Source organism: Triturus cristatus, chromosome 8, assembly GCF_964204655.1.
Source record: "Triturus cristatus chromosome 8, aTriCri1.1, whole genome shotgun sequence".
Taxonomy (NCBI): domain Eukaryota; kingdom Metazoa; phylum Chordata; class Amphibia; order Caudata; family Salamandridae; genus Triturus; species Triturus cristatus.
The window spans coordinates 723,583,906-724,160,621 of NC_140591.1; the positions used below are offsets into that span (position 1 = coordinate 723,583,906).

General features: G+C 45.5%; 1 protein-coding gene across 1 annotated transcript; it reads left to right on the forward strand.

The window, feature by feature from the left end:
- The first annotated feature begins 180,210 nt into the window (after positions 1 to 180,210).
- On the forward strand, positions 180,211 to 436,713 carry TGDS (TDP-glucose 4,6-dehydratase). The gene is given in 13 exon segments (XM_085622129.1): positions 180,211 to 180,302; positions 180,305 to 180,431; positions 224,062 to 224,128; positions 261,413 to 261,481; positions 292,176 to 292,266; positions 309,734 to 309,876; positions 328,950 to 329,048; positions 365,953 to 366,012; positions 394,424 to 394,467; positions 404,746 to 404,911; positions 412,227 to 412,285; positions 414,139 to 414,236; positions 432,316 to 436,713. Coding segments are annotated over 13 exon segments (1,125 nt in total). The 5' UTR covers positions 180,211 to 180,277; the 3' UTR covers positions 432,393 to 436,713.
- Positions 436,714 to 576,716: the final 140,003 nt, after the last annotated feature.

The following is a 576,716-nucleotide window of genomic DNA, read 5'->3' on the forward strand; positions in this document are numbered from 1 at the left end:
CAACAGACCGCTTCCTCCAATGAGGGTGCTGCTCTCATGCTGTGAGAAGTGCCAGAATTAGGCACGGGCATTTGCTGGGGTCTGCTTTGCGGTTGTGAGCAGGTCCTGAGTGAGGAGGTGCTGTTGTTACCAGGTAAGTGTTATTTTTATAATTTTATTTTCCTTTGTTTGCCCCCCCCTTCATAGATGTCATCCACCACTGGTTGGACCTTTGGTGTAATGATGGCGGAGACTACTCTGTCCCTGCTGTGTTTACACCCTTCCAAAAGCTCTTTGGATTAAGGGCCATCAGAGGCTGACGTGTATGTTTGACCACCTTATTTAGATGGGCAGACAAACAGGTCAGTTTTCACTGCCTTTCGCCTCCAGGAAAACTCTGTTGTAAGGGGCAGTGAAAATTTCAAAATGCCCTCCTCACCGAAGGAGATAACTCCCATGGTGAGGGGAGCGCTTTTTTTTTTTTTTTCGAAAATAAAATCCCACTTTGGGATTTTGTTTTTGAAACTAAACAAAAATTTTTAACTTTGCCATATTTTTTGCAAGTTACAATGCACTGGCAAGAATCAATCTTTCCTGTCAATAGTTGAGATGTCTTTCAGTCTGAAGGATATTTCTAAATTTGGTCATTGGGATCTCCGCCAGAGCAATTTAATGCCTGATGTACAAAAAAATCTGCAAAACAAGGAGTTACACAGCACAAAGGGTTCTTTGTGAGTGAGAAATATCAATTAGAAATTGGCTTCTGCTGACCTGCCAGGCCGGAATGCCACCAGTCAAACTCAAAATTATGATTAGCAGCAAAAACTATTTAAGAAAACGTCCCAAAATTTCTTCCAAGCTATTTATTTATGATCAAAAACATGAATTGTCTTAACTAAACTTTCTAGAGAGAATTCATAGAATGCTTAAGATTAGCCTATTTTTATTGTTTCTGTAAGTATCAATAAGTCTTTTTGTCAGTTACAGTGTCAAAATGGTTTGCAGTGCAGTTGATTTGACCATTTGTTGTTTTAAATTGAATTGATGGCACTATACTTAGATATTGTAATCCTACTGAAATTAAGCTTTCTTCAACTTCACTTAATCACAAGGAAAAGGGCAAATATGGGTAAGTCAGTCCAGCATGAAGTGCACTCTAAGTGGATAGTTGGCCACTATCGCAACAAGTTACAGATATCCATAGATGAAGGAGACACCTGAATTGAATCCCAGTTTTCTTAAATTAATCAGTATTGTAAAGGAATTCCCGTTTGCCAAAAAATTAATCCATATGTTCTACCTAGAGCGTCTTTACAGAACATGTCCTGTTCTTACATTCCCTTCTGATGAATGTGCATCATAGTCTTAGCTCTCTCTAGTAAAGGACACAATCACATATTTGTCCTTGCAGATTATGCCACACGATACCCATATGCTATCACCTTAAAACAATGCATTATCTGTCAAATAACAATAGCAATGTTTGAAGTATTTTCAAGAACCGAGTTTCCAAAAGAAATATTACTTGATCAAGGAACCTCTTTGGCATCAAAATTCTTGACTAGGTTTTGCGAGCAACTCAGTATCACAAAGTTACGCACTTCTGCTTACCATCTGCAGAAAGATGGGTTAGTAGAACGATACAACTTTACTTTAAACTGACCCTAAAAAATTCTTGATCTAGGAGATAGAAACTAGGCTGTTATCTATAGCTCTCTTTTCCATTACATGTCAGAAACAAGAAAGTACTAAGGGGCACATTTACGTTCCCTGGCGCATCCCTGCAAATCAGCAGGGATGTGCCAGGGAAGATGCGTCACGCAAGTTTGCCCTTGCGCCACCGCAGATGCCCCGCATTTACAAAGCGGTGCATCGTGGCGCAAGGACAAGCAGATGCGTGATGCATCTGCCGGCGTAAGGTTGGCGCAGTGCTGAAGTAGTGTCGCAAGTGCAACGCAACTCCAGCACTGGTCCAACCTGCCCTATCCCTAACATGGTGCGTCACGCCTTACGCCTGCTTGTAGCAGGCGTAAGAATTTGACGCACCAGCGTCGGAAAAGTGACTGCGTGAAATCTTGTAGATTTCAGTGCGTCACTTTTCCGAGGCTTTTTCCGACGTAACGCCCACCCTGCATACATTAAACCTGACGCGGGTTTCATGTGGCGCAGGTTTTTACAACGTGACGCATCTCCCTAGATGCGTCATGTTGTAAATCTGTCGCAGCATTGCGCTAGCTTTGCGCCACCGCTGCGTCACAAAAGTGACGCAACGGCAGCGCAAAGGTGGCGCACGGGGCTTGTAAATCTGCCCCTAGGTTTTTATCTTTTCAACGCTTATGTGGTGAAAATATTCACACTTCATTTGAATGGCCAGAGAGGTTTGGCACGAACAGCCAGACACCAGAAAGCCTCTGTATTACCCAGTTAAGGGCCCATATAGGTAAAATGAGAGAATTAGTAATGGAGAACTTTGAGCGAGCACTACATTGACAGCACCAGTATTATGTTCAAGATACTAGACGTACAGAATACGAACCTAGGCATTGGATACTATTATTACTCCCATCTAGCAAGAAAAAAATGCTTGCTAAATAGAAATGTCAAGTGCGTAAAATAGTGACTTAGCAAATACAACTCTCTGAAACACAGAATCCCACTTATCTCAAATCAATCTTTTGAAAGAAATAAATAGGTTCTATGACCTACCAATCAGTTCATTTAACACATGCAACTCTTAATTAGACAGAAGAACTCAAAATTCAGTATGATCTAAAATATTATAAAGGAAAAGGATTAAAGACCTTTTTCAGAACTCTTTTCCATCAGAGGACAAATCTCATATAACATTCCATAAAAACTGAGCTGGGAAAAATAGCCAAGTCTATTGTCTTTGTTCGATCTTCCAAAGGAAGCTCATAAACGATGCACACAATAAAATGATCACACATTATAACACAGACATATTTAAAAGAAGCATCCGTGGTTAAAAAAAAAAGGGATCATTAGTCAAATCACAGTAGATAAAGTGACAGTGCATAAAAGTTAATTCCAAAAACTCTCAGACCAGATAAAACGGCACAATGTAAAAAAACAGGGAATACAAAAAACAGAATACATTTTGCAGTATGGAGCCTGTAATGCCTAATTAAAACAAATATAAAAGCTTGTTTAGTCAAAACAGCATACTCCTTCGTTTAGCTAGAGTGCATTTCAGAAAAATAGCAACCGTGTAGCATACATTACAGTCATTAAGTTCCAATAAAAAGAATAGAGCAGCTTTGCACTTAGAAAATGTGTATCTACGCAGCAGAGGTAATAAAAACATCCTAGTGAACAGCAAGGAAAATTGGCAAAAAAAGACAAAATGTAAAATAGTTTGATTAGATTGCTCGTCACAGGGACAAATGCCAGTAGAGGCAGGTGAGTACTGGCCTTAGGGAAAACATATTAACCAGCGAAAAGAACCTAGCCTAAATCTTGCCAACAGTGTTCTATCCTACACGCTAATCACATATGATAAATATGGAGCAAATGTTGACATAGTTTGCATGATACAATAATCTCTGACTAAAAGTCTGGTCACTTTTGTTAGTTCCCTCTTCTTTTGTTCAAGCTTACTGAAGCTGTCCTGGAACAATGTTTTGTCCCTTTTTCGGATGGACTCAGGATGCTCAAGCATCTGGGCACAACCAAGGGCCAGTAAACTATCTTTGATATATTTTAGCCACGGAATAGCCAGACCATGAGCACAAGGTAAGCAATCTCTAATAACTGCCCATTAAGAGCAACTTCTTTATTATGCCAAATTAAACACCAAAGAGCGAAAGGGGCAGCATTGATAATGTCTTCAACATACTTCATGCCGAGCTCCAGATGCAGTGGGAAATGCGGGGTTGAGGGAGGAGCGCCTAATAGCTGGCGGCAGAATCTATTCTCCTCCGTCTGCATTGCATGAACATCCCTGCATCCCCTAATACTCATTCCATATGTTAAAATTGGGAGGCATTTACAATTATATATCTCTAAAATTGTGACGACTTTTTTTTGCCAATAGTCATGGCAAGCACGAAAATGGCACCCACAGATTGGGAGTAAAAAGTTATCCTATTTTTAGTACAAGTTGACCATGTGCATCCATCATCAAAATCTAGGCCCAAATAAGAAAAAGTACTGACCCATCTAATATTTTACCATCAGTATTTAATGTGCAGGTTTTCGTTTTTCTGGGACCAAATACCATGGTAAAAGTTTTCTTAAGGTTGGTCTCCAGATCCAGGTCTTTCATAAAAGTAACATAACTAAAAATAAGCTTCTTAAGGCTATTGGCCGTCCTTGCCAAGAGAACCACATCATCGGCGTTTAGAAGTGCGGGCACAGCCTTTTTTTCCACATACGGAACGTCTGCCCCAACAGATGTCAATGTTTTCTCCAGATCAATCGTATATAGGAGAAAAAGGATTGCGGCTAGCACACATCCCTGGCTCACCCCACGCTTAATGCTAAATGGCTTTGTGCATTCGCCAGCACTACCATACCTGACTGATGCTGTAATATCATGATGTAAGTGTCTTAAAAAGGAAACCAAACCTGCATCGATATCCATACTCTTTAAAATAGCCCACAGTTTTTACCTGGATACATAGTCAAAAGCAAATGACAGATCCATAAACGATAAATGGGTAGAGACTCCCTTGGCAAATTTGTATTTGGCCACAATAAGATGGAGATTGAGGTACTGTTCGATAGTCCCAAGCCCCTTTCTAAACCCATACTGCCTTTGGGCAAGTATGCTTTTTTTTTATTGATCCACTCAAGTAAACCGTCCAGGACTACTCTCCCTATGATTTTAACTGTGGAATCTAAAAGTGAAAATGGACGATAACACTTGGCATCATGCAAATTACCATTTTTTAAAATAGGGATGATTATTGAAGTGCGCCACAACCTGGGCACACCCAAGCTACAGACTGCATTAAATACCGATGTAAAAATCGTAGTCCAAAACCCTGGATCCTCCCTAAATAAATCAAGCAGGACTCCATCCGGCCCTGGAGCCTTCTTACATCTACTGTCTAAGTCAGCTTTCAGGACATCTTCCTCCCTGATCTCAAGGTTAGGATGTAATTGGACCAATGGCTGTAACTCATTGTCAGCCTTGCTATTGGTAGAATACATCCCAGAAAAGTGCGCCAACCATGCCTCAGCCAAAATATGGACTGTTATTTTGTCTTGAGATATTAAAGGTGATAAAACGGACCACACAGTTTTCCAGAATGCTTGTGGGTCTTTTAATTGACAGGTTTTAGTTATAGACTCCCATTTCTCTTCCTTCATTGCTAATTTTCTACTCTTTATAGCTAACTTGTAAGTCTTTCTACAGGCTGAAATAACACTTTGATCTCTGGGAAATTGCTTTTAGGTCCTAGGTAGCAATATATTTGCTGCACTACATTCCTTGTCAAAACTACGATTTGACCTTGTGGCAGGGCTGGACAACAGGTCTAGAAAGCGTCTCTTTTATCCACAATAAGAGATCTGTGAAATAAATCAAGGTAAGAGCTGGAGTACAAGTAACAGGGTTGCAACTATTCACCAATGCCATGCTATTGCAGATTACCTGTGACATAATGTTTGGCAAGTTCGCAGAATGCCACACCACTCTGCACCCAGCTTCCTTACTAGATAAAACCTGCGGAGGCATTGGCTTAAACTTATGTCGGACTAAAGGAATCATTAATTGTGCAAAAATGGGATTATGATCGCTATAGATCTGAGGGATAACCTCACTATTTATTATAATTGGGGACATGGTCCAAGAAATAAAGATATAGGGGCAGATTTACGAGCTGTGGCGCATCTCTGCAAATCAGCAGGGATGCGCCAGAAAAGATGCGACACGCAATTCCCTCCCTGCGCCACCACAAATGCATCGCATTTACAATGCGGCCCACCGTGGCGCAAGTATAGGGCGATGCGTGTTGCATCCTGTGGCATAAGGGCAGCGCATTGCTGGAGTCGTGTCGCAAGGGGTGCCTAACATGCTGCGTCACTCCTTACGCCTGCTGCTTTGATGCAGCAGGGACGTAAAAGTGACTCAGTGAAATCTTGTAGATTTCACTGCGTCACTTTTACGAGGCGTTCCTGCGCCGGAATTCCCACATGAAACCTAATGCAGGCTTCATGTGGCGCAGGGCTTTACAACGTGACACATCTCCCTAGATGCGTCACGTTGTAAATAAGGCGCAACGTGGCGCATGGTATACGACACCACTGCGTCACAGAAGTGACGCAACGGCGGTGTAAATGTGGCACATGGGGCTTGTAAATCTGACCCATAATCTATAGTGCTTCCAACACCCCTCCCTATAAAGGTAGGAATGTCACAGCCAGCATGGTTAAACACCTTGCTGGTTAAACACTGTTCGGCCAACAGGGAGAACAGTACCCGCCCCCTAGTATCCTTTACATTACAATCAACTCCACCATCAAATGGTTCAGGAATGTTTAATGATAGGGACAATGAGTGCCCCAGTTTGGCATTAAAGTCGCCTGCCACCAACAATTTAAGTGGGGGTTCACCTGAGCTCAATTTCCACTAGCATATCAATTACTGCTAAGAGACCCTGAAAATTACCATCACCTTTACTAGAAAAGATGTTATCATAAACATTCACAATATAGATCTTAAAACTATCATGTCAACTAAGACAAGAAACCTGTGTCTCCCCCAGATCAAAGAGGAGAAATAGAGCAACCAATATTTACTTGCAAACAAGCAGTCAAGCCCCCTTTGGCTCTACCCGCAGGCAACGGTACTTCTGGCAAACTAAAACACGTAAATCCATCAAAGGCTAGCTCCTTCTCGTCCCATGTTTCCTGCATAAAAACTATGTCATAATTTAAAATAAATGATTGCCAGCCTTCAACCAGTATTTTGGAGGCTAGACCTGCGACATTCCAACTTAGAAAGTTAATACATGCAGAGTCTGCGCCACCATCTGTCATGGATCCACTGGCTACTATCCCTTTAGGGGGATAATTCTGAGCTGAATTGGTAATTGCTTGTGCAACGGAAGTTCCACTAGAGACTTCCCCACCCTTTTCCAGAGCACTGGAGCAGTCGAACTCCTTACTACACCGTTAATCGTCAACCTCCAATCCAGATAAAACAGTAAATCTATTTTTCAGGGGTACTGTTGGTTGTAGGGAAGGTCTATAAGATGCATTCTTTAAATCACTTGGCACATCAATGTTATTTAATGGAGAGGCAAAACGTTTACAAAAATAAACCCAGTGACAATATCTTGATCGTGCTGGTCTTGACCATTCCTATACTAGCTTTACACAATATATCTAGTACAACTATAGGGTTACGTAAATGAACCACAATCTCATCGCCATTGTAACCTTTACCCTTCCCACCAATTCCCCCACACGGCTAGCCAAAAGTAAGATCTTAAGATATATTCCAGTGACCAGTAACATTAGCATTCAGCCAGTGTATAGTCTTATTCATGAGTCCCCTTGTGGTTTCCGTGCTGCCAGCTGGAAGTCTGGGAACATTCACCAGGACAATAACATAGGGAGCTGATGCGGGGGTAGATCAATCACAGGAAGGGAAACTTAGCTGAGATCACATATTTCTTGTTGTTTGACAACTAGTTTATCCGTGGGATACACCTCGCTACTCCGAGCAGATTTATTTGAAGCCGAACTAAAGTCTGGTGCAGTGGCTTGATTTACGGCTCCCCCCATGGTTAAAGTTCTGATTTGGGGGGTGGGGGATAAAGGTACACTGGCTCTCCTGGGAGCAAGTAATTGCCCTGGGGGTAATTGACTTCACTAGTTTGTCTTCGATTAGTGCTATGCGATCAATAACAGGTCGTAATTTAGAGTCCAATAGGGCTCTGAAGGACTTTGGTTGTTTGGCTGGGAATGGGACTGGGGCAAGTGTAAAGGATGGTCCACTGTTGTAAGTGAGAGGCATCGCTCCACCAATCTTATTTCATTTGAGACTATGTCCACAGCCCAGTTTAGAAAATTATCAATAGTTGAACGTGTACATGGCGGTGGTGGTATGCTTGAGTCACCAGGAACTCCCTTCCTTTTGCCCATGCTCATATATAGGAGTAGGTCTGGTCAGCAATAATAATGGTAAAAAAAACAATAGCCCATAGGCCTCAAACACCAACCAATACACCAACCAGTAAATGCTCTTGCCGATTCCCTAACAATGGAATTTAGGGGGTTGGCCCAGCCCAGCCCCTTCAAGACTATGACAGGCTAAGATGGGCCAGTCTTGGCCCGGTCTTCACCCGGACCGAGCCCGAGCATGCCCCACGTGTGTCCTCGTTTGCTTTTATGGTGCCCTGGCACCAGTAGAGTTCGTCACTGCCCCTCGCGGTCCCTCCTCCGGGCCAGAAAGGAAGAAGTCAGCAGGTACAGGCAGGCAAGACAGGTAAAAGAGGCTCCCACGCTATGGACACCTCGTTTGGTTTTATGGCACTCTGGCGCCAGTAGAGCTCATCGAAGCCCCTCGCGGAGCCTCCTCCGGGTCAGCAAGGAAGAAGTCAGCAGGTACAGGCAGGCAAGGCATGTAAAAGAGGTTAAACATAGTCAGAAAGATGCAATATAGAATCCCTGAAGCCAGATAAATCACTATAAGCGAAGAGATAAAAAGTGAGGGAGACTTTGGGCTGGTGTGCAACTGTGCAGTTGATTATTCATTCCATGTATGCAACCCTCAAAAAAGTGGCAGCATATATATTGTGACAAATGCAAGGACAGGTAAAGCAAGAGCAGAACTGATGTAACACCAAGCACAGGTCAGGTACTGCATTTAGGTCATATTGGAAAAATTAAAATAAAAAATGGGAGTTACCACAGCATTGTTCCCTTGGTCGGGATCACACAATTTTATTATAAAGGGATGTGTTTAGCAAATAGAGAGAATTGAGCCATTGAGTATAAAGTACTTTGCTTATGACCACACAACCCAACAAGATTGAGGAGGGTGGGATACTCCTGGTTCTGAGATATCTAGCCCTATATCTATATTTCATCTCCTTCCTGAGCAAATTCATTTGTGAAATGCTTGTACTAAACTTCATCGCCTTTAAATCAACTTCAAAATGCATAATTGTACGTTGCACTTTATTTAGTCTGTCTCTTTCTGATTGTTTAGGGTCATGTTTGGAAACAAGATGGTTTGCTGATAGCAGCGAAGTGTGAGTGGTGGTGGTCCTGCCCTCAGCTGCTCATTAGCCACATGTGGTTGACCTATCAATTCGCCACTCTGCATTCCACTTAAGTCCTAGAGACACAAGATAAATATGCAATGGTTGCTTGGTGTGCGAGTGACAGACCCGTGGAACAAACAACCTCAAAACATCACAGCCTCCTCCTCACTTCTTGAGTTCCGCAAGTAGCTGAAGACCTAGTGTTTCGCATAAGCACCTGCGGAGTCTCACACCTACACATATGCCAAAGCACCTGGATACCCTCTCGGGTGATTAGTGCGCTATACAAACCAATATAACATAACAATACAGAAGGAGCTCTGCCCCCAAACCTTTCCAGTATGTAGTGACGTCCAGACATCGGGGGAGGAGGGATTGGGCAAGGGCACAAGGGGCAGTGATAGAAGTTGCTATCAGTCAGGGTCAGCCTGGAATGGTCCTTTCCTAGATAAATGGGGGCACATTGGCTACTGAGAAAAAGGGGTGATGTGCTTAAAGTGGATTGGCAGGCCTGGGTAATGATAGATGGAAGATGAGACAGGTGTTATGGAAGTAGAACATTTTGTTTTCTCGAAAATGGCAGGTGATATAGTTAAGCTAGAGAGTTAGATTATTTCACCTTTAAGAGTATTACCTCTCAAGGAAAATGATGCGTTTTAGCTAAAACAGCATTTGTTGTGGCCAGAGGGCCACATATTCATGAACAAAGGTCTGTCTATGGGGTGTTCCATTTCTTTCGCATCGTTTAAAAAGATTAGTTCTTTCCTACATGAGTTGCTCACTTTTGCGACAGGCTCGGAGTCAGTGATGCATTGTTTGAGTGATCTTTTCTTTGTCAGATCACTGGATCCTTAGATGTGCCAGAAGAATCTGGAAAATTTCAAATTGCTAATGCCAGAAACCAGCAAAGAAGCAAAGAGAAGCTTAAGAGCAGACAAACGAAGATTCATCGATGGTCTTACAACAGAAACCTGGAAATCAGTAAGCCATGGAAACTTGAAAGACTTCTATGACATAACAAGGAATCTCTCCAGTAGATACAGGAAGCCAGAAGGACCTGCTAAAGACAAAGCTGGGAAGACAATCAGGGGTAACGAAAGCCTCCAATGAAGATGGGTGGAGCACTTTGATAAACTACAGAATCAGCCCCTGCGGCAGTCTCCATTAGACAGACAGCCAGCTGACAAGGACTTGCCAATCGACTGCAGCAGACCAATCAAGGAAGAAATACAGCAAGCCATCAAACATCTGAGATATGGGAAGGCAGTAGGACCTGTCAACATTCCTGTAGAGGCACTGAAGGCAGATATTAAAACATCAGTAGACATGCTCTACCCCATGTTTAAAAGAATCAGGGAAGAGGAAAAGATGCCATCAGACTGGAAGGAGGGATATCACATTAAGATCCCCAAGAAAGATGAACTAGATTAAATCACGAACTACAGAGGAATAACTCCTCTAACAAGCCCAGGAAAAGTGTTCAACAGAGTCACCCAGAACAGAATGAAGGAACAAGTCGATGTTCAGTTGCTAGACAAGCAAGTGGTCTTCTGAAAGAAAAAATCCTGCACAGATCAGATTGCAACACTGTGAATAATCATTGAGCAGTCAATGGAATGGAACTACCCCCTCTATGTCAACTTCATCGACTATGAGAAGGCATTTGACAGCGTCGATAGAGAGACCCTTTGGAAACTCCTCCGACTCTATGGTAAACCAGATACACAATGTTTGATTTCCATGTGAATATAGAAACCAGATTTTTGATGATTTGATGCTGGAAGGTGGAATAGTCTATTATTGACATACTTTTTTTCAGTAGATCTGGGTATAAGAATGACCTTCCTGTATGGCTCTAATTCTTCGGAGAAACCACTAACATGCTACAATGCAGGTCAACCCTCAGACAGGGATGGAGGGAGCTCTCTTTTTTCTTGTACATATATAAAATCAATCTCTATGACACAGTCAAGCTGTAAAGGGCTGTTGGTCAATTTAGCTATGGTTCATGTCGAGACTGTATTGACTTGTACTTTTATGATTCTAAACGCCTATATACATCATGATAATTGTGATATGAAGGTTTATTTGGAGTTGGTAAATAAGGATTTTCAGAAATTACAGCAGATTTATCCATCTGCAATCAGGATTCTAGTAGAATATTTAATTTGCGACTGAGAACATCTGAATTTTATGAAGGATTGGGAGAGCAGTTAAGAAGTTTTTCTATTCAGTCTGTTTCAACCTCTAGATTCATAAGGAATGTTTGTAATCTGTTCAGTCAATTTGATCTTGTTTTTTTTATCTTAGTGAGTGACATATTAAAAATTCCTAAGTGTTTGAAATGGGATTCCTGGTTGGCTGAGGTATGCATCCAGGTCAGACAGGATCCACCACTCTTGTAGGAGTAAGCTTGATACCCAATTAGATAACCTGTGCTCACCTCTAGTAGTTTGATACAGAGCAGTCAGGCTTATCCACAAACGCAATTTGTAAAGAATTTGTGCATCGCACACACAAACACACACACAGTAACACAAAGAATACACCCCACGGGATTAGAGAAATTGAGAATATTTATCTGAGCAAAATGAGATCAAAACAACAAAAATCCAATCAATAGAAGCAGAGATATACATTTTTAAGGATTAAATCAAAAATAATGCTTAAAAGTCATGAGCAGTCAAAAGGTTTCTTGAGATTGTCAGGGACCGGCACAGGCTTGACACCAATTTGTAGCGTGCGGTTCGAGTATGGTTTGTTTGTTGGGACGTGATCTCCTGTGCAAACTGAATTGTACTATCTATTGCACGCCCAAGGGAGTAGAACTACAAACTAATGATTATGACATTGCATTCAAATTGGCGTACCAGAACCAGTGTGTGGACATGTTTCCCGTACTAAAAATGGACGACATGCCATGGGACTTGAGAGACACTGTCTCTCCCGTGGTGTGGGACTTCACAGGGGAAGAGATAGGACAGATTCGAGGAGTTGAGCAGAACACATACAAATCAAGCCAAATGCAGAATTTCCGAGAACACCTCAGTACAGCCTGACTCCGGAAACGATGGCAGAGATTACACCTGTGAATTTTTCTATGATTTTGCAGGGTATATTAAAAGAGATAATAGTAAGTCCATGCAATTAACACATAATGGGGTTACAGAAACCAAGAGGTAAATATTGCATTGTTCAGGATTTGAGAAAGATCAATGCAATTGTGATTCCACGTAGTCCCGTGGTACCGAATCCATCTATGATCCTGTTTTTATTTGCTTTCCAGCTGGAGAACAGTTTGTTAATATGGTGTTGTATCCTACAAGGCTATACTGAAAGTCCATCCAACTTTAACCAGATTTTGAAAAGGCCAATTGAGAGCTGGAGAGCTTGGTGCTGCCATAGAACTCAGTGCTTGTGCAGTACATTGGCGATCTTTTGATTGCATCAGAGACAAAAGAGGCTTGTAGGGATGATACCATTGCTCTGTTGAACCATTTGGCAGAGAATGGAAACAAGGTGTCACAGAGCAAGCTTCAGTACTGCTTGCCTGAAGTTCAGTATTTGGGTCATCGCATTGAGAAAGGCAAGAGAAAGGTGTCACCAGACCGTATTGAGGCGATCATGAAAATGAATGCGCCTACCACACAAAATGTTGTCAGGATGTTTTTGGGAATGGTTGGCTACTGCCAACTATTAATCCCTAACTTCTCACTGAAGGTGAAGGAGATTGACAAGCAAAGATGTGAGTCATCCAGTACCCTGGGATAATGCTTGTTGGGTTGCCTTCTTGGAGCTGAGAAAGAGCCTGTGTCGTGCTCCAGCTCTAGGAATGCCTGAGTATAACAAAGCATTTTCATTATTTTTCTATGAGAAGGAAGATTGTACTCTATCTGTACTCACCCGGACACATGGGGGTGTCGGTGACCTATTTCTCAGCTACATTAGATCCAGTAGCATCAGTATTGCCTGGATGTCTCAGATCTGTTGCCGCAACAGGTGTCAGCATTGAAAGGTGTGAAAGTATTGTGATGGGTCATCCTTTTACTGTTTATGTTCCACATTCAGTTGAGCTCCTGATGATGTGAAACTAAACGCAGCACTTAATGAACAATAGGCTCACTCGCTAGGAGCTGAGTTTGTTGGCAACCGAAAATATTACCTTGAAGCAGATGTTCTGTGTTAAATCCTGATACTTTGATGCCTATTCCAAATGTTGATGGAGAAGATTGTGAGGACCATGACTGTCTGGCTGTGACTGAACTCTGTACCAATTTGAGACCCGACATTGTCGATAAACTTCTACCTGAATCTGATCAAGTCCTTTTCGTTAATGGTTCATACTTAAGAGACAATGGGGGTTATGTGAGAGCAGCTTTTACTGTTTGCACCATTTCTGAAGTTGTGGAAACTGCTTGTTTACAGGGAGTATACTCCGCACAAGTGGCTGAGATCATTGCTTTGACCTGTGCATGTCTCGCATCTTATCTATACCGATTAACAGTACGGTTTCCGTGTGGTTCATGACTTCGGACTGCTATGGCCACAGAGGAGGTTCTTAGCATCCTCAGGATCTCCTATTAGGAATGGAGCATATGCTAGACAACTGTTGGAAGCCTTGCAACAACCGAAGGAAGTGGCAGTCGTGAAGTGCGCTGTACATGGAAAGGGGGAAGATTTTGTGATTGTTGGGAAATGGTATGCAGGCAAAGTCACCCGCTTTTGAGCAACTCATACATGCATTTTTAATGGGGAAAATTCAGACGAGAGCACAGAAAGAACCAAGCTCAGCATGATGCTAGCCATAGCAGATACCGGGGATGAGGTCAGGCGTCTTCAGGGAGAGGTGCCAGATGAAGAACAGGCTGGTTAGATCAGAACAGGTTGTGAAAAGAGAGAAGATAGTATTTGGGGTTTCAACTGATGGCAGAGCAGTGTTACCAGACTGTTTTTTGAATCATATGGTGAGGCAGATTCATGGAGCAGTTCACATTGGGATAGATGCAACGGTGCGAGTGTTCAAACAAATGTTGTTTAACCCAAGATTTTGTGTGGTTGTGGATGCAGTGTGCCATCAATGTATCACATGTCAATAGATGAATGTCCATTCAACTGAATACATCAAGACTTCATTGAAATGCCTAGGTACAATGGTTTGAGATACATTCTGGTTGTAGTGTTCATCTTTTTACAGTGGGTGGAAGCATATCCAACTCGAAGGTGTGATAGCCTCAGAGTAGCCAAGTTATTGCTAAGAGAATTAATCCCAAGGTTTGGGTTTCCAACTTCATTGGAGTAGGATAGAGGAACTCACTTTCACAGTGAGATCATGAAGCTGTTTTGTACTGCCCTGAATACTCTACATTGGCAGGGTATGCCCAGACATGGGTCCCTTGCTTACTTTGCCACCGCATTCAAAGTAGTTTCCCTGATGAGGGGTGTTCCCCGAAACCGGTCCCAGGAGTCTTGTTTCCGGTCCAGGGAAGACTTGGCTTGGCAGTTCGGTCTGGACTGTTCCCATGAGGCATAGGGTCAAGACTGATTTGCATATAGGTGGGTTTGAACTGGGGTGGTGAAGTGAGCTAAAGAATGATGATGGATTTAACCCAGATCTGTGACTGGCTGTGAGTGTCTGAAACGTTTCAGCACTCCATCCATCATCTCCTTGTGTTTGCTTTGTTCTCCTAAAGTTGCCAGGGCATGGACAGACGTGGGTGCCTTGCTCACTTTTTCACTGGATTCAAGCTAGCCTGGTTGATGAGGGGTGTTACCCCGAAACCGGTCCTAGGATGCTTGTTTCTGGTCCAGGGAAGACCTGGCTTGGCAGTTCGGTCTGGACTGTTCCCATGAGGCATAGGGTCAAGACTGATTTGCATATAGGTGGGTTTGAACTGGGGTGGTGAAGTAAGATAAAGAATGATGATGGATTTAACCCAGATCTGTGACTGGCTGTGAGTGTCTGAAATGTTTCAGCACTCCATCCATCATCTCCTTGTGTTTGCTTTGTTCGCCTAAAGTTGCCAGGGCATGGACAGACGTGGGTGCCTTGCTCACTTTTTCACTGGATTCAAGCTAGCCTGGTTGATGAGGGGTGTTACCCCAAAACCGGTCCTAGGATGCTTGTTTCTGGTCCAGGGAAGACCTGGCTTGGCAGTTCGGTCTCAACTGTTCCCATGAGGCACAGGGTCAAGACTGATTTGGATATAGGTGGGTCTGAACTGGGGTGGTGAAGTGAGCTAAAGAATGATGATGGATTCAACCCAGATCTGTGACTGGGGGTGAGTGCCTGAAGAGTTTAAGTGCTCAGTCCATCATCTTGTTGTGTTTGCTGTGTAAATAATTGTGTCACAAACTTAGTGAGAACCGTTTCCACGCCTCCCAGAAAACCGTATATAAACTTTATTATGCAACAGTGAGAGGCAGAGAAAAAGACTTTGCATTAATCCTCTCACAGTCACAATCCAAACTCAGTAGACAATGGAGTCTGGAAATTCGAACCGTAGGCACAAATGTATTATAGGTACACTTATTGTAGGCGTGATCATAGTTATAGCTGTAGTCATCACTATGTCCATGATAGATTCATACGAAGTTGAAATTCAGGGAGTGGGAGTACATGGAACATCCACACCTATTACTTCTAGCAGAAAAGAGGGTACATTAGGAGCTAATAGTGCTATGATAGAGCAGACTTATTGCATATAGATTTGTCTAAAGGTGATTGTATGTTGAATGCTTATGCGAAGTTGTATGAATAGTTAAATACCATGGATGCGAGAGATTGTTCTGTGTGTATGCAATTGCCTGCATCTGTTGAGGAGGGAATCAGGTACCATCACCTGACCTTTACCTATGGTATCATTTGTAACTTGTTGCTTAGCATGTTTTATGGTACGGGTCATTATGAGTATTACTTTTCGAATTATGATTTGGTGCTTTCAGAAGTTCCGGCTTACAAGCATCTGAACAAAGATGATTACCATCAGCAAGAAGAACAACTCGGAAAATATTTCATACCCACTGTTACAATAGATGTAGCGTATGCAGATAGACATCATTTGATATGCATGCCAACTAATATAGAAAAGAAATATGTAGATCAAGTAGAAGATAGACATAGGTCGTCATGGTTAAGCTTAACAATAGAAAAGGAAATTTTGAAAGGGCCAAGGAAGAATTAGCTCACAAGGCTAAGGGAAGAATTGGTCCAATAGCTTTGGATTGGGAACAACGAGGAAATCTTTGCATAAGGCAACTACAGACATATTATGGCAAAATATTTGTTGGTCAGAGCGTGTGTGATCACATCTTCACCATTGATGACTCGGCAAAGAAGTATCTGCCAGATGCAGTGCAGGTGAGGCTGTATGTGTATTTTGTCTGTGGCAGAAATGCGTATGACCAATTGCCGAATAATTGGTATGACACATGTTATGTGGCTGTTGTGTTTCCTAAGATATATCATGTGGAGGATTTGAAGAGTTTAGAAGGGAAGTCATCGCATGGAGAGAGACGTGGAACTAGTGCAGCAGCGATTGTAGGAGATGTGTTTGGAGCAATTAACCCAGTTTAGGAGTGGTCTTAAATCATATCGAGATTGGAAGGTTGTCAACGATAGTGGATAAGTTGTCAGTCAACACAGCTCAGTCACTGTTGCTCATAGACGGAGAGATGGTTTCGATAAGAGCTATGATGTTGCAGAACCGCCTTGCTTTAGACGTGTTATTGGCAAAAGAGGGCGAAGTCTGTAAAATGCTGAGGGTTCAACAGTGCTGTGCTTATATCCCAGACTATTGCAAGGATCTGAGGAAGTATATAAGTAACATCACTGAGGTACATCATGAGATGTATGATTTGGCAACTGAGAGAGTTTGGAGCAGAGTTGGAAAAGGGTTTGGAAAGGTTGGAAGATGGATTGCAAACCTTGGAAAAGGTATTCTTGGTTATATCTTGAAATCAATAGTAATAGTTGTGGTTTGGGCCATCTTGTTGATGGGAACAGTGAAGGCTTTTAAGAGGCATCAGTCCAGATGAGCTGAGAATTCTCTTTGAGAATGAGAAAGGAGAATGGAGAGACTGCAAGACAGTCCTTATGAGAATCTTAAGAATTTAGAAAGATTTTGACAAGGAAGATTGGCTACAACGTGTGTTTATGGAGTTATAATGTGGGTGTGATGACTGTTAGAGGGCAATTTTTGTTTTCCATTTTGTAGGGGTGCATTATAATCATGGGTAGTCTGCACCTATATATAATACTTTGTGGTACTGACTTAGGTCATTAGGATGTGAACCGTAATAAAGTGAAAGGTGATGTGTTCGATATATTCCAATGTAAACATGAGAAATTAACATTGCAGCTATGTGTGTTTAGTTGAAAACATTAACGTGCAGAATTTGTACATAATATTGATCATTATTCACATATTTGATGTGTTCATGCAACATGTTAGTTTAGAAATGCAAAGTAAATGGTGCTCACTTTATATGTAATTTCAGGAGGCCTTTGTGCCATTTCTTATGTTGACTGATTTCTGTAGGCCTGAATTGTTTTTTTCCCCTGGAAGCTCTCTCATTAGACTCACTAGTAAATTCCATGTAGATGTTGGATATGTTCTTTCTCACGTTTCCGTTGCAAGTGGAGAATTCATTATTGTTAGTTAGAATAATGTCTTTCTTTTAGGAGTTAGGCTTAGGGGAGAGAGGATACATTGAATGGTGATATTGATAATAAGAGCTGTTGTACGTTCTCCTCAGAGCAAGCCTGGGAATAAAGGTCATCTAGCCAAGGCTTCGGAGCATTGGTGCCATGTGGAAAGTTACCTACAAGGAGGTGGCTTGACTGGATGTAGTGATGTGGCAATGTATCTTTGGATGCAACCTGGAGTGGAGAATCGAAGTTAGGGACAGTGTCAAGAGGACTTTTGACTTGAGAGAGAGAGCCTCTTAGAAAGAGCTCTGTAGCTTTAAGCTATGTGACCCATTCAACATGAATGGACTTCTTAGGAAGCCTTCACGTGCTGACACCTTTATAGATCTTGCCTGGGGAAATGCTATGTAGGGATGTCATGTGAGTGGTAGTGTAGGGACAGACAAATGCTTTACACCTACGAACCTCCAATGAAGGTAAATCTCATTATTGATGCCATCATCTTCTTTGGCCTGATTCTGGAACTGATTATTCTGTGCATGCTGCACCGTCTTAATTTCACCAGTAGGTTTGGCTTTGTATTAGTTCCAATGTATTTCTATACCCTCATTTTGAGGTACCTGTATATCCAAATGTTTTGGGCTTTATAATAAACTAACAAAATCTACTTGGGAGTCTGTGACTCTTCGGAGTCATAGTTCATTGAAAATGCAATGATTGATTGGCTAACGATTTTCCTCTCCTCCACGCTTCCAAGCTACTAATAACAGACATCGGCCTGGGAGTCCAGAGCAGATCTAGAACATGGAACCTGACTCCTTTAGGTGCATTTTTAAACTTTCGAGCAAGATACAGGCAAGTTAAAGGGGAAAAACATTGTATTTTATAACAAATGGCAAGAAAAGATCAGAATGATAGAAAAGTGGGAATAAAAACATTTTTGGGGGAAAGGTATATAGTTGTGTTCTGTGCACTCATCTTCATTAACGTTTGTTGTTGCTGAACCACCTTGGTGTTAATTGATGGCAAATTTGTACAGAGTCCTAGTTCTGCCTACAAAAAGGTCCGGTATATGCAATTATATAGCTGATTCAGTTTTGTTTTAAAGGATGACTCCTTTTTTGATTGAGCAGACTATGTTCATGATTAAGGGCCTGATTTAGATCTCTGGGTAAAGAGGTGCCTTCAAGGGATTTGTTTAAATACTTAATTATGTGATTTTTAATCTTTATTATGAATAGGATAGTTGAGTACCTAAGAACTTAATTGCTTTCACAATTTATATTAGAAAAACAATTGATTTATATAATTATGCATCAGTCATACATATATATATCCATCTAGATCAGCATGAATGAAGAACGAGGGATAAGAAAAGAAAGAAAAAGGAAGAGAAACGGGTGTATATAAAAAATCAAACTTTATCATCAAATTGAATTAAGGGTACTCAAAATATAGACAATTATAAGTATGTTGGAAGGAGATGATTGACTTAATGATTCCTTCACTGAAAGTATTTCACACACTTTTTCACAATAATAATCAATAAATTTGCAGAAAACAGTGTGAAGGTCGACGTTTCTGTCTTTACATTTCCATTAATAAGACCATCTTCAGGACAAGTAGATTTAAAAGTTGACCCCTAAAAATAAAAAATATATTTTTAAAAATATTCATAACACACCTTAGAGCCGCGGTTACTTCACTACATTGTCTCGACATTGTCTCTGATTTGTCACAATAAAATATAGCTATGCTCTTTGAAATGTCTAGTAAATAGATGAGATTTTTGCTTCAGCCATTAGAAATCTACTTGAGTAAAATATGTAAACTGTTAAACTAAATATTAAGTACCATCCTACAAATGATGGCTAGCTCCAACAATGAGTATAGAAGTTTGGATTAGAGTATGACTCAGACCTTTGCTTTCTCATAATCTGAATTGTTCAGAAGTTTTACCTAACTAACTGCATGTTTTTACAGAAAATGTATAGGTTGATAATTATACTAATATGACAAAAAACTTTTCTCATTTGTTAAAACTGCAGTCGATATCTGTATCTGATTGTTTTTCTAATATATATTGTGAAAGCAATTAAGTTCTTAGGTACACAACTATCCTATTCATAATAGAGATTAAAAATCATATAATTAAGTATTTAAACAAATCCCTTGAAGGCACCTCTTTACCCGTGTATCTAAATTTGCCCAAGCCCTCAAGGGTATATTGGGTTGTCCACTATTTTTTTCTGATTTAGATCTCGGCGGGCTGGTTCCTCCATCACAACGGTGATGGATATTCCATCCGCAGAAATATAAATCCCATTATATCCTATGGGATTTATATTTAGGCAGACACGAGTAACCGTCCGCCAAGATCTAAATGAGGCACTAAGATGTTGCGGGCAGAGGGGCCTGATTATAATTTTTAATAAACCAAAGTGGTGGGACCTTCAATTAGCTCCTTTGTTTAAATATGTACTATTTCAGGTGCTATTTCATGCATGTGCATGAGATGGCTATATATTCAAGTTAGGCGACCACAATGATCCCTCTAAATACTACTTAATTTTATTATTAGTTTGGATAGCCAAGGATAACGCAAAGATGTTTTTTTTGCATCTACCCTGCTGAGTAGATGAGAAGGAATTACAACAATACGAGCACAGCGGGTTTCATTATAATCTTTCAACCATTGGTCATTGCTTCATCCTATTGGCAACTATCCAGAGGTCTACTGATTTTGCTGGCTGGTCGTTCTGCCTCTTTGGGGACTTTGGGCAGCTTTCAAGCTGGGGGATCCAGCTACACCTTGGAGGAAATTGTTGGAGTGGCAGATACTACTGTGTTTGCTGTGTATTTTGCAAGTGTGACATTCCTTCACCTGGACCTAGATTGTGGATCATTTATTTTTTTATTAACATGCCATATAAAGCTGGCGCATCAGAGGGTACCAACAATGGTGGCTCAGGATATTAAGTGGGGACAGAGATAAGATCCCCATTTTATAATTGACTCACAACTGTCCCCTGGCTGTGATGCAACAATCAGGCATGTCATTGGGTGAGTTCTGTACCCACACGTTGGTTGTGTACATTAAGACTTTGACCTCTGCTTTTTAGGTCGGCTCAGGGAATTGAATGAGGCTGATGTGCTGGTTCTTGGCCTATGTGAATGCTGTCCTACATTCAGTTTGTATTTGTTATAACTCTGGCTGGTGTTCTTCACTGTTTTTTTAATGTTTTCTAAAATTGTAAAAATCAATTGTTATCAGTAATTCCTGTTTTGTGCTGTGTACAAATCATGGAGATGTTTTTTTGGAGTGCCTTTAAATAATTTGGCTTTTATATCCTTTATTCCCTCGTTCGTTCCCACAAATTCTTCCTTCGTTCTTTCTTGCTGCTAATGCCCTTCTTTGCACAAACAAGTAAATTATTTTCCTCACTGTCTCATTTCGCAGCAAGTAAATTCCTCTTTCCAGCAATCCAGTACCATCGCATGTTCAGGATGTTCATAGAGGAGGCTATGTTTGCACTCTCCTAAGATTTACTGCAGTGGGTATAAGATGAACGGTGAGCTTTTAATTCACCTTCATGTGTCTCTATTCTTTAGATAAATGAAGAAGCTGGACTGAATGAAGAATTTCCACTTATGGCATGAGATATATTTGTTGAGGTGCTTTGTTCTCCGATATTGCAAGACAGTTTCACATTGCCCTGTTCTTTGTCTCGAGATACCAAAAATAAAACTGGGCATTAAACCATTAAATGTGGTACTAGCATTTAATCAAGGTCTAATCCTACTCTACCGGTTCATAATGAAGAAGTCTGCTAAGGAATTATTACTGTTTGCTATGGGTCTTTGGTGACAGCAAACACATGCCAATGCTAGACTGTGGAATACGCTGCCCACCATATTTCAGGACTTGGAGACCATCTTCTGTATAGAAGGAATCTGAAGATGTGGCTCTTCTCTCTCTGATTCTGTACAGGGTTTCTCTTTTCATCTGCTTCTTGTGTTTTCCCTGTCTTTGCGGCTGTTGCTGGTCTTTGCAAGCACAGTGACACCTCTAGGTAATGTGCGCTTTACAAACATACTTTCTATAAAGAAGTAGTTGACGTAGTAATGAAAATTCAAGAACAGCAGGATGCCTTGGGCCATTTGCCTTTGAATCATATTCATTTTACATTGTTGAACCACGCCTGAGTTTTATTATTTGAAAGCCAACACAAAGACCACTAAGCTTTGATTTTGATCATGCATGTATACCTTTGTTTATTTTAAAGCGGATCAGGAACTGAGCTCCTGCCAGACATGAGTGGGAGTTGCCCAAGGCACTTTCTCTCTGTGTTCTGTTCAGCGTTCACTGTTTGAGTGTATTTTCCATCCTGGGGGGAAAAAAGAACACAGCTCAATATGCTTTAATTGAATAAAGTCACAGGGGCCCATTCACAGAACTAATCTGCGACAAAATCCTAAATTTACTACTTTTGGTATTCACAGAAGGCATCTAGTGGTAGTAAAGTTAGGATTTTGTCTTAAGTTAAGATTTTGTCTTAAGACCAAAACTTAAGACAACCCTTAAGTTTAATTTAAGTTTAACTTAAGACAAAATCCTAACTTAAGACAAAATCCGAACTTAAGACAATATCCTAACTTTACTACTAATAAATGTCTTCTGTGAATACCAAAAGTAGTAAGTTTAGGATTTTGTCTCAGATTTCTTCTGTGAATCAGCCCTACTGTGATTTGTACAGGTGGTTTTGCAGAGCCTTGGCTCGATTCATAGAAGTAATCTGAGACAAAATCTTAAACTTACTACTTTTGGTATTCACAGAAGGCATTTAGTAGTAGTGAAGTTAGGATTTTGTCTTAAGTCTGACTTAAGTCTGTCTTAAGTCTGTCTTAAGTCTGTCTTAAGTCTGTCTTAAGTCAAACTTAAGACAAAATCCTAACTTTACTACTATTAAATGCCTTCTGTGAATACCAAAAGAAGTACGTTTAGAATTTTGTCTCAGATTAGTTCTGTGAATCAGCCCCCTCGTTTCTACACCATACATTCTGTGCTTGATTTTGTGAAGGAGTCAGTGGGAATGAAAGTTGAAAGTAGTGATCCTGGAGTTGTCATACCTCTTGCTCTTGACACAGACCATGCTCATAGTTCAGATACAAACCTGCTGGTCATGGTACAGCAATGTGTAGTAGGCAGTGAGCTAAAGCCATATTAGGGAAACCATGCTTTCAAAAGAGAAGTGAAATTAGGTCCGGGGAATACATGTGGGCCAGGGACTTTGCAGATGATTGAAATGGCATTTTAAGTGGCCTACCATGTCCCAAGTGGAGCACAGTGGAAGCATCGTCACATAAAAGTGCTTTAAGGTGGAGGCTGCATCTATACTGCTTTGACTTAAGAAGACACCAAAGAAGTAAAAATGCTCCGAAATCCAGTATTTTTCAGTTTCTACTGAAAAGCAAATATTCTCTTCAATGGTGTTTTATCGGTTATAATGAGATTTTTGGGCATCCATCCTCACTCCTCTTTACAACTACTCTTTTATGACAGCTAAAAAACCCTGATTCCTGGAGGGGCTCCATACTAGTCCCAATTTTTAAAAAAGGGGACAGGTTGAAGCCATCAAATTCGAGGCTCATCGCTCTGCTCGACCTTGAAGCCAAGGCCTATGCTCGCCTCTTACTGAAGGACCTGGAGACTTGGGCCAAAGAAAAAAGCATCATTCCTTCTTACCAGACCAGCTTCAGATCACAGTCATCGACCATGGACAACATACTGGCTCTAGCGCACTTAGCAACACAAGCAACAAAGAAGAAAAATCCACCACTCTTTTGCTGCTTTATCGATTATAGCACAGCCTTCGACAAAGTTGTACGAAAAAGGTTATGGTGGAAATGAGAAAACTGGGGCATCCCGCCAAACCTCCTGAAGGCAATTAGATCGCTATATGAAGACACCTGGGTATGGATTAAAACTAGCTCTAGCACTGTGTCCCCCAAAATAACAACATACAACGGGCTAAAACAAGGATGTGTGCTGGAACTCCATCCTTTTTAACCTGTACACGGCGGATCTGCGAGACACCCTGAAAGGAGCCAGCCTAGCAGCACCAAGACTAGGAAGCATGCGGCTGCCGGTGCTACAAAACGCCGATGACACAGCTACAATGGACCACACGAGGGTGGGCCTACAAAGAGCCCTAAATGCACTGAATCACTTTAACAACGATAACAACGTTACAGTCAACCAGGGAAAAACAAAGGTCGTCATTTTTGGGAGCTACCATCTGAAAAAGAAAACACAGTGGCTAATTGGAGAAATGCAAATCAGTACAGTGGCATCCTATAACTGTCTAGGGGTTTGGCTCACAGAACGGGCCAAGGCAAAGGTCCATCTGAAACAGCAGTCCACCAAGGCCAATAAGGTTACATACCTGCTAAAGCAATTGAGTCTACATCTGATCAGCGCCACTGCCGGACTGGCTGCCTTAAAAGCAAAATTGCTGTCAGCCATCAGCTATGGCCACCTGGCATTCCCGGGGTCGCTGGACGCCCTTCTCATCTCAGTCCAAGCCAAAGCGTATAAATCAGTCTTCCCCATCCCAAGGTCGGCAAGGAAGTCGAGGCTAAGATTGGAGCTAGGCCTGGTAAGGCCGGACCTGATGTGCCAAGGGGAGATTATAAAATGATACTTAAGGATTCTAAGGACCCCTACAAATTCCTTAAGACAACAGCTGAGAGATATCTTTGAGGGGACAAGCTCAGCATGGCACACCAGTCTCGACAAAGCGCTCAGCACATTGAAGATTGAGAGCATACCGTTGCCGGAAATTCCATTAAAACGCCTAGAAAAAAAGCTATAAACAGACAAGTCTGCAAAATATAATTCGAACTGGATCTTAAATCTCTCCGCTCTAGCCCCCACTTAGACCCACTGAACAGCTCCTATATGGTAGGTAAGGAACAACCCTACCTAAACGAGGCCATCACACCACAAGCCCGAACCAAAATTCTCTCCATGAGACTATGCATACTAGGAATCACTAATTTTAACCCTGCATCGGCTCGCAGGGTGGAATACACAAAATGCAGACTGTGTTCCTACACGAGGGAATCTTAGTTGCATCTCCTATGCTGCTGACCCACCCTTACAAACGAAGGTCGCCGACTGCTTCGCCCCATTTGTATCACTAAGGGGAACGAAGACATGTAGTGAAGCGTCAGCCTTGTGCTTTTCTGAAGCAAACTCAATGATCCTGGCGAGACTGGGGAAAATGTACTCACCAGATTAGGATTTCTATAAAGGCTGCAAATGAATACAATCAAACAACGGTGACAAGCATGACAAAACTAGGGGGATAAAGCAGCCCGGCCCCAAACAAGAACTGAGCCCCGCACCCTCTTACCCATCCCATTGAGACTGCACCATATTATGGCTCTCAACAGAAGGGCCAAGGAGAATGGCTCATAGTTTGCTGAAGTAGAAAATTCCCAAGGTGCATTTGGGGTGCCTCAGAAATTTTGTGCAAGTACACATGACAATGACCACTGGCGCAGGTTGATTGAGTGGGCGCCGCAATGAGGTGGGGTGATATATCAACTAGATTTTATTTGAAGCTCAACTACTTTTACTGTGACCATTCTTTTACCTGTTCTTTTTTAAGTGTTTTACTGAAATGATTTTAATTAATTGTACAGTTAATAAATTAAATTCAAAATTAGTTTTAACTGAACACCAAAAAATGCTATCGATTTGTATGCCCTGTTATTGTGCAGTAAGGAACAGGTAATGGCGATCTTCCCTGCACTTTTAGGTCAACACAGCAGCATTCCCTCTCTGTTATTAAGACATCTGGAGTGCAATATCAGGATGCTTCATATGTACTATATGATACCTCAGGTCAGTGACTGTGCTTTTTTTTATCTCTGTTGGGGTACAATGTTTGAAAGTCTGAAGGGGTGAGAAGAAGATGAAGAGTGAGGCCATATGGCATAGTCACCTGCAAAAAAGACCTTAATACACGGTTTGCAGTTGCACAACATTCACATTTCTTCACATTTCACATATGCATTTAATGGCAGCACTCGTGTAGGGAAGAGTTTTATGACATGTACAAGTCACTGTGATGTGATGGTTATAGAGAACATGAAGGATCTGTGCATTTGCTATTCTAAATGTCACCATAATCCCATCAAAATGTAACTGACTGAGCCCCTGGAATCACAAACAGCCATCACGTTGATGGAGTGCCAACAGTATGATTAGCGATACTGGTGTGCCGTCTGCCAAGATGGCTGGAGTGCCACATGTGTTGAGTCATTGACTTCTAGAGCACAAGGGTAAATGGGCAATGACATAGAGGTGTTGGGCCACCCATTTCCCATTCTGCAGTGGCTGGAGCACATTGCTGTTCTGCTGCATGTGACTAGTGATGTATATCAATAATTGATGAAAGAACCAGGATTAGCTAACCTGTAAAATACTAGCTGTGGTTCCCCTGGTCTTCTGAAATGATTGAGTGACACGAAGGTTGTCAGAAACAAGTACTCTGACAAAGGTCATGATAGCATTAGCTCTGCTCCCACCGTGAAACTGTGTTCACAATCACATCTAGAAAGAAGTGGTATCTTCCAAATACTGCTTTGTCGTGTATATCAAAACAAGTGGTTCTCTGTCTGCTATACTCTTTCTACTCCTTAAGTAGTTGTTCATTGTAAGAAAGTGGGTTATTAGTTGGGAAGGATGTGGATCTTCTCAACTAATAATTCTACAATATTCCCGTCTATTGGGATCCAAGTACCCTGTTGTAGTGATGGAGCAAGGTTTCGTATAAAAAGAAACTTGCTCATATGCAATCCTCTCGAATAACCTGTAACATTATAACCAACCTGTTTTTAAGTACTAATTTTACATTACATTTTACATATTATATCTAGTGGAAGCTTTTCCATGTGCTTCACTAACAAGATTACCTGAGTGTCCTTAAAATGGCTGCCAAAAAGGCAGGAACTCTTCTGCGCATGCGTCTGCTACATCTACGTAGTATGACGTCTTCTCTAGCTTGATGGGAATCTTTGCAGCTGCGCAATAGCTTTTAACATGGCTGCTCGAAAACATCGCATTAACGCACATGTCGAGCTGAAACTAACCTATGCAAGTTTTACTAAGCCATTAATGCAAAAGAAATATTAAGTAAATGGAGCTAGAGTAAAAGTAAGTGGTATACAGTGAATTCATTTAATAGTGTATTCCAACATGTTCTTTTCTGAATTTATTAATAGCTCGCATCTGGGCCTTGAAGGGTGACCGATGTCCTTATCCTTTGCGTCAGCTGCGCATGCGCGCAACCTTCTCATTCGGAAACTCATGAAATTTTTGAATGGCTGCCAATCCATGTGCTCAGCAAGGACATGGGAAGATCAACTCCTGACCCTACAAGAGGAAGAACCCGAAACGTTGCATTACAGATTTATCGATCCACATATGAAATGCTTGTGGGAATTAAGCTTGTGGGTATTAAAATTAAGGGGCGTGGAATTAGACAATAGAACCAAAGAAGAATATTGCACTTAGTATGGTGTAATGTCCTCACCCCATTGCCTGGCACAATCAAATTGAGGGGTGTACATGGAATTGAAACATTTGGGGGTGGATCATACATTTGAATTGGTATAACAGAGGTAAGTTCTAGTTAGTTAGACACACTTGACCCACTTGATGCCGATGCTATGCTGAGATGCTGCCCGATTTTGCTGCAATCTGATTGAAGATTCCAGCACTAGGGAAAGATCGCGGAACAACCGAGGAGGCACATCTAGGAAGGGGTCTGGACGAGCCCGAGTCAGAGAGAGTAGCACCAGAGAGGGGTGTAACGCTGGTGTTACACTAGAAGAGGTCACCTTCCCGGTCCTGAACCTGTCCTGAATTCTTGACACTCTGATGTCTAGGTCCTCATACCATTCTAGGTAAATATAGTTCTGTGGGGTTGTGCTTCGCATTTTGCTCTCTGTTCTGTCTCTCCTCAGGTACTGTCATCACATGAGATTAATTAATGTGAATTTAATTATAAACTAAATGAACTACTTTTCCTGATGGAGAATCTTAATGTGACTACTTGTATTTTGATTTGTCTCACAAACTTATTAATTCAGATAAAGCTTTAAAACTCCTACTGAGGGGCCGATTCCGATCCTGGAAAAACCGGGTACGAATCATCGGATGGAGCGTTTTCTCCGTCCGACTCGTACCCGGGAAAAATACCTTACAAACATGCAAGTACGATTCATACGGAAACACCATTATATACCCGCAATTCCGATCCGGGACACCGCGTACGTGACATTCGCACGGAGTCAGGCTGCGTTTTACGGACCAGCAAGTACGATTCGTACCCACAGCACTTCGCACGGCAATATTTTTACGGGACCCAAAAAGTGCCGGAAAAGCTAAGTACGCCACGATGCACAGCGAAAAGGGGGCCCGGTACGCACCGTACCCCCATCCCTACACGTCCGCACCGTACCCCCAGCCCCCCCATGTCTACGCCGTACCCCAGCACCCCCCCATGTCCGCGCCGTACCCCCATCCCTACACATCCGCACAGTACCCCCAGCCCCCCCATGTCCACGCCGTACCCCAGCACCCCCATGTCTGCGCTGTACCCCCACCCCCCATATGTACGGTGCATACCCCCACCCCACCCCCCATATGTATGGTGCGTACCCCCACCCCACCCCCCGTATGTACGGAGCATACCCCTCGTATGTACGGAGCGTACCCCCACCCCGTGTAGGTACGGAGCATACCCCCACCCCGTGTAGGTACGGAGCATACCCCCACCCCCGTATGTACGGTGCATACCCCTCGTATGTACGGTGCGTACCCCCAGCGCTACGGCACGTATGCGGGCACATGTTTGGACGTCTCCATGGTTGCTATGGGAGTTCGCTCCGTACGGTGTTTTTTCCATACGGTTGTGCAATCGGACGGACGGGACGGATCGTACTTGCGCGCTCGGACTTCAGTTTACCGATTCGTACGTAAAAATGTCCAGGGACGTGTCGGACACTTTTTCCGACCCGAGGACGTGTCGGGGAATTTTCCCAATGCGATTCGTATGGATTTTTTAACATACGAATCGTACTTGCCAGTTTGTACGGGACTTGTACGATTCGTACATAAAAAAATCCGGATACGATTCGTACGGGGAATATTTTTAACGGATCGGTCGCAAAGGGGCAGATTCTGAGAATCGTTTGCGACCGGTTTTTCCTTTGATGCATGTGCCTGTAAGCCACTACTGGAGAGACAGACACATACATGGACCCTCCCATCCTCCACTTCTTCTACAAACCTCCGGGGCCCTTCCTCTTCCCGGCAGTATCCCTGAAATCCTGGATAGGGATGCTACTGTCATACCTTTTTTGATTTTTGAGTGTTTTGGGTTGGTGTTTATATTTGGTAATGGTGCTGATAGTGGGTGTGTAGACGTTTGCCATAGTAGAGTTATTCTCAGCCTCTACTGAGTTCTGTGGGATTCCATTCTAGTTCCTATGATTTGCTTGGTGTTTTCTGTGATTTTCTGCATGGCTGGTTTACAACAACATTTGAAATTGCTTGGCCTGTAGTACTACTTGAGCAGTTTTGGGTATAAATTTATGAATATGACCTGACACACTTTTGTGGGTGTGCCGGTGAATATGTATGGCACTTGCTGGGCTTCTACTTGATCTTCCCTTTGCAGCTCCCATTTTGGAGCGGATTTTCCTAATATTTGGATACTAGCCAATCTTCACACCCATACATCGTGCAATTTAACTTTGTATATTATAAAAAAAATTATGCAAATTATAATGATCTGGAGAGTACAAAACATAAAATAAAGGAACTTACCTAATTTATAAAAGGCATTGAAAGTGGCAAGGGAACATTTTCACAGGAAGATGTAAGAATCAGATCAACCAAATTAAGGTTCATGAAAAAGACACATGTTTTAAGCAACTTGCTCCGGAGGGTCAATCATGATACACCGTCCTCTGGGAACAGGTAAACTCCCCAAGTTTTCATCACCCAATAAAGAGATACACAGCTGCACAGCCTTAGAAAGTAGAAATTGTCCGGTCTGATCCATAAATTTGCCAACGGACTGATATTTTATCACACTGATAAATATATTGATTACAAAATGTGTGAAGCACTAAATTATGCAGATACACTCCCAACTTGGTAGAGATGTGGAGATATTATATATGGGATAATATACTCCCAATCCACTCTCTATTATAAGGACATTGCAAGTCACTGAGGAGTTCTGTAACCATGTAGAGGCATGTGACCACAGGTTGAAATACGTTAAGAGGTTAAAGAACTTCATACTGATGTCAAAACGCACATGGAATCAGATAATAATAAAAAAGAGTTCACAAAGAATTTCGGAACTTTTGTCATGATCACTATTTTGTAATCAGTGAGAGCAATACAAAGTATATGGCCTTTTACCCCTAAAATCTTCAAAGGATTTCTCTCTGTGATACAATCTTGGAGCGTGTCTCTACTTTTGATTATCTAGATGCCCGCTTTCTGCACCACAGGTGATGGGATAATCAATTAAGTAAGAGTTCTGCACAGGGCCAAGCTTGCTTGGCCTGTAGATGGTAAACAGACATAATATCGAAATAAAAATATCGACAGGACAGAATATCGAGTTTTTAATATAGAATGGACAGAATATCGAATTGCCAAAATATAGTGTTGAAGAATATCGAAAATCAGGTAAGAAATAAAATATCGATTTAAATAATATAGAAGTAAGTAATATCGACAGTCGTAATATAGTTGTTAAGAATATCGAATTTTTTTTATAGTGTTTTAAGTGTTAGTATATGTGTTAAAAGTATGTATAAATTTTGGAATGTATGTTTGAATATTTTCAAAGTAATTCATTTTATGTTATTTAATTGTTGTGTAATTTAATTCCGTAGCGGGTTGTGGGTTTATAGGGGATTAGGGTGGGAAGTAATTTAATTATAGTACATTAAATAATAATTTTTAGGAATTAATAATTATTTTTAATTTAATTTTGCGTTTTACTTCTGTAGCGGGTTGTGGGTTTATAGGGGAATAGGGTGGGAAGTAATTTAATTCTTATTAGGTAATTATTAATTGGTATTGAAAATTAATTGGTTGTTGATTAATTATTAATTAGTAAATAATTTGTATTAACTGGTAATTAATTTGTATTAATTGTTTAATTGATAATTATGTTAATTGTATTCATTTATTAGTTGTAGCGGGTTGTGGGTTTATAGGGGAATATGGTGGGAATTAATTTAATTGTAAATAATTAATTATTGAAATAATTTTTGTATATTGCTAATTAATTTATTCTTACTTAATTATTAATTGGTATTAATTTTATTTATTTATTTTTGGTATTGGAAATTAATTGGTTGTTAATTAATTATTAATAGGTTATTAATAAAAAATTGTATTTATAATAAAGTAATTATTAAATATTGTGTGATTGGTAATTAATTTAAATATTTATTTTTTAGTATTAATAATTTATTTATTTTTAATAAAATATTAAATTATTATTTTCCCTACTATTGCACTCTCTGGAGTAGGAATAGTAATTTTTAGCCCTACTCTATCCAACGCTTTCCCTACTGTTGAACTCACTGTAGTGGGAAAAGTAAATTTTACCCTCCCGCTATCCAACGCTTTCCCTACTGTTGCACTCTTTGGAGTGGGAATAGTAATTTTTACCCCTACGCTATCCAACGCTTTCCCTACTATTGCACTCACTGGAGTGGGAATAATAATTTTTACCCCTACGGTATCCAATGCTTACCCTACAGTTGCACTCACTGGAGTGGAAATAGTCAATTTTACCCTCCCGCTATCCAACGCTTTCCCTACTGTTGCACTCTCTGGAGTGGGAATAGTAATTTTTACCCCTACGCTATCCAACGCTTTCCCTACTGTTGCACTCTTTGGAGTGGGAATAGTAATTTTTACCCCTACGCTATCCAACGTTTTCCCTACTGTTGCACTCTTTGGAGTGGGAATAGTAATTTTTACCCTCCCGCTATCCAACGCTTTCCCTACTGTTGCACTCTCTGGAGTGGGAATAGTAATTTTTACCCCTACGCTATCCAACGTTACCCTACAGTTGCACTCACTGGAGTGGGAATAGTAATTTTTACCCCTACGCTATCCAACGCTTTCCCTACTGTTGCACTCTTTTGAGTGGGAATAGTAATTTTTACCCCTACGCTATCCAACGCTTTCTCTACTGTTGCACTCTCTGGAGTGGGAATAGTACATTTTTCCCTTCCGCTATCCAACGCTTTCCCTATTGTTGCACTCTCTGGAGTGGGAATAGTAATTTTTACCCCTACGCTATCCAACGCTTTCCCTACTGTTGCACTCTCTGGAGTGGGAATAGTAATTTTTAGCCCTACTCTATCCAACTCTTTCCCTACTGTTGAACTCACTGGAGTGGGAAAAGTAAATTTTACCCTCCCGCTATCCAACGCTTTCCCTACTGTTGCACTCTTTGGAGTGGGAATAGTAATTTTTACCCCTACGCTAGCCAACGCTTTCCCTACTTTTGAACTCACTGGAGTGGGAAAAGTAAATTTTACCCTCCCGCTATCCAACGCTTTCCCTACTGTTGCACTCTCTGGAGTGTGAATATTAATTTTTACCCCTACGCTCTCCAATGCTTTCCCTATTATTGCACTGTCTGGAGTGGGAATAGTAATTTTTACCCTCCCGCTATCCAACGCTTTCCCTACTATTGCACTTACTGGAGTGGTAATAGTAAATTTTACCCGCCCGCTATCCTACACAAAAAATATTGCAATTTTTAAATTAATATTACGTTAATATATATGTATTATTTTTTTTTTTACTTACATTAATTATTTATTAATTTTAAAGTTATTTAAGTATTATTAAGTATGTTTCAGTTAATTATATGTTTTATTTCATTAATTTTACATTTATTTTAAGACATTTAAAATAATTCGATATTGTGACTAACTATATTTTTTACAACGATATTTGGGATTCTATATTTTTGTACTTACCTGTTTGGAGATAGGGCTTCGATATTTTGGCATTCTATATTTTTCCTTCGATATTTTGGCAATTCGATATTCTCCTTCTCGATATTTCGTCAGTGATCCCCTGTAGATGGTATCTGGGTGTCCAAATTCATACAGACCCGGCAGTGGTGATGTTGGACAATTATGTTAGAGCACAGTAGCGCCTCGCTGAGGCAGTCAAGCACTGGATCTGGTTAGCCCACCCTCCTAGGACCGTATCACCATCATGAAAATGGTGGTGTTGCCCAGTTTTTGTTTTTATTTGTCAATATCCCTGTTCTTCTGCCTAGTTTGGTTTTTCGTACCTTGCGAGCTCTGATGGTGTGCTTGGCATGGGATGGAAAGCAGCCACGTGCAATGGGTGGTCTGAATGCCCCCAATCTGGAGGCTTACTATAGAGCTGCCCAATTTATGTTTGCACATTACCGGTTGCATGGCCCCAGGGATTTACCACACCTTTGTCTGAAACGTGATGCCTCTCTGCTGTTATCTTTACCCAAGATGCTGATTAATAAGTTGAGTTGTTTTTGTGGACCTTATAGGTACCACGCAACACTCATGGAAAAACTGTAAGACCTGCAGGCTGAGCCCCTGCTTTATTCATCTCAAATACCACAGGAGTGGTGCATGTGGTTCCCCCTTGGGCAAGAAAAGGCAGCAGTGAGTCCATTACAGGGTTTGAGGATAGAGCGCAGTGGTGATTATTTGTAGACGGGTTCCAACATAGTTGGGAACAGGGGTCTTCTCAGAGTGACGCCCCTATTGTCCTTGCTCAATTCCATTACTATAGAGACTATGGCAGAACCTCAGGAGTTTCCAGTTTTGACTTACTTACTGCAGTCGACATCGCAAAAGCACATGATCGCCAAATAATATATATGCGCACAGGCAAAGCGGCGGATGGAAGTCGTTAGGGCAAAGCTAATTAGTGACAAACAATGGACTTATTGCTGCTCTGTAGTCTGAAATGTCTCCCTGAACAGCCAACAGCGGCTAATCCACTTTAAGTATCTTAATTGGGTGTATTACACTCCAGCTCAACTGCTCTGTTACGGTTTGTGCAATAATTCATGTTGCTCACGCTGCCAGGTGGAGGGTGCGGAATTTGCGCATGTGGCCTGGTTCTGTCCAGGTGTGCAGCACTTTGGGACTTCTGTCCAGGGGGTGCTGCATGGGATCACAGGCGAATGTCTTGAGTCTACTCCCTGCTGCTTGGTTATGACCAGGATGTCCAGAAGACCTACCCGCAGCTTGTGGCCTTGGGATTGCTGCTGGCGAAGCGTAGGATCAGGGCCGGTCCTAGAACTTCTGGGGCCCCGGGCGAAAGGGAAGATGTGAGGCCCCTCTAGTTTGCATGTAACATCACAAGAAGTGGCATCACAGAAAGTGACATCGCAGGACTATTGATCTCATTTGGCATCACTGAAGAGACATAGGTGCCGATTCCGATCCGTTAAAAATATTCCCCGTACGAATCGTATCCGGATTTTTTAACGTACGAATCGTACAAGTCCCGTACAAACTGGCAAGTACGACTCGTATGTTAAAAAATCCATACGAATCGCATTGGGAAAATTCCCCGACACGTCCTCGGGTCGGAAACAGTGTCCGACACGTCCCCGGACAGTTTTACGTACGAATCGGTAAACTGAAGTCCGAGCGCGCAAGTACGATCCGTCCCGTCCGTCCAAATGCACAACCGTATGGAAAAAACACCGTCCAGAGTGAACTCCCATGGCAACCATGGAGACGTCCAAACATGTGCCCGCATACGCGCCGAACATCCCCCACGTACGCGCTGTACCCCAGCACCCACCCATGGCCGCACTGTACCCTTACCCCACCCCCGTAGGTACGGAGCGTACCCCCACCCCCGTAGGTACGGAGCGTACCACCACCCCCGTAGGTACGGAGCGTACCCCCACCCCACCCCGTAGGTACGGAGCGTACCCCCACCCCACCCCCGTAGGTATGGAGCGTGCCACCACCCCCCGTAGGTACGGAGCGTACCCCCACCCCGTAGGTACGGAGCGTACCATCACCCCATGTAGGTACCGAGCGTACCCCCACCCCACCCCCATAGGTACAGAGCATACCACCACCCCCGTAGGTACGGAGCATACCCCCACCCCATAGGTACGGAGCATACCCCCACCCCGTAGGTACAGAGCGTACCCCCACCCCGTATGTACGGTGCGGACCCCCAGCGCGTAGCGCTGGTGGTCCGCAGCGTACCTACGGGGTGGGGGTACGCTCCATACCTACGGGGTGGGGGTATGCACCGTCCATAGGGGGGTGGGGGTACGCACCGTCCATAGGGGGGGTGGGGGTACGCACCGTCCATACGGGGGGGCTGGGTGTACGGCGCGTACACATGGGGGGCTGGGTGTACGGCGCGTACATACGGGGGCTGGGGGTACTGGGCATACATACGGGGGCTGGGGGTATGTGCTGGGGGATGGGGGGCTGGGGGTACGCACCGTCCATACGGAGGTGGGGGTACGCACCATCCATACGAGGGTGGGGGTACACACCGTACCCCCAGCACCCCGTATGTACGTGCCGTACCCCCAGCCCCCCGTATGTACGCGCCGTACCCTCGGTTCACGTATGTACGGCATGTACCCCCAGGCCCCTACACCCTGCCCGTGCCTGTACGCACCCTACCCCAGGCCCCCACACCAGCACCCTCACCTAGCCTTGCGCATGTACGAGTCGTACCAAGCCACAGCAAATGTGAGCACTGTACAACAACATGGCCGATGTACGCACCTCACAGACGGGAAAAACACACGTACTGAACCAGGACACTGCAAAACACCACAAAACACGTCCAACAAGCCCAAATACATCCAATGCACTGACCTGCAGCAGCCAAACAGGTAAACAGAGGCCCAAAACACAACCACTCCTTATAACACACCCACCCAAAGTTCAAACATAGCCACACCCACAAATGGACCAATAAAAAGGGCCCACACACACAAACCATGAGCGAACTCCCATGGCAACCATGGAGACGTCCAAACATGTGCCCGCATACACGCCAAACACGCCCCCAGCCCACGCCCCCACGTACACGCCATACCCCAGCACCCCCCCATGTCCGCGCCGTACCCCCACCCCACCCCCGTAGGTACGGAGCGTACCCCCACCCCCGTAGGTACGGAGCGTACCACCACCCCCGTAGGTACGGAGCATACCCCCACCCCACCCCCGTAGGTACGGAGCATACCCCCACCCCACCCCCGTAGGTACGGAGCGTACCACCACCCAAGTAGGTACGGAGCGTACCCCCACCCCGTAGGTATGGAGCGTACCCCCACCCCACCCCCATAGGTACGGAGCGTACCACCACCCCCCGTAGGTACGGAGCGTACCCCCACCCCGTAGGTACAGAGCGTACCCCCACCTCGTGTAGGTACGGAGCGTACCCCCACCCCACCCCCGTAGGTACGGAGCATACCACCACCCCCGTAGGTTTGGAGCATACCCCCACCCCGTAGGTACGGAGCATACCCCCACCCTGTGTAGGTACGGAGCGTACCCCCAACCCGTGTAGGTACGGATCGTACCCCCACCCCACCCCGTAGGTACGGAGCATACCCCCACCCCCGTATGTAAGGTGCGGACCTCCAGCGCGTAGCGCTGGTGGTCTGCAGCATACCTACGGGGGTGGGGGTACGCTCCATACCTATAGGGTGGGGGTACGCACCATCCATAGGGGGTGGGGGTACGCACCGTCCATGGGGGGTTGGGGGTATGCACCGTCCATACGGGGGGCTGGGGGTACGGCACGTACATACGGGGGCTGGTTTGTACGGCGCGTACATACGGGGGCTGGGGGTACTGCGCGTACATACGTGAGGGGCTGGGGGTATGTGCTGGGGGACGGGGGGCTGGGGGTACGCACCGTCCATATGGAGGTGGGGGTACGCACCATCCATACGGGGGTGGGGGTACACACCGTACCCCCAGCACCCCGTATGTACGCGCTGTACCCCCAGCCCCCCCCCGTATGCACGTGCCGTACCCTCGGTTCACATATGTACGGCATGTACCCCAAGGCCCCTACACCAGCACCCTCACCCAGCCTTGCGCATGTACAAGTCGTACCAAGCCACAGCAAATGTGAGCACTGTACAACAACATGGCCGATGTACGCACCTCACAGACGCGAAAAACACACGTACTGAACCAGGACACTGCAAAACACCACAAGAAGAGTCAGTTTGAATCGCACAACACCACAAAACACGTCCAACAAGCCCAAATACATCCAATACACTGACCTGCAACAGCCAAACAGGTAAACAGAGGCCCAAAACACAACCACTCCTTATAACATACCCACCCAAAGTTCAAACACAGCCACACCCACAAATGGACCAATAAAAAGGGCCCACACACACAAACCATGAGCCTTTGCAACAGACCCACTGCTGCCAGACCCCACAGACAACCCACAGCACCATACTTGAACCTTGACTACACCTTACACTTGCACACCTTCACACAACCACCTTCACAAACACCCCCTCATCACATTCACACACACACCTTCACAACCACACCCACACACCCACAACCATCCACACCCACACCCCACACCATGCCCACAGACAGGAATCCAAAGTTCACAACAGCGGAGCTGGAGATCCTTGTCAACAAAATCATCAGAGTCGAGCCACAGCTCTTTGGAACATTGGTCAGACAGACCAGCGTAGCAGCAAAATCAGCCATGTGGCAGAGGATCGTCGAGAGGGTGAATGCTGTTGCGCCCATCAGAAGGACCAGGCATGAATGCCAAGCCAGGTGGTACGATCTGCGGAGGACGGTCCGCCGCAAAATGACTGGCGAATATAACCAGGGGAACATCACTGGAGGTGGCCCGCCCCGCAGACCGGTACACTACCATCCCTGGGAGACGAAGGTGATGCGCACGCTGCCGCCGGTGGGAGTACACGGAGTAGAAGGAGTCGCCGAGCCTGGTGAGTACACAAACAACTCACCCCACATGGGGGGAACCGCATCAACAACCCAACTCACAATAATGCACGCAACTACCCCAAAGCCATCACCGGACACAACCACACTCCAAAAACACGCACATGCCACTAGCGGCTCCATGCCCCATGCACCAAGCAAGGCCATGCCAAGTCACAGGCCACACAAAACACCAACACAAGACAGGATGTCCGTGATGCCGGGAGGGTGGGCCTCCAAAAAAACATTGTGCAACTCAGAAGCAGACACCAATGCCCTCAGCCCATATGGCCTAGGGCAGAGCTATACAAACAGTGTGTCCCGACGCTGTACTGTGTCGCCTGCAAATGGTGGCTGCGTCGCAGGATGACATGGGTATGAAGGCCCAATTTGCACATAACAGCAGCTAATGAGGCATCACTGTGAAAGAGTGTCAGCACACACCGCTGCAGCAGCGCAGACTCAGAGACACTCTGCCCAATGGGGGCCGGGAGAATCTAAACAAAGCCACATGAACAAGCCAATGGCCTTTGAAAGACCTGCAAAGTGTGTGTGCCCACGAAGCTGGGCTGAGGTGACAGAGGGTGACAGACAGACGGAGGGAGAGGGAGAGAGAGGGAGGGAGACAGAGGGCGACAGAGGAAGACAGACAGAGGGAGGGAGAGGGAGAGAGAGGGAGGGAGACAGAGGGCGACAGAGGGAGACAGACAGAGGGAGGAGGGTGACAGAGGGAGGGAGAGAGGGAGACAGAGGGAGACAAAATCACCCTTGGGTGGTGTGGGCATGTCCGCTCGTCAGCAGGTGGACTGTGTGCATGTTGACAAGGTCTGGCAGTGCGTGAAACACCCCTTTTTCATTTGGAAATCACTGGGCCATGTGTCAAACTGCGCACGAGTAGATCCTTGCTGCAGGCACAAACCTACCCTTACACCCAGTATACCCACTCACTGTGTTTGTTAGAACCCAGTCACAAATGCATAAGTTACCTACCTGCATTCTCCAATAGATATGAAAAAGCACCATTTGCCAACGTACAGTGCAACACATAAGCCGGTTCTGCATCGCTCGCTATGCACGCTTGCTACACTGCTCACTGCGTTAAAAAATTATGCAACAACAAAGAGTGTGTCACACATAGGAAAAGTGTTGAAAGCTGTGGCCAAGGGACATACCCATGCACCATGCACAATGCACAGGGACTTGCCAAGTACAGACAAGGTAGATGACACTTGGCCCTGCTGTAGACAGCACAAGGCAATCCTGTGACCACTGTACACTCAAACAACAACTCCACATGCCACCTACCTACCACAGGAACTCACATTCACTGTCATGCCAGCATGCACCATGAGTGGATAGACACATCACCTGGTAGACCCAATGACAAATCACACCACACCCAACAGCATGCCCGGTCACACCCCCCCCCCTTACACAAGCACACACCCCCGGGGCAGCCAACGCAAATTGGCACTCCCACAATGGATATGTGACACAACAAGACCAATCCATAGCCAAATAAGCATCCCAACACTCATTAGACAGGCCAAATAACCAGGAGTACATATCAATCTGTCCCCCGCAACATACCCATCCACAAGTGCACTGTGAGAGGAATGCTAGACATATCCAACTACCCAGAGGAACTGTGTCAACTTGAATATGTATGAAACATGGATGACGCATGAAACACCATTAACATTGTCTCTCTCTCACACACAGGGCAACGTTGTCGATCTCCCCCCAACACTGGGGGGGAAGAATCACAGGACCAGGTTCGGCGTGACGATGATTCCACCGGCAGCGACGACTCTCACCACACCGTGGATGACCCCGACCAACCTGGCCCCTCTGGTGCCCAAGCACCTGCAGCACCTGCGTCAGGTACAACTGTGCCAACCACCACCCCCATTCCTGCCACATCCCAGGATACACACAGGAGCCCTGCTCGCACACAACAACGCAGCCAAGTCTGACCAGGAGGGACAAGGTACTCCGGGCACCCAGGAGGAGGCAGGCGACCCCGCAAATGCCATCCCTCAGGGGTCCGGGAGACCCGATGTGCCCACAACGGCAGGCCAGGCTCAAGTGGGCTGGGGTGGTGGGAGTGGAGGACGGCGGAGGCGCGAACCTGACCAGAGAGCAGAGGAACCCGTTATGTCACACGTCCGCAACATCCTGTACACATACCGGCGTGACACCAGGGGCATCAGCCAGGTAGTGGAGACCCTCAATGAGATTAAGAACCTGCAGGCCGAGCAATATGCCAGTCAACAGCAACACCAAGGACGGATGGAGGCAAGACAGGCTGAGCTCGTGGCGGTACTAACGGACATGAGCCGTTCACTCCGTCGGATTGCCGAAAACATGGGCAACCCTCCCTGTGCCACCAGGCGAAGATCAACACTAGCCACAGGGAGGGAGGAGGAGGAGGAGGATTCGTCCGACGGAGCATCACAGACATCGTCACAGCCTGCTTCTGAGGGTCCCCGGAGGAAGGTGGGTCATCCACGCAAAAGACCGTGAGAGTCAGCGGACCATCACCATCTCCCAGGTCACCTGTCCTGGCACCTGGCCCTCTGGCGCAACAGCAGCACCTCATCCAATGACATTCTCTGCCACATGGACTTGCTGGTCACTGTCTGACCAATGTTGACAAAGACTGTGGCATGGAGTCTGATGACTTCCAATAGCAAGGATCCCAACTCCCCCTTTGAACTTTGGATTACAGACACCCGGAGAGCACCTCTTCACATCCCCCCAAACACGTACCCCACCACTAATAAAGATCATAAAAATCACGAGATGATGCCGTCATTTTGCATTATTCCATAACATGTGTGTTTTGGAAAGTCAAACCATGCCTGAGTTTTGAAGTAACTCCAACCATGCATACCCTGGGGTCTGAGTCTGGCACAGGACACACTTGGGTCACAATGTATCATCCAATACAGACATGGAGGTGGGAGAACTATGTCCTGCATGCTGGAGTCAGGTGGATGTGGAGAATGGTGGCCAGGCCAAGGTTGGATGCATGGAGATGGCACAATGGGGTCTTGGATGACAGTGCCACAAGGTTGTGTTGGGGTCGTGGGCTGCATCCTGAGTGTGGGCGTGGATTGTGAAGGTCATCCTGCAGCTGACAGTGATCCATTGCAGCTATATCTGTTGGACGGTGATGTGGCTGGGTTGAAGCAGAGCTGTGCAGATGCACCCTGAATGTAGACAAGTATCATGGGAGTTGCAACGTACTTCTCCGTAGAGTGCAGGGTAGGATTAGACACGGATGTTGTAGTTGACCTGGGGGATGGTCTGTCTTGCCTTGAGGTGGATCGAACTGTGGATCGTGTGCATAATGCAGAGTGTGCTGAAGCCTGAGGTACAGATGCTGGTGATTAGCATAGCACATGTGAGCAAGCAATCCATGATGCACACCAGCTCGTGTGCGTGGACACTTGGTGCCTGTGCAGGGCCCTTGCGGACGGGACACAAGCAATTGACCCAGCTGTAAGGGGACAATCCGCAGATGAACACCTCAGTCGTGTACAAGTCCAGCATCAGGTGGCCCATGTTCAGCCATCTGCCAATGGATACCATGCATTATTCAATATTAGAACTGGCAAGGACTGCGTCTTTGGGGAGGGTGAGGAGCACCTGGCTGGCAATGGGACACCAGATGATGATGAGATGCAGTGCGCATGTCATGGTGTAGAGGGGGATCCTGGACACATTGTAGACTGACACGCTGAGACATGATACCTGTGCCATGTGTCCCACAACGACACCATACTACATGCAGAGGCCTGGAGTACCACTCCCATGGCCTTGTTGGGGTACAGAGCCGGTGGGGAGTAGGAGGGACATGACCTGGTTGGTGTGACAGGGCCTGGAAGGCATGCCAGCACTGTGTAGGCAGTTGGAGTTGCACACTCATTATGCAAAGGTGTTGTGTGGGCGATGAGTGCATGCCTGAGTGCATGCAACAGATGTATTGGATGGACATTGCTTGGTGGGTGGCCTCAACATCATGGTGTAGCGTGATGTGGCACATGCAAGGACATGAGGCACGTGCAATGTGCGCGTAGCATGTGCAGACGGTCCAGCCTTTCCCACCGCAACTGTGTCACACACAAGCAGATTACACCAAAATTAATGGGTGGAGGGAGGAAGAGGGTGCGTCTTAGAGGCGTGTGTGTAAGGGCAAATATAGAAACTCTCTGTGCCCTTGCTGCAGGTCCTGCAGCAGCAGGCGCCATGTCCTGAAAACCATGCCACAAGTTGCACACAAACACAAGCATGTCAGAAAGGACTACTGCAAAAGGTTTATGAGAAGGAAGGAGTGTCTGGTTCAACATGGCACACACACAGACAATGGATGCACATGCAGCAAAGTGGCCGTTGTGGGGACTGAGATGCCAAAATACCTACACAGCCATGTACATCATGCACAATACATATCATAATCCCTGACAAACAGCATGCATCTTGCTACTCTACACATAGACTCATATGCACAATCTGTGATAACTATGCCAGACATGCCGCATGCACAGTGGCAAGAGACCTGCATTGACAGAGATGAGGCACCTTGGAGGCTGAGGGACACCTTTATTAGTCATGTTTGCCGGAAGGCAAATGCATCTATATTAACAGATGCACAGGTCATGTGGATGAACATGTGGGACCTACACTGGCACCCCTCTTTGCACCACAGATGCAGGTAATCCATAGAACTGGCACACAAGTGACGGGTTTGAGGCAAACACCCCGTGCTGCTCACGGAGAGGCTGCTATTCACCATTGAGCCTCTAATGGGGATGTCCCACACTATGTCAACCCGGTGCATCCCGTATGTTTCTGAGGGCAGTGTTACACACATTGATGCCTTCATCCCAATCCACAATCACATTACAGATGACTCTCACCAAGTGTGACTATCAATTCAGGTGAATCCAGCTCCATGTCATGTGCCCCATGGTGATTCTACATGTATGCAAAGTAACAAAACAAGAACAGGAGCAGTGCACACACATTCCAAACAAATAGCACACCCAAAAAGCCGTGCTGCATCCCTTACCCTAAGGAGAATTTTCGACATGTCCGTGCATGTTACGCTGATTCAGCACACATTGCTTTATTCATGAGGAATAGCAGGAACACAACAATGCCACCAGCAGACAGCATGCCCAAATACCTGGGGATGAGAGACACACAAGAAGTGAGCCTGAAGAAGCACATCCGCATGCATGGGCATGTACTCGACACGTATAAGGTTGTCAACATGCTAGGTGAAAGTAGTGTCTCAGGAAAGACATTCTTTTATTACACCATCACTCGAGTGACACATCCAAACACACCTCTGACTCACTTGCCATACATGAAGATGGACCCACACATTGCAACACATGCCACACAAGGCTCAATGCGTGCACACTCAGACACTGCAACTCACCACTAAGCAAAGAAGTTGCGTATGAGCCGACTCCGGATGTCTTCTTCCTCCTCCTCCTCAACATCACTTGCCTCGTCACCAAGCCCCTCGTCCTCCACGGGTGGATGTTCCTGCTCATCCGGATCCAGGATGAGTGGCACAGCTTTCTCCACTGCCATGTTGTGCAGCATGCAGCACACGAGGAAGATTTTGCAGACCTTCACCGGTGCATATGGGAGTGCGCCGCCGGTCTTGTGGAGGCACCGGAATCGGCTCTTCAGGAGGCCAAAGGTCCTCTCTATCACTCGCCTGGTCTGCCCATGGGCGTTGTTGTACCGGTGATCGCCAGCCGTTCTGCGGTTGCAGAGAGGCATGATCAGCCATGACATGTTGGGATAGCCAGAGTCCCCTACATGGAAACATCATGGACAGAAGTGGGTCAGGAGAAGCAGTAAGACAGAAAGATGACGCTAAATACAGGAGTAACAGAGTATACCCACCAACAAGACATGCTCGTTCGTTGCGCAGCTGCAGCATCATTTCAGGCACCCTGCTACGCCTCATGATGTAGGCATCGTGTGCTGATCCTGGAAAACGAGCACAGACATGGGAAATCACCATGTTAGCAAGACACACCACAAGGGCATTAATGGAGTGGTAGTGTTTACGGTTGCGAAAGGCTACCTCCTGTGCCTGTGGTGGTACCAAAGCCACATGTGTCCCATCAATAGACCCAATGACATGGGGCATCCCTCCCAGGGCATAGAAGTCACCCTTGACACCTGTCAACTGCTCAGGAGTTGGGAAATGAATAAACTCATCCAGGTGAACCAACATGGCCTCTAAAAAATCATGCAGGACACGGCTGAACATGGTCTGGGACATGCCACCAACATGAGCTATGGTATCTTGAAACTTACCCGTGGCAAAGAAATGTAGGGCTGCCATCACCTTCATCATGGGTGTCAGTGCAGTAGGATACCTGTGTAGCGGTTGGAGGTGTGTTGCCAGCCTTGCTGTCAAGTTCACAATCAACCGTTGGGTGAAGCGGTAGCGGCGTATATAGTCACGTTCCCTCAGGGCAACCAAGTCTGGCATTGGTCGGGGGAGAGGCGGAGCCCTGCAGTAATTTGGAAGGGATAACGAAGAGTGAGTACAGTACAACAACAATGTCAATGTACTGAGCACATGTTCAACAGCCAATACACATATGCTACATACAGAGTCAGGTCTGTGTAATATATCCTGGACACATATGCCAGGCAGGTGACACTCCTACCAAGAGCCAGCTACAAACGTGGATTCTCAAGGTCAACATGACATGGCATGAAACTAGCTGTTGGCCAGTGTAAGTGAACAGGCAGACGCATTACAGGAGTGACAGACATTCGCATATGTGCAGAATAAGGATGTTTATCATACAGACAGGTTGCGGAACACTAGAGGCACAGGTCACATGTCCTTGAAAAAAGGACAGACCACACACCTTGCCATTAAGGGGTACATGTCAAGACAGATCACACATACATTGAGACTACGCAAATATGTCCTTGTCTCGCAAGTCCATGTTCGATGCATACATACACACGTTACGTCTGATTCCACATGTGTTCTGGTGTGCATAATGGTGTGCCATGCCCATCTACACACAGACACATCTTGGATGCAGCAACTGCAGATGCATTTGACGGAACACCAACAGCAAGCTTATGGGAACACATGACACACACATGACATAGTCACATCGTGGCACGCCGGTAGTTACATGTCAGGTGTAATTATCCGTGTACCTGGCATCAGGGGACAGTTGCGGGTGTTGGTGACTGTGCCATGCCAGTAATGCATTGCTCAACAAGTCTGTACTACATGCACACATGTCAAAGGAGTGTAGGGGGTGTGTGGCACATAGTGCACCATCACACATGACATGTGTACACAGCTCATCACACATCTATTGGGTTCAAACATGGGGCTATTTGTGCCGCATCACAGCCGGACACACCTAGTCCCGAGACATGTAGGACTGCACTGACAATGACTTGATGTCCAGCCTTGGCCAAGTATGACAGCTCAATTCCTGTCTGTGTGCCGCCTGTCACCAGTGAAAGCTGTGAAACCCACCGTACACACGCTCTGAAGGCGTGCGTAGGGTCCGTATCACTATGGTAGTGTAGCCGTACGCATACGCCATGGTGATATGGTCCGTACACGGGTGTATAGGGTCCGTATCACTATGGCAGTGTAGCCGTACGCGTACGCCATGGTGATACGGTCCGTACACGCGTGTGTAGGGTCTGTATCACTATGGTAGTGTAGCCGTACGCGTACGCCATGGTGATACAGTCCGTAAACGCGTGTGTAGGGTCCGTATCACTATGGTAGTGTAGCCGTACGCGTACGCAATAGTGATACGGCCCCTACACACGCGTGTACAGACCGGATCCCTATGGCGTACGCGTACGGCAACAGTACCATAGTGATACGGGCCGTACACACGCGTGTACGGCCCGTATCCCTATGGCGTACGCCTACGGCAACACCACCATAGTGATACGGCCCCTACACACGTGTGTACGGACCGGATCCCTATGGCGTACGCGTACGGCAACACTACCATAGTGATACGGGCCGTACACACGCGTGTACGGCCCGTATCCCTATGGCGAACGCCTACGGCAACACTACCATAGTGATACGGCCCCTACACACATGTGTACGGACCGGATCCCTATGGCGTACGCGTACGGCAACACTACCATAGTGATACAGGCCATACACACGCATGTACGGCCCGTATCCCTATGGCGTACGCCTACGGCAACACTACCATAGTGATACGGACCCTACACACGCGTGTACGGACCGTATCACTGGAGTAGTGGTACCCTAGGGGCGTGGAACGCACCGTACCTGTGTGTGTATAGTGAAATTACATAGGGGACACATGAGGGACAAGTATAAGGGCCTAAATGCATGCTGGTTGTCATGGAGACCGAGTTTCCAGTTCAAATTATTCATCAGGTGGCCAGCAAAAGTCGGTTGGAGACAATATACAATGTTGCCAAGTGGTTGTTGACTTGACATCATGCTCAATTTTTGAATCATGCAGAGGCCCTCACTGGGGAAGGTTTAAAGGGATTGAAGGAAACATAGGATGCAAATGAGACTGACCAATCACTCTGTACTCCTGTAAATGAAACAGGCCACCAAGGCCAATATAAGGCAGCCAGGTCCCATGAGAGAGCACTTGCCTGCACAACCTTTCATTCCACACCACTGCTGCTGCTTGTGATTCCTCTGGCACCATGTCCAGGTCTGTGGAGAGGGCCCAGCCATTCACCCTGGAGGAGAATGTGGCATTGCTGGATGTCATCCTCCCACAGTAGCCCAGCCTGTATGGGAGACCAGGGGAGCAGGTGAGTGCTGACTCCACTAGCTTAGACTGTGCCCCTTTTTTGTGACTGTTACTTCTGGCATTGTGTCCAGGTGTGACAGACATGCAATGTTCTTTAGAGTGGGTCCCAGGGGGGGGAATGGCTCATGTCTCCCAGGCAGAGCATGCTGTAGTGCATGTCTGCACTCCTCACTTGCATAGTGCTTACTGTGACAATCACTGCATGGTGCATGCCACATTCAGCTTGGCTAATCCTCTTGGGAATGTTGTTTCTACAGTCCTGATGTGATTCTGTGTTCCCCCCAGTGTGACAGGTGACTGCACCCACAGATGTGTGTGAGTTGAGTGTACCTGTGGTGAGAGTGTCCAAATGATGTGTTCGTCCCCTGGACATTGGTGTGTGTGTAAGTCCCCTGTCATGTGGGTGAGTGTCTATGTGGAGTGTTGCAGCCCAGATGCATGAGGGATGCATATACCCTACCCATCTGATGTGAGCAGGGAGCAGTGCTGTGTGTCTGACGTGCTGGGCTAGCCCAACACCTGTGACACCCCCCAGTCAAGTGGCACATGTGTAGAGTGAGGTTTGTACCCGCAGTTGCCAATGGCAGGTGATTGTCCTGTGCCTGTGTACTCTGCTGAGGTTGCGTCAGTGGCCTGGGGCATGTGACTGCTTTGAGGTGCTGCACATAATCCTGGTGTAGCTTGTGATGCACAGTGTGAGCCAGGATCATTGATTGTGTGGCACCCCTCATTCCACCTGTGTACTTTCAATGCCACGTAGTGCATTTTGCCGTCCCCAGAGGATAATGTCCCTATGACGAAGGTGCAATGAGTTGGCTGCATACTATGCCCTGTTCACACCAGCCAAATTGTTAAAATGTGTGTCTCTGTGACATGTAGCAGGTGTATTGATGTTGTCTCACTTTGTCATCCTCACAGGTAGGCGCCTATGCCAACGGGGAGATCTGGAAGGAGGCCGTCAGGTCGGTGGAGGGTCGGAAGTGGCGCCTGGCCCAGGTGAGGAAACGCTGGCAGGATATCCGGTGCTGGACCAGGAGGATCGCCAGGGTCCTGCTGGGGGACTCACCAGAAGGGAAGAAGAACCGTGGGCGCCGGCGCCTGACCCACATCATGAAGCGTGTGCTGGCGGTGGTCTTCCCTGACTTGGATAGACGCTTACTGGAGAAGCAGCAGCAGGAAGGGGGTAGGTACATGTGTGTTTGTTGTGTGTCACCAGCTTTTGGAAGTGCGCAGTCGCATGGATACACTGCCAGGGTTTATATGTGCAGTGCATATCCTGTTCCACAAAGTCAACCCGTGCTGTTCTTCCTCCCTTCCCCTCCTTGACATGTGTTCCCGGGTCAGTGGGTAGTCACTCTTGCACAAGGTTATCTATGCTGGCAGTTAATCCAAGTGCCCAATGCTTGCAACATCATGTGTGGGGGTGGTGTGTTACATGTGTTGTGAGCTTGCCTGTGCCCTGGCCAGTTCAGTCATTGTGGGGACCATGTTAGTTGGCACTGCTGCTGAGTCCCGACATAGGAGTGTGTCTTAAAAGTGTACTGCCTTACAGCATGCATGACCAATGTTGTGCCCTCAGACATGATGTGCATGAGTGTGAGATATGCATAGTGCAGGGACGGTCGCTTCTGTTGCAGTCATATCCATACAGGACCATGGAGGAGTGTGGCCACTACAGTCCCCTGGGGCACCTTTTCCTAGGTATCATGTGTGTCATCCAACAATGTGGACATTCTCTGTGTCTTCAGTATAGGTTGGGCTCTGTGGCATTGTACCCTGGCCTAATTTGTATTTACATAAAGTGTGCTACATGTGTCCACTGTACAAGGTGACCCAATTTGACATGTGCATGCTCACAGTGGCCAGTGCCTGTGTGTCTTGGTACAACTATCTGATGATGGTTGTTTGTCAATTATATGTGTGGACAGGCGCACGAGGGGTACTTTGTGTACAGAAAAACACAATTAGTTAGAGGGTCTGAGGGAATTGAAAGACCTGCGCGGACAAATCCCCAAATAACTGAGACTTGAACAACACAGAAGTCCGCGGGTCTACAACAGTCTACCTGAAGCACAGGAACACACCAGCAAAATTCAGATATGCAAAAGTCCTTCTAAAAGGGACCAAGTCCCCTCACCCACCGAAGTGGCATGCTTCATCATCTGGGACCTCCCTTAACCGCACATGGTGCAGTTAAAGAGCTACGACTCCTTTATTTACTGTAAAAAGGAGGAGCTCAAGGATGTTTTAATTGATGTAACATGGAGGATAGAAATCTCCTGGTGAAAAAGGCTGCCAAAAGTGTGGTGAAGCTAGTGCAGTGTGTGAAATTGGAAAAGTGGTTTAAAATTGATTACCAATAGAAAAATATTTTTATCCGATATCCAGTGGTATCAAAATAAAAGAGCAGAGATATTGGAGGAAACCGTGTACACAAATATTGTAGGAACACGTCCTCTAGGGTCTACATGTTTCAGCCAACTAGTGTCTAAACAGAATGACAGTGGCTTTCTTCAGGACCGTATCATAACACTACTGCAAAGTGTAAAAATGTGAAAAAGTGAATACAAAAGGAACGATACAATCTACACATGTACCAGCTTATCTGGAGATATACGGCACCGTAGGGAAGTATACTTATCACCCGTCAAGGATCGGGGATGCGTCCTACACTCCTGGTAACAACTCAGGGCGTGAGGCAACGCTCTGTCCGTCGTTACCCCGGACCTTCTTCCTGGTTGTTCCGAGTGAATAAAGGAGTCGTAGCTCTTTAACTGCAACAGGTGCGGTTAAGGGAGGTCCCAGATGATGAAGCATGCCACTTCGGTGGGTGATGGGACTTGGTCCCTTTTAGAAGGAATTTTGCATATCTGAATTTTGCTGGTGTGTTGTTCTCGTGCTTCAGGTAGACTGTTGTAGACCCGCGGACTTCTGTGTTGTTCAAGTACTTTGTGTACACTCAGAATTTATTGAAGGGCATGTTTGTAATCCCCGAGTAGGAGGTGTAAGTACTTCCTCTGTCTCAATCACATTGTCTCAGGTAGGGGGGGTTTGTGCAGGAAAGGCCTACATGTCCAAACCTTATGTCTCCTTGCCAGGTCTGGCCTGTGTGTGATGATTGTCTGAACATACACTCAACATGCAGTGACCCAGTCATGTTGGGCATGGTTTAATGTATTTGCTAAGCAGCATGTGCCAAAAGTTAGGAGACATGGTTCCTGCTCATCCCTTTTTTGGCAACGGTGTGTGGTCCAGATGCTGTGCTCGACTGTCCCCAGAGACTGGCTCCTCTGTCTATTTTGATATCAAGTTATTTGCTGTTGTGTCATGCTCTCCATTGTTTCCCAGTGGCATGGTGGGTCAACCAACTGTGTGGTGCAGGGCCTACATATGTGCGTAGTATTGTAGATGTTACTCATGTTGTTTTTCATGCTATGCACTGTGACCTATGTAGTTTTGAATCATGTGTCATATGTATACAGGTGTCTGATTATTCCTGTCTCGTCACCTTGCCCACAGCATCGTCAGGGGAAACCGAGGGAGACACTGGCATGGAGCTTGAGGAGGGATCCAGCACCGGTGCCACCAGTGCTGGCGAGTCTGGCGCAGCGAGTGGCACGGAGGCCGAGGGGAGTGAGGCGGAGAACCTGTCCAGTCCCACCACCGACTATGACGCTGACGGGTCCGAGGCTGAGCTCCCAGAGGGGGCGGAGGCTGCTCCCAGAGCTGAAAGCAGCACTCCAACTCTCGCCACCCCCTCCATTCCCATCACCGGCCTCCCACTTGCTCGGGTCCCTCACGTTCGTGCTAGGCTCTAACATGTCTCCTTCCTGCCAGGCACCGCACCCCCTGCCCCTGTCTCCCCTGCTGCCGTCAATGCCGAGTCTGTGGACATTCTGCGGCAGTTGCAGGTTGGTCAGACATCGCAGCTTAATCTCCTGCATGGCCACACCAGACTGCTGACACAGATGGTGTCGTCCATGGAGGGCATGTCAGCAGCGATGTCTGACCAACGGAGGTTGCTGAGGTCCATAGACTCGTCACTGACTGCAGCAGTGGGTCTCCTGCAGCGCTCCGTCCCCCCCCTACCCCTGCACCATCCACACTTCCCACTCCCATGCCTGTCCCAAGCACACCCAGACATCCCCATGCACGCACCCCACCAGACACAGGCAGCACACCACCAGGGAAGGGCAAGCGCACACCTCCTGTCACGCACACACAGGGGGAAGTAGGCACACCCACTGGGTCGGGGGGCAAACGGCAAACACGCAGCCACAGTGGGAGTCTGCAGTCCTCACGACCCACTTCCTCCAAAACCACTCCCCTTAGCTCTCCTGCCCAACAGTTGGACAAAGAGTCATTCACTGCCAGTGTGTCCCTCAGCCCCAGTGTGGCACCACCCCGCAAGCGGTGGAGGCAGTGCCCGGCCAGGGTAGTTGAGTCCCCCCCCCTGTCCACACCCTCCCCCAGTAGCGCTGCAACCCATCCCTCCGACCCCCCCCCCTCCTTGGGGCCTGTGGTTCATTCGGGTGCAGGGGAGACGGTGGAAGAGCTTGCAACCGTGTGCAGCGCCATGCTAACCACCACTTTTGGCGCTGCCCCACCCCCTGTGGTGGAGTCGTCCGTCCCTGCACCCACAACACCTACCCTTGCCCCTCCTGTCCCTGCGGTGCCTGGTCCTCCCCCCCCACATGATATGGATGATATGGAAGAGTGAACTGTGCAGGCAAGCTAGGGGAGACGCGTCCCAAAGTGTCCCCCACCAGAACTTCGCACATGGCCTGGCCTATGGGCCCTGTATATAGTGGACATTTCTTTTGCTATAATTTTTTATGCTGAATAAAGCATTTTGGTTTTCATTTGCACACAAATGCTTTTCTGGTCTTTCTGTTGGTGGTGCTGCTCCATGATTTGGGGTGGTGATAATGTGTTAGGTGTCTGGGAAATGTTGTAGTGTGCTGCTCATGGGGTGGACCCTGGTATCTGTGTGCCATCACAAGGTATCTGCAAATAATCTTTGGTCATGTAAGCTCTTACTGTATGGTGACATTGTTCCAAGGTGTGTTCCTTCCTCTGTGGACCCTGACATCTTCCCTGCAGGGTGTTTCCCAATTGTTGTGCTGAGCTCTGTCTACATTTCCTGGGTGTGTGACGGATCCCTTCAACTTTGGCCATGCATGCTCAGCAATGTCTCCACCTGCATCATTTGTGGCATCCTTGGTGGTCACTGTACTTGTGTATGGAGTATATTGACATGACTTCATGTGGACATGTTCCCTTTTACGCACTATGCATGTGTGTACTCCCAGCCTCGCACACATGTGTTACGTGTTCTGCAGGGTCTTTGGGCACCTGTCTGACAATTGTGGGCATTGAATCTGTGGGTACTCCACCCTTTTCCTTCCATGGGAGGCAACAACTTGTTGGCTGCCCCAGCACCTTTACATTCCCATCAGTCCTGGAATGTGCGTGACAGTGTGTGTTCCCTTTGGGTCTCTTAGTTTAGTAGGGTGGCACATGAATATACAGCCTTGTTGCATGCTCTCAGTGTGTGTATTGTGCTGCCAGCGCCAGGGGTGGGTAAGCATGTGTCATTTGTCATCACACCCACATGTGGTGTGTCATGCAGTGGGAGATGGACATCCACCCTCGTGGGAGTAGGACACTGTTGTCAGTGATGTGTTGGCATGCCACTCTCAATATAGTCGCACTTTGTGTATGCCTTCATGCACCCATGGAGTTGTGCTAATTGTAGGATGGTGTACACACCACCATGTCTCTGTCCACTGCTGGGAGGACTCTGCACCCACCCCTCCTATGTCTGGGCACTGCTGGGAGGACTCTGCACCCACCCCTCCTGTGTCTGGGCACTGCTGGGAGTGATAGGCACCCACCCCTCCTATGTCTGGGCACTGCTGGAAGGACTCTGCACCCACCCCTCCTATGTCTGGGCACTGCTGTGAGTGATAGGCACCCACCCCTCCTATGTCTGGGCACTGCTGGGAGGACTCTGCACCCACCCCTCCTGTGTCTGGGCACTGCTGGGAGGACTCTGCACCCACCCCTCCTGTGTCTGGGCACTGCTGGGAGTGATAGGCACCCACCCCTCCTATGTCTGGGCACTGCTGGGGGGACTCTGCACCCACCCCTCCTGTGCCTGGGCACTGCTGGGAGTGATAGGCACCCACCCCTCCTATGTCTGGGCACTGCTGGGGGGACTCTGCACCCACCCCTCCTATGTCTGGGCACTGCTGGGAGGACTCTGCACCCACCCCTCCTGTGTCTGGGCACTGCTGGGAGTGATAGGCACCCACCCCTCCTATGTCTGGGCACTGCTGGGGGACTCTGCACCCACCCCTCCTGTGTCTGGGCACTGCTGGGGGGGCTCTGCACCCACCCCTCCTATGTCTGGGCACTGCTGGGAGGACTCTGCACCCAACCCTCCTATGTCTGGGCACTGCTGGGAGGACTCTGCACCCACCCCTCCTGTGTCTGGGCACTGCTGGGAGTGATAGGCACCCACCCCTACTATGTCTGGGCACTGCTGGGAGGACTCTGCACCCACCCCTCCTATGTCTGGGCACTGCTGGGAGGACTCTGCACCCACCCCTCCTGTGTCTGGGCACTGCTGGGAGTGATAGGCACCCACCCCTCCTATGTCTGGGCACTGCTGGGAGGACTCTGCACCCACCCCTCCTATGTCTGGGCACTGCTGGGAGTGATAGGCACCCACCCCTCCTATGTCTGGGCACTGCTGGGAGGACTCTGCACCCACCCCTCCTGTGTCTGGGCACTGCTGGGAGGACTCTGCACCCACCCCTCCTGTGCCTGGGCACTGCTGGGAGAGATAGGCACCCACCCCTCCTATGTCTGGGCACTGCTAGGGGGACTCTGCACCCACCCCTCCTGTGTCTGGGCACTGCTGGGAGTGAGAGGCACCCACCCCTCCTATGTCTGGGCACTGCTGGGGGGACTCTGCACCCACCCCTCCTATGTCTGGGCACTGCTGGGAGGACTCTGCACCCACCCCACCTATGTCTGGGCACTTTTGGGAGGACTCTGCACCCACCCCTCCTGTGTCTGGGCACTGCTGGGGGTGATAGGCACCCACCCCTCCTATGTCTGGGCACTGCTGGGAGGACTCTGCACCCACCCCTCCTGTGTCTGGGCACTGCTGGGAGGACTCAGCACCTACCCCTCCTGTGTCTGGGCACTGCTGGGAGTGATAGGCACCCACCCCTCCTATGTCTGGGCACTGCTGGGGGGACTCTGCACCCACCCCTCCTATGTCTGGGCACTGCTGGGGGACTCTGCACCCACCCCTCCTGTGTCTGGGCACTGCTGGGAGGACTCTGCACCCACCCCTCCTATGTCTGGGTACTGCTGGGAGGACTCTGCACCCACCCCTCCTATGTCTGGGCACTGCTGGGAGGACTCTGCACCCACCCCTCCTGTGTCTGGGCACTGCTGGGAGTGATAGGCACCCACCCCTCCTATGTCTGGGCACTGCTGGGAGGACTCTGCACCCACCCCTCCTATGTCTGGGCACTGCTGGGAGTGATAGGCACCCACCCCTCCTATGTCTGGGCACTGCTGGGAGGACTCTGCACCCACCCCTCCTATGTCTGGGCACTGCTGGGAGGACTCTGCACCCACCCCTCCTATGTCTGGGCACTGCTGGGAGGACTCTGCACCCACCCCTCCTGTGTCTGGGCACTGCTGGGAGTGATAGGCACCCACCCCTCCTATGTCTGGGCACTGCTGGGAGGACTCTGCACCCACCCCTCCTATGTCTGGGCACTGCTGGGAGTGATAGGCACCCACCCCTCCTATGTCTGGGCACTGCTGGGAGGACTCTGCACTCACCCCTCCTATGTCTGGGCACTGCTGGGAGGACTCTGCACCCACCCCTCCTATGTCTGGGCACTGCTGGGAGGACTCTGCACCTACCCCTCCTGTGTCTGGGCACTGCTGGGAGTGATAGGCACCCACCCCTCCTATGTCTGGGCACTGCTGGGAGGACTCTGCACCCACCCCTCATATGTCTGGGAATTGCTGGGGCTGATGGCCACACACCCCTATGTGTCTGTCCACTGGCGTTGTACGACCCGTACCCACGTCCTTGAGGGATGGGTATGGGCCGTACCCCTACGTCACCCCAACAATGGCGGTACGGCCCGTACCCACGTCCCAAAGGCATGGGTACAGGTCGTACCACGCCCACCCCTACATCACCCCAACAATGGCGGTATGGCCCGTACACATGCCTTTGGGACGTGGGTACGGGCCGTCCCGCCATTGTTGGGGTGACGTAGGGGTGGGCGTGGGACGACCCGTACCCACGCTCTTAAGGCGTGGGTACGGGCCGTACCCCTACGGCACCCCAACAATGGCGGTACGGCTGTACCCACGTCCCAAAGGCATGGGTACGGGCCGTACCGCCATTGTTGGGGTGCCGTAGGGGTACGGCCCGTACCCACGCCTTAAGAGCGTGGGTACAGGTCGTACCACGCCCACCCCAACAATGGCGGTACGGCCCGTACCCATGCCTTTGGGACGTGGGTACGGGCCGTACCGCCATTGTTGGGGTGACGTAGGGGTGGGTGTGGTACGACCCGTACCCACGCTCTTAAGGCGTGGGTACGGTGCGTACCACAATTGTTGTGTTGCCGGTTCGTGTCCATGTCGACTTCCGTTGTGGCAGACGCAGGCCTTGGTGGAGACGCCCCCGCCCCCCGAAGTGACCAGGCCCTGGGGGTCAGGTATGTACAGGGCATGTTTGATTTTTAACTTGGGTGGGGGTTATGTTTCCTGCCCCTGCCCCCCCTTTGCCCCTGGGTGTTGTTCTGACCTTCTGTGGCATCTGCGTCGGTTCCTGTACACCAGGTGGACTGCTATGAGGGCCGGGATGACACGTAGGTTGGGGTCCATGGCTGTCCGTCGCGTACAGGTGCTCCTTCTGCGCGTCGTCCTGATTTCCCGGCAGTTTTTGGCTGCCGTAAAATATAATCAGTGCGGAGTGACGTGGGCACAGATCGTACTTGCTGGTTCGTGAAACGCTGCCTGACTCCGTCCGGACTTCACGTCCGCGGTGTCCCGGATCCGATTTGTATGTATTTTTTTGCCGGTTGGTGTTTTTTACGATTCGTACGGAAATGGTGTTTCTGTACGAATCGTACTTGCGGGTTTGTAAGGTGTTTTTCCGGGGTACGGGTCGGACGGAGAAAACGCTCCGTCCGACGGTTCATACCCGGGTTTTACAGGATCGGAATCGGCACCCTAATGTGGATATCAGTAACATGGACAAATAGATAAATTTACAAATGAAACAAGTCCATATATTTTAAAACTGTATTGAATGGATTACAAGAGAAAACCCCTCATACCATGGATATAATCACGAATTTCTAAAGGCTCAGTAATCTTTCCATTCCATTATTGTGCCACCTTAGGATGACAGTAATACTTAGTAATTTGTTTTAACGTAAATCCTCTCACCAGTATCCCACACGTGCATGCTAAGTTTTGTAGGACAAACCTTTTTGTGTGTGGGCTTTTTACTCGCCAGAATTATGTTAAGTGCAAAAACACAACACATATAATACAAAAATACAAGACACCATTCCACACAAATAAAGATTGTACATAAATAAAAAAAAGACTTAAAACGATTAATACCACTACTAAATCATACATTGACTTGAAGGTATGCTGCAGATTCAAGGGGTTTTTAAATCAACGTTTTTGATTTGGTGTTAGAACTGTGAGAAGTGGTACCAGCTAGCTTTAGCGCTGGTGGAATCCTGTGCGATGATGTTTGTTAGTGCCCTCCAATGACTCCCTCTGCCCTGGATTCCCTCACTATCCCCTTTTAATAGTGCCCCTCGAGTCTCCATAACCACATTCTCCCTCAGATGCATTTAATTTGATTTACAGCGCCATTGATACCAGTGTAGGGTGTCAAAGCACTTTATATCACACACCTTACACCGAGACAATCAATCATACCTGTGTAAATCACTGTATAGGAAATGTTACATAAGACAAAGGACTACAAAGTGTAGGAGTCACATGACAATCATACTGGTAGGCAGTATAGTTTAATAGTGATTGGTCTGGAGAAACACAAACTTTGAATTCAGAACATAATACCATGGTTGGGGGTTCTCTTTAATAATCAGAATTGATTTCTATCTAAAAGAACCCTTTTTGCAACATTAGGATAATCAAAGACAGGGGAAAAACATAATGCTTTAATTTATACCTTGCAGTTTGCGTGCAGCTCTAAGATGACAGTTAATAGCTCCCTGTTCTATGTTAGGACTTTGACTTATAAACTGCAAGTAACAAAAGGATCTCACTGACAAAAGTAGTGACCCACTGATCTATTTACATTCTGTGCACTTTGTGATCTGCATGGTACATGTCCTTTGCAGCAGGCACATTAACCCTCTGCGCTACCTTTTCTCGAGTCAAAACTTCCACCTGACAAAACTCCATCTCTCTCTTGGAAGGACATTAATCACCGGAGTTATCATGACATTTTTATTGTTGCAGAAAATTGCTGGAGGCAGCAAGTGCTTTTAAAAACATAATATACCTGCAAACATGACGCCCCCACCCGAAGCCAGCGCTCGGTGCGATCTCACCGGTCGTACCGCCCTAGAGCTGGCCCTTCTCAAGAGTTCTGTGACCTCAGTTACAGAGTCACTGTCGCTCTATGGTGTGCTGCTTCATAGGCCTGCCTGCAAGACTGGAGGTGAACTTCAGCATGGCATATGATGGATAGGCCTTCAAGGTTAACGCACACTTGCCCACTCTAGGGTCCACCTGCTGGCGCTAAGACACCAAGGCTTCTAAAGTCTTGCGGGGCCTTCTAAGCTCTAGCACGGGAATGTGCTCCCTCAAGAGAGCGGTCTGGTGGACTGGGCATGAAGGATGAACCTGGTTCCCCAGCCCCAAATTTGTCAGCTCTGACGATAGTGCCACATCCTACTAAGAGAAACTCGCATTGCCTTCAACTACAACCCAATTGTGCCCCGCTATAAACACCTGGATGCGACTCAAATTACGCACAAGACAAGAGTAATATGCTGCCTAAAAAAAAAGGTAACAACATCCTGGAAAAAGCGAACACTCAAGGGAATGCAAGATAAAGTAACGCATGTGAAATATAGGAAGGAACTGTGGTAATTTTTCATAATATCAATAGGATCATGCATAAAGCAAGAGGCTGAGTCTGTGGTATCAGGTTCATAAAGGGATTTATTCCAATAACTCGAGTCAAAGGGAGAATATTTCCATCACCAAAAAAGGATCTGGAAGGGACTGAAAAGTATTCTCAATATTCTCAAAACATTATTCACAGAGTACAGTATATATACATTTCTCAATTGTACGTAAGCAGAAGAGCAAGAGAGAATGAGATAAGAGCATGTGGGCGTGTAAGTAGGCGTGAAGGTGGGCGTCCACTTGATGATAATAGGTAATTTGTCATAGGTGGGTGGATACCTGGAGGGGGTTGCGTGATCTGCTGGAATTGTACTGGAACTTTGCCTTACTTGTGCTCAACTCGATCATGACGTGTAACTGACGTGGGGGGTGAAGGGGACTTGACATTTAGCTCTACATGTGGAGACAAAAAGTCTGGGGGGTCAAGTCAACCTAATCCCAAATCATATCTAACATCCTATGTTTAAAGAACTATGTTATCCACAAGGGAAGGGCTCTCGGACAAAATCTATTCTATACTGACTGTGAGTGCGTGCACAAGCGTCTAAGTGTCTACACAATATGCGGGGGCAGAAATCGTCCATAGTAACAGGGCTATGAATTACTTGCATAAAGACAGAGAAGCCGGGCCTTTGCTCGGTAGCTGGCAGGATGTTTACTTAAACTACTAGACAGGAATGCATTGGGCAGGGAGCGGAGCAGATAATTTCGAAGGTGAAATACAGTTTTTGGCAGGCAACAAGCTGATGTCAGGCACCGTTAGCTGCGCAGAGAATGAGGACAAAGTTCATGGATACAGATGCAGGCTCAGACTGGAGCTCTCAGAGGCAGAAGGCAGGAAAAGCTTGATGGCAGAATCAGGGCCTACTCGCCTGGACTGAAAAATAGCATAAGTGAACCATATAAAGCCGGTGGCCTTTCGTACTTAGGAATGGAATATCCGGCCCATTCATGGCGGATCTGAAAGAGGACATGTTAACGGTGGACGCACATGTATTTGCGTCTTCATAACTGGAACTGGAGGGAACATACATGTACTTGTGATTTATACATGAAACCGTTGGGGTCCAAGATAGGGGACATAACTGATCATAAAAATCCGTATTTCCACATTCCCTCCTTGTCCCCTACTTGCCCGTCAAGAGATATCAATCTTCATCAATCCATTGATCTGTTCATATAGCATCATTTGTTCTTCTTTTTTTCTTCTGGGACGAACGAAATCTTGGTGGTGGAATACACGATGTGGCACACAGACCACAAATCGCTGGTCCACATTGTAGGCATAAGCAGCAACTGAATAGTATGAGAAAGCCAATACCTAGGAAGGATAGGACCCTCCATCCAAAGGTAGATAATACACTCCAAAACCAACCGGACCAAGTCCAGGTGCCTGGATTCTGGTGTATCTGGCTTACAATCTTATGAAGGCGAGTTGTGGCTTTATATACAGATGGCGAATTTTCTGGTATGAAAAATGCAACAGCTTGATTTGATGACCCTACAAGCTCCGCCCCTATCGGCCAGGATAACGTCAAGGGCAAGACTATTTTGAAGCACAACAATCCGCATAGCAGACTGCTCTTCTGTTAAATTGCCTAAGGCGGAAATAGTTTCGTTCACTACTGCTTCAAGGGTTCTGGTTAATCTACGTATCAGCTTACTATTGGTAACTGTACCTATATAGGGAAAGAAACCTTTATTGAAATCTGTGTATTTTTCCCATGCTGTTTCAGTGTAATCGACAATTGGGAGATCTCTCTGCTGTCTATTGTGTACTAAATGAGTATTTCTATGATAATCAGGAGGAGCTAGGAAAACAGGTGGTAGGAGGAATGCTATGTAACAGGTACCATCCCAATCTAGAGGTAGGCGTATATATGCGGTCTGGCCACATATAAAGTAGGAATGACGAGAAGCTCTAAATGTAGACTTGCCTTGATCACTGAATTTTATTACAGTGGTGCATTTACTATGGCCCATGTGTATGGAGCCATTCTTTCTTATACATAATTCCCCTTTTACTGGGAATACGGACATGGCGGGCAAGATTGGTGTAGCTTCAGATTCAACGTTCAGGATCATGAGGTTAAGTGTAAAATTACCTAATCCATATACTTCATTTCTTAGATCAGTTCCTGTTCTTTTGGGAAGTCCCTCCTTGTTAGGGTAGCAGACTTTAAGCAAAACTAAGTTCAGGTTTCCCCATACCCAGTTGTCTTGATAAACTGCGGAATTCGAATCTAGGGAATTAATCAAACTAAACCATGCTCCACAGGAGCCATTGTGTGTGAACGGATGGAGAAAAAGGGGCAAAACTCCCTTATAGTTCTGATAGGGGGGAGTCGGCCACAGACCCAGCAGTCTGTAGCATTGCTAGTCTGATGTGAATGGTGCAGCATCTGAATAAAGGTATTGTTGCGTAAGGCAAGTCGATATGATAGCTCATAGGATGGCAGATCACTAAATGTGTGCTTTATGGTATCATTAGTGGAGGAGTATAAGAGTGAGGCAATAGGAGGAAAAATAGCATGTAGTATTAAGCTGATACATATTATCGTGATGCACAGAAGAGATTGAAAAATTACAGTCACTATACATCTATTTGCTTCTTATCTTGCTCTCTTATTTTTGCTTTATGTTATTGTCCAAGATCTTATGCGAGCCAGAATACATGTTCAACCGCTTCACCACCTAGTGGACTTAATTGATCAAACGGGTTCTGACTTCTTAGATCAAAGTTTAGCTTTGTGGAAACTTCTGGGGAGTCTCCTCTAGAAAATGGTGTTCAAAATCCAAAATCCAAGTTCAAAGTCTTTTTCCTTTGTAAAAGAGTGGTGAAGGTGCACTTTGACTTTAACGGCCGTCCCCGTGGTCCAGAGCACTGACTTTGGCGCCTTTCATCCAGGAGCGATGGAGTATTCTTTGACCTGGGTGTTGTCAGGGAAGGCGGCAGCAACCTGCGAACAACAAGAGAGTAGTGCAGACATCAAGGAAGCCAGGTAATCTGTCAGCATCAGTAATCTTTTAGGCATTGGAGTGCCCACATATTTGGTGGTCTACCAAAGACCACTTCATAGGGAAATAAGCCTGTTCTAGAATGAGCTACCATTCGCATGTAAAAGAGGGCAACCGGCAGGGCTACCATCCAATCTACACCTTTGTCTGCGCAAATTTTTAATGTCCGATTATGTCTTTCTACAAGGCCTGCTGCTTCAGAATGTCGCACATAATGGAATTTCCAGGTATACCCTAACACAAGGGACACCTGCTTCATTAGTACCAGGACATATTTGTAACCTCTACATCTGTTTATTTGGATATAATCCATTTGGAGCACTTCAAAAGGGTGGTCAGGTGGATGGAATCCACCTTGTTCCATCGGAATGCCTTTACCTGGATTGAATTGGCAACAGATCATACATGTTCTGACCTTTTGTTTCGCTGCTGCACGCAGGTGCTTGTTGAACCATATATTCTGTAAGCTATCTATCATTGCTTTCTCTCCTAAGTGTGCAGGACTATGTGCGGTATTTATAATCACTTGTACCATCGAATCAGGAAGAAACTATGTGGATTTGCCCTTATTCATCCAACCCTGATCAGTCAGCACCCCTCCTTGTTCCGACCATTTCTTTAATTCGTCCATAGTAGCATGTGTCTGTATGTCTTGTACATCCCTGGAAGGATCCCTAACTGTCATGGCTTTGGACAGTGATAGTATCTGTAACTTTGTCATGTCTAGTGGGGTCTGAGCTGTCTGTTTAGCAGTTCGGTCTGCCAGATCATTGCCTTGGGAAATGGTATCTGTGGCTCTAGTATGTGCTTTACATTTTAGGATAGCTATGGCTGTTAGTAAATGTATCGCTTCCAGAAGGGCTTGAATATGGGGGCCATGCTGTATCTTGGCCCCATGAGAGGTCAAGAAACCTCTTTCTCGCCAGAGAATCGGTGTAAATGTTTACTCTCAGGTGCTTAGCACTTATGCACGCTTGTGTCAGGGCGATGAGCTCTGCTGCTTGTGCTGACAATATGTCTATTCTTTTAGTCTCTATTATTACAGTATCAGTAGTCACTGCATATGCTGCCACTAATTCTCCCGCCCCTGTCCTCATGCATGAGCCGTCAACTTATAGTGTTAGGTCGGGGTCTGGGAGTGCAACGTCTGTCAAGTCTTGTCTTGGTTTAGTCACGGTATGTATTACTTCAACACAGTCGTGTGGTGAAACGCTTTCTGTACTGGAGGGCAAAAGGGTAGCGGGATTCAGTATGTTGCATCGTCTGATCTCTATGTGTGGTTGAAATAACGTTGGCTCATAATCTGTCAGTCTAGCTACAGTCAGGTGTTGTGTTTGTGTCCGGTTCGAGAGAACCTCTACTGCGTGTGGTACTTGTACTGTCAGAGGGTGGCTCAGCACTATCGAGTCACTTTGTCTTATGGCTAAGGCCGTTGCTGCAACTGATTTTAGGCACGCAGGCAAAGCCTGTGCTACTGGGTCTAATGTACTAGAAAAATAAGCACAGGGCTCGTGTTTTCCTGCATGATCTTGTGTTAGGACAGATAGTGCTGTTCCATCCCGCTCTGTCACAAAAAGCATAAAGGATTTGTTGTAATCAGGGTTTGCTAAAACTGGTGCTTGACATAAAGCTCTCTTTAATTCTTCAAATGCCACAGTGTGTTCTTGTGTCCAAGGGAGGACTTTAGTAGAAGCTGTATTAGGGGCTTGGACTAATACCCCTGAAAGATCACAATAAAACATGAGAAAAAAGGGGAAAACACCATACCTATTTCCTCGGCTTAATTTCTAAGGGGGCTAATTTCTAAGGGGCTTAATTTCTTAAGGGGCTAGCGGGAAGCGAACCTCCTCAGGGGCCAGCAGAAAGCCAATATTCTCCTCCTTCCCCCCCTTTTTGACAGGAGGAAATCTGAAACAGATTTCACTGCTGTCAAACACTATCAAACCCTGTGTGTAGCTACTGGGCGTAAGCAAAATTATAGGAGATACACAGCGTATTTGAAACGGCGAGAAATCCTTCAAATTAATGTACAAACCTCATTGTGTTAGCTCATAAGCTGGCCAAATGACATCTCATATGCAAATGTCCCTATTACATGAACCTACACCAACCTGAAGTCAATATTAATGCTAGTAGGCCCTAATAGGAATGCTAAATTACCTAAATATTCGGAAAACCAAGTTTAAGAACAGTTGTTAATGTTGATAATTAATAATTCATCTGCTAAAAAAAAATCAGTCATTTTGCAATAATTTCCACCTATACAAAAACAGCCTAATTTAAAAAACAAGTCAACTTTTGGGGCCACCACTTACAAGAATGAGCTTACTAAAGCAAACTTTAAAAAGGAAATCCTGTCAGATATTTTCTCATTACCCTAAATACCGAGCCTCATTTGTCACACTGTGGTGGCAGTCCTTATTTAAAACAGGCCTTCAAGAGTTAAGATGCGAGTGCACAGATCATAATTGTTCCTTAATGTCCAATCTGGAAACATATGACCGAGGCTGCCTGTCTATAAGAGAAAGGCAGTCATGTGAAAAATATTTTAGTCTTGCATAATTTTTCCTTTTATTTCATTCATCTCCAACACCAATTAGACATACACTGATAACGTGTTGTCTGCTATTTTGACAGCATGATAAAGGTAATATCACGTCTGTGAAATTTAGTAATTGTGAACAAATTCCAGCCAAGCGCTGTGCAAAGATCGCCGTCGTCACGACTATCTCTGTACTCGCACAGGAGAACTTGGTATTAAACGCTAAACAGACTGGTCAATACAACACAAAAACAAAACATATATAAAATACATATGCCAAGCCATCAGTATACCAAGCACAGAAAGCATAGACAATTGCACTAACATATATAAATGAGCAGCGATGCGCAATTACAGTACCTACAGCTCAGAGGCGAACATTCTGGCCTGCTTAATTTGTCAGGCTTATAATCAATAACTGATTTACCTAGGCATATACACCCCCATCTGAAATCACAGTGTCAAGTCTGACACACAGAATCAGCAATAATAATCAAAAACGAAGAACACACGAACCTGTTTGTTTTCTTTTATAAAAACAGAATCAGCAATAATAATCAAAAACGAAGAACACACGAACCTGTTTGTTTTCTTTTATAAAAATGAGCTATGCATCTTCGTCAACACAATGTACCCTAATGTCCCAGACGAAGACGTACCTCTCATCTCTCCTCACAGACTTTTAACCACTGGATCATTTATCCAATGCAACTGGTGGCAGCTTGTGGCCACAATTCAAAAATGTCTGAATTTGAAAATCGTTTTTATATAGGCACATAGCCCTTAAAATTCCAAGCAAGAGCAACATTTCACTTTCTGGCCAGAAGCAATATAACAATTGCTAAAAAATAAAACAAATCTTCTCCATATACATTTCCTCGGGACACTTGTTTTGCACAGAATAGAACAAGGGAATCTTTCTCGACTTACAAAAAAAAGATGGCTGGCAGCCCAGGCTCAAGCCGCGCTGAGGGGCTATTTTTAGCTGCTCTTCTGCTTACGTACAATTGAGAAATGTAAATATACTGTACTCTGTGAATAATGTTTTGAGAATATTGAGAATACTTTTCAGTCCCTTCCAGATCCTTTTTTGGTGATGGAAATATTCTCCCTTTGACTCGAGTTATTGGAATAAAGCCCTTTATGAACCTGATACCACAGACTCAGCCTCTTGCTTTATGCATGATCCTATTGATATTATGAAAAATTCTGAGAGCGTAATATTTTATTTACCACATAATGGCGCCCGAACAGTTTAATCTCTTTCCCCACACACCGGAGATGAAGGTCCAGTTTTGCCCCCTTCCATAGCCGTGATGGACTTCAAGCGCGCACGTCGCGGGTCTTCCCGCCAACTCCCACAGGCCAACGAAGGGGACAGACTGCGACCAGGCATCCATACGAGGCGGTGAGGAACGCAGATTGTCCTACCCAGAGCCCACCTGCGAGAGAGCTGTGTCCGAGGTATACAGAGGCCCACCAGATTCCGAAGTCCCGATGTTCCGAAGTTTCAAGTCGAGTCCAGTCCGGTAGTCCGGTCCAGTTCAAGTTCAGTTCCGTTCCGAGGCCTTCTGTTCCGAGCTACCCGGTGAGTACCATTACCGGGGAGGCGTTCTGACGTGCACATAGGTTGTGCCGGTCAAGACGGGTTTGGGTACACAAATCCGGTCTGCACTGTTTCAGCAGTGTATCTGTACTGTTTAGCAGTATATCTAGTATGTCAAGTATGCTAAGTGACTAGTTTTCCTAATGGCCATCATTATTGTTCGTTAACTGTTAAAATGTTAAATGTTAAATGTTTTAGATACGTTCTGCATATTGTGGGGTGAATGACTGTTCATTATTGTTCAATTATTTTTGTTTAGTTGTATTACGTGTGTTTAAGATTAAGTATCAGATCAGTTCTCAATATGCCGCTCTTTTCAAAGTTAAGACAGATCAAAACTAGAAAAGGGGTACTCGAAGAAGCTGTTCCCATTCCTCCTAGGGACACTCCAGGGTACTTCATGTATCATAAACATGGCCTAGATGCCGTATTATTTCTTGATTTATGGGTAGACTATACCAAGGAATTACCAGAAAATCAGAGGTGGCCCGCAGCTGGGAACGGGGATGCAGATTGCATCATGAGAGTAGAAGAAGAGTTATGGAAAAAGACAGCCAGACAGTCACAGAAATATGACATTGAATTATGGCGTAAAGAATTGCATAGACGCACAGAGAAAGCGCTCAGAAAAGAAGAGAATAGTAGGGAGGATTCAGAGAAAGCCCGAGAAATAGTATTAGTTGAGGAAGGTATCCGAGTAAAAGCAGAACAAGTAGACAGACAACGAAACACTCTTATGAAAGAGAAAATGTAGACCAGCTTGGTAGGATGCCATTGAGTTTTGGCGCAAGGAGTCACATAGGAGGTCAGAGTAAGTGTTTCACGAAGCAGAGAGAAGTAGACTGGAGTCTGGAAAAGCCAAGGAACAGATGTTACAGGAGTAATTGGAGTAGGTAAAATGAGCGCAGGCTGACAGAGAAAGAAATACTGACGTTGCTGGTATTTATCCCGTCCTTTCAGAGGACCTAGCAAGAGTGGCCCCAGTAGAAAGACCAGTTAGAGTGCCACCGCAAGTACCACGATACATATAATAATGATATAGTAGCCCGAAGGTTCTTGAGCCACCCACCAAATGAACAGCGCATAGCTGGTGTTTACACGGTCCAACATTTGACTACGTTGTCAATAGGAAATTGAGAGGGGTGTAGCTAGAGAAGGAGCAACACCTGTGATTTGATGACACCCCTAATGTACAAAGTGTTAATGGAAAATAATTAGTGAAAAATTTAGCTTGAGAAAAATTGTGGGTATTTCGAATTTACAAAATTGTTCCAGAATCCAGGTTTGTGTTCTTGGTGGTCCAGTGAGCCAATGTGCTGGGTCAAGTCGGTAAGATTATGACCCCCTGAGTGCAAATTGTATGTAAAAATAATTTTTCAATTGAGCGAATTATTGCAGTTTTTATGGAATTGAGTAGTCTTTTTGTCTTTGACAGCTTCAGAGTGAGGAGAAGGTGGGGGCTGTGTAGAGCAGTATGTGATACAGAAATCGGAGACAGATTCTGACCTTGTAGCCAGTGTAGGTGGGGGCCGGTGAGAGGAGCAGAACAGAGGCACTGCTTAGAAAGCTTCTCTGACATCGCATCTGTGTAATGCCTGCAGCCGGAGAGCCTTGGGGGCCGGGAGTAGGAAAACAAAAAAAAGATGGCTGGCAGCCCAGGCTCAAGCCGCGCTGAGGGGCTATTTTTAGCTGCTCTTCTGCTTACGTACAATTGAGAAATGTATATATACTGTACTCTGTGAATAATGTTTTGAGAATATTGAGAATACTTTTCAGTCCCTTCCAGATCCTTTTTTGGTGATGGAAATATTCTCCCTTTGACTCGAGTTATTGGAATAAAGCCCTTTATGAACCTGATACCACAGACTCAGCCTCTTGCTTTATGCATGATCCTATTGATATTATGAAAAATTCTGAGAGCGTAATATTTTATTTACCACAGAACAACATGGTTACTTTAACGCTTTTGCACTTATTATTCAGAAATCAGTGAGTGCTTTTGCCTGAAACGTTAAGGACATGACTACAGGGTCCAGATGGGACCCATTTCCATGTCCATTACTTATATCCTTACAGTAGATTTAAAAATACCACATCCGTGAACACAGAGCAGCGGTACGTCTTTTATTTTCCAATCCACCCATCAACCAGGTATTGCAGTACATCCAGGAATGGTGCACTTCCTCACCAGGGAAAAACAATGTTGTTCAAAGAAAGACGAGAAAACAAAAGTCGCGCTTTACTGGCAAAAACAAAAGTCGCGCTTTACTGGCAAACTCTGTAAAGTGGCGCTAATGTGTTTTGAGTGTGAATAAAATCAACCTGGCCACTTTGCGACCCACTCTGTCTTGATTTATTTAGTCATTTTTCACATTTTTAACCTTTTATTTCTCTCCGTCCCGAGGCTGCACTTTGGAATAGAAAAATGTCTAAAAAAGACATTTCCAGCAAAAGTGTTTTTTTTAAATCCATTTCACAGAGGAACAAATAAACAAAAGGAGAGGAAAGAGGGAGTAATGGCTGCAAGGCCCATGGAAGGGGGGCCCCCACACCTGGACCTTGCAGCTTTCTCAAGTGCTTTGAGGCCTAGGAAAGGGGGGCGTCCTCCCCTGGGCCTCGAAGCAGTAACGAGGCCTTTAGCAAAACACTGCCCTACCACTGGCAGTTCTACATACATTTCAAATGCACATACACTTCAAAAAAATCTTTGCTATGGGTGATGCAAAGGTAAATAAAAGCCATTTGATCTGGCTGCTCCCGCCACCCCTCACCCATCTCTCCTTATCTGAGTTCAGCCGGTCCTAGAAACACAAAAGGGCATTCTGTCGCCTAGAAACAAAATGCAGAAAGGGTGCCTAGAATGGCCGGTACTTAATAGAGGCGCTGGCCCAATTCTGTTTGTTCCTTCCTCCCACCTCTGCACCCCAGGAATGCCACCACTCCCTGACCAGCAGGGTCAAGACATCTCGCATTTGTAATGCGATTGTGTGGGGCAGGGTCCCCTGCAGGAGCAGGTGGGCTAACTGTGAAAGTGTGGCCTTTCACAGTGATGCGGGCCCCCTGGTATTTAGCTGAGCGCGAGGCCCTGGGCAGCTGCCCACACTGCCCATGCCTAGCGCTGGACCTGCGTCGGAGAGTGATACGCTGGGCGAAGGGTCCTCTTCCAATGCTGCAGGAATAGCACGTGTATATGGCATAATACAATACTCAATCTGACACTTACCATGCCCTCCTGCTGACCAGTATGCGCCCACAGCATATTTAGGGACCTTACCTAAGGTATATCCTGCAACCAAGGGATGACGGTGCAGTTGCTGCGGGAGAGGGCGTGGGAGAGTTATGGACCCTGGGATGGGCATATAGTCTGCTGCTTGCTAGGTGACTGGATTTATGGTTCACTTGATGTGCGATGCTGCCCCCAGAAATGCTGGTAATTATATTTAGATGCACCCCTGTGGTGTGGCGATGGCCGGGGTGGGGAGCAGCTACTGGACCCCTAGGCGTGGGTGCTGCCTTTGATGGGAGTATTCTGCCTCTTGCTGTACACTCCTCACTGTGAGCTGGTATCCTACCCAGACTCTTGTTATGCTAGCAGGGCATCTGCTTCAACTGCACTTGGGACTCTCTTCTTTGCCAGTGAATAGCATGTCAATTACACGCAGTATAGTTGTTGAAAATAGAAATAGAGTTTTAAAAAATGAAAATGTAAGAGTTATGCAGTATTCAGTCATAGAGGTGGTGCATTGAAAGAGTCAGCAAACAGAGTGGGGGGAGGCTGCACTTCAAATGGTTAAGGTCTTTGATGTGCAGTTGGTAAGTGCAGTCACTTATGGTTCTACAATTCAAGGATATTTTCAATGGGTAAGAACATGCAATGAAGACGTTTGTTTTGAATTTAACCTGCCCACGAGTGCCATACACTTTCACTGTGTGTGGATTTAGGCATTAATTTGAATCTTTACATTAACAATCTGAAACTCCTCCTACATTGGGTGAAAATATGGAGTTCCCTAGAAAACCCTCCCCACAGACTTGTCCTAATTGATCTTTTACACAACCCATGGAGCCTGACATAACTGTCATTCTAGCTATGGGGAGAGTGCAACTCAATTATCTGCAATGTTGTACCAAATTTGAAGGGTCGGTTAGGTGGCATAAAAAACATATTGGCACTGTGGAGTATACCTGAATTTTCAAAAGTGGCAAGCATGGCTGATGTGACAATATGGACAACCACAGGAAGTAAACTGTGGCAGACCTATATAACAAGGCTAAACTTTATATTTTTGAAATGTTACAGTTTGTAAACACCTTACCCCAGGGATAATTCTTAACCTTCGCAGCACTGGTCAAGTCAATAAAAACAACCTGAAAAAATTAGGTTTAAAAGCCACACAAACATGGGCTACAAGAGATGATGCTGGAGCTAGGCCTTAGCAGGAAAGCACTAACTAGACTGTTCTCAGCATTATCAAACATGACAGGAATACCTTTACAATAGTTGGAGAATACCTTGTTGTAAGATATTGGGCTATTGGGTTGTGGAAGACGGTGAAAGCCTCACTCAGGCAACAACCACAATCCTTGTCAGGATGAACCACAAAAGTCACTAAATGAACCTGCGCTTAACCCTCTTGTAATTTAGCACAAAGCAGTCAACCTTAACTTAGAGGCAAGTATAAGGTAGGACATGCCCTGGTGTGTGTGGCATGTCCTGATAGTGAATTACAGCCATTTTCATGTTTCACTATTGCAAGGCTACCTGTTCCCCATGGGCCAGAATGGGAAGTTTGATTATAACACCTTATAATCCTAACTGACCCAGGGAACATGGCAGAAATTCGAGTTTAGTATGCCTGAACTCAGAATGATAAAATACATATTTTAGTGAAGTTGGTTTTACCTTTCTTTGTTTAAAAATACCACTTTTAGAAAGTAGGTATTTTCTTGCCTAACCATCCAAGCCTGCCTCTGCTAGGTTGCGTATACCATGTCTGGTTTGTGAGTGACAGGGGCTGGGGATCCCAGGAGACAGGGTGAGTCCGCACAAGGCTGAATAGTGCTATCTGCATGTAGAGTGGTGCGAGGAGTGGCACCTGGGTCTGAATAGGGATGTGCTTGCCTTCCACACTGCTGGCTAAACCTCCTGTGGTGCGTCTGATGTCCCTGGCCCACACTGTCAAAGGAAAGAAGGAGTCCTGTAAACAAAGTGCTCCAAGACTGCACAGAACTGGTTTGGACTAGGCACAGATACTCTCTGCCTTCAGAGACAATTGATTTTGGTGTATAAAAGAGGGGACCCAGACCCCAGAATTTTAGATCACTTCTGGGAATCAAAACGACCCTTTGCTGAGGAGAAGAAAAAGGAAGATGAAGGAGGAGACTACCCCTGTGCTGTGTTTTCGGGGGTTGGCCTGCAGTGGTTGCTTCGTTGCCAAGGAAAGGAGAAGCGGACTGAGTGTGCTTTTCATCAACTTGAAGAAGGATCTCCAAGGGCTTGAACTTGAGCTTGCCTCCTGCCTGCTGTCTCAGGGATACAAGACTTCACCAACCAGCTCCCCACTGAATTCACTTGCTGGGAATTGAAGTGCCTGCTGTTGTGCTGGGCCTTCTGAGAGACTGCGTGTCGCTGGGAGCTGGAAGCGCCACCGCAGCAGTTACCGTCGCATCGCCAAGGAAGCGTGCCACTGCTGCCGCTGTCGCCATCTCATCGCTGAAGCGTGACACATCACCGGATAAGCGTGCTGCCACCGCAGAGGGCAATGTCGCATCACCGGAGAAGCACGTCACAGGGCCTGTTGTGGCTCCAAAGATCAACAAGTCGCCGCACTGCCGTCGGGCGTGAACGCATCGCATCAATGTTATCGCATCGTGAGCAAGACGCCATTTTGTCACATCGCACCGGAGAAGAATATCGCATCGAGGCGCCATCTTGTCGCATCGTACCGGAGAGCAGTAAGAAACCGACGCATCACCTCCCCACACAGTAAGGAAGCAAGCATCAACTCCCCTGCGCAGCAGTAAGGAACTGACACATCCACACACCTGAGTGTAAGAAACCGACGCACCACCTTCCCTGCGACCCTTTTCTTTGCATTACGTTACGCAGCCAAGGTACTTTGAGAGTAAAGTGTTGCATTTACAACGTGAGAGAACTGAGCTATTTCCTACTATTTTTTAGAGTCTATTTTTGAGTACAGTACTGTGGATTTTTGTTGTTTGGTCTTGTGTTAAGTATATATAGAAATACTTATTTTTATAATACAACCTGTGTGGTGTCCATCTGTAGTGTTGTCACTGGATTACTGTATGTGTTCACAAATGCTTTACACACTGCCTCTGAGATAAGCGTGCCTGCTCATGCCAAGCTACCAAGGGGGTGAGCAGGGGTTATTTTAGGAGTGTAGCCCCTTACCCTGACTAGACACAAGGGTCCCTATTTGGTCAAAGTTACCTACCTCTGCCAACTAGAGACCCCCAAATCTAACATAATCCTTCTCCGTAAATCCCTGCCTGCCACCATAACTAAGACATGGCCCGACCCTGATGGCAGATATGCAGTCACCAAGCTACACCTGGGAGATAACTCCTCATGTGTGGAGTGTGTCTACTCCCCGACTGGGGCAAAACGGTCTTTTCTCCTTCACTTGAATCACTTATTAGTAGAGATAGGCACCTCGCAGTACATTATTGGTGGGGATTGGAACCATGCATGAGACCAGAACGAACCTTTAGATAGAGGTAACACTACAGATAGGGCCCTGATGAGTAATGTGATATTGGACAATGGATTGATAGACCACTGGCGCCTTAGTCGCCTGACAAGCACAGAGTATACTTTTACCTCCCCGTTTCATGGTACGCTCTACAGGCTGGACTATTTCCTCATCACTGAGAGAACAGTTGCGCTCGTTCCGTATTCTCAAATGCTAGAGGCAGCGCTCTCCGATTACTCTCCAGTTATACTATCCCTGGAGGTGGGGTTGGCCTCCATGGGACGTAAGCCATGTCGAATGAACATGCAGCAGCACTGCACTCCTCAGGGTAAATCCCAACTGAAAGCTCACCTTTCCACGTATCGCTTAGATAATAATAGCTCAGTGACTTCCCACAGAGTACTTTCGGCTGCCGCAAAGGACACCATCAGAGAACAGCTCATGAGCGACGCCATGGTGGCCAACAGACAGGCAGCTAGCCGCCAGAAGGAACTGGAGAGGGACATCTTATCTTACACCCACCTCTACTCCACCCACGAGAACTTGAAACACTGCAGATCCCTAGAACAGGCCGGATTGTCCTTAATAGCCTCTTTACCTCTAATGCAGAATACGCTCTGCAGCGGATGAAGGGGCAACACAACGAACAAGGGGAAAAATCTGGAAGACTACTTATGACCCAGATCTGCCAATGGGAGGCCACTATGGCCAGCCCCGCTATAACTTCGGCAGGGGGTGAGGTCCTCACCCACCCACAAGATATTATGAACAAGTTTGCTTCATACTACAAGACCCTTTACGCTCGGGGGAACTGGCCGGCGAGGACGGTGTGACCACTTTCCTGAGAGGGGTAGACCTCCCCCTTCTCTCATACAAAGGTAGAGAGCTTCTGGAAGGGGACATCAGCAAGGAGGAGCTAGCGCTTGCAGTATCCAAGCTACCCTACCATAATGTCCCCGGACAACATGGATTCCCTGCAGAATTTTACAGATGGTATGGAGAATAGACAGTCGATACCTTGCATGCTGCCTTCTAGGAGGCAGAACGGCATCTGCCCTGGGACCCCCTATCTAATAAGGCGGTGATTGCTGTATTACCCAAGCCTGGGAGAGACCCTCTTCTGTGCGGCAGCTACAGGCCCATTTCCCTGCTAAACTGAACCATTAAAATTCTGGCCAGTGTTTTAGCAGCCCGTCTGAGCAAGGTTCTTTCCTCCCTGATACACCACACACAGGTAGGCTTCGTACCAGGCCAATCCTCTATAAATGATCTTTGCTCCTTGGCTCATACCCTTTGGACAGCCAAAGATCTCCACACGGAGGCACTAGCCCTCTCCCTTGATGCGGGAAAAGCGTTCGACTGCATCAAATGGGATTACGTTTTTGCTGTGATAGAACGCTTTGACTTGGGAGGCTAATTCATAGCTAAGGTGCGGCTGCTATATGACTGCCTCACCGCCCAAGTTAACTGTGGAGGCTTCATGTCTGACCGTTTTCTGCTACAAAAGGGTTTGCATCAGGGATGCCCCCTCTCCCAATTCCTCTTCCTCTTGACCATGGAACCCCTGGCCTCTACCATCCACAGCTTTGCCAGCATAGTGGGCATCCCACTCCCAACCGGCCACTCCACAATATATCTCTAGGCAGATGACATCCTCCTCACTCTGACTGATCTGCAATGATCCCTCCCGGCCTTGCTGGGAGTCATCGATGACTTCTCGGTGCTTTCTGGCTATAAAGTAAACTGGGACAAGAGTGAAGCCCTTGGAATCTTGGCTGGTACCACTAAAGCGGCCAGACATGGCTACCCTTTTCGCTGGCAACCTTCCAGACTTAAGTACCTGGGCATACTGGTGAACAGGGGCACGGAGCGGATGGTACCGGACAACATAGACCCACTACTAGCCCAGATAAAATGAGATTCGAAGAAGTGGTCGATTCTGGGGTTATCCATGTGGGGCAGAGTGCAGGCATGGATGGTAACATTGCCACGCTTCACTTGCACGCTTGGAATGCTCCCAGTCCAGGTGTGTCTCTCTACACTACTTCTCACTGATTCACAAATTCCGTCTTTTGTGTGGGGATCTTTGAAACCCAGATGAGTCACAAGCAAGCTAATTGCGCGTCGTTCCTATTGAGCCCCGGGCCTCCCGTCGATGGGACATTACGCCCTTGCTCTCCAGCTTTCCCAACTGGCATATATGCTGCCTGGTATCCCAGATCCGCTGCACTGGGTCCACATTGAATGGGAAATACTCTCCACCGGCACCGGCCTTTCAATCTTGTATGGGGTCCGCACCTGCCACCATGACCCTACTCACCCAGTCTTGCAAGCTATGCACAAGGCCTAGCAAAGTGCACACCACCTATTCTGTACAGCCCCTTGAGTGCATGAAAAAGCTCCCTTGTGGGGCAATGTCAGCATATGCATTGACGGACAGACTCTGTCCTGGAATCAATGGAGGGAAGTGTTACCCCAAAACCAGCCTCAGAATGCTTGTTTCCGTTCCAGAGAAGACCTGGCTTTGCAGTTCGGGCTGGACTGTTCCCATGAGGTACAGGGTAGAGACTGATTTGCATATGGCTGGGTCTGAACAGGGGTGGCGAAGTGAGTTAAAGAACGATGATGGAATTAACCCAGATCTCTGACTGAGGGTGAATGTCTGAAAGGTTTCGGCACTCCGTCCACCATCTCCTTGTATTTCCATTGCCACTGCCTACATACTTAACATTGCCTCTTTCGACACTGCAGTGCAACACCACCTGATGCAACTACAATTTGTTACTATCTCTATAGCTGTTAAAAGGCTATCGATATGGTAGACTGAAGGGACTTACAGACTCAGCATGTCGCTCATGTGATTATCCTGCTGAATCACTAATCCATATTGTGTGCATCTGTGGAAAGCTTTCTCAGCACAGAAAATGTTGGTTCTGGCCGATGTTTAGAGTCCTTAAAATCCGTTCTTGTAACGAGGCTTGAAAACCTGCCTAAAGAGAGAATCCATGCAACTGATGTCAATATTCTTGAAATTTCTGATGACTGAAACGCGTGCCTTCGGGGATAAATAATTAACTTTTTGAATGATTCAGTGAGGATTTAAATATCTGTGGTATTGTTGAAACCTTGATTTTAAGCACCTGAGTGACATCCTTCGGTCAATTAAGTGGTGTATTGAGCCTTAATTTTATTATTACAAATTCTGTAGTTAATAGCATAGTAGAAGTGTAAATGTTAATCTTAACAGTGTTTTATATCTTATACCGTAATTTATTTTTAATGTTATATTCTGCTTCCAGATTTACTGCAGAAAAGGTAGACCTCCGTAAGGAAGCGGACTTTAGGCCCATTATTTTTGGCCTTTAACTGTTCTCTTGGGCTTCTTATGGTTGCTGTTTCGCACCGATTCGTGTGGAACCTTTTACATGTTATGAATTGTACATATGTACATGCACGATAACATTTATATTGGTTTATGGCAATGATTTTAATTAACTGTGCCAAATAAAGTCTATCTATCTATCTATCTATCCATCCATCCATCCATCCATCCATCCATCCATCCATCCATCCATCCATCCATCCATCCATCCATCCATCCATCCATCCATTCATCCATCCATCCATCCATCCATCCATCCATCCATCCATCCATCCATCCATCTATCTATCTATCTATCTATCTATCTATCTATCTATCTATCTATCTATCTATCTATCTATCTATCTATCTATCTATTACAAAAATAAGAAATCAGACTTCAACATGCCTGGCTCTTGTTTATTTAACACGTTTGTCTTTCCACTGAAGATGAATGTTTTGCAAAAGTGGTTGGCGGTAAGGCACAAGAGACATGCTCAATAACTTCAGGATGCACTCATGATCCCTGTGTAAATGTTGAATTGCGAATGAGCGTCCTCGTTAAAACAGCAAAGAGATCTTTGATGAGTTTTATTATTACCTCTGGTCACGTGGATTTACATAATTCACTGGCATGACAAATAGCTTTCCAGGAACTACCGAAGGAACAGCATGGGCTGATTGCAGAGTGATGTTAGTTGTGTTTGTGGTTTTTAAACTGTAGATGAGATCAGATGTCAAGTGTCAATGAGGAGACAAAAAGGAGGGAGGATGGGGCAAATTTGGTGTAGGCAAAGGAAGGACTTAGCTACAGAACAGTTTCAGTATAAATTCATGGGCAACTTTACTAACGTTTAATGCGACTCAGGGAAGGAGGCAAAGTTGCTGCACTACATTGTGTCAAATGGAGAGAGCAGATATGCACCATATCGTCTATGGTATGGTGCACTTCTGCTCCCTCCTTGCGCTGTGCACTTGAGGATGCCTAGCACCTACACAGGCCCCCCTGCAGCTTGTTGAATGCGTGCTTGCAATACAAGCAGGATTATTTTGTGGATGAAGGGGTACCTCCCTGCACAAAATTATTCCTTAAAGGTATTGTCCTTTTTCTATGTGTGATGTGGAAAGTATCACACATAGATACCTTTTTAGCTATCCTGTCCAATGTTCATAAACAGAACAGTGAACAAGTCTCACATCACCCTAAACTAATTTCATTGGTACTATAGCAAAGTACACCTGACTTATACAGTCCATCCTAACAAGTCTGAATTCTCCTTTTGTGCACCGTCTCTCAACCGAGGAAGCAAATTGTACCTGGCAGCTCCAGGCACTGTTCAATCAACAAAGAGCTGCTCCTTAATAGCTCGTATTTCTAGAGGGACCGCTGCATTCAATACTTCATTATTTTCCTCATCTGTTTTGGTCCAGGTCAACTTCGCATCACTAAAAGGAATGAACTGGGGTACCAGCTCACATTCAGAGTCCCCAACTCCTTCCTTCACCCATTCGTCATAGGGCAGAGGAAGAGGGACCTTGCGGCAATGGCTGACATGCACCCAGTTCATCCGTCCAGCGATTTTAACGGCGGTATGTGTGGAGAAGAGGACCTGTTCCGGTCCCTTGCAGCGCCGCTCTAAACTCTTCTTCCGCTAAAAGTTACGAACCAGCACAAAGTCTCCAAGCTGGATATTGTGTCCAGGCCCCTATGGTGTAGTTGGTAGGGACTCCCGGACCTGTTGGTGAATAGAACACAGACTTTCATTTAACTTACAAAGATAGCCTATCAACAATGGATACTCAATATCGGAGAACCTACGAGGGACGCCCCAGACATTTGCCGGGTGTCCAAATACATCCTCGTATGGTGACAATCCTGTCCTAGAATGTGCTGTTGTTCTTATTGACAAAAGTGCTAATGGTAAAGCATCTGGCCACTGTAACCCTGTGGTCTCCTTAATTTTTTCCAACTTTAGTTTGAGAGTACCATTGTACTTCTCAACCAAACCTGCTGACAGTGGGTGATTATCAGCATGACATTTTTGTTTTATACTCAAGCCATCACAAATAACTGTATTACCTTAGCATTAAAATGACTTCCGTTATCACTTCAGATCAAACTGGGAAAACCAAAACGAGGAAAGAACTCCTTCAGGAATACCTTTACAGTCGTAACGGCTGTATTATCCTTAGTGGGATAGCCCTCAACCCATTTACTGAAAGCACAGACAACCACCAACATGTTCTTCAAATTGTTACACCTGCCTAGTTCTATGTAGACCATCTGGAGGACCTCAAAGGGGAAAGTAGGAAGTGCAAAATTACTGGGTGGTGTAGGGGTACCTTTTCCAGGATTTTTCATTATACCTACCATACAGTACTTCACTAAATGTGCAGCTGTCTTAGGAATATTGTCATTTTGCCATACCGGGTCTAACAACTTGCAAATACCTTTTGCGCTGATATGGGCTGGGCCATCGGCCATCGTGACCACAGGAAGTACATATGCATCTGGCAATATCCATCTCTGTTTCACTGACTTATCAATCCAACATCCCTCCTCATTCAATTGTGCTGTACTTTCTTGCCATTTTGCTAATTATTCTATTGTGGCCTCACTTTGTATCTCGTTCACATTCTCAAGCGTATCCTCAAACATGGCAACTTCAGGCACACACCTATTGGGGCCTGCTACAAACATTTTCTTCATTTTAGTTGTGCCGTTTCCTTAGCTGCCTGGTCAGCAAAAGCATTCCCTCTACCTACATCGTCAGTAACCTTCCTATGGGCGCTACACTTCACTATTGTCAACTTCTTAGGGAGTGTTAAAGCAGACAAAAGCCTCAATATAAGGTGACCATGTTGGATCTTTGCGGCATGGGAAGTAAGGAACCCTCTCTCAGCCCAGAGTCGCCCAAAATTTTGCGCGACCCCGAAGGCATACTGGCTGTCAGTATAAATATTGAGAACCAGTCCTTTGCTCAATTCACAAGCTCGAATAAGGGCGGCTAACTCATCTGCTTGGGCTGACTGATAAGGGACTGGCGATGTCTCTACGACTGTATGCAATGTGGTGATAGCATAAGCAACAGTTGTAGTGTCATCTGGTAATTTGAAACAAGACCCATCGACATATAGTTCCCCTTGTGGGTCAGATAAGGGAACCTCAGTCAAGTCTACCCATCCTTTCACCTCTTCTTCCGTCCGGAAGATACAATCATGTTTATCAATGTCATTGTTTTCAGAAGGGAGGGGCAGTAACATGGCTGGATTCAGAGTAGCACATCTTTTGATCGTGATGTGTTTGGCGAACATTGTTAGTTCATAACCCGTCAGACGTGCACTTGTGAGATGCTGTGTCTTAGTCTTATTCAAAAGTGTATCCACAGCATGAGGTACCATGACTGTGAGATCAGTATCAAGAACGAGTCCAGCTCATTTTCGTATCGAGACAGCCGCGACCGCTCTTAGACAGCTCAGGAGGGCGACAGGGTCAAGAACAGCAGAGAAATAAGCACACAGTTGTTGCTTATCTCCAAATTTTTGTGTTAAAACAGAAAGTGAACAACCAGCCGTCTCGTGGACGTACAACCCAAACGGCTTGCCATAGTTGTGAGTGCCACGCACAGGCGCCAAACAAAGCACAGCTTTTAATTGCTCAATAGACTGCTGATATTCAGGTGTCCAAGGCAGGGGCTCATGCACATCTTTAGTGGTTAGTGCAAGCAAGGGTTTGGTTAGTAAGGAGTAGTTAGGTATCCACTGCCTGCAGTAGGAAGTGATACCTATGAAAGCCCGCACATCTTTCTGAGTCTGTGGGATGGGCATTTAACAATGGTACTGATGCGCTCAGGAGTCAATCTCCTACCCTCCTTCGACAGTAGGTGACCAAAATACGTGATCTCCCGTCGACAATACTGCAATTTGGAAAGGGAAACTTTATGTCCGTGCTGTGCCAAATGCACCAACAATTTAACTGTACTGTCCCTGCAACCATGTTCTGTGTCAGAAGCGATGAGGTGTTCGTCAACATACTGAAGCAATACACTACCTGTAGGCAGCATAAGGGAATCCAATTGGGCCTTTAAAGCTTGACTATAGATACTTGGACTCTCAGTATAGCCCTGAGGAGCTCAACAGAATATAAAGCTTCTGCCAGCTAGTGTAAAACCGAACAAATACCTGCTGTCAGGATGGATAGGAACACTGAAGAATGCATTCTTCAAGTCAATGACAGACAAGAATTTGGCAGTGGAAGGAATCACTGTCTTTCTTGGGAAACTGATTTTGATGCAAAATGTTCCATCTCCCTGTGGAATAAAATATGGGCTAAAATCTGAATATCGTCTAGAGCAGCATATACTACACAACCTATTTTTTTCATTTACAACAGACTCCTCTTAACACCCACGACCTTACACAAAAAGCATGCTGAAATTCCTGACACTTGCTCGTCATGCTCCCTTTCCCAAGAAAGTTCTGTTTTAGTTTTATCTATTTCAATAAAAGATTGTGTCAAACGAGAGTAAATAGTAGAGGCTTTGGGGCTTATGCAGAGATGGTACCATGTGGCGCTGATGAGGGAGGATGGAGGGATTAGAGATTGAAAGTAAGTGTGCGCTTCGAGTATTGCAGTTCCTAAAACAGGAAATTAGTGCTGAAAGGAGAAAGGTAGTTGAAAAAGAGAGTGCATCCTTGAGAATGTGAGAAATGTGTCTTGTTTAACTAGTTGATGCACCCAAAGAAGTCACTTATTTCTCCACGCTTTCGAGTAAATGGGCTTATTTTTGACGAGTATATATTTATTGTGCCAAATGATGGAGGTGAGAAAGGTGTCAAGATCCTTTGGGGTAGAAAGGAGGACAGTGCTTAATACCTTACAGGAATGTTTAATGACTGGCATTGAGATCCTTTGTGGTTTACATGTAAAGGATAGGTATTCTTGAAATGAGAAGGGTGACAGAAATGATTTCTCAATATCAACCCATAGCGGGAAGCCTAATAATGAATCAGACACCCATTTGGAGATGTCCTAATAGGAATGCCTTATGGTATTAAGGAAAGTCAGGGAAGTTTACACCACCTTTCAATTTTGGGCGTGACAATTTTTGCAGTGACATTCTAGATTTTGTGTTGTTCCATAAAGAAGATATGAGGATAAAATACATTTTATGAAAAGATTTAGCTGGTATGGATATTAGAATATTGGATATGATGTAGAGTATGATAGGGCTCAACCTCATTTTGATGATATCTAACCGGCCCCACCAAGACAGATAGAGAGGATGCTATTTCATAGTGATAGTAGTTAATTGATCTAGGCATTTATAAAAAATTAGGGACATTGATTTCTCAATAGATGGGGTAAACCATAGGCCAAGATATTTGATGTGCTGAGGGCTCCAAGTAAAGTTAGATATTGAGAATTCCTCTTTAAAAGTGTGTTTGGTTAAGGGTAGTATTTCACATTTCTCACTGTTTAGTTTATATGCAAATACCATCTTATAGGATTCAACCTCATTCAAAAATAATGGGAGTGCATGTTGTGGTTGAGAAAAGAACATTAACACATCATCTGCATATGCTGCTAGTTTAATCTGTTGAGTACCAAGAGTGAAACCAGTTATGGAATGATTTTGTCATAAACTAGATATAAATGGTTCTAGTGCTAAATTAAAAAGAAAAGGAGATAAAGGACATGATTGATGTACTCCTCTATGTAAAACAGGGGGAAGTAAGGCCAATAGTGAAAATAGCAGCTTCAGGTTCATAGTAAAGCAAAGAATGTAGAGAAATAATTTTCAGTCAAATCCAAACCATTTTAGCGAGTAAAAAATAAAGGGCTAATACACTCTATCAAAGGCCTTTTCTGCATCTAAGGCTATCGCTGCAAGGGGTTCCACAGAATGTGACGTTTTGGATAGAATGTCAAAAAACAAACATGTATTGTCAGTAATATAACCCCCCTAGATAAAGCCCGATCTTTCTTGCCAAGTAGTTGAGGAAGATGTGATTCGAGTCACAGGGCTAATGTTTTAGAGAAAATGTTGTAGTCTACATTGACTAGGGAAATGGGTCTATAATCTTTGCATTAGCGCAAATCCTTGCCCTCTTTTGGGATCAGACAAATTAGGGCCTCTAAGAAGGAGCCCGTAGACTTGCATGGTTTGATAAAGGAGGAAATAAGAGTGTGTAAGTGTGGAAGAAGTATTTAGGCAAAATGTGAGCAAAATTCAACTGAAAAACCAATTGGGCCTGGGGCGTTATTTTTTCAGAGAACCTTCAATGCGTTGAGCATTTCCATCTGTGTTATATCGGATTCCAAAAGGTCTAAGTTTGTTGGGGGATTTGCGTGCTTTTGGACAGTAGAAAGATAATGGGATATATCTGCGTCAGTAGGTGTGTTCTCAGGTGTATATAATGATTTATAAAATTGTACGAACTCATGTAAAATTTCAGAGTCCTTATGTTTTGAAGTTTGATTTGCATCAATAAAAGGATTCAATTTGGAATTTGTTTTGCTTGATCTTAAGGTAATTAGCAAACAATTTACATGATTTGTTTTGGCCTCAATAAAAGTTCGCACTGGTTTTCAGTAAATACAAGGAAGCGTTTTCAGTAGTATACTTGTTAAATTCATCTCAGCATTTATGAGTTCTGATAGACATTCCTTCGATTTTGAGGTTTAAAAGGAGAGTTCCGGTCTCTTTATCTTATCTTAGAAGTTCAGCATTAAGTATTCGGGAGTTTCTTTGCTTGCTGGATACATATCTAATGAGGAAATCACGTGCGGTAGCTTTAAAAGCATCCTAAATTGCATGGAAAGGAATATTGTCCATTTGGTTAATTTGAAAATATTCATGAAAAAAGGAGACAAAAGAAGAGATGAAATTGTGGTCTAAAAGTAGGGTGTTGGGAAGCACAGGTTGAGATAAAATATCCAACTGAGCCCAAAAAGGAGCATGATCAGATATGAGTATGGGGCCTACATCAGCTGAACGTAAAGACTGAGAAACAGTGAGCGAAATGAAAATATAGTCAATTTTGTATTGGGTTTGGTGGGGCGGGGAGAAATAGGTGTATTCTTCTGAAGAGGGATTGCAGAGTCTCCAAGCATCCATGAGGTTCCATAGTTTTATGGTTTGTAGGAAAGCTCTATGTGCTTTGCTGGGGATGAAAGAAACCTTGGATTTTCGGTCTAAAAAGGGATCAATCACCTGATTGCAGTCACCTACAAAATTAATATTCTCTACAGAGTACTCTGCAAGTAATCAAGAAATTTGGGACCAAAAAGGAGCATCACCATTAGTGGGGCATATATATTAAACAAAGAGACTGGAGTCCTCCTGATCATTAAATTAGTAAACAGCTATCTACCCTCATTATCCAATTCTTGAGAAATAAACTTAGCGTTCAGTGCCTTATGAAATATAGTTATAACACTGTTTTTTTTACGATCACCAGGTGAGAAGAAAACGTCACCTACCTAATTCCTTTAAAGTTTCAGTGATTCAGACTCTGTAAGGTGTGACTCTTGCAATAAGGCTATATTAACATCTAATGAAGATAAATATGATAATACTCATCTCTTGATGGGGGAATTTAAACCTCTGACATTCCATGTAACAAATTTTAACGACATAAAATGTTTATACAGCGTAAATAATTAAACAAACCAGCATTGATATGTATGATATCAGACTTAGACCATAATACAAGTACAAGTATAATGACATTAAGAACCAATGGGTTAAGAAAAGAAGAGAAGAGAGAATAAGGAATAAAGAGATGGCAATATAAGACATTATAGAGAAAAGTTTTAAGTATACATAAAAAGAAGGAAGAATGATATTAGAATTACTAGAATAAAAAAGAACATACCTACACAAATTCCAGAACACATAAGGGGTGGGGGGGATGATGCCACATGGGATGATGGCACGTCCAGACTCCATGAGGGAAAGCGGGAGGGACCGTAGAACAAACGACATGCAAAAGGAAAGGTCGCACAACAAGGAGATGAAAACCTGTAAGGTGAAAAAAGAAATTAATATTACTTCATAGCTCTCATAAAAAAAAACATGTGCTATGTTCTTATACAAAAAGTCATCAGAAACATCAAATATAACTCTAAGACATAGAGTGGAACTGAATAAAAGACTTGGGGCCCCATTAGTATGGCGGGCGGACATTGTCCGCCCGCCATACCCTCGGGAAACGGGACCGCCCGCTGAGAGTGTGGCGGTCCCGCCCTCATGATTAGTATGCGCCCGCCACACTGGCGGGCGCATGGCACATCTTCCACATTAGAGCACCGCCCGCCGCAATGCCACAAAGGCAGGTTGTGCATTTCAATGCACAACGTCACAGGCACCGCGCGGTGCCTGCCACAGTGTACATTGAAATGCAGGGGGTACCGTAGGTACCCCCCATGGGCACCCCCCAGAATCCCTGGGGGCCGCTATGGGCCCACAATGTTAAAAACCACCTGCCAACGCCACCACGGAAAGGCAGGTCCCCGCATGCATATGAAATGCTTTTCCGCCCAGTAGACCATGGTAATGTGGCGGGGGGAATTTGTAAGTGGGCGGTGATTTTTAGCGGGTGGATCGCCACCGCCATACGGGTGGTGGCGATCCGCCCCCTATACTAATGACCCCCTTAGTACGTGCTATAGATGTGTTCATAATTTCTGTTTTACAAGGATTACAGAATCTTTTCAATCTAGCCGGATCTTCATAATTAGTTGTCTTGTTGTTGTAAATCACTATAAATAAACAGAAGTGGAAGAGACCAAAACATGCACCAATAGAACGAAAATCTGGTCTCATAGCAAGGAATCTCTGCGTCTATCAGCGGTAGTCTTTGCATAGTCTTGTGAGAAGAATAGATTGTTACCGACAATGACACACATTTTATAGACCTGACTGCTTACAATACCCTAAGAGGATCAGTATATTCTAGAAAATATAGTATGATCCCTCTTCGTTTTCTCATATTGGAAGTCTGTGGGCGCGCTGTATATTAAGATGAATGCCATCCGGCAAATTTAAAACAGTTGGAAGGAATGATTTGAAGAAGGTGATAGGGTCAGAACATTCTGAGCCTTCTGGTAAGCAATATATTCAAAGATTATTCCATCTATTTCTTTTTTCAAAGTTTTCGACCTGCTTCTAAAGAGACACAACCTGGGATTGAAGAGCATCAACCTTATAACTGGATGACCCTAGAGATTCAATGTTATGTTCAACTGTGGTGATTCTTTCTTCCATCCGTGTCTATCTATCTGTAAGAATTTGTAATTTAGAGTTTGTCTCTTCTACAAATGGATGTAAAGCAAAAATCTATTCTAAAAGAAGGTCCATAGAGATGGTCAAGACCTGTTTTGGTGGAGAAGGAGGATCTTTTTTCAAATGTTTAGTTGGTGCTTTGCTAGCCATAGAAGTTGCACTGATAGTGGATGAAGAGGATCCTTTAGGTGATGAATGTATAGAGTCTTCCATTAAGGAAAAATGAGTGATCAAACTTGAACGATTTAGAAGCTTGTGAGTTGGGGGCGTCAGTAAAGATTTTGCTTTTTTCAGCCTGCCCATTTGAGGAGGCAATGAAGAGCAGTTGAAATACTTTTAACGTAGATATCTCTTTGTGGTAACTTTATGCAGCATAATGTTTGAAGTAACATAATATATGTTTAATTAACATGAGGAAAAACTGTGAAACCCCATAGAGAGGGGTGTATGGATAAATGCACTGAGAATAACTACTGCGTTCCTCTGAAATACTGGTGAGAGATATGTAGGTGAGAAAAAAAAGCACTGTGTGGTAAACAAAAAATCAATCACTCCATGAAAAAGTAGAAGTTCAGGCCTTAATAGTATATGCCGCTGATATGATTAACACATGTTATCTTAGTACATGCAGCGATGAGAAGGATGCATTAAAATGATTCACAAGTTTCATACCTCACAGGAAATATAAAGGATATATACGGGACGAGAGATTTCATTTGAGCAGCCTGGAACTGCACTTCATGTAACGAACATTCTGAGGAGTAAAGAAAAAATCAGTGTGCCGCAGCTTGTCCTGTTATCGCGCAGTGCTCAAAATGGCGGCTGTCATACCGCTCGTAGTCATGAAGAGAAAAAGTGAGGCTTACAGGGTATAGCGCTGCAAACACTCACTTCCTCAGCATCTCCCTTGTTTGTGGAGCTTTCCAATTCATTCTTAGCGGCTCGCAAGCATCAGGTGAGCCTTCAATTCTGCAGACCTCTGCGCCATCCTGAGTAGAGTCACAGGAACGCCGACATCTTCCTTTGGTGCTAGCCACGCCCCTATTCTAATTAAATTTAAAGATTAAACTATTTTAAAATCTTTAAACGTAGTACAAAATCAATTTCCAATTAACAAATATTAATAATTAAAAATATAATTTAAAATAAACAAAACATAATAATACAAAATTAATTATAACATTTATTACACATACTATTCCCACTACAATTTAAACAAAACTACGCAAACTATTAAAGTAAATACATATAACAATTTACCACTTCCATTTAGCACAACACATACATATTTATACTGGATACAAATAAGGGGCCGATTCCGATGGCCGGTCGGACAGCTGTCCGTAGCCTTACCCTGCGACCGACATGTACCCGGAGCCGGTCCGTCCTGTAGAGTAAGTATGATGCGCACAACTGCCAAAAACACGACCGACACGTAGGCTGTGAATCAATCCCCATTCTCCGTCCGAGCCGTAACTCCTAAAGAGGAACCGAGTCACCCGGAAGCAGTATCCATAGCAGTTTCTGGCATGACAAGTACGATGCGTACTTCCTACGCGCCGGACGGGTCATCACGTACGGCACGTCACAGCATCCGGAAAACAAGCATATCAGCTACGATTCGCACCACAAATCAATACACGGCTTGCAGCGGGTACGAGACGGAGCAACAAGCAGCGCGTACGACACGAACACATCATGAATCCCATCGCGCAGGTCATACCAGTACTCTACATCTATGACCGGATCAGGGACCGACGCCGACGGCGCAGACGGTAAGTCAGACACCTACAACACAAACAAACGACACGTACACGCAAAATGGCACACACACAGGGGATCCACATCCTGTCCACTAACAACAGCCCCAAAAAGACGGGGATTCCCTTGCTTCTACAGTTCCTATTGATGTACAACAAGATTATAGAATACTCCTAATATGTTAAAATAGATTTTATTTTCGCAATTGCTTATCTGTAATCCTATGTTCATAAAAACATCTCATATCACATTCATTATTACACAATTATTAAAAACAATATACAGGGGGAGGAGCCAAGATGGCGACCGGAGCAGACGCTTGAGCGCCCGGCTCCGTCGGTCCGTGGCCTCGGACTACTATCCTGATGCCCATCCTCGCCGATTTTCGAGGTGCAACGTGTGCGAAGACGCGCTGACCGCGCTGCCGCTTTCCCGGAGTCTCAGCCCGCCCGGATGCCCGAGTTCTGGATGCTTTTGTCCTCTGCACTGAAACCCTGCGCCATTACGGCCTTTGCTGGCCCCCTGGAAGCTCCGCAGTTGCCGGACCAGCTAGCGCTAACCTGAGCCCCGCGGTCCCGATTTCACCTCGCACCACGGATCGTTGCCGGACGAGCCCGGAGAGGGACGGCCGGACACCTTCTGCACCCTGTGCTGGACGGGCTGGAGTTGTGGGGTGGGCCCCGGTGCGGCGGGTCCCCTGCCCCGCTCTGAGGACCGCGCTGTGGGAGGCTGCTGCCCCCTTCACCTATTGCCTAGCCAGCGGCGGAGGGAACCTGCGAGAAGCGATTGTCGGCCTTTCCCGTTGCGGCGTAGACCTGAGGGGAATTGCCTCCTTGCGACGACCCCCCCCCCCGGCCATTTCACCGTATAGCGGCAAAACATGGCGTTGAGTGCCTGCTTGCGGCTGGGGGGCGATACTCCGGTCTCGCCCGCTGCCCACTTCGCCCCCCCTCTTCCGGACACCAGCTCCACGGTGCCGTCCCGGATTGCTGCCGCTGTGGGGGCCCAGCCTCCGCTTACATGCGGCTCCGTTCTGGCTGCCCTGCGGGACTTCCAACTACAGATGTGCGCTGGCCTGCAGGCGCTGAGTGAGCGGTTTGACCCCATACTGTCGGCCGCGGGTCGTGAGCGCACTGTGTGCCATCTACAGGGCGTGGGTCTCCCGGTGCTTTTGTCCGCTTGCGGGGACGCAACGGCGGTGTGTGACTGTGTTACACTGGTGCCTTCACCTGGCGCTCCCGGCGCCCAGGGTACACCGCTCTACACCTCAACTGCGGATGCTTTGTCCCCCTGGTCATGGCTGCCTGCTTCATTGTTGCCTGCCTCACCGCGTCCACTGGACTATCCTGTTGAGCGATGCCTAACGGCTTCGAGGAACCGTCCGCGGTGGCCCATTGCTTACTTTTTGTGGAACTCCTGTACCTTACTTGCCAGGTTTGGATTTTATGTGGTGCAAAGAGGGACCTTAATCGATGGGCGGCGGCCATTTCGTGATCCTACTTCACCATCCTTTCACAGGCGGCCATCTTGTTTTTGTCTGCTCGGGACACGGGGCCTTCATGCAGGGGCTGATTTAATCCCAAGCCCGCGATCGGGCCAGGGCTAGACTGACTTCTATTGCCATGGTTTATGGACGGGCTGGCCTGGGACTGGAACTGTATGTATGTTATGCGCGCACTCGTTGCGACTTGTATCCCTTCGCTTACACTGTGGTGCCATGGTATCTTCGCATGCCGTTTTTTGGCGTAGTGGGCTCTCAATGTGTGGGGGCCATGATTGGCTGATGGTTTGGGGCGCTCTGGTGTCCCGTGGGCTCCTCCCCGCCTTCTTTTCTGTTTTCTTACTTTCTTTCCTCTATTCCTACTTTCTTTCTCCTCTATATTTCGGGTTCATTGGGCGACAGGCACTATGCTGGGGGGGGGGGTAGGCCGTAGCCTCCGCATTGGTGTAGGGTGGGGGGGTAATACTCTGTTCTTAATTAGTTCTATGGGCCTTTTTTCCTTTATGTCTCTGCGTTCTACTTTCTTCGATTCGGGGTCCGGGTGTGGGGTGGATCGAGTGGGGGCGGCTCCGGAGGGGTGCGTACTTGCTCATGTGACTATCCTGTTATATTTCTGCACCGCCTCACTGTTTGAGTGTTTACTTCAATTGTTGCTCTTACTGCTGTTGCTGCTCTCCCGTGTGGTGAGGCTATCTTGCGGACTCGAATCTCCTTTGTTCCTATCCTTCATTGACTTTTTTCTTGATAAAATTATCTAAAAAACTTAAAATTAACCTTCACTTCCCCTTCCCCGGGTGTCAAAGATATCTCCAGTATGTGATCCATAACTTGTTGTTAATCCTGACTGTTGACGCACGGGGGATTTAATGTGGGTATCAGTGCTTCATTGTATCGTGGCCGGCCTGACGGTTGTAGGCCCGTATTTGTTCTTTTAAGATGCACGAATAAAGGTTTTTTAAAAAATAAAAAAAATAAAAAAAAAAAAAACAATATACAAAACAATCATTAAAAAAGAACACAATAATACAAAAATCCAATTTTACAGAAATCCAAAAATGACCAGCATAATGGAGACAGACATATACGTAAGACACTGATTTTGTTCTTTACTAATACACATCACATTGGACTCGACATTGCAGTTAATTGTGATTTAAACTTTGTACTTATTAATCTGTGCCGGTCATAGGATTGTGATTCCAGAAAAAAGGCGTCGACGCGTTTCGATGGTTTTACAATGATACTGCCATCTTTATCAAGACAAAATAATTTGCTGTCTCCTGTATTCTTAAGTTAATTTCTTTGTTTCTTATTTATTGGTGGGAACAATATAAGTTTCCAATATTCAAATTTGCGTGTACGGATAAATAATTTCCTCCACTCGGTCACACGTTCTTCTAATGTTCTCACTCTTTTGAATAAGATAGCCTTTCCGTTGTATGGTGATCTCGCAGTTATGATGAGGTCGGTTAATTATTGCCGGTTTTCCCTTCCTTTTATACGTCTGGGTCAATGATTACCAAATACAGGAACCAAATACGGGAATCGCCGCAAGACCGCAGTAATCAGAACTAGAGACCCACCCGACTGATAAGGAGGACATTTAGCCTTGAGGTGTTGGGCTCCGACGTGAATGGTCATTCGGCATACGCTCAGACGTATAAAAGGAAGGGAAAACCGGCAATAATTAACCGACACTACTGCCACCCCCACTCATAGGGGACCTGTTGCCCATCACCCCTGCCACCCCCACTCACAGGGCTTATTTTGCCCATCACTCCTGCCACCCCCAGCCATAGGGCTTATGTTGCCCATCACCCCTGCCACCCACACCCATAGGGGACCTGTTGCCCATCACTACTACCACCCCCACTCACAGGGGACCTGTTGCCCATCACCCCTGCCACCCCCAGCGATAGGGCTTATGTTGCCCATCACCCCTGCCACCCCCACTCACAGGGGACCTGTTGCCCATCACCCCTGCCACCTCCACTCACAGGGGACCTGTTGCCCATCACCCATGCCACCCACACCCATAGTGCTTATGTTGCTCATCACCCCTGCCACCCCCAGCCATAGGATGGGTGATGCGCAACACATCCAGCATACGCAAACATCAGGTATGGCCGCAAAATACATCCCCCATGACATCATGACAACAGAGTGTAGTCTGTGACAAATGCCCACAACAGTGATTATGGCTACGAGCATACAATGTAAGTAACAGCACATGTGTGACCAACACATGAGTGTTTCATACACATGGCAAGCATCACCATAGCACTGTGGCAATGTAAAAAGAACACCCCCTCACTGTGTAGAGCAGAAGTTAAGTGGGGGCTCACAAAATGCAGCAGATGTGGAGCATTGTGGTGATGGGGACCAAACTCCCCTCATCACAGTGACCAAAAGGTAAGTGTCATCATGGTCATAGCTGCAAATAACAAACAGCATGTATGATCCCTGCTCCCAACACATCAAACACTTCTGGGGCAAACTAGTGGTTGTGTCCCATACACACAGAGATGTGGTGAGGCTAACAGTGCTGTGAAAACATAACACTCTCTGCCATGTGCAGACAAGCACCACACATGGGGGCTGACAATGCACACAGCGTACAATGACACAACAGCAGAAGTGAGCATCACCAAGCATGCACACATCTCGAAAATAGACACACCAATCAAAACAACATGTGTAGACTGTAGGTGTCAGCTCACAAACTCACATTCCATGCCAGCAATGGTACCCAACAACCAGGATGAATGTGCACAATGATGTGAAATGACTCACAGGGACAGCATGCAAAATCACAGAAACAGCCTCCAGACCAAGGCCCACAACAGCAATACCAATGCACTGGTGCAGATGCACAAACAGGCAAACTCACACTGCACATTGGACACAACATGTGTGTGTGTGTGTGTGTCACAGTATCCCCAGGCAACTACACAACACATGAGGGGGGCTGAACCACAGTGACACAGATGTGTACACAGTGCCATAAAAAAGTAAACCATCATTGGGACACCCTCAGTGGGCAATCAGGAGTTGGGAGATGAGAGGAAGCACAACAGACACATGTGACACAAGCTGGAATGAACACCAACTAACACAGCAAGAGACTGACACACAACACTACTACCCCCAGGAACCAGACAGTGGGGTGACACAAGCATGCATGACACCTCCACTGTGATAACAAAGGCAGATGTTGTACAAACTGGGAAACCCAGACATGTGTCCTGTGCCACAAACGTACATCACACATACACAAACACAAATCACTCAGCATGGACCCTCATCTATGGACAAACAGGAGCTAGGGCACCATCCATGCAAACATTCACATCAGTCCACCCTCAACACCACACACCTGAACTGCAACAATGTATATCTGTGAAGTCCACATGGACAGGTGACATTGCACATGCACCCATGACAAACACAGGAATGGTGGCAGGAACTAAGGTGCACACACATATCACACAAGGACTGTTTACAACCCTGGGGAATGACAGACACACTGCACAGCATGCGGTACATGGCCATGACCTCAAAGCTCATGTAACCTTCACAATCCCTGCCACAGTCCCAGGACTATGCAGATGCCAAGGAGAAACACAAGGCACACATGCTGACACCTGCCAGCATCGCAGCCGTGAATCCGGCAAGTGGGAGCAGTCACACACACATACAAATGTCTCAATCACTAAAAAATACCACCTAGGGACAACTACATGATATTGCAAACAAACAAGTGTCTTGAGGAACCCTGACTGTGTCCCATCTGTGTCTGACAACATCATCATCACTCAGAACTGACAAATCCCAATGATGATACACCAATTAACAGTAGTGTGTCATGCACCCACACATCTGGTAGCCCATTGGAAAAGTAGTGGGATGAACCCAGTACCACTCAGCAAGCATCAACAACAGGAACATATCAAGGGAACACTGTGTATGAACAGGGATGTGGACACACACACATGCACATACAACACACACCATGGGCCCAGGCCATGTCACTGGACAACACACTAACTTGAGGGGACACAACTCCTATGGGAGCCCAGCTGTGCCAAACATATTCACCGCAAGTCCCACTCATGTCTGCAGAACACTTGGTCAGTCAGCCATCAGTTACCACACAATGAAGGCTCTGGTCACAAAAAGCCTGGGTACGGGAGTCTCACCTAAGTCATCTGCACATACCAAAAACATATGTCTAGCAAGTTGCACAGAGGCCCCAGTTGCTCCTATTACAATGATGCCCACACCTGTAGGGCCAGTATTGATGAGCACGAAGTATGTGGAAGTGACAATTTGGACAATGGGAAGCACATCATATGTGCAGGGGTGCAAGCCACAGATGTGACCATGCCAATGAAATGCTCACAGAGAGATGTACACAAATAGTTGATCCTGGCACACCCAGGTAGCTGCAAAGGATGACATGGATATCCACCAGAATAGGATACATATCTCATGGACCACAGGGAGTACCTCACATCAACACATCAGTATGCAACATTGTAAACCAAGCATTACAGGTGCAAGGGCATGTAAAACAACATCAACATGATGTACAGCTAAATCAAGTTCACAGGGACAAAGAAAAAAGCTTTATTCAGCATATGAAAAGTGAAACGTCTGTTCCAACAAAAGGCCAATGGCCAGTCCATGTCCAAATGCCAAGGAGTGAACTAGAGTGACAAATTCAGTATATGAAATTCTAAACGTCTGTGCAACCAAAAGGCCAATGGCCAGTCAATGTCAAAATGCCAAGGACTGAACTAGAGTGACAACTGTCACACCTTGCTTGCCTGCACTGCTAAGGACCGGGGTCATCCCCTCGGAGGGGCATACATGGGGGCAGGCCAGGCACCGCATGGACAGGATCAGGGCGCAGCAGAAGGAGGCAGTGAAGAGGTGGGGGATGCAGGCGAGACACTTGCAACTGCAGTGGAGATGACTGAAGTGGTGGGTGCTGTCCCAACTGTGGGGCACAAGTCAGATGGGGTGGGTGCCGGCACAACTCCAGTGGACAGGTCAGATGGAGTGGATTGGCTCACCACTGCAGTGCCCAAGTCAGACGGGGTGGTCGTGGACTCCAAAGCAGTGCCTACATCCATGGGAGCGGAATGGGGGACAGGTGAGGTCTGCAGGGCAGGGGGGGACACGGTCCCCACATCAGTGGCACCAACTGTCTGACCAGGTGTGGAGGAGCAAGTGCTAGGGGGGGATGGCCTTAGCATTTTGGGGATGGTGTATCTGTGTGTGGGGGAACCCGGGGCAGGGCGTGGCAGGGGAACCTCTGGAGTGGTGGCCTGGGGGATGGAGGACAGAGACTTTGCCTTGGAGCTGTGTGCTGGCGGTGGGATCTTGCTCTTCTTGCGCCGGGGGGACTTGCGGGTGGGCGTCTCAGTCTGACTGCGCCTGGGGGATGGTGTCCGGGTGTGAGGGGCACTCCCTTCTGTGTGTGGGGACTTCCTCTTCCCCTTGTGATCTGCTGGGTTGGTGGGGAAGAGGCCAAGGTCACAGAGGAAGAGCTTCTGGGGGGATAGGGTTGCAGGTGAGGTAAGGGAAGGGGACTGGGAGGGAGAGGTCTCGGAGGACTGTGGAGTGGTTGTGGATGACTGTGTGTGTGTCAGCAAACCAGCCCCTGTGAGTGTGGAATCAGTCCCCTGCGCTTGCTTGTGTGCACGTCTAGCCCTTGGTTTGGGGGTTTCTGTACTTGGGACAGGTTGGGTGCTAGGAATCGTGGGTGGTGCAGGGGTAGGAGGGGTACGGGACTGTTGGAGGAGGGACACTGCTGCCGTCAGGGAGGAGGCAACGGACTGGTTGGTCCTCTGTAGGGCAGACATGCCAGAGGAAATGCCCTCCATGAATGACACCAGTTGTGTCAACAGACCTGTGTGTGCATGGAGGACCTTCAGCATCGATGTCTGCCCTACATGGATCTGTCGAAGTAAGTCCACAGACTCCTCACTCAGGGCAGCAGGGGACACAGGGGCAGGGGGTGTGGTGCCTGGCACAAAGGAGACATGCTCACGAACACAGGAGCCCACAGGGACCTCTGGGATGGGAGCCGATGGGAGGGGGTGGTGGTGGTGGTGGTGGTGGTGCTGGTGTTGGTGGTGGCGGTGGCGGAGACAGCCTCTCTAGCTGGGGTTTGGTGGCTGCTGACAGCCGCCTCCACAAGGGAGTCATCCTCAGAGCTGCTGTGGCCTTCAGCTGGGGGGGGTGGTGCTGATGACTTCTCTGTGTGGCTCAACTCGCCCTCCGTGCCACTGGGTCCACCTGACTCCTCTCCTTCTGTCCCTGTAAGGCTCTGTGGTTCCTCCTGGTCCATGGAGCTGTCCCCTCCTGTGGCCGTGGATGTATCTGGATAGGAATAGGAAGTAACAGAACTGCATCAGTCACCCCCACCGACTGCACACACCACAGTGAGTACATTACATCACAGGGCATCATCAGCTGAACACAGCTCAAAGTGCCAACACTGTTTAGGATAAGACAATTGTCATTCTCAACATCAACCATGGCTCACATATCCCTCCTTGACTTTCACACATATGTCCGTTGCATGTTGGATGCTAATACACCAATGTGCTAACATGCACCACCCACACATTAGTTGTACATGCAAGTGAGCATGTAGGAGTATGTCACTATACACACAGCACATCTCTTGCGACTGACTCAGTACAGGTGTCCGGATGAAGGGATGGGCAGAGACTCATTTCACATGTTTGTGATGCATGCCAGCAACACACACTATGATGTTCTCATGTCCTGATGGGCAATGCCACAATGGGGTGCATGGTGCACACTTGAACACAATGCAGGATCACTCATAGCAAGTTAAATGCCATGGTACTGGGATGCCCTGAAAGTCAGTCAACACTGTCTCCTGTCACAGGGGCATGGCATCCAGACAACAACAATATGCACTGACTCACAATCCTAGCTCAGGGGTAAAGCTGACTCTGCAGATGACCGGCGCACTTGCCCATCCCATGCAAACAACATATCCAGGACCCAGAAGACCGCACATCATGCAAATCATTCATATGAGTCTCAGCAAACACAAATCCATGTACATTAACACATCACAGTCTGCCATGCATGTAACCCAGCTGCATGAGGGACACAGTTGCATACACCAGTGTGCGCTGTCAGATGATCACACACCTATATGTCACACAGGTCTTGTCTCCCACAGTCACAATGCAGATGTCATGCTGACCCTCTGAATCATGGACACCCCAGTTGTACGTAGCAACAAGCCACACCCTAATGACACAGAGGCAGACACCTGAGGGCACATGTCACTAAGCACAACCTGCAATTTCATACACAGGATTGGGATTACAGAGTGTTTCGGAATGCCCCTGAGGGGGCATGACTGGGCAGGACTAAGTGAAACAGTGTTTTGCCCCGGACAGTAGTCAGGTGGCTAAGCAATTGTGACATACTTGATATACATACTCCTGATGCCCAAAAATTGGAGTCCCCTGCTGCATGGTTTTGTTTGGAATACCCCAGACACATGTTGTGAGTCAGACCAGCAATTGGTACACATCTCAAGGGCACACACAGTTCACATGTCAGATCTCAGGCATTGTGTAAACAATTGACCCACCCATGAAACACACAACAGAGTCACGGGAACTGATGCTGACTGGTGCCTGAAGCATAGCTGACTGCAGGGACACAGTGCCCTAGTGACACAAGCAACAGACTGTAGGGGCCACACCTGTGGAACAGATGAGGAGGGTGCATCACACAAATGAGGGACCTGATTTAGGGACTACAAGACCTATGTAATGTGGAAGTGTGACCAGGACAAAAGACTGCTATTTGCATGTCAGACATAATACACAGATCAGGCATGGACTTACCCCCTTCCTGCTGCGGTCTGGGCTTCAGCTGCCTATCCTGGTCCGGGAAGACCACCGCCAGTATCCGGAGCATGCGGGGAGTCAGGGTCCGGTGTCCGCCCCTCCTGCGTGGAGGTGACAGCTTCAGCTGGACTCTAGTTATCCTCCGGGTCCAGTCCCGAAGGTCCTGCCACCTCTTCTGGCAGTTGCGGATGCGGCGCTTGTAGACCCCCACAGAACGAACAGCCCGGGCGATGGTCAGCCAGATCTCCTGCTTATGGTGGGTATCAACCTGTGAGGATGACAAAGTGAAAAGTACATTAACACACATGCCCCAGATTTGTGCAGCACACAATTGGATATACATGTCATCATCACAAAGGGAAATAAATTACACAGGTAGTGCAACCATGGGGAATGAAATCTCACATGCATGTCTGACATGTTAACAATGCCTGGCTAGTTTAAGCTTGCAATAATGCACTTTAGCAGCAGGAAAACTATTCATTACATGTACCTACACACTTTGGTGGATGAAAGTAGTCAGTGAGAATGCTTGCCACTGGTGTACACACTGCTAGTACTGCTAGTCAGACAACATGCATAATTAGGAAGGCAGTGGACAGCACACTCACCTGCTCCCCTGGTGTCCCATAGAGCTTTCTGTACTCTGGAAGGAGCCCGTCCAGCAGGGCCTGGTTCTCCTCCTCAGTGAAGGCTGGGGCCCTCTCCAGTGTATGTGCCATAGCAGGAGCCAGAGGATGCATAGACAGCAGCAGTGGTAGCAGGGATGTGGTCCAGTAGCATGTAGTGCAGGCAAGTGAGCTCCCTGGGGGTCAGCCAGCCTTATATTTGTGCTGCAGAGGCAGACTCTGTGCCATGTGTCCCAAGTGATAGGTCCAACATGGTTGCATCCTATGAATCTGGCCAATCCATTCAAAAGTACGACTCGTACACGCCTTCCGCATCGTTCAAATCATCACCTTCATCGAACACTTGAAATTGCAAAATTGTTGTAGGCATCCAACTGAATTTGCAGTGCACAACTCGTACAAGTTTTGAATCCGCATCCGTCTCCATGACAGTCCTGAGCCAATGGGTGCGCCCGGCTCGTTCAACTGACTGCACAACGCGTATTTCGAATATATACATGCACCCGTCTCCATACGATTCAATGGCCAAGGCGTACGCATGTCTCAGACCATGCCTGTCCGACGCGTATGCATGATAGTCACCCGCGTAGGACCTCATTGGATTCAATGACAAGGCGTACGCAGGGCTCGGTCATGAACCGTGCAACCCGCGTCGGACCTCATTGGATTCAATGACAAGGCGTACGCACGGCTCGGTCATGAACCGTGCAATGCGTACGCATTGTCACCCACGTCGGACCTCATTGGATTCAATGACAAGGCATACGCACGGCTCGGTCATAAACCGTGCAATGCGTATGCATTGTCACCCGCGTCGGACCTCATTGGAATCAATGACAAGGCGTACGCACGGCTCGGTCATGACCCGTGCAATGCGTACGCATTATCACCCACGTCGGACCTCATTGGATTCAATGACAAGGCATACGCACGGCTCAGTCATGAACCGTGCAATGCGTACGCATTGTCACCCACGTCGGACCTCATTAGTGTGACTATTAGACGGATGCAACACACATATACTGGCCATGGACACCTGCACACACCTGCCACACTATAGCATTGCGGTACAAAAGGGGGTGGTGATGGATGGAGCATCAGAACCAATCAAACACTCACACCCAGTCAACAGATCTGGGTTTGATCCATCACCGTTCTTTAGCCCACTCTGCCACCCCAGTTCAGACATGGCAATATGCAAATCAGTCTGACCCTGTGCCTCATGGGAACAGTCCAACCCGAACTGCCAAGCCATGCCTTCCCTGGACCAGAAACAAGCTTCCTAGGACCGGTTTCTGGAATTTCAGCCGTCTTCAGCCAGGCTTGCTTGAATACAGTGGCAAAGTGAGCAAGGGACTCACGTCTGAGCATACCCTGCCAACTTATGGCGAACAAAGCGGTACAAAAGGGGGTTGGTGATGGATGGAGCATCAGAACCAATCAAACACTCACACCCAGTCAACAGATCTGGGTTTGATCCATCACCGTTCTTTAGCCCACTCTGCCACCCCAGTTCAGACATGGCCATATGCAAATCAGTCTGACCCTGTGCCTCATGGGAACAGTCCAACCCGAACTGCCAAGCCATGCCTTCCCTGGACCAGAAACAAGCTTCCTAGGACCGGTTTCTGGCATTTCAGCCGTTTTCAGCCAGGCTTGCTTGAATCCAGTGGCAAAGTGAGCAAGGGACTCACGTCTGAGCATACCCTGCCAACTTATGGCGAACAAAGCGGTACAAAAGGGGGTGGTGATGGATGGAGCATCAGAACCAATCAAACACTCACACCCAGTCAACAGATCTGGGTTTGATCCATCACCGTTCTTTAGCCCACTCTGCCACCCCAGTTCAGACATGGCCATATGCAAATCAGTCTGACCCTGTGCCTCATGGGAACAGTCCAACCCGAACTGCTAAGCCATGCCTTCCCTGGACCAGAAACAAGCTTCCTAGGACCGGTTTCTGGCATTTCAGCCGTCTTCAGCCAGGCTTGCTTGAATCTAGTGGCAAAGTGAGCAAGGGACTCACGTCTGAGCATACCCTGCCAACTTATGGCGAACAAAGCGGTACAAAAGGGGGTGGTGATGGATGGAGCATCAGAACCAATCAAACACTCACACCCAGTCAACAGATCTGGGTTTGATCCATCACCGTTCTTTAGCCCACTCTGCCACCCCAGTTCAGACATGGCCATTTGCAAATCAGTCTGACCCTGTGCCTCATGGGAACAGTCCAACCCGAACTGCCAAGCCATGCCTTCCCTGGACCAGAAACAAGCTTCCTAGGACCGGTTTCTGGCATTTCAGCTGTCTTCAGCCAGGCTTGCTTGAATCCAGTGGCAAAGTGAGCAAGGGACTCACGTCTGAGCATACCCTGCCAACTTATGGCGAACAAAGCGGTACAAAAGGGGGTGGTGATGGATGGAGCATCAGAACCAATCAAACACTCACACCAAGTCAACAGATCTGGGTTTGATCCATCACCGTTCTTTAGCCCACTCTGCCACCCCAGTTCAGACATGGCCATATGCAAATCAGTCTGACCCTGTGCCTCATGGGAACAGTCCAACCCGAACTGCCAAGCCATGCCTTCCCTGGACCAGAAACAAGCTTCCTAGGACCGGTTTCTGGCATTTCAGCCATCTTCAGCCAGGCTTGCTTGAATCCAGTGGCAAAGTGAGCAAGGGACTCACGTCTGAGCATACCCTGCCAACTTATGGCGAACAAAGCGGTACAAAAGGGGGTGGTGATGGATGGAGCATCAGAACCAATCAAACACTCACACCCAGTCAACAGATCTGGGTTTGATCCATCACCGTTCTTTAGCACACTCTGCCACCCCAGTTCAGACATGGCCATATGCAAATCAGTCTGACCCTGTGCCTCATGGGAACGGTCCATCCCGAACTGCCAAGCCATGCCTTCCCTGGACCAGAAACAAGCTTCCTAGGACCGGTTTCTGGCATTTCAGCCGTCTTCAGTGAAGGCTTGCTTGAATCCAGTGGCAAAGTGAGCAAGGGACTCACGTCTGAGCACACCCTGCCAACTTATGGCGAACAAAGCGGTACAAAAGGGGGTGGTGATGGATGGAGCATCAGAACCAATCAAACACTCACACCCAGTCAACAGATCTGGGTTTGATCCATCACCGTTCTTTAGCCCACTCTGCCACCCCAGTTCAGACATGGCCATATGCAAATCAGTCTGACCCTGTGCCTCATGGGAACAGTCCAACCCGAATTGCCAAGCCATGCCTTCCCTGGACCAGAAACAAGCTTCCTAGGACCGGTTTCTGGCATTTCAGCCGTCTTCAGCCAGGCTTGCTTGAATCCAGTGGCAAAGTGAGCAAGGGACTCACGTCTGAGCATACCCTGCCAACTTATGGCGAACAAAGCGGTACAAAAGGGGGTGGTGATGGATGGAGCATCAGAACCAATCAAACACTCACACCCAGTCAACAGATCTGGGTTTGATCCATCACCGTTCTTTAGCCCACTCTGCCACCCCAGTTCAGACATGGCCATATGCAAATCAGTCTGACCCTGTGCCTCATGGGAACAGTCCAACCCGAACTGCCAAGCCATGCCTTCCCTGGACCAGAAACAAGCTTCCTAGGACCGGTTTCTGGCATTTCAGCCGTCTTCAGCCAGGCTTTCTTGAATCCAGTGGCAAAGTGAGCAAGGGACTCACGTCTGAGCATACCCTGCCAACTTATGGCGAACAAAGCGGTACAAAAGGGGGTGGTGATGGATGGAGCATCAGAACCAATCAAACACTCACACCCAGTCAACAGATCTGGGTTTGATCCATCACCGTTCTTTAGCCCACTCTGCCACCCCAGTTCAGACATGGCCATATGCAAATCAGTCTGACCCTGTGCCTCATGGGAACAGTCCAACCCGAACTGCCAAGCCATGCCTTCCCTGGACCAGAAACAAGCTTCCTAGGACCGGTTTCTGGCATTTCAGCCGTCTTCAGCCAGGCTTGCTTGAATCCAGTGGCAAAGTGAGCAAGGGACTCACGTCTGAGCATACCCTGCTAACTTATGGCAAACAAAGCGGTACAAAAGGGGGTGGTGATGGATGGAGCATCAGAACCAATCAAACACTCACACCCAGTCAACAGATCTGGGTTTGATCCATCACCGTTCTTTAGCCCACTCTGCCACCCCCGTTCAGACATGGCCATATGCAAATCAGTCTGACCCTGTGCCTCATGGGAACAGTCCAACCCGAACTGCCAAGCCATGCCTTCCCTGGACCAGAATCAAGCTTCCTAGGACCGGTTTCTGGCATTTCAGCCGTCTTCAGCCAGGCTTGCTTGAATCCAGTGGCAAAGTGAGCAAGGGACTCACGTCGGAGCATACCCTGCCAACTTATGGCGAACAAAGCGGTACAAAAGGGGGTGGTGATGGATGGAGCATCAGAACCAATCAAACACTCACACCCAGTCAACAGATCTGGGTTTGATCCATCACCGTTCTTTAGCCCACTCTGCCACCCCAGTTCAGACATGGCCATTTGCAAATCAGTCTGACCCTGTGCCTCATGGGAACAGTCCAACCCGAACTGCCAAGCCATGCCTTCCCTGGACCAGAAACAAGCTTCCTAGGACCGGTTTCTGGCATTTCAGCTGTCTTCAGCCAGGCTTGCTTGAATCTAGTGGCAAAGTGAGCAAGGGACTCACGTCTGAGCATACCCTGCCAACTTATGGCGAACAAAGCGGTACAAAAGGGGGTGGTGATGGATGGAGCATCAGAACCAATCAAACACTCACACCAAGTCAACAGATCTGGGTTTGATCCATCACCGTTCTTTAGCCCACTCTGCCACCCCAGTTCAGACATGGCCATATGCAAATCAGTCTGACCCTGTGCCTCATGGGAACAGTCCAACCCGAACTGCCAAGCCATGCCTTCCCTGGACCAGAAGCAAGCTTCCTAGGACCGTTTTCTGGCATTTCAGCCATCTTCAGCCAGGCTTGCTTGAATCCAGTGGCAAAGTGAGCAAGGGACTCACGTCTGAGCATACCCTGCCAACTTATGGCAAACAAAGCGGTACAAAAGGGGGTGGTGATGGATGGAGCATCAGAACCAATCAAACACTCACACCCAGTCAACAGATCTGGGTTTGATCCATCACCGTTCTTTAGCCCACTCTGCCACCCCAGTTCAGACATGGCCATATGCAAATCAGTCTGACCCTGTGCCTCATGGGAACAGTCCAACCCAAACTGCCAAGCCATGCCTTCCCTGGACCAGAAACAAGCTTCCTAGGACCGGTTTCTGGCATTTCAGCCATCTTCAGCGAAGGCTTGCTTGAATCCAGTGGCAAAGTGAGCAAGGGACTCACGTCTGAGCACACCCTGCCAACTTATGGCGAACAAAGCGGTACAAAAGGGGGTGGTGATGGATGGAGCATCAGAACCAATCAAACACTCACACCCAGTCAACAGATCTGGGTTTGATCCATCACCGTTCTTTAGCCCACTCTGCCACCCCAGTTCAGACATGGCCATATGCAAATCAGTCTGACCCTGTGCCTCATGGGAACAGTCCAACCCGAATTGCCAAGCCATGCCTTCCCTGGACCAGAAACAAGCTTCCTAGGACCGGTTTCTGGCATTTCAGCCGTCTTCAGCCAGGCTTGCTTGAATCCAGTGGCAAAGTGAGCAAGGGACTCACGTCTGAGCATACCCTGCCAACTTATGGCGAACAAAGCGGTACAAAAGGGGGTGGTGATGGATGGAGCATCAGAACCAATCAAACACTCACACCCAGTCAACAGATCTGGGTTTGATCCATCACCGTTCTTTAGCCCACTCTGCCACCCCAGTTCAGACATGGCCATATGCAAATCAGTCTGACCCTGTGCCTCATGGGAACAGTCCAACCCGAACTGCCAAGCCATGCCTTCCCTGGACCAGAAACAAGCTTCCTAGGACCGGTTTCTGGCATTTCAGCCGTCTTCAGCCAGGCTTTCTTGAATCCAGTGGCAAAGTGAGCAAGGGACTCACGTCTGAGCATACCCTGCCAACTTATGGCGAACAAAGCGGTACAAAAGGGGGTGGTGATGGATGGAGCATCAGAACCAATCAAACACTCACACCCAGTCAACAGATCTGGGTTTGATCCATCACCGTTCTTTAGCCCACTCTGCCACCCCAGTTCAGACATGGCCATATGCAAATCAGTCTGACCCTGTGCCTCATGGGAACAGTCCAACCCGAACTGCCAAGCCATGCCTTCCCTGGACCAGAAACAAGCTTCCTAGGACCGGTTTCTGGCATTTCAGCCGTCTTCAGCCAGGCTTGCTTGAATCCAGTGGCAAAGTGAGCAAGGGACTCACGTCTGAGCATACCCTGCTAACTTATGGCAAACAAAGCGGTACAAAAGGGGGTGGTGATGGATGGAGCATCAGAACCAATCAAACACTCACACCCAGTCAACAGATCTGGGTTTGATCCATCACCGTTCTTTAGCCCACTCTGCCACCCCAGTTCAGACATGGCCATATGCAAATCAGTCTGACCCTGTGCCTCATGGGAACAGTCCAACCCGAACTGCCAAGCCATGCCTTCCCTGGACCAGAATCAAGCTTCCTAGGACCGGTTTCTGGCATTTCAGCCGTCTTCAGCCAGGCTTGCTTGAATCCAGTGGCAAAGTGAGCAAGGGACTCACGTCGGAGCATACCCTGCCAACTTATGGCGAACAAAGCGGTACAAAAGGGGGTGGTGATGGATGGAGCATCAGAACCAATCAAACACTCACACCCAGTCAACAGATCTGGGTTTGATCCATCACCGTTCTTTAGCCCACTCTGCCACCCCAGTTCAGACATGGCCATATGCAAATCAGTCTGACCCTGTGCCTCATGGGAACAGTCCAACCCGAACTGCCAAGCCATGCCTTCCCTGGACCAGAAACAAGCTTCCTAGGACCGGTTTCTGGCATTTCAGCCGTCTTCAATCAGGCTTGCTTGAATCCAGTGGCAAAGTGAGCAAGGGACTCACTTCTGAGCATACCCTGACAACTTATAGCGAACAAAGCGGTACAAAAGGGGGTGGTGATGGATGGAGCATCAGAACCAATCAAACACTCACACCCAGTCAACAGATCTGGGTTTGATCCATCACCGTTCTTTAGCCCACTCTGCCACCCCAGTTCAGACATGGCCATATGCAAATCAGTCTGACCCTGTGCCTCATGGGAACAGTCCAACCCAAACTGCCAAGCCATGCCTTCCCTGGACCAGAAACAAGCTTCCTAGTACCGGTTTCTGGCATTTCAGCCGTCTTCAGCCAGGCTTGCTTGAATCCAGTGGCAAAGTGAGCAAGGGACTCACGTCTGAGCATACCCTGCCAACTTATGGCGAACAAAGCGGTACAAAAGGGGGTGGTGATGGATGGAGCATCAGAACCAATCAAACACTCACACCCAGTCAACAGATCTGGGTTTGATCCATCACCGTTCTTTAGCCCACTCTGCCACCCCAGTTCAGACATGGCCATATGCAAATCAGTCTGACCCTGTGCCTCATGGGAACAGTCCAACCCGAACTGCCAAGCCATGCCTTCCCTGGACCAGAAACAAGCTTCCTAGGACCGGTTTCTGGCATTTCAGCCGTTTTCAGCCAGGCTTGCTTGAATCCAGTGGCAAAGTGAGCAAGGGACTCACGTCTGAGCATACCCTGCCAACTTATGGCGAACAAAGCGGTACAAAAGGGGGTGGTGATGGATGGAGCATCAGAACCAATCAAACACTCACACCCAGTCAACAGATCTGGGTTTGATCCATCACCGTTCTTTAGCCCACTCTGCCACCCCAGTTCAGACATGGCCATATGCAAATCAGTCTGACCCTGTGCCTCATGGGAACAGTCCAACCCGAACTGCTAAGCCATGCCTTCCCTGGACCAGAAACAAGCTTCCTAGGACCGGTTTCTGGCATTTCAGCCGTCTTCAGCCAGGCTTGCTTGAATCTAGTGGCAAAGTGAGCAAGGGACTCACGTCTGAGCATACCCTGCCAACTTATGGCGAACAAAGCGGTACAAAAGGGGGTGGTGATGGATGGAGCATCAGAACCAATCAAACACTCACACCCAGTCAACAGATCTGGGTTTGATCCATCACCGTTCTTTAGCCCACTCTGCCACCCCAGTTCAGACATGGCCATTTGCAAATCAGTCTGACCCTGTGCCTCATGGGAACAGTCCAACCCGAACTGCCAAGCCATGCCTTCCCTGGACCAGAAACAAGCTTCCTAGGACCGGTTTCTGGCATTTCAGCCGTCTTCAGCCAGGCTTGCTTGAATCCAGTGGCAAAGTGAGCAAGGAACTCACGTCTGAGCATACCCTGCCAACTTATGGCGAACAAAGCGGTACAAAAGGGGGTGGTGATGGATGGAGCATCAGAACCAATCAAACACTCACACCAAGTCAACAGATCTGGGTTTGATCCATCACCGTTCTTTAGCCCACTCTGCCACCCCAGTTCAGACATGGCCATATGCAAAACAGTCTGACCCTGTGCCTCATGGGAACAGTCCAACCCGAACTGCCAAGCCATGCCTTCCCTGGACCAGAAACAAGCTTCCTAGGACCGGTTTCTGGCATTACAGCCATCTTCAGCCAGGCTTGCTTGAATCCAGTGGCAAAGTGAGCAAGGGACTCACGTCTGAGCATACCCTGCCAACTTATGGCGAACAAAGCGGTACAAAAGGGGGTGGTGATGGATGGAGCATCAGAACCAATCAAACACTCACACCCAGTCAACAGATCTGGGTTTGATCCATCACCGTTCTTTAGCCCACTCTGCCACCCCAGTTCAGACATGGCCATATGCAAATCAGTCTGACCCTGTGCCTCATGGGAACAGTCCAACCCGAACTGCCAAGCCATGCCTTCCCTGGACCAGAAACAAGCTTCCTAGGACCGGTTTCTGGCATTTCAGCCGTCTTCAGCGAAGGCTTGCTTGAATCCAGTGGCAAAGTGAGCAAGGGACTCACGTCTGAGCACACCCTGCCAACTTATGGCGAACAAAGCGGTACAAAAGGGGGTGGTGATGGATGGAGCATCAGAACCAATCAAACACTCACACCCAGTCAACAGATCTGGGTTTGATCCATCACCGTTCTTTAGCCCACTCTGCCACCCCAGTTCAGACATGGCCATATGCAAATCAGTCTGACCCTGTGCCTCATGGGAACAGTCCAACCCGAACTGCCAAGCCATGCCTTCCCTGGACCAGAAACAAGCTTCCTAGGACCGGTTTCTGGCATTTCAGCCGTCTTCAGCCAGGCTTGCTTGAATCCAGTGGCAAAGTGAGCAAGGGACTCACGTCTGAGCATACCCTGCCAACTTATGGCGAACAAAGCGGTACAAAAGGGGGTGGTGATGGATGGAGCATCAGAACCAATCAAACACTCACACCCAGTCAACAGATCTGGGTTTGATCCATCACCGTTCTTTAGCCCACTCTGCCACCCCAGTTCAGACATGGCCATATGCAAATCAGTCTGACCCTGTGCCTCATGGGAACAGTCCAACCCGAACTGCCAAGCCATGCCTTCCCTGGACCAGAAACAAGCTTCCTAGGACCGGTTTCTGGCATTACAGCCATCTTCAGCCAGGCTTGCTTGAATCCAGTGGCAAAGTGAGCAAGGGACTCACGTCTGAGCATACCCTGCCAACTTATGCCGAACAAAGCGGTACAAAAGGGGGTGGTGATGGATGGAGCATCAGAACCAATCAAACACTCACACCCAGTCAACAGATCTGGGTTTGATCCATCACCGTTCTTAAGCCCACTCTGCCACCCCAGTTCAGACATGGCCATATGCAAATCAGTCTGACCCTGTGCCTCATGGGAACAGTCCAACCCGAACTGCCAAGCCATGCCTTCCCTGGACCAGAAACAAGCTTCCTAGGACCGGTTTCTGGCATTTCAGCCGTCTTCAGCGAAGGCTTGCTTGAATCCAGTGGCAAAGTGAGCAAGGGACTCACGTCTGAGCACACCCTGCCAACTTATGGCGAACAAAGCGGTACAAAAGGGGGTGGTGATGGATGGAGCATCAGAACCAATCAAACACTCACACCCAGTCAACAGATCTGGGTTTGATCCATCACCGTTCTTTAGCCCACTCTGCCACCCCAGTTCAGACATGGCCATATGCAAATCAGTCTGACCCTGTGCCTCATGGGAACAGTCCAACCCGAACTGCCAAGCCATGCCTTCCCTGGACCAGAAACAAGCTTCCTAGGACCGGTTTCTGGCATTTCAGCCGTCTTCAGCCAGGCTTGCTTGAATCCAGTGGCAAAGTGAGCAAGGGACTCACGTCTGAGCATACCCTGCCAACTTATGGCGAACAAAGCGGTACAAAAGGGGGTGGTGATGGATGGAGCATCAGAACCAATCAAACACTCACACCCAGTCAACAGATCTGGGTTTGATCCATCACCGTTCTTTAGCCCACTCTGCCACCCCAGTTCAGACATGGCCATATGCAAATCAGTCTGACCCTGTGCCTCATGGGAACAGTCCAACCCGAACTGCCAAGCCATGCCTTCCCTGGACCAGAAACAAGCTTCCTAGGACCGGTTTCTGGCATTTCAGCCGTCTTCAGCCAGGCTTTCTTGAATCCAGTGGCAAAGTGAGCAAGGGACTCACGTCTGAGCATACCCTGCCAACTTATGGCGAACAAAGCGGTACAAAAGGGGGTGGTGATGGATAGAGCATCAGAACCAATCAAACACTCACACCCAGTCAACAGATCTGGGTTTGATCCATCACCGTTCTTTAGCCCACTCTGCCACCCCAGTTCAGACATGGCCATATGCAAATCAGTCTGACCCTGTGCCTCATGGGAACAGTCCAACCCGAACTGCCAAGCCATGCCTTCCCTGGACCAGAAACAAGCTTCCTAGGACCGGTTTCTGGCATTTCAGCCGTCTTCAGCCAGGCTTGCTTGAATCCAGTGGCAAAGTGAGCAAGGGACTCACGTCTGAGCATACCCTGCTAACTTATGGCAAACAAAGCGGTACAAAAGGGGGTGGTGATGGATGGAGCATCAGAACCAATCAAACACTCACACCCAGTCAACAGATCTGGGTTTGATCCATCACCGTTCTTTAGCCCACTCTGCCACCCCCGTTCAGACATGGCCATATGCAAATCAGTCTGACCCTGTGCCTCATGGGAACAGTCCAACCCGAACTGCCAAGCCATGCCTTCCCTGGACCAGAATTAAGCTTCCTAGGACCGATTTCTGGCATTTCAGCCGCCTTCAGCCAGGCTTGCTTGAATCCAGTGGCAAAGTGAGCAAGGGACTCACGTCGGAGCATACCCTGCCAACTTATGGCGAACAAAGCGGTACAAAAGGGGGTGGTGATGGATGGAGCATCAGAACCAATCAAACACTCACACCCAGTCAACAGATCTGGGTTTGATCCATCACCGTTCTTTAGCCCACTCTGCCACCCCAGTTCAGACATGGCCATATGCAAATCAGTCTGACCCTGTGCCTCATGGGAACAGTCCAACCCGAACTGCCAAGCCATGCCTTCCCTGGACCAGAAACAAGCTTCCTAGGACCGGTTTCTGGCATTTCAGCCGTCTTCAATCAGGCTTGCTTGAATCCAGTGGCAAAGTGAGCAAGGGACTCACTTCTGAGCATACCCTAACAACTTATGGCGAACAAAGCGGTACAAAAGGGGGTGGTGATGGATGGAGCATCAGAACCAATCAAACACTCACACCCAGTCAACAGATCTGGGTTTGATCCATCACCGTTCTTTAGCCCACTCTGCCACCCCAGTTCAGATATGGCCATATGCAAATCAGTCTGACCCTGTGCCTCATGGGAACAGTCCAACCCGAACTGCCAAGCCATGCCTTCCCTGGACCAGAAACAAGCTTCCTAGGACCGGTTTCTGGCATTTCAGCCGTCTTCAGCCAGGCTTGCTTGAATCCAGTGGCAAAGTGACCAAGGGACTCACGTCTGAGCATACCCTGCCAACTTATGGCGAACAAAGCGGTACAAAAGGGGGTGGTGATGGATGGAGCATCAGAACCAATCAAACACTCACACCCAGTCAACAGATCTAGGTTTGATCCATCACCGTTCTTTAGCCCACTTTGCCACCCCAGTTCAGACATGGCCATATGCAAATCAGTCTGACCCTGTGCCTCATGGGAACAGTCCAACCCGAACTGCCAAGCCATGCCTTCCCTGGACCAGAAACAAGCTTCCTAGGACCAGTTTCTGGCATTTCAGCCGTCTTCAGCCAGGCTTGCTTGAATCCAGTGGCAAAGTGAGCAAGGGACTCACGTCTGAGCATACCCTGCCAACTTATGGCGAACAAAGCGGTACAAAAGGGGGTGGTGATGCATGGAGCATCAGAACCAATCAAACACTCACACCCAGTCAACAGATCTGGGTTTGATCCATCACCGTTCTTTAGCCCACTCTGCCACCCCAGTTCAGACATGGCCATATGCAAATCAGTCTGACCCTGTGCTTCATGGGAACAGTCCAACCCGAACTGCCAAGCCATGCCTTCCCTGGACCAGAAACAAGCTTCCCAGGACCGGTTTCTGGCATTTCAGCCATCTTCAGCCAGGCTTGCTTGAATCCAGTGGCAAAGTGAGCAAGGGACTCACGTCTGAGCATACCCTGCCAACTTATGGCGAACAAAGCGGTACAAAAGGGGGTGGTGATGGATGGAGCATCAGAACCAATCAAACACTCACACCCAGTCAACAGATCTGGGTTTGATCCATCACCGTTCTTTAGCCCACTCTGCCACCCCAGTTCAGACATGGCCATATGCAAATCAGTCTGACCCTGTGCCTCATGAGAACAGTCCAACCCGAACTGCCAAGCCATGCCTTCCCTGGACCAGAAACAAGCTTCCTAGGACCGGTTTCTGGCATTTCAGCCGTCTTCAGCCAGGCTTGCTTGAATCCAGTGGCAAAGTGAGCAAGGGACTCACGTCTGAGCATACCCTGCCAACTTATGGCGAACAAAGCGGTACAAAAGGGGGTGGTGATGGATGGAGCATCAGAACCAATCAAACACTCACACCCAGTCAACAGATCTGGGTTTGATCCATCACCGTTCTTTAGCCCACTCTGCCACCCCAGTTCAGACATGGCCATATGCAAATCAGTCTGACCCTGTGCCTCATGGGAACAGTCCAACCCAAACTGCCAAGCCATGCCTTCCCTGGACCAGAAACAAGCTTCCTAGGACCGGTTTCTGGCATTTCAGCCGTCTTCAGCCAGGCTTGCTTGAATCCAGTGGCAAAGTGAGCAAGGGACTCACGTCTGAGCATACCCTGCCAACTTATGGCGAACAAAGCGGTACAAAAGGGGGTGGTGATGGATGGAGCATCAGAACCAATCAAACACTCACACCCAGTCAACAGATCTGGGTTTGATCCATCACCGTTCTTTAGCCCACTCTGCCACCCCAGTTCAGACATGGCCATATGCAAATCAGTCTGACCCTGTGCCTCATGGGAACAGTCCAACCCGAACTGCCAAGCCATGCCTTCCCTGGACCAGAAACAAGCTTCCTAGGACCGGTTTCTGGCATTTCAGCCGTCTTCAGCCAGGCTTGCTTGAATCCAGTGGCAAAGTGAGCAAGGGACTCACGTCTGAGCATACCCTGCCAACTTATGGCAAACAAAGCGGTATAAAAGGGGGTGGTGATGGATGGAGCATCAGAACCAATCAAACACTCACACCCAGTCAACAGATCTGGGTTTGATCCATCACCGTTCTTTAGCCCACTCTGCCACCCCAGTTCAGACAAGGCCATATGCAAATCAGTCTGACCCTGTGCCTCATGGGAACAGTCCAACCCGAACTGCTAAGCCATGCCTTCCCTGGACCAGAAACAAGCTTCCTAGGACCGGTTTCTGGCATTTCAGCCGTCTTCAGCCAGGCTTGCTTGAATCTAGTGGCAAAGTGAGCAAGGGACTCACGTCTGAGCATACCCTGCCAACTTATGGCAAACAAAGCGGTACAAAAGGGGGTGGTGATGGATGGAGCATCAGAACCAATCAAACACTCACACCCAGTCAACAGATCTGGGTTTTGATCCATCACCGTTCTTTAGCCCACTCTGCCACCCCAGTTCAGACATGGCCATTTGCAAATCAGTCTGACCCTGTGCCTCATGGGAACAGTCCAACCCGAACTGCCAAGCCATGCCTTCCCTGGACCAGAAACAAGCTTCCTAGGACCGGTTTCTGGCATTTCAGCTGTCTTCAGCCAGGCTTGCTTGAATCCAGTGGCAAAGTGAGCAAGGGACTCACGTCTGAGCATACCCTGCCAACTTATGGCGAACAAAGCGGTACAAAAGGGGGTGGTGATGGATGGAGCATCAGAACCAATCAAACACTCACACCCAGTCAACAGATCTGGGTTTGATCCATCACCGTTCTTTAGCCCACTCTGCCACCCCAGTTCAGACATGGCCATATGCAAATCAGTCTGACCCTGTGCCTCATGGGAACAGTCCAACCCGAACTGCCAAGCCATGCCTTCCCTGGACCAGAAACAAGCTTCCTAGGACCGCTTTCTGGCATTTCAGCCGTCTTCAGCCAGGCTTGCTTGAATCCAGTGGCAAAGTGAGCAAGGGACTCACGTCTGAGCATACCCTGCCAACTTATGGCAAACAAAGCGGTACAAAAGGGGGTGGTGATGGATGGAGCATCAGAACCAATCAAACACTCACACCCAGTCAACAGATCTGGGTTTGATCCATCACCGTTCCTTAGCCCACTCTGCCACCCCAGTTCAGACATGGCCATATGCAAATCAGTCTGACCCTGTGCCTCATGGGAACAGTCCAACCCGAACTGCCAAACCATGCCTTCCCTGGACCAGAAACAAGCTTCCTAGGACTGGTTTCTGGCATTTCAGCCGTCTTCAGCCAGGCTTGCTTGAATCCAGTGGCAAAGTGAGCAAGGGACTCATGTCTGAACATACCCTGCCAACTTATGGCAAACAAAGCGGTACAAAAGGGGGTGGTGATGGATGGAGCATCAGAACCAATCAAACACTCACACCCAGTCAACAGATCTGGGTTTGATCCATCACCGTTCTTTAGCCCACTCTGCCACCCCAGTTCAGACATGGCCATATGCAAATCAGTCTGACCCTGTGCCTCATGGGAACAGTCCAACCCGAACTGCCAAGCCATGCCTTCCCTGGACCAGAAACAAGCTTCCTAGGACCGCTTTCTGGCATTTCAGCCGTCTTCAGCCAGGCTTGCTTGAATCCAGTGGCAAAGTGAGCAAGGGACTCACGTCTGAGCATACCCTGCCAACTTATGGCAAACAAAGCGGTACAAAAGGGGGTGGTGATGGATGGAGCATCAGAACCAATCAAACACTCACACCCAGTCAACAGATCTGGGTTTGATCCATCACCGTTCTTTAGCCCACTCTGCCACCCCAGTTCAGACATGGCCATATGCAAATCAGTCTGACCCTGTGCCTCATGGGAACAGTCCAACCCGAACTGCCAAGCCATGCCTTCCCTGGACCAGAAACAAGCTTCCTAGGACCGGTTTCTGGCATTTCAGCCGTCTTCAGCCAGGCTTGCTTGAATCCAGTGGCAAAGTGAACAAGGGACTCACGTCTGAGCATACCCTGCCAACTTATGGCGAACAAAGCGGTACAAAAGGGGGTGGTGATGGATGGAGCATCAGAACCAATCAAACACTCACACCCAGCCAACAGATCTGGGTTTGATCCATCACCGTTCTTTAGCCCACTCTGCCACCCCAGTTCAGACATGGCCATATGCAAATCAGTCTGACCCTGTGCCTCATGGGAACAGTCCAACCCGAACTGCCAAGCCATGCCTTCCCTGGACCAGAAACAAGCTTCCTAGGACCGCTTTCTGGCATTTCAGCCGTCTTCAGCCAGGCTTGCTTGAATACAGTGGCAAAGTGAGCAAGGGACTCACGTCTGAGCATACCCTGCCAACTTATGGCAAACAAAGCGGTACAAAAGTGGGTGGTGATGGATGGAGCATCAGAACCAATCAAACACTCACACCCAGTCAACAGATCTGGGTTTGATCCATCACCGTTCTTTAGCCCACTCTGCCACCCCAGTTCAGACATGGCCATATGCAAATCAGTCTGACCCTGTGCCTCATGGGAACAGTCCAACCCGAACTGCCAAGCCATGCCTTCCCTGGACCAGAAACAAGCTTCCTAGGACCGGTTTCTGGCATTTCAGCCGTCTTCAGCCAGGCTTGCTTGAATCCAGTGGCAAAGTGAACAAGGGACTCACGTCTGAGCATACCCTGCCAACTTATGGCGAACAAAGCGGTACAAAAGGGGGTGGTGATGGATGGAGCATCAGAACCAATCAAACACTCACACCCAGTCAACAGATCTGGGTTTGATCCATCACCGTTCTTTAGCCCACTCTGCCACCCCAGTTCAGACATGGCCATATGCAAATCAGTCTGACCCTGTGCCTCATGGGAACAGTCCAACCCGAACTGCCAAGCCATGCCTTCCCTGGACCAGAAACAAGCTTCCTAGGACCGGCTTCTGGCATTTCAGCCGTCTTCAGCCAGGCTTGCTTGAATCCAGTGGCAAAGTGAGCAAGGGACTCACGTCTGAGCATACCCTGCCAACTTATGGCGAACAAAGCGGTACAAAAGGGGGTGGTGATGGATGGAGCATCAGAACCAATCAAACACTCACACCCAGTCAACAGATCTGGGTTTGGTCCATCACCGTTCTTTAGCCCACTCTGCCACCCCAGTTCAGACATGGCCATATGCAAATCAGTCTGACCCTGTGCCTCATGGGAACAGTCCAACCCGAACTGCCAAGCCATGCCTTCCCTGGACCAGAAACAAGCTTCCTAGGACCGGTTTCTGGCATTTCAGCCGTCTTCAGCCAGGCTTGCTTGAATCCAGTGGCAAAGTGAGCAAGGGACTCACGTCTGAGCATACCCTGCCAACTTATGGCGAACAAAGCGGTACAAAAGGGGGTGGTGATGGATGGAGCATCAGAACCAATCAAACACTCACACCCAGTCAACAGATCTGGGTTTGATCCATCACCGTTCTTTAGCCCACTCTGCCACCCCAGTTCAGACATGGCCATTTGCAAATCAGTCTGACCCTGTGCCTCATGGGAACAGTCCAACCCGAACTGCCAAGCCATGCCTTCCCTGGACCAGAAACAAGCTTCCTAGGACCGGTTTCTGGCATTTCAGCCGTCTTCAGCCAGGCTTGCTTGAATCCAGTGGCAAAGTGAGCAAGGGACTCACGTCTGTCTGAACTGGGGTGGCAGAGTGGGCTAAACAACGGTGATGGATTAAACCCAGATCTGTTGACTGGGTGTGAGTGTTTGATTGGTTCTGATGCTCCGTCCATCACCACCCCATTTTGTACCGCTTTGTTCGCCATACGTTGGCGGGGTATGCTCAGACGTGAGTCCCTTGCTCACTTTGCCACTGGATTCAAGCAAGCCTGGCTGAAGACGGCTGAAATGCCAGAAACCGGTCCTAGGAAGCTTGTGTCCTGTCCAGGGAAGGCATGGCTTGGCAGTTCGTGCTGGACTGTTTCCATGAGGCACAGGGTCAGACTGATTTGCATATGGCCATGTCTGAACTGGGGTGGCAGAGTGGGCTAAAGAACCGTGATGGATTAAACCCAGATCTGTTGACTGGGTGTGAGTGTTTGATTGGTTCTGATGCTCCGTCCATCACCACCCCATTTTGTAACACTATAACATTGGCCACACAGTGTCCCATGGCATGTGAGGCTGCATTCCCTAGGTATTTGAGGGGGCCACAGCTGTTTTTTTGTCTGGCACTTTGTGCAGCCACTCCCAGGCTGTTATCTTGTACATGGGGGCAGAGTCCTTTGTGTGTTGTGCACATTAGCACTGTGATGTGCAACTGGACAGTAATGGGAATGAGTGAAGGCCACAGTGTCAGGTTGGATATGTTTAAGACATGTCACATACACCCTGAGTCCTGGGGGTGATGGCATGTACGTCACAGTGAGACCTATAGCCCCAATACTGATGTGCACCCACAGTCTGTGTGCATGTTGTGTCTTAGATGTCTCTGATCACATGTTACCAATGGGTGACAGTCTCCACATCCATGTGGTATATGCATCAACCTTGATGGGGTGTGTGTCTAAGAGACGTACATGTAGGGCCGGCAGGAACAACATTGGCCACTACCTGTGGGACTTACGCTTGCCTTGTGGTGTGTACGTGCTACGCCATGTCCATTGCTGTGTTGATGTGGCAATACAGGGACCCTGGGTTTCTGCATGGCAAAGATCTGTGATGCCTGGGAGACATGAGTCCTCATTTGTCACTGGGGTGGGTTTTTTTAACGTTGCAGCAGCACATAGGTTGGGTGACACAGCGGGATGATTAGCCCATTGCACTACATGGCACTCATGTGGACATGTGGAATTGAGATGTGAGGTGGTGGTCTTGTAGGTGACATATGTGTCCATGCCCAACAGCACACACCACAGTACATTGGGTAATGTCATGGTAATGTCATGAACTAGCATGTGATAGTGATCGTGGTCATGGCCACATGGGTGGATGTACTGACAATCTTCCTTTGTGCATCTCTGTACTGCAGGGCACCAGCTGTCCATCGGCCGTTCCCAGACCTTGCAACCATGCAGGAACGCGACAGCATCAGACGGTACCTCTTCACCAGGCCCCTAATTGAGGAGTTGGCGGAGCAGTTGGCGCCACATCTGCTACCTGGCCGGACATACCCTTCAGCACTGACCCCAGAGGTGAAGGTGATGGCAGCCCTGCACTTCTTTGCTGATGTGTAATGAACCTGTGCTACGCTTTGTTATGTGCGTTGTCTGTCTTCCCACATCTGAGTGACATCTGCTTACCTCACCTGTGGACTTGTTACCACTGACTGTGCTTGGTGTTGTGTCTGTGCATGCCAATGTGTTTCAGGTCAACATCATTGTGTGTGATGAGTAACATGGCCATGGTGAGTATGCTTTGTGTTGCCATAGTGGTGTGTCTCCCTCACATGTGTCACATCCCCATGACTGACCTTACGTTGGTCACATTGTTGCAGTATTTGGCATGCACTGTGTTGTGCAGCAGATCGACTTTGCCCTGAACATGACAAGTTGGAATCACAACATAGGCAAGTATGGTGTACTGGTGAGTTTATTTACAAACATGTGTGAGTGAAGTGCACAGGATGGTGGGTGCTGTACAGTGGTTTGGGAATCCAAAGTTCACATTGGAGTTGGAAGTGCTGGTAGATGAAATGTCCGGAGTAAAGTCCACAGTCGTCTGCTACATTGGCCCAACATGAACCCTCCATGTAATGTGGGCGAGTTGTGTGCGATTGGACAAGGTGAATGGGTTGCGCACAAAGAACATTGTCCAGAACAGGTTTGGAGGCCCTGGGGGATGTGCTGGGACATCTGCCTCTCACATGTCCTTCTTTGCACGACCCCTCTTCTTCCGGGGGGGGATCCTCATGTGCAGGCCACTGCGGTGCAGGGGACTCTCCGCCAGAGTCCTCCTCCCTCCCTGTGGCGCTGGCAGATGGTGTTGCGATAGATGTTGTGGGCACACAGGGGGGTGTGGACAGGTTAGGGTTGATCTGGCGAAGGCATTGTAGTATGTCCCGATGCACCACAGTATGGGCATCTCACTTTGCCTCCATGCGGGTATGATGGGCGACCTGCTTGTGTTGCATGTCCTTGACGATCCCCACTACCTGGCCAAGTCCTCCGGTGCTATCCAGGTACGCATCTAAGATGCGTGCCAGTTGGGGGTCATCATGCAGTCCAGACCCCTCTGCAAGACGTGCCCTGTGCCTCCCACCCCTCCCAGCACCCCTCTCCACACGGGCAGGACCAGCGGCGGTACGCACAGGTGACACTGGTCCCAGTGGTGTTGCTGGTGGTGTTGGTGGTGGTGCTGGTGGTGTTGGCTGTAGCTTCAGGTGGGTCCTGTGTCCCTGTGCTCTGGGTGTTGATTGTCCTTGGTCTGTCCGTGTTGGCGGGGTGCCCTGTCGGTGTCCAGATGCTGGAGGCGTGGGTACAGGGGGGGCAGATGTTGCTGCTGCTGGTGCTGCATGATGGCTCACACCAGCAGGGCCAGGTTGGTCGTCGTCATCCGAAGAGGACAGTGAGAGAGTCAGACCAGAGAGCTCAGTGTCCACCAGAGTCTGGGACTGGGTATCCTCGTCATTTGGCGCTGGGTGCCCAGCACGACCTGCGTTTGGAAGAGACACACAATGTGATTTATGTTTCTACATGCATCATTGGTTCACAAACATGACATTTTCTACTTTTCAAACAGATGCCTGCCTGTACACTGCTTTTTCCCAGCTTGTCACAGACAGAGTTTGATCTTGTTGTTGGCCATATACCAGCATGGCCTTGTGCTCCCCACAACAGAGCCCAGTGTCAGACATCTTGTCAGTCCCTTCCCACTCCCTGTGAGGCGAGTATGGTTCAGGTTGATCTTGCAGGGCCATGTGGGTGTAGGTTGTCTATGACTGCGAGTCCCATCATACTCTTGGCTACATCCCCCTTCCCAGCATGCCCATGCTTCCTCCCTCTTGACTCTGCTTCCCTGTGAGTGGGTGTGACATCAATGTCAAGATGGCTGACTGTGAAATCCTGGTGTTTGTTTGGCTACCAGTCCCAGCATGGCCTTGTGCTCCCCATAACAGAGCCCAGTGTCAGACATCTTGTCAGTCCCTTCCCACTCCCTGTGGGGTGAGTATGGTTCAGGTTGATCTTGCAGGGCCATGTGGGTGGGTGTAGGTTGTCTGTGACTGCGAGTCCCATCATACTCTTGGCTAAAACCCCCTTCCCAGCATGCCCATGCTTCCTCCCTCTTGACTCTGCTTCCCTGTGAGGGGGTGTGACATCAATGGCAAGATGGCTGACTGTGAAATCCTGGTGTTTGTTTGGCTACCAGTCCCAGAATGGCCTTGTGTTCCCCACAACAGAGCCCAGTGTCAGACATCTTGTCAGTCCCTTCCCACTCCCTGTGGGGTGAGTATGGTTCAGGTTGATCTTGCAGGGCCATGTGGTTAGGTGTAGGTTGTCTGTGACTGCGAGTCCCATCATACTCTTGGCTACAACCCCCTTCCCAGCATGCCCATGCTTCCTCCCTCTTGACTCTGCTTCCCTGTGAGGGTGTGTGACATCAATGGCAAGATGGCTGACTGTGAAATCCTGTTGTTTGTTTGGCTACCAGTCCCAGCATGGCCTTGTGCTCCCCACAACAGAGCCCAGTGTCAGACATCTTGTCAGTCCCTTCCCACTCCCTGTGGGGCGAGTATGGTTTAGGTTGATCTTGCAGGGCCATGTGGGTGGGTGTAGGTTGCTTGTGACTGTGAGTACCATCATACTCTTGGATACACCCCCCTTCCCAGCATGCCCATGCTTCCTCCCTCTTGACTCTGCTTCCCTGTGAGGGAGTGTGACATCAATGGCAAGATGGCTGACTGTGAAATCCTGGTGTTTGTTTGGCTACAAGTCCCAAGTGAGCCCCGGTGCTTCACACAGCAGCACCCAGTACGGGGTATCTTTTGCTGATATTTCAATGAGGTGTGTGTCAATGCATTGTACCCGGTGAGTTGTGTGGAGTTTGTGTTGGGGGGGTGTCTCCCCATGCTGAGTAGTATGGTCAGGGCTGTCAGTCCTCCTTCCCATCATGAAACGTGCTTCCATTGTAGGGCGTGCAAGTTGTCTTTCAGGATGTCAGTCAGTGGTGTCCTGCTTCTGATTTGCACACAAGCCCTAGCAGGGCCTTGTGCTCCTCACAGCAGGACCCAGTGTCAGCCATCTTGTCAGTCATTTTCCACTCCCTGTGATGTGGGCATGTTTCAGAGGGGTCTTGATGGGCCAAACAGGAGGGGGGTCATTATCTGTGACTACAGGCCCCATCATGCTTTTGTCTACACTCACTTCACCTGCATCCCCACTATTCCTTCCTGACAGTCAGCTGCACTGTGAGGTGGTGAGTTTGTGGTGACAAACTGTCTGGCTGGGTGTATTTGGCTTAGTGCCACTGGCTTGCTCTATTTGTTTGAATGTTGGTGCATGTCATGACACAGTCCCCAGTCACTATGAGATGGCAGGTATTGTGTTTGTGTGACTGGCATACACATCTTGGGTTGATTATCTATTGGTTAGTGTAGCTTTGCTTGCGGTGCATGGTTTCACTGTCCCCTTGCCACACAATCTTGGGTATGTTGTTTGTGTACTCACCAGGCTCTGGGATGTCTGTTAGGCCATGGACACTCTCTGGTGGTAGTATGTCCCGCAACTTCTCCTCCCAGGTGCTGAAGTAGACTGGTTTGGCAGGAGGGCCACCGCCAGTGCGCTGACTCAAGGCGTGATCTTTCTCGATGAGTTTCTTGACCCTCCTGCGCACGTCATACCACCTGTTCTGGATATCGTCTTTTGTGCGCAACGTTGGTGCTTGTGCATTCACCTTGTCCACAATCCTCGCCCACATCTTGGTTTTCTGTGAGATGGGGGTGCTTTGAACCAATGTACCAAACAAATGTGGCTCTACTCTGATGATCTCGTCTACCAGTACTTCTAACTCACTATCTGTGAACTTTGGATTCTTCTTTGGAGGCATGGTGATGAGTGGTGGTGTTGGGGGATGTGTGTGTGAGGGTGCAAGTGATTTTGGGTTGGTGTTGGTTTTGCTGTGTGTATGCTTTTGTATGTGGTGCTGATGGTGTGTGAGTTGTGTGATGGGTTAGTTGTGAGTGTGTCTGTGGTTGCTGTGTACTGGTGTTTGCTGCTGGCTGTGTCTCCTGTTTGCAAGGGATGATGGTAGTGATTGTAGTCCTTTATATAGTTGGAGTTGTGGGTGTGTCTTTGTCCAATTAATTTTTTATGGGTATTTATTGGCTTAGTCATTGCTTGTTTGGTAATTTTTTTGTGTTTTTTCCTTTGTGTTTTGTCGGCATGAAGGAGACGTTCATGTGACGGAAACGGACGCTGCTGTTGTCTCGTGCGGGCTTCTCTGCCTTGTTCACGCTGCCTGTCTTCTGTGTTTGGTACGCGTTGTTCGCGGTGGTCTCTATTGCTTGTGTGCCGGGTTGTCTGTGCGTGTCGGTCAAGCGGCTTGGGTGCCAATCACGATCCTGTAAAAAATTCCCCCGTGCGACTCGTATCTGGTCTTTTTACCGTACGAATCGTACAAGTGCCGTACGAACTGGCAATCACGATTCGCATGGTAAAAAGTCCATACGAACCGCACTGGGAATCATTCCCCACACGTCCTCGGGTCGGAAAATGTGTCCGACACGTCCTCGGACGATTTACCTTACAAACGTGAAAAGCCAAGTCCGACCGAGGAATCACGATCCATCCCGTGCGTCCGAGCGTACAACCGTATGGAAAAAACACCGTCCGCACCGAACACCGATAGCAACCATGGAGACATGTGCCCGCATACGCGCCCAACACCCCCCCCAGCCCCCGTACGTCCGACACGTACCCCCCATATATGTATACCCCCACCCGTTTAGGTACACCCCAGTACGTTCCAGTCGTACCCCCACCCCAGTACGTGTCATAGCCCCCGTGTACCTACACACCAGTACGTTCCAGTCGTACCCCCACCCCAGTACGTGTCATAGCCCCGTCTACCTACACCCCAGTACGTTCCAGTCGTACCCCCACCCCAGTACGTGTCATAGCCCCCGTGTACCTACACACCAGTACGTTCCAGTCGTACCCCCACCCCAGTACGTGTCATAGCCCCCGTGTACCTACACACCAGTACGTTCGAGCCCCACCCCCACCCCTGTACGTGTCATAGCCCCCGTGTACCTACACACCAGTACGTTCCAGTCGTACCCCCACCCCAGTACGTGTCGTACCCCCCGTCTACCTACACCCCAGTACGTTCCAGTCGTACCCCCACCCCAGTACGTGTCGTACCCCCCCGTGTACCTACACCCCAGTACGTTCCAGTCGTACCCCCACCCCAGTACGTGTCATAGCCCCCGTGTACCTACACACCAGTACGTACCAGTCGTACCCCCACCCCAGTACGTGTCATAGCCCCCGTGTACCTACACACCAGTACGTTCCAGTCGTACCCCCACCCCAGTACGTGTCATAGCCCCGTCTACCTACACCCCAGTACGTTCCAGTCGTACCCCCACCCCAGTACGTGTCATAGCCCCCGTGTACCTACACACCAGTACGTTCCAGTCGTACCCCCACCCCAGTACGTGTCGTACCCCCCCGTGTACCTACACCCCAGTACGTTCCAGTCGTACCCCCACCCCAGTACGTGTCGTACCCCCCCGTGTACCTACACACCAGTACGTTCCAGTCGTACCCCCACCCCAGTACGTGTCATAGCCCCGTCTACCTACACCCCAGTACGTTCCAGTCGTACCCCCACCCCAGTACGTGTCATAGCCCCCGTGTACCTACACACCAGTACGTTCCAGTCGTACCCCCACCCCAGTACGTGTCGTACCCCCCCGTGTACCTACACCCCAGTACGTTCCAGTCGTACCCCCACCCCAGTACGTGTCGTACCCCCCCGTGTACCTACACCCCAGTACGTTCCAGTCGTACCCCCACCCCAGTACGTGTCATAGCCCCGTCTACCTACACCCCAGTACGTTCCAGTCGTACCCCCACCCCAGTACGTGTCATAGCCCCCGTGTACCTACACACCAGTACGTTCCAGTCGTACCCCCACCCCAGTACGTGTCATAGCCCCCGTGTACCTACACACCAGTACGTTCGAGCCCCACCCCCACCCCTGTACGTGTCATAGCCCCCGTGTACCTACACACCAGTACGTTCCAGTCGTACCCCCACCCCAGTACGTGTCGTACCCCCCCGTGTACCTACACCCCAGTACGTTCCAGTCGTACCCCCACCCCAGTACGTGTCGTACCCCCCGTGTACCTACACCCCAGTACGTTCCAGTCGTACCCCCACCCCAGTACGTGTCATAGCCCCCGTGTACCTACACACCAGTACGTACCAGTCGTACCCCCACCCCAGTACGTGTCATAGCCCCCGTGTACCTACACACCAGTACGTTCCAGTCGTACCCCCACCCCAGTACGTGTCATAGCCCCGTCTACCTACACCCCAGTACGTTCCAGTCGTACCCCCACCCCAGTACGTGTCATAGCCCCCGTGTACCTACACCCCAGTACGTTCCAGTCGTACCCCCACCCCAGTACGTGTCATAGCCCCGTCTACCTACACCCCAGTACGTTCCAGTCGTACCCCCACCCCAGTACGTGTCATAGCCCCCGTGTACCTACACACCAGTACGTTCGAGCCCCACCCCCACCCCTGTACGTGTCGTACCACCGTCTATGTACACCCCAGTAGTTCCTGGCGCACCCCCAACACAACCTCCTAAGTACGGAGCGCACCCCATGCCCCAACATCACAACCGCATGTACGAGTCGTACAAAGCCACACACAAGGACATCATCGTACAACCAAATGGCCCCTGTACACACCGTACACACGCTCAAAACGCACGTACACAACCAGGACAAAACAAAACAACACAAGAATACACCATTCGAAAGGCACAAAGCCACTAAACATGGCCAACAACCACTAAAATAACACAATCACTGACCTGCAACTGCCAAAAACAAACAGAGGCCCAATACAACACCACTCCTTATAACACACCCACCCAAACTTCAAACAATGCCACACCCACCCATGGACAAATAAAAAGGGCCCACACACACAAACCATGAGCCTTTGCAACAGACTCACTGCTGCCAGACACCACAGAACCAGACTACAAGCTACACCACACCTTACACTTGCACACCTTCACACGACCACCCTCACAAACACCCTCTCATCACATTCACACACACACACAACCATCCACACCCCCCCAACATCCACACACCCCCCACACCCACACCATCCCCACCCACACCCCTCACCATGCCCACTACCAAGAATCCAAAGTTCAGTCACCGAGAGTTGGAGGTCCTTGTTGATCAAATCCTCAGAGTCGAGCCACAGATCTTTGGAACATTGGTCAGAAGCACCAGCCTGGCAGCCAAAACAGCCATGTGGCAGACCATCGTCGATGCTGTGAATGCTGTTGCGGACACCAGGAGGACCAAGCAGGATTGCCAGAACAGGTGGTACGATCTGCGGAGGAGGGTCAGAGCCAAGAGGCAGGAGGAACACGACCAGGCCAACGCCACCGGAGGAGGGCCCTCCCGCAGACCCGTACAGTACCATCCCTGGGAGGAGAGGGTGATGGCCATACTGCCGGTGGAGGCAGTCGAAGGATTAGAAGGACTCCGAGACCCGGGTGAGTACACAAACAACGCACCTCACATGGGGGGAACTGCAACCACAACCAAAATTACCAACAGGCACGCAACCACCACAAGCCATCGCATGACTCAACCACACTCCATGAGCAGGCACATGCCACTGCTGCCACCATGCCCCATGCACCCAGCTGGACAATGTCAAGTCACAGGCCACAGAAGACAACAACACATGACACGGTAACCCGGATGGCGGGAGGCTGGGCACCAAAAATCACATAGTGCGACTCCAAAGCAGACAACAATGCCCTCTGCCCATATGGCCTAGGTCACAGCCAGACAAACAGTGTGTCCCAACACAGGAATGACTTGCCAGCAAATGGCGGACGCCTTGCATCAAAACATGGGGGTGAAGGCACTGGTTTGCACATGACGGCAGCTAATGATCAGCCAACATTGTGAAAGAGTGGCAGCACACACCACCACAGCAGCAGCGCAGACACAGACACTACACCCAATGGGTGCCTGGATATCAGAAACAAACTCACATCAACAAGCCAAGGGCCATTCAAAGATCTGCTAACAGTCTGTGCCCAGGAAGCTGGGCCGAGGTGACAGAGGGGGACACACAGAGGGAGGGAGAGGGGGACAGAGAGGGAGGGAGAGGGGGACAGAGAGGGAGGGAGACGGACAGAGGGAGGAGGCTGACACACAGAGGGAGGGAGAGGGGGACAGAGAGGGAGGGAGAGGGGGACAGAGAGGGAGGGAGAGGGGGACAGAGAAGGAGGGAGACACAGGGAGAGCAAATCAGTCCTTTGGTGTGTGGGAATGTCTGCTCGTCAGCAGGTGGACTGCGTGCATGTAGACAAGGGTGGCCAGTGCCAGCACCCCCCCTCTTCAACATGGCAAAACGCAGGGCCATGTCACAACCTGTACACGAGCACAAGGACAGCTACCTGCATCATATAAGTGTGTGGATCCACTCCATGTGCACATGTACAGTGCTACAAGGAAGGCGCAAATGCATGGATCGCCACACCTGCACACTCCACTGCTGACTGCAGTCACACGTGACGCAGCAAGTAAGACTGTGCCACACATAGTTAAAGGTGCCAAATTGGTGCCCAAGGGACACACCCATGCACAAGTGCACTGTGAGTGGAATGCAAGACAGATCCTAATTCCAAGAGGAAATGTGCCAAGTTTGAAACGGATGAAACATGGATGTTGCATGGACCAAAATTAACATTGTCTCTCTCACACACAGGTCAACGTCGTGCTGCACCCCCCAACACTGGGGGGGAACACTCACAGGACCCGGATCTGCAGGAGACCGATCCCACCGGCAGCGACCACTCTCACCACTCTGCGGACGACCCCGACCGACCTGGCCCCTCTGGTGTCCAACCACCTGCAGCACCTGCGTCAGGTACAACCGTGCCAACCACCACCCCCACTCCTGCCACATCCCAGGAGACACCCAGGATCCCTGCCCCAACACCACAATGCAGCCAGGCTCGCCAGGAGGGACACGGTGTCCTGGGCACCCAGGAGGAGGCAGGCGACAACGCCAATGCCACCCCTCAGGGGTCCCGGAGACCCCATGTGCCCACAAGTGCAGGCCAGGCGCAAGTGGGCAGGGGTGGTGGGAGTGGAGGACGGCGGAGGCGCGAGCCTGACCAGTTGGCTGGGGATCCGGTATTTTCCCATGTCCGTAACATCCTGGACTCATACCGGCAGGACACCACGGGCATGGCCCAGGTTGTGTCCGTCCTCGAGGGGATCAAGACCCAGCAGGCCCAGCAACATGCGGACCTAATAGCCTGTCTACTGGTACACCAACGGAGGATGGAGGACAGACAGGCTGAGCAAGTGACGGCGTTCCAGGGGATTCACGCTACACTCCGTCGGATGGCCGACACCATGGCCGACCCTCCCTGTGCCAGAAGGCGGAGAACATCACCACCCACAGGGAGGGATCAGGAGGAGGAGGAGGAAACATCCGACGGAGCATCCCAGACGTCGTCACGGCCTGCTGGTGATGTTCCCCGCAGGAGGCCGGGTCGTCCACGGAAAGGACCGTGAGGGTGGCTGCTACATCACCATCTCCCAGGACACCTGGCCTGGCACCTGGCCCACTGGAGCAACAGCATCACAGCATCAAGAGACATTCTCTGCCACATGGCCCTGCTGGTCACTGGCTGACCAATGTTGACAAAGACTGTGGCATGGACTCTGAGGATTTCCAATGGCAAGGACACCAACTCCCCTACTGAACTTTGGATTCCCTAATCCCGGAAAGCACCTCACTTTGTCCCCCCCCCCCCCAATAATAAATCACACTATTAAGAGTAGATGCCTGCTGGTAGCATTATTACCTAACATGTGTCTTTTAAAGTCTAAACATGCCTGAGTCATCTGTTCTCTTCAACCATCCACACCCTGGGGCCTGAGTCTGGCACAGGACACATGGGTCACAGTTTATTAGGCAAGACAGACATGGAGCACCATACACACCCGTGATGGGCACAACCAGCTGAGGGGGTGGCCGAACAACCGTGCTGACAGACACATTGAGTACAGCAACAGTCATGCGCAGAGGTCAGGGATCCTGGCCAGTGTCCTGGGGGGCACCCAGGTATGTGTAGACAGGTGGCAGAACCATGTCCTGCAAGCTTGAGTCCGGTGGATGCAGAGAATGGGGTCATGGACAACGTTGGATGCATGGGGATGGCACATGTCACAATACCCACACAGTCATGGACATCATGCCCAATACACAGTCTCAGCACACACACACAGCTTGCATCTTGCCACTCGACACATTGACACATAGCCACAATCAGGGAATACCATGCCAGACATGCAGGATGCACCGTGCCAACACACCAGCATTGACTGAGAAGAGGCACCTTGGAGGCATAGGGACACCTTTATTAGTCATGTTTTTGGGATTGCAGAGGCAACTTGAAGTACACATGAACACATCATGTGGAGTAACATGTGGGTCCAACACTGGCACCCCCCTTCTGCAGCACAAATGCGTGATAGCCATGGAACTGGCACACAAGTGTCGGCTAACAGCTAAATACCCACAGCTGCACACGGAGAGCCTGACATACACCATAGATCCGCTGATGTGGAAGTCCCACGCCATGTCAAGCCAATGTTAACCGTATGTGTCCGAGGGCAGTGTCACACACATTGATGCCATCATCACAATCCACTATCCCATCACTGATGACTGACAACCAGGCAGCCCATCTATTCAGGTGTACCCAGCTGCATGTCGTGTCCCATGGGGATGCCACATGTCTGCAGAGTAACCAAACCCCGACCGGGGCAGTGTGCACACATCGTGAACAACTGCCACACCCAATACACCCCAGATGCATCCCTTACCCCATGGAGACTTCCAAACGTGTCCGTGCCTGTAACGCTGAGTCAGCCCACGATGCCGTGTCCATGAGGAATAGCAGTGCCACAACAATGCAACCAGAAGATGGCATGCACAGGTACCTGGGGAAGATGGACACAAAAGAAGTCAGCCACAAAAAGCACAGCCACTTGCATGTGCATTGACTCGACACATGTATGGATGACAACATGCTAGGTCACAATTATGACTGGGGAAATACTACCATCACTGCCACCATCACTCCAGTGACACACCCACACACACCTCTGACTCACGTGCCATACATGCAGGTGGAGACACACATCACAACACATGCCACACGGGGACCAAGGCGTGCACACTCAGACCCTGGTACTCACCACTAAGCAAAGAAGTCGCGTATGAGGCGAGTCCGGATGTCCTCTTGCGGCTCCACATCCTCCACATCACTAGCCCCATTGCCAAGCCCTTCGTCCTCCACGGGTGGATGGTCCTCGTCATGTTGATTCAGGATGAGTGGCACAGCTCTTTCAACTGCCATGTTGTGCAGCATGCAGCAGACCATGAAGATCTTGCAAACCTTCGCCGGGGCATATGGGAGTGCGCCGCCGGTCTTGTGGAGGCACCGGAATCGGCTCTTCAGCATGCCAAACGTCCTCTCTATCACTCGCCTTGTCCGGCCATGGGCGGTGTTGTAGCGGAGCTGGGCCGGCGTGATGGGGTTGCGGAGAGGTGTCAGCAGCCAAGGCATGTTGGGATAGCCAGCGTCCCCTACATGGAAAGCACATGGATATCGTTAGAACTGGCGAAGCGGTCGTGCTGCTCGGCTATACAGAATACAGGACAGACAGACTGTACCCACCAACAACACATGCCCGTTCGTTGCGCAGCTGCATCATCATATCAGGCATCCCGCTACGCCTCATGATGTAGGCATCGTGTGCTGAACCTGGGAAACGAGCACAGACATGTGAAATCACCATGTTGGACAGACACACCACAAGGGCATTGATGGAGTGGTAGTGCTTCCGATTTCGGTACGCCACCTCCCGTGCGTGTGGTGGTACCAAAGCTACATGTGTCCCATCAATGGACCCAATGACATGGGGCATCCCTCCCAGGGCATAGAATCCACGCTTGACCTCTGTCATCTGTTCAGGGTTTGGGAACTTGATGAAGTCATCCAGGTGAATCAACATGGCCTCTAAGAAATCATGCAGCACACCGCTGAACATGCTCTGGGACATGCCACCAACATGAGCTATGGTATATTGAAAGGTACCCGTGGCAAGGAAATGTAGGGCAGCCATTACCTTCAGCTGGGGTGTCAGTGCCGTGGGATACCTGTGCAGCGGTTGCAGGTGTGGTGTCAGTCTCGCCGTCAACTCCTGAATCAACAGTTGGGTGAAGCGGTAGAGCCGGATGCTGTCATTCTCCTTCATGGCAGCCAAGTCTGGAATTATCCGGGCAAGAGGCGGTGCTCTGCAGTAATGAGGAAGTGACAAGGAAGAGTGAGTGCACTACCACAACAACTCATGTCTACTGAGCACATGTAAATCTGGCAATACACACATGCTACATAGGGAGTGAGGTATGTGCTACATGCCCAGGACACGTATGGATGCAAGGTGACACTCCTTCCAAGACCCAGCTACACACGGTGATTGAGAACCTCCCCATGCCACGCCATGGGAATGGCTGTGTCCCAGTGCAAGTGAACAGCCCGACGCAAGACAGGAGTGACATACACCCACACATCAGCAGAAGTGGGATGCCGATTGCAGAGACTGGTAGCGGAACACTGGAGCCACAGGTCACATGACATGACACTAGTCCAGCCCACACACCTTGCCATGAAGGTGCACATGTCATGACTCACCACACATTCCTTGTGAGGATGCTGACATGGCCTTGTCACGCTACTCCGTGTCCCATGCATACATGTGCACCTCACATCCGATAACACATGTGGCATGGTGTGCGGAACAGTGTGCAATGACAATCTACACACAGACACATGTTGGTTGCTGCAACTGCTGCAGCTTTTGAGGGTGCTACAACATCAACCTGATGTAAATCCCGGACACATATATGACATAGTCACATTGTGCACTGTGGGTAGTGACAAGTCATGTGTCATGACCCCTGTCCCGGGCATCATGGGACACTTCCGTGTGTTGTTGTCCGTGCCATTCCAGTGACGCTCACCCCAAGTGCGCAGTCCGACATGCACACATGTCAAAGGAGTCAAGGGCATGCCTGGCACACATAGCACCCTCACACAGTACACCTGTACACATCTCATCATACATCTGGTGCCTTCTCCACTCAGGAGGCATGTTCCACATCACAGCCTGTGACACCTGTGCCCCACACATGTAGTAATGCACAGACGATGCCTTGATGTCCATTCCTGGACAAGTATGTCCATCCATGGACAAGTATGTCCGCCCTATTCCTACCTGTGTGTCGCCTATCACCACAGTGATGTGTCAAAACCGCCGTACTGCTGCTAAGAGGGCCTGTGTATGTTCCCAAATCACTGTGGGAGTGCTGCCGTATGTGTACCCATCGTGATGGCGAGCGTACAGGCATTTGTACGGTCCGTAGCACTACGAGTACGCATACGCGTGCAGACCCATAGTGAACGGGCCGTACACACGCATGTACGCTCACTATCACTATGGGTCTGCACGTGTATGCGTACCCGTAGTGGTACGGGCCGTACACACGCATGTACGCTCACTATCACTATGGGTCTGCACGCGTATGCGTACCCGTAGTGGTACGGACCGTACACTCGCATGTACGCTCACTATCACTACGAGTACGCATACGCGTGCAGACCCATAGTGATAGTGAGCGTACATGCGTGTGTACGGTCCGTACCACTACGGGTACGCATACGCGTGCAGACCCATAGTGATAGTGAGCGTACATGCGTGTGTACGGTCCGTACCACTACGGGTACGCATACGCGTGCAGACCCATAGTGATAGTGAACGTAGGCATGCATGTACGGGCCGTTGCCATGCATTTGGGGTGCCCTAGGGCCCGGAAACGCACCGTACCTGTGTGTGATTCTCCAAATTACATAGGGGACAAATATTAAGGCCTACATGCATGCTGGTTGTCATGGAGACCAGGTTCAAATTTCGAAATTGTTCTGGAAGGTGCACAGCAGAAGTCAGTTGGAATTCTTCTACTTTGTTGCAATGTGTTTGTGGGGCTGACATCATGCAGGAGAATGAAACCGATAGAGAACCCACAGACTGCTAGGTTTGAAGGGATTGGTGGAAACATAGGATGCAAATGTGAGTGACCAATCACTCTGTACTCCTGTGCATGAGACTGGGCAGAAGGGCACATATAAGGCAGCCAGGTCCCATGAGGGAGTACTTGCCTGCACATCTTTGCATTTGTCGACCAAGCTGCTGCTACTGATTCCCTGGAACCATGTCAAGGGCTGTGGAGAGGACACAGCCATTCACCCTGGAGGAGAACATGGCTCTGCTGGATGTGATCCTCCCACAGTACCCCATGCTGTATGGGCGACCAGGGTATCAGGTGAGTGCATAGGCCACTGCCACAGACTGTCCCTATGTTGTGACTGTGACTTCAGGCATTGTGTCCTGGTGTGACACACATGCCATGTACTGTCGGGGGGTACCAGGGGGGGGTGCCTGATGTCTCCCAGCAGTGCCCTGAGACAGGCGGGGTGGGGGCCTATCACTAACCGCAGTGCCCTGAGACAGGAGGGGTGGGGGCCTATCACTGACAGCAGTGCCCTGAGACAGGAGGGGTGGGTGTGGAGTCCTCACAGCAGTGCCCTGAGACAGGAGGGGTGGGTGTGGAGTCCTCACAGCAGTGCCCTGAGACAGGAGGGGTGGTTGTGATGCACAGTGTGAGCCTTGATCATTGATTGTGACATTGCCATCATTCCACCTGTGTACCCACTATGGCACGTACTGCCTTTTCCCTCACCAGAGGATGATGTCCCCATGACAAAGGTGCAATGCGTTGGCTGCATGACATGCCTTGTTGTAACCAGCTAATTTGTTCTCATATGTCTCTCTGTGACATGTGGCTGGTGTATTGATGTGGTGTCACTTGTTCTTCCTCACAGGTAGGCGCCACTGCCAAGGAGCAGATCTGGCTGACCGCCGTCAGTGCCGTGAGGCGTGTGGATGGTCGGAGGCGGAGCCTGTCCCAGGTGAGGAAACGCTGGCAGGATATCCGGTGCTGGACGCGGAGGATTGCACGGCTCCTGCTGGGGGACTCACCTGACAGCCACAAGAACCGCGGCCGCCGCCGTCTGAGCCACCTCCACAGGCGTGTGCTGCCGGTGGTCTTTCCAGACCTGGAGAGGCGCTTACAGGCGATGCAGCAGCCGGAAGGGGGGAGGTACATGTGCGTTTGTTGTGTGTCGCCGGCATTTGTAAGGGCACAGTGGCATGAATTCACTGGCAGGGTTTAAGGGTGCTGTGCAGATCCAGTTTGCCCCAGTATAGCGCTGCGCCCCTGCCACCCTTCCCCTCCTTGCAATGTGTTCCCTGGTCTGTGTGTAGTCACTCCTTCACAAGGTAATGTAGGCTGGCGCTTTGTCCACGAGAACAATGACAGTAGCATCATGTGTGGGGGTGGTGTGTAACAGGTTGTGGGACCTTGCCTGTGCACTGTCAAGTTCACTGCATGTGGGTTCCATGTCAGTTGGCACTGATGCTGACTCCAGACATGGGAGTTGGTCTCTCATGTGTCATGCCTCACAGCGCGCATGTCCTATGTAGTGGCCTGTGACATGATGTGCATGAGTGTGCGATACGCATAGTGCAGGGATGGTGACGTGTGTAGCAGTCATTACCATTCAGTAGCATGTAGTTGCGTGCCCACTACTGTCCCCTGGGGCACCTTATCCTCAGTGTTGTTTGTGTCATCATCAACGTGGACACTCTCACTGTCTACAGCGTAGGTTGTGCTCTGTGCCATTGTCCCCTGTCACCATGTATATAGACGTGCTATTATGTACAGGTGTCCACTGTGCAGCCTGACCTGATTGTCCTTCTTCATACTCACAGTTGCCAGTGCCTGTGTGTCTTGTTATACTCATCTGAGGATGTGCACTGGTACCTCATTATTTGTACAGGCGCACCTTGGCTGTTTGGCGTCCAATCTTGCTTTTTGCCTGCCCCTGTGTTTATCACCCAGACTCTGAGATGTTGGTGCCACCTGTGTCTCAACAATTTGCCTCGTGTGGGGGTTTGTTGGGGCGGGCAATGCCTATGTGTCAAATCCGGATTTCTACTTGCTGGGTCTGGCCAGTGTGTGATGTTACTGGACACACACGCAAGGTGCAGTGACCGAGTCATGTTGGGCATGTTTTCAGCATTACCTATGCAGCATGTGTCTCAAGTTCATGGATATGGTCCCTGGTCATCGGTATTTTCGCCAATGCTGTGTGGTGCAGATGCAGTGCTGGATTGTCCCCAGGGCCTGGGTGCTATGTCAGACTCCGTTTCCTGTCTTTAGCTATTGTCTCGTGCTCTCCATGGTATTTCAGTGGCATGGTGGCTCAACCAACTGTGTGTTTCATGCCCTACATGGGTACCTTGTTTTGAAGATGTTAGGGATCTTCCTTTTCAGGCTATGCAATGTTACCTATGTCGATTGGACTCATGTGACTGATGTGTACAGCTGTCTGATTAATTTCTGTCTCTCCACCCTGCCCACAGCATCGTCGGGGGACACAGAGGGAGACATGGACACAGGCAAGGCGGAGGGACCGAGCACCAGTGCCAGCCGTGACATCGGGGCTGGTACATCGAGTGGGACAGAGGTGGAGGATAGTGCTGCCGAGGACCTGTCGACTGGCACGTCAGAATACGAAGCTGACAGGTCCGAGGAGGAGTTCTCCGAGTGGGCGGTGGCTGCACCAGCAGCTGACAGCGGAACAACACCTTGCACCGCCCCCTCAGATCCCATCAGCCGCCTCCCACTTGCTCGTGTCCCTTCCCAGCGTGCCCGGTCACCGCATGTCTCCTTCCTGCCAGGCACCGCACCCCCTGCCCCTGTCTCCACTGCTGCCGCCAATGCTGAGTCTGTGGACATCCAGCGGCAACTGCAGATTGGTCAGACTGCGATCCTTAATGTCCTCCATGCCCACGAGAAAACCCTCACCAACATCGAGGCTTTCTTGGAGGGCATTCATTCATCGCAGGCTGACCAACGCAACTTGCTGAGGTCCATAGACTCCACACTGACTGCAGCAGTGGGTCTCCTGCAGCGCGACCTCCCCCCACCTACCCCTGCCCCATCCACACTTCCCACTTCCATGCCTGTCCCACGTACACCCAGACGTCGGCATGCACCCACCACAACAGACACAGGCACCACACCAGCAGGGAAGGTCCACCGCACTCCTCCTGACACGCACACACAGGGTGAGATAGGCACACCCACTGGGTCTGGGGGTAAACGTGTGACACGCAGCCATAGTGGGAGTCCGCATTCCACACAATCCACTCCCTCCAAATCCCCTCCCCTCAGCTCTCCTGGCCACATCTCCCCCAAGGACTCCTTCATGGCCGCTCTGTCCCTGAGCCCCACAGTTCCACCACCACGCAAGCGGTCAAGGAAGTCCTCGGTCAGGGTGGTTGAGTCTCCCCCCCTGTCTCCACCCTCCCCAGGTGGCGCTGCAACCCATCCCTCTGACCCCCCCCCCTCCTTGGGGCCTGAGGTCACTTCGGGTGCAGGGGACTCCCTGGAGGACCTTGCTAAGGTGTGTAGTGCCATCCTGGCCTCCGCCTTTGGCCATGACACACCCCCTGTGGTTGAGTCCTCCATCCCTGCACCCACAACGCCGCCCCTTTGCCCTGATGTCCCTGCGGTGCCTGTTGCTTCCCCCCCCCCCTGATGCCCTCACCAGTATGGAAGACGATGCCATTTGACTGTGCAGGCAAGGTAGGGGACACACATCCCACTGTGTCCCCCATCCAGCTGGGAATCATTGACTGCCCTATGGCCTTTGTAAAAATTGAACTGCCTGCGATCCACGGACATTGTGCTCATGCTGAATAAAGCTTAATTTTGTTTTCATTATCACACTCCTGCTATGGTGGTATTGGTGTTGGTGGGGCTGCTACATTGTTTTGGGTGGTGTTTAAGGCTTTGGGTGTGTGGGATTTGTAGTAGTGTTCTGCTCATTGGGGCGACCCTGGGATCTGTGTGCCATCACAAGGTGTTGGCTAACTTCCTTAGGTCATGTCAGCAGTTACTGCATGGTTCAATTGTCCCAGGGTGTATTCCTTCCTCTGTGTACCCAGATTTCTTCCCTGCAGGGTGTTCCCAATGTTTAGCGCAGAGCTGTGTGTACATGAGCTGTGTGTGTGACGGAGCCCTTCTACTTTGGCCATGCATGCATGGCCATGTCTCCACCTGCAACAATCGTGGCATCCTTGGTGTTCACTGTACTTGTGTGTGGAGTCTGTTGACATGAGTTCATGGGGACATGTTCCCTTGTAGGCAGTATGGATGTGGGTAATTCCGGCCTCACACACATGTGTTACACCCCTCCTGTCTCAGGGCACTGCTGGGAGGACTCCACACCCACCCCTCCTGTCTCAGGGCACTGCTGGGAGGATTCTGCACACACCCCTCCTGTCTCAGGGCACTGCTGAAAGTGATAGGCCCCCACCCCTCCTGTCTCAGGGCACTGCTGTTAGTGATAGGGCCCCACCCCTCCTGTCTCAGGGCACTGCTGGGAGGACTCTGCACACACCCCTCCTGTCTCAGGGCACTGCTGGGAGGACTCCACACCCACCCCTCCTGTCTCAGGGCACTGCTGGGAGGACTCCACACCCACCCCTCCTGTCTCTGGGCACTGCTGTTAGTGATAGGGCCCCACCCCTCCTGTCTCAGGGCACTGCTGGGAGGACTCTGCACACACCCCTCCTGTCTCAGGGCACTGCTGGGAGGACTCCACACCCACCCCTCCTGTCTCAGGGCACTGCTGGGAGGACTCCACACCCACCCCTCCTGTCTCTGGGCACTGCTGTTAGTGATAGGGCCCCACCCCTCCTGTCTCAGGGCACTGCTGGGAGGACTCTGCACACACCCCTCCTGTCTCAGGGCACTGCTGGGAGGACTCCACACCCACCCCTCCTGTCTCAGGGCACTGCTGGGAGGACTCCACACCCACCCCTCCTGTCTCTGGGCACTGCTGTTAGTGATAGGGCCCCACCCCTCCTGTCTCAGGGCACTGCTGGGAGGACTCTGCACATACCACTCCTGTCTCAGGGCACTGCTGGGAGGACTCTGCACACACCCCTCCTGTCTCAGGGCACTGCTGGGAGGACTCCACACCCACCCCTCCTGTCTCAGGACACTGCTGGGAGGACTCCACACCCACCCCTCCTGTCTCAGGGCACTGCTGTTAGTGATAGGGCCCCACCCCTCCTGTCTCAGGGCACTGCTGGGAGGACTCCACACCCACCCCTCCTGTCTCAGGGCACTGCTGGGAGGATTCTGCACACACCCCTCCTGTCTCAGGGCACTGCTGGAAGTAATAGGCCCCCACCCCTCCTGTCTCAGGGCACTGCTGTGAGTGATAGGGCCCCACCCCTCCTGTCTCAGGGCACTGCTGGGAGGATTCTGCACACACCCCTCCTGTCTCTGGGCACAGCTGGGTGGACTCTGCACACACACCTCCTATTTCTGGATATGTACGCTTGGAACATACACGGTGTGGGTGCGCTCCATGCATTCGAGGTGAGGGTACGGGTCGTACTTACACTGTTGGGGTGGGGGTACGGTGCGTGAGTCCGCGGTTGGGGGTACGGGTCGTACTTACACTGGTGGGGGTGGGGGTACGGTCCGTACGTCCGCGGGTGAGGGTTCGAGTAGTACTTACACTGTTGGGGTGGGGGGTACGCTCCATGCATACGCGGGTGGGGGTACGGGTCGTACTTACACTGTTGGGGTGGGGGTATGCTCCGTACGTCCGCGGGTGAGGGTTCGAGTCGTACTTACACTGTTGGGGTGGGGGGTACGCTCCATGCATACGCGGGTGAGGGTACGGGTCGTACTTACACTGTTGGGGTGGGGGTACGGTCCGTGAGTCCGCGGGTGGGGGTAGGAGTCGTACTTACACTGGTGGGGGTGGGGGTACGGTCCGTACGTCCGCGGGTGGGGGTACGGGTCGTACTTACACTGTTGGGGTGGGGGTACGCTCCATGCATACGCGGGTGAGGGTACGGGTCGTACTTACACTGTTGGGGTGGGGGGTACGCTCCTTGCATACGCGGGTGAGGGTTCGAGTCGTACTTACACTGGTGTGGTGGGGGTACGGTCCGTGAGTCCGCGGGTGGGGGTAGGAGTCGTACTTACACTGGTGGGGGTACGGTCCGTAGGTCCGCGGGTGAGGGTTCGAGTCGTACTTACACTGTTGGCATGGGGGGTACGCTCCATGCATACGGGGTGGGGGTAGGGTCCGTACATATCCGTCCCCACGCTATGTGATGCTTGTGCGGGCCGTACCCAGGCCTTTGCCCCGTGGGTAAGATCCGTCCCGCCATTGTTGGGGTGACGTGTGTGTGGGCATGGTACGACTCGTACCCACGCTCTTCAGGCGTGGGTACGGGACGTACCTGTCTGGTTGTGTTGCCGGTTCGCGTGGTGACGGACTTCCGTTGTGGCGGTCGCTGGCTTATCAGGACACGCCCCCACCCCCTCGTGGTGACCAGGGCATGGGAGTCAGGTATGTCCAGGCCATGTGTGGTGTGTGACTTATGTGGTTGTTTTGTGGCCTGCCCTGGTCGTGCCACCCCCACCCCACCCCACTTTCCCCCCTCCCTTAGTTATTCTGACCTTCTGCGGCGTCTGCGTCGTAACCTGTAGAGGAGGTGTACTGCTATGAGGGCAGGGATGACTCGTAGGTTCGGGTCCATGTCTGTCCGTCGCGTACTGGTACTCCAATCGCGTCGTCCTGTCGCGTACGGGTCCTCCTTGCTCGCGTCGTCCTGTCGCGTACGGGTCCTCCTTGGTGGCGTCGTCCTGTGTGTCCGTCACGTACTGGTCCTCCTTGTTCGCGTCGTCGTCTGTCCGTCGCGTACTGGTGGTCCTTGTTCGCGTCGTCCTGATTTCCCGGCAGTTTTTGGCTGCCGCAAAATATTCACCGTGCGGGGTGACGTCGGTGCGAATCGTGATTCCTGGGTCGTGAATGGCTGGCTGCGAGCGTCCCGACGTCAGGTCGGCGCTTTCCCGGATCGCATTGGTAGGTGTTTTTTTGTTCGGTCGGGCTTTTTTACGAATCGTACGGTAATGGTGTACCCGTGCGATTCGTAATTCCTTGTTTGTAAAAATTGACGACCGGGTACGCGTCGGGCGGAGATTGTGCTCCGTCCGACGGTTCGTACCCGGTTTTTGCCGGATCGTGATCGGCACCTCGGTCTCTGTGCGAGTCGGTCTGGTTTTACATGCATTGCATCGTACTGCGCTAATCGTACATCGTGGGTACAGGTGAGTCGAGTTAATTCCGTGTTCGTGTCGGTCGGTGAAAATCGCGTCGGTTTTCCGGCCGGATCACTATTTTCCCTCCTGCTCGGTCGTTCGTCTTGTATTCCGTACGTGTCGGTTGTAATTCACTCATGTTGCATCGTACTGCACGGGTCGTACGGCGCTGGTCCGTGTCGGTCGGTATTCGGTCCGGGTCCGTGTCGGTCGGTTCGTTTTCCGTCTGGAATCGGAATCGGCCCCTAAAATGTACAAATCTCCCTCCAATAAATGAAACAGTAGTCAAAGAGAAAAATTACACATAGAAAATATTTACTGCACCCATTCCAGCAAATACAACACAAGAGAAACTGTTAAAGAGCAGAGGGGTAAAATGGAATATTCCCACTACAGTCAGTGCAACAGTAGGGAAAGTGTGGGATTGCGGAGGGGTAAAAATTACAATTCCCACTCCAATGAGTGCAACAGTAGGGAAAATGTTGGATAGCGGAGGGGTAAAAATTACTATTCCCACTCCAATGAGTACAAAAGTAGGGAAAGTGTTTTATAGCGAAGGGGTAAACATTACTATTTCAACTTCAATTAGTACAACAGTAGGTAAAGTGTTGGATTGCGGAGGGGTAAAAATTACTATTCCCACTCCAGTGTGCACAAAATAGGGAAAGTGTTGGATAGCGGAGGGGTAAAAATTACTATTCCCACTTCAGTGAGTGCAACAGTAGGGAAAGTGTTGGCTAGCGGAGGGATAACATTTACTATTCCCACTCGAGTCAGTGCAACAGTAGTGAAAATGTTGGATAGCGGACGGGTAAAAATTACTATTCATACTCCAGTGAGTGCAACAGTAGGGAAAGTGTTGGATAGCAGAGGGATACAATATTCTATTCCCACTCCAGTCAGTACATCAATAGGGAAAGTGTTGGATTGCAGAGGGGTAAAATTTACTATTCCCACTGTAGCCAGTTCAAAATTAAAAACAAAACAAAATATCATCAACAAAATAAAATGAATATTGTTTTAAAAAGTAAAAATAAATATATAAATATGTTAAAAATTTAAATTACAATATATGTAATATTAAAAATAAAAAATAAAACATATAATGTTAAATACATATCACAAATATTTTCAAATATTACATTAAATAAAATAAAAAAATTATTTTCAAATAGATAAATATTTTTATTTGAAAATATTTATTCATAAAAACATTAATTATTACATAAATTTAGTTAACTTATTTCCCAGCATATAGCACCACACAACTCACAACCCGCAACTAAAATTAAAGAAAGTATTTGCATAATTAACATAATTAATTATCAATTAAACAAAAACTATTAATAAAGAAAAATTAAAACACAAACAAAATCATTTTCTTCCCACCATTTACCCCTATAATCCCCACAACCCACACACAATTTTTTTTTAATCAATTATCACAATTAATTACTAGTCAATAACTTTATTTCGGTCATTGCGGCCATAAAAGTGTCACATGCATACAAATTAATTACAAATTCATTCATTAATATTAGTTATCAATAAATTCATTTAAAAAAAATTACTCCGCACCCTTTACCCCTAAAAACTCCACAACTTCACAACTTCACAACTAAAATGAATTACACAATTTCCATATTTAATTGTCAATTAACTAATTAATATTAATTAACAACTATTATTAATACAGCGAAAATAAATAACTTCCCATTTTTTACCCCTATAAACCCAAAACCCACACTCCCAAAAATATTATCAAACAATTTCCAAAATATATTTGCAATTATTTTTTATTATTAATTATCAACTAATTATTACTTAATTAAACATAAATTACTTCCCACACTTTACCCCTATAAGCCCCACAACCTGCACCTAAAATTAATTACACATTACCATAATTAATTATCACCCACACATAAACATTACCTCTAAAAATTAAAAACACAATTAACATTATAAAATCTCAATTAAATAAATAATAATAAATAGGAAATATTCATTAAATGTATAATTAAATTACTTCCCACCCTATTCCCCTATAAACCCACAACCCAGTATGGAACAAAAAAAACGCTAAATGCAATTAAAATAAAATGAATAATTACTAAAAATGTAACACATATATTAGAAGGTCAAGAACAAGGAACCCCTGCTACTAATGTAGGTTCCTAGGGCAGGGAAAACACAATTATTGAGGAAAAAACCCCTAGGCAACAATCTGTCTGCACAATATGTGAGACCTAGTTAAACACAAGCAATCAGTGAAAAATATTTTATTATTACAAATTCATTTAAAATGAGCATTGTAGGTTTTTCAATAATTCCATGGAACACATGTTCACAGTAAAAAAAATATTATATGATGAAGTGGCTAAATGTTTAATGATGGATCTTCTTAATATAAAAAGATATTTGGAAGATACATCATTAAACATTTAGCCACTTCATCATATAATAACTTTTTGATTTATTGTGTCTTTTGATTCTCCTTTGTCATTTGTAATTTTTGTACAGTTATAAACAGTTTATTTGAAGATGGATTATCTTATAGAATATTTTATACAGGAGATATGCACATGTTTGTTGATTGTACTCATTTTTGTTTATTTTGTTGGTTATACTGTGATGTTATTGTTATATACATGTGTTCTATGGAATTAGTGAAAAACCTACCGTGGTCATTTTAAATGAATTTGTATTCATACATTTTTTTTTTACTGATTTGGATTGTACACTAAGGGGTTGATTCCGATCCGGGTCGGAAAGCAATCCGACCGAGCCGGAGTCCGGCAGTCCGACCGAGCGAGTACGATGCGGCCGTATGCTGCCGAACTCGGTTCGGTCGGACTCCCATAGAAGTCAATGGGAGCCGGTCATACGACGCGTACATGGGCTCCCATTGACTGAATGGGTACATCTCGCACAAGAGTGCCACCAACAGTGTGTACGCGTCGGTGCCATCCGCACCGTACATGCCTGTGTTGGGGAGACCACTGGGTCTCCCCCTGTGTCCGAGTCATAGGGCTGCGGGTGACAGGGGTCCGACACGGACCCCCAAAGGCAACCACCTGAACCATTTGCGAGCCGAACACTCCCGCTCGCACAGGCTGTCCGACGCGTGCATCGTACTAGCTCGGTCCTGAATTGCATCCGTTGCACGCCACGGTTAGCTTACGACCGAGACGTACGGAGCGCTTCGGACCCGGAAACGACTCGGTCGGTGAAGTTCATTTAGCTCGCATCGTACTTGCTCGCTCGTACAGCTGTACGAGTCGGCCAGGAAACACGCGTATGGCTCGTAGTTTTTCTGGCCGGCTCACGTTCGTTACCCTTCCGACCCGGATCAGAATCGGCCCCGGAGTCTATAAATATCGATATTTGTGTAAATCAACATTTCCAACTCAACATTTTGACTGAATACCATTACCTCCATTGAGTAGTCTGATTTGCAGATTATAAAATATAAACTTTATATCCCATTTTAGTCTACCTTTCTCCCGACAACGAAGAAAAAATATTTAGATTTATCCCAAGACCAGGGCAAGAAGAGGCAAATAACTATTAAATGTCTCTCAAGTGCGTTAATCAAACATTTACTAGGAGACTCTAAATATCCAACCAACTATTGAAATTCATCGAAGAGAACTCCATCCTTGACCCCTCCCAATCTGGATTCCGCAGCAAACACAGCACCTAGACCGCCTTACTTACCGCTACGGATGACATCCGTACGCTCCTCAACCCAGTACACACCACCGCCCTGATCCTGCTCGACCTCTCTGCAGCCTTCTACACCGTCTCCCACTGCACTCTCACCGCCAGACTCCACGACGCCCACTTTTAGGGAACTGCCCTAGACTGACTCTGCTCCTTCCTCACCGGAAGAACCCAAAGAATCAGACTTCATCCCTTTCTCTCCTAACCCACAGAGATAATTTGCGGAGAACCCCAAGGATCATCGCTCAGCACCACGCTCTTCAACATCTACATGGCCCCCCTCGCCATCGTCAGACAGCATGGACTCAGCATAGTATCCTACACCAATGACACCCAGTTCATCCTCTCCCTCACTAAGGACCCCCTCACCACCAGACTCCTCTTCCAGGAAAGAGTGAAGGACGTCGCATCCTGGATGAGCAGCAGCTGCCTGAATCTCAGCTCGTAGAAGACAGAAGTCCTCGCCCTCTGACTCTCCCCCTCTGCATGGGACAGCACTTGGTGGCCCACTGCCCTCGGCAGCACCCCCACCCCCACGGACCACGCCCGGAACCTCAGCATCATACTCGACTCCTCCCTCTCCATGACCCGACAGATCAACACCATCACCTCCACCTGCTTCAACACCCTCCGCATCCTTTGCAAGACCTTCATGGGTCCCCCCTAATCAAGAAAAACCGTCAACCACACACTCATAACCAGCAGATTGGACTACAGAAAGGCCCTCTATGCCGGGATAAACAAATCTCTGCTCCGCAAGCTCCAGACCATACAGGTCAGTGCAACCAGATTCATCCTTGGCATCCCTCGACACGAACACATCACCCCACACCTGCGAGACCTCCACTGGCTCCCCATTTAGAAGGGAGTAACATTCAAAATACTCACCCATGCATACAAATGCCTCTACAACACCGGACCCCAATATCACAATGAAAGAATCCCCTTCCACTTACCCAAGAGAAACCTCCGATCCGCTGACCTCGCCCTTGCCGAAACACTGCGCATTCGTAGAGCCAGAACAGGTAGAAGAGCCTTCTCATACATCGTCACAAAGACCTAGAATGAGCTCCTGATCACCATCAGACGCGCCCCCACTCTCCACATCTTTAGGAAGACCCTCAAGACCTGGCTCTTCGACTGACCGGAGCTGCTCCCACCCCCCAACGCCTTGAGACCCTTACGGGTGAGTAGTGTGCTTCACAATTCCTTGATTGATTGATTGATTGTTTATGTGGCTGGGGAGTATCATCAATATGCCCACAGTGGCAAGTCTTTTACTCTTTTATTTTTTAGCTATGTTTTATTTGAGCTATTTTGCTTTTTCTGCAGTGCGCCTCTGGTATTAAATTGCCACTCAAGGCTAAATAGGCAACAGAGTGGCAAGACGAAGACGAGCCATCAAGAAAAGCTCACTATATCACTATACAATAATGCAGGGGTGTGATGATGGCTCCTCTCTAATGTGGTAGGTAGCTAGACAAGGCAGCGAAGATCACCAGCATAAATGGAGATCCAAACAAAGGACATGCTGTTTCCGAGATGAGGGCCCAGAATTTATGCGGTCCAGTACTGAACGTCTACTCAGAAGTATTCTCAAAAGCGCCATTTTGAAATAGAATGGTGATGTTATACATAAAAGGAAGATGTCATACTGATGACAGACAGTCATAAATAAAGTACAGAGATATTCAGTTTCTGAAGATTCAACTGGAGATATTAAAGTGTTCATTACTGGTTGACCGTAATGGGGTCACCGTCTTAGCCACCTGCATTCACTCACATTTTCTGGTCGCGCAAAGGCAGCGCTTGCGCTGTCTCTTCGACACGTGTTATGTTCGTGATATGTGCTTTAAGCTATGCCTATTGCCCTCAAAGTTTTCAATTTGCTCCTTTAACTGTCTTTTGTAAATGCTTTTCTTTCATTGGTTAATTTGTTCACAAGTTCCTTCTTAGTCCCTCTCTTTCAACTGATGTAATCTCCCTTAAGGACTGGTCCTATTATATGTAATCTTACTTGAAATGTTTTATTTACAGTTTATTGGCACTATTTTGTTAATTACTTTTTTTGGGTTGCATGGCGCATGTGCAAGCTGCTCGTGTTACACCGTCTGTGTTGGTACACCTCCCACTCTGTTTGTTCCACCCTCTCCCCATCTCTCTCCCGCCCTGGTTTCACGACCTCCCAGTCCCCGCACAGCGTTGCTTCCAGTCTTGTCGCGTTTCATGCACAAAATTCAGATATCATGAAGTTGACTCTGGAAAATGGAAGAGCATCCACAGTTAGACATATTTTGGTTCTTGGGGGTAACTGCCCCTCCCCTCTCCACATCCCATTCTTCTTATTCGTGCTCCCCCACCCTCCTCCTTAAACTACCACTTATTTGGAGAAATTTCATACTATAGCCATGGCATTTTCCTCCTCTTTAGACTGTTCCAAGATTAAGGACTCTCTTTAGCCATTCACCTTGGGAGATACTATGTTCACTTCTGGACTCTTTAAATAATATTCCCCCTTGGGAAATAGTTAGCACACTAAGACAATACTTTTTGACCTTTTTTATCAAATATAATGCCGCCAATATGTGATATTCAATAATACATTAATATTTTTGACACTATAATACTTTCGCCAGAATATGGAATTACTTTTTTCCTTTATGATTATGCTACATACTTATCACCTATTCTAATATGGTGGCCCATGTTGAACACACCGCCAATGGGCCACACAACTGCCTCCAACGGCAATCAAATGAGGCCATGACTGATATGACTGCCCGGACCGGCCGAGTGAGGGGTAGGACAGACGCCGACTTGCTTCCAGTGGTACTGACACTACACCTTAGTGTCTACACCGGCCGGTACTGTTGCCGTCCATCGCTGACCCTAATGGGGTTGATTTTAGATCAACAGGTACCACTTTTTTGGGTGCTGTAAGGGTGGTCATTTCCTCACTACACCCTGTTACTGACCACCACCAAAAAGTGTAGGTAGATCCTAGTTGGTCCTGAAGAATTGCCATCAAAATGATATAATGGCAAGAAACATGTTGCCTGATATCACTAGCGTACAACCTCACATCCTAGAGTGAAGATACGCGCTTTGTTTATTTTAATTAGGGGAGTGGCCATATTTCATTAAAATTGTCTTGAATTGACCACCTCTTCCTATTTTAATTCACATCCCTCTACACATCACAATCCCCTACACTGATCTAGAGCCCTCACACACACTACACCCAGCGGCATACGGAATAAAGATCTCTGCCAAGAAGGCCCCATCATGGGCGCCGATCGGGTATTGCAGCGCCGACCCGAAAAGGAGCAGACCCGATGATGAAGCATGACACCTAGCTGGCTGGGTGTGTGAAGGTCTTTTTCCGAAAAGGAGAACTTTCTCCTGATTTCCAACTCCATGTGAAGCGCTTGATCTTACACAACAACCTGCTTTGAGCCCTAGGAACTGCATACCAGTATTGTAGTGATATAAACGTTACGCTTACATTGTTGGTGCATACTCACCTTTGGGATTTAACACAGGACTGGACAAGACCCGCTCATAATATGCAGAACCTGTGAGTACTTGATCATCTACATTTGCCACTTTGACCCATAACTTTCTCTAGGAGGCAATTTTAGAAGGCTTTAACTATATATTATATCATAGGCTGCGCCATAACACCATGTGCCAGGTTTTAATTGTCCGATGTTCACATGGCTTTCTAAAGTAATAGACAACCTTTAATTATAAGTGTGCAGCTGTTTCTGTTACTTTAATTTTGTTGGAAGATGAGGAAAACTCATTGTGCTGCCAGCACGCACGTGGTGCAGCCTACGCACCGTCAGAAGTTCCTCATAGATGATGATGAAGACCCTTCACCTATGCATTAACGGTGGACAGAGCACAGTCCTCACTGCCCCTATGATGTATATATGTCATGATAAATATAGATAGATAGATAGATAGATAGATAGATAGATAGATAGATAGATAGATAGATAGATAGATAGATAGATAGATAGATAGATAGATAGATAGATAGATAGATAGATAGATAGATAGATAGATAGATAGATAGATAGATAGATAGATAGATAGATAGATAGATAGATAGATAGATAGATAGATAGATAGATAGATAGATAGATAGATAGATAGATAGATAGATAGATAGATAGATAGATAGATAGATAGATAGATAGCCTAGAAACCCTGGCAGTGAAGGCGTTAATAGCAATTTATATCACAAAGACTGAATCAAGCCAGGGTGTGGCAACCAGAAAGTGACAGAGGAAAATGGGTTCTTATTGAACATTGATGCGGCAGTGACTTCTCTGATGAGTACAGTAAATGTCACTGCTTTACAAGAAACTGCGAGGTCAGTGCGTACACCAACTGGGTACAAGGGAACTCAGTGCCGATGGGGTTTGTAGCGTTTACTGGGCCCATTATGATAATGATAAGCTTTAAGTTGGTTTGAAAAATTCCCTCCTCATTTCAGCACTCCACGTATGAGGCACAGGATTTAAGGGTTTTCTAATAGGGACAGCAGAAAAGACTAGATCAGATTTGGAATAAAAATATTGAAATTGTCCTTTGCAGTAAAACAAACTATTTAGTACAGTGTAAGAAATTCCAGAAGTAGTTTTAGCCTTTTCTAAATACACATGATGAGGCAAGTTTAGAATTATAAGAAATGTGACAAGAATAATAGAAAATGTAGCAAGTACACATGTAGATACACATTTGCGTTTCAACAATACCGGATTTGGATGCATGGCTTCTTTACAATCAGACTTCACAACTTTGTTAAACTTTTAAACTAGACGTCAGCAGCGTGGTAGAACAAAAGTAGATCAGAACTTGTTTAGATCGCCTTTAACTTTTCTTCATCACATTCGTATTCTCGTTTAGCCTTTTTTGTTCAGTTCACAAATTAGTATTGATTCTTTCTGTTTGCAAAGTCAATTTTGAGCACCACGGTCTCTCAAGACGCATTATAGGAGCTTGAGTTGTTAAACAAAAAGGTGTGATATGCTTTTTCCCAATCAGTTGATGCCAAGTAAGTCCACTCTGGTGCAGCTCATTTGTGACTTGGCATCCATGCTCTTTTGGACCTTCTCAGTGACAGTCCTGCTCCATCAGTGTGGCTTTGTTCCGAATGACTAGAAGCTTCTACAATAGTTTGTGGTACTCGGTGTTCAGTTAGAATTTGTCTCAATCTGTCTGTTCTTCTGGGCCAACAGTCTTCATTTACTAATCGCGATTCAGATGCATTGTTCCCTTTGTTCAGGTCAAAATCTCGCCTAGTCAACTCTTCCTTCTCGTGACGCTTCTGTACATACAAGAGCTGACTCTCTCGGACCCTCCTCTGGACCAGTGCTAAGAGTCCCAGTAGCTGGAGCTCCTGCTACAGTTTGGCTAACCTGAGACGGCTGTCTCACTGTAACCACCAACACATCCGAAATAGGCACTGTATCTTCAAAGGGACATAGGACTTAGCGAGTGTGGACAGAGTGCACCCAATTTAGAAGCGTGACACATTTGACAGCAGTTGTGGTTACCAGGATCAGTTGGAATGGCCCACGCCAATGAGGTCCCAAGCTTGATTTGCGTACATGCTTCTTCACCACGACCCAGTCACTGTCGCTGGAGTCAAGGCACTGCTCTTGTTGAGGCAAAGTTGCAGCTTCGGATTTACAAATGAGGTCTACGATACAATACAGCACTTATCTATGTCTCGGGAGCATTGTCAGCTTATGGTGCGAAGATCAAGGAAACAAGACCCCTTGGTTTCCTAAAGGAGTGAAAGAAACTTTCACAGCAAACAGTTACACAAAAGATTTGATCCGCACACAATGAAAAGTAAAAAAGCAATTCCACCAGGTTGTCGTAATTTATATATTCCTTTATTCTTTGAGTTATAATTTCTTTCTTCACAGTAGCCAACGCGTTTCGTCCTATTTAAGGGCTTCTTCAGGGCTCATCAGTTCTCTTTTGGGTAGTTTGCAGTTTCGTCTTGCTTTCGTCCCCTCTACCTCGTATTATTCTTTCTGTATATTCGTTCAAAAATCTGTAACTACGTAAATGTTTTTATAAATACGGTCCTTCAATAGGCTCAAGTCATGGTTGACTCACGAATCGTAAAATCCGTCCTGGGTAAGCTGTCCCTCTGTCCGTATATAACGCTGTCAAGCCGACAACCTGGTGGAATTGCTTTTTTACTTTTCATTGTGTGCGGATCAAATCTTTTGTGTAAAAGTTACAGCTTCCCCAACCTTGTGAGACACAGAATGTATCCTGCAGCCAGTCCTTTAAAATAATCGAGCACCAGATCATCTGTCATATTGACCAATTGATTTGCGTGAACTGCAGGCTGTCTCTTAGCCCACCTGTGACAGGACAAACCACGAGAAAAGGCGGCAGGTTGGTAGCAAAGAGGGTTTTATTATTAGTTTGCCTAGTGCCACTGGGTTCTCTGGTGGATAAGGTCCTAAGGCTCGGCTCCGGTTTCTTCTTCTTTCCGGCTCACTCTTTGTCTCTTCGTTTGGGCGCATCGGCTCTTCGCTTGTCCTCACATGGGTCGGCTTTCCCTCGGTGAAAAAAGAAAAGGAAAGGTAATCAGTTATCAGGCTGCCCTGTAGAATATTAGTTCTGTCACTAATATTCCCGGGTAGTAGGGTTACGGGGCAGCCAGAGGTCACTGAACTGCCTTCAAAGGCAGTCAGACAATAAAGAGGTGGGAGAAAGTAAAGTAAAACACAAAATAGGGTATACGGCCCAGAATCAGGGCTTCCCTCTAAGCAAAGGGAACCTCAGTCCTCTCTCCAAGACCCCGTACGAGCGCCATCACAGCCCCGTGAGAAACACGTGTGTGAAAAACCACCTGCCCACTAATTGGCCGGTTGTTCGGGTCACTTGCCTGAGGCTGTGGCTCCATGACAGAGCCACGGCTGCCTCGCCCGGAGTGCCTTCCCCTGGGATAGCCAAGACCGCTGGTCCGCTACGCACCTCCTCGCTCTGGTCCGGTATCTGCACTCCGCACTCTTCTCTGCCGGGCTTCCCTCTCTCCCTCTGCGCTTCTTCTCCTCGACCGCCGAATGCCTCCTTCTCTTCACCAAGCGACCCTTTACGTACTTCTGGGTTTGGCTGAGGTCCTGGGCTCCACCCCACCGCAGATGCCGAACACACCTTTGCGGTACCCCCGGGGCACCTGTAGTCCTCCTCCAATGGCACCCTTTCACACCGCTCCATGATACTTTCATGAGGAGACAGTCCCATTCTTATGTCAGTGGTACTTCTCAAATTCATCACCATAAGAGGCAAAGTGTCAGGCCATTTTAGAGATGTTAAAACACACAGCTTTGCCAACCTGGAATTTAATGTTCCATTAACTTGCACCACTATACCAGTGGCTTCTGGACGGTAAGCATAATGTAACTTCTGATCAATCTGTAATGCTGCACAAAACATATTTAAGACCTCATTATTGAAGTGTGCCCCTTGGACTGATTCCAAAGAAGTCAGAATCCTAATGCAGTATGAGCTCTCTCAAAAGTAGCTCAGCCACAGTTAAGCTAGCATTCCTTCCTATGGGGTTAGCCTCTACCCAGGGAGAAAATGCATACAATCACAGGAATGTATCCCAGACCCTTGCAAGGAGGCATCTCAATGAAATTGAGTTGCATCCTGTTAAATTGTCCTCCAGATCTTCCAACATCATTGTAATAGTTGTTCTATTGTTGTTGACACACTATGCACTGGTGACACAATGCCTCTGTTAAAGCTCTGAATCGTGGGTTAAACCATGTCTGGTGAAAGAGGTGCATCACAGGGTCCCTTCCAAAGTGTGCAGGTCCATGATAGTAGCATGTCGTGGAAGGGAACAAACTATCTTTCTGAACAGGTCTTCCTTGTGTGTATATTCACACCACATCTTCCTGTCTTTTGGTACTACCTGCTCTTACAAATCCTTGCCTTTCTACATCTGGTACCACATCCTGCAATGCCTTCACTCCCTCCCAAGTCTCTACTGTTGACAACAATAGCCTACATTTCGTAGTATCAGTATTCTCTTGAAGGGGATCTCCATTGAAGGTGTAAGATGCGCGCAGTCTCATCAGCTGTTGCTGACTGTGACGTAATAATTTCCCTGCCGATGTGCAGCGCACTTCACCGCGGTAATTTGGGCAGGCAGTTGCAATAACAGCAAAAGGTTCCTCTCGCTTCCCCCATTTCGAATGGGGGATCCTGATTAGGTAATTTACCCACGCTGTGACCGCAGCTACCCGAAGTCATGTACGATACCAAATCCTTACTTACTGTCGGTGAAGATGGTAACTCTCAATCTGTCAGATACATTACAGACTTGCGTTAACGCTACCAACACGGTAACCTAGATAGAGTTTGCACCCTGTAACCAGGAAGCTTCAATCACACCGGCAACCGTACATACAGCATAAGTAGCCTTAATATTTCCCTAAGCATATTGAAAACAAGTTCCGTCCACAAAACACACATGTTCAGATTCAGGCAATAGAGTATCTAAAATATCCAGCCTTGGCTTAGTACAAAGTTTAGTCACATCCAGATAATCATGATCAGCTCCATCAACCACAATCTCATTTCCAGGCAAAGGCATTAACGTTGCAGGATTTAGACTTGTACATCTCATCAGAGTGATGTTTTCCACTACCAGAATAACCTGCTTGTATTTTGTGAGACAGCTGCAAGTGAGATGGTGCGTTCAAGTACGGGTAAGCAATATCTCAACAGAATATGGTACATGCACTCTCAATGGATGTCCGATCATAATGCTCTCACTCTGTTCCAAGCTCATACATGGTGCAGCAACAGCTTTAAGGCATCCAGGCAAGGCAGCAGCTACAGGGTCAAGAGTAGCTGAAAAATATGCCACGGGTCTACGTGCAGTACCATGCATTTGAGTTAGCACTGACAATGTGCAACATTTTCGCTCACTGCAAAATTTAGTAAAGCTTTTGTTGTTGTCAGGCATTCCCAAAGCTACAGCTCGAAAAAACTCTCTTGAAGTTCATTAAAAGAGCGCATGCATTCATCGTCCCAGGGCACTTGATCTGACACATCCTTGTGTGTAAGCCATTGCAGAGGCCTTGCTGTCAAAGAGAAATTGGGAATCTATTGTATACATAAATCGATTTGAAACTCCCACGAATTGGATTCTTTCTCCCGAGAGAGGTAGGTTTGGAACTTCTGCTGTTCTCACAGTGGAACGGGTAGCACCAGTATTCAACAAGGAATGAGATAGGAGACCCAGTTATCTTGCCATCCACATAGGGTCCACTCTGGTCTGCCACTAAGGATGCGCCAAGCACGTATTCTTCCTCCCCCTCAGGCACCGTCATTGGGACATGTCTGAATCTGTGTCATCAATCTGGATCAGATATTGTTGGGCTATATTCTGATTTGAATCAGCTTGAGCATTTGTGTGAAATCGTTTGTTTGAATTATATTTCTGAACCTGACCATTCATTTGGGGCATTGGAGCTTGAGGCATGTTTGGATTCTGATATTGTTGCCTATGAAATTGCTGACTGTACCTTGTTTCATCCTTGTGACTGTGCATTCCCAACTTGTTGAACCTGTCCATTCATCTGATCAAGAGGATTAAATCGACATTTGCATTTCCAATGTCCAAATTTCCCACAAATATGACACAAATTAGTCATTTTCATCATCTCGAATGAAACACCTCTACCCTATGGAGGCGAACCCTGCTGCTGTCCTCCACCTACTCCTCACATCCCAGGATTAAGCAGAAAATCTCCCTGTACCATATTTGTGAAAACACCACCAGCGCCACAGTAACCTTTCTTAGCAGCTTTCATTTAGGCTGTCATCAACTTCTCCTTGAGCTTCTTATGCTTAGTCTTAAATTCGTCCCCACAATATTTAGCATATTGGAGAATTTCATCTATAGGCTTGCTTTGCCAGCAAGTCAAATGCTGCTGGATCATGCTGCTGATTTCAGATCTTAATCCATACACAAACCAGTAGATGAAATGTCCCATATCTTTTCTTGACACATTCCCCATCCCGCTTTTTTGCTTGAATGCCTGCATCAGACGTTCATAATAGGCATGCACTGTCTCCTTCAATTCCTGTGTTGTCCTGTCGATCTTCACCCAATCGATCTCTTTAGGAGAGATCTTTCCCTTCAAATAGGTAATGGCTTGATTGCATTTTTTCATTAGCTGAGGTGATGTTGCATCGGTATGTGGATGTCTAGCTGGTTCAGTTTCAGGCCAATCAATAGCAAATTTGCATTCTCTTCACTATTTACCTACAATGTCAAACTGAGTATCCAAATCCTTCAACAAAACCTTTGAAACCTTCACAAAACGTGTTCCCTCTATCTTTACTAAGCGCACTGGCGTAACGGAAGCTGAGGGGGCCCCCCTGCAAATTACATGGAGGGGCCCCGCTCCAGAATGAATACGGAGCTCTCAGGTCCGACTACTGTGCTGAGGGGGCCCCCTGAAGCTCGGGGTCCCCCTCACCGCAGGGGATGCGGGGGCCTGTGTTACGTCCCTGACTAAGCGCCTCACAAGGAGTACTAAGAATAAGCCCCTGAGACATAACACTGCTACGCAACCTGCAACTGCCGTCGAGGTCACAGAGGCAGGGATGTCTCTATTTCCCACTGTGGTGGTTGATAAAAACCTAGTTGATATCACTACTACCACTAACACCAACATCACCCTGGCCAATAGGATTCTACCACTGCAAGATCTGCCCGATAACTCTCAGGGAAGAACCCCTTGAGTTAGCATCAGTAGGGCCGAACATGCTCAGAATTATTACTGACCTAAGGGCAAAAGTCACCGCACTAAAATCGCTAATTCTAGTGCTCAGCGATCAGGTCAATCTCCTCCTGGATAGGGAACAAGCAAAAGTGCATAATCCCAAACAGGTATTCGGACCATCACTGAACCCTGACCTTCCCCCAGGTAGCACTGCTCCCCCTTTGTCCACGAGTAGAATTGTCCCTTTAATGTCCATCCTCACTTGCTTTCCAATAAAATCCACTAATTTGAATGCCCTCGAACTAGTGAGTAGTGGCGATATAACCCTAGCTGACAATGTTCAACATTATAGGCAAAGGCATGAACTGACAATTCCCCACCATTCCAGCACACAATAATTGTGAAGGTAAAAACTCCATAATCAATAAATCAATACACTGGATTCAAAAAGCAAGGAGGTGTAGATCAGTCATCCGGGACGACATCTTAAGGGCCAAATGGCTAATCCACTATACCTCCCAAATGGACTGTATCGAACTACAGCTAGGAGACAAGGAACTGAACTTGCACATGATCTCATAGCTCTGGAGACAAGAACATGCTCACCCTCTCCTACTGGCATCCAGATGAAATACAATCCTTTCAGCACATCACAACTGCAAGCCTCCAAACGCCATCTCTCCCTGCTGGGTTCCGACTCACTACTGGCTATTAATGATTGACTGGAGCATCAGGATAGCTCAACCCCTACGAATATTTGTCATATGGGCAAGGTTGAGCATTTAGCTCCCATAGCTAGGAATTCCATAGACTTCTTGCCACCAACTTTAAAGCTTCCCAGCTCTGAGATGCATGATCGATTGCAGCCCAGTACCGGCACTTCATCTTTGGTGAGTCCTGAATAATAAGCAACTACTTCAGGCCCACAAATGGGCTGCGTAATTGAGGAATACCAATCTGACTGCCTAGGCTCAGGAGAAGTGACCTTTAATCTTCGTATATTGTCATGGAACGTGGCTGGGGTAAGATCAAAGGTGGCACTCCATCACTGAACCCAATATGTAGAGCAATTTGACATCTGTATCCTGCAGGAAACCTGGGCTACCGCAGTCACTAGTAGACAGGACGTCCGGCTGGGGGGTTGATGATTTGGATTAAAATTGATCTTCAATGTACCGTCAGAGAGCTCAAGATCAAAAGCTGAGACATTCTAGCGATAAGCCTCAAGGGCAGGAATGGGTTGGTGTTGGAACCTTTCAACGTCTATGCTCGAGGCTCCAAGATGGGCTGCAGCTCTCCAACTCTCCAAATGCTAGAAGATTGTCTTGAGAAGAGAGTGTCCCAAACACCACTAATAATAGCGGGAGACTCCAATGTCACCTTTGAACCCCTACACCCAGAAGATACCTGTCGTAGTATAAAGAAGTCCAGATGTAGACCAGCTGTAGGTTCCAAGATGATACTTTATTAAGTTCCAGTTACAATTCAAGTAGATGGTAAATAAGATGGTAAGTAGATGTATTGTAGCCCCACCAGGAGCAGCCTCCCTGCTGCTCAGCCTGCAATCTTCAACTGACACACACCAGATCTCCAAGCAACCCATGCATTCATGACATCATCACACATTCTACACTCAACCAGGCGGAACAGTTGGAGAAGTGTCAATGAAAGAAAGAAGAAGAGAAATACCATTACAACAATACCACTAACAGTGACCAAGTGGATGAGCTGTGGCTCGTTCCCCCTCTTGATCTACCACCGATTAAAAAAATGGACGCGAGCAGCCCTGCAGCTCCATGCAATAATTCTAGAGTATGGGCTAAGGGTTGCAAACGGAAGTACCAAGTCAGATAAGATGGGGTGCCAACACTTTCAATAGAACCACAAATATGAGCTGCATTGATTATATACTGCTAGATGTCAGATTGTGGCCAAGAATGATGGATATGGTAGTTGGGATGACCACAGACAGTGGATATAATCCTCTTGAGCTTGTCATGGCTTCATCTTGGGCCACAAAAAGTAGCATCACTGATACAGTACTCGTGACTAAGGCGATATGCCCTACAAATAACAACAGGCGACTCAAATGGGCATGAGTAGCAGTCTACACCACCAAGCTTGAAGATATGAAGTGTATACTCGTAGAGTGCACTGGCCAGTTATGCTGCCTACTTGAGCAGCCGCAGGAGCCTGTAAAGATCACGGATATCCACACACTACTCTTTGAACAGCTAGCAACCTTTTTTAGAATGCCAAAATTGTCCAAGGGAAAGCCGTCATCTGCCAGCTCACAATCCTCCTGGTTTAACCACGAATGCAACAAACTATGGTCAGAACTGGCTGTTGCGATTAGAACAAACAAAGTTGCAGATTTAAGAGTGGCAAGGAGATCCTATAAGATAGCTCTGACAAAAGCAAAAAGGGAATGAGTTTGAGAACCGCTGGCTCCAGATCCGTGATGCCTGCCAGAGAAAAGACTCTCAACAGTTCTGGCTGCTAGTCACCAGGGGAGATTCTGAAAAACCTAGGCCACCCACCAACAACATTTCATAGCCGCTTGGTCTGATCACTTCACCGCAGTATATACTGGATCAGCAGAGACGGCCATTGAAGGCTCCCCTGGTCAATATACAAGGGCCCAGGGCCGGACTGGCCGTAGCGGACACCGGGCGTTTCCCCGGTGGACCGCCATGGTGGGGGCCATTTTTGGGCCCCTGGGGGCCATTGTTGCTACCGGGGCAGGCAATATTGGTCCTCTGTCACAGAATCGGCCGAAACCGGCCCTAACAAACAGCTCGGCCGCACTCCTCTCCTCCTCCTCAGAGGGGCCGGCCGATGAATTTGCCAGGGCCGGTTTCGGTTCCCAGTCCGGCCCTGGCCCAGTCTAATGATCTATTTTCCTTAGCTGACATGACCCAAAGTATAAATTCTGTAGTCTGGAATAAAGCCTTGGGTCCCAATGGTGTGCCTGGTGATGTCTTTGTAAGTGATATTGTCGACTGGCCCAACTACATCTGGGCATTAGCTAACGGAATTGCTGCTGGATCCCCAATACCGCCGTCCTGGAAGGGAGCCGAAGTAATTCTTGTCTTCAAAAAGGGTGACCGTTTACTGCCATCTAATTACAGGCTGATTAGCCTGATCGATGGTGTCCAGGAGGTCTTCTCTTGTGCCCTTCTTACCAAGAACACAGCATGAATGGAGGAGAACAACATTCTATCCCCCTTCCAAGCCGGGTTTAGGCGGAAAGTTAGCACCATCCATCAGGTCTTTTGATTCGCTCTACTGGCCTGGAAAACAGTGACCATCGAGCAAGGCAGCCTCTATATTGCTTTTATTGACCTAAAGTCGGCTTTCAAACTCATCCCCAGGCCCAAATTATGGGACGTCTTACATGATTTGGGGCTTCCACCAGAGATCCTTGCGTTGATTGTTTGTCTGCATGAGGACAACTATGCAAAGGTTTACTGGGGGCATCAAGGGCAATTGACAGACTCAATCAGAATTGATAGGGGGGCCCGACAGGGCTGTGTTTTTGCCCCAACCCTGTTCTAGCTATTTATTAATGGTGTGGTCAAACATCTAGCGGAAGTCCACGCAGACGCCCCCACATTGGGGAGTGCCAAAGTAACAACGTTATTATTTGCGGACAATACACTACTGGTTTCTAAGACCCCCAGTGGTCTTCAACTGCTTCTTGATCGCTTCACAGTCTTCTGCGGAATGAGAGGCTTGGAGGTTAAAACCTCGAAAACTAAGCTCCTGTTGATGAACCCCCAAAAGTCATTTAAAGGCAAACTGTTGTTGGGGGGACTCCACTGGAGAGAGTGGCCACATTTGACTATCTAGGCGTGACCCTCTCAGAGAAAATGGCCTGGAAACACCATATTATGAAGCAAAACCTACAGCAGAAGAAAACCACTGGGGCTCTGATTAATGAGCATAGGTCCTCCCAAACTAGACCGATTGCAGCTCCGCTCCAGATATTCGACCATAAGGTGGTAGGCTCTGCCTTGTATGGGGCTGAACGCTGGGGGTTTGACAACTTAGAGGGTCTTCTATTAACTGAGAACACGTTTTTAAGATCTCTTTGTTCTCTCCGCTTCTTCCATTAAGGTTAGACATGGTCAGAACAACTATAGTGGACAAAGCAAGGCTTCACCTCCTTCTTTTCTGGTTGCACCTAAAACAAACTCCTGAGCTTGCCCACTATGCAGTCACTCTTGAAGAAGTCTACAAACTTGACTGCTTCAAAAAAATTGGTTGGTTTACCAAAGTCTAGACACTGTTCCCAGCTATAGGCCTGGGGAACCCTGTGGGAAGCCCCAGACTCCAGCTCACTGCCTAGTAGAGAATTGGTCAAGACACAGTATTGGAACTAGGTGGCGCAGACAACCACCACCCGTTCATCCGGAGGTCGTCTCACACTAGAATTCTTGGAATTTAAGTTGTTTTGTGTATATGAGCAATATATGGAGGCTATCACGATACCACATGATAGGAAACTTTACATTCAATTTAGATTTGACTCCCTCCCATTGAATTCCTTCACAGTGGCGTGACAGCGGCCCTCTGCCGCAACACAACATTGTCCAGGTTGCTCCGAGACTGATGAGACAATCAAACACATTCTTTTCACTTGTTCAATGCACAAATCCCCGACAGGCTAGCCCCTGTCTGTGGGCTGCTGGGAACACGGTCCGCCCAAGAAGCATTACACATTTTAAAAACCGATTCCAGGCCAACAGTCGTTTGTGCAGTGGCTGAATTTTTTGGGGAAATGTGGATTATAAGAAGTTACACAATTAAGAACAGACAAGGCGTGCCCTCAGAACCTTAAATGCTTTTTTAGCTTGACTTTAGCTACATTTTATGCTTACTATTCTAGCACCTTGCTGATTTGTTTTTACAACATTGTGATTATACAGTGGGTCCTTTGTGCAACCAAATTTGGGTTTTATCTTAATGGCATCATGTTTTTTTTTCTTTTAATTTTCTCTCCCACTTCTCAACTGCTGTTTTAAATTCCTGCATGCAGTAGGCACAATACGATTTGGCAATGCTTGCTGTGTATACAAAGAACTACCCACATACACGCAACATGGAATCTTTACACTGTAAGCACTCACACTTTCACGTGATCTGATTGGGGTCTTAACCCATTGGCAATATGTCTTTTATTATCTTATTTTTAACTGTTATTTTAACTTTTATATCAAATTGGTACATTTTGATAAGTCAGTCGTTGCTATGTCTACAATGTGTTACTACCATGTATGTAATATGAATCACTGCACTATATGCATTTGCACTTTTGTGGTCATAATGACCGAATAAAGTTTTCTGACTGACTGAATCTGCATTCATTTCACTAGGAACAGTCAAAATGAATTGTTCTTGATCTATCTGTCCTGATCTTGGGTCCGTCGAGGTAGGAACTCAGCCACTTATCTCAGTAGGGATTGCTAAAGTATGTGTGTTTTGTCCTTTACTCCTAGATTGGTATAACTGAGTCACATGACCTATTGTGACCAGGACAGGCATGGCATCCGGAGCATTTAGTACAGTCTGATTATTCATTTCAGGTCTCCCTGAAATATCGTTTACATGTAGGAAAGGATTGTGAGAATGTGGATGTGTCGACATGACAGATGCTTTCCGAATTTTTCTTCCATAAGAATTTTCCGTGCTCTGGGGTTGTTTCTCATTACAAGGTGGTGGACGATTAAACAGTAATTTGTTTAAGAATTCGTCATCAATCTCATCCCCACTGTCATCAGTTTGAGTCACTGTCTGGGAATCCTGAATGTGTTTTTTCTTTTTCTTACACTTCTTTCCCTCTTCTTTGTCAGCAACTAATATGGAAAATATACGAGTTCCCTCAGCTATATCTGTTCTCATTGTTTTCTGCTTTGAATCTCATCTAGCCGCGACATATCTATATTAAGTGTTTTTGTATTTTCCCTGAAATCTTTGTTTTTCTTTTTGGTGAGCTATATGTTCCCATTTATTAAGGGCTTGAAATCGCATGTGACTCGGAGGAGATTTGAGCTCATACATATGCCTTCATAAAATATCAAGAATTTGAATGTTAAATGTTACATATTTTGGAAAAGCTAAAGGTCCATCATTTTCAGTATATTTCATCCAGTTCTCAAACCATGTACATGTGTGATAACCTCTCACTTGTGTCATGTATAAAGATGGTGTATCCTCTGGTGGTAACAGTACCCACTTCTCTAATGGGTGCTTGTACATCTCCTTGCATCAAACTCTTTACATTTTTATAGATCTTCATTTTCCTCAAAATCTAATACTGTCCTTCACAAATTATTTAATTGATACATTTGAGATATTCTTCCTCGTTTAGTTTCGATCAACCAATAGAAGTGCAACACTCTATGGTGTTGTCAACCTAGCCCAGCACGGCTTTACACCAACCGACCAATACCAGCACGGCACCCTGTGATGTCACCTCACTCCTTGCAGCACCTACCTCTCCTGTATGTGTTTTCTAAGCAACTTTCTCAAAAATGCCATTGTTTTAAAAAAACTTCTGTCTGCTCCATTAAAAAATATAGATTCCACTCACTCGAAAGTTACAATAAAACACAAATCTTTTTTATCTAATCACACATTCCGAATGAAATCTGGACGAGTGCGACCTCACTCTAACCATCACAACTGTTTCTTGTGTACAAGAAAAACAGTAATGATCGTAAATCCTCAATCATATTAATAGAAAGCCCCCTTTACTCAGTGATACTGGCGACGACGTCTCATGCACAGTACCTTCAAAACCAAAGCAGACAATCTTACTCGGTATATGCCACACTGAGACCACCCGTAGGTGTATATACCCTGGCATCTTATTACCTTTCATACTCGATAACAACTTTAACTTTTCTGCATATAGCACATCTCTCAAAAATAACTCTAAGTACTTCGCATAACCTCACTTAGCCATTTTACCACAATTGGAGCTTTAAGCAACAGCAAAACCCAACCCTTTTAATACTTACACTGCTGTCTTGTTGTCTTTGTCGTATTCCTCCGATACTGACACTTGGTCACTTTCAACTGAACATAGACCTTTAGATTTGACCTAATTCTAATCAGGGTTTTAATAAGGGTCTCAGTAGTGATTCGCCCTTATATCTTAACTTTATCGGACAGGTAACCATCCGACACGCTACCAGAATAACTGTTCTTATTGTAAATTACTCTCAATACAATGATAGAAAAGTAAAAAATTACCACAGCAAGTCCAAATCACCAGAGGAAACGTAGGTGAGCCAAAGTCATACATACTAAATATGATCCTTCCTGATTATTAACAAAACAGGGTTAAGGTTGCATATTCATTTGGCTAGAAATAATCATGATAAATGAGACATTATGGAAATATTTAGTATGGTTTATCAAAGGTTAAGAAAAATAAGTGCATTGCACCATTGTTGCTTATTTAAAAGGTGATTTTTTAAAACGCAGGTTGACACAAATCTCAATTCTAATAAAAACATATAAAGATGTATGCTCAGCAAGCAATTTTTCTATTTATAATTGCATTAAGGGTGCACTACCTTATGGTGCTAACAGAGGTCCCTTTACAATTCCACAGGGACACCTAGAATTAGTCTGTGGTACTGCACCCTTTCCTTGCTAAGTAGAATTTTTTTTATTACTTATACTACTATTGGGATATTATTTAATAAAAAAAAAAAAGCATTAGTGTTTGCAACGCCAATAACTCAAAGTTTCACTAATGCGAGGCTTATTGCATTGCAAATGATTCTGTATTTAGGGATGTGGTTTGCCGGTATGCAAGAAAAAAAGTTTTAAAAAGTTCCATTAGAACACATAGTTTCTAGGAATGTGTGGAATTTAAATTATGCCAGCATAATTTGCGTACTTTTGAGAATTTCAAGTTACGATTGTTATCACAAAATTAAGGCCAATTAGTGTAATTATGTGCCATTCGCTGTTAAAAATGTATTGTGATCGCACAAGAACACCAGAACTCGAGCGAGCAGCTATTCCCATTGTATATTTTTTTGCACAACTTTTTGTGCAAAACGTGTTCTTACATAAAAAAATTGTCATGAGGACGAATTTAATTCTAAAATATGGAGTAAATGATGGCTTACCATTTCGCATAATTGCATGTACTTTCACGTAATTTTGACAAAATGTCATGTAATTACACAAAAGGAAATTAGGCACATTTTACATACTCCTTAACTTCAAGAAACTTTGCATATCTTTAAGTTCCATGTAACTGAATAAACTTTTGCAGAGGACAGTGGGAGCAACCTATTTTAAAATTTGTATTAGATTTCAAGGCCAGTCTTCAAAGATATTTCACTTACCTTTAACAAAGACAATAGAAAACAAACCTTTCTCTTTTGTTACCGTTAGGCAGGGTCGGAGAGGACAGAAAAGAGGCCAGGGCACCAAAATAAAAGTGGCCCACCATTAGTGAATTGGATAGCTGACAAGTGGTCCATGTTAGGAAATGGGGACAGCTTTCAGCTTGAAAAGAGGTGCGGTATTAGTGTTTTGAAAAAGTAAGGAAGACTGCATGGATTTGAGCTTGCTGGAGGCAATGTTTGTGGTTATATCAGGAAAATCAACAGTAAAAACAAAACCATGAAACAGGACCACAAAGAGCCCAAAAAGTGGCCCACACACAGACCTGTTAAACTACCCCATCAGGGAGTGCCTGATTGCTCTATAGGTCAGTCTGACCCTGCCATTAGGTAAAACATCACCTGCTGCAACATTTTAATATAGTGTGACCCAAAGGTATTGGAGCGCTTTGCGTAAGCACCAGTTACATTACATAAAAAACAGTGGTCGAAGCGGGAGGGATCCGGCAGGGCACAGCGTGCCACTACTTTTTTTTAATTTAATAGAATCCATTCCCTCACTTTTTTATTCAAAAAATGCTTCCCAGGATGGCAGAAATAGCCAAGGCCTATAGATAAGGCTTGGCCATTCGGGGATGGGCGAGGTGGGAAGAGAAGGACTCTGTCTTTTCCTTATTGCCCAGAGAAGACAAGGACAGTATCCACTTCTCCTGCTCTGTAGCTGGCAGCTGCCCCCGCCCGTTTTTCTTTCTTCTTCTTCCTCTTCTTCCCTCTTTTTCTGTCTCTGTCTCGCTCCTCCTCATTTGCTGAAACCCGTGATGTTCAAGAAACGATATTTACCCTCTCTTTCCTCTCCTTTCCTTTCATTTGTTCCTCTGTGAAATGGATCCAAGAAAGAAGAAACACTTTTGCTGGAACTCTCGTCTTTTTCTGACATTTTTCAATCCCAAATAAATAACTAAATAAAGCAAGACAGGGTGGTCGCAAAGTGCCCAGATTGGTTTCATTTACACCAAAAAAATTAGCTCCACTTTACAGAGTTTGCCAGTGAAGTGCTACTTTTGTTTTCTCGTGTCTTTAAACAGCATTGTTTTCCCCGGTGGGGAAGTGCACCATTCCTTGAGGTACTGCAGTACCTGGTTGATGTGTAGAGCGTAAACCGTGTAATGTGATCCTTATCAGCTGTTTTTCTTATTTTATTTTATAAAATGTGTACCGTAGCTCTGTCTTCAGGGATGTGGTCTTTTATAATCATGGGATGGATAGGCAGACAATATAAGGATGTACATGGAGATTGCATAATAATTCATTTTAGAAATCCGTTGATGACCCAAAAAATCTTGGCTAGAGAGGATAGGAGAAAAATGGGTGGTATTCAAGTACTCCCTTTGGGTTACTTTTACCGCCCCAACAGGCTCTATTATGGTACCAGGCATATAGAGTGGGGCCGGAGAAATGACCCCAATAACCGTGAGTTGACTCATCAGCACTGGCAACCTATTTTTATTATCCCCACTGTAAATAGATTTAGCTGTTTGGGTGGAGTAGAGTGACTAAAGGAAAACTCCTCCCTTATTAAGGTACAAACATGTCCACCCCAAACAGAAACCAAGAGCCAGGTTAGTGATATAGGACCATGTATCCCGTGCGGGCGGGCCCAACCTGTGGGAGCATGAGCGGCTTCCCCGGTTGCACCCTCGAAGGCTGCTATCCGGTTCGGGGGGATAACCCTAAATTTTGTTTACCCACAGGGTCATATTTTAAGGATGCAAGCGGAAAGATAGAGGCTGTATGCCAAGTATCCCCCCAAGTGCCTGATACACTGAATTCCCCTAATTGTTGGAAATCAAGGGTTCTATCATGGAACATTGCAGGCCTAAATAATAAGTAAGATGATCCTAATTGGGGTTCTTTTATTAGTGAATTCGAGATCTGCATGTTTCAGGAAACATGGGCTAGAGGGGAGGTCCTTAAGTTGGGTTTTTCCACCTTTAGTATCCCGGCAACATCTGGGCGTAAAGGGAGACCTTCCAAAGGCCTTAGCACATGGGTGGGAGTTCATTTAGGATGTACGGCCAAGCAAATCGACACAGGATCGAATGACATACTATGTGTTATACTTCAGTTCCCTTTAAAGATTTCCGTTGCACTTTTAAATGTATATTCTAGACCGACGGTCCTGGGAAAGGAGTCTGTTACATTGGAAGAATTAACTACGTTCTTAGGTACCATTGTTGAAAATCATATGGTGATCTTGGGAGGGGATTTCAATTGCCAGTTCGAGCTACTAGAGGGAATGCTCCTGGATAGCCTATATGACGAGGAAAGTTTTTGGGCAATCCCGGAGACTAGATGTTTACCAGTCAAAAAATGGTCACCTTTGGTGATTCAGATGAACTGCCTTGTTTTGACTCACTCCCGTAGAGCTTGTAATGGTAGAACCTTGTCTGAAACATCAAGTAGTTATACCTTCCACAGAAATGACTGTGGCTCTCTGTTAGACTACATTTTAATTGACTCCAAATCCTGGGATAGGTTGATTGATTTTAGGGTGGTTCCACGGATAGATAGCGACCATCATGCGCTAGTACTAGAACTAAAGGAGTTTAATCCTGGTAACGTCCCTAGTTCAGATTACTCTATTGATGCCTGATTGACACTTTCCAATTGTAGGCGAAGAGTGCGATGGACCGATTTTAGTCAATCACAAGATAAATTAAGCACTTTATATGAAGCCCTGGTCCCGGTACTCCTGACGGCATCCAACTTAATAACCCATAAAGGAGCAGGTATAGATCTTGACTCGGTTACAACAAACCATGCTAGATTAGGAGATGTCACACTGGACTTCTTCTACCCCAAAAAACAAAATCAGCCTAGCAAGATGCCCCCCACCCTTGGTATAATGATCAATGCCGCAAAGCCAAAAGATCGCTGGTAGCGTCTGTTAAGGCTAATGATCGCCTGCAAATTAAATCTGCCAGGACGGTATATAAAGCGGCTATTTTTGAAGCTAAAAAAGGGTGGGAAAAGGATAGGTGGGATGCTCTGAGAAGTGCCTTGGGGGCCAGGGACATGAGGACCTTTTGGATGAAGAAGATTGGCGGGAACATTTTGAATCTCTCTATTCCAAGGAAGAAACATTGATTGATGAGATATCTGAGGGATGCCCCATGGGGATTGACCATTCCTCCAAATTGAGGGAAACTAAAGAACCCTATGACGATAGCTCTAGTATGAGTATAAGTCTAAATGAAATCAAGGGAGCTTTAGTTAAAATTGCCCCAGGAAAAGCACCCGGCCTAGACAAAATCCCTGGGGATCTTTTTCGTAGTGAACCAATTGTCTGGGCTCCATATCTTTGGGTGCTATTTAATGCCATACTTCAGGGCATGAAGCTTCCCCTCAGTTGGGTTGGAGCGGAAATAATCCCCATCTATAAAAAATGCTCACCGCTTTTACCAACCAATTATAGGCCAATTAGCCTGATAGACATTACGCAAAAAATCTTTGTGCGAGTATTGCTGTTTAGATTAGAAACCTGGATGGAGGAACGGGAGATATTATCCCCTTTACAGGCAGGGTTTAGGGAAAAACTGTCCACTTTGGACCAAATACTCAGGCTTCAATTGCTACATTGGAAGACCGTGTGTCTAGAGGGTGGCAGCCTATATTTAATATTTGTAGACTTGAGGTCAGCCTTTGATTTGGTCCCAAGGGAAAAACTTTGGACAGTCCTCCATGAGATGGGGATCCCAACATATCTTACCCATCTCATTAAGCGGCTGCACGAGGATAACTTTGCCCAAATCAGGTTTGGCAAGGATGGAAAGTTAACTGCACCCATCTCGATCAAACGCGGTGTTCGCCAGGGCTGTGTCCTCGCCCCCACTCTCTTCAGTCTTTACATCAATGGCCTGATAGATTATTTATTAGTCGAGAAAGACCTAGATGCACCCAAGTTAGCCTCCCGGAAAATCCCAGCAATTATGTTTGCCGATGATACTTTACTAATATCCAAATCACCCATGGGGATCCAGAGGGTACTCAATAAATTGGAAGCATTCTGTAGTGAAAGAGGATTAGAAATCAATCTACAGAAAACCAAATTTATGGCGTTTAACAGTCCTAAAAACACAAGAGCACACCCCTCCTTAAATGGTAAACCCCTTGAAAGAGTTTCCTCTTTTGACTATCTCGGCATTACAATCACAGAAACTATGGATTGGGGGGCACAAATTAAAAAATCATTATTAAAATTATCACAATCATCGGCTGGCATTATGAAGGTCTTTTGTAAGTCTAGCCAGAAACCAGTGAGCTCAGCCATTAAATATATAAGGCCCAGGCCCGGGGAAGGGCGTTATACGGTGCAGAACTCTGGGGCTATACAAGATCAGAGAACCTAACGCAGGTAGAGAACAACTTTCTGAGACAGCTGTTAAAGCTCCCACGGAGCACACCGTTGATCCCGCTCCGATTAGACCTGGGCCTTATGGCAATTGCTGATGTAACCAATTTTAAACCCTTATTTTACTGGCGTCGCCTGTGGGTCACCCCAGAACTCTTATCATACAGGGAGGAAACAAGAGAAGTAATGAACCTAAGGGGGGGCTGCCAAACTCCCGTGGCTCGCGTACATAAAGCATATGCTGTTCAGTATGGGGCTGGGGGAACTTTGGGCCGATCCTGAGTCTGCCTGCTCCTCACTCTCCAAGAAATCACTAAAGGCCCATTAGGAAGAGTACAAAATGGCACAGCTTCATAGTTGCCCCCGATTAGGCAAGGTAACCTCAACCTTTTTAGATATCAAAGATAGGTTTAGCCTTGAGCCGGCCCTAGATGACATGAAGCCGTCAGTTGCTAGAAAGCTTTACCTCCAGTTTAGGCATGGGGTTCTACCTCTCTGTTGTTTTACATACAATTGGGGGGTTTGCAAGTTTTGAGGTGCCCGGCATGCGATTGTCCAGAAGAGTCAGTACTTCACGTGTTTTTTAGCTGTCCTGGCTACTACAAGGCAAGAAAACGATGGCTGGTCCAAATTTGTAGGAACCTTGGTACTAGACGTTGCTCTGAGGCTTTCAGGATACTGAAAAATTATTGCAGTATCCCGATTGCTTACTCAGTGGCAGGTTTCCTATTTTCCATGTGGTGTACACGTAGGATATTCATAAAAACATCCTTAAAATAGAGCCAGGATGTATTTTTCTCGTCAGTCTTAAAATTAGGCCCTGTTTTTAATATGATTAGATTATATTGAGCATGTTCATTGACCCACTAATCATGCTATAGGGAAATTGTAATTTATCAATCTACTCCTGCAATTATTGTAGAAGAGAAAAAATCTTGTGCAGAAGTAGCCTGTATTGTAGGGGGCTCTTAGTGCTAGGACCTATCATCTGTAGCAAAGAATTTTGGTTATCTTTTTTTAGAAATCTTTTTTTAAGTAAATTATTTATTTATTTGCATTATGCACTTTCCAAAGGTGAATCCTTGTTCCTTGCCTTGAATAATTCTTTGTGATCGTCGCTCCTTTTTGTCCTCCCTCCGTGAATCTATAAGAATTGTAGCCATTTTTTAACTGAGCATGGCATCCATTCACTTTACATGTGTGCCAATAGTGTTCATAATTGATTTTTGATGTATCTTTTTATGTATTAATGTGTATTGTATTTGTACTTTTGAGGTCATATTGACAGAAAGAAAGTTTTTTTGAAATGAAAACAATTGTTTCATTTACACCAAAAAACATTAGCTCCACTTTACAGAGTTTGCCAGTGAAGTGCTACTTTTGTTTTCTCGTGTCTTTAAACAGCATTGTTTTCCCCGGTGGGGAAGTGCACTATTCCTTGAGGTACTGCAGTACCTGGTTGATGTGTAGAGCGTAAAACGTGTAATGTGATCCTTATCAGCTGTTTTCCTTATTTTAGTTTATAAAATGTGTACCGTAGCTCTGTCTTCAGGGATGTGGTCTTTTATAATCATACTGCTTACATTTTGTAAAGATATAAGCAATGGATATTAAAACGGTCTCCTCTGGGCCCTGTAGTGATGTCCTTAACTTTTCCAGCAAAAACACTCATTGATTTCTGAATAACAAGTGTAAAAGCGTTAAGGTAATCATATTGTTCCTGCTTACATTTCACATGCTCTACTTAATCTTGGATTCTCTATGAGTGTTTGCTTTTTCCAGGATGTGGTTACTTTTTTTTTCCAGGTCGCATATTACTCTTGTCTAGTGCATAATTTGAATTGAGTCAAATCCAAGTGTTTATAGCAGGGCACAATTGGTTTGTAGCTGAAGGCGGTGCAGTTTCTCGAAGTGGGCAAGTACGGTGTACAATGGGGGAGATGATGTGGATATATGGCCAGAGCTGCTGAATTTAAAACTGGGAAACCGGGTTCAGCCTTCATGGTCAGTCCACCAGACCGCTCTCCTGAGGGAGCCCATTTCCCATGCTAGGCTTTAGAAGGCATCACTAGAACTTAGAAGTCCTGATGTCTTAGCACCAGCAGGTGGACCCTAGCGGTGGCAAGTGTGAGTTAACCTAGAAGGCCTGTTCACCACAATCCATGCTGAAGTTCACCTCCAGTCTTGCGGGGAGGCCGACAAAGCAGCACACCCTACAGCAACAGTGACTCTGTCACTGAGGTCACAGGACCTTTGAAGCCAGTCCGCCTCACCCATTGGTACCTCCATTGGCCTTGTTTCAGCAGTAGTAGTGCAACTTACCAGGGATCGGCAATGAAGGATTTACAAGTTCACCAAACTAAGGGGCTCATTATGATGGCGGGCGGTCTTGGCCTGCCCACCACCATAGCGGTGTTTGGGACCGCCCGCCAGACATGCGACGGTCCCACCACTACTATTAGGATGTGCCCGCCATCCTGGGACTTTATCATTGCGGGCGGTGCTGCTGGCTGCAGCACCGTCCGCAATGATAAAGGTGCATGCCCTGCATTTCCCTGCATCACGTGGCATTCACCGCGTGGTGCCTGCCACTTGGTGCATGGAACTGGTACCCCAGTGCACTCCCCCCACACAGAGGGGGCCCACAACGGACCCCCAAAGCCAGTCTCTGCCTGTCTTTTTGTGGCAGGATATCTGCCGCAAAAAGACAGGCAGAGAGGCATACCGTAATCTCTACGGCGTGCCTGCACAGCACCACCGCAATGCTGCCCTGGTTCCGGGTTCCGCAAGGCGGACGGAAAAGGACCGCCTTGCGGAACCATGGTGGACGGACTTTCCGTCCACCGCGGAGCCATTCTGATTCCCACCGCCATCCTAATTTGGCGGTGGGAATTTTCTGTATGATGGAGGAAGGACCATAATCACCGGCCCGGCGGTAGCGGTTCTTGCGCCATCATATTGAGCCCCTAAGTCTGCAAACTTCATGGTACCTCTGATTCATGTGCAAGCACTTTTAACATGTGCTGCCTGCTTTGGGGGCACTGGAGCTATGCAGCAATGGAGGACACAATTATGTTGCAGTGTTGACTACATTATGCAGCAAAAAACAAAAGGCTGCACCGTAATGTGGTACATTTTCTGTTACTTTATTATTTTGACATTACACATACTAACAGTCCATGCAAAGATTTTGCCTCATTAGTACGAGTGTAACATACAAATGCAGCAGTGCGAAAGGAGACCAGTCAACCTTTGCAAAGGGCCCTCCACTTCGCAGCAACACAAGTTGCATTTTTTTGTATCTTTTGATCCGTTTGAGCTACAATTTTTTAGTTAAAATCGCCAGATTATGCAGCAGATTATGTCTGATGTGGCAAATATGGCAGAGCCATAATTACGTATAAAACATTTGCACACTAGGATATTTTGCCATTCATGTTTGAACAGCTCTTGTGGAAAAAGGGAGGAGAAGTGCTGATGACAGAAACTGCATGGCCCAGAGGCGAATTGCTTGTGATTCCACTTTTAAGCGTATTTGGGACACTTTATGAATGTATTTTAATTTCAATAACTCACATTATATCTTAACTAAACGTGTATCCATTGGTTGAATTAAAGAATGTAATAAGATGTAACTAGTCAGTGAAATACCAAACAAATACTAAGAATTTGAATCTGTTGCTCTTTCTACCCCAGACGTCTAACTCTGATAAAGCCGGATTCTCGTTTCTACCCAATTATCTACAAGAACCCACTCTGGTTGCCAGGATCTTTTTACTTGCTTAATAGCGTAGAGGGAAGAAACACAATTATCACAACGTATTTACCGCAATTTGACATTACTCGTAAAAGATGACTCAAAGTCTGGGAAGTTGACCTTTTATTATCAGCAAAAACATCTCAATATAAAGGCACCTCAATACAAGGCACAAAAGATAAATGGGAACTAACACAAATGCTACTCTACGAAGTATCCGCATTCGACTAAAGATAAAGAGGATTACCGCTTCTAAAAGCATCAGGTACAAAATGGCTATCGTGATGTCAAATTTCAAAGTCATTAATCAAAGCATTTCTGTCCCTACTCTATTCTAAAGTGACATCCCTACACAACATTCGCTTTCAGGTAAGAAAAGCGTAAAAAGGTGTCAGCAGTGAAACTTCCTGAGAAGTCTTCACTTAATGAGAGCTCGATCTATGGTGCTCCTTCTAGTCTCCCTCCTAAGTCTCGTCTGCCCAACCCACGGGGCACTGTCCCTAATACAAAACCCCCAAAACTTGGTACACGCCCTTCAGCACACCCCTTCAAGCAGGTCTTCCTTCTGTGATTTTCCATCCAGACTTTTTCATCTTTCTTTGTTCATTTATTCGACCTTGGGTCCCAGGCTCCTTCCGTACCAGGAGTTGAGATTTCACATTCCAATTCACTCCCCTCCAGTCTACTCCTTCTGTCTTGATTCCTTCAACAAAGACCTATTCTAACTAACGAGCTAAATGTCCTTGCACCTGCAATAAAACAGGGAACGGAAAAACCCACACATCATGAAGTTCTACTTTTCACTGCAATTCAAGCTTTACTAAAAGCCCTGTCAGCCTAATAAGCAAAGCTAAAATAAAGAACGAAGAGGCCTTCTCCTTTACATAGACAATTAGGCCTTGCAAAATAAACGCATTACAATCATTATTTCAGCATACTTATACGAGAGCAACCTACATTCTAACTTTTTAACATGATCTACAATTGCTTAATACATCGCATCATTGCAGAACTTAAACGTTAAAACGTAATACAAATACATTTCATAATAACTGATGGCCACTATTTCTTTCGAGGCCTGATTACATTTCTACATCTCTATATCGACGAATATATTTCTATGATGATTCTAGACACTCTCGGATATATACGGGTGCTGACTAACAATGAATATGGTGCACCCCTACAAATCTTAACACTAGTGACGCTCTCTCAGTTCCCCCCTTTGATGACAACTGTCATCACATCATCTCAATCTTATTTCATCCAGACGAAATCCATTGAAACTGAAGTGGTAGCCATCCTGCTCTGTCGGAAGCCCTCCATTCTTTTAAGGTCCTGATATTGGCTATCCTGTATATGCGCCTTTCGTCTTTCATGCGCTCTAAGAGTCCTCTCAGCCCTATTTCCTCTGTACCACTGAAACGCTCTTACAAGTCCCCACAAACAAATCACGCAAACCACCACAATGATAATTGGCTTCAGCACGTATCCGAGAACTCCTTTCCCCAAATCTGCAAACCAGTTTCCTACATGCCCAAATCCCTTGCCAATCTTTTCCCACACATTCTCTTCCGCCAAACTTACAATCTCTTGGTGAATCGTAGTAATGTTAACTATATATTTCCTCAACTCCTTGCTATTGCCTGGAATATACGTGCAACATTCCTGAACTTTCAACAATTTACAGACTCCGCCCTCTTTTGCCAATAATACGTCTAATGCAAGACGATTTTGCAAAACCATCATTCTTATCGATAACATCTCTCCATCCACCAACAGCAATGATTTCGCCGTGTTCATTGACAACTCATCAACCAAGGTTGCTAACTTTCGTATTTTCACATCATTCAAGACCACGCCCAAACTGGGTATCATTGCTCCAAAAATATCACCAATCACTACTCCTGCACTTGCAGCTCTCCGCACTCTAGAATGCTGTCCAGTCTCCAACAAATTCAAATCTTCTGCATGATATATCTTCGGGAAAATAACAGCCAGATAACAAGTACCATACCACTGCGCAGGCAATCTCACGTACGCATTCCTTCCGCATACATAATACACTGTCGGAATCACTTGTACCGGGCCTTGCAAGAAATTCGTAGCTGAGTCTTCCATCGTAAAGGTATGATCACACGTACTATGTCCAACCCAGGTTTTGTCCTTATCAGACTGAGGACGAGCAACACACAAATTCCCCTTCTGTACATGGTCTAAAGTTATGGGTCCATAACTTCCTTTTGACTTATGTAGTTTCTCCTCATCAGTCCAGTCTACGGACTTCTTTCCTTCATCTTGGTTCTGGGTTAATTTTCTATACCTATCTTCAACTTGACCAATAATTTTCTTTTCAGAGTCCGATAATGAACACGTCAGATTATGTCTATGCGCATAATCTGTGTCTAAACTTGTAGTCGGAATGAAGTAAGTCCGAAGCCTTTCTTCTGACTTATAATAATCATACTTATTCAAATGCTTAAATGCCGGTACATCAGGAAGCACTGTGTCATAATTAGAAAAATAATACTCGAACTGTTTCCTTTCATAAAACAGACTAAGCAATAAACTGCAAGAAATCCCATATGTCAAGGGAAGGTGATGGTATCTAATACCCTCATCTACGGAAGCAGGCAGCTGCATACACACATAGCAATCCTTCGCATCCATCGCATCAACATACTCATACAACAGCTTTGCATAAGCGTTAAGTTTGAAATCGCCTCTGGACAGATCTATATGAAACATACGACTTTCTTCTAGCATCGAAGCTCTTCGGTCTCCTATGATATCCCCCTTTTTACTGGAAGTGGTAGGTGTAGGTGTCCCCTGAACCTCCTCCTCCTGCTTGTGTACCACTACATAGGATGCTATAACTACTGCAAAAATAGCAACTATCACTACCCCTAAAAGTGTACCTATCACTAATTTGGCTCTACGGTGAGAATTTCCAACTTCAGCTATCTTTCCACTGTGCTCCAAGTCCAGTTCAATGACAATGGGCGAGAGTCTCCTCCGCATCCAGACTTGCGTCTCAACCCAAGGCAATCGTCCTCTGTAACTAGTATTCCCTAACAAAATTTCAGTTCATTAGTCCAGAATAATTGCCGGTCCCGCAAGCTCTAGGACCCCCTGTAAGATTTCAAGTTTGAGATTTTTCAGTTCTTGGGGAGCGGGAATAACAGCAAAGGTCGGGAAAGCCAAAGTATCCAAGATCAGACCACGGACGTTACTCACAAGCGGTGGATCTGGAATATTGATGGTCAATATCCCCTCGATCTCCAATCCTGGAATCTTCAGCAGCACTTCCACTTTCGGAGTCGGATAACTGCTGACCAGTGTGATCGATCTCAGCCTCCCCGTATTCTGCAAACCTGGCATCTGTCACTACGTATGTCAACTCTGGCGAGGCGTACCTTTGACATGGCACTCTTGTTCTCCTCGATCTTCTCAGAGCATCCGGGGCTTGATCTTCATCACTCTGCTCTGACTCTGTCACTTCAGACACTGGGGCAAGATCTCTTCTTGGTGCCAATCTCAAGTTTACCCGTTTCTGACTCACGGGCAAAACTCTTTCTGCTTCAGTGACACCACTGCTCTCCCTTCGAATACCCTGTGCACTGTTCCTTCCTTCGGCAGAATTTGACTCAATGCCGCCCACTGCAACTTCTCCTTCCTCCGTTTCCGATTCAGGGTTGCTCTCACATCCCCTTTCGGCGCGGTCTAGTGCACAACCAGCTGCGTCAGCCACCCCTACAGCTTGACTTGCCCTCTCAGATGGTTCTGCCACCTCAGCTGGGTTTTCGTTCACGAGAGGGGCTGTATCTTCCAAGGGTGCTGGGACTCTACGGGTATGGGAGGCATGCACCCAGTTCGGTAATCCCCCACACTTCACTGCCGTGTTTGTGACCAGGATGACTTGGTAGGGCCCACGCCACCGAGCATCCAAGCAACTCTTCCTCACGTGTTTGCGCACCAATACCCAATCGCCTGGGCACAAGTCGTGGCACAGGTCACTTGCGGCTGGAACAGCTACTGCCTGCACCTGCTGGGACACAGAACGGACCACTTTAGCCGGGCCTTTACAGTAGTCGAGAATTACATCATCAGTGATATTTATCAAAGCAGAGGCAGGTATTGCTGGCACACGCATCGCTCTCCCCATGAGGATCTCATGGGGTGACAATCCAGACTCATGAGAACCAAAGGCAATGCGTCTGGCCACTTCAGAGAAGTCGAAGAACACACTTTTGCCATCCGGGCCTTCAATGTCCCATTAACTTGTTCCACAATCCCAGAAGCCTCAGGTCGATAACTGCAGTGCAACCTTTGATCTACATTTAAGGCAGCACAAAGCAATTTCATGATTTCGCTGTGGAAATGCGTTCCTCTGTCTGATTCAAGAGAGGTCGGGAAACCGAACCTCGGAATAAGCTCCCTCAGCAGTAACTTAGCTACAGATAGTGTGTCACATCTACGTGTTGGGTAAGCCTCCACCCATCTCGAAAAGACACATACTATGACTAATATGTACCTCAACCCATTACACTTCGGCATCTCAATGAAATCCAACTGCATCCTGTTGAAAGGCCCACCTGATCTCCCTATATGACTCGTTGTCATGGCTGTTCTCTTCCCTACATTCATTTGTTGACAAGTAACACACCTCTGGCACACAGCTTCGGCCACTGCCCGAAACTTCGTATTATACCATGTTTGACGAAACACTTGTACCATCGCATCTCTACCAAGATGTACAGCACCATGTATTAGTCTTGCCATTGGGTTCAACAGACACTCCGGTAACACAGCTCTCCCATCATTGGAAACCCAAACATCCACATCTCCTTTCTCGCATCCAGCTCTCACCCAGCTATCCCGTTCCTGGTCAGTCACTTCGTCCTGCAGTTGTTTTAGCTCTTCCCAAGTATCAGCCATGGCTAACATCACACTAAAGTCGGTTCTCTCTTGGCTTCCCTCTATATGACTTTCCGTGAAATTACATCCCTGTTCTGCACAAAATCTAGCAACTTCATCCGCATAATTATTGCCTAGCGACACAAAATCATTTCCCTTCGTGTGAGCAGAACATTTCACAACCGCAACTTCATCTGGACATTGCAACGCTTCCAACAATTGTCTCACATAATCTCCATTTCTGATGGGTGACCCAGATGACGTCATGAACCTTCTCTGGGACCATAGTTGTCCGAAGTCGTGAACGACACCAAACCCATACTGACTATCCGTATAAATCGTTATACGGATCTTGTCAGCGGCCAAACAGGCACGAGTCAAGGCAATCAGCTCAGCCACCTGCGCGGAGTATACCCCTTCTAGGCAAGCGGCTTCAACCACTCCAGTGATGGCACATACAGCAAACGCTGCTCTCAACTGACCAGCACTGTCTCTCAAACATAAACCGTCCACAAAGAAGATTTCGTCTGACTCTGGAAGTGGTTCATCGACAATGTCAGGTTTAGGTTTGGTGCACAATTCAGTCACATCGAGACAATCATGAGCCTCACAATCTTCATCATCTACATTTGGGGTAGGTAACAATGTGGCAGGATTCAAAACAGAACACCTCTTCAAAGTTACATTCTCTGCTGCAAGGATGACTTGTTCATAACGCATCAACCTATTGTTCGTGAGGTGCTGTGTTTTAGTCCTGGTCATCAAAAGTTCTACAGAGTGTGGTACATGCACAGTAAGCGGGTGACCCTTTACAATACTCTCACATCTTTCGATACTGACACCTGTTGCAGCAACGGATCTGAGACATCCGGGCAACGGCTACTGGATCTAAAGTAGCCGAAAAATAGGCGACTGGTCTACGGACATTCCCATGAACTTGAGTTAACACTGCCAATGCGCAACCTTCCCTTTCGCAACAGAATAGTGCGAATGCCTTGTTATAGTCCGGCATCCCCAAAGCTGGGGCGCAACACAAGGCCTCTCTCAGTCTCAAAAAGGACCTTAGACAGTCTTCATCCCATGGTACCGGATCACTCACATCCTTGCGCGTCAGCCGCTGTAAGGGCTTCGCTTCAAAGGAAAAGTTTGGGATCCATTGGCGACAATAACCAACCATTCCCAAAAACATTCGAACTGCCCGCTGGGTAGTCGGAACAGGCATTTTCAAGATAGCGTCTATACGATCTGGCGACACCTTCCTTTTACCTTTTTCAATCCTGTGACCCAAATACTGTACTTCACTCAAGCAGTACTGTAATTTATTCGGAGACACCTTATGCCCATTCTCCGCCAGGTAGTTCAACAACGCTACCGTATCAATCCTGCAGGCGTCTTCAGTTTTTGACGCCACGAGCAGGTCATCAATGTACTGCACAAGGACAGACTCCTGTGGAAGCACCAGACCTTCAAGGTTCCTTTTCAAACTCTGATTGAAAATAGACGGGCTCTCTGTATATCCCTGTGGGATACGACACCATGTTAACACACGGTTTTCCAGCCGAAACGCAAAAAGAAATTGGCTCTCCTCATGCAGAGGGATCGAGAAAAAGGCTTGACACAGATCGACCACTGTGAACCATTCCGCTTCACATGGGATTTGGAACAGGATTACAGATGGATTCGGTACCACGGGACAACATGGGACAACTATCTCGTTGATTTTTCGCAAAACTTGCACTATCCTGAATTTTCCGCTAGGTTTCTGTAATCCCATAATGGGCGAATTACATGGGCTACCCATGATCTCTCTCAAAATTCCCTGCTTAATCATAGACTTGATTACAGGTCTAATTCCCTGAATAGTTTCAGGTGATAACTTATACTGGGGTGTTCTTGGGTATTCTGCGTTTGGTTTGACCTGAATTTTCACTGGATCTACTCCTTTAACTAGTCCAATCTCTTCACTACTGAGGTCCCATACATCGACTGACACGAAATCCCTCAAGTCGAATGTGAGTTCGTCCACTGTCAGCGCTGGATACATTTCCACACACCAATGTTGATTCGCAACCTTAAAGGCCGCATCATCGTCCCTCGTCTACACTTCCACTCCCTTCGGGGTACAGTAGATAGTACAGTTAAGCTTGCACAATAGGTCTCTTCCTAACAAGCAGACTGGGCTAGAATCGCACACCACAAACTGGTGTCGATCCCTGAAATTCCCTATCCTGATGGGTATGGGTTCCGTCAGTGGGCTTGTCAGTTTCTTATTTGCCACACCAATAACTTGGATCATCTGTCCAGAAAGGGGTAGATCCGGAACCGCTGCAGACCTTACAGTCGATCGCGTAGCACCCGTATCAACCAAAAAGGTCGTAGGGTGACCATCGATCTCAGCTTCTACAAAGGGCCCCTTCTGATCTACCTCTAAGACAGCTCCGAGCGTACAATCATCCTCTCTTTCCCAGCAGGGTCTCGCCACTAGATCTGGGTCATCTTCCCCATTTACTTCGAACAGGGGCATCTGCACGTAGGTTCGAGCTCCCTGCTGCACATTCGGTATCCTGGCCGGTTGGGGAACCTGCACCTGCGGGGCACCCGTCCCCCCTTTTGTCATCCTAGGTCGCGTCACTGTAGGGACTGTCTCCGCCACAGGGACCTGAGCTATCTCCCCTTTTTGCTGCATTTGGTTCATCGGGTTTAAAGGACACTCGCGTCTCCAGTGTCCAATCTGATGACAAAGATGACAAGCTGTGGTCTTTTTCAATATCGCCACATCTATTCCAGTTCTAGGGTCTACTCCCCATGGCCTTCCCTGTCCCTGGGCATTCTGTGCTCCTCCTTGATAATTTCCCTGTCTCCTTCCCAAGGTTCCTCCGTTAGGTTGTCCCTGGGCTGTCTGCATCTGTACCAATAGAAAATTGTCTTTCAGTTTCCTGTGCTTAGATTCAATCTCATCGCTACAGTATCTAGCATACCGTAGAATCTCATCCACTGGCTTGTTCTGCCAACAAATCAAATGCTGCTGTATCATGAGGCTAACCTCTGGCCTCAACCCCAACACAAATTTAGAAACAAACTGTCCCATGTCTTTGGTATCCAACGCATCCAAGCCAGTGTACTGTTTAAAAGCTTGCAAAAGCCTCTCGTAAAACTCATGCACTGTCTCTTTAGGCTCTTGCACTGTCCTGTCTATCTTCACCCAGTCAATGTCCTGAGGTGAGATTTTCGACTTCAACCATGTGATTACCTGTTCGAACTTTTTCATCACTATCGGCGACGGACCATTTGTAATCGGGTTCCTGTCAGGTTCCGAGGCCGGCCACTCAACCGCAATTTTACATGCCGACCACAGATCACCCGGAACCACTATGTCAAACAAAGTGTTCAAATCAATCCACAGTACTTTCGAAATTTTTACAAAGCGGTCAACTTGCTTATACCACTCCACAGGCTTTTCACTCAAACAGGGAAAATCATTCGTAAAGGCAGCCAAATCACCCCTACTTCAAGGTACATGAACGTACCCTCCATTCTGTACCTCCCGTAAAGGGAAGTTCCCTATCTCCGTTATGCCTCCACCCGGAGGTGGCGTCTCTCCCACTACACCCCTGGAGCTTTTCTTCTTTGACCACCTTTCTTCCCATTTATCAAGCATAATGCATGCCCTCATTGCTATGATTAGATCTTTGACATGGGTTCTCAATCCAATTACTCTTTTCTCTTCCAATTCCTGCTCACTGTACTGTAACCTGTGATTTCCTTGCAATGCTTTAGTCTTCGACAAGTCCACCCCATATCTCTTGGCCAGCTCTGACAATTTCTCATGTGCTCTCCTCGCTTTGCGAGTCACATCTTTCACTACAAAGAGTAATTCATCCTGTTCGTACATTAACATTCTCTCAAGGGGTAAATTTCCACATATTATCTCGTCCAATTCTGCCTTTAGTCTTACGACATCCAGCATCCTCCCTCTCAGGGCTCCTCTCAGAACTTCTCGACAACCTGCACCATCTCTTTCGTCGTACCCACATTCTCGTTCCTGTGGCCTACTCTCTCCTGACATACCCATGGGAACAGAACAATTTACAACCGTCCCTCGTTCCCTCTCTGCTTGCAACACGCCCTGACTTTGGGTTCTCACTGGTGGCGTCCACATTCTCAAGTCTGATCTTGACTCAGCTAAAGACCTTGATCTACCAGGTCTCGACTCTCCCTGTCCTCCCGAGGAGTCGGCTGTAGCTGGCAGCGGCGTACTCCATTCTACAGGCTTCGGAGTCTGCTCCATTCTCCTCACCGACCCACTTTCTTCGACCACACTCCTCACCCCTACCTCTGACTTCTCTGAGCTTTCCACCTTCTCTGGCTGAAGTTCATACATCGACTCAATAGGTCTGATAATAACCGGTATTTTCAAAGCATCCGGTAACCTCACACCTCTTTCAACCCCGAAGCTAGTTACAGACTTATTCCTCGTATTCTCGGTTCCTATCGAGCTCTTTCCTTCCACCCTTACTTCTGAACGGGGTAGTGCTCCCCTACTCTCTTCTTCCTTTGTCTCGTTTCCCTCTGAGGCCTCCGAGTTATACGGAGGTGGTCTCTTGGACAACAACCTTTCCAATAAGCTGTCATCCGTATCACTGTCCTCTTCCTCCTCTTTCGACTTTTCTTTTATGTTGTCAGGTTGTACTAACAAGGGGTACAGTTTGTGTCCCTCTATTGCCTGTACTCGCCATCTTTTCTCTGCTGCATCCCATCTAGCATCCTGAAAAGCCCTGATCGACTTTTTCATCCTTTCCTGGTGTCTATCTCTTGTCTTATCATGCGCTGCTCTAATCCACGCATGTAGTGCTTCAAATTGTGTTGGCCTTGGCAAAGGTCGCAAAGCCGCCATCACAGACTTCAGCTGATACAACACTGCTAACCTGAATGAGCCATACCTCGGGAAAGCTAACTCTCCTTCACTTTGGGTCAATTTGTGCCAATTCTCAAGCCAAATTATAGTATGCAACCCCACATTTCTTGCCATGTAGTGTGCTGGCGTATCCTCGGGAGGGGCTTCTTCTCCCTCATGAGTAACCACATGTTCATCACCTCTGCACAATTCTCGAAAAACTTTAAAACATTTCATAATGGCCAAATTCTGAACGCGTACAATTTTCTGTTTACTTCCTGGTAACTGTCCACCAATGACAATGTCTCGCACGCCAACCAACCTATCGCAGCGCGACACCTCTTGACGTCACTTCTCTCCTCACTCGCAGCCGTTCTCCCTGTTCTCAACTCACTTCGTACTCTTGCATTCGTCCCATCCATACACTGAAATAACTGTTTGTCCCAAACAAGTTACTTCTCTGGCTGTCCGTCCACAGCCTCTGACTGTCCGTCCACAGTCTCTCGAAATTGTCGACCTCGGTTGGCAACTATCTGTCCCCGTCCAGGCAGACAGATCGCCTCTGATAGGTTACAGATACTCAAATCCACATACAGCAACCCACGACCAGCGTCAGGTTGTCATACACTCACACATTCGCTCCCCCTATCTCGGTCCAGGTGATCGATGGTACCTCACGATCCCCTTCGGGTGGTCAACAAAATCTACCACGGGTGTATTCTACACCCAATCGCTTAGGCTTCTCATCGCCTAAGACTTTCCCGGGCTGCGCGCGCTCACAGCCTGATCTCACAATCACTCAACATTCACACCAACTCCGCAAGACATCTCACACAAATCAACACCGCAATCTACAACATCGCATCCTATTCATACTCACTCCTCGAACTGCTGCTATCTGCCGCACTGCTACTCGCCATCAATGTCCGTCCGCCAGGTCGTCTGCTGCCCACCTTCTGATGATTCACCGTCACTTAACATTTATGGGCCTCGAAGATCACTTATCCTAGTCTAAATCTTCCCTCGCTACCAGAAATAAACCATCCGTTTCTGCTACCAACTGATAAAGCCGGATTCTCGGTTCTACCCAATTATATACAAGAACCCACTCTGGTCACCAGGATCTTTTTACTTGCTTAATAGCGTAGAGGGAAGAAACACAATTATCAGAACGAATTTACAGCAATTTGACATTACTCGTAAAGGATGACTCAAAGTCTGGGAAGTTGACCTTTTATTATCAGCAAAAACATCTGAATATAAAGGCACCTCAATACAAGGCACAAAAGATAAATGGGAACTAACACAAATGCTACTCTACGAAGTATCCGCATTCGACTAAAGATAAAGAGGATTACCGCTTCTAAAAGCATCAGGTACAAAATGGCTATCGTGATGTCAAATTTCAAAGTCATTAATCAAAGCATTTCTGTCCCTACTCTATTCTAAAGTGACATCCCTACACAACATTCCCTTTCAGGTAAGAAAAGCGTAAAAAGGTGTCAGCAGTGAAACTTCCCGAGAAGTCTTCACTTAATGAGAGCTCGATCTATGGTGCTCCTTCTAGTCTCCCTCCTAAGTCTCGTCTGCCCAACCCACGGGGCACTGTCCCTAATACAAAACCCCAAAAACTTGGTACACGCCCTTCAGCACACCCCTTCAAGCAGGTCTTCCTTCTGTGATTTTCCATCCAGACTTTTTCATCTTTCTTTGTTCATTTATTCGACCTTGGGTCCCAGGCTCCTTCCGTACCAGGAGTTGCGATTTCACATTCCAATTCACTCCCCTCCAGTCTACTCCTTCTGTCTCGATTCCTTCAACAAAGACTTATTCTAACTAACGAGCTAAATGTCCTTGCACCTGCAATAAAACAGGGAACGGAAAAACCCACACATCATGAAGTTCTACATTTCACTGCAATTCAAGCTTTACTAAAAGCCCTGTCAGCCTAATAAGCAAAGCTAAAATAAAGAACGAAGAGGCCTTCTCCTTTACATAGACAATTAGGCCTTGCAAAATAAACGCATTACAATCATTATTTCAGCATACTTATACGAGAGCAACCTACATTCTAACTTTTTAACATGATCTACAATTGCTTAATACATCGCATCATTGCAGAACTAAAACATTAAAACGTAATACAAATACATTTCATAATAACTGATGGCCACTATTTCTTTCGAGGCCTGATTACATTTCTACATCTCTATATCAACGAATATATTTCTATGATGATTCTAGACACTCTCGGATATAAACGGGTGCTGACTAACAATGAATATGGTGCACCCCTATAAATCTTAACACTAGTGACGCTCTCTCACTCCGCTCAGTGACACGGTTTTGGGGAAAGGATGTGGTCTCACGTCACGACTAGACTGCCGATTTTAGAACTGGGATACCAAAGTTCGAGCCTCAGGGTTGAGTTCACATTCTGTGATTCTCTGCAAATCTCTTAATCTTCCCATGTCTACCAAAAAGATGAATGTGTCCTTGTGTAACGAGTTCGCGCTGAGTAAATCTGAAAAAAGAACAAAAGAAATTAACAAATTATCTCCCTCTGATCCTCACCTATGTTAATTACGTTCGTGATCTTCTTTGTTTAACCTATTGGTATCGTTGCTTGGGTCGAGCTTGTTTTGGACCTTTTTCCAGAGATCATATTATTTTTGGTCGGGTTTTCAAGGGACGTTGTGCACATTTCCTCCTGTACCCGGCAGAACAGTGAGCCGGGAACAGAGCAGTTTCTGCTTCTATAATTATTGAGTGCCAACTAAAGTGTGGGATGGGCTGGGGCTGGTCGGTTCGCCCCGTGTGCCCGGCTCTAATAAGTACGGGGAGCTGAGTCCGGGATTCAGACTTGGCTTTGAAACTGAGATGACGACTCCTAGCAGAAGCTTCAGAAAGCGTGTGTTGGTGACTGGGGGAGCTGGCTTCATGTAAGTAGCGAAGGTTGATGATGTATTTATTGCTAGGGGCTGAAAACCAACTTTCTCTTTTGCAAGTTATAGTTAGCACTTGCCCTCCCTCCTCTCAGTGGATTACTTTGCTTCAAGGTAGCTGATGCACGATAGACTATGATTTCTACTTTAAAGACTCCTGTGTTCTCATGTCCCTCTTGGACGAGCCTTCTAATAGGTGTCTCCACTACCAGTGAACATGACGCTCCAATTTTTCGGGTCTGCTAACATATATTTAAAGTTCCTTACAGACATTTGTACTTACGCTCCTGTACCGGTGAGAGATTACAACGGCACCATGGCTCACCTAGTAGCTGCAGTGCCTATCGCACTGCAAGTCCATCCATTTTATTTAACCCATTTCCCACATGTCATTTGCCCCCGATTTGTATACGTGGGCAGAAAGTCAGGTACTGACTGCCACGTGCACGAGTGTCCGGAGACCTGATTACACCACTCATAGCGGATTGGCGCTTGCTTTCTGCTCTGCCCCACGTCTCTTCGTCACGTTCGTCTACTTTGTCCATCTTCACACATTCATGTCAAAATGATAATCAAGCTGCTTTCCTTATGCAACCTGTTTTCCCTTCTGTGGACACGACAGGGTAAACCCAAAAAGGTAGTGCTTTGAAAATACACAAAAACACATGTCTTTGCAACCCAGCCACTTTTGACATATGCACGGTCGAGCTGTTTTCCACAAATGATAACCGTACAGAAACAGGGCTTTTAGAGTCTCACATTACAATATATTTTTTATTTCATTCAGTATAAAGGATAGGATTTTGAAACTAAGAGCTGCGCAAAACTGTACCTGTGCGGTCTCCTTCTGAAAGACACACTTCAATGCAGAGCACACGTCGTAATGAAAACAGTGGCGGGACTTGTATATAAATCACAATGACGGCAAACGTTGTGACATCATGCCATTATAATATTTCGCACTTAAAAGACCAAGGGCCAAATTTACAAAAAATAAACATAATAAAATAATGTGAAAAGAACATTTATGGTTTTACTTTTTATACATCACTTTTTTTTCTCCATATATCATCAATTAGGCACCAAAATATCTCAACGTTACAATATTTTGAACAGACATATTAAACCTAGAAATTACATGCTTAAGCTGCTTTTAGTGAATAAATAACGTGCTGTTAATTTGTTTTTGTTTCCTGCTGGTGTTCTTCACCCAGCTTCACATTTGCTGTTTATTAAGATACAAACGGGTTAATTTTGTCAAGTTCTCAGTTCACCAGATAAGAGATTAAAAGATAATCTCCCCTGTGCTATTTTCACCAATAAAGGGGATATGCTACTAGTGTGGATGGGGTTTACAAAGATTCTGAGGCCAGTGTTTTTCAAATGCAAGCAGCTGCAGTGCTTGGACATAAGGTGAAACCTTTCAGCCCCAGGATAAGCGGAACTGAGTTCCCTTTCTAATAAAAGCGGGGTACTCCATCCACCCCGACTTGTCCCCTGTTTCAGTGGATGCATTTTAGTTCTGATCAGTGCTGGAAATTGTACCAATAATTACTTTGTAACACATAATTTGGGGTTCGTGGTGTTCCAGCATAAATGGGGCGCATTAACGAGGTGCTGAATCATGAAAAGCACTGTCCCACTTATACATTTAATTTTTAAAAAACTCTGTCACAAATAAATTGTCAACAAGGACAAGTGAGACAGTAAATATGTTCTGACTTGATTGGACACAAAGAGGCTGTGTTTAAAAATCTTACTGTTATAAGACCTGCTGTAGAGATTTTTGTGTGCCCAGCAATTTTCAGAGGATAATAATAAGATAAGGTTAATTGCACTTCCAGGAGAGATCTGTGTTTTGCCTGGTCACAGTTTTGACTCCTAATGAAGAATATAGGGTTAATGTGCCTGCTGCAAACCACATCGTGTAACAAGATCACAGATTTCTATTTTATGCAGCTAGGTAAATAGGTTTCTGCTTTTGGTACAGAGATCCTTTTGTTGTTCACAGTTCATATTTTGCAGTTCCCCTAAAGTAGCACCGAGCTGTGAACCAGCACCCTGGGGCTGTATGCAAACATCAAAGCAGGGGTTTAGAATGTTATTTTTTCTCTAAGTATGGTATTCTTATGTTGCTAAAACAGTTCCTTTGGAAAAGTAATATAGTCTTATCAGTACAGACAATCCCAACCACTAACATATGTTTTAAATCCTGATTTTGTGTTTCTCCAGTCCAAGCACTCTTTAAAATATTAGCCTACTATTATGGACAATTGTGATTCCTTCAACTTGTAGCCCTCACTGTCTGATGTAACATTTCCTGTACAGTGATGCCCACACTTTTATGATTTATTGTCTCTGTGTAATGTTTGTTAGATGTAAAGCACTCTGACACCCTACATTGCAGTGAGTAGCACTATACAGTCATTAAACAGAAAAGTCATTTAGTGCTATTGAAACCATTTTTGGGTTAAATTTTTATAGGAACGTATACATCTGGCATTCGTATAGTGAATGCATATCCTACAAGAACAAACGTTCCTCCAAATCATAGGTTGTCTTAAACATTTGTATAGTGATAAGATGTTTGACATTGTTTCCCTCTATTGCATTGACATCTAGGTGTTCGGCTTTAGATAGCTTCCAGCCATGATGGTATTGCACTTGTACAAAAGCTGGGCTGATTGCCATTTACTTTAGGCCTTTGTTTTGGTCTTTTTTTGGTGGAGGGGGGGGGGGAAATGTGAAGTTCTCCTTCATGTTTTTAATTCATATAAACTAGGATTTTTTTGTGTGGATGTTTTGTTTTTTAATTAAGCGTCAATAGGAGTAGTACATTCCACAATGATCTTTCAAACTATGTACAGAAATCTCTGGTCTATGTGAGAATATTTATATGTTCTTTCACTCTATTTTTGAATGTTTTTTGTCATTTGGTTTTTGTATTTAATGTAAATGTTTTGATGTATGTAAGTTAAACACATTATTACACTGTGTCTTACATCCTCCTCCACAACTGTTATTTGTAGTACTTGCCTTTCCATGATTAAATATTTGATTTGACCAAATAAATTACTGTATGCCACGATTAATTGGTGCTAGTATAATATCATCATGTGTTTAGACATTTTTTTAAACATTTGTGACATCCCAAGTGAGTGAAGGGAAAGATAACTTTGAAGTTACATATTACGTTCAGTATACTTGTGGCAGAACCGCTGTTCGCTTCACGTTATTTAGAGATCCTGGCAGGAATTTCGTGATCCGCCAATTTAATAGAATACATTGCAAGTGGGCCTGCTCATCTTTATCTTTTGTTTTTCAACACCAAACCCCCAAAGCAGGTGTTTATTGTTGGAAAGCAAAGGGCAAATGTCCCTGCTGTGCAGCGAGTTTTCTCCTTAGACAATGTTTCATAAATTGGCATAGTGACTGGAGGGAATTGGATTACTGGTCGAGAGGGTGAAACCCAAGCAGCAACCACAATTCCTGTCAGGGGGAAGTTGCAAGCAAACCCCAAAGTAACCTGTGCCTTAGCCTCTGGTAACTTGACACAAACCAGTCAGGCTTAACTTAGAGGCAATGTGAAAAGTATTTATGCAGCACTTCAAACAGTAATAAAGTGAAAGCACAACACAAGAAAAAATCCACACCAATATTAGAAAAATAGAGTAAACTAAAATGTAGTCAATTATTTGAGATCAAAACAGCAAAAATCCAATTAGTAGAACCAGAGATGTGAAATTGTAAAGGTTTAGGTTAAAATAGTGCCTAAAAGCGCCAACTGTGGTTGTCTGATTGCACTGGACCGAGACAATGTCACTAGCCCAGACCTACCACGAGGGAGCATGGGCCGGATGCAGGGACCTTGTTAGTCCTGCTGAACAAAGCACCCTAAAACCTGGTTGTTGACTGTGACGAGATCCCGCGCTGAGGATCTGTCACGCAGCAGTGGTTCAGATGAGCTGCAGGCACCAATGCGAGGTCCTATGTCGATGATGGGTAGTGCAGTGGCGTTTCCGATGAAGCTGTCATGAGGTTTTCGATGCAAGGTCATGCATTGTCCTCAAGGATGCCTTCAATGGAGGCTTGCGATGCGAAATCCTGCATAGGTGATGTGTTGCCCAGCAGCAGTTCAGATGAGCTGTGGGCTGAGATACCAACTCCTGCATCGAGGATGTGTCGCACAGTGTCAGTGCCGATGCAGAAAGGGGGGGCAAGACTCACAGTAGATAAAGTCCATGTGTAACTCGCTGTGTTCAAGGTGGTTGGGAGCCATTTCTGTCTCTGCTGCTCTGTTCAGGAGGCCAGCCAACTAGCTCTTTGAGTCAGTCTGGTAGTCCTGGGTTCAATATAGAGGTCCAGTCCTTTTCACGCAGGGCAGCAGAGTAGCAGTCCTTCCTGCAATATAGCAGCCCAGAGTCCCTCTGAGTCCTTTATTTGTCCAGAGGTGTACGGAAGTGTTGTGTCTGGGGGTCCAGTCCAATATTTATAGTCGGTACCAGCTTTAAAGTAGGAGAAGGTTTTTGGAGGTTTTCACCCTAGCAGTGTTTGGAATTTCCTGCCTGTCTACCCTGGCCCCAATTTGTAGCTGTAGACTGGTGTGAAACCCTTTGCGAGTGTGCTGAAGCAGAGCCTTTGTAATGAGCAAGTGTGGTAGGTGACAGCTCAGCCCCCTATCAAGTCAGAGATGGCCCATCCTGCCAACACCAATTCCCCTTTGTCTCACTGTCTGGGAGTAATTCACAGGAGACCAACCACCAACTACACCTTGTTATGTGACCCAGGCTGCTGCCACCAAAGGGGACAAGAAAATGCAAAATTTCTAAAAGTGGCATTTGCAGAATTGTGATTGAAAATCTGACTTTACCCTTAGTGTTCTAAATGACAGTTCTTTAGACACCAAACTCTACATTTCTGCCTGCTCACAACTGAAAGTTAGCACTTAGTAAATGTAATAAGGTAACCCAGTGTTATCCTATGGAAGAGTAAGACTTACAGTAGTGAAAAATGAATGTAACAGTTTTCACTACCAGGACATTAATACTTAAAATCTATATGTCCACATTTTTAAATACACTGCACCTTGCCATATGGGCCATTTATTGCCTACACTAGGAATGACATATGTATTAACAAGCATTTGCAATGCAATAGGTCTCGCATCTACGAGAGTTTAAGCTTTTGGCATTGTAAATGACAATGCTTTTTATTAACACATAAACAAAAGGCATTGTCATTTACAATGCCAATAGGTCAAACTCTTGAAAATGCGAGACCTATTTTCTTTAAAAGAAGTGGCTACCATTGTTCCAGACTGCTTGGAAAGTGAAAGCACGAATGGCTCATTGAATGTTGCGGGAAAGCATGTCGTGCCTGCAGTAGGAGAAACGTATTAAAATAGTGCTTACAGAGATGTAACCTTTAACAACCGAAGTAAAAGGGCCAGTCCTCATGGGAGGTTACAAATGACAAGGGGGTAGTAAGGAGGGACTAACAAGCCTATTAACAAATCAGAAGCCAGCATTTACGAAGGTCAATGACACAAGCCAATGACAAATATGGGCAGAGAGTCGCTGGGCTTTAAGTACATACTCTAATACATCAGATGCACAAAGGTTCAGCACTATATACAATATACGTTTGTTTATCAAAGTTCAAGCTTCACACAGAAATAAGTTATCCCAAATCTTCATTTCTTGAAAAAATTCTTCTTTATTTTTCTTTAAAATGTTTTCTTTATTTTCAAGAGGTCAAGAGATCATAGCCAACGCGTTTTGTCTCACATCGAGACTTCTTCAGGGCTTGACAGTAAGATATAGCGTGATCTCATAAATTGTTATTCTACTTCAATTTTTCTAGATGTCTCCAATATTCCAGAACCTCTATGTGGTACACAGTTTCCGCAATGGCATGGTAGCCTATGGTGTCTGTTCTTCGTGTCTTTAGATGAAGTTTTACCACATAGAGGTTCTGGAATATTGGAGACATCTAGAAAAATTGAAGTACAATAAGAATTTATGAGATCACGCTATATCTTACTGTCAAGCCCTGAAGAAGTCTCGATGTGAGACGAAACGCGTTGGCTATGATCTCTTGACCTCTTGAAAATAAAGAAAACATTTTAAAGAAAAATAAAGAAGAATTTTTTCAAGAAATGAAGATTTGGGATAACTTATTTCTGTGTGAAGCTTGAACTTTGATAAACAAACGTATATTGTATATAGTGCTGAACCTTTGTGCATCTGATGTAAAGTAGGACTTGTTCCTAAATAAGGAGTATAGAGGGGAGTACTCCTTGGTTCTTTGCGCTATCGTGTGGACATAAAGACACTTGTCATCTGTTGGGTGCGGATTCTTATAGCCTCTACCCTCTTTTCTTGTGTTGTTACATACTCTAATACAGCATGCCTCGCAGCGCATGCGCTGCCCAGGCTTGACCTAAAAAGGCATCCCTCACCAGCTCTCAATTCAAGCTCATTCTACATCTCCATTGAATTTTCAGGCAAGGTATAAATTAGCCATTATGAGGATCTAAGATAATAATTAGCGTAATGTCTGCATTCTCCCATCTCAATAATTAGTAGGGCTTTTGGCCCCTATAAAAGAGAATCGCTTATTCGACATGTGGGGAAGCAGGGGCTGACCTCCCGCATATGTCATAGGAACACCTGTGCCACTCGGCAGACAACTGTGAAAGCTTCTAATTAAGGCAGTGATAGAGAAGAATGTTCTCACTTCTCCACTGATAGCTTGGGTCCACAAATACTTGAAGTGTATGCCGATGACAGCACATTTTGTGGTGATTTACTGGAGGCGTGTTAGGCAAACCTATTTGCTGTACTACCCGTAAAAACACCTTAAGAGGCTGGGGAATGGGAGCTGCTCACGGTGCCCCCTCGCCTCGCATGCTGCCTGCGTTGAACGTCTAATAGCTGACCTCTCATGCTCTGAGGTGCTGCTCCCACTCTGTGTTCGTCTCTGCCTGTCACTTCCTTCCCTGGCTGCATGCGACTCACTCAATTACTCACTCCCGATGCACAAAATAAATGGCTGAGGGAACAGCAGAGATGCACTTGCAGCCTGGACCGCCATCCTCCGTTCTAAAAACTAAAGGGATTGCTGTGGGAGAGATGGAGTGAGTGAGACCACAGGCAAAAAGTGATGGGCGCAAAAGCAAAAAGAGTTCTGCCCAAAAAACACAGAAGAGCAATGCAAGCATAACAAAACAGTACATTGCTGGTGCTCCTGCGAGGAAAAACAGAAATGACGTATCGCTGTCTGAACCAGTTAGGTGACCGCAAATTAGAGCCACACTGGCCTGAACCAGTCAGGAGCGGGAGGCGGGAGTAAGGCAGGAGTAAAGTCCTTTATTGACCACAACAGGTCTTTCAGACAACGCATGCCCTGTAGGTTCGACCTAAAAACATGTGGACAAGTTCAGCTCATAAAACTGAGATTAATCGAACAGCAAGCTGACAGACATACTGTGTGTGTGTACTTAAAGTGATTTCCTAAAAACAAAATGACTCGCTTGAAAAAAAGATAGTAGCTGATAGTGATTGAGTCATATAATTGTACCAGTGTCACCTCTCATAGGCAGCATGAGACGCACGGCAGTAGGGCTGAGCGAAGCAAAAGATGCACATACGTAAGCACAGCATTTAGTTTACATCTGTAGTAATTGAACACAAAATGCAGAATGTGGCCAGAACATTATACTTTACCTTGAAAGCTTTCTAAAAATTTATTATTATTATTATTATATTAATAATAATAATAATACAACTTACTTTTCCACACATCGTGCATTCACCTGCCCGCTTCAGTGCACCGGGCATTCCACAGAGGATCTCAGCTGACAGATGTCGGCCGACATGTATGCTCTCTGAAGCCTTGTATACAAAGAGCTTGGTAAAACTGTCTGATTTTGCTCCCGCAGATTGTGTCTGTGTAATTCGAACAATTTTCTGATACAGGATTCCCAAAGTACCCCAGAAATAATTTTCATCTAGTTGGTGAACTTAATATATGAATCATTGTGGCACACATGCATTATGACATGTTAGTTTCTTATTCCCGCATGAAATATGATGATGCTCGTTTACCATTTTCAGCCTGGAATTGAACTTACTCCTGCTACTGACAGTAGCAAATGTACGTGTTTTCAGAATGGGAAAATAGATGGAATGGTTATGTGAATCAGTGCTTAATTTGAGGGTGGTTTCCGGTGCTCGGCATTGCACTTAATCGTCAACACTAGCTGTCTTTCATGTGCACCAGTTAAGGACACAATCAATTACGGGGAGATCAAGTGATTTGCTCAGAATCACAGGATGTTGAGCCCACACTGAGACTCGAACCTGGTTCCCCCATACGGTCTGGATATGAGAAAGTTATGTATTTACAACAAAGACAGAATAGTCATTATGATCTGATCAGTTACAGAAGGGTATCACTAGGTGAGGTGCTAGGCTAGCCCTTCATTTGTTGCTGTGTGTGAACGGCTAAGACACAGCGAGGCAAAGTCTTGGTTTTATATTACCGGTACTGACATTTGAATTGTTTTGCAATTATGTCACTTTGTTACTGTTTTTGTCTGCTGATCTTACTTTGATGTACAACTGAATTCAATTTTGTTTCCAAGAGAAACCCTCAGGCTGCTTTTATCAAACATTCCTTTTGACATCAACATCTCAGAAGAGAAGTTCATTCATTTGAAGTCCTTCTCTGCAGACATGCCCTGCTGTCTCTGGTTGGAAGGCGTGTTTTCACCACGCAACTGACAGAGCGTGAGAACAGCTTTAGGCCAAGGCGATCTGCAGACTAGAACCCTCCCAATAAAAGTAAGCTAAAAAAAATCACCTTGCCGTTTTTTTGTTTTAAAAGGAAGGCTTCTGAAATGATTTACCTAACTCCACGCTTATATCAGCAGATGTACCTCAGGGCCTGAAGATTTGTCTGTTTGACCTCAAAGCATGGTAAGCATGGAAGCCTGCACCATCGCTGTTTACTCCACGCCCTCACGTACTAAGTGTGCTTGCCTTATCAGGAACAAGCCAAAGTGAAAGTGATCGCGATCGCGATCAAATATGCTTCTACATAACTGGTCTGTATGATACCACCAGCCAATAGGGAGAGCTGTGACGGGTGGATATAGATAGGCAATCAGAGGGAGGCAAGCAGACTGCACATTAAGTAGAAAAGGCAAATGATCACCAAATCACCACACACACGCACCAACACTTCTCTACATGATCCGCGAGAAAACTAACGTAACCAGTTAATGTGAATTCTCGCCATGTACAGTATCACCGAACCAAGAAATGGCAAGACCAGTGCATCCCTCTTCAGCCATAGCAAGCTGTAAAGCATGGGATGATAGTCCCAATGTAGTACATGTACAGTTTTGCTGACAATAATAGCCCAACAACAAACTATTTTAAAAAGAATCATACTCGATTTGGGGGTTTATGAAAAAGCTCACCCTCATTTGTAAATGTGTCTCGAAACAAAGAACAACGCTGTCGAGCACAATATCATGGTACTATTAACTCGAACTGCCTACTAGAGAAGAGGGTGTTGTAAATTCTACACCCAACACAGAAAATCTCAACAAATCTAGTGGAAATGTCGTGGTTACACGAGGCAGCGCTTTAACACCTAGCTAGACAATAACAAGCAGGAAGGGGGTGGCAAATGTTGTGCACATTCGCGGCCACTTTGATGTCCTCAGTGGCCGCGCGGCTCACTGAGGACATCAAAGTGGCCGGGAAGTGATCAGGCAGTGCTTTTCAGACTGCCAAATGGTGCGCGCGCCCGGCGCACATGCACTGTATTTGGAGGCCTGAAAAGCACTAGTTTGCACTTCCAGATCCCCCTTTTACAAAAGCTCTCGCGAGAGCAGCGCTAAAGCACTGGCTCAGGCGAGACCTAAAAAGGAAGGCTTAGACCTCGCAAGAGGTTTATTTTGCCATGTCAATTGGCAGTATAAAACTGCACATACAGGCTGAAATGGTAGAACGGAGACAAGTTTAAAAGGCTACTTGTGTGGGTGGCACAATGAGTTATACAGGCTCACTACAGTAGCATTTAATTTCTAGGTCCTGAGTACATGTAGGCCCACTTTAATAGGGTGTTACAAGTAAACAAAATGTACCAATTGGGTGAAAGCCATTTTCACCTAGTTTTTGAAAGGAGAGAGTACTTTAGCACCTGTAAAGTGTTCTAAAAGGTAACAAAAACTGGTTCAGAAAACAGGAGGGTGAAGGCAAAATTTTGGAGATGACCCTGCAAGGAGGGCCTAGTCCAACAGCGACCATTGCTGTGACCCATTTGTCAAGTAGTTGATGTACAGCCAGGTTAAGGGTTTTCTGTCAGCTGAAGCTTTGCAATCAGAAAGGGTGCAGTTCCCCTGACTCCAGGAGACTGGGGGGAACCCCAGGTTTTGTGGGACAGGATAACGTCCAATTAATGGCAGTGATCCCATCCTACCAGACTGAATGTAAGGCACATAGTATGCTTTCATGCCCTGTACGAAACACAGCCATTTGCTATATTCTGTTTGCAGTAAATCCCATAACCCTCCTAGGGCATGGTTGATCATGGTTAATGGTTTTCCCCTGAGAGTAAGATGCCTTCTCACAAGCAGTGAACATTGTACCTCTGTCTGCAGACTCAGCAGCGATCACCTGAGTGCTGTAACTATGCACGATGGGTAATGTGAAAAAGGGCATGGCATTTGGGTGTGCCACTTTCCTTTTACCTTAGACCATTACACCCTGAGGTGTATGTAGAGTATGGCCTCCTGATATGCAGTGACATGCTCACAATCCCTTTCTAAACTATGCCAAGCCAGTAGAGGCTGTCACAATATGCTGCCTTTTTTTTAATGTTCATATTGCGAAATTGCTGTCAAAACAGCTGTTATTAAATCACTAAGGGGCATATGTATGAAAGCAAAAATTAGTCGCAAACGCTGCGAATCGCAAAAAACAGCGTTTGCGACTGATTTTTCGCTATTTCATATGTATGACACATTTCCAAACTGAAAAATAAGAAATCGCTAAATTAGCGATTTCTTAGGCTGCGAAACAAGAAAACTGCGAATTTCCTAGCGAATACCTATTTTGCGATTCCTTAGCGTTGCGAATATCGCTAACAAGAAATCGCTAGCTAAGAAATCGCAAACACATGTATGAAAAAATCGCAAATTGCGATTTTACGAAATTCGCTAATTAAGAAATCGCTATTAACACCAATTGCTTGCAGGTGGTAAACTGGTGCAAGGTACAAAAACCAGCCCACAATGCAACAAACACACCCACAATGGCTGCAATGTACGTGATAGCCAGGAGGCTGCGTATTCGGGCCCTTGCACACAGGAGAATGAGACAGGAACGTATCTTCAGGCTGCGCATCACCCTGTTACAGAACACTGAAGAGGAGATCTATGACAAGTACAGACTGCACCCACAGACCATAATGGACCTGATTGAGGAGCTGAAACCCCACTTGGAGCACCCTACTCGCAGGACACAAACAATTCCCACACATGTGCAGGTCCTGTGCTCCCTGCACCTCCTCGCGTCAGGGAGTTTTCAACGGGTCATAGCGGAGGTTGGTGGTGTGTCACAGAGTGCACTTTCGCGCTTCTTCCATGCCTTCCTAGATGCAATGCTACTGAGGCTCCCACATCACATTTACTTCCCCACCACCCAACAGGCATTACAACAAACGATACTGGACTTCTACCAGATTGCACGTTTCCCCCACGTCATCGGCTGCATTGACGGGACCCATGTGGCCATCACACCCCCAGCAGAAACTGAATATGTCTACAGGAATCGGAAATGCTACCATTCCCTCAACATACAGATTGTGTGCAACGCTAAGTATCACATCACCGACATCGTAGCCAAATACCCCGGCAGTACACATGACTCCTTCATCTTCCGACACAGTGGAATACACAGACGTCTGAGTGCTGGAGAGTTTGGGGAGGGGTACCTGCTCGGTAAATACATTGCACACATCAATACATCCACTACAACACTTGAGGGGGGGGACATTGACTCACCTATTGTGTTTTTTTCCATGCAGGTGACAGTGCCTATGCAGTGCGCGACTTCATCCTGACCCCATACCTGGATCCTGCAAATGCAAGTGAGAGGAGCTACAACAGGGCACACAGATCTACACGCTGTGTCATTGAGCGAACCTTCGGAATCCTGAAGAGCCGCTTCCGGTGCCTGCATAAGAGTGGAGGCGCACTGCAATACAGCCCTGAGACCTGCTGTAAAATCGTGGCAAGCTGTGCAATGCTACACAACATGGCAATGAGGAAAGGCACCACAATTGATGTGAGCGATACAGACACATCGGATGACGAGCGCCCTGCTCCCCCTGCCAGACCAGCACCAGGAGTTGGGGCAGCTGCTGGACGCCAGAGACGGACTGAGATCACACAAAACTACTTTTAGGTGAGTGTTGAGGAAATGAGACTACAAAGCCTGATGATGTGTCAAGTGTTTAATCACACTTAACATGAAAGAAATTGTAATTGTCCCCAGCACATGTTGTACACACAGTGCAGAGAAGGCACAAGAAATAGGGCAAACAGCCTTTTGCGGGTTAATGCACCCGTGTTGCAGTCAGTGTCCCCGCAGATGATCACCTCCGTCGGTGCCGTCCAGGGTGGTTGACCCCCATGGTGCGCCCTTGGCCTGCTACCTGTCTGCCACTGCGGCGTCTTTCACCTGGCAAGGTTGGAGTGATGCTGCTGCGACTCGATGTGTCCTCACTGTCAGCAGAGGCCATTAGTGCGCTGCCACCTGCATTGGCTGTCTGCAGCTGTTCCACAGCAGTGGTCACCTGCGCCAGCCCTCGCGCTATGTCCTGGCAGCAATGTGCCATGTCCACCTGCATGGTTACGCTTCTGCGTGTGAGTGCGCTGGTGGTGGTGCAGAGGCGGTTGACTGCCTTGGTGTAATTGTGTAGCCGTGCATTGGCACGTCGTCCAGCCCTGTCATTGGCAGCTTGGGTGTCCCTCAAAGTGGCACAGAGCTCTCGTATTGCCGCTACCATGCTGCGATTGTCCTGATGTAGGCGGCCTAGCTGGCGACTCATTGACCGCATTGCCTTGCTTTGCAGGCGCTGTTCCTGCAACATGCACTGTTCCAAGCCGGAGAACACGGTGCCTTCTCCTTCTGTTGCAGTGCTGCTCCTGGGCCTTGACCTGGAAATGGCCTGTTCCCTTTGCCTTGGTGTTGGTGCGTCATGACGGGGCATGTCTGTCACACCCTGACTCCCCTCTCTCCTGTCGGTGTCATCGCCTGTTGCTGGGACTTCATCCTCAAATGGAGGCAGTGGGGGCACATGTGCGCGCTTCCTGCGCTGAATTGGCTGCTGCTCTGTCTCATCGCTGGAGTCCGCAGGGTCTGCAGGCTCCTCTCCCTCAGCGCTGTCTTCTTGTGGCATGGCGTGTGCTGTGGATGTAAAGAGGACTATATGAGTTTGTGTTACTGTCTGCATGTGGCACTCAATAAAGTTACGAATCTTTGACGGCTAATCTCTGACACATTTCTATTCAATGATCCCCAAAACACATATGTTGCATTTACTTGTGATGGTGTCATGGACACACAGTCAGACACAGTACTACGAGTACCATGATGCATTGCTGGGTGTGCTGTAAGACCTGGGCTGGATTGGCATGTTGGGAGTTAACTATGCGCATTTGGGGGAGTGTGCAAGGGATGGGGAGGAGTGCAGGGTGATTTGGCATGCATCTTACCTTGTCTGCTGGATGAGGGGTCGGAGCTGTCGATTACAGCCACACCACCAACGCTCTCAGGCAGGAGGGTTGACTCCACAAGCTCCTCATGGGGGGTTGGCTGCTCTGCAGTGGATGGTCCTCCTCCAGTCTGACTGGCATCCTTGAGTCTGGCTGCCACCCTCTCCTTGGACCTCTGGCGCATATCATACCACCGCTTGCGCAGCTCCTCGATGGTGCGTGTGGTGACTCCAACAGCATTCACCTTGCTCTGTATTTCCAGCCAGATTTTCCTCTTCCTGGCCTCTGGGACTTTGAGTGCCTTCTTCCCAAACAGGAGCTCATGGCTGCAGACCATCTCCTCAATGAGGACCTCCTGCTCCTTTTCTGAAAACTTGTGTTTTCTCTTTCTTTTTTCTGCATCTTTGCCCTGCTGGTTTTGTTTGGGATCCATTGCTGGTTGCTGTCTCCAGGAAAGCCTCCTCACACTCCACAAGCAGCCTCTGGGTGTGGCTCAGGTGAGCAGGTGCAGGCAATCACTACAGTTTCCTGTTTGTGATGTCATCAGCCTGCACCAGGCTTGCAGATTCCCGTTTTTGCGATTTCTTATTTAGCGAATTTCGCTATTAAGAAATCGCAATACGGGATTCTGCGAATTATTTGCGATTTTTAAGGAATCGCAAATGATTAGCGATTTATTTTATACATCCCGTTTAGCGAATCTGATTTTGCGAATCGCAAATTCTCGCAATTTGAGATTCGCTAAAGGGGAGTTTGATACATATGCCCCTAAGACATCCTTAGAGCCCTTACAATGCATTTCTGTTCTGACCTGCCCCTGTCAAAGCTGTCCTTGCACTAAAACACCTAAAGAGCTTTTGCAATACAGATCTGAACTGATTTGTGTCACAAATTAGTATATTAGTCTACAGAGCTCTCTCAGTGCACTTCTGACCTGCATAATGAACTTACCCTAAATTATTAAAATATCTACTGAGCTCTTTTGATGCCACTGTTTTCATCTGTAGTATCCTTTGATTTCTTAGTACTGAAACATCCACTATCTTTCCCAGTGCCCTTTTATCCATTTTCATCCTGCGCTATTATACTCAAGACATGCCAGGAGGTTTGTCCACCCTATTTGACATTATTTGAAGATTGCTTTCTAACTAATGAAGGTCTCCCTTTCATAAAAAGTGGTTAGGCCAGTTTTGAAGATCAACAGTTGAAAGCTGTGAGACAACAAACGCTTATGTTTTTGTTATCATTATTGTAGGAACTGGTTTGGGAGCTAACAGGCATGGAAAGGTTACTGGGCCTTGTGGAAACTGGTCTGTGTACCTCTGATATCATGGTGTTGACCTACTGTGCGATCCAAACATCAAGTACACCACTTAAGCACTTGACTCTTAAGGTAGCCAGGCAAGCAGTCCAAGTCTTAGTCAGGGAGGTGGTGTGGGGTTACTGACTCAGAAAACATTAACTCACATAGTAACTCTTAGTAAATAGATTATCCAGCTAATGGTTTATCTTGAACATGAAACAGTACTTTGTTCTACTCTCAACAGAATCCTACATAAATTCTGCTAAGATATCAGGAACACGCTAACAGCTTTAGTTATCTTTCCTTGCTTCCTACTGGAATATTTTATTTTATATTTTTTGATCTTAGCCACCTGCATGTCTATTTTTGGGGTATTTAGTTAACAGATTGTTCTTTTTATTAACATTGGTTTGGCTTTTTAATTTGTGCATATCATAACTATGAATTGGGATTTTCTTGCACTACACATGTCTTGCACATATCTCATGTGTAGTTTTTATGCTTGAACCAGAGAGTGAGCTTTAGGATGTCTTTGGCCTGGTGGGAGGCGTGATGGTGGAATGACTTTTTTTTTCTCTTGTGGGTCACCTGTTCAGGTTCCTGAACCCCATACTCTGGCTTATTCAACGAATAGGTGGTGAGCTACTGGTAATTCTTCATGTACCTATAAACAGCTCTTCTGTGTGCAGCCCAGCTCAAAAAATTAGAAGCTTTTTCTTAAAATAATACATTTATACCAAAATTAGAAAGCATTTATTTAGGACTACAACATGTGTATTTTCAGAATTTATAATCTGATATTTGAAGAAAAATATTTGAATTTCAAAAATGTATTTAAAGCTGATATTTGAATGATAAAACACACAGCATTGAGGAGACTTATTACTAATTTTCTTCCATTGGTACCAAGTGCATTGCAGCTATGGCTGTTATGTGTTATCCTTGTAGAGAGATTCTAAATTGACAAAGCTCTCGCCTAACATGTTGATGGGAGTAGTACTGTATACAGTTAAGGGCTTGCTGCCCTCTCATTACTTATCATTTGCTGGCTGGATTGTCTATCTTTTTACTTGCTTCCTAATTGGTATGCCTCACCTCACTTCCTTTTATTTCTCTGGAGCACAGACCAAGTACCAATTGATTTCGTTTAATTTCAATCCTTCCTCTGCTTGCACTGTGATATAGGGTACTTTTCTGACCGGCATGGTTTTTTCCCTACCTTTTGACTTTGTTTTACGTTACTGTTTTTTTGTTTGGCGCTTCCTTTCACCAGCACCTTTTCTTAGGGTTGCTTACTTTCTTTTGCAATTCGGTGCTTCCTTTTAAAGCAACAAATAAATGACACAGACTATTAAAGCAGTCTGTGTGACTGCATGGGTGCCACTGACTCTTGAAGCAGCTACCCCACTCCACTCGTGTCTACCCCAATCTACCTGACTCCACTACAATCTATCCCAGTCTACCCCACTCCACTCAGCTCCACTCTACCCCACTATAGTGTACCCCACTCCACCTCAATGTAGCCCACTCCACCTCAATCTAGCTCACTCTGTCACAAACTAGCTCATTCTATCCTACTCTATCCCAAACTACCCCACTCCAATCTTCTCTACCACACTCTACCTCAATCTACCCTACTCTGATCTACCCCACAACACTACACTCCAGTCTACCACAATCAACCTCATTCTACCACACTCCAAAATACCTGACTTCCCCACTCCAATCTACCTCACTTTACCCTACCCTACTCCACTCTAACTCAACCTACCCCACTGCAATGTATCCAATTTACGCCTCTCTAATATACTCTAGTCTACTCCACTCTATCCCCATCCACTCCACTCAACCCCACTCCAATCTACTGCACTTCAGTCTACCCCAATCTACCCAACACCACCCCAATGTACCCCACTCCAGTCTACCATAATCTACTCCACTCCATCCCACTTTAGCCCACTCCAGTCTACCCTAAGCTTCTCTAGTCTAGCCCACCCCAATCTCGCTCACCCCGGTCTAGCCCACCCTAATTTACCCTGTTCTATCCCACTCCACTGTGCCCCATTCTACCCCACTCAAATCTTCCCTACTCTACCCCTTTCTAATCTGTCCTACTTTACCCCAATCCAGTCTACTCCACTCTAGCTGACTCCAATCTACTCCACTGCAGTTCTACCCTTCTCTCCCTTACTTCACTCTACTTCAGTCTACCCCTCCACTCAAGTCTTCCACTCCAATCTACCCTATTCAACTACAGTCTACTCGACTGTGCCCCACTCCACTCTGCCCTCTTCCATTCAATCTCCCACAATCAACACCCCTCCGCTCCACTCCAATCTATCCCAATCTGCCCCACTCCACCTCAATTTATCCTACTCCACTCAACCCCCAATCTACCACACTCAATCCCATCCCACTCTTCTCCACCCCAATATACTCCCCACCATGCCAATCTATCCCACTCGACTACAATCTACTCCAGCCTGCCCCACTCCACTGAACCCTATTCTACCACACCCCAATCTACCCCACTCCACTCTAGCTCAAGCTACCCCACTCCATTCTTCCTCAATCTACTTTACAACAATCGACTCCACTACAATTTGCTCTACTCCAATCTAACCCTCTATAATCTACTGCAATCCACCTCACCACAATCTACCCCACTCTGCCTCACTCTCCCCGATTCTACTCTAATCTACCCCACTCCAATCTGTCCTACTGCACTTCACTACAATGTACCCCACTATACCCCAGTCCAATCTACCCTACCCCCTCTATCCCACTGTACCACAATCTACCCCACTCCTTTACAATCTATCCCACTCCACTCTACCCGATATTCACCCCACTCCAATCTACCCTACTCTACCCCAATTTACTCCACTCTACCCACAATTTACCCCACTCCACTCTACCCCAGTCTACCTTACCACTCAAATCCACCCCACCAGACTGCACGCCTCTAGCTTTTAGCCATATTAAACAGCAGCCACACTGTTGTACAACATGGCTAAACCACATCGCCAAAGCCAATACCTCTCGCATAGCAAACACTATTGGCTATGCCAAAGCTTGCTTTGTGTTACTTTTGGCAACAATGCTTGATGAACTGAAGAGATCACTGCTTTTTATCTTGCATATGGTGGCCATTAATGTAAACTTGTCACTATTACAATACTAATAATACTAGTGATCCAGTGGAAGCGGCGTACATTTTATTTTCATTCACATTAACCCTACTATATCACAAATAGGATTTTTCATTATAACCAAAGTTTGGGCCCATGGAAACTTAATAACCACTTGCATACATCAGGTGCTCCGATAGATCTTTGCTAGAGCTAATAGGTACTTGATAATAAGAGACGGATGCTATTTACCTCATGAGGAGCTATAATGAAGAAAAACCCAGTCCAGCAACTGTAATCACAATATACATATGTCTACATATTCAGTAATAATGACATACTCTGAATACTTCTCAAGATACTTTTATCTAAATATTTCAAAATGTTAATGGTAAACACACAAGTACATAGGAAATATAAATTCTTCATTATTCTGTTATTACAGGTAAGTTTACCATAAGGAAACACAGTTCATGACAAATACATCAATCAATCCAGAGATACTTTATTTTGGCCTGATAAGGCCATAAAAGCATGGATAAACATGTAAAAGAAACAGTCCAATCAATACAGCTTTTTCAACATTAAAATTCAGCATACACATTAAAATATTTGATCGATAAAAAAATTGTAAGATGTAATAACTATCCTAAAAAATACAAGTATCTCAATCATTAAGTACAAAATCACGTATAAAAAAGGCGTAATCGCTGTCATGGTGCAGAAGTAGGGAGAGTTGGTTCGACATGCTCTTTCTTTAGAACTGCTTGGCGTACACACCACATTGAAAACAGATAGCGGGACACTGAATATGCAATAGGCATACTACTATCATATTTTAGGATCCTGAAAGCTTGTGAGCAGTGGAAAGTTCTGAGATTCCTACATAGCTGACGTAACCAACAAACTCTTACTTTATTATATGCAGGACAAAAAAACAGTACGTGCAGGTCAGTCTCCGTACAATTACTACAGGATGGGCAATCTTTTGTGGAGCTGGCCCCCCACCTATAAGTAACGGCACGTAAGGGAAATGCACCATACCTGAACTGCAAATATAGTTTCTAAGCTAAGGACGGCTGTATATCGTCTATGATATATTCGAAAGTGTATTGCATTTTGACTAATAGGAAAGATGTTGTAAGTACATCAAAATTTAATAACAATTGTGAAAGTAGAAAGAGATACGAGACAAAAGAATATGCAAATATCGGTGTATACAACAGAATTTCATACTAACCTAGGTCAAAGAATACTAATGCACACCGTTCAAAAGTCTGAAGTACCTAACCCTTAGGCCAAAAGGTATAGCTTAACCCCTTCAGCGCGGTGCGGATTTCCGCGCCACGCTGAAGATTCCGTGCGCGGGCGGGGCGATGACGGAACGGTTCCGTCATAAGCACAGCCCAACCGACGTGCATGACGGAACCGTTCCGTCAAGCGCGTCGAAGGGGTTAAGCAACATCACCAGCCGATGAAGTGCAAGATAATCAGGATAGTCTTGCTCGGGAATTGCAAGGATCATAGCCAGCCAAAGTAGCATAGAGAGTACAGCAGCAAAGGCTCTCTTCCCATAGAAACAGCTACTGCCAAGTTCTTTTCTCCCGGTAATAATTATACCCCAAATGCTAAAGAGTTAAATCCCCCTAAAGTTGCAATTTCACAGTTCCATGCGATTCCATTGGTCAGGCTTATGAGGTAATCATCATCTTAGTCAGTTCATTTGAATTTCTCTGTTGAAGTTCTTGGTTTAAAATGAATGTCATCATCACTCTTCAGAAGCAGGACAAGAATATTGATGACTTCATGCCCTCGCGCTCGCTTCCACATCGGCTTGCAACATTAGTTGACACATTTATTCATTGAAAGAAATACTCTAACCGCATAAAGGAAATCCTGGTGATATGCTAAGCACAGCTAAACAAATAAATCAGCTTTTTAGAAATAGTGAAGGACTAAATACATTCTTCTGTGGCCTATGTTGGGAAATGAAAATTACTCTAGCAGGGTTTGAGGCCTTCATAGAAAAAGCATAAATCGTCGTTTTTCTGAGGAATAAAACGCACGCATTACTATTTTAAGAAAAGAAGGAAACACATAAAGAAAACAAAAATTAAAGATTATTATTCAAATTAAATCCATAAGTAAGTTTTCAATAATCAAGCTATTAATAATATTTGCTTTTCTCTTGTTATGAAGAAAAGATAGATTTCACGAAACATTTTCTGAAAGCGCTTCTATTATTACTATTTCATAATTCTAAATGCATTTTCAAGTCTCTCTCCCATAACATGTAAAAACACTTAGTATATTTTTCATGCTTTCAGCATGTTAAACGTTGCAGCTTCTGTTTTACTAATTGTGTTGTGCCTTTTGTGCACAATATATACGTACATTTTACCTATGTTAATGATTTTTCACACCATTAGTCATTGTTTTGTTAATAACTCAGTTATCAGCAGATTTGATCAAGCAAGATTATTTTGCAAAATCATGCTTCATCACTAGTGACTCGGGATGATTTTCACTAAGCATTAGTAGCGCTTATTACAGAGAAGGTTTGAGACCTCATGGATTCCCTTCATCTTTTTATTGTAAGTCAAAGCATGTGAATCTATGACTGCCCCAATAGATTTGTTGCTTCATTGGTACCTCTGATGGATTCCCTACTTTCTGGAGGGACACAAAAATGACCTTATTGGCGCACCTGTGCTGATCATCTAATGATATCCAGGTTAGCTCTCGGGTCTGACCACCTGAATGCCCCCACTACGTTGCCGCAACAAGGTGAGGTGGATAGGTATGTAGTAAAATGAGCTGTGAAAGTTGGTGTTATGTTCTATTTTCATACGGATGATTCTGAGCCTGTTGACAGGAAATACTCCTAGAGTGACACCTGATCTGTAGTTGTAAATGAGTAACTTTTTCATGCAGTCTTTCAGTTAAAAGAAATACCATGCCTCACAAATAATACCAGAAATGCCTCCCATCCCAATGATGCTTGGTTTAAATACACGGAATTCGGCATTCATCTGTGTTGCCAATCTGTACGAGAGAAAGTTGCCCTAAAATATACAGAACTAAGCATTATTCCAGCTCCTGTAATTCACAGTAGTTTTGTCCACCATTGTTGCCAACACTCTGCAGGCTGTGCCTGACAGTACTACCTAATTGAGTTTTCCTTTAAGTTGATGCACAAATAGAGCAGTTTCGTGCATTAGTTGTCACTTGTTTTTTTGATAAAGTGTGTGTGGAAAATACCCTTCCCTTATGAACTCTTTTAATGTTTAGGCTGGCTTAGAGATTGCTCAACTGTCTCCTAGAATTTGTCATCAGCACAAGAGCATTCACACAGGGATGCTTGCCTGCTCTTTTCGGCTATTTGTTACTTTGGATCACCCCTATTCAGATACTGTAGTGTCATCCATGTTTTTGATCAGCCCTGAGGAATAATCCCCCCTTGACAGCATCTACTCATTTCATTTGTATGTTAAGCGTTTAGTTAAAATCTGCAGTGCTTCCATTGCAATACATGGATGGTGCATTGTCCAAGCACTTGAAATGGAGGCACAATGTTTTATTTTGGTTGTTGCATTTTTTTTATGCTGGTGGTGCCAACCACATCATTGACCTTTGCTCTTTTCAGAGCAGCACTCCTCCTTGTACAGTCCCGATCAGCGTGCCAGACGTGTTTTGGCGGTGTGGGGGGAGTAGGGGTGGGAGGACATACACTGGAGAACAGGACCATATGACTGGTGACTACCTCCCCCCCCTTGATTCATCTTTAGGATTGTGCCACATATATTCCTAACTGATGCTAGCTAACTTTAGAACCCTATCCACTGAGCTGCGCTCCCTTCAGAGACCACCAGCCTTCCCTCCATCGTTGTGAAGTACTGAGGCAGGAGAACAAGGATGTGTCACTTTCTACATGACCCTAGACCGCGGGAGAAAAGTGTAGGCTCTAAACTGAAGCCTCTGTACCTTGACCTTCTGTCTATCCCTGATGCCCTTACAATACTAGTGATTTTAGTGTCTCAGTGTTCTCCTTAGAGGACTGTGGGCATCTGCTGTAGGGAAATTAAGTTATGGTGTGGCTATATTCCGGGACAGCGTGCTATGTTGCAGTATTTTTATGATAGGGTATATTTCAGTATTATCTTATACGAAATATTATGATATCCTATGTTCATTTATGCTTTAGTGAGTTTTTATAAGCGACTGTCATTTTCGGTTTACAATAGATAGGTTTCTTTTACCAGTACCCAGTGGCGGCAGGTTTCTTTAACCAGTACCCAGTGGCGGCTGGTGACTTTTGAATGCTGTGAGGCGTAAAGGTTTGGGATGATTGCCCTGTGGCGAGTCAACGGAGAGAGTCAGCTTGACAGTCATAAGGGGGGTTCTCCTCCCCCCCCCCCCCCCAGGGAAAAAGAAGTGGCAAATGGTGCATTTTTAAGCAAATTTGAGAAAGCAAGAAGGTTTATAAAGCAATTGCGAAAGGGTAGACTTAAAATATAGAAACACATAAAAATGCTCCATATCTTTCTGATTAAAATTGTTCAACATCTTCTATATTACCTGTAAAACTTACAAGTTATACAGACAGTGTTTTCTATCACTGTTGCTGCAGATCAAGCTTCACAGCACATGTGTAGGTGCCTGGGTTTACCCCTGGCTGATATGTATAGAGGCCCAGATTCTGATATTTATAAAAGTTCAGTTCCCGATCTGCACAAAGGCCTTAATTCATTGCATTTATATCAGCCTTGTGATCGTATATGATTTTTCTGTATAAGTCCTCAGACAACCGTGCTCCATCAGTTTAACAGCTTCAGCTGACTGTAGAGCACATCCTGTTGCACATTCCTTGCTGATATCTGCGTTTCGATCTTACCGACAGCCATCCGGAGAGAACTGCTAGCTTGTCCTGCAGGGTCATAAAACATTTTAGAAACTTATTATATTTCACGCCATCTAATAATAATGCTTCGCCTTCTTATGTACATTTTGTAACCGTCGAAGTTGTTAACCTTTCATTGCTTGACTTGTTATGGTTCAGAATCCTAATTCTCATGGCTTTAAGTGGGCCGGGTCTCACTGGTGCTGAGCACCAACAGTTTTTTAAAGGAGGCCTCGAATCGGGTCTCTATCGGGCTCTGTTTTGTGCCTGATGTCACTGCAGTCCGTTTTTTTAGGTCTTGCCTGGCGAAAAGCAGCGCATGTGCTGCTCTCGTCAGAGAGACCTTTTGGAATCGATTCTCCCAAAGCCTTACATGCACGCGCAGGGATGGACAAAGATGGCTGCTCTTGCCATTTGTCCAAACCTAACAGCATGCGCGTGCAGGGATGGACAAAGATGGCTGCTCTTGCCATTTGTCCAAACCTAACAGCATGCGCGTGCATGTACGGACAGTGGACAGCCTGGCGCCATCTTCATAAACATGCGTGCTTTCACGGCGTGCTTTCACTTTAAAAGCAGTTTAAAGTGAAAGCACTCCGCCATGCGCGCGCACTGCGCGCCAGCCCGGCCGACCTCCCTTGGTTTTTCTCTCTCTCTCCCTCTCCCTCTCCCTCTCCCTCTCCCTCTCCCTCTCCCTCTCCCTCTCCCTCTCCCCCTCTCTCTCCCTCTCCCTCTCCCTCTCCCTCTCCCTCTCCCTCTCCCTCTCCCTCTCCCTCTCTCTCTCTCTCTCCCTCCCTCTCCCCCTCTCTCTCTCTCTCTCCCCCCCTCTCTCTCTCTCTCCCCCTCTCTCTCTCTCTCTCTCTCTCTCTCTCGGGCAATGTGACATCAGAGCAGCAAGTGGCACACAGATATCACGACAAGAGGTGTCACATCACAGCACGCGGCACTGACAGCACACCAACGAGCACTGTCATTTCACAATTATCATCACACCAAGAGGTGCGACATCCCAGTACTGCGTACTGTGACACCCAAGCAACTAGTAATGCGGGTTACTTCCCTCACGGCAACCAGCACTATGATGTCACAACGAGGGGCAATGTGACATCACAACGACCAGCACTATGGCAATACAACAAGAGTTATTGTGACATAAATCCAACGATGACTCTTGCATCAAAGGAGCGAACACCGTCACATCACATGAATGAGCACTGTCACCATAGCAACTCGCACAGTGACATCATAGCAAGGGGCACTATGCCATCAGAGAGAGGCTCATTATAACATCATATAAAGCCTTACTGTGTCATCACTGCAAGAGGTGCTGAGAACTCACAGCAACCATCACTGTGACTTCACAGAGAGAACTTTTGACATCACGGTAAAGGGGCACTGTGACATCACATCAACGGGCACTGTGACTTCACATCAAGGGAGACTGTGTCATCCGAGCAACACATACTATGACATCACATGAGGCGGTGTGAAATTGCCACATTTGGCATTGCGTCCTCACATCAAAGTGCCCTGTGGCATCACATTAAAGGACAACCGAGCATAATGCAATGAGCATAGTGACATCTTAGAACGGGTCTGCAACACCACATCACGGGGCAAGGTGCCATCTCAGAAGGGACACTGCAACATCTCAGCAAACGGCACTGTGACACCACAGAAAGTGGTGCTTTGACGTGACAGTCCTAGACCTATGACATCACAGAAAGGGGCACTGTGTCATCGCAGGAAGGGAGAACCAAGCAGTGTGACATCACAGCAACGAGCACTGTGACATTACATTAAATGGCACTGCGTCATCACATCAAGGCACACTGTGACATCACAGCAGCAGGCATTGTGGTACCACAGCAAGGAGCTTTATGATATCTCAGTAACGTTCTTTGTGACATCAAAGGCACAATAACTGTGTCATCCCAGCAAGGGACATTGTGACATCATATCAAAAGACACTGTAACATCACACCAAGGGGGACTGCATCACCACAGCAAGAGTCACGGTCACATTACAACCAATCACAGCAAGGTTCATTGTAACCTCACAATGGGCCACCTAGTGACATCACAGGAATGAGCACTGTATCATTCCAGCAAGGGGCACCGTGTCCTCACAGTCCTACTCGTAATGCATGCCTCCTTGCACTATGGTGAAAGTGTCCCTGTATTGGCGATAGACAGCATTTAGAACGCTAGCGCAAGAAGGCAGCAGAAATACACCACATACCTGTAAATAAGGCACATTTTTGATGTCTCCCTGTCATGTAATGCATCTAGTTACCTTGCTGTGCTGCGTTTTGTGAAATGTTAGTAAATCTGCCCTTATGTGTTTACGTATATATGGTCTTTCAGCAGTATTAACCTAGCGAAGAGCAAGGTAGGATACAATTCATGACTATATAAAAGAGACAGGATATAGGTATGTACCAACTGTGTGGGCAGCTGGTGCTCTTTCGAAAGCACTTGCTGAACGGCAACTTCAGGTAGAGAACGCCTTCTCTGAAAGTGGTTTGAATGTTAACTCAGACACAGGGTCTCTGAAGGCCTGGCTGCTGGTATGTTCCTCTATGCGTTTCTTTACCTCCAGTCTAGATATGTTCAGACCCCTAGTTTGGCACTCTCCACCTGCAGTGGAACTCTTCACGTACAGGTATGCAGGAGTGCCATTTGTGATGGCCTTGTAGAGGCTGCATCTTTTCTGGAAGGTGATGTATGCTTGCAAGCAGTCCCTTCACGGTGGGGAAACGTGGTTGGATTTCTTCAAGTCTGTGAGGAGGTGTGCTGTATTGAGCAGGGGCTTGCATGGTGCCTGCTGTTGGGGATGACACCAAGCAGGACGTTGCCTCCATCCAGGTGAGAGAAGGGGAATGTCATGTACATGTGAATGCTTATGCTCACCACAGAGGTAGCATGCACCCACACCCCACCGTACCCTGCTCCAGTTGTGAATTTAAAGGAAACATAGCCATCCAGTATCAGCCTTCCTGGGGAAAGGTTTGTCATAAATAACTCTTTTTTTAGGGGTTACACACAGTAGATTTCCTTAGCCCTTAGAGGCAAGTGCATTGCCTTGGCCTCTATGGAGAAAAATGAAAACCCATTCCGGTCGACTGTGCTGAAAGGAGCGCCGGTGCGTTCAGAATTCCATAGGCCTTCCACAGAAACTCTTCCTGGAGATAAATGAGGAACCGTACCCTGGAACGCACAATTTATACACCCACAAATCTTGGTATTGTATAATAGTGCTTATTATGTTTTGTTGTAATACATCTGGTGTATTAGGATTATCAAATCAAATGGAGGGTCACTGTTCCTGAGTGAGAAAGACACAAAAGAGATATCTAGGTTCTAGACAGGACATTAGGGACAGTCGCCAGGACTGAGTCTTGTTGCCCTCACACACTCCTAGGGATGTCTTGTTTCATCATCGGGCGAGCCCTCCTCATGGGGTCATGGGGTCGGCGGTACAATGCCCTATGGGTCCCCGGAAGGGTCACTTTAGTGGAGATTTTCTAGTTTTGTCGCCGTTTGATGAGTGCGAGGGTGTCCAGGTGGGGTGGTTTTTGATGTGTGCGATGAAGTGAGTTAAAACTGACTAGGGGATTGTTAGATTAACCTTTAATGCATAGACTCCCCTGCCAGGTTAAACAAGCATTAATAATGCAATAGGTATCACCTTTTATTAAGTTAAAGCCATTTGCTTTGCTATACAATACCATTAGCAAAGCAAATGGCTTTAACCTAATCAAAAGCGAGACCTATTGCATTTTCAATGCTTGTGGTGAGATTGTCCTCACAGTGGGGCCCGCGTGTCCACAAGCCCTCCGGTCAGTTTCTGTGTACCATTGAAGCCAATACTGCGTTGATGTGAAATTGTTATTAACATATATTGGTAAAGGAAATACTGTTGGTGAAATCTTACACAAATGACAGTTTCAGGTTGTTTGGCGAATGAAGTGATCTCGATTTTTATTTTTTTAAGTACATGAAAAATAAACCCACACAGAGGTCTGAGTCACGTCACTGACAGCTTTCCTAGGGTCTACGCCTACAAATTTGCTAGAAGTTGAAGGGGACAATACCACTAACAAATTAATTTACTTGCCACTTGGGTCAAGTAGAGAGATCAAACCATGCAATCTTTCAATAATTATTCTCGTTATTGCAAGCAAATGAAGAGATATTTTGAAACCTGGTCATTTGTTGATTTCTCGTGACCAATTACATTCATTTTATCATCCTTGTAATAGCACGATTTAAAATATATATAACGTCATAAATACTGTTCTTATAAATGACTATTAATTTTTATCTTACATCTACTGATTGAATTTCACTTGGTGAGCCCAGGGAAAAAGTAATCTACTCACACCTATTTCATTTGCATCTATTGGCTTTTCAGTGCAAAACTGTATGCCAGCTAATACTACCATTGCTTAGTTTTAACCCAAAATATTTTTTATTAAAAAAAAATTATATTTTTGTTATTGGGTGTTGTAGGTCATGACAAATGAGGCACTAACGAGTGCCTGATACTAACCAATAAACAGAGCAGAAGGACATCAGTACATCAAGTGTTTCCTTAGAAATGAATGAAAACAATATAGGAGAAAGCATAAGTATGTCAACAATTTGGCTGGCACGATGAGTCAGATCACATACATTAGGGGTTTTGAGATGAAAACACATCAACAGCTTCATGTTGTATATCCAGGCCATAGTAATTGATCCAGCTACCCCCACACTTTGTGGAACTTGCGTAGGCAGCTCCTGCTCTTATATGTTACTTTTTCCGCTGCTATGTATAGGGTCTATTCATTTTTTCCATTCAGTCATGGTTTGTGTCTCAGCCCCACGGTGTTTGGCCAGATCCCTCTTCCCCACCACTAAGCCCAAATTACACAGTAATAGTTTCATCTGTGGGAGGTCTAGATCTTTGGGTATGACTAAGAGTATATATTTGGGATCTTCAGGTAGGGTCATCCCTGGTACCGTGCTCAACTCTAGGAGTGCTTTTTGCCAGAATGATTGTATAGCTGGACATGTCCAAAGTGGGAAGAAAATCTCCTTGTTGTCCTCTGCATCTCAGGCACTCTGGGAAGGCCGCTCTACCCATTTTGTGAAGGCAAGCTCTATCATAGTAAGTTTGAAGTAGGATTTTAAACTGGATGAGTCTCCGTCTAGATTTAATCACTACCTCTCGTGGGAACATGAGCGCAGCTTTCGAGTCCAGGTTGTCCAAATCACCTATATTATTCTCCCAATTATATCTCAGTTTCAAGAGGGTGTTGGCCATATTAATAATGGTTTTATATATAGTGGAGTTTGCTTTCTCTTGTATTCCCCCCCCCCCCCCATCAAAAGCCTACCTTCTAAGGGTGCATACTCCGGGAGAGGTGTATGAACGTTTCAGCTCTCCAGGCATGGGCAAGCTGCAAATATCTATAGCATTGCATATCATCACCTTGGAATTCCCTATGGAGGGATGAAAAGGGCATAGGGCACACTCCTCGAGCAGATCACCCACCTTGAATATACCAGTCCGTTCCCAGACTTCAAGCCCTTTCAGCTTTCCAATTTCTTTAAGGTATCGTCGCAGTCATAGCGGGCTCTCCCGGGGGGTTTTCTTTTTTAGGGCTCGCGCCTGCATTGCAGTGCGCAACACTGGTCTTGCAGCGAGAGCCCTTTTGTGTGGGGTTTTGAAAGCTGACCACACGCTCGTGCGTGTGATCAGGCTTTCTCCGCAGGCATTGGCTTTCGCGTGTTTAAAAAAAAAAAACGCACGCGATTGGGCAGAGGCGGGCGCATGTCCCGCCTTTGCTATCCCATTCCCGACCGTGTCTAGCACGCGCAGCAGCGCGCGTTCGCCTCGCTGCCACGCCCCCTCCCCCCTGCTCCTCTGTGGTGCATGCGCACCACTGGTTTTCATATTAGCTTCATTGCTGAACTTTGGCATCCTGGCATTTTAAGAGCTCAATTAATGAGAACCCAATGCAGTTTTGGAATGCCAGACAACCGTTTGTGGTGTCGAGGGGTGTGCGAAAAGCGAGAGTATTATTAAATAAGCCACAAGAGGGAAATATACGCAGCACATAAGTGCTTTGGTAAACCTGTCATTCATTACTGAAGTGAGCTGAGTGAATTTTACCTCCTCCGCAGTGCAGTGCATGCACAGGATACTAGAGAGCAGCAGGCAGAGACCAGAGAGGTGGGAGGCTCGTGCAAGTTTGCTTCCCTTGCTGTTTCCATAGTAATCTGCCCAGTGAGTGTGGGTAAAGCTAACGTATAGCCCCGGAAGGGGAGAAAATGTGGTCCCAGGTGAAGCTTGTCTATAAATCAATACGCTCTGAAAAATGTCTTGTTGCTCTCAGCGAATATATTGGAATGGCACAGTAGCATCGTAGAAACATATTAGAATCACGTTGCCTGTTTTCAGGAGATCCCTTCTAAATATACATTATTGGAGACGAGGCATGGCTTGCTCACAAACTAAAGTGTTTATAAGGGGCTCATTCTCACCTGAAGGCCCGACAACAGCAAAATATGTAACATTTGTTATGAGATCATGTTCATTGAGCTTTTTTTTTCATTTCACTTGCAAGTATTACGATTTATATATACCGCAGATTACAATCAATCAATCAATGAAAACTTTATTCGGATCATTACAATCCATAAAAGTACAGAAAAAAAAAAAACATAACATTTATAAAATCATACAATTAGACAATAAAATGCTGTTTTGCACATAAGGGGTAAACCATATTACTTTAGGACATTGTTAGCCGGGCACGAACCACAGTTTTTAGAAAAGAGCTCACGCGAAAGACAAGTTCATCGTCATCCAGGGACAAAATCATTGAAAATGCAAGTTCCAGGCTAAGGGGTTTTAATTTTTTAAAATACGGGGATAAAAACCATTTAATATACTTCATATAAAATTTACAAAAAAATAAAAAATGTAAAATTGTTTGCCTACTCTGAGAGTCACAAGGGCATGGCTCAGCACATTGGTCATTAAAATTCCATAAAGGAAAGCTAAGTGCATATTTAATGGTGTCTGCCCTAAGGCGAAATATAAGGCCACGCTCCCAATGGCTCAACGGAAGAGTTAAATAACTAGGTGTCGGATAAATTGTAAGATTATGGGCTAGGTATCCACGGACACTGGGTTTCAGAGACTCCCTAGCTACCCTTTCGGCGTCAAATAACATATAAAGTGCTTTTTTAAGTTCGCATTTGGTGGGGAGCACAGTGGTAGTTGGTTCTAGGAAGATGTTTTCAAGATTCACGCTGCGGAATACGCTAGACACCCCTGATAACCAGGGGATAGCCAGGCCCCTGTCGCAGCGTAGACAATCCTCGATGATATCCCTAGTCAAAATGGCGGCAGGGTTTTTCCAAATCGCCAACCAAAAAAGGGCTGGGCGTGCACGAATAAAATCCCCTATAAAATGCAACCCCAATTCCCTATGACATATAAAATGTGGGGAAGTGATAGGAGCACATAGAAGTTTCCTACAAAATCTGTGTTCCTCAATAATTAAATCGGAACATCTAGCGGTTCCCCAAACTTCAGCACCGTAGGTAGCAACCGGGACGCATTGGGTTTTGTATATTTTTAGAATAGCAGGCAATGCCCCGGTTAATTTTGGACGGGGGAGACTCAAAATACAGTTAATGGACTTTGAGAACTTACTCCTGGCGTGGGCTATGTGCCCATGCCAGGAGTTGTTCGCAGCAAAGACCACACCCAAGTACGGGAAACTGCTAGTAGCGCCCAATCTTTCAGCCCCCACAACTATACTGCCAATGTGACGCCTCTTCGGGCCACAAGACATTACAAAAGACTTCTTGAAATTAGTCTTCAAATCTAGGGAATCCATATGTGCAACAAAGCCATTCACTAAGATGCGTAAAGCGTTTGGGGTGCGCCCCATAAGGACCGCATCATCTGCGTAGAGCAGAGCGGGGAGATAATTCCCTTTTATTGACGGGACATCGGTAGTTAAAGAAACCAGGTGTTTGTGAAGGCCGTTAATATATATTATAAATAAGAGGGGGGCAAGGACGCAGCCCTGTCTAACCCCTCTATTAACTGTAACTAGCTCAGAGACCTCGCCCCCAATACCAATCCTAACACAGGCCTTCAAGTCTCTGTGCAAATAGGCCAGGAAATGTACCAAGGATTCATCCAGACCGTAATCCAGTAAAGCCTTCCATAATAACGACCTATTGACAAGGTCAAAGGCAGTGGATAGGTCCATAAAGGCCAGATAGATTGGGCAATTACGTGCTACGGTGTATTTGCCCAAAATGAGGTTCAGGTTAAGACACTGCTCCGCGGTACCGACTTTGTTGCGGAAACCCAACTGGCAGCTCTCTAAAATTTGGTTATCCTCGGCCCATAATAAAATTTTATTGTACAATACTCTCCCTAAAATCTTTAAAGTGTTATCAATAAGGGAGATAGGCCTGTAACATGCCGGTTGGGAGCGGTCGCCCTTCTTAAAGATAGGCACTATTATACTGGATGACCAAGTTGATGGTGGTGGAGAAGTAAAAGTTAAATTCTTAAAAACATTCAGCAGAAGTGGGGCCCATAAGTCAGGGTGAGCCTTAATGATATCGATTGGGAGGCCATCTGGGCCAGGGGCTTTATTCCCCGCACTCTGTGCGATGGCCTCTTCCACCTCAGATAATAATATATCGACCCGTAGGGGACTGTTAAATATTGGGGTTGCCGCCCCTGAGGGTGGGGCCGCGTAGATCTTAGAAAAGTGGTCCACCCATGCGGCTCCAGGGATGGTGCAATCCATTGGAGTCGCAAGCTGGCCCGAACAACGCAGGTCTTTCACCGCACCCCAAAAGATATCCCCCCTTCCCCGGGCGGCTGTTTGCGCTAGCACCTCCCAACGTTCCTCGAGGATCTCCTCCTTCCTTTTGCTTATGGCCAGTTTGTAGCGAATCCTGGCGTTTTTTACGTCAGACAGGTTCCTCGGGCTAGCAGATAAAACTAGTCGCAATTCACGGTTTGCCAAGGAACACTCATGGTCAAACCATCCCTGGTCTTCTGTAGTGGCGCGCAGTGGGATAGTAAGCTGTGCTCGAAGAACTGAGCAGATCTTAACAAAATCGTCTATTACAGTGAATTTGCTTCAATTTAAAAGTGTATTTTGTTCACAATCACATTCACAAACAAACATTTGCAATGCAATAGATCTCGCAGTTACTACAGTTTCAGCTATTGGCATTGTAAATAACAATGCCTTTTATTTATGTTTTTAAAACAAAAACAAAAATAAAAGGCATTATTAATTGCGAGACCTATTGCATTGCAAATGCTTGTTTCCGGACTGCAATGACAGCAGGCACATCCATTATGCGCGGGCTCACACTACTCACTAGTGGAGAAGTTACGGCATGATGTCATGCCAGGTGAGCGTTGTAGGGGAAGGGAAATCCATTAAAGAGAGTCATTTTCTCTCTGGATTTCCCTTCTCTTTTTGAAACTCAGGAGCAGCAACATTGTTGAGGTGTCACCAGGGCTTCAAGTGGAAGCTTTTTCAATATTATATACAAGCCATAGTTGCAGCTTATTTATCTTATGCAACTAACAACCATTGACAAAGCCAATAGCCCTGACTTCTTTTAGGTATGATGTTACTTGTTGTATCATATATCTGGATGCAGTTACAGAAGCTGCAAAATACAAATCTGGCGGCACACTATGCTAAGCACAGATTTTGGGCTTAAGTGTTTTGAATCCACACCCTTAATTACGTTGGCCACGCCCCTTTGAGAGACACCTCCCCCCCCCCCCCCGTTTTTTTCATCCCACTTAAAGCCTTGCTTATTCTAGTGCGTGCAGTTACTAGGTTAGCCCAACTCTCTGTGAAACCCAGGAGGTAGGTTTAATTCCAGCAATTCTGGCTGTTGACTGCCTTGCAGAAAATATCAAACATACTGATTTCAATCTTTTAAACTCTACTCGGAACCCGCCCTTCTCACCTCCCTTGCACACCCCTCAGCAGCTCGATAGAGGTCAGGCATGCACTCCACTGAGTTAAAGTCTGATTCACTAATAATGCTTTCTTTTTCAAGAGATACAGCTCCTTGAAAAGGAGGTAGGGATATGCCTTCAGGGTTTGTACATGATAAGTACCCTGAAGTCTCCCACATGAGAGGAAGTGTGGCCAAGTGCTAGGACTACAAACTTAGTCCCGGAGAGTCCTGCTCGAATCCCGGCTTCAGCTCACCATTCTGTGATTCTTAGCAAATCATTTAATCTGATCGTGGCTATCAATGTGTAAGTGTTCCCGTTCTCTTGTAAAGCTGTCTAATGTCCCGCGTACAAATGTGCACTTACTGCACTATATAAAAGTGCCAAAAAGCGCCTTGTACTGTGACATAGGCATCTATTTGCTAAGTGAGACGTCGAGTAGCACAGTTGTCGGAGACTCCAGCCTTACGTCAGCTGGCTCTGGAAGCAGAGGGATTCAAACTGACGGGAATGCGTAGTGCCTGTGTAAACTATAAGAAGACCAGGCATTCACTGTGACCTGCAAAGTGAAACCATCCAACTCACAGCGTACAGGCACATTGTTTCGAGGGTGTAGCACCTTGACGACCCTAACTAGGATCTTAGAGCTATGCAAATTTCAAACAAGCACATTGTTTAGAGGGTCTTTCTGGAAATAAGACGAAGTTGGGTTCTGTGGCTTTTTCTTGAAATTCGGCAGGATTCTCCAGTCTTGTCTATTGAGAGCCCGCCCTGCAGGGTTGGGGGGCCCCCAGCAAACTGGAGGTTTTGTGGAAGCATCAAATGGAGGGGGCATGACCCGCTGTCTCACTCGCACCAGCAGTCGGACTTCCATGGCAATTTGGTAATGTGAGTTGGAGAGAGAAAGGGAGATGAGGGAGGCAACGCTCTCCCTTTGATAACTTTGCATTCCAAGTATGTACTTTTGCGTGGCAGCTACACAGATGCACTGCAAATGCAAGAATAGACACGAGACCATGGCAGTAGAAATCACGCTATTCAGCAATTATTGAACTTTAGCCATATCACGTTGCATCATTTGAGTGCATTCTGGGGCCTGAAGTTTGTATAGGGCCACGTGACCACGGGGACTTGACATCATCACTGTGACTTTAAGATAATGAAACACTCACCTGTGAAGAAGGCAAGACGCCGAAACGCGTAGGTAGAGTAAAGTGTTTAAACGCTGCCGCACATTTAGATGAATAAATGTCTTTCTGGAAATAAGAGAAAGTTGGGCTCTGTGGCTTTTTCGTGAAATTCGGCAGGATTCTCCAGACTTGTCTATTGAGAGCCCGCCCTGCAGGGTTGGGGGCCCCCAGCAAACTGGAGGTTTTGTGGAAGCATTGTTTAGAGGGTGTAGCACCTTAACGACCCGAGGATCCTTGAGCTATGCAAACTTCAAACAAAAATAATATTGACAATAAAGCAATTGTTGCTGGTTGTTTCCAGCAAGGACAGTAAAAACTCACAACCATCCAGACAGTGCTAAATGGCATGTGAGCAGATCTGAACATGCCACAAAGACTGTGGCCGCACCCACTACCACCTACGAGAGAAGCATGCCCCCTAAAATACATAGATATATTTTTCACTCATCTGGCAGTCACAGTCAAGCTTATTTATTTTCCTTTCTATAAATGGCATGGGCTGCACCTGCTGTAAATTTCATTAATGAAGCAATACAAAAATGAAACCTTGTCTCAGCCAGTACGTACAGCTTACCCCCTTCACCTAACCCGTGGCCGTGACACTGTATACAACTCTCGTGCAAGGAGTGGGGGGGGGGCGGGGGAGGTGGGGGGGTTTGGAGGGCTGCCAGGGTACACATTAAAAACGAAAACACAAATAAAATACTGCATTAGCAATCTCTCAATCACATGAAGCTCGAGACTGCCCGGATCTGTGCTTTACACATACTTCATGAGATGTCAGTTCAAGGCATCGAGCTCATATTGGCGTTTATAAAATAGCGACCCAGATGCTGTGTAAAATGTTTCTTAAGAAAGCTAGCATTTTGAGCATTATTTGATGAGTGTATAGTGACTGGCCATTCAAGGCTTCTGGCTTGATTAAGAGTTTGGTGGAAAAAGAAGATCAACTGTTTTCTAGTGGTAGCGCTAAATATTGAGGACTATCACAAGCACTTTTTTTCCCCATCCAGGGATGTATAAGAGAAAGTTTCACCAATGGAATGTCCTGCAGATTTACATGGGCAAAAAAAAGGGATTTTCGCTACTGTGCGATTCAGGTCATTTTTGGAAAGAATTGTAGGAACACCATTTTATTAATACAGTTTGTTTTATATCCAAAAGTAAATTCGTTTTTGTTAAAGTATATGTTGCATCCGTAGAAAAAAATCATCTACATATTTTTGATAATATATGCATCACTTTTATTCTGCACATTCCATATTAGTTTTAAAATCAGACTTCTTGAACTCCAGGTCATGTTTACTGAGCAAACACTTTATATTAAGTCATAATCATCTCACGAAACTTCAAATTGCAGTTTATTAATGACAGCCCACACTAATTTTATAGTGATGTCCAACAAAACAACATAAAGACAATGTGGCCATAAATCTATACAAATATTCAAATACATTGTTAGAACAAACATTAAAAATGCAATAGGTCTTGCCTCTCATTAAGTTAAAGCCATTTGCTTTGCTATATAATACCATTAGCAAAGCAAATGGCTTTAACTTAATCAAAGGCGAGACCTATTGCATTTTCAATGGTTGTTCTTTAAAATCTACCTGCCTTTGGTCAGGCTGGAACCACCACAACTCTCTCCACAAACTCCTTTCCATTGCCATTAGTGCTGCAAGTTCTGGCCAATCCGGAAGCGTTGTTCCCTTTCTGGAGCAGCGCCATGATTGGAACGAGCAGGTGGACCCAGCGCTCATTCCGAGTGCAGTGAGCTGTGGCTGCCCGCCCCACCCCCTCACATGCACATATGGTGAGAAGCTTCTAGTGAGCATGTTGGGCTGGACGCTGGAAGGCAGTCGGCCAACATGACATGTGCACTTTGAAGTGCGTGTTTACGACCAGGAAGTGAGCCTGTATTCTATTTTGAAGCCCCACCCACTCATAAATAAAGCAGCCTGGCTCCCATCGTGGCCAATAGAAAATTTGAATTCACAGCACCCGCGGCCTGAAAACTGTGTAGCTTTGTTTATATTAAAATCGGGGACTGGTGCTGCCGCTGCCATGTGTTTCAGGCAGTGTGTATTTGTGCACCTTCCCACCCGTCAAGTGCATGCCAAGCATCAGGGCTTTAAGTGGGCCGGGTCTCACTGGGTCTGAGCACCAGCAGTTTTTTAAAGGGGGCCTCGAAACGGGTCTCTATCGGGCTCTGTTTTCTGCCGTGGCACAGGCGGTCCATTTTTTCCTCAGACTGCAGTGACAGCAGGCACATCGGTGTGCGTGTGCTCATACTGCTCAATTTTCACTAGTGAAGTTACGGCATGACGTCATGCCAGGTGAGTGTTATAGGGGAAGGAAAATCCTTTAAAGAGAGTCATTTTCTCTCTGGATTCCCCTTGCTTTTTGAAACTCAGGAGCAGCAACATTGTCGTGGTGTCACCAGGGCTTTAAGTGGACGCTATTTCAATTTTATATACAAGCCATACTTGCTGCTTATTTATCTTATGCAACTAACAACCATTTACAAAGCCTATAGGCCTGACTTGTTGTAGGTATGATGTTACTTGTTGTATCCTATATCTTGATGCAATGACAGAAACAGCAAAATACAAGTCGAGCAGCACACTATGCTAAGCACAGATTTTTAGTTCAGGTGTTTTTAAGCCACGCCCTGAATTGCATTGCCACGCCCATTTGAGAGACCCTCCAGTTTTTTCATCCCACTTAAAGCCCTGCCAAGCATCATTTATACTGACAGACTCTGACCTGTGTACTGTGCCAAGCAGTTAGCAGCTGTAAGCCAGGTTGCTTGCCGATTGCACTCACCTGTGAGAAAGGAAGAGTCCCCGCACATTCAGCCGCCGCCTGTGCACAAGCGGAGCAGAGCTGCGGTCGGAGTCGGCGTCTGTCCGAGTCGGAGGAACGGATTGAGGTGCTGGGTTTGAGCTGAGGGATTGAGCAGGGTCAAGCCGCGCGGGTTGGTGTGGCGGTGGTAGTTCTCTCCTGCTCCCCAGTTCCTCAGGCTCGCTCACCATCCCCTCTTCCTCCCTCACGTAGCGTGTAGGGGTACATGGTGCAGAGCCAGGGATCAGAGCCCCGCCCCCACGGTCGATTGGAAGTAGACCTGGACTGGGCACAATCAGAGGGGGGATAACCAGCCAGTCAAGGGTTTTCATTATATTTTCATTACACTTACTGGATTTAGCCCGCATGGTCGCTGCAAGCAGGATCTTCGAGGACTCACATGGAGTGATTTACGTGTGATTCACCTGCAATGATTCCTGCCTAGACTGACACTCTGGGCGACGTCTGGCTTCGGCCATATGCGAAGCTGACCTGAACAAGTAATAAGGTGGTGAGTGGTGCGAAAGCAGAGCCTTGCGGAGTTGGGGGGACGCGCTATTTGCCACAGCCTGTTTGTTTGTTTGCACCGGGGGGACTTCAAGCACCAGAGTCCTTCACTCCCAGGAGGGAAGAGCCACCACTGCTCTCGCGCTGAAAAGCGCCAGCGACCACCGCAGCTCGGGACGCGTGCGGGCCGCGCCCGGGCCCGTCCTTGCCCGTCAGAGACTGGAGGAGACTGGACTGGGCCATTTCTCTTCCATCTGGACATTGCTGAGGTTGCTCCATAGGTGAGCAAAGGTTATTTTTACTTAATTACACCGTCTGCGTTTTTCATAGCACTGTTAAAGTAACCATGGGGAGGCGCACGGCACTGCCGGCTGTTAGACCGGCCACAACGAGCATTGAAAGCATGCTGGAAAGGGCCGTCAGTATTGTGAGCAATGAAATCGAGCTCACCGAGAGGCGTCTCTCCCTCGGCTTAGGGCAATCTACACAATCTCTGGGCCCGATTGTTGAAACTATTGATCTAATCACATGTGATCCTGATGCTCCCGGCTGTGGTTTGCGAAGAGACCTGTGATGCAATTATATCAGATCCACCTGAGTCAAACTCTGTAACAGTTAACGCCCCCCCTCAGGGGGCAAAACGCAAGAGGGAATCAGGAAAGACAGTGAGCATGAAGAGAAAACAACCAATTCGCCCATGCTCTACCCGCACAACATTAAATTCTTGGATTCGCTCATCCTCTAATTTAACATCTGTTGAGGCCCATGTGCATGCCTCACCGATTGAATCGCTTTATCATTCGATTGGAACTCAGACTGAGAACGATCTTCAGTTTTCTATTATTGGCAATGACAACTGTAATAGGGTAATCAATATGAATCATTTAATAAACATTATCACTGATTGTGTTAAGCCTGTTCTTGATAATTTTCTATCCTCGCTGAAAGACTGCATTCCAGATGCTTCTTTAGACCAGCCTGTCCAGCCCGTACAGCCTGCACCCCAAATTACGAATATTGTCTCCCAAGTTGATGCCAAGGTATCTGACTCTATTAGTGCTAGAAAGCAAGCACAAAATGTACCCCCTAATAATAACTCTACTTGCTATTAAATCACTAATGTTCCATCTAATTTAAATTTGGGAGTCAATGATTGTGCGACATGTAACAAAATTCGCACGTGTCTTAATCAGGGGTAACATGGCGGCAAAAAGGCTCACGGAACATAGTAGCAGGATTAGCGATGGTAACTTGATAAACAATACGACATCTGTCAGTAATGTTCCTACCTCTTTACATAATAGCAATGGTATGGACAACATACTACAAGAAGGCGACAATGACCCAATTCCCACGACTCATACTGAGGGTAACAATGTGGTGTTAAATTTACCTCAAAAGGATTGTCCATATGTTGTGGTTTTAGCAGGTGTTCCCCCTTTAAGAAAAAATCAGATAGAATCTTGGGAGCAACTACGCTGTAAGTGCGTTGATTGGCTCTCCAAACATAGGACATTTAGGCCATCCTTAAATGAGAATATCATCATGGTACGACGAGTGGGCTGGCTGGGTATATCCCCCACATCCATTAAGGGGGACTGCATAGTTATCAACTTTCGTAGGCAATCAGTGGCAAAAACTATACTATCACTACAGATGGATTAGACAGATTCTAGCACTAGCATATGGGCGGTACCCTTAGGCTACTTTTATAAACCCACATTTGAGGCATTTTGCTCCAACTCGCATAATTCTATTCCAACATTCAACAGATTTACACCCTTATCAGGTTTGGACTGCCAAGATTGACTGCCCTCTCCACCAACGAGTGAAGTATTAATTGAGGTATCAGTATTAGCACTGACTCAAATATGTCCTCAGCCTAGCAAACCTGATATATCGATTACAAGGAGCGTTGATCTGACACTTAAAATATTGAGTTGAAATGTTGCCGGTCTGGCATCCAAGTTAAATTTACCAGACTGGAAGGGGTTAATAAGTAGTCAAGATATTGTAATGTTTCAAGAAACCTGTTTTAATACTTTGTCCCCCATCCCCAAATTAGGTAGGCCTGTTGGTGGCCTCTCCACCTGGATAAATATTAAGGCAGGCGGTCGTGCTAGAACCCTGCATACTAATAGTGATACATTTCAAGTAACCCTTTATACTCGGGGGGGGGGGGGGGGTGTATCACTTTACTTGATTAATTTCTATAATGATGATTTTAAAACCGTTCCCAATATGAACTTTTCTGAGTTGTTTAATTTTATTTCAAAATTACAAATTGATAATTGTGGTGCCCTAATTAAGGGTATATGTCTAGGTGGCGATTTTAATGTTAAAATCCCAAGGGATATTTATTTGGCTGTTCGGCCCAATACTAGAGGTTTGTTGAGCAAAAGTGGTGAGCAGTTAGTGAACCTCTTAAGTTCGAACAATTTTCTTAATGTCATGGAGAGTGCAGCTGTGACTCCTAGTGACGGACGTATAGTACCAACCTACAGAAGTCGAGGTTCAGCCTCCACTATTGATTATATTTTTATAACTACTTCCCTTGAAAGCCACGTGCTAAGGGCTGAAGTAATCCCAACAATACAAGGAGACCACAATCCTATTAACACTATCCTAAGCTTCACACGTCGTCCAACGTATGATTATACGCATGGGGCAAGTGATTTAATGATGACAACTGATAATCTCAGACTTGTGTGGCGCGGTATTGACAATAATGTATTATTTGAAAGGATGATAAAACTTTACCCGGATTTGATCAACACTTGTCTGACATTTATAGCACGCAATGCAGAGGTAATTGGTGCCTTCTCAGAGCTCTGTTTTGGCATTAAAAACATATTGTCCAAGCCAAATAGGAACATTAACTCTGACCCAGGCTGGTTTAATGCAGATTGCTCTGCGGCTAACAGAGCACTAAGAAAGGCGCTTGTAAGCAAACCTAGAGTTAGCTCTCTTGTGTCGTCACTTAGGAGATGTTATAAAAGAGCTATTGCATGTAGGAAGGAGGAGCTCATCAATGACCATTGGGCTAACCTTGTTCGGACAAATGTATTAAAAAATGGTAAGAATTTCTGGAAGGCTGTTAAAGGCATGAAATCCGTGGGAAATACAGCTTCACCTATTAGCTGCAACATTTCTAGTGAGTCCTGGGAGGCATATTTTAGTAAGATCTATGCTGCCCCGGACCCTTGTGAATCTAAAAAGGAGTATACATATACCACCGAGATTCAGATCGAATTATCTGAAGTCGAGGAGGCCATTACCCAGAGCCTGGGGGGCAAAACTCCCGGGCCGGACGGTCTTCCTATTGACCTCATTAAAAGCTATCCCGATTTTTGGGCACCACTACTTGTAAATGTTTTTAATAATTTGACAAACTCATCCATTCCCGAAACATGGTCTTATAGTACCATAGTTCCAATTTTTAAGAAGGGGGACCGGTCAAACCCGAGCTGCTACAGGCCGATATCATTGATTGATAATACTCTGAAAATTTTGGGGAGGGTGTTATTCAACAGGATCAAGTCATGGGCTGAGGACTGCCAGGTTTTACAACCATGTCAGCTGGGGTTCAGGAGTAAGGTTGGCACTGTGGAACAATGCCTTAACCTTAACCTGATTATCAGTAAATACAACATAGCCAAGAAAACACCTGTGTACCTGGCATTTATGGATCTTACGTCGGCCTTCGACTTTGTAAATAGATCTCGCTGTGGTCAACTCTTTTAAATCTTGGGCTAGACGATTCATTAGTCTCCTTCCTGGCATATTTGCACAGAGATCTAAAAGCCAGGGTGCGCATTAGTAGGGACGGTGTGATCTCTAAAGCCATTGAAGTTGGTAGGGGGGTCAGACAGGGTTGTGTCCTGGCCCCCCTCTTATTCATTCTGGAAATTAACGATCTAAGCAAATCCCTGGTGATCTTAACTTGTGACGTCCCAATTATTAGTGGAAACAAAATCCCTGCATTGTTATATGCTGACAATGCAGTTTTAATGGGGCGTACCCCTAAAGCCCTACGCGCCTTGGTTCAGGGTTTTGTGAAGTTTATGGCAACTCTAGATTTATGCACTAATTTTAAAAAATCGTTTCTGATGTCATGTGGGTCTAAGAAATATTATAATCTCTCAATTGTTATAAATTCTAATCAACTATGAAGCACTTGCACTTTCCCGTATCTTGGGTTGGTATTCGCATCTAATGGATTATGGAATGATCACGTGGTCCATTGCAAAAGGAAGTTTATTAACTCTATCAATACCATACTTAGGTTACCTAAGCCAAGAAACATAGAGGTAGTGCCTTCTATTGTTAAAATCTACAGATTGCAATGTACACCAGCTGCTACATATGGGGCGGAGGTTTGGGGGAATACGATTAGCACCCCCATCCAGCGTGAAGAGAATAGATGTTGTCGCAAAGTCCTGGGCGCGCCATTTTTCTCCTCTACGTATGCTGGTCATAGTGAACTCAACCTACCGTACATAGAGGATTATATTAAGGCTCACCCGACTTTGTTCTGGCTGAGAATTTGGAAAAACCCGGCTGCACAATTGACAAGGGAGATAATCTTAGATTGTAGGGATGGACCTTTAGTTTCATCCTCCCGAATTGATGTTCATGGTTTGTTGCGTCACGAACAATTAATGTACCTTTTGTTCCATGAAACTCTGCTGAGCCATTCATAGCTCTGCCCTTGATAAAGGAGTTGTCAGACTCTGTGTTATTTTGTGGGCATGGGCACCTGGCTCGCCTTGGCATCTCTTTAACATTCTTCCATGTTTCCTCGCACTATGTCGTTACCTGAGTCTGTTTTGCCCTTACTTGATTTATGTCCCCTAACCAGTACATCTCTCTCCTGCCGTCCATGTTCCTCTTCAGCTTCCTACTGGCCAACAAGACACTGACTACCCGCGCTTTATTCAGGGAAGATCATTTGATTCGCAAGATCCCTTCATCATTCCCTGTCTTGTTCACTTTATTTCGTGTTACTGGGGCCTCTAGCAAATTGAGGCACCTAAGAACAGCATGAACCTCTAAACAAGCAACCAACATAAATTAAAACGTTGAGTGTGTGTCTCTTTCCGCGCACATGGATGTCTGAAAGTATGTTGCTCTGTTTTTATATATGCGCATATAAACGTCATTGCAGCAGTGTGACTCGGTAAGTTAAATGGGAGCCACTGACGTTTGCTGCCATCTTCAGGTCCAGTGTCTGTTCCCAGCAACACGAGCTCTGCCCTCCGTACTTCTGGGGTTTGTGAATTGAGCACCATTAAAACTGGATAATAGTATCGCCTTTTATGCGCAGCATTTAGAAGTGGCAGAAGTGCATTACGAAGCACTAGATAATAGGAAAGATAATATAAATGTGTGAATGGATGTTTTGAGTCTGTGTGGATAGACTTTACAAAAGCCTAACCTTTTGGCTTTGTCAGTGCTTGCTTTTTTTATCCGATACACTTATCCTTTCCAAAATTAAAATAGAAGGAAATACACAATGAACTGAAGTTGGATTATGAATGTTAACCTTCAACTGAAGTACAATCTTTATATGTTCCCCTGAACAGGAACTGCAGCTATCCTCGGTCTTCAGTTATTCCTTCCTGCAAGATTTTGGGAACTTACACTTGTCGCTCTCTTTGGTGACGTCCCTTTTATCAAATAGTGATTATTCCTTTAGTTATTAAATAGCTCCTGTTTCTCGCATGATTTGCTGTATTGCTGTGTGGCAGATATACTGCTGTATTCAACAAGGACACAATAACTACTTCCATTAAGTATTTATATAAATGTATTTTCAACGAGAATATATATGAAGGACCTTTCCATTAGTGATTAATTTTAAGACTTCAACACTTATTGTATAGAGTTGTGATTTACGTTTATTCTCCCCCTTTTTTTTTTTTTTTTTTTTTTTTTAGAGCTTCTCACATGGTCATCGCTTTTGTGAAACAATACCCCGATCATCTGGTTATAAATCTTGATAAGGTATGTTTTTTTAAACGAACAATATCAAAGTATTTTAATTCTTTCTAACACAATTGCTTGCATGTTAATTGTTTTAAATGTAATGCCTTGTGTAACTCTGCACTTCGAGCCATCGCCTTACTGACTATACGATATGTGTCGCTGCTGTGGCTACTGAAGATAGGTCCTGCTACAGCTCCCCCGAGTAAGCCCTCGGGCTTCCCCATGCTCTACAGGTAAAGGCCGTTTAGGCAAACTACATAACGAGTGACTGTCTCCTATATTGTCCCAAAATGTTATTTTAGTTTGAAGCGCCATTGCTGTATCAGTTGCTTATCTGGAATTAATACTGTGCTTATTTTGTTTGATTTGTACTATTTGGTTGTTTTTCTGTTGCCTAGCTCACCTTATTGGCTTGACAACATTCCCTGACTGGTATTGACCCCTGCAAGCCCTGCTTTTCCCTTAAGACCCAATCCCAGATTACTGGCACCCTCCTCTCTCCATCCCAATTGACCTTCAGACTGGTTTGTCTTCTGTAGTCCAGTGGGATCAGTCACCCGCGCATCCCTTTCACCACAATGTAATCCCTCCTCCTTTTGCTTCCAGTGTTTCTATCCATTCTGGGTGTCCAGTTGAGGGCAAAAAGGTTAAGGGCATTTTAGGGCAGGAGTTGGTCTAGAGCCAAATCCCGCTTCAATCCTTGTCCTGCACTCCCCTCTCCTGCAACCCCCTCAATCCTAATAACTATTCCTTTCCACAGCATTATTCTTCCAATGGCGCTACACTTCTGGTTACCCAGGCACTCTTAATATATGATAATCCTTATTAATTTCTTTCCATAACTGTCCCACTCTGTGGCATCTCTTCGTTGACTCCTGGTAGACTTCATAGACTATACTCCTACCTCTTGTTTCTTTTACTGGATGTCTCCTCTTCTGCTCTTGGATGGACTGCCTACAGCACATTTCCTTATTTCATTAGGTTGTTCCACCTAGCCCCTCCTCATTCTTGGTGTACCTCATAGCGCATGCTCCCTCTGTCAACTGCACCTTTCCCTGGATTGTTCCTCTTGCACTCCTGGTTGAACCCCAGAACATGAGTTCTTTTGCACTCTTTCTCTGCGAGTCATTACTCTTTGCTCCTCGATGGACATCAGATAACCTATTCCATTCCATTTTTACCATCCTACTTTAGGGTCTTGCTCCTCTTTAAATTATGGTAAACCCCATAGAACATGTATGGCCAGCCAATCTTATGGGGTGGGGTTTGCAATAATTTTGGGAACCAGTGGGCCACTTGAGTGAAACAAGCGAGCCAGACCAATACATCTTTCTACGTTGCTGACTCCCTCCCGTGGACTCCCTGCTCTCTTTATTTTTTCCCCTCTCCTTTCTGTGGATCTTGTTTTTCATGGTCGCTAATAAATCCTGTATTGAATTTGTAACCTCTCTGTAATTAATGTGATCATTTTTGTAATTTGTAACACAATGTTTCCTTATGTTAAGCGCTAGACTTAGTTTTTTGGCCCATGCCGGTGGAGCTACCTGATAGCTATAGAGGAGATGGCCCCCTTGGCCGTCACCTACCCAGCCGGACTTTAGGCAGACCTTTCTTCGTCTCGCCTTCGCATTCTCCCTCCTACTCCTACTACTTTACCCTACCCCCTTTCCTCATCTATGCTCCATTTATTCATCCCCTATGCTTTTTAAATGTTTTTCCGTTGAGACCTAGCCATTTGGCCGATGCCTGGTGGAGCTACCTGATAGCTATAGAGGAGATGGGCTGTGGACTTCCCCCTCGGCCGTCACCTACCCAGCCGGACTTTGGGCAGACTCTCCCTCGTCTCTCCACCCTATTTCCCTCCTATCCCTTTACCCTACCCCTTCTCCCTTCTAAGCTCCATTTATCTCGTCTTTACGGTCTTGAAATGTTTTTCTAGTAACTGATGTAACTGGTAACTGATGTAATTTGGTAACTTTGTGGAACCCTATGTAAAGCGCTCTCATACCTCCGGGTCTAGCCAGCGCTATCTGCTTTCGCTCTTAAGTAAATGCAGCACTTTTACTTACTATTTGTTATAATAGCCATGCAGGTTTATAGCAGTGAGAAAATGCCTGATGCACTGCAGTGCTTGTGACGTGTAGATCACTCATACAGATTTTAGTGAGAGAGTTCAGTTCTTCATGCAGCTATTGTAGATAACCTGCAGGTCACAAGTTCCGATCCCGAGAAATAGTTCAGTAGGTCCTATTCCTGCTGCAAATATCTGCATGGTACGGATGGTGACAAGTATGAATCCTTGCAGTGCTTTGCTTTTCAGATGTTGATGTAATGAGTGCCATTCAGCTGGGAAGTACTATTACTAAGTGGCAAAACACAGCACCCAGTTATTACCTTGCTGCAGCTCTGAGAGTAAGCACTAATTGTTTTCTCTCAAAATCTACCTTCGGTCTGACAGGAAATGATGACAAGGGCACAATCCCACGTTCAGTGTTTTTCTTTTTAGAGTACCATAGTCCCGGTCTAGAAAGAGCGCGAGGCTGTTCTCTCTCATCAATACCCTTCTGCATTTAATTGGTACTTGTAACCGCATCTCCTGCAGTCCGCAGACTTCATGACCAACATATCTATTCCACCTGATAGGATTTCTGAAGCAATGCCAGGTCAAAAGAGTCTTGTATCTCAGTCAGCTCCATCAACACCTTTTTTATCTTTAGTGTGAACAAGGCAGCTGTAATTAACTGTTTTACCTCTAGATACTTACAGAGAGCATACTCTGGCCTTGGTCTCCTCTTTCCTGATGAATCGTCCATTTCAGGGCTGCTCGTCAAATGTTGTTTCTATCACGCACTTGCTTACTTCTGGTGTTCCGCAGGGATCCGCCCTTTGCTTTTCAATATCTATGTCTGCCCCTTGGCGGACTTAGTGGAAAGCTGCAGCCTTTCTCTATTCTCATATGCGGATGATACCCAGATTATTTTCTCTCTGACATCGGAGCAAGATTCGAACCTGGAAGATCTTAACATCTGCTTCAGGTCTGTCTCCACTTAGATGAATTACAACTCTCTAAAATTGAATAGTGACAAGACTAAGGTCATGGTCCAGGGTGGGGCCCGCCGCTCTGGGGACCCCAGCACTGGCCCATCTCGCTGGGTGCCCTTCCTGTCCCTGCTGACAAGGTGAAGGACCTCGTTTTTTGGCTAGACTCCACTCTGTCCATGAAACCTCAGGTTGTCATGGTGGCCTCCTCGTGTTATGCTACTATGAGGTGGCTTAGAAAGATCTTGTGGAGATTTCCCTTCGATGCTCAAAGCATCCAGGCTTTGATTCTGTCCAGGTTAGACTATTGTAACATCTTATCTCTAGGAGCAGACAAGTCCCTGATCAGGTGCCTTCAAGTGGTTCAGAACTCTGCTGCCAGGCTCCTGCTCTGGCTTCCTAAACACTCCTGCATCTGACCTTCTTCATGACCTCAACTGGCTCACCGGGGAGAAGCATATCACTTTCAATGCACTCTGTTATATGCACAAAATATATTGCCGCTCCGGACTTTAGAACTTGCCTCTCCCTACTACCCCCGTACACTATGTTCCAGCAATCAATCTCAGTTTACCGTTCCTAAAGTTAGGCGCACCCGAAAGGGTGGTCGCTCCTTTGCCCTTTTGTGACCAAAGCTATGGAATGCACTCCCGGAATCTCTGCGATCCTGCACCTCTCTGCTCAACTTTCGGAAGAAGTTGAAAACTTGGCTATTTTTAGATCTCCTCCTGAGGTGTCCCGCTTAGTGCCTGGGAAACCCTCTGGGTAGCCATGCGCTCTTCAAGAACTAAATTATAAATATACTTTCCCCACATTATCCGTTGTGGAATTTACCTTGACAGTGATTTCTGTAGCCCAGTCTCTAAAGCCCCTCATTTCTGGAAGGTGTCTGTTAATTTCCAGCTTGTACCTCTAAAGGTCTTGAAATTTCTGCACCTTCTTGGACAGTTTTTGCTCCATTCCCAGTTTATCCTCCAATGCATTCTCAACCACTTCAATATTACAATTCTCTTTGTCTGCCTGCAGGTTATTAATGGACTGGAGTAGCTCTGCCTTTCCCTTGTTAGTTCAGGTCCCTCAATGGAATCACCATGGATATCACCTTGACTTTTCTTAGACAATGTGGAGCAAACATTGAATAACTCCTTTTTTTGTTTGTTTGCTCCCTTGAACAATTACTTTCATTTGAATATGGGTGTTAGGTTAGTCAGGCAGAGGAAATTGTTACTCCTACAATGAGACTCCCTAGAGGCCTCTCACAAGGGAAAAGGCAACATCCAGACAGACACAAAATGGGGTCTGACTCATTTTCACTCCCAAACTCACTCTGAAGATCTGCCAGTCTTTTAATTTGCCATTTGGGATTATACGACCCCAAATCATTAACATTGAGTATATTTCCATAAATAAAGAAGATAGTTATCAACACCCTTTTGACAAATTATGAAACAAAGCTGATCAATATCGACAAGGTCTAATTCCATTGATAGATCTATGAACTCTAGGCGGACTTCACCATGGGTTTTAATGGGTAACTCTCAAATATAAACATAAAACTGGTTTACTGTCCATATACCTTTCCTACACTCATGTCAAGAATGCCATTCTTGTCCGCACTGCTCTGCAAAGGTGGCATAATAAGCCCTAAAGCTAGTGCTTGAGAAATCTTTTAACAAGAAAATGCAATAATTCAGTTTGCTGTATGTGTATCCTTTTCGGAAAATCAGGATAATAATAAAAAAAAATCCTAACTCTTGTGTAGGAAAATTTCAGTTCTATTAAGGACATGGAGGCGAGGATTATGCATTTGTTTTGCTGCTTTATTAACATAGCAGCCCCACTTAAAACAACTTCATTTTACTTTCCATTTGCCTGCGAAAAACGAACAGTACCATCAATCATTGAGAATATAGAACAAAACGCAACGAACCACAATGAAACGGTTAGTCCATTAGATAGCCAATCAGGTTGCAGTTGAACCTGTAATAGTTCTCTCTCAGCTCTGATCCCCCTCGTTCTTCGCGCAAGTTAATCCTCAGCTACTTTTGATTAGTCCAGTTTAGCACCATCTGATCCTAGAAATAAGAGTGTCGGATCAGGTTAGGTTGCAACATCGTGACTAACCACAGAGATTCACATCCTAAGAATATCATCAACAGATCCTCTAAGAACAACATTACAAGTGTACACTATCATAAAGAGTTGATACTTACTCCTTAGGATGGGCACCAAACAGAGAAAGGACTTTCTCGCTGGGTGGGATAATCTTCGCCTCCGTGTCCTTAATAGAATTGAATCATTCCTACACAAGAGTTCGGAACAATTTTTATTCTATGTCAGGACCGAAGGCGAGGATTATGCTGGTTCAAAGCTTACTCGCCACCAAATGAGCCATATACAGCACCAGCTTGAAGTAAAATCGCTTAAACTCCGAATCTGAGGACCAATTAGCAGCGTTCATAATGTTCTCCAATCTCACTCCCAGGGAGAACGCTTTAGACACCGTAGAGTCTATCTTTATATTCGCATGCTTATTCAATCCACAATGATATTTAGTAAAGGATAGTAGAAAATATTGAAGCACAGCCAGTATTTATAAATAACTACGCTTCAGCGTAACCAAGTTTTATTAGAAAGCCATTTATGTATTTTCAAAAATTCTTCAAAAAACAATTTGTGAGTGTTTCGCAAAGAAGAAGAAAAGAATGAATAGACCCCAGGTATAAAGAAAAAACAAAACCGAAGCAAAGAAAAACAGCCAGGGAGAATGTGAACATCCACAGTATATTGGTTGCTCTATATCAAAAGACAGCAGTTTATATTCAGTACAGTCAAGGACACAGGGAATTAATAATTGTATCACAGTTATAGAAACCAGTTTGTACGTGTGTTGATGTCATTTCGACCCTTAATGGAATACAAGGGTCTCATCAGGACTGAAATGGCCTGGAGTTGGCCGGTTATATAGAGAGCCAGATCCGCAAAATGGAGACCCACTCAAGAGTTGCAAAGAATTATTGTGCCTGGTTGGTGAAGGCGGCTTCTAATGTGGACTTGCTAGGGGCGAAAATCCCCTTATTAGTTCCTTAAAAAGTTGGAGAGCAGCTGTGGTAGCCTCTCATTAATATAGTGATGTCCTTGCAGGGCAACATTTATTTGTGCTCCTATTTGAGCCCCTGTGCGGCTCCCTTAAAGGCTGCTCTCCTGGTTAAGGGAGTCTTGGCAAGCATTGAGGAAAGGTAGCATGTCTTATGTGCAGCAACCTGGGGCGGGAGGAATACCCCGCTGCTGAAATGTCATTGTCCTTAAAGGCAAAATGAGTAATCTCTTGGGATTCTCTGCACAGGCAGCCTCAAATTGTGTGTACATAAATGGTAACAGTATGTACTAACACATGAAAGGTAGAATCACACAATTTATTTTTCTTTGGAATTACAGTTTATATTTATTTCACTTGTTGATTTAAGACTAGAATGTAGAGGCGGAAGGCCACTGATTTTGCACATCCAAATGTGTGTGCAGTGTTTCAGCTAAAGCTGTTATCCCATCAGACATACCAGCCATGTAAACTTCACCTGGTAGATGAAGTCTAAATATTCTGGTTACGCAATGCTGAGTAAGAATGCCTACTTGTTGCTCCTATCAGTACTCTGTTGCACTGATTGCCACCTCCTACAGGCACATAGCACCTTCCTCTTTCGTGTGACCTGTTTGGGCACTAGATAAAAAAAACTTTGACTTCTGTAACTGAACTTGAGCTCAGTTGTGGCAAGACACTCTTAGGTGTGGCTACTGTCTTCCTGGACGGTCTACTTTTGAGCATAGGCCAAATCTTTTAGGACAGCCTCTCAGTACTTTAAGAGGTTTTTCAAACTTCATCTACAATTCCTATCCTTTCCTTGTCCGTACCGTTGTATGAGTGATTAAATATTCAGCAGTCTTCTTGCTGTTGGTCTCCCTTGGCATCTTTATCCAGGCTCCCACAACACTAGTTGTCCAGAAATGTACCACATGTGAAACCCCCCTCCTGAGGTCGTGGTGTTTACCCTGCAGTGGATGAAACTGAGGCACTTTGCTTCAAGAACTGTAAGGAGTCTTCTAAGGGCACGGACCTGCTCGTCAAAAAAAGATGTACTAGTCAACACTCCGTAAGAATTAATTCAGCAATGTCTTTTTATAGAATTGCCTTGCTCAAGATCACCTCCAAATCCTCGAGCTCTGAAAGTGTTACAAGAGTCTGCAAATCTCCCTATAACTCTGCATTCTAACTTCAACTTGTGGGTCTTCCGCAACTCTCATGGTGCCTCTGATCATTTTTTCATATATTCATGCCATAGCAACTTATGTGTTTGCTTTCAGAAATTTGTCATTCAAAGTGTGCTTGCAAAATCTCTAAGCCTCTTGTGTTTTCTGCGTGAACATCCAAGAAAAGCACAATAAATTGAAGTAAATACATACAGTGCTAATACCCCTGTAACAGGGGTATTAGGACTGTGCTCTGGAGCTGGGCACCCTGCATCCACAGCCCGTTTTCCATTGCTGGCGTTATGGCCTGTGATTGTAAGACCTGTTGATTTGTGACAGCCCTCCTTTAAAAAATGCCCATAAGCTAGGGTTTCCAAGTAAGTGTGAATAGAACATAGCCCCAACTGAGTGAATGGGTGTGAGCAACAGTCTCCTCCTGTCCTTCCACCAGGCCTTAATATTTTCACCTCCTAAATAATGGTGAGTATTCTGGGGGAGATTGTAGGCAGTCATGGCATAGTGGTGGGCATCCCTGGTACTGGCCTAATGGTGCTAGTTATGTGCGTATTGTTGACACGAGTGACGTCATGGTGCCAAAGTTTGGCATGATGCTGGTATTGCGGTCATATTTCTGAGAGAGGTTATGGTCATTCTTGACATATTATGGGCATCCATGACATGGTGGTGGCCTCTTTTAGTAAAGCGCTGTCCCTGACATCCATGGCATGATCACTGCCACTTCTAGCATAAAGCTGTTGCTGGCGTAGTGTCAGGTATTACTATATTGCGAGCATTCACGTATGATGTTGCCCAGTGCTTGCGTGTTGCTTGCCTGATAATAGTGGTTGCCAGTCATGGCATGATATGGCTATCCATTTTCTTGCGCTTCCACTTAAGTGGAAGTCCAGATTTGATTGTCGGGTTGAAACACCATTTCTTGGGTTTAAAGAATAGAGACCACATGTTCCTTACTCAGATGTAAGCCCCATCCCGAGGCTATGTAAAGGTTCATACCAAGTCCCATTCATCCATCCCCTCTGATCAACTTTCCCATTCATTCATAAATGCTCTCAAGCATCTGTCCATGTTCTTACATATTCCCCTATGCACTTTTTCATGCATGCACCTATGTGTTCATGCAGCCGCTTGTCCATGCACGTACCACTTCATCCATGCACATATGTGCACATCCTTGCCCTCAGCATGTCCTAATCTCTCACACTGTCTGGCAGTCAGTTCAATGTTTATTCAATGTTTAAAAAACATAAAAGAAAACAAAATGTCATTTTAAGAAAATAGCAACAACAAATGAGAATCCTAATACATGATTTTAAAATCCAGCCATAAATTAATTAAACATTTGAACAGTCTGAAATCCATCTGTGGATAATGCAGCAGCAAGTGGCAACAATTTAGCAAAACATTCGGAATCAGGTAATAAAGTCACTTGTGCATAGAGTTGGAGAAGATCTTGTCAACAAACTTACAAAGTAAAAAAAAAGTATAGGTGCAAGCCCTCAAGCCTATAACATTTAGTCAGCTCAACTAACTCACACTCATGAAACTTGACAACTTGGGGCGTAAAGTGATTTTGTGCATTCTTCAAAAAAAAGACACATGGGTGTAAGTAAGCCCTATACATTTGATCAGCTCCGTTATCTCATACCCATGAATAATATATAATTGATCACTTTCCACAAATCATATCATTGCTTTGCATTACTTGCTCACAATATTTTGTAGTCTAACTGCAGCTGAGATAAATATATATACCATATAACAAATAAGTTCAGACTGCAGAAGTTGTAAATAGAATAGGGCCGGCCTACATCTTATGTTGCGTGACCTAAGTAACTGAATTAAAAATGTGTCTGTGGTAGTTCAGAAACGTTCCAGGGAAAATAAAGTGTAATGTAGATTGTGCAGACTCTGAATCACTTGGGCATGGCACAAGGTCTGATTCGCCAAACACACCTCTAGGACAGGAAGCCAGAACAAGCATTTGCAATGCAATCGGTCGCCCCTTTGGAACCTTATATGTATTTAACTATGCGCACATTAGCCTGAGTGCTGGAACATCTACTGTTCTTTATCATGGAGGGAAAGTAAGCACCAAACTGCGTGACACGCCAGGCATGGGGACACATGGAGAGAAATATTGCCTTTCAGCAGGAACTAGTATACTCCAAAGCTCTATTTTTGATATAAAATCAGGGCCTTTAGTGGTCATATCACTGAAATTACAAGATTTGAATAAAATATTGTTGTCTACGGGTGCTCATGGAAGATCATTTCTATGGACTGAAATCTAGAGAATGCTAAAGTGATTCTGGTATTTTACTGACCTCTGCTGTTCGTTTTCTATCAAGAAAGTTAAATAGAGGCAGTTGCCAAAAAAATAAATAAAAGTCCCTCAGCTTAATGCAACTCTGGTATTTTTCTGACCTCTACTGGTCTTTATCTATCAAGACAGTTAAAGAGAGGCAGTTTAACAGAAAAAAAAGTCCCTAAGTGGAAGCAGACAATTCTTAGGGCTAATCCCCAGAGCCCACAAAGTACATACACATATAAGTATATACTAAAGTATATACAAGAGGTCTCGAATGCGCGACTTAAAAATTAGCTATGTTAAAAGTAAAACCTAATGAGATAGTGCCCATGATGATGGTCTGGCACGAAGTTTAAATAGGGGTCCATACAATACATGGTGGTCAGTAGTTGATGAGCCAACACCCTCCTCTTACTGCACTCAAGGGCTTCTCTTTACACAGAGTTTAGTTATTTAGCTGCGAACTCAGGGGGTTGTTGAAGAGATACAAAAGCCCTATCAAACAAAGGTGATCCTTTACATATGTCAACGTGGACCGTGACAAGCTTTATCAAGCCTCAGTCAGTAATCACAGCTTGATTAAGCAGTGTTTCTAATTTTGGCAAGCTAGAAAGCCATACTTTAAGGGTTCGAGTTTTTTCTGGTCCCACATGTACGATAGACCCAACTCCGCCTGACAAGCTACACCAATGAGAACGGATAGCAAACATCTCAAAAAGGATTCTCACTGACCTGAATTTGTGCCGTGTCAAACTCCTCAGATACTAGCACCATACACGCTAACCCCATCTCGCCAGAACTCAATTTAAATACCTCACTGCTGATGGAGCTTCTCCTCTCCCTGGGTACCAAGACAATACTTGAGGACTGGAAAGCCACATCCCCAAGCTCCTTCGGCAAATGGGTACTTTGCTCTGCTTTATCATAGGGACAGATAACATTTCACACACAAAGGACACGGCATGGCCTGTCCCAGACGTCTTTGGGATGCATTACACAAGTATTTACAAGAAAGTAAGCCACCATGACTCCATCTTGAAGACCACCTTCCCCTTACATAGGGGCTGACCGGGTGTATTTTTACTTGTTACTCGCAGATGGATGATAGATCCGGCGAATATTGCGAGTCCGACCCAGTGTAGCCTTCCTTCTCTCTCTGTCTCTTTCTCCTGTCTTTTCTTCAACCCTCTTTAGGCCTTACTCTCTCACTGTTCTCTCTCCTCTTGCGAGCCACCAGTGTGTACCTCTATACACCTCTGTTGAACCAGATTACCTGGCACACGGACTCAGTACCTCTCAAGTCCCCCCATATGGCCTGGTACTCCCCCAAAGTCCCATCTTTAACTTTGGTACCCACAGCCCCTGTCCGGATGAGGTCTCCCTCCCTCCTTCAAGGCAAGTATTGAGACCACACCAATTTTTTGGATTAGGGGGTGTAACCCCCGGCCGTATTTATTGCAAAATTAAAAAACATTATTTATTAACATTACGTACAATTACGCAGAAAGGCCAAATACATTGTTAGACAGATGAGGTCACATGGCTATCCTTAACTCTAATACACACGACACTCCTACCGTAAATCTAACAATGCATATATTCACTTTCTGCGTGTCTCCTCTAGAGCCTACGGCAAGGTCAATGACTGGCAGCCTCCAGATACTAGCAAACTACGAGAAATTACTTCGCCGGAGTTGGCTTGAGCAGGGGGTACAGCTTATCGGACGGATACTTTCCCCCGGGCCGCCCCTGCGCCCTGTGCCTTAAACTCCATAACGGGGGCTGCAGAAATTTTGCATACTTGCGCCCTGATGCGCATGCGCGTGCGGGGGTGGCCACAGGCCCACTGGAAAGAGTGACTCCCCCCGCCCCCGCACCCCGACAGCCTACCTACCGGCTGTCAGTGCCCCTGGAGTTGCATGGTTCTGACCGCTAAGGACCGAAGACTATGCTTACCAATCATGACCTTACCGCCTGACCGGAGACACACACAACTAAATACGACATTATTACCTGAAATCAAACAACATGTACTGACATTTATTTAAAAGTTACATTTCAATCACATAACTCTATTAACCAATCCTGTACTTGACAAGCTTACAAATAATGACACTTTTATTATTATAAATTCACCAAAACATCATATTTTCATTAACTCTTATCTCCTGAGATACCTGCAATAAAAGTAATGCATTACTGCCAAAAACATTTCAAGTATACCCGATCATCAAATTTACATTAATTCTATCTCCTGAGATACCTGCAATAAAAGTAAACTAACAGAGCAAATACATTACTGACCAACACATTTAAAATGTACCAAATCATCAAAATTACATTACTTCTATCTCCTGAGATACCTGCAATAAAATCACAAGAACAAAACAAATACATTACTGATAAACACCATTAAAATGTACCCAATCATCAACTTTACATTAATGCTATCTCCTGAGATACCTGTAATGAAAATTTTCTAATAGATCGAAATACATTCCTGACCAACACAATTACATTGCCTGCCTTAGGGGATGGTGGGTGGGGAAAATACATTACGGGCCGCTGGTGGCCCGGGTGCTGTGCCCGTGGGGAGAGCCGAACAAGAGATTGTTCCGCCCCCTCACAACCCCTTTTAAAGGGGGGAGCACGGGCCAGGCCGGTCTGAACCGGCCAGACCCCCTAAAGTGCTTCCGGTTCACGCCCTGCAGAACGCCACCTACTGGACGATTATGGGGGAGGTGTGAGTGCTCCCACTTCCTCCTTTCCCCCGGGGACAGGTCCGACCGCCATAATGGCGGCGCGCGCTATTTAGCGCTCGGCCTTGCCCAAGACAAGATTTTGCTGTATTTCGTTATGTCTACCAGCACATATGTCTGTAACGGGATTTAATTCACCTGCTTCTGTTGTGACATTCACCTGATGCTACTGCCTCGCCCAGATGCACTGTAACGGGAGTGTACTACATACCCTTGTTGTTTCTCTTTGCTTTTGTATAAAAAAAATTACATGGGAAAAAAAATATTAAATAAACTTCTATCGTATTTAGTGGTTTAGAGTCTAGTTTCGCAGCAAACTGAAAAACTGCAGCAGTGAACCTGTCATATTGGATCTTCTTAATTTTTACCAAATGGCCCAAGGTACCTTTATTATCAAAGGGAACCCCCAGGTACGTGAAGGTCGGTACACAAAGCAGTCTGGTCTGGTTAACATAATGAGATCTCCAGTTACTAGGAGACCCGCCACAGACATTCTAAGATTTAGAATTGTTAATGGACAGACCCAATTGATTTATTAAGCAAAGTTATCCAGGAGCTTCTGTAGCCCTACCCCTGGTCTGGAGAGTAAAAGCAATCATCCGCTCATAACAAACCGGAGGCCTCCTTGCTCCCACCCTAGGTGTATCTCTGCCTCTACAAGTAACCGGGATGAAGCAAGGTCATTCATGTAGAGGCGAAAAAAGAAAGGGACACGGTCCTAAATCTTCACTCATTCTAGCATTCATCCGCTCACCCTACCACACAACCACAGACTCGCCGGTCGTTGAAAAAGAACTATCACTCCTTTTGACGTTGTCAGTCCTTTCTGCTTACCATGAGATATATCAGTCATACTAAAATGAAGGAGATATTTTTTTTACTTGCCAATTGCACCCTTTACTGAACTTGCTGTACTGTTGCTCTTTCACCACTTTCGCCGGGTTTGTCATATTGCTATGTTTGAGACCTGATGAGCGCTTTAAATGATGCTTCAAGTGTACAGAGGATGAGATATATTGCATCTTATTGGGGCATATCGTCAACTTTGAGATCACGATGCCCCCTTGTGGGCTGTTGTGAACAGTGGCGGCAGATTTTTAACCTGTTAGCCCATGTGCTTGCTGTATGCCCATTAGTTCCTTTTATAAGTTATTTTTTGTTTCCTATTTATTGCAAATATTTTTAAACACATATGTGTACCTTTTAGTTAAACTATTTCAGAATTTTTGAACATGTTTATTTTATCTCATAAATTATTCATGCATCTAACGCAGTTTAATTAAGCTAACATGCTTACCCATCCCAACATTCAGAAAGTATATTTTTATGTAAATTGCGCTGAATGTTCAAATTGTCCACTCATTCATCACATTGTGATTTAGGGCAGTTTTCCTTCTCATTTATAGTTCCGAATAGCAAACCACATTGTTTGGCAGACTTGATCCTTTTTTTCTAAAAATAATTTATTTTGAAAAGAAAGTATTATCTGAAAGAAACACGTTAGTTAGATTCCTCACCTTAGAATATCCCCAGGCGTCAGACTGGATCCGGAAGATTTTTCGTCAGCAATACCCCTTGCGCGTCGCTAGGCGTCGTCTGCGGCTCCGCGTCCGTCGTCGGCGTCGTGCGCCGGAATGACGTCGTCGGAGTACTTAGACGCCGCCCTCGCGCGCTGACGTCAGTTCTTCTTTTTTCCGCGCCAGTAAGCGCAGATCCGGGAGAGCTACTCCTTTTAGTCTTTTTTGACTAAATCTTTTTGATCCTTTTTGATCCTGTCAAACGACGTCTGGTGCCGGTAGGATGCCTGGGTTCAAGGATTGCGATGATTGCCATCGACTGATGTCGGTGACCGATCACCACCGCCGGTGCCTTTACTGTTTAGGCCCCGACCACGACGCGGAGTCGTGCTCCGATTGCCAGGCCCTGACTTCGAAGGCTAGGCGGGAGCGGTCCCGCAAGCTTCTCGAGCTTCGCCACTCTGCTCCGCGTCGTGCGCGATCCCGGTCCAGGAGGAGGTCCGAGGATCTCTCGAGGAGCCGCAGCCGACGCCACCATCGCTCGTCGGGCTCCAAGTCGTCGGGTAAGTCCAAACACTCTAAGAAGTCCAAGAGGCGACATCGCTCTTCGGACTCCCCTCGCCGGTCGCGCGACTTGGCCGAGGGTCCAGGTGGTTCCACCCCCGCGGCTCCGTCGGAGCCGCAGGCGCCGCGCAAGTCCCCATAACCACCGGTCCCTGGGACTGACGCGACGCCGGCGGAGGTCAGTGCCTTCCTCTCGGCCATGAGGAGGCTGGCCCCGCCGCCGACGCCCGCTGGCGCGCCTTCGGGCCCCGCGGACTCGACTGGGCGACCTTGCGGGCCGGCGGCTCCGGCCCCGGCGCCGTCGGAGACTCCGGTCCCGACGCCGCAGGTCCCCGCGGGGCCCATGCCTGGGCCCCCGTCGACGCCGGTTGACCTAGTCACGCCTCCTCCGCTGGCGCCGACGCCTGAACCGCCGACGCCACCGGTGCCGGCGCCGCCGACGCCGGCACCGGATAGCGTCGAACCCCAGTTTAGCCCTGTTCCGGACCCGACGCCGTTGCGGCGTCGACCGACGCCGCGTCTGGCGCCGCTTGAGCCTCATCGGCTCTACCGTCCGGCTCCGATCCTTCCTCCTGCGTATCAGGAATCGGATGACGGGGGCGACTGGGAGGGGTATGAAGACCCTATGGCTGTTCAGTCGCAGCTTTCCGAGGACTGGGCAGAGGAACTGGGGGAGGCCAGTGGGCTGGACACCTCGCCGGACACTGGATTCACTTCTCCTCCGACTGTGGCTTCGGAGGAGGGTGCAGCATTTTCTGTGGTGCTGCGCAAGGCGGCCGCGGCCCTTGGGCTTGAGCTGGCTGCCGTGGCTGTGAGGACTAACATCCTCACTGAGGTGCTTCAAACGGCCGCAAGCTCCACTGAGCCTCTGTTGCCGTTCAACGAGGCCCTCACTGACGTTCTCCAGGGCACCTGCTCCAAGCCCTCCACAGTCCCTCCTGTGGATAGGAACGTTGCCAGGCGCCACCGCCCTGCTCCGGGCGACCCCAGTTTCCTGTCCCAACACCCCACCCCCGAGAGTCTGGTTATCCAGGCCTCTACCTCCCAATCCTCCTTCCCGACCGCCCCGCCGGACCGGGATTCCAAGAGACTCGAGCAGTTTGGCAAGAAACTGTTCTCGTCCCTTAGTTTGGGCCTGCGGTCTTTGAACACCGCATGTCTCTTGGACCGTTATTCCCACTCCCTGTGGGATGCGGTGGAGGACGTGCTGCCCCTGTGTCCGGAGGAGGCCCAGACACGTCTTACCCAGGCTTTGGCCGATGGGAGGGATGCAGCACGGCACGCCATACGATGTGGGCTTGACACGGCGGACTCGCTAGGTAGGGCGATTTCCACCACCGTGGCGCTTCGACGTCACGCCTGGATGCGGTCCACGTCATTTTCCGGGGATGTCCAGAACACCCTCATGGACATGCCTTTTGATGGCACTCGCCTGTTTGGTGAGAAGGCGGACAGTGCGCTGAACCGCTTTAAGGACTCCCGGGCTACGGCCAAGTCCTTGGGCCTCTCGGATCCGCGGGCGCACACCTCCGCTTTTCGCCCCTTTCGTGGCCAAGGAAGGGGTGCCTCCTCGCGTCCGCCTAGCCACCAGCCGCAGAACCAACCTGCGCGCGGTCGCGGACGTGGTTTCCGCCGAGGCGGTTCCGGAGGACGACGCGGTCAGCCCACATCCACCCCGGCAGCATCCGCCTCAAAGCCTTCCTAGTCCGAGCTTTCAGGCCCATTCCACGCCAGTGGGCGGCAGAGTTCGCCATCACCTCGGACAGGTGGGTGCTGCAAATCGTCCGAAGGGGCTACTCCCTCCCCTTTGAGACGACCCCTCCAGCCATGCCGCCGCAGCGCCACCGTATCTTGGGGGATCATTTGAATCTTCTCCACGAGGAAGTTTCGGCCCTCTTGGCCAAGGGGGCCGTCGTGCGCGTTCCGAGCCCAGAAGTAGGTCGCGGTTGTTATTCCCACTACTTTCTGGTTCCCAAGAAGGGCAAAGGGGGCCTACGCCCTATCTTGGACCTCCGGAACGTCAATGCCTTCCTCCGGAAGGAAAGGTTCAAGATGTTACCTTTGGCTCAGGTTCTCGCTGCCCTAGACCCCGGAGACTGGATGGTAGCGTTGGACTTGCAGGACGCATATTTCCACATCCCCGTCCTGCCGGCCCACCGGCGTTACCGGCGGTTCACGGTGGGCCAAGAGCATTTTCAGTTTACCGTGCTCCCCTTCGGCCTCACCAGTGCCCCTCGGGTGTTCACGAAAGTGATGGCGGTGGTCGCAGCTCATCTGCGCAGATCAGGGGTTCCAGTCTTCCCCTATCTCGACGACTGGTTGTTTGGTTGTTGAAGGCGGGTTCGCCCCAGACAGTCGTCTCCCACCTCCAGACTACGGCGGATCTCCTGCATTTGCTGGGATTTTCCATCAACGTGCCGAAGTCACACCTGAGTCCCTCTCAGAAGCTCCTCTTCATCGGAGCGGTTCTCGATTCGGCGCAGTTCCGGGTCCATCCACCGGAACAGCGGGTCCGGGATATACAGGCCCTGATTCCCATCTTTCGGCCTCTATCCTGGGTTTCGGTCAGGCTAGTGTTGCGGCTTCTGGGGCTGATGGCCTCCTGCATCCTACTAGTGCATCACGCCAGGCGGCGCATGCGGGCTCTGCAGTGGGACCTGAAGTTTCAGTGGGCCCAGCATCACGGCAACCTGTCAGACCACGTCTTGATCTCAGAGGGCACTGCACAGCAGTTGCAATGGTGGCTCACGGACCGCGATTGGGTCAAGGGCAAGAGCCTCTCCCTTCCCCAACGGGAGCATGTCGTAGTGACGGATGCGTCCCTCCTGGGATGGGGTGGCCATATGGGAGAGGCGGAGATCAGAGGCCTCTGGTCTCCGGCGAAGTCTCGTCTCCACATCAACCTGTTGGAGTTGAGAGCGATCCGACTTGCACTGAAAGCCTTCCTTCCCTCTGTCAGGGGAAGTGTCGTGCAGGTGTTCACGGACAACACCACCGCCATGTGGTATTGCAACAAACAGGGCGGGCTGGGGTCGTGGACCCTTTGTCAGGAGGCTCTGCGCCTCTGGACATGGCTGGAACACCAGGGCGTCACCCTAGTGGTTCAACATCTGGCGGGCTCTCTGAACGCCAGAGCAGACAAACTCAGCCGCCGGTGCATGATGGATCACGAATGGCGTCTGAACTCCGAAGTGGCGCAAGGTCTCTTTCAGCAGTGGGGAGAGCCTTGGTTAGATCTATTCGCCACCGCAGAGAACGCGCAATGTCAGCAGTTCTGCGCGTTGGAGTTTCCAAGGCGGCACTCGCTCGGCGACGCTTTTCGTCACGAGTGGAGTTGCGGTCTGTTGTACGCCTTTCCGCCTATACCACTTCTGCCCAGAGTGCTGAAGAAGATCAGGCACGACCGGGCCCAAGTCATCTTGGTGGCTCCGGATTGGGCACGAAGGTACTGGTATCCCAAGCTACTCAGTATGCTGACCGATCCTCCGATACGTCTGCCTCTTCGGGAGGATCTTCTGTCGCAGCAGCAGGGGACGGTCATCCACCCAAACCTGTCCAGCCTCCACCTCCATGCGTGGAGATTGTGCGGCGGCAGTTGATGCCATTTGACTTGCCTCCTGAAGTCTGTGATATCATTCTGGCAGCCAGGCGTCCCTCCACAAAGACGGTATACGCCTGCCGGTGGAACAAATTTGTGGCATGGTGCACAGCGAAGGCTGTGGATCCCCTTTCCGCCCCTCTTTCTGAGGTTCTCCTCTTTCTTCTTTCTTTGGCCCGGCAGGGCTCTGCCCTGGGCACCCTAAAAGGTTATCTTGCTGCCATCTCTGCCTTCTTGCGGCTTCCTGATCAGCCTTCTCTTTTCAAGTCCCCTGTTGTTACACGCTTTCTAAAAGGCATTACTCACACGTTCCCTCCTGTCCCTTTTGTAATGCCTCAGTGGGACTTGAATCTTGTTCTCACATTTCTAATGTGTGCTCCCTTTGAGCCTCTTCATAATTGTCCTCTTCGTCTGCTGACGCTTAAGACTGCTTTTCTGGTAGCCATCACCTCGGCTAGACGGGTGAGTGAGCTCCAGGCTTTATCTTCCAAGCCTCCCTTTCTCTCTGTTCATCCAGACAAGGTTGTCCTTCGGCCTCGTCCCTCCTTTCTTCCGAAAGTGGTGACTCCATTTCATCTTGGGCAGTCTGTCACCTTGCCCACCTTCTTTCCGCCTCCGCATCCTTCCAAAGAGGAAGAGAGGCTCCACCGTCTGGACCCAAAACGTGCGCTCTCCTTTTATTTGGACCGCACAAAGCAGTTCCGGGTGGACGACCAACTTTTCGTTGGATACGTGGGTTCTAAGAAGGGGAAAGCTGTGCACAAACGGACCATCTCTCGGTGGGTCGTTTTGTGCATCAAAATTTGTTCTTCCTTGGCGAAAAAGGACCCTCCTGTTGGGCTGCGCGCCCATTCCACTCGGGCCACAGCGGCTACTACTGCTTTGGGACGGGGTGTCCCTTTGCAGGACATCTGTCAGGCGGCGACGTGGGCTTCGCTACACACGTTTGCCAGGCATTATTGCCTTGACAGCCAAGTCCGGAGGGATGGCTTCTTTGGCCGTTCTGTCCTCCAGGACTTTCTGGTGTGATCTTGGTTCGCAGACCCACCACCGGGGATGGTATTGCTTGGGTATCTATTCTAAGGTGAGGAATCTAACTAACGTGTTTCTTTCAGATGAACAAGTTACTTACCTTCGGTAACGATGTATCTGTAAGAAACATTAGTTAGTTAGATTCCTCACTGACCCACCCATCCTCCCCGTTCTGCGAACTGACATCTAGGGTTAAGGTTATCCTTTTCAGGCCCCTAGATTTTATTTTTGGCACCAGTGTCGGTCTTTGCATGGCTCTGCGTTCCTGGCGCGAAAAGCTATGTACAAGAACTGACGTCAGCGCGCGAGGGCTAAGTACTCCGACGTCATTCCGGCGCACGACGCCGACGACGGACGCGGAGCCGCAGACGACGCCTAGCGACGCGCAAGGGGTATTGCTGACGAAAAATCTTCCGGATCCAGTCTGACGCCTGGGGATATTCTAAGGTGAGGAATCCAACTAACTAATGTTTCTTACAGATACATCGTTACCGAAGGTAAGTAACTTGTTCTTTAAGCTTTTTTGATGAATCGCTTCCTTTTTGTAACACGTGATTTTGTGATGTTATAACAAAACTGTTTCTTTTGCCATTTTATTAAATCAGATTTTCAAAGCAAGAAGTGAGGGATATTCATAAAATTAGCTGTAGGGTGATCAGTGGTACCCAACCCACAATAAATTCGACCCTCTAAAGCCACCTTGATCTCATGCCCTTTTGTTCCTTGCCTGTATTTGGTTGCTGCCCAGAAGAGAGAAACTTCCAGACTCGCCAGTTACAGCGCTGTCTATCCTCTCCTTACTTTTCTCTGCCCATTGTATGAGCTGACAGGATCTTTGGTAGTGATTAATCTGGAATATCTACTGTAATGTGGTATTTGCCGGCCTTCCAAAGAACACTGGATGAAAAAAATGCCGCAAATTGTTGAACTGCGTATCTGGAATGTAGCCGGATCTCTGGAAATATGATCTCGTAAAGGTAGCATTGAAAAAAACCTCATTGGCTGACAGTGGAAGTGAGTATTGAGTTTAAGGTTGTCATTACTTCACCTAAAGTCAATTGGAAGAGACTGTTTGGTGCATGCAAAATATTGCCATCTTCTCGACTCCAAACAGGAGTCTTAATTAAGTCAGTTACATTGTACCGGATTACTCAGTAAGCCTGCCGGAGAAAAGAAAATGGCGACAGTTCCCCAAGGGTTGAAGGTAAAAAACTGTGGACTGCTTTACACCCAGGCTTGAGGGAATAACCTAACTCTCTGGCTCTCAGGAAACTCTTAAGAGTGGAACAGTTGAGATTAGCCTTTGATTTGCCCACGGATCTGATGCTGGAAAATGTTAAATATCCTACTGGAATCTTACCCGGTATTCATTTGAACGAGCCCAAAACCCTGGATTTGAGTTTTGAACTGTACAGTGCTCTGAAGAAACCGTGAGATCAATAGGAGTGATGTATATCATTCTTAAATGATTAACTAGAATGACCATGAAAAATCTAGAACCAAATGTTATGTATTTGGTGACTGTTATAATTGAGCTCACCAGTCAATCCACGTAGAATACGTATTAAAGTACTTGAGAAAAGCATCTTTCTTGTTTTCTAAGGACAATCTAGTGGCATGGTGGATGAGAAGGAGATTAGTCATGGGGAGTCTGGGCCATCCACTATTCACTAATCTTAGAGAGAGCGTAAGTAATAATATATGGGATCCAGTTCCCGAAATTGTACATAATTCGGATATTGCAGAATAACGGGTTACACTTACTGAGCCTGAATCGGAACAGCTCAATTTTCTGTTGTTGCAAATGGGTTCCACCAATTTAGTACACCAAGACCTTTTTGCTTTTTGATCACCCGGTTTTGGACATTTATGGTGGTCTCACTACTGATTCTTACTCCCGATAATTTCATGGTAAATTTGACTGGGCGTGTTTGTCAGTTTCTCCCTTTTAACATAAGGCTGCTGTGACTCACCCTTGTAAGGGGCACTGGGCAGGTTACATTTGAAGACGTGCATGGGTACAGACTGCACATGAGACTACAGACGTGCGCAGCCTGATAGCTGCACACAGGTTACCTGCCTATGGCCTGTCAAAATACCACTTGTGAAGGACCTAAACTTGCCTTTTAAATATTAATAAGTCACCCATATGTCGGCCTTATTGCCAAAAGGGCAGGGTGCCAATGTTTAAAAGTAGGGCATGTAGAAATTAATGTTGGCTATGTGAAAACTCCCCCCAAACAATTTTCCATATAGCAAGGCTGGGTGTTGCCGTAGGGAATCATTGGGTTGGCTACCTTGTTACACTTATTAAATACAAAATTCTTATTGGTAGCGGCTAGAAAAATATTTCTTACACTATTTTGAAATATGATTTAAAGTCCTCTTTGATGTTAAGGCTAGGTATTAAATTAATATTTCATGCCTGGGTTCGTAATGGCTCTCTCACTGGGAAATGTGTATTGGAGCTAGACGGTGCACTAAGGGGCATTGGTGTAGATGGAGTGGGTCTTCCTGACAGGATGGCTGGGGAGGAGTTGGACCCTGCCCTGATTACACTTCAAAAGGACAGGACTTTCCACAGCACACCGAGAGACCCGACACCATCCTCTTGTATCCCAGCCGGAGCCAAACCCAGGTATGGGGGAAGGTTAGACATGAGGGGAATCCCTCCACCAACAGGCTTGACTGGGCATAAAATTTGCATCTCCGAAACATGGAGAGCAAAACTTTGGAGTGTAAATCAGCAGCATCATGAAAAGCTCGAATGACAAGTCCCCTGAAGGACTGACGACTGTCTGCAGCTGACCTGGGGACTAGTGGGTCTCTCCGGAGCCTGTGATGCAGGTCCCCATACAGTCCCTTAGAACTTGTTGTGGTAAGGATGTGGGGAGCACCAGGAGCCAGGCAAAATAAAAAGTTGGCGCAAGGAGCCAGTGAAGCCAGATCCTCGTTGAATTCATCTTGACGGCGAGGAGGTCTGCTAAAACTGCTCCAGGTGGCTAGAGCGCACCACCAGGAGTACAATGAACCCAGGATCCTCAAAGTTGGCCAAATGAGGCCAGAGATATCCATCTTTAAAATCTGTGACTTTTTACCCTTGCTGAGGAAGCGTAGTGCCTGTGGCTCCACTTCAGTCTAAAACATTTACCCTCTTCCCCCTCCCCCCCCTCTTGGTGTGGGCGAGTGCCCTAGGGTTGGCAGATACTTCTTTAATTACTGTTGCAGGGGTGTGGAGTATGTGGGGCCTCCTCCTCCTGAATGTGGCCCAGGACACTATCCTTGATCCAGACATCGCAGGAGAATATGCTACCTCCTTCGGGACCAGGGACTGGGGGGAGTGGGTGAGGCCTAGCACCATCAATTGCCTGCCCAAAAGGATACAGGCAGGAAAATGGTCATACCGGCTCCCGCTCCAGCACAGAACCGTGTCTGCTGTTCGGGGAGCTGGCACAGCAGTCAGGAGTTGGCTCCCGAGCTGCCCTCATAGCACTACCTGCATCTGGGTGCCCAGTGGACACAGGCACCCAGGATTTGAACAACAAAAAGCAACAAGACACCGAATGCGAAGCCAATTTAGTGGAATGGTGACCCTGGAGAGCCACCCATAACACATTAATAGTTCTGGTGAGGAAGCACCCCCTAATGTTATTGTTAGGGAATTTTTAAAGCACGCGAATACCCGAAAATGTCTTGGGGCAATCTGAACAAAAGACATTCTAGAAGAAAACGCTTTAGATATTGAATAGCCAGGTCTTAATCTCCTTCCTGAATGCCAACAAGAAAGGAATTGCTCTGATGTGTGGTGGAAGGCTATTCCATAACTTAGCTGTGCCATAGATGATTCGCCTACCTCCCCAATTAGCTTTTTTTGATTTTAGGAATAATTAAGGTATTGGAGTTTGCGGAGCGAAGATCTCTGTTAGTGGGGTACCATTTAAAAGAATTCCTAAGAAACTCCGGACCTATATTATACAGTCATTATGTGCCAGGCATAAGGTTTCACATATTGCCCGGCTACAAAATTGGAAGCCAATGTAGTTTTCGAAGTCCCTGTGAGATGGAGTGACATTTAGGTAACTTCAAGATCACTCTGGCAGCAGCATTTTGCACCTATTGCAACTGACCTACATGCTTTTCTTGCACGTTTAAGTAAAGACTATTGCAGTAGTCCAATTTTGAAAGGACCAGTGCAGTAATCACGTTTTTCTTATAGTTGTCAGGAATGTAGGGCAGTATTTTTCTAATCATTTTTAGTATCTAGTAGGCTGAGGAAACCACCGCTGACAAATGTGCTCCCATAGTGAGATTGTCATCTATGGTGACTCAAGTAAAAGAATATGTGTACCTTCTGGCTAGTGGTCAAAGATCGCAATTCTTTCAATCATCACACAACTTGATATCTGCACTCTCATAACCCACTCCACACTGAATCTGTTTGAAGCACTTGTCGTGAAACAACTTGATATCAAAAATATTTTACTTTAATAATCATTGTGAATTCATCAAAAATCTTTTATAAAAACATGCACAGTTTAAAACAATAAAATCACAGAAATTATATTTCCAATTATTCAGAAAAAATATTTTTCTTTCATCACACAAGAAAAGGAGAATATTAATGGACAGACAGTGTGTCATACATAAGTTGATTTGGTTTGGGCAGACACAGTGTCAGACACAAGTCACTGATCCCTGACTCTCCCTAACTTTACCAAATTCAACATACAAAACCATAGGCGTCGACGCGTTTCGGTGGCAACTAACTCCGAATGGGGCCACCTTCTTCAGGACAAAAGATCTTTTCTCCTTGTATGTCTATATTCGGCTCTGGTGTCTTATTCACCGGTACGGCAGTACTGCGGTGACAATGTCTCCTCATGTAGGGAGTACCTTAAATTCCTTCGCGGATGGCTCAAAGCTTGCAATGAGAGCTTGAAACTTGTCCCAATGTCTATGGACCAGGTCCTCTTCAGTACATGTTCTTGTTTAAGGCCGGATTGAATCTTGGTCGCTCTTAGTTCTGAAGCGAGTATATTCCCTGTAGGTGTGGATCCGTATTTCGCGTTTTCTTGTCTCTAGGGGTGAATATATCATTGGTTCACTCCCTTGATAGTCTGTGTCGCTAATCGTCGACACATGTATATCCCTCCATTCACGGCTCTTTCTCCCGGTATAAAGGATCTATGGTGACTCCCAAATTTTTCGCTTTGGGAACGGAAAGTGGAGGTTGAGGAAGTTGCTCAGGCCACCAACTAGGAGACCATGATGGAGAGGGCTTCCCAAATATGATAATCTCAGTTCTTCAAGTTTAAGACAATGCCTGCTCATCCAATAGCTGACTGCCTCAAAACAGTCTCAACATCTTTGCGGATGCCGTTCGGGGCTTGTTTTGCATTGGTGCCCCTGCTTGTGGTGATCCCAGGATGGCAGGGACACAAGCAAGAAATTAAAGAAGTGGTGTGGGGAGCTGCATGAGTTGCGGCAGCTCTCCAGAAGTAATATTTAAAAGTGACCCCAAGTTTCTGATGTCATAAAATGCGTGACCTGAAGGCTGCTCAGCATTTATTTTTAAAATACCTTAAGGCTGGAACTTTTGCTCTACTGCCTGGGAGTGCAGCAGCCTCCATGAGTTTGTTCTATGAATGCATACTGTGTGGCCTAAAACAACATAAGAATGAATCGGAAACAGGTTATCTTGCTTTTAATGCTTTAGTGACAATTTGTTGCGGACAGTAGTTTCGATAAACACTGAAATGCCTAATTGGCAGCGATGGTTGCATTTTAACATAGTTACTGATTACAGAAAGATGATGATGATTTTTGACATGAGGTTATTGGCCTCTTAATATGGTGACCCTTTTTTATGATTTTTTTTTATGGGGGTCAAATGTGGTTTCAGAATGTCATCAAAGGTATTTCAGTCTGCCTGATGAATATATTTGTAAATTATTGCATAGTATGTAGTATGGCACGTGTAATAAAGTACCTTTCCTCTTTCAAAGAAAAAGCACTGACTGGGCGATCATTTATCAAGTGCTATCATTGCGGGCCCGCAAAGGGTGATTACTAGCCCACGCCACCTCCCCTGTGTTGTCCTTGGACTGCTCTGCTTCGCTACCCTGAGAGAGTCAGTGCTACAATGAGGTGCTTGGTTCACCTACTACCTTACCTAGGCCTCACCTCCTGCACAACTATTAACCCAATTTCTTACATCCATGATGTTCTGAGCTTGAAGATTTTGCCTAACCACCTAGTGATGGAGGTTAAGATGTTTTTGACAGTTTCAGCCTGCTGAAAATGTCAGTAAGTTTAGAGGTAAAAAGAGCACTTCCTGGATCAAACTTGTTAATGGAGGAAAGATAGTGTTTACAACAAGAGATAATGGCTGTTGTTTCAGTTAATTTCACATTGAAAGCAAAATTAAGTGTGCTTCCAGTTTTAATAAAATATCTTTCTGAAAATAGTCCCACTGCAGAGACAGGTATGCGCAGCCTTTAATATAGTGGCTGCCATGATTCCTGGTGTTTGTGGTACCTGTACTTAGTCTTAGCTTACTAGCCATCAACAATTTGCATCAGGGATCCTGTAGTTCCGCATTTAGAACTCTCCAGTACTCACTGAATGTGCTAAACAGAACACTGACTAGGGGGTAGTTGTGGTGTTTGGGTGAGGGGGAGGTGGGGATTATTTTGCTTTGAAACCCGCATTGTTGCAATGGACGAAACCATCATTTGAGGAAGAGGGAAAGAAAGTGTCTGTCAAAAGACAGAGGCGAGAGAAAGTAAATGGAGTGCTCATGAGATGAGAAAAAAAACAGGATTCAAAGATTGTAATTCCAGGTTCATGCACCAGCAAGAGCCATATTTGGTGCAAATATGAAACAAATGCACTCAATCAAAAATCTGTGAATTCTGAATATTGAAATTACACAATGCAGTCAAAGAAAGGGCAGGTCACTGCGGAAAGTAGACTAGCAAATTAGGTACTGGGCTTGGAGTGACAAGAGGCCAGTCCTTTGCTGAAACGGTGGTAACCTAAGAAACTCATTTTATTGGATACGTCTTTTTGATCAGACAGCTTACTTGAGTAGTGCCTCCTTAGGGATGTTTCTCCATTCTAAGGCTTCGGTTTGGCTAATCCTTGTAAACGAGGAATAGCTTGGCTGTCCCAGGCCTGAGCTTGTAATTTGTGTGACATTTGAAAGATAAACCTGTACTTTGGATCACAGAGAACCTTCCCCTTTGTCTAAAAGCTAATGTTTGCAAGATCTGTATAACCTGAGTGGACTCAGTGCTGCCTGAGGATTAAGCATTTGTTTTCACTTCTTAAAATCCAGGCTCTAAAACAAACTTTTGAAAATCCAGTAACTCCTCTGCTATATCGAACTTCTGCGTCCCAGAACTTGCTTCCTGAAGGGTGTGCTACTTGAATGTCTTGCCCCCCCAGTAGAATGCCAAGGCCGATGTCCCCTGCAATGTGGCTTTGTTAGGCTCCACTTCTGGTTGGCAGTTGTTGGGATGGAAAGTCCCTTACATAGTTATGGAGAGAGTTCTGCCCTTCCCTGTATCATTTTTGCCTGTAAAATCCCCGTGGTTAAACATTTTTGTCCTAATGAGCTGATTGATTGTGCAAGCAGATGGGCCTTTTTGTTAAATAGAGTGCGATCCCATATCTGTATTCTTGGATTGAACAGGCATCCATAGCACTACCCTCTGTGTGACATTACCAGAGGTGGCAGCATGATCTATTCTGAAGGGCCAGTCCTTTTAACTGCCTTCAAGGTGGAGATGCTTTACTGGTCTACCCAATGCAAAGGATGCTGGCAATCTTCCTTAGTGTCTTTTTTTTCATATGATTAGGATATGTGTGAAAGTATATATATATTTATTTGTGCTTGTGTAGCTTGATTCTTGAGGGGGTGGGGGTGTTTTTTTTCCCTCAGAGTACAAGAGGGAGAACATTTTGGCTTTTGTTTGTGTGTGTGTTAACCTGGAATGGTGGGGGTTTATGTGCGGGCACCTTTGCAATATATTCCCATTGTATTGTAATCGGGTGTTACCCCCATTTCTATGATGCTTGCTGCAGTGCCTCTGCCAGAACACTCACAGCCCCCTCCCCTTTTCTCTCTTGATCTCCATGTGCAACACATGTAGCCTCTTGCATGTAGTATGTGATAGGGGGAGCTGTCAGAATTTGAACATTTTAACAAAGATGGTTGGTGAGCTCTGTTGACTAATACTGGTTAGCTTCACCAGTACCCTCCACTAGAATCTCTCACGATCAAGGGAGAACAGTGCACCAGTTCAGTGGAGGAGGGTTGAGTTCCAGGGACAGAACCTGCATGTCTGTTGTTGCAGGACTGATGAGGATCAAGTCATGACCAAAAAGCTTACTGGAAACAGTGCTGTACTGCCTTGCAAGCTGATAACCTGTTCCTGCTATGGGAGAGATCCCTGGACTGCACTCTACAGGGGAGAACCTCCCTGTAGAGAGGAGCTCAACTGCTGTACGGTCTTTGACCTGTGGGAGCTACTGTGAGGTCTGCACTGCTCCAGACCATAGTTTGCCCAGCTGCTGCGCAGGAGGAGACGCCTCAAACATCTGTCTGAAATGCCCAAGGGAATTCTTTCCCAGCATTGTGAGTAGTGAGCCTGTTTTGGCGCGGCCTTCACTAGTTCCTCATGGAAACTCCATGGTGTCTCTGATTGCCCCCAGGAATGTCAAAGAACTCTTCTGGTCCATCTCCTACGCTAGGAAAGGGTAGTGGATGGACTAAGTTAAGCGAGGCTGCACTTGTTCTGTGACTCTTGGCTATGTGAAAATTTGCAAAGTGATTTCTAAGAAGCCGAACAAAATTTAAGGCTCTCTGTATTGCCTATAAGGCATTGCAGGACCGGAATGCCTGAAGAAAGCTTTTCTGGCTTACACGCCCATCTGATCTCTTCGCTCAGCAGATGCCAATCTTCTGATTGTCCCTAGAACCAAGAAAGCCAACTGGGGTGACAAAAGGTTCATAGTTGCCACATCCAAATTGTGGAACCCTCTTCCTTTGCAGATTAAGGCTAGTCCCACGCTGCTATCCTTCAGAAAACAAATAAAAACTTGGCTCTTTAAGCAATAGGTTCCCCTCTTGCACACTGCGTACCCTCCCAGCACTTAGCGCCGAGACACCTACAGGTATTTGTGTGCTTTACAAATTGTTAAAATAAATAAATAAAATTTCTGAGACTTCAGCCTTTAACCCCGTCTCTTGTCTTTGAATTTTCTTGGTTGCTGTAGTCCATCTTTCTTCCGCTGAGACAATCCAGCCACTGCCAGTAGTTTTAAAGTTACATGACCTTTTAAAGGCAAAGGCAGCCCTTTACACTAATGGGATTTTTCAATTCAAATCAAATTTTTTAGAGAGAAACCGTTCCGGTTTCCATGGATAGAAAATACTTGAGAGGACTGTATTACTTTTCAGCTACCCAAAGTGGCAACACATGTTTGAAGAGCATATACAATCTGTGCAGACCACTTGGGTAAATGGAAATCACAAACCGTTCTTTATGGGACAGCATAACACAGTTATATATAAAAAATGTATTGATTTACTCAGGGTGTACAGTAAATGCTTTATAGGGCTGACGGTGCAGTGTTTTGGTGAAATTGAATACGTGTCAAAATAGCGCCGTGAAGATGCCAAGGCTGCAAAGGAGCATCTGCCAATAACAGGCTATCAAGTCTTCTAGCAATAGATTTGGGGATTCAGTCAGATGGGATAACAGTTGACCTTTCGGCCTTTGAGGTGTGTGTTCATGTGTCTCAACAGGACAGGAGAGCCTCGTCAGTAAAACACCCTATGCATCAGAGATGCGTATGCTAAAGTTGAAATGTCAAACAAAGCTCAATACCTGGGTACTAGGAGTGATACTTGGAGTTACAAGGGGACAAACTATCTTGGATGTGCTGGTGCAAGTGTTACTGCATTGCTAATAGTGCAGCCATACTCTTTCCAAGTAGAAACATTTAAGACGTTTGAGTCTTCAGGGCCAAGTACCTTAAAATCTTAAGTAGAGGAACTACTTTGCCCATCATTTTGCCATGAGATTTTTGTTTGTGATATGCACTAATCAAGATGCTTCTTCTCAAAGTTTCATTTATCAAGAATTCTTTTTTCTGCTAGTATATTGGGCTGCATACTGTTCTGGCCCAGTCTGGGAATGCAGGCCTAAATATTAAGGGGCCCTATTACGATCTTGGTCGGAAAGCCTCCGACCTGAGACCGTAGGCTTTCCGACCGAGATCGTCGGTTTCCATTACGACCACCTAATTACAATCTAGGCGGTTGGAATTGAAACCGGTCGGTCATTCCGGCTGGATTCTGACTGGCTGAAGAAGCCCGTCGGCCAGTCGGAGAGTGTTAGACTTGGCATGTTTGGCGTGGTTTCCCCTGAATTTTTGCCTCTACCTCCTGTATTTTTGATGCTGTGCTGCGTTATGTTTTTGCTGGCTTAGATGCTATGGGCACTTTGCCACTGCTGATCAGTGTCAACGTGTAAGTGCTCCCAGTGTAAATTGGTATTACAATTGATTCTCCCTGATTGGCATATTTGATTTACTGGTAAGTCCCTAGTAAAGTGCACTGAGTGTGCCAGGGTCTGTAAATCAAATGTTACTAGTGGGCCTGCAGCGCTGAATGTGCTAACTACATGAGTAGCCCTGAAAAGATATCTCAGACCTGCCACTGCAGTATCTGTGCACAGTTTTAAAATGCCATGTCGACCTGGCTTTTCTTACATGTAAGGCACCCTTATGGTAGGCCCCAGGTACCCCCCTTGGCAGGCTGCTGTGTATGCGAAAGGTAGGACATGTACTGGTGTGTGTCACATGTCCTGATGGTTAAATACTGCCAATTTCATTTTTCACTATTGAAAGGCTATCTGTTCCATAGGATAGAATGGGAGGTACTTTGTAATATCTTACAAGTATAACTTCCCATTGGGACAAGATAGAGAAATAAAGTTTAGGCTTTTTGAACTCAGAATTTGATAATCCATCTTTTAGTAAATATGTTTTTTTAATTGTGTTTGAAAATGCCACTTTTAGAAAGTTGTCATTTTCTTGTTTAACGATTCTGTGTGCCTCTGCCTGTTTGCGGATTGACTCTCTGGTTTTGGAGTGTAAGGGGCTGGGGATGTGCAATCACTGTACACAGCCACTGGGGGGGTGGGGGGGGGGTCGAGATGTGTCTGGCCCTTCCTGGATGACTCGGAGCTGAGCTGAATGGGGCTTGGCTGCATTCAGAGTAGTGGGATGAGATTTTGTTGCACCTGAATAGAGCCAGTCTCCCTTTCACAATGCTGTCTCCACCCTCCTGTGGTCATACTGCACCAGTGAAGACAGAAGTGTTTTGGACCGGACTCAGGGACCCTTGCAAAAAGAGAACAAAGACAAAATGGGGTATACGAAGTAGACTTTAAACCCCAGAACTTTAGGTCACTTCTGTATTCAAGAGGAATCTTTGCCAAGGAGAAGAGCTGAAGAGCTGTGAAGAGGAGTACTGCCCCTTTGCTGTGTGGGGTTGGCCTACAGTTGCTGTTTCTGCCAAGGAAAGGACAAAGACTTGAACTTTGCTGTGAGCCTGCTTGAAGAAGAATCTTCAAGGGCCTGAGTATGCTGGCCTTCTGTTCTGAAGTCTCAGGGACACAAAGATTTCACCCCCAGCTCCCTTGAACTCTATTGCTGAGAGTTCTGACCTGCCAGGAGGTCCCTATTCCAGTTTTGGGCTTCTGCAGGGTGTTCCTGCTGATGGGAGCTGTAAGAAACCAAAGAGAAGTAAGAAAGTCTGTCTCCGACACCTCTATGATGCTGCGACCTGTACCGAGGCCTGGGGCACCGCTCGTGAAGTGAGCGATGCACCGCCCAGCTTGCACCGCAGCTCTGACGACTGCAGTTACTGGCATTTCCCGATGCCAGTGCTCACACTGACTCTGTAATCGCCCGTGCCTGCATCCTGTTATTGCGGCGCCGATAAACGTCGAGGGTGACACCAGGAACACGCCGACTTCACATCGTCACCTGAACCGACGCCTCACCACCTACACAACCATCGTCCCCCATTCCTGGTTTTGACATGTCGCCTCTGTGCGGACACAACGCAACGTCTCCCCCGTGGCAGCCAGGGAGACGGCCTCGACCTCGGCACTGACGCCTCAACTTCCAGGACGCCGTGCATCGTCATAGACTTTGTTTCCAAGGTACTGTTTGTTTGGGGGTCTGTGTGACTAAGTGCCCGATGCCGCACTCCTCCCGGTCGGCGCTGTACTTTGGATTTATTGCTGTCACAAAGTCGGCATAGCCCCAAGTGGACCTATTTGTTTTCTACAAGCTTTATGTTTGCAATAACTGTTCTAAAGTCATATTTTATTGCCTCTATGTTGGAATTTTGTCGTTTTGGTCTTGTTGAGTTTATATACAGATACTTTAGTTTTCCTAAACTGGTGTGGTGTCCATGTGTGGTGTTATCACTGTATTATTGAGTGTTTTGAGTACAAATACTTTGCACATTGCCTTGGGGATAAGCTTGTCTGCTCCTGCCAAGCTACCCAGGGGGTGAGCAGGGGTTATCTAAAGTGTGTATCCCCCTTACCCTGACTAGAAGCATGGGTCCCTATTTGGACAAAGGTACCTTCATCTGCCAACTAGAGCCCCCCATTTCTAACAGATACCTGCCTGTAATTCCAATGGACGGCGTTTTTGCCGTTGGTATTACGATGCTCTGTTTCCGACAGGCTCTCCATGCCGGGCTTTCCGTCATAGAAAGCCTGTTAGAAAGCGAATTTGGGGGCCCCTAGCAGGGCCCCCTTCTCCTTGAAGCCTTCGGTTGGGGGCAGAGGGGGCACCTATGGTGTCCCCCTATCGATCCCTGCAACGTGTGGCAGGCACCCTGAGGTGCCTGCCACGCAGTGCAAGGATGAACACAACCTCCCATTTCACTATGGGAGCTTGTACTACGGCCAGGTCACAGCCGTAGCACAAGCTCCCATTGGGAAATGCGAGTATGCAACCGCACCATGCGCAGTCGCTTTGTAATTAGGCGGTTGGGACCGCCGATCGAAGGGTCAGTCGGTCACAATTCTGCAATGATGTCGGTTGGAGGCAACTCCGACCGACATCATAATCGGCCCCTCAGTTGTCATTGTGTCAGCGCTCTTTTTCCCTTTACCTCTGTAGAGTTGAGCTGTAATTATTTTTGATTGCCTTTTTCTTCTTGTCTGTTCTGCTTTAACAACCTTTCTTTCTCTCATTTCTGTTGGCCAAATAGCATTTTTTCTTACATGCTGAGAAAGGGTATAAGCAATTATGATGGCAAATGTATAGACTTTGTAGCTAATGGATCTTTTTACAAATTCCTGCAGAATCAACAGACCCTTGCTCACAGCAGGACCTCAGTGCACTCCAAAAACAAAAAACACTGAGATTCTGTGTCAGCTCAAATTTGCAGTATTATTGTTGAATTGAAGTGAAACTGACTAGTTTTTCAGTGGGCTCTTACTTTGTTTTATTCTTGGCTTCAGAGCAGTCTCCCATGTAGCTCAACAATCTTTGCTAAATATTTTTCTAATCTAACATACCAGCTTGGTCTATTGTCTCCTGCTTAAATTGACCATGCTTCTCTCACCTTCTTTGGGAAGATATGAGCTTGCTCTTCCATGTATTGCCTTATCAAGCAACTCTCAACCTGAAACCTTAGTTCTAAATTTTGGTGTCTACTTATCAAACATCCTTATTGCCTTTAAGAGCCAAACCTGGGCTTAAAACACAACAGACACCATTAATTTTACCTTGTATGATTTCTTAAAAGCTTATTTTGACCCCTCATCCCCAATATATCTAATTTGATGACCTACCTTGGCTCATTCGTTTAAGTTAGAGCCAAGCACTCCAAAGCTGCAAATAAGCACCCAGGTTTAAGCACTCTGTCAACAGAACACTTTTATTTCCCAAATGGTTCTAATTGGTATCCCTCTCTACCCTCTTTCTACAAATGACTGACTGATTCCCATACAACATAGTTTTAGAATATCATGCGCTATCTTCTTTTCAGAGCAGTAATCTTAGAGTGAGTTAATTAACCTCAGTGAACCCACCGTTGTATTCAGATGGGGGTGTACCAGCGTCAAAGACAAAAGGGTTATGTTAATGTGCTTCCTTTCCCCTTTTCACCCCTTCTCTCTCGCCTTTATCCAAATTTGATGTTAGATTTGCCTGATACAGATTAGACAGAAGAAAGAAGAGCTTGCCCCTATTCTTCAAATGCTAGCCCAAATGTTTGGGCACAACACCTGTAGAGATTGAAGAAAGCCTTTGACTGTTAGCTTCAACCTCAGATATTCTCTGGCTTCAGATAGCTTTACGGGTCTTAAGTAACTGATGCAATCAGTTCTTCAGCCAGCATTATAAGAAATACAGAGAGGGAATGGTCTTTGGGTCTGCAACCTTCAGTCATTGGCTTCCATGGGATCTTCAAGGTGTGCCATTGCTTTGATGGGCTACCCAACAAAGCTATGACTGGATGGTTAGATTGTCCTATGTGTGTTCCCATTAGGTTTTATTGACAGTACATCAAGAAGTCCTTAAAATGCAACATGTTTAGCTTGTAATTCACAACTTGTGTGTATTCTTATTTGTATGTTCTTTGCTGACAATGCAGTATTTTAATTTCTGAGCAATTGCCTTTTTTGTTTAGGAAATCCTTGCAGTCTGGAATTCTCACCCTGTCAGAAAGGCACATTGCTATTAACCAGTCTCACTTGTACTTTCATCTGTTTCACTTTGTTGCCATGATAGCATGTTGCTGGATGAACAGCGATTTTTGTTCAAGATTTAAAGATGTTTATGCACAAATACGCAAAGGCCTTAATACAAATGCAACAGAAATACTGGCACTCTATCAATTGTGCAAAAAACAACGTAAGAGTGTATATGGAAAGAGGTACAACCAGCTGGTTGGACTCTTAAATAAAGCTCTGAGTGTTAGTGAGACAAAATCAATCTGATATTAAAATAAAACCCTCACTCACCAACATAGTTGGTGACATGCTTCATCATGGGGTTTTGCCAGTGGTGCCTTGTGCGCCTCTGGTGTGCTTCGACGCTTTTAGTATAGCGGAGCAGCTGTATTCAGATTAGAAAGTGTAGTGTGTGGTAAATCAAGAGTGAGTTAAAAGTCACATGGCATCTGCCAGAAAGTTTTAATGATGGCGTCATATGAACAAATTAAAAAGGTGGTGGATATCAATTCCTGACTTTAAATTGGTCAGGCCAATCCTGCTTATGATCAAATGGTCAACATGTTTCAGCTTATTTTTGTGTTTCACCAAGCTTTCATCAGGACCTAATCATGAGAAAAAACACCTTGGCGGTATAAGCACGCTAAGGCTTATCCAAACCTCAGGTGTAATTGAACCGATACACTCACGGTTGCATCAGGGGTCTTCCACTAATTCGAGGGCAACCTCGTCTATCTGTAAAAAATGTATGTATATTAGAATCAACATACAGATATTCAGTATACTGTGTATATCAGAAAACAAGATCAAGTATCAGACAAACACTCATTCATATTGTCCCTATGATTTTACATGGCTCATAATATAACACGGGGCAGTCCGTGCGGACAAGAACTCAGTTTCTTTTAGATCATCCAGACAAGTCTGCAACCAATTAGGAGCAAACAAACATTTGAGCGATTCGCTCAAGAGTCTGGGTATGTAAAAATGGCTTATTGACTCTGTGGTGATCTCTTTTAAAATCTTGGCACATGCAAATGTATGTCGTTTGGAAGGGGCAATGGATAATCCCCATTATTTCGGCATAATTTGGAAAGACGAAACCATAACAACAATAAAAAATTGTTTTAAATGAGGCTTACGTAAATGAAAACTATTCTTCAGGCTTTTTAAGACCCTTTTCACAATTATTTCCAAGGCTTCCACTGGAGCGCAGCCAGCCAGCAATCCTTCTGATACCTTGCCTTTTTTATGTGGTAGGGCCCAGACTTTGCACTATCTTTTCACTACTGATTTGGACAAAGACAATTTTTAGGAAGGGGATGATTTCAGTCCCAAACATATTGAGCAAAGCTGAGATTAGGAACTACAAAATGCCAGTGGTCTGGATACTTCTCCAGATATTGACCTTGTTGCTCCTCCTGGCCCTGCCACCAAAGAAAGTGCCTCCTTTGCTGTCATTATGCGGAGGGCTGCAGAAGTTCTAGACCTACAACTCCCTACTATTGAGGTGAAGACTAATGTTCTGGCTGAGATTCTCCAGCCTGGTCAAGTGCCTACGGAACCTTTATTACAATGTAATGATGCCCTCATGGATACTCTCATGGGCAAAATCATGTTCGGTACCGCTAGTTAATAGACAGGTCGTTTGGCATCATCGACCAGCACCAAGCGATCCCGATATTCTTGCACATCATCCCACGCCAGGGAGCTTGGTGGGGCAGGCATCCACCAGTAAAGTAAATCCCAACTCCTTCCCCACCACCCAACCTGATCGTGAGTTTAAGAGACTAGAGACATTTGTCAATCTCATCTTTTCATTCACAAACCTTGGATATGGTGAGGGAGAGGTGTGGATGTAGAGATTTGAAGGGACGTGACTGCATCAGGTGTAAGTAAGGAGATTTGAGGAGCTGTTAATTACTTGGAAGAGGGTAATTAAATTGGGCCGCTGAGAAGAGGTGTGAGACTATAGAGAGAAGAGGAGAGGCTAAATCGATGTAGAGAGTTGTAGTTCATGGAACCTCAGTGGTTTTCTGGAAAAACAATATCTTGCCCAAGTGCATCGGTTCCATTCGTCTGCACAAGATGAATACACTGTATTGCAAACATAAAAAATTTGCTTTGTCCCACTATAGATTGGTTTTACACAACCAGGGTGTACTGAGGGAATGTCTACATTTAAGGTAGCATGATGCATCTGAGACATTTGTTTGTGAGTATCTGGTCCTTGAGATGCAATATTGATCAAGTCAGGTGAGCGTTTCATAAATCAGACTTGACTAAAAAATTCAGTAATAGTAGCATATAGTGCGCAGACTGCTTTCCACACTTAATGAAAAGATAAAGTCTAACCCCGATAATTGCTTAATTTAGTCTTTTTGAGGTTTCATTGTCATTAGAGAAAAAAGTAGAATTGGTATGGAAGTGCCATTAGTGTTCCACACAGTGTAAAGCTTTCATGTGTATGATTGGACATTGGCCTGTACTTGGATCAGTATGTATGAATGATAGTGTATCTGGATGCAAAGGCAGTTGCTGGTGATCACACCCTCAGGGTATGTTATTGTTGAATTTAACATTTATGTGCAGTGCAAAATCAATCTAGAATTTTCAAGGAATATGATCTGTACACAATGAGTGGTCTCCAGTTCCCTTGCACACTCTTCCTTTATGAGTGCTGTAAATGTGTGTGTAATATATTTGTAATTACTAAGCCCAGTTGTTGGTATGTGGATATGTGGATCACTGTTAGTTGAGTGACCACAGGTTTAGGTCTCCTGCTCTTGAGAGCCTACATAGTAAAACCCCCTTGGGGTTCGTGCCTGGTTAAATAAGGTCACCTCCATCCTCTTTACTCCACAGTGGACTGACCTAGATAATAGATGACTGTTCTTACGGGTGAAAGCTCATGGTGATATTAGAATTCATGTTTGGATATTTGTATCTATGTTTAAGCCTGCCTACAGCTTGCCCCCAGCATTGTGCTTTTTGTTGTTGGCACCAGACTTAGATACTCTGAAAACACATATGCAATGCATGAAATATTCTCTGTCAAAACAGTCTCAAAATCGTGTGTTATTATTGTTAATTAACTGTTGACAATTAGTGAAGGTCTTTTAAATGGGTCCTTTAATGCCTTACAAGTCTTGTGTATTTTTTAGATTTCTAGTGTACGTCGTTAATTTTGTCGTTAAAAATGTCGTTTTGATTGTAATGCTATTTTATGCATTGTTTACGTTTGTAACCTGTGGTACAATTTAAACTTTAATAGAGAAATTAAAATATAGGATCAAATTATTATCCTAAGCTTTCAAACTATGGGGGCTTGATGGCTGTTTTTTAATTGGGTAACGTTTCTGAAACATTTGCTGTAAAATAGAAAATAACAAATTGTGTTTTTTTGGATGGTCTAACCTAACATTTGCCATTTCTTTGTTAGCTTGACTACTGTGCAAGTCTGAAAAACCTTGAGGCCATTGCAGAAGAACCCAATTACAAATTCATTCAGGTATGACACACTTTCTGTCTCTAACCAATTAATAATGCTTCCGGGCTAGTTTGGAAGTAATGCTGCCTCAAATTGTGACCTAGAAGTGCTGAATCAATAACCATTTTGAAAAAAAACCTGTTGCAGAACATCATTTATTTATAATTTTACCTATCTTTAATTTCTCACCTGTTTAAAGAAACTTCCTGTGAAAATTAGCTAAAGAGTGAGGGTTTTACCAGACATGGTTAGCTTTGAGATGTAGAGGCAGTGACTATCAGAATGTAGATAGAAGAATAATAATTTGGAGTACACTCAATTACAGTCAGGAATTTGAGTGTGAAGAGAAACCTAACCGATCCATCTACATCTTTAATAGAATGTAATATAGATCCATCATTTCAGTTGGACTCAAGTCTACCTAATAGGCTGGCCTTACTTAGTTGGAATATTTCGGGTATAAAAACTAAGTTCGCTAAAACAGTTTAGGAGGAGTTTATTGATGGTTTTGTTTTTTGCCTGCTGCAACAAATGTGGGCTTTAGACATGCCTTATAGAGTGGGCTACAAAAACTACCATATCCCGGTATTGAGCTGCCCTGCAGGACTGGTGGTGTGTGTACTTTTGTTAAAATGTATTTGAGTTGGTAAGTTAGGCAGATCTATACACAGTCACATGATATATTGGTATTCAAATTTTATCGAGTCAAGATCTGAAATTCCTCTGAATTCTGCAGAATCTCAAACACTTCAATAACTTTTTGATTTTCTAGACTCACAGTGTAAGGATTCATATATTATTATGTGGGGTGATTTTAAAACAACTTTTTGAATCATCACTGTTATCTATTATCGGGCTAGGGATAAGGATGCATATTGTGTTCCAGAACTAGCAACTGCTCCTAGAAAACATCTGACCTGATGTGCTTTACAGCTAGTAGATATCAAGTTTTCCAGTGGTGTACATGCATGTAATGGTCGTTCTCCATCAGATATAAATAGTATTCTCACTTTTAAAAGGGGAGTTACAGAAGTAATATTGATTATATTTTAATAGATTCACAGTTGTGGGATACATTGATTAACATGGTGGTGATCTCCAGGCATGAGAGAGACCATGATCCTTTGGCATTATGTCTGAATATTACAATTATTGACGATCCATTACATCCAACAATACAAATAAGAGAGTATATATTTATTTCCATCTGTAGAAGGAATGTTCGGTGGGAAAATGTCATGCAGTGTCCATCAACTCTGGCATCAGTATAAAACAGTATAATCCCAATGCCTCTTCTTTTTAGCCAGAATTTGGAAAATAAACGGTTTTAATTGGAAGCCCATGCCAACCTTTTTGAGGGGATAAAATAATTTTTATGGGAGATCTTAAAGAGAAAAGCAAGAGGGCTTCGGGGGCCAACACAGGGTTTAATAATGATTGTAGAGCACCTAAAATCCCACTAATTCCCAATAATTTGTGCTATTAAAAAGGAAAATACATTTTATATCTGGAACGCAGGTATGCTTACCAAATTAAACTTAACAAGGTCAAAACTGTTTGGGAGATGGGACATTGGAAGGATCTGCTGGATGCAGTCAGATCTAAAAACTCCAACTTGTTCAGGCACATAGTAACACACAGAGGGCAAAATAGCAGCATGAAGTCAGAGACCTATATACCACCACATGCTTGGGAAGTGTTTTTTTCTGAACTGTTAGAACTGGGGGTCTCTAGTTGGCAGAGGTAGGTACCTTTGAACAAATAGGGACCCTTGCTTCTAAGTCAGGAAATGGGGATTACACTACTGGATAACCCCTGCTCACCCCCTTGGTAGCTTGGCACGAGCAGACAGGCTTATCTCAGAGGCAGTGTGTTAAGCATTTGTGAACACATACTGTAATACAGTGAAAACACTACAGATGGACACCACACAGGTTTTATAAAAATAAGTATTCTTTATATAGAGTTAACACAAGACCACAAACAACAAAAATCCACAATACTGTACTCATAATTGACATAAAGATGGTAGAATTAACTTAGTTCAGGTTGATGGTAAATGCGACACAGTTCACACAAAAGTACCTGGATGCTTAATGCAAAATAAACAAAAGGCTCGCAGCATTGGAGATGCGTCGGTTCCTTGCTTCGGGGGAGACGATGCGTCGCGCCTCAATGTTTGCGCAGAGTAGGGGATGCGTCTTGATCCTTGCCGGAGAGGAAGTGATGAGTAGATTCTCGTGCTTTATCCCGTTTGCGATGCGGCAAGATGGCACCTTGATGCGATGAGACAATCCGGTGTGATGCAATAAGATGGCGCCCTTGATGCGACGATGTTGAGACGATGCGGGCATGCCCTGGCAGCCTTGCGGCGACTCTGTATTTTGGAGCCACGACAGGCCCTGCAACACGCTTCTCCGATGATGCGACGCTGACCCTCACAGTTGCAATGCTCTTCTCCGGTGATACGACAGCAGACAGCTGCGACGAAGGCACGCTTCTGGGAGATGCAGCGGCGGCACGTTTCTCCGGCGATGCGATAACTACAGCTGCGGCGGCGACATGCTTCTTCTTGTTGCGTCGCTCTTCCAGCTCCCAGCGACACGCAGGCTTCTGCAGATAGAATTCCCAGCAAGAAAATTCAGGGGGGAGCTGGTGGTGAAGTCTGTTGTCCCTGAGACTTCAGCAGGAGGCAAGCACAAGTTCAAGTCCTTGGAGATATATTCTGCAAGATGATGAAGTACACACAAATGTTCCTTTTCCTCTCCTTGGCACTGAAGATACCACTGTAGGCTAACCCAGCAACACAGCACACTGGCAGGGGGCAGTCCTCTCCTACAGCTTCCTTTTGGTTCTTCTCCTTGGCAGAGGTTTTTTCTTGTTGTTCCAGAAGTGATCTAAAGTCTTGGGGTCTGGGTCCCCATATTTATACTACTTTTCTCTTTGTTCTCTGAAGGCAGAGAGGCCTTTGCTTAGTCCAAACCAGTTCTGGTCAGTCCAGGAGCACTTTGTTTACATGACTCCTTCTTTCCTTTCACAGTGTAGGCCAGGGACATCAGACGCACCACAGGAGGTGGAGCCAGCATTGTGGAGGGAAGGCACAGCCCTATACAGGTCCCAGGTGCAGCTCCTCCCACCCATCTACATGCAGATCTCTCTATTCAGCACTGTGCTGACTCACCCTCTCTCCTGGAATCCCCCAGCCCCTGTCACTCACAGAACTAGACACACAATGCACAACCTAGCAGAGGCAGGCTTGGACAGTTAAGCAAGAAAATACCTACTTTCTAAAAGTGGTATTTTCAAACACAGAATGTTAAAACCAACTTCACTAAAATATGTATTTTATCATTCTGAGTTCAGGCATACTAAACTTGAATTTCTAGCTAGTTCCCTGAGTCCGTTAGGATTATAAGATGTAATAATCAAACTGTCCATTCTGGCCTATGGGGAACAGGTAGCCTTGCAATAGTGAAAAACGAAAATGGCTGTAATTCACTATTAGGACATGCCACACACACCAGAGCATGTCCTAACTTATACTTACAATGCACCCTGCCCTTGGCCCTACCATAGGGGTGTTTGATATGAAGAAAAGGGAAGGTTTAGGGACTGGCAAGTGGGTGCACTTGCCAGTCAACATGGCATTCACAGACTGACCACCAGGCCCTGCAGTGGCAGGCCTGAGGCACACTTTACAAGCTGCTTCTGTGGGTGGCACAACCAGTGCTGCAAGCCCACCAGCAGCATTTGATTTACAAGCCCTTGGCACACACGGTACACTATACTAGGGTCTGACAAGTAAATCAAATAACCCAATCAGGGAGTCACTAATTAATACATCAATTTAACATAGGGGTAGCATATGCACTTTAGCACTGATCAGCACTGGTAAAGTGCCCAGAGTCATAAAACCAACAAAAACAGGTCAGAAAAATACAGGAGGGAGGCAAAAAGTTCAGGGATGACCCTGCAAAAAGGGCCAAGTCCAACACAACCCCCTTCCAGTCAAAACGCTGGGGATACCAATCACTACCCTGATGGGCTTCTCTGCTTTGGGCGATATAACTTGGCCCGCAATTGCAGGGGCATATTCCCGTTCTACGCCAATCTGAACCTATTTCAATTCCTCTGTCCATACTCTCAGGGTCCACCAAGCTAACCCATGTGGAACCCTTCTCCTCACCTGTGGACACCACCTGTGCAGCACCTAACCTTAACTTGCTCACAGGTGTGTCCCAACAGACAGACAGCAAGTCACAGTGGCCACTGACCGTAGTCAGTGATGAGACCCAGGCCTTAGTCCTCAGGCCTATCAGGGCTCTCAAACCTCTGTGGCATCAGAGAGCAGGGGGCTGTAACCCCAGGTGCTTGGCACCCTTTGTCCATTCTCCCTCCTTGCAGGTCAGGTATGACATCCTGGCACTGACCCACCAGCCCCGGGCCTGTACCCAGCAGCTGGACAGGAGACTGGGGTGGGTTTTCCCACACCCGGTCCTCCTCCTTGGGGCTCTGTTCCCTCCCACCTGGAGCGGTACCCCCTTCCAGAATTGTCAGGGTGCCTGTAGCAGGTGTCCTGCACAATTTGCCAACCAGTTCAGGGGTTCTATCGTGCAACTGGGCTTCCAGGTCAAGGGGGACACCCTGAACCTGGCCCTCCAACTTAGGGTCTAAACCCTCAGGCTGCACCGGGGTCAGAGGCGAGGACTCCCTCCCTCTGCACCCCTTCCAGAGCACTGCACCGCCCCAACTGGAGTGGTACCCCTAGAAGCTACATCGGTCAGGACACTGATTATAGTTGCCCCTTCCTCCAGGTCAGATAACACCTGAACCTGTCTTCCCAACCCAGGGAACAACCCCTGCTGTTGAACACTTGCCTGGCGCACCAGGACTTCCTGGGGAGTACATATACCATCCCCCGAGGGTGACACATAGCTAATGGGTCGTGTGACAGTCTGCCTGGTGCAGAGCTCACGACCTCCTGTCCATCTGACAGTGCGTGATGATGCCCCAGGATAGAAGTGGTGTCGCCATGGTCACTCCTTGGTGACTCAGCTCTTCTGGCTGGCCCCTGACCCACTGGTTCTTCCACTGGGGACTCTTTCCCCTCTCACCCCTCAATCTGGACTTCTGCACCCTCCACTTAGGACTGGTACTGCCATACACCAGAACGGATGGAGGCCTGCCTACAGACACTCCCAGTTCACCAGACACTAGTGGATCCCCCGCAACGGGCGGCCCATAAGGACAGACTAGGCTCTCCACCTGGTGTTCCCTTAAAGAACCATCCAGGCTCTGAGACTGAGGTTGGGCACTACCGGGACATAACCCATTCTCACTCTTTCCCCTTAAAGACCGGACATGAGGCCCTCTACCCCTCTCACTACTACAGGACCTAGCTGGGCTACTCTGAGCCACTTCCACCACGCTGGGTTGGGAGATACCTGAGCCACTCCTCTTAGGATCACTCCCCAATGCCTCTTCAGACCCTCTGGACTCCACCAAATGGTCTGCCTCCAATGTGAGCTCCCTGAGGTCAGAGAACTCACTCTCCAACAGGTGTTGGCATAGCTCTGGAAAACAGGGACTTACAATATGCTCTCCCACAATTGGATCACACAGCCCCCTACAAGGGTTAACCAAACTATCCTTGACCTCACCATCCAGTGCCTTGCACACATACTCCACACCACTCTCCTGAGATTGGCAAGCCGGTATCTGACTGTCTCTGTCATTCAACCCACACTCTTCTGGGCGGTCTCCACCATCACACACCAGTACTTCAACCATGGGGGAACCCTTCTCCCTGCTCCTCTCATCTAGAGTCTGTGGAGTGTCCCTCCCAACACTAGGACCAGGACCCCCTGCGCCAGTGCCCCACTCTACTTCCTGGACACTGCGCACCACTGGAGCTATCTCAGATCCTTAAACCTCCTGGTGTATGTTAACCCCCTCCAAGTCAGGTGCCACATCTCTGGGTGTGTGTACTACTCTCTCAGCACTAGAACATTCAATTTTGCTGCCACCATCTGAGCTGGATTCCACCTCCAACTCAGCAAAGCTCACTTTCTGAGCTACGCACATTCCTTGTTGCTGGGCTGAGGCACTCTTGGCCTCAAGCCTCTCGAGCTCCAACTTAAGCTCTCTCATTCTCAACTCATGTTCCATTCTCATTCTCTCCAAGGACAACCTGTTATTCTCTGTTTCCCTCTGACGCTCCCTCTTAAGCTTAGCCATCTCCAGCTTGTGTATCCTATTTCTCTCCTTGTCTTCCAGCTCTCTGGGAGACGGGTTCTTGGAAGAGACACTACTGCCAGGTGGGGCCGGTACCCCTTTCCTAGCTGGAAACACCGGCCTATCCAGCTGCCCATCCGCATCCTCAGCTTGCTCCACCACCAGCCCAGAGGCATTTCTTGCTTCCACCCAGGCCCTCAGCGCCTTTTGGTATTCATCCTTCTTTGAAATACCTTGGGTAGCAACTTTCAATTTTCTGCAGAAGGCTTTCAGCTGTTTGGCATTATAGGTATCCAACCTCTCTTCCTCAAAATCTAGATCCATAGATGCAACGGATGCTGGTCTACTCATGGCAGAAAGAATTGGCAGTTCTCAGGAAAAAATAACAGTCCAAGGAAAAACAAATTCTACCAAAAAAGTATGTGGTCGCGTTTGATCTGCACTCACTAGCAGTGTACACCAATCAATGTATATGAGTCACAAATGCAGGTTCAAATCCTCACCGCTGACCACCAATGTTAGAACTGGGGGTCTCTAGTTGGCAGAGGTAGGTACCTTTGACAAAATAGGGACCCTTGCTTCTAAGTCAGGGAAAGGGGATTACACTACTGGATAACCCCTGGTCACCCCCTTGGTAGCTTGGCACAAGCAGACAGGCTTATCTCAGAGGCGCAATGTGTTAAGCCTTTGTGAACACATACAGTAATACAGTGAAAACACTACAGATGGACACCACACAGGTTTTATAAAAATAAGTATTCTTTATATAGACTTAACACAAGACCACAAACGACAAAAATCCACAATACTGTACTCAAAATTGACTTAAAGATGGTAGAATTAACTTAGTTCAGGTTGATGGTAAATGCGACACAGTTCTCACAAAAGTACCTGGATGCGTAACGCAAAATAAACAAAAGGCTCGCAGCGTTGGAGATGCGTCGGTATCTTGCTTCGGGGGGAGACGATGCGTCGCGCCTCAATGCTTGCGCAGAGTAGGGGATGCTTCTTGATCCTTACCGGAAAGGAGGTGATGCGTAGATTCTCGTGCTGCAGCCCGGTTGCCATGCGGCAAGATGGTGCCTCGACGCGATGTGACAATCCGGTGCGATGCGATAAAATAGCACCCTTGATGCGACGATGTTGAGATGATGCGGGCACGCCATGGCAGCCTTGTGTCGACTCTGTACTTTGGAGCCGCGACAGGCCCTGCGACACGCTTTTCTGATGATGCGACAGCGACCCTCACGGTTGCGACGCGCTTCTCCGGTGATGCGACAGCAGACTGCTGCGACGAAGGCACGCTTCTGGGAGATGCGGGGGCGGCACGCTTCTCCGGCGATGCGATGACTACAGCTGCGGCGGCGACATGCTTCTTCTTGTTGCGTCGCTCCTCCAGCTCCCAGCGACACGCAGGCTTCTGCAGATAGAATTCCCAGCAAGGAAATTCAGGGGGGAGCTGGTGGTGAAGTCTGTTGTCTCTGAGACTTCAGCAGGAGGCAAGCGCAAGTTCAAGTCCTTGGAGAAATATTCTGCAAGATGATGAAGTACACAAAAAAGTTCCTTCTCCTCTCCTTGGCACTGAAGACACCACTGTAGGCTAACCCAGCAACACAGCACACTGGCGGGGGGGGGCAGTCCTCTCCTACAGCTTCCTTTGGTTCTTCTCCTTTGCAGAGGTTTCTTGTTGTTGTTCCAGAAGTGATCTAAAGTCTTGGGGTCTGGGTCCCCATATTTAAACTACTTTTCTCTTTGTTCTCTGAAGGCAGAGAGGCCTTTGCCTAGTCCAAACCAATTCTGGTCAGTCCTGGAGCACTTTGTTTACATGACTCCTTCTTTCCGTTCACAGTGTAGGCTAGGGACCACAGGAGGTGGAGCCAGCATTGTGGAGGGAAGGCACAGCCCTATTCAGGTCCCAGGTGCAGCTCCTCCCACCCATCTACATGCAGATCTCTCTATTCAGCCCTGTGCTGACTCACCCTCCCTCCTGGAATCCCCCAGCCCCTGTCACTCACAGAACCAGACACACAATACACAACCTAGCAGAGGCAGGCTTGGACAGTTAAGCAAGAAAATACCTACTTTCCAAAAGTGGTAATTTCAAACACAGAATGTTAAAACCAACTTCACTAAAATATGTATTTTTTCATTCTGAGTTCAGGCATACTAAACTCGAATTTCTACCTAGTTTCCTGAGTCTGTTAGGATTATAAGATGTAATAATCAAACTGCCCATTCTGGCCTATGGGGAACAGGTAGCCTTGCAATAGTGAAAAACGAAAATGGCTGTAATTCACTATTAGGACATGCCACACACACCAGAGCATGTCCTACCTTATACTTACAATGCACCCTGCCCTTGGGCGTACCATAGGGGTGTTTGATATGAAGAAAAGGGAAGGTTTAGGGACTGGCAAGTGGGTGTACTTGCCAGTCAACATGGCAGTCGCAGACTGCACACAGGCCCTGCAGTGGCAGGCCTGAGGCACACTTTACAAGCTGCTTCTGTGGGTGGCACAACCAGTGCTGCAAGCCCTCCAGCAGCATTTGATTTACAAGCCCTTGGCACACACGGTGCACTGTACTAGGGTCTGACAAGTAAATCAAATAACCCAATCATGGAGTCACTAATTAATACATCAATTTAACATAGGGGGAGCATATGCACTTTAGCACTGATCAGCAGTGGTAAAGTGCCCAGAGTCATAAAACCAACAAACAGGTCAGAGAAAATACAGGAGGGAGGCAAAACGTTCAGGGATGACCCTGCAAATAGGGCCAAGTCCAACAGGAACTTTATCAAGGCCCTCTGAAAGGGAATATCACTGAAGCCAAGACCTCTACATAAGTGAAGTTTCATACTCATTCCCCTTTTTTCTTTTCCTGTTAGAGGAAACGTACTCTGCAATACGTACACACAAAAAAGGCTCCTGGTTCAGATAAAATCCCAGCTCATCTATTTTGTTCAGAGCCCGTAGTGTAGGCTCCTTATGTGAATGCCTTCTCCAGTGCCATAGCTGCTGGAGCCCCAGTTCCCTGATCATATAAAGGAGCCAAAATAATCTCTATTCATAAAATAAAGAGCTATCCTATTATTCCTGTCAATTATCTCCCAATCAGCCTTATTGATAACATCCAAAAGAGCTTGATAAACTGACAGCCTGGAGTAAAGATAATGAGGTTCTCGGCCACGTTCAGATGGGTTTCAGACCAAAGACTAGCATGGTGTGTCCAGTCTTTAAATTACTAATGATTAAGTTGAAAGAAGTTGTTATTAAGAGGCAGCCTTTATGTGGCCTTCATTGAATTAAAGGCTGCCTCTGATATGTTGGCAAGTGAGATGTTTTGGGAAACTCGGAAAGAAATGGTTTTCCATTAGTTTTGTGGATATAATTATACGATTATATTCAAACAATTTTGCCCAAGTCTGCTGTGAACGAATGGTTAAGTGACTGAGCTGATCGCTATCAACAAATGGGTGCGACTAAGCTGTGTTTTGGTCCTTACTCTTTTCCTTTGTTTATAAATAGTTGTGTTAGTTATTTAACTAACCGTGAGAATGATTCACCAACAATAGTTGGTCTAAAAACACCCACCTTACTGTATGTGGAACATACACTATTGGTTTCTAAAACACCAAAAGGGCTGCATCATTTTCTAGAGAGGCTTGCTACTTTTGGTACCGCTCTCGGGCTACAGATTAAATCACTGAAATTAATATATATGTCAATGAATCGTAATAATAACGTCACGGGTAAAATCTTACTAGGTAAATCTTGAGACAGTACCAGAAGTTGACTAGCTTGGGGTTAGACTATTAGAGTCCCTGTTCCGGGAAACTCAGATCTCTGTGTGTGTGTATTGAAGCGTAGACCTTCAGCTACAACCTGATTTACTGTGAGATCTACAGTACGTCCCATATCCCCCGCAGTAGAAATCTACAGGGCATAAGCAGTTTCGGAAGCCCTATATGCGTCAGAATTTTGGGGTCACTCCACTGCAGATTCCCTAGTGGTTGTAGAAAATAATTTAATTAGATCCCTTTTGAATCTACCTAAAAGCATACTTTTACTACTGTTGAGATTAGATTTGGCATTTAAACCAATAGTTGGTATTTTAAAATTAGAACCGATGCTCTATTAGCTTCACGTCTGGTCCATTAAAGAGCTAAAACCTATAGGGCATGCCTAAGAGATGTTTAACAAAGACCCCACACTGCTAACATTCCCTGGCTGGAACATGTTAAGTCCACCTTGACTGCAATGGGCATGAGTGATTAATTAAATAATATTATTACTATTACTACCCCTTCACACATTAGTGTCAGAAGAAGATTTTGTTACTGCGAGCGGGAGAGCTGGCAGAGTGTTCCAGTACTGGATAGGCTAGCAATTTAATTTCTAATGATGAAATATGAACCCATGTTCGAATATATTTTTGGATTACATTATCCCAGCAAAAACAAGCTCTGTTTATATCAGACAGGACCTGGGTATTTTACCATTGGCAAATGTTATTAGCCAATTAAGGCCAGAATTGCTTACCCTCAAACAATGTCCTGCTTGTAGTTACACCGTGAAATTCAAGGAGCACCTATTCTCTTCTTTTGCCAATTGAAGACAAAGAGCTAAATGGGTTTCTCCTCTTATGTTTTTTGCTGGAAATACAATCTTATAACGGAGCCTTGAGGATTTGGAAATATGACACCAGTCCCAATGTAGTATTGTCTGTGGCCAAATATTTGGAATCTATTTGGTATAGGACGAAGCTAATCAACATTTATCTGAATTGTATACCCTAACCATAGTTTTCTCTTGCATATTAGAAGTTAACCGATATTTTTTTAGAAGGGTTTTAACTTAGTTTTTATTTTGTGTATTTAACCCCTTCAGCGCTGCGCGGATTCCCCCGCGGTGCTGAAGGGTTCTAGCGCGGGCGTGGTCATGACGGAACGGTTCCGTCATGAGCACAGCTCAACCGATGCTCATGACGGAACCGTTCCGTCATGAGCATCGAAGGGGTTAAAATGGCTGATAGAATTTATACTTCATGTGTTTTTGTTAATGGATTTTATAACTCACTGTGACAATAAACCAATGAGATTCCTCTATGCCTTCCTCGTTTTATCAGTCTGCTCCTCTGTTTCTCATCAATACTTTTTTTGCAACAGACGGTCAGCTGAGTCGAGACGAGGTTGTCTCTCAGCCAAGTCAGGATAGGGTGTGGTATGCTATTCTAAATAGCACTCAGTAAATCAAGAAAGAAGAGTCTAGAAAGCACAATGATACTAGGTATTTTTCTAAGAGTAGTACTGCTATGTTCGAGGCATGTGGGCTGCTGAATTCATATCTGTGCGTAGATCGCCGCCTAGTGTTGGGTCCGGATGTTTGCACGTTGTTGTCCTGGAAGAGTCTTCGAAGTATCCTTGGATAGGTGACTCCTCCCCTGGACTACAGTGCGCATGGGCATCCTCTCCATCCTCAGATTGTTTTTTTCCGCCATTGGGTTCGGATGTGCTATCTTAACTCCAGTTAGGAAAAAGTTAGTCGAGGCCAAAAGGCCTTTAGTTCACGTCGGTACTGTTCACTCGATCGGTTTCGACCCTACCTGTTAGCTTACTAACTTCGGAAACAACTTTTCGCTTTTTACCTGACCATCGACGACACCGACGATGGAGTCGAGGACACCATTCAAGAGGTGCCCGGTATGCAATGCGAAATATCCCCATATCGACGTCCACCCGGTGTGCAACAAATGCTTGTCGCCGGACCACGACGAATCGACATGCATGGCCTGTGCCCGGTTCTGTTCCAAGAAGACTCTACGGAATCGTCGAGCGGCGAGACTCGAAGCGCAGCACTCGGCACCGGCCCCGGCAGACATCTTCAACGCCGAAGATGTCGAGGAGTTGGAAATCCTACCCTCCAATCCCGGTTCCGATCATGACTCCGGTTCGGACGACGTCGACGAATCACTCTTTCGCAGAGATGAAGACAACGCCGAGGTAGGAGACGACGATGAGGCCTTAGGGGCCGAAGAGAGTAGCTCCAATGACGAGCAAGGCCTACCCGTTCAGACTGACGAGGGCCCAGTGCCACAGTCTATGGCTCCGGTCGAGGGATCGCCTTCTGGCCTTACCCGAGACCTATCCCGCGGTTCTTCGGCCCCGCCCTCGGGCCCGGGCTCGGACGTTCAGCGGCAGCCATTATTACCTACACCGGCTGGTTTCCCTTCTACCAAACCGAAACCGAAAGCTGCACCGGTACAAATGAAACCGAAACCGAAAGTGGCGCTAGTCGGATCGAGGCCTTCCACACCTTCGACGCCAGCGACACGCATCAGCACGAGCGCACCAAACGAGACTTCGGTGCCGAACTCGAAGCGGCCGACGCCGGCATTCGGAAAAAGGCCCTCGGTGCCATCAAACCTGCTCGGCTCTCGGCGCCGACGCCATCGACTCCTAAACCAAAGGTCATACCACCTGCTGCGTCTCACGTCGCTTCCACGGCAACACCGAAGCCCCCTCGAAGACGTCGACGGCCATTTCCGCCCCTCGCCCCTCGACCCGATGACCCACCGGCGCCGAAAAAGTCCACGGCCGCCTCTACCAACCTGGTGGGCGCTAAGGCCTCGAAAGCGCTTCACGCGCGAACCGTTGCAGCACAAAGCAGCAAAACCCAAGCGGTCCTCCAGGACACATCGGGCTCCGGCCCACTAAAAGCTCAAACAGCCTCTTCGGCGCCAGCCAACATAACTTTTGGCCTGCCGCCATCCACGATCCCGAAAATGTTCCAACTCAGGACACGGGTCACCCACACCATGGTTACACCTGCTGAGACGTCTCCGTCACGTTACATCGACGCCAACACCGGCAGGAGGGTTATCCATGACCGGAGGATAACTTCAGAGCCACCCTTGGACCCTTTCAGGATCCCACTAAAGAGAAAGCTGCCTGTGGACTCAGAACCTGTGCTTTGCGAATCTTTCGACTCGCCCTACCAGGACCCACTATCATTCTCTCCCACACACTCCGACACGGATGCGTTGGCAGACTATATGGATGACCAAGTCCCTTACCACGGAGACATGGACCCTGATGACCAACAGGACCCTGATCAAACTTGGGGCGACCCTGCAGACCCCAGTGCACCTCTAGATGCACAGGACCCACAACTCTATGGAGCGAAAACATCTCCGACAGAGGACACTGCAGCGTTCAACGCTCTTATTGAACGTGCTGCAAATAATCATGACGTGCAGCTTCACTCTGACACCGTGGAAGACGACTTCCTTATGGACACTTTCGCTTCCTCGGAAAGGCATGTAAACACTCTGCCCATGCTGAAAGGAGTCCTCAAACCAGCCAAGGACATCTTCAAGGAACCCACCAGGGCACGGGTGATAAACCCCAGGATCGACAAAAAGTACAGATCAGCACCTGGGGACCCTACTTACATCAGAGGCCAATTACCTCTCGACTCCATTGTCGTTGCGAATGCTCGCAAGAGGGCACACTCGCAATCAACAGGTGACGCTCCTCCCCCGGACAAAGAGTCCAAGGTTTTAGAGACCTCTGGCAAGCGAGTTGCCGCCCAGGCTGCCAACATATGGCGCATAGCCAACACTCAAGCGCTCCTCGCTCGCTACGATAGAGCGCACTATGACACATTGGAGCAACTACTCCAACATCTCCCTGACCAGTTCAAAGAAGGTGCAGAAATTCTTATCAGAGAGGGACAGCTACTCACAAATGCTTCCATCAAGTGTGCACTAGATGCCGCAGACACGGCGGCCAGGGCCATAAACACAAGCGTCATGCTGCGACGACATGCCTGGTTGCGAATCTCCGGGTTCAAACCTGAGGTGCAAAATTATATACTGAACCAACCTGTCAACCCCGACTATTTATTCGGGCCGGAGGTTGACACGGCCCTTGAGAAAATAAAAAAGGACACGGACACCGCAAAGTCCATGGGGGCTCTCCAGACTCAGTCCTTTCGGAGCAGCTCCTTTCGTCGCCCCGGAAATAGAGGAGCAGGTAGAGGACAGGGGTCACAGCAGACATACAACAAAGGCAATACCCAAACCACCTACGATAAAAACACCCGGGGTGGATATCGTGGCTCCAGTACAAAGGGCAAAGGACGCGGCTACGGCAACACCAGGTCCTCCCCCAAGAACAAGCAGTGACGCCCTCTCCCTTCCTCCCGACCACATAACACCTGTCGGGGGAAGGCTACAAAGGTTCCTGTCCACGTGGAACTCCATCACCACGGACAGGTGGGTCAAAGATATTATCAAATACGGTTACTGTCTAGAACTAACCTCCACTCCACCCACAATACCTCCAAAAAACCGTCCTATGTCCTCAGAGCACTTAACGCTCTTACAGCAGGAGGTGCAAAGTATGCTTCTAAAAGGCGCAATAGAGGTCGTACCCGTCCACGAGCAAGGTACGGGGGTGTACTCCCTGTACTTTTTAATACCGAAAAAGGACGGGTCACTCAGACCTATATTAGACCTGAGACCCCTAAACAGATACATTCTTTCCGAGCATTTTCACATGCTCACTCTACAGCAAGTCCTCCCGCTGCTCAAGCAGGGAGACTTTCTAGCCACACTGGACCTCAAGGATGCGTATTTCCACATACCCATTCACCCATCACACAAAAAATACCTCAGGTTCACTGTTCAAGGGCAGCACTACCAGTTCAAAGTCCTTCCCTTCGGCGTGACAACGGCACCAAGGGTGTTTACAAAGTGCCTAGCTACTGTGGCGGCACATCTACGGAGGCAGCACATACACGTCTACCCTTACCTGGACGACTGGCTCGTTCAAGCAAAGTCAGCCCAGCAATGTGCCAGCCACATGTCCCGCACCATTCACCTCCTTCACAGTCTGGGGTTCTCACTAAATTACCCAAAATCCCATCTACAGCCCGCACACGTACAACAGTACCTAGGTGCGACTATAGACACTCTGGCGGCCACGGCTCAGCCCAATTTGGTGAGAATCAACAGCATGCAAATGCTGATTTCAAAGTTCAAACCTCAACACTCCCTTCCGGCGTGAGTGTTCATGCAGTTGATAGGCATGATGGCCTCCTGCATCTTCATAGTCCCACACGCGAGACTACATATGCGCCCGCTTCAGGAGTGCTTGGCACGTCAGTGGAATCAGGCTCAAGGACAATTGAAAGACCTAGTGTTGGTGAGCGGTCGGGCATACAACTCTCTGCATTGGTGGAATCCACAAAACCTTTGCAAGGGCCGACCGTTCCAAGAGCCTGTTCCACAAATAGTACTGACAGCAGACGCGTCTCTCCAGGGATGGGGAGCTCATGTACTCCACTACACAGTGCAGGGACTATGGACGACACAACAGAAGAAAATGCACATCAACCTTCTTGACTTGTGTTTTTACTTTTCTCATTATTACTGTGGCCTGCAATTCCCAGCATGTGCTTTTGGCTAAGTACCTGGATTCCTCAAACTCTGTATCTTGGCTTAGATACGTTGGACACCTCCTCTCTCGTGCTTTCTAATGTGTGTGATCGAACCACCTTGCCTCCCTTCTCACTTAAAGCTTTCTCTCCACCGTATCTTCCAATCTATCGCCTTCACATCTCCCTCCTTCCAAGCTTTCTTCTTCAGTCAGCTGTTTTCTCCCTCTTCATTATCCTGCTGCCCTTTCCACATTTTTCTCACTCCCACTTTTCCCTGTAATTTCCCTTCCCTTTCCTCTCTCCTTCTGTCTCACCTCTTGTTTCTTTCACTTTCTTAATATTCTTTTCTGCTCTCCCACCCTTCTCACTCCCACTCATCTCTCTCCCTCTGTCGCTCTCTCTTCTGGCTCGTCCACCTGCCTGCCTCTGCCATAAATCTCTCCCACTTGCCTACCCCCAGCTTTCTCTCTCACCTCTCCCCACAACCCCCCTGCTGTGGTGTCATGCAAAATGATGGGACCCCCAAAACTCTTGTATCTTGGAGATTTATTAGGCCCTAGGCTAAATTATTTTAGGGGCAAAAGGCTACGCCACCCCCATCCCCTGTAGGGGTTTTGTAGGCCCCTCTGTTATACCTCTGCGGCCCCCTTTCTCCCACCTTTTGGTCTCTCAAACTCACGCACTGTCCCGCCTTTCTCGCTCACCTATGCCTCTTAGACCTGCCACTTGCTTTCACACTTTCTCTCTTTTTTATCTTCTCTGCTTCCCTACCTCGTTTTCTCATTTAACTGGAGCAGCGATCTGTGTTCGCCTCTTACTTTCTTCCAGTCCCTCAATCTGCTCACTTGTATGTCTCCCCCTTTTTTCTCCTCTTCCTCTTTGAGTTCACTTTTAATGAAAAGCCATCACAAAGTCTTTCTAATCTACCTTTTAGCTGTTAATCGCCTATTTGAAAGGTAGCCCTGAATGTGGCTAAACAGAAATATGTTTGCCCAACTAAAACCGTGGGCGCACAAAATATCCCCTCCCGTGCCCCCCGTGCTCTGCTCTTTTTAAGAATGCTCACAAACACAGAAGGATGTTCTGACCACCAGAGGATACTCAGGACTGTGCTACTCAAAACAATACCCACGAAGTCAAGCCAGATGGTTGTATGATGGTGCAACGCATGCCTGCACCACACAGCCTCTACCATGACAGCCTCTTTACCACTCATGCCTTTACCACGCAATTTTGTGGTAAAGACATGATGGGTAAAGAGACATGCATGCTTATAATCATACCCCTGCCCTTTAAACTGTCCTTTTTCCACCTGCCCTGAGCCCATGCCCCCAAAACTACCTTGACTCCAGGTCCCAGCCCTGAGCCCTAAAAAGTGTCCCCTACAACCCTAAACTAACCCAGCCCCCCACCCGCCCGAGGTCTAAAACTGTCCCCTGCCCTGTAAACTGTCCCTTACCCCACACCCCAAAAACCACCCCAGCCCCTAAACTTGAGCCATTAAAACTGCCCTTTTCCCCCACCCTTAACTTGAAAAACTGGCCCCGCTCTTACCGCCTACACATTCCAAAAGGACGCTGGAAAGTTTACATAAAAGGCATATCATATCTACAAACTTACTAACAACACAGAATAAATAGAATATTCAGGTAGGTGCTCACCCGTGTTTAATTTTCCTATTCACTCGTTCAGTGGTGTAATTTCAGTGCTAGAAGGGCACTTTACACATGCTCAAAATCCATCTGTACTCTTTCTTTTCCAGCACTGGCCGTCCCACCGCTGCTTGCCACTATTGCCTCTTCATCCCCTTTCCTTCCTATCTCTTAACATAGGTCACATAATCACTCCACTGCAAACAAAAAAACATAACTGAAAAAACAGTGTAATTTGCGACGCCAATAGCTCTAACTTTCACTAGTGCGAGACCGATTGCATTGCAAATGCTTGTTTAAAGATGAGGACAACCTCCAGAGCCGTCCAACTTTGTGTCCGTGTGACCACAACCCCTTTGATAGCTCATGGCCACTGTGTAATACATGGTTATGCAGCTTGACTTGCTCATTAGAGTCATCTACCATCACTGTACCCATAAGTAAGCGGAAAAATACATGAATGTGTTGAGAAATAAAATATTGAACTCCATTTTAAATACATTTTTATGCGCTCTCCTTTGAACCTAATAATAATAAAAAAAGTATTGCTATTTTCATCGCTGTTGTCCAAAATGTGGTGCAGTTATTTGATAAGGTTGTGCAGAATTCACCATATACATCAAATCCAAACCAGGAATGCATCTGGGTTCGGCAGGAGTCTGTGCAAAGTGACACAGAACACGACAGAATCGCAAAATTAGAACACCTGGAAATACTTAGCTAGGAAAGCTCTTTCTCTACAGCACAAAGAGCAGCAGCCACCAAAAAATATAAAAAAGTTAAGAGTGAGAGAGTGTAGAAAGAAAAACCGTTAAAAAAATCCACGAGGAATTCTCCAGAGATGATCTCTGGCAGGTAACACAGAACACTACCTAACCACAGCGAAGCCAAGTCACCTAGATATGCCTCGGAGTAGTAAGCATTGCTGTTTTTTCCTAGTGGCAGCACCACAGCACTTTGATGTATTTACCAGTCATATCAAAAATTCCTGAATAAAAAAAACTGCTTGCATGTTTGTGTGAAAAGTGTGATTGTTGTGTTGTGGTGTAATGCATTCAGATCTACCACCGATCGCGGTGATCTTCCTTCCACGTGTGCACATTTGGACAGCAGCTGTCGGCTTGTTACGTGGAGATAAGGAAGATAAATTTAACTCAAAGTGAAAACGCTTTGTTTTTGCCTGAACTGTTGCATTCGTTTGGTTAGCTTAATTTTCATGTGAATGTCGTCATGCCACTCGTGTTGGCGAGTTATGTGAATTGTATTGTATTTTGCAGCCAAACACCAAGATTCCGTATGTTGATATCTTATACGAATGTTATGCATGCTCTTAAAACTTTTGGCTTCTGCGAGAGTAGCTAAAGAGGAATGCTTTTCGGAAGCATGCAGAACTAAAATTGAGTGATTTCATGTTGATGTCCCAGACACCAATTTTAACTCTTCCTTAATAGCTTGTTTTTTCAGCGAGATAAAATGCATGTGATTGTCAGTTTTACGTTGCAGCATTTTTTTCAAAAACCTCAAATGATGCCATGTGACTTGATCCAGTGACACCGCGAGCCTTGCTTCATGTGTGATGTAGTACATTCTTGGGGCACGCTGTCTTTACGATGTCCATGTGATGCGCTTATCCCTCAAGAATGTACACCATGCGATTGCTGTGTTAATGAAAGCACGATTGAAAGGAAGTGTGAGCCCTGCAGCTAAATAAGGCAATACATTTAGATTCTTCAAACGCTTGAAGGCAGCTACTTTCCTTGCTTTCTGTGATTACTAGCCTCACACTACAGTGAATCTGTGCTTGTAGTCTCAATTTCGGGCAGTCTAGGTACTTCATCGGGCGAAACGGCGAAGAATGAACAGTAGAGCAAATGGCTGCTTTATTAGGACAAGTATGCAGGTTAAAAACTTAGAAACATTACAATAATTAATCACAAACACGACCCACTAATGCAATTTTATAACTAACCCCTCACCCTTAATCATACCCCTCCAACATGAACAGTCCCTAATAACAAATATTCCTCACATTCCCTTTCCTTCGATTTGCCGTCCTTCACGTGTGACCCAACCATTGATCCCCTGTGTTCGCTCTGCCAAGGACTGACCTGCAAGGCCCCCAACCCTTCCAGCCTGGCGCAATATCCTCCATTTCTGCAACCTATCCTAAAGTAATAAATTCTAATTGAAGACCCCAAACCTGAAAAAGACCCAATAAAGCCAACCATGCGCACATACCTTCAAAACATTTGTCGACTTGAAGTGGGAGGTAGAAAACAAAGACCGACACCATTACTCTAACTACCAGGACCACAGTATGCTAACTCTGTCCCCACAGAGCAAATTGTCACCTTAACCCCACTTCCAAGCCTAAATTGACCAATCCTAAGAACCTAAAGGCCTGGATTAAGCCATCCGCCGAAGCACACCAGGGGGGGACATCCTAGGGATTCCACCCCCTTGAGCCCCCATCGGGGGAAACTGCGCAGAATGAATAGGCAGAGTAAGAACAAAAGGCTGCTTTATTAGGACTAGTATTCAGGGTAAAAACTTATTTCCATTACAGCAAATAATCACAAGCCCGCCTCACTAATACAATTTCACAACTAACCCCCCCACCTTTACTCCTTCCCCCCCAACATGAACAGTCCTGCAACAACCATCCAAACATTCCTCACTATCCCTTTATCTTCCATTCTCTGTCCTTCACACGTGACCCAACCATCGCTCCCCTGTATTTTCTCCGCCAAGGACTGCCCTGGAAGGCCCAAACACTTCTGTTCTGGTGTGAGATCCTCAATTTCTTCCACCAGGAAAAACCCTACCAAGGACATTTCCTGCCTCCCTGCCCCACCAATACCAGAACATTTCATTACAACTGGAGGCTGTAGCCCCAACATCTTGCACTGCTGTTTTAAAAAAAAGAAGGCTGTTGCTCCAGTAAACAGTCTGTTTTTTAACAGCATCTGTTGAGTGACCGTGTTAATGCTAAACGGTCCCTTATTACCAGCAAGTACAACTCATTCCCCATGAAGGACCAATGTATCCCATCCTGTTGATAAAACATGAAATCCTCTTTCTAAATATGGTGTTCCAACCAGCCTTTTCCTTTCGTTTTACAGAAACGCTGTATCTCCCTGTTCACTTTACGCCATTCAAAACACATACGTTTCAAACTTCATTTCTTTCAAAATGCCTAGTTCCGACAATTGCACCAGATCATTTTCACCCGTGTATGATCAGGGTGTCTGGACATGTTCTTATCTCTACCACATTTGAGAACTATGGCAGCAGGTGTCCCCACCAATTATCCCCACTTATTTACTTATTGTAATGTAACAAAGTTCTTAACCTGCATCCTTGTCCTAATAAAGCAGCCTTTTGCTCTTACTCCTGATCATTTCCCCACCCCACCATTCAATCTTTATATTTGATCAGAACAAAAACCCAAATTATTTCCAAAAGACTGTTTTCTGCATGTTTCGCCACCCTTTTAATGAAAGAATGGCCCTCAATCCATAATGAAATTCTCACCATGCAGGATCATGCCACACAACCTACAGTATATTAACATGTGGGGGGAAAAGTTAAAGGTCTTCCAGCTGCCTCGTATAACGCAAACAATAGTCAGAGGATCATCTGCCCAGTTTCATCACTTCTTTCATAGGATAACCCAACCTGAACACCTTTGACACTGCTCTAATCCTAAAGAAATGTGTCTTAGTTAGAACCTTCTTCATTATCTCCAACATCTGTGACGCTAGTAACCTTGTCCCATCTGCATGACAAAAAAAAACTGTCCACCTCAAGCACGTTTGGCTCTAAAGACAATGTTGTACATTAAACACCCTGGCATTAACCTCCGCAATGATCTCAGAATATGCTTATCTTTCACTTTCTGACCATTCAACAAATCAGATCAAGAGGATGGTAGACGAGGCGAAAGAAAGAGGTTGGATCACAGACCATGAAGCATCCTATTTGGTGACATCTTATACCATTACACTCTATTTCTATGTATTGCCTAAAATACATAAAGAAAAGCGACCACCACCAGGGAGGCCCATTATTTCGGGCATAGAATCTATACCAGAGCCTTTGTCGACTTTTGTTGACTTTTTTCTACGGCCGTTGGTACCTAAAATGCCTACTTTTCTGCAAGACGCTAAGGACAGGTTATGCCTATTGTCAGAGACTTCGTTTGATGTTGAACAAGACTACTTAGTCTTGTTTGACGTAGAGTCTTTGTATACGTGCATACCTCAGGATGAGACTCTTACCACCATAGAGTCTTTACTCGTATCTCACTTTGTTGACAGCATCACACCTATACAATTTATCATGTCATGTGCTCGAAAAGTCATGAAAGAACATTTCTTTAAATTCGAGGACGACCTGTATTTGCAAACGTCGGGCACATCTATGGGCAGTGTTTTTGCCCCAAGCCTGGCTAATCTCTATGTCCACCAATTGGAGCAGACTGTGGTTCTACAGGAACATAATCTCTTCAATAGACACATTCGTGTCTGAAAACGTTATATCGATGACGTTTTTAGGTCTCGGGACCATCCGGTCTGCCGAAGGCAGAACCGGAAGTCGAGAGATTTAATGACTTGGAGAAGAGGGGCTTGAACCCGCCCCTCTTCTCCCCTGTTCTCCATTGGCTGGCCTCTTCAATGCTGGCCAGCCATTGGAGAAGAGGTCCCGTCACTCCGATCAGGCCCCGTCCTTTTCGGATCGGGGGGTGTGTTTTTTGCAAGAAGTCTCATTCTCTCCTCCAGCCAATGACATTGATAGCAATGACAAAGCCACCACTTCCCCAGTGCTACTGTGTAAGTCACACCTCTGGCAGGCCTACAGATTCCTTAGGCAGGGTGCTGCAACATATGACGCAGGCAGGACATGTGCTTTACATATCCTGGTAATAAACATGCAAAACTACAGTTTTTACTGTGGAAAGACTTGGTCACCCAACTACATATCGCCCAGTACAGGATTACACACTGACCTCCTTGGCAGTGCTAACTCCTGAATAGTGCGACCAAAGAGGGCCCTCCACAAGTTATCAAAAACTTGTTACATTAAGCCTGACTTGTATCTCAAGTCAAAATTAATGTAATTGTTGCAGTGAGCAGCTTTAGCTAAGCTGACACTTTGCTGCCTTTAAAATTCCTGTGCCTTCCCAGGCACACATGAAATCTGTTCCACGAGAGCGCTTTCTACCATCCTGGAGAGCCATGCCAGCGTCCCACAGGAAGGAGAACAATGAGGGATTGCAGGCAAGGGAGGTGTTATTTCCTTCCTGCAGGAAACCACTTGAGTGTTCGCTCCAAAAGGCAGGCTTCAAAGAGGGAGCCGCCTTTGAAGGGCAGATGTGTCACACTTGGGAGGAAAGTTGCCCAATTGTTCAGGCATGTAGCCATGAAGTAGCCAGACCCCAGGGTTGGGCTAGGGAGGTCTGAACACTGAGAGAGGGGTCTCGCCATCTTGGGAGTGGGTAGAATGGCGCGTCAGGGAATAGCCAGATTCCACACTCCACAGGAAGGGGTCACCAGGTAGTAGGGAACGTGGTAGCCCATTGGCTACCTACTGCATCCTGCCCTGATGGCACCTTCCAAGCATAAGGGGCACCCAGACCTCAGATCTCTACTGACTTAGAAGAAGGACCACAAAGGGACTGCCCTGCTGCACTGTGGGTTCAGCAAAGAGAGGCTGCAGCGTCAAAGACTGCACCAGGTGATTAGCAAGGAAAGGGACTGTGCCTGCCCGTTCAGTGGCGTTTCTAGGCCTTAGGCCGCCCATGGCGGCTTGATCGAAGAGCGGGGGGTGCTCACGAGTCATGCGGCCGCGTCGGCTGCAGGTAGGAGCGTGGGTAGGGGGGCCAGCTGCTGCCCCCAAAACTCATGCCGCCTGGGGCTGTCCACCCCCACCTCCCAAGCTACGCCACTGTGCCCATCTCTGACTCAGTGAGAAGCTGTCTCCAGAGCCCAGTCTTTCAAGAGACGGCAAAGGCCAGCTAACTGGCCTCCTTTTAGCTGCACAGGGAGACAGCTGAGGACGTTTGTTAGGCAAGTGATAGCCCAAAGTCTTTCAACTGCCACCACTGCTGCCGTGCAGCACCATGGACCAAGACCTGACACACAGAGTCCCACCTGAGTTTGCTGAGCCTGGGAGTGCTGTTGAAGAGTTGCTGGGACCATCAGAAGGTGAGTTATTAACCCAGGAAGGATTGGTCTGTGACTGCGACTCAGGTTGATTGGTAGTCCAGTGGCGACTGAACCTCAGCCTGTTTGGAGAGGACCTCGTGGGACAGCAACCCTGCAAACAAGAACCCTCACATCATCTTCATGGACTGAGGAACCTCTGCAGGAAGACCCCCGTTGACTGCCCTGCATCCACAGCATCTTTGGGAGGGAGCGAGTGCGACCTCTACCCACCTCCAGGAGAACACCAGCATCCTCTCGGAACTCAGTCGCTACCACCTCACTTTTACTGAAGAAAAACCTGATTTAACTTTCAGCGTTGGTTTCGGTGGTGAGAACGCCAAAACCTCTGTGTTCATCCCACTTGCTGCACTCCTTTTCGGGAGTGTGAGGCCTACTCAGGCTTGAGATAACACGCCCGGTCTTATCAAGTCTTCCCTCCCTGCATCACACAACACCGTTAAGGCTTTCCTCACGGCCTCCCCCTGGTAAGCCATGAAGCACCTTGTGCACTTCCAACCTCATCTAGTAAAATGCTACATTTTATCTTCTAAACAAAGGAAGCCACCGCTACCCTACCTACCCGGACAACAATTCGCCAACTCTGTGCCCAGCTATCCCCAGGGAGCACCAACTGTCACCGTAAGTCCACCCCAAGCCAAAATCGACCAAATCTAAGCCCCTAATTGCCTGGACTGCCCCATTCTCCTGAAGCACCCCGGGATAGGTATCCTAGGGATGCCACCCCCTGGGTCCCCCATTGCCAAGTCTGCAGGGAGCAAATATTTCCAGACTGTGGAGTGTCCTTTCTCTAGCTATTTCTTTATAAATGTTAACCTCATTAGCTCAGAACTCTTGCATGAAACATACTTGTTCCTTGCGTCCGCCTTCCCCCTTCCGCTCCGAAGCCACCGAGATCATCTGCGGCATACCCCAGGGCTCATACCTCAGCCCAACGCTGTTCAACATCTACATGGCACTGCTTGCCCGACTGCACGACCGCAACATCATCTCTTACGCCGATGACACCCAGCTGATCCTCTCCCTCACCAAGGACCCCCACACCACCAAAACCAACCTTCACGAAGGAATGAAGGCCGTCGCCGACTGGATGAGAAACAGCCGACTGAAGCTGAACTCGGACAAAACAGAGGTCCTCATCCTCGGATCCACCCCCTCGGCCAGGGACGACTCCTGGTGGCCGACCGCACTAGGAACAGCTCCTCCGACCACGCACGCAACCTTGGGGTCATCCTCGACTCCCCCCTCCATGACGAAGCAGGTCAACGCCGTCTCCTCCTCCTGCTTCAACACCCACCGCATGCTCCGCAGGATCTACAAGTGGGTCCCCACTGAAACGAGAAGGACGGTCACCCAGGCCCTCATCAGCAGCAGACTGGACTACGGAAATGCCCTCTACGCAGGAGCCTCGACCAAACTCCTGAAATGGCTCCAACGCATCCAGAAAGCCTCCGCACTCCTGACCCTCGACATCCCCCGCCGCAGCCACATCACACCCCACCTGAGAGACCTGCACTGGCTCCCCGTCAACAAAAGGATAACCTTCAAGCTCCTCACCCACGCACACAAAGCACTCCACAACACCGCACCAGCGTACCTCAACAGCCGACTCAGCTTCTACACCCCCACCCGCCAGCTCCGCTCCGCCGACCACACCCTCGCCACGCTCCCCCACACCCGAAGAGTGACCGCCGGCGGCAGATCATTCTCCCACCTCGCCGCCAAGACATGGAACACCCTCCCCATCCGCCTACGGCAGACCCAAGACCTACTGACCTTCAGAAGACTCCTCAAGACCTGTCTTTTCAAACAGTAGGAGCATTCCCCACCCCTTAGCGCCTTGAGACCCGCACGGGTAAGTAGTGTGCTTTACAAATGCTTTGTTTGATTGATTGATTGCCGTGTGTCATTGTCGCTGCTTTTCCACATCCAATGCATGCCTCTCCACGCGTTTTTTGTTTTATTTTAATCTCTACTCACTTTGTGTCAATGGAACCTGCCTTTTTTGACCCTTTGATTTCCAAAAGTTGCTTATAGTGTTCTTTACTTGGATAGCAACATTTGCTGCATGGCCTTCTTTACTGATTAAGTTGCAGCTTCGGCTGTGCTGCCCATTCTAGTTCTACCCCTATCTCTGTAAAAATATTTTTCATTTCAACCATTTTACAGTGTTTTTTAGCTTGATGCCTATAAGACAGTGCAACGTTTGCTAACGACTTCCTGAGAATTCTGAAAGCTTTCCTAGGAATTACTTGCCTTTGACTTTGTAGTTTGTAACTTGCAGTTGCTTGCTATTTGTTGTTGGCTGTCCATCTTGAGTTCCTCCCTCCTGTGGAGAATAGCCTATTTACTGCATTCTTCCACGCATACTTGCTTTTTGCAAGCAGGCCTTTAAATCTTGTTCCTATTTTGCCACATTTGCTGTGCATTCAAAGACAAATGTCAGGCTCTATTTTCCAGAGGGAGCTTGGTGTTTACTTTTCTTTCTCTGACTTCAAAGTGAGAAAATGTATGCAACAGTCTTGCTGTGAATGGAATGTTTTTTTTAGCATACAATAAAATTAAAATGTCTGGAAATGAGCTTTGCTGATATTTCAAAATATTTCAGAATTAGGAAAGTACAAATGAAGCACTTTTTTGTAATTCTGAAGTGTGGGTAAAAACAAATATTTGAATGCGATCAAAACACATCAATATACTAGGTGATAACATTTCCACATATTATTATTTTTGCACAGGAAAAACTGTATGTCTGTGCAAATGTAATGATCATTTCAAATGAATATGTGTTGTCTGTAATGGTAATGCGCGACCACACCATTCAGACTCCACGCTACGTCACTCCACACCAGTCCACTCTACAACACTACTCCAGTCTGTGCCCATCCACTCTACGCCACTTCACTCCATTCTGCAACACTCAACGATGCGCCACTCCATGTCACTGTACTGCAAGACCCGCTACTCCATGACATGCCATGCCATGCCACTTCACGCCACGCCAGTCCATTTCACGCCACGCCACTTCACGCCATGCTACTTCACAACAGGCCACTCCTCTCTACGACGTATCACCCCACTCTGTGCACTTCCACTGTACGCCACTCCACTCTAAGACACTCTACGGCAAGCCACTCTGCGACACGCCACTCTACTCTATATTACAACACCCCACTCCATGACATGACACTCCATGTCACCCCACTCCAAGGCCCTTTACTCCATGAGACACCACGACATGTCACTTAACAACATGCCACTTCGCTACATGCCACTCCACTACATGCCACTCCACTTCATGCCCTTTCACTTTACACCTATCCACTTCAATCTGCCCCACTCCACTCCAGTCCATCCCTAACTACTCCAATGCACTCCAGGACTCAAAACATCTACTCGTCTGGTTGCTATGGGAAGTCAGATTTCATCAGGGCAACCCATTCTTAGGGCTTACTCACCCATTCTGGTGAGCTGACAAATAACAGCTGTTCTGATCACTCCCAAAGTGAAGGAGCAATAACAATGACTTTAAATCTTCTTTTCATTTTTTCACTTTTGCTCTGCATTCAGAGACAGAGGTCAAAATATCAGTTTGTCTTCTTTCCACATTTGCTTTTCTCTGACTGCGAAGTTAGAGGATTTTGAAAAGGAACTGGCTGACAATTGTTCTGTGCAAAGCGTGTGAATTGAAAGGCTGTAAAATGTCAGGCTTTTTTTCCTAACACAATATTGAAATAGCTAAAAAGTCAACCATCAAAGGATTTCACATATATTTCAGTACTTATGTAGGTACATTTTTAGATTTCTGTGTGGTGAAAAAAAGATTTTTATAGGATGAAAACAAATCAGAAGACTTTACTTGGTGATGTGCAAATGATAAATATTTTTGCTGAAATCCAATTTCCAAACCTGATTTTTACTCTATGTAGTTTTAATCAGTAACACTGCATATAAGTGAAACAGTCTTGGCCATTTCATTGGAAAATGTGCTGACTGTAAATTACAGTGAACTACCCCATCATGCTGTACTTTTAATAAAAGTGAATTTTTAAACATGAACAGAGAAATATTCCTGCCCCTGCCCTGATGGCAATGCTATTAGTGAACTAATAGGCAGGTCAGGGGTCATGTGTACCCTATATGTGGACTCTATTCTTATTATACATGGGGCAAACATTTAGTATATTAAATTAAAAAACAGTTTTTGTTTACAGCAGAAGTGATGACCTCACATATTTGTAGGTACTATCATATCTGATAATAAAGAAAAAGGCTGCTACATAAAATAAAATATTTGCCTAGGATCACACAATTTGAGACCAGTTTACGGGTAAAGTATATTATGGTAAGGTCGAGTAGATTATTCAAGTTCCTAGACCTGCAGGTCTGGTTACATTTGTATGATTTTTCTAGGCCAGCAATCCAATCTTCCCCACCCCAATCTAACCCTACCTCACTCCGCCCCACCCCAATCCTCCCCACTCCACCCCACCCCAATCTACCCCACTCCACCCCAATTCAACCCACTGCATTCCACCCCAGTCCAATCCAACCCACTCCAATCCACCCCACTCAAATCTTCCCCAATCCACTCCACTCTATTCTACCCCAGTCCACTCAAATCTGTCAGCTCCACCTCAAACTACCCCTCCAATCTACCCCACTCTACTGCAGTCTACCCTAATCGACCCCAGTCCAATCTACCACAATCTAACCCTGTACAATGTAGCCCACTTGCCTCAAATCTTCCCCACTCCTGGCTATCTCACTTCAGTCTACCCCAATCTACCACAATCCACCCCACTGTAGTCTACCCCACCCTACTCCAATCTACCCCCTCCAATCTTCCCCACTCCACTTCCCTCCAATCTATCCCACTCAACTCCAGTCTGCCTACTCCACTCTATTCTACCCAACTCCACTTGAATCTGCTCCACTCTACCCAATTCATCCCACCCCACTGCATTCTACCACACATCAATCTACCCCACTCCAATCTACATCATTCCACTCTAATCCACCCCACACCATCCCACTCCAATCTAGCCCACTCCAATCTACCCCACTCAACTCCAATGCACCTCACTCCACCCCACCCCACTTTACCCTATTTCACTCCACTCCAATCTACCCCACTCCACTCTACCCCAATCCACCCCACACCACTCCTCTTGGCCCCACTCCACTCCATTCCAGTGTACCTTAATCTGCCCCACTTCACTCCAATCTACCTCACTCCACTCCAACCTACCCCACTCCACTCTACCCCAATCAACCTCACTCCACCCCAATCTACATTGCCCCACCCCAATCTACACCACCCCACCCTAATACAACCATTCTCCTCTCTACTCTAACCTACCCCACTTCACTCCACTCTACCCCACCTCCCAGTTGACTCTACTTCAGTCTACCCCACTCTACTCCAGTATACCTCACTCTACTGCAATCTACCCCACTCTACTCCAGTCTACCCCACTCTACTCCAGTCTATCTCACTCCACTCCAGTCTACCTCACTCTACCACACTCCAATCTACCTGATTCCAATCTATCCCACTCCACTCTACCCAGCTCAGCTCCAATCTACCCCACACAGTTCCACTCCAGTTTACCCCACTCTATACCACTCCAATCTACCCCATTCCATTACATTTTGCTGCATCATACCCCACTACTATTTACCTCAATCTATCCCGCTCTACTGTACCCCAATCTACCCCACTCTGTTCTTCCACAATCTACACCAATTCACCCCACTCCACTAACTTGTAGCCATGCTGAACCAAAACCACACTGGTGTACAATACAACTAAAACTTGTTGCCAGAGCCAGGAGCTCTTGCATAGGCGAGACCTATTGGCTTTGCAAATGCTTATTTTCAAGTGGGGGGTCAGTGGTGCTACACCACCAAGAGAGCTTGAGTCTCACTCTGATTGGCATCCGGAACTTCTTCTCATATACTTTGTATCGGAGGGCCATACAACAACTTAAATTGGACATATGCATACTTTTCACTCAAATTTCATTCCTGCCACTAGTCAAAAACAAGCACAAACTTTAACAAATGCCGTTGACTCAAATTGCATTACTTTAGGCACTTCATTCAGCCATGGTATTGACATCTAATGCATAAGTCAGAGGACAAACAGCAAAAAAAGCCGGCATTTTCTCTTTTGTTAACAATGCAAAACAGTAAAAAGGCTGGCACCCAGAACCCAAAAGCCTAAACTTGGCAGCTTAACTCCTGGGGTTATAGAGTTTGGTTATACAAAGTTTCCTGCTAAATTTATACCTATCTTAAGAGAAGCAAGCAGGGGCACAACATGTCGCTACCATGTGGCAAAATGAAAACGGTACATGGTCTGGTGTCATGGCAATAAATGTCGATTATAATTGAAGCAACAAACCGTTTAGTACAATACCTTATGCATTTGTTTGATTCCAAGTTCAGTTATGCTTCTCTTACGGCACACTTGTCTGTTATCTCTGCATACATGAAGGTTATTTTTACCATGTCACTCATTAAAATTAAAACGAATGAAGACTTGGTATCCCCCGGCACATTCCCAACACCAATATAAATACAAAAATTGTTCTAATCGGTCTATTGTTACCACTTTTCGAACGAATGCACATATACGCTTTATTTATCACATTGTCACGAAGAGCAAGTGAAATTTGAACCCTGACCGTGCAATCTTGTATTCAAATACATAAATGAGAACAAACCCACACTTTATGTAAAATGTGCTTTCTGGTTCTCCTGTTTATCAGCTTATTAACTTGACCTGTTTTATTTTTCCAAAATGATGTAGGAGTGCACGATCATTATATTGGACAGACAAATTGACAAAGGGCTACTACCTAATTTTTGTTTCAAGTTGTACTCAACTAAGGCCATGAGAGAGATGAGCTTTAAAAAGTCTTGTAAGCTGGTTCAGACTGAGTACTCCTTTTTACCAGTGGGTGAATTAGTACTGGGCAGCGAGCTGCATAACCGGGTCACACCAGAGGGACGTAGCTGCTTCTATTATGCATAACCTCAACCACGAATGGAAATGACATTGGGTGCACAGGGACGGCGGGAAAGCTCTCCCTCCTCAGGTTGGATACACGGGTGTTTACATTTTTAATGTCCCCCAGTTTTTCTCTTTTAGGGGGATGTCTGCGACGCGCATTTCGTGAAGCTACTCTTTGAAACGGAGAATATTGATACTGTGCTTCATTATGCAGCACAAACGCACGTTGGTGAGTCTTAATATTATCCAGTTACTAGAATAATATTTTTCAAAGTAAAAAATGTATATTAAAACAACTTCCTGATTAAAGATATTTAGGTTTGGATGACCGTGTGATGAACATGCATCCCCTCAAACTCTGCCGTTCAGAATGAGTAAACTTGGTTCACTGCCAACAGATTCAACAAGAGAGTAAGTAGCCTCTGGAAGAGAGGGCGGGGCCACCCTCTTGCACAGCATCTTTGGACTTAAGCCTATAAGGTGACAGCATTTCTTGAGGGGGCAGTCAAACCATGCTCAACCCCAAAATGCCCAACATGGCCCCATTCTATGTGCTGGTTGAAACATTTTTGACAGGGCACATTTTGACTTCCAGGCTATTTCTGGTTGCTGAGGGAAGCATTTACAAAATGTTCATGCCTTTTAGTCACAATGTAAGTTTTGTGGTAGATTATAAAAAAAATATTTGTTAAAAGCACAGCCTAGTCCGGTATAATGAGCAACGAGGCAGCTCCTTTAAAATCTAGTTGAAAACTCTTTGTCTGCACACTTGAAAACAATTTCCACATAACCTACATCTTTTCAGTCTCCTTTATTTCTGTACTTTTTAGCAGCACATGCAACTATTTTCATCTTCTGCATAATCTGCTTGATTCTCAAGTAGTTTCCTTCCTCACCAGTGCCTGCATTCTTGCAGTTGATGTTGTACCGTAGGTAGTACTACAGAAATACTCCTTTATGTCCCCTTAAAGACCTTGTGAATTGGGCCGGTTCGTAAAAGGGCAAAGAGGGCACAATCCTTTTTATTTGTAAATTAATGTAGGTTAAATATTCCCATGTTAATGCCATGTTAGGGGTAATTCGCAAAGACATAGAGAAAATAAATAAGTATTGTATTGTAATTGCATTTATATAGAGCTTACTACCCCTGACAGGCGTCAAAGCGATTTTTTTGGCGAGTAGCACGCTACTCCGCAACCCATAAAGTATTAGTGATGAATTAGTATTGTAAAATATGAAAGTAATTGGAGTGGTGGATATGTTAGTCAGTTATTTGGATTGAGAAGGGTAGAGGAGGAATAGAAGAGGGATAAAAGGTTTGCATTTATATAGCGCTTGTTACTTCTGATGAGGTGTTTTAGTGCTTTTTTGGCGAGTAGCATGCTACTCTGGAATCCATAAAGGATTAGTGTTTAATTAGTATAGTGAAATATGTAAGTAACTTGAGTGGTGGATATGTTATTCAGTTATTTGGATAGAGCAGGGTAGAAGAGGGAAAAAGGTTTGCATTTATATTGTGCTTGCTTCCCCTGATGAGGTGTTGAAGCGCTTTTTCGGCAAGTAGCACGCTACTTCGGTACCCATAAAGGATTAGTGGTGAATTAGTATAATGAAATATGAAATTTGAGAAGTCGACATGTTAGTCTGTTATTTTGATTGAAAAGGATAGTGGAGGGATAGAGTGAATAATTTAGACCTTTTTTTTTTTTTGGAGGTCATAGCTGTAGAAGGAGGCTTGCGATGAGTAAAAAAGAGATGTGGAGTGGAAGCGTCAGAGGGAAGAGTTTAGAAAGGCATGTTTTGGGGGCTCGGAATAGTAAAAGATGTGTCAGATGATGCAAGGAGGGGAGAGTCTACTTTTCATACTCCAAAATGCCTATGTGAATAGACCTCATGATGTGTTAAGTTTGCAATTACTTTAATTTTCTTTACAAACGGGTCTTTTGGAAACAAAGTTTTCGTGGGTTGTGATTGTAATGAGGCATGTCTCAGTTTTTGCTTATGAACCCCCGGAAAATACCAACCGAGGCAATCAAAGTGCTGCATTTTGGTATTGCAGACCTGTCTAAATTACAGTGTCCCTAAATCTTTTATACTGTCCAACAAATTAGGAAAATTCTGTGCTAACAGTATTGTGTAACAGTGCTGTTTTGAAGCTGCGGGCATTCTGAATGGCATCTCCACTAGGGTTGCCACCTGCCCATTTTTTTACTGGCATTACCAACATTTTTATGTTCTGATACATAAAAAAATTAGAAACATCACCTATAGCCGGTATTTATTCTCCTTATCAGTACATAATTGAAACAGTAAACCTAAGAAGAAATCACGTTAAACTATGTTCTACAGTTGCCTGAAGGATCCCTGACTGAATTAAAGTAAGCAAAAACTTAAAAGCCATGTTAAAAATGAGTGCAGATAATTTTATATAAAGCTCTATTTAAGTATTCCATCCGGACCTTTGCATAATCTAAAACCATGAACAAACGGTTGATATTTTTCTGTGAGAAACCCTAACCTCTAAATGTTGCACCCCCCTTGTCTCTGTATGTCCTTTCTCCGTAGAGTTTTATATAAGTAACTTCCTTTGGGCTTCAGATTTTACATTTCTACAGTCAGAAACTTGGTTATTTATAGCTGAAGATGCCACATGTTCACAGAGAAAATATACCACAGCCGTGACTGGGCTTGGAATTCATATTCAGCCAGATCCAGCACTACCTTTCACTTCTTCTGAAGGACAGTTTTGAAAGCGCACTTGTTTTAATTAATTTTTTGTTCATAAATCCTAAAACCACTGTAAGGTTTTATATTGGTGTGTGAATTATTGTTAGACATTGGCCCGTTGTCTGTTTTTTATTAGGATTTTAAAATTTGAATAAAAAAACATCATGCCCGTTACCTTCTTTTAAATCATCCCAGAGAGTGAAAAAAATGCCTTTTCACTTTCATCTAGGCTAATGTGTGGAGAAAGCATTGCTTCTGAATGTTGCATTATGCTTAGTTGTTGATATTTCTAATGTTCTATTTCCTGTGTAGAGTGTGACAAATTATAGCATTCAGCATTGATTTTTGGCCATTTAAAATGCAGTGACTGTATATTTTTGTTTTCATGCCATAATTCCGATTTTAAGCCTTCCACGCCTTCTCTGCACAGCACAGGACACATACCCACCATGGCTGATTGTGCATGAAATTTAATATGTCACAGACAATTAGTCATTTTGCGGTCACACTGAAATAATAATAATTATTCTCAGTCACAGTTCATAGAACACTGCTGATATAGTAAATCTATTTTAACTAGGAGAATTTATCAGTTTTTTCACCATTTTACAGAATTTGTTTTAAAAAACATAGATAATCTACATCTCCATTCTCTTTGTTTCTTTCTTACATACTTTTTGATAGAGACTTCTAAATGTGAATTCTTCACCTTATAATATTTGCCTAGGTGCCAGACTGCATCCTGAGGTTTTTCATAGCCGTTCTCCGAGCTCTACAGGTGGGGATCGTGCGGCACTGTGCAGACTTCATACTGCCCCAGAAGTGACGAAACAAAGCTGCATATAAGCGCCACCCATGAACGCTGATGTTATTTCCTTTCTTTCCACACCTTCTGATGTAAATCTTGAGCTCCGCTACTAAATGTTTGGATTTTTGAAGGCGTCCAAACTTCATACAATGTGCTAGTGAATGATGTCTCCCCTGAAAGCTGGATTCAAGCCAAGCCACCACTGTAGGAGGCAATTATTTGTTATGGATCCACACAAAGTCTGTTTTAGGTGTTTGGGTTCGGAACATGGCTCTATCGTGCGATGTGTGCTATTCTGCATCTGAAGGATATTTTAGCCGGAGAGGCAAATCTGTACGCCGCCAGGCGCTAGTAGAAGTTCTAGTTCTAGTAGAAGTAGAAGTAGCTTCAAGTCCTGCCCTTGAACTTTGTACCATTCTCTGGGTCACTTATGCGACTGCTCCACCTCCTGCTTGAAGTCAGTCTAAATTCAAGCATAAAAAACCAAAGTGGGACTTGGCCCCTCCCCATTCCGCCACTCTGCATCCAAGGAGAGGGTGTGAGGGTATCCCTTACTCAGTCGATTCCTCAATAGATCCCAATGCCTTCTGAGTTTCCCGGCTGTCGTCTATTGAGATCTTGAAGGAGGCCAAGCTATCAGATATTCAGTGTGATTCTGGCTCCCTCTGGCGCGCTCTCAGGCTCCAAAAAACAGAATAAGCCTCCAGCCGGGTTACTTTCCATGCCAGTTCCCGCTGCCCCAGCGCCAGTGCCAGAAGGTGACCCAGTGCCAATGTCCATGTTAGATCCTGAACTGACGTCTGCCTGAGCTCGGCCGATGTCGCCAACAAAATTGCAAAAGTGTAACCTGTCGTCATGCAACTGTACTCCTGTCCTCTGCCTCTTCCTAATTGCAGCTAACCACAGAGGCTGCATTATCTTTATTTCTGGCATTGATCCTGTGCTAGAGATGGGGAACAATCCAGGATTATGATGATGGTGGTGAGGGAGATGACTTACTCACCCCTCATTAAACTAATGATGCCTTTTATCTTGATTTACAAAACAGTGGGCTTGATGCTTCCCCCAAGATAGAGCTTAACTCTGCCATCAGTGGAGGAGAGTGCCTCATCTGTAGAAGTGGCTTGGAGGGCAGATGAGCTGCTAGAGCCACAGCAACACTCCATTGAGACTCAAACAAATGTTTTGACGGAACAGCATAGGACCAGCAATATCGGAGCCCTTGCTTTTCTTTGATGATGCTCTTACAGATACTGTGATGACTACTTGGGTAAACCAATTACCGAGAGCCTTATTGTGCAGGCTTCAACCAGTAATGCGAATCCCAGTTTACTTACCTTCACTCCCCAGATAGGGAGTCTAAGATGATTTATGTCTTTGGCAAACATATGTTTTCTTCAGCCAGTTTCGTGCTGCTGTCTGTCAGTACAGTCTACCTATTAGGTTGTTACACCCATGCATTATGGGACATGGCCAGCAAGATCTTGCCAGTAGTCCCAGGAGACATTAGAGCCTCCTTGGCACAGACAATACATGATGCTCAAGACATTGGGAAATATGTTATCTGTGCAGGTTTGGGTACCAAAGATTGCCTTGGCAGGGTAATTGGTTTCATTGTGGACCTTTGTCGGGATCCCTTTATGAGGTCCACTGGGTTCTGCTCCGATGTGCAGGTTTTGTTGATGGACATCCATTTTGATGGGACCTGCTTGTTTGATGAAAAGGTGGACTCAGCTTTGAAACACTTTGGAGATAGTACAGCTGCAGTGAGTTCCTTGGGGCTGTTGCCTTCCGTGAAGTAATTTTGGAAATTTAGAGGCTACCTCAGGGGACTGTTGTACAGAAAGTCAGCCTTCACAACCAGTCAACTCAGTCATCTGGTGGCCAAGGATAAGGGTCTAGCAGAAATTGTTAAGGCCAGCAGGCGCATCAATCTTCAAACTCCTCCACCCCTGCTACATTGGCAAACACATTGCTATAGTTTGCCCTCAGCGGCTCATGCCCACCCTATGGGAGGCAGGATCCAACTTTTGTTACTGGGTTGGCGACCCATCTTGTCTTTGAGAAGGGTCAGTTTATTCAAAACTGCTGTACCCTACTTTTTCTTTCCTCCTCTCTCACTACTCCTTCCTTCCCAGAAAGAATTTCAGAGGAGTAAATGTCTGTTCTCCTACAGGAGGTGCATCTGTTGCTTTTCACAGTTGCAATAGAAAGGGTACCAGCTTCTGAGAAAGTTGGGAAACTGTTACTCTAGCTTTTTCTTCGTTTCGAAAAAGATGGAGGGCTCCGGCATAAAGTGGACCTTTGTCCTCACAATGCCTTCCTATGCGGGGCTCGAAAAATCCACTTGTCCGCTTGCATTTGTGAGCCATATTAAAAAAGGACTGGCTATTTTTAGGTCCTACTGGCCCTTTCTGGCGAGTTGGAAGAAAACTGACACTTGTCACATTTGCTCTGCTTGCAGAGGCAGAGGTCAAGATGACCAGATTTACAGGCATCTTTATTGCTCACAAAGTGAATGAGTAATAAAAATGCTTTTAAATCTTGTTAACTTGTCACATTTGCTCAGCTTCCAGAATCAGAGGTCAAGTGCATTTCAGTTAGGTCGAGTAGATGTTTCACATTACTAGACCTGCAGGTATAGTGCAATTTTTATGATTTTTCAAGCCCTGCTATGGAATGACAGATTCAAGATGCTCACATTGTCCCAGATCCTCTCTGCTTTGGGCCTGGGCTACTGGACCATGTCCTTGGACTTGCTTGACGTGTATTTTCATATACTCTTCCTGTAATACCCCAGGCATTATCTGCAGTTCACAGTGGGCTGGGAGCATTTTCAGTTGACTGTGCTCCCCTTAGACCTCACCAGTGCCCCTCCAAGTTCACCAAAGTGATGGTGGTTGTTGCTTCTCATCTACTGAGGTCGGGATCTGATGTATTTGTGTATCTCGATGAGTGACTGCAGGAGAGTGTTTCACCACAGTTAAGGCCGACCACCGGATGTTGGGTGAACTGACTTTGCTGAGGTTCGTCATAAACGAGTTAAAGCCCCACCTGATTCCTATTTAGAGGCTTCCATTCATTAGAGTTATCCTAGATACAATGGCGTTAAAGGCTTTTTTCTCCGCAACAATGAGTGCAAGACATTCAGGCTATAATCCTAGTGTTCAGGCTCTATCGGATGATTCTGAGGGCTTCTTGGACTTCAAACTCTACGTCTGAGGGTGCTAAAGGGAAAAGAGAAGGAACTGTTGTCCTCACGCATGGGTGGCACTTGTATCCCGATTTGCTCATTCACATGCTGGGCAATACGGAGCTAGTGCGGAGCCCTGTGATGCTACTTAACAGCTCACGAGAGCCCTGCTTTGAAAAATCTCCAGAACCAGTCTGGCGCCTTATATTGCTTTATAAGGAAGAAGTCTGGGTTGGAGGGCTCACCATGACAAGATGCTGTCACTTGCTTTCGGTGTGTGTGTCTGTCGCTGTTTTTCTTTTTCAATATGTAGGAACCTGCAATATTAGCTGTGCAATTGTGGTTTAAGCATTATAGATTATAGGAAAGTCTTTTCTCCACAATACTTTTGATGGCATTTGCCAAATCCGCAAGAAAATTTCCAACTAAAACTCTAATGCTTTTCGATGGTCTATCTAGTAACATTCTGTGAAAATTGGGAGTGGAGGTTAGAGCATTACGTTGAAAGTTACTTTTCTAATTGAAAATTACCTGTGGAGCATTTAGTAGAGGCTGCAAACAAACTGCTGAAAGGAAAGCAGAAAAAGTGGCATGAACACAGTTATCTCACTACATCTTTTTTTAAGTTTTTCTCAGAGACCTGCTGGTATTATACCGGGATACAGATTCCAAACTTGTATTTGTACATGATGACCCCCTCCTTATCACTCCCCTCGATTCTCTACCTTTTCTGAGCCCCAGCCTACACACCAAAGGTGGCGAAATGTGTTGGCGTTACCTTCTGCTGTATTACAAGCTTCGGACAGAAGAAGCACCTTAATTACCACAAGCAATCGATTGTCTTGGTTGTAAAATAATGTTACAGATTGTTACTCTGTGTAATGATTTAGCATATTATAGGACAAACCAAACTGAGAAGGTGTTTAACATGCCATAGTTCCACTTTGAACAATAAAAGCGTACTCTCCAAAAATAATATTAAAAATATACATATTCGGTAATGCTACCACTTCAAGGCACTGGTAGCACAATTTACAAATCACAGTACTGTTGTGTATATATATATATATATATATATATATATATATATATATATAATCTACTGGCGGTCGCCAGTAGATAGTTATAGTTAGGACCTATTTTCCATAGGAAATCCGCAACATTCTATTCCCAATAAGTCTGGCGCCGATTGACGAATCTTCGCAAAATTTTACAAACTTTTGGCCAGCTCCGCTCCGCTCCTACCCTGAAAGTTTCATGGTAATTCGTCAAGCGGGGCCCGAGAAAAAAGGAGGGTCCCAAAATGCGTTTTCCCGATGCAATTTCCCATAGGATCTGTTGTCGCAGCTACAGCCCGAACTGCTAAACGGAATTACACCAAATTTGGCAAAGAGGTAGTCCTCAGTTCAGACTCGTGCCTTTTGCATAAATGGTGTGAATCTGTTCAGTAGTTCCTGAGAAAATTAGGGTAAAAAAGTTAGTGATATCTATGGCCGTGGAGGATCCGCGCACCCTACCCGCACCGTAAGCGCACCCTCCCCGAACCGAGCGCGCATCCTACGATCACGCACTGAATGCTAATTGGCTGTCGAGTGTCTGTCTACATTCGAAACCAGGAACTGTTGGCAGCCATTTTCTGCCTCGGTAGAAGCAAGGCTGAAGAAGCAAGGGGAATAAGTGTGTAAAACATATAAAGGGGGCAGAGTGGAAATACTCTGACCCTCTAGATCTGCTTAGGGGGTCCCAGAAGGACCCCCTGGGGCCCCCTTTAAAAAAACGGCGAAATGCGCGCAGGGTGCGCGCATCCTTTCGCGTTTGGTGCACGGATTCTCTCGCATTGGGTGAGCGGTTCCTAACGCGTTGGGTGCGCGTATCAAAAAAACATGGAAAAAAAATATAAAATAACGTTTTGAACATATAGTTAAAAAAATATTTTTACAAATATAAAAAAATATGTTTGAAAAACCCAATAAAAACAAATATTTTTTAATTTTGAAAAGATTTGAATGAAAAAATAGGTTAAATAGTGTTTAAAAAGAATTTAAAAAAACCATAATTAATGAAATTGTCACACTGAAATTGAAAAATATAGAAATCCAATGAAAATCATTAAACATGATATCTTTAGAGATAAGTTATAGATAGGAATTAGCATTTAAAAAACCTTTGAAATTCACTGAAAAAACCATAGGTTTCATGCACGTTATAGTTGGGAATTGGCATTTAAAAAACCTTTGAAATTCACTGAAAAAACCAAAGGTTTCACGGGCGTTATAGTTAGCTGGACATTTCCCTCATACAAAACCCTAGAAATTCCCCTGTTATAGTTAGTTCAGGTAACTATAACTCACGCCCCCGCAATGCACTGCTGATGACGTCACATATTACATCACTCATGACATGGTCAGTGACATCACTGATAACATCACTGATGACATCTGAAATGACATCACTGATGACGTCATCCAGAGAGTGTGTGTTTCTGTAAATTTTAAATATGTTTAATATATATAGGGAAAAACCTATGGAATAATGAGTGGGTGTATAAGTGTGTGAATGGATGATTTAGTAGGTGCGTGACTGACTCTATAAGTGAGTCATTAAACATATCTTACTGCAGACTAGTGACTAAACTGTGTGAATGTCTGTATCTGTCTGTCTGTTGGTGTATAAGCGGCTGCATGGTTTTGTGAATAGCTATATGAGTGTCTCTATGGGTTATTGATTGGTTGTCTAAGTATCTGTATGGGTGCCTGAGTTTGTGTGGGTGGGGTGTGTGTGACTCTGTGCATACATGTGTGAGTGGGTGATTCTATGGGTGCATGGTTTTAAGAGTGCATCTGTGATGGACTGGTATGGTTGGGTGAGTGTATGTATGGGTGTGTTAGTGATTGAATGTATATCTCAGTGGTACGTGTGTGAGTAACTACATATGTGAAAGGCAGTATATATGTGTGTAAGAGTATATAAGTGGGTATATGTGAGAGTGTGTGATTGTGAGAGTGGCTGTATGGATGAGTGTGTGCTTGTATCAGTGATTGTATAAGAGCGTAAGAATGTGGTACTATTTTTATGAGTAAGTGAACTTGTGTGTGTATAACTTGTGTGTGTATAACTGCATAGGTGAGTAAATGGGAGTGTGATTAATTATTTGCATGACTGACTAGGTGTGAGAGTACCTCTATAGATGATTGGTGGGGTGTGAGTGTCTATGTAGGTGTATAAATGCATATGATAGTCCTGTACTGAGTGACTGTAAGTATGAGTGACTGTACAGGTGAGTGAGTGGATGTGTGTGTAGATCTAAGAGTCAATGAGTGGGTATGTAGTTATTGGTATTGGAGTATCTATGGTTTTGAGAATGGACGTCTGAAATTTTGATTGAGTATATCAAAGGGTATGAGAAGATGCACTAATTTATCACATGGATGACGTAATCAGTGATGTCATCAGTGATGTTATTTCAGATGTCAACAGTGATGTATGAGTGACTGTATAGGACTGTTGGTGAATGAGTGGATGTGTATGTGGATCTTAGAATTACTGCATAGGTTGTTGTAACTGGTATTGGTATGTCCATTGTTTTGAAAATTTTAGTTTCTATTTTTGAATGTGTGTATCAAAGGTTATTTCAGAGGAGAGGAGGTCTGCCACTCTATCACAAGGATAATGTCATCAGTGATGTCATGAGTGATGTCACTGACCATGTCATGAGTGATGTAATATGTGACGTCATCAGCAGTGCAATGCAGGGGCGTAAGTTATAGTTAGCTGAACTAACTAGAACGGGGGAATTTCGAAGGTTTTGTACGAGGGAAATGTCCAGCTAACTATAACGCCCCTGAAACCTATGTTTTTTTCAGTGAAATATATATATATATATATATATATATATAGATATATATAGATATATATATATAGATATTTTTACACGGATAAAACGAAAGGTTACAGGGTCGTTATAGTTCTGCTGACTTTTTAACCATAGAAAACCATTTAAGTTCATTAGTTATAGCTATTATACTTATTTTAAGAAACTATGACTCGTTGCCTTCAGTTACTTAATGGCACGAGTTATAGTCTCTTCAGATAAGTATATTTATTTATTTATTTATTTAATTTTTTTAGCATTTATTAAGCGCGAACAAATGCCCGCAGGCGTCTCGGCGCTGTATAACTATATAAATATAACTGCTGAATTTCCATCGTTTTGTTTGGGTAAAAAGTCAGCGTAACTATAACAACTCTGTAGCCTTTGTTTTTATCAGTGAATTTCAACGTTTTTTTTTTTCCTTGTGCAAAAGTTTGCGGAGGATCCGCGGATAGTAAATTGCGGCGATTACATTTTTTTTTTTTTTTTTTACAGTCATAAGAATTCCTCAGGGTCCCCACTCTGCATCCTCTGGGGTTAGGATCACTGTATCCTACCCCCTACTATTTTTTTTACAGTGTATTTTCAGCGCACTAAGCCAATGTGAGAAAAACAAATGGCAGCTGCAACTTTTCTTTCGAGCTGGGACCAGCCAATCAGGGCCTTCCTTTGACATCCAGATTTCCGATACTTCGCTGGTAGGTCAGCAAATTATCCACCTCTCCAGTTACACAAATTTGTTTTACACTTAATATCTCCCAAACTACTGAACAGGTTTACAACAAGTCACACAACGCACGATCTGCATACTAAGATCTAGCTTCCTGACAAATTTGGTGTAATTCGGTCCAGAGGTTGGGACTGTAGGCTTTTTCAAAAGTCCTATGGGAAGTAAACGCATTTTAGGAGCCCCCTTTTTTCTCGGCCCCGTTGGTGGATTACCCCAAAACTTTCCAGACTTTGGCACATTTTGGGGGAAAGTTTCATGGAGATTCATGAAGCGGCGCCAAAGATAAAGGCACCTGAAAATGACCTCTTCCAGTGGCAACTGGTTGTAACTACTGCCTACTGGCAATCATCAGTAGGGAATATATATAATTTTGAGGCTGGCGAGACAGCTAGCGCTGTCTGTGGGACAGATCTAATGAGACGGTAGTACATAGATTAACCATTTACCACGCACACATAGAAAGTCATCTTTAAATTTTTTTTTCTGTACCCAAAATGGTTAGCAAAAGCTGTAACTCACCGTTTTGCAGTCAAAGTAAAGTTACAGAATCAGGTTGCAGAGGTCTTTCTAGATGGTCTATCTGCATCCCCTATCAGTTAGCTAGGGTGATTCTCATGAGATCTGTTGCTGTTTCGTTAGCATGTGAATATAAAAATGGGCAACCCGTCAATCCTTGAGAGCTTGAGTATATATATACACAGAAGCCATTTGCCTTGTGTCCGTAGAGCGGCGTTCCCCAAACAGTCGCAGCCCACTGGTGGGCCGTCAGCCGATATTTGATGGATCGTTAAAGTCTATGCAATAAATAAAGATGCCTTTAAATTCTGTATGCATCTTGTAACATTTGCTGCACAACAAAGACAGAAGTCAAATGTCAGGCTATTTCTTCTGACAAATTGCTGCTTATTTACTTGTTCCATGGGGGTTGGTGTTTACAAACTCCTTTCACTTTGCAATCAGGGAAATAAAGCAAAACGAATGATGTGACAATCCTGCTGGGGAACAGAGAACTTGAAAGGAAAGGCTGCAGGATGTCATTTTTGTAACACACAGTTGTAATTCTGAAGTGTGATGGAAACAAAGATTTCAATAGGATCAAAGCAAATCAAGACACATTACTTGGTGATGCACAAATGATAAATATTCACTGAAACCTGATTGTGTGCAATATAGTTTTATCAGTAAAACTGTACGTCTGTGCAAATTTGGTGGCCATTCAATGGAAAATGTACTGTCTGTAAATGACACCGTAATGCCACACGATTCTTTAGCTACATCAAATAACACCCTCTTAATGTCCATTAAAGCTAGGTGGGTCTCAAAAGTTTGTCATTCTATCCAGCGGCTCGTGGTTCTGAAAACGTTTGGCAAGCACAGCTGTATAGATTTTCTTTGTCTCCAGAGGCTGCAGCTTGTTGTACATTCAATAGGCCACACTAGCTCTTTGGACGTTGACGTGGCGCTTTATTTTAGAATCATTTTGGACCATCGTTTTACTGATTAATGTCAATTGGGACAGCCCTTTTGTCAAGAATATTTAGTTCTGTGGATGGTTGCACTGATTTGTTAGCTCAGAGACTGAAATGTCTAAATAATTTCCACCTCTTGCTTTGCTATTTTATTTTATGGACTTTATACCATGCAAGAGCAGTTTAGCACATATATGCACATCTGCATTGTTTCTTTAAATATTATTTTAGTGATGACTTGTGCATATTCCCTATTTGAACCCCTTGCATTTGGAAGTATTCCTGGATTGTCTTCATCTAAAATTATGTAGGATTAAGTGTACATTAATTGCATTAACAAGGTGTGATGTTGGTTTATTCGAATACTTGATATAATCAAGTGTAAAAATAATTCCTTTAAAAGCAGCTGTTTGTTTCCATTTCTGTAACATGCACTGGTGCATAGAATAGCTGCACGCTAGTTTTTAGGTCTCTCTTACTGCCAGTTTTCAGCTGTCTGTTGTCAAAAGATCTCTTGTGGCTCATACCAAAACTTACAGTGAGCTTTGGTGGTTGGCGTTCTTGTCACTCATGAACTTGCATTTTATTCGACTACTCTCCTTCCTTTTAAGTTTGTTCCTCAACTGCTTTACCATCTTTTGATTGGGCTTGTATCCTTCAATGTCTTCCATCCATAAAATACATTGTTCTTTGTTTTAAGCCCGCAGTGAGAGTGCATGTGTTTTTTGCATTTTCCCATATACTGCTTCTCCTTTGCATTCCTTTTCCCTGCTCTCTGTTGCTTCCCGCCATTCCCACTTCAACCTTAAAAGCACAGCAACAGCTAAAAGGCAGACTTCATTATGTTGATTTTCTTTTATTTCCTGTTTTCAATCTAGTCATTAAAAACCCAAGTTGTTGTACACAAAGGCAGCATTTATTGCACTGACAAGAGTGGCAGGCTGCTGCATTCAGCTTGTGTTTGAGGCCGGAACGTGACTGGAAATATGTCTATAAATCACAGGTACTGGCAAACCTTCTCCCAGGGGCCAAAAAGTTTGGTCTTTGCTGTGACCGAAGGCCTCACTGATGCCAGCAGGGTGGTGGTTGAAGGTCCGGAATTGTGGGCGGGGGGGGGGGTTCAAAGTGGATGTAGGGGAGCTAAGTGGCTGAACTGAATTGCAGCATGTGGAATCAGAAAATCTGGGGTGAATCCCGGCTTCCTCCTTAACCAAATTGTGTGATCCCGGACAATTGTTTTATTTCAATTTCCCTCCTTTTTTAGGTCTCGCATACGCAGCATGCAAGCGCTGCTTTGGAGTGACCTTTTGGAATCCCTCTGTACTTTTTTAGAAACTCATGCATGTACTGCACTGTTTCCAATGATCTCTCATGCATGTACGGCGTTTACCTTGAGGGAGCGAGCAGCGGCGCCATCTGTTTGCAATTATCGCGCCCGCCGCTGCTCTCTCCCGTAAGGTAAACGCTGCTCGTCGCTTTAACTTTCGCGGCCGCGGATCCGCTCTTGTCTTTCAGCGCTTGTTTTCCCTGCTGCAGATAGACCAGGCTCTCTCGACAGTGGCGGACATGGGTGCCCGGCTGCTGGTGTGGTGCCAGGTTTACCATTGGTTGGTTCCGTGCCTACTGCTCCCCAAGTTTTTTTTCCAGTGTAGTCTGTTTCTAGGTTGAGCCCGATGACTGACAGACGGACCTCTTGAAATAAAGACAATGTCATGGAAAGTAGAGGAAATCCAACAGACTGCACCTGCTCTGTAAGACATTCTTAGCAGCACCTAGAGGCGCCCCGGTCCGCTGTGTGTGTATTTGTTTAATCGTATTCTTTTGTTCGTTCACTCCTTTATTTATTCCTGCGTCAAGTCTTTCAGGCTTTTTAATTTGTTTGTGCCTTGCAGGTTTCAGTGAACGACCTACTTCCAGTAACATGTTATAGATTCACGAGCCATTTGTTTTCATATATTCATACACTCCTTCACAGGTTGCTACTTTGCTCAGTCATCCATTCTTTGACTGACAAGAAGCATGCAGCGCTAGCAGGCTGCACCATGTCTGCTCATTTGTTCTGGTGTTAAGCGCAGCTTTCACTGGCCCCTGTTTCCCTGGCTATGGTGCCCGTCCCATCACATACAGTGCTGGACGGACTGCGCTGTGCACCGCTGGCTGAGCGCTTCGGTCCTGAACTATCATGGCTGGTTGGGACATTCTGACGGTTAAAGAGCCTGCCGTCATTTTCCAACTCGGCTCAACATGATGCACTGTGCCCCACTGATTGGGAGTGCTCCATCTCTTCAAAGGTACGAGGCACTATGCAAGCGATATAATAGCTGAGAGATAATACTTCTGCAGGAAAACATGTTCGGGATGGAGATGCACACTGGCTGGTTTTGTAGTGCATCGAGGTTAAGGGGCGGAACGTGTCTGCGCTAGCGGAGGAGCCGTTTTTTTACACTAGTCTGCCCGGGACTGGCTGTGCCTCCCCCGGGGCACTTAAGAGATCACCTCATAAGATGTTCAGTGCTGCCAGGCACCTGCACTTCCTTTGCCTTCTTCAGCCCCTGCTCACTAGTTTGAATACGGCACTAATGTGCAAGAGAGTTTAGTTGGTTAAGGCATATGTTTCAGATGCTTGTGCAGTCTGGTGGTCTCAGGCCCACTTCCAAGCGGGGCTGAGTTTGCTTTACCTTATTCTGCGGCACATTAATAGCGCGATCCTGAGACATTTTCTTTTCTTCTTCCTCCGAGTGAATTCTTCCTCGTACTTAAGTTGTTTTCTTTCTTCTAGGTTTTCGTTTATTTCATGCTTACCTTCCATCTTTTCGTTTCATTTCCTTTCACACAGCGCAGACCAGTTCAGCTGAAGGGTCCAGTGGGACCGGAGGTGGTACGTTATTTCTCTACTGCACATCATTCATGCTCCCCTCTCACTATATCCATTTACTTGCGGAGCACAGTGGGATTGTGATGCGCCCATGGGAAGGTTGTGTTGCGTCTGAACGGCCATGAGGCTTCTAGCCGAATTATGGGCGCTAGTTTTCATGTATTTTCTACTGATTTCCCCTTTTCTATAATTTATCTCCCTTTAGCACTTCCTCTATCGCCCTTTCTCTGCTCCTCTGTTCATCTCTTTCCACTCTTCCTCTCACCATTTCACCTTGTCTCATTGCTGCTCTTTTTATTTTTATCTCTGTATCTAGTTTTCTGCCGTCTCTCTTTCTAGTCATCACCCAGGCACTCATCCTCTATTTCTTTTCATCCCTCCTGTGGTCACTCTCTTCGTATCACGCTCTATCTGTTCCCCTCTCTGTTTCACTCCTTCTCTCTCTCGCTTCCTCTATCTCTTGCTCAAGCGGGTGCGCGGGCACACACACACCCACTCTTTCTTTGTTTGTTTCTTTGTTTGTTTCTTTGTTTGTTTCTTTCTTTGTTTCTTTCTTTGTTTCTTTCTTTCTTTCTTTCTTTCTTTCTTTCTTTCTTTCTTTCTTTCTTTCTTTCTTTCTTTCTTTCTTTCTTTCTTTCTTTCTTTCTTTCTTTCCAAATATCTCTGGCTAAAACCTTATAAGGTCCCAAAGGCGAGACCTATTGGCTATGCCAATGCTGGTCTTCATTAGCACTTGTAAGGGGACTTTGAAATACATGACTTCGGGATGCGTGCTATACAAAACCTTCTCCTGTGTTTTAGATTTAATCACTAATAGCATTGCTGTCAATGGGGGGTGGGGAGGTGAGCATGAACGTTTCTAAATTCATGTTTGAAAACTATCAGTTAACAAAAAATACATATGATACACTGCTATAATCTGATTTAGTAAGGTGAAACGGTGCTGCAGGTTAATGAAACTCACTTTTTACATTTTGAAGAGACTATCATATTTTTACACGTTTGCGGTGTTTAAAAATGAAGGCGTTCCTTTCTTTAACTGCAATTAATCTCTAAATAAATGATTACTGTTTATTTAAAATTTTTGTAACGGTAGTGCAACTAAACAGCAGCACAGTGCTGCTGTTGCCCATTTGATCACATGTAAAGGTCAGGAGGGCCGCATGTGGCCCCCGGGCCCAACTTTGAGTATCACTACCCCTGGGCTACTCCAGTCACCAAATGGGGTAACCTTGGTTTCAGTTCCTCCGTGTTTCGAAAGTAACTGACAAGCATTTTTCCTTTACATTCTGAAACTTCCTTAGACAGCTGTTATGTGTTTTAAGTACAAGTAACTAGCTGTTTTGTGCCTTTAAGTACAAGTAATTAGACCTCTGTATGCGGTAGGCGTTTTTCAAATGTTTGTCAGTTTTCTGCTTGAAATTTCAAAAGAATCCGTGATCTTTAGAAAGGTTGAAAATATTGGATTCATTTTTTAGTTGAAGATAATGTAGCATACAAGTGTGCTCTTCCTCCATTGTTTTTATTTTTATTTGTTTTAAACAATGGTTTACAAAGAAGCATTGGCAAACCAATAGGTTAGCACTCACCTTATAAAGGTGGGGCCTGCTGGCTTGGCTAAGGCTTGTAATAGACTTTGCACTGTGCAAAGAGCATGCACATAAGTTTCTGCTTCTGCTGCAGGCAGCACAGGTCAGAAATGGTGAGCAGTGGTTGCCTCTCACTGTTTCCCAGCTTTGCAGTCGCCAGGCAGCTCATGCAGGAATTGTGAGAATGTCCAAGTGTATGTGCTTTAGATAGTGAAAGGTCTTAAAAAGAGGTGCACCGCTATGTCCTGCGTGCACATTCATGATAAGCTCCATGTTTAGCTTCACTGCTTTATCCAAACTAGTGTTAGTTTGTGTAGCCAGATTAACCTTCGGGTTACTGTGACCACTCACTACGGTCTACATGTGACATTGATTTTTACTTCTGCAGTGTACGATTTTAAAAAGGGTAAGCATGTGCCTGCTTTTTCTTGTAGATATTTCATTCAGTCATTCCTCGGAGTTTACAAACACAAACGTGTTTGGTACTCAAGTTCTTATAAATGCTGCATACGAAGCCAATGTGGAGAAGTTTGTTTACATGAGTACGGACGAAGTGTATGGAGGAAGCCTTGACGAGGTAAGTTTGGCAAAATAACTCATTTTTTAGGTCAAGCCTGGGCAGCGCATGCGCTGCTCTGAGAGGCATGCTGTATTCAGGTAGGGACTTAAAGCTCCGGCCATGTTTTAATTGGCTTGTTTCATTGTCCACTGTAAAGTGTGGCTGTTCATTGGTCAATATGCTTAGTAGTCCAGCCTTGTCTTATTTTGTAACCTCCCATGGCGACACCCCCTGTCACGTGTGTTGTTACTCGGTAGGCTTTAATTACCTTCTCCGAGCGCTATTTTCTCAAATAGCTTTGGTCTGACTGCTGTTGCAGGCAGGACACGCTCTCTCCTAACGCTTTAAAAAAAGTTTTTTTAGGATGAGCGTTGAACGCATTTTCAATGTAATAGGTCTCACATTTGCAAGAAGCTGTTGGCATTGTAAATGACAATGCCTTTTATTTATCTGTTTTAAAAACAAAACATGAATAAAAGGTATTGTCATTTACAATGCCAATAGCTCAAACTCTTGTAAATGCAAGACCTATTGCATTGCAAATCCTTGTCTCAACAAGATTTGGATTTAATGACTTGATCACGATAGGGCAGGATTTTGCTGACACAAATTGCACAAATTCAAATGCACACCAGTGCAGGGTTTGAAAATTAGCGGGTGTGCAGTTTACCACCAGGTATGAGGGAATGTGGAATAACATGCATGTTATTCCCCATTCCTGCATGCTCCGATAATACATTTGCGCAAAAATTGTCCCCGCTGCAATTTGCTGGAGCAAATATGCACGTTTTGTGCACATCCTAAAATCCCAGTTTGAAAGTGAAAACAACTTTGCTCCTAAAACTGAATTTCCTTCCTGATGGGGGCCTAGAAGGAATTTTAGTAAAACCTTTGAAGAACTAAGATTATTGGGCATCTGCAATCGGTGTGACTGATTTCAATAATTGTTTTTTAGACTTTATCTTTATTCAGATTTAACAATTTCAACAACTGTCATGCAATACAAACTACCAAACTAGTGGGGTCCAGTAAATATTGTTTATCGTATAATTACATTTCGTTCTAAATATAACCAGGATTAGATCTTCACAACTATTCGACCTGTATATCCAAAAAACGTTCAACTCCAGCACACCTCCCTGTGTAGCCATTCACTACTCTGTCTGAAAAAACTACCCCTACACCAGGCCAAACAAGATTGTACGAATACTTTATATTAGTCGACAGGTATTCTCATGACGGATATTCCTCTGATTTAGCCTTTGAGGCCATTAAGATTGTGTCCCAGACATCCTTGCGCTCCTTCCTAACATGTGTTGGCTCTAAACGCAATCAGCGTGGCCAGTTCAGCCGTTGTACATTTTGTAACAATCACTCATTTCCAGATCACATGTGCCTTTCTTGCCATCCAGCCCATTCCTATACTCTGCTTTGTTGCTTGTGAGATTTTGGCCCCTGCATCTGACCTTGTTAACACCATAGAGAATTCAGTGGGATTTCCAGGTCTGCAACCTCCTTTATAAACACTGATATCTCTACCCAATATGAATGTGCGTACACTCCCGCACCATATGATAAAAATGTGTCTGTAGACAACTGGTACATGTCTGCCACCCCAGAGGTACACTTTAGCGATCCTATATGGGGATACATAGGTTCGATACTTATAAAGAATTTGGGTTATAAAATGGAAATTCCTAAATACTTTCTTGATGTATTCCAGTATATTTTCTCAGGTTGCGTTCTCTGTCTCCTCCCCAGAGAGATTTCCCATGTGTTCTTAGCCTGAGTTTTACCAACCTGAAATGAAGGAGATAATGCTGCATGTAGTGTTGAGATAGTGTGAGCACAGTCATTGAGTTTTAGGATGTTTGGGAGTGTGCTTGAATCTGTGGGTTTATTTATATGTTCTGCCAAGTGAATTTGGACGCCTTAATAAGTGCTATGTGTGCTGAGCATACAATTCAAAATCATTGTAAATCGATGAAAAAGATCTGTATACTCGCACTCTGGTAATCCCAACTTCGTTCCATACCTTCCTGTCATAAAACCTAGTAAACTCTTGAAACCTTGGTAAACACCACAGCGGGATTTCAGGGTCTTATTATATTATAGTCCTTGTCTTACATGCATATCTTTGCTAAGAAGTATCTGGTCACCTCGAGCGCTCTGGGATAAGACTTGGTAATTATCTCAATACCCAACAGTATGTTGATTTACGGTTCTCCCACTATGCATGCTCTCCTTTCCACTGTTTCATGTTCCAGCGGATTTCCAATCCAGCACATTGGACACGCAGTCTGCACTGCCAGGACAGTATATTTCTGAATTCGGCACACCCATTCCGTCTCTCTGTAAAGAAGCATAATTTTCTCTATCGCTTATTTCCTTTTCCCAGTACAGATCAAATCTGATATTAGCCTGTTTAAATCGTTGAAGAAATTTTGCTTCAGTATTACTAGGATTGCCAGAAAAAGATAAAAATAATTTTGGCAGCACTATCTTTTTCAAAATGGCCACTATTCTCAGTGGTGACAAGGGCAATTTTATTCAGAAAACAATGGATGCTCTAGCAGCAGCTATTACTTTCCCCATATTACCCCATATCCTCCTATCTCTGTGATACATACATATTCCTAAGTATTTTAATGTCTTGGGGTCAAGAATAGTGAAGTCTTTATGTCTTCTATGCTTGATACTTCTTCCACTTGTGGGGTAGAGGAAACAGGCCTGATTTAACCCAGTTGACCTGGATCCCCAAAACAGCCCCATATCCAGATAAGTGGTCTTTTCTATTCGATAGTCTTTATTTCATGTCACGCAGAAATAGTAAGGCATTATCTGCAAGCTAATGGAAAGTTTGGGTGTCAAATCAATTTTATTCCCCATTTCAGAGCCTTATCCTGGAAGGTGCAAACCAGTGGCTCACTGCCACCGTGAATAGCAGTTACGAGAGAAGGCAATCTTGACGTGTACCCCTAAAGATGTTCCACCCATTGTAGAATGTACCACTAGTTCTAACTTTCGCAACCATACTTGTATATAGCCTGTTTTAAATAAGTATCATCAATCCTACATTTGTAGAGAACCTCAAAGAAAAATGGCCACAAAGGGTGTTGAATGCCTTATCTATGTCAAATGAGCCCACCGTGGTAGTCCTAGGCAGTGGTCGTATTTTAGCTAAGACATGAAAGCGCCATCTGAAAATCATATGAGTACTCCTCCCTGGTATAAAACCATTCTGATCTGGGTGAAAGAGATCTGAAATCTTCCCTGGAATTTTATGTGCTGAGTTCAAGAGACATTGACCTATATAATTCCTGAAAAAGAAGCTATTGCAGCACACCTCTACCAACTAAATACATTTCTAACATCCAAAAACAGTACTGAACATGTGTTAGATAGATTCCATAATCTAGTTAATCTCTATAGCATGAGGATGATACAATTGGACAAACAATGTATGTGGCATTCAAAATATTCAAATAAGGTCATCCGTAGTAATTCCTTGTCTCTTTTATTAATTTCCAAAAAGATTTCCCCAGCACACGATTAGCCGACCCGTGTTTTGTCTGTACTCAGACTTTTTCAAGGCAAAATGGGGATGTTGGCGGAATTTGATCAGGAAACGAGTCAGTCCCCACAGCACGTCTGATAGTGTAATCCAAAGTCCAAAGGAAAATGTCGTCATCTATGATAGTATATACCAAAAAATATTTAAAATAAGATACGACACCTAACACCCAACGGAATCACAAAGTCCAATAGGGGAGCTGTGTACTGCTCCGGTGGTGACCTAAATCATGAAAAAGATATATATGACCATGTGTTAAAAATGTGTTGTCAGGCGCCCGGATTAAAAATACTTAATACACGTTAATCACTCACCCCTAGGTGTTGTCAGTAGCGTATTCAATTTGGTCAACGGAATAAGTGTTGTTTCTTACGGGATAGATCTTGATGCCAACTTATGGGTTGGATGTCCACATTTTTTTCAACTCTATAAATGTACAGTTACATTTTCCCCTGTATATTTGCATTATACGCTTCGGGCTTTACAACAAATTGTCTCTAATATTAAGAAGACTTTAGGTCGTGTATTTGTGTTGTCCGCCATTGATGGTGGTATTGAAGATCTATATCGTTGAGAGTATTGACCGACATCGCCTCGTCTGTGTTTTTCTTTCTTACTAGACTACCCTGACTTAAGTCCATTACATGGTGTGGATTTCGCATTTAATACGTACCGACTCTCGAGGATTTCTCATCAGATTCTGAAGTTTATATAATTAGTCGATAGGTGGGTCATTCTTTTTCCTTTTTAGCTATGGTGTTGCTCTGCCTCCAGTGTTCACTTTTTACTTTTTTGAGAGGCATGTAATTTTGATAAGGTTGATCATCACCCTTTACTCATGTATATTCCCACATGCCCATTAGTGATTTTTCTTCTACTGGGTTTCTATATATCCATTGTTCATCGTTTACACTTCTCTTTTCTCGGATGATTATGAGTATAGAATTTTGTTATTTGAACACTTTGTCTTCCTCCAATTTGTTCTTTGCTTCACTTATCTCTTTCCCTGATTTCACACTCCTTTGGGAACTTCCTCTAGACACGAGTTGGTGTATTAACACTTTGTCTTGGGTTTCTCAGAATCTGTGGTACTATAATGATTTGGTATTCCACATTATATGTCCTTTATGTATTATGTAATTAGAGGAACTGTATCTGTCCATGGATTTTATTGATGACGTATATGTTTACATTTACAGCCTTGAGAAAGTCTTAGTACTGACAAGTACTGAGGAAACACGTGTTGGCTGTGTTCTACTTTGGATATTGGTCTCTTAAAGCAATAAAAAGAACGTCTTCTACTAAAACTACGTGGACTGTTCATCATGTCTTGTTGGATTTTGGACTGCCATATATGACTTTGAGTTGTGAGATTGTTCCTTTGAATTCAAATGATTAATGGTCCTCAATACTGGTTATCGAGTAGGGCCTATGTACACAGATTAAGGGTGTGCTGTATTAGCTTTTGTTTTTTGTTCTTTATAATGAACTAAACCCCCCCCCCCCCTCCCACCTCCCTGCACCCTTCCAACAAGTCCACCAGTTACGCTAGTGCCGCCATGGCTTCCGGTTTGCTCGTGCGGATGCAGAGGCCTGAGACCATTCTGTTTTATAGTTCTTTAATTTCAGCCTTTGTCAATAATCTGATGGTGTATATTTATCTTAACTCCATACATAGTTTAAAAGGAATATACCTCCTAATAACTTTATTTACTGAGCCCTCATTCTCATTAAATAATTATTTATGGGGCCCCAACTATTATAAGATAGTCCAGTAATGCCTCCCCTTGGAGACCCCATGCAGGGACTGCTATCTATTCCTATTGTCATAAATAACAGATTATGATTTGAGATCGTTCAACCTAAATATTTAGTATGCTGCTTCTCCAATTTTCCTTACTCTCTCACTAAGAATATGCCTAAGTCGCATTTAAGAGAGAACTCTATTTTGTCCAGGTGAGTCTCCATCCATGCATCCATCGAACCCCAGTGCTTCTTGCAATCAGTGAAATATTTGATGAGCACCATACAGGTTGCCATCTTGTTGTATGTCCATTACCATGTTATATAGTAATGCCCCTCTCAAGAATGCGAAATGAGTAGTGCCCTACCAACTGACCTGATGTCTCTTACATAATTTCTCCAATTCATCTATCATTAGGTGGGTCTCTTGGAGACCTGTATTCTGTATCCCTCTACACTTTAAGTATGATAGGACTTTGGAGCACTTTACTGGCCTGTCCAGCCCTCTTATTTTATGTAACACATTTCATTGGTCATCCCATATCAGTCTGTATCTCAGAAGAACACAAGTTGTACCTATTAATTTCCTACTAAGATATGTGACCATGTGATTTCTATGTCGGCAACATTGCATGTGGCAGGTGGCTCAAACCTATGGCCATGTGTTAAAATTTCAATTCCCTCTGTGTATTGGTATTAACACCAAGTAAGTTATTCTGTGTGTGAATGGCTAGTTTCACACCCCTCTTCTTGGCTGAGGCTTGTATTACTACCACGCCAACCCTCCTCTCAAACAAAATTTGATAAGAATAGAGCGTATGTCTTACAGGAGAAACAAAATCATAACCTATAGTTCACTCAGACCTGGCTCTTTTCTGGTGATGAAAATGTTTGCAATCAGTCACCTTCTACAAGGATTGAAATGGCCAAGAGTGGGCCCTTTCAGCTCCCTTTTCATCCTCCATATATCAAACTATGTGTTCCACTGTCCTAGGGGTCATATCTGGGCCCAGGGAAAGAATGTCTTAGACTGTTGCGTCATCCGAGTCTTCCCCTTCACCTGACATGCCGTGATTAGTTTTGTAATCTGATTACTGCATGGCTCTGTGTGAAATAACAGCCTATAGCAATTAGGCCCTTTACTTGTCAGCGTTCTCCCTGTTGGGGCAACCCCCTGACGCCCATCAGAGTCTTCCTGTTTGTTGCCTGGAACTTCTCTGTCGACATGTGTCCTGTTCTGTATCTGTCTGCTCTTATCCTGCATTTTCCAAACTGTTCCATGCAGCTTCAAGGGAATCAAAGTTTTAATGTCTGTTACCACTCTGTTGTGCCAGGTATAGTAGGGCAAAATTAATGTCATGTATTTGTAGAAGTCATTTGATCTCCAGGAAAGCGCACCTCTGGTGTTGCACTGAGGCCGTTTTGTCAGAGAAAATGTGGACTTCACATTTTTCGAGATCATATAGGCCATATCTTCCGATAGATTTCAGTATGTCCTCCCAGTCCTGATACTTCTTGAGTTTTGCCTCAATTTTATTCTCCAGTGCTGTTTGTATGTACGATTGTTCCCTGGAGGGGGGCACGGCAGTCTTGAGGCCGCAATATGCTTGGCGGGACCGCCGTAGTCCTGCCAAGCATATTATGAGTTTCTTCTCTACCACGGTTTTCATCGCAGTTCCATCGCCATGAAAACCGTGGTGGGAAGGATACAAAGGGAGCCCTACAGGGCACCCTTGTGCCTCATGCCATGTGTATGCACATAGGGGGTCACAACATGTGTGCCCTGTGTACATGCACACCAGTTTCTGTACTGCATGGACGTTACGGTCCATGCCGTGCAGGAACCTTGTGTGGCGTTCCCAATGCGGTGCCTTTTTCAAAGGCACTGCTGCCTTTGAAAGAGGCCCGCAGACTTTGAAAGAGGTCCCACCGCCTTTGAAAGAGGCCTTGCTGCCTTTTAAAGAGGCCCCACTACAGGAACCACCACGGTGCCCACCCACCAGACCACTTAGAGTTGTAATATGGTGGGCGGGCAGCAGAGATTATTATTTTTTTTTTTGCCTTCAGCTTTCATTCGTGCGCATAGTTTGGCGTCACAAATTATGCCAAAGGCAGTGCAGTGATTGCACCGAAGGCATGTCAATCCCTCTTTGTTGCCACCCTGTCTCCTTTTAGCCACGCCTAGCGGAATTGGATCTTTTACCGGCGGCGTTAGACTATGGCCTTTAATTACTGGGGAAGCACTATTTGTTTCCCCTTCCCTTTGTCTCCCCGAGAAGCGTGGTATCAGGGAGCTGGGTATGCTTTCTTTGATTTACCGACGTGGGACTTTAAAATCTTTTGAGTGACTGGAGGTCGAGGAAAGTAAAGAACAATTATTCATAACCTGCTTTGCTTCCACAGAAAAAAAACTTGATGCGTCACGTGTTACACGAACATGATAGAGCCTGTTTAACTCACGTCTGCTAGCTCGTCATTTAAAAGAAAATCAATCTTTTAAGGAAATACTATTTTTTTACGTGCTTCCGAGGTGCTGCTTTACTTTTAAAATGCGTGATTTGATGGGGTAGGCATTTTTTTCCCTTCCGGATTTAAGTTGTATTTGTTTATGGCTTTTTTTTTTTTTTTGCTATACTAAGTATGCACACCTTTTTTTCGTACCCTCACGGAAGTGACTCTTAATATTGCACCTGGGCTTATTTGCTCAAACAAACAAGGTCCGGTGCACGACAATTTTTGGAAATCGGAAAGAGGAATATTCATCGTAGCCATGTCTTAGATTTCCTAATGCCACTCGGCAGACCTGAAACACTGGTCCACAACCTTGGGAATTAAGGCCTTCACCTTTAGACAGAGGATGTATATTCCAGGGCTGCTCCTTGGAACAGGTTCGGGGCGGTTCCCCTTTCATCTGTTCTGGCCACTTTCCAGGTCTGCAAAAGCAACAAGCATTGAAAATGCAATCGGTCTCGCCTTTGATTAAGTTAAAGCCATTTGCTTTGCTAATGGTATTGTATAGCAAAGCAAATGGCTTTAACTTAATCAAAGGCGAGACCTATTGCATTTTTAATGCTTATTATGTTTGGTGCTCTACCTGATGCAAATGTCACTTCTTTTAAAGATATGATGCCAGCACCGTTGTTTAAGGTCCAAGGCATTGATATTTGTATATAATATGCCTTATTTTCGGGCCATAAATACTTCCATGTGGTCAGCGCTATCTGTGCATGTGGGCCTTGATGAGTTAATCTGAAAAATCCTATATACTGTAGCTTCCACCCTTCAGTGTCTGCCCTTTCATGGCCAATTTTATATGCATTCTTTTTAGTCTCTTATATTAGTGCACAGGCATCGGTTTTGTGTTTTTCCGATCTGCCCTTTATCTGTGGCAGGGGAACCAGTTATTGCTGATGAGATCCCCGCTACCTTCCAAGGCCTTACACCAGGTCTTGTTTGCCTCTTCATCGGGACAGTATGCTGGTGCCTAGATTACCACAGTTTGAGCATGTTTTCTACGCACCAAGATGACTGCCAAAGTAGCCTCAGGCTCATCTGTGACCCCGCCTATTGCTGAAGCTAATCTGACCTTGGAGCGCCTCAAGGTAGGTTGTTACTGCTGCCTCAGTATGTGTTCATGGCTGCCATCTTGTTCCTATCGGTGGGATTGGCTGAGCTCAATCCAAAATTTGCAACCCAGCTCTTATGTGTCTTTTCTGTGCTCCAGAGACCCCCTCGCTTCCCAAAACATGAGTTTATAAAATACATTGTGCAATTTTAGAACTCCAGCACAGGATAAATGCCTTATTATAATAGAGCACAGCAGAAGCGGCATGCTGATGCGACTCACTCTAGTGCACTCCTGGCCACACCCTGAGCATTTTTACAGATTAACTTGAATTGTGTATTTTTTTGGGTGATCCACTATTTTGAGAACTGTTAGCGACAGACCTAATGGGTCTAAATTTTTATGCAAAGTAGGGGAAGAGATGTTTTGATCTTCTCCCTTTTCCCCTTCTTCGCTGTCCCATACTCTGAATTGAACTACATTTGGTTCAATGTTTTTGAGGGTTGTAGATTGGTTGACAAAGTTTGATTAATTACTGTTCAATTGCCGGTCTCTGCTATATTTTACATGACTCTTAAGTCATTTTGCTAGCATTCACCTTACATTTATATTTTCCTTTAAAAGATAGCTAGAGAGAGAAAGAGAGTGTCGAGTGGCTGTTTTCCTTTTTCTTGTTTCTTATTGCTTGTATGTGTATGATATTGTAACAAGGACATTAAAAGCAATGGTTTTATAGTCTCTTCCAAACTTTTCTTTGTACCACTTTCAGTTTGGGTTGTTTAACCTGAAGAGTGATGATGTCTTATCCATATGCCACAAAATCTGAAGACAAGTGTTCATGATGGCAAAAAGAAAATTGTTCTGGAGATCGTGGTAGACTCCCAGCATAATTGAGTATTGTAATACACATGGCTACTACACCCCAAAGATATTTCGTTAAGCACTGTTTCTCAACATGGAATTCCAGTAGGCCACAAGGCAAACATATTAACTAAAGTAGTGTGTTTCATTGCCAAAATCGGTCACTGGCCCAAAGACCCAGATTATGAATACTGTTTTCAGATATTCTCCAGAGTAATACAGAAATCAAGCAAAGTCCTGTAGTGGTATAATCTAAATGTGGACATTACTGAGACTCCGTATCTCCTTGGCAGAGAATTCTTAAATAGTTCCTGATCAATATCACAAGTCAGTCACTCAGATCATTTTCCAACCCATCTTAGTAGCTGGTTCTCAATGTGGTGTAAGAACATCTGACAAAAAGCATAGAATTTTTAATTGGGCTGCGCCTGGATACCCTCGTGGGTGACAAGCAGTGCTCTACAAATGCACCGTACATTACATTGTACAGAGTCTGGACCATATCTGGGATTAAATGTGGTAGTATCTTCGAGCTCCTAAAATTAACATAGTTCCAAACAGCAAATACGTAACAAAAATTATCACAAGGAGCGTAAAATTAATTTTGTAGCGCGGTAAAAGACTTAAGGACCCCCTGATGGTATATTTAGTGTACAAGTTGCAGTTTTGAATTCGACCATTGGAAATACTGCGGAAGCAAGACAATTTCAGGAAGTTTTCTGCATGTTCCATTGTGGAGTGTGCCCATGAAGTCTTGGAATCTTATACTGTCTGTATATATTGCAGTAGGCATGTCCTTGAATCATCAGCCCCTTAAACTTAACATGACTTGGGAAGCATTGGTTGTTCTTGTGGCCAAAGAGATAAAAAGGCGAGATAACTTCAATAATACTGTGGACAAATTAGTCCCCCAAACTGCCCAATGTTAACACTCAAAATTTGAAAAAAACGAGGCAACTGGAGAAAACGCACCACCCGTCTAGACTTTTTATAGCCACTAATACAAGATGGTATCATTGTTTTTAAGTGGCTAAAGAATAGTCAAATCTTTTGCCTATTTTTGCCTCTGAGACCCTCATAACGTATATTTGTGTATTAGGCTCATCATTACCTAAGGCGTCACATATATTTTATCATGTGTGACTGCTATATGCTATTTCATTGATGAGCATTTATAGTGTAAACCAGTTTTCACATTCTTTAAAGGTGTATTTTTAGCTCATCTTGTGTATATATTCATACGATGTGACATTTAAAGAAAAGCACTGTGGCATTGAATGGCTGTGCAAGGGAATTCCCATGCTTCTATTGTCAACCAACAGCATACATCACAGGGTTAACTTTTCCCAAAACAAGGTTGAGTAGTAACATCTAAACGAGTTCATGAGCTTCTCAAGGACCTATGTACTTCAGACATTTCCAGAAGTAGCATCTGTGACAAACAGTCTGCATCAAGGTTTCGCATTCTCGTCAACTGTCTCTTTCTTTCAAGAATACCTAGTGCTTAATTTGAGCCGGAGCTTTCTGGTGATGAGCACCGGCACTTAGTTGGGTACCGGTGCTCGGCACCGGCACCTAATTGTCAACAACACACTTAGGGCAGTTAGGTACAAGGTGGCGCTGCTCATGTAATTTAGAGATGAGCAGTATAACAGCTGTTTAGGAAAACAATATACATAAAAAAAATTACTAATACCTGCCTCCCCAGCCATTCCTTTAGCTTTGGGGACCTGGAATGATCTGCACTTTCGCATTTAATGGCAAGAGAGATGGTAGTAGTTGTTTTGGCAGCAATGGCAGGGGCGATGGGTGCTGCAAGCTCCAGTGGCCTCCTGGTCACAGCCCTGGCACTTAACTAGGAAAGTAGTAAATTCATCAAAGATTGTCATCTATTGTGCTGCCATTTTTCATATTATTCGCTTATTGTGTCTTTCTAATAAAAATCAGCATTTTTTAAAATATATATTCTGTGTGGGCTTTAATATTTTGATAAAGCCTTTAAAACGAACTCACCTGCGTCTTGTAATGCACACTTATCTGCACCATGTGCGCTGCTACCTTCTTTGTAACGGTTGTCTTTGAGGGAATATTCTCAGGGGGTTGGGCTGTTCCTCGTATGTTTGTATTAGTGTAATTTACACAGCTGATGCCCATGTGGTACTTGTTTACTGAGTGTGCTGAAAGGTTGGACTTCTGCTACCTTAAATGTACTAGTTGTGGGAGTGCCAGTGACGCTTGCACCATTTCCTGTTCCCCTTGTAACCTGTCTTCCTTTGCCTACCTTTCTTTTTCCCCTTATATCCTGTCCTCATTCTCCCCATATGTTGCTCTGTTCCTACTTTGTACCACGCCCGCTCTTCTTTTTCACCTAGCTCTTTGTCCCCTAATATCCAGTTGTGCCCTACCATTTTTACCTCCTGCTTTTCGTCATGCAAATTGTCGTGTTTCTCTTGTTAGGCCCCTACACTTGATAGTGAAAAAGTGTTTGTCAAGTTCCAATAACGTAAATCTTTGGCAATAGAATTGCAAGCTTCCTAACAAAACAAATGCACATGCCAGCTGGCATAAATATCCTCTTCCACACAGACAGAACAGTTACAGCACATGTAGTGAAAGTGCAAGGAACCCTGATTGTGTGAAAAACATTTTCACTAATGCTATGCATATTCCAAACACTCGTAAAATTATTGAAGCTTGCAAACCGTCTTTTCTTCAAAGAACACAATGGTTGATTTTGCCACTGCTCATTTACCTAGCTTTCAACCATATGAAATTAGTAACAACTTTCCTGCCTGCTTTTCCACGAAAATGTGCATTTAGTTTGTGAACAGACGACAGTTAGATTGCTTAACAAATGTCAATTTCAACAGAACAATAATTAAGGATATTTATGATTAATAGCTTAACAGATAGAAGAACGAAGAAAAGGTTCCATTTTCAACATGCAATTATGTGCCTTTTAAAGTATAAATATTTCCAACTGTCTATTGTATCCATTAGTGTCACTGTAGTTTCAACATATACAGTTTCTATAATGGAATAAATCTGTTTGCTTTTTTATGTTTTGTTCTGAAGCGTATTGCAACCTCAAACTAGCTTTGTTAATTCTACCTTTCATCATGAAGCTGAAACAGTGATTGGCATAAAGGTACTTCTTTTGAGTGCCTTGAGATCTGTAAAAAGCTGGAAGAGTTCTGCGACTAAAATTATAGCCTTCAAATGAGCTAAGATTAAAGAAGCTCAACCGATGGGTGCAAACAGCAAGAAAGTCCCTGATAGGCTATTGAAGGGTTCTTGGATATTGTCAGCCAAAAAATGCAGTAAGGTGGCTCCCACGTTCTGCAGGATATTGAAATAAATAAAACTCTAACAGTGTGAATTGTTTACAAACTTCGCAAATAAGCCAAACTCATAACAATGTAAATTTATTTCAATTACAGTACTTTAGCAGGGTAGGACATTTACTAAACACTTAAAGTCATGTAAGAGAAACAAAGTTAGAGGTGGAACATCTTCAGCCATGTTCCTATCGCAACAAGCAGTCCACGCAAAATGGAACAACCATAGCATGGTAGAACCCATTGTCTCCGACACCCTCATAACATATATTTGCCCATTAGGCTCATAGTTGCCTATGGCTGAATTTGACGGGAGACAGCCTTTACAACAAAACTGATACAACGCATGCCTTTACATCGCATGTCGTTGCAACGCAAAAGGTGTTCAGCAGTGGGTAGAAGGTGTTGGATTTAACTCCAACACCTTCCCTACTGTTGCACACACTGGAGTTGGAATAGAAAATGAATCTATTCCAACTTCCAGCGCCCCCCGAGGTTAACAATCACCATCCCACTAAACTCTCTTTGGAAAGAAAAAAAATACCAATAAAAGGAATTGCCAGGAATCTCCGAGTCTGCTGGGATGTTCGCTTAAGCGTAAACTCCCAGATAGCAACGATAGTCAACTTTTCTTGTTTCCAGCAACAACGCCTCAATCAACCCCTTCCCTAAGACAAAGCAAAAGAAATAATGCAGAAACGGTGCAGCACAGAAAATGCCCTCTCACACTTCCATGCATTGTGAGAGTATTCTCTAAAAAGCAGGTGTAGGAGAGTAGGGTCTGCTATCCTATGGTCACCCCAAATTTTTGCTTTTTGCTTCACTGGTTTTTGACATATTGAGGCTGTGGGCTTGCCAATCAGACCCCCAGCCTGCTGTTCTCTCTACTAAATTACAACTATGCACCCTAGGTGCATAACCAATTGGAAGTGGATCACCCTGTCAGCCCCTGTACCAGTGTACACTAGGTACCCAGGGCATTGGTGTACCCAAGGCCTGCCAGGGGCTGCAGCATGTATTATGCCACCCCAGGCTTGGCCTAACAATCTGACACAACTGGCTGATCACTCAGCTGGGGTAAGTTGGTGTAATCACCTCTTACTTAGGTGTAGTATACCTATACCTAACCTTAAATGGGACACCTGGTAACCTATAAGTCACTCCTATGGCAGGCCTTAACAATCCTGAAGGCAGAGTGCTTGGTTCCATGTGAGATGGTGCTCTGGCATGAGCTGAGCCTGTCTGCAGTGGTCGGAACAACTTCCTTCTACTGTTTCCAGATATCGTCATACCATATACTCTTAAGTGCATTATGAACCTCGCGGTTAAATGCTATCTTTGGTTTGGCTTTATCAAAACATGTCGAGTAAGGTGTCATACGAATTGGAATACTAACCCCTCGCCAATTCTGGCGACGGGGTTAGCATTCCACCCTTCTAGAGGGACACGACATGTACAGTACCTGAAACCCGGGTAAAATCAGACATAGCCTCAGCTCCACAAAATGGATGCTGCCACCACAGACACAAGTCTGCCCTCCTGCTGCTGGGAGTCCTTCCAGCTTGGGAGGTGTGGACAAAGGGTTTCCTGCCAGGGGAGGTGCATGCACCACCCCAGACAGGATTTTGTGTATTGGTCAGGTAGGGCTTGAAAGAAACCAGACATGCCTGTGGCTCACAAGGAGCCTCGGTGCATATGCCAGTTCAAACCGGTCCTGGGGCACACCAGTCCCGGGCCTGGGGCGAGCTGGACAAAGGATTGGGGGTGTAACCACCCCCCTTCCTGGTCCCACCCATAGGGAGGGACCTAGCAGGTAGTCCGGCCCCTAGAATCCGCTTAAAGGTAGGAGCTGTGTCCTAAGACTTCAGACATCCTGGAATCAACTTAACACTAAGAAGAAGACGGGAACTTCGACGCTCTGCTGCACAGAGGACTGAAGCCAATCTCCCCTGTGGTCAGGGAGTGACCACCTTGCTAACGCAAGCACCATCCAGCGAATCAACGTCTGCTTTGCCGCCGCCTCCCGCCGGAGCCCGAGCCCAGAGACTGACAAGACCTGGACCTCCAGACCTCTCACCGCCCGATCCACAGTCCCTGAAAAGAGGAGACCCGTGGAGGCACCGAGACACGTGGAGCCAGCCATCTTGGATCGACTACGACAAGCTGACAAGTGCAACAACCGAGGCTCCCTCCAAGTTGTGCTTTGGGATCTGAGAAGCCCAACACCCGAGCAGCATCTGCACCAAAGGTGAGCCCTCCAGCATCTCCACGATCTGCGTGGGGCCCTTCTGCATTTTGCCACTCGACGCGCCTAACCGGTTGCTGGCCCGCTGGCTAGTAGCCATCTTGGCGACGAACTTCAAGAAATACACCGCTGGTCTGGTTGCTCCAGACTGGCCCTTGCTCCCCTCCAAAGGAGCAGTCCTTCTGACCTTGCTGGTCAGAACCATCAGCTTATTTCCTTTTCCTACAACAATTGCTTTTGCCAAGGCTTGTTTGCTTCGATCAAGTCGCCGACACCGCCGACAGCGAGAGCCTGCGTGGGACAGCTCGTGACTCGACTCCTGGACGTCGTCGACCTCCAGGGACCACGTGGCTGCAGAGACAAGCTACACCTTTCTTCCTGTTTGCACCCGACATTGCCTGGTACCCACCTGGTGCCACGCTGGTCACTGGCTAGTGACTGTGAACACTGTCCCCTCTGCTTACAGGTCTTCAACCTCTCCGATCCACTCTTGGATCCACTGCATCTCTCCCGGACCGACCGCCTGCAGCATCTTTGTCTTCAAGCTCCACGGAACAGATAGAAGAAACCCGACGCACTTCGAGGCCTATGCACCCGCTTCCTGTGGGTGAGGTAAAGCTGGCACACCTGTGCCCAAGTGTAGTATTACATCTCTAGTGCCTGTGTTCCACATCTTGAGTTCCTAGTCCATCCGGAAGATCCTCTTTGCAGTAACTTTGTACTTTTTACGCACCCATTGAAACCTATGGGAGCACGCGTGTGACTATTTGCTCTGCACACGCCACCCGTGGACCTCCTGGTCACTAACTGACGTTAGCTCCTTGTAGGCCCAGCGATTCTAGAGGCCCTAGGCCTTTTCCCTTTCCTGTTCGTGGTACTTATATCACTATTTTAGTATATGGTTTGAGTGGCCACCAGGGCCTATCCATATAACGTGCAACTTCTGTGTATTCTGTGATAATCTTGTTTGACGATTTGTGCTCCTGTGCTCATAAAGAGACTAGGGGTTACTTTGAGAAATAAATACATATATATTTTGAATATATATCTGTGTGGTGTCCTTTCATTGGTATAAAAGGGGGTTGCATTTGGTAAAACAGCTGGCTTAACACGCTTCACGAGTTTAGCCTCAAAGACTGCTTAGCCTACGCTACCACTAGGGCAGCTAGTCCGAAAAGGTTGACTTACAACCACACCATAAGGGTTGCTTGGCATGGTACAAGGTGATCACTTTAACTAGTGAGCATCATATACCAGGCCAACTTCTCACAGCAGGCATGACCAGCTGTTTGGCACAGAAAGGAAAAGACCAAGTGCATGGCAACAGGACTGGTACCAAAAGCAAAAAACATGGTGCATGATCAGCAGGTTCAGATGAGCAATGAGCCACTGCATAGTCTTTCTTGTCAATCAAAAAACAGAGTTGATTCCAATAATTTCACAAAAGGTAGACCATCGTTAATAAAACATCATGAGGTCCACTGAACAGGATTATAATTCACCAGACAGTTGCTCATAAGCCTTAATTTTTTTCATTTTTTACCAAAGCAAAGAAAGGACCAGTGCCCCTTGAAATTGATGCAAGATCAACAATGTTTATACTTCTATTAATAATATTTCAGTAGTAGATATATAGTCCAACCTCCTAAGAATATAATTTTGAGAGTTGATTTTTAAATTGTAATGCCTCTTCCCTCTTATGGAAAGTACTCCACTCGATACCCTCAATTTACAAAGCTGGTGTCGGATACCTTTCAGCATGACTGGGTTATCTTGTTGACACTTATGCCCTACATCTATTTGCTCCTGCTGCCACTTCAAATCCAAGTGAGCCTCCACTGTCCGCCTCATTTTCCATGCATAAGAGTTCCCTATCCAAAGATTGTGTTTTTGCACATGTTGGATGCCCCACTAGTGATAGCGGATCACATAATCCCCAAAAAATTAGCCAGACATCTTCCAGAGTCAACCTCGTCTTTCTCATCCTCCTTTTGTTCGAAGAAAGCAAGGTCATGGTGGAATCTGACAATTTCTCTGTAAACATTACAAGGTTCATGATGTAGGAAGGAGATAGCTTAGCTTGGCCCAGAAAATCCACGTCCAGAAGAAACTCCAGATCAGGGCCACTTGAATTGGGGCAATCAAAGCTGTTTTGTTCTGTTACATGAAGATAATGTCAATGTAAATTATCACCCAAGATCTCAGAGCTGCTGCTGCAGAGTTGAGCACATCACAATGGCACCAGATATTAGAGGATAGTTCAAATGTGGAGGGTTGCAAACTTTCATACCGTTCTTCCTGTATGGACTGTAAAAACTGTGATACAAAACTGTTATATAAATAAGTCTTTGAGATCATGACAAGCCAGCCAGTGTCCTGGGAGAGTATTTCTGAAAAGGTGAATGTCTTCCATCTTGAAATGGTGAAATGATATTGGACCTGTTGACATTCCTTTAGTTATTTGATAACTGAGTTTCTTTGACCCCTTTCGTCTCACACAGAACATGTTGCTTGGACAACATCTGGAGTGAAGAGTTGTTGGACAAATAACAGCTTTTTTGCATGGAGTCAGGGTCTCTTTCCTCAAAGTGTGATCTTCTCTCAAGAAATATTTCTACTTGACGGACTGCATTGAACTTGTTCCAGGTGGAAGCATTTGATGGATCGTCCTGCTCTATGGTTCATTTATGTAAAAACATAGCTCTCTTGTCTCCCATCAAAGAAAGAGGAACCAACCGCTATCTAATCTGTATTCATGATTGATATTCTCAGAGTTCTGTGCCATCAGTTGTACCGGTCTGTTGGTGGCAAGCATTTCTGCCTCCCTTGAACTTCCCATTGGAAGATCTAAAGGTTGCCAAAGGTCCATAGGTTGTGTGACGCAATTTAAAAGTCTAGTTGAAAAGACACATTGAGAGTGCACTTAATGGGTAATGTAATGGTACAAGTGGCAATACATTGCATGTCTCCTTTCAGAAAAGCTTCCCGAATAGCAGACTGTACTCACATTGGTCGAGTTGTCTTTGGTGTCACTTAGAAACCAAGATGAAAAATATCCCACTAATTTACTTTTTACCTTTCTCTTAATTGTGTGTTATTTATGGCCTGCAGAATCAGCTCCCTCTGCTTTCCATTCCTATGCAGGTGCAGAGGAATAATGGGGGAGCCATACAGAACATGCGTTCGCTTCCCCGCCCCAAATAAAAAAAAATACATTGCTTCCTGCCACCTGCTACCACCGATCTCTGAGCCTTCCCTTTTATCAAGAAGCTGTGCTTTACTGCTTTCCAGAGCTAGTCTGACAGGCTCTTACAGAGCCCAGTCAGACCAGCCTGGGAATTCCTTCATGACGTAGCAACAGAGGTTAGCAAGTTTTGTTACCCACTGTAGCTACGTCATATCAGTGAATTACTGGATTTAGAATCCAGTCATTCTTGCAAATGGCTCTGCCATGCATAACAACCTTATTAACAGTGGCATTTGGTTGCAATCGTGTTTATATCCTGTAGCCGGCTGCTAAGCCTACCACTATTGAGGTTATGATTAAGGTCAGAATAAAATTAGGAAAATCTGACTAATTCTGAGTGCAGTAGAGTGTGAGAGAATACTAAGGCGGCCTCTTGATAACTGGTTTAATATAAAACTACAAATGTTTAATGAGGGCCTATGTTACTCCCCCTGTGTATTGTTTTCAACTAAATGTGGTTTTGATATCTGTTTTTAGTTAAGGTGTTGCTAATGATGTTCTCACTAAATATTTATTAGACATTTGATGAATTCTCACCTTCTCGACCAACAAATCCATATTCTTCATCTAAAGCAGCTGCAGAGAGATGTGTACTGTCATACTGGGAAAAATATAAGGTACGAATATGCAAGTCTGAAACAATTATTGACAAATGTATGTTTGTGTCTGCTTTCGATAAAAAACAAAAGGTAAGAAGGTGAGGACCTGGTTTCTGTCAAATATGTAACTAAAGCAGTTTTTGTTTCTTTATATCTTTGTAACCACAAAATATGTACTTAGTAGAAATTCGGATTCTGATTAGTAGAATTGTATTAATTGTTGCATTATAACATTAGGGTGCATCAGTGCCAAATAGAAGTAAAATATGATATCTGAACTAGCAATTATGATGACATGCGGAAATGGAGGTTTATTAATCTTCATTGTCAACATTTTTGGATGTGTGAGTTAGTTGAGAGAAAACGAAAGCATCTTGGGTAATTTACAAATCGGAGTGTTTGGCTTGGAGGTGTGCGCAAACATTCCCTTCAAGTGAGCCATGGCCCATTGCCCTTCTAATATCCAAGCTTGCCTACTTTCCTTTTATCTACAGTCTGTATTTACATATGTTTTTGTTCAACTGTGTCAGTTTTGGGATAACTTTAACTTCACTTTTTTATTTTACTTTTCTTCACTTCTCTGTCTCTCTTATTGTGGTATTTTTATTATGACCCCCTTCAAGGACACAATCACAGCAATGGTATCCTGCTTCACCACTGTATTTGATTTTGGACACCTGAATCTTCTTTTCTTTTTTCTTTTGATTAGATTTAAGGAAGCCCTAATCCAATGGACTCTTGAACACACTTTATTGCTCCGCAAACACACCTCTTGCACCACCTGGCACAATAGAGACCCCAAATGCTCCCTCTGTCATGATAGTCTTAATGCTCTCTCTTGGTGGCTGTATTATTATCTGTATGTGCAAAATGACTTCACCTCTTGAAATGTTTTTAATGACCCTACTGTAAATGTCTAGATCAAGAGTGATGGGTAGCACCGGAATAATTATAAAAAATCTATCTTTCTAAAGGTTATTGAGGAGCCAAAGTTGCTTTATCCAGTGGATGAATCACACTCATTTGTCCTAGAGTCCACAGACGAAACATGATCAGCCCTCCCTCTTAATCCACCAGAAAGTTGTCCGTAGGAATGCAACTTTCACCACAGCAGCTTACCATAGAGTTCTACGTTTCTTGTTCACATAGTCTGATTAACTCCCAGTGAATGCAGGGGGCAAGTGCCCAACAAATCCAACGTGTTCCTCACAGTAGGAACTGCTGCTGCTCAAATGATAAAGCGATCATTTGACCAGACTAGTAGTGCCTGTTATCCAAATGCCACTGGCTGTACCAAAAAAGCCACAGCTGCTCTTCTGCTAACCAAAAAACCTCACAGAATTTCATCATTACAATATTAGAGTGACCAAGCTAGTGCCTTACTGTATAGTTACAGCAGTGTGCGGCCTTCTCGCTCCTGTAAGGACTGAACTTGATGCTCTGCCCAATGCCATAATGGCTACTGTGCTTGCCAGCCTTCCTGGTGTCATTCGGTCATTCACGAAGGCCAGTATAATTGACCTCTGACAGGCAAAAAGCATTCTATACCCCTCACCAGGGAGTAAACAGAACAATTAGAAGCTGCTCATCAAGTGGAAGTAAGCCTGGGTGCTGAAAGGAGTGCCCCAAGTCACAAATAGGTATCCCTCAGACCCTGAGGGATCCAGCACATGGCAGAATTTTTGGGAGCCTGATCGAGAGCTCTTGAATTGGACCCTGAGACCTCACATGGTTTGTTACTCTCTGGTGGCCCAGTTAGTGTCTTATTTCCAGTGTCCGAGCCCACCCAGACCCCTCTCCACTGCAAGAGAAACGCCCCAATAGAATGGAATCCTTGTTTCCATGTTGCTATTCTTTGTACAGGACCTAATATTTGATGGTTCCGAATTCCAAGGGAGCTCTGTTGCTAAATCAAGTCCTTGTCGTATTCACACTAATCATTTAAAGTTGTAATTGCTTCACTTGGACTAGCAGTGCAAAAACATAGGGGCCAGTTGAGAAATTATATTTTGTAGAATGTTTAGTATTAGTACTAAAGTATTACAAAATTCTATACACAAACCTGCGTGTGTAAATCTCGACCTCCACCTCTCCTATCTTTTCTGTGGGGAGATCCTCAAACACACAGGTTTACCACTAAGGGGCCGATTCCGATCTGGGTCGAAAAGCTCTTCGACCGAGCCGGATCCGGAGTGTTTCCCGACCGAGCCGGAGTCCTGCAGTCCGACCGAGCGAGTACGATGCGGCCGTATGCTGCCGGACTCTGTTCGGTCGGACTCCCATACAAGTCAATGGGAGCCGGTCGTACGACGCGTACATGGGCTCCCATTGACTGAATGGGTACCTCTCGCACAAGGGCGCCCCCTACAGTGCGTATGCGTCGGTGCCATCCGCACTGTTCATGCCTGTGTTGGGGAGACCCTTGGGTCTCCCCGTCCAAGTCGTAGTGCAGCAGGTGACAGGGGGTCCGACGCGGACCCCCAAAGGGAACTTCCCGAACGTTTTGCAAGCCGGACACTCTGGCTCGCACCGGCTGTCCGACGCGTGCATCGTACTGGCTCGGTCGTAAATCGCATCCATTGCACGCCACGGTTAGCTTACGGCCGAGACATACGGAGCGGTTCGGACCCGTAAAGGACTCGGTCGGTGAATTTCACGTAGCTCGCATTGTACTTGCTCGCTCGTATACCTGTACGAGTCGGGCAGAAAACACGCGTACCTCTCGTAGTTTTTCCGGCCGGATCATGTTCAGTGCCCTTCCGACCCGGATCGGAATCGGCCCCTTAGTAGTAAATTCTGGGGGGGAACCAGGACGAGTGGCTGGAAAAAGGGACATACTTACTAACAAATGGGAGGGGTTTAGGGAGCTGTAGAAAGGGATTTAGGGAGTGGTTTAGGGAGAGGCATGTACCCACCAACAAAAGAGTGAGCCATTTGCTATTCACAAACTGCACTTCTACAGTTACTACAGCCAAAAAGGGACCCAAAACAAAAGTAAATTACTCCGGTTCAGAACTGGTGTAAGTCCAGAACCATACATGGTCAAGCACTGGTACTGCAACACCCTTCTTTTAAAAAATAAATAGGGAAGGACTTAAAATAACATCCCATAAGAAATAATGTTACATTATTTAAAATAGTTTCAAATCTTTAAAAATATAGTTGAATGTTAAATCTAAAAATCTAAAATGTATTATTGAATTAGAATATATTTTAACAAAAGTTTTTTTAATTTCGACTTGAATGTAACCTTTGTAGTTAAAATATAATGAAACTGCTTTAAATTACTTCTGTACATCACTTTTAATAAATATAAATGCAAAATAAAATATTTGTTTTACTTTATGTAGTAATTTACTTTTTAGTTTAAACTTCAGAAAAATATTTTTTATTTAATATATTTAAGTTAAGGATTTTATTAAAAAAGAAGTTACTAGCACTGTAGAATTTTTTATTTTGTTCTACATTAAAAATACATATATACCGTTGATTTACAGTAATATTTATCACACTTATTATTGTAATTCATTTTAATTTTAATGTTTAATTTTTAGATTTAGTTAAGATTAAATTGAAATTATGCATATTTTTACCTACTTTAAATAAATTAATAAAACATTATTTTCTATGAGTGTTTTTTTTAGGTCAGTATCTTCCTTATTTTCTTTGAGAGAGTGTTGGACCATTAGTGGTCAGCCATGTGTGGTGCTGGACTTAATGCTGGTTCTTTCTTTGCAATAGTTACTTATACTTGGAAATTAGGCTCCAACCCCTTTTTCAGGAGTGGAGATGTGCAAGTCTACACTTTTGAGTAACTTTAAACTCTGATTTTGTGAATAGCCAAAAGTTACTCAAAAGTGTAAGAGTAAATAACATGTTTAAACTACTCACAAGCATAAGTTACCTTTGTGGAAGACCCCAATAGACTTTCAAATAAACGTATCCCTTAAAAAGTTAAAGGTATGTGGAGTGTATTAATTAGTTGTTGGAGCACTTTGTATAGACAACTATTGCATTTTCACTCCAAGGTTTTCCTAGGGCTCCTTCCATGTCTCCTATGTTAAACTGTTTCAGAATTTTGGATAGGTTGCTTTTTATTGTACTAAATCCACTAAGGATAACATTGGTTCATTGTATCTAGTAGGGGAATAATGTGATCAGTATTTATTTTTAGGTAGTATGTTTTGAACAGCACAATGATGAGAACTGCACTAATATGGCAAACCTTTGTGGCGGCAACTTAATATTTTATGTTAGAGACATTTGGATATCATTATCTGTTAAAAGTTTACTCTGACAACTTTAGAATGTTATTAAATAGTTATTCCTATTTCAAAGCAATATCATAGCAGGACAGTCTATCGTTACTATGAATGTGATGCAGCGGCGGCTCTTCTGTTATGGAGGAGGAGCCTTGCCCCGCCTCATGCGAACGCAGGAGGTATACGCATTGATCAAACGGTAATAAATACCATTTTATTATAATTTGTCGCAGGCTCAGGCTGTTACAGCGTGAAGGCAAGGGGCGAGGCTGATTTGTGCATTTGCACTATTACCTATGCTCATGCTAGTGCGCTTGTCAGATTGACCAGTTGTCAACAGCCGGCCGGCCAATCTGATATGCGCACTTCAGAGCTAGCAATCCCAGGGCTGAGAAACAGCCAGGTGATTGCAGACATAGGCCCCCAGGCTCAAAATGAGTGCTGGGTTAGCCTGCTCCAACTAATTCTGGATTGGTTGGATTTGCCTTGCACAAGCGAGAAAGTCCATCCCTTTCCTGCTGGAGTCACCACTGAGTGGAGCGCCAGGATGAAGTGAGATGACAACACGAGCATGCGTGCCAGCAAGTGCAACATACAAGGTGAGTTTTTTGGGCATTGCGCCTCACCATATTTTAATGTTGCTGGCCGCCACTGGTGTGATGATAATTTTATACTGTATATTGTCTCCACTCAAATGGGTGGGTACTTTATGCTACCTCCCTTATAAAAGACGTTGATTGCTCAAGAGTGCGAGTGCATGAGAGATGATTAGTATTTGAAGTCCTATATTTACGTTTCAGACCCAGTGCCCAACATCCTAGTAAACAAGGAAAAAGGTACTGGGTTAGTATTTTAGAAATAGGTTATCAACCTCCATCAGTGTGTATTACCCATGCTTTTTAGGTGATATAACTTAAGCTGTAGCCCCTCATCATCCTTTTTACAAAAGTATTTGATTAAAGAGAAGAAACATTGCTTGAATCCTGCTCTTTTTTTCTAGGTGACTTCCTGATGCCAGTCAGATTTGTTAAGTGCACAGCAGTGAGGAGAGTTCCTAGCCTAACACTCATTAATCATTCAAGTTGTTTACGATATTCTGTTGAATTTCTAAAAAGGTACCTCGTCTCTTATCAAACAAGATGAATGTTGAATCTCTGTCTTGTGTGCTCCATCTCTGGCACATATTAGATCATAGTCATACTTGCTCACAGAATTACCCCAACAAGAGTACAGTGCATGCTTGAGAAAAGAAGCCTCTGATGGGATGGGTCTATATTGATACTCTCACCAAAACCATAAACTCTGGTCTGGCCGTATACTGGTAGCTTGGCATGAACAATTTTGATCTCTCTATTGAGAGATAGTTCAGTAGTAGAAGGTAGGAACAGTCCTGGTTAAATTACTGTGCGCCTTAGGCAGCTGGCTGTTTATGTAGTGGACCAATATGAGGTACATTGTTTAAAGAGTCCAAGCAACCCTGATTGGTTTACAGAGGAAAAATAATAACACTAAATGCTCTCTTTTGCAGTAGAGTGGACAAGCAGCTTAGGCTTATCAGAGGGTCGTGCTAAGCAGTTATTGCACACACAAAGGCAGTAAGTGAAACACACACTGTAAAGAAATATGGCACCAATTTATAAGAATAACACAGATTTTTATCTGAATTTAGATAGCAAGATTGTCTGAATCGAGTTAGTACTTTTCGAGATATGAATTTCTACAGGTTTCAAGAGTTCACACTTAGTTCAATTTCTGGAGCGGTAATATTATACTATGGGGAAAACATAATCTGCATCCGGGCACTTGTCAGCGACTTGCGGAACTCTTCTCCTGGACTCAAGGTTAGTATGGGGCAAGGTCTAAGGCAGCACCAACATGTCACCTCTGGCGGCCCTGGGGAGGTTGGGTGCAGAGGTGTGTTTCAGCGTTGGATAACTCTTTCAAGTCTATGGGGAACGGTCCTGTCAGAAAGAGGCTGCAAGCTTGGACTGGGAACCAATCTGGGTGAACCCAAGCGGGGGGGGGGAGGGGCTCAGGTCTTGAGAGTTTTGTCCAGGCAGGGACACTGTCGGCCAGGGGGCTTTTGTGCAATGTGGCTTTGTCCAGTCGCGTTGCTGGAGACACTTGTGGTAATCAGTCTCTGCTGAAAGGGGCTGCAGGCAGCGACTGGGAAGCAATTCTGCGAAAACCCAGGGGTGGGCTCAGTTCTAGAGGATCTCAGGCCCTGTTGACACAGTCACCTCACTGGGGCTCGGGTGTAGAGGTGTTTTGAGGTGTTGGGTGCCGGTGGTCAGAGTGTTGTGTGTCGATTTAGATACCGTATATAGGTTTCCCGATTTATGTCCTTATATAGGCACAATTCGCATTGCCCATATTTAGGCATAGAAATCCTAACCTTATTTAGGCATTATCCATGCTAACCAAATACACGCATGGCCACCTTCATCCGTTCATCTAAGTCACAACGAATTCTTGGAAAACCAGATTCTTAAGCCTTTAGGACTTCCCCTTGCTTGGATATTGATTTCTCCAAGAACTCATTTAAAATACATGAACATCTATTCCTTAGGGGTTCATTCATGATGTTCTTCTTCCCGACTTTTACGTCAATACTGGCATTCCTAAACACCTTCAAGGTATAAATATACCTTCACTTACCATGGCAAACCGCGGTTCGGCTGCCTACTTGCACGACGCGGCTCACCACGGCAAGTTCGGAAGGAAGTCAAGTCCCCGCCTGACGCACTGACCAGACGCTGTCATCCTCCTCGCAGAGAATCCAGCTCCAGTGTTTCTGACTCCCCTTGCGGGTGTTAGAGATCGAGACTTGGAAAGAGATTCCAACCTCACTCATTCTAAGGTATGGAGCGGACTAGAACCTAGAGGGACTTTTGGCAAATCTTGGCAACTATAGCTAAACTAGACTATAGACAAACAGCACCTACTTCTTACCTCGTACTACACTTAGGTTAGGTACACTGGGGTAGAACTAGCTAGAAGCATCAGATGAGTATTAACATTTTACCCTGTGTTAGTTATGTATGTATTTTTATGAATATCTGTCATAGCTACAAACCATGATATTGCAGTATTATTTTATGTTGCTACTAATGCTGTACATATTATACTTCGCATTCTGTCTTACGATTGTAGCAGTTCATATCTTTTGCACGAGAAATAAGACTGTTCAATAAACCCTTTTCATTGAAACGCCAGTCTATCTATTTCTGTGTAACTCTGTAGAAACAAAGCATGCACGATTGACTGAGTGAAACTGTTATCAATTGTTTCCACGATTCTGAGATTGTTCCGATTCTAAGGGAAACATGTTTATGCGGTTGTCAGAAGCTATTCCCTTCTTGTTTATTCAAGAAGTTTTCTAGTGACCTCTGAGTTAGCTGGCACACACAAGTAATTAAGTTTAATGTACTCGATAGAGACATACTGACCCCAGTCCTCTGTCAAAACTATAGTGTATATTATTCCAATGCTCAGAGCCTGTCAGGGATATAGGAACTACACTACAAGAGGCTCACTGGTTTGTCTTGGTCCTGCAGAAAAGGGGCAAACAGGACAGCTGGGCCACTCTCAAGGTGGTTCTCACTGACTCTAAAGTGCCTTGACATGCACTTTGGTCTTCTGCTTGGTGTCAGAGCTGGACACAACAAGCCTTGGTTGCTGAAATGTGTCTGGTACCTGGGATGGTGCTGTGCAGCTCCAGTCAGTCCTGGCAACCCCAAACTTGGAGGGAGGATGGATTTGACCTGTGTGAGCACGACAACCTCTTCCTGGGCAGCTGAGGCATCATTAGTCCCGATAAACAGCAAGACTTTGAACTGGACCTTGCTTTTTTTTTTAATAATATCTTTTTATTGATTTTGACAGGACATCATGCAGTTAACTCAAAGCCTGTTACAATGTGTTGTACATTTTACACTGTCGCGGGTGAATCCCTCTTCCCCACCTACCTCTCACTTCTTTGCTTTTGTGTCTTTAATATTACGGGGAGTCTTCCAACTGATTCATCCTCAGCTGTGTTTCATAGTCCGGGTTCGCACAAAAGTCCCCCTTGGTAACTATTCCACATCTGTTCCCACTTCCTGGGGCATCCCCTGCTTCTATACAGAGTTTTTTCTGCTACCCTGCACCAGTCGAGGTCTCTCTCCCACTTTCGCCAGTTTGGTGTTTCTGGCACTCCCCAGTGTCGAGTGATATTACGCTTTGCAATTATGAGTCCCAATGTTACCCAGATCCTCCCCTTCTCACTACGGTTTGTGGGTTTCCATACATTAAGATGCACCAGCCCGGATCAGGGGTAATTTCTATTTCAGTGACCTCAGACATTTTCTGCAATATGGTGGCCCAGTATTGTTGTATGTGAGGGCAGTCCCATAATGTATGATAATATGTGGCCTCCTTGTTACACCGCCTCCTACAGGTCGAATCTTCTTCTCTACCCATTTTGACCAGGCGGCTGCGTGAGTAGTATATCCTATGAAGTATTATTATTGTATTAGTCTAAATGTACTCGATATGGCCACTTCTTTCGGGGATGACAGAGTCTTGCCATTCGTCATCTTCAAGTTCTCTGATATCTGCCTGCCACCTAGCTCTAAGTTTAGTGAGGGAGTCCGGGGAAATGTCTACTAGATTCTGGTATGTTAGGGATATGATTTCTTATTCATTTGATCTATTAGGATTCTGTCCTCCAGTGTAGAGGACTCTGGGAGATCCGTGCCCTTAGGGATAGCTGCTTGCAGTGCATGCTTTAATTTGTAGACAGCGTAACACTTCTGTATGGGATAGGTTGTATTCTTGTTGGAGCATTTCGAACGATTTTACGACCCCCTCGTCCACCGATCTCCCACATGGGATATACCTATTTGGTACCATTTGTCAAATCCTTGATAGTTGCCCATGGGCCCTAAAGTTTCCGTGTCCCAAAGTGGGGTGTGCTGTGTTATCTTGTTTGCCCATCCCATCTGCTTCTGAACTATATGCCAGAGTTGGACCGTAATTTTGGTTGGGCCCGTCAGGGATGGGTGACGTATAGAGTGCTTTTATATAGCCCCTCTTTCCAAAAACATATTCTGTCCATATAGTATGCCGGCTCCTCGGGTGACTGATATATACACTGATTTATGGCCACCAATTGCGACACCCAGTAGTATGAACGTATGTCGGGCAATGCAATCTCTCCATCATACCATCCCGAACTAATTTTTGGGATGCGATTCTCACTGGCTTTTCTTCCCACAATAACAGTCTTTGTTCACTCTCTATTATTTTGAAGTATTTGGCTGGTACCGTTTGTGGGGTGTACTGTAGGATATAAAAGAATTGGGGGAGTGCCATTATTTTGAAGAGGGCCGCCCTTTCCAGCAGGGAGAGAGGTAACGTCCTCCAGTGACGCACATCTCCTTGTAGGTTCTGAATGAGGGGCACGAGATTAAGGTCATAGAAGAGGTCTGGGTCTGTTATTATGTATATTCCCAGGTAGTGGAAAACCTCTGCAACCTTCTCCGCCCCACAGTACCTGGGAAGTGTTGGGGACTGTCCACACCGTACATAGATGAAGGATTTGGTCCAATTTATGTTATAGCCCTAATATTTTGCGACGTTTGTGAATATATTCAACCCCCTGTGAATTGAATTTTTGGGGGATGCTAAGTATAAGAGGATATCATCCGCGTATAGGGATATTCTTTTTTCCCATTCGTCAGTCCACCGCAACCCTCTAATCAATGGATCTCGCCGGACCAAAGAAGCCAGCGGTTCCAACATTAAGGAAAAAACCAGAGGCAACAAGGGGCAACCCTGCCTTGTTCCCCCTCCTCAAGGGAAATCTGTAAGACTCTGTATTATTAACCATTACTTGTGCTAGGGGAACAGAATAAAGCAGTCTAATCCACGCCATGAAGTTGGGGCCGAACCCCGATTTTTCAAACACTGCAAACATGTATGGCCATTCCATCGTGTCGAAGGCCATACAGGCATCGAGTGACATCACTACAGTGTCCTCTCTTAGTGTATTTGCCCGACCTAGCACTCCATTTAGTCTGCGGAGGTTGAGCACTGTATTTCTTCTTGGCATAAAGCCCGATTGTTCAGGGTGGACCAATTTTGGAATAACTTGGACTAGGCGATCGGCAAGAAATTTAGCAAGGATTTTGGCCTCGGTATTAATTAACTAAATGGGGCTAGAATGCACAATTATCTTTTGGCTTCCCCTCCTTATAAATCACCACTATGGAGGCAGGGCGTTGGTCTTCAGGCAATACCCCTTGGTCCTGACTTTCCAGGTACATGTTTTTCAGGTGGGGGGCTAATGTGGTTGGTGCAAGTTTATATAGTTTAATCGTAAGGCCATTGGGCCAGATGCCTTCCCTGACCTTATGTTTCAGATCACTTTTGCTATCTCTCTGTTATTTCTCCCTCTGTTAAAGTCAAGTCCTCGGCGCTGAGAGCGGGGAGGGAAATGGCTTCCTCTGTTGATGCTCCGGAGGGTGAGTATACCTCACTATAGTATGTTGCGAATGCGTCTGAAATTTTGGGGGGTCTCTATGTCTCTCTCCTTCTCTCGACGCCACTGAGGTGACTAGCATATTAGCTTGCTCGCGCCGGTCTAACCAGGTGAGCAATTTCCCTGTCTTGTCTCCCAGTTCGTGTATCTTGTGTCTTGTTGCCGTGTCATGGTCCTGCCTGCATCTGTGGCCAGTTTGCACTATTCTTTTTGTTTGATTTTTAGAATATTTCTAGTCTTCTCTACATTACTAACAGGGCTCTCTCGATCTGTGGTATCATGCCCTCTAGTTTTTCCATCGCTACTTTTTTCTCTTTCCTGTGTCTCGCTATCAAAGAGATGGCCTGTCCTCTTATTAGGGGCTTATATGCTTCCCATAGTGTTTGTGCGGATTGGACTAAAGCAGTATTTTCTTCAAAATAGTTTTTAGTCTCCTGGTGTAACCTTTTTATTGCCTTAGAGATTTTGAGCCACCCAGCTGGGGTCCCCTTCTGAATAGACCGCCCAAAGCGGCGAGTGATCTGATATTCCCCTTGCCAAGTGACGTATGTCCCTAAACTTCCCCACCAAGTCTGCCAATGTAATTATGTAATCTATTCTAGAGAGACTGTTGTGTGCTCCCGAATGGAACGTATATTGTTGTAATTTAATGTAGGATTATGATTTCGCCACACGTCTGCCAGTCCCATAGCATTCACTATGACTGTGCTGAGAGTACAGTATTGAAGTCTTCCCCCAATCAACAACTCACCCAATCTTCATTTCCAACTGTAAGTCTCCTATATCTTGTAACACTTGTGTGTGCAGTGTTGGGGCGATGGAAACCGACATTACATTTACAGGCCTCCCGCTCCATGTCCCAGATAAAGCCGCATATCTTCCCGAGGCATCCAACCAAGTTTATTCCACTGCCAAGGTAAAGGTCTTCCTTTGCATTATCCTCACTCCTCTGGAACCTGTAGTGAATCCTGCATGCACTATGAATTTGTATCCCCATCGGTCTAGGGGTTTACAGGAGTTTCCGATCAGGTGCGTTTCTTGGAGTAGAACTATATTGGGGAAGTAGCGCTTTATTATATTGGAGCACCATTCCTCTCTTAATTCTATCCCCCAGCCCATTTACATTCCAGGGGAGAAAAGTCTCATTCCCGGGCCATTACTAATTTATATAGCTTCTCTTATGGATTTTAACCTCCCTCTCCCCATTTTGCCCTTAAACGTCATTGTGTCCGGCTCCGGAGATGTGGTGGGTCACCCCTGTCCCTTTTTCTTGTAACTGGATTAACCTGTCCAACACACCGCAATCAATTTTCCGGTCAAACAGAGAGATTTCCAATCAACTAACCGAATATCACTTAATGTTCCACCCCCTTCCTTCCTTTAACAACATCACACTTAAACAGTAAAAAAGAATACCTGCCTCCCTGCACTTCAGGCTTGGAACTGACAATTCCCCAACTATGCAGAGTGCCTGTCGCCCTTTCCCATTCTGCGTCATCGAGGGGGATTTCAGGGCTATTCCCCCGATATCCGCCATACCCCCTTCCTATCGCTGGGGAACTAAATAATTCCATTCCTGACTTATTTAATGTCCCGTCCATTAGACTCTGTTTTGTTTTTTCTCGCTTTTGTAATTTCTGGCACATCTGGAATTTGCTTACTAAGCTGTACTCAAGTCATTTCCTCGGACCCTGTAGATTATCTCTTTTATTCTTTTTCCGTAGTCGGCCGTTTCAGGTGGTTAATTTCGACTGTTCCTTGGGACCCTGTAGCACTTGTCTGTGTCTCTCTCGCTGGTCTTTCTGACTGCAGCCTCCCACCACCCTCCAGCCACTCCCTTGCCAAGTCCAGTGTCTCGAAGAACCATGCTTTGCCTTCTGCCTCAATCCTTAATTTCACAGGGAATATTATGGAATACTTCATTTCATGACTGCACAGTTCCTGCTTGATCTCATTGAAAGACCTTCGCTGTCTCTGGACCCTGACAGTGAAGTCAGGGAAGAAGGTTATCTCGCTATTCTCGATGTAAACAGGCAGGGCTCTCCTTGCTGACTGTAGAATTATGTCTCTGTCTCGAAAGGTAAATATGCGGACCAGGATGGGTCTGGGTGGGGCTCCTGGTTTGGGTCTCCCTCCTAGGACCCAGTGTGCCCTTTCTACCGAAAATAATTTTGAGACGCTCCGTGGTTGCATGTGCATGAGTTTGAGGTCTTCTACAAATCAGTCTGTTGCTTGCCCTTCTGTGCGTTCTGGTACTCCAATCATCCGGATGTTTTTCCGGCGTGATCTTCCCTCGTATTCGTCCAGCTTTGCTTCAAGATCACAACAGGTAGTTTGAAGTTTCTTCACATGTTGCTGTGTAGATTGTGAGTTGGTCTGGAGTCCTGTAACTGTGTCCTCTATCGTTGTTACTTTGTCTCTTGTTTTCCCTAGGTCCGCTCTGAGCAGGGACACTTCATTTGTGACAGGGTCCAATCTTTGCTCCAGGGATGTACGTACTGTCATTATTGCTTTCATTATGTCCTTTAGGGTGGGATCATCAGTTTCCGATTGTATTTGTTCAGGTGGGGAGAGCAAGGGTGCTGTTTCAGCTTTCATAATATGGCTCCGGTTTGTTGTAAATTTGTCGAGTTTAGTTTGGTGTCCACCTTTCGGTCCTCTCCCTCCCATCCTTACTAGTGAGTGAATGGATTTTGTCTGCCTGTTGAGTTTTTCCCCCACTTTCCAAGCTTTCCCTCTAGATTGCGTTCTTTTCCGGTGGGTCTCTTTGGGGTAGCATGATCTCTCTCGGACCTGGGCACGACGTTGGTTTACATGATCCAGCGAAGTCTAGTGCTTTGATTACTTTGTTTATTTACTATGGGCACGAGCGACCTACGTTTGTCTGTGGGTCTGCACGCCCTCGGTTTTCAGCAAGCGTCGGTGGGCACCTCGCTGCTCCCGATACTGTGAGGAGAGTTCCGCTTTGCCCCACTTCTTAGGAGCCCAAAACTGCCTTTGGCAATTTCTTACTTTTGTTTTGGACCTTTAATTGTATATCCTGCCACCAGGATGCTGCTGTTCGTAGCTATACTCCTTGCGGGGGTATATTTTGTGTCACTTCCCCATTCTTACTGCTCGGGTGTGGCTGTTTCAGGTCTTTCTCCCAGTGTGGACCAGATTATTTCTTCCTTAGGCCCCTTATGGATGTTGCTGCCTTTACTGCACCGCGTTCAGGGAGTTTCTCTCCCCCTTCTCTCATGGCCTACTTCTCCTGCCCCCTCACCCCCTCGTTCTTGTCTCCCGGTCGTCGCACCCGGCCGATACCCTGTTTCCCGGACGGTGACAAAGTACCTGTTTCTTGAATCTCTGTAGTGGTTGCGGTTTCCGCTCTGCCGGCTTTCTCGCTCCCACTGTCATTTTGGCGATCGTCCTGCTTCGTTCACCTTAGACTGTTCACCGAGTCGTCCGAGGGTGGGCTGTGTAGGAGGGCGCTTGTGGTTTCTCCTCTTCCCTGGAAGCTGATGTTCCACCATCACTCTTTGGGCTAGTCCCCTGCTTCACCGGTCGCATTGGCCGACACTCAGGATTGGGGAGACGATCTCTCAGTGCAAAGGATTTACTGATTTTGTTTCAGGCACCAACTCCGCTTACTCTGCTGGCTCTGGTTTCCCATTTTCGGAGTAGTTTATTGGATTTTAGGGGGTTTTGGCGAATTTTCTTTTCGGAGCCGCGTTAGTCTGCGGCCATTTTCTTTGGTGCTTAGCCACGCCCACATGGACCTTGCCTCTTGAGTGCCTGCAGTTGCAGGGGAGTAGTTCCTCTACTCCAAGGGAGTTCTCTGCTGATTTGCAAAGCACTGGCACCCCTCTGGGTTTCTTGGAGTCTGCACAGTGGCAGGACGAGTCAGTTTCTCCACGAGGGTCGGTGGCAGCAGGCAGGCCAGCAGGGTTGGCACCAGCAATTTTCTTTGTCCATTTCTTCTTTATGTCCGGGGTGTCACCTAAATACTGTTTTTAGAGGTAGGGTGACTAAACCCTCTGTATGACCACTTCCCGTGGGAAGTGGGCATAACCCTGACCCAGAGGGCCTAATTCCACCACAAACCAGCATGGTGAAATTTCCCTAGTCATGGGCACTTCAGGTAGCCAACCTTAGGGGTGGTACTAGCCTGAGGGTGAACACACCACCTGCTAGCTAATTTTCCCGCCTGTCCAGGTGCCAAATGAGCCCTAAGCAGGGGTTGTATTTAACCTGTCTAAAGGAAGCCAGGGTTGCATATCACAGGCGGTGGTGGCCTTGATATGCTGATTGCCAGTCATCTTGCTTGGAGGAGGTGACAACACCTCCTGCCAGTGCAGCCGAATATTTCTGACCTCCGAGAGCATGGGCTCTCACCTCCAGGGGGTTCAGAAACAAATCTGTAGTAGCAGGCTGGAGAGGACTAGTCAGCCAATATACTGGAGATCTGAAGGCTTTCGGGGAGTACCTCTAAGTTACACTCTGGGTTCATATATTAATAATTCCATCACTGGAATCAGTGTGGGTTTATTAATACGAGGTGTTGTATACCAAACACCATAGGTTTCAGTGAAGCCATTATGTATGGGTAACACGTTTTGGCCTATGCCGTACATACTGTAAGATGGCTTTCCTGTTCACTTGAACTGTCAGTAATTGAACTGGCCAGCACAGGAGCATATCTGCTCATGCAGATATGTCCTCCCATGTAATTTAATCCACCCTTGCCTTAGGGCTGTAAGGCCTGCTGTAGAGGTGCCTTACAAAGATTGCATGCAGTGTTTGGGGACATGGCATGCAAGGTGTGTGTCATGTTGTGTTTGCACTTTTTAGAGTACCTTATCACGCAGCCTGCAGTGGCAGTCTGTATGAGTTTGGTGCTGTGTACCTTAAAGTGGCACAATTAATGCTGCAGTTCTTAGGGACTCTCTTTAGTACCTATGCCATAGGTTCCAGGGGTACCACTTACTAGGGATTACTGAGGTGTTAAAGGCCTTGACGGTTGGAAATCAGTTGATCAGATACCTTCGTTTGGGTAATGAACACTGGCACTGGGGACCTGGTTAGCAGAACCCAGTGCACTCCAGTCAAAGTTGCATCAAATACCAGGCAAAAAGTGGGGAACTACTGCAAGCAAAACACAGTTTCCTCCATGCACCAATCAGGCTTTGCTTCTGAGACCTTTGCTTATCTTCCAGCTAGTGAAGTATTTCCTTTCTTTCCAAGCTAGAGAATCGTTTCACTCTAATTCTCTGGTTTAAGCCTTTTTCTCTTCATGAAATAGGTAGTACAAGGGGAAGCATTTCAGCAGGAAGACTAAACTCACAACACCACTATCTTCAGAGGATAAGAACTCAGTATAACTTCCCAGCAATCAGCCACTCTTCTTGACACCAAATCAGGAGGCGTATTCCACTCCACTGGGGTGAAAGCCTTTTTTTAACTAGACATGCTGGTGTCAAGACTTTTCTCAGTGCAAATGTGGGGCCCATAAATAGCTATCTGATGAATCAAAGTACGCAAATGAGGCTAGACAACAAATCAATAGATTTAAATAACATGAATCACATCGAGCTCGAATCATAAAAGTTAAAATTGTTTACAGGTACAATATCAAATTAGTGTCAATCAATAATCAATACATTAATTTGTTAGTAAGGGGAGAGGATGTGGCCTAACGGCTAGAGCAGTCAACCTTGAGACTGGGTAACCGGGTATGAGTCTCGGCACGGACGCTGAACATTCTGTGATTTTGGGCAAATCACTTAATCTCTCCGTGCCTAACAAAATTAGTCAGTCTGTAACGCAACTGGTGCTCATGTAAAGCACTCTGGTACCTTCGGGTCGAGTTTGCGCTATGTAAACAAACAAACAAAGAATGAAGTTTAAATCCATCAGTCAAATAAGTAAAAGGATGAACTATTAAAAGTTGCCTCAAATGAAAGGTTAAGTAATATCAGTTCTCCCATACAGAAAGTACTCTGCTCTAAGTTGTCTCGAAGGTCGACAAAGCATGTCTGCAAAAGCTCTGTGCTCTCCTTTACCCTCTACTACCTTTAAATCACACAATCCTAACATTTACTGCACATACACCTAATTCCTATAAAACAAACCAATCATATTAAAGTAAGAAGTTACAATCCTGAGCTCATTAGTTTCTCAGGATCCTTCACAATACAACTTCTGTAAGCATCCTTCCAACTTACGATATCTGCAACAAAGCAAGACACATTGGACCAGCCTGTACCTTGCAGGTGTTCTGGCCGAATCAATATGGACATTCTACAGTTACCACGTAAAAGAATACATTTCACATTGAAAAGAAAGGAAGGCATATAATTTGTTAATTGGCATTTCAGCTTCAAGAAATAAAATACACGTCATGAAACAAGATGGCAATCAATCGTTACCCATTTTAAACACAGGCCTACATTTGCTATTATCAATCTAGCAACGAAAAATAGACAATTATTAGCATTTGCACATTTACCTGTTAAGGTCCATTAAATACAAAATCATTAACTGTGGAAAAAAAACATTTGCCATTCACGCATTCTTGGGTCCCAGCATTAATATAGCCATATGCTCTACAGTTTCATGGCAACTTCCATGCACATTGACTCTGCTGCAGTTAATATCCAAAGATCCTTTGGAGTAGTAAAGCTCCTCCTCCTCCTTTTAGAGCAATCAAGCCAGTCACATCCACAGAAATGGGGCAGAGATATTGAACTTAGTTTCCATCTAAAGAGAAAAGGAGGAAAGCTTTGCCCATCTTGGGCTTCCACAGTCAAAATGATTTCCTCCTTATACACAGGTTTACACTACTATGTTAGGTATGGGATAATAGCTGTCCAAAATTATGACTGATGATGATATTGAGATATTATCAGAGCTTTGTTGGGTCTGTGTATCTATAGTGACCCTAGGGATAAAAATGGAAAGAGTGGTATTGTTTGTTGGCAATTTAACTTGCTTTGCCTATTGACGTCTGAAACCATGTTGACGTCTTGTTTTTCTTTGTGCACCTACCCAAGTATTGTCCTGTTGTACTGGACAGTGAATATGCTAAGTTTGTAGAGAGCATAGTATTAATAGTACAAATAATACTAGGGAGAACTTACTTGTATCTTTTTTTGTCAATTGATTTTTATCCTCAACCTTTTCAAAGTTACATCATTATGGCTTGGGCTGGATTGGTGGCAGAAGGGGAGCAGAATTTCTTGTGATCGAATATTTCATAGGTTCAAATGCCTATTTTGAATATCCCCCAACATCAAGGTAGATATTCCAGCCATTGACTGTATTTGCCACATACATTGAGAGCACCACTAAAATTCAACAGTTTAAAAGTGCGTTCTTTAGGAAACTAATGCTGACGTGAGGGCTTCAAACCCTTTTGGAAACTTTCTCTCCTGTTGCTTCCATCTATCATTGTGATGAACACAAGGAGCAGTTTAGACAAAGACTGCAGAGGTTATCCCTGTGCTCTCTCTAATCACTATTTACTACTTGTGTGATCTCATATACTCAGCTTTCCATTGACCAATCTCCTATATGCCTCAAACTAACAGGAGTGCAGTTCTAGATGATTTTGCGATAGATATATCTACAAATGCTGCTGTAAAGTGTACGAAAGTGGAGTATTATGCAGTGAAGCTGGTTAGGCTTCACTATTCAATTACTCACAAGTGTAAGTTACCTTTGTGAATAGCCCCAATAGTCTTTCAAATAAACTTCTACTGTAAAGAGGTAAAGGTATGTGCAGTGTGTTAGTTGTTTGAGCACTTTGTAAAGACAACTACTGTACTTTATCTTCAAGCTTCCCCTAGGGCTCCTTCCATGTCTCCTGTGATAAACTATTTAAGAATTTTGGAAAGGTTGTTTCTTTTCATTGCGCTAAATCCACGTAGGATAACATTGGTTCATTGTATCTAGTAGGTGAATAATGTGATCAGTATTTATTTTGAGGTAGTATTTTTTTAACAGCCCAATGATGAGAACTGCACTAATGTGGTCAACTCTCACAATACCCCATAGATAGGTCATTTGGATTCACACTAGTAAAGCCCTAGCTTAGTCCTGATAGTGTGGCACAGAGCAGTCAGAATTTACTTGGAGAAACACGTGTTATGCATTTCAGAGCACCAACATGGACGATAAGTAATTGACATGACTTGCAAAAAATCCAACACCGATTTATAAAAATAGCGCCAAATGTTTTACCAATTTAGATACCAAAACAAACACAATTGGATAAGTAGAACTGGAGTTATGGATTTTTAAAGGAAAAATAAATCTGTGCAATTCACTACTAAAAACGTTAACATTGCGGTCAATGAAGAAAACTGCAAGTGACAATCGGTCACTTACAGGTTGTGGCCAGTGAAAACCACTGGGGGTTAAGGTGATGCGGGTCCCAGGACTAAGCCACAACCGTGTCAGATCAATTTTAGCTGGCTCGAGAAGCCCGGGTGCAGAGTTGTCCTGGCTATCCTTGGTGCTGCAGCTGGAGCCGCGGGGAGCTGTTTTTACCGTTTGGGCAGTGCTGGTGAGGAAACAGATGCAAAAGGTCAACAACGGGGCCACTGAGGTGGTCGTTTAGAGGTGCTACAAAGTACCCTTGAGTTACAGCGTCGGACAAACCTGGTGAGAGCCGGACTGGCCGCAGTAAGGTAAGTGTGGTAAGGTAAAGTGTCTATAACGCTACCCTCTGTAGGGGCCTCATTAGTTTCCTTGTAGGCCCTTAGCGGCCGTTTCTGGGAGGTGCTTGGCTCCTGAACTTTTAACTTTGCGGCATTAAAAGGCTTGATGCCGGTTTTACTTTTTTATGATTTGACTGTTAATGCATTTTTATTTTAGTTAAATATTTTCGAGTACTCCTGCTGCTCAGGGGAGCCTGTGCTGCATGAAGGGGGCTGCTGGACCCTAGTTTCTATTCTTGTTCTTTTGCCCACTACTATTCTTTTTAATCAAAGTGCCCTAGCTCACTTCTGCTTGGTTCTGCCACTGTCCACGCCCCTTCACCAGGGCCCTCCTAAGGGACTGAGAAGTGTGTCCACGCCGATGGCACGCTAAAGGCAAGCATGTCTCCTCCTGTCCACGGCCAGACTTTGCAATGCGCTAGGATCCCTGGTCCCCTCCCTCCCCATACTTATTCCAGCTCTGACCTATTGTCATTTTAGAACAAACGTGCGTCACCTTATGCCATTTACAAACTTTAGCTAACTGCCTGCAGTTCTGCCTGCCTCAACTGTAATTTTGTACTCAATCCCAACCCACAGCCCAACAAATGAGTAATACCATTACATGTTAGAGCATGCCTAGCCTTCCATTCGGTGCACTCTAACAACTCACTCTCCAGCCTTCTGTCAAATACGAGGTCTCTTATAAAACATAGCAACGAATATGTGAATTTTCTAGGCCTAGAGAGACCAGATGCCTCCTTCCTCACTGAAACCTGGGCAGACTCTGCATCTGACCCTACTTCATTGCAGCCATTCTGGAGGGCTATGAGGTGATCAGAGTCGATAGAGCAAATAAGTAAGAAAGGGGGATAGCAATTGTCTATTGAAATCATTTTAATGTCTCCTTTAAGTCCCTCTCGCTTAGAGCTGTGGGGCACTTATGTTTAACCTAAAGATTAACAACACTCTCACCTTTAATGGCTTCCTGGTCTACTGGCCGCCTGGCTCAAAGGAACTTTTTATGCATCGTTGTTAAATCTTATTGAATCATGTATAGACCTTCCCAATCTCACGATTTTGAGAGATTTTAATTTTCTTTTAGAGCAGGATAAGGATACAAAATATCTCATGGACACCCTGTTGAACTTTGATATGATGCAACTGGTCATATTATCCACGCATCAAGCAAATCACGTGCTTGACTGTATTTTTACTAATGACCCTAACTGACTGGCCAAGAAGGTCATATCTCTGGCCTGGACTGACCATAGGGCTATAATCTTCACTTTAAGAATACTATTAATAAAACACACAACCTGCAAAGTAACCTATACTATAATGCCGCCAACGGAATAAGCTAGATAGTATGGAACTTAATGATTTACTGATGCATTCCCAACCCACATCTGAGAATGATGCCGATCTTGCAGCAGCTAAATTTGCTGGCTGGATTGATACAGCTATCACACAACTAGTTCTGCTACAAACAAGGACAAATCACATGAATCTGCCGTCTGCCGCGTGGTATTGCCAAGATCTCAGGACGTATAGACAGAAGTGCAAATGCCAGGGAGAGCTGAGATGAGCCAACTATAGTCCGGATAAAAAAATAAAATCTAAAACCCTGATCAAAGAATGTAAAAGAAAAATATTTGCAGCTAAGGCCACGTTCTTTATAGAGAAAATCAATACTGCTAAAATCTTATTGAAAGAGTTTTTTAATACAGGTAAAACTCTGTCCAAAATTAGCATTAAAAATTCTATGACCCCAGACTAATTACTATGTAACAAAGTAGCGGATTTCATCCTGTCCATAGCTAACAACATATTTAGGGAGTTCACTGATCAGACAGGAAATACCGAGTCCAAACTGATGACAGTCAAAGCATACCCCCAGATGCCTTTGTAGGATCCCAATTCTTATCTTGGTAACCCCTACTCTTGGACTAGGAAGAGTCTCGGCTGACCCTCCTGAGAGGAACTTTAGGGGCCTTTAGAGAAATCTCTTTTTATCTTTGTTGTTCATCTCTTTCTCCTGCCGAGAGGTTTGAGCACCCTTTTTGTGGTCAATTTCACCATGGGCCTTGGTTCTGACTCCTTTGACAGCTATCCTCCCCACCTCTCTGGGATAAGACAACTTTGAATCCACCAAAGGGTGATGCAATTTCTCTGGTATAATTAGCTAAAATGTGCTCTTACATAATCAAATTATATAGCCCATCATAAGTGTTCACATCATTCCCTTTTATCCAGCCTTCTCGTGTTTGACCGAAGAGTCTACAAAATCCACCCTGTAGGACCTGGGGTCACCGGGCCCTAAAGGCGTAGCGTGACTCGAGCGGTTGGGCACCCGAAGGCTTACGTGTGAAGCAACCATACAGCACACACATCCCCTGAAGCAGAAAGCGCACACAATAATTGACCCCACACAGTAGGTTCGCTTAAAAATCAATCAAGTTTATCTAGTTCAAATGCAATTCATTAGATTCTCACTGGCAGTATCATTATACATTCAAAGGCATTTCATTACCCTTTAAATTGGCAACATCTGACTACAATAAAACGGCAGGTTCAAAAGCATGGCATTATACGTTAAATTTGCAACACCTGACTACAATAAAACGGCAGGTTCAAAAGCATGGCATCATACGTTAAATTGGCAACACCTGACTACAATAAAACGGCAGGTTCAAAAGCATGGCATTATACTTTAAATTGGCAATACCTGAACGCAGTGACCAAGACAAGGTTAAACACCGCACCACAACTAAACGGCACTTCAATTAGCAATTTAATCGCCCTGAAAACCAGGCTCCAGGAACATAGCGCTGCACCTACACATGAATAGCGCTTCAGGGCAGTCCCGCCTAGCGCTTTGCTTAGTGAATCAGGGGCACTTTAGATCTGGCAGTTCCACATGGCGCTCTATCCCGGTCTAGTCAGCGCTTCGAAGGGAAGCGGGGGCCTGGTGGGGAATCTCCCAAGGGGAGGGGCGAACTCGGGGCCTCCTTACGGCCTTCCGCCCGCCTCCCCCAGGGGTTACCTTGGTCTTTGGCCTTCTGTCGGCCCTGGCGACGGGTTCTCTGCTGGGAGGGGGGGGGTCCCTCCTCCTTACGTGCCTCGCGCTACTCAGCGCTTCTGCCCGGCAGGGACCTCACGGCGGGATTCCAGGCCGCCCGGCGATGTCCGGGCCGAGTGCCTCCCTCACGGACTTCTGGAGTGGCACGGGGGACAAAGCGCGGGGCTCCCGGTCGGGTCAGACGTGACCGGGGAGCTCCGCTGGCCTCACCGGGGGTTCTGGGGATCTTCTTGCGGCTGCAGGGGTCCGCGCTCGCAGCCGCCAATGGCAGTGCGGTCTGCGGGGGCGCGGCCCTATCCACCAATGGCGCTGCGGCGGGGGCGGCGTTTGGCAGTCCGCCCCCGTCAGGTGATGCGAGTGCTTGGCCTCAGGCCTACGCGGCCGCGGCGTGATGCCTGGGCCCAACGAGGCCTTCCCGGTGCCGGGGATCGCGATTCTTTGGCTGCGACGGCAGCGGCGGGGCCCCGGGCTTCTCCGCGGGCCCCGGTGATGACAGGGGGGCAGTTTCCCGGCCCTGGGCCGCAGCGGTGAGTGCACTTCGAATCCCCACTCCCGGGGGGGGGGGCAGAAATTAAGGGGTGACTTCGGCGACCAGCGCCTGGTACAGGACGGACTAGGGGGGATCCCAGGCAAGGTCAGGGAGCGCAGGGGTCACAGCGCTAGTACCTGGTTGATCCCCCAGCAGTCCAGCAGGGAGTTTTGAGGAGAAAGTTCCAAGATTAAGTTTCAGCAGGAATTTCAGCAGGCAGTCTCAGCAGTAACTTCTAGCAGTAGTTTCAGCAGTAGTTTCAGCAGTAGTTTCAGCAGTCTTGGTGGCGCAGCTGTCTCTGGCGCCCTTAGGGGTTCTGTTCCTGGGGGTTAGGGATGGAGTTGGTGACTAGTTCCTTTCTAGTCAAGCTTGGCAGATGGCCCCTGGGTTTCCCTATCGCTGGGCTAGATCAGTGGGTAGTACAGGATCCCTCACTCACTTAAAGGGCAGTGCCTAAACCCTGTCACCTTCAGAGGCATAAGTCCCTGCCTAGGCCCTACCGCCTAAAACTCCTGCGTGGGTTCCCCAGGTCTGCTTTACCCCAACTAACTAGAAAAAGTTCCCTCCCTCTGTTAGGTAGCCCTAGGTCAGGTGACCACCTCCTAAGGCGGCAAAAGTAAAACCCCACCCTTCTTCTAGAAGGTTCCAGCACATTCCAGGAGCTTCCCCACTCTAGGTATAGGAAAAAAAAGGCGGGCTGGTGTCGCAACATTGTTGTGGGGTCCCAGCCAGCTCCTGGCAGCTAGGGTGCTACTAGAAAGGCCACTCCGCAGTAGCAGGGGCCTGTGGCAGCCATCTTAGGGGAAGGGAGCACCTGCACCTTAACACTGATTGGCAATGAAAAGGCGCCCGGAGACCTAAGTCCAACACAAAAATGAGGGTGGAAAAAATGAGGCACGATGAAAAATACAGGGGGAGACCACCCTAGGGCTGACAGGTCTAACACGCGTCCCCCCAGCCGAAAGAGGGGAGAGCTACCCAACCTCTAGGGAGTTCTCATCGCTAAGGGGGAAAAACCGGGAGAGACCGTCAGCATTGGCGTGGTCAACTCCGGGCTGATGTTCCACCCGAAAGTCCATCCCCTGTAGGGAAATGGACCACCTCAGCAACTTGGGGTTTTCGCCTCTCATCTGCATGAGCCAGCGAAGGGGGCGGTGGTCCGTCTGAATCAGGAAGTGAGATCCAAAGAGGTATGGCCTCAACTTTTTCAGAGCCCAGACCACCGCTAAGGCTTCCCGCTCGATGGTGCTCCATCGCTGTTCCCGAGGGAGGAGTCTTCTGGAGATGAAGGCCACAGGTTGATCTTGGCCTTCTGTGTTGAGCTGCGAGAGCACCGCACCTATGCCGTGCTCTGAGGCGTCCGTCTGTACAATAAACTCTTTACTGAAATCTGGGGTTGCGAGTACTGGAGCGGTACACATCGCTTGTTTCAGCGTTTCAAATGCCTCCTGGCAAGCAGTGGTCCATATGACCTTGCGAGGTTGTTTCTTGGACGTCAATTCTGTCAAGGGGGCTACGATGGTGCCATATCCCTTGACAAACCGGCGGTAATACCCAGTGAGGCCGAGGAAAGCTCGGACCGCAGTTTGGGTCTTGGGGGGGCTCCCAGGCCATGATGGTCTCTATTTTGGCCTGGAGGGGTTGCACCTTACCTCCGCCCACCAGGTGACCCAGGTACACGACAGATCCCTGTCCAATCTGGCACTTGCTGGCTTTAATGGTTAAGCCAGCGCGTTGCAGCGCCTGCAATACCTCCTGGAGGTGTTGCAGATGGTCCTCCCAGGTGCTACTGAAGACAGCTATGTCATCCAGGTATGCCGCTGAGAAGGACTCCAGGCCAGATAGTACCTGATTCACTAACCGCTGGAATGTGGCCGGAGCATTTTTGAGCCCAAAGGGCATCACTCGGAACTGGTAGTGGCCCTCGGGGGTGGAGAATGCTGTTTTCTCCCTTGCTCCATCGGCCATGGCAATCTGCCAATATCCGGACGTCAGGTCAATGGTGCTGAGGTACCGGGCTGCTCCCAGCCGGTCCACCAGCTCGTCTGCCCGTGGGATGGGGTGAGCATCTGTCTTCGTGACAGAGTTCAACCCCCGGTAGTCCACACAGAACCGAAGTTCTGGCGTCGTACCCGGTGGGGCCGCTTTCGGCACCAACACCACTGGACTAGCCCACGGGCTGCTGGAAGGTTCTATCACCCCCAGCTCCAGCATCTTTGCCACCTCACGCTGGATGCTATCCTTCACTCGGTCAGAGAGCCGGTAAGACTTGTTCTTCACCGGGGGGCTGTTCCCTGTGTCCACATCATGGGTACACAGATGAGTGATTCCAGGCGTGAGGGAGAACAACGAGGCGAACTGTCCCAGGACATGGCGACAGTCCCTCTGTTGCTCTGGGGTCAAGGATGGGGAGAGGACTACACCTTCTACCAAACCATCCTTCTCTTGGACCGCAAGAAGGTCAGGAAGAGCTTCACTCTCTTCCTCCTCGCTCCCATCCGTCACCATGAGGAGAGCAAGCTCCGATCGCTCATGGTGCGGCTTCAGGCGGTTGACGTGGAGCACCCGATGGGGCTGACGGGGGGTCTTCAGGTCAACTACGTAGGTGGTCTGGCCTCGTCGCTCCACAATTTCGTATGGACCAGTCCACCGGTCCTGAAGGGCACAAAGCTCCCCAGGTTCCATGACCCACACCTTCTGTCCAGCGTCCAACTCTACCGTCCGAGCGTTGCGGTCGTACCACTCCTTCATGATGGCCTGGCTAGCCTCTAGATTCTCTGAGGCCGCCTTCCACAGCTTGGCCATCTGGCTGCGGAATGCCAGCATGTAGCTGACAATATCACGGGGAAGCTTCTGCGAAGTCTTCTCCCACCCCTCCTTCACTAGGCTGAGGGGCCCCCTAATGGGATGGCCATAGAGCAGCTCGAAAGGGCTGAACCCGACTCCCTTCTGCGGCACCTCACGGTAGGAGAACAGCAGGCAAGGGAGGAGGACGTCCCACTTACGCCTCAAGCCCTCTGGCAGGCTCCGGATCATTCCTTTCAACGTCTTGTTGAAGCGCTCCACAAGTCCGTTAGTCTGGGGGTGGTAAGGGGTGGAGAACCGATAGGTCACTCCACACTCCTTCCACATGGCCTGCATGTAGGCCGACATGAAATTCGTGCCCCTGTCCGACACCACGACCTTGGGGAATCCCACTCGGGTAAAAATCCCCAACAGTGCCCGCGCCACCACCGGTGCAGTGATGGTCCTCAGAGGAATAGCCTCTGGGTACCTTGTGGCGTGGTCCACCAAAACCAAGATGAACCGGTGTCCAGCTGCGGTCGGAGGGTCCAATGGCCCAACAATATCGATACCGACCCTCTCAAAAGGGGTCCCGACCACGGGGAGCGGTTCCAACGGGACCTTCAACTTAGTCCCAGTCTTGCCACTGGCCTGACAAGACTTGCAGGTCTTACAAAAGGTGTCCGAGGCAATCCTCATCCTGGGCCAATAAAAATGGGGGACTAACCGTGCAAAGGTTTTGTCCTGGCCCAGATGTATCTCGTGCGCTAACTCCAGCAGGAAGGCCCGGTAACATTGGGGGACCACTATGAACCTCGAAGATCCATGTACCGGCACCCTGGGCTCACTGTATAGGAGACCATCCTCCCAATACACATGATAACCTCCCAGTTCCTGACTGGCCACTTGGGCTTCGGCCTGCCGCCGCATGCCTTCAAGAGTGGGGCACGTCCTTTGTGCCTGACAAAACTCCTCCCGGGTAGGTCCTCCTTCCACATGCCAGTCAGCAAGGGTCGGCAAGTCCTCCACAGGAACGACATCTACCTCCGCGGACTCCGGGGGCACCTCTGCGGCCTCCCCATCCATCTCACGGGGCGTGTCCTCCACCACCTTCTTCCTTCCATGTTTGGCTTTGGGTTGGGCCATGATTCCAGGCTCCAACCCAGGGTGAGTTCCATGCCGGGCAGCCATGGACCGCGTGCTTACGCAAGTCCACCCTGGTAACCCCAGCATCTCTGTATGAGCTCGAAATTCTACTTCTCTCCACTCGGTGTGCTCCAGGTCGTTCCCTAGCAAACACCCCACAGGCAAGGCAGGGCTCACCGCAACTCTCAGCAGGCCTTTGACTCCTCCCCACTCAAAGGGAACTTGAGCCACTGGATAGTGACTCACACTGCCGTCAGCCAATACGGCCGGATGGAACTCCTCTGGGATTACTTGCTCTGGGGACACCAGCCGCCTCACGACAGTGGTCATGCTGGCCCCTGTGTCCCTCAGAGCCTCCACCCCCTCCCCGTTAATTCTCACCTTCTGCTGGTATTTAGCAGTATTCGGGGGTAGGGACACTACGGGAACCATCTCTCTATCCCCGAGTGAAACCAGGGCCAGGCCTGTCCACTCCCCTTCCCTATCTAAGGGCAGCTCCACCCCAAGCGCTACACTACTTACCCCGGGGCTCTTCCCGCCCGTTGGGGCTGGGGGTCGCTTGCGACACTTGGGATCTCCCTTGTAGTGTCCAATCTCCCCACATTCGTAGCACCTCACAATCCTTGGCTGCTGACTCCTGTCAGGGTAAGTGGGTTTTGGGGAATTGGACGGGGGTGGGGTTCCTACTCCTTTCCCAAACTTATTTTGGGGGCCTTTTGAGAACTCCACCTTTTTATCTCCCCCCTCTCTCTTCTGGGGGAAACCCTGTCCGCCTTTCGAGCCATCTCCCCCGGGGCCCTTGTGAGACACCCGGGTGCTCACCCAAATATCTGCCTCCTCCGCAAGCTCACGGGGGTCCGTTATCTTGCGGTCCACCAGATGTTGGCGCAGCTCCGGAAAGCACTTATCCAAGAGGTGCTCCCGTAAAAAAAGATCGTACAAGCCCTCGTAATCCTGTGCTTCGCTGCCACGCACCCAACCATCTAGCGCCTTACGGGCGTAATCAAAAAAATCCACCCACGTTTGCGTGGACAGCTTATGGCTGCCACGGAACTTCTGCCGATACCTCTCGGGGTTGAGGCCAAATTTCTTAAGCAGGGCTTCCTTCATGGGGGCATACCTGACCTGATCTGCCTTGGCTAAATACAGAAGGGTGTCCCTGACGTCGGGAGGTATGTAGCGATACAGGCCACCCCCCCAGCTACTCTCAGGTACCCCATGGGCTGTCAAGGCCACCTCGTATGCCTCCAGCCACTTGGCGATGTCATCCCCCCTCGTGTAACTGGCAATCACGTCTTTGGGCAAATAGAATTTTGACTCCTGGGGAGTCTTTGGTACGCTGCCACCATTGTCCCTATTGGACGCATTCAACTGGAGAGCGCGCAGCTCCAACTCTTTAAGCTGAAGCTCGTGCGCCAGCTTCTTTTCTTCCATTGCCCATCTCTTGTTTTCTCTTTCCTGCTCTAACTTGGCTAGCTCCCACTTCAACTGCCTCTCCTCCCTCCTGTCCTCATATTCCTCTGGAGACGCGCTTCTCCTGGACCCTGCCCTACTGCTGGCCCCAGAACGTCTCCCTGGTGGCCCCTTTTCGGACACATCCCCATTGATCAGGTCTAGTACCTCCTGCGCGCTCTCCTCCTGAGGGGCATCCTGCGCCTCCTGTCCCTCATCCCCTCTTCCCTCTGGGTGGGCTTCTACCCATGCCCTTAAGGCGGTGCGGAGTTCCGGTCCTTTGACCTTCCGCACCCCAGGCACCCCCATCTCCTGCCCGAATTCCCTCAGTTGCCTCACAGTGTACCCCTCGAGGTCAGCTAACCGGAACTCCATCGTGACAGGCGGGGACCTAGATACTAAGGAAGAAGAGGAAAAAAAAAATCCTAGGATGTGGGGGACAGTTTCCGGCTACTGGGATTCTACACCCTCAGTCTGGAAAGTGGAATTCACTCCATGCAGTAATCAACAGTTGAAGAGCCTAACCACAAAAGGCGTCTAATTGCGGCGCCCTCCGCTTCACTGGAGGGTGCTGTATGGTCACAGGTCCTTATCCCACCGCTCGCCAACAATGTAGGACCTGGGGTCACCGGGCCCTAAAGGCGTAGCGTGACTCGAGCGGTTGGGCACCCGAAGGCTTACGTGTGAAGCAACCATACAGCACACACATCCCCTAAAGCAGAAAGCGCACACAATAATTGACCCCACACAGTAGGTTCGCTTAAAAATCAATCAAGTTTATCTAGTTCAAATGCAATTCATTAGATTCTCACTGGCAGTATCATTATACATTCAAAGGCATTTCATTACCCTTTAAATTGGCAACATCTGACTACAATAAAACGGCAGGTTCAAAAGCATGGCATTATACGTTAAATTTGCAACACCTGACTACAATAAAACGGCAGGTTCAAAAGCATGGCATCATACGTTAAATTGGCAACACCTGACTACAATAAAACGGCAGGTTCAAAAGCATGGCATTATACTTTAAATTGGCAATACCTGAACGCAGTGACCAAGACAAGGTTAAACACCGCACCGCAACTAAACGGCACTTCAATTAGCAATTTATTCGCCCTGAAAACCAGGCTCCAGGAACATAGCGCTGCACCTACACATGAATAGCGCTTCAGGGCAGTCCCGCCTAGCGCTTTGCTTAGTGAATCAGGGGCACTTTAGATCTGGCAGTTCCACATGGCGCTCTATCCCGGTCTAGTCAGCGCTTCGAAGGGAAGCGGGGGCCTGGTGGGGAATCTCCCAAGGGGAGGGGCGAACTCGGGGCCTCCTTACGGCCTTCCGCCCGCCTCCCCCAGGGGTTACCTTGGTCTTTGGCCTTCTGTCGGCCCTGGCGACGGGTTCTCTGCTGGGAGGGGGGGGGTCCCTCCTCCTTACGTGCCTCGCGCTACTCAGCGCTTCTGCCCGGCAGGGACCTCACGGCGGGATTCCAGGCCGCCCGGCGATGTCCGGGCCGAGTGCCTCCCTCACGGACTTCTGGAGTGGCACGGGGGACAAAGCGCGGGGCTCCCGGTCGGGTCAGACGTGACCGGGGAGCTCCGCTGGCCTCACCGGGGGTTCTGGGGATCTTCTTGCGGCTGCAGGGGTCCGCGCTCGCAGCCGCCAATGGCAGTGCGGTCTGCGGGGGCGCGGCCCTATCCACCAATGGCGCTGCGGCGGGGGCGGCGTTTGGCAGTCCGCCCCCGTCAGGTGATGCGAGTGCTTGGCCTCAGGCCTACGCGGCCGCGGCGTGATGCCTGGGCCCAACGAGGCCTTCCCGGTGCCGGGGATCGCGATTCTTTGGCTGCGACGGCAGCGGCGGGGCCCCGGGCTTCTCCGCGGGCCCCGGTGATGACAGGGGGGCAGTTTCCCGGCCCTGGGCCGCAGCGGTGAGTGCACTTCGAATCCCCACTCCCGGGGGGGGGGGGCAGAAATTAAGGGGTGACTTCGGCGACCAGCGCCTGGTACAGGACGGACTAGGGGGGATCCCAGGCAAGGTCAGGGAGCGCAGGGGTCACAGCGCTAGTACCTGGTTGATCCCACAGCAGTCCAGCAGGGAGTTTTGAGGAGAAAGTTCCAAGATTAAGTTTCAGCAGGAATTTCAGCAGGCAGTCTCAGCAGTAACTTCTAGCAGTAGTTTCAGCAGTAGTTTCAGCAGTAGTTTCAGCAGTCTTGGTGGCGCAGCTGTCTCTGGCGCCCTTAGGGGTTCTGTTCCTGGGGGTTAGGGATGGAGTTGGTGACTAGTTCCTTTCTAGTCAAGCTTGGCAGATGGCCCCTGGGTTTCCCTATCGCTGGGCTAGATCAGTGGGTAGTACAGGATCCCTCACTCACTTAAAGGGCAGTGCCTAAACCCTGTCACCTTCAGAGGCATAAGTCCCTGCCTAGGCCCTACCGCCTAAAACTCCTGCGTGGGTTCCCCAGGTCTGCTTTACCCCAACTAACTAGAAAAAGTTCCCTCCCTCTGTTAGGTAGCCCTAGGTCAGGTGACCACCTCCTAAGGCGGCAAAAGTAAAACCCCACCCTTCTTCTAGAAGGTTCCAGCACATTCCAGGAGCTTCCCCACTCTAGGTATAGGAAAAAAAAGGCGGGCTGGTGTCGCAACATTGTTGTGGGGTCCCAGCCAGCTCCTGGCAGCTAGGGAGCTACTAGAAAGGCCACTCCGCAGTAGCTGGGGCCTGTGGCAGCCATCTTAGGGGAAGGGAGCACCTGCACCTTAACACTGATTGGCAATGAAAAGGCGCCCGGAGACCTAAGTCCAACACAAAAATGAGGGTGGAAAAAATGAGGCACGATGAAAAATACAGGGGGAGACCACCCTAGGGCTGACAGGTCTAACACACCCATGTCTGGTTTTCAATCAATCGAGTTTCTTGTAAAGTGTGACTACTCACCTGTTAGGGTTGAAGGTGCTTTTGGGTTTGACTATTATGGGTGTCCCAAAACTTTACTTTGTAGTCTTATGCAGTGAGTCCAAATATTTCTATCATGGTCTTCTTCATATGCTGATAGGGCACATCCTCATTATGGGTCAGAAGTCTATCCTTGTTCTTGACTGAGAACAACTGCCATAATGGAGAGCCCCAGTGCTGGGACCTGTCCTTCTCATTTTGCAGACCCTCTCAAAGGCTGCAAACCATTTATCAGTGTCATCGCCACTAAACATTGGGACAGTCCCTTTGGGCATCTTCAGGTCAAAGGTTTCCTCTTTTTTCCTAGGAACATTGCTGCCACCATTATCTGTTGTCCTTAAGCCCATTGTGACCCTTCTTTCTTCCAGGGCTAGTCTCCTTTCCTCAAGCTCAATCTCTTTTTTCTCTTTGAGTAAGAGGAGATCAAGCTCGTCCTCAAGGTTTCTTACCACCATACCAGTAGGGGGTTTGTTAGACTGACTTTGGTTACTTTCTGCTTGTGATGGGGTTAAGGGAAAGGGTGGAGACTTGTACTCTTCACCTTCTTCCCCATTATTATAAATTTGGGCTAAGGCATCCTCCTCACCCACTTCAGGGACTTCTTCTGGGAAATGGCCCTCCTTCTCTAGTTTCTCTTTTTTATAGGAGCTGAGGGCCTTTTCGAGGTCCTACTTTTTGGCAGTTGATCTATAGCCAATGATCCAAGCTTTGCACAAAACTCTTAAATCACTGATCTTCAGAGCTGTAATGGCTGAAAAGTTGAGATGCTGACTGGCCTCCATTGTGCACTACCTTTAAATTGAAAGTTGGGACCTTATTAAAACGTTTTTGTTTAATTTAAAACTTTTGCCCAACTTTCGAAGTTTTTTTTTTTACTTTACTTTTGGAATGGGGGTCTACACAGGACCCTGAAATTCCAATTTAAATTCTTTCAAAAACATTTGAAAAAATAATTTGGGTCTAATGTCAATAGTGGATTTCTCATGCAAAGTCACTTATGAACAAGTGGGACTGTGAAATACAAGTTCTGGATCCCCACGCTGTAACACCAATGTATGAAAGTAGAGTATTATGCAGTGAGGCTGGTTAGGCTTCACTATGCAATCCTCCCACAATACCCAAAAGATAGGTCTTTTGGATTCACACTAGTAAATTTCTAGCTCAGCCCTGGTAGTGTGGCACAGAGCAGACAGGCTTTACTTAGAGGAACATGTTAAGCATTTCAGAGTGCCAACATGGACGGTAAGTAATTGACACGGCTTGTAGAAATCCTACACCAATTTATGAAAATAGAGCAGAATTTTATATAAATGTAGACACCAAAACAAATACAATCCGAGTATAACCGGAGTTATGGATTTTTTAAGGAAAAATAAATCGGTGCAGTTACCTACAGCAACACTTTAATGTGTGGTCAATGGAGAAAACGACAAGTGACAATCGGTCACTTGCAGGTTGAGCCTAGTGGAAACCACTGAGGGTTAAGTTGATGTGGCTCCCAGTACCAAGCCACGACAGTCAGTTCAATTTTACCTGGCTCGAAAAGCACAGGTGCAGAGTTGTCCTGGCTGTCCTTGGGCTGAAGTGATAGCTGCGGGGGAGCTGGTTTTACCCCTTGGACGGTGCTGGTGAGGAAACAGATGCAAAAGGTTGACAACTGGGCCACTGAAGTGGTTGGCTGAAGGTGTTGCGAAGTTACCTTGAGTTACAGCATCAAGCAAGGATTGAGATAGCCGGACTGGCCACCAATAGTCAGTGAGAAGATATTTTGACGTCTGGGGGAAGATGGTAGCCACCTGAAACTTGCTGAAAGTCAGGGCTACATTTCCCATGATGCACTGGACCATCTACTTTTGGGCGATCCCTCGGAGGGATTCTTTGGTTCCTGGACCTTGCTTTTACCTGTTGACTGCAGAGGACTAGTGCCATTAGTCCAAGGGAGTTCTGGAACTGCCTTTGGCACTCAAAGGGGTTCCTCTGTTTGGTAGAACCAGTCTTTGGTCCAGGGCAAGTGGTAGTCGTGCAGTTGCAGGGTGGTTGCCACAGATGCAGAGCATTGCACCTTCGCTTTGTGCAGATCCTGATGTTGCAGACTCTGGCTTCTATTTTTTCCTTTGTTGAAAGTCTAATCAGATCTGAGGTTCTGGTTTCAGGGATGCCCCTTAATTCCTAGATTTAGGGGCATTAGGGGTGTAGGTGCAAGTAGCCTATGGGCTACTAGCCCCAGCGGCTAATCCGCCCCTGAGGTGACCACACCCAGGGATGTGTCACTTTTGCTACCACAACCCTTTATTCTGCCACTTTTAAAAATGGCAGAAACCTTCATAGGCTATACAGACCAGGTAGCCCACCATAGGGGCGTGACTAGCTTTCTGGGGATGTACACCTCCTGACTATCTTATTTTCCCACCTGTCTGGGTGCAGATGTGCCTGGGGGCAGGGGAAGGACTGTATCCTCCTTTAGGAGGCAGCCTACTTGCATATCAGAGGTGATGCATGCTTTGAAGCTCACCTCCTTGATGTACCACTTCACTAGCCATCCTGTCAGGGAAGGAGGTGTCAGCTCCTTGCCAGGTAGGCCTTTGTTTTTGACCCCTTGGAGTGTTCACACCTCCTGGCAGGGGGTCAGATTCCTGTCTTGGTGGTGGCAGCTGCAGGCTGCCAGCCCAGACAAAGGAAAGGCCTGGGCAACCTCTAAGGTACTCAAAATAAATCAGAAGGGGAAGAAAGAAGGAGGTAAGAGGTTCACTCGACTTCCTATTATATACTAAAAAATCAAAGGGTAGTGAACCACACAGTTCTAGAAGCTTGAGTCTCTCTAAAAACATTTGGAAACCATCACCCACTACTTTCCATCAGTGTTGTATATGATATCACTGATGTACACGTAGCGGATCGTTTCATCATCAGGTCTTACCAACACCAGGAGGAAAAGTGTCTGGATACAGAAATACGGTGGGAACTGCAACAGTGAGTTAAAACTACCTCATATTCCAAAAGGAATAGCACTTTAATAAAACAGGAATTTGGGGGAGGGGCGGGGGGGTGTAAGGTTAAAAACAGTTTGAAGTGTTGGTGACGTATTATTAATCCTTCTCATCCTATAAATTGGTCTACATGTTTGTCACTGTGCTCCTAAGTAGATCGTAGGGCTTTCTTCAGGCCCTATAGTAATCCGATTCCGGAGTTTGCAGATAGGACAATTCCTTTCGGGAATCTGTTTTTCCTTGATAGTAAGTACACTTACGTACATATTCTGAGCAATGTGTTAGGCCATTCCCTTGATGCAGGACTGGTATTGCCCAATAGGACACGGGGAGGAGGCCTGTTACCTAAAACTGAAGCATCTTAGTGCATCTGACCCGTGCTCTGCTGGTGGCGTCCTCCCCCTCCTGAATTCGGAGCTTTTAATTGCCAAGAATAAGTAAGTGTACTTATTATCAAGGAAAACAATGTAGTCTCTATGGAGTTACATACCATTTATGCATTTTTTTTTTGCTGGTTCCTGTTGGAGAATGATTCAAATTGTTTTTGGTATGTCCCTCCCCTAATTCCTCTTCCCAACGGGCAGAGGAATTGTGCTGTGAGACTGTTTTAGATTCTTGGAGGATGCAATATGTTCTAGAAACTAGACCCTTCATGCCTGTTAGTTACAAACCAGTTTTTCAAAGTTTGAGAATGGTCTCGTAGCTGCTGTAGCGTGTCAGTTGATTGTGGGGCCTAGTGTCTAAGTTGACAATATTGTATTTGAGACGACTCCCTTACGTTGAAGTCCTGCTTGCATTGTTTTGATAGTTTCTGCATGAAAAAGGTCTCTATAAGTCCGGCATTCTCCCTCTGTCCATTCCGGTAATGACATGGGGTCCTTGGATAGCATGAATTTGGAAAAAAATGCTATGGATGTATTCAGAGAGGGGAAGATGGTAGACGTTTTCTAGTGGCCACATGATCCCAGATACTCAAGTACTGTTTTGGTTGAACTAGCTATGAGCTTTTTCGGCAGGCCAGGTCTGTCTCCACCTATAGGATTGAGGGTTTGAGATTTTGTATAGTCTTCTCATAAAAGGCCTCTTTTATAATTACCATGACCGCAGTAAAGATTTATTGAGTTACACACAGTCTAGTGAGTCATTTACAGTTTTTCAAAGGTACAAAACTGCATACAGGTTACTCTGAAAATTTGCCTGAGGTAATTTCAATAAATCAGATTGTTCCCTTGCAATTTCCTTTTGATCTCCATTGTATTTTAAAACAAGTTTGGAGTACTCTGGAGTTGAAAAGAGCATTAAAACGTTATATCGTCCTCACTAAGGGCCTAATTATGACTACGTCACAGTGGCGGTTCAACAACTTTTACAACTGCGGCGGTCAGACCGTCGCAACCATCTGGGATCCGCAATCCCCGGCCGGGGCACGGCGGTCTTGAGGCGGCCATATACTTGGTTGTGCCACTGTTTTCTCAATGCCAGCAGTTTCATGGTGGTAAGCCCGCCATAAAAATGCTTGTGGTGACAAAACTAGGGGCCCAACAGGGCCCCATGTAGCCTCCGTGCATGCTGTCTGTATGCACCCGCAGTTCCAGTACTGTATGGATGTTACAGTCCATGCTGTGCTGGAACGCGCTGTGGCTGGACAACGGTGCTGCCTTTTTAAGGCTCCCCTATGAGCCTTTGAAAGGCAGCGCCGTGGGCCAGCTGCCGCAGGACTGCCTGCCCGATTTCAGCTCCTAATCCGGCAGGCGGTGTGTGCACGGCTTTGATGGTCCTGGAGCGGAGCGGTGGCGTGGCACCCCGCTCCGGAACCGCCAAAGTTAGGCCCCTAGAAGCCTAGGCAGCCTCAATAGTGGCTCAGCTCAATTAGTTCTGACAGTCAAGTTCAGCCACTGTTTCAGCGATACCTAGTTTGATATATCTGACCATGCGTTAAATTATTTTAATAAAAATATAAAACATATCTACAAAAATGATTGGATCACCTTTCATAACAGGGCAAATGTCCACTACACTCCTATCCACTTGAAGTAGTTTTCAAAATTGACAGTCCAAAGAGAAGTTCTTACATTTTGGAGACATTTTTCTTGTTTCAGTTGTGAGAATCGGTGAGTTTGAAGGCCTATGTTGCCAATGTAGTGGTATTGATGCCATCTTTCAAGATAAATGTTGGGGAATCAGAAGTTAGACATAAACAGTGCTGTTTTGATATATTTCTTAAATTTATATTTGATCAACCCTGCCTTCAAGTTGATATTAAATGTCATTTATGGCATGCAGAAGTGAACAGTGCTATTTTGAGTCTAGATACAGTACTTTGATTTGCAGGAGATTAAATACAAGTGAATTATTGAAAGTTCAAATTATATTTTGGGTTGATGCCACATCCCTTACAAGTTAGACAGTTATGCCCATTACACTTATTTTGGCTATCCATTATTTCTTAATGGTTCCACCTGTTTATTTATGGATTTGGTATGTGTGTTAAAATTGTTTTTGATTAGGTTTCATATTTATTTTTTATATAGTTTCCAGTTCTTATCACAAGAAGTTGCAATATTTATGGACCACATCAGTTTCCAGCAAAAGTAAGTGACGTGTACCTTGTTTTTCAAAATTACGCTATTTGTCTTACTGCTTCAGAAGAGGCAAAGGATTTCGGATATTAATTACAATACAGCCACACTACACCTCTACATTACCCTCTGCCAACTGACTGACATAAAATGTTCAGTGGCTAGTAAATTAAAGTAATTCTTTTAACAGATAGCGCAATACATACTTAGTGTGTCAACACATGCACCATTTCTAAAGTAAATGTCTTTGAGTTTGCTTAAATTAATTAAAGCTCAATCTGTTGTTAGTGTACCACGTTTAGGAAGATTCAGTGACATCTCAGCTTGAAAGCCAAGTAGGACAATCTGTGCTTGGTCTTCTCCTGTTGTGGTTTTGTCTATAGCATCCCAGAGAATCTGCTTCAAAGGCCATTGATCTAGTTTCACCCTCTGTGCAGGTCCCAATTGGAAATCTCACATTGGTGACTTTTTGCCGATTTTTATTTAATATATGGGTGCTTGTCTCTGCTTTACCATCCCTTGTGTCGTTTTCCTGTCCTGATGCATGGTAGTTTCATATGTTGCCTCTAGTTAACAGGCCATACTAGTCATCTTGTCATTGGGGTGTTACCAAAGTTTATGCGTTGGTAATTTAGGATATATCCAAATTAAATGGCAGCAAAACATAGAGTATGGTACTGTGTTCAAAATGTTTGCAAGAGAAGCAATATGTCTCTTTTCTTCCTAGTCCGTCTGTTGTTGAAGGTTCCTTTCAAAAGTGGTATAAATATATATATGGATGTTTTTGAATGCTCACCTCTGCCTGAATCCTCAGGTAAAGTCCATTGTCAGGGCCACATATTTTTTACCAAGAAGAAACTGCATATACAGATTACTCTGCTAACTAAGAATTATTCAGCTCTGGTAGGAACTGGTGGAACAATTTCATCTTCATCCTGCAAGATGGCCTCATTATAGAGATCCTAATTTTTTTAATGTGCTCCTAGACCTACCTCAGAGGGTGCCATGACAAGTCCTTCGCCATTCATGTATCTATTTTGGTTTCTCTGTAGATCTTTATTGGTTTTACTTGTACGCCGTAATTGCAGTTACCTTTACAGTTTATGCATACAATAATTTTTACTCAGTATGTAATTACAGTCTTTTCCTGATTGAAAGGGGAAAAACAATTGACATCTTCTTCAGTCCCTACTACCTGAGAGTATAATTACTGTATCCATCTTTGACAGCCGAATCTAGCAGAAGTACTCAAATCAGTAAAACAAGAAACGAATACAATTGAGGTATCTTACATTGATACAAGCCAAAATACTGTTGCAACGTAACACATTTACATTTATATAAAAATATATACACATACCCTGCCCAGTACAGCAGTTTTCTGTTGATTAGGTGAGAGGGCTGTCGCCCTAGTGTCATACAGTCACATACATGGCCTGGTCAGGAGCACCCCTCAGTCCCGAACTTCAATTCCCAATTGCAGACAACCCACTAGCAACATACTCCCACTCTATTCTCACGGGGATTTCCATCTGGTTTGGCTTCCAGTTCCTCCAGGAAGACATCACAATTCCAACACCTCGGCCCCCCCTTCCTGTCCCACATGGATGTAACCTGTGTCCACTTTTTGAAGTCCCCCTGCTGCTCCAAGACTCCTGGGGTGGCCACAGATGTCCATGCCATGGCTTTTCACCGTTATGCTAACACCATAGCCAACCCCACAATCCACATGCATTTACTCAGTCTGGGACCTCAGATACAATAGAATGTGGGCCGAGTCCCACAGTAATATACCTCAGATACACACCCCAACACCCTGTCCCAAAACAGTGAGCTCTCTGGACATTGTAAAGCCATGTGATAAGTCTGTCACCTTTTTGTGCACCTATTGCAGCCAGTTGAGACTCCTGGATACATACACCTTATCCGTTTAAGAGGTTAATTCGGTGTGGTGTAAATAATTAAATTGGGTGTATTGCATCCTAGCTTTTTTAGAAATCAGCTTCATTGCTTCCTCGGATAGCTCTTGGTCCAGTTGGCCTGCCACCATTCCTTAAGGACCACCAGTTTTGTGCCAGGTTGTTGGTTTAATGTCATGTACAGGCAAGAGATGGCCTTCTTGTTTTTCCCGTGAGTCAAGAGAGTGCTCAACAACAGAGACACAATAGGAACCTCATGTGCAGAGCCTGACACTTGAAACATAATTTGCTTCAATGCTGAATGTAGAAGCAAGTTCCTAGGACCAAGCTTGTAAACCTCCATCAGATTATCAAAAAGCTTACGTTTCCCATTGTCAAACATGTCACATCAGGTCACAAGATGTGCCTCCGCCCAGGTGCATACATGTTGTAGCTCCCTTAAAGCCACACACTCGTCCAGCGACCATAGAGCTAATTCAGGCGCATAAAGGGACGATTTGGATCTCTTTAAGAGGATAGTCCTCCAGCACCAATGGACAACTCTCATATTACCAGTTGACTTCTGTTGTTCGACTTTCATTCCACTATTTTGGTCCACCCAGTGCCATTAACACGAAATTTTGCTCTGGGCTAGGGGCATCACCCTCCCTCCAGATTTTAGGAGCCACACCAGCAATACCCCTGCCTCGTTTCCCTGTGTTGTTACTGTGTCACATATTGTTAATAATGGAATCTACCAAGCTTATGAAGCACTTTTTTTGTATTCCAGTGTGTGCCCCACGTGCTTCTTCATCTGATACACAGGCTATTTCCTACAATTTGATGCGGTCCTCCTTTGCTTTCAAATTTGACAATAGGGTCCTTTTGATACAGTGAATCGTCTTAATGCCACTGTAAATGCCTCCCACTCTATAGTCATGTTGGTGGCTGTGGCACAGTTTTAAGTAAAGTAGTGTTCAATGGATTCCCGTACAGTTTTATGAAAACCAGGATCCCACAACACCTCGGACGGGAGGCTCAACATGAGAATTTCCAGACGCGGCCTACCCCATGCAATGGTCAGCTTGAGAGGGCTGTGATTCAAGAGCACGCTTCCCAAATACTTTGCATCTGCTACCCTCACAACAGTCAACGTTACAAAAACCAAGATCAATTCTGGTATGCAATTCGTGTAACTAAGAGAAAAAAGAATATTCTTTGGTTTCAGAAAGCAGCGACGTCCACACATCGAGTACCTGGTTGTTCATCGCCCATTGTCGCAGAGAGCGGGTAGCTGTAATTGACTGGGCCCCCTGACTGGGGCATGGATCTATCCCAGTTAAAGTCCCCACACCTGATCAATTGCATCAGTGTGAGTCACAGAAAGTCTAGGTATTGGGGTAGCAAGAGATGGAGATATATATATATATATATATATATATAAGTGCATGTGTGTCAATGATTAAGGTTCATGTATACTCAAGAAATAGTATCTGTCCTAGGCGTTAATCCTATCCTCCCTTATGTGTTGTGTAAGTAATGTAGTTTCGAGTGTACATATGCACACCTGCAAAATATACGTAAACTGCCTAAATGAAAAAATAAACAAATTCCCACTCTTTGGCTAAGATTCTCGAGATCTCTCATCCAAACACACAACATTAAAAACTTGTGTCACAGTCTGGAGCTGCACGGCGTTGCAACCCTTTTGGCGCAGAATTCGATCTTGCCTTAATGAGGTGCTTTTGTGGGAGCTCCCCCTTGACCCGCTCCTTTTCCTCCTACATAGCACAGACAACATTGGGGGTAACAAATACAAGCAGCATTTACTGTTTCTGACCCTTACTATCGCCAAAAGGGACATTGCACAATTATGGAAGGTGACATCTCCCCCAACCCTGGGCAAATGGAAGTCCGAACTTGACAGATGTATGGGGGCCGAGATTGCAGTATTTCTAGCACGGGATGCCCTGCAAAACATCTGAAAATATAGACTAGATGGGCGTCCTACCAAGAAATCGAGCTCCCCCCCTGCCACCCACAGACCCCTGAGAGATGCCCCACATGCCAGAGTGCTCCCTGATTGGTCTTATCCGCACTGTCTATCACCAGATCCCGCTCCAAATATGTTATGTATCTCTGTCTTGAGCTCGAGAACTGTCTGCAGTTTGTTTTATTTGTATTACCCGCATGTTTGGCTAGTATTGAACATTGGTAAAAATCTTGGTACTTTCGTGATGACGATCCTTTTTCTCCCACAGGCCATTGTAGGGCTGTTTCCAGATTTTTCAACAAAACCCTAATAAAATTTGTTGTTAAAAAAAAAAAAAAAAAAAAAAAAAACTTGTGTAACCAAACCTGTCCTATCAGAAAATGGGGTATTGTATCATAAAACAAGAGTCCTCTCCTGTATTTAGGTGCACCCAACCCTGCCCTGATTCTCTTGCGTCACGACCCGGTACCGGTACATACTGTGAGCCTATATCATTTCCATCTACAGCTGATTACACCAAGGCATACGCACAAATGTTCAGCAGTCATTGGTGTGAGGTACAAACCTGCCTGCAAGTCCTGTAGGACGTCTCCAACCATACTGTCGGCCAGTCGGTCCGATGCCTCCAAGTCCGTCTCGGAGAACACCAAACCTGCCTTGTGATGCTGAACCACCTCTTCCACTTACAAGTTCTCTCTCTGGCTGCCTGTTCCTTGGTGAGTTTGCCACAGATTTTTTGGTTGTTGCAATATCTATTCTTGACCGTTGAACATCCGTCCGTGCAGTCCAGGGCATTGGAAGAGGTGCCTCACCCTCTACTAGAGCTATAGCCTGGCCTAAGTCAGAGTCAAAAATAGTCTCCACCTCCATCACCTTGAGTCTGAATGGGAACATAAGGATATAATGTACGTCCTGTTGCCGGAGTCTTTTTCATCTCAAGTAAGTATTCCCTTTTGCGTTTGACTTCATCCTTATAGTCTGGGAAAATAGCTTTGCTGTTCTCGAGGGTCTAGCAACCTGCAATATATGGTCTGTATCATAATTGTACGTTCTTGCCACTGCTGACTTGGGAGGCACTCTGGGGGTGAGTATCTTGCCCAGAACCCTGTTTGCCTGTTCCGTAGAAAAAAAGGTGAGATTTTACCACCCAGCACTGTGTAAACTGCTCCTTAATCTCCTCACATGTCAGAAAGTTGGCATTTGAAACAAGTCACCTGTCATGATTGTATGGTCATACCTTTTGACCTTTCGATTTAGCCATGTCACATGAGGTGCCCCAAAAGCAAGGTAGACCCCTAAATGCCTCTTGCTCCACACACTGTTACCTTCAATCTCTTCAGGTGGATTGATTTCCATTAGAACGGTGTTTCTCGGTTAAAGTAAGCAAGGGATTAATTTACAGTAGTAAATTTGCACAGCCAGTGCATTTCCTCAATTAGCACTGTAATGGATCTTGTACTTTTCTCAATCCAGTCCACTACATACTGAGGTACTGCAGATAGGTTCTGTAGCACTGCTAATAGTGTCCTACTTTTGTAGTTTATTCAAACTATTGCTGTGTGCTTTATCCAGCCTTGGTATCTTATTAGCTCTCAGTATTTTCTCTTTAAGTCTACAGTTGGAGGAAATGGTTTGGGTGTCAAGTTTGTAATGTTTACAGTCTGCTACTACTAGACCATTCTTCGCTTACCTATAACACCTCCCGCTTTATGCAGATGTGGAAATCAGCCCACACCAACTTGGTCAGCAGACCATCCAGTCCTTTAAATATTTCTTTGTAGTGCACGTGCAGCAGTAGAGTAAGATCCGATTCCACCAGAGCCATGCACCCTGTCATTAATTCTGGTAGCGTGGTGAACAGTTCCTCTGCATCCTCTAGATCTTGTATAGCACATTAGGTGTTCAGCTCATGAGATCTTTTCATGTGTGACATATCTCCACTAGTAGCTATTTATACAGGTTCGTATGCCGCCACAGAGAAAGGGCTGGTGTTTGCTCGATGTTTAAAATTCACAGAATTTCATGGCAGAACCATACAGATTAAAAGGGCCATCCAGTGAAGAGAAAAAAAAACTGTTCTCCTTACCCAGTCTTGCATCACTCACAACGACTAACATTAACAATTCTAAAATTATGCTTTGTTTGACTTCTACTGGGGTTTTGATGCATATTTGTAGTATCATTCACTACACTGGACTTCTAATGCCAATTTTGTTACGGCCACGTACTGCGGCCAATTGGTCCATCTCCATAAAGAGAGTGTATTGAGGTTCTCTGAGAAACAGTGACATGTAGAGGTACAGTGGCACAACATGTTCATGATTACCCACAAGTATGCAGTGTCACTTCCTACTCAGCCCACCTTTAGATCCACCACCAAGCCAAACAATGGTGAGAGTGGGCAGATCTGACTCTGGCCAAAGGATTAGTATAAAGCAGTTTAATTCAGCATAAAATCTTTGTTCTAATCTCTTTAAATTCTTGGTCTTGTAACACGATGCCATTAAACTATTCTGGTCCGCTTTAACCTGTGAAGTCACTATCCCTGCTGCAGGCTCTTAGGTAAAACTTTAAGGAATAACAGTGTTCTCATTCAGCTTTGAAAGTGTCCTCTGTACTGTAAAAGTCCACAACATTTTTCCTAAGCCTGGACTCTGTCAGTACAATGCCTTCGATTAGTTGACTTTTAGAGGACTTTCTTTGTCAGTCTGTGTCAGTGTTGCTGTTAGAAATGGGGTTTCTGGTTGTCAGTCGGTTTGCACCCTGTACAAGCAGGAACCCTCACTGTAGTCAGGATGAGTAAAGTACACACCTAAGTTTGCCTGTTCTCACCCTCTGGTAGCTAGGCACAGAGCAGTCAGGCTAAACTACAGAGGCAATGTGTAAAGCATTGGTCCACACATACAGTAACCCAGTGAAAACGTCACAAAAGGACCCAACACCAGTTTAGAAAAATTGCAATTATTTATCTGATCAGAAAAAGACCAAAATGACAACAATCCAACATACATAAATCAAAATATCACTTTAGAAAGGTTAAAACAGTCCAGTGCATGTAAAATTATTGATGCGTCACATTTTTTAGTACAAAGTACCTGGGATGCATCAAATTCAAAGACAAAAACAGGCTCAGGGAAAGTGAGGCGCTGGACAAGAAAAGACATGTTGGTTCCTTACTCTCAGGGAAGGTGATGAGTTGGTTCCTTACTCGCAGGGAAGATGATACGTCGGTTCCTTGCTCCCTGGGGAGGTGATGCATTGGTTTCATACTATTACACAGGGGCGGTGATGCGTCGGTTCCTTACTGCGAGGGGAGGTGAGGCGTTGGTTTCTTACTGCGAGGTGAGGGTGAATCATTTCTCTGGACACGCGGCCTCGGTTCCTTACTGAAGCCCTGAGTCGATGCATAGAAAATCCGGTCACGCTGGGTTGATGCGGTGAAGAAGGTGCTAGGTCGACTTTCCAACCGCAATGCTGGGGATGCGTTGAATCTTCAGCCGCACAGCAGGTCCTGTGTCTGAGTCGGAGCTGGTGTCTCGGATGTCGGAGACATGGTGCTCGGGACTCGGGCAGTGGTGATTTTCGGGCCACATGGCAGGCGCTGTGTCGATTCACCATTCCTGCCACGGCAATGCGTTGGTTTTTCAACCACACAGCAAGCTTGTGGTGGGGAAAAATAGGCGCTGAAGTACGGTGTGTGGATTTTCAGAACTTGAAGCAGCAAAACCACCTCAAAGGGCCCAGAACTGGAATTGGCACCACTTGGCAAGTCAGAACTCCCAGCAGAGGAGTTCAGGGGGATGCAGATGAAGTCTTTGATGGCCCTGAGACTTCCAACTGAGGCAAGCTCACACAAGTCCTTAGAGGACCTTGACAGGCAGGCTACTAAACGCACAAGTCCAGTCCTTTGAGTCTCCAAATCAGAAGTAGCAAGTAGCAGCTCAGCCCAACAGAGCACCAATCAGTTGCAGTTTGCCTCCTTCTGCTTCTCCAGCCCTTCTTCTTGGCAGAATCTCCTCTTAGTCCAGAAATGTTGTAAAAGTGGGGTGTCAGAGGTCCCTTACTTATACCCCTTTTGGCATTTGAAGTAGGCATACTTCAAAGGAAAGTCTTCGTAGTCCCCAGGATCCTACCTTGCCCTGCCTTGGCTCAAGCCACACTACAGGGGGGGGTGAGACAGCAGGACAGGCACAGCCCTATTCAGATGTCGGTGACAACTCCTTCCACCACTAGCTCAGGAAGGCCCATCAACCTGGTGATGGGCCATCAGGATGTGCAGGGCACACCTCAGCTCCCTTTGTCTGACTTTAGATAGTAAATGCACAAATGGCCCTCGTCAGTCTAAACCAGATGTTGATTCCACAGGCAGGCAGAGACACAGAATGGTAAAGCAATAAAATGCCCACTTTCTAAAAGTGGCATTTTTTTTAAACGCACAATTTACAAAACAATTTCACTAAAAAAAATGTGTTTTAAAATTATGAGCTCATGGAGCCCAAACTCCAAATCTCTATCTCTTCTCAATTGAAAGTTACACTTGTAAAATGTTACAAGGCTGCTCCAATGATAACCTATGGGAGAGATGGCCCTTGCCGTAGTGAAAAACAAATTTTGCAGTACTTAACTATCGGGACATGAAAAACACACCAGTACATGTCCTACCTATCTCATACACTGCACCCTGCCCATGGGGCTACCTTGGGCCTAACTCAGGGGCGCCTTACATGCAGTAAAAGGGAGGGTTAGGGCCCGGCAAGTGGTTGCACTTGCCAGGTCGACATGGCAGTTTAAAACTGCACTGGCAGGCCTGAGGCATGGTTACAAGGCTAATCATGTGGATGGCACAATCAGTGCCGCAGTCTCACTAGTAGTATTCGATTTACAGGCCATGGGCACACACAGTGCACCTAGGGACTTACGAGTAAATCAAATATGTCAATGGATAACAAATTATAATCACAATTTCTACATGGAGCACTTGCACTTTAGCGCTGATCAGCAGTAATAGAGTGCCCAGAGTACCAAAAACCAGCAAAAACGAAGTCAGAAAAATTTAGGAGGCAAAACATTTGGGACTAGCCCTGCAAAAAGGGCCAGGTCCAATAGTTACCATATGTTTGGTATACCTCATTCAGCAGCCTGTTTGTAACTAGGGTCTGTAATTGGATAGGCTCCGTATCACTGCTAATTTTGTGTCCTACTTTTGTAGTTTATTCAAACCATCGTTGTGTGCAGTCTCTAGCCTTGGTTTTTAATAGCTGCCAGTATATTCTCTTTATAGTTGGGGAAAATGGGCTGCGTGTTAAGCTTGTTAAGAAACATCATTGATAATCTATTTTGTGGGTCAGTTTGCCATTATCTTTGTGTAGGTTTGTCAATATAGTGCTATGTGCCTGAACACTAAATGCAGGCTATTCGTCTCAGATGAGCATGAGAAATTGGATTACTTTGGGCAAAACCAAGGGAGTACTCATCAATGTTGAGATATTTGGCTCTTTAAGCCAGCAGTGCACGGCACATATGCAGTCATTTCTGTACCGCTTTAGGTTTGTGCTGTACAGAGTTTAGACTTGCTGAAGTGTCTGTCAACTTTTAATTTTAGGACATTTCGCATTTAACAGAAAATTGAGACAAACATTAGGCTTTATGATTGAGGAGGCCAATGACATTTATGCTTTAAGTAAGGAGACCAAGGAGGATCCAATTTCTTATAGAACGATTCAAAGCAGTATAAAACAATTGAATTACTTAATGAAAAAGAAAGTGAGCCAAAGGTTACATGCTACTACTTTATTTCAGTATCACAAAGCTGGTAGAATACCTCATGGTTTAGGAATATCTTTGAAGACAACATTGTGTAAATACAACAGCAAAGTCATGGAATGCTGGTATTCTGTTTTATTGAGGTTTTCACAGGATTCAATAATACTGATAATAGAGGGATTATTCATGGTCCTAACAGAATTACATCATGAAATTGAGGAACTTAAAAAAAATCAGAAGGGGAAAAGTTGGAGCAGGATCTTGGAAGATAATAATGAACAGTTAACAAGGTATGCCAAGGCGATTAAGAAATGAAAGATTAGGCAATTCAGGTACACCATAGATTATGAATTTGGAGAAATGTACAATTGTGCAGAAGTTTGTGCTAAAAAATAAAAAGACAAAACAGGAATTATTTGTAGGATTCAACTGGGAGATAGCTACATCAGATGAGGAGCAGATGCATCCATGACAAACAAGCAGCGACGATAAAATACATAAGCAGTCAAGATAAACCCTCACACAGAAACAGAGTATAATAGGGGAACCTACATCTAGCATGTCAAGGATTCCAACTTTTTTAGACACAAGCCTTGCTTCAAACGATAAATCAAGAGTGGAAATAGTAACAGGTGATAAAGGAAGCTGAGTTCTGAGGAGGCAGACACAAACGTATTAATAAATATATCAGATTGAAGATTATCATCCATGGAAATCAACATACATCTGAAAGCAACTTCCTTTGAGTCCACTTTTGAAACTACTGAATTAGAGACTGAAATAGGGATCTAAAAATTCATGAGGACATTATGACCTAAGCGTTTCTTCAACAATATAGAGTAGAACAAAGTGCTAAATCAAGTGGTCTCAACGTATATTTAAACCAAGAAGCTACTTTGAATCTCCAGTTAGTCACAAAGTATTGGACTCGTTTGGACCTCTGGTTATGAGTAATATACAAAAATCTCGATTTTTTTCAAGAAAACACGTACACAAAAATATGAGCAGCAACGCAATGGGGATTCTCCAAAAATCTGCTACCAAAACTGAAGTAACTTTGAAATTGGCAGACAAAGGTGGATCATTGTCGGTGATGAATAGAACATTCTATAAGGAGAGTGTTAACAATCACACACACAATCTTAACACTTATACTGAATTGGAGAATGATCCCATGAAAGATTTTGAAATTTATTTGAAATAACATCCTGCTAAAAGCAAAAGAAAGGGGAACTATTACTAATAAAAAAATATTTTTAATTTAAGAACATCTGAAAAACCTATAATATGCATGTTGCACAGGAAACATAAGGACTCCAAAAACCATCCTTTTTGATCAATATTGTCAAAAGTTGAAACTATACATGAACACATAGGCATATATTTAGATCATTACCTACAACCATAAGCACAAAATAGTTGATCATACATTAAAGGCACTGCCGATTTGTTTTGAGGAAATTACAACAACTCAACCTTCAAGAAGGTTTGGGGTTGTACCATAGATCAAATCACTGTATACTTCTATCCCCCCATAATCTATGCTTGAAACCCATAGAGTGGGCACCTTTAATGAAATAAACGTCCAACATGAAAAAGTATTTATCATGGAACTACTTCTGTTCATTTTTTATCATAGTTGTTTTTAATAGAAACTAAGATTTTATCTTTGACTAAGCGGAAGCTCAATAGGAAATTGCACAACTCAATACTATGCTAAACTGCTCATGGTTAAATTCCAGCAGGAACACCTCCTCAGTCACACATGGACAAAGAAACCTTGCATATCACAGATTCATCAATGATATATTCTTAATTTGGCTAGTTAACAAAGAAACGGCACTTCAGTTTGAAAAATTAAACAAAGTAAATGAAAGAATTAGTTTCATCCATGAAAGTGATCCCATAGAAAATAACTTATCTGAATGTGCTGGCTACATTGGAGAATGGTACCATAAACACAGATATTTACAAGGAACCCAAAGTCCGCAACAATTTACTTCACTACAACAGTTTTCATCATCATGGGGTCAAGATACACCTGTCATACAACTTTGGAGGACTGTTAGACCTGGCGGTTTCGGGTTGGCTAAGGCTTGCGCCAAAGCCAGGCAGAAACCACCACTCTAGTCAGGGCAAGGAAGTTACACGCCAAAGATAACCCCTGCTCACCCCCTTGGTAGCTTGGCACGAGCAGTCAGGCTTATCTCTGAGGCGATGTGTAAAGCGTTTGCGCGCGCACCCAGCAACAACACCCAAGGCCCACCACAAAGGAGACTCCACACAAGGTATTCTATAAAAATAACCTTTGTATTATACACAACACATTAGATAACAACACACACTTAACAATGTGCCAACAGGCACGGGCAGAATTTACAAGGGATTATGTACAAGACAGGGCCACCTGGACCACTGTCAGGAATTGGCACTTTTTAGATATTTAGCACACAAAATATATAAAATCACTGTAGCACAAAAATAATCTGTATAGCACACAACCAGTACTTACTGGTATCGGGGAAGTACCACCTACGTAACCCTAACTACCTTAGGAGACTGTCACGCAGGGGACTAGAACCTCACTAGCACCACCTGCACTAGGAGAAAGCAACAACCACCTACGTATCACAACACCTGTAGGGGTAATAGAACGTTACACATGATGCATCACATTCAGAGGTGTATGGAAGGAAAAACACATGATGCCTAAAAACATTCAGAGGTGTAAAAGCAATGGCACATGATGCATCAACACACATTCAGAGGTGCAAGTAGGAACACAATTGCGCCAAACTCCTATGCCACCACCTGTGGCAGTCCCTGGGCCAACTGGCCTGGAAGGGGCTAGGACGCCCTGCGTTTAACAAAGTCAGGCTGCGCCAGCTGCGCAGACTAGAACAAGAATGGTCCCCCACCTAAACGTGGCAGCTGCCCACTAAGTGCTGGGCAGCTGGAAAACGAACTTCAGGCACCCTGCGTGCCTCTGGAGCCCTCTCCGGGCTCTGACCAATAACAATGTGCCCTCTAGAGCCTTCGTGGCTCAGCACAACGTTGGAGCCTCACTGGGCTCGAGAAACAATCGTGCTCCCCTTCGTTGGAGCGCTCCGGGCGCTCTGAACACCAGTCAATGCCCCCAACCGTTGGAGCGTCTAGCGCTCTAAACAAAGGCCCTCTAGAACGTTGGAGCCTTCTCGGGGCTCGAGAGCAAGTCAGCAAAGCACTTAGAGCCTCACAGGGCTCACAGACAAGGATCGCCCTCCTCGTTGGAGTCCCGCTCGGGGGGACTCGTGATCACAGCTCCCGCCCTCCCCAGCAAGTGCGCGGAGTCCCCCAGCCCTCGCGATCACTCACCAGGCTGTCGGCAGGGGACTCCCGCGTTGGCTGCTTTTTCTCTCTGCTCCGGCGGACTCCGGGGCTGCTTCTCAACACGGAGGGGGCAGGCACCGACAATGTGCCTCGCGCCCTCCTCCGCTCCAGCTCCGGCCGTCCTCGTCACTCTCCTAAGTACCCCGGGGCGCAGGGTAGGCTCCTGCCTGCTCCGGGGGTTAAGCAGCCGCGACGCTTCGGTAGGAGGCGGGGTAGGCTCCCGCCCTCCTCTGCTCAGTTCCGGTTGTCCCGGCGGCCCGCCCCCAGGCTTGCCTGACTTCCGGTCACGAACCGGGCTGCAGCGGTGATCTCGGTGATTAGAGGGGTGGGCTCCCTCCGTAAATGCAATCCTCGGCGGGGTAGGCACCCGCCGCAGCGATACGCAAATAAGCGGGGTGGGCACCCGCAAGCCGAATCAAAGCGCTTCACAGCGCTACAAGGTGAGCCAGCGCTCGCAGCGCTACAAAGGATCCTCAGAGCGCTCCCAGGCTCTGAGAGACAGCCAGTCCAGGAAAACAGCGCGCCCAGCGCTAGGAAGTCCAGAAAGCGCTCCCAGGCGCTACAAGCAATGTTTCAGCAACAAAAAGGTCCTCCAGAGAGCAGGGGGCAAAGGCTGGGCCCAGAGCCAGCTCACAGGGCCCTCCAGCAGGGAGGCAGTCCCCAGTGGCGGTCTCTCCTGGCGCCCAGCAGCAGCAGGCCCCCCCCTCAAGTGGATCCTGCAAGAGAACAACTTCTGTGGGGGCACAGCCCCATTTTTATACAGTCAAATCCTTTGTCTAAGGTGCAGGGAAGGGGCGAACCAGTTCCAGCAGGTTCCTGAGCACTTTGTTTTGCTCAGCCCCTCTCCCTATTCACTGGCAGGGCTAGGGTCATTAGACGCACCACAGGGGCCGGCGCCAGCATTGTGTGGGGGAAGCCCTGTCCTATTCAGGACCCAGGTACACTCCTCCCCAGCCATCAACATGCTAACTCCCCATTCACCACTGGGTGACTCCTCCTGACTCTGGGGAATTCCCTAGTCCGTCACCTGACCTCACCAGCCAATCGCCAGACAAGCCACACATTTCAGACTGCACACTGAAGTGCCCACTTCTAGAAGTGGCACTTCCACACCAGGTACATGCACGCCGCACACATCAACGCGCAGCATTCACTCCCACGAGTCCGCACATACCAAACACGGGCCTGCACACCCCACGCATCAGGAACTACCGGGACACATACATTCCCCCATGCATTCCTATGGGAGGGCAGGCCAACCTCACAACACGCACGCACTTTACCCTGAGACACAGCGGTAAAGTGCGCAGAAACCAAAATCCATTACACCAAGTCACAATATTAAGCAAAAAGTCTCGGGGGTGAACCTGCCAGAAGGGCCAAGTCCAACAAGGACCATAAGGATTCATCCAGAAAGTTATGAATGATATGTAATAAAAAATAAACAAAATGTCAGAAATGTGTTAAAATAGGATATCCCTAAAGAAAAAGCCAAAGAGAGAGAGCATATTCAAAAGTCAGGACCAACTTATTGGTAAACTCTGTAAAAGACCTGTGTATGCAACCAAAGTCTCAAAAAGCAGTTTCAAAATCAAACTAATCCTATTGAAACACCATAAACCATTACATATTGAACCTGAATTAAGAAACATCTACATTGAACAACCTTTATTTACTTACCAACATACATGGAACATCAAAGATTTATTGATAAGGGAAAAAACAAAGTAAACCGACATCTAAGAATGGTACAATTCTTTGTCACAATTGTAACCACATAATTACTATTTGCAGAAATGTTAAAATGGACCTTGTGTACCCATTTAACATGTAGCAGTCATTGAAGCTTCACCATATTAAAATGGTGCCGGTTCTGACACCATTGGTAGAAAGAGAAGTAGGACATTGAGCATTTACATCCCACTCAGAAAAGAGACTCATCCATGGACATACACCCATCTGGTGAGACGGATGATACGAAACAAACCTAATTCTGGACACAAGCATGATCAGTTAGCAGTTTAGATCCCATGCCAGTTTGAGGTGACCAACAAGGGGATGCCTTTTGTTCGCATCTAAACTACATGTAATCCTGTGATATCTAGTTTAGATTTGGTGTTTTCGAGAACACTTTACAGAGTTTCCAACCTCAACACGTTTAGCAAGGTATACGGTTTTTGATGTCCATTTACATGCATCTGTAAGTTCAAGACCCTTACTCGTGATAGGATGTTTAACCACATGTATTACTCTAGAGAGCATTTGTTTATGACCATTACTTTTATTGGGATGTTGAGCTGCTAAAATGTAGGCCGCAGGTGTCAGACGAGTATGGGGAAATGGCTTACTTTAGGCAAAACCAAGGAGGAGTACTTGCCGATGTTGAGATATTTGACTCTTTAAGCGAGCAATGTGTGGTACATATGCAATCATTTCAGAACTGCTTTAGGGTTGTGGTGTGCAGAGTTTAGACTTGCTGCAGCATCAGGGTCCTTTAATACAGAACAGCCTAACAATTTTGAAAACAAGTCATTCCGATCATAGAGTAACATTGTTAGACCTGGCATCCTTGGCTTGGTTTCCCCCTGACTTTTTGCCTCTACCTCCTGTATTTTTTACACTGTGCTGGATTTTGTTTTGCTGGTTTAGATGCTCTGGGCACTTTGCCACTGCTGATCAGTGCCAAAGTGCAAGTGCTCCATAGTTAAATTATTACTGTGATTGGTTATCCATGATTGGCATATTTGTTTTACCTGTCAAGTCCCTAGTAAAGGGCACTAAGTGTGCCAGGACTGGTAATTCAAATGCTACTAGTGGGCCTGCAGCACTGATTGTGCCACCCACCTGAGTAGCCCCAAAATGGTGTCTCAGGCCTGCCACCGCAGTGCCTGTGCGCAGTCTGTGAACTGCCATGTTGTCCTGACCAGTGTACACACTGACCAGGCCTGACCCTTCCCTTTTCTTACACATTGGACATTCCTATGGTAGGCCCAAGGTACCCCCCTGGGCAGGGTGCAGTGTATGTGAAAGGTAGGGCATGTACTAGTGTGGGTGACATGTCCTGATAGTGAAAATACTGCCAAATTCGTTTTTCACTATTGAAAGGCTATCTTGCCCATAGGCTAACATGGGGAATGCTGTGTATCATATTTACCTGCATATCTTCCCATAGCGGCAAGATAGACATGTGGAGTCTGGTATCCCTGAACTCAGAATTTGATAACACATCTTTTAGGAAAGATGGTTTTTAAATTCCGTGTTTGAAAATAGCACTTTCAGAAAGTGGCTATTTTCCCGTTCAACCTTTCTGTGTGCCTCTGCCTGTTTGTGTATTGACTGTCTGGTTTGTGAGTGACAGGAGCTGCGGGTGGCTGCAGGAGGCTGGGGGAGTCAGCACTAGGCTGAATAGACCTATCTACACTTAGAGTGGTGGGAGGAGTTGCACCTGGGCCTGAATAGGACTGTGCCTGCCTTCCACAATGCTGGCTCCACCTCCTGCAGTGTGTCTGATGGCCCTGGCAGCCCCTCACAAAGGAAGAAGACATGCCCTGGCAGAGGGCACCCAGAACTGGTTAAGACTGGATCCTGGACCCCTCACACATGGAGAACAAAGACTTTTGGGGTATAAAAGTAAGACCTGAAACTCCTGTAAATCAGACTACTTCTACAATCAAGAGGAATCTCCGCCAAAGATCAGCTGAAGAAAAAGGACTGCCCTTGCTGTGTGATCTAGGACTGGCCTGCAGTTTGCTGTTGTTACTAAAAGAGAACTAAGGAACTTTGCTGTGTGCTGTGTTCCCCTCCTGCTTAAAGAAAGAGCTTTGCTGTGTGCTGTGTCCTAAATGAGTCTCCAAGGGCCTGAGACAAGCTGGCCTCCTGTTAAAACTCAGGGACAAAAAGTTTACTAAAGACTTCTGCAACTCGCTCTGCCACGTGCAGTCTGCCTGACTGGCACGGTAAATCAACTCGCCAAGTGCGAAGAACACAGGCCGGCGCTTTGCCACCACCAGCCCCCACCTCTGCCGCCTTGCCGATCCTGTGGAGGCTGTGATCACCGCCGCCGGCCCGGAGACGCGGGAGCTTAGAGTCTGGCCCCTGTCTTTCCTGCGCACTGTTTCTGACGGGCTCTGATCGCTGCCACCGGCCGGGGAGGCACAGAGGTCCTGAATCAGCCTTTTCCGCCGCTGATGTCACCACCTGCCGCGCTGAGATTTGCTCCAGCAGTAGTGGTTACCTCGCAACGCGAGGAAGCTTCAGCGAGATTCACCGCCTCAATCCCGGAATTCGGAGACGTCGCCTCCCCGCCGTGCTGGGATTGGCCCCAGCGGGAGAGAGTTGCTCAGCAACCCGGAGGCTTGTCGGATGAAGCCGCGTCGTGTCCCGCCCAGCGTGAGGCATTCTTCGGTGACCGGGACTACCAGCAAGTAGCGGCAGCACCAGGAAGCTGCCCTGCTGGTGCCCAAACTACACGCAGCAGCAACAAAGGTAACTCGCACCTGAGCAACAAGGGGGCGATTGGTTTTATTTACAAACGCTGGCAGTATCACCGCGCACTCGCGCATTTGTGACACGGGGATGATTAGGTTCTCGATCTGACAGTAGCAATGCGCACATGCGCATTTGTGACATGGAGAATCTTAGGTGAGGTGGTGATTTCCTAATTATTTACGCCGGAGTCAACCAGCGGCGCACATCTCACGCTACAGAAGGCGGCATTACTGTTTTGTTGAGAAGAGCACCAGTGTCATTATTCCTGAAGTGAATTGTGTTGATAACCAAGAGCACTACCGAGGTGAACTGTGTGAGCCCAACGATCATTTCTGATGTGAACTTTTCATAACAAGGAATCCTTTTCAGAGACAGAAAAACTTTATTTATATGTATGTGCATTTTTTTCTACCGTTTTGATCTGACCTAAGCTATATAAAGATATTGATATTTTTATAAACAACTTGTGTGGTGTTTCACTGTGTTACTGTGCGTGTTAGTGCAAATACTTTACACATTGCCTCGGGGATTAGCCTGTCTGCTCGTGCCAAGCTACCAAGGGGGTGAGCAGGGGTTATCAACAGTGTGTACCCTCTTACCCTGGCTAGAAGTAAGGGTCCCTACTTGGACAAAAGGTACTTACCTCTGCCAACTAGAGACCCCCAGATCTAACAAACATTGATTACATGCATGGCTTTTTAGCAAGCATCCATTTCCGGTATTGTTGCTATGATGTTTTAATTTTTGTATATGCAGGAATGTAATAAATTCACTCTCCTTTTTAAACTGGTTCTTATTTTCATCAAGTTTGTTGGTTTCAGAATCAAAGATATTCCCCCCTGAAGAAGGGCATTAGAAATGCATGAAATGAATTGAGGTTTGAGGACATTGTTAAACCATATATACAATGAATCATTTAATGTGGAAGCATCTCAAAGAATTATTTTACTTAAAGTTGAAGATTGAGAGCATACAACCAGGTACATAATATTGTTTACAAAAGAAATACAGAGCACTTATTGGAAAAAAACATCAAGGGCCTGATTCAGAAAGGTAAACTTAGACTTGAAGTCTAACTTGGACCAACAGTCTAACTTTACTACTTTTTAGTATTCACAAAGCTATTAGTAACTTTACCACTAGTAAGTGTACTACTAGTAAACGCACTACTAGTAAAGTTACTACCAGTAAAATTACTAGTGGTAAAGTTTGTGAATACTGAAAAGTAGGTAAGTTAGACTTTTGGTCTAATTCCATTTGTGAATCAAGACTCTAGTAATTCCAACACACTTGGTGCAATGTTCATAGGGGTGGGAGACTTATCCATGTTTGGAAGTGCTTGGAATAAATTAGAAAACACCTCTATAACACATTGCAGGAGGCACTCGTATCCTGAATATAAAATATTTTATCTACTATAAAACCTCTGTAAACAGGCCAACGAGTATGCCAAATTTGCACAAGCAACCATGAATTATTTATATAATTGGTGCAACCTTTTTTTAAATTTATTTTTATAAGTATATGTACAGTTAATAAAAACCATTGCACAAAAAAGCTTTAAAAGTAGCACAAAACGTTGTCAGTGCAGCTCATATAGAGCTCTAGAAAATACCAACGAGATTCATAAAAACAAGTCGCTAAGCGTTAAACTTTTTGGATAAAGAGTGCAAGCAAAGGGATATGGCAGAACACTCTAATAAAGCCACTGCAAACAAAGACGTTGAAAATATTTAGATGGTACATGTTATTCTTGTAGAGCTACTTTTGTTGCCACCAATTCATTAAATCAGGTCGCTAGGTAAAGCATGTTTATGTAAAGGTGTGGCAGTTGGTTGCTAAAGGGCACATTATGAGTCAGAGGACAAATTGCCAGATTGGTATGGTGGTCCTCTTTTACAGGAGAACACTGCAAAGTGGTCTTTTAATCTCTTTGCTGCTCAAATTGAGAATTTAAGAAAGCGAGCGGCTAGTCTAAGATCCATGTCTAGCAGAGACTCAATCACTGCTCTTCTAAATTGTTAGAAATGGGAATCTCTAGTTGGCAGAGGTATGCACCTTTATCCAAATAGGGACCCTGGCTTCTAGTCAGGGTAACGGGAATACACACTTTAGATGACCCCTGCTCTCACCCCCTTGGTAGCTTGGCATGAGCAGACAGATTTATCCCAAAGGCAATGTGTGTAAAGTATTTGTACTCCAAACACATAGTAATACAGTGATAACACCACAAATGGACACCACACCAGTTTAGAAAAAAAAAAGTATCTTTATCTAAACTCAACAAGATCAAAACGACAAAACCCCAACACACAGGTAATAAAATATGACTTTAGAAGAGGTATTGCAAAAATAAAGCTTGTAGAAAACAAATAGGTCCACCTGGGGCTATTGTGACGTCATGACTGCAATAAATCCAAAGTACGGCGCCGACCGCGAGGAGCGTGACATCGGGCACGGAGTCACATGGACCCCCAAACAAACAGTACCTTGGAAACAAAGTCTATGACTATGCATGGTGTCGTGGAAGTGAGGAGTCTGTGCCGAGGTAGAGGCCGGCTCCCTGGCTGCCACAAGGGTGGCCTTCAGTTGTGTCCGTGCAGAGACGACATGTCGAAACCAGGACAGGGGATGTCGAATGCGCTGGCTATGGGGCGTCGGTTCAGGTGACGATGCGAAGTCGGCGAGTTCGTGGAGTCACCCTCGGCGGATATCGGCGCCGTGATAACAGGATGCAGGCCTGGTTGATGAAGGAGTCGTGTGAGGCCAGGCGTCAGGAAATGACGATAACTCCAGGTGTCGGCAGCTTCGGAGTTGCGGTGCAGGCTGGGTGGTGCGTCGTTCACTTCACAAGTCGGAGACAGGTTTCCTTACTTCTCTTAGGTTTCTTCCAGCTCCCAACAGCAGCAACAACCTCCAGAGACCCAAAACTGGAGTAGGCACCTCCTGGCAGGTCAGACCTCTCAGCAATATAGTTCAAGTGAGCTGGGGGTGAAGTCTTTGTGTCCCTGAGACTTCATAACACGAGGCTAGCACACTTAGGCCCTTAGAGATTCTTCAAGCAGGCTCACAGCTAAGTTCCAGTCTTTGTACCTTCCTTGGCAGAAGCAGCAACTGCAGGCCAACCCCACACAGCAAAGGGCCAGTACTCCTCCTCACAGCTCTCCAGCTTTTCTCCTTGGCAGAGGTTCCTCTTGAGTCCAGAAGTGATCTAAAGGTCTGGGGTTTCAGGTCCACTACATATACCCAATTGTGTCTTTGTTCTGCTTTGTGCAAGGGTCTCTGAGCCCAGTCCTAACCAGTTCTGTCCTCACTTGTGCAATATGACCACAGGGGGTGGAGACAGCATTGTGCAAGGGAGACAGACCCTATTCAGGTGCAAGGAAAACTTCTCCCACTACTGTAAATGCAGCCAAGCCCCATTCAGCTCGGCTCTGAGTCACTTAGAGAGGGCCAGGCACACCTCAACCCCTCCCCCCTGCTCCCAGTGGCTGTCTACAGTGAATGCACATCCGCAGCCCCTGTCACTCAAAAACCAGGCAGTCTGTTCACAAACAGGCAGAGGCACACAGACTGGTTAAACGAGAAAATGCCTAGTGCCGTTTTTAAACACATAATTTAAAAACCATCTTTACTAAAAGATGTGTTATTAAATTCTGAGTTCAGAGAGCCTAAAGTTTATTCCCAATGGGAAGTTATACTTGTAAGATATTACAAAGTATCTCTCATGCTATCCTATGGGACAGATAGCCTTTCAATAGTGAATAACGAAATTGGCAAGTCATACACACACCAGTACATATCCGACCTTTCACATACACTGTACCCTGCCCATGGGGGTACAGTGGACCTACCAAAGGGGTACCTTACATGTAAGAAAGGGGAAGGTTAGGGCCTGACAAGTGGGTGCACTTGCCGGGTCGACATGGCAGTTTAAAACTGCGCTCAGACACTGTAGTGGTAGGTCTGAGATAACCTTTCAGGACGATGTGGGTGGCACAAACTGTTCTCCAGTTTTGAAGCGATGCCACACACGAATACAGCTAGATTGTTCAAGAGGTCAACATTGGGATCTAGTTTCAAGGAATGGTAAGTAAGTGCTGAGACGACTTCTTGTATTATACAAAGGAGGGCGGCCCAGCTTTAGCTTTGATCCCTGGTGTTATTTGTAACTGATAGAAATCCAGGATATCTGGAGTCAGAGTATACCTTTGGTGTTGTTGTTGTTGTGCCTGCTTTATCACCAGCTATATCAAGATCGAGTTTGCCATGTGCCTCAAGTTGAGAGGCGGTCTGGGGAGAATCCCAGAAAGAGCATCCTTCCTGGATGTGAACCCCATCTGTCAATGGGTTTGGCCTCAGAGCAGCTGGTTGTGCATTTGGAGGGGGGCATCTTTGAGAAAAAACTGAGTTTTAAGCTGGGCGAATTCTCTTGCTATGTCCCATGGTGTTTCGTAAGGTGTCGCTTTAGTCATGCTCCATCTGCCGTTTGACAAAAATAAGTTTTGTCCTTTCCCGGAGATCCTCAGCAGGCCCAGACGGGGGTGTAAAAAATGCTGAACCAATCAGACATCCATGCGATGTTCTGTGGACTCATTGGTGGCCTGGTCATTAGCCAGGGGTGCTGGGAATGCTGCCTGGTCATGGTGGTATATGGTTGAGTGTTTCATAAGATGTTTGAGATGAGCGGCTGTTTTAATATGTGCCTTATTTTGTGAAGAAGCTGAGATTGAGCCTGAATTGTGCGTCACCATGTCCGTGGCTTTCACTCTGAGAGGTTCCGCAGAAAGATATTCTGTCTTATTGAAGAATTAGGGGGGCTTGGGTTAATCGGTGAAGGATTTGAACTCTTCCTTGTAGTGCTCCCCTTGCTCATTTTTGTATTTTTCCATGTTGGAACCCTGTCTTCCCTTGTCAACCAGAGTGACAGTATTGGGGCAACGAGTCTGTGGGGATTCTGTGACATCCTTTTACTTTGACCCCTTTCTCTTGTTGAGTGGTTGTGAAGCACCTATTTAAGAAAGCGTGCTCACCCCTTCCACCACCAAGCGCTGTGATTAGAAGTAAGGGGGTAGCAAGAGCAGTGAGGGGGGGCAGGGAGGCACACTATGACTGGTACTGTCATAGGCTGCTGGGGCAAAGGGCTCCAACAGCAAGAGCTTAAGCACAGGTCTGGACTCCACAGGTATTGCAAAGTGCTGCGTTGTACAAATTCTCACCTGTGTCTCACTGTCTCCTGATCTGGGTTGGTCTACCCTTAGTTTGCTTGAGGTCAAGAGAGTATAGCTTCCACAAGCTCTGACGTCCTGGACACCTTGTACTTCGTCTTGCTGACTGATGGCCAGTCAGGGGAGCGGGAATGATACCATGAAGGGTACTCTTTGGGGAGGGGGGATTGTTCTTTAAGTCTAGCTGTCCCCTATGCTGGCAATCCGCTTCGGCCTAGCGCCAACCGCTTCTGCTCGCAGGAGGTGGGGCGCTAGCTATCGGTGCCTGGCATCCGACGATCAGTCATCCCATTGTCTTGTGTTGTAGCAACTCCTGCCTGATGCTGTTCTTTAGGCTCGAAGCATGAATGTTAAGTCTTGAGTATTGGGGCGGGGCATGCCATGGGCTGCAGGTGAACTGTGGGGATTGTGTTGACGTGGAAGAAGCTTTGTGTAGTGTTGCGTTGAAGATGGTTTGAGCGTGGGAGGTGGTGAATAGGGGGGGGGGGTCATATGGAAAGCTGCAAGTGGTGTGGGAGCTGTTGGCCAGGCTCACGGCTCCATGACTCGCAGCTCACCATATTTTCTCGGCTGGTGTCGAAATCCTGAATTTTCATCACAGGTTCCTGCCCCCAGCTGCATTTTGCCTTCTACCTGCCTCTGCCGCCATGCTCCCCGAACTCACTCAGCTGACCCGGAAGTGGAAGTCTCGTTCACTTATCCACACGTCCAGCACATCAACAGTGTGTTGCAGTCTCAACCAATCTGTTATAAATTGTTGCAGTTTTGGTGTGTCAAAGAACCTACTCATAGATCCAAGAGATGGAATGGTGTTGCCAGAAAAACATAAATGTAATCACAGTGAGGGTGAGGTCAAAGAACAACATATTGGCAATGAACTACACATTGGAGTAAATCATTTGCAAAGTTGCAATTTTGCTGTGAGCAAGAAAAAAAGATATACCAGTAGGGGGAGGATTGAAAATCAAGTTTGTACACAGGAAGCCTCTGGCTCTACCTGTTAATTGTTTGGCTCGGCCACCTTTATCTGTTCTCTTGTAGGATTTAATGTATCACTCCTTTACGAACCTGCTAACTCAAACTTTGCTTTAGAGCGAGGAGAAGGAAAGTAAATCCAGCTCTGTGTCCAAGTTTCTTTGTGCTTGCCTTAAATGCCACGCAGAGATGCTAATGCCCCAAGATGGGCGGAGCTCAGTAAGGGGCAATAGGGCCTAGTCTTGCACTCTATATCACAGGGCCGCTTCAGTGACCGTGCTTAGTCAAATATATAAACGTGAAAGCTATATGCAGTTCATCATCAAAAAGACACACTGCAAAAGCTTTGTTGAGAAATAAAATAACTAGTGACCACATCTTGCAGTATTCTTGCTCAAGTTGTGCATCCCTTCCCCATTTCCTACTAAAAGAATTATGCCAAATAAAAATCTGCATTTGCGATAAAGTGATACCAGGTTCTGCCAGTGCTTCATTTGAGCTAGTGTTTTCTGGTGCTCGGCACCACCACTTATCAGCACCGGCACATATGGCAGCTTCACCTTCTTCTTTTTGTCAGTCTGACACATGGTGTCTCTGTTGATCAAATCAAGACATGAGCACAACCACAGTTATTTATTAATAAAATATACACAAAAAATTACCAATACCTGCCGCCCACGCCCTTTGTATTGCCTTGGGAGACCTGAAATATTCTGCAGGGTCACACTTTTCGGAGTGTGATGGTTAGTAATTGTGTTGCTACAATCATTGGCAGTGCTGGCAGGGGCTCTGGGTGGTGCAAGCTGCTGTGGCCTCCTGACGAGGGCCCTGGCACTTATTCCTTAACAAATTAAGCACTGGGTTCTGCACAGCTTTCATTGTTGAATGAGCAAATATTCCTATTTTCTGTGGCAGTCTTTTCCAAATATTATTTGTTTAACGCCATTTGTACACAAATGGAAATTGACAAAATGGCAGTTATTCCACTGCAAGTTAAGAAACCAAAATCGCTTAAACAGTTGGGGCAATTCATAAAGGTAAATAACACTTGTGAGCAATTTACCCATGTAACTTACTCTAAAACTGTTGAGTAACTTTACTACTTTTGACTATTCACAAAATCAGTGTGTAAATTTTCTCAAACGTGTGAACTTGCACGTCTCCACTCTTTGAAAAAGGGTGTGGAACCAGATTTAGGAGTGTAAGTTACTACTGCCAAAAATGAAACAGAAGTAAATCCAGAACCCCACATGGTCAACCACTGATACTGCAACACCGTCCCATACAATATAAATGAAGGGCTGACTTAAAATTGAGCCCACGTAGAAAATAATGTTAAATAAAGAAAAGTTAAAATTATTGAAAAAAACTAATTTGAATGTTAAAAAAATCGAAACCTGAAAGATTTATGATTTAATTAAGAAATATTTTACCAGCATTTATGGAATCCTAAAATTATTGTAACATACATTTTTAATAAAATGCATTAGAATTAATTGAAAGAAATTTAATGATATTGCTTTTAATAATAATTAGGGCTCCCGGTTTTATGTTTTTTTTTTTTTTTTTTACATTTCCTTCTGTATTTATCCATATTTATTTTTGGGCCATCTTATTGGTATTTATCCATATTTATTTTGTGTTTCAAGAATAAATGTAGCTGTGAAATGCTATATTTCTACGTTTATATAACTCTGCGACGTGCACTCAAACATGGATGCCTGTCACTTTTTATCAAACTAAGCAGCCCATGTATAGCAAAAGACTACACTCACAGGTACATATTGGCATCATACTATAAATATATGTTAAAATATGCCTGTATTTAAGGAAATGTCATCCTCTATTTTAACCCTCTATGCTTTCTGCCTGCTCAGCTGTTGCCTAGAATTCATGAGCCATGGAGAGTTTGTCACTAGAAGCACCATTTTCAGTATTTGTCCGCTTTTACAAATAAATACAGACAGGAAACACATTGTTTTCTGTCAGTATTTATTTGTAAAAATCACTAAAAACGGGAAACCGGAAACCTTAATAATAATACATAATAACATTTTTTTTTACTTTGGGTGGGAATTTATTTTTCAATTTAAACTTCAGACAAATAAACTTGGGGGTAGATGATGATGTCGGGCGGAAAGCCTCCTCCTGACAGTTGGAATCTCCTCGACCATGTCAGAACCCTTCCGACCGACTTGGTTTACAATTCGCCCGATCAATTACGATGTTCGCGGGCAGATTGTAAATCACGCTGTCATTCCGAATCGGTTCCAACTGGCTCTCGGAGAATTAGTGTCAGTCAGAACCGCATCATACACCTCTATGGACAGGGTTTCCGACCTCACGATTACGATGCCGCTTTCCAACAGCCTTTCCGAGTCGGCCTCTCTGACATAGGCTGTCGAAAGGTGACATTGGGGGCCCCTAGCAGGGCCCCCTTCATCCATAGACCTCCGGTTGATGGCCGAGGGAGTATCTAAGGGACCACCCTGTGAAACCCTGCACTGTGGGGCAGACACCATGGGGTGCCTGCGACAGAGTGCACAGTTTTACACGCACACCCCATTTCACCATAGGAGCCTGTGTTGTCAAGGGGAACACAAGCTCACATAGGAAGCAATGGGACTCCGACCGAACAGTGTTCGGGCGCACTGTAATCGGTCGGGCGGAACTGCCGAGTGCGAGTCAGTCAGTCTCGAATCCAAGACTGTGTTGGACGATAAGTTTCCACTCCACATCGTAATCGGCCCCTTAATGTTTAAATTAGAAATGTAATTCAATATGAAATTAATAGTGCTATAACATTTTTATATTTTGTTCTACATTTAAAATAAATATATGTAGTAAATTCACAATAATATTTAACAATAGTATTTTTAATAATGTAATATATAGTTTAATAAACTTTGTACATTTTCCCTATACTTTTGTATAGGGAGATCTTTATCCCGACTCTAAAGTCTCCCTGTGACAAAATACAGGGAAAAGTAAAAAGGTTTATTTCATTAAAAAAAAAAAATACATATATTTTTATGCTAAATATTGTTGTAAATTAACTGTATGTATTTATTTTAAATGTAGAATACGATAAAAATGCTGCAGCACTATTTACTTATTAATTAAACCTTTAATTTGAATATATTACATTAAATAACGTATTTTTCCTGAGGTTTAAATTAGAAATTAAATTCCAACCTAAAGTTTAAAAAAAAATGCATTCATAATTATTAAAAGTGACAAATTGAATAAATTAAAAGTGAATGCATTCTTTTTTTAATAAAAGTTAATGTTACTTTAATTTCTAATTCAAAGCATTTTTAAAAACATTTCATATTTAAATCATTGATTTATTTTTAGATATTTCTGAGCATTGAATTATATACATTATAGTTATATATTTATAACTGGTTTAAATACTTTGATTTAATATTATTTCCTTTGGGATTTTAATTCCCTACCACCATTATTTTCTATGGTAGAGTTTTGCAGTGCTAGTGGTTGGCCATGTGTGGTGCTGGGCTTTCTCAGAGCTGGAGTAATTTACTACTGTTGTGGTTCCTTTTTTGGATGTAGTAACTTTAGAAGTGCAGTTTGTGATTGTCAATGGGCATACTCATACCTAAGCTCCTCCTCAGCCCTCCTTAAACCCTCCTTTCACCTCTTTAAACCCCTCCCATTAAGAGGCCGATTCTGATCCGGGTCGGAAAGCACTCCGACCAAGCCGGATCCAGAGTGTTTTCCGAACGAGCCGGAGTCCAGCAGTCCAAACGAGCGAGTACGATGCGGCCGTATGCTGTCAGACTCGGTTCGGTCGAACTCCCATAGAAGTCAGTGGGAGCCGGTCGTACGACGCGTACATGGGCTCCCATTGACTGAATGGGTACGTCGCGGACAAGTGCGCCCCCTACAGTGAGTACGCGTCGGTGCCATCCGCACCGTACATGCCTGTGTTGGGGAAACCCATGGGTCTCCCCCTGTGTTCGAGTCGTAGGGCTGCGGGTGACAGGGGGTCCGACGCGGACCCCCAAAGGCAACCACCCGGACGATTTGCGAGCCGGACACTCAGGCTCGCACAGGCTGTCCGCGTGCATCGTACTGGCTCAGTCGTGAATCGCATCCATTGCACGCCACGGTTAGCTTACGACCGAGACGTACGGAGCGGTTCGGACCCGGAAACGAGTCGGTCGGTGAATTTCATGTAGCTCGCATCGTACTTGCTCGCTCGTACAGCTGTACGGCGCATAGTTTTTCCGGACGGATCACGTTCGGTGCCCTTCCGACTCGGATCGGAATCGGCACCAAAGTAGGAAATATTCTTTTTTTTCCCAGTTATGCCCTCTGGCCCACATCCACGTTTACTGCTAAGTAGTAACCATACATGTGTGAGGATCTCCCAATAGAAACAATAGGAGACGTTTAGATAGTAGGTTTGTGAATATCATTTTATAGTACTTTAATAGTACAATTGTAGTGCTGCTAAACTTACTACCAAATGCAGGCTGCAAATATGTCCCAGAGTTTTCCTAAATGATCTGCATTTAGGTGCAGTCTATACAGCTGCAGTTTGACAGGTTTATGATGTTTACACACAGTTAATTGTAAAGGCCTAACTGTACAATGTCTATATTCAGAGTAATGTGTGTGTGTGTGTGTCTGTAGACATATGATTGTTTGTGACTATCTTATCTCTATTTTTTGCCTTTTTTCAGGTAATTCCAAAGTTTATTTCGCTATTGCAGCGTAACAAAAAATGGTAAGTACCAGTAGCTTTTTGTAAGATTTGTTCTACATTAGGTGCCAGAAGACATGGCTCAATAGTGTGCTGTTATCATCACCCCAAGAGATTCAGCATTAAATGTGTTGAGCTCTTGGGGCTGTAGCCGTGGTGAAAGAAAATCTATTAAAAAAAAAAATAGTGCTTCCACTGGTTCACATTTTGATGTTCGCCTTGCAAAGACAATACTTAAGTGCTTTGAAATTCTCATATGTTCTAGAAAAGGGGCCCAATTGCCAAAACATGTGTTATTTTAATAGGTGACACTTAATTAGTTGGTTCAGTACAGTCAAGATAAACAGTTAAGGGTTATAAATACCCTTCACAGCTGACATTCTTTTAAATATTTCATAAAATGTAAATTTGTGTGATCTCTTCACAATAAAGGGAGGGGCAGTCTGCAGTATAGATTATGCAACAGCTCTGTTTCCATAATTTTGCAACAGCCATTGGTCTGTCTTTTTTAAATCAGTGGTCTTCATACTGTAGGGCACTATATTATGTTGATAACATTTATTGAGTGCATAAATACCCGGAGGTGTCTTGGTGCTAAAAAGTACAAGTAAGCCTGTGAAAGGAGTAATCTAATTCTGAAATAGCCATGTTTTAAGACCCTTTCTAAAAGAGGCAAGTGAGCTCGCAGCTCTGATATCCATTGGAAGCTTATTCCATAATTTAGCTGTGCCATAAATGCTTCGGCCTCCCCAACTGGAGGTGTGAATCATCGAAACAATCATAAGTCTAGCGCCAGTTGATTGTAGCTGTCTGGCAAGATGGTACCAGGAGAAAAGGTTTTTAAGAAACACTGGTCCGGTTTTATTCAGGGCCTTATTTGCTAAGCATAGCGATTTAAACTTGATGTGATGTGCCATGGGGTAAGCCCACTAAGGTTCAGCTGGTGGGTTAGGGGAGGGTTACGGCATATACAAGGGGAGTGTTAATCTCACAGCAATGTATTATGCTGCTTCTTGCCAGGAAGCAACCTTCATTGCTTTAGTGCTTTGGGGAATAAATAGAGTCTGAAATCGCCTTCCTGTATTTGTTTTATTCATGCATTCAATTTTAGGGACAGGAAGTTATTTTTCATCATGAGATTTTGATCAAAAGAAGGACAGATAGAAAGAGAGAGTAGGATAGGAAGACAGTAGCAAAGGAAGAAAACAAGAATGAAAAAGAACCTACAAGAGTGAGACAGAACAGGAAGTTTAGATTTAGGGTGGTGGAAGAAAACCTTGAGGTGAACTCAAGACTAGGTAGGCATAATACTGGGCAAACCCATGGTCTGACAGCTCTGGCGTTGGACTTCTATGGAAAGCTTTACAAACTTGCACGTTCTTTTTTAGAAATCAGGCCAGCTGAGAAGTCCTTCTCAGCTGGCCATCCTTCAACTATGAATTTCTTGACCATGTCCAATTTATTGTCATCACGAGAGGCTAAAGACCATTCATCCAGCCCAACCGCTGACTCATGTACCCATCCTACAAGAGAAATATCCACTTCCACACAAGGATTGTTGATTTTGCCTCTCGCTCAATCACCGAATAACATTCTTCAGCACCCCTGAGTGAGCGAGAGGCAAAAGCAACAATCCTGGACTCCTCACCAACAACCTGAGATAGCACCGCTCCCAACCCAAGCATACTGGGATCAGTAGATAAGACTGTTTCCTTGCCTGTATCAAAATGTCCCAAAGTGGGCATTTGACTAATAGCATCCTTAATAGAGTTGAAAGCACAAGAGCATTCGTCTGACCACGTGAATGGAATACCCTTTTTGAGCAGAACTCTAAGAGGAGAAGAAATGCAAGCAAAGTTAGGAATGAACTTCGAACAAAATTCTGCTAGACCTAAAAACAAACGGACTTGATCTTTACTGACAGGTATTGGGACTTTTACAATACTCTCAACAATATCAAGTTTAGGACTGATTCCATCTGCAGAAATAGTGTGTCCCAAATAATCTACTGATGATACACGGAACTTGCATTTCTCCTTTTTAATCACAAGACCAGCATCCTCCAAAGGCTGTAGAACTTTCCATAGCACATCATCATGGTCCTGCAAATCCTTCCCATAAACCAAAATGTCATCTTGGAAAATCAAAACTTTAGGCAACCCAACTAAAACTTTATTCATGACCCTTTGAAAACAAGCTGCCGCAGAAGCTAATCCAAAGGGCATACGAATAAATCTAAAAGCTCCCAAAGGCGTCACAAATGAAGTCAAGTGCCTGGAATCTGGATGCAACAGAACCTGATGGTAGGCGGAAGACAAGTCCATAACACTGAAACACTTGGCATCCCTGATTAAAGCAAGGGTTTGAGCAATATTCGGAAGGGGCTGCCTGTCGACCCAAATGTGTTTGTTCAACCCACGCAAGTCTACACACATGCAAATTGCCTTACCACCATCCTTGGATGCCAAAACTGTGGGAGCCAACCATTCGGAGCACTCTCCTCAATGACACCTGCAGAGAGTAATTTCTTGAGTTCTGAGTCCAAGGGCTCCATCAACAGATGTGGAACTTTGCTGACTTCACTAACAAAAGGCTGAGCATTATCTTTTAAAATAATCTTATGCTGAAAATTCTCCAGCAACCCTGACTGTTCACAAAAGACTTTCGGAAACTGTGAACATACATCAGAAGACAAACCAGGAGACAAAAGTAGCACTTTTTGTGGTGAATTGGGATCCAATTTGATCCCCATGTCTCTCTGGTGTCTCCAACCAAGAAGATTGTCTCCCCTCCTAGCCACATACACTTTTCTCAGAGTCTCTCTGTCCTTGAACTGAATTTTCTTTATGACAAACCCCAAAACATCAATTTTAACCCCGCCATAACCTACTGGATTAATGTCCGGGGAAGCAATTCAGTTTTATCTAGTCCATAAACAGCATCCCAATTAGCATCTCCAACCATGGTGTAGGGTGATCCCGAATCTGCAAGAACAGAGAACTACTGACCACCAATCAATACCTCACATTCAGGCATTTACAGTGCATCACCATCAACAGTACCATCATGTCTGATGCTGCAAATGAACCATTTCTCTTGTTCATCCTGCAGTACCGACTGAATCCTGCCATTCCGACACACTCGTGCATAATGACCCCTCTTACCGCACTTGTTGCAAACCACAGATCTAGCAAAACAACTGGGACTGTTGGGTGAATGGTTTTCACTCCCACACCTGAAATATTTAAAACCATTCTTGTTGTTTCTGAATCCCAAATGCTCAGAATCAGAAGGCTTATTTCTGAAATGAGATTGTTCGGGCCGGGAAACTTCCTATCTTTCTCACTCAGACTCCCCTTCAACATGCTTTTAGCATCATTTTTTTAAATCTCATCCTTCTTTATCTGATGAACAGTTCTATCATCATTATTAACATCAGGAGTCTTTTCCACTTTCATTTCACGTACCCACATGTTAGTATTCTCCATGCTTTCAACAATAGACAGTGTATCTTTAAGATCAGGATTCTTAGCAAGAAGCTTTTGCTGAACGTTCGGGTCATTGGTACATCTAACGATCTGATCCCTTATAAGTGAATCAGTAAGCTGTTCAAATTCACAGGTGCGAGCCAATGTTTTCAATGTAGCCACATAACTGGTAATTCTTTCTTGTTTACCTTGGATTCTAGAAAAGAAATTATGACGTTCCAATACTACATTAATTTTGGAGCCAAAATTATTTTCCAGCATCAAATCAGACATGTCATAAATGTTTTCAGGCTCATCCTCACCTCGCCCTAATGGAATTTCATCTAAACTGTCATACACATGCCTACCCTCCACTCCTAATTTATGCAGAAGCGTGGCTTGTTTCCGTACTGCTGAAAACTTTTCTCCTCCAATAGCTAGGAGATATGAATCAAACAGAGGCTTCCACCTTTTCCAAGGCAAAGCAGGATCACCAACATCAGTTAGAAATTGTGGCGGTTGGGTCATGCCTGAAGAAGCCATCATTGGAAAAGATAAAGACCAAAAAGAAAAGGAAGAAGAGAAAAAATATATTTATATATTGTTAGAGTTAATGTGTGATGGTGCAGATCTTAGGTAGGATTCCAATATAGATATCAATAAAGGCAATAAACAGCAATGGACAGCAATGGTAAATGCATGAGGTCCTTCCAATATAGATATCAATAAAGGCAATAAACAGCAATGGTAAATACATGAGGTCCATTTAGCAGTGTGCTTTTACACTATGTGAAGTCCTCAAAAGTGTGTGTATCACTGATACACGATAGAACACAATCCGGGATTCATTTCACACAAGCCCAATAATAAAGCTTTTACTTTAAGTGGAGTCTTTACGAGGCGAAAGTGTGTGTATCACTGATACACGCTGGAACACAATCCGTTATTCATTAGAAGTGTGCACGTCTTCCACACAAGCCGGTGATGTCCTTTCTTCCAAGCGCCAATACGAAAATGTCCCTTTCTCGGCAACACGATTGGCAGATTCCTTCGTGAGAACCAAAATTGCGGCACGTTGCGTCAGTGTTCTTCGACGTCCGCCGGGTGGTTCAAGGCACGCAGGTGCTGATCACGAGATGAGGCCAGGAGAAAGCTGATGCGTCACACAGCAGCGCTCGAGCATCGGTAAGGATTCTACTCCGCCTAAGTTATTTTTCAAAATGGTAGCTGTTTGATTCAAGGTTTACATACAACACATTTAATTCACAATTATGCTGTCAATCCCAACGCAGCAATAAGGCAGCAAAGATGTGAAAACTATGCCACAGTCGTCTCTCCCCTGTGTTGTCGGCTTAAGTACCAGAACCTAATACTTGATAACTCCAAGGCAGCAACGAGCGTTGAGTTCAATCGGAAAAAACAGAGAAGCCTCTCAAACGCGATGCGCACATCGATGGCTTGATTTTCCCATTAGTATCAAGTTGGAACATATGCCGACACTATCAGCCAATATCAATTTGCAACGAATCAGAGCAACTCTCATCCACCACAGTCGAACAGTTCAGATGTAACAGACCACTCCCTAGTGTCTGAGATTGTTCATAGCAACAAATAGTGAGATTCAAAGGAAGAATACCTGAATTTCACGAATTACACTGTGAAATCAATTAATGGGTTCGTTTTAGGGAGACTGGTGGTCCTGAAGTCCTGTCCCCACGCAGGGTCAACTCGTCGCCAGTGTAAAGATGATTTCCAAAATAGATAAGTCCAGGAGCCAATCCAAAGGTAAAGAAGATTTATTCTCGGGTATTTAAATAAAGACCACCAGTCCAGACAGCAGTTACCTTACAACTGCCTGTACTCAATCTCCAACCTCCCAAGCATTCTGTTGCTAGGCTATGACAAAATAGAATGCAGGCCATAGCCGAACAACACAGGCAAGGAAGACTAGAACAACATACATAGGAAATACAAGAATAAAAATTAAACCACAACAGTATACCGAAGCTTTGAGAAGGTGGGTGCTATCCTGACTGGAGCCTATTGGAAGAGGCAAGTTAATTTTTTTCCCAGAAGTCTAGGACTGAGCTGGTGGCTTTAATGTGAAGGGGGAGCTCGTTCCAGGCTATAAGAGCTAGTAGGTACGAGAGGGCGAGGTAGTGGCACTGGTTCTTTGGATGCACGGGACAGAGGCGAGCAGACTGATGGCAGATCAAAGGTGTTTAGTGGAGAAATGAAACACTGATGCGGTTGTTCCGATAGGTGGGAGATAGGAAATGTCTTGTATGTGTGAATGAGTAATTTGAACTGGGTGCGCTTGAGGATGCAGAGCCAGTGGAGGTTCCTGAGGAGAGTGGATATTTAGATATGGGAGGGATATTCAGTGTTAGCCTGGCTGCTGCATTCTGGATGATCTGGAGCCTCTAGGTGAGTAGGGTGTAGATTTTGTCAAGTACATTTCGGTAGTCTAGCCTGCTAGTGATTAGGGCTTGGGTGATAGTTGGACGAGAATTGAGAGGAAGTCCTCTGAAAATCTACCTGGGAAACTTGAGGGTACGGAGGCAGGAGGAGGTGATCAAGTTGACCTTGCTGGACATTGTTCGTTGGTTGTCGATCACAATCCCTAGGTTTCTGGCTTGGCTGGTGTTGGTCCTACTTTCAATGGCCACCAAGGCGAGGACCAGTCTGGTGTCCCTTCCATAGAGTTCCGCCGCTGTCTTACCTGAGTTGAGGTTTAAGGAGTTGGATTTATCCCCAGAGTGAGGATGAGTTGTATGTCGTTGGCATATGAGATGATATTGAGACCATGGGCTTGGATAATTTCGAGCAGGGCCTTGTACACATTGAAGACTATGGGGTTAAGGTAAGATCCCTGGGGATGCCACAAATCAGATTGGAGGGTTCGGAGGTGTAGGGGGTTAGGCTAACCTTTTGTGTGCGGCCTGTGAGGGAGGATCTGATCTATTTAAGAGCTGTTCCACTAACCCTTATCCCGTGAAAGCATTGGATTAGGATCGGGTAGGAGACGGAGTTAAAACCTGTGGAGATGTCGAGAAGGAGGTGGGCTGCGGTGTTGCCTTTGTCCATGAGGAGCCGGATGTTGTTGGTGGCGATGACGGGGACAGTCTCAGTGCTGTTGTTAGGACTGAATCCGGATTGAGATGTGTCTAGGAGGTGATTGTGGTTGAGTTTTTTTGCTAGTTCCTTTGAGTTTCTCCTACACTTTCGCTGGGTAGAGTAGCAGGGAGACGAGTCCTTAGTTGCTGGTGAACTTGGATCTGCTGTATGTTTTTTTCCAGTAGCGGCAGGGTGGTGGTGTGTTTCAAGTCACCTGGAAAGGTAGCAAGGTGAGGCAGTGCAGATAGGCTTGAGATCTTTGGAGAAGGCAAAGTGCAGGCAAGGGCCCAAGGGAAACACATGAGTGGATGGGCGCATGATGGGGCCTGTTTCTGTGGGGGTGGTATTGGACCTGCTGGACAGAGCCGTTTCTGTGTTGCCATCGTCGTGATGGATGGTTGCAAGAGTGGATGGGTCCAGTTGGGGGGCGAAGTTGTTGTAGGTTGCGTAAAGAGCGAGTTGGTAGTAGAGATCCTGAGAATTGTTGACAGTTGTTGAGCTGGTGGTAGCGGAGGCAAATTCTTTCACTATAACTCCTTAGAGTTATTTGTTATGTTATTCCCCTCTGTCGCAAATGAGCACTTGGCGGCTTTGAGTAGCTGGTGGTAGTGTTGAAGTGCTTATTTGTAGGTTTCTTTGTTACTGATGTTTTGTGGGTGATTCAGCAGCCGGGTTACAGCTGTTAGCAATGGTGATTGGTGAGCCATAGATAAGTGGTGTACAACTTGCTTGAGTCTGGTCAGTGAGGGGGTTGTGGTTTTGAGTGGTTTCAGGATGTCGGCGCAGGAGGTGACCCAGTATTTGAAGTTGGTGATGAACAAGGTGAGGTCATCGTTGTTCATTGTGTGGTGATCTAGACGTTCTGTGGTCAAGGTTACCTTGGAGATTGCATTCCAGTTGCATTGGGTAGTTTTGGGTGGACTGTGTCTTTGTTGGTGCTTAAGGTGTATGTCAAAGTGGATGAGGGAGTGGTTAGTACAGGTGAGGGGGGGCTTGTTTGGCGTGATGTTAGTGTAAAAACAGTCTAGCAGATAGCCAGTGATGAAAAACGGGTACTAAAGGCCTTATCTAACTGCCATTGAAATCAGTGTCCTCACACAAAATAAAGCTCGGTATTGGTCCCCTAATGTTCAGTTTAGGCACATAGCCTTGTGCATACAGGATTGTGTAGGGTCCTGCATGGGTATGGAACGCCTGAGTCTCCATCGTCTATAGGAACTGACGCTGCACTCATGATTCTGGTGTCTGATAAGTGTTTTTCTGATTTACACATAGAGGGTCATTTAGTAGAGATTGGTTACAAATTTTATTGTAAGACAGTTAAAATGCGTTTGGGCTACACATGTCCTTCGTACCAATTCTCAAATTAATTTGAGGTGTATAGATTTATTTACACTCACTAGTGGTGGCAGCAAGAAAATTGTGAGTTACTGGGATCTTTTAAGATTGAAACCCGTCTCCAACAGAAAACAGGTCCATTCGCTCATTTTAAGGTACATGACTTAATGTGTGTATATATACATGGCACTACTGCCAGGCCAAACTGTTTTGCCATTTTCTGCAATTAAGGAATAATCGGCGATATTGAAATAAAACATTTTCTACCACAAGAAGATTGTGGAATGACAATGCAAGCCTTAGTCCACTCTTGCCTAGATGGAGACATGTCCGTGGTCCATGGCATCCCAGAAACCAATCTTGCTTCCTTGAAAGGCATCCTTCACGCAGAACACCGCTCATCAAGGGGCTAAAGAAACCTGAAGCCAAACCCTTGCACTTGAGGATCTACAATGGCTGCCCATGAAAGCCAGGCTTATGTTCAAATTCAGCTGCATCACTTGGAAGGCACTCTACTCAATGACGCCTGTGTGCCTAGCTAAGAAACTAACAGTATCTGGTAGTCAAAAATAGATGATGGACTCCAATATCGCTAGATTAGAATCTAAACACTGCCGGAAGGAGAAAATAAGAAAAACATCTTCCTGGGTCTATGCTCTTAGGATTTGGAACTACATTCAGATCTTGTTCCATAGTCTCCTCATGAGTTGTTTCCCAGTTACCTTTCTTTTCCGCTAGCATGATCATAATGCTTTGTAGCACCTTTTTTATTGTACTTTTTGAATTGTCACAGGTCATTGTTTGGTGTTTTCATTCTTTGATTACTTGTCTTATGTCGAGCAGTTAAGCATATTAACTTTTATAAATCAAGTAACTTAAATGTACCTCTAGATTATGAATGTTTCAACAAAACTGATGAGGAATACACAGGATCATAGTTACTCCACACTTTATTAAATTTCTTCTCTCTCTATTACCGCCAGCATTTTGCTGATGGTAATGCCAACGTTTTTGCAGTGCTAAGATGTAGCTTTATTGTGCCACTAATGCAGCAAAACTATATCACACTCTGCATTTGAGTGCTAAACTCAAGGTGTACAGCACTCAAAGTGAATTCCTTCATGTTTCTTTGCAGGGGATGGAAAAAAGTGAAATGATATGGCAATTACATTGAAACCTTTTACTTCTTATTGTTAATGACTATTGACTAAATATTGCCAGACATCTTGGAGGATTTAAAATTAATAAGAAAGAATTATGGGAAATTGCAAACTTATTCTCATTGCCAGATTTAATGTCTTAATTAGGCCTTGAAAATTATTCCCACCATTAGTGACTATTATTATTTGGATCAAAATCTATATTTATTTCCCTACTCTAAGAAATAAGGCTGACTAGAGACCATTTAAGTATACCAACATTAACCTATTCGACCTGTAGGTCTAATGGGAATTTGATTTTTGTTTTTGTTAATGCAGTATTTTCCAAAAAGAATTACTACTCCAACTAACGTTATTCTCATGCTTTTATTGTATTTAGGTAGAAATGATATAACACTAGTATGCCCAAGTTATCCAGTGTTACAAGTTAAGATGTTCACCTTTCATTTATGACCTTCAGTATCCACCTATACATTGAAAGATGAGCTTGCTGCTTCTTTTACGTAAGATCCACTAGATGTTCAAAGTGTTGTTTGAAGAGGGTTATATCTTTGACATAATAAATTCTCACAAAAATAGAATACTTCCCCAAGAAACAATCATTTATTCTATTCAAAGAAGGGCCTAATATTTCACAGCAAATGGAAGAGATGAATTGTAAACAAATATTCATATCTAATATTAATATCTGATTCACTATATGGTAGGTGAGACATACTAAGGCTGAACAATAAAAACAAGTGTTATTATGTGTTCAACACTAGCTTTAGAGTCAGATGCTATGCAATGGGTCTTAAAACCACATTGACAAAACCAATAGATTTCACAGAGGCAAAAACTATTGGCTTTGCCAATGCGTGTTTACCTGTACTGTCCTCCCCTAAAACAGGCACTATGTCTTTGAATCACCTTCTAAACGAATCAGAGGAACTGCTGCCTATGTAATGGCAGTAATAGTATACTTCAACATGAAAAGGGTTTTATTTGACATTGGTAATATTGAGGCAGTGATTCTTTACAGGTCACCCAAAACAATTATCTGTAGAATTTGATTAGTTATGCCAGGGTCACGACGTTTCATATGTGTTTAGCCATGTCTTTTACATGTCAAATCATGAGTGAACCATTGCCTTGTGTAGATTGAGTTTGCGTAGATAAAGTAATAGTGTGTTCTTTTTATTGAGCATCATTAATGGCCTACTGTCCATTTTTTCAATTAGCTGCATTCATGGCACAGGACGTCAAATTAGAAATTTTCTGTATGCCACAGATGTAGTGGAAGCATTCTTCGCAGTTCTAAAAGATGGAAAGCCTGGGGAAATATACAATATTGGAACAGACTTTGAGATCTCCATTCGACAAATTGCGAAAGAGCTAATACGGCTGGTAAGTCAGCTAGTGAAAGTGTTGGGCTTGATTTTTTTTTTTCTTCAAGAATTATTATGGTACTTTTGTAATCTTTCAAACTGTGCCTGATTTTACCTTTAACAAATGACCAGTACTAACAAAGCCTTTCTGCACAAGCCATGTACAATCCAAACTTTAAATTGAAATCAGTGCCATCAGAGAAACAGAGCAGAGTCTCGGGACCTTGAGTAGGACAAGTACCAAACGTTTGAGGAAAATGTGACTATAAGGTCCACTCGTCTCCAGAGCATTAGGGTGTAAAACCTGTTCAAATTACATATAGCGACCTGAAAATATCTGAGCGGTTAGTATGTTGTATGTATGAGTGTTGTGAATTTGCTACTGATTATTTAAACCACAGAGCGAGAGTGTGAGTGAGTGTGCCCCCATCAGGGCCAGTACTAAACAGGCTGAAAATACAGAAATGTTCAGTATATGGAATATTTCTGTTAGGCAATTCTCTCTTTTTGAACATGATCTTAATAGCTTACTCGAGCTGAGAGGTGAATACATCCACATTCACGCGGGGACTTGCTGATGACTCATTCCACTAAATTATAGTGGGTGAGAGACCTATTAAAATTTTTGATGTCTTTTCTGAAGAGTTAAAGGGTTTAAGTTGAAAACAAGAGTGGACTTTCTCTTGGTTTTAGTTGTAGAGTTCCTTGTTTGAAGTAGAGTTAGCCCACAGAGAAATAACTTCTACCTTCCCCAATTGATTTAGATATAAAAACTGCTTCATACAATCTTAAGGCTCTTGTAAGCACTACAAACATACATCAGTCAGTCCCAAAATTTTGTATTTGGACTTTAGTCTTTAAACCTCTTAAAACTGTGTTTAAGTTGATCATCATAATACATATGTATACAATTAAGATCTCATCATACAACTTGTATAGAAAACAATATTACAATTCATGATATACAATTCATAGATAAAATGTGACCATTCCTTTTATACATTTAAAAAAAAAGGACCAGATTAAGAAAACACCTTTAACAGCTACTGCAAATCTTCCCAAGGCACACGTCACATCCAGATATCACATGTCGGTTAAAAGTGCCACAGCTTGCCTGCGTTCTTGAATGCCGTATTTGAGGAAAAGTAACTTTAAAAGTACTTTCCATAGTATCTGAAACTTTATACAGTCCATGAGGATGTGCAAACAGTCACACTTTACCCTTAATCCACAAGTACATTTTTCAGGTTCATTCATCATTTCAATTTTTACCTTGCTGTTACTATGGCACGAATTTAGACCATTTCTTAGTCTTAAAATCTCAGATCTGATCCTGTGGTTAGGTAATCCTTCCACATAAGGAAACCACTCCTCATTTTGCGATGAGTTTTGCATAGATTCGACAGGTGTCTTCCCCTGTTAATACTGTATATCATGTTCTCTGGCTTTATTTTTAATGTATACACATAGCTCACCTTTCCTGGTTCCGATCTGCAGATTATGGCTTCCTATATTCAGAACAAACTTCCTACATATTAATTCCAGATATTTTCTAACGCCCTTGGCCCACTTCAGTTCACACTGTGTGATCTCGTTTTTGCACAGTAATTATATCTTTTGTACTTTTCCTGATTCCAGGCATTATCAGAATCTTATCGCCTTGGCATAAGCCAGAGAGCTCCAAAATCGTATTCCTGTTTCCAGTCTTATTGCCAGAGACATTGAGGACCTCAGTAATGACAACAAGCTTTTCAAACATTTCCTCTCTTCATATTCCCAATTCATTTTGGAGCTTAGGCTTAGCAACTCCGCTTCATACTGGAATTGTGGACGGATCATGGCCCCATAGGCAGTTATTACTGGTCTTAGGGACATATCTCCATAACCTTAATTGCATTTTTTAAGACCACTTATTGATGCCTCAGCTCTAACTTTGAGTGATTCAATATGTTCGTTCCACATTAATCTCTTTTCAAACCATACCCCTAGATACTTGTATTTGTTGACTGTTTCTAATTTAGTACGTCAACGTTTACAGATTTTTTGCCAAAGCCCTTCACCACTTGGTCTTTTCCGTATTTACCACTTACATTTTCTTATTACAGTACTACAAGAATAAATTCAATTTCCTGTGTTGGCCTATTTGTCATATCCATGATAAGGTTATCTGCTTATAAGAGGCATGCTATATGGATACTATCCATTTTTGGGCTGAGACCCTTTGATGTAGCTAATATTCTCGGTAGGTCAGCAATGGAAAGGGAGAAAAGCAGGGGGACCATTTGGGAGCGATGAAGATCAGCGACCTCTGGTCCCCGACAGAAAGCCTGTTCTCATATCATTCTTTAGGGCTTCAGACAATCTGCCTGGCACTGAAAGCCTTCCTGCCATCCATCAAAGGAAGACTGGTGCAGGACCTCACGGACAACACAACTGTCATGTGGCACTTGAGTATGCAGGACAGGTTGAGGTCATGAATCCTGTGCCACAAGGCTATACCAATTTGGAGGTAGTTGGAGCTTCAGAACCTCATCCTTGTCGCCAACCACCTAGCGGGTCCCTGAATACCAGAACACATGTGTTGAGTAGACATCATGTGGCAGACCACGAGTGGTGTTTTCATCCTACGGTATTTTCGATCAATAGGATACGCCCTCACTCAATCTATTAGCCTCCATCAAGATTGTCTATGTCAACATTTCTGCTAATTGGAGTTTCCCACAAGGCTCTCGTTAGGAGACACTTTTCGGTTGAAAGGGAAGACTGACTTCTGTATGCATTTCTTCTGTTACCTCTCCCGTCTCGAGTTCTGAGGAAGATCAAGATAGATTGGGCCCAAGTCATTGTCATTGCCCCAGTCTGAGTCAGGAGACTGTGATACCCACCCAGAGATCCTGATAATGAGTTTTTTCCTCCCATCAGGCTTTAAATTAGGGAGGGCGCAACAGAGCTAGTTCCTGCATCCAAATCTCCGCAACCTACACCTTCTTGCATGTAGATTGAGCAGTGGAAACTAAATGTGTTTGACTTGACAACTAAGGTGGTTGATGTTATCTTTGCTTCCAGATGCTCTTCCGCTTTTTGTGTTGGTACAAATTTGTTGCTTGGTGTGGTGCTCGGAACACTGACACCTTATGGGCCAAACTTTCTCATGCTCTTTTGTTTATTCTTTCATTGTCCTAGCAAGGCCTTATGGTGGGCACATTGAAAGAATATTTGTCAGTCCTTCCTGCTCTTCTGTATTTACCCGACTTTTTGGTTAAAGTTGCTGGTTGTGATGCATTTTTAAAAAGTTTTGAGACACGTTTCCACCCCACTCCCCTCCCCCAGCTGTTTATTATGTCTCACTGAGACCTGAACTTTTTCTTGACATTTCTAATATGCACACCTTTTGAGCCTATGCACAACTGTTCCTTAAGGCTCTTAACACTAAAAAAACAGTCTTACTTATCGCAATCCTTCTGCATACCATGTGAGTGACCTGCCTTACTCCATTTTCTTTCTGGAAAATTAGTATTGAGGACCAAGTTGACATTGCTACCTAAAGTTGTGAGATTTCCTTCCATGTTAGCCAGTTCTCACTCTGTATGTGTCTTTTGCCCCCACCTCACTCCTTTAAAGAAGAGAAGAGGCTCCATTGCCTTGACACTGGAATGATGCTAAGCTTTTACATCAACCGCTCAAAGGCCCATTGTGTGGATGGCCAGCTCTTTGTGGGTTTGCTAGAGCAGAAAGGGCAAGGCTAGGGGGACTCCTCAAGGTCGATAGTCTTTTGCATCAAAATGTGAATCACTGGCCAAGAAGCAGCCATTTGAATGCATGAAGCCCCCATTCTACCAGCGGTCAAGGTTGCTGTTGTGGTTGTAATGAGAGTTTGCCTGTTCTGGGCGTCTGCCAGGCTGCTGTGTTGACATCAGTGCATGCATTCACAAATTGCAGCTTCCTTGATTGTCAGATCTGGGGGAAGGTCACTTTGCTGACTCGGATTTACAGAAATGTCTATTACTTTAAGGTCTATATAACTCAGATTATTTAAATAACATTTGATTTATTACAGCAATTTAATGATTACTTTCCATTTATCTTTATCTTCTCCTCTTGCTTATCACTGATTAAGTGATTGACCTTACTGAATTGGATTTTATCCAAAGTTGTAGGATACGATTGTGCTACATATTCCTGTATTCTTTATACAATTACATCATTGTATTCAACATGTAATACCATAATCATCATTACACAAACTACTTACATTGATTAGTACACTTAACAAATTGTGCATCATTAAATTTCGATTTGTTACAGTCTGTGCTAATGCCATTTTAACATTGAAAGATTTGTTATTATTGTTGACATCCCAATATCAATAGTTTTCACTTCACTTCGTCTCGGGCTCTGATTCCTTATGTTCCTAATGTTGTATTTTAAAAAGTGCTTATTTGATAAAAGAGATTTCTAAATGCGTTTAGGGCATCGCCAAATTGTGAAATTTTATAATTACATTTTCAGATAGATTGTGACCCTAATTGGCAACCTCTTTTTATCACCGCGTTATCATATTATATGCCAACGATGGCATCAACCATAGAGTTACCTAAAGTTTGCCTAGGGTACAACCACAGAGTTTAATAAGTCAAACTGAAAAATACAAGACACCCATTACTTTTAGTTTTCACTAGATGGTATACTCAAGATGACTACAATCATAGAGTTGCTCGAAGACTGCACAAGTTAGAACCATAGAGTTGGAAAATGACTCCCAAGTTCACAGTAGGTATGACAGTGTTTTCCAAATGGTGGCTTCTTGCCTACATGCCAGGAAGGATTTATGCATCTTTGGTGGAATTATCATGCCCTATCCGATGTGGTAACCTTCTACTTTTTAAAACCTTTCCATGTAACTTTGGCACAGATTATTAACACAAGTCACCTTTGTTACTTAACAATTGAAGCATATAGAGAAGACACATGAACTTGGACTATTGGATGCCTACCAACAGGTACTTACCTTTAACTCAATGATTGTATATAAATCTCTGCTAGTAATCTCAAACTCATGCTTATTCTTAAGCATTCGTGCACCTTTCTTTTATCCTCCTAGCTCTTCCAATAATGTGCATGTTTATAACTATAGACTGGAGTTTTTGCTATCCTTAAAAAAAAGTAATTTCCAGATGCTTCAAATGACAATAGGGGACCCACTATTGTTTCAAAATACAAAACTCCGATAAAAGTCCCCTCATTTCAAATGGAATGTTTGGCACCTGCAGTGTGAAACAGAAACAGAATTGTTCTCAGTTCTAAAATCCATCTGCATGACGTTGTCGGTTGTTGATCAAGCATCTGAATTCTTAACTGTAAATTATTTTTAGTGGCACACCATGGACCTATATCTACACGTACACCTCTTTTTAGGGCACTCCCCTGATCTAAAGTGATTATTATATTTTAAAATTGTACTTATTTATTGGAGACCTAGGATTTGTATACACACTGTTGCTTATGTGATGAGTTTCCACCATTTTGTTTTTAGAAAAGTAGGCTATTTATAAAATGTACTAGAGCAAAAATACTCCTAAGCTCAAGATTGTTTGGTTGCATCCTGGTTTTATTAATTATCTGCCACATCAGTGACTTATGCAGAAGATGAAGCTGCTGGTGATAATCTAGTCTCTGATGTGCCTTCTTCTGACTCGTGTCCCCTCTTCCCTAGCAGAGGAAGCCATGGTCGTCTTCAAGTCCCATAGATGTGTTTCAAGTAACTCCTTTGGAAGGCAGAATGATGGCAATGCACAAATAGCAGGGCTTTTTTTTCTCCAATAGAAAGTATTTTGTATAGTGGAAGATGAAGAACGAATTATCCCATGAGACATCCGTCTTCTGCAATTTACTGAGCTAGTGAGACTGTAACAGGAGGTTTGTGAGCCTATGTGATGACATTTTGTGGTGGTTCGTCATGTTTTGGGCTTACGGACTTCCGCTTTCCGACCTGCAAACTCATAACTTTGGGAACAAGCCTGAGTTACTTGCAATTGCAGAATGTAATCAATAAACAAGATTTCCCTCCAAAGTACAGATAAAATTTTGATGCATTTTGTGGCCTTCCTGTTTTAGGTTGCAGACTTCCACTCTTGTGCTCATAAACCCAGGACAGTAAGCACAAACCTGACTGTACCATAAATGCACGCTGCAATTTACAACGTGGCCCCAGGCACCACCGAACAGTAACTGTAATTGGTAATGCTTGTGCATAAGATTGTTTTTTCCAAGACATAAGGTCAGGCTAAGCCAACCACACTAATGATTGTGTTTTTGTGTCCAATGTCTTTATTGGTAAAAGAAAGAGAAGTTAAACAATGTTGGATACAGCAATGTGCGAGAGTACAGTATACATATGTCACCGGTCGTTACAATAATTTCCCTTCTGTGGGAAGGCATTGGGCAGTCAGTCGTAGGAATAGGAAAGTAAAATAAGCCTGGAACATTTCCAGACTACAGTAGGCTTCTGAACCTCAATCTCACAGAACCCATCGGATGATAGTATTAAAATGGATCCGGATCTTCAGATGTACAACCGCAGCAGGAACACATGAGAGATCATCACAAATAGAAATGCAAAATTTCGAAGAAGAAATTGAGAATTTTTTTTCCTAAAGGTCCTCATTCATAAAAAGCTGCATATGAGGTTTTTTTTTTTACAGCAAATAGCGTTAACTGTCAATAAGCACATACCCCACCACCAGTGAGACATCCATTAACAATTAACAAATAAGTGACCGTCATAAAACATCTACATGAGTAACCAAACAATCAGCCGGGTGCATCGCACTAATTATATGTCAAAGGCCCTGCTTCCTTTTTCCCACTTTCAGAGTCCGTGTTTGGGGTTTACAAACAGCAGGTTTTGAAAAATTGTGGTCACTGCTATCCACAATTTGACCTTAGTGCATTTTCTGAGTCCTGTTTTGCCCTGTATTATATTTAATGTGTTTTAAAAAAAAAAAATTGTTGATTGTACAATTGTTTTAGTTGTTGTACCTCCCGTTTGTAATGGCTCACATTTTATTTGCCTATGTGACCAGAACATGTGCAGAGAGCCAAAACCATGTTCCCTGATAGAACATGTGTAAATGGCTCTAGCTAAGAATGTAGTCTGTGGTGCTTTCCATGTTTGGACCAGTTCCATGTGGTATTTGTTCATCCACATGGATCTTAATCAGGGCATTATTGTGGGTTTCAAAAACGTAACGGGAAGTTTCATTTTACGAACTTTGTATTAACGCTGCCATAAGAAAGATGTGCCTTGTTTTGACAGATTGCTGTTTTTTTGTCAGATAAAAAAGACAAATTCAGACTCTGAGGCAGAAGAATGGGTGGAGTATGTGAATGACCGGTAAGGAATTAGCTTTTTTTGTTTGTTAATTTCAACCGTATTACTTGCTTGTATGCTGTTGTCTCTAGTAAGGAATACTCTAACATGCTGCATCTTTTAATTAAAGCACACCTCACCTCATCTTGGTGCTCTTAGCTGGCTACCTTTTCCACTCCGGCTTGCTTTTTTCTGTCTGATCTTTAAGTGCCTTCATAGCCGAACCATTTCCTTTGCCCTCTGTCACTCAGATTACATTTCCACCACTTTGCCAGTGATCCCTGCTTTTTAGATACAATGATAGCTATCGCATCCCTGTTGTGCTTCCGTTTGAAGTTTATTGATGTTCAGTTAATTAAAATTATAACATCTCAGCAGAAATAGCAAATATAAAATATAAGACCTGATACAATCAATATTTCATAAAAGAGGAAAATATCAAGTTTGTGATCCTCTAGTGGGAATCAAGCTCCCCAGCAGACATCGCACATGTACTTTCGCTTAACTCCCGACGTTAGTCGTGAAAACCACAAGGCAAAACACATGTCTACGTTTTCGCCTCACACAGGCCCAACCACATAGCATCGTATAGATCTAAAGTGCTTACAGTGGAAAGTGCTTCCTGACACCGTGCTGGAAACACAAGGTGCTGCATACTTAATTGGTCGCCAGAATAAGGACCATGACACAAATCCTTACTCATGGAGACCTCGAGGCAGCACATGGTTATATGACACTTAGGGCTAAAAGAGTTTTTAGCTCATCATTACTGCACTGAGTTAAAGTGGTCTGTGCTTGGAAAGTACGACTGAGACAACCGGGGCTCCTTACTTGGGTGGCCACCAGTATAGGGACCATCAAGGGCAGTTTGGATAACCAAGTACTGCTTTCCGATTTGCCCCCAATGGTCTAAAGTTCTCCATGCCAATAAGATGCAGACAGTTCAAAAGTGCTCCGTGCTTGCAAGGGTAGGGCCATCATGGACATTTTGAGTTACTAGTTACTGCTTTCATGATCTTTAGTAAGCACCTGGATAGCAGGCATGATTCTCCTTTTAAACAAGATTGGACAGTTGCTCAACATGTTCTCACGTTTAAAATGTGAAACATTTGCCATATCCAGTAGCACACAAAGGGTTTAAGAACTTCACAAATGCAGATGCCAGGACTATATGGCAGTTAAAAACTGCACACCAGGCTCTGCGACAGGTTTGAAAGACTACTCATGTGGGTGGCACAATCCTTGCTACATGCCCACTAGTAGCATTTGATTTACAGGCCCTCGGCCCACCCAGTGCATGGTACTAGAAACACATTAGTAAATCAAATATGCCAATTATGGCCATTACATTTTGGACACTTCAGCACTGGTCAGCAGTGGTAAAGTGCCCAGAGTCCTAACACCAGCAGAAACGAAGTTGAGCACACAGTCAAAAACAGGAGGCCAGAGTTAAAATGACTGGGGAAATCATGCCAAATTATGCCAGGTTTATTATTGGGTCCTGCTGTTTTCTTACACATGATCTTTTTGTAATAATCATTGTTTTGCTTCATGGCTACAGCTCTCATCCCTTATGGATCGTTATCTCTAGAATGCATACTTTTTTATAGTCATTACTTTTCTGGGCAAAAATACTGTTTTTCAGTGTGTTTGTACCTTAAGTCAGATAATGGGTTCTCTATTGTTGTCCCCAGGTTAGTGGAAATGTTACTTAAAACTCAGTGCTGTTTTCCTTTGCTAAAACTCTTTCTGGAAAAAAAATCCCACAAATGATCGATCTAGTTACCTCCTCTCCATGTTTGTAATTATTTTAAAGTTTATGATGCTTTTCTTTAAAAACGTCTACTACATTGTAAAATGCCGTTTCTTTTTATTAGTCCTTCTCATGATGCAAAATACCCAATGAAGCTAGAAAAAATACACCAATTAGGATGGAGACCAAAAGTTACCTGGGAGGACGGTTTAAAGAAAACAAGTAAGATGTTTTCTTAGAAGATTTGTATATGAATCTTTGAATGTTTTCATTTGTTAGTTGTATACATCAAGTGTGCCATGGCTATATGAAAATCTCAAATCGGACAAGTCGGTTAAGGATGCTTGAAAAATACAAGCTTATGTCCTGTAAACGGATCATCCAGGTTTCTGAGGTTTATTTTCTGATTAGCCGTAAGGGTTTCGCTTAAATGGCAACACAGCATTCTCCACTTTTTGTACTGGTGGTTGCTTTAATGATTTCTGTTGACTTGTGTCTTCCCTACTGGACCCCCTTCTGACCCTTTTTCTTCTGATGTTCAAGTTGTCGATACTAAAACTGTCTGCAAGAAGAGGGTGAAGTAATAGATGAAAATGATGATTAGCAGACACAGGGTGAATGGGCTAATTATATATTACGAGATGAAGGACAGACGATGCCCATTCAAGGACTTTCCTCCAAATTACATTAGGATTTTTCCATTTCAACAATCAAATAACAACAGCTATGATTATTCTGTTGCTGAGAGAGGTAAAAAACATGTCTTTGTGTGTGTTTTGAGGACGATAATGGAACCAATCTGGCAGGAGGACCTCACTGTGGTGAAGTCACCCTCTATTCTTATAAGCTTTGGATCTGCTATAGAGAAGCTTTCACTTTTGTTGGAAGAATAGAGGTCTCTATCCAGTTTTACTCAAAGTCTACCTTCTGGTACATTTGGCTGAAGCAGTCCTTACATTTTTGACGGCTCTCATCCGCTTGACTGCAGTCCCAAAGTAGAGGTGGGAACACAGAACTATATCCCAGTACTCACAAAAGATTGAGGCATGAGAGATTTATTTTGCTCTTTTCTTCCGTTTACTCGATCAGCTCCTTAATGAGAGCTCAATATTGATGGGCAAAGGCACGCATCAAATTTGTAACATTTAAGACAGAGCGCAGTTAATTTTAGCAGTTATTTAAACAAGAAAAGTAAGTGGAATACAGTCTTCCTACGCTATTGGACCATGCACCAAATTTCACAAAAAACAAAGTCTTGCAAACGCCTCATAGGTTTACCCAAAAGTTTCATAAGAACTTCAATTCGATTTGGCTGCAACCCTGACCACATTTTTTTAGACTCCTTCCACTCCAGTGGAAAGCTTTTTACATTTGCTAACTACCAGAATTTGCCTTTACTATTATGAGACAATTAATTAAAGGTTTTTGAAAATCAGACTAGCTGCTCATTTTATTTGTTTAAACTAATAAAGACACAATCTCTTTCCAAACACGGATTCGCTGGTTTAATTTCAGCATGTGCGTACGTTCTGTTCTCTGCAGGTTACTTTTCTATCAAACACATCACTTATATTGATACGGAAACTATCAACGTCCTTAAGTTTTGCAAAGCTGTTTAAGCCATGCTCATTCCTTAGATCACTCTACTGTCACCTCTTCTGTCACCCACATTGTCTTCAGTGGTACCCATGGCTGGATGCAAGACTCAACAAGACACAATAAAAGTGATAAAGGTGGCAATTGTATTTTGAAAAATGTGTATTTCTGTAGCACTCTATGCTCTGGGGCTTCTTCTGGATACCAGTAAAGCATATGACAGAAGTACTCTACGGTCATACATCACTACTGATTAGATGTGCAGTCCAGGAAGGAAAACAGATTGGGACATGAGGTGCTCCAGTATAGGTTTCAGTAAGGCCTGGTGCACCCTCACCTTCTGCTTGTCTATTTCCTACTTTTTGTGTCTATGAAGCACTCAGTGCAGCAGAAGAAAATTATACTTGGCTGTAGCCCCAGGTCTCAAGAATCAATATATTTATTTCATAGATTTACGAGTGTACCCTCCTCCTTTCATTTGGGGTATAGCATGATTAAAATTGTTATAAAATCGGAAGATGGCTCTTAGAAGTGGAGCTTTGTGCTACCCATGTAATTGCTTGATTTCTGATCACGTTTGAAGTGGATTGACTGCAGTGGCTAATGCTTTGAATGAAAGTCTGTAATAATACAAAATAAGACTTATAAGAGACATAAGTTGTAGAACTGAAGTACAGGTAAGTGACCTTTTTTGTTCCAGTTGCAACCATGGTCCTCTTTTGAGGTTTCATGAATGGCTTTAGACGAGACCAGGCATGCAAATTACCCTTCTACGAAAGAGAGGTTGTGAAAAATGACGTGTTTTCTTGTGGTAGATACATTGTTGACCTTTTACTCATGACATTCCTCAAACTGTTTTTCTTGGGCCTGGCTCTCTTCTATCCCTAACTCAAATTGACTGTTCTGAAATTACATTTCTGCAAGTATCCTGATATCACGCCATTTATGCCTCCGCCTTCTCTCACACATCGGTTCAGTTTTTCATTTAATGAGGTAATATCCTGTGAGATTCTATGTGCCTATTCATTACCTATTGCACCTCTACAACACAAGGGCGGCCCCAAGAAGGGCAGTCTAGGGAATTTAAATATTAAAGGAGAATGAAAATATCAACATTCCCTGTTTCTGGAGACTCAAGGTAAGGTGGTCCACAGATAAAAGACACTCTTACGTGTCCTAATGCTACGAAACGATGAAGTAATCAAAGCAAAATAGAAGAATTACAACTTTTAGCACATTTGATTTTGGGTTCAAATTTGTACAGACTGCCTTTTTAGGTGGTCATTTAAAGACGAAATGTGTCTGAAAAAGTTGTGAATGTTGCCATCTTCCTCTCAGTGAGGCTGTCCTCCTCTCGTGACAGTTCAGTATCTTCTCCACTTGCTCCTTTCCAGCAGTGATTTTCCTTCTTTATTCTTGTGCGTTTGTTTCAGTGAACAAAACTGTCAAATCACTTACCAATTCATTAAATAAATTGATTTCTTCTTCATTCCATTATCATTACAGCAGATCAAAGAGCTCAAAATATTGAGACATTAACTTGTATGAAAAAGGAAATTCATGGTGTCCCACCACCTCATCCAAGAAGGGGAAGGAGAATTGTCACACTGTGCCCTTAATAGAATAAAAACATTCTGTTGTGAACTCTAGGAAAGGTTATGTTCTATCTTAGGACCAGAGGCAACTGTTTTATTAGTTAATATATTAGCTGTCCCTTCAAGCCATGTGCTGGAAATAGGATTAAAAGCAAAAAACCTGTTGAATGTAGAGCCCCAAACCTGTCAATATTTATGCATGCTTCTGCTAATAACAGAAAAGGTGGGAGCTAAGACTAAAGTGCATTGTTTCTTAATATTAACTACTGCGTAAATGCCCTTATTCTGTTTTCATAGTGCTCAGGCATTGGAATGCTACTAACTGTGGATTGCCGGGAAAGGTGACGTAAGAAATAGTTAGGTTGAACAATGTGTAGAGTTCCCTCTTGTGGACTGATTGCTGCACATGGCTTCCCACTTAAATGTGCTTGCATTAATTTCACTTATCAAATCCAGCAAGACCCCAAAGATACCTGTTACTCCGAGCTTCCATGTGGTCAGACTACAATTGGATTTGATGCTTTCCTTCTTTGGAGAGAGTCAACAGATCAGCATATGACCAATCCGGTCACAAATAGAGAATCTTCACTATTTGGTGAGCCCTGCAGTGCTGTCAGATGCCCTGTATCACAGCATAGAAGCCCCCAAACCACCCATTTCGAAGATATTTGATGCTTGGTCTGTGCTTCCCAAGCTCCTACTTCTTAGGCTTTTTTTAATTTGGTAAGCGACTGCTGTAGTGACACTTTCCCCAAACTTCTATGAAACCAAGGCGAATCTTTACAAGTGAGCTGGCGCAGTATCCACAGGGGGATACTGCCTCTGGCCATTCTGTATAGCCCAAACCCCTCTGTTTCAAAACAAAGGATGCAGAAACCGCAGGCTTAGAAACACTGGACCTGGCTGCTGAGCTTTAAGGGCTGCATAAGGCTTCTGTGCCAGACCCTTGACCACCTTGCTCCGGCACAATAGAGGGAAACCTGCAAAAGCTTTCAAAGCTTTTCCCTCCCCATCCCTGGTATCTCAGTACCTACATCCAGGGAACATTGGAGGCCTAAGAAATGCATTTGCCTCTAAACACATAGTTTGACTTCTGGCCATTTGTAGGAGGTTCATCAACAAATCTAACACTGTCACCAGGGGATTCAAAGGTATCTGGGGATTCTGTGACATGAAGATCATAAGGCGATCATTTTCATGCCTTTTGCTCTCAAGAATTCGGATTGGTTTTATTATTTTGGTGAAACACCACGTTACTGAGGACAGACTGAAGAGAAAAGCAGTGAAGTCAAAAGTCTCATTCTGCTGTACAAACTGAAGTAGCTTTTGATGTCAAGGAAATATTGTCATCTTGAGGTCCAGACTCACCATCCATTCCCCATTCCTAAGATCCTTGATGAGAGAGGAAAATACATTTGAAACATCCCATGAGGGAGGTTGTTTTTCCTGATTTCCGGATCCACCGATCCGTGCATTCTGTGTCCCAAGGTAAGGGAAAACTGTTAATCCTTAGTAACTGGATTTATGATTTGATGTATCTTGAGAGCTCTGTCTCAATGGTATTTATTTTTTAGCTTTATTTAGCGCAAATTCGATACGAAGGCATCAGAGTACTTTACATGAGCACCAGTTGCGTTGCAGACTGACCTACATTTCCCTGCCAACACTCTATCCCATATCCTCGGCTTTGAGGTCATCCGCTCTAGCCTTTAGGTCACATCCTCTATTAAATATCAATTATGAGAGCACGTTCTTTCGATTGTTTTCATTCTCTGTGAGGTGTCCAGGCTTAGGGAAAAGGTGATTCTGGGAGAGTATTAACAGGAGTAAGGATATGACTTCTGGATATGGAGGTGTATTGCTTGCTTTTTGTTTAGGTCATGCTGATGCCTTAATCCATTTGTTTAAAGTGTGAATCAGGCTTAGAATGGAGATTTGCCAATAGATTTGGTGCTTTAAGCAGGGCACTTCCAGTTTCCACATTTTAGTATAGTCTCACAATAGCTGATCCAGAAAAGGGGTCATTTAATTTGGTGTTGAGAATGCACTAGGTATGGATCAGTTGCCATGTGGAAATATATTCTGTAACATCTCTTAGCCTGGTAGCAAAAAGACAAAAGAGGAGGCATTGTGGACGTAACAATATGCATGCAGGGATTGCTCCACTTCAAGAGGAAACGTTTTGCATTACCATGCAAGAGACAATGGTTGCTATTCTAGCAGGCACAAAAGGAGAAGCTCGGAGGACTGAAGTTGCTTCTTTATCTGCATTAGTAGACCAAGTGTTTTATCAAGGGAGTGGAGGTCTCCTAAGCTAAATGGAATGAAATGCATTCCAAGGGAGTTTCTGCATCGGCTAGTGCTTCCTTTTACAGTTAGGGTTTCCCTGCTGCAAGTGGTTCAGGTTCATTTAGTGTTCCAGTGGTCCAGAAACTTCAGAAGCTCAAGAAGCCTCATTCATAAAGCTCAGGAATGCCATGGGTCTCTTGATTCTGAATCAATGTGAGTCAGAACAACAGAGAAGAAAGCAAAGCCCTGAAAAAACTAGACTAGCGCCTCATGAAGAAATTGATACCTGTCGGATAAGCCAAGTTTTAGCGTCTGAATTTAAGGAGAGATTTTTCATCACCATCTGTTGAGTAAGGAATTCCAAAGGTTGGCAGAGAATACAGAGAATCTGTGGCCACCCGTCATCTGTTTATTAAACTGAGAAACTGAGAAACAAGTAGGTAAGATGAAGCAGACATTAGAGTCTATTAGGAGGGTATGTCTTCAAACGACTGCTAATAAACAATGGGGCATTATCAAATGGTGCTGCACGAAAAATATGAGTCTTAAAATTGATACTTTGCTTAATCAATAGCCAGTAAAGGTGGGAGAGTACTGGGCTAGTGCAGGATGACTGAAGATCCCCTAGGATTAAACATGCAGCAGTGTTTTGGATAACTTAGTTTGTAAAGCAGATATTCCAGGAGTACCAAATAGAGGGAGTTAGCATAATCTTAACGTGAATTGGCCAATAGAAATCAGGCCATAAATCATTTATGCCATTGTTGGCCATAACTTTCCTTTTCTCTGCATTAATCTTAAGCCTATTGTTACCTATCCAGTGCCAAATGAATTTCTTTTCATAGTTTGTTGAAAGGCCTGGTGGGAAGTGAAATTGCTATCTAGGCACAGCATTAGCTGTGTGTTATTAGCCGACATGTAAATTCTAATGCCCTGTTTGGATACGGTTTCTACTAGGGGCTCATATAGCTATTGAAGAGATGAGATGAGATAGAGGAGCCCTCAAGTACTTCAGAACAAACTTATGAGTTGCTGCACATTATAAGATGAGATGTTTATAGCCTGACTGTCTGCAGAGAAGGTAACGCAATCACTGTAAAGATGTGCCCTCAATACCACTTGCCATGACACGGCCAAGTAGAAGTGCATGATCGACCCTGTCAAATGCTGCTGATAAATCCAGTGACGTCAATTCATTGCTATGGCTTGATCCAATTCCTTCTAAGATAATAATGGAGAGAAGGACCGACTCATTGCTATAGGCTGGAAGGAAGCTGTACAAAAGGGGGTGGTGATGGACGGAGCATCAGAACCAATCAAACCCTCACACCCAGTCAACAGATCTGGGTTTGATCCATCACTGTTCTTTAGCCCACTCTGCCACCCCAGTTCAGACATGCAAATCAGTCTGACCCTGTGCCTCATGGGAACAGTCCAGCCCGAACTGCCAAGCCATGACTTCCCTGGACCGGAAACAAGCTTCCTAGGACCGGTTTCTGGCATTTCAGCCGTCTTCAGCCAGGCTTGCTTGAATCCAGTGGCAAAGTGAGCAAGGGACTCACGTCTGAGCATACCCTGCCAACTTATGGCGAACAAGCGGTACAAAAGGGGGTGGTGATGGACGGAGCATCAGAACCAATCAAACACTCACACCCAGTCAACAGATCTGGGTTTGATCCATCACCGTTCTTTAGCCCACTCTGCCACCCCAGTTCAGACATGGCCTGGAAGGAAGCACGCCTGCAAATCATCCAACAAGTTATTGTTTTGCCAATAAATGCAAATGTGCTTAGTGACGTGGTATTCCAAGATTTTGGCACCTGCAGGCTGTATGAAAATTGGGCTAAGGTGTTTCATAATAGACGGTCTACACCTAGTGTTTTAGTAGTGGGATAGTGGTAGCATTCTTAAAAGACAAGTTTTACAACTCCTTGCTTTAATTTGGAATTGAGAATGGTGACCATTGGAGTTATGATCACCTGGCACATTAGTTTACAAATCTAAACTGGGATGGTGTCTAACAAAGAGCCAGATACAAAAAAAAAGCTTGCATTCATTCTGTGAGAGTTGTACAAAAGCTGTTAGACAAGCATTCATAGGTATTGAATTTGCAATAGCTAGTGACGTAGATCAATCTCATCTCGTAGAGCAGATATCATCTCAATAAAATAATGTGAGCTGATTGTGAAGCGGAGATCTCTTCAAAGTCCCTAGAAATATCAACTAACTCACTAATAATGTGAAATATTATCTTTTTTATTTCCCCATGATAGTCATTTTACTTTTTTAGTAGGAATGTTTTCCATTAAAGATCATCCGTTTATAATAAGACATTTCAGATTTAGAGTCTGCTTCAGCTGTTTATTTTTTTCTATTGTATGATTTTCCCACATTTTCATTCTAATTGTTAAAATTTAGTTTTGGGTATATTAATTTTTGTGAGTAAAAAGGGGCAGGTTTCCTACGTTTAAGAACAACTTTTTCTGTTAGAGTCATGCATGTCTGGAGTGTCCCGTAACCATGGTTCTAAGCCTTACATAGAATAACTTGAGGTAGTGATAACGCCTTCTATATTGACTGACATTCATTGAAGAATAGCCGGACATTCATTTTTATTTTTTAATTTAGGCTGGCCTTGCTTTAAGGAAAGGGATATGTATGATTAAATGTCTAAGCACAAACAAGGGAAAATATAAAGATTGTAAATACCAATGTTAACAGCCCAAATTTAATCAAGGACACGACCTTTGTCATGAGTATGGGCATGAATATGTTTAAAGACATTTTAGGGAAGATCACATGTAATACAAAATTATAGGGCTAGGCAACAACAAGCACATTACCGGCACAGCAGTTAAAATCAACAATAATCTATCCTTGAGAATACAAGGCAGTTAAGTAGCTCACCAACCCCTGCTATATACTTTAATACCTGCCATTGCAGCCTAAATTTGCAGTTTTAAAACTGCCATTTTGCACTGGAAAAATAAGCATTTTGCTTGGCCCAAATCTTCCTTTTTAATACGCCTCCTCAAGGTTGGGCCTAAACAGCTCATCGGGCAGGCTGCAGTGTATTTTAGAAGTGGGCATGTACTTTTAACTTTTACATGTCCTGGTAGTGAAAATCTTAGTCATTTTTCACTACTAGAGGGCCTACCTCTCCTATAGGATAACAGTGGGTTGTCTGGGTACCCTCATGAGTGAAAAGTGCGCTATACATATCACCATAACATGCCTTTTTACATTTAATAAGTGATAATTTTCAATTGGGAGCAGGTACTAAAGCAGTGTCTGGTCTCTAAAGAATTCTAATTTAAAACTCTCTTTAATGGTAAAGTTGGGTTTTGAGTCACAATTCAGAATTCACTTTTAGAAAGTTGATATTTTCTAGTGCTAACTATTTGGTGCCTGCAGCCATTGTCCTGGGGTCACCATGACTAGGTGCAGCTGGCTGTTGATCTTTGTGCATTACTCCCAGACAGTAAGACAAAAAGGGAATAGTTGTTGTCAGGATGAGCCAACTGTGTCACGATGAGGGGGAGGAATTATCATCTGCCACACTTGCGCATCACATATGCTCTGTCGCCGCACACTCACAAAGGGTTTCGCAATAGTCTTTTGTGCCCACAGACAAGCTGTGGCCAGGCCAGGGAGAAAGGAAATTCCGGACTCCTCTGGAGCAAAAGGACTCTGGCAGCTTCTATCCCTTCAAGATGGGCACAAGGTTTAAATAGTAGATCTTCAGACCCAACTCTTCAGTTCACTTCTGAACCTGTGGAAGTCTTCGAAGGAGGACAGGTGTGCTGCCCTGCTGCAAGAAGGACTGCTCTGCTACCCTGATTCCGTGTTGTCTGCTGTCAAGAGTGAGGAGGACTGGACCTGCATCTTGAAACCAGTACTACCAGAGAGAATGCAAAGGCTATTTGGGTGCCCTCCTGATCAGAGCTTCAGTGCCAGAAAAGGATCCCACCATCTTGACCCCTTCACCTGGACTCTGCCTGCAGTGAGTCCTTCCCAACCTCAAGTAGTGTCCCTCCAGTCCTGGACTCTTGGAAGTGGGACTAAATGAGCTCTGCTATCCTATGTGTGGTTTTTACCAGAATCAGACACAGCTCTTCGCATCTCCTCATCAAAAACAACGCAGCCACAACGTAAACCTGTACTGCTGCCCTTACAGCTCATAGGAACCACTGCTGTGCAGCACTTCCCCAATGTGGTCCTTGCAGCTCCTCATCAGAACAGACACAGACGTGACGAAAGCCCACATCGCAGCCTTGCAGCTCAACAAAACCGCCACTGCACAGCGCATCCCCAAGGCGTACCTTTCATCACTCCTTGAGACTGTCGATATGTGGCGCAACACTCTGCTACCAGGATTCAAGGTGCATTTCTCAACGCAACTAAATTCATCCCTAGATCCAGCCCACACTCTGTCGTGGTTGTCCTGAACTTGTGTCTTTATCCCGGTCCAGAATGACCAGATAACCATAGTTGGTGCTTTATGTCTTTAAGTACTATTTTAACATGAACCTTTAAAATTATATATCTCCCGTCCTACTGATTGGGATTTTTGTCGTTTGGCTACCAGAGGGTTAAGCATGGATTAATTAGACATTTGCTTGCGTTTCATCGTGACATGAATTGTGGTTGTTGCTTGAGTAGGGTTTTACACCCCCCAGTCAATAACCCAATTTCTATGAGGTGTAAAATCTTGTGGGGCAGATGCAGTGGCTGATGCACTGGCTAGGTGCTGGGGCTCTGTGTGAAAAGGACGAAAGTGAAAGAAACCTTCAGGGGCCATTCAATCCTGGCATGGCTAATGGCCCGACTAATCAGGTAAGTTCTGAAACCATGCTCATGAGTACAGCGAAAACTGCAGGTCGTGACTACAGCGAAAAATTCCTTCACCTGCGTAGGTCCCCACCCCCACATGCTCCAATACTAGATCTGTGGGCAATCCCTGAACTACGCGACATCCAGCTGGGGCATGAGACAGAGTCCTTGCGGTGTGCTGGGGTGACCCAAGTGAAATGATTATATGTGAAGGGGAGGCTGCACAAATTCCCAGATATACAAGACATGCACAAAATAGCTGTGGGATATTTCCTCACCTACGAAGCCATAACGCACGAGATCAGGGCCAGTTGAGGACGAGGGCAGGTGGAGCTGCCAACATCTGCACTCCTCCAGGGGATTATGTCATATGGCATACAGCCATAACAGCCCTATACAGCCTTCTCAATGCACAAGAGAGTTCAGCTCGCCCTACTATACAGGGCCATGTGGAAGGGAAACCTAAGTTGGGAGATATGTGACGGACTGTGGCAGAAAATCATAGGGCAGGCCAAACGAGTCTCAAGGAACCCAAGATTCTAATACACGCAGTTCAGTTATCTCCACCAGATGTACCTCACCTTGAAAGGTATACAGTGCTTGTAAAAAGGGGCATCTTCAAACTATCCCAGGTGCCGCCAAAGAGAGGCAGGCTTCTACCACATGGTCGGGACATGCCCTCAGATTGTCTCGATGTGGGATTCTCAGGCTGAGACGGTGTCCGACCTGGTGAACCGGACGGTGGCGGGCACCCCTGAACTCTGCCTGCTCAGACTGATGCCAAAACCAAAGAAAGACAATCGTGTGCATGTTTATTGACCTAGCCCCCTCGCTATACAAGAGGTGAATAGCAATAGCAATGGTGTGGAAAGCCAACCAGGCACCAGACAAGGGTAGCTGACTACGTGACCTACACCAATGAACCATTGACAGAGGCGGGTGACATGACGCCACACCAGCAGAGAGGGAGGAGAGGATCAGATGGCACCAAACGGGATGGGTACATCTCTAAACTGGAAGCGAAAGGCAACTATCGCCCACCCTGATAGTGCAGGACGTGGCGTGTCCCCATGCATATATAGCACAAGACGTCTACACAAAGGACATGGCCACTGATCACAGCTTTGACGGCATCCCAAACTCCTGATAGTAAAGTGCTTCCCCTAGCAATAATCGTGGTACCCCTCAGCTCGTAAAACACATTCACCATTACCCCTCCTCACTTGTGGGGTCCTACTCAATTTACAATCATTAACCCCACCCATGCTCAGCACGAAACGGCTTAATTGAAAGCTGATAGGAAAACTTCCATTGTATGTATTTGTGGAATGGTGCACTCATGTCATTGATTACTCCATGTATAGCTGTGGATCGGATCCACATTGCCGGCATGTATAATGTTTACAATTAAAACCAAACAAAGAAATATGAAAAAAGATATAATATCTCTGGATGGTTTAAAGCCATGTGTTCTCCTTTGATGTGCCATACTTTGTAAAAACTGGGATGATGTCGGAAATGGAGTTGTTTCTAAGATTACTTATGGTGATCTGCATTACTCCTAGGATTACTTACCGTGATCTGCATTACTCCTGAGATTACTTATGGTGATCTACATTACTCCTAGGATTACTTACCCTGATCTGCATTACTCCTGAGATTACTTACGGTGATCTGCATTACTCCTAGGATTACTTACCGTGATCTGCATTACTCCCAGGATTACTTACGGTGATCTGCATTACTCCTAGGCCTACTCTTCCTCTCCACTGAACATATCCCCCCCACCCCCCCATGGCTATACCTGCCTGGTCTTAGGTGGCTTTACCCCCGTTGCAGAAAATTACTTAGGTAGGGGAATTGTGGGATAGTCATTACCTTTCATCTTTGCTTACAGATAGGACAGTGATGAAGAACATTGGGAGTATGAGGGTTACATTTAAATAATGCATGGGGGTGTTCTACCTGCTTGTGGTTCCAGCGGAGGATTCTGTGTGCTGCCCTGTGTGCCCGGGATTTCTGTCGCCTCCTGCCTGCCTGTGCCCGTGTCTCCCTCCCACCGCCGCGCTTGACACGCTCGCGGTTGCGGCCAGGAGGGGGACCACACTTCCCAGTAGCACCTGGTGGGGCGGGGCGGAAGTGCACGCCCACTGGACGCGCCTGGAGGCGCTACAAATTTGAACTCACCCTCCGCGTCACGGGACCGCGCGCAGGCGGTGCCGGGCTGAGCCCGGGCAGAGGGCGGGCCGTCTGTGGCCGTCCGGGGCCAACGGAGGCCGGGCTGGGCCACGTCTCTTACACCTTGTGCTGAGCATCGGTGGTTGTGCTGTCTATTGAGGTATCGTGTCCCACCTGTGTATCGTGACATTCATAATTAGATAATTCACATTGGATGTTGGCACCCGGGAGAACTACTGGAACTTACACTGACCCGGCTGTTTTTTGTTTGCTTATCTCCCTGGCGGCCAACACGCAAACGCAGGACACTGAGTGCAGACGGCTTCTCTGCTCCATGGTCAGTTTTTTAGATTGGCGCCAGAACAAAAGTGTAACCTTAAACCAGGGGGACTGAAGAAGGAATAGTAGGCAGCAGATTGTGATATTATGGTTAAAAATAAGATTGCTAAGCCGAGGGCAGGGGGAGGAGTTAAAGGGACTCTAGATGCTTTTAATCCTAAAGCAGAATCGTTGTTAGTACATGAAATCCAACTGGCTGAGCGCAGATTGTCCCTGGACCCCCAATTAGCAATGAAAAGATCGTCGTTGGGCAATATAGCTTCTTGTTTAACGCCTGGAGGCCGGGTAGATCCAAATGAGCCTCCCTTGGAGCATCACAACCAGGCTGACACTACTGTCACACCACTAACTATAGCTCACAACTTTCAGGGAGACACAATGAGTATAGGTTTGATAGGGTCACCGAATGATAATCAAACTGCCGCACTGAGCCCATATGGTAGAGAGGGTTCACAGCCAACCACACTACAGAGAGCAATGCAGGAGGACGCCACAAGGGAGGGGTTTAGTAACCATCGAGTAGTAGGCGAGATTGATTTGGAACGGAGCTTGGGTGAAGAGGTAATTACACGCTCCAAAACACATCAAGTTTCAGCGGGGCCCTTAGTGACGGGTGGCTCACAATGCTCTACGCGTGCCAGTAAACCCAGCCGGAAGGGTGCGGCCAAGTCTACCAAAGGCAGTATTAAAGACGCGGAGAAAATAGTCTGCCCTAGATGCTGCCACGAAAATGGGTCATGTGGGACCCAAGAAATCATCACAGCATTAGAAAATAAAATGGAACAACTCCTCCATCACCTGCTAGGGTCAGTAATGGCGAAAATCTCGAACATGGAAGGGACTATAAACAAATTTGTGGCCAAAATACAGGCACAACACATTGGAGACCCCGGGCAGGAGAGGGAGGAGGGTAGCATAGCGACTGACCGCAGTAATAAGGCATTAAATAAAAGAGGGATTGAACATACTGAGCGTAGTAAATCACCACCAAATGTAGCTAATGCTGGTAATAATAATTTGCGTAGAGAAACCCCGGATCACTTAGGTACTCGACTTGAGACTAGAGATAGTGGTTCGGCACATAGGGAACGCAAGAGGCACTGCGGGACAGACCGCGCAGATTGTATCCAGGTCACCCCAGGGCTCCAGACATTAGACCTACCCCCGGCCTCTTGTCCTTACTCAGTGGTGCTTGTAGGAGTTCCTGGACTAAGCAAGGGCTCTGAGGAATCGACTAGTACTCTGATTATCAAGGCAGCGCACTGGATCAACAATAATATACCAGTCACTAGATTCCAGCACGATCACATTCTTCTGGCCAGGAGGGTAGCCTGGATTGGTGGCGGAGAGAAAAAGTTCCCGGGCGACTGTATCATTGTAAATTTTAGATATCCGGGACTAGTAAAAGAACTTCTAGATAACCGCCACGGGGAGAGTAAGAGAGGGTCGTGTGTAAGGATGCTCCCATTGTATTATTTTTATAGGGACAGTGCCCTCGATCCCGGGCAAACTCTGCAAGGGCCAAGAATAGCCATGAAAAGCAGATTGGATAACATGCGCTTGGCCCCAAATAGATTTGCAACCCTCACTGATCCCTCTGCCTTGGATGAACAAGATTGACTGGGGAATTTAGTGAGTACAGTGGGCGAGAGAGTACAAGATGCTGAAAGGAACCAGGGAACAGTAATTAAAATAGGAATCAATACCCAGGATGTAAACACTGGTATACTTACAGGACAGGTCAGGGTGGTGGAAGATATACCCCCACAAGAAATTAGTATGGAGATAAATTCTACACAAAGGAGGCCCAGAGACGGAACTAGTGGCAGGGCTCGTACAACTTCTGAGCTGAAGCTGCTATCCTGGAACATTGCGGGACTCGCATCTAAAGTCGCCAATCAGGAATGGCATAGTTTTATTAGAGAATATAAAATCATTTGCCTGCAGGAAACCTGGGAAACGGACTGCAGTGGCCTGTTCCTGGAGGGTTATAAATTGTTTTTTGTCCCAGCCCGCAAATCGCCCATGGGTCGTGCCAAGGGAGGCCTTTATTATGTATGCGGCATTGACGCTGCAAGGTAGCTGGCAAGACCTGGGGTGGGATTCTGATTGCCTCCAGGGTATAAGATACGTTGCAAAGGGCCTTAAGGTTTTTTTTATAAATTTTTATAATGCAGGACAATCGATGTCAAATTTGGCGGAGTTAGACCAAAGACTAACTGGGTTAAATGATATGGGGGACCCTAGTGCCCGGTTAATTTTGATGGGGGACTTTAACACTCACCCGTGCCCATACCTGAAATGGGAAGGAGGCTCATGGGATGCCTGTCCCTCTACAAAGGGATGGCATATAGAGCACTCCAGAGAAGGCATGGCATTAGGTATAATTTTAGACAAATTGGCCTTAACACATACAATGGATCTAGTCGCGGATGGATCACCAGATTTAATGACCCCATCGTTCAAGGGGCGGGGCTGTGATTCCATCATCGACTATATCTTTGTTTCTCATGCCTTACTTGGTAGGGTCAGTCATTTTTCGATAGTCCCCAGCATATTTAGCGACCATAATCCCCTAGAATTAACAATAGAGATTTTAGATCGGTGTACCAAAATAGACAAAAGGACCACCGGGGGACAATACAAGGCAATGGATCAGGGCAGGAGAATCAAATGGTGTAAGATTGATGGGCTAGCATTACATAGAGCGCTCCTGGCAGACAATGATAGTCATAAGTGGAAATGCTTAGACAGTAGTATTGAGGGGAGCGACTTGATTACAGCATTTGAGGGCACCGCCCAACACATTGATAGCCTTTTAAGGCGTAAGATGAAAAAGCAGACCGACCTCTACCCGAGATGGTTCGATAAGAAATGCTCGAAGGCCCTCAGAAATCTGAAGCAGGCGCTTAAAATAGTCCCAAGGGATAGAGGTACGATCATGGACTGTAGGAAACAAAAAGGCCACCAACAGAAGGAAGTATTGCCTTCAATCTCAAGCTTGGGAGTCACTAAAAGAAGCAGCGGAGCATCGTGACATGACAAGCTTTTGGAAAACAATAAATGACCCATGTTTCCAAGACTCGAACAAGCCTCAAGTAGCATCCCACATCTTAGCGGAGGAGTGGGTAGCGCACTTTACAAAATTATATAATCGGGGTAACCCAGAGACGTTGCAATCCCAATCTCTAGAATTACCTGAGGGCGATTGCATTCCATTCACGGTTGCAGAAGTGAAACTGGGAATAGATGGCCTGGCTTTAAGAAAAGTGCCTGGACCCGATGGGATCCCGCCAGACCTATTTAAAAGTCAAGTGGATCTGTGGGCACCAATATTGGCCAGGGTATTAAATGTTGCCTGCCAGGGGGGCATGCCGAGATCATGGTCCACGGCGGTTATCGTCCCAATATTCAAAAAGGGCAATAGAAATGACCCCCAATGCTACCGCCCAATATCCCTCATAGATGTCACGGCGAAAGTCATGGGGAGAGTCATTCTTAACCGCCTTTTGGATTGGGCCGAAGAACATAATATCATTACCGATCTCCAGTATGGGTTCCGAAATGGGCGCTCGACAACAGATCAGTGCCTTAACCTTTACCTTCTAGTGGCCAAATACACCCTGGCCAGGGAAGGTACTGTGTACTTAGCGTTCATGGACCTCTCAGCAGCTTTCGACGGTGTTAACAGAAGGAAGCTGTGGGAGATGTTGGCTGAGATGGGCATAGATTTAGGATTGTTACGAGCACTGCAGACACTTCACCTTGAAACCGCGGCACAGGTGAGATTCTCTGATGACGGTGACCTGACAGAGGACTTCCACTGCCGGGGAGGGGTGCGGCAAGGCTGCATCCTAGCTCCATTCTTATTTACGCTTTATATAAATGGGCTAGACAAGGCACTGGGAGTACTGGAGGCAGACTGCCCCTCTATAGGGAAGAGAAGCATACCAGTCCTCTTATATGCAGATGATGCAGTCCTTTTGGCCCGCACAGGAAGGAGCCTGCAGCTGCTCATCAATGGGTTTGTCAGGTTCATGGCGGACTTAGACCTAGTGCCCAATTTATCCAAATCTTATGTCATGGAAGTTGGTAAAAAACCGGCAAAGAACTATAGTTTCTCAATAGGTACCCACACACTGGAAAAAGTAAAAACCTTTAATTATCTGGGGATCGTTTTTGACCAAGATCTTAGTTTTAAACCCCTAGTAGGCCTCAAATGTAGTCAACATCCGAGTGCCGTGGGATCCATTATGAATTATGCGACGAGATTGGGTCGATGGTCTCCGCACGAAATTGCCCAACTATATAGCTCAGTATGCTGCTCAAAGACTCTATATGGAAGCGAGGTTTGGGGTTTCCGTGACATGGGGAACATCCAAAAAGAAGAAGACAAATTCCTAAAAAGGCTTCTGCAGGTGCCCACAAGTATCTCTTCGTATGTTGCCCACGAGGAGTTGGGCATAGACTATCTTACTGATCAGGCTGCCTCTAACCCAATTTCCTGTTGGGCAAAAATATGGACTAATCCTGAGGCAAACATGAGTAGATCAATCATAGAGGACTGTATGAAAGGGGATAAGTGGTCTCGAATACCATGGCTAAAATATGTAAGGGACGCTCTGACTAGGCTGGGTCACGAAAAGTTCTTTAAGGAACCAAGTACGTTGGCCAATAGAGACAAGGGTAGTATAAAGAAAGCCTGTAGGCAGTATCTGGCCAGGACCAGAGAGGCAACAGAAGGGCCTAAAAGTACAGTAAGATCATACCAGCTCATCAAAGTCAAGCCGGGCATGGAATTCTATCTGGCCAACATGTACAATAGACATGACAGATTCTTAATGTCAAGATTTAGATTAGACTTGCTGCACCATATCCTGGCCGTCCCAGCAGGTTTTGTACATGATGTAAGCTCAAAAGGGTGCTGCGGCTGCGATCTCAGATCTCCGCAAGATACCCTTCACTTTGTCTTACTTTGTCCCTTTTTTGCTTATCCACGTTCACTGTTTTTAAAAACAATCCTCAAACGTGCCAATATCAGACAGGCCAAAGTGGCCCTTTTATTTCTCAAGCTTGCCGCTGATCCTTTTACATTGTTTAGCATGGTACATTTCTTGCGTCTGGCAGTCAAGCTGAGAAAAACCAGGGGAGAGGAGTAATTGGGTCGACCGCATCAAAAGGAGCTGAAACAAAAAATTTTAAACCCAGAAAGGAGTAGAGTATTAGCGTATAGCTCTCCCGCTTAAGGATGACACCGATTGTTAGTTTTTAATACGCTTGTTTTAAAATAAATTATTTATTAATGTATGAAATACTGTGTTTCTGAAGGCCCGATTGTATAACATGTGTCTTTTATGGCTATTTTTTAATATCCGAATAAAGATTAATTGAAATTAATGCATGCATTACTGCCTCGGACCGTTATGTACTTCCAGTGCGATTAATACTTTTCCCCTCTATTTCTTTCTTAGTTGAATGGTACAGCGAATATTTTCACAACTGGAATAATGCAGAAAATGGTTTGGAGCCTTTTCCTCTCCCTCGGTAATCTTCGCCACGTGGTGCACAAACGCAGAAGATGTGAGAATGAAGCCAATTAAACCTCTGCATGTGACCATTTCCAACAGTATTTCTAAAGCGAAGACTTAACCTCATTAGCGGGTTTGCTGTATTGCATCGAAGGAAAAACTGGACCTTGAAAATGTCTTTTAAGCAGTGGTTTATTCCGGGTCACTTGTTCCATTCATGGGAACCCTCAACAGTTATTTTATTGTGCTGTGGGCAAAACGGGCTAGAAATAGCCACTGACGTACATTTAACATCACTTGATTTATTTTTAAAAAATGTATTCTCGCAAAAACGTCTAGTTTCGCTTAAAAAAGCTTATTTTCAAAGTGCCCTGTTCAGGCTGTAGACATTGTAGGTATTGTAACATACACAACATTCGCTGCGTCCCATTTTGCATTTATTTTTACTTCTTTACATCACTTTTTCTGGGACACGTCGAAGATGCTATGGCTTCGCTGCCAGGGGCTACCTTGTTTGGCCCACCCCTTAAATTTTCATGTCCCTATATGAAGTTTAAAGCAGAGGTTGAATGATGAGGGATGCAAGAATAGGTGTGAGAGCTACTGGAACAACTCCCTGCCTATTCTTTTCAAGAAACTGTCTAGTGGAAGAGTGGCTAACTGAAAAAAAATAAGTTGTGGACATGCCCATCTCGCCTTGCATGGAATACCCCACATCTCCATAAAGCAGCATTGGTTGTTCCACAGCCCCAAAGCAAACAGTGGTAATTAGGCCATCTGCATATAATAGTCAGGCCCCACACTACCTGACCCTGGGATTCTCTTCCCTACAGACAGCATGTGGCTCTGGTCTTTTTCCTTACCCTTTATAAGGCAAGCACTGCAAGCGTCTAAGGGAAACCCAGCAGATATGGGGTGGGTTCTCCCGCAACCCAGCAGGCATTGTTAAGGTGTGACGAACGTTGTCACTTGGCCTAAACGCGGTGGTAATTTCCTTATCATCATTGCATTAGATTTGAGGCTATAAATTTGGAACATTAGCATTCCAAGAAGGCCGCCTCTCCATTATCAACCTCTGTATATTCAGCTCTGTCAGGAGCACGGTAAGCGAGGGGGAGAAACACCTGGATTACTTGATAACTGAATGGCCCTCACGCAGAGCAGCCCAAAGGGCCACCATTAGCCTGTTCTACAGAGTTGTGGGGATATTGGGCCATGATCCTGTCCACACTAGGAAGATTATTGCCAAAAAGTGCCTAGGATTGTGCACTCTAATCAGCATTTTTCAGGAAATGTGCCCACCTGATGACCGTGTAATTGCCAGTGCGGGTGCTTTATATCTACCCTAGGAGAGCGGCCATTCTGGTCTATCATGGCCAACCCCACCATGGTGCGTAAAGCTCCCATCTGTGCCGGGTAAGTTGTAGCAGTACACACTGGCATCACAGATCCAGGATTCAGTACTGGATTCACTCTGCTCCGTAAGTCAACCATTCCACGTAGTACATTTGTCAAGTCGTACAGCCCTGTTTACAGCTGTGTTGTAGTAGGGTAGCAAACAAGTAGCAGTTTTCAAGACACCAGTTTTTTGCCTGGAAATTGAGTCAGTGGAGGTAATGACCCTAACGCATTTGAAAACTGCATGAAGCGTGTAAGCATAAAGTCCATTCTCCTATGGTGTACATGTGTCTGGTTGCTTTTCACCACACTTTTGTCCGCTTAAAGATTAAAATTCATATCTTTCACTACAGATATCTATAGGTTAGTATCTGCATTTTGTAATGATTAATCAGACATAAATATACCTCTCTTGGTGTAACATTTTAAAGGATAAGCGGCTCAACGTAGCTCCCTAAGAAAAACATACCTCACGTACATGTCTACATAAGCAGCCAGAAGGCTGGTATGCTTCTCAGATGTCATTGTTGACAGCATACAGCACTGATCAGTGTTATATTGATAAAAATGTTTTTTGTGAAGACATAGTGAATTTTGTATTTTAGGCTAGCTGTTCTTTCTTGGGTTCGGAGAACCCAAGCTGTTATTAATTGTAATACTGCTATATTTTGGATGTAAACTACTTCACTATTTATTTGGCAAGGTTCATACTATGAAAATCAGTAATGGGTTAATATTGAAACATGAAGACGTCAGGGGCCTTAAATCAGTGGTTGAGATTTTGTTATAATTAGTGTACAGTAACTGCTAATTTCCCGCCAAATACAAGGTTTAGATTAGAAATTCTTTTCAAACACTCAAACTGAAAGTCTGCTTTATTTGGATGTATAGCTACAGGAGAGGAATTTAATCCGCAATGTATTTATGTAGAGTTGCCACTCTCCGATATTGGCTTGGCCACTGCTGGTTTTCTGCACAAGCACTAGCAAAAGCAGCCTCACCATGTGACCATCTTGAAATTATCTTTTTGTTGTACTTTAATATTGTACATTCCAAGATCGCGTCACATTGTGTCTAGATGCCCCATTTGCATTTTTTTAATAGCAACATCAAGACATGAAGTGGTGACTTCTTGGCATAGTGAAACCTAACTAAAGCATAAACAGTATCATTTAAAATTTGCCATCTAGTGCTATTCCGATTACCAGTACTTGTATGAGAAACGAGCATTAGGAAAACCATTACCAGAGGAAAATGGGAATCTATATTTTTTTTTGTCCAAGCTCCAGTGTGAATCCTGGACAAGGGATAAAGGAGGAGCACCGGTGTGTAAATATAAAATGCGCGGACAAACAGAGGTGGGATTTGGATATGAGGCACAGAGAGACAGAGAGTGGGTGGGAGGCAGCGGAATGTGACATGTTGGGACAGAGTAAGCCGGGGGAACAGAGTTAAAGAGAAAGGGCCAATGAGCTTCCGTGAGTGCAAAATGTCAACTGCCATAGAAATCTGCAAACAAGATGATAATTTCCCAAAGCCGGTGGAAGGATGTATGTATCGAATCAAAGAAGAGTATGAAAGCACTATACAGTAGTGGGGGTCATACACAAGAATAGAGAGGAAACACATTGTGTAGTGAGCTAAGATTGACAGGAAAGCCATCCAATCGTGCAAAGGGAGCACCAGAAGCCCATGCCATATTAGTTTTGATTCTGTCCACCGCAAACAGCTAAAACTGTTTGTAGACAAACCTAAAAAAACCAAAATGTTGTTCTAGGCTTATCAAATGGGCACTGAGGGGCTGTAGAGGAAAAGTCATGTTATGGCGATTTTGTAGCACAATAATTTACCTTTGGCCTAAGAACCATGTTGGTAAAGGGTATTTCTTAGAGTAATTCATAGGGATAGCCTTTACAAGAATTGGCGATGGAACTTCGCTTGTATTGTCATTTTCATCATATCTGTTAAGCCCAGGATCACCCAAGAGGTATCCTGGGTTAGGGAGCGGGTTGAGAACGGGAGTGTGCCAGAACATGTAAAGACGTTAGCAAATGAAATGTTGATGGACTTAAGACAATAGAATCTAATCTATATATGAAGTCTACGCTTTCCTTTTGAATTCCACGTCAAAATAGAATCCGATGCTTAATGTCTTTTCCCTCCCATGAAAAAATGTGCATTTATTTACATTTCTGACATTTTACGGTTTTTAGTTTTGCTTTTCCAAGTCTTACTAGGCACTTAGTGTACTTTTACAATAGTATGATTAACGTTTTTCGTACAGTATGATAAATATATATATTTCATCGCGTTTTATGAATTTGCCATAGTTAAATGAAAATATGCCCTTTATATGCATATGTTTTCTTGAGGAAAGCAACAGTTGAACAACTCATACACTTTGAATGTGCCATTTGTCACGGTTTGAGGATGTAACAGACTTGTATAAAGTAAAATATTTTTGTATGCACTCTGCTGGGACCAGTTACTTCACAGACAAATTGTAAGTTTAGTTATTTTTAATTTCCATATGATCTTATTTGTGATCTGGCTAATTTGTATGCATTTTAATATTTTTTACAAAAGATATTTATACGAGTATATTTTTGCATTTGACATGATGCAAAGTTCTGACTAGTTGAGGAGCAAGTAGGAAACTTTGCACATGGATTTAAAATCATTGTAAATCTGATATTGTATAAATTATTTACAAGTGAAATATTAAACGTATCCGTTTTTTCTATCATGCATTATCTTTCTAATAAATCAGTTTAATTTATGCATACCTTTATGTTCATTCCATGTCATAATTTGTGTACATTTATAGCTGTAAAATGTTCTTAAGTTTCTATCAGAATTCACCATTCCATGTAAGTAATGAAAAGAAAGTGTGTACTTTTGGCACATGAGCTTATTCTTGGCCAATAAAAGGATGCTTACTTTTTGTGCAGTCTCAGGTTTGGGGTTTTAGAGTACCCTATCTTTTCTACTGAGCGATTGATAGACAAGTCCGAAAGTTTTGCAGCATTCCAAAACTTAGTTAAGACAAACGTAGACTGATAGGAAAACTGAATAAACCAGCATTGGCAAAAACAAGTAGGTTTCACCTCTGCGAGATTTATTGATTTTGTCACACTTTTTTAGCCATGGTGCACAGCAGTGCGAGCTGCTGTGCAACATGGCATAAAGTAAAAATGAAAAACAATAATTGACCGCATCATAGCCTTTTTTTCCATTAAAGACATCTTGCATATCGGCTCATGCTGCTGTGCAATATATGTCAAAACAACACCGGGGGGGGGGGGTACAAAACAGACAGCAGAGGTGGAGTGGGGGACCAAACAGACCGGGGGGGTGGGGAAAATGGACGGTGGTGGTGGAAACAGCGAGGGTGTATACACTACAGATAAAACATCAGTGATGATTTTATGGCGGTCACTTGGGATATCGCATTAACCCACTGAGCTATTTTGATGGTACGCATCATGCTGGAAGAAGGCAGTATTCTGGCAAATACTGCTTAAAAAGGAATCACTCAAGTTGGAACAGTCATTCTGGTGGGGATATAATGCTAAATCAGGAATGCAACAATGCCTTGCAGCTGAAACTGGGAAAGAAAACCCTGTGACATGCTCACATACCGAGCGGGGGTGGATCAAAACGGATCGCAGAGCGGTGGGGAAGGGGACGGACAATCGGGGGTAGTGGTGGTCAAACAGTCAGGTGGGGGAAACAGACGGGGGTGTCTGTACAGGGTCATGGGCTTTAAAAAGTGCATGGCCAAAAGTTAAAAAAAAAAAATGAAAGTACCTGGAGTAGCATGCGGGCAGTGGAGGGACACTGGCCACAAACAGGATGGTGTGGTGGGTCCATGCTTCACGGCGTGGACAGGCGCCCAAAGTAGACTGCAAGAGGAGGTGAGCAGCTGACAGGAAGCAGGAGGCATGACCAGTATAAAGCAAGAAAACTGGAGTGAAGTGGGCACAAACCAATAGTAAGTATCAGTTAGTAATGAGCAAGCTCTAAGCCTGTTTTTAAGCTTTTAAAAAAAAAAAATTACAATAGCTATTGTTGACAGGGCATGTGTGCTGCAGGCAAAACTAAACAGGCAACCCATGTGGGAGAGCAAAGAGTTAGTTATAGCTTACTTCAAAAAACTACTGTTACTTCCCCTGACCTGTAGCTGACTATTTTTAACACAATAATTGACAGGGTAAATGCCACTAGAAAGGAATTAAATCAGATCCCATAAGCTAGGCCCGTGATACAAGAAGAGGAAAAATATAAAATGTGCTTTTTTGTATAACTAAACCATATTGAATTCCCAGCATGTCTGTTGGAGCCAAGAAAAAGTTACTAGTAACTTTAAGAAACCTAGTAGCAAAAACTAAGACTGTGTGACTTGTAATTTAGCAGTATGAACACTTTCTCCCTAAACTTGATGAATTTATCAAAATCGATGTGGAGATTCTTAAAAATGAAAATGAGACTCCTGGAATTTTATCGCATTGGTAGAAAATGTGAGCAAGCACACAGTGTCTGCCGGACGGAGCTCATACTATGACAAGCCACAGGGGTTTGAAGGATCTGGCGATCAGTATTAAAAAAAAAAAAAACGTTGACTAATGCAGTTTGTGAGGATTAATCTTACAAAGCGTGCCATGTTCATAAGAGCCAGCCCTATTGGTTTTGCTGAGGTTTGCTTTTAAATTACAGGAGGACTGTCAAATTGTCTGGAAATGCATTTAGCAGGAAATGTATATCTTGTTAATGAGTGAGTGTTTTACTGTCTGTTTGGGTACCTTAGAGTTTGAGTGAGTGTTTTAAGTCTGTGTCTCAGATGAGTATTTCACGATATTAAACCTCTGTTATTGCAGCTGGGTTTTGCACAGTGTCGATCAGCTTTTATGTACTTGCAAATGTTACAGAGTATATATACATGTGCTGTAATGTCCTGGTTTCTGCTGGCCGTTATTAATCGTAGGAAGCAGTGGTAAAATTAAATTGATTGTACAACCGATGGCGGATTTTTATCTTTTTTATCTTTTTGTTTTTAACTTTAATACTAGGTTTTTCGGTCTCGCAGACCTGCGTTGCAGTGCGCATGCGCTGCTCCTGTCTGCGAGACATATTGTGGGTGAGTATATTTCAGAAGGGGGCTTGAAGCCCGCCCCTCATTTTCATTGGGTAGCGTGACCATTTATGGTAAACGGTGGCTTCCCATTGAAAATGAGGCTTCTGTGTTACCGCCCTTTGTCCTATTGGGACGGGCCATCCAGACTGGGTCTCCTGCTTCAGGGCTGTCGTGAAGCAATTTCTTATCTCAGAGGGTTATTATGTAAACAAGCCTCTGAGATCCAGTCCTGATGGGCCTCCCAAAAGGAGACAGGGTGCTGCGTGTTTATTTTTGCATCGCGCTTTCGCTTTCAAAGTGAAAGCGCAATGCAAATATAAACATCGCTATGGCGAGCGCTTGTCGGAGGGCTGGGTGTCCGCTGCCTCACGCTTGGCTGCTGGCCCAGGCCGGGTTGTGGTTACAAGCTTCGCCTCTTTGTCCTGAAATTCCTCTGGTCAGCCACACCACAGCTGAGGTGTCCCCTCGTGCCCTGTTAATGGCTCTCAGATGGCGGAGGGCACGCCAGCTCTGTGAGGAGAGCGTCTGAGCATGTGAGATGCTCCCGCAGCCTGACATGTGTGATGTGGTAGGGAAATCTATTTTCTGCAAACAGCTTTCTGCTGCCTGCTAGAGGAGTGTGTATTTATTCTATGCTGCGCGGTCTTGTACAGCACCTCCTGCCCTTCAAACGACCTCTAGGCGCTAGCGGTTGTGCAGAGCGCCAGGTGTGTCTAGGCTGTGTTTATCTGTGGTGAAAAATCTCTAATGGGGTAACCTTGGATCCGACGCCGTTACCGAACATGTGCGTGGGTGCTCGGGGGGTCACGCGCTCAGCCGCTATGGATTTCCCTATGGCAAAGGCCTATAGTCGGCCAGGTCTCGACACCCACCAAGTCACTAGTGGGAGTGTGTCTGGTGCGCCTTGGGGTTACACGTGGATGCTGGGTTTCACTGCGCAGAGACCCGTAAGTTAGTGGCTCTTGTGAACCTCACCAGCACCTCCGAGAGCGTGCATTGGTGCGTCGGGAGCTCTGCTAAATTTTCTGCACAAGGCCCCATAGGTGACAGACTCTTGTGAACTGCCGCCGCCCCAGTCGAAGTGTGTGCCTAGTGCATCGCGGGGTTTCTTGTTGGTGAATATTTGGCCAGAGCTCCATAGGTGACAGGATCGTGTGAGCTTACACTTCTGCGAGTGTGCAGTGGGCCGTTGGCTGTGTTGGGCTGGATTTCGCTGCACAGGGCCCCTGAGGTGACTCGCTCTCGTGAACTACTTCATCACCAGTAGGAGTGTGTACTATGAGTCGTGGGCTCCGTTGTGGTGGATTTCACTTCATAGATCCCCGTAGGTCACTGACTTGTGAAGAGAATGTGGCGTAACGGCAGAATGTCTGACTTTGTCGCTGGGGAACCAGGTTCGAGCTTCGGCCTCGGCTCAGCTTACTGTGATTCTGGGCACATAACTTAATCTCCCCATGCCTGCCATAAAATGTATGTGTCCTTGTGTAATGTAACTGGTGCTCATGTAAAGCAACTCCAATACCTCCGGGTCGAGTTTTTGCTACATAAAACTGGAAATCAAAAAATGCATTGACCTCACCTTGTGGGTGTCTGAATCTTGTGAACTACACCGGCACCGTCTTCCACCTCTGGGATTGTGCATGGATAGTGCCTTGTAGATGACTAGTTCTTGATAACTTTATTGACACCTCTGGCAGTGTGCATGGGATGTCCTGGGATCTACCGTGGTGGATTTCATTTCACAGGGCCCTGTAGGTGACTGACTTTTGTGAACTACCCCTGCACCAAAGTGCATCATGAGAGACATAACAATCAGGTTTGTGATGGGTTCTGAGGGATTGGAATGTAGTCCCATGCCTGGAAGATTGAACAAGAATTCAGGTATTATGGTGTGAGGTTTTCCCCTCGTCCTCTCTATCTTCTTTTCTATGTTTCTCTCTCTTCTCACTCTACTCTCTCCTTTATGCTTTCCTTACAACTTTTTCATTTAAATACATTCTTTGGTGTCAAGGTCTAACTTCAATAGTTGTATCTACATTCTCGATATTAGTACACACACACATCACTCTCTCTACATATACATATATATATATATATGTATGTGTATAATATATATATATATATTTTTTTTTTCATCCAAACACCTGCTCCACACTGGAAGAAGGCACGCACTCAGGACTGCAGGTATAAGGCTTCTTTATTACCCTGGGTCACCCTCGACCCCACGACTGGAGAGACTTGTTTCGGCTGTTAAGCAGTCTTTATCAATCTGGTTAGCGCCATGGTAATACAGATTTTTATAACCCTTCCCCCACATAGGCAAACTTAGACATAGAAGAACGTTGTTCCATCATGCCTAATCACATTGTAAATACACCACAGCCCTCCAAAAGCACCAGAACTTAAATGACAATAGATAAGGCAAATGAAGTTTGTCATCACTAAAAGAACATATAAACAGCTGAATGCAACTAAATAGTAAACATATAAATACATAATGCATATGTTACCACACAATGCCATAAATTATGCTTGCGAGTTGCAAGTGAAGCTCATAAAAAAATATATTTTTGTAGTCTGCCAGAGTTGGGGGTGAAAAAATGTTGAAAAAAACAAAGTATGTTCATATATACAATTCTGGAATATGGCGTCAGCCCTGTCAGGGAAAAATGACCCCGATATGATAAAACACAATACACATGCCATATTTAATACAAGCATTAAAAATGCAATAGGTCTCGCCTTTCATTAAGTTAAAGCCATTTGCTTTGCTATACAATACCATTAGCAAAGCAAATGGCTTTAACTTAATCAAAGGCGAGACCTATTGCATTTTCAATGCTTGTTAATCTTTGCTATGGATGTATTTTGTAGGTTTTATGATTCACTCTGGGACGTCGAATACAGCTTATTTTGACTTGACTTTAGTATCTCAGTGTCCAAGTATCTCGAGTGAGCGAGCAGGTTCGTGTTCAAAAGATTGTTATTGAGTGTTTGAGTAGCTGAATGAGTGCCTTGGTGAGCAAGTCAGTAAGCAAATAACAGAGTGAGTACCTCATTTGAATGTCTGAGAGCCCTGACTGAAAGGGTGCGTAAGTGCTTGGAGCATAGTAGGCCCTAGACCTTGTATTTTTCTCTTTTTGACTACCCAGTTTTTTATTTTGCTTAGTTTCATTACTTGAACCTCAATCAGATTAAATGCAGTGGAAATGGACTGAGAGTGATAACCACCAGTATATATAGTGTTGCGAGCTGGTGTGAGGATTTCAGGACTAGTTTGGCATGAACATGTGAGCATATTGCATGAGAGACTAACGCCTGGCTCTTCCTGGTATTTGTGCACAGGTAGCCTATCACAGAAGGACCCTTCAGAGAATGGTGGTCATCTGGTGTAGGCCTTTTAATTAGAGTTGGCATTCATAGTGTAGGTCTGAAGTGTTTATCATAAGGCTGTGTGCTCACTACATTATATAGAAAGGAAAAAGTATGCAGTTCCTCAGACAGAAGGGGGGGTGTAAAGGAAAAGAAGAGACCGTAAGGAAGAGGAATTCCTCTATTCGGAACTAGGGTCCTCACACACCCAGCAAGCTAGGTGTCATGCTTCATCATATGGACCTGCTCCTCGTCGGGCCGGCGCTGCAATGCCCGACGGGCACCCTAAAAGGGGCTCTTTAGCGGAGATCTTCAGTTCCTTGCCGTATGATGCAGTGTGTGTGAGAGGGACCTAGTGGTGTAGATGTGAGTGCAGGTAAGTGAATTAAAACAAGTTAGAGAGTCCAAAAATAATTTTATTGGGGATGGCTCTCTACCTGAATAAAAAGCGGAAGCAGAATGGCAGCTAGCTGATGTTATGATTCAGCTTGGCTAAGCTCATCTGTGCTGGTCGACATGTTTCTTGCCTAATGGTCCTAGTGATCCGTGGCAATTCCTCAGGAGCTATATAAGCTGTCAATAATCTACACAAAGCGGTAAGTACAGCTGTTACCTACTACCTGTTATATGGGAACGGTCTCGCCATATGCCTAGGGGAACCTAAAAGGAAAGGAAATCGTAAGTAAGGTATCCCAAGCAAAGGCAATAAAAAGTGAGTACTGTACAGGTCTAAATCACACAGTGGTGGTAACCCCCTATTGACTAAATGGTCTAACTTAACGTCCTTATTCACCATGTGTCAATGACTCTATACAGTGAGTAGTGATACTCCTACGGCTAGTGAATTTAAAACCAATCTAAAAACAATTAAAACAGAAGACTGGAAGTGTCATGGTATCCTAATGCAAACTTGGATAAGGTGACTACAGGTATTTAAAGGTTAAACTCGTGGGACACTCACCTAATATGGTTTAGTACCATGCTCCTATCCGTGGCCGTGGCGCCACCTAGACACCAAGATTCTGGTGTCCTAGTGAGAAACAAAGTAATACATGGGATGACACCAACAAGTCCGACAAGTATTGTCAGCAAATATAAACTATAAAGCCCATGTGTGATACTGTCACATGAGCTGCTGTGATGCGAGTCTCAGACCGCAGGAGGTAATCAGATGATAAAATAGCACCACGGAACAAACTTAAAAATAAAGAAGAAGTCACAGAAATTGTAAATGCCAAGCCGGTAAAGGTATTAGCCAGTAAAAACTGTTTGACCCACGACTACAGGTAACAACTCACACTCGCTCGCTGGGTGTGTGAGGACCCTAGTTCCGAATAGAGGAATTCCTCTTCCTTACGGTCTCTTCTTTTCCTTTACACCCCCCCTTCTGTCTGAGGAACTGCATACTTTTTCCTTTCTATATAACTAACTGGGCATGTATGCTGGACCTCCTTAAACAAAAGCCCTTCAGTCCCTCCTTTGTCTACATACTCACTACATTATACCATATCGTTGAAATATGTGCCACAGCACAGTTTCGCCATACCTAGCCCTAGAGATACAGGTCAGGTATCAAGTTTTGAGGTAAACATATACACCGATTGCAGATCCACTACTACTTTTGTGATAACTGTACTCCTTATGGCACTTTGTGAATTATTGAATTTCACTGGCTCAGCCATAATCAGATTCCAGGTCTTTGTCCCACCTACGTGGCCAAATTCCATTCCTCTGATGGCAAGCAGGAAGGTCAAAGACCTCCACACACAAAAGAGCATTTAACAGTGTTTGGCACAGTTCCTGGAAAAATACGTGTTGGGAAGGAAATCACACTGCACCTGGACTGGGAAAGCCTAGAGAAAGGAGGAAGGCCAGACCTCTGGTGCAAACACACAGAAGAGGTTCCATTTTTTGTAGTTTTGCAAGGAATCCGGCAGCTTAGATTTGAGGGCTGGGCTGAGACTCCCAAGGATGGTCTTTCTTTAGACAGCTAGAAGTCTGCATGTTTCAATGTCCCACAGTGGAGCAACATTGGGGCATGAGTGGAGTGGTGATGTGACACCCCAGGATTGGTAGAGGTGCCTACCTTCCAGAACTTTCCACCACCAACTAAAACCCCAACACAAGGGAAAGACTCTTGAAGACATTGTACTGAGAGTGACAATGGCAAAAGAATGCCCAGCTGGAAGAAGTAGTCTCCTGCTGCCACTGCAAGGATAGACTGAAGGACTTTGACTACAACTGGCACTAAGGACCAAGATGGGTCTCTCAAGGGCCAGTGGCACTGACCTGCTCTTACAGAAAAGGAACAGAAGTGGGAATCAACCTGCTGGGGTCCTCTGTAGACTGGCCTTTGTTTCTGCTGACATATAGGTGTCATGCAAGTAGACAGGAGGCAGTTAGACCTGGGAGTGCAGCAGGGGGTGTGTTCTGACTGTTGACTGTGGAAATCAATGAGCACAAGCTGAGGAGACATCTGGGAAGGAAGCAACAAAATAAAGCTCCTCAACAAAACATAATTACCCTTTAGAGACAAGGAGACCTGAGAAAAATGCTCCTGGTGGCTACAGCTTTCGCCAAGGAGCAAAACAATCAATCGAATAAATTGGGTCAATGGGGATAGAGTTATATGCTGTGAAAGTTCGGTCTTCTGCGGATACACGAGGGGAAACGGAGCACATAGCGCTCTAAAGCAACCTTTGGATCTCCCCCCTGGGGAGGACCTAGATGCGTGATTCACTGAAGACAAGATAGCCCCCTTCCTCTAGCCAGTTCTGGTGCCCCTTGGCTCCTCCATTTACGTAGATCCAACACAAACAAAAACTGGCCCGGTGGGGGTATCTTCCCGGTACAAACCGATGAGGGTCATCCCGCTCCTGGGCTGGTGATGTGCATCCCCACTAACCATTCCATTGTATGGTGGTGTGGGCACCCATTACCCCACCTCCGCGGGTGGAAGAAACACAATGCTGACCCTTGTGCCAACAGCAGTGTCGGCCAGGTGTGGAGCTGGCAGGGCAGTCCTTCTACTGCCCCACCCAGCACAGTGCAGCACCTGGGAACTCACTTGGGTTCGGACTCCCAGTATATAGAAAAACAATAAAAGAAATTTGAGGCCTGGTCGTAATATAAAAAAGAAATGCAGCAGGAGACTGCTACTTTAATATTCAAGCCTTCGGGCTACAGAGTGCCCATAAACCCCTTGAAGAGCTAGAATTGTGCGTATCTTTCCTTCTGTGGTGCCCCAGGCTTTATAATAGAATGATCATTGTTGAATGTTGGTACTACCCCAATTGATGTAAATGTTGCTGCCTTTGCTAATCTGGTGACATCCTGACAAAGCAAACACAAGGAGATGATGGATGGAGCTCTGAAACTTTTCAGACACTCACACCCAGTCACAGATCTGGGTTGAATCCATCATCGTTCTTTAGCTCACTTCACCACCTCAGTTCACACCCAACTATATGCAAATCAGTCTTGACCCTGTGCCTCATGAAAGCTGTTCAGCTCGAACTGCCAAGCCAGGTCTTCCCTGAACCCGAAACACGGGTTTTTACACGTTTTTAGGGTAACACCCTCATCAGCCAGGCTAGCTTGAACCCAGTGGCAAAGGGAGCAAGGGACCCACGTCTGGGCATACCCTGCCAACTTAGGGCAAACACAAGGAGATGATGGATGTTAGACTTAACCTTATGGATAAACCCCCTTATACTGAGATATTGTATCTAGTATAGGTGGGGGGTTAATGATTATCGTTTAAGTGCTTGCTGGGGGTATGAACTGCTCTTAAGGTGTCACCAGAGTATTTCCATCTACCTGAATGTACATATTTGGAAGATAATGCACAGTTTTAGTAGTGTGTGCATAATAAAGTACTTTTCCTTTTCATAAGCAAATGCACCGACTGGACAATGATTTATTGAGTGTCCTTTTTGTGTACCAGTGAGCTATGTGTAGTGGTCCACACCCCTACCCCTGGATAGGCCTTGGACTGCTCCGCTCTGCTACCATGGGAAGAGTCAAAATAACTACTTGGTTCCCAGTAAAGAGAAAGTTGCAGGGGTATTACTTGGGAAGGACTTCCATCCTTCACGACCCAGTTTCTTACAGTTCTATAATGAATATTTGATTGTCTTGGTGAGTGAGAATCAGAGGTGAATTGAATGACGGTCTGTTTTACAATGAGTGAGTGCATGGGTGGGTGAGTGTTTATTTAACGCACAGGTTTGGGCACGTACCGTTGTAGTGGGTAACAAGGCAGACCATGCTGTGAACATGTCAGAGGTTTTCAGAGGAAATTACGGCTACGCGATTAGTGCGGATGTTTGGGTTGCATGCATATCGGAAGGGATTTAACTTCCACTCTATCTTTAACAGGCATTACTGTCCTATGGTAATGGTGGTGAGCGACGCACAGTGAAAGCGGGTCCACGTCTTCAGATTTAATGTGAGTTTGTTTGTTTGGTTCGTTCACAATAGAGACATCTCATGGGTCAGTGTGAGGACCTAACAATAATCTCTTTTTTATTTTATTTCAAAGTATTTTATTAATTTTTACAAACACGTACATTCGCATTTTCATTATGGGGTTCCAGATAAACGTAGTTAACGTTTGTGGTATTCCGGTCTTGGTTAATGCTTGCTGGCGGCAAATTGGTGACTGACTCACATACCAAAGTAAGATTCATGATGCATGCTGGTCTATGTAGTGCAGTGATACTCAAAGTAGGGGGGGGGGCGCTTGCGACCATCTTGACCTTTACGTGCGGCCCCCTTGGTGAACAGCAGCACGTGCTGCTGAGCACTAATATTCAGAATTTAAATAAACAGACAAGCACTTATTAACCTGCAAATAAATGCTTGCCCGTTTATTTAACATTTTTTTTAGACCTCCTTACACAATCCCCGACCCACTCAGACCCCCTACTGCCACCCTGCTGGTATCAGTGTGGCCCTCTGTCACACCACAAACCGTACTTTGTGGCCCTTGGGCAATTGTGGAGAGGAGTTGGCCTAACTGCCAGGGCGGTCGACCTTGAATCTGGGGAACTGGGTTCGTGTCTCGGCAATGACACTGAACATCCTGTGATTCTGGGCAAATCACTTAATCTCCCCGTGCCTAACACAAATGAAACTGTCCTCATGTAATGCAATTGGTGCTATGTAAAGCTCTCTGATACCCGATGCAAGTCAAGTTCGCGCTATATGAAACTCTGTGATTTTTATTTTTTAAATGTTGGCGAGGACCCATGATGTAGTTAGTACAAAGAACTCAACATGGAGGACATTTAGTTACTACCTTCCAGAGCAGTTTGTTTTTCGACTTCACTGTATTGTTTCAACTCCGGTATTGAGGAAAACGTGTTTTTTTAGCGCACAATGTGAAAAAGCATCACAGGAGTGGTGGATCGAATGGTTGTGTGGCAGTTACTGGGACACGTGATAGTAATGCATATGACATCAAGGAGAAGGCACACACAGGCGTTTTCTTCCAAAGACTCTAACAATCTAGTTATCATTTTTTCTCTTCTTTAGTAATCACTTGTTTCTAAGAATAAGTACTGTTCTGAACCTGTTTGGTAATTTTATTGTCATTGTGTTTACTGCTGCCCCTGCAAAAAGGTGAAAAGCACCCGAAATGCATTCGAATTGTATTTAAGTCGTGAAATATGAATGCTGATACATATTTGTCAATACATTTTGTAATATCATAAGCAATGTGATGTAACATTGTGGTAAAGCTCATGAATAATCAAGAAAATATATTATATTGAAGTAAAAAGCAATTTTGAAACGTTATTGCAAAACTCGTGCATGAATTTTGTCTTATACAAACACTTAGGGTTAACATGTATCCTACGGGCGGTTTAAGTAGTGCACCTTGTATCTAGAATGGTGCACTAGAGCGAGTGCCAGTCTGTACCAGATTGAGAGTGAATGAATGACACTGACAACCTGAGTAAACTACTCAAGAATGAATGAGGTCAAGTTTTTAATAGATATATTGTTCACCACATTGATCACCCTATGACTATCCCCAGATGTCATATTGGATCCGGAAACATTTTATTCTACAATAGTCCTCCAGTGCCACCAGGTGGCTCCACCTGCTCAGGGGAGGTGGCATGATCTTCTGTATTTCCATACCTTTCTGACACTGGTGCAGAGCTCTTCTTCAGTTTTCCCTAAATACCTCAAAGATTATATCAGTGCATCAGGGCAATAATATCTCAAATGTCTCCTGATAAGTTATCAAGGTTCAAATCTTGGTAACGTTTTCACAAGATGTCCCTATCTGATTCATCATGAGGTATACGTGTGGTCCCCATAGCATGCCCGCAATCACTTGATGTGCAGCTTTGGTACCTTCATGCACCTGATAGCCATCAGGGAACAGGAAGTCAATTTGCTGTTGGCTCAGGATAATATGGAGTCCCTCCATTTGTCATTCTCTTTTCTTCCATCAGATAAGTCTTGTTACAGGGAGTGATCCATTAATGGGTCTTCTCACAAAAGAAATCTTCAAAGTAAGTGGTGCTATTCCCAGACAGCACTTCATCCTCAGCCTATTCTGGTTCTCAAGAAACATCAGCAGAAGTTTCTGGTTGTATACTAATCCGTCTCAAGGTGATGCCTTTCTGCAGGCCAGCTTGAGCTTTTTCAACGTTGTCCCAACTCCCTCTGGTTTCTTTCAGTGCCATGGGTGGGCCGGACCATTTTTGCTCAGCTTTGCAGACTCCAATGCTGCCCGATACTGTGTTTTGACAGATTCTCACTGATTCTCACTGCTTCTGCTTCCACTGAAGCCACCGCTGTCTGAGACACTGGTGTAGTTGCACGAAACTAGGGGATCTCATGTCCTCTCCCACCCCCCCACCACAACCCCAACCTAACAGTACTCTAGTAGGAGCAATTACAGTCCATGATTTGGTAGACTAAGTTTCTCAGCCAGTATGTCCCCCTGTGGGTGTCACCACTGAACCAGAGTCCAATCTGACTGAGCAAAGATGGCACAGCCGCTGCTGCCAGCTCTTCGCCCAGTGCACTTCAGCTGCATCTTACAATGCCACAGCTCTTCTCCCCTCATCATTTCCTCTGTACCATATATCGGCGGACAACTTTGAAGACCAGCTCCTGTTCTCCCCTCCGACTCAACAGTGACCCTATACTGAGTGACAGAGGCCTTTCATTTGGAGCCATCTATTCCCCACCTGAGGAAATCATAGGTGATCTCGGCCCAGGTCTCTAGGTCCTTCTGTAACTTATTGTCCTGCCTGGTCCTTTTGGGATGTAGTTCCTTAGCCAAGGCCCATTTCTCCACGTCCCTCGCCCATACCTCACAGATGGGCTCTCTTATACCCAGCACCCAATGGCTATTCACCTTTTCACTAACACCAGGGCAAACTGCAGGAGCTCAAACCTATCTTTGAGGTCCTAGGTTTTGGCATAGTACCCAGTAGACACTGCTGTGCCTCAAGTTTTATCCCCATGGCCTGGCCTAATTTCTGTCCACTAATTCCTGCCACTAACCGGCCACTGCCGGGCATGCCTAGGCCACATGCAAGAAGGAGGGCCCCGATGATCGACATCTAGGACAATTGGCCGACCTGGCTGGATATATTTTAGTTAGTGTAATTGGCGTAAGGTAAATGCTGTGCAGGAAAAGAAACAATTTAAAGAGTTACATGAGACCCCTTTCACTAGTCTGCATGCAATTCCCCACTGTCTATCTGAGAGTTGTACCCCCAAGTCCTTCTCCCATGCTCCTCTCCCCTCGTGGCATCCTGGTTTTTATCACAGCAATGGGCCCTGTACAAGTGAGTGACCAGGTGTTTGCTACCCAGCACTACTGAACATGCCAATGCCCCTGGGAAAATCATCCATTTTTCGCTAGCCGTCTGCGCAAGCTTGGCATAGTGCAGAAAATTTCCCAGTCCTATCCCGAATTTCGACCTACCATCCTGGAACATAATAGATCTCTCCCTGGGATACAGGTCACCTGCCGTGAGGCAGCCCCTGCCCCTCCAGGCGGCCATCGGCATAGTCTTGTGGATGTCTCAAAAGGGCGGCAAGTCCTAGATGTTCACATCAGTATCAAATGGCAACCTTGTAATATCCTGGTCACCATTGTCTCCCACACACATGTAGTCTGATGAATTATGTATGCGACCCCTTCCTTCAGCCCACCCCCGCCTCCCATCATGATCAATGCTCGAAGGGCGGCATCTCCATATGTCCTCCTCAGCAGGCACTTCTCTCAACTGTCATCCTCCAGTAACCACTTAGCTGCTTGCCGGAGATGAGCTGCATCATAGTACAACTCTAGGTCCGGAAGTGCTGACACCCCCCTCCACATGAGTCTTTTTCAATGTGTCCTATGTCAGCCTGCTATACTTTCCTGTCCAGACTAGCGCAGTCAGAATTCTTTAGCTGTTTGAACACTGCGGGCTTCAAAGGACAAATCAAGTTCTGCAGGACTTATAGGCAGCGAAGGAGGAGGACCTTTTGTGTAACTGCCACCCTTTCCATTACAGAGAAGGGGAGAGAATTTCAGAATCTAATGGAGCCCCTCAAACCATCCAAGACTCTTCCAATGTTGTATTGGTACTGATTGTTTTCTGAGTGGGCAATCATGATCTTAAGAAACCGGAAGCCGTCCATCTCCCAACGAATACCCAATTTGGGGAAATGTTCCCAGGGGGCATCCGCCAGTGAGCCTAGTGGGAAGAGAAGCATCTTCCACTTATTCACCTGGAGGCCCAACACGGCACCAAAAGCATCCAGGTGGAACAACAGTAGTGCCTGCGAGTCATGCGCCGACCAGACATGGAGCAGCTCATCATCTTTATATAGCTGAAGTATTTGGGTAATGCTTCCTACTTCGATTCCCCATTCCTTCATCTCCCATCACAGCACTGACACCAGTAGCTCAAGAGCCAATGCAAAAAGCAGCGGCAAATGGGCACCCCTACCTCGTTCCTCTGCCCACAGTCCACTCGCTTGATAGCACCCTCCCCAACCCTGGCCATCAGATCTTTATAAAGTAGTTTAATCCATCCACATAAGGAGGGTTGAAAGCACAGGGCCTCCAGTGCCTCAAGGAAATATGACCACTCCAGTGTATCAAGTGGTTTCTCGAGATCTACCAATACCAGCGCTAACTCCTTTTGCCGCCCCTAAACTTCATGTATTGCATGTGTCAGTCTGCGCAAGTTTATAGCTGTACTGCTTCCAGGGATGAACCCACATTGGTCATCATGCACCAATCCACCAACTATTGCCTGCAGTCTGCCCATCAGGACTTTACATACTATTTTTGTATCTGTGTTGCTCATGATCAGCAGATGGTAGACGGAGGGGTTCAAGGCATCACCGCCTGGCTTCCTCATTTTGTATATGAACCCTCCTGCATAGGAGGAGATAGTAGTCCATTTTCCATGGTCTTACCAGTAACAGGCAAGAGCCATTTAGAGAGTAAACCTGTATATATCTGATAGAGACATCTAGCCGCAGATTCCTTAACTTAGAGTATCTCCCCAGCCGTCAGACCGGATCTGGAAAATCTTTTCCCCAGCAAAACCTCTGCACGCTTGGAGGCGGCGGCGCCCGGCTCTGTCCTGACGTCGTCCACGGAAGTGATGTCAATGGGGCCATATAAGCCCCTCCCAGCGTGCTAACGTCAGTTTTCTCCTTTTCTGCGTCCTAACGTGGATCCAGGAAAGAGATACCTCGGGCCTGTTTTTGTTATCTTCAGGCCTTTTCAACACCTTTTTGCGTCACGGAACAGTGTGTTAGATGCCATTTGTGGGCTTCAAGCCGTGCCGGTCCTGCTCTCGACAGACCCCCACAAAATCTGTATGTGGTGCTTGGGCGAGCACCATGGCTCCGTGGAGTGCGACGCTTGTTGCCAGCTGTGGCCGAAATCCCTGCGGGAACACCGCATGAAGCTGCTGTCTGCCCATATGTCCCGAACGAACCCTTCGCGACACAGGTCTCCTTCTCCAGCGGAGACGTCCACGCGGCGCCAGTCCTCACAGGAGGACGATCCTGTTCGGGGCAGGTCCCCGGACCATCGCCGTCATTCGCCTACCACAGGTAAGCACAAACAGAAGTCGTGAAAGTCGTCGGCTTCGCGGCGACATCACTTTGGGGCCTGCGGCTCCCGGTCTTTGTCGGACTCGGGCCCCCAGGAGTCAGATCCGGCATATCCCCTGTTTCCGGGTGCTGGGGTGACTCGACCTCAGATGGAGGACTACTACAGGGCCCTGCAGTCCTTTCTTGCTATGCCCCTCCTCCCTGGTGCGCCTTTGGGCCCCACTGGGGGGTAGGTCAAGACACCGCCTGCGGGTTTACCCTCGGCTCTGACCGAGTGCCCCGACTCCAACTCCGGAGTCTCCGCAACATCGGGACGCGGCCCGGGGGGGCATCCCACGACATCTAGCCTTTCCACAGCACTGTCGCACAGCCTTCCGAGGCTCCCTGCGGCGTCCCTGGAGGTGGCTGCGGCGCGGTGCATGACACCGCTTCGGCACACTCTCTCCCCACAGGTTTCCACCTCGGGGGATGTTGAGTCGACGCCGGTCTGACTCCGGCCGTTCGAGGCCTTTTCGGAGGTCGCTGACGCCGGCTCGACTAGAACGGTCGAGGCCTTTTCGGAGGTTACCGGCTCGACTCGGACAGTTGAGGCCTTTTCAGAGGTCGCAGATGCTTGCTCCACTCAGCCAGTTGAGGCCTTTTCGGAGGTCGCCGACATCGGCTCGACATCGCATCAAAGCCGTTAGACGCCGGTACTATCTCCGGCTTTATTGGTGGAGGATGTGGTCCCAGTGGATTCCCCACTCCCTGAGTCCTTTCAAAGCTCTCCGGAGCGGGCGCCAGTGGGGCATTGGCCTACTCATCTTTTTGCTGAGCCTCAGTTGGGTGGCCGGCTTAGCTTGCATCCGTCACCTACTGATGACTTGCTGTCACAGCCTCGCGGGGCCACGGAGGCTAGTGGGACGTTTGTCAGGGCTGTTTGCAGGGCTGCAGACATTTTGAGGATGCAGCCGCCCTCAGTCTCTAGTCCTTCGGAGCCTTTGCTGGATCTTCTCCACCAGGGCGCAGGGGATATGGAGCCATTGTTGCTATTTGCGGAGTCATTATTTGACATCCTTCTCGGGACGTGGGCGAGGCCCTCTTCGTGGGACCCCTTGGATCGTCTGATTCCCGATGACCCCACCTGTTTGACCCTCCATCCTGGGCCTGGAGGGCTTGTTATTCAGGCAGCTCTCTCTACTGCTCCTGTTCCGTTGCATCCTCCCATTCGGGAGTCTCAGTGGTTAGTCATGTGGCAGCGATGTGTTTGCATCCGCAAGCTCGGGACTCTGGTCCCTAAACACGTTGTGTGTTTGCTCGGGCTACATTTGCCCTTTGGCACTCTGTCGAGCAGCTCCTCCCTTACTTGTCGGAGAGCTCTCGTGCCGATCTGGCCCACCTGATCCGTGATGGCCATGATATGGTGCAATTTTCGATTGTCTGCCATGGACACCACTAACTCCGTGGGTCGGGCTATGGCCAGGTCGGTTGTCATGCGCCGCCATGCGTGGTTGCCCGATCGCATTTTCTCAGAGCATGTTCAGGAGCGGCTTGGAGATCTACCATCTGATGGGGTCACTCTTTTTTTACACCCATGCTGATTCGGCGGTCAGGCGCCTCCTGTCTGTTTGATTGTCTTCCCAGGTTTTAATCCTCGTGGGGGATTTTTGGGTTTGTGATTGTGCTGTCACTTTCTTTTCTGTTACCCGTTACGGGTTACAAATGTGCTGGGTTGTGTGGCTGTTCAGCCTTGTTATTTCCATATTCTGTTACAGCTGGTTAAGCTGTTTTTACCTTTCTTTTGAGCCTCTGCCTACGAGCTTATCTCAAGAGGGACCCTTCATTTGTAGGGTTGTGCCTCACCCTATGTGGGGTATTTGTTGGATGTCATATTGCTACTCTTCCTTACCCAGGATGTTTTGCCACACGTTGACTTTTCCTACCGTTGTAGGATGTCTCCTCTGGTGAGATCCATGGGGTTGGTTCTCTCCGGGGTTACAATTGATTGTCTATGCTTGATCCGAAGTACATCCTTCTTTCTCTGGCAGTCGGTTGGGTTGGGTTCTCTTTGGTGCTACAGTCCTTCAATCTCTGGAGGGTGTGTGTAGTGAACTTTCTAGTGGTCGTTCACTTCTAGTCACTTGTCTTGCAATATGTTGCTTCAATATTGTAGTTCTTTTTCTAAGTTAAGCAATCTGCGGCTAGACTGTGTCTGTACCAGATATATCTTTTCCGAAGGTAAGTAACTCTTCCGTTTGGTAGAGTTCTGATGGAAAGCCATTGCTTCCTGGTGCTTTACCCCTGGGCAACAATGCTATAGCTGTACGTATCTCCTCGAGTGTAATTACAGCCACCAGCTCATCCCACAGGATCCGGGACAGATCTGCAGCTATGAGATAGGCCACAGTGGTTGTCTCTGTGACCGTCCCCTGACATACGATAGGTGCAGGCTAAGTAATCCCAAAAGGTCTCCAGGATCATCTTCTGAGTGTGGGTAACTGTACTATCCAGGCATCAGGGCTGCAGGACCGGGGGATATCAGTTTCTCTCCTCCATATCCATGCAAGGAGCTTCCCTGGTTTGTCCTCCTTCCTATGAAGTCTTTGTTGTCAGTACTCTCCCAATGTACATTTGTCAAGCCTGTCCCGTAGCTGGGCCACTTTGTATCTAACCTCTAACGTCTCCTGGCACTCTGTGTCATCTACCCCCTCCCTCCATTGGCAGGTTATCAGTTTACCCTCTCACAGACTTCATTGATTCCCATTCATTGGCCCTGGTCAATGTCATTCCCCAAATAATCTCCATATATTGTGTAAGTGCCTCCGAAAGCTCCTCCCTGTAAATCATGTTGGTCAACATCTCCGGCACCAGCTTCCAGGACCGGGTTATCACTAGGTCCCCAATCAACCCCCACTCTAGCAGCAATGGGGAGTGGTCAGATAAGAATCTACCCCAATGTAATGTTGTCACCAAAGGGGGAAGCCAGCGATCAATATATTGTTAGCAAGTGGCAGGTATTCTTTCGTTGGGGGACTCCTTTGTGAGGCTAAGGGAGAGGCAGCAGTCCACCATGCCACAGCTATCTGAGAAACACCCAATGAAAACTGGAATACCCACAACCCCCTCCCTCCCACTCCGGGTCACTATGGCATCCCAAAAAACTGCTCACAAACTATTGAGTCCAACTCGATTGGATCAATCTCATAACCCTCCCCTCAACCTAAGGAGATAAGAATCCTTCTGCTTTAAAGGATTTTCACAAACAAGGGAAATCTCTTGGTGGCTTGCTTCATCATAAAGTTCCTTCCTGTTTCGTTATGGAACAGGGGGTGCTACAACCAGCGAGATGCATGGGAGCACTCTGTTGGAAAAGGAATAGGGTAGTGCGGGAGAGTAGTGTTTCTTTTTAAAAATACCTGCCTGGTAGGTGTTAGATTTGTGGGTCTCTAGTTGGCAGATGTAGGTTCCTTTGACCAGATAGGGGCCCTTGCGTCCAGTCAGGGTAAGGGGGTACACTCCTAAAATAACCCCTGCTCACCCCCTTGGTAGCTTGGCACGAGCAGACAGGCTTATCTCAGAGGCAGTGTGTAAAGCATTTGTGAACACATACAGTAACCCAGTGACAACACTACAGACGGACACCACACCAGTTGTATATTAAAAATAAGTATTCTTTATATAGATTTAACACTAGACCATAAACGACAAAAATCCACAATACTGTACTTGAAATTGTAGAATTAGCTTAGTTCTCTTTAGATGTAAAAATGCGACACTTTGAGTTCAAAGTTCCTTTGGATGCGTAACGCTATACAACGAAAGTGCTGCAGGAATGGTGATGCGTCGGTTTCTCACTGCGCTTCCGTGGTGATGTGATGCGACAGCTGCAGCGGCGACACCCTTCTTCAGTGGTGCAACGACAGCGGCTGCAGCGGCGACACGCTTTTCCGGTGACGCGAGACGCTTCTGCGATGCGAAGCAACAGCTGCAGCGGTGACACCCTTCTCCAGTGATGTGACGACTGCGGCAGCGACACGCTTCTTCTGTGATGCGAGACGCTTCTGCGATGCGAAGCGACAGCTGCAGCGGCGACACCCTTCTCCAGTGATGCGGCGGCGGTGACACGCTTCTTCTTCATGAGTCACGCTTCCAGCTCCTTGCGACACTCAGGCCTTCAGAAAGCCCAATACAACTGCAGGCACTCCCAAAGAACTTTTGGGGAGCTGGTGGGTGAAGTCTGTTGTCCCTGAGACTTAAGCAGGAGGCAAGGTCTTTCTCAAGCCCTTGGAGATCCTTCACAAGTTGATGAAAGTACACACAAAGTTCCTCTCTCCTCTCTTTGGCAGTTAGGCAACCACTGCAGGCCAAGCCCCAAGCAGCACTTCAGTTTAGGGATAGTCTCTCCTCCGTCTCTCTGGTTCCTCTCCTCAGCAAAGGTTTCTTCTTGTTTCCCAAAAGTGATCTAAAGTTCTGGGGTCTGGATTCCCCCTTTTTATTCACAGTTTCTCTTTGTTCTCTGAAGGCAGAGAGGCCTTTGCCTAGTCCAAACCAGTTCTGGTCCGTCCTGGAGCACTTTGTTGACAAGACTCCTTCTTTCCTTTCACAGTGCAGGCCAGGAACTTCAGACGCATTGTGGAGTGAAGGCACAGCCCTATTCAGGTCCCAGGTGCAACTCCTCCCTCCAGTCTACATGCAGATCTCTCTATTCAGCCCTGTGCTGACTCACCCTGTCTCCTGGAATCCCCCAACCCCTGTCACTCAAACTCCAGACAAGGAATACACAACCTAGCAGAGGCAGGCTTGGATGGTTAGACAAGAAAATACCTACTTGCTAAAAGTTGTATCTTCAAACACAGAATGTTAAAACCAACTGCACTAAAAGATGCATTTTATCACTCTAAGTTCAGGCAGACTAAACTCGAATTTCTACCTAGTTCCCTGAGTCAGTTAAGATTATAAGATGTAATAATCAAACTGCCCATTCTGGCCTATGGGGAACAGGTAGCCTTGCAATAGTGAAAAACGAAAATGGCTGTAATTCACTATTAGGACATGCCACACACACCAGGGCATGTCCTACCTTATCCTTACAATGCACCCTGCCCTTGGGCCTACCATAGGGGTGTCTGATATGAAGAAAAGGGAAGGTTTAGGGACTGGTAAGTAGGTGCACTTGCCCAGTCAGCATGGCAGCACCAGAGTGCACACAGGCTCTGCAATGGCAGACTTGAGACACACTTTTACAGGCTGCTTCTGTGGGTGGCACAACCAGTGCTGCAAGCCCACCAGCAGCATTTGGGTTACAAGCCCTTGGCACACTCAGTGCACTGTACTAGGGTCTGACAGGTAAATCAAATAATCCAATCATGGAGTCACTAATCCATACATACATTTTCCATAGGGAGAGCATATGCACTTTAGCACTGATCCGCAGTGGTAAAGTGCCCAGAGTCATAAAACCAACAAAAACAGGTCAAACAAAATACAGGAGGAAGGCAAAAAGTTCAGGGATGACCCTGCAAAAAGGGCCAAGTCCAACAGTAGCCCTAACATTTTAATCTTGGCGCCAACTGGTATGATTAAAAACGGGAAAAGTTATGAAGTCTCAGGGCTCTAGTTACCCCTACTTCCTCTCTGGGTCAACATGTTTCTGTCACTTATGTTCCCAAATACTCGTGGCTTTTATCAGTACCAATTATTCTACCACAATTCACACCTATTCTATAATGCTGACATAACTGGCAAATTTACCATACATACATCAAGCACACCTAAACCACCAACTTGGTGTCTGTAAATGGATATTTATTAAGGCACTTATTAAGATACCTAGAACCCCGGGACTTCTAACTTTTCCCATTTTTAATCATGCTGGCTGCTCTCTAGATTACAATGCTATGGCTACCAGGCAGGTATTGTTAAAGAGTAACCCTATCCCCAATCACGACTCTATTCCTTTTCCAAACGAGTGCTCCAATGCATCTCACAAATTGTAGCATGCCTTGTGCGGAACAGGAAGGAACTCTATGATGAAGCAGGCTACCAGGGGTACCCCTGGTGTGTGAGAGTTATTTAAGGCAAAATTATTCATTTTCCCTTAGGTCGGTGGGAGAGTTCTTGTATTGATCCAATTGAGTTCGGCTCTATAGTTTGTGTAAAGTTCTGTGTCAGAGGAGGGTTAGCCTATGCTCTACAAAACCTCTTCACTCGTCCTTAATTTGGGGATACCAAAAGGCTGCAACAACCATGTTCAACCACATGTCCTGACTGGCCAGTCCACCAGTACAGCACCCCAGTGTCTAGAACCTCTAATGAATGATGAAGAGTAGAAAACCACCCATCCTCAATATTTTCCCCACTAACAATGTAATGTGCGGATGAATATATATGTGTGTGTGTGTGTGTGTGTGTGTGTGTGTGTGTGTGTGTGTGTGTATATATATATATGAAATATATATATATGAAAGAATTAATGAGGAAACTAACACCATCAAATCACTGAAGGAAATTTTTAAAACACTAGAAAAAAAGCACAAGAGCGAGCAAGCTAAATGGTGGGAAGCGAAATCTCTGCAAGGCTACATAGAGGTCAACCGCATACCAAGGGGACTGAGAATTATGATAGCACCAAGCTACGAGGATCCCAATCCTGATCTCATGAGGGAGTGGGCGGAAAGTAACCTCGACGCCTCGCGCCGATTAGTTTTGATCCTCATCAAATATGCGGAGATCGACAGAGCCAAACTTCTAACAGAGATAGCTTCCCTTCAGGAACAAATTGAAATCATGGGCACCAAAGAGGAGAAAGACATGTTAACCAGTGAAATGAAAGCTCGGCTAAAAAAGGAGGAGACCAGGATTATGGAAAGAAAAGCATACAAGTTCCAGAGGGACAGAAATGATTATGAATTGGGACAAATATTTACCTTCTCGAAGAAATTTGACACTCTGAGGAAAGCCAACAGTACGGGTCAGATGAGGAGGGGAATTACCCGCAAAACCAATGAAGTTGATACAACGGTGTCAGATTTGAGTTCAGGGACAGGAACGGAATCTGAAACAGAGATGCGCGATGAGACCCAAGCAAGGCAAAGCAACAAACCTTCCCCGGGCAGTGAAATCGGTTTTTTAAACCGGGAGAGACTCCAATCGCTCAGGCCCCGGACCCAAAAACAGCAAGAAGAAAACACACCAACTACAAGAACAGGCACAGGCAGAGGGCGAGGAAGAGGCGGCGCCTTCTCAAACAGAAGGAGGGGCAGGGGTCAATGGAAGCCCAAGGAATAAACACCAAATCGACAGACAACACCATTATTAACCTCAGCTTTTGTTCTTTAACCATAAAAGAGGAGGAAGTTCTCAAACTAGGTCTCTCCTATGTACCACCAAGCAACATGAATTACACCAAAACTAGATGTGATATTTACAAGGCGGTGAGGAAACTAAAACTACGAAAGTTCTTTGCTCTCAACAAAAACACTGAAGGTAAAAAAAATCAGCAGTCAGGCGGTGAGCAACATGGAATCTAGTGATTTGTCACAAACAGCAGAGCTCCTAGAATTATGGGAAACAGAAGGTGCGGGATACCAATCTAACCAGAATGAAAGGAAACCAACTACGACACATTTCAAACCACCATCTACGTTTAATCCAATAATGCCACGAGATGCCATTGACATATTTCATGAAAACACGGTCAGTCAAATCAAAAAACTTTATAAAAAAATTGTAACAGGAAGGAAAAAGTTTGACCGTCAAACCATGCAATACAATAACCTAATGAAGAAATTAGGAGACAACAAAAACGTTGTGATACGTCAAAGTGACAAAGGTGGCAACGTGGTACTTTGGGAACGATCACTCTATGAAAAGGAAGCCTATGCCCAGCTCAACGACAGAGATTGTTATATGAGGTCTAATGCAAGTGAGTTAAAAATCATGATTCAAGACTATCACTTAAAACTCACTAAATGGAAAAGCAAAAAATTGATCACGGAAGCAGATTACAAGTACCTCAGAGTTGACAATCCCATTACACCTGTCATTTATTTCATCCCTAAAGTACATAAGGATATCAGCAAACCTCCAGGCAGACCAATAATTTCAGCTAGGGGGGGACTACTGGAGAAGACATCAGTTTATATTGACTATTTCCTTCAGCCCTTTGTCAAACAACTACCCTCTTATATTCAGGACACAGGGGATTTTTTGTACAAGATACAGCAAATCAAATGGGAAGAAGGCTACTGGATGCTAGCACTGGATGTTACAGCTCTTTATACGAGCATTATCCATGAGACTGGTCTTACAGCAATTTTGCATTTCCTGCAACAGAGAGGTGACCAGGAAAAGGACCATAATACCATGTTATTGCAGATGTTACAGTACTGTTTAACCAACAATGTGTTTATGTTCAACAACCTTCTCTACCGTCAATTACAGGGTGTGGCCATGGGGGCCAGTTTTTCACCAAGCTATGCCTGTTTGGTCATGGGGGCTTGGGAGGAACTGGTCCTCATGACCCAATTCAATGAGGTAATGAACATTAATGTGGTAGCTTGGTATCGATTTATCGATGATTTATTCATTGTCTGGCGGGGTGACGCAGAAGTGGCTAATAAATTCATTGATGACATCAGCAGTAATGATTATAATCTAAGCTTTACAGCTACTATGAGTCAGTCGTCAGTCACGTTCCTAGACACAGAAGTATATGTCTATAAAGGGAAATTGGAAACCAAACTCTTCCGCAAAAAAACAGCAGGTAACACATTATTACATGCCAAGAGTTCACATCCGGCCCATCTGATAGCTAGCATCCCCTACGGGGAAATGCTACGCATCAGAAGAGTTTGCAGTAATCCAGCGGATTTAACTATGGCTCAACTATCCAGTAGCTTGAGATTCCAAGAGAGAGGTTACTCTAAAAAAATCATTGACAGTGCCATCAGCAAATCTATGCAGCACACTAGGGAGGAATTATTAAGCTCCTATGCGATCAATCAAGGTAGCCAGATTTCAATCTCAATGCACATTCCTGATGATGAAAAACATAACACATTCAGGGTTATCACAGGATATAGTAAGCAACATAGGGACATCTACAAGATTATCAACAGTAATTGGCCCATAGTGCTCAATGACCCAGTCATTGGTGCGTCTCTACCTACACGGGCATCACTTACATTTAGCAGAGCTCCCTCAATGAGTGATTTACTGGTTGACACAAATCCAGAAATCATTGAGAAAACTTCATGGCTACAGTCTAATTCAGGGTTTTACAAATGCAAAACATGTAAGTCCTGTCTCCAAGGTGTTAACACCAAAAACTATCATGATGGATTCAGTGACAGGGATCACCTGATCACCAAACTACTTACATGTAAAACAGAATTCGCAGTTTATATCCTAACTTGCCCATGTCCATTAAGGTATGTAGGAAGCACCAAGCTACCAGTACATAAACGCATCCTCCAACACCTGAGGGCAATCAATAATCAAGATAATACATACCCAGTGGCAAGACACTTTAGGGAGTCCCACAATTGTGATAGTCGCCAACTCAGTTTTTATGTCATTGATGCAATTAATGCAAGCAGACGGGGTGGCAACAGGGAGGCTAAACTGCGTAGATTAGAAACCCAATACATATTACGCCTCGATACTAAACATCCTAAGGGGCTTAACACGACCGAGGACCTTTACACTTGCTTACCGTGATTTTGTGTTGTGATGGCTCATGATGATCTTTTTAATATTTAATATTTAATATTATTGCAGATTTTATGTCATTACCAGCTGTGACCTAATATTATTATTTTTTGACGTTCCACAGTGTACACTGATACGCCATTTGATCATTTTATCATTGAGATTTTTTAAGATTTATGATCATGATTTTCCTTGTGCTTTTAGCCTTATATTTAGTGGCTCTTATCCTACTATTTATAGACACACAGATTCGTTGGATGAGACACACCTTGTTTGGTCACTTTTTTAATTTTTTCACCACTTGTGCACACACATATTTCTCTTTTTTTATTCTATTTATGATATCAGTTTAGCCCTGATGCATACTAAGTGAGACCGTCTGATACATGTGTAGTTGATACGAATGCATTTATATACACAAGGTCCTTCCCTATTGTTATAGAGACAAGATAGCCCCAACTTACACTTAATTGGAAGTTTTTATTTCGGACAAATGATACAATTGGCATTCATGTCAATATTAAGATCATACAACAATATCTTATTATATTGTCTACATTGTCTGCTTACAGTTGGGACTAGAGGCATATAACTTACAGGCATTTAAGCCATAATTGTTGAATATGCCTTTACCAACACGGGGGATGTTCAAGCAAAGAATTTTAATAGATTGTATATGTTTTAATTTTTAAAACCTATATATCTATTTATTGTCTTGTATATTTATTATCATGTAATATTGCGACAATTTGCACATTCTTATAATCTATTCTCTTTTTATGGGGATTAAGCCATTTGCGTTATTTTGCACATGAACATGTAAATGAAACAGTGTTTTCTTTATTTCTATGAAAGACGCAAGTCACCTGGTATCAACTGATGCACTTTGAACCCTGAATACTGGCTATTTATTGGTCTTTGTATTGTACTGACGTTGTCATGTGATCAAGGCTCCACGGAGCTGAAACGTTATGACGACAGCCTCACGATCTAATTAAATCAAGCACTTACCAAAGGTCCGTGTCAACGAGTGTTTTTTGGAATTCTGGATGTCGACTACGTCTTCCATGCACCAGCAATTTTCTGATATATTACCTACTGGCGGTCGCCAGTAGGTAGTTATAGTTAGGACCCCTTTTCCATAGGAAATCCGCAACATTCTATTTTGAATAACTTTGGCGCCGGTCGATGAATCCTCGCGAATTTCTCAAAATAGGTGGGGCGCTACGCTCCGCTCCTACCCTGAAAGTCTCGGGGGGATTCGTCAAGCGGGGGCTGAGATAAAAGGGGGGTCCCAAAACGCGTTTTTCCCATGCATTTTTCCATAGGACCTTTAGAACGAGCTACAGCCCGAACGGCTGAACAGAATTACTAGAAATTTGGCAGAGAGGTAGCCATAAGGTCAAGGAAGTGCCTTTTGCAGGTCTGGTGTAAATCTGTTCAGTATTTCCTGAGTAAATAGCATTTAAAAGCATATATATATGTGGGCGGAGCCTAACCACACATCTCATCCTGAGATCTGATTGGCTGTCAGCACTTCATCCAAGAAGTGTTGGCAGCCATCTTGGGACAAATATACATGATAGCACCTCATTTAAAAGCATTGCAGTTAATAGAAGGTTTTAAGACTTTAGTTACATTATAAATCATTTGTTGATGGTACCATACTCATTTTAGGAATTGTGGTATGTTCTAAGGTGATTTCACCATGTGAAAAAGCCTTCTTCTGGGATATCATGATTGAGAGAAAAATATTTTCTCATGCTTTTACCACAGAGGTTTGGAAGGTGATCTATAGGCTAAACTGAGAGCTTATTTTCTGTAAATTCACATTATCTTTCTCAGTCATGTGAGAATGAAGTCTGATATTCTCAGTAAAACATGTACATCCAACAAGGGCAGAGACTGTCAGTTGATTCCTTTGTGTTCTACTGCAGCTTCCCAGAGTGTTCCAAAGAACTACTAGAGCGCTAACAGTCCTACTTATGATAAACGTATGGCACACCTGAAGCCATCTTGCTTGGATTAAAGTGGTAACTCTTAAAACATTTAATTTAAAAAGGAACAAAATGAGGGGGTTCATTTTTCCATAAAAAGTATGATTAGAAAGAAAAATTAGGGCACATTTTGAGTGACTTCTCAAATCCTCTTCTATTTCATTAAAAAATTCTGACATGCAGACTGAAACATGCACTTTCAATACCAGCAGCAGTTTTCCCTGGTGAGCAGTAGCTTTACTACAGTGATCTAATGAGCAAAAAGAGTGCTAACATTCTGAATTTATGGCAAATGTGTGACACATCTGAATGCCTTCTTGATGGAATCAAAGTAAAAAACTGAAAGTATTTCCTACTGAGGAGACTGCAGTAAATGAGGAAATTAGGAAACTTCATAACAAATAAGTCTCCCAAGATGGCCACCAGAGACAAAAGAGCCCAAATGTAGCCCAAATATCACCCAGATGTAGCCCAAGTATAGCCCAATGACAGAATGTCCCAGAATGTTCTTAAAAACAACTAGAGCGCTTACTGTCTTCATTATGACAAAAGTATGGCACACCTGAAGCCATCTTGATTGGAATAAACTGGTAACACTTAAAACATTTAATTTAAAAAGGAACACAATGAGGAGGTTCATTTTGCCATAGAAATTATGATTAATACTGAAGAAAGAAAATGAGGGCACATTTTGAGTGACTTCTCAAATCCTCTTCTATTTCATTAAAAAATTCTGACATGCAGACTGAAACATGCACTTTTAATACCAGGAGCAGACTTCCATGGTGGAGTAGTTTTACTACAGTGATCTAATGAGCAACTAGAGTGCTAACATTCAGAATTTATGGCAAATGTGTGACATATCTGAATACCTTCATGATGGAATCAAAGTAAAAAACTGAAAGCATTTCCTACTGAGGAGACTGCAGTACATGAGGAAATTAGGAAACTTCATAACAAATAAATCTCCCAAGATGGCCACCGGAGACAAAAGAGCCCAAATGTAGCCCAAAATCAACCAGATGTAGCCCAAATATAGCCCAATGACAGAAGTGTGCAAAACACTTATTATTTTGTGTTTTTGCAGTGTTATATAGTGCAGACTTGTCAGGTATTGGAGTGCTTTACATGAGCATTGGTTACATCACACAAGAACAAATTCATTTTGGTTGTAGACATGGGGAGACTAAGTGATTTGACCAGAATCACAGAATGTCGAGCTGAAGCAGAAACTTCAACCTGGTTCCCCAGTTGCAAAGTCTGCAGTTCTGGAAGTAACACCACATCCTCTCCCCTAAGTGCAACATTTAATCAAGTGGTCAACTGGATAAAAAAACATAAAGATAACAAATAATTTAAAAGTGCTTTGTCGCTATTTGAAAACTCAGAAAATATGTCCTTATTTTAGTCTTTTAGAGCACTAACCATAATTTTGATGCCAATAAGACCCTCTCATATATGTAATTTCTAAAGGAAATGCTCTAGGTATTACAGTTTTGATTACATCAAGATGATGTCAGGCGTTCCACACTTTTGTAATAAATATAGAATGTTAGCAATCTAGTTGTTCATTAGGATACTGTTGAGAGGCAGAGGCCAGGGGCACGGACTCTGAAAATTGAAGGCAGGTAGGAGGGTGCAAAGGCAACAATTTAAACCACACTGAGCAGGCAGGAAGGGCCGTGGAAGCACAACAGACTATGGAGGGCAGTGGAAAGGGGGGCAGGGGCAACAAACCAACAATACAGGACTTGCAAGAGAGGCTGTTGGAGGGAAGATCTATTACGGGTCAAGGAAGCTAGGGGCGGTCCCCAGATCCCCGGGAGCCACCACAGAACTGAGCAGGAGAGTGAGTCAGGGACAAAAGGGGCACCTTAATTTGAGCCGGGGTGCCTAGGAACGCTTGCTCCAAAAATGAAGAAAACAGACATATGAGACATGGAATTGGAGGCAGAATACGATGGCAGTTTAATGAGAAGATGCAACTTCAAAGAAACCGCAGAATAGAGACATAAAGTACAAAAAACAGAATCCAGATAATCATACAGCTGTCATAATATTCTCTGTATCTCAATTAATGTACTGACAGAGAGAGAGAGAAAACACATCTATAAATGCATCATGAGAAACAAGTTACACCAAGGAAAATGTTACCTAGGAACACTCACGTTTACTCTTAGAGCAAGCATTCCTGCAATTACAATACAAAATCTTTTAAATGCAAAAGTAAAGAGAACAATGGTTAAACATAACATGACATTTCATATAGGTAAAATAGAATAAGATACTTCAAGCAAAGCAGAGCAAGACATTTTAAGCAAAGGAAGACAAGAGCTCCCAGCTCTTGGGGAAAACCTGCACTGCCTGTTAACCTACATACAGACGGCGAGGTAGTCCGTCGATATCTGTGGGTGCTCCCTTTTTATATCATTTTGTGGGCTCCTTTGCACGCTACATCTACCTACGTATGCTACCCAAAAGCTTCGACTGCAGATTTTACCAGACATTTCGTCATTTACCCACTTAATGCTGACAATGGACTGGGTGAAAAGGTCAGTCTCTCAGGCCAATCGCTTATCGTAAGTTCCATAGAGCAAGCAGAAAATAATGGGTATTGTACGGGAATTCAATATATTCATGTATAAAATCTCCTCAGTTCTCCTAACTTGACGCTCTGCGGTTGCCACTTCCTTAAAAGCGGGAAACCTGCCCAGGACGCAAGTACCAGTCCAGGATGCAGCCTACTGTATGTCGACAGCTTCAGGGGGATGTTGAACTTTGATACCGAGCACGGAGCACTCGGGTAGGGTGGGGGCTACTAGTTTGGATCAGAAGGCCTCGCAGACCTGCCTTCAGACTGCTATACACTAAAATTGCAGAGCTATGGTCAATTTAACAAAGAGGCCTACATATTGAACAGAAGGGCCTACACAGGGGTTTTATGCTGGCTGAGTGGTAAGGATGTCTCAGGATAATTATATAGCAATACAGGACCCGCTGGTCAATTTAATACGGCCTACAAATGCAGCTGGCAGGGCAAGGACAAGGGTCTCATACTTCAGGTGTGGACAGAACGGGCCAGGGGCCCCCTGTGATACAAAATCTACCCTCCTTCAAGGCTGTGGCAATGTAATAGACCATTGTGGGCAGAAGGAAGAGGCAATGGTAGTACAACCATACATGCCAACAGACCCGATTCAGCCAGGAAACGTCCAATGTTTTTAAGCTCAAATGGGCTTTATTTGATCTGTCTCCTGTCTACAATATCCTCTTTTTCAATGTAACTCAAAGGGGAAAATCAATACCCCAGTTTTTTTTCAAAATCTCCCTCTTACCAAGTTCAAAATGTTCGCAAGTATGGTACATTGGATCATGGAAGGAAATGGGATAGGGACATGGACTTGGATAACAGAGGACAGGAGGGACATGGAGAGGTGCACCAAACTGACCCTGCAGGGCAGGCATCAGGGTTTGCAGCAGCACAATACACCACACAGGGCATGCAGGACGGGAGTGCAGCACAACAATCCATAGAAAGCAAGAGGGAGGGGACAGGACCATGCACATGGACAACAGAGAACAGAGGGGCAAGAGGCAATGGTAGCTAGCTGACCATAATGGACAGACAGGAGAGAAAGCTGCAGCATAACAGACCATAAAGGGCAGGAGGGACGGATCAGGGGCATTACAATGGAACAGACAAGCCAGGAGGGAGGGAGTAGGGCTGGGGGCAAGGGGGCAGGGCAGGAGCAGCAAGATAGCCATGGAGGTCAGGCAGTGGGCACTAGAAGCAAGACACACCATGTAGAGCAACAGTGAGACTGTGATGGCATACACACAGACCATGGAGGGAAGGTGGGAGGGGGTCAGGGGCAGCTAACTGACCACACAGGTAAGGTGGGAGGGGCCATGGCAGCACAGAAGACAAAGCATGGCAAGTGGGAGGGTTAGTGGCAGCACAATGGCTATGATGGGCAAGAAGGAGGGTGGAGGGGCATGCACAAAGGACAATGGAGGATAGAAGGGAGGGTCAGGACCTGTGCACAGACAAGAAATTTCAGGGGAAGGGACCTCACAACAGACCACACGGGGCAGGCAGGAGGAGCAGTTGCAGCACAACAGACCAGGGGGGGCAGAAGGGTGTGGCAGTACAATGGACCATGTAGGACAGGAGGAAGAGGATAGGGGCATGGCATGTGGACAGGCAGGGTGGAGGTGGCAGGGACAGGTTACAGTCATCTGACAATTCTAGGCAGGTGGGAGGGGAGTGGCAGCTCAACAGAACACTCAGAGTAGATAGGAGTGGCAGGTCCATGGGACATGGTGGGCAAAAAGGATGGAGCAGGGGCATGCACAAAGACATCGGAGGGCAGGGGGAAGGAGAATAGGGGCAGCAAGCTAAGCACAGAGTTTAAGCAGGAGGTCAATGATGGGGCATAGAATTGGGCAATGGAGGGCAGGAGGACTGGACTGGTACATCATACTAAATTGAGGGCAGTGGCAGCACATCAGACCATGCATGGCAGGAGGGAGGAGGCTAGTCCATGGATTCACACAACAGAGGATAGGGAGGAAGGGGATGGGGCAGCAAGCTAACTGTTCAGAGAAGGCGGGTATTAGGAACTTTATTGTTTTTAAAACATTGTGTCTGTGCGAACTACTTAAAATATGAACAAGTATGCAGCATAATCTCACTTTTATTCAGGAAGAAGAGGACGTTTGTGACTGTGACTCCGGGCTCACTTGGCAGAAACACCCCCTGACCCTCCACCCCCTATCGCAAAATGTAATGCCCGTGAAAAGGGTAGGTGAACACAGTGTTATATAGAACATAGTCCTGAGAGCACGATTGAAAATGAAAACTAGATATAGTGTATGGTATAAACTATGCACCAAAAAGTGTGATATAAGATGAACCGGGCGTGAAATATAATTTGCAATACATTGTGCGCAATGACAGATTCATTGGAGAACGCGAGATAGCACAGGCACTAGCGCGTGCTATGCGATATGCGCCTTGGAGTGTAATATGCACAGGGCAGTGTTGTGTAACCTAACTAGTCTCTAAAGTTGTAATATAAAATATGTGCTGGGGAGTGTAACGTTGCATATGCACTGTGACAAATATATGGATCCCAGATTGTAATATGTATGGCATAGCACTGTGCGTTATAACATAGGCATCGAGAAAGGCACGTTAGATGGGGCAATATAACCCGTGCGAAGACAAGTGTGGCATGACATATTCACGGGGTGGTGTTACAGTGCACATGGGCTAGAGAGTGTCATAGCATATGCACTAGCTAGTGGAATACAACACAGAGGTGTGTGGCACTCGGCAGGCAATGGTGGGTGTAACACAGCATTGGGCTCTGTCAGGAGCACGCTGTGACTCTCAAGTGATGTTCGTCCCCTTTCCAGAGAGTAAAATAAAAAGTATTACACATCCGGCAGTGGATGTGTGTTTTATTAACCGTGAGGGGGGTTTCTTGCATAGTTTTGGTCGAATTTTTGTCGAATCCCCTTTGAATGGCTTGGTGTGCATGTGTATTAAATGTGCCCGTCAATAGCTACCCATGTTTGTATAAATAAACGACAAGGGTGTCTACCAGGATTAGGCACGGTAGGGCATCAGACATGTCAGAGCTTCACTAGTGGTGTAAATACATTCCACGTGGATTCATTGCATGCATAGTCGCCTTTTAATGAATATCACGCAAATCGTCATGGTGATAGGTACGTACGGTTTGTCCAGCATGTCCTAGGTGTGTCTATAAATATATATTTTTTAAAAATAATAAAAAACAGTGGCCGGCCCTGGGGATTGGGGTCAAAAAAATATAATTAGGAGACTGGCCCTGGGGGATGGGGTCATCAGGGCCAATAAATTAGAATAAGAAGGGGAACCAAACAGCCCCCCTTCTTAAAAAACTAAAATAAATAAAAGACTGGCATCGTGCCGGAGGCCATGCCCCCTCCGTGCAGCACTCTGCAAACGCGCCCCCAACAGGCATCTCCAGTATGCGCCAGGGAGCTGCGCTGCAGCCAGGTGTTCTGAGGCCAAGCCCCTTTTTACACCTCTCTGCAACGCAGCTCTGTGGCGCTTACTGGAGGTACCTAGTGGTCTAGTTTGACCCTAGGGACCCTTAGGATTCAGGGGGACTCTCAACTTAGAACAGCCACAGGGCGCGTTTACACAGTGGTGAAGGGAGGGGACGGGGCCTGAGGTGACGTGTGCAAACACGCACTATGGCATGTTTTAAATTGGGGATATAATTTCCCTTCAATACTGAGGGCCCCTGGGGGCTAACTAGCCCACCAAGTGCTTCCAGTAAGCGCCACTGAGCTGCATTGCAGAGAGGTGGTCCAGGCCGTGCCACTTTTTACACCTCTCTGCAACGCAGCTCTGTGGCACTTACTGGAGGTACCTAGTGGGCTAGTTGGACCCTAGGGACCCTCAGGATTCAAATGAACTTAATCTCCCAACTAAAAATGGACACAGGGCGTGTTTACACAGTGGTGAAGGGAGGGGACGGGGCCTGAGTTAATGTGTGCAAAAACGCCCTGTGGCCTGTTTTAAGAGGTAGTTTTAATCCCCATGCCCTATTATACACTAGGGGCTTACAGAGGAGGTCATGCTAATCACAGGGGGACCCCAACGCATAATGTTCCCTAGTGTATGTAGGTGTTTTCACTGTATTCTAAGTGTCTTTTAACATAGCACTGGCTCTAGGACTGGTTAGTCAGACTCAGTTACCACCAGTATCCGTCTGAAAAAGTTGAGGGTACAGGATGATTTTGCAACAAGGCTTCTTTCTGCTCTTCTTTTTGTTCTTTCTGCACGTTATCCTTCTTCCTGCACTTATCTTCGTATTTGAGGACTTCTGTTGCTTCTTTCTGCACTTCTTTTGTTTCTTTCTGTGCATTTTTTCTTCTTTCTTCACATGTCCTATCTCTGTAGGCATAGTTAGAAATTAGCATTTAAAAAACCTTTGAAATTCACTGAAAAAACCATGGGTTTCACACACGTTATAGTTAGGAATTAGCATTTAAAAAACCTTAGAAATTCAATGAAAAAACCAAAGGTTTCACACATGTTATAGTTAGCTGGACATTTCACTCGTAAAAAACCATTGAAATTCCCCCGTTATAGTTAGTTCAGCTAACTATAACTCGCGCGCCCGCAATGCACTACTGATGACGTCACATATTACATCACTCATGACATGGTCACTGACATCACTCATGACATCACTGATGACATCTCAAATGACATCACTGATGACATCACTGATGACATCATCCAGTGATTGTGTGTTTTTATGAAAATTATATATTTTTTATATTTATGTATATCTCAAGGTCAAAGGAAGAATAAATGGGTATATAAGTGTCTAAATGGATACTTTTTTTTGGAATTTTTTTTGTGTAACTGACTGTTTAAGTGTATCATAGTGAATACATGGCTTACTGAGTAATCTTTAAATATTTAAATATCTGTATCAGTTTCTTACTTTGTGTATAAGTGGCTGCATGGGTTGGTGAGTAGCTACATGAGTGTCTATATAGGTTATTAGTTGGTTTTTTATCACTATGAGTGTCTGAGTTTCTGTATGGTTCGGTGGGGGGTATTACTTAGTGCATAGGTGCATGAATGAGTGACTCACTGTTTGTATGTGTTGAATACAGCATGTGTGCAGGACTGTATGGGTGGATGAGTGTGTGCATGGGTGTGTTAGTGAGTGAATGACTGTCTCAATAGTGTCTTTATGAGTAACTACATATGTTTTAAACTAGTATATGTGACTATTGGTGTATATAAGTGAGTATATCTGAGAGTGAGAGATTGGAAGAGTTCCTGTATGAATAAGTATGTGTTTCTATAAGTGATTGTTTAAAAGAGTAAGTATATGTAAGTTTCTGTAGAAGTAAGTGTGGTGGTGTGTGTATAACTGTATATGCAAGTAAATGGATGATTGATTCTTTATTAGCATGAGTGACTATGTGTGTGAGTTACTCTATGGATGAGTGGCATTGTGTAACGGGATGTACAGGTGTATGAGTACATATGATGAGTGAGTACATGTATGAGTGACTGTAGAGGACTGTTGGTGAATTACTGTATGTGTATGTGGTTCTTAGAATTACTGAATAGGTTGTTGTAACTGATATTGATATGTTCATTATTTTGAACATTTTAGTTTCTATTTTTGAATGTGTGTTTCAATGGTTATATTAGGGGGAGAGGAGGTCTGCCACTCTATCACAAGGATGATGTCATCAGTGATGTCATCAGTGATGTCATTTGAGATGTCATCAGTGATGTCATGAGTGATGTCAGTGACCATGTCATGAGTGATGTAATATGTGACGTCATCAGTAGTGCATTGCGGGCGCGCGAGTTATAGTTAGCTGAACTAACTATAACGGGGGAATTTCAATGGTTTTTTACGAGTGAAATGTCCAGCTAACTATAACATGTGTGAAACCTTTGGTTTTTTCATTGAATTTCTAAGGTTTTTTAAATGCTAATTCCTAACTATAACGTGTGTGAAACCCATGGTTTTTTCAGTGAATATATATATATATATATATATATATATATATTACCTACTGGCGGTCGCCAGTAGGTAGTTATAGTTAGGACCCCTTTTCCATAGGAAATCCGCAACATTCTATTTTGAATAACTTTGGCGCCGGTCGACGAATCCTCGCGAATTTTTCAAAATAGGTGGGGCGCTACGCTCCGCTCCTACCCTGAAAGTCTCGGGGGGATTCGTCAAGCGGGGGCTGAGATAAAAGGGGGGTCCCAAAACGCGTTTTTCCCATGCATTTTTCCATAGGACCTTTAGACAGGGCTACAGCCCGAACGGCTGAACAGAATTACTAGAAATTTGGCAGAGAGGTAGTCCTCAGGTCAAGGAAGTGCCTTTTGTAGGTTTGGTGTAAATCTGTTCAGTAGATTCTGAGAAAATAGCCTTTAAATCAATATATATATCTGAGCCAGCTTACGGTACGCTTACCGTAAGCTTACCGTACGCGTACAGTGGCGTGCGCGAGCGCGATTCTGATTGGCTCTTAGATCTTAGTAAACATTCGAATCGGCCAAAACCAGGAAGCGGCGGCCGCCATTTTCTCTCTCGCACTGAGAGTTAGGTAGAAAAATAAAGCCAAAAAACATGTAAAGGGGCTGTTTAGACAGCTCCCACACACATAGCCATGTTGATGGAGTCCCCAAAAACCCCCCAAGGCCAAAAATGCAATTTAGATTTTTTCGCTAATTTCGCCTATTACGCTTACCGTACGCGTACGGTAAAAAATCTAAAAAAAAAACCACTATCCACACTCTCCCCACCCCCTGCGCTTTCGGTGGCCGAAGGCCACCATATGTACAGGGCTTATTAATGGTGGGAAAAACCACAATATTTTAAACAAAAATAATAAAAGAAAAAATTATCCACACTCTCTCCACCCCGTGTGCAAATGGTGCCCGAAGGGCACCATTTGTGCATGGCTTATGAATATTACGAAAAATTAAAATATTACCTTTCAAAACGAAGTGCATCATATGTCCTCCATGTGCGCATGGTGCGCGAAGCGCATCGTGCGTACATGGCCCATCTAGCGTAACGTGGGCACGCGGTGCGCGTAGCGCACCGCGTGCCCACCGTGCGTGCACGGCACTAACTGCGTAAAGTGGTCGCGCGGTGCGCGAAGCGCACCGCGTGCTTACTGTGCGCGCACGGAACGAACTGCGTTAAGTGGGCGCGCACGCCACGAATGGCGTAAAGTAACTTAGCATTTAAAAAAACGTACAAATTCACTGAAAAAACCATAGGTTTCACACACGTTATAGTTAGGAATTAGCATTTAAAAAACCTTGCAAATTCACTGAAAAAACCATAGGTTTCACACATGTTATAGTTAGCGGAAATTTTACTGATAAAAAACCAGTGAAATTCCCCCGTTATAGTTAGTGCAGGCAACTATAACTCACGCGACCGCAATCTTCTGCTGATGACATATGTGTCTTTATGAAAAAAAAATATTTGTAATATATGTATAGCTAAAAATGTATGGAAGAGACATGGGCAAATAAGTGTCTAAATACAGTATTAGCATCAGCAGAGAATTTCACTGGTTTTTTATCAGTAAAATTTCCGCTAACTATAACATGTGTGAAACCTATGGTTTTTTCAGTGAATATATATATATATATAATACTTGAGGGGACACTCTGCAGATGCCCTAAGCCTGCATGGGGTGCCAACCAAGTGCTTATGCATAAATGTCTATGATAAGTCCACACAGCCTTGACTTGGTTGGAGGATCATCAACCCAATGTCTGTAAGTGTTCCCTCCCCCTCCCTCCCATCGTCGGGGCAAACCAAGGAAAGAGGAAAGGAACTGGGGTCTCAAGCTCCGGTTTCACCTAGCTGCTGACGGGTACTTGAGGAAGCAGCCACTAGATCATGGTCAGCAATCGGCACATCTCGGTAGTTTACTGTCTCAGCAGTTGTCAAGGAGGATGCAGAGTCTGTGTCTCTTCCAGCTCCAGGGCCAATCCCTCCTCGTTCCCCATAGTGCCATGGTCACGAATCACACCACAGGGGGATGCCAAATGGTCCTGCCTCTGATTCCATGCTCCCGCCTGGGAAATCGCCATCTCCCTGCTCAATTTTCTACACCTGCCTGGGCATGCCAGCCATTCACTCTCCTAGGTGTGACTTTGTCCCATATCTTGTGTTAACCCAAGGCCTCCTCTATTGCTCCTAGAAATGTCAATACTCCTTGGCCAGGACCTTCAGGCGTGCCAGCAACAGGAACATATATTTTAAATTCATGGCCTGGAGTTTGTTGAATTTCGAGAAATGATGTTTGTTGTGCCTGCACCTTCTGAGTGTAGTCAGAGTAGAAAGCAATTTTGTGAATTGTTCATTGTGCCATCTGCATTCTTTGGCAGCTCTAAGGACGCAGCCTCTGTCCCCATAGTTGAGGATATTTGCGACGAGCACCAGAGCCCGGCGGCACGAAATCTCTATGTGCCCTCTCCACAGCAAACGTTATCAGAAAGACCATGCAGCCTCAATATGAGTTTTGAGTCCTCCAGAAACTCTGCCACCAAGGTCCATTCTGTGTACTCTGAGAACCCCAGAAGTTTTATACTATTTAATTGAGAGCACCCCTCAGCGTCTTCCGCTCTATGTTCCAGGGCTCCTGTTATAGAAATCATTTTATCCATCTGCTTTTTCAAGGTGGCGACCTCAACTTCGAGGCCATCTATAGATTCCCCAGCCACATGAACCTTCTCTGTGACTCCCCTGAGGTCCGCTTGTAACAAATTAACCTCTATAGAGACAGATTTTATTTTGCCCTCCAGCGCCATCCTGACGCCCTGAATTGGTTTCCACTAATTCTGCCCTGGTGGGTTCGTCTGGTGGATCAAGGGTTGGCTTTGCCTGACTGAGAATGAGTCTGTACAATAGTGTATTGCATAAAGGGGTTGCTAGGTGCGGTCCTGTTCCTTCTGTTTTTGCCCTTCTGAAAGTTTGTGCAGTTCAGGGCTCTTGTACCCTCTACCCACACTCAACCGTACCACGAGCAAGCAGGTGCTCCCGTGGCGCAGGGCCCCAACAGCTCTGGTCTCAGCAATCTATATCTTGCGGAACTCCAGTGCAGGAAAGCCACCAGTCCTCAACTGGGCAAGGTCAAGGTCATTGCCACTTCCGCCAGCACTGGATCCAGGTGCAGGAATTAGGGTCTCTGGGATGCTCAAAGTGACTTAGAACAGACGTCATCTCCTCCATTGGGAAATAAGCACCTGCAACTCGGCGTGCAGTGAAAATCCAAACCTTGTATGGGGCAGCTATTGGCCGTGGACCCTGCGGGACCGCAACGGCCTGAGCACCACACAGGAGCCAAAGTCAAATCCCTGCCCATTGGACACGAAGACACTACTGACCGCCAATGAAAAGTCCAGTTCCACCAGAGCCTGACAGGGAGATGGTCAGGAGTCCACACAGGACAGCGGGTACAGAGCAGCCGCCCCCTCATCAGTGATTGGCCTACCTCACCAGAACTTTGTAGGCCAGATACTCCACCTGGCCGTTTCCACTGCCTCAATCACCCCACTCCCCTCGACCAGGGTCCACGACAAGCCGGTTCCATTGTATGCCGACCCTACCCCCCTTTGACACACGGTGGGCCAGCAGCAGTCTCCTCCTCTGCGCTCCCTCGTGGGCCAACTGAGTAGTTCGCATCACTCTCCCAGTAGCACTTAGCACAGCTGCCACACAAGACAATAAGACTGCCAAAGGGAAGCATACTTGCCATCCCGGTAAATTTCTCCATCCCAAAGGCGTATAGGCACTCCTAGGATTACAAAGTCCGGTGTGTGGCTAGCATATCAGCATGATATTGTAGGATTAAGGCGTTGAGATTGAGGAGCACCTCAGAGGCACTTCCTATTAGCCTTCTTGGTTTGCCATGCCCACAAATCCAGCATTCTCATTGAAATCCTACTGTCATCTTTGGTGACTTTGGAACATCTTTTAACGAGGCCGTATTAGAACCTATTCTGGCTGCCTGTGAAAACAATATTTTTGGGCTAGGCAGAACACAGCCAGGTTGATCCCCGCTATAGGACTGCAGACCACAATCAAATTTTTAATGTCGCCTTTCACCCAAGAGCTTGGTAATTCAAAAGTCTTTAGCAAAATTGAATCCCTAATTTTGTCCTATGGCTTCACTTGAACACAAGTCCAAACCCCTTCACTTTATGGGATACAAGTTTTGCCTTCGGCATCCTGAACCCTATGAACTACCTATGCCATGTCGCTTTTCAGATGATATGCCCACGTTGTGTGGGAAATGCCACCGATGGTTACAAATAGCCTGCTACATCACGTAAAGTGTCAGCTTCAGAATTGGTTAAAGGTGGCCTTGATGCTTTGAAACAGATTCTGAAAAGTCGATTGTACTTGTCAATAGTGTGGCCTTCTGTTTGGCTACAACAGTAACAGGCATACCAGGATGCACTCAGATAGTTTTTTAGGAGTCTTCCATGCTATCTTACTGGACATGTAATGTGATGGTGAAATGTTGCTTAGCCATAAAACAAACTCCTCATTGGAGTTCTTCAAGAACAGCCGCGGAATACACTGCTTTCACTGGGGCTCGCTTCCCGGGTCAAACTGTTGCACCAGAACCTGCATTTGGCCTCAATTGCTCTTTGTTTACAGTGCTTTGTCTGTCACTGTGACAGATACACCTTCATTGGAATTTCAGTGTTGCTTACAAATTATCCGTATTTACATGTTGGGGGTGAAAGCAACAGTGAGTTATTTTAGACATATCTCCCTGATACAATTGGTGAAAGCAACAGTAAGAAGTTTTAGGGTACTTTCTGCGCTTCGATAACGAGCTGTGTTTCTTACAGTGATACATGTATTTGCACCAGAAACAACAGCTTTGACTGTGCAACAGCGCAGTTCAGGAGCAAAAGGGTGTAATTTTGTACCATGTAAGAGCAGCAGTAGTTTATATACTTACTACAAACTGGTGATCTTTGTGTTCAATGGATGTTGGTCTATAAGCACTGCAAGTAGAGGTTAAGGCAGCAAGTTCTGTTAGTCACCGTGACAGGCACACCTTATCTGAGCCTGACACAAAGTCTGACACTGCAAGCCTGACTCTACAACTGTTTGCTTCTATATTTTACTTTTTGGATTTCGTAAAGGTGTAACATTTTGTGCTACATATTCACTCTGTTTTAAGTATTCTAAAATTCAGAATGTAATTTTGTTCCCTGTCTATCCAAGTAGCCCAGGAGAACCTACAGTAAAAGGGAGCAAATGGAAAATAATGTTTGGGCATTATGCTAAGGTGTGTGGAACGACTGAGCGCAGAAAGGAGATGTTCACTTTTGATGCATTGTCTTGGGGGAGACGGCATGGAAGTACTTGAAAATTTACCAGAGTTTAGTGAAGTTGAACAAGAAGAATTGCATGAATATAAGGCATATATTCCCAAACTTGATCGTCACTATTTACCTAGAGTGACCACCATTCTTGAAAGGTACGATTTTGGATTGAGAGAGTAGGGCAAAGATGAGACAGTGAAAGAGTGTGTGACAAGCTAGCTACCACCTTCACGTTTGTGGGAAATATAGAAGAGAGAATAAGAGATCAGTTGATACTTAGGTGCAGAAGTGATAAAATTAGGGATGAGCTTTGGCTCAAAGATGAATCACTTTTGGAGGAATTCATTTTGGTTGTAAAAAGAGTTGAGCACATGATGAAATGTGTATTGAAATTGAAAATGGAGAAAAACAAAAACTGCATAACGATAAAGTGGAAGAAATTGTATGTGAGGTGAAAAGTAAATTGGGCATGAAAGATCAAGATGCTAGTGAGAAAGAAGATTGAATGAAATTTGATAGTTAGTGTTATTGGTGTGGAAGGAGTAGTCATAGGGCCAATGCAAAAGAATTCCCAGCATGGAATGTACCGTGTAATAACTGTGGAAAGAAAGGTCAATAGAGTAAGTGTTGTAGGTGCAAAACAAGGAAAGATCAGAAGAAAGAAAGAAAGAAAGACATGAGGTTTTTTCTCAACTTGGAGATTTACGGGGAGAACTTCCTAGTGGAGATGTGAACATTGACTGGATTGAGGTAAACATGAAATTTGATTTGTGTTGTGACTGGATTGGGGTGAACATGAAATTTGATTCATGTTCCCACTTACCTATTATTTCAAATCAAACATACACAGTGGTTTGAGAGGAAGAATAAATTACATGCTAGCCACAAGTCCAGGTGGGAATGGGGTCAACCCATAAACATTCATGGTTATTTTAATGCTTGTTAAACTGGAGGATAGATTTTTACTTGGAAAAATGTGTCTCTTAGAAAAAAGATGATTTAACCGCCTTATTAGTGCTACACTCAATCCAAATGCTGAACCTCAAGTGCAAATTAAAGAAGTGGAAACTAGTCCAATAGATTTTGTGTCAGCATTTTCCTTCTTTTTAGGGAGGAGTTAGGATGTTTGAAGGATACAAACATCAGAAAAGATTAAAGAGAGGGGCTGTACCAGTGGCGGCCAAAGTGAGACGCATTCCTGTGATAGTTCAAGATCAGGTGGAACGAGAATTAAAAAAGCAAGAGATCACACCATTAACAGACTGATTAGCCCCGATGGTTTTGGCTAAAAACAGTAATGGAGATATTAGGCTTTGTACTGATTTAAGGCCATTAAATAGGGAGGTCATTGTTGACCAGATTTCCATGGGTGCTTTTAAATTTAGATGCATGCTATTTGGATTGGTGTCAGTGACATCTGCCTTCCACAGGGTGATGGCATCAGTATTAAAAGAAGTTGTGGAAGTGAAATATTATCAGGACATTTTGTTGATTCTAGGGAGTAGCATTTCTCAACACAATGCCATGGCAAGACCGGTATTGCAGAGAAATCTAGATGCAGTGTTGATGTTAAAACAGGAGAAGTGTACATTTGTAGTAAAAAAGGTCAACTATTTAGGGTGCTTAATTACTGGAGAAGGAGTGGTGAGACTAAAGAGTTTGTGAGCACCATAGTAGCTCTGATAGAACCATCTTCACAGAAGGAAAAAGTATCTTTCCTTGGTATGGTGGAGTACTATTGTAAGTTCATAGAAAAAGTAGCAGATAAATCTGTACATTTAAGGAGTCTGTGGGTAAGGCATAAATAGTTTGTGTGATCTGTGAACTGCCAACAAGAATTTGTAAGTTTAAAGGATGAGTTGAGAAAGGCACCTAACTTACAAGCATTTATTCCGGGTAATGAAACTTACATCGTCACTTATGCAAGTTCGAAAGGTCATAGGGCAATTTTGAAACAAAAAAGAGAGGGTAAGAAATGTTTGATAGCATGTGCTTCAAGATGTTAACGTGGAGCAGAATGTAATTATTCTGTAATTGAGAAGAAAGCTTTGCCCATTTTCTGGGCTTTAAACACATTTATTCAAAGTTTTATATTGCACTTACATGACTCAAGAAGGTATCAGAGCACTTTACAAAGAGTCATGAACTAATGATAAGGAAACCGGTGAGGCCAAACAACAACATGGTTGTGACAGATAGAAGCAGTCACCTCAGAGCTGGGGGAGGAGGACAAGTATAACATAAAGCCCAAAGGTGAATATACAATAGCAGAAGTAAGCAATAAAACATGGGTGTTAAATACAGCAAACTGTTCGGGAACGATATAGGATGTAGCGACACCAAACTGGATGAGGAGGCCCGTACAGAATCAGGCTGACAAGAAAATAGACCGTGGCTAATTTCTAGTTCAGAAAAGTATTCATCAGTAAAGGTTTCATTTTATTTTTAAGGACACTGTTGAGGGATTCAATCTTGTTTCCGGATGCAGGGAGTTCCAGATTCTTGGGGCAATACAAGAGAAGGCCAAATTATACATTTTCTTTCTTTGAATCTTTTGGGGTAACCACCATAAAGTTCCAGCTTTTCAGTGAAGTACAGAGGGGTGTTGAAATGAAGGGCTTTGTGTGTCATGCAGGCAATTTCTAGTTGTATCCTGGCCTCATATGGGAGCCAATTTAGGGATTTCAAATCTGGAGAGGTGTGGTTGCTTTTTTTGTGTCCTTTGAGTCTTGCAAACAAGATTAGAGAAACCCTAAGAAGTGCCAACTTGTAGCTAGATAGACCGCAAAGGGTTGTGCTGCTATACTCCAAGCTTGAGATGACTAAGGCTTGAACACCGGACTTGAAGTCATGGGGGGGGAGGAAGGATTTTATTTTTCTCAGGATGCTCTGTTGGAATTTCACTCCTTTGGTAGTTGAGCTGATGTATTCCAGGATGTTCAAGTTCTTATCTAGTATTATTCCCAGAGATCACGTAGAATCTATGATGTGTGGTATGAAGTTGAGAGCTGTTACATGTTTCAAATATTCTTCAATAATGGGAGAATGCTTGGGTGGGGAGATTAGGAGGAATTCTGTTGTGAGGGAGTTAGGCTTGAGATGGTTGGAGGTTAGCCAGTTTTGGGTTTTGTGTAGGGTTGTGTCCAGGGACTTGATATCGTCAGGGGAAGAGATTTTCCGGTACAATTGGGTGTCGTAAGCATACATGTAATAGTGGATGTTAGATGCTTTAAAGATTTCAGTTAGAGGTTCCATAAACAAGTTGAAGTGTGTGGGTGCGAGAGAGGACCCCTTAGAGACCCCTAGTATGAATGGAGTGGAATTGGAAAGGGACTGATTAACTTTAATTCTTTGCGCTCTATTGTGGAGGAACAAGGCAATCCATTTTAACACTGAGCCAGATGGACCCATTCTGCGTTCCAGTAGTTCCAGTAGATTGTCATATTTGACAGTATCAAAAGCTGACAAGAGTTTGAGGAGAATTAGAAGGCAGGATTTGTTCCGATCAAGCATTGTAAGCACAACCACAACATTGACTATGTGAGTGAGGGCCGTTTGGTGCTGTGACCCTGACGGAAGCCAGATTGGAATTGTAGCTGGTATTCATCTATGTGATTACATAGTTGGACATGTACACATTTCCCAAGGAGCTTAAATAGAGTTGTAATGTTAGTGATTGACCAGAAGTTATTAAAGTCCTCCAGATCTGCAGTAGGTTTTTAAATAATCGGTGTAAAGCGTATAAGGACCATAAGCCACTTACAGAAGATTTCCTGAAGAAAAGGTTACATTCATCATTTAGGTTCAGAAGATGGGTGTTTGGGTTGCAAGATTTAGAATTTGAGGTAGAGCATGCTCCTGGGGTTAATAATATAACTACTGATTGTTTATCCAGGTTAGTAGATGTATAAAAGCATCAGTTTCATCTTAATGACTTGGGGGAAGAAAATAATAATGTGTGTGAAATAACCATAGGTGATTTGACAGAAGCTGTTTGGAAGGTGGAGTTGTAAAAAGGTGATGAACTATGTAGGGTTATGCAAACCAGTCAATCAAGACCAGTCAAGGGTTTGTCAAAAACATGGGTTTCCAATAAGGTTGAGTTGACATTTGATAATGAATTACTTTTAAGGGGAACAAGGTTGGTACCTCATTTGAGTTTAAGGAAAAAGTTAATAGAAGCACATCAGGGTCACTTAGGAAATATAAAAACTGAAGGGTGATCGAGTGCAAACATTTCTAGTGATCAGGAATGGATTTGGGTATTGAACAGAAAGTGTGAGATTTTGTGTAAAGCTAGGGACAAAATTTTGGCACATTGCCAAATGCTTATGGTATGTCGGAGATTACCAGAGTATTCCCTGCATGAGGTTGCTGTTGAGATTGTAGGTCCATTAAGGGGTGAACATAGCACTCCATATTTGATAGTGTTGTTGTAATTTTACTCAAGATGAGTTTAAGTCACATGTATACAAGAGATGCTACCAACTCTGTCATTAGGGGCCAGATGTACGACCGTTTTTGCATGAATGCGCAAACGGGTTTTGCGAACCCGTTTTCGCATGCAAAAACAGCATGGGCCATGTACAAAGCCTATTTAGTGAGTCGCTATTTATTTGCGAGTAGCTTGATAGGTTTTGCGACTCGCTATTAGGAAGGGGCGTTCCCTTCCTAATAGCGAGCGCAAGCCCATGTATGAATGTTTTGCGACTGCAATTGCGGTCGCAATATACTCCCAAATTACCACCCTCTTCAAGAGGGTGGTAATGCACTCGCAAAAGGGGAATGGGTCCCCAGGGGACATCTTTCCCTTTGCAAATGCAGAGGAAAATATTTATCTGAAAGAAACAGTGATAGATTCCTTACCTTAGAATTACCCCCAGGCGTCAGATTGGATCCGGAAAATGTTCGTCAACAGTACCCCTGCACGTCGGAAGGAGGCGTTGTGCCGCTCCACCTCCGTTGTTGGTGTCGTGGTCGCCGAGATGACGTCGCGGCAGCTACTTAGATGCCGCCCTCGCGTGCTGACTTCAAATCTTTCTTTTTCCGCGCCAGCAAGAGCAGGTCCGGAGAGAGTAGTACCCCAAGTAATTTTTTGACTGTGTTTTTAAGGCTTTTTGTCTCGATTTTTTTCGAGTCAATCAACTCCTGGTGTCGTAGGGATGCCCGGTTTCAAGTCTTGCGGGGAATGAAATCGGATGATGTTAGTGACGGACCCGCAGCGCGTGTGTCTCTATTGCCTGGGGCACAGCCACGACCCTAAATCGTGCCCCGACTGCCGGGCCATGGCGCCAAAGTATTTGCGGGATCAGTCCCGAAAGTTGCTGGAGGTCCGTCAGTCGGCTCCGCGCCGCTCAAGGTCCCGGTCCTGTGAGAGGTCGAGGGACCGGTTGCGGAACCATCACCATCGTTCTTCTGGATCGAAGTCTTCTCACTCGGGGTCAGGTAAGACGAAACACAAGAAGTCGAAGAAGCGTCATCGCTTGACGGCCTCCCCTTGCCCGTCGCTCGATGCAGCTGAGGGTGCGGATGGTGCCTCCCCCGTGGGTCTGGCGGAGCCTATGGTGTCGCAGTCGGCCTACACGCCCTTCCCGGGTCTGTCAGCAACTCCGGCCCAGATGCAGGACTTTGTCAGTCATGGCCCGCCTCTTTGGGACGTTGGGCCCCACCGGCGTGCCTTCGGGCCCCATGGGCCCAACTGGGGGTCCTCGCCCTTCACTGTCTGCGGCTCCGGCGTCGGCTTCAGCCCCAGCGACGCAGGACCCCCAAGTAGCCAGGCCTGGATCCCGGTCGATGCCGGTTGACCTCGTTACACCTCCACCGACGTCGACCCCACTGGCACCACCTCCGACGTCGCCCGTGGCACCAGACGACACCGGCCCCGGTTTCACCCCCGACATGGACACGGAGCCGGAACGGCATCACTCGACGCTGATTCCGACGCAGATGGGGCCTTTCTACCCCTATGTCCGGCCTCCGTACTTTCTTACGTTCTTTTGGGCACCTGGTCCAGGCCCAACACAGGGGCTCCTGTGGACAGGGATGTGGCCCAACACCATCACTAGCCCTGGGCGACCCCCTGAGAGCTTGGTTGTCCAAGCTTCAATGTCCCAGAGCGCATTGCCTACCGCACCCCGGATAGGGAATCCAAGAGACTGGAACAATTTGGGAAGAAGATTTTTCCTTCCGCCAGTTCAGGGCTGCGGTCTGTGAACACCGCATGCCTCTTGGGCTGTTACTCCCACTCTGAGTGGGAAACAGTGGCACAAGTGCTGCCTCAGTGTCCGGAGGAGGCGCGGACAGTGCCCTCGAAAGCTGTTGCTGAGGAGAGAGATGCAGCCAAGTTCACGATACGATGTGGCCTTGACACCGCCGACTCGCTGGGCAGAGTGATTTCCATGACGGTGACGCTACGCCGCCACGCCTGGCTGAGGACTACTGACTTATTGGGGGATGTCCAGAACACCCTGATGGACATGCCCTTGATGGCATTCGCCTTTTTGGTAACAAGGCAGATAGCGCGTTGGAGCGTTTTAAGGACTCCCAGGCTATGGCCAAGTCCTTGGGCCTGTCGGCCACTCGCCCTCCTCCACCTTCTGATTTTCGCTCCTTTCATGGCAACAGAAGGGGCGCCCCAGCATGTTCGCTTCAGAGCCACAGGCCAAAGCAGCAGCAGTCTAAGCGCGTCCGCGGACGTGGGAACCGCAGAGGCGGTTCAGGGGGCCAACGGGCGGGTCAGTCCACCTCCACCCCGGCCACCACTGGCTCCAAACTTTCCTAGTCCGGTTTTTCAGGCCCATCAAACGCCGGTGGGCGGCAGGATTTACCATCACCTCCCCCACTAGTGCACCATCACTACTGACAGGTGGGTTTTACAAATAGTCGGAAGGGGCTACTCCCTCCCTTTCGAGACTACCCCTCCAGCCATGCCACCCCAGTACCACCGTATGTCGGGGGATCACTTGGCACTTCTCCAACAGGGAGTTGTGGCCCTCTTGGCCAAGGGGGCCATCGAGCGCGTTCCTGCACCAGAAGTAGGTAGACCGTGGTTGCTATTCCCACTACTTTCTGGTGCCAAAGAAGGACAAGGGCCTGTGTCCTATCTTAGACCTCCGGAACGTCAATCGCTTCTTCCGGAAGGGGAAGTTCAAGATGTTAACTCTGGCTCAGGTCTTGTCTGTCCTTGACCCTGGAGACTGGATGGTAGCCTTAGATCTGCAAGACGCACATTTCCATATTTCTGTCCTGCCAGCACACCGGCGTTACCTGCGGTTTACGGTAGGCCACAAGCACTTTCAGTTTACCGTGCTCGCCTTTGGCCTTACCAGCGCCCCTCGGGTGTTCACGAAAGTGATGGCGGTGGTCGCAGCTCATCTGCGCAGATCAGGGGTTCCAGTCTTCCCCTATCTCGACAACTGACTGTTGAAGGCGGGCTCGCCCCAGGCAGTTGTCTCCCACCTCCAAACTAAGGCCGACCTCCTGCATTTGCTGGGGTTCTCCATCAATGTGCTGAAGTCGCACCTGATTCCCTCTCAGAAGCTCCTCTTCATCGGAGCAGTTCTCGATACGACGCTCTTTCGAGTCTATCCTCCCGAACGACGAGTCCAGGATATTCAGGCTCTGAGTCCGATCTATTTTGGGTTTTGGTCCAGCTGACCCTGAGGCTGCTAGGAGAGTGAGTTAGCTCCAGGCTCTTTCTTGTAAGCCTCCTTTTCTATCTGTCCATCCGCACAAGGTTGTGCTCAGGACATGTCCATCCTTTCTGTCAAAGGTTGTCGCTGCCTTTCACATCGGGAAGACCATCACTTTGCCCACCGTTCTTTCCGCCTCCGCATCCTTCTAGAGAGGAAGAGAGGCTCCAGCGTCTGGACCCACAACGTGCGCTCTCATTTTATTTGAACCGCACACAACAGTTCCGGGTGGATGACCAGCTCTTTGTTGGCTACGTTGGCGCCAAAAAATGTCGGGCAGTACACAAGCTGATGAACAAGCTACTTACCTTTGGTAATGATATATCTATAAGAAACATTAGTAGTGATAGATTCTTTACCGCCCCACCCATCCTCCCCGCTCTGCGACCTGATTTCTAAGGTTAAGGTCATCCCTTTCAGGGCCCTAGTTTCAAGGCACCAGTGGTCAGTATCTTGCATGGCTCTGCGTTTTCTGGCACGGAAAGTCGTGTACAGAACGGACGTCAGCACACGAGGGCGGCGTCTAAGTAGCTGCCGCGATGTCATCTCGGCGACCACGACACCAACGACGGATGCGGAGCTGCACAACGCCACCTTCCGACGTGCAGGGGTACTGCTGACGAAAACATTCCGGAACCAGTCTGACTCCTGGGGGTAATTCTAAAGTAAGGAATCTATCACTACTAATGTTTCTTACAGATATATTGTTACCAAAGGTAAGTAAATTGTTCTTCAAGGGCAGGCCGTTGTCCCTGGGGCCACTACCTGCCCTTAAAAATGAAATGAAAACTTTAATTTTTCTCTTTTTTATTTGCATCCCGTTTTCCTTGAAGGAAAACGGGCTACATTAAAAAGAAAACTGCTTTATTTAAAAGCAGCCCCAGACATGGTGGTCTGCTGAGCCCAGCAGGCCTCCATACCTGGGAGGGCATCCATTCCCAATGTGGTCACAAATCGCGAGAGGCTCATTAATATTTGTGAGCCTCTCAATTTGCGACCCCATTGGGAATCACCAACAGTGTGAAACACACTGTGGTACATCCAAAATAGCGCCTCACAAATTGCGAGCCTCAAACTTGCAATTTGCGAGGCGCTATTTTCAACGTTGTACATTTGGCCCAAGGTTTTTAAGTGAAATTTTTACGAAGCAGAGTTTTGCAGTAAAACTCCTCTCAGATAATTGGCCACAATATGTGTCGTAAAGTATGGAATAATTTTTAAATGCTTGTTCACAAAAAATTTGCAACTTATCATCCAGGAATGAATGGAGCTCTGGAGAAATTCAACAAAGTAATTAAGGAAAAAATACAGTTGTCTAGGGTGAATTTGTTAAATTGGAAGACTGAATTACAAAAATGTATTACAGCACATCGCCTGACACCACATTCAACAACAGGAAAGGCCCCGTTTAAATTACTCAGAGGAAGAGCTTTGAATACTGTTTTTTGCCCAGGTTGGATGCCTTGGAACAAAGGGATACAAAATAATGGGGTAGGTGAGTGGAGAGATAGAGAATTAAGTTTTCAAAAGGAAAGAGTATTTTGACAAAAGAAAATGTGTAGAAAAGAATGCGGTGGATGTAGGAGATTGGGTTAGGATAAAAGCACCTGTTGGTAACCTACCTGGGCCAAAGTTCACAGAACCAACTCTTGTGATCAAATGTTTTAACAATGCTATAAAGGCTGAAGGTGGTAGGTTATACATTTAAAAGCCGGGTGGTAGTGTTAAAGAGTAAAGTAGACGAAGTGGAGAGGAAAAGGATAGACACTGTAAAGAGACAAGAGGAGAGTTCTGTTCAAAATGGATGTATGACATTACAACGCGTGTCATTACAACGCGTGCAGTTACATCGCATGCGTTACAACGCATGCGATGTTACAACGCTATGCCATTACAACGCAAGCGTGTACATCGACTTGCGCTAGATGGCGTGCTAACATTAGAAAAGTGTAATTTACTATTCCAACTCCAGTCCACTTAACAGTAGGGAAGGTGTTGGGATAGTAAACTACACTATTTGTAATGTTAGCACGCCATCTAGCGCAAGTCGATGTAAAGACTTGCGTTGTAATGGCATCGCGTGGTTACATGCGTTAGTTGTAACGACCGCGATGTAACAGCATCGCGTTGTACTGAATGCGATGTAAACGATGTTTTCCATTTGGGGTAGTGCGCGCTGAGGCCCCTGTAACTTTTTGACCACATAAGGTATCCACGTCAAATTTGCATCCTTTTCTTCCAACATCATGGGGATTCTAAAGGTACTCAGGGTTTGTGGATTCCCCTGGAGGTGTCACAGAAATGAGCCAAAATACAGCACTTCCGGTTGGTTCCCGGTCTAGTGCATAGATTAGACAACCGCTGCACAGCAGGGCTGAGTGGTGGGTGGGTGAATCCTCAGGCTATTTTTATCAAGCTGGAGCAAGTGCGCAGCGTGCGCACGCAGCGGGCGCGCCTAAGGCAAGCCTGTCTGCGCCCGTCTGTGCCCGACCGGGTCCAGGGGCCAGGACCCCTGGCCCGGGCCTTGTTTACTCTCTGGCAGAACTCCACCACCTAAATCATAACATAGCACCGCCTGACAACTTAATAACAACCACACTCCCATCAGAAGGGCTACTAAGGCCACGTAAATCTGCGGTCCACCACAATCACGCAGATCTTTCTCCAAGTCCACTTGGGCACACTAACCCTCCGGGACTCAGTTTTGCAACCTTGAACACCCGGTCCTTGCAAAAACATAGCCTAGAGGTTTTCTCCCTACTGCAAGACGACACCACAGATATTTTAGGTGTCACAGAGACTTGGCTTGAGAAATCCTCAACCCCAGACTTGGTAGCCCGTCATGCCCCCAAACTACGCAGCCCTCTTTAATAATAGACCAGGTAGCAGCAGAGGGGGCGGGGTCGCTTTTTTCTACAAGCATCCCTTCAAAGCTGAGACGCTCTTTACAGAAAGCATTGAAGGGGCGGATGTACTAGGGGCAAAATTCTATTTCCAGACAGCTTGCGTTGTCGCCCTGATTGTATACCGCCCCCCGAGAACATCGCCCAGGTTCGTCGAATACCTGATGGAACTGACCCACGATATGCGCTCACGGTACCAATTTATAGTAATAATGGGAGACTTCAATTTCCACTGGGAGCAATCTCCCAAAGAGAGCCAAGCTATATTAATGGACGAGGCTCTGACCGCATTGGAATTCCACCAAATTGTGACAGGTCCCACCCATGAGAAAGGCCACACACTTGACTTGGTTTGGACTTCCCAGCCACATACTGACCCTCCGGTCATTAGGCCCTACTCCTGGTCCGACAACTATATCATTAGTGGCCGTCTCCCACCTTTGGAGCATAAAACCCTTCCACCCCCAGAATGGAAAGTCCTTAAGAGCTGGAACAAAATCAGAGCAGAGGACCTGGTCTCGACCCTCAAAAAATCCAGCCCCCGAAGTCCCACTCCAGATGACCCCAACGCAGAAAGTACCGCCCTGACACAAAGGCTGAACAGTGCTATTCGCACCTTCGCACCTGCACGTAGGGAAAAAATAAGGGACAAAGGGAAAGGGGCTCCTTGGTTCAATGATGCCCTACGAAGTTTCAAACAAGAACTTCGCCAATATGAAAGAGCCTGGCGGAAAGCATACGATCCCGAAGCTCGATCAAAATACCATGCAAAATTCACTGCATAAAAAAAGCTATACTAACAAGAAAATCAGATTTCTATGAACTCAAGATCGCGTCCGCTAACAATGTACAAAAAGAGACTTTCAAGATCCTGAAAGAACTTAGACAAGTGAAGGAACAGAAGCCTTCCTTTTGTAGGGAAGACAGCAATAAATTTCAAGCCTTCTTCACCTCTAAAGTAAAGGATCTTCTGACTGAAATCCAGCGTACCCCCTACGCTCCCCTGCCTTTTAGAACCTACACCCCAGGCCCCCCTCTTTGATAAACCCCTCACCTCCTTCCCTGTGCTTACGCCTGATTCTCTGGCTCTGCTTATAGGGCGTGTGAAATCAGGTTCACCTGCGGACCCCTGCCCCCCTAGGATCTTCAGGATGACCTTTCCTGGGATCAAGGCCGAGATCCTTTCACTTCTCAACGCATCCCTGGAGACAGGACAAGTCCCCAAGGACTTCAAGGAGGCACATGTGATTCCGCTCTTAAAAAAAGCGGGGGCCGATACTAAGAACCTGAAGAATTTTCGGCCGATCTCCCAACTCCCGTTCCTTTCAAAGGTTCTAGAACAGTATGTACTACACTCACTGTCACATCACCTGGAAGTCAATCGTCTCTTGCAAACTAACCAGGCAGGCTTCCAGGCCCACCACAGCACGGAACTGGTTATGCTCTCGGTATTGGGTGGATTAAGACTGAGGGCAGACACCAAAAACCATGCGCCCTGATTCTGCTAGATCTATCCGTGGCATTTGACACAGTCAATCATGACTTACTCCTGTCGCGGATATCTGATCTAGGAGTTCAGGGCAAGGCACTAGCATGGCTCACGTCCGTTCTGGATGGCCGTTCCCAGAGAACACAACTGACTGATGCTGTATCCAATGTAGGCACACTTCCCTGTGGGGTTCCAAAGGGGTCAGCACTGTCACCCCTTCTGTTCAATGCCTATCTCCAACCTTTGATAGCCGCACTGAATCACATGGAGTGCCAGATTTACAACTACGCCGACGATACCCAAATTATCATTCAGATTGATAATTCTCCAATCGCCCAGGCTAGAGTTCAGAACATCCTCAAATTCACTGTCAACTGGATGACGGCCAACTCTCTAAAGATCAATCCAGATAGAACAGAGGTGCTGGCCATCACCACTGATGCCAACCCCTGGAGCAATCTCTTCTGGCCTCAAGAACTAGGCAAATACCCAGAGTCGGCACAGGCTGTAAAAAGTCTGGGATTGAACATCGATGCCAAGCTATCCCTGACCCAACAGGTATCGGCAATAGTGGGCACTTGTATAGGCTTACTGAGACAGCTATGCAAATTGGCCCCCCTTCTTACTTTTGACACCCTTAGATTAGCTGTATCAGCCCTAATTATATCAAGACTAGACTATGGCAACTCCCTCTACCTCGGTCTTCCAGGAAAACTTCTGGCAAGATTGCAGATAGTTATGAATGATGCCGCTAGACTGATTTTTAAGGTACCCAGACAAACGCATGCCACGCCTCTCCTGCGCCAGTTGCACTGGCTCCCAATCAGACAGAGGATAAAATTTAAAGGCCTCTGCATTGCACACAAAGCAATTTATGGCCAAGCCCCAAGATACATCAAAGACAGTCTAGCCAAATACAATCGAAGTAGAATGTTACGGTCATCAGAGGCCAGTCTGTTGGTCTGCCCTCGCTTTCGCTTGTCCTCCATTGGAGGAAGGGCGTTCTCCTCTTGCATCCCCCCAAATCTGGAACAAGTTGCCTGAGAATGTACGAAAGGAACATTCCCTGCTCCCATTCAGGAAAAAGCTCAAGACAGTACTCTTTCAGGAGGCTTGGGACACGCGGTAACATGCGCCATCCCCCACCTGGACTAAGGCAGCACCCTCTCACAGCGCTTAGAGACCGCCTGGTGATAATGCGCTTCACAAATTCCAATTACAAATTACAAATACCCCCAGACTTCAGGGTTAATTGACTTTCCCTTAAGGTCTTATGTTCCCTAGTGGAGACACACATCCACGTAGGGAAAACCAACCTTTCTGCAAGAGTCCTTCTCTCCACCTCTGGCTAGACAGATGTTTCAAGGTAATTTCCAGCAGACACTCTCTGGGATGGCAGGAGGCACAGCTACCATATTTGGGCCAGTAACCCCTGCCAAGTCAATGAAAACTTTATTCGGATCATTACAATCCATAAAAGTACAGAACCCCTGCCACTCAAAGTCCACCATAGCCATGGCATGTAACTTTGTATCAGTGTCAAAGTTGACTATCCGGTGCACCTTATAAGGGATTATATGGTCTGGGGAAACCAGCTTAGATATGGCCATGATTATGCTGGCAGATGAATCCCTCAGAGCCTTCACTACAACCCCATTGATTCTTGGCCACTGCCTATATTTTTCCATGCTTTGAGGCCAGAGAGCCAAGGGTTTAATTTCCTTTCCTACTCAGCGTTACTAAGGTGCCCTCAGTGTACCCGCTGGAATTTTTAGGAACAACTTTCTCCCCCATCAGGGAAGTTACCAGTGGGGGGCTTCTCGATGCACACACCATCTCTTCTCTTGTGCCTTGGCTTCTGATAGTCATAGCACACCCTAGCCTATGAAGGGTCCTAATTCATTTCCGGGTACTCCCTTCCATTGTAATGGGATGTGGCTCTGTACCCCCACCCTAGACACTATTTTGGGGCTCTATATTTTTATTTTTTACCTCTTCTTTCCTCTGAAGAGAGATATCTCGCCCTTTCTTAGGATCACCGCCATGGGACTTCTTGGGCATGCAAGTGCGTACCCATTCATCAGCCATCTTGTCCTGCTCTCTAGGGCTAGATAGTGTAGAATCTACTAGATGTATGTGCTCTTTCACCACTAAATTGTAGAGCCCCTCATAGGTATCCACTTTGTTACTCTTAATCCAGCTTTCCAATGACTTCACAAAAATCCACCCATGTCTGTGTTGCCCATGGTGAGTATTTTTGAACTTGTGCCTGTACTCCTCAGGGGTGAGAACAACAAGTTCAGTAAGTGATACCCTTATGTGTGTGTGTAAGACTCTGCCACATCATTTTCAAGTGTCAGGAGCCTATCTCTTCCCACTACTAAAACTAGTTCCTATAACAGGGACCCCAAGTATTGGACACCCACGTTTCTCATCCTAAGAGCCCTCTCATAGGATGCTAGCCACTTATCAACCTCATGCCCCTCAACATACTTAGGAACAATACCCTTGGGCAGCCAGTGATCATAGACACTACCTGCAGTTACCGTCATGTCTTTGTTGCTGCCACCATTCTCTTGTGACTTCAAGCCCAGCGTGACTCTTCTCTTCTTACGGGCCACTATTCTTTCATCTATCTCCAGGAGGCTAACTTGGGCCTCTAGGTTCTTTTTTCCCTCTCTAATTTAGTGCTCCTTTCACTACCAGATGTGGAGGGGTGTCTCCTTCAGATAGTGGAGCCCAGGCTGTACCAGCCCTCATCCTCCCATTGTTGCTTTCCCCACTGTCAGAGATGATTCTGTTATCCAACAAAGCTTGGGACTTGGTGAGCTTCTTCCCAAGCCCTGAAGGTTTTCTCTAGGTCTTCTTTCTTAGCTTTCCTCATTTTGTGAATTTCAAGTTGGGCAGGATGTCCATGTCCAGCTCCATGTTCCCTAGCCCTTTTTTGCAACTTATTGAAACTTTGCAAAACCTTTGGCAAACCTTTTCACAAATTTTTCTCAAACTTTTTAAAACCTGCAAACTTCCTTCTACGAGTCGGCCTTACACTTCTGGTATTCTAATAACTGTATGGTACTGCTAAACACAAGTTCTGGATCCTACTTCGAGGCACCAATGTGAGGAAATGTGGTTTATTTTATGGTGTGGTTGTGTGACCTCACCATGTAATAAACTCTCAAATCGGTCTTCTGTCCAGTTGGGCTCGTTCGTTAAACCTTAGCTCAACCCTGGGTAGCTGTGGCTTTAAGCATTCAAGCTTTAACAAAAGAACAATTACAAAGCATTTAGAAGTACCAAGCAATTGAATTAGAAAGAAATGCAACAAAAGAAAATCTGACACCAATGTGTAAAAATATTTATCAAATTTTTTAATGAATTTTTAGACACCAAAATGAACAACATGGGGAGACATCGCTGCGGGCAGGAAACACGGAGTGCCCTACTGCAACCCTCACCTGGGGACCTGTGTTGGGGTGACCAGGGGCTGCTGGTCAATCTACAGAGGCGCTGCTGCTGCTGGTCGCGCTTGTTCTGCTCGACACAGCGAGTGCAGAACTACGAATCCCAGGATTCCCGGCGGCGTTACCGCCCCCACCCACGACCACTTCCGCGCCTGGAGGCGCTAAAACCGAACGGCTCCCTCGGTGGAGCGGGAGACATCGCTGCGGGCAGGAAACACGGAGTGCCCTACTGCAACCCTCACCTGGGGACCTGTGTTGGGGTGATCAGGGGCTGCTGGTCAATCTACAGAGGCGCTGCTGCTGCTGGTTGCGCTAGTTCTGCTCGACACAGCGAGTGCAGAACTACGAATCCCAGGATTCCCGGCGGTGTTACCGCCCCCACCCATGACCACTTCCGCGCCTGGAGGCGCTAAAACCGAACGGCTCCCTCGGTGGAGCGGGAGACATCGCTGCGGGCAGGAAACACGGAGTGCCCTACTGCAACCCTCACCTGGGGACCTGTGTTGGGGTGACCAGGGGCTGCTGGTCAATCTACAGAGGCGCTGCTGCTGCTGGTCACGCTTGTTCTGCTCGACACAGCGAGTGCAGAACTACGAATCCCAGGATTCCCGGCGGCGTTACCGCCCCCACCCACGACCACTTCCGCGCCTGGAGGCGCTAAAACCGAACAGCTCCCTCGGTGGAGTGGGAGACATCGCTGCGGGCAGGAAACACGGAGTGCCCTACTGCAACCCTCACCTGGGGACCTGTGTTGGGGTGACCAGGGGCTGCTGGTCAATCTACAGAGGCGCTGCTGGTCGCGCTTGTTCTGCTCGACACAGCGAGTGCAGAACTACAAATCCCAGGATTCCCGGCGGCGTTACTGCCCCCACCCACGACCACTTCCGCGCCTGGAGGCGCTAAAACCGAACGGCTCCCTCGGTGGAGCGGGAGACATCGCTGCGGGCAGGAAACACGGAGTGCCCTACTGCAACCCTCACCTGGGGACCTGTGTTGGGGCGACCAGGGGCTGCTGGTCAATCTACAGAGGCGCTGCTGCTGCTGGTCGCGCTTGTTCTGCTCGACACAGCGAGTGCAGAACTACGAATCCCAGGATTCCCGGCGGCGTTACCGCCCCCACCCACGACCACTTCCGCGCCCGGAGGCGCTAAAACCGAACGGCTCCCTCCGCGTCGCGGGACGCACGCGGGCGGCGCCGGGCTGAGCCCGGGCAGAGGGCGGGCCGTCTGTGGCCGTCCGGGGCAGGAGGAGGCAGGGCTGGGCCTGGACCCTAACATCTAACAATGGGTAAGCGGAAAAACATGTCAAGTTCGGAGGGAGGAAAAAAATCAAAATTACCAAGAAAGTCTGACTCTATTATATCGTATCTTTCTTCTGCTGTGGGGGCTTTGTCAAAGGAAATTGCTAATGCGGAACGGGAGCTTGGCATTTCACTTCCCCCCTCACAAGCTCCCTTGGCTAATAGTGGCATTACCAACGCACAACATGTCCCCTTGGTCCCTGAGGGTGTGGTTGCGAACCACAATACCAGTGAGGCCGAGGTTATTATTCCACTCGCTCCTAACACTGTTGCACCGACCTTGTCACAACAGGCCCAGGCCCCCACCATCGAGCCCAGGACGATCATAAAAAGGAGGAAGAAGGTAGCTGGGGCTCAAAAAACAGTTCCCGTGCCAAATGATGATGATTTGGGTGACCACCTAGAGAAACTGTTTATCGACCGTATTGAACCTCTGTTGGTGGGCATTGCCAAAGACATTGTGGAGACATTGAACACTTGTTTAGCGAGTTTATTGAAGAAATGTGCCCTCATTGAAACTTTGGCTAACAAACTCGCCCAGCCTCAGTATCCTTATATAGTGTCTGGGGAGCCCCTAGGTAATAGCGTTAATGTTCCAGCAAGTCAGGTTAGTCGCACGTTGACCATCAGCGACATGGTCCCAAACAATCCTGGGATGCGGGATTCTTGTTTAACGTCTAGTGGTATGGATCCGATCCAACCAATCTCAGGCCCACTGGACAGATCTTTATTGCCACAATGTTCCTCCATTAGCTCTCGGGCACAAGGTTGTCAGCTGAATATAAATCTGCCACCGGAGGCTGCGCCCCTAGTTGCCACATTTATAGGAGTTCCCCCTCTTAGATTGGGAGAACCAGAACATGCCACTGACCTAACAAGCAAGGCAAAACAATGGTGTGCGGATTTTTCTTGTGGCGGGTTGAACATCTCAGATAGGATAATCATGGCAAGAAGGGTGGGCTGGATCGGGAATTCCACTAAGCACATATATGGGGATTGTGTCATAGTTAATTTCGACGCTCCTGATATGGCTGATAGATTGTTCTGGGATGGTTCAGTGATTGTAGACCACGGTCCTATGAGACCAGTCCCTCTGGGATTCTTTTACCCTCCCCCCGACAGGGCAGGGCTCTTAATACAGTGCCCGGCGACATATGTTCAGGGAAGAGTTGTCGCCCTAATCCTGTAAAGGGGGGACAAAATGTAATTACTAGACCCCATTTGAGGCCTGTGCATATAGTGCGTACAGGGACGGGGCTAGCCACGAGCAATCGTTTTTCTCCCCTTTCAGATATAGAGGAACTGGATTGACGGTTTGTATTAACACCACCAGATTCCAATGGGGCCCCCAAAACTGATATTCCAGCAGTCTGTAAACTCATTAGCTTGAACATAGCTGGCATTAGATCGAAAAGGTCAGACACAGCTTGGTTAGACTTTGTCACTAATCATGACATTGTTGCCTTTCAGGAGTCTTGGGATACTTCGCCTAGTTTCTGGTTGGATGGCTACACTAGCTTTGTTGTCCCAGCAACACCTAGCAGCGCGGGTAGAGCCAAAGGTGGCCTTATTTTCCTTTTTTCTTTAAAATTGCGAGGCCAATTAAAAATGATTGACTCAGGCTCGCCTAACTTTTTAATTGTGGAATGGGTAGTTTCCGCCACCCACAAATTAATATTAATCAACTTTTATAATTCCTGGGAAAGGGAATATGGGAATGAGCATATTGTCTCTTTAGGAAAATTCCTATATAATTTCAGTCTAAATAATCATACTCAATTCGATCTTATTTTAATGGGTGATTTTAACATTCACCCTTGTGGCGATTTTTGCCATTTTGGTGAACCTGAGGGACCATCAGGTTCATTGGCCCCTCATTTTGAGCATACTAAAGTAGGGGAGGCTCTGGAAGAGCTGCTGGCCAACTTTAATATACTGGAATTAATTAACACTGAGGGGGGGACCCGCACATGTACTTATAAGGGGCATGACCACGGTTCAGTTATTGATTATATCTTTTTGACCCCTGGTATTTTACATAGGGCAATGACCTATAGAGTGATTAGCTCTATTTATAGTGACCATAACCCGCTGTTGCTTGAGTTATTCTGGGGCGAACTTATGGCTAACAGGTCCAGATCCCTGGATGGGGCGACTGCCCTAGTACCAACGGATCAAGGTAGAAGACTTAAGTGGGCAAAGGTGATCCCAAAATTTTTTATTGAAACTCTATTCCCCAAAATTGAGAATAACATAGCTATTTGCCAGGACCCAAAAGCCAAAAATTCAGAAATAATGGGGGCCTTCGAGGGAATATGTGCTCAAATATCTAATGACCTGATGATCACACCGAACAGGCAAGGCAATAAACCTTGTAAATGGTTTGACTCAAACTGTTCGAAAGCTCACAGGGCGTTAAAAAAAGCATTGTTATTTATTCCGAGAGACAAGACCCTTATCGCCAAATTAAGGAAGGAGTATAAGCTAACCATTATTAGTAGGAAAAATGCTATCAAAAATGATGCATGGGAAAAATTACTTAAAATCGATGCTCTGCGTGATAGCAGTCAGTTTTGGGCTATCATTAATCACCCCTTTTTCTCTGAATCAGATAATACTGTTATGGATAGTGTAATTTGTGATTCTAAATGGCTGCTTTCATTTCCAAGAAGTTTACGGGAATTCAGCCACCGACACACAACATAATTCTTCAGTGGCTTTTGCGTGTGCTCCCCTTGTCTTTAATTGTGAGGAAGTGGAGACCGCAATCCTGGAGACTTCCAGAAATAAAGCACCTGGCCCTGATGGTGTGCCAGCAGATCTTTACTCCTACTTACCAAAATTCTGGGAAAAGGTGCTAACTAACGTCTTTTGTGCCGCCAATGGTAATAACCTTCCCTCCACATGGGCTACCTCAATTATTGTGCCGATTTTTAAAAAGGGGCAGCGAGATGATCCAGGGTGCTATAGACCCATCTCCCTGTTAGACTCTGCGATTAAGATTCTGGGCAGAGTCTTATTGTACAGGCTAAGGGATAACATTGAGTGTAACGGGGGCCTCTCTAATATCCAGTATGGTTTTAGAGAGAAAAGAGGTACCATGGACCAATGTTTGAATCTCCACCTCTTGATTTCCAAGTATACGGTGGCTAAGGAGGGGTCTTTATTTTTGGCCTTTATGGACCTCTCCTCGGCCTTCGATTTGGTCAATAGGTCTAAGTTGTGGCAAATTTTACTTGAGTTCGGGGTCGATCCAACACTTGTCCATTTTATGGCATCCCTTCATCAGGAGATGTTTGCTGTAGTCAGGGTCACTAGGGAGGGCAGGTGTACGAGCCGATTTAAGTCAGAAAGGGGGGTACGTCAAGGCTGTATCCTGGCCCCCCTCCTCTTTACCATTTACATCAATGGTCTGGGAAAATATTTGGTGGCAGTGGGGGCTGACGTCCCGCGTGTAGGAGCAATTTCAATTCCAGCTCTCCTATACGCGGACGATGCAGTATTATTAGCCCGTACAGGCGTCGGCCTCCAAAGACTGCTGGACCAATTTGGGGCCTTCATGGCTCAATTAGACCTAAAGATAAATGCCAAAAAGTCACACACGATGGTGGTAGGTCAATGCAGAAGTAGGCCAAAAATAAAAACCTTTTTCTGTGAAGGGGAGGCGGTCTCCAGAGTTGCTGTTTTTCCCTATTTGGGCGTCCTTTTTGACGATAAGGGATCTTGGGGCCCCCAAATCAAGGCGAAGAGTATATCTATGGCCCGTTCGTCATCAGCCCTTATGGGATTCTCAAGGAGACTTGGGTCCAGGCCTATGGAGGCTCTTTTGAAAATTTATAACACCAAATGCATTGCGATTGCTTCCTATGGTTCACCCTTGTGGGGTCATGCTCCAGTGGAAAAAATTCAAAGAGTGGAGAATGGATTCATTAGATACCTTTTGTCTCTCCCTAAATCCTCCCTGACCTTTGCTATTCACTCGGAGGTGGGTCTGGATTATGTCACAGACAGGTTGAAATTGGCCCCACTGATTTTTGGGTTAAAAACATGGCTCAACTCAGAGCTAACTCTGAATCATGCAATTATGTCTGATCTTATGGAAATGGATCAGGCTAATAAAATACCATGGCTGGTTTATTTGAAAAAAACTTTTCAACAGTTGGGCCGTACAGAACTTTTCCAGCTGCCAGCCTGCATTAGGAGGGAGGATGTTAATTGGATCAAGACACAATTTTTAGAAAGGGCCAGATTGGATCGGTAGGAAAAGGAACTTAAGAAACCAGCTGTCAGGTCGCATTCTATGCTAACTTTTTCTTCCTCTCTAGAGCCTTACCTCAAAACTAAACCTTTACATAGGTTTTTGTTGACCAAATTCAGGTTCAACTTGATCCATTTGACTCTGGGTAGCTATCCTTCTTGGACAAAACCAGAAGTGGGTCCTCCCTGTAATTGTGATAAGTTTTCGCAACAAGATACCATGCATTTTATTATGTTTTGTGAGATATACAGGGACATAAGGAAAAGATACCTGTTACCAATACTGAAAGAGGCTGGTTTTATTCAGGTTAGGCCTGCACTAATCTATCTTCAGCTCTTGGGGTCCACCCGTATCATCTTTTGTGTGGCCAGTTTTTTAGTGGCGGCAATTAGGATTAAAAAAATTAAAGCCCCTCTCAATCCATTGTTTTAATCAACTATGTTTTTAAGTGGATTTTAACATAATCAATTGTCTTGTATTAATTGATAAGGTTTCTGTACTGATTTTTAAAACATAAATTTGAGTGTTTTTTCATGTTGTATGTATATATTTTTATGTCTTTTATGATTTTAACGAATCGAATAAAGAGTATTTTGACTGACTGACTGAACAACATCCACCGAAGGGTTACAGAAATATGAATTTATAAGCAAATCATAAATCCCTGCATTTCACTCAAAATGCAAACAAATGTTGGCAACTACCACGGTTTTATGAACATTCTGTCCAGATACTCCTGCCCACTTTGGATGACTGAATGCATCAGGGAGCAAGTTGATGGGCCAGAAAGGCTTAGCAGGACAGTTACCTTGCAGCCTAAGCAGTCTCCAGTCCAGTTCCAGGCTCTATGGACAAACAGTCATAAACATCATTGGAGTGGTCCTGATGCAAGGGATACGGAACGTCGAAGATGCTGAGATGATCGACGAGGGTGTTCTTGTGGCCAACCTTTAGTTCACTAACACAGTAGGGTCCTCTCTCCAGTACAGACATGATCTGAGGTTCTGGGTGGCATGGAGTGCCACTTCTATGACAACAACTTCCCTCTGGGGTTACAATGACTACTAGCCAAAGGGCTACAGGGTCTCCTCCCAACTGATGACCACTTCTTGCAAAGTGTGGCATCTTGCTATCCAGAGTTCAACATTCTGCCAACTCCCAAGATGGCAGAACCCCTCTCTCACTGTATGGAGCTTTGTAGCCCATCCTATAACTGTGACTACGAGAGGGCTAAACGTCCACGGAAAAACGGTTTGGCAACCATTCCCTCCTTTCTGTCCTTGACACCAACCTGTCTACCAGAGCAAAATAGCTTGTGTGTGTGTGCACCATTAGCCCTTTATAAGCAGGCTTCCCCATTGAAGCTTGCCTTTTGGGTTCACACCCTGTGTGGCTTCCTGCCAGGGAGAGGTAACACCTCTTCCAACAGCAGGCCTCAATTGTGTCCTTTCCTTGGAGTATTTACACCTCACCCCAGAAGAGCAGAAAGCTGTCTTGTGGCCAGCTTCTGGAATGGCCACTGGAAAACTTGGCAACAGAGTTGGAACTTACTAAAATTGCTTTTACTCAAAGGTTACAATAAATTCGACTTCGGCATCAAGTCAGGTTTAATGTGAGGATCCGTAATATATCTTGAAGTATCAGTACTTTAGTAGACCCATTCAGAATTTAGTGCAGCTGAGTTGTCCGCTTTTTACCAGTGTACTTACCAATGGGGCTTTACACAGCCCCATTTCCACAGTAAACACAACAATATGGGATTTTTACAGTTAGAAAATGAAAATACACCCTACTTTTTAAAATACAGCACCATGCCATAGGGTTTTGATAGGCCTATCTTAGCGGTGACTTGTATATATTAAAAAGGGAAACCTGGATTTTGCCATTAGTTTAAATGGCAAAGTCGAGTTAGCAATGCTCTATCAATCTGCAGTGGCTGGCTGGAAGACATATTTTACTTTGTACCACATAGGGTGGCCCAATTCGTGCTGTAGTCCATGAAGGCCACTTTAAATTACAGACCCTAGGTACCTTGAAGCCATATACTAGGGGCTTATAAGTAAGTTAACTTATGCCAATTGGACATAAGCCAATTAAACATACACTTCGGCGGGTCAGAGCACTGGCACTGATTAGCACGCCTCAGTGGACTCTCAGACTCCAAAAAACAACATCATCAGTCCAAAAACTTGGAGGTGATCGTGCTAAAAAGAGGCATTTCCTTACAGAGGTCCATTTTGGTATGATTCTTTTTGAACGGACGCGCGCAGACTGCTGGTAAACTATAGCACTACTCTGCAACTTTTACGTATGCACTGTTAATTGTTTTTTAAGCAAACAAATTTCACGGACGTTTCTTCCTTTTAAATTGCACCGCATTTGTTTTTACTTACCTGCTTCTTCACTTAATCCACACTGCTCCCCGGTCCACCACGGGTTGTCCCGATTGTGTGGAGGGAGTATCCGGCAACTTTCACTACCCACTTCCGGGCAAGCGACCGGAGGGGAAGGAGCCTCTCCCTTACCACAAGCTTCGCGCAGCGGGCGCGCAGAAGGCGCACCAAAGGCAAGCGCATCTGCGCCCATACGCGTCCGGCCAGGGCCAGGGGCCACGACCCCTGCCCTATCCACGAGGGACATTATGAGCTACTCGCAAAAGCAATTATACGAGCTCCGTCCGCTCTCACAATATGATTGTAATATGATTGTAATCTACTTAATCTGGATACCCCAGACTCTTATTGCTCCTGCTGTAAATATGTTTTTGATATACAGGCCAGTCACCACCAATTGTATACATCAATTTCTCATCAAGAAGGAATAGAAGCCATAGAGTGGGCATTACAGACGGTTGAAGAACTACAAGCTAACAAGGTGTTTCTAATTGAAAGTTTACATATTTGTTTGATCCATAGTTCTTTCAAAAGGAGAGGTAATTTTTTACTTTTAAAAAATGAACCATCAATGGAATCCACTAGGGGCCCCAGCTATGTGAATATCTGTATGGCCAAGTTTGAATGATATTTACAGTGATGTTTTTTGGAGCAACCACCTAACGATGTAGCTGACATACATTAACGATATTATCATTATATGGTCTGGTCCACTTCATGAACTACAGGAAAATATAGTTACACAGAATATGAAGAAACCAATATTTAATTTGCTTATACATTTGAAAAGGATAACATTTGATTTCTTGATCTAGAAATATACAAACAGAGTGGATCATTGTGAACGAGAGTGTATCACAAAACTACTGACTGGAACAATAGTTTGTTGTCCTCAAGTTTTCATCCAATAGCACTGAAGAATCATCTTCTGTACTCTCCATTTATGAGAATCAAATGCATAACATCTGATCAACAATCCTTTGACGTTTCTCTGGAAGAATATGCTAAGCAAGTCATAAAACGAGGAGATCCTAACAATGTCATACAATCCATAATTCCAGTAATTGTTTGATAACAAAGAATAGAGAGTCATTGTCAAAACAACAAAAGAAAAACATTTAAAAAACATATTTTTACTTGTTTTAAAGTTTACCAACAAGTCAAACCAAATCAAGAATTTAATTTAAAAAAGGTGAAAGATTTTGCAAAGTGAAAAGGATTTTGGAACCTTATATAAAGATAAGTCATTATTTGCATATAAGTGCTCTTGGAATTTGAAGGAAATTCAGAAGGTATCAAGTACAATGACACAAATTAAAGAAGGAAAGGGTACATTAGGATGTGGAATTTGTACCCACTGTAACAATGTAACTGTGGACAACACTGTTACTCACCCACTTCGTGGGAATAAGATTACGTTGAGACACACAGTCATTGTATCTACTCTCAAAAGTGCGCATGTGGCATAATGTATGTAGGTAAAACTACTTGTAAAATCAAAATTTAAATAACTGAACCTAAAAGTAATATTCATCAAAATTTGAAAACTTTGAGTGTGCCAATGCACTGGTAAGAATCTAAACACAACATAAGTCAGCTACGGTTTCAGATTTTGGAGGTTATTACACCTAATGAGGAAGGAGTTTGACATTATCAGAAAGTTGCTATAGAGAGAAACAAACTGAATACAACTCCCTAACACATTGAAACCCTTTGGGCTGAATGACATACCTGAAATTACTTGTTTTCTATCATTCCTACTGAGGGTACTAAGAATGGGTGGCATCATGACTTGATTAACTGGCAGTAGCTGTGTGTGTTGTTAATAATTGTCATATTTGTTTTATTCTGTTTCACTGAGTTATTATGCAGCGTATTATTCATTATTAGTTTCTCTGTTACGATCTCTGTTATATTTCTCTTGTTCATAAAAATATATTTTATTGGGGGTGGTTTCAGATATCGGGCTCTCTTTGCCTTCGCTATTCTAGATACTTGGAGATTGTCAAGACATTTCGATATGAAGATATCCTTTTTGGATCTTGTTTTTGACCACTGTACTTATTTATTTTTATACGTGTCATGTATTATACTCTGCATATGGTGATGGGGTGAGTTGACGGTAGTAAGGTTTCAAGTACAATCACTTAAGTGAGTCTAGGTTTTCATTTTAGTCTAACTGTTTGCATTGTTTTCAGAGTTAAACATAGTACAACGTTTTTCGCCTGGTATCTGAGGTGGTTTGATATATTCTGATGAATATTAGATTTTTGTACCAGAGTTTTCAGTTTAGAGAATAAGATATTTCATCTTTTCAACATGGCACTGATCACAGTAACATGTAGGATCTTGGGAATTGTCACATGGATAATGTTCAACGTGGACAGACGTCGTGTCACATGATTTATGTTCAGGTCAAGATGGGTGTTATTAATAGAACATGGCAGAACTCGTTAGTGAATTATGTAATCTTATTCAGCTCATTGAACTAAGCTTTATCAATGCACACACAAGCACTTTACTTGTATTGACTATTTACGATGCCAGTTTTTGTAGGTCTCTTGAGAACTTGTTTCAAGTCCATTCCCTTGGTTCACATTGTTCTGGGTGTCGGTCACAATGGATAGAGATAGCTGTTCACATACGGTGGAGATACCATCTGGTGGCGGTTTTTTCTTTCTTGTTTTAAGTCATTTCAGTTGTCCATTTTACACTCGACTCTGTAGTGAACAGAGTCAATCTATCTTGTGTAATTTCACTTGTAGACATCTATTAGTGAGCGGTTTTCCCACTACTACTCTCACTCAAAGATGGTTTGGTTTTTGGCTTTAGAAATAAGCATTTATGCAAGTTCACTTTAGGGTGTTGGCTTCGTATGTGCTTGTGAGTTTTTTTTTTAAAGAACTTGAATCTATGGTGGAAGAGGTTTTATTTCATTTTATTTTTGGAGGTGTTTTTAGGTGTATTAGCAGTTGGGTGTATATATTTAATTTTAATGTCTTCTTTTGACTTTGAGGTCATTGAGTTGGTTCCCTTGAATGATGTTGGCTGCTTTTTCCCACAAGAAGGGTTTATTTATGCCTGAAATGCATTGGAGTGGAGCACTAAGTTTTCAACAATTCTAATATGAGATATAATGTGCTATTTAACAATAATGAGAAATAATCACTCACAATTTGGTTTGGTTTTTGGTTTCAAATATATTCATATATTCAGTACTTTTGGATGTAAATATGTGTATTGAAACGTAGCATTAAACATTTGCACTGGGGGAGAAATTGTGTGTTACAAGGATTATTCTTTTGGGACGGTCCCTTAGTTGTCTGTAGATCAGGTTGGGATGCCACATCTCTCACTGTTTCAGACTGAGGTGTTCTTGAGCAGAGGACACATTGCTGCCACACCTTAAATTTCGTTGGAATTTGAGTTTTGTGTTTATTATGAAGCAAACCAATTATGTTTATGTATCTTTAATGAGTGCAAGCAAGGAACTCCTATTTTGAAAGACTTAAGAGGTAAACGGACAGTTTCATGGATGCAAAAACACCAATTGATGGACAGAATGCAGAACAATGTCATACATTCACCCCAGTACAGAGATCTGGGCCTAAATCCATCGTTTTTTTGCTCACCATGCCATTCCAGTTTGAACCCAGCCATATGCAAATCAGTCTTGACCCTGTGCCTCATGGGAACAGTCCAGCCCGAACTGCCAAGCCAGGTCCTCCCTGGACTGGAAACAAGCATCCTAGGACCGGTTTCGGGGTTTCACCCCTCTTCAGCCAGGATAGCTTGATTCCAGTGGCATGGAGAGCACGGGACTCACGTCTGAGCATACCCGTCCCACTCGGGGTGACAAATGCAAAAACACCAATTGATGAACAGAATGCAGAACAATGTCATACATTTACCCCAGTACAGAGATGTGGGCCTAAATCCATCGTTTTTTTGCTCACCTACCATGCCATTCCAGTTTGAACCCAGCCATATGCAAATCTGTCTTGACCCTGTGCCTTATGGGAACAGTCCAGCCCGAACTGCCAAGCCCTTTCAAGCTCACCTGTCCGATATTCCCTAGTGTTCCCTCTCACTAGCCCTGCAGGTTGCAGGGAGGCTACTGTTAAAGGTTATTTGTCAGCACAATCAACATTTGTGTGTCTACCTGATCAACCTTCCCCTTCCCCCCATCAGGTTCATTGGCCCCTCATTTTGAGCATACTAAAGTAGGGGAGGCTCTGGAAGAGCTGCTGGCCAACTTTAATATACTGGAATTAATTAACACTGAGGGGGGGACCCGCACATGTACTTATTAGGGGCATGACCACGGTTCAGTTATTGATTATATCTTTTTGACCCCTGGTATTTTACATAGGGCAATGACCTATAGAGTGATTAGCTCTATTTATAGTGACCATAACCCGCTGTTGCTTGAGTTATTCTGGGGCGAACTTATGGCTAACAGGTCCAGATCCCTGGATGGGGCGACTGCCCTAGTACCAACGGATCAAGGTAGAAGACTTAAGTGGGCAAAGGTGGTCCCAAATTTTTTTATTGAAACTCTATTCCCCAAAATTGAGAATAACATCGCTATTTGCCAGGACCCAAAAGCCAAAAATTCAGAAATAATGGGGGCCTTCGAGGGAATATGTGCTCAAATATCTAATGACCTGATGATCACACCGAACAGGCAAGGCAATAAACCTTGTAAATGGTTTGACTCAAACTGTTCGAAAGCTCACAGGGCGTTAAAAAAAGCATTGTTATTTATTCCGAGAGACAAGACCCTTATCGCCAAATTAAGGAAGGAGTGTAAGCTAACCATTATTAGTAGGAAAAATGCTATCAAAAATGATGCATGGGAAAAATTACTTAAAATCGATGTTCTGCGTGATAGCAGTCAGTTTTGGGCTATCATTAATCACCCCTTTTTCTCTGAATCAGATAATACTGTTATGGATAGTGTAATTTGTGATTCTAAATGGCTGCTTTCATTTCCAAGAAGTTTACGGGAATTCAGCCACCGACACACAACATAATTCTTCAGTGGCTTTTTTGCGTGTGCTCCCTTTGTCTTTAATTGTGAGGAAGTGGAGACCGCAATCCTGGAGACTTCCAGAAATAAAGCACCTGGCCCTGATGGTGTGCCAGCAGATCTTTACTCCTACTTACCAAAATTCTGGGAAAAGGTGCTAACTAACGTCTCCTCTGTGCCGCCAATGGTAATAACCTTCCCTCCACATGGGCTACCTCAATTATTGTGCCGATTTTTAAAAAGGGGCAGCGAGATGATCCAGGGTGCTATAGACCCATCTCCCTGTTAGACTCTGCGATTAAGATTCTGGGCAGAGTCTTATTGTACAGGCTAAGGGATAACATTGAGTGTAACGGGGGCCTCTCTAATATCCAGTATGGTTTTAGAGAGAAAAGAGGTACCATGGACCAATGTTTGAATCTCCACCTCTTGATTTCCAAGTATACGGTGGCTAAGGAGGGGTCTTTATTTTTGGCCTTTATGGACCTCTCCTCGGCCTTCGATTTGGTCAATAGGTCTAAGTTGTGGCAAATTTTACTTGAGTTCGGGGTCGATCCAACACTTGTCCATTTTATGGCATACCTTCATCAGGAGCTGTTTGCTGTAGTCAGGGTCACTAGGGAGGGCAGGTGTACGAGCCTATTTAAGTCAGAAAGGGGGGGTACGTCAAGGCTGTATCCTGGCCCCCCTCCTCTTTACCATTTACATCAATGGTCTGGGAAAATATTTGGTGGCAGTGGGGGCTGACGTCCCGCGTGTAGGAGCAATTTCAATTCCAGCTCTCCTATACGCGGACGATGCAGTATTATTAGCCCGTACAGGCTTCGGCCTCCAAAGACTGCTGGACCAATTTGGGGCCTTCATGGCTCAATTAGACCTAAAGATAAATGCCAAAAAGTCACACACGATGGTGGTAGGTCAATGCAGAAGTAGGCCAAAAATAAAAACCTTTTTCTGTGAAGGGGAGGCGGTCTCCAGAGTTGCTGTTTTTCCCTATTTGGGAGTCCTTTTTGACGATAAGGGATCTTGGGGCCCCCAAATCAAGGCGAAGAGTATATCTATGGCCCGTTCGTCATCAGCCCTTATGGGATTCTCAAGGAGACTTGGGTCCAGGCCTATGGAGGCTCTTTTGAAAATTTATAACACCAAATGCATTGCGATTGCTTCCTATGGTTCACCCTTGTGGGGTCATGCTCCAGTGGAAAAAATTCAAAGAGTGGAGAATGGATTCATTAGATACCTTTTGTCTCTCCCTAAATCCTCCCTGACCTTTGCTATTCACTCGGAGGTGGGTCTGGATTATGTCACAGACAGGTTGAAATTGGCCCCACTGATTTTTGGGTTAAAAACATGGCTCAACTCAGAGCTAACTCTGAATCATGCAATTATGTCTGATCTTATGGAAATGGATCAGGCTAATAAAATACCATGGCTGGTTTATTTGAAAAAAACTTTTCAACAGTTGGGCCGTACAGAACTTTTCCAGCTGCCAGCCTGCATTAGGAGGGAGGATGTTAATTGGATCAAGACACAATTTTTAGAAAGGGCCAGATTGGATCGGGAGGAAAAGGAACTTAAGAAACCAGCTGTCAGGTCGCATTCTATGCTAACTTTTTCTTCCTCTCTAGAGCCTTACCTCAAAACTAAACCTTTACATAGGTTTTTGTTGACCAAATTCAGGTTCAACTTGATCCATTTGACTCTGGGTAGCTATCCTTCTTGGACAAAACCAGAAGTGGGTCCTCCCTGTAATTGTGATAAGTTTTCGCAACAAGATACCATGCATTTTATTATGTTTTGTGAGATATACAGGGACATAAGGAAAAGATACCTGTTACCAATACTGAAAGAGGCTGGTTTTATTCAGGTTAGGCCTGCACTAATCTATCTTCAGCTCTTGGGGTCCACCCGTATCATCTTTTGTGTGGCCAGTTTTTTAGTGGCGGCAATTAGGATTAAAAAAATTAAAGCCCCGCTCAATCCATTGTTTTAATCAACTATGTTTTTAAGTGGATTTTAACATAATCAATTGTCTTGTATTAATTGATAAGGTTTCTGTACTGATTTTTAAAACATAAATTTGAGTGTTTTTTCATGTTGTATGTATGTATTTTTATGTCTTTTATGATTTTAACGAATCGAATAAAGAGTATTTTGACTGACTGACTGAACAACATCCACCGAAGGGTTACAGAAATATGAATTTATAAGCAAATCATAAATCCCTGCATTTCACTCAAAATGCAAACAAATGTTGGCAACTACCACGGTTTTATGAACATTCTGTCCAGATACTCCTGCCCACTTTGGTTGACTGAATGCATCAGGGAGCAAGTTGATGGGCCAGAAAGGCTTAGCAGGACAGTTACCTTGCAGCCTAAGCAGTCTCCAGTCCAGTTCCAGGCTCTATGGACAAACAGTCATAAACATCATTGGAGTGGTCCTGATGCAAGGGATACGGAACGTCGAAGATGCTGAGTTGATCGACGAGGGTGTTCTTGTGGCCAACCTTTAGTTCACTAACACAGTAGGGTCCTCTCTCCAGTACAGACATGATCTGAGGTTCTGGGTGGCATGGAGTGCCACTTCTATGACAACAACTTCCCTCTGGGGTCACAATGACTACTAGCCAAAGGGCTACAGGGTCTCCTCCCAACTGATGACCACTTCTTGCAAAGTGTGGCATCTTGCTATCCAGAGTTCAACATTCTGCCAACTCCCAAGATGGCAGAACCCCTCTCTCACTGTATGGAGCTTGGTAGCCCATCCTATAACTGTGACTACCTGAGGGCTACACGCCCACGGAAAAACGGTTTGGCAACCATTTCCTCCTTTCTGTCCTTGACACCAACCTGTCTACCAGAGCAAAATAGCTTGTGTGTGTGTGCACCATTAGCCCTTTATAAGCAGGCTTCCCCATTGAAGCTTGCCTTTTGGGTTCACACCCTGTGTGGCTTCCTGCCAGGGAGAGGTAACACCTCTTCCAACAGCAGGCCTCAATTGTGTGAGTATTTACACCTCACCCCAGAAGAGCCGTGGCTCTGTAGAGAGAAGTCGCATACTCTACTCTCTCCTATCAAAGGGTGATGGAGTTTTGGTGAATCCAGAGATGTGGGCTTTGACTTATCGGATAATCCTTGATACAGTGGATACATTTAACCCAGGTTGGCTCAGGGGCTCCCCTATAAAGAAAGTGAGAAGAAAGGTGACAGACTGGCTGACCTGCTGGAAAAATCTACTTAACGACGTGAAAGTGCCTCTGAAGATGCCCCAAAGGCTCAAGGCGGAGAGAGAAAAAGCAACATCAGCAGGACCGATCAAGCCCTTAGGGATTGCCGTAAGAGAAGGGGCCATCCCAAAAACAGCATCGGTGGGAAAAGCGGCGGAATTCTCAAGTCGGAGGTCGAAGAGTGCAATAGTAAAGAATGCGGAGAAACAGGAGAAGAAACTGGAAGCAGGCCCGGAGACCCGCTCAGCGTTGTCTAAATCGGCGAAAGATAAAGATCAGAAGCGCCAAGCAACCTTACCAGAGTCGTTTGTCACAAGGATCCTTCCGTCTGTTCCACGGATACAGATCCAGGCAGATGGATTGCAGCACAAGGAGCGACAGGAGGTGAGGCTGCCGAAGGCTACCGACGCCCTGGGAGACAGCTGTCATACAAACGCGGAAGCAGAGCCGGACCGCGAGGACGCAAGCAGCGGAGGCCTGGTTGCTAGGCAACCGGAAAGCAATGCAGGAATTGGCGCGGTGAACGCAGAGCGGCGAGTAGAAGCTGCAGATGCCGCGGGAGGCGAGGAGAAAGAGGTAGAGATCGGTAAGGAACTGGGCTGTGATTCCGACGCTGACACTGCTGACACTGCTTCTAAACGGCGTGTAGAAGCCCCAGAAGCCGCGGGAGGAGAGGAGGAAGGGGTGGAGGTCGGTAAGGAGTCGGGTTGTGACACCGACATAGACACTGCTGCTAAGCAACTGGAGAAACAAAACAACTCTCAAATGTTAGATGCCCTCTTGTTAGTAGAGGCAGGGCTATACAATAAGCACTTGAAGGGCACCGAGGCAAGCCGGGGCAGCACACAGAGTTTAACAGAGCAGCATGGGCTACACTTGGATCTGGACTTGAGCAGAACTAATAAAAGTATAGATAGAAGCATGAGGGGAGGCTCACCTGAGTTTTTTTCGGTTAACGAAGGCTCGGACTCATCAAATCCGAGCGAAGTAGAATCAGAGGGAGAGGGGAGTCGAACTGATCGTACTTCGGACTCAGATAGTAGTAACGGATCTAGCGAATTAGTCACAAAAAAGAAGAAAAGTACTATGGGAGTAAAAAGAAGAAGCGGAAGAGGTTCAAGAAGCAGTATGACTAAAAAATTATCATGGGACTATTCCGCTACTTCAGAGACCTACAAAGAAAGTGAGCAGGAAGGAGGGGAGAAGGAGGGGAGGCGGAATAACCAAAATGTAACTCTCGAAATGCTCTTTGGTACTTTGAAACAGATGCAGAAGGAGGCAAGAATGGAGAGCAGAAGGGCGAAAAAAGACACAAAAAAACTGCAGGCATCACTAAGGAAAGTAAGTAGAAAGCAGGAAGAGGTTGAAGAAAGAGTCCTACAAGTGGAGGAAAGGACAAGTAGGGTTGAAGACGAAGTGACAGACTGGCAGACTTTTAAAATGGATCAAGAGAAGGTGGTTGAAGATCTTCAGTGGAAGCTAGAAAGTTTTGAAAATCGCCAAAGAAGGAATAATGTGAGACTTTTGGGCCTAGAGGAGGGGAAAGAGGGGCAGGATCCCAGAGGTTACGTGGTTAAGATTTTGGAAGAGGTCTTTCCTGACTCAAAATGGCAATGGGATGTGGAAGTGCAAAGAGCACATAGGTATCCACTGTTCAAAAAGAAAAATCGAGGAGGGCAGGATAAGGAACTCCCAAGAGCAATGTTGGTATTCTTGGGTAATTTCCTAGCAAGACAAGAGATAATCGATAAAGCCAGACCGGACTCAAGAATTACAGTTGATGGAAATACTTTTTTTTCAAGGCCAGACTTCTGCCACGTTACCGTGGAAAGAAGGTGGAAATTAAGACAGATGATAGGGCCTTTTCAAAAGCAAGGGGCAGAAGCATATCTCTTGTTTCCGTCTAGGCTGAAAGTTATCATGAAAGGTTATACCAAAATGTTTACATCTGAGATAAGAGCAGCAGAATACCTAGCAGAAATCTCCGATATTAACAAAGGGAAGGAGAGTAGAGCTAGAACCAGAACCCCGTCGCAATCTCCCCGGAGGGCTGCACCAAAAACTCCGTAAAATGGTTAGATGGTAATGCCATATATAGTCTATTTGGCAATATCAGACAGTGGGGTAAACAGGATGGGAGAGAGTAGCGACGCTGCAGAGTACGGTTGGCTACACATAGGCCAGGATTGGCCTATTTGCCTGTAGTGAGGGGGGGGGGGGTCTCAAGGGGCGGGGGGTAAGGGGGGGAGGGGAGAGGGGGGAGGGGGGGGGGGTGACACACATGTTGGTTTTGGGCACATTCTTGGTGTAGAAGAAAGGGGTAAAAAAGACTTAAAAAAAGATGCAGGGATCAAGGTACACAAACAAACTAAAGGAGGGGAGAAAGTGTTCTGGAAAGCTCAAAGTATAAAGATAATTACTAAATTTTGCTGGTTAAATCAGGAAAGCGGAACAGGGAAGTTTATGAATTTAAATGTCGTGTAGAATAGTATCAATAAATATTTGCGGACTCAATGAAATTAATAAGAGGTTAAAAGCTGCGTCACTGCTAAAAGCTTTTAAACCGGACTTAGTGTGCCTTCAGGAAACACACATCGAGGGCACTAAGGTTTATTTACTTGAGCAACTAGGTTTTAATGTACTTGCAAAAACTAATCAGAACACCAAGACAAGAGGAGTGGCAATACTGGGCAGGAAACAGGATGCAATAGTTAAAAGAAAGCTGGAGGATAAATGGGGAAGATGGGTTATAGTAGAATTATTGTTTAGGGGGGAAACCTTCACGCTTGTGTCAGTCTATGGCTCTACTGGAGATGATCCAGATGTTCCTCAATTCTTAGATGCAGAACTTGCTCAGTGGCCTGAGCCTGTTATATTATGCGGCGATCTGAACATTCATGATTTAGATAGTAGCTTTTTGGACCCTAACGGGAAGTATGCGGGGAGGAAAAAAAGAACATATAGGGCTCTAGCAGATTTAGCAAGGAATAACTCTCTTGAGGATCCCTGGGTACACTGCCATCCGAATCTCGATGGGAGTACTTTCTTTTCAGCGCCCCATCAGATCTTAGTCAGGCTGGATTATTTTTTAATCACAAGAGGGCTGATAGATGGTGCAAAGATAGTAAGAGAACCTAGGATCATATCAGATCATAGCCCGTTAGTGTTAGAGGTAAACATTGGGCAAAGGAGAAATAAGGAGCCGACGCAATGGACATTTGACAGAGCACTCCTGCAGGATCAGCAATATAGGGAAAGAATGGCTGAATGGGTTAAGGAGTTCTGGGTAATTAATAGAGGTACTGCGTCACCAGGGAGTGTCTGGGACGCTTTTAAAGCTGGAATACGAGGTGAGACCCTTAGCTATGTTATTAGAACTCAAAGAAGAGAAAGGGAGGGAATAGAAAGAAATAATGAATTAATTAGTGAGGCAGAGGAGGAACTCATGACGGCTATACATATGCATGCACCAGTTGAGCAGATATTGCTAAAATTAGTCGCTCTCAAAGCAATGGCCATGGAAGAGATGGCAAAAAAAACGGTGGAGAAGTATTTAGCCAATAAAGAAAAGGCGTATGAGCTTAGCGAAAGAGTGGGTCATATATTAGCGGTGCGAGCTAGACAAAGAGATGGTATGGCTAATATTAAGGAGATCCAAAATGATCAAGGAATTAAAGTTAAGGGTGCAGAACAGATTAGAGAGGTTTTTAGGCAGTTTTACACGGAATTGTATCGGGCAGATGGGCGGGGATTTGAGGAGGACATGAGGGCTTATTTGAGGGATATTGAGCCATCAAAGTTGGAGCAGGCAGACAAATTAGAGCTGGAAGAGAAATTCAAGGTGGAAGAACTTGTTGAAGCGCTGAGGGAACTCCCATCGGGGAAGGCTGCTGGCCCGGACCAGATCCCAGTTGAATTTTATAAGGTCTTTCAGACCTTTTTGCTAGCAGACATGTTCAACATAATGGTGTCAGCGCAACTGGGTGAAACTGTTCCATGTTCCTGGGGTGGTGCAGACATCATTGTTATTCCAAAAAAAGGTAAACCGCCAGATGTCCCAGGCTCCTATCGACCCATTACCTTAATGAACGCCGATGTCAAGGTGTTTTCAAAAATGTTGGCAAAAAGACTATCCAAGATAATTGAATCGTTAGTTACACCCTCTCAGCATGGATTTATTCCAGGGAAAGGCACAACCCACCATACCAGGCAGGTAATAACGGCACTTGATGTTGCAGACATCTTGGAGGACCCAATGGCGGCGGTGTTTCTTGATGCTGAAAAGGCCTTTGATAGGGTCTCATGGGGGTATCTATGGGATGCTCTAAGGTGGCATGGTATAGGACCAGGGTTCACAAAGGCTCTGCAGACGTTATACATAGCACCGACGGCCAAGATAAGAGTCAATAGAGGTTATTCAGCTGCAGTTAACATCCAGAGAGGAACAAGGCAGGGGTGTCCCTCTTCTCCCCTATTGTTTGCTCTGTATCTTGATCCCTATATTCGTAAACTGGAAATGAATCAACAAATCCTTCCACTAGTACTAAATGGGTGCAGACTTAAATCACTAGCCTACGCGGACGACGTTGCCATCCTGACTCCAGACCCTGTAGCCGCCATCAGGGCAATTGAATCAGAAGCTGAGAAGTTTGGTCAGTTCTCTGGTTATAGTTTGAATACAACTAAAACCCAGATAGTCAAGAATCAGTGGGTAATGTGTAATGATGCAAGAGTGGTAAACACGGCAACTTATCTAGGGGTGCAAATGACGGCAGAAGTAAGCAAAATTGTGGAAAAAAACATGGATCCCTTGATAACTCAAATGAAAAAAGACCTAGAAAGAATGAACAATTTACATCTGTCACTGGTTGGTTGTACAAACACTATCAAAATGATGATCTTACCCAAATTTCTGTATGTATTCAGGGCTGTCCCACTGTTGATTGAAGCCAGCTGGTTTAATCGCATAGAGTCTATCTGTAACAGGTTTATATGGGCCCAAGGTAAAACCCGGAGAGCGTATAGGTACATGACGCTCCCTAGAGAAAGAGGGGGATGGGGGGCACCAGATTTTCGCTTATATTATATGGCCTCTGTACTGCAATATATTCAAGGTCTTATCGGTGGAAGCTCTGATGATGTTAGAATGCAGAAAATGTCTACAGATGTGTATGCTCTCGCTTTAGGGGTAAATGCTGAGAATTGCTTTCTGAAGTGCATTGATTATAGCTATTTCAAGAGGACCAAGTTTAAAACTGTTAAAGCGGCAGTGACGACGTGGAATGCATTTTTGAAGAGGGTGAAACTTGGGAGGTATAATAGATATGTCTCATTAAGTAACAACAGGTCGCTCCCTAAGGAAATTTTTGGAGATTATACTATGGCAGAGTGGGCATTAAAGGGGGTTATGCAAATTGGAGATTTGTATACACAAGATGGCCTTATGCAATTTTCAGAGCTGAGAGTAAAATACGGCTTAGATAATAGGGGATTTTTCAAATATCTACAGGTTAGAAGTTTCCTTGATAATAAAGTGGGGGGCCCGGCAGGTTTTAATAAAGTGGAAATAATGGAGAAAATAAAACTGTCGGGGGATTGTACCATCAAGTCCTTTTATGCAGCATTGGTGAAAGACAAGCAGGACGATCTAGTCAAATTTAGTAAAAAATGGGAAGATAAATTGGGTATTGATAATAGACTTTTTTATGATTCATTGAATCTTGGATCTACGATACTATGTGCTGCCCCGCTGCAGTCGCAGCATTATAAAACATTATACTCTTTGTACTTTACTCCTGCAAAGATCGCAAAATGGGGAGGAAATCAAGGAATCAATTGTCCTAGATGTAATGAGCTGGAAGTAGATAGCGTACACATTTTTGCTACATGTTCACAACTAAGAACTCTGATTAGGGAAATTGAGGGTTTTTTAGCAAACTCACTTGATATTGAGATATCCCTTACACCAGTTTGGATTATGCTAGGAGTAAGTGATGACGAGCAGGCTCAATATGCTGATTTCCTTTTTGTAGCAATGGCTGTCTATAGACTAACAATAGCTAGGGCATGGCTAGATAAAAGTTCTCCGAAAATGCAATGTTGGCTGGCAAATACCCTATATGCATATAATATAGAGGAAAAAATTTTTGCACGAAAGGGGAGGAGTGGAAGACGTTTGGGGAAAAGAATCTGGGAGCCATTATGTAAATGGAAAGAGAGACAAAGAAGGAATAGCTAGGGAGAGGGGTAGGTTGTTGCCTGTACTCTGATGTCGAGTATTTTAATCATAGCTGATTTCTATAAATGTGTACACTTTGATCGGTCAGATTTACTGTATAAGTTAGTATTTAAGTCTTGTGATATGGGTAATGCTCATAATCTACTGTTGTAATGAAGAAAAATAAAAAATTTCACAAATAAAAAAAAAAAAAAAAAAAAAAAAAAAAAAGAAGAGCAGAAAGCTGTCTTGTGGCCAGCTTCTGGAATGGCCACTGGAAAACTTGGCAACAGAGTTGGAACTTACTAAAATTGCTTTTACTCAAAGGTTACAATAAATTCAACTTCGGCATCAAGTCAGGTTTAATGTGAGGATCCGTAATATATCTTGAAGTATTAGTACTTTAGTAGACCCATTCAGAATTTAGTGCAGCTGAGTTGTCCGCTTTTTACCAGTGTACTTACCAATGGGGCTTTACACAGCCCCATTTCCACAGTAAACACAACAATATGGGATTTTTACAGTTAGAAAATGAAAATACACCCTACTTTTTAAAATACAGCACCATGCCATAGGGTTTTGATAGGCCTATCTTAGCGGTGACTTGTATATATTAAAAAGGGAAACCTGGATTTTGCCATTAGTTTAAATGGCAAAGTCGAGTTAGCAATGCTCTATCAATCTGCAGTGGCTGGCTGGAAGACATATTTTACTTTGTACCACATAGGGTGGCCCAATTCGTGCTGTAGTCCATGAAGGCCACTTTAAATTACAGACCCTAGGTACCTTGAAGCCATATACTAGGGGCTTATAAGTAAGTTAACTTATGCCAATTGGACATAAGCCAATTAAACATACACTTCGGCGGGTCAGAGCACTGGCACTGATTAGCACGCCTCAGTGGACTCTCAGACTCCAAAAAACAACATCATCAGTCCAAAAACTTGGAGGTGATCGTGCTAAAAAGAGGCATTTCCTTACAGAGGTCCATTTTGGTATGATTCTTTTTGAACGGACGCGCGCAGACTGCTGGTAAACTATAGCACTACTCTGCAACTTTTACGTATGCACTGTTAATTGTTTTTTAAGCAAACAAATTTCACGGACGTTTCTTCCTTTTAAATTGCACCGCATTTGTTTTTACTTACCTGCTTCCTCACTTAATCCACACTGCTCCCCGGTCCACCACGGGTTGTCCCGATTGTGTGGAGGGGGTATCCGGCAACTTTCACTACCCACTTCCGGGCAAGCGACCGGAGGGGAAGGAGCCTCTCCCTTACCACAAGCTTCGCGCAGCGGGCGCGCAGAAGGCGCACCAAAGGCAAGCGCATCTGCGCCCGTACGCGTCCGGCCAGGGACAGGGGCCACGACCCCTGCCCTATCCACGAGGGACATTATGAGCTACTCGCAAAAGCAATTATACGAGCTCCGTCCGCTCTCACAATATGATTGTAATATGATTGTAATCTACTTAATCTGGATACCCCAGACTCTTATTGCTCCTGCTGTAAATATGTTTTTGATATACAGGCCAGTCACCACCAATTGTATACATCAATTTCTCATCAAGAAGGAATAGAAGCCATAGAGTGGGCATTACAGACGGTTGAAGAACTACAAGCTAACAAGGCGTTTCTAATTGAAAGTTTACATATTTGTTTGATCCATAGTTCTTTCAAAAGGAGAGGTAATTTTTTACTTTTAAAAAATGAACCATCAATGGAATCCACTAGGGGCCCCAGCTATGTGAATATCTGTATGGCCAAGTTTGAATGATATTTACAGTGATGTTTTTTGGAGCAACCACCTAACGATGTAGCTGACATACATTAACGATATAATCATTATATGGTCTGGTCCACTTCATGAACTACAGGAAAATATAGTTACACAGAATATGAAGAAACCAATATTTAATTTGCTTATACATTTGAAAAGGATAACATTTGATTTCTTGATCTAGAAATATACAAACAGAGTGGATCATTGTGAACGAGAGTGTATCACAAAACTACTGACTGGAACAATAGTTTGTTGTCCTCAAGTTTTCATCCAATAGCACTGAAGAATCATCTTCTGTACTCTCCATTTATGAGAATCAAATGCATAACATCTGATCAACAATCCTTTGACGTTTCTCTGGAAGAATATGCTAAGCAAGTCATAAAACGAGGAGATCCTAACAATGTCATACAATCCATAATTCCAGTAATTGTTTGATAACAAAGAATAGAGAGTCATTGTCAAAACAACAAAAGAAAAACATTTAAAAAACATATTTTTACTTGTTTTAAAGTTTACCAACAAGTCAAACCAAATCAAGAATTTAATTTAAAAAAGGTGAAAGATTTTGCAAAGTGAAAAGGATTTTGGAACCTTATATAAAGGTAAGTCATTATTTGCATATAAGTGCTCTTGGAATTTTTTTTTTTGATTTCAAATATTTTTTATTGAAGAAACAAAAAACAAAAGACAATACAATAACTCTTCCGTGCACCAAAATCAGTACAATCATGTCATATGTACAAATACAAAAAATGCAAATGAATGACAAAACAGTAAATGAAGAATAAAACCCCAGTCCAGCTCGCATCATCAATTACCAATACAGTCTAATACATTGCCTCCTGCGTGGCGCGCAGCGCCCCGGTACACGTTGGATCGAACACGCTGCACCCAATCACAACCCCACTCAGAGGGAACAAGCAAAGTATCCCCTCAGGGCGGGTCATAATGAAAGGAGGATGCATCCAATGACCTCCAGAGCTTTTTGTTTGAGGGGCTCCAGGTAGAAGCCTGAAGCGCCGGATTACTTGACCCCCTCAGGAAAGACAACCACTCCTGCCAGATTTTAAAGCTCACTTCGGACGCATTTTTCCATTTGCAAAGAATCACTTTACATGCCATTGTTAACATTAAGTCCATCAATTGGCGATCTTGGTCAGATGTTATTTGTGGGTCCAGTGCCCCCAGAATGACGTACACAAATTCCTGTACAGGTTTTATCTTAAAGACATGGGAAATGCAATCAAATACTCTCCCCCAATAATCCTTTAATGAAGAACATGAGAAAAGCATATGCGCAAGATCCCCGGTGTCAAGCTGACAGTTCCAGCACACAGGCGAATCTCTTAATTTACATTTGAATAACCTGTCGGGAGTCCAATATGCCCTGTTGAGAAGCATATACTTCGTCTGAAATAGAATGGGTGAGACTTTGTGTGTGAGGGCTAACCTATGAATCGCCTCCCAGTCAAAGGATATGCCTGATAGATTTGGCTCCGCTTCCCAAACGCTTTCCACTCTTTTATGTTTTTTCATGGGTAGGGGCAACAACAATTTATATACTTTCGACACAAAGTGACCATCGCGTATTAGTCGTGGGATCTGCTGTATAAGCCAAGGGACATATGGAGAGAAGCTATTTGCTGTCAGAACCGATTTAAGTTTAAGAAAGTCATAAAAATCCATCGAACTAAGATCATGCCTGCTCTGTAAGGTCGAGAATGGCAGAGGATCCCCACCCTCATACAAGTCCTTCACCAAGTTAATGCCCTTCTTGGACCATGACTCCCAAAATATAGTACTACCCTTAATCTTAATATGTGCATTCCTCCACAGGGACATATACGAGGACCTTGCGACTGTCAGGTTTGTTTTATGTACTTGATCGAGTCTAAGTAAGGCCCTTCTAGTATTAAGCATGATGTACTTAGAGTGAGGAAGGTGTGACAGGTTCATCGTAAGGAGGGCCTCCAAAGGCGCGTGATCTACCAAAGACTCCTCTATATTTATCCATAATGGTGTGTAAGTAGGGGATTTCAACAGCCACTGTGCGCCCTGTTTGCACAGAAACGCCGTCTGATAGCTCCTGAAGGAGGGGAGACCGAGTCCGCCTTTATCCTTTGCTAATCGTAACTTCTTCAGAGAGACTCTGGCCTTCTTACCCTGCCACAGAAAGTTCCCAAACACCTGATCCACTTTAGTAAGAAAAGCATTAGAGAACGTCATAGGGAGCATGCTTGCCAAATAATTTACCAACGGAGTCGACATCATTTTAAGCGTCTCTGCTCTACCCCACCAAGAGAGAAACTTTGGAGACCAACCATCAAGCAGTGTAGAAATCTTTTTCAAGGTCAAGTCTTCATTTACTTTCAGCGTGGAAATCAGATCTTTGTCAAAATCCAGCCCAAGATACTTAAAGCACCGAGGTTGCCACGTAAGCCCGGAATCTCCAATAATCCCCTTATCCCCCACACTGTTCAAAAGTTTGACCTCCGTTTTATCTTTGTTAAGCTTGTAACCAGATACTCTGGAAAAATCTTCAATGTCAGCCATGAGAGCCGGAATTGCTTCGTCCGCTCTTTCCGACATTATCAGGACATCATCCGCGTAGGCCGTTAGTTTTATAGTACAATCACCAAATGGTATACCGGCTATACGCGGATCATGCCGTATATGGTATAAGAACGGCTCAATCGCCAACAGAAAGAGTGAAGGAGATAGGGGGCAACCCTGCCTCGTACCTTGTTTTAAGTGGAAGGGAGAGGAAAAGGATCCACCAGCTCTGACACGTGCAGACGGGCAACAGTAGAGGGACATTACCAGTTTAGTGAATGACTCTCCTAGATTGAACTTACAAAGAACAGCTCGCAGAAAGGACCAATCTACCTTATCGAATGCTTTTTCAGCATCCAGTGTTATCGCTGCAGTCGGCGTGTCTAAGAGTTTCGCCTTTTCCAACACATGCGCCAGAATTCTTGTGTTGTCACTGGACAAACGGTTCTTAAGGAATCCGGCTTGAGATGGGTGAATCAGCTTCGGAAGAACCCCCTGCAGGCGAGCAGAAAGTATCATGGCCAGGAGCTTGCAGTCAATATTAATCAATGAGATTGGTCTATAATTTTTCGGTAGCGAGGGGTCTTTCCCATCTTTAGGAAGTACAGCAATTATGGCCTCAGCCAAAGTACCTCTCACTTCACCAGATTCATTAATACCTTTGAATAGTTGGAGGAGGGGGTCAACCAGAAGGGAGGGGAAAGTTTTATAAAATTTTGCCGTAAATCCGTCAGGGCCAGGGGCTTTCCCAACCTTTAAACGCTTAATCGCAGCCTCTATTTCTACGGAGCTAATTGGACCATTCAGCTTGGTCCGATCCTCCTCCGAAAGCTGTGGGAGATCACACGCATCTAAGTAGTCCTTAATTTTAGGTTCCTCTACCGCCTCATTTTTGGCGTAAAGGTCCTCATAGAAAACTCTAAACACCTCCGTTATTTTATCAGGGTCCGAGTTCGAGTGCCCAGAAGCATCCTTAATGACACTAATCGAGTTCTTCTGGACCTTGAACTTCAAGTATGAAGCGAGGGACTTACCTGCCTTATTAGATTCACAAAGCTTAAATCTCCTGCCCTTGTCTAGCCAGACTCCCGCCCTCTCACTAACTATTTTATTATACTCATATTTTGTATTCGCCAATGCAGCAAGAGACATCTTATCCCTATCTTTTAGATGTTTAATCTCTAAGTTCCTAATGTCCATCTCCAAAGCCTCCAACTTCTCATTGTAGGATTTATTCATTTCTGACCTAAGTTTGATACACACACCCCTTATAGTACTTTTCAGAGCCTCCCACCTAATGAGATCGGACGTGTCCCCTTGTTTGTTAATCTGAAGATATGATGTTATAGCCTCCTGTACTGTGGCCCGGTGCTTGTCACTAGCTAGTATTTCGTCATTCAGCCTCCAAGCTGTCTGACGCGAGGATGGTTTAACATTAGTGAGTGTTAAGGAAATGCATGAATGATCCGATAATACCCTGGGCTCAATGGTTGTAGAATCCAATCTAGAAACGCCATTTTGTGTGATAAAGAGGAAGTCAATCCGTGAGTATGAGTCATGTGGTGGAGAATAGAAAGTATAATCTCTCTCCGTGGGGTTCTGGAGTCTCCATGTGTCTAACAAGTGGAAACGCTTACACATACCAAGAAAAGCTTTATGGGCCTTCGTAGATTTAAAGACACAGCGTGAATCCCTATCCAGAATTACATCTATAGGGAGATTGAAATCCCCAGCTACTATGTGCAACGCAGTATCCGGAATAGTTTCAAGGTGTTTATTTAGTTTGTCCCAAAAGACCAGATCGCTAGTGTTGGGTGCGTACACGCTGGTGACATAGAACTCCGTATTATCCTTACTCATCTTGGCCGTGACCCATCTACCATCTGCACTAACTTCAGACGACAAGACCTCCACCTTCGATTTCTTTGCCACAAGTATCAGGACACCATTCTTTTTATTTACCGCCTCTGCACCCACCACCTCATTATAGAATTTATTTCTCATGTGGTAAAACTGCTTTGCCTCAAGCTTCGTCTCCTGGAGCAAGACGATATCACCCTTCAATCTTTTAACATAATCTAATATCTTCTGTCTCTTCACAGGCTGGTTCAGGCCCTTAACGTTAAACGACAGCACCTTTAGTCTATCTAAATTACATGCTCCCACCGGCGAGCCAAATGAGCTATTTAGCATCAGGAGGTTGCAACAACATCACAACAAACACATATTTCACGGTGTAATCGTATCCGCAGTTAATCCCAGTACCCCCCACACCCACAAGAAGCAAAAAGATGAGGACCATGCAAGCCGGAGTAAACAAAAATAACAACAACAATAAGAAACAAAAAACACACACCCTTACCCAACAAGCCCCCTGCCCCCCACCCTCCCCACCCCAACTGAACGAGATAGACATGGTGACTGGAAGGAGAATGCGTCGGAACCCCCCCGTGCAACATCTATACTGAGAGAAGGCACCATGGACCTGAGGAACTATCTCCCTTAGATTAAGGCCTGATACCACCCATTAGGCAACAACACCCCCCACCAGCATAACCCACCCGCACCTCAACAATCCATCCGGACCAGTAGTTTAAAGCCCCCGACAAACCCTGCCAACCCCCGTAATAAACCTGTAAAACATTATGCATGACCGTTTACTATGTTGGCCCAGTAAACTGAAACTCCTCTATACAGAAAGCTATAATTCTAAAACATCATTCATAGTTAGATATCCTGTGCGTCATCCACTGCGTACTACCAAAAACGCTGTTTTGGAGAAAGCCCGGAGACAGGAAGTATGCCCTTGGCAGCCTGCTCCCCAGACAGCATTAGAACGAACAAAGCTATGTTCACCCATAACCTGAGGATGAGGCATGTGCCGCCGGTCCCACCGAGGCGCTCGTGTCCATGTCCTGATCGCTCGGGCCCTCCAGCATGCGTTTCAGCTTCAAAGGATCAGAGAAGAAATGAGGGGACCCTTGGATCAAAACACGGTACTTTGCAGGGCCAGCGAACCCATATTGAAAGCCCCTTTTCTTTAGCATTGGTCGCAGCGCCAAGAACGCTTTCCTAAGCTCCACCGTCTCTTTACTGTAGTCCTGCGAAATGTACACCTTGGCTGATTTCCATAAAATATGGTTGTTTTTTCTCATGAAACCAAGAATCTGTTCCACGTGTTGATAACGTAATGGCTTGCACACAATTGCTCTGGGCCCTTTCTGGTTTTTATTTATCTGGCCTGGTACTCTATGGGCCCTATCGAACTCCAGTGGATGGTGGAAGGACAGATTAGTAGCCTGGGAGAACCAAGACTCCAGGAAAGCCCCGCAACTAGCATGCTGATCCTCCGACCCCTCCGGAAGACCAAAAATGCGTAGGTTCCCCCGTCTGTTCCTGTCCTCCAACTCCGCCAGTTTCCGCATTGTGTGATCCGATGAAATGCATAAGCGGGTGATGGCTGCACACGACTTCACCTCGAGATCCTCAAGCCTGCTGATCCTCGACTCTGCCTCCACCAATTTTGCATTGGTTTCACGGTTATCCTGCCTGATGGCCGCCACCTCATCTTTAGTAGCCTTAGCCAGTTCCCTAACTTCCTCCAGTTTATTGAGAATCAGCTCCGTTGAATCGGGATTACCTTTCGCCCCTTTGCTGGGTGAACTAGGATTTGATTGGTCAGATTTGAGCCTCTTCGTGCTCTTCATCGATTCTTTGCCATCCGCCATGATAGACCGTCGAGAAGACACCTCTGCCAGATAAAAAGTATCAAATTACATCAGCCTGCTCCAGTGGAGTGACTTTGATAGTCGTTCACTCTGCCGTCTAAAATGGCGTCTTCCCGTCTTCAAGCAATGTGATTGGAGGAACTCAGAACATGGCGCTGATCAATGTAGATGGACAGGAAATGGCCGCACCACCACGTATCGGGACCCTGGTGCCAGGCAATAGATCGCAGGCGAGATCACCCAGTGGCCAGGAAGTCATGCAGGCACAGAGCAACCCAGTCGCGGACAAGAAGTAGAGCTCCGGATTCACCCAGTAGGCCGAGCTCACCCTGGAAGGAGCCGTATATTCCATGCGCACCGCCACAATGACATACACGCCATAATCATTTGTACACAGGCCGTAACGAAGGTAGTAGAGTCGGTCTCACAGTTCCACAGCCCACATCCTCAGGGTAGGCACACATCCCACGCGGAACGCCAATAGCTCGAAATACACAAGCGGCCCATAGATTCCACATCAGAAGCATGAGGGCTCTCCTTCATGTCGGGCATCCGCCATTTTGTCAGTGCGACATACATCAACGACTGTTCATCGCGCTGCGCAACTCCTCCATATCACCATAAGTGCGCTCCAGCACCCACAACGGCTGAGATCCGTTAGCCTCACACTTGACCTCGCTCCACATCGACGACCGCCCAGCCGCCGACACCTCTCCTGTCACGCGGTCCCGTAGTCTGCCGAAGTCCTCACAGGCATCGGTCGGATCACTTAGGGCCGTGGCCGAGCCGCTTCCCGGCAGCAAAACGCCTCCAAATTTCTCCACTCAGGCCTCCTCACCTTCCGCTCACATCTTCCACCCTCCGTTGCTGGTGAGGAGCGGTGAGGCCCGTTCCTCTGCCCTCATTTGTGTGTCGCACGGGCAGAGAGAATCACCGAGCCGCCATCTCCTTCGGCGTCCAAACCACGCCCCCCCAGTGCTCTTGGAATTTGAAGGAAATTCAGAAGGTATCAAGTACAATGACACAAATTAAAGAAGGAAAGGGTACATTAGGATATGGAATTTGTACCCACTGTAACAATGTAACTGTGGACAACACTGTTACTCACCCACTTCGTGGGAATAAGATTACGTTGAGACACACAGTCATTGTATCTACTCTCAAAAGTGCGCATGTGGCATAATGTATGTAGGTAAAACTACTTGTAAAATCAAAATTTAAATAACTGAACCTAAAAGTAATATTCATCAAAATTTGAAAACTTTGAGTGTGCCAATGCACTGGTAAGAATCTAAACACAACATAAGTCAGCTACGGTTTCAGATTTTGGAGGTTATTACACCTAATGAGGAAGGAGTTTGACATTATCAGAAAGTTGCTATAGAGAGAAACAAACTGAATACAACTCCCTAACACATTGAAACCCTTTGGGCTGAATGACATACCTGAAATTACTTGTTTTCTATCATTCCTACTGAGGGTACTAAGAATGGGTGGCATCATGACTTGATTAACTGGCAGTAGCTGTGTGTGTTGTTAATAATTGTCATATTTGTTTTATTCTGTTTCACTGAGTTATTATGCAGCGTATTATTCATTATTAGTTTCTCTGTTACGATCTCTGTTATATTTCTCTTGTTCATAAAAATATATTTTATTGGGGGTGGTTTCAGATATCGGGCTCTCTTTGCCTTCGCTATTCTAGATACTTGGAGATTGTCAAGACATTTCGATATGAAGATATCCTTTTTGGATCTTGTTTTTGACCACTGTACTTATTTATTTTTATACGTGTCATGTATTATACTCTGCATATGGTGATGGGGTGAGTTGACGGTAGTAAGGTTTCAAGTACAATCACTTAAGTGAGTCTAGGTTTTCATTTTAGTCTAACTGTTTGCATTGTTTTCAGAGTTAAACATAGTACAACGTTTTTCGCCTGGTATCTGAGGTGGTTTGATATATTCTGATGAATATTAGATTTTTGTACCAGAGTTTTCAGTTTAGAGAATAAGATATTTCATCTTTTCAACATTGCAGTAACATGTAGGATCTTGGGAATTGTCACATGGATAATGTTCAACGTGGACAGACGTCGTGTCACATGATTTATGTTCAGGTCAAGGTGGGTGTTATTAATAGAACATGGCAGAACTCGTTAGTGAATTATGTAATCTTATTCAGCTCATTGAACTAAGCTTTATCAATGCACACACAAGCACTTTACTTGTATTGACTATTTACGATGCCAGTTTTTGTAGGTCTCTTGAGAACTTGTTTCAAGTCCATTCCCTTGGTTCACATTGTTCTGGGTGTCGGTCACAATGGATAGAGATAGCTGTTCACATACGGTGGAGATACCATCTGGTGGCGGTTTTTTCTTTCTTGTTTTAAGTCATTTCAGTTGTCCATTTTACACTCGACTCTGTAGTGAACAGAGTCAATCTATCTTGTGTAATTTGACTTGCAGACATCTATTAGTGAGCGGTTTTCCCACTACTACTCTCACTCAAAGATGGTTTGGTTTTTGGCTTTAGAAATAAGCATTTATGCAAGTTCACTTTAGGGTGTTGGCTTCGTATGTGCTTGTGAGTTTTTTTTTTTAAAGAACTTGAATCTATGGTGGAAGAGGTTTTATTTCATTTTATTTTTGGAGGTTTTTTTTAGGTGTATTAGCAGTTGGGTGTATATATTTAATTTTAATGTCTTCTTTTGACTTTGAGGTCATTGAGTTGGTTCCCTTGAATGATGTTGGCTGCTTTTTCCCACAAGAAGGGTTTATTTATGCCTGAAATGCATTGGAGTGGAGCACTAAGTTTTCAACAATTCTAATATGAGATATAATGTGCTATTTAACAATAATGAGAAATAATCACTCACAATTTGGTTTGGTTTTTGGTTTCAAATATATTCATATATTCAGTACTTTTGGATGTAAATATGTGTATTGAAACGTAGCATTAAACATTTGCACTGGGGAAGAAATTGTGTGTTACAAGGATTATTCTTTTGGGACGGTCCCTTAGTTGTCTGTAGATCAGGTTGGGATGCCACATCTCTCACCGTTTCAGACTGAGGTGTTCTTGAGCAGAGGACACATTGCTGCCACACCTTAAATTTCGTTGGAATATGAGTTTTGTGTTTATTATGAAGCAAACCAATTATGTTTATGTATCTTTAATGAGTGCAAGCAAGGAACTCCTATTTTGAAAGACTTAAGAGGTAAACGGACAGTTTCATGGATGCAAAAACACCAATTGATGGACAGAATGCAGAACAATGTCATACATTCACCCCAGTACAGAGATCTGGGCCTAAATCCATCGTTTTTTTGCTCACCATGCCATTCCAGTTTGAACCCAGCCATATGCAAATCAGTCTTGACCCTGTGCCTCATGGGAACAGACCAGCCCGAACTGCCAAGCTAGGTCCTCCCTGGACTGGAAACAAGCATCCTAGGACCGGTTTCGGGATTTCACCCCTCTTCAGCCAGGATAGCTTGATTCCAGTGGCATGGAGAGCACGGGACTCAAGTCTGAGCATACCCGTCCCACTCGGGGTGACAAATGCAAAAACACCAATTGATGGACAGAATGCAGAACAATGTCATACATTTACCCCAGTACAGAGATGTGGGCCTAAATCCATCGTTTTTTTGCTCACCCACCATGCCATTCCAGTTTGAACCCAGCCATATGCAAATCTGTCTTGACCCTGTGCCTCATGGGAACAGTCCAGCCCGAACTGCCAAGCCCTTTCAAGCTCACCTGTCCGATATTCCCTAGTGTTCCCTCTCACTAGCCCTGCAGGTTGCAGGGAGGCTACTGTTAAAGGTTATTTGTCAGCACAATCAACATTTGTGTGTCTACCTGATCAACCTTCCCCTTTAAGTCTCCAATTCTTATGAGATTCCTAAAAGTTCTTGTGCACAAGTACCCTCATACTTTCTTTATTGCCACAATGGAATCTGAATTTGGTTTTTACTTAATCTGTTCCCCATTTGAATTTGCATTGTTATCCGTTACACCTATTAACAGTCAGGACTAACTTCTTAATCACTATCACATCAGCAAAAATTATAAGCAAACTTCAGGTGCTGAAGGTAAAGCCCCCTTTAACACCTACTTCCCCAACAAACTGGTATTAAGAAACAGGGCATTCTTCCTGCCAAAAGTGGCCACTCCCTTTCTACATTCTTCCCTCCTCCACATCCTACAAGAGGAGAAAAGACTTCATTGAATTGGTCCCAGAAGAACGGTCACCTTCTACGTGGGCAGAACACATGAGTTCAGACTGGATGATCAACTCTTTGTGGGATACATTTCCAAGATGAAAGGCAAGGCAGTCCCCAAAGTGGCACTATCAAGGTGGATTATCCTGTGCATCAAGATCTGCTATGCCGTGATGCACAAAGAGTTTCCCGAAGGTATCATGGCTCATTCTACCAAGCCAAATCTTCTACTCCAGCTCTGGTGAGGGGAGTGCTGACGTCACTTTGATCGTTCAGTCCTTCAGCATTTTTTGGTATAGGCAGCTATGCACCCATCTCCGAGTGTGGGACTGCTGGGGCAATATATTCAAAAGGTGAGGAATCCTCAGGTAGAACTAGCCATCGGAAGAACAAGTTGCTTCTCTTCAGTAATGTATTTCCTGGTGGATACTGTATTTACCTGCAGAGTTCTCATCATCCCTCCCACCTCCCCATTGCATAGCTGTGTTTACCAATAGTTCAGCTGTTCTGTATTCATCATGTTTTTGAAAGCTACCCTTATCTCAATAAGATGTTGGTTTCATCTTTTTGACTCGAAGGAGCATTAAAATACTGGATGGTAACTAGTGTCAGCACAGCAAAGAGAGCACTGTATGGCTCCAGTGATGTTACAGGACCCCACATGTTGTATTGCGATGGAGCCGGAGCCCCTTATAGGCATGGGAGAGCTGTTGAAAAGTTTCTGTTTCCAGGCTGACACCTGGGCTTTTCAAAAAGTGAGGAATTGCAGGAAGCTAGAGTATACACAAGACAAGCATTGGCATAGCCAATAGGTCTCGCTTTTGGGACCTTATAAGTATTTAGTTATGCAGCACAATATCCTTGGTGCAACAACATTAACTGTTGCATGGTTAAACACTTATAAGGTCCCAAAGGCGAGACCTATTGGCTATGCCAATGCTTGTTCTGTGTAGTTAAGAGAAAGGCATATGCAGGCTGCAAACCCGGAAAAGGCCGTAATGTTAAAACAGGCAGCTGAATTCTCGTTCCCGTCCACCAACAACGTGCAGGACTGTAGACTCTCTTTGCAGTACCTATTGCACCTCTGTGAGATTGTTCTACATTTTAATGAGGTGTGCTTTTGTTTCTCTGGAAATTCTGGTAAATCTGGTTAACTAGAAAGAATAAAAATCCTCCTATAAGATACGTTTCGGCTAAAAATAAAAAGTATCAATAGAGGAGAAAGACAGAGGGACATTGAGTTTCCTCTATAAAAGTGAAAGCAAAGATTAGATCTATGTCATCTTGTGAAAAAGGACTTTCGGGAGAATTTTTTCAAACATCAAGGGAATTCTGAATTCTGCAATTTAATATGCTTGTTTTTTTTGCAAATGGTTAATGTGCTCGTTCTGTCCAGCGTCAGCTTCTCAGGTTCCAGAACTCTTACTGGAATCTCTGGAGTAGTTGCTGGCAAGAAAAGCCCAGAGCTGGACGTGCCTTGTTTAGCTACTATTGGTGTTTCAACAAATAAAGTTATACTTGAAACAAAGAAGACTCTCACTTTATGCGCAGGCATATAATGCTAAAATACATTATACGACAAGCAGGGCCCCCGAGGGGGCTAAAAAGGCAGTAGAAATGGAGACGAGTGTTGATTGGATAGCAACTTTGAGAGAAAACACAGTATTTTGTAAAATAACCAACATTTTTGAAGACTCACAGCAAAGAGGGGGAGAGTGTGTATGCGTTTTTGTCTGTGTTTATGTATAAATTCCTGGTGAAATCCGACAGTCATCACAATACCGGGCGGAAAGCACCTGTACCCAACTATTTATTTAGGTACCCAACTATTTATTTATTTAGGATGATTTAACACCTAAAACAGCCCCCTAAAGCTACGCCCCTGTAGGTATTTGGTAATGCATGTGAAACAGCAATTTGCAGCTCAAATACAGGATAGGGAGGGGGTTACCAATGGGGGGAGGGGGTTGCCGAAGAGGGTGACTGCAGTTTGCAGTCCAAATGCAGGACTTTGGGGAAGTTGGGGGTTGTTAGATTGCTCCGAATGAGGATGGTTTAGAATTGCAGTCATTGTGACAGCTGGAGGACAGAGACACCCAGATTGCAACAACAAAATGCAGGCAAGGAGAGGGGTCTCCAAACTAAAAGCCCAGGTGGACATGGGTTAGGAGCGACTGACTCCAGCGTGCAGCCCAGATGATATTGGGACATATCTCATCAGCATGAGCACCTGGGATATTCGTGATTTCTTACAGAGGTGGCTTCTTGCAATGCTGACTTTGGATCATACCTTCAGACGCACCCTCAACCCCATGCTCACCTTGACAGAGTCCACAGGATACATGATGGTGTGCTCCAGCATCCCTGCCACGGCTCCGGCTGTCATGTGCGTGCCTAGAGAGGAGCTGGCTGGCAAGCTCTCGTATTCGTCCCCAGGAGCAGCGGCAGCCGCCGGTTCCCTTGCCGCTTCCTGCTGCTCCATCCCCAGCCTTGCTCCGCTATCGCAGAGCCGCTCCATCCGCCCCAGGAGAGAGTCAGCAGCCGAGGTAGTGCAGAGTACAGGAGGGGTGGAGCACAACCCTCCCGCGTGCAACACGACGTCACCGCATACAACTTCGGGAGCACAAGCAGTCTCGCTGATAGACTTGTGCAAAGAGCCAACTACAAAGGGCGGCATATCTCTAGGCACCTGTGATTGGATGAAAGTCTTAATCCACAGCAACAAGCCCCCTCATTGATGATGTCACAAATGGCCTGCCTTTTGATCCTGGTAAAACAACAAGTGGCTGAAAAAGTGAAAGCGTTACCCTTGCGGGAGCGAGCAGCAACAGGAGCGATAATTGGTAACACACAGCACCAAAGCTCGCTCTCGCAAGGGAATCGCCAAACGTGCACACGTTGCCATTCAAAGCAATGCAACGCGTGCACGTTTTTGGCCTCAAAGCTGTGTCGATTGCTAAAGGTCTTTTTCCTACGCAGTGCATGCGTGCTGTGTAGGCGAGACCTAAAAAAGCATTATTGAAGGTACGTAACATGTTCTTTACATGGTGGAACACAAGGACCTGATGGCAAATACTATAGTTCTTCTGACACGTAATCACATTTTTAATCTGAGCATGTTTATTTGCAGCCAATGCGATTACAAATGCATTTTTATTCCTGTGATTTTAGAAAAACACTTTGTAAATATGTCTAGATTGTATATCCTAATACAACTAAATATTAGTGAGATCCTCAGACAATATACTCCCCTTTAGGTGACATCACCTTCAAGCTCCTCACCCACGCACACAAAGCACTCCACAACGCCGGACCAGCCTACCTGAACAGCAGACTCGGCTTCCACACCCCGACCCGCCAGCTCCGCTCCACCAGCCTCGCCCACGCCGCCGTCCCCCGCATCCGACGAATGACCTCCGGCGGCAGATCCTTCTCCTACCTCGCCGCCAAGACCTGGAACACCCTCCCTACCCACATACGGCAGACCCAAGACCTACTCACCTTCAGAAGACTCCTCAAGACCTGGTTCTTCGAACAGTAGCAGCACCCCCCCCCTCCCCTCAGCGCCTTGAAACCCTCACGGGTAAGTAGCGCGCTTTACAAGTACTCTGATTGATTGATTGACTACAGTCCAACAGACTATGCTAGAAATAGAAGCATAACAAGACCCTTAATTTAGGGAGAAAGGGTTATAGTCAGTGCTGAAGAAAACTGTAACCCAGATCCTACATTTCAAAAAGGTCTGCCCTACACTTTAAAGGTAACATCATATGTTTGTAAACCGAATACTTTAAGAGCACAAACATATAGGTGACTGGGAAAAGAGAGGTTCTATCACGACTACATAGCTAATGGAAGTGTCAGTACAGCAGCATTAGTGGGAGAATAGATCTTGATCAGCCATGCAAAATAGACAGCATTTATTAACAACAGAATGGTAGCAGGATGGGCACTTGGCCTAAGGAACTATGGAATAAGATAAATGGCAATAGGTATGAGAATATGCAGAAATTCATATCTAGGGGGCATATCAGCAAGCTGGCGATGAAAAATTATCGCCGCTTTAGCGTCCGTTTTCGGACGAAAAGCGGCGATAATTTCATCGCTTAATCATCAAGGTCACGCTAACGCGTGATTCCTTGCTTTAGCTCCCTTTCCCATAACGCTCACCTTTGCATCTCTAATGAGATGCAAAGTGGGCGTTCGTCCTAAAATAACTGGAGAAATGTCGCTAAGCGACATTTCTCCAACTATCAAGGGAATCGCTAACAGGCATAGCGATAAGAAAAGTAGCGCCAACTACAGTTAACGCTACTTTCCTTACGCCTGCTTTCACCCTGACTTAGCAATTATATCCAATGTAAGGTGGATATAATGGCTAAGTATTCCCTGCCTTATCAGCAAGCTAACGCCAAAATGTGTGAGATTATCGCTGGATTTCCAGCGATAATCTCACTTTTGTCTGTTAGCGCGAGGAATGTTATCGCTTTTGAGATAAGCGTTGCTGATAGCACGCTGTCTCAGCGATAAAATTCCACGATAGCCGGTGATGATTATCCTAGTGCTAAGTGCGCTTAGCGATAATTATCGCCGGCCCTTGCTGATACGCCCCCTTGTACCTCTAAATTTGGTCATGAAATACAGCTCATGTATATGTTTATGGGTATTAATCATACAAAGCAGTAGTGAAATGTTTAAAGAAGAGAGAGTCCAGAGAATGGCAATTACCAGTTGGGGACTATCTTGACTAGTAAATGACCGTTATAAAGTAGAGCACCTGCTACCTACAGATAAGAGTGCTGCCTGGAACTCAAAGTACAAGAGGCCCAGAAGTTGGTTCAATTCCTGTCTGCTGGCAGAGGGTTGAGTACTGTCTCCCCCCCCTTACCCCCCCCCCCCCTCCTATGCCTATCTTCCCTCCCTTGTATTTTGGAAGCTCTACTTTGAGAACCAGAACGTCTGGTCTTTTGGAGACTCACAGGACACACGTGGTCTAGGACTTACCCAAGTGTTCCAGCTGCTTTGGACCACTCCTTTCTAAGACTGTGAAGTGATTGGGGTCCAAGGGACAACGTTTGCTGTGACAACTTGGAGTACAAGCTTTGACAAAGTCAAAAGATCTCGACTTTTTGACCCATTAGCCTCACAAATGTTTTTTATGCTTGCCGTGCAGCATCAGAAAACAAAACCCCCAAACTGTTGTGTTGACATGAATAAGCGCTTCCATATTATGATTCTCCTAGCAGGTCATCATTCAGTAGGAGTGCGTTTGCGTATCGACATATGAGCTCACATGCACCTACTCAATGGTGCAGGTGCATTTTCTTTTTTTTTTATTTACCAATCCAAGATGACGGACGCCACTTGCAGCACTAACAAAAAATATTAAAATCAGCTGCGCAAAAACACTTTTTCCCCCAAACTTAACTCCAATTTTCGTTATATTCTAGCTAAAAGAACATAAAATACATACAATTATAATAATCTAACTTAAGCTCAATTGCGTTTATCACATTGCTAATTGTTCAGATGGTATAAAACTCAGGACGGTTGAAGATTAAGGAGGGTGGAGGAAGAGGTGAGGAGGGTCTAGTAGGGGAAGGAGAAGGGGGAAAAGTAGGATAAGAGAGCGGCAGGAAGGGAGAGGACAACACATTGCTTTCTACTCTGTCATTAGGGTTCTGACACTAAAGTATTGCATACTTGACAGCTTACAAAATAACTTCAATGTGTGAGGAGGGGGTGGGTCTGTTGCAGAAATCTAAGAGGCACTCTGCCTCTCACCAATCCCCTACCGAAACCAAAACAAAGGGTCGTCGAGGATATTGCCGATGTCCTGGGGTATTTTCAAACTCTTCAATGGACATTGGCTGCTTACAGCCTCCAAAAACAAGCAGTAAAGCCTCTGTTTACGGTCGTGTTGAGCTCGTTTTCACTGCCACTGTGTGATTTCGATCCTCACCTGTTGACTGTGTGAAGCAAGCTGAAATCGTGTGACTCATACCGTGTGAGATGGCAGGTGTGGTGTGGAGCCCGACACCCGAAATTGAGTGGCCCAGCAGCAAATTGCAACTACTAACCACGCACCCCCCAAAAATATTTCTAGCCAAATTCTCGAGCACATTTAACACGGGCACTCGGGAGAGTTTCAAACGTGTATGTAGTTCACCAACGGTGCAAAAACAGACAGGTTTCGGCTTATGCCCTGCTCACTGTGACAACTCGTGATCCCTTGTCCCTTTTCATTGCTTGACAATTAATAAAAACAAAAGATCCATGGACATTCTACAAAGTTAATCATGGCTGCTATCTTGAGATGTTTAGTTGCTTATGATAGATATTATTATTGCAGTAGCAATTCTAGAACTTACACTGTTTAGATCTTTCAGGTACCTCATCTATATGGTCTTGGAAACTGGTGGTAGAGCGAGATGTTGATGTGCACAATGGTACAGTAATACAGGATAAGGTTTTGTAGATAATCACATTTGAAGGGATTACTGATGGCAGTGCACTGTTATTGAGGTGTCAATAGAACCCTGTGTTTGAAGCATTAGATGTAAAATGCTGCGGTGCACAATATGAAGCGCCACTTAAGATTTTAAAAAATTGTCTTGTGCATGGGTTTTCATATATTTTTACCAATCTGGATATCAATATATATGGATATTGACACTAATGTCGCCGGATCAGAGGTGTGGAGTGATTGGCACATGAATATGTAGAATTATATGTAGATTTACAATTGGGATCGCTTTCTATTTTTTTAGCCATGAGGAAGTCATAAGCTACGCCCCGTAAACGACGAAACACGTGTTGGCTTTAAGGCTAAAAAGAAATGAAAAGAGGTCGGCAGTTGGAATAATTAAAATGAAGATTGTGATTTCGAATATATCTTTGTGTACTTTTATCATTGAATGCAGCATGTGCTTGAGGCTGGAATGTGATATATACAGTGGTCTTTGATCACTCTAATTGGGGAGTTGGGGGAATCTCCCAACCTCTTGGAGCACCACAACCTTAACCGCATTTAGCTAGATATTGTGTGGGGATCATCAAGTTAGCACCAGACCCCTATTTGATCACCCGTCACGAGACTTGCTCATTTGTTTGTTTATTTCATAATTCAAATCTTGATTTTGTATTGCAGTTCATAGACAACACATACTTTTCTCGAAGAAAGGCCATGCTGCTTTTGGCGCGTCTCCAAGTGGAAGCCTAGGGCTCCTCAGAGAAACTTTTTGATGTCAAACTGCATAACGTAGCTCTGCCTTGGCTGACATGATTGAGGTTTTTCTTTTCCCAGGATATCAATCAAGTTTTCTACAAAGACCCTGTCATTAATGGAGAATACTGCAGCACTCCCTTCTCCTTGTTATATAAATGACCCTTTCAAGATGGAGGGCCTACGTTGAGACTGCCCCATGACTGCAGGGCCTCTCCCACAAGTGTGGGGGCCCCGTTGTGAATCAGATCCTCAGCGAGCAGGAATTCAAGTCAGCGTAGGAGCATAACGTCATTCGACTTGTATTGAATACCATTGCCACAGCCGTGAGCTGAATCCAGTCCTAAACATCAACATCAGTCCCTTCAAAGTGTTCTCGTTGATTCAGTGAGAGGTCCCAAGGAAGGGAATGTGGCACATCTCAAGAAGGAAATGAGCCTGATAACCGAATAATAAAGAGTAGGGCTGTCGGACCCAGGCTAACCTTTTGATGCACATATCGCTATGGCTGACATCCAGATATGAACTCTAGTCACTCCCATAATCTGTGTTGTGGGACTATCAGCTTTTGAGACACTACTGCTGTGACAGACTGCATTTGAAGAGGGAGCATAGGTGTGGATACTTCAGCAGTAGCAGAACCCCAACGTAAAACTTGAAAGACTCAGATACTAAATCATATTAGGTGTCTTGAACTACAAGAAGGAGAGTTTGAGACCCCAGAAATTGTAATCTGCCTAGCAGCCAGACAGGCTGTGTGCAGTGAAGCCCTGAAAGACTTCTGCATCTGACAAAGACTGGTGGGGGGTGGGGAGGGGGGGTCGAGGCCTGCTGGTCTCCCTGTTGGATGAGGGGAATTCACTTAGGGAATCCAAGACCACCTGCCCTAGAACCTGGAGCACTAGCACCTGCCGACTTGTCAAGATCAGTATGCCCTGTGATGAAGAGGAGAGTGTTTGAGGCAGTGAGGTCAGTGTGGAGCCCTTATTACTCACTTAAAGAGAAGGACTAATTAGCAACTTGTTAAAAGAAAAGGGCCACACTACTTGCCCTAAATATGTAGATTACTCTAGTAAAGGGCAAAAAACAGAGAGGGAAAATAACCATATTTTATAATACTGCCCTCACACACTTTGCAGTGGCATGCTTCATCATAGGGCCACTACAGACATCCAGGAGCAGACCAACACGTTTGGACGGAGCGCAATTTTTTAGAAAGTCAAGTGGTGAGGGAGAGAAGGAAGAAAGTAAAAAGAACAAAATGCTAGGGACAGATTTTTCCTCGAGAAGGGATCGCAAGGTAAGGAAAGAAAGAAGGATAAAATCGGCTAAGGAGACATCATGGATTACCTTTATTCTTAAGTCTACTTGGCAGGATTAAAAATGAATTTGGGATCGAAAAGGGGTAAAATGCCCCTATATCCCAACTGTTTTAGTCATAAGTTCTTTCTTGAATTTTAGTAGAAGCAGTTCTGATGTTAATAGGGATGTAATAATAGATCGAGATGGCCAGCCTTCAAACTTTCTCTTTCTTGCATGTCTCTGTTTCCTGCTACGTGATGTCCTGGCTACAGGCCTGAAGCTTTCCATCGCAGGAGGATTAATTTCCCAGCCAGATATGCAGGCTTTCCATTTCAGGTGAGTTCTAAATGAGTCGGCTGGCCTTGAAGATGATGCATGTTGTTATATCTAAGGTTTTTACCTTACTCCTTCCTATGACACAACACATGTTTGAATGGTAGAGCTAGTATATTTCCTATAACATTCAGAAGAATTTCAGCCATTTCATCAGACAAGCAGAAGTGTGCAGGATACTTTCACGAGGCCAATGTGGTGTTGGGTGAATGTCAAGCAATGTGTTGCCTCCATCCATGTGAGACAATCCGAAAGCTTGGACTGTTCCTCTGAAGCAGGCTTCAGGGAAGAAAGGTCTAATTTCTTTCAGGAAGGACACTGGATATCAAGATGGTTTGGTTTTTCTGGCTACGAGGCTTTAGAGAAGCCTTGTCCAGGGCGCATCCAAGTTTTGCAAAGAATGTCAGCGTGAGCGTCAGAGGGTAAGCTTTCGAGACTGTCATTGTTTAGTGATGTTGGTTTAAGATAGGAATTCTGTCCTTATTGTTTTCAGATTTAGGTAAGAGCTTGACATCCAAATACTATGCTATCATGGAATGATTTGAGTTGTTGGCTATCATGAGCTGCTTTGATTTTCAGGCAGAGTTGTGAACTATCAGCATATTGGCAGATATGTATAGTCTTGACTCGAGTCTTGGTTCGCATACCACTATTTTTGTATATGGTTTGGTCTCCCCCTGGTGACCACTGTGTATTTGTACTACTTACTGGTTTTTCGTGCAAAGAACTGTGTGCATTGTGTATATCTCCGGGTAGGAGATATCTGCATTTGTTAGTGAGTTTCTTAATAGAAATGCGTATTTCTTTATAAATACACTGTGTGGTTCTTTTTCACTTAATCTATACCAATAAGATTATGTTCTGGTAAAACAAGCTAAGCTTCTTTACACTCCTTCTGGACTAAGTCTGAAGGTTGCTCTCCACAGCTACCACTTGGAGAGCTTTCTAAGTTTGTCTAAGACCACTAAAATCCCCATAGGGATTGTCTGGATTAGTGCAGGGTGCCCACTTACATAAGTGTGCACCATATACTAAGCCAGCTTCTGACACATACATACAAGATAAGTGACTACTCAGCCTCATCCTGGTTCATGAAATACCTTTGTGCAGTTCAAGTCCATTGCCATTGAAAGAGAGTTTTATTAAGAAAATGCAAAAATAAAATAGTTAAAACCATATGTGATATGCTAACGTGACACTTTACATTGAACTGGCTTTACCAAATGTGCTAAGACGTGCATAACATTTTTTTAAATGTAAACTTACCCTGACATGTCTTTAACCCCTTGCGTGCTCATGAGCCACGGGCGCCGTGTGCTCATGACGGAGTGGTTCCGTCATGCTGCGGACGTTGGCGGCCGCTCCGCCCACGCGGCGCTAATTCCCCGCCTGTGCGGGCGATTAGCGCAAGTGCGTGGAGTCATGACGGAACCACGCCGTCATGAGCACAGCTCGCCCGTGACTCATGACGGCGTGGTTCCGTCATGAGCATGGCGGCGCCCCAAACCCCCAAACGCCCCCAGCGCTGCGGCGGAATTCGCGCTGCAGCGAAGGGGTTAATGAAGTCTTCACATAACATTGCTGAATGTTTCTGATTAATAACGTTTGAAGATATTTGCTAAGGAAGCTTTATTGTTGCATAAAAACTTTCACACAAAATACAATGCATGAATAGATGTGTAGACCCTTTAAACATATATTTCTTGTTTTGTAATGAAAAGATGTGGTGTTGAATAACATCCAATTGCAGCTGATGTTTATATTTTACTTAACTCTAATTGGGGAGTTGGGGGAATCTCCCAACCTCTTGGAGCACCACAACCTTAACCGCATTTAGCTAGATATTGTGTGGGGATCATCAAGTTAGCACCAGACCCCTATTCGATCACCCGTCACGAGACTTGCTCATTTGTTTGTTTATTTCATAATTCAAATCTTGATTTTGTATTGCAGTTCATAGACAACACATACTTTTCTCGAAGAAAGGCCATGCTGCTTTTGGCGCGTCTCCAAGTGGAAGCCTAGGTCTCCTCAGAGAAACTTTTTGATGTCAAACTGCATAACGTAGCTCTGCCTTGGCTGACATGATTGAGGTTTTTCTTTTCCCAGGATATCAATCAAGTTTTCTACAAAGACCCTGTCATTAATGGAGAATACTGCAGCACTCCCTTCTCCTTGTTATATAAATGACCCTTTCAAGATGGAGGGCCTACGTTGAGACTGCCCCATGACTGCAGGGCCTCTTCCACAAGTGTGGGGGCCCCGTTGTGAATCAGATCCTCAGCGAGCAGGAATTCAAGTCAGCGTAGGAGCATAACGTCATTCGACTTGTATTGAATACCATTGCCACAGCCGTGAGCTGAATCCAGTCCTAAACATCAACATCAGTCCCTTCAAAGTGTTCTCGTTGATTCAGTGAGAGGTCCCAAGGAAGGGAATGTGGCACATCTCAAGAAGGAAATGAGCCTGATAACCGAATAATAAAGAGTAGGGCTGTCGGACCCAGGCTAACCTTTTGATGCACATATCGCTATGGCTGACATCCAGATATGAACTCTAGTCACTCCCATAATCTGTGTTGTGGGACTATCAGCTTTTGAGACACTACTGCTGTGACAGACTGCATTTGAAGAGGGAGCATAGGTGTGGATACTTCAGCAGTAGCAGAACCCCAACGTAAAACTTGAAAGACTCAGATACTAAATCATATTAGGTGTCTTGAACTACAAGAAGGAGAGTTTGAGACCCCAGAAATTGTAATCTGCCTAGCAGCCAGACAGGCTGTGTGCAGTGAAGCCCTGAAAGACTTCTGCATCTGACAAAGACTGGTGGGGGGTGGGGAGGGGGGGTCGAGGCCTGCTGGTCTCCCTGTTGGATGAGGGGAATTCACTTAGGGAATCCAAGACCACCTGCCCTAGAACCTGGAGCACTAGCACCTGCCGACTTGTCAAGATCAGTATGCCCTGTGATGAAGAGGAGAGTGTTTGAGGCAGTGAGGTCAGTGTGGAGCCCTTATTACTCACTTAAAGAGAAGGACTAATTAGCAACTTGTTAAAAGAAAAGGGCCACACTACTTGCCCTAAATATGTAGATTACTCTAGTAAAGGGCAAAAAACAGAGAGGGAAAATAACCATATTTTATAATACTGCCCTCACACACTTTGCAGTGGCATGCTTCATCATAGGGCCACTACAGACATCCAGGAGCAGACCAACACGTTTGGACGGAGCGCAATTTTTTAGAAAGTCAAGTGGTGAGGGAGAGAAGGAAGAAAGTAAAAAGAACAAAATGCTAGGGACAGATTTTTCCTCGAGAAGGGATCGCAAGGTAAGGAAAGAAAAAAGGATAAAATTGTGTAAGGAGACATCATGGATTACCTTTATTCTTGAGTCTCCTTGGCAGGATTAAAAATGAATTTGGGATCGAAAAGGGGTAAAATGCCCCTATATCCCAACTGTATTAGTCATAAGTTCTTTCTTGAATTTTAGTAGAAGCAGTTCTGATGTTAATAGGGATGTAGTTCTAGATCGAGGTGGCCAGCCTTCAAACTTTCTCTTTCTTGCATGTCTCTGTTTCCTGCTAGGTGATGTCCTGGCTACAGGCCTGAATCTTTCCATCGCAGGAGGATTAATTTCCCATCCAGATATGCAGGCTTTCCATTTCAGGTGGTGTTCTAAATGAGTTGGCTGGCCTTGAAGATGATGCATGTTGTTATATCTAAGGTTTTTACCTTACTCCTTCCTATGACACAACACATGTTTGAATAGTAGAGCTAGTATATTTCCTATAACATTCAGAAGAATTTCAGCCATTTCATCAGACAAGCAGAAGTGTGCAGGATACTTTCACGAGGCCAATGTGGTGTTGGGTGAATGTCAAGCAATGTGTTGCCTCCATCCATGTGAGACAATCCGAAAGCTTGGACTGTTCCTCTGAAGCAGGCTTCAGGGAAGAAAGGTCTAATTTCTTTCAGGAAGGACACTGGGTATCAAGATGGTTTGGTTTTTCTGGCTACGAGGCTTTAGAGAAGCCTTGTCCAGGGTGCATCCAAGTTTTGCAAAGAATGTCAGCATGAGGGTCAGAGGGTAAGCTATCGAGACTGTCATTGTTTATTGTTGTTGGTTTAAGATATTAATTCTGTCCCTATTGTTTTCAGATTTAGGTGACATCCAACTACTATGCTATCAAGGAATGATTTGAGTTGTTGGCTATCATGAGCTGTTTTGATTTTCAGGCAGAGTTGTGAACTCTCAGCATATTGGCAGATCTATATAGTCTTGACTTGAGTCTTGGTTTGCATACCACTATTTTTGTATATGGTTTGGCCTCCCCCTGTTGACCACTGTGTATTTATACCACTTACTGGTTTTTCGTGCAAAGAACTGTGTGCATTGTGTATATCTCCGAGTAGGAGATATCTGTATTTGTTAGTGAGTTTCTTATAAGAAATGCTTACTTTTTTATAAATACACTGTGTGGTTCTTTTTCACTTAATCTATACCAATAAGATTATGTTCTGGTAAAACAAGCTAAGCTTCTTTACACTCCTTCTGGACTGAGTCTGAAGGTTGCTCTCCACAGCTACCACTTAGAGAGCTTTCTAAGTTTGTCTAAGACCACTAAAATCCCCATAGGGATTGTCTGGATTAGTGCAGGGTGCCCACTTACATAGGTGTGCACCATATACTAAGCCAGCTTCTGACACATACATACAAGGTAAGGGACTACTCAGCCTCATCCTGGTTCATGAAATACCTTTGTGCAGTTCAAGTCCATTGCCATTGAATGAGAGTTTTATTAAGAAAATGCAAAAATAAAAAAGTTAAAACCATATGTGATATGCTAACGTGACACTTTACATTGAACTGGCTTAACCAAATGTTCTAAGACGTGCATAACATTTTTTTAAATGTGAACTTACCCTGACATGTCTTTAATGAAGTCTTCACATAACATTGCTGAATGTTTCTGATTAATAACGTTTGAAGATATTTGCTAAGGAAGCTTTATTGTTGCATAAAAACTTTCACACAAAATACAATGCATGAATAGATGTGTAGACCCTTTAAACATATGTTTCTTGTTTTGTAATGAAAAGATGTGGTGTTGAATAACATCCAATTGCAGCTGATGTTTATATTTTACTTAAGTCTAATGTTTAGTTAACATACAATTAATTTTATTAGCAGGTTAAGAATGTAATCAAGCTCATGGGGAAAAGGAGGTTTGTAAATCAAAAAGCCTCATATGTAGACACTCTTATAATAATGGGTCACATTTCATGATGACAGTCTGTAGCCCATTGTACCCAACGTGAGAAAGGGAGCGGAAAGTCTATTCACAGAAGAATACCGAAGCTGATTGAAAGACAGTAGAAAAAGATACAACAAGCCCTGCAACATTCCTTTACGACTGCTATATATTAGTGTGTGGTTCTAAAGTATGTAAATGCCTTTTTCCAAGACCCTTGCTCCATATACGCTTCCCATTCCCTCAGCTGAAAGCTTAAGGCTGAACACTGATTTGCCACCCTTTTCAGAATTTGTTGCTGAATGCAGTTTGCTACTGCAGGATTATTTTGCTTTATTTGTTTGAGATTTTACTGAGTTTCATGTACCTCTCTTTATGGGAAGTTCTGAAAATACTGATTGGTTGAATTTGAGCTTTATGCTCCATCTCACTCTTCCTCTCGAAATATTGAACTCTTTATTGGTTCCTGCTAACACCATTTTTTGCCCCATTCTTGAAATAGGGATTCTTTCCTTTATGCATTGTTTTTTTTTTATTGATTCTAACCATATTTTTATTATCAATTCTGTTAATTGACTGATAATTGAACTAACTGAAGAAAATTAAACCCTTAAAACTCACATCTCTCATTATTCACTGAACTGAAGAAAGTTATTGTGATTTATAATTTATTTGATGTTTAGTTTCTGATCTTCTCATATATGATAGCAAAGTTCTGTTGCATAGAGAAAAGGGAACATGCCCCACCCTGTTTGAGTTGGATAGTGATGTTAAACCATTTTATTTAATTTTGATGCCTGTTCCAGCACCATGATGAGTCATTCAGGCGATATCAGTGTGTGAAGGAGACCCAAGATTCAAGAAACTTTGGTGTTAAGTGTGAAAGTGATGAAATTGGGGAATCATGTGTGAAGTCATTTTCATGTAGGGCATTTGCTGGAATTTCCCACATGTCGGCATTATATAGAGCTCCATTAATCAGGTAGAATAATAAAATGTTTTATGTTAAAGAATATTCTTAAGATACAACTCGTAGGGCCTTGCACTCTGAATCATTGAGCATTTGTCACCACCTAAATGTCATGTATGCTGTGGGGTAGGCTGGCACTTACCATCAAGGAGATTTTGCAATGGTGTTATACCTCAACCTTTCCCAGCAGGTCAGCAACTCTGAAAGAGGGAGACTAGAGGGCTGTTCCAGGAGGTGTGCCATGTGCTGCTCAATGGGAGTTTGGGTAAAATATAGGTCCTAATAAACAATTTGGGGAATAAAATGGAGTGAGCACTAATTCAATAGAGCATGAATTCAATAAATTAAGTATCAAATTGCACAAGGATTGACCTATACATTTAGCAAGATTTATTCATTACCAAGAGGAAAATTGAATTTACTTGAACTGTATTTTTACACATAAGTTGTAGTATGACATCAGCAGCCTTTGCAAGTGCATGGTGGAATCTGTACAATCTTATAGCATTAATTTGCTAGGTGTTGTGCGTCAGGACACCAAATACTTTACCGTACACAGCTGAATTATAGTAGGATTTGAAACAAGCAAAGAGGACTACAATGAGTTGTGAACCTTCATTAGCCATAGAGCATCCCCTACACCTCACTTTTGGAGCATAAGTGTATGTTTACTCACATGTGCATTTACTATGGTGCAATACCCTACCACTTATAAGAGCGCCACAACCTGAGACATAACCTCAGCCTAGCGCCTTATATCTTTTGTTTTTACTTAGGGTAGGAGACCCTTTGATTAAAGTTGTTGTCGCAGGTACTCCCAACCCTATTTTACATTCATTCCAAATACTCAAATACACATTTATCTACACACACCAGGCCCCTCACCCCCACTTCACCAAACGGCTGTTGGAAAAAGATCTCCGTTAAAGTGCCCCTACTATAGGGAGCCCGTCGGGTATTACACCGCCGACCCGATGAGGAGGAGCCCGATGATGAAGCATGACACCCGACAGGGTGTGTGAGGGCATTATGATCCAATAAAATGGATTCCCAACCTTGAACTACTCTGGTCAGGTTGGTTTATATTCCCTATATCTGACTCTCATTTCAGAGGAACAGCAGAACTCTTTTGTTGAGAAGGCATACAAACTACAACACAAAGTAAAATATAGTGTGAGCCAATGCAGAAAAAATGCCAAAATCAGGCAGCGGATTCTGACTCAACAATCACTGTCCTCCACCCATTCAGGTGTAATGTTTGGTCAGAAACAACTGTACAACCAACCACAGGGCATTTCATCTTGTCTCATTTGCCTCGAACTAGAATGCAGAAATTGTCAACTCAAATAGATCTTGCATTCTCAGAAATGCCTACAACATGGTAGCACGTCTTTCCCTATCCCAGAGGCAGAACTAAATACTCGATTGCTTTGTCCCACTGCCCAATTCTGACCCCACTCCTGTCCTTCTGGAGAGGTAGGAAGCCATATCTCTCCAAAAGATCATCAGCTATCAGCTTAATTGGAGCTAATGTTTCCATACCTCAAGCCTGTCCCAGCTCTGTGGGGCTCACAGGGATCTCTGCACAGGGAGCACATGCTGGATTCCAGGCCTGTCCGTCTCCCACATCTAGAACAATTTCTGCTCGTTATTGAGTGCGATTATTTTCCTGCAAAAAAATAGGTTTTGTGCACTTTGGAAAATGTTTAATTTTGCTGCCATTTTCATTTAAAGGGTGTTTAAGTAAAGCCCGACAAAGTTTCCAGTCCTACTATAAGTAAACATGCATTTGATTTATTTAAAAAAACCGCAGGATTACGTCCTAAACACATCATAATAAGCAAAAATAAATGAGAGTCAATATTTATTTTTTAGAAGAGTGAAAATGAAATAATTTTGAACTTTTATTATTTCCCCTGGATAAAACCTGTGGATTGCTCTTTGTCTCACGTCCGGAGTTGATCCTTTGCGATTATTATTTTGCTAATATCTGCCTTCATGGCACCTCCATGCTGAAGGTGTTAACTTACATTTTTTTTAAAACAGTAACATATCAGAATCAGTAACAGGATTTCAAAGGTGCAGGGCATACAGAGGCGGGGGTTCAGACAAGAGGAAAGAGGGTGTTGCAGACAAAGGTGCTCATCTTTCTGTTTTTTATATTAAAATGCTGGAGGGTGCGTTACTAAATAAATGATTACTGCATCTGTGATATAATATTACTGCATCATGTCACAGGAGAATTTTCACATTATTGCTAGCAAGTTTGTGATAATTGCACGATCAACAAATTTACAAAAGCAATTACTATCAGCCTCGTTGCTGTTGTCCTAATTATTTCACACAGAATGCTAAATTAGGAGGCAGTTGCTAAATATTGTTAGGCTTATCATAAGCTGCTTCCAGCAAGTCCTTATATACAGCCCACAGAATTGCAGATGGTCGGCAAATAGGAAAACTACCTTTTCCTAACAGCCAGTATCTACTGTGGGTGCCTGCGAATTTATACAATATGATTGTTCATTTGCAGCTGAGAAGACATTAAAGAAAAAAAATACTTTGTAAGAGAAATCTCATATTAGAATGAAACCCTAACATTTACTGCGCACTCCGCAATTAGACTAAATTGTCTATACACATTGATAGCGGGTCTCACAGCATCATTACCTAATTCATCAGAGTGGATTTGTTTCGACATAGATGGCAAAAAGGAAGAATGAACAGGAGGGATCTGGCAGCACAGAGATGAGTCTAAATGCACATTTAGAGTGATTGGAGAATGATGCAGTACTTTGGACCTTCTCTTGCATATGATTGGCTCCCTTATCAACATCATCCAGTGACTGTGTTTCTGTAAAGTTTAAATATGTTTTATATATATATATATATATATATATATCAGTCAACCTTTCCTCGAACGATCCGCTCAATCCTGGATCAAGAAGGGGACGGACTCCAATAAGTTGTACCCAATTTACTTTATTTTTTGTTTGTGCGCTCTGCCGCCATGACGCGTTTCGGGCTCAGCAGCCCTTGATCACATGTATATATATATATATATATACCAAGGTGTATTGAAGTATGAGTGGGTGTATGAGTGTCTGAATAGATGATTTAGTAGGTGCGTGACTGACTGCATAAGTGAGTGATTAAACGTGTCTTACTGAACGCATGGGTTAGTGAGTAAACTGTATAAATGTCTCTTGCCTCTTTCTGCACCTCACTTGCTTCTTCTGCTACCCTTTTGCCTGTTTCTGCACCCCTCTTCCCTCTTTGTGCAGCTCTCTTGCCTCTTTCTACACCTCTCTTCCCTCTTTTTGCACCACTCTTGCCTCTTTCTGTACCTCTGTTCCTTCTTTCTTCACCTGTCTTGTCTCTTTCTGCACCCTTCGTGCCTCTTTCAGCACCTCTGTTGCTTCTTTCTGCAGTTCTCTTCCTCTTTCTGCACCCCTCCTGACTTTCTGCACCTCTCTTACCCCTTTCTGTACCCCTCTTGCCTCTTTTTCCACCTCTGTTGGTTCTTTCTGCACCTCTTTTTCTTCGTTCTGTACTTCACTTGCCTCTTTCTGTACCCCTCTTGCCACTTTCTGAACCTCTGTTGGTTCTTCCTGCACCTCTGTTCCAAATTTCTGCATCCCTCTTGCCTTTTACTGCACCCCTCTTCCCTCTTTCTACAACTCTCTTGCCTCAGTCTGCCCACCTGTTCCCTCTTTCTGCACCCCTTTTGCCTGTTTCTGCAACTCTTGCATTTCTGCATTTCTCTTGCCACCTTCTGCACCTCACTTGCCTCTTTTTGCACCTCTGTTGGTTCTTTTGCACCGCTCTTGCTTCTTTCTGCACCTCTCTTGCAAATTTCTGTACCCCTCGTACCTCTTTCTGCACCCCTTTTACCTGTTTTGCACCTCTCTTGCCTCTGTCTGCTCCTCTGTTCCCTCTTTCTGTACCTCTTTTGCCTCTTTGTGCACCCCTCCTCCCATTTTCTGCACCTCTTGCCTCTTTTTGTGCCTCTGTTGGTTCTTTCTGCACTTCTCTTGCCTCTTTCTGCACCTCACTTGCCTCTTTCTGCACTTCTCTTGCTTCTTTCTACACATCTGTTGCTTCTTTCAGCAATTATCTTACCCCTATCTGCAGTTCTCTTCCTTCTTTCTGCACCCCTCTCGCTTCTTTGTGTACCTCTCTTGCCTCTTTGTGTACCTCTCCTACCTTTTTCTGTACCCCTCTTGCCTCTTTTTGCACCTCTGTTGGTTCTTTCTGCACTGGTCGTGCTTCTTTCTGCACCTCACTTGCTTCTTTCTGTACCTCACTTGCCTCTTTCTGCGGCTCTCTTGCTTCTCTCTGCTCTGCTCTTGCTTCTTCATGCACCTCACTTGCCTCTTTCTGCAATTCTCTTGCTTCTTTCTTGACCTCTGTTTCTTCTTTCAGCAATTCTCTTGCCTCTTTCTGTACTTCTCTTCCTTCTGAAGTAATCTAATAGTAATCCCAAGGGCCACACTTACCAGTGGCCCGCAATATCAAGTCAGTAATAAGCAGTTGGCAACGTAGAAGGTTCAAGCGTTTATTGGCCACAACAGAACTCTACATAGAGGAGCCTCATCGAACCTCACCCATCAGGTGCGCCGAGGAAGACTGCTGGCTCCTTGACAGAACCACACTTATATACATTACAGATTCAGCATACAAAGCATTGCAAGTGGAAAAGTACCAGTTAGCCCTAGAGCTCCTGGATGAGCTCATACCGTCTGCACACATAAGGTTACTATCTCTTCGGAGAAAGTCGGTGGGGTGACTCCCTTTCGTCTCGGGCTCAGAGGAATGTCTCTTGATACTCCCTACTGCAGATGTGACCTTGGGCCTCAGTCGTAAATACAATTCACCCTGTCTTTAGGCTGGTACGAGCTAAATTATACAGATGGTGTTCTAAGAGAACCACGTGATCTGGGCACCCCTAGTCATAATCCAAGATGGCCGTAGTGTGGCTTCCCGGCCCTTTCTATCAAACAAGACACAGAAAGGAATGGGCCATCTTATAAAGCAAATCAAGATGTACATAGTAAAAGAGATTACCCAAGATACGTCATGCTAACTTTATATACTGGCCCGAATCCCACAGAACGGCCCTTTTTAGCATAATGTAGCTATCCATGGAACTACTCTTTGAAAATTCCTTTGTCTATTTGTATTATGTCATGTATCTCTTTTTGAACTAATTGAGCGTTTACCTTACCAGGGTTCGCTTTACGAGTAGGTATGGCAAGGCGAACCTGTGTGGCACAATAGGAGCAACAAGCGGCCCCACATTGAATGCAGACACAACAAGTGAAAAGGAAACCTCCTATTCCTAGAAGGACCATGAATATTTTCCAACCCCAAGTGGTAAGGAGATCCCAGAACCAGCCTGAAATAGACCAGGTACCGGTCTCCGTATGAATCTCGGATGCCAATCGATGTAACTTCTGTATGGCCAGATGAACTGAGGGGGCGGAGTCAGGTATATATACACAGCAGGAGCTGCCAATCACTCTACATGCTCCTCCGCGATCAGCTAGGATAACGTCTAAAACAAGGCGGTTCTGGAGTGTCACAAGTCTGGTCGCTTGAAGCTCCACTGTGATATTAGTCAGTATTCCAGCAGTGGTATTTACTACCCCTTCTACTACCCTAGACAATCTTCTAATTTCTTTACTGGTCAGAATGGGTCCCCACATGGGCAGAACTCCCTTTATTATATCGACAAAATGTTGGGCAGGGGTATCAGTCTGGTCAGTGGCATCTCCAGCAGCGTTTACTGAGTCTAAACTTCGCCGATTCAGCGAGTGGGATCTATGATAATCAGAAGGCGCTATATAAACAGGAGGGTATAAGAAGGATAAGTAGCATTTACCTGACCATCCTCTGGGAAGCCAAGTGTAAGCATTTTCTCCACACACAAAATATACATTCGGAGGAGTGAGTATAGGTGGGCTGCTAATGGTTTGTAATCTATAAGTATAGTTACATCTACTATAACCAACAAATAAATGGCCAGTACCCTGTATGCAACAGGAGGATGAACTGTTCAATACAGGGACCGGGATAATTCTTTCATTTGACACATTTCGCTCTTGGAAATATCTGAAATACTCGGTAAAGTTGAAGGACACAAAATCTGATACTTCATCCCTTAACCAGGTGTCATTCTCATGTTCAGTATACATATTCATACAAGCGGTAGGATCCAGGGTACCGTCCATACCCTCAGCATTAGGAGTGAATCCCTGGTGTCTTTCTATATAGGCCAGAATCAAATCATAATCCTTTTCTGAAAATTGGTGCCCATCAACAGCATAATGTTCATACATCATTGACAGTAATCTAAACCAGGCTTCACAACTGCCTAAATATGACAACGGCATTGAAATGAACAGATCATGTTTGTGCATTACTGAGGGGAGGAGCCCACATACCCAGCAGTTTGTGGTATTCGTTGAACTATGGGTTTGATGTAACATTTCAATGAAAGCATTATTCACATAGGTCTGACGGTGCCTTTCTTTATGTGGGGCAAATGTCTGAAAATGGTGCTCCTCGGGGACAGGCGTGGTAGCTATCAGGGCATGCACAGGATAGCGGAATTCCAAATAAATGAACATTCCTAGGCATAACATTAAAGAAACAACTATTATGACAATAAAAACAATCTTGGCACGCAAGCTCCAAATAGAAAACATTGGCAAATGTGGATACAGAGGGTGATGTACTATGGGACGCTCTTCTTCAGGGACAAAACGAGCAAAAGGGTACATTCTCACTAAAAGTTCAAATATAATCTCGGGAAAAACAGAAAATCTATAAGCAGTCCAACCTGCCGGAGGGTGCTTCTTTCCTGTGTCCGTTATAGAGCCTCACAGGCAGACTCCTATTGTTCCATGTAACATAAAAAGAAAAATGAACACAAAAACTTCTCGCGTCGGAGTTGCACTTGACACAACTCTTGTAGAAAGGAAAACTCCACCTGGGCCCCCACTAACCAACCAATGTCTCTATCTTCTTTCTGAACAGAGCAATATCAAAAGTTCCAGGCTCTCAACTGGTTCAGTCCAGTGTTTTTACCTATTCCCAGAGACTACTCAGATCTCTCACTTTTATTCTCTAGCCTGAGCCTGGGATCTTTGCTTTTGGCCGGGGCCGCAGGTTATAGCGAGCATGACCCGGTGTTTCAGGATTAATGAAAAGAACAGGCACAGTGGGGTCAGGTAAAGGATTGAGTATGTGACTTTCCCTGTCACCTATTACAACCCCAGGTGCCTGATTACCTTTTGCAGATGTCGCCGAATTCCCGACACCCTCCACTCGCCCATCCGTTTCTCCTTGGGCTTCTGGGGAAGGTGACTCTTCGGTCGGTTTATCGCTTTCGCGCCTCAACACCTCGCTCTGGTCCCGCTGGTCATCCGGCAAAGGAAGCGGAACCTTTTTTAGATGGGAGACGTGGATCCAATGCCGCTTCCCTTCGACCTTCACAGCCGTCCTCGTGGCCAGAAGCACCTGGAAGGGCTTGGTCCAGCGTGGGTCTAGACTCGACTTCCGTTGGTAGTTCCGAACCAGGACCCACTGTCCGGGCTCCACGCCTTGTCCGGGACCCTCCGGCAGAGGCTGCAACACTGCTGCTATCTGTTGGTGAATGGAACGAAGATCTTTAGTTAGAGCATACAGGTAGTCTGCCAGCATGGGGTACTCGATGTCTCTAAGGGATTTTGGTCGTGGCACCCCCCCATACATTAGCAGGCCTACCAAATATCACTTCATACGGTGATATTCCACAGCGGGATTGGGGAGTGGTCCTCACGGATAGCAAAGCCAGGGGTAAGAGATCAGGCCATTTTAGACCTGTGGTGTCCTGCAGCTTAGCCAATTTCAATTTCAGGATCCCATTATATTTTTCCACCAATCCTGCTGATTGGGGGTGGCGAGCCGCATGGAACTTCTGCTGTATTGCCAGACCCTTACAGACATGCTCAACAAGGTCAGCGTTAAAATGTTTCCCATTGTCACTCCAAATCACCCGGGGTACCCCATAGCGAGGAAAGAACTCCTTTACTAGGGCCTTTGCGGTGGCTAGGGCAGTATTTTCCTTGGTAGGGTACGCCTCCACCCACTTACTAAACGTGCAAACCACTACCAAAACATATTTAAGATTGTTAACTCGTTCAAACTGAATGAAATCCATTTGCAACACCTCAAAAGGTAGGGTGGGTGGCGCGAAGTTACCAGTCAAAATGGGGATGCTACCCCCTGGGTTATGCTGTAGACAAATCATGCAATTCTGAACTAGTTGCTTCGCAGTCCTAGGGATGTTGGTATTATACCACACAGGATCCAGTATTGCGCAAATACCTTGAATCCCCACATGTGCGGGACCGTGTGCCATGGACACGACCGCATTCACAAATGCATTCGGCAGCAGCCACCTACATCTTTCTGATAGATCAATCCAGCATCCATTGTCATCCAGCTTTCCTATCTGTTCTTGCCAGTATTTTAGTTCTTCAGGGGTTGCTTCTAATTGCAGTTCTCTTACACTGTCTATAGTATTACTGAATGCCTCTGCTTCTATCATCCCCTTAGATGAACTTGTTACAAACATGGAGGGGGTACTGAATTGGGCAGTCTCTTTAGCGATTCTGTCCGCAAAGGAATTACCCTTCCCTATATCATCAACTACTGCTTTGTGAGCACTGCATTTAATAACAGCTATAGCTTGGGGCAGAGTCAGGGCGGCTAACAACCTCAGGACCAACTGACCATTCTTTATTTTCTGACCGTGGGATGTAAGGAAACCTCTTTCTGCCCACAATCTCCCAAAGCTATGTGCTACGCCAAAAGCATACTGGCTATCGGTGTAGACATTTATCCTCAACCCTTCACCCAACTCACAGGCCCTCAGTAATGCGACTAACTCAGCAGCCTGGGCCGATCGATAAGGTACCTTGGCCGTCTCAACTACAGTTTGTAATGTGGTAATCGCATAAGCAGCGGTCGTGGTGCCATTGGGTAACCGAAAACATGAACCATCAACATACAATTCCCCTTGAGGGTCAGATAAGGGAATATCTGTCAAATCTATCCGCCCCTTCGTTTCTTCTTCTGTCCGAAATATGCAGTCATGTATATCTTGACTGTGATCTTCCGGAGAGAGGGGTAGTAACGTAGCAGGGTTCAGGGTGACACATCGTTTGATAGTGATGTGTGGTGCAAACAGGGTCAATTCGTACCCCGTAAGACGCGCACTAGTTAAGTGCTGAGTCTGTGTCCTGTTCAACAATACGTCCACAGCGTCGGGCACCATCACTGTCAGGTCCGTATTCAGGACGAGCCCTTCCGATTGTCGGATCGCCACCGCAGCCGTGGCTCTCAGACAACTGGGAAGTGCCCTGGCGACATTATCGAATACCGCCGAAAAGTATGCACAAGGTCTTTGCTTACCACCAAATCCTTGTGTTAACACTGAAAGCGAGCAACCGTCCACCTCATGCACGTAGAGTACAAAAGGCTTCCGGTAATCAGGGGTGCCAAGCACAGGGGCAGAACAAAGAGCAGATTTCAGAGAGACAAAAGCATTCTGACATTCAGCTGTCCAAGGTAGAGGTTCATGCACATCTTTAGTCGTTAGATGCAAGAAAGGTTTAGTCAGTAAGGAATAGTTAGGAATCCATTGGCGACAGTAAGAAGTTATGCCAAGCAAAGCGCGGACATCACGTTGCGTGCAAGGAACAGGCATGTTAGATATTGTTAAAATATGATCAGGAGTCAGTCGTCGTCCCTCCTTCGACAGGAGATGACCGAGATAGGTCACCTCCGGTCGACAATATTGAAATTTCGACAATGACACCTTATTACCATGGTTGGCCAAGTGCTGTAATAACGCAGTCGTCGCCATTCGGCAACCATGCTCAGAATCAGAGGCCACGAGAAGATCGTCCACATACTGCACTAGAACGTTGCCAGGTGGCAATGTTAATGTATCCAACAACGTTTTAAGCGCTTGGCTGCAAATGCTAGGACTCTCTGTATAGCCCTGTGGGGCGCGACAAAATCTGAAGCTGCGGCCTCCTAAGGAGAAGCCAAAAAGATAGCGGCTATCTTGATGTATAGGAATACTGAAAAAGGCGTTCTTCAAATCGATGACAGAGAAAAATCTAGCCGTCGGGGGAATCATTGTCAAAATAGTAGTAATGTCAGGCACCACGGGAGATTGGGGTACGACAATCTTATTTATTTCACGCAGGTCAATCACAAAAAGATAAGTGTCCGCATAATCAGGACTCTGATCTATCGGGGCTCGTTTAAGAATAGGAAGAATAGGGCTGTTGCATGTGTTAGAGGCCGTCTCTTCCACCACCCCTGTGCGGATCAAATCGTGAACAATGGACAGTAATGCCCGCTCCCCTGCGGGAGCAATCTTATACTGCGGAACTCTGGGTAATCGGGCATTTTGTTTCAGGGTGATCGAAATGGGCGGTATGCTCAACAACCCTACATCAGTATCTCCGGTAGCCCAGAGACTCTGTGGAATCTTTGCAAGTTCAGGGGGCAGAGGGTCAGTTTTAGAGAAACATTGGGCCGAGGGAGGGAAGGGTTTCCTAATGGTCAAATAAACACCGTCTGGAGAGCAATAAATGCGGGCATACAGCCTCTTCAGGATATCCATCCCTAAGAGATTCTCACCACATTGTGAAGTCAGAAGGAAGGCTGAGTCAATGGAGAACGCCCCAGGTTAAGAGAAAGAGGTTGGGAGATGGGGCTTACCACTGGAGTTCCGGAGAAACCTACAGACACATTATTCTGGCCAGACAGAGCAGCCCCGGGGACCAGGGCATGTGAAACCAAACTATTCATTGCCCCCGTGTCAACTAAAAACTTACCCGGTGCATCCATTAGACGAGCGTGCACATACGGTCCGTTTTGATCGATCGGAATTGACACATGTCCCCCACTCTGTCCTCGGCTCTCCTATGCCTCAGAGTAGCCTGCCGAGTCGTTACTTACACATTCCTCATTATAATACTGCTTCCCTTGACCATGGTCGAAATAATTCTGGCTATGCTCACCTTGCCCAGCACCTTCCTGTCTCGTATATCCACCTCGACGACCACCGACACGGCCTCTCCCTTGGCCCCTCGGAACGCCGGTCTGCGTCTGCAACAATGGACACTGAGCTCGCCAGTGCCCTTCCTGTTTACAGAATGCACACTGATTTATTCCTAAATCTGTTCGTCCTACACTCTGTCCAGGCCCCGCCCCTCGCGGGGCGAAGTTCTGTGTTCCCCGACCCCTACAGCGTCCTCTCTCAACTTGTTATAACAAGACCCTGGTTTTCAAATCTTTCGATCTCTTTTCCGTCTTTTCCTTACTCTCGTTCTCCCGATGTTCATAGTATTGAGCCATACTTAAAATAGTCGAGGGGGTGGATGTAGTCCACGTACTCTCCGCAGCCTGAAGTCGGGCTGATATCTCGGGCGATAGATTAGTTACAAACCGATTAACAAACAAACGTATGCCACCCTCCTTCGATAGATCCTGCCCGCTAAAATCAATAAAAACTCCTTCGAACCTTGTGAAGAAGTCGGACACGCTCTCGTACTTCTACTGCTTGCACGCAGTCAATTTGTCCCAATCTACTTTTCGGGGAGGGATTAGGGAATGCATATAGGTGATTATTTTCTCCGGCAAATCCAATATCTCAGTTCTGGGTTTATCTCCTGGCTTACGATCCCTATCCCAGTCTCTCAATTGATCCCATGTTCCCCCAAACTCAGCCACATGGTCCTGGTCATACACCTGCCGCCATATGTCCACCGGCACCAATAGAGCAAAAAATAGCTTGATGTCAGCCAGTGTCATCACCGCCGAGGAGGCGGCTTCTGTCAGTTCCTTATAGTATGCAGTAGGATTCTTTCTAGGGTCGGGCAATTGGGTTTTCAATGAAAGCACCTCACTACGTTTCCACGGGGTATATACCCATTGCTCCTGAAAACGGGCGTCTACTCTCGGGCGAGTAACTGCCCCATGTACATCTACTATCTCAGTTACTTCTGGATGGTAAATAGGGTGCACCTCACGCATTGGGAACTGTGGCACCCCTACAGGATTAGCTGCGGGCAGGCGCATCCGGTAACTAAATAGAGTATTTACATTCCCATATACCGCTTCTGGACTTAGCTGAGATTTATGTGCCTGGGTGTGAATGTCATACAGTATGGTCGGAGCCTTTTCCCCTTTATAAGCTTGTTCCCACAATGAAACGGCGTTCAGTCATATGGGCCAACGCGTGCTGCTGCATCACCGGTTCGTAATCTTGCATGGTGCTCCATATGTCAGTCAGGGTATAGATAGGTTGCCGCATCCACTGGGATGCCTGGGCTGCAATGACCCCCCTTTCCTCTGTTCCTAAAGCTGATCGAGTGAACAACTTCCTGCCAGCTAATGAATCGGTCGGATGTACTGGAGTTGAGACAGCTGTGAAAGGAGTTGCACTCGCGGAAGAGGAGGTCAGGGCAGAAGGGGAATACATGGCCCCTGGTGACAGCTGGGGGGCTTCAGCTGCTGAGGCCGACAGCAAATTGGGCAATAAGGCCATAATTTCCGAGACAGAAGAGGACAGCCGAGAATGATCAATGACAGGCACGAGGGAGGGGGGCTGAGGCGCCGATGCTACTGAAGTTGCTGTATAGGCAGAGGGCGCCGACATGGGGCCAACGGTCCCTGCTCCAGCCGATACAATAGCGGCCGTTACCTCCGGGTATAACCATTGCGGGACATAAGGGGGCAGTGGCCGCATGTCCAGCAAGTCTTCTATTTCGTCCTCTGCATTGGGTCGGGCCACATAACTTTTATCAACTTTTAATCTAAACTCCCGATTCATACAATCGATTCCTTTCTCTACCCTTGCTCTGTCATAGGCTACAGTTTCTGAGTTACGGTCTGTCCCGCCTTGGCTCTCGGCAACTTCTCCCCCCTCATCCGCCTCTGTTTAGCCTCTTTCTGCCAGGCGTTTAAGGCATCAAACATAGATTGCCTACTGCGCCTGGAGAATAGTTGTTCTTGTAGAAAGGCAACTTTCTTTTCGTCAAATGAACCAGTCTTCGGCCACTGCAACTCTTCATTACCTTTTGTATACTTATGCCACAGGGTGTTGAACAATATGGGGGCAATTCCGTGCTTCACATACATGAAATGGCTAGGACTGCCCTCCGGTGGAGCAGGCTGACTCTCAGCCAAACAAGAGTTGCTAGTTCGGCAACAACAACCAAAACAATTCAATTTACTGAAACACAACATGTTGGTTAGTAATCGACACAGACAACGTATAACAAACTTTACATCACAGATAACATATATGTCGACATTATTCCCTGCAGTTCAATCTATCCAAGCTTGATGCATCCAAACAAACGAACCGAGCCCGTCGACTCCCGTTCGTGGAGAATTATTCAAATAGGATCCACAGAATCACAACAGGCCGTCGTTCAATAGACTGGCAGGAGGCTATCAGACAAGGTGACCACGAACTGAACTACGGACCATCCCATGACCTTCCTGGTTCACCACTGAGACTGTTCTGATGTAGACCGAGCAGTACTTCAGATATGTCTCATGGCTACCCAGTTATAGCCGCAGGCTTTTCCGAGTGCAATCCGGCCGTGTATTACTCACAGGTAACAACTAGGCATCTGATCAGTATCTCAAAATATCACCAAAAGATCCGCGGAGTCTCTACAGTCAGTCCCTACCGGACCACTCTGCAAGACCTCCGTAATTCTCCTGGGGTGCTCACGACCCCTCAAATCAAGTACAGTTAACCGTTCCAAATGCACCGCCTACAGCGCGTGCTTCAAACAAATGCGCCGTTCAACAGCGCGTACTTCAAACAAGCAAATTACTCACCGGGTGCACCCAGGTACGGATGTTCGTTCTCCGCTGCCAACCTCTTACCACCAATACGGTCAGCTCCTGGGTCAAGCCCATAGGACCCCGGTGAAGGGTCACTAGCAGCAGAGGGTATCCCGATCGGGAGCGCGGAGCAGACGTAGACTCCCCTCCGCCCACCCAGCCAAAACACCCTCGATCCTCTCACCCGTTTACGGGGAGGGAAAGACCCTATCACGGGGTCCTTCGTGGTCGCCAACTGAAGTAATCTAATAGTAATCCCAAGGGCCACACTTACCAGTGGCCCGCAATATCAAGTCAGTAATAAGCAGTTGGCAACGTAGAAGGTTCAAGCGTTTATTGGCCACAACAGAACTCTACATAGAGGAGCCTCATCGAACCTCACCCATCAGGTGCGCCGAGGAAGACTGCTGGCTCCTTGACAGAACCACACTTATATACATTACAGATTCAGCATACAAAGCATTGCAAGTGGAAAAGTACCAGTTAGCCCTAGAGCTCCTGGATGAGCTCATACCGTCTGCACACATAAGGTTACTATCTCTTCGGAGAAGGTCGGCAGGGTGACTCCCTTTCGTCTCGGGCTCAGAGGAATGTCTCTTGATACTCCCTACTGCAGATGTGACCTTGGGCCTCAGTCGTAAATACAATTCACCCTGTCTTTAGGCTGGTACGAGCTAAATTATACAGATGGTCTTCTAAGAGAACCACGTGATCTGGGCACCCCTAGTCATAATCCAAGATGGCCGTAGTGTGGCTTCCCGGCCCTTTCTATCAAACAAGACACAGAAAGGAATGGGCCATCTTATAAAGCAAATCAAGATGTACATAGTAAAAGAGATACAACCCAAGATACGTTATGCTAACTTTATATACTGGCCCGAATCCCACACTTCTTTCTGCACCCCTCCTGCCTCTTTCTGTACCTCTGTTGCCTCTTTCTGCACCTCTCTTGCCTCTTTCTGCACTTCACTTGCTTCTTTCTGCACCCCTCTAGCCTGTTTTCGCACCTTTGTTGATTCTTTCTGCACTTCTCTTGCCTCTTTCTGCGCCTCTGACTTAGAGGTAGTTTTAATCCCCCTGCCCTATTATGTACTAGGGCCTTACAGGGGAGGTCATGCCAATCACAGGGGTACCCCAACCCATAGTGTACCCTAGAGTATGTAGGTGTTTTCACTGTATTCTAAGTGTTCTTAGGTCTAGCCATAAACATATTCAAATAGTTATGTGACCTTTCATTACTGATTCTTCAAAGTATACAAGAGCAACAGAGGAACGTCACCCCACTGCTTCAACTGCAAGCTCAATACAAAAAATAAAATGATAACTTTCTGTTATTATCATTTTATTTTTAGGTCGAGCATTCGAGACCTCTTGTATATACTTTAGCATATACTTATTATATACTTATATGTGTATGTACTTTGTGGGCTCTGTAGATCAGCCCTAGGACTTGTCTGCTTCCGCTTAGGGACTTTGTTTTCTGTTCAACTGCCTCTATTTAACTATCTTGATAGAAAACGACCTGCAGATGTCAGTAAAATACCAGTATTGCTTTCTGCTTAGGAACTTTCTTTTTCTTATTTTTCTTGCAATTGCCTCTATTTATCTTTCGTGATAGTAAACAACCAGCATAGAACAGTAAAATACCAGAATCACCTTAGCATTCTCTAGTTTCCAGTCCATAGAAATTGTCTTCCACAAGCACCCGTAGACAATAAAAAAATTTTAAATCTTGTATTTTCAGTGATATGACCACCGAAGGCCCTGATTTTATATTAAAAACAGAGCTTTGGACTATACCATTTACAGCTGAAAGGCAATTATTCTCTCAATGTGTTCCCATACCTGGCATGTCACGCAGTTTGGTGCTTACTTTCCCTCCATGTTAAAGAACAGTAGATGTTTCAGCACCCAGGCTAATGTGCTGCATAGCTAAATACATATAAGGTCCCAAAGGCGAGACCGACTGCATTGCAAATGCTTGTTTATATTGAGCTTGCAGTTGAAGCCAAGTTGTTAGGGCGAGGCTTCCCGCATCGCAGGGAGGAGGAGTGGTGGCTGCCCCTTAAGTACACATGATGGTTTGGCCTGCCCACTCGGGCCAGCCAAACCGTCATGCACACTTTGCATGTTCTCCACAGGCTGTAATTATACAACCTGGGTGGCGAACATGCCCAGCTTCCTAGTCCCTCACTGAGTGCCTGTAGGAGAGTAGGATCTGCCTCTTATGTTGCCCCCACTTTTTTTCTGATGTTAACACTGGTTTCTGGCTATAGTTTGGCTGGGACCCTGCTAATCAGGGCCCCAGCCTCTCTGTTCTCTCTAAACAACATGGAGTGCATATTAGGTGCACTAGTGATTGGATACTGTGGTACCTTATGTGCCCCTAGTATATGGTACCTTAGGTACCAAGGGCATAGGTACTTCACAGGCCTACCAGGGGCTGAAGCGTGTATTATGCCACCCCTGGGAAGCAGACTAAATCTGACACCACAGGCCTGCTCCTGCAGCCTGGGTAAGGTAGTGTTAGCACTCCTCACTGAGATATAGGTACACTATATCTCTACCTGCACACACATATATACCTATCAGTCACCCTTAAGGCAGGCCCTATCAATTCTGAGGGCAGGGTGCTTGGTTTCCATGTGAGGGGGTGCCTCTGCCTGAGCAGGGTCCCTCTGCAGCTCTGAGTCCATTCTCTGGGGCTACCACCGTTGCATTTTACCACCCATGTTGCGGCTGCCCTTTGTCACATCACATTATCAAATACAACATACACCCGTTTTTGTTTTTCCGGCACTTACACCGGCCAGTATCTATCCGTAAACAGAGTCAGTCTGATTGCATCTACTCAATGCCATCTTTTTGCGCTTACACTTCCCTAACTTTTCCACCATCTCTACTCATTGCGCACATAAGTGTAAGCACGATGCGTATTTGTAATTCACCTGCCACGTACTTGTAGGCCTCGACCTCATACGTTTCACATCTCCAATAGAACTCCTTGTGCAGAGCCACCACTGTTGCATCTGGCGGCGATGCTATGCGGCTGCTCTTTGTCACATCACTTTACCAGACATGCTATACATCCGGCGGCCCCTTTCTCACGAATATGCCACCTATTTTACTATTTCCCGTGCAGTGCCCAATGCCTTTATCACCAGACAGGTCCCGATTTTCCTGTTTAATCGATGTCGGTATGCCTACTTCGTCAGACCGTATACGGTCATATTTTTTGCACGCCTACCGGCTGCCCTTCACCGTCTAATAGCGCCCTTATCTTGCCGAAACTACACTGGTTACTCATTACTCCGTGCTTCGGGGCCTGCACACGCCCAACTCTACTGCTTCATCTCCAGATATCGCCTTTAACCTGTTGGACCTATATTCGTCTCTTATTACTTCGCGCTTCGGGCCCAGCACGCGCCTACATTATCCGCGCTTCACGCTCCACTAATCGCATGACCAGTACCTGATACTCTTTTCCACGCCCTCAGAATTGCTGCCCCGCACTCACCATGGCCAGCCGCTGTCTTACAGTACACTCCTAGAGGCAACTTCCCGGACCTATTACCCTTCCTCTGCACACTAATATGTACATGCTTTCTATTCGCGTATCATATACATGGATCTATGTTAACTAAACCTACAAGACATAGCCCTCATCTTCTCCTATCAGGTCACCCCATCGGCGAGCTCTTACACCATCCTGCTAGACCACTGCACATTTGACGAAACAACGCTCATATTATGCTTTTTTCACCAGATTCTGCAGCACTTCAGCCCTTATCAAGGAGGCCTTGGAAGCTGTTATATTTATGCTCACCATAAACCAGACACCACATACTTTTTTGGTATATACTACATTTAATTTTAGCGCACACTTTTAATAGATCAGTTGCTCGTCTTTTTTATGCCAGCCCACCCCAACTAGTCGACAACGTCGTACTCTAACGTGGCACTCTGCATTCAGCAAGCGGGTGGGTAACTATAGGTTGAGGTTTGCATTTTGAGTATATCCAGACTGAACTCTCTAAGTACTATCATAGGAAACTCACAGGTCCCTCCCCCCTTTTTTACAACAAGTTGCAATTGTGAACAAACTGTATGTATTTATGTACCTTTTTCTTTAACATATTTTATAAACAAACTACGTTTTATAAATATTATAAATATACTATGCCTAGAATAAGATACCGAGCACGACTATAGCTTAACCTTCGAACCCCTAAGCTCCCTTAATTACTTAATGTCTATACGTACTCTGTATCCACAACTCTTACCTCAATCCCTTTCCCCTCCCTTTTACTTCTTTCTTTCCCCTTTCCCTCTGATCACTTCCTAAACTCGTACACATCTACCTCACCCTCACTGTTCTCCCTTTTTCCATACTCACTTCTATGTCACCTTAGTCTTGTGTCATGTAATCCATATATACTTGTTAGCGGACACATTCTTATGTATTCTATATTGATACTTACAGCCCTGAAGAAGTTCATTGCTATGAACGAAACGCGTTGGCTGACAACTGTTTACATTTGGATTTTCACAATAAAAGACTGTCTAAAGATAAATCTCAAAAGACTGTGATACTTACTGCAAACAACTTCCTTCATACATTTAAAGGTGGTGCACCACTCCACCCTTGGGCTCAGTATCTCTCTGCATTGCAGTTAGCACCAAACAACGGCTGGTGCCGGAGTAGCTTGTGCACACCAAACCTAATTGACTATCGACCACCATACTAAGGGAACACTATAGGGGAAGTGCGGTCAGTGTGTCCGTCGTTGTTCGCCAATCTGCTTGAATCATTTGGACAGACCAGCACACCTACTTATCCCAGGAAAATTATGCCTAAAGTAATCGACAGAAGAGAAGAGACGGCACAGGACCTTTTCGGCAAGGGGTTTAGTGCGGCAGCCACAGCACCACCCAATGAACAACGCAATACGGGATTACGATCATTATTTGTCAAATTGGAAAAAGTCAAGAAACGAGAACTAGCCTGCTGGTGAGACGGCATGACCCTCCAGCAGTACATGGACAATGACAAAATCCCACGGGGCCTCAGAATTCTCATCTTCCCGACATTTGAGGATCTCAGTGGGAGCCTTTTGGAGGAATGGGAACACAACCTCAAGGGAGCCTCATTCACTATGATGAAAATCTTGGTGAAACATGCAAGTGAAAAAGGCCAGAAACTACAGGCAGAAATAGATGAGATAGAGAAACAGATAGAATCCTTAGACTGTAAAGATCTAGTAGAGAAAAATTATGCTATCCTAACAAAGTAATTGAGGAACACAACAATATCTTCGAGATAAAAAAATTGGTAAGATTTAAAGGGATGACCGTGACTACAGAGACGGTCGGATTTACACATTTGCCGGGAAATATGACAACCCCACCAACAAAGATGATAGAAAGAGAAGTGGAGAAGAAAGCTTGGAGACCAAATCCGTGAGCAGCAGCTCACTGGCCTCAAATGAAAGTACCACCTCCAGTACAATGCAGACCACAATCCCTTTAGAAGAGGGTATTTCCGGCTTCCAGAGGGAACTGGAGAGATTAGGAATAGGCGAGAGACAGCCAAAAAAGAGCACAAAAAGACAAGGAGAGGCGGGAGGACAGGGAGGAAGAACAGAAAAGCACACGATGTCCCTACGCCCCAAAAAGAACAAGTAACAGACAGCACCCCAGAGCAGACTAGTGCTTCCACCACGGGTGGAGCTAGTGGTCCAAGTTCCACACCTGTACAGAACTCAGAGTTACAGATCATCAACTTGTCATCCAGGCCTCTTGACAAACATGAGTGTAATGTATTGAAAATGGGATTAGGCTTTTGTCCCACCCAATATGGGGACCTTGTAAATGTACACATTGATCTGTATAAATTTTTGCGAACATTGAAATTAAAAGATTTTTTCTCCCAGCAACCATCTAGATCTGTCGTGTATGCTGCTCCCACCACCAAAAAAGATCGCACAATTGGGGATATACGGGGAGAACAGACACTCTTGGCAATTGACAATGAGATTACACCTGACATGCAAAATATCCTAGATGAGCTAGATATCCACGAAAACTACAACAGGGACACAGGTCTAAAATGCAAATCTAAGTTCACCCTGAAAGGGGGATGCCATGCCAACATAGACATATTTGGTCATCTTATCACTAAAGAGCTTAGAAAACTCGAACTCCCAGATAAATACACACCCCACCCCATATCAAACTTATCACGAGAAGAAAGAGAAGCACTAAAGAGATTGCAAAATGACCCTAACATTACCATCAGGGAGGCAGACAAGGGGGGTAATGTGGTGGTCATGAACTTGCAGGACTATATGGGAGAAATCTCACGGCAGTTAGACAACCAACAATGCTACGAACCCATCAAACACAATCCCATCTATGCATTACAAACTACCAATAACACCAGACTCACAGAACGGAAGGAGGAATGTCTACTCACTACCGATGAGTATAGATACCTACACGTGGACCATGCTTGGTTCCCGTGTATTTATACTCTCCCTAAGATACACAAAGGGGGCGACTTCCCCCCTGGCAGACCAATCATTTCGGGCATAGGGTCCCCTACTGAGAAACTGTCTGAATTTGTGGACCTAGCGTTACAAAAACATGTCACCAACTTACCTTCTTACTTGCGAGACAGTAAAGACATACTAGCTAAATTAGAATGATTTACATGGTCAGAAGAGCTAAGATTTGTGACCCTAGATGTGGTAGGACTTTACACATGCATACACAAACATTACGGCATGTTGGCCACCCGTCACTACTTAGACACAGAAGGGGCACACCACTATGCCTACAACAACATGCTAATGGACATGATAGATCTCATTCTGAGCAATAATTTCTTCAAGCATGATAACAAATGGTTTCACCAACTACAGGGGACGGCCATGGGTTCTAAATTCGCTCCTTCGAACGCGGGACTCTTCATGGGCTGGTACGAGAAAGAGCATGCCTGGGCCAGAAGTGCCTCCCCCTGGACTAAATACATCATATACTGGGGGAGGTACATTGATGACATAATCTGCCTATGGTCAGGCACAGAACATTCACTACACGAATACCTGCAACACCTCAATGACAATCCATACAATTTCCAACTCACAATGCAACACCACCAAGACCACATGGAATTCTTGGACATCAACTTCTTTGTGAAAGACGGGGTCATTCACAGTTCCCTACACCGCAAACCCACCTCCTGTAACAGCATACTACACGCGGACAGCGCACATGCAAAATCAGTCATCTCCAATATTCCATACGATGAAATGGTGAGGGCAAGACGCACATGCAGCGAAGAGGTGGGATTAAAAAAGAATATCTCAGACATCAAAGAACGCTTTAGAGCAAGGGGCTATGACCAGAAGGAGATAGACAGAGCAGAACAAAGAGTACTTGCCCTACCTTGAGCCGACACACTTGTCAATAAGACTACACAGGAGAAGGGCAAAAAACAGCATCACAACAACAGAATAGCCTTCTTCACAGATTACACAGCACACAGCAATCGGATATTCAAGGCCTTCAGAAAACACTGGCACCTACTGGTTGAAATCCCCTCGCTATGGCCCCTCATGACTGACCACCCCTCACTGATTTTCAGAAGAGGACGCACTTTGAGAAATTCCCTCTGCCCCAGTTATGTTACCACAAGTAGGGCAAGCACACACACTTGGTTGCCACAATCACCTGCAGGTTTCTTTACTTGCACTAACTGTAATGTCGGCTGCCTAGGTCAGAACAAACGCAAGGAATGGAACCACAACTCCTACCACACGCATAAAATCAAACACCACATAACCTGCAACACTCAGTTCGTCATCTATATACTCGAGTGCCCATGCAGCATCATATATGTGGGCAGCACAGTTCGCAACCTTAAGACCAGGATCCATGAACACCGCAGAGCACTCATCAACAATGACGATAGATACCCGATGACTGAACACTACCGCACAACACATACGGGACCCATCACATTCAGTTTCTTCGGTATCGACCACATCCCATTATGCAATCGGGGTGGAAACAGAGAACTCCTACTCCGAAGGACTGAAGCAAAATGGATATGCAGATTAGATGCAGTAAAGCGGGGACACAATTCCGACCATGAGCTCCATTATTTTCTTTGACAAACATGCCTACAGACCACTACCCAGGCTCACAACCAGTTTACTGAGACATTGGCCTTATATACAATCTTCCGGCCACCTGCATCTCATCGCCCTCCTGACACTCTCTTTCACTTTTCTGAAAAACCCCATACCTTGGCCTCGCCAGTATATCCCACTGCCGAGTCCTTTACAAGTGCCAGCTCCACCCCCTATTTTCGCGCCGCTGGCTTATCCCCAAGGAGATGTCACTGACCTTCGCTTAATCGCTCCCCTCCGGCTTACCAGTCATCAATTCTGGATCCATCCATCTTACAAGATTTATTCCTCTCACTGATTAGTTATCGTTTTTGTACTTGGCTACATATTTATTTTCCCCTCATACACATCCTTAACAGAACACTTATATTCTTCTCTTGTATATTCCTCACCTCTACTTAACCGGCTTGCCCCATTATAACTCTTTTCTTTCACCCACGGAGCTGTCGAACCATCAGCACATGCAGGTGCAGATACCGTCATGTACTGTTCGGCATTTATCCTTGTTTCCGCCACGATCATTGTCTACTCCCCATCAACATCCATTAACTATATCTGTACTCTCCTATGGTACTCCTCTTACTTTTATTCTACCTCCTTGCCCATCTCCTATTATTTTCCGCGTTGTTGCACCAACAACAGCACATGTATGTACAGCCAACGTCATCCTTCGTTTTGCTTTCATCCGTGAGTACGCATCACCTGTGCTGACACTGCCACCGTAGTACCGCCAGACAACTCAGAGGATATGGACTCATCCTGTCTATCCCTCAGCTACCAGGATTTCCACCTATCAGGCTGCATCCATCTACGTGCTTGGATGCACGTCTCTCGATTTTCCCCGCGTTTTTTGCAGCGTATTTAAATCACCTCTCCGTCACTTCCCGGATAACTCCATTGATCGGAACCGACGGCTGCGCTTCACTTGCTCACACAGGTACGTCCAACTGACGCTCTGCCTACACGGTAATATGTCATATTTTTCCACACTTTGACTTTCCTCCGCCGATAGATCCTATCGTCTTCTATTACTTTCCTCTCTTTTTCTTCTTTTTTACTCTTATCTTTCATTCTCTCATTGCTTCAACCGCTTTTTATTTCCGGTACTTTCACCGGCCCGTATCTATCCACAAACAGAGACTGTCTGTTTTCCTCTACTCATTGCCCTTTGCTCGTGCTTACACTCTCCTACCTTTTTTACTATCTCTACTCATCGCGCACACATTAGAAGCATGATGCGTATCTGTACTCACATACTACGTATTTGTAGACCTCGACCTCATACGTTTCACTTCTACAATAGAATTCCATGTGCAGGGCTACCACCGTTGCACTTTACCACCCATGTTGCGGCTGCCCTTTGTCACATCACGTTATCAGATACAACATACACCCGGTTTGGTTTTTCCGGCACTTATACCGGCCGGTATCTATCCGTAAACAGAGTCAGTCTGTTTGCATCTACTCAATGCCATCTTTTCGCGTTTACACCTCCCTAACTTTTCCACCATCTCTACTCATCGCGCACATAAGTGCAAGCATGATGCGTATTTGTAATTCACCTGCCACGTACTTGTCGGCCTCGAACTCATACGTTTCACATCTCCAATAGAACTCCTTGTGCAGGGCCACCACCGTTGCATCTGCCGGCGATGCTATGCGGCTGCTCTTTGTCACATCACTTTACCAGACACGCTATACATCCGGCGGCCCCTATCTCACGAATATGCCGCCTATTTTACTATTTCCCGTGCAGTGCCCAATGCCTTTATCACAAGACAGGTCCCGATTTTCCTGTTTAATCGATGTCGGTATACCGACTTCGTCAGACCGTATACGGTCATATTTTTTGCACGCCTTCCGGCCGCCCTTCCCCGTCTAATAGCGCCCTCATCTTGCCGAAACTACACTGGTTACTTATTACTCCGCGCTTCGGGGCCTGCATGCGCCCAACTCTACTGCTTCATTTCCAGATATCGCCTTTAACCTGTTGGACCTATATTCGTCTCTTATTACTTCGCGCTTCGGGCCCAGCACGCGCCTACATTATCCGCGCTTCACGTTCCACTAATCGCATAACCAGTACCTGATACTCTTTTCCACGCCCTCAGAATTGCTGCCCCGCACTCACCATGGCCAGCCACTGTCTTACAGTACACACCTATCGGCAACTTTCTGGACCTATTACCCTTCCTCTGTACACTAATGTGTACATGGTTTCTATTCGCGTATCATATACATGGGTCTATGTTAACTAAACCTACAAGACATAGCCCTCATCTTCTCATATCAGGTCACCCTTATATCCGGATCCAACATCGGCGAGCTCTTACACTATCCTACTATACCACTGCACATTTGACGAAACAACGCTCATATTATGTTTTTTTAATCAGATTCTGCAGCACTTCAGCCCTTATCAAGGAGGCCTTGGAAGCTGCTATATTTACGCTCACCAAAAACCAGACGCCACGTACTTTTTTGGTATGTACTACATTTAATATTAGCGCACACTTTTAATAGATCAGTTGCTCGTCTTTTTTATGCCAGCCCACCCCAACTAGTCGACAACGTTGTACTCTAACGTGGCACTCTGCATTCAGCAAGTGGGTGGGTAACTATAGGTTGAGGTTTGCATTTTGAGTTTATCCAGACTGAACTCTCTAAGTACTATCAAAGGAAACTCACAGGTCCCTTCCCCCTTTTTTACAACAAGTTGCAATTGTGAACAAACTGTATGTATTCATGTACCTTTTTCTTTAACATGTTTTATAAACAAATATACTACGTTTTATAAATATTATAAATATACTATGCCTAGAATAAGATACTGAGCACGACTATAGCTTAACCTTCTAACCCCTAAGCTCCCTTAATTACTTAATAACTATACATACTCTGTATCCACAACTCTTACCTCAATCCCTTTCCCCTCCCTTTTACTTCTTTCTTTCCCCTTTCCTTCTGATCACTTCCCAAACTCGTACACATCTACCTCACCCTCACTGTTCTCTTTTTTTCCATACTCACTTCTATGTCACCTTAGTCTTGTGTCATGTAACCCATATATACTTGTTAGCGGACACATTCTTATGTATTCTATATTGATACTTACAGCCCTGAAGAAGTTCATTGCTATGAACGAAATGCGTTGGCTGACAACTGTTTAGATTATGATTTTCACAATAAAAGACTGTCTAAAGATAAATCTCAAAAGACTGTGATACTTACTGCAAACAACTTCCTTCATACATTTAAAGGTGGTGCACCGCTCCACCCTTGGGCTCACTCCTCACTGAGATATAGGTACACTATATCCCTACACACACATATAGACCTATCAGTCACCCCTAAGGCAGGCCCTATCAATCCTGAGGGCAGGGTGCTTGGTTTCCATGTGAGGGGGTGCCTCTGCCTGACCAGGGCCCCTCTGCAGCTCTGAGTCCATTCTCTGGGGCTGTTTGTGAATGCGGTTAAACCATATACTCTTAAGTGCATTATAACCTCGCGGTAAATGCTAACTCTGGGATGGCAGCATCAAAACATGTTGTGTTTGGTGTCAAACGCATTGGAATCATACCCCTACACCAGTAACTGGTGTGAGAGTATGATCCCACCCTTCTAGAGGGATAGACATGTACCCACTGTGGAAACACGGTAGAATCCTGAAGAGCCCTGGCATCACAAAATGGATGCCACCAGTCACAGCCACTGGGCTGCCCTCCTGCTGCTGACCGAAACTCGCAGTGGAGGAGGCCCAACAATAAGCATCCTGTCACAGGGAGGTGTAACCACCTCCCAGACAGGGTTTAGTGTATTGGGGCTGGGTGGGTGCACTCCTAGAGTGCTTTAAAGTCCTGCACTGGGGGAGCAGTAGGCTCCTCTGTGCATACACCAGTTCAAACCGGCTCAAGGGCTACCTACCCCTGCTCTGGCGCGAAACTGGACAAAGGGAAGTGGGTGTAGCCACCACTCTCCTGACCCTCCCATAGGAGGGGTCATAGAGCTAGTCCCTCCCTTCCTTGTAGTATAAGTTAGGGAACCCTTGCCATTGCAAACTAGATATACCTGGACGACGCTCTGAAGAAGAATCCTGGACCTTCGATGTTCCACTACCGCCGGAATCCGAAGTCCCTGCAGCCCTGGAAGTAGATTTCCTGACTTCTACAAGGCCATTGTGAGTCCCCAGCGATGCTGAGGCAGGTGGACCCCACGAGTGACGAGGAACCGCAATACCTGGGTACCGGGCACTATTTTCAAGTGCAACCCCTTCACTACATTCTACAAATGTATGCATTGGACCACGTGTGGCCCAAGCCTCCAGCAGGATTTCCTCCGAAGATCAGAGGCCTACCTCATTCCGAGTGACCGTGAGCTCCTGGTGAGTGAATCCTCCCGAGGCATCTTCAGGATCCCTTGCTGGCTGGCTTGTGGGTCCCCAGAAACTTTTCTACAGTTTCAAAGGGCTCCCCTGGTTGCTCCAGGCCTGCCCTGACTTACCTTCACTGGGTGAGTCCCTCAGACCTTGCTGGTCTGCACCGCTGACTTTTTATCCTTTACACAAGACTTGCTGTTACCAAGGCTTGTTGGCTCCAATCTGATCACCGACACCGCAGTAAGCTGCAGACTTTGTGGGACACGCTGAATCCAGCTCCTGGTTGTCGTCGATGCCTCCTGGACCTCGTGGCTGAAGAGTCAAGACACCCATGATCACCTGAAATCACCCGACCACTGTGGCCATCCATCTTCCTTGCCCCGGGTCACTGCCAAGTGACTTTGAACACTGTCCCTTCTGCTTTAAGGTCTTCCTTCTTCTGAATCCAGCCTTGTATTCCACCGGACACTTCTCCTGTCTTCACGAGCAGCAAGTCTTCCTTGGCTCCCATTGAAAACGATGCCGCGACCCGACACCAAAAGACACCTATGCACCCGGCTTCCCTGGGTGAGGTAACTTCAGCACTACGGTGCTCCTGTGGGTGTTGGCTCTAGAACTACTTACCCTGTAAGTGACTTGCTTGTAGACTCTCCCGAAGTATCCTTAAACTCTAAATTTCCAATCGCGACTTGCTCCATTGAAGTCAATTGGGATCCGCGGCTGTGTTCTCACACTGCATGCGTCTCCTGTGGGTCCTTTACCTACCTGCCTTGGGTGTATTAGTGAGGCCCCAGCACTTCTGAAGGCCCTGTGCCTTGTCCCTTCTCAAGTCGTTATTCTTAAGTCTCTTTTTTAGTATATGGTCTGGTACGCCCCTAGGGCCCCAGCCATATTTGTGCTTAACTTGTTGTGAAATGTTGATTTGTGTATATGTTCCTGACTTCTAATCTCATAAAGAGATTAGCAGAGAGTTGTTAGTAATAAATACATATATATTTTATATATATACCTGTGTGATGTCCTTTCATTTAGTGATTCAAGAGATTATAAGGTAAAACAAGCTGCTTTACATTTCTCTAAAGACTTAGCCTGAAGGCTGCTCTCCACAGCTACCATTAGGATAGCTTTCTTTAAAAGGTTGTCTTAAACCTATCTACCATAAGAGTCAAATTGTACTGGTGCAAGGTGGCCACTTTAACTAGTGACCAGCATATACCAGGCCAACTTCTCACAGCGTGTGGGATTCCAGCTTGCCATTGTTTTACCAGAAAATCTCTATTTGAACTACTAACTGAAAACCACTATAGGTACTCAAGATACATATAAAGTCAAGCTTAGTATCAATGAGTGCTACTGAACTTAGAACTGTGTGTCAAGGGATAGCACACCCTTTCTACAGCTCAAGGTAGGATCAGTAGGCCACAAACTAGTGTAGGTAGTACAACACTGCACAACACTAGAATGTCCTTAAGGGGTGGAGCCAGTGGGTCCACTCAGCCTCAGTATAAGGACATGACTTTCTTTGACTTGAAAGCTGTGCATGCTGCAAGGCACCTGAAGCTAGCACAGAGTCCCTCCACACTACACCTGATAGATCTGCTGACAGCAGATGATCTTAGATTAGCTCTAGGAGCTAAAAGGTCTGAATCAGGGGGTGGGTCAATTACAGTGTCTGGGTCAGATGATGAAAATCAAGATGACCTGGACTCTGTGGTTGAAGGGCCAGATCCACAAGGATCTGCAAAGGACAGAGGAATTCTCCCTAAGAGAACTGACATAGTGGAGGAAAGGCCTAGGTCCCCTACTAGGGAGTCTGACCACTCCTATCACTCTGGCAGAGGATCTGTCCAACAGAGGAACTCCTACTTTCCTAGAAGGGAGACCTCCTCTGAAAGAATGTACAAACTGCTGCAGTATGAGGATGCACGATTTGCCCTCAAAACCAAGCCGTTGGCATTAGATAGAGAAGAGTTTGAGCTCCAGAGAGCTTCTAGAAGAGAGGGGTTAGAAACCCCTGGTGGCAGCAACAGTGTTCCTAGAGGTAGAGAATATATTCCAGACCATAGGAACCTGAGCAAGGTTGTTCCTCCCTACCAGAGTGGGGATGATATCCATAAATGGATAACTGCTATGGAAAGGGAATGTAGAGTACAACAGGTCCCCCAAAAGCAGTGGGCAGCAATCTTGAGGCTCTCCTTTTCAGATAAAGGTAGAGACAAGCTCCTCACTGTTAGAGAAGAGGATGCTGATGACTATGAAGTCCTGAAGAGTGCACTGATAGATGGGTTTGGCTTAACCACTGAGCAGTACAGGTTGAAGTTCAGAGACACCCAGAAAGCACAGGCTCAGGACTGGACTGACTTTGTAGATTGTGCAACCAAGGCTCTGGAGGGTTGGCTGGTTGGAAGTAGGGTTACTGATTTCAAGGGATTGTATGATCTAATGATGAGAGAACAGATCCTTAATAATTGCCAGAACCAGTTGTTGCATCAGTACCTGGAGGACTCTGCTCTGACCTCTCCCCAAGAATTGGGAAAGAAGGCAGACAAATGGGTCAGGACCAGGGTGAGGCAGAAAACCAAGAACCAAAGTGGTGACACCAAGAAGCAGGATTCTAAGGGCTCTGAGAAAGGTGGGGATAAGTCAAAAGACCAGAAGTCTTCACAAGGGCCCCAAAAATCTGCATCTGGTGGAGATTCACAGTCTTACAAGGGAAAAGCCCAAAAGAAGCCCTGGTGCAAATTCTGTAAATAGAAAGGGCACTGGACTTCTGACTGTAACAAGTCCAAAGACCAAACCACCACCACTCCTGCCCCTAAGGCAACTGTTCCCCCTAGTGCAACTACTGGTGGAGGTGGTACTCAGAATAAGGGTGTAGTAGGATTGACCCTGGGTTCTGAAGTGGACTCTGGCCTAGTCAGAGTTCCCACTCAGGCATTGCTGATTTGTGATGGAGACATTGACATGTCCTTCCTAGTGAGCCCCAGTAATCTGGGCAAATACAAACAGCAGCCTGTAATAAATGGCAAACAGGCTTTGGCATTTAGGGACACAGGTGCTAGTGTCACCATGGTGGCAGAGGATCTTGTGGTCCCTGGACAGATCATCCTGGGCGAAATGTACCAGGTAACCAATGCAAGCAATGTCAGGACCAACCATAGTCTGGAAGTTGTGAATTTCTCCTGGGGAGGGGCAACTGGCCTCAAGAAGGTTGTAGTCAGTGCAGGCCTCCCTGTTGAATGTCTATTGGGCAATGATCTAGAGACTTCAGCCTGGTCTGAAGTAGAGTTATGGACTCATGCTGAGATGTTGGGCATCCCTGCAGAGGTATTGGCTGTGACCAGGTCACAGGCAAAAAGACATAACACTGAACCATCTCTGGTTCCTGAAACTATGGACCAGGTGCTTCCCAAGAAGAGGAGCAGTAGGGTTAAGGCAGTGCCTTCCCCTCTGTCTCAGATCACAGATTCACCTCTTGAGGGAGGAGAAGCAGAACCTGAAGAAGGGACTGCCCCAGAGGGACTTGAGCCTGATCAGGGTGAGTTCTTGGGGGCAGGGGGGGCCTTCTAGGGAAGATCTGAGTAAGGAGCAACAGTGCTGCCCCTCTCTTGAACCCCTCAGACAGCAGGCTGCTGCTGAGGCTGCTGGGAGTGCTAGGGGGTCCCATAAAGTTTATTGGGATGAGGGACTCCTATATTCTGAGGGTAGAGATCCAACCCCTGGAACCACCAGGAGGTTGGTAATACCTCAGAAGTTTAGGGGGTTCCTCTTGACCCTAGCACATCACATCCCTTTAGCAGGTCACTTGGGCCAAAACAAGACCTGGGATAGGCTTGTTCCACATTTTCATTGGCCACATATGTCAGAGGACACCAAGGAGTTTTGTCGCTCCTGTGTCACTAGCCAAGCCAGTGGCACGTCAGGTGGCACAACAAAGGCCCCCCTGATACCACTACCTGTGGTGGGGGTACCCTTTGAAAGGGTAGGGATTGACATTGTTGGTCCCCTTGACCCTCCAACTGCATCTGGGCACAGATTTATCCTGGTGGTAGTGGATAATGCCACCAGATATCCAGAGTCAATTCCCCTGAGGACCACCACAGCCCCTGTGGTGGCAAGAGCCCTCATTGGAGTTTTCTCCAGAGTGGGTTTCCCAAAGGAGGTCATATCTGACAGAGGTACCAACTTCATGTCAGGATATCTAAAAGCAATGTGGAAGGAGTGTGGTGTAACTTATAAATTCACTACTCCCTATCACCCACAATGCAATGGGTTGGTTGAACGCTTCAACAAAACCCTAAAGGGAATGACTAAAGGCCTCCCAGAAAAGCTTTGGCGAAAATGGGACCTTCTTCTTCCCTGCCTTTTGTTTGCTTACAGAGAGGTTCCACAGAAGGGGGTTGGTTACAGCCCATTTGAACTTCTGTTTGGGCACCTTGTAAGAGGCCCAATATGTTTGGTGAAGGAGGGCTGGGAGTTACCTCTCAAACCTCCCAAACAGGATGTGATGGACTATGTACTTGGTCTCCGCTCCAGGATGGCCGAATACATGAAGAACGCAACTAAAAACCAGGAGGCCAGCCAAAAATGACATAAAAATTGGCATGACCAAATGGCTGTGCTGACTGTGTACTAGCCAGGAGAGAAAGTGTGGGTGTTGGAGCCTGTGGCCCCAGCAGCCCTCCAAGACAAGTGGAGTGGCCCCCATACCATTGTTGAGCAAAAGGGAGAAGTCACCTATCTGGTGAATCTTGGAACTCCCAGGAGCCCCTTGAGGATGCTCCATGTCAACAGATTAAAACCATATGTTGACAGGGCTGACATGGGCTTGCTCATGGCCACTGATGAGGAACAGGAGGATGAGAGTGACCCTCTCCCTGACCTGCTCTCACAGAACCCTGAAGATGGGTCAGTAGATGGTGTTGCTTTGGCGAGCAGCCTCACTGACCATCAACAAACTGAATGCAGACAAGTTCAGCAACAGTACAGACATATGTCTAGCCTGACCCCTAGTCAGACTACCTGGTGCACCCATGAGGTGGACACTGGGGACAGTCTGCCTGTCAAGTGTAAAATCTACAGGCAACCTGACCATGTCAGGGACTGTATCAGGACTGAAGTCCAGAAAATGTTGGAATTAGGTGTGATTGAGCCTTCAGATAGCCCTTGGGCTAGCCTAGTAGTCCTAGTACCCAAACCTCATACCCAGGGTGGTAAGAAAGAAATGAGGTTTTGTGTAGACAACAGAGGCCTCGATGCAGTCACCACGACTGATGCCTATCCAATTCCCAGGGCAGATGAACTGATTGATACTTTGGCCTCAGCCAAGTATCTGAGTACATTTGACCTAACAGCTGGCTACTGGCAGATCAGGTTAACTGATGATGCCAAAGCCAAAACCGCATTTTTGACCCCTAGTGGGCACTACCACTTTGTGGGGATGCCCTTTGGATTGAAAAATGCACCAGCCACTTTTCAGAGGTTGGTGAACAAAGTTCTGACAGGGATGGAAACTTATTGCTCAGCTTATCTAGATGATATTGCTGTCTTTAGTTCCTCCTGGCAGGATCACCTGGTCCACCTCAGAAATGTTTTGGAGGCCCTGCAAAAAGCAGGCCTCACTATCAAGGCCACTAAGTGCCAGATAGGGCAGAGTCAGGTTGTGCACCTGGGCCACCTTGTAGGTGGGGGCCAGGTTCAGCCTTTGCAGAGCAAAATCCAAACCATAATGGAATAGGTTGCTCCAACCACACAGACACAGGTGAGAGCCTTTTTAGGCCTGACTGGGTATTATAGGAGGTTTGTAAAGGGATATGGATCAATAGTGACCCCCTTGAATGATCTTACCTCAAAGAAAATGCCAAAAAAGGTTCAGTGGACAGCTAGCTGTCAGAAGGCATTTGAAGACCTAAAGCAGGCCATGTGCACCGCTCCCATCTTACAGAGTCAGACTACACCAAAAAGTTAATTGTCCAAACAGATGCTTCTGAGCTGGGTGTGGGAGCTGCACTGTCTCAACTGAATGATGAAGGTCAAGACCAGCCAGTAGCTTTTATAAGCAGAAGGCTGACCCCTAGAGAGAAACTGTTAGAAATGGGATTTCTGGTTGGCTAGGGCTTGCGCCAAAGCCAGGCAGAAACCACCACTCTAGTCAGGGCTGGGGAGTTCACGCCAAAGATAACCCCTGCTCACCCCCTTGGTAGCTTGGCACGAGCAGTCAGGCTTATCCCGGAGGCAATGTGTAAAACATTTGCGCACGCACACAGCAACAACATCCCAGGCACACTACAAAAGGAACTCCACACAAGGTTATATCAAAAATAGCCTTTGTATTCTCATAACACAGAATAGTAATCACACAATATACACTGTGCCAACTGGCACTGGGCAATATTTACAAGGGATTATTTACACGGGACAGGGCCACATGGACCACTGTCAGAATTAGCACAAATCACCAATTGTAAATGTACAACATATACTAACGGTAACACAAATTATCACTGTAGAGCACAACCAGTAACTACTGGCGCAATAATTACCTCAGTGTCATCACACTAGAATCAGGTATAAAACCTATCCTGCATCCATCACAGGGGCATAAACACATTATGCAATTTCTCATTAGTCTAACGCATTAGACCTAACCACCTAAGTATAACTACACTAGGGGCGTACATCACACAGGAAAGTATAACCTCCCTAACATCAACCTAAACAGGTGAAACAACATCACAATCATAAGACCACATTTGGAGGTATAACACAGGATGCGTAAATCATACTACATGAATTACATTTCCTAGCACCAAAATCACATTAGAAATCTAAACGCATTAGACACTAACATCCTAATCATAAATCACATTTAGGGCCGGGCGCTCTAC